We start from the raw sequence: 454,147 nt of genomic DNA on the forward strand, positions 1-454,147 counted from the left end.
GGCGGTCCCTACGGTTCTTTGTGTTGGTTACTGTGGCGCCATTCTGTCTGGGCGTCTACGCAAAAGTATCCATTGATACTTAAAGGTTTCTATTGTGCAGGGTCTGGATCTGGATCATCTCATTACTATGCAGATCTTTTCCCATTTGCACCTTTGGCTGAAACTCTGCACCTGGCCAAAAACTGGTTTCTGTACGTGCAGAATGTAAATTAGTCTTCTGCAAACTGCTTGTCCTCACTAAGACTGTTTTTCCCTGCAGCCTTAGCAGTTCTCCATTTTGTAGCCCTGTGTCCATCTTAGATGGCTACAACACCCAGGTCCCTCTGCACAGCAGCATGCTTTAATATTTTATTGTTTAAATAATAATCCCGTTTGCTGTTATTCCTACCAAAATAGATAACCTCACATTTGTCAACATTGTACTCCATTTGCCAGACCCTAGCCCATTCACTTAACCTATCCAAATCCCTCTGGAGACTTCCAGTATCCTCTGCACTTTTCGCTTTACCACTCATCTTAGTGTCATCTGCAAAGTTGGACACATTGCCCTTGGTCCCCAACTCCAAATCATCTATGTAGATTGTGAACAATTGTGGGCCCAACATGGATCCCTGAGGGACACCACTATCTACTGACCGCCAACCAGAGAAGCACCCATTAATCCCCACTCTTTGCTTTTTATTAATTAACCAATCCTCTATCCATGCTACTACTTTACCCTTAATGCCATGCATCTTTATCTTATGCAGCAGCCTTTTGTGTGGCACCTTGTCAGAAGCTTTCTGGAAATCCAGATATACCACATCCATTGGCTCCCCGTTATCCACTGCACTGGTAATATCCTCAAAAAATTCCACTAAATTAGTTAGGCATGACCTGCCCTTTATGAACCCATGCTGCGTCTGCCCAATGGGACAATTTCTATCCAGATGCCTCGCTATTTCTTCCTTGATGGTAGATTCCAGCATCTTCCCTACTACCGAAGTTAAGCTCACTGGCCTATAATTTCCTGCTCTCTGCCTACCTCCTTTTTTAAACAGTGGTGTCACGTTTGCTCATTTCCAATCCACCGGGACCACCCCAGAGTCTAGTATAACTAACAGTTTTACAAATTTCAAATTGTTTGGGGTTCCCAATCCGGTATCTTAACAAAAACTGGGGTCTGGTCTGGTATCATAACAGTACCCAACTTTCCTGGAAGTCCATAATGGAACCACTCCAATCTAGTATCCACTCCTGGCACAGTAATAAAACAACTTTTATCATATTCACAAATGACATCCTGTGTAATTGCGACAAAGGTAAATTTGCCTGCCTTGTCCTTCTTGACCTACCTGTAGCATTAGACCATACCATTCCCCTCTAGTCCCTCTTTACTGTCATCAAGCTGGGTGGAACACCTCTCACCTGGTTCCATTCTTATCTATCGCATCATATCACTTGCAATGATTTCTCTTCCAACTCCCACAACGTTTCTTCTGGTGTCCCCAAGAGGACTGACTCCTTTTCTCATCTATACCCTGCCCCTTAGCAACATCATTTGAAAGTGCAATGGTATGGGTGCGGCACAACAGCACAATGGTTAGCACTGTTGCTTCACAGCGGCAGGGACCCGGGTTTGATTCCCGGCTTGGGTCACTGTCTGTGCGGAGTCTGTTGTTCTCCCCGTGTCTGTGTGGGTTTTCTCCCCACAAGTCCCAAAAGACGTGCTTGTTAGGTGAATTGGACATTCTGAATTCTCCCTCAGTGCACCAGAACAGGTGCCGGAGTGTGGCGACTAGGGGATTTTTACAGTAACTTCATTGAAGTGTTATAATGTAAGCCTACTTGTGACACTAATAAAGATTATTATTATTATTTCTCCCATGTAAACTGATGACACCCAGCTCTACCTCAACAGTACCACCCTTGATGCCTCCAATCTTAATAATCTGATTGCTGACTTCTGGTGACAGTGATGTGCTGAGCGGATGCACATCAGGTGGCTCTTCTCCCAGCTAGAACCAAAAAAGTTATATTTCAGATATTCACTGGTACCACTTCCTCTAGAGGTACCATAGAAGTCTTGTGAGCGGTAGGTTGATCTGACCATAGGAGTCTCTCTGAGACCTGGAATGATAATGTACAACCCAGCTTCATAAAGAACAAAGAGAGATAGGAAGTGTTCGAAGCCAGAGGCCTTTGAGCCAACTGGAGTCTAAGTCTAGTTTAAAATTCATTCGATAACCATTTACAAATATGTGAGCATTCCAAGATGAAGAAACGTTATCTTTCACCTCATCCTTGAAGCATGGCTGCATGTTTTCTGTGTTTTCGGTTTGAACCTTGCAGATTACCTTTGGGCTATCTGTGGAGTGCTGAGGTTTAGACCTGTATGGTTTGCTATGGTGTCCCTGTCTGTTGCAGTGGAAGTATTGGGCTGTTCCCGCAGGACATTAATCTCTCTTGTGAGGGTGCTTTACACCACAGCTGGCAGTTTGGGAATTCTTTTCCCTGACTTGGATTGTGTCTTCACCTTATTGATTGATAAGCTAGACTGAGGGCTGGCTTCTGCTCCAAGCTGTATTTCCTCACCATGGATTCTCCTCTGTTTCACATGTTATTGGGTGTAACCAGCTGGATAACCTTGTCTAGGTAAGATAAACCCCTAGCTTGAAGGTCTGCAGACTTTGTGCTGAAGTCTGGAGTAAAGCTCCAAAGACTCCAATTTTGTGACTTGTCTGAGCCTTGAATGAATCCCAGTGGAGTTGAAAATGTAGAATTATGGTTCATGTTGATGAATTTAAAAGTGTGGATACAGATTTAGGAGCTTACAGGTTTCCAAGATATCACTGATGTTCACTACACAACAATGGATTTCACCTGCTTGCCGGTTTTGGTGGGCTTCCCAAAATGACAGCAGCACACTAATGGAAGTGGAATGTTCTTTTTGTTTTAGAAAATATTTGATTGAAGCATTTGTAATTTTCACAGTTTAACACATTAACATCTCTTAAACAACCGCGTGGGCCGACACACATAAAGAAAGAAAAAAAAAGCAACCTGCAGATCATCTATTCTCCCCACTCTATTCCCTAGCTGCTCGTAAACTATATTCTCTGTCCCGTTGTAACATTGCCATACCTCCTGTTTTCCTCCCCGCCCCCCTTTTTCCCTCCTTACTGCTGACGTTCAATTTTCCTTGAAGTAGTCTCTGAACGGCTGCCATCTCAGGGCGAACCCTTTAATTGATCCTCTCAAAGCAAATTTAATTTTCTCCAGACTGAGAAACCCTGCCATATCCCTGACACACATGCCTGCCTTCGGGGACTCCGTATCCCTCCATCCCAGCAAAATCTGTCTGCGGGCCACTAGGGAGGCGAAGGCCAGAACACTGGCCTCCTTCCCCCCCCCCGCCTTGGCCCCCGGATCTTCCGATACCCCAAATATTGCCTATTCTGCACTCGGTGCTACCAGGACCTCTGACATAACGTCCGCAAATCCCTGCCAGAATCCCCTCAATTTCGGACATGCCCAAAAAATATATACATGGTTTTCCGGGCTACCCCCACACCGCCCACATCTGTCCGCCACCTCCTCAAAGAACCTGCTCATCCGGGCTACTGTGGACCACCTTGAATTGGATCAAGCTAAATCTGGCACATGATGAGGATGAATTGACTCTCTTCAGGGCTATTTTCCCATAGCTCGAATTCTATCTCCCCACCCAGCTCCTCTTCCCACTTCCTCTTCACCTCCCTGATAAGGGCCCTTCCCACTCCATCAACTCCTTGTATATTTCCAAGACCCTCCCCTCTCCAACCTCTGTATTTTGACATCACCTTATCTTGTAACCCCCTTAGGGGGAGGCGAGGGAAGCCAGGAACCTGCCTCCGGACAAAATCCCGTACCTGGAGGTACCGAAACCCGTTCCCACCCAGCAACTTAAACTCCTCCTCTAATGCCTCCGAGGTCGGGAAACCCTCCTGAATGAATAGGTCCCCAAATCTCTCAGACCCTGCCCACCACCATAGCCCCCATCCAGCCCCCCCCCCCCCCCCCGGGCAAACCGGTGTTACAAATCGGTGACCACACTGACACACCCTCCAATCTAATGTGTTGCCTCCATTGCGCAAGTGGAATGTTCAACACTGGTTGCATGGGTCAACTCTCTGCTGACTTGATTTCTTCAGCAATGCAGGATTGTGAGTAGCGAGGCAGTCAAATGAACTCGAGGCCTGCTATTTAGGATTTGGTTGCGAGGTTCCCAAGAGACTGAGTAATTTGATTGTTTTTTTTTCAACTTGGAGGCCATTTGGTGAGGCTTAGAGTTATGAATTGGGGCTGGCAATAGGTTTCATTCAAATGGCCCTTCAGAATGAATTAATAACAGTGGCTTATCAGGACTGGCTGCAGCCTGGAAGTTAAAAAGATTTTGCTACCCCTGCAAGCTATGAACTCTGGGTGGTGAAGCTGGACTTCCGAGGGAGATTCTACTGAGCCATCTGCTGCAGTAAAACTTCTACCTTTAGCTTCCGGGAACTTCTTTCTGGAGCTTTTGAGAAGCTGTTGAGAAGATGATGGCATAATAGTAATGTTACTGGAGTGATAATGTGGTGACTGGTTAAGATCTGGGGTTCAAATCCCCCCATGGCAGCTGCTCGTCAATTAAATTGAAATAATAAATCCAATTGATTTTTTTTCTGATGAGATACACAGATTTTTAATGAGTAAAAGAATCAAGGGTATGGGAATAATGCAGGAAAGTGAAGTTGAAGATTTATCATATCAGTTCAGTCATAATCCCATGGAATGGGGGAGCAGATTCGATTGGCCGAATGGCCTAATTCTGCTCCTATGTCTTATGGTTTTATAGTCTTTCTCTGGTGAATCTTTTCAGCATCTGTAACTTCCGTTGGGAGCTTCTTTCTGCTCAGAATCATTGAAGACTTACTTTTTCTTAGTTTTTCAGCATTTCTGTAAGAGTAAGGGATTTTGATCCAGAGCTGTCACTATGTTGGGAACGTGTTGGTTACAAAATGTGTCTATTAAAGAAGTCTTCGTAGTCTTCTGTAAGTTAGCAGCAAGTCTCTATTCACTACTTGCAACTATATACATAGCTTACAGTAAAGGGTACAAGCATGGAGTTCGCTGCATCCTAAATCTTAACATGTCTCTGGCCCACACCACCCTGACCCTAGGTGTAGGTCATGTGCTCTCTTATATCACTGTGTGGGTGGGTCTGTACTCAGTTCCACATTAACCCTGTATACACCAGACCCTTATACTACAACAAGCTATTGAGAGCCATGCGTCACAGAATGAATTGTGTTAACGACATCTATTTAGATACCAATATTAAATATTAAAAGGGGAGGTCGTTAGTTGATGAATTGTTTTTGGGTTGAGGGAGGCATTGTTAAATGTTAGTTAAAAATGTAAATTCTGTTAAAAAATATTTTGACAAAGCTAATAATACTTATTAAAAATATTTTTAGAAGTACAAAATTTCTGGTCAGATCTTGCAATCCTAATGTATTCACATCAAAATCAACAGAGCCCAGTGAGGTCACAATCGCATACAAATACTGTTCCACAGAGAGATTCAACAGACTCAAGATAAAGACTGTTGAACGGCTACAGGTAGCACAGTAGCACAGTGCCAGGGACCAGGGTTCGATTCCCGGCTTGGGTCACGATCTGTGCAGAGTCAGCACGTTCTCCCTGTGTCTGCGTGGATTTCCACCGGTTGCTCTGGTTTCCTCCCACAGGTTTCACAGACGTACTTGTTAGATGAATTGGACATTCTGAATTCTCCCTCAATGTACTTGAAAAGGTGCCGTAGTGTGGTGACTAGGAGATTTTCAAAGTAACTTCATTGCAGTGTAATGTAAGCCTACTTGTGACACTAATAAAGATTAAACGTTAATTAAATTTAGCAGGCTGTTTCTCAGCGGCTGCAGTGCTGAGAAACACTCCGCTACCCAATGGTACTTTGCCGTTTTTTGGTTTCGCGAAGATTCTCTCTGCTTTGGCCACAATTTGAGGGATTTCCTGCTGGTAACTCCTCGCAGATGGGGGTGCCATTTTGTCTGGCAGCCCCGGTTCTCCTCCCCCTCCACCCCTCCACCCACTTTCAGGCCCTCCACGCTCTTTTGACCCACACTCGCCCCCTGCATATAAACGTAACTTAATTTAATAATATTTCAGAAAACAGGTATTTACTAGCAGATAATGATTTACCCCCAACATTGTTTTGTGTGTGTTGGATTAGGATGACATAATTGTTGATCAATCAATCAGTGACATCAGAACAGCATTTTCAAGGTAAATGAAAAAATTTTTTTTTTAAATAATTTTTATTGAAAATTTTTTGAATTTATACAGCAACATCAAACCATACTAAAATACCAACAATAACAATAATGATAACAATCATGAACCTTCGCCCCTCCTCAATGAACAACCCAACATATTAGCAACAACTTAAATTAACACAATAATTTGTGTTACATAACCGTAGCGAAAAAAAAAAATAGAAACTATAATGAGGAACACCCTCCCTTGCCAGGTCTCCACACTTGGGGGCCTCGCATCCTTCCACTGCAGCAAGATCCTCCGCCGGGCTACTAGGGACACCGGCCTCTTTCACCTCCTGCTCTCCCGGCTCCACCGCAACTCCGAAAATCGCGAGTCCCCACCCTGATTTGACCCTGGATCCAACCACCCTCGACACCGTCCCCGCCACCCCCTTCCAGAATTCTTCCAGTGCTGGGCATGCCCAGAACATGCAGTCACCACATTATGGCCATTGACCCTTTAAACCAGTGGTTTCCTAACTGATGTGTCATGACCCTTAGGTGAGTCACAGGATGCTAAAATAGATCGCCAAAATTGGTTTTGCAAAGATTCTCTGGGCTGGAATCTCCGATTTTGATGCTATTTCTGGAGGAAGTGTCTAGTTTTATGACGGAAAAATCAGCCAGGTCCCAGCAATGACCCTCTGACTGGTGAGGGGCAAGCAGCCGTGCCATGTAAAATGCACGGCCTTCACGAAATAAACGACTGGAGAACTGCCAGGTCCTTGGCCACGCATGTGCACGGCGACGTCCTGCAGTGGTCGCACCGTACAATATGGCGCCGGTCTCACACGGATCCGACCTGCCAGAAAGTGCTCCCCTGAAAATCCCCTCGCCATCCCCGGGCCACCCCACCCCAATAGTCCCCCCAGCCCTCGTCGAAGCACCCCGGCCAGCGGCACGGCTCTCCCATGCCCGACTGTGGCGACGCTAGACACAGTCCGCAACCACCACGTTGGGTCCACGAAAACTGAGAGCACACGTGTTCCACACAGTCGGGAACTTGGCCCATTGTGAGCAGAGCATCGGGCGGCGTACTCCTCGATGACGCCATTTTGGAGGGGGCAGAGCATCTGAAAAACATGTGTCGCCCCCGATTCGGTCGTAAACAGGGATTTTCCGCCCGATCGCCGATAACAATATCAGCATCGGAGAATCCCACCCCTCACTTTTTTTTCTCCGGCATTCCCTGCAATACACAATATAACCTCATGAGGCAATAAATAGATCAGCAGAGTGCCCTGAACGTGCAATTGGCGCCAATTTGTTTTCCTTTTCTAGTGAGTTGATTCAACTCTTTCCATGCTATCCATGTAATGACAAGCTGTATCATCCGAAAGAGAAAGCCAGAGACACCAATAGCTGATAAACCTACTGTCATGGATCACACATATGAATCTGCCAGAGAGAAATTTAGATGTTCCACCGATTCCATGACAGGACACAAGTGCTAGCAATAAACAGAGCGCCAGGATCTCCGGTTAACAAACTGAAGATTTTGGGTTGCTTGGATGAACCATTTGATTAAAGTGTGTTGTCTGAAAAAAGTTTTACAACTACTGCTTTAAACCACTTCTTTTAAATAAATCTTAAATAAGTCCAAAGACGTGCAAGTTAGGTGGATCGGCCATGATAAATTGCACTTAGTGACCAAAAACAGTCAGGAGGGGTTATTGGGTTACGCGGATAGGGTGGAAGCAAGAGCTTAAGTGGGTCGGTGCAGACTCGATGGACCGAATGGCCTCCTTCTGCACTGTATGTTCTATGTTCTATGCAGCAGTCAACCTCCGAACACTCAGGAGATGGGACACAGCTCCGGGGTCATGTCCACGACTGGATGGTGGGTGGGTGCAACGGGGGAGAAGGAGATGCCTGCAGAGATGGGTTAAGGGTTCAGAGGTCGGCCCGCGTTGTGGAACAAAGTGACAGAGGCATTATACCGGTTGAGCCCAAGGGTGTTAAATGTGTCATACAATTCCTCACTCTCCCGATGGTGGTGTCCCACCCACTCCCCCAACCCCAATCCTCCCTCCCCACCCCCAACCTACATCCCCTCCTCCCCCCTCCCCCCAGTGCCCTCAGCGGTCCTCAACGTGCTTTGCCCTCCTAGGTCTACCGCTACATCTAGGTGTCTCCCCAGGACGCACATCTGAGGTGGAGGCAGCCAGCTGTTACCTTAACCCATGGCCTTCGATGCCCCTGGCGGGCGTCCTCTGGAGGCTCTGAGGCCGGAGGGCCCCGACTCACTTGTCGGCGGCATGTGACCAGCCATGCCGCCCTGTCCCGTGTGCTGACTTCGAGACTAGGCCTCATCAGAGGGATGGAATTCAGGGGAGCTGGTGGCCACCTTCCCCACTCCATGGGATGGGTCCGGGTTGGCACTCAGCACCCCCTCTTCTCGCTTGGTGCCCATTGGGCACTGGGTTTCACCTTGGGACTGAGGGGCAGCTGGTTTGAGTCCCGGCTGCCCCTGCATCATCTGGCTCTGCCAGCCTTGGCGGTTCCTCATAGTTCGTACCATCGTGCCGACGCCCTCGGTAATGCTCCTCAGTGACTGGGCCATGTTCTGCAGTGTTGGCCTTGGTGTCACACATTGCTGGCGAGACCTCTTGCGCCAATAGCCTCTGGGACTCCTCCAATCGGCTGTCGGTCTGCTGGAGTGACACTGGCACACAGTGACACCATGGATGGAGGGCTTGCGGAAGAATGGATATGTGATCAGTGGGAGGGATGGGTCAGTCAGTAAAGCAATAGCAACTCATGTTTGACAGGTCCTCAGGGTGGAGCCCGGTCTTTCCTCACCTCTGCAGCATCTGGCAGCCTCTGCATGGGTAACTGCCCTGTCCTCGGTCACACCAGTTACGTCCAGGGCATGCTCCTTGAAGGAGGTGAGGATTCTTAAATCCGGCACTGCCTACCTATGGCTCGCCCTCTGGGACTATGGGAGAACAGGACATCGCTCCTGGCCTCCACCGCATCTAAGAGCCTCCCCAGGTCACTGCCCCTGAACCTTGGGGCTGCTCTCCTCAGCACCATTGTTGCGAGCTGGCTGGGGTTGGCTGAGCAAAGCGCAGTTTAAGTGCTGCTCAACCTTGATAGCGGGGGGTTGGCGAGCGCGTCCTGGCGAATCAGCTGGCGAACCTTCACTTAGAACATAGAACATAGAACAGTACAGCACAGAACAGGCCCTTCGGCCCTCGATGTTGTGCCGAGCAATGATCACCCTACTTAAACCCACGTAACCCAACAATCCCCCCATTAACCTTACACTACGGGCAATTTAGCATGGCCAATCCACCTAACCCGCACATCTTTGGACTGTGGGAGGAAACCGGAGCACCCGGAGGAAACCCACGCACACACGGGGAGGACGTGCAGACTCCACACAGACAGTGACCCAGCCGGGAATCGAACCTGGGACCACTGGAGCTGTGAAGCATTGATGCTAACCACCATGCTACCGTGAGGCCTCTCACTTGTGGCGAGAAGCCCGTGAGGCCTCGTTAAGTGGACAAATTAACGTTGAATAGCGTTGCCGATCTTGCTGGGCCGAGCGCTGGCAGCACGGGTGCACAGTGGTTAGCCCAGTTGCTTCACAGCTCCAGGGTCCGATGTTCGATTCTCAGCTTGGGTCACTGTGTGGAGTCTGCACATTCTCCCCATGTTTGCATGGGTTTCCTCCGGGTGCTCCGGTTTCCTCTCACAGTCCAAAGATGCGCAGGTTAGGTAGATTGGCCACGCTAAATTGCCTCTTAGTGACCAGAGATTAGGTGGGGTTGCGGGAATAGGGTGGAGGTGTGGGCTTAAGTAGGATGCTCCTTCTAAGAGCCGCTGCAGACTTGATGGGCTGAATGGCCTTCTTCTGCACTGTAGATTCTATGAATTCATGCTCAATACCACACTTGGAAATCTTTCTGAAGAATAGAGCACTGCGAGTCAAATTTAAAGGAATTTTCTTCTTCATTTTCTAAGGGTCCAGATTGCAAGAGGAAGGACCTTTTTTTCCCTACTATTGTATTCTTCAAGATTGCCTCTTACTGGTTAGTCTTTTTATTTCTGGTAAGATTAAAGTTCAACTGTAGAAAATAGAACTAAGGCAGCTTAAATGTGAGTACACTTTAAAAAGTTGGAGTCAAGGTGGATTGAGGGGTTAACAACTGGAAAGGCAAGACCATAAAACAGGCAAACTTAATTAGCTGGAAAACTGGAGACAAGCAGCTAGATTCTCTGTTCCTGAGACTAAGTGTTGATGCCGGCGCAGGATTTGTGGATTTCCACGACAGAAAAACTGTCGCCACACCTGGACCGATTCAGCGACTGTTGAGGGGCTAACACCGGCACCACGTGGAACTCAATTGATTCCAATGAAAAAGGGTGCCTGATTCACGATTGACACAACAGACAAGCTGCAGCCGCATATACACACTTCACTCCCCACACACACCACCCTAGCCAACAAAATGTCAGCAAGACGCGCAGCCCCACGATTTACGGACGCTGAGCTGGAGACCCTGTCGGACACGGTGGAGGAGACCTGCGACAGACCCTGTCCCGGGAAGGAGGCTGCCACCTGCTGCCATTCTCCATGCCTGGGCGCAGGTGGCAAAGGGTCAGCGCTGTTAGGGGTGTAAATATTCACACGTAGGCCTGTTTGAGTAAGTAAAGAAGCAGTTTATTATTTCAGATCTGGGAGAAAGATTTGGAGACTACGCAGTCTCACAATCTTCTTTCTCAATTGAGCTAAGGTTCACACAAAGTTAATACACAGATTCCAGTGACAGAATTAGTAGTATTCTCATTTACATACAATCAATCAACTATATTCATGTCACAATTCATTACATGCAGTCAATTAATTTTCTTAGTATCCCAGTTATCACATATATGGTTAAAGTGTGTGTTTTCTTACTCGCCCCTAACTTCATGCAAAAGTTACTCAAAACTAACATAAGAATATCATAGTTAACTGTTAGCTCTCTCTAATGGCTACAGATTCTCAAAGAGATTTCACAATCGCTTAATTAAAATACTGACAAGATCTTCCATTCTACTTCATCATAAAACTTTATCTGTTTTATTCCATTTAATTAAATTTCCACTGATTGATTTTATAGGCATTAGCTATTCTTGGAGACGTATATATTTTTTTAGATGACCTGCTTTCTGAAATGGTTAAATTTTGTACAGACCCTAAGGGGGCGGAGAATGGGTGAAGAACGTGGAATTATGCCATTTGCGTCTTTTACGTGATCTCAAACTTTATTTATTGTTTCCTTTAATGTTATTAACATTTCTTTCTTGTTCTTTAAACTGATTTCAATTTTCTTTTTTTTGTAAGTAATTTTTATTGGAATTTTGAAAAATAAATATCAACAGAACAATAATAGCAATAACAATAATAAACACAACCCGGCACCCGTACCAACGCATATAACAACCCCCCCCCCCCCCCCCCCCCCCCCCCCCAAGCCCAAGACAACAAAATAAATTAACAATGATAACAATAAGCAAATTAACTTAAACACTATCCCCCTAAAACCACACCCCCCCGCCTTTCCCCCCCTCCCCCTCGGGTTGCTGCTGCTACTGACCTAGTTCCTTATTGTTGAGCCAGAAAGTCGAGGAAAGGCTGCCACCTCCTAAAGAACCCTTGTACCGACCCCCTCAGGGCGAACCTGACCCTCTCCAGTTTAATGAATCCCACCATGTCATTAATCCAGGTCTCCCCACTCGGAGCTCTCGCATCTTTCCACTGCAGCAAGATCCTCCGCCGGGCTACTAGGGACGCAAAGGCCAAAACATCAGCCTCTTTCGCCTCCTGCAGTCCCGGCTCCACCCCAACCCCAAATATCGCAAGTCCCCAGCCTGGCTTGACCCTGGATCCGACCACCCTCGACACCGTCCTCGCCACCCCCTTCCAGAACTCCTCCAGTGCCGGGCATGTCCAGAGCATATGGGCATGGTTCGCTGGACTCCCCGAACACCTGACACACCTGTCTTCGCCCCCAAAGAACCTACTCATCCTAGACCCGGACATGTGGGCCCGGTGAAGCACCTTAAACTGGATGAGGCTAAGCCTCGCACATGAAGAGGAGGAGTTCACCCTCTCCAGGGCGTCCGCCCATCCCCTCCTCAATCTGTTCCCCCAGCTCCACCTCCCACTTAGCCTTCAGCTCCTCTACCGACGCCTCCTCCACCTCCTGCATCACCTGGTAGATGTCAGACACCTTCCCATCCCCGACCCACACCCCCGAAAGTACCCTATCCCTTACCCCCCACGGGGGCAGCGAAGGGAACCCCTCCACCTGCCGCCTAGCAAGCGCCTTGACCTGAAGGTACCTGAACATATTCCCCAGGGGAGCTCAAACTTCTCCTCCAATTCACCAAGGCTCGCAAACCTCCCATCAATGAACAGGTCTCCCAACTTCCTAATGCCCACCCTGTGCCACCCCAGGAACCCGCCATCCATGTTCCCTGGGACACACCGGTGGTTCCCCTGCAGCGGGGCCTCCATCGAGCCTCCCACTTCCCCCCTGTGTCGCCTCCACTGCCCCCAAATTTTGAGGGTAGCTGCCACCACCGGGCTCGTAGTGTACCTCGTTGGAGGGAGCGGCAGCGGCGCCGTTACCAGTGCCTTCAGGCTCGTGCCTCCACAGGACGCCATCTCCATTTGTTTCCATGCTGCCCCCTCCCCATCCATTACCCACTTACGTACCATCGAGACATTAGCCGCCCAATAGTACCCAGAGAGGTTGGGCAGCGCCAGCCTCCCTCTATCCCTACCCCACTCCAAAAAGACCCTCCTTACCCTCGGAGTCCCGTGGGCCCAAACAAATCCCAGAATGCTGTTGTTCACCCTCCTAAAAAAGGCCCTTGGAATGAAAATGGGGAGGCACTGAAACAAAAACAAGACCCTCGGGAGCACATTCAATTTAACGGACTGTACTATACCCGCCAACGACAACGGCAGCATGTCCCACAGTTTAAATTCCTCCTGAATCTGCTCCACCAACCTAGTAAAATTGAGCTTGTGCAGAGTCCCCCAGCTCCTAGCCACCTGAACCCCCAGGTACCTAAAACTCCTTACTGCCCTCTTTAGCACAAGCCTACCAATCCCCTCCTGATCTCTCGGGTGTACAACAAACAGCTCACTCTTGCCCAGGTTCAATTTATAGCCCAAGAAACTCCCAAACTCAGCAAGAATCCCCATCACCTCCGGCATTCCCCCCACCGGGTCTGCTACATACAGCAGCAAGTCGTTCGCATACAGCGACACTCGGTGCTCCTCCCCACCCCGCATCAGGCCCCTCCACCTCCCCGACTCCCTGAGAGCCATGGCAAGAGGCTCAATTGCCAACGCAAAAAGCAAGGGGGACAGGGGGCACCCCTGCCTCATCCCACGGTGGAGCCTAAAGTACTCGGGCCTCCTCCCATTTGTCGCTACACTCGCTATCGGGGCCTTGTATAGCAACCTCACCCATTTAATAAACCCCACCCCAAACCCGAATCTCTCCAACACCTCCCACAAGTACCCCCACTCAACCCTGTCAAAGGCCTTCTCTGCATCCAATGCCACCACAATCTCCGCCTCTCCTTCTGCTGCCGGCATCATTATCACATTTAGCAGCCTTCACACGTTAGTGTTCAGCTGCCTCCCCTTCACAAAACCCGTCTGATCTTCATGTACCACCCCCAGCACCCAGTCCTCTATTCTAGTGGCCAAGATCTTCGCCAGCAACTTGGCGTCTACATTCAGCAGTGAAATTGGCCTGTATGATCCGCACTGCAAGGGGTCCTTATCGTGCTTCAGAATCAGGGAAATCAGCCCCCGAGACATCGTCGGGGGCAAAAAACCCCCCCTCCCATGCCTCGTTGAAGGTCTTAACCAACAGGGGGCCCAGCAGGTCCGCGTATTTCTTATAAAATTCAACCAGGAACCCATCCGGTCCCGGCGCCTTCCCCGACTGCATGTGGCCAATCCCACTGACCAGCTCCTCCAGCTCGATCGGCGCCCCCAGTCCCTCCACCTGCTCCTCCTGCACCCTTGGAAATCGCAGCCTGTCCAAAAAACTCTCCATTCCCCCTCCCACCGCCGGCGGCTCCGACCAGTACAGTTCCCTGTAAAAGTCCCTAAAGACCTCATTGACCTCTGCCCCCTGCCGCACCACATTCCCACCCTTATCCTTCACTCCACCAATCTCCCTAGCCGCGTCCCGCTTACGAAGCTGATGTGCCAGCATCCTGCTCGCCTTTTCTCCATACTCATAGACCGCTCCCTGCACCTTCCTCCACTGTGTCTCCGCCTTTCTGGTGGTCAATAAATCAAACTTGGCCTGCAAGCTACACCGCTCCCCCAGCAATCCCTCCTCCAGGGCCTCCGCGTACCTCCTATCCACACTCAACAGCTCCCCCACCAGTCTCTCCCTCTCCCTCCTCTCCCCCCTCGCCCTATGGGCTCGGATGGAGATCAGCTCCCCCCTAATCACTGCCTTCAGAGCCTCCCACACCATCCCCACCTGGACCTCCCCAGTATCATTGACCTCGAGGTACCTCTCGATACATCCCCGAACCCTCCTACACACCTCCTCATCAGCCAACAACCCCACGTCCAGACGCCAAAGCGGGCGCTGGTCCCGCACCGCCCCCATCTCCAAATCCACCCAATGCGGAGCATGGTCCGAAATCGCAATAGCTGAAGACTCGGCCTCCTCCACCCTCGGGACCAGTCCCCTACTCAAAACAAAGAAATCAATGCGGGAATAAACCCTGTGCACACGGGAGAAAAAAAGAGTACTCCTGAGCCCTTGGCCTCCCGAACCTCCAGGGATCCACTCCTCCCATCTGGTCCATAAACCCCCCCAACACCTTGGCCGCCGCCGGCCTCCTGCCTGTCCTTGAACTAGAACGATCCAGTAGGGGATCCAGCACCGTATTGAAGTCCCCCCCCCATGATCAAGCCACCCACCTCCAGGCCAGGAATGCGGCCCAACATATGCCTCATGTAACCAGCATCATCACAATTTGGGGCGTACACATTTACCAACACCACCCTCTCCCCCTGCAGCTTACCGCTCACCGTCACATATCTGCCGCCACTATCAGCCACAACCTCAGACGCCTCAAACGCCACCCTCTTCCCCACCAGGATTGCCACCCACCGGTTATTCGAGCCGAGCTCTGAATGGAAAACCTGCCCCACACACCCCTTCCTCAGACGGACCTGGTCCGCCACCTTCAGGTGGGTCTCCTGGACCATGGCCACGTCCGCCTTCAGCCCCTTCAGATGCGAAAACACCCGGGCCCGCTTAACCGGCCCATTCAACCCCCTCACGTTCCACGTAATCAGCCGGATCAGGGGGCACCCCACCCCCCACCCCCCTCCCCCCTCCCCCGTCAACTAGCCATAGCCCATCAACTGCTCGCCCCTGGCCAGCACCCATTTGGCCCGTTTCTCACGGCGATAGAACCTCACCCCGACCCCCCCCGACCCGCAGGAACTCCTCCCTGGCCAATCCAGCAACAACCCGATATCCCCCCCCTTAGGCTAGGACCCCTCCTAGCCGCGACGCTCCCTCCACAGTACTCCCGTGAGCCAGCTGACTTCTGCTGACCTCGGCAGCTCCCGCTCTAACTCCGACCCCTCCCGATATGAGGTCCCCCCCTCCTCCCCTGCATCAGCTGCTTGGCGCCGCTTCAGCGCTGGAAAACGAATCTGATAACCACGCCCCTCGCCAGTAGCTCCACCCCCCTCGTCCCGCAGCACGGGAAACCAGAGAAAAGCCCGCGCTTTCACACTGCTCCACCCCGCCAACGCAGCTCCCAAACAGCAGTCCCAACCCAACCACCAACTCCGTACAAACAAAGACACAGATCAACCGCAAACCCCAATACCCCCCTTAAAACACAAAACCATAACCCACATCATCCGAAAGCGAGAGACAAAACAGAAACAAACAGAATAACCATCAACAGCATAAACAGTGATACAGAAATATAAAAACTCCCACAGCCCCCAATCTCTAGTTCGAGTCCAGCTTTTCAGCCTGCGCAAAGGCCCACGCTTCCTCCGGGGACTCAAAGTAGTAATGCCGGTCCTCGTAGGTGCCCCACAGGCGCGCAGGCGGCAACATGCCGAACTTCACCTGCTTTCCGTGGAGCACTGCCTTCGTCCGGTTAAACCCGGCTCTCCGCTTGGCCACCTCCGTACTCCAGTCCTGGTAGATACGCACTACTGAATTCTCCCACTTGCTACTCCTCACCTTCTTGGCCCATCGGAGAACACACTCCCGGTCACTGAACCGATGGAACCACACCAGCACCGCCCGCGGGGGTTCATTCACCTTAGGCTGCCTGGCCAGTACTCTGTGGGCCCCCTCCAGCTCCAGGGGCAGATGGAAGGATCCTGCCCCCACCAGCGAGTTCAGCATCACGGCCACATAGGCCGGCAGGTCCGACCCCTCCAGCCCCTCCTCGAGGCCCAGGATCCGCAGATTCTTCCTCCGTGACCGAAGCTCCATCTCCTCAAACCGATCTTGCCACTTTTTATGAAGCGCCTCGTGTATCTCCACCTTCCTCACGAGGGCCGAAACCTCATCCTCGCGCTCAGAGGCCTGCTGCTGCAACTCAAGAATCGCTGCACCCTGGGTTGTCTGGGTCTCCAGCAGCTTACTAGTCGTCACCTTCAGGGATTCCAACAACTCCCCTTTCAGCTCCGTAAAATAGCGCAGAAGGACCGCCTGCTGCTCCTCAGCCCACTGCCTCCATTCCTCAGGGGCTCCACCGGCCGCCATTTTGTCCACCTTCCCCCGCTTTTCCAGGGGAGCTGCTGCCGTTTTTCTCCCCGCCCCACTCCGAGTCCGCACCATAAATCCCGGGGGGTTTTGTTCCAGACCCCTTTATCCACTGGGAATCGTCGAATCAGCGCCATTTGGGGCCCTAAAATGAGCCCACAAGTCCGATTAAAGCGGGAGCTGCCGAACGTGTGGCTTAGCTCCGCATAGTCGCAACCGGAAGTCCAACTGATTTCAATTTTCAATGTTTGCTATTTAACCAGAGTTTGAAAGAGATATTACTGTTTTTTTAAAACTCAAATTAATTGAATTACTGCCGAGTTTATCTGGACGGCTTGAATGGCTTAATCTCAGACTGAAATCCGATCTCGCAAATTTGAAACGATCTGAAGTTCTTCTAGACAAGAATCCATTGTTAAGTTTCCAACCTTAATCTTGTATTTACTTTACTTCCCCTTTTTTTTGTGTGTATTTTGGGAGTGGGATTTGTCATCCTCAGATATTTCTGAACAAAAAGCTTGTTGAGCTTTTCAGCCCCTTTTTGTTTTTACTGTGCCACAATGTGTCTTATTGAAATCCACCCGGCTTCCAATTTTATTAATTGGGTTTCAACGTTTCTGGGACATTGTGCCTTCCCCTCCTCATTCCTCAATGACCACGAGGTCTGATCTTTTGGATTTTTACTTTATTTGATTTTTTTCTTTTCCTTTGGACATGTCTAAACTTTTAGTTAATTTAAAATGTCCACCCTCAGGGAGCCTGTTTCTTTCCCTTCTGCTTCCAGGAATGCTGCACGGTCTTTTGGGCTAATTGAGATAGATTTCATGAATTTTGTCTTATGCCAGCAATGCCAACTATGACTGTGGTGTCCTGATTTCCCGCAATGTTTACAGTTCCCTTTCTTTACCCTACAGTCTTTAGCCATAATTGTAGCCGTTTCCTGTGATTCTTTTGCCGGTTTGCACAATCTGTACTGCCGCTATCTTTTCTCGCTTTATTTCTATGCTTAAAATGAGTTGGTGTGAATGTGGGAGAGTGAGAGCTCAATTCCTTTAAAATAGCCTGTTTTTCAATCGGTGTGAAGGCTTTATATCTGTCATTTATATTATTAGCGTAACACTGCACGGGGGTACACTTAATTTCTGTCATTTGCTCTTCTAACTGGTTTTTTTGCCGTAACTCGCTTCTGTGTATCCCACCATTTTCTTTGTTCGACAGGGGCTGCGTCGGGATCCCACCCATCTCTGATCATTTTCTGTAACAAAGTTTTTTGCTCTTGTCCGTACGCCAGACTCATGGATCCTGGGGTACTCCAGAAAAGCGGCCTCATGCCTCTCTTTTCCAGGATATGTTAACCGTGTCGTCACTATCAACCGCGCATTCCGTGTGCTAGGCGACTGTGCTCAGAGGCTTTTATCTATCATGCACTCCCGGAGGGTGGCGGTCCTGGCTTGTCACTGTGTCACGGCAAGTTCTGCGTCTCGGATTCCCAACTAAATCTGGCTATCATGTGAGAGCTCAATTGCCCCCTTAATTCAAGCTCAGCATGGGTCCTCGAGCAGCCGATTATAATATATTTAATGGTATAGCGGACCAACAAAACAAAACTGAGTCTTTTACTCACTTGGCCTTGATACCAGATTCGTTGGATGTTGCTTCGCCATCCGTCCGTCTCGCCGTGTGACTAATTTCTGGCAGTCAAAGTTTTGACTACTCGCCTTGCCCACCGGCTCGAGCGGCGTTCAGCTCAGCAATCTCCTGCCAAACTATGCCAATTGTTAGTGGCCCCTTACTGTGGCTGATCAGAGGGCCCTGGATGTGATCGGCGGCCCAGAGGAAAGGGAGGTTGCTGGGATGGCGATTGGCCACAGGCACGGATATTAGACCTTGCTGAGTTGCAGTTCCCTGTGCTGTGTGTGTCAACCCCCAAACCATCCTCACCCCCACACCACTTACAACCTCACGATAACCCCCACCCTCACCCTCACCCGGTCCTCACCTTCACCCTCACAACCTACCCTTCACAAAACCGTGTTGACTATCCCTAATCAAGTTATTCCTTTCTAGATTATTATAAATCCTATCTCTTATAAACCTTTCCAAGACTTTGCCCACAACAGAAGTAAGGCTCACTGGTCTATAGTTACCGGGGTTGTCTCTACTCCCCTTCTTGAACAAGGGGACAACATTTGCTATCCTCCAGTCTTCTGGCAGTATTCCTGTAGACAATGGCGACATAAAGATCAAAGCCAAAGGCTTAGCAATCTCCTCCCTAGCTTCCCAGAGAATCCTAGGATAAATCCCATCTGGCCCAGTGGACCTATCTATTTTCACACTTTCCAGAATTTCTAACACCTCCTCCTTATGAACCTCAAGCCCTTCTGGTCTAGTAGCCTGTATCTCAGTATTCTCCTCGACAACATTGTCTTTTTCCTGCGTGAATACTGATGAAAAATATTCATTTAGCACCTCTCCTATCTCCTCGGACTCCACGCATAACTTCCCACTACTGCCCTTGACTGGCCCTACTTTTACCCTAGTCATTCTTTTATTTCTGGCATACCTATAGAAAGCTTTAGGGTTTTCCTTGTTCCTACCTGCCAAAGACTTATCATGTCCCCTCCTGGCTCATCTTAGCTCTCTCTTTAAGTCCTTCCGAGCTAGCTTGTAACTCTCGAGCGCCCTAACTGAACCTTCATGTCTCATCTTTACATAAGCCTCCTTCTTCCTCTTGACAAGTGATTCAACTACTTTAGTAAACCACGGTTCCCTCGCTCGACCACTTCCTCCCTGCCTGACAGGTACATACTTATCAAGGACACGCAGTAGCTGTTCCTTGAACAAGCTCCACATTTCAATTGTGCCCATCCTCTGCAGTTTCTTTCCCCATCCTATGCATCCTAAGTCTTGCCTCATCGCATCATAATTGCCTTTCCCCCAGCTATAACTCTTGCCCTGCGGTATATACCTATCCCTTTCCATCGTTAAAGTAAACGTATCCGAATTGTGGTCACTATCACCAAAGTGCTCACCTATCTCCAAATCTAACACCCGTCCTGTTTCATTACCCAGTACCAAATTCAACGTGGCCTCGTCTCTTGTTGACCTATCTACATACTGTGTCAGGAAACTCTCCTGCACACATTGGACAAAAACGGACCCATCTAAACTACTCGAACTATAGCGTTTCCAGTCAATATTTGGAAAGTTAAAGTCCCCCATTACAACTACCCTGTTACTTTCGCTCCTATCCAGAATCATCTTTGCAATCCTTTCCTCTACATCTCTGGAACTTTTCGGAGGCCTATAGAAAACTCCCAACAGGGTGACCTCTCCTTTCCTGTTTCTAACCTCAGCCCATACTACCTCAGTAGATGAGTCCTCATCAAACGTCCTTTCTGCCACTGTAATACTGTCCTTGACTAACAATGCCACCCCTCCCCCTCTTTTACCACCTTCCCTGAGCTTACTGAAATATCTAAACCCCGGAACCTGCAACAACCATTCCTGTCCCTGCTCTATCCATGTCTCCGAAATGGCCACAACATCGAAGTCCCAGGTACCAACCCATGCTGCAAGTTCAGCAACCTTATTTCGGATGAGACTGGCATTGAAGTAGACACACTTTAAACCACCTTCCTGCCTGCCGGTACGCTCCTGCAACCTTGAAACCTTACTCATGACCTCACTACTCTCAACCTGCTGTATACTGGAGCGACAATTCAGGTTCCCAACCCCCTGCTGAATTAGTTTAAACTAATTAGTTTAAACTGAATTATTAAAGCACGTGGAAGTAGGAACCCCCGAGAGGGTAGACGGTTGGAGGGAGGGCCATACCCAGGAACTCACTGTCGTCCAGATGGGTCTTGGGCTTTTGAAACGGATAGTGCCATTGATTGTGGAGATGCAGTCGCACAGCCAGAGACTACATGAGGGTTTGTCGGCATGCGCAGATGGAGGAGTCTAAATGTGTGCAGGAGCAGAAGGCGGTGCCGGCCATGCGAGCCACCCAGGCCAACTCCGTATGGGGGCCTCCATGGTGGAGGCATTGGGGGAGAGAGTTTTGGCTATGAATCAGCATTTCCAATCACTGGGGCATTCTATGCAGGTTCTCGCCGAGGCCTAGTACAGGCTGCTCCCTCACAGGCAACCATGTGCGAGCCACCTGGATATTGCAGCAGCGCTTCTGAGCACCCCCCAGGCACAGTGGGCCATGGCTGAGAACGTCAGCAGCATTGCCCAGGCGCTGACCAACGTGGCGCAGACACAGAGGGAGGTGGTCCAGTCCCAGAGGGAAATCGCACAGTCACTGGCTGATGTGACACAGACCCAGAAGGTGGCATGCCCAGTCTAGCAGGTCTACGAGTGACAGGTGCTGTGGGTACACACAAGGCCTCATGCCGCGTCTCCTTTGCAGCTCCTCCTCGGCCTGTTGGGTAGCCGGATCACCATCCTGAGCGGCTGTCTCCAGTTTCTCTGCGACAGGCTCCGCTACTGCACACTCTGCTGCTGCAGCTCCCCCCTCCTCGAGCAGCAACAGCTCGTACAGCCGCAGGGCATCCCCCAGGGCTGCGGCCACTAGTAGAAAGGCCACCATTGATGGTTGAATTCTAATATCTGTTGTCTGCAGGGGATGAAAGGCCAACATGATGCATACTCCCGTGCCCAATAAGGTCGAAGGGGCTACATGGTTTCCCCGGTTGGCACTGTCGGCTCTGCCCCACATGTATCCCCCATCTCTGCCCCCCTGGCCCTGGTGCCCATCCCTGCTGCCAGGGATACTGTTGGCTAGCGCTGCCCTTGCCAGCGGTATGTTCTAAGGCCCCGCCCGGCAGCCTCTTAGGAGCTAGAGTGGGCATTGCCCTTAAGTAGGTCTCCTGATGCCTCACTGGCGGGTGGGTGGTAGGGGATATGGTCGACGGTGGGGTGCACCCATTCAGCTGGTGTCATTTTGCAGAACCAGGGGCAAAGGTTGGTGATCTGTGTCGTGCGCAGCAAGAAGATTGCCTTGCAGGCCGTGGCAAAGGCGGTCCGTGCCTGGGCACAACCCCAGTGCCAGGTCTGTTCCCCCATCACCCACCACCCCCACCCTGGCAGGGCCCCACCACCCCAGCAAGTGTCTGGTCTGGCAGCCCACAGTCACTCCTCTCGGAGTCTTACCTCCCCCCTCTCCCTCAGCAGCCACGAAGTCAGTCTCTTGATTTTTAAAAGCACAAGTGAACAGCACGGTCGGGAATTCAGCCTATCCGAACTGCGGAGGCCCCAGAGAATACCGGGTCTGGCCCTCGAACGGCGTTTACTGTACGTGCGGTCCAGAATGCATTGATGCCACTGTCGAGGTGATGGAGAATTGCGATTTGGAATCAAATTGGCACCTGCAACGATTTTGGCATTGGAACCAATTCTCCGCCCAATCGTGTTTCCTGATTTTGGCGTCAGCTGCCGGAGAATCCCACCCAAGGTATTTTATACAGTTTACAAAGAAACGTGACCGAGAAAGTAGCTTTAGGAGTTAAATTTACAATTAATTTAAAAGGATTCAGCGAGCCCTGGAATGTCATCATAAAGATGGGTGGAGCTTACATTCTAGGATTTCAAATCATCTGCATATGTGCTGGGGACAGTGTTCTGCAGGGAACCAGGTCACACTGAAAAGCTGGTGCTGTAAGCTGGCTCCAAGCAGAAAACTTGTTGCTGCAAGCTGGCTGTGTGGTTGGGACTCAGTAGCCAGTTTGATAGCCCAAAGATATGGTTAGGTGGATTGGCTATGCTATATTTCTTGCCTCTTCCTATCCGAAAGGTTAGGTGGGGTTACTAGGTTACAGGAATAGGAGGCCTGGGCCTAAATTGGGTGCTCTTTCCAAGGGCCAGTGCAAACCCAATGGGCTGAATGGCCTCCTTAAGCACTGTAAATTCTATGATTCCATGGTAGCTCTGTGCAGTTCAAGCTTAGGAGACATTAGGGAGCAGAGAAGGTCACTGGCTCCATCCTGGAAAGAACTAGAGCTCAGAATCCCTGGGAGCCATTTATAGCTTGACATTGAACAGATTAGAGCATGGCAAAATCAAGAGAGGGTGCCAACCCAGTGAACTAGGCAGCTATATAAAAGAGCTGAAATGGCACAAGTAGAGACTGGAGTGCAGACTTGGAAATCCAGTGAATGTATATAGGAGATGAGCCCCCTCGGAGTGCAGTCTTGTGAGACAGCTGTAGAATCTCTAAGGGAAGTGAGAGGCTTGGTGTCAAAATGAAATGTTTAGAGCCTCTTGAGGAACAGAATTTCATAGAGTCTCGTTGACTCTGTTTACTGACATCTGGGTGGGTTTGCTGAGCAGTGGGATGCAGGTTGGCTGCATTTCCCATTTACAGTCGTGTGGTGTATGCGACCATAGCTTGCCTGACATGCACCTCATATTAACCCTGAATGCTAAAGTATTAGATAGATATTGTAATTGTTTTACCTTTTTGACCTTGTAAACTTTGTTTGTTAAAAACCAGTGGAATCTTGTGGCTTTATTCTTGTAGCAAATGCCTTGAATCTCAAATGTTGTCTATTTTAAGCAAAATGTTATTGCTCACTAATCAAATTTTTTAACACTAGTGGGGTCTAGTCTCGGTACATAAACGGCCAGTAGATAATAATTTCACCATTCTCAGTTCAATTTGGGAAAAGCACCTACTTAAAATACTAACCCACTTCAGCAATGTTGACTGTCAAAATATAAAAGTGCAGAGGTTCTGCCATACCATTGTACAAACGTTCGGAGTCGTTCCTATCAAATTGATATAGGGATACTATTAACTCATTTAACACAGAGGTAATGCTAGCCAAGTGATACTCCATATGCAGATTTTTGTATGAGCCAGGCTTGAGTGAGTATTCTGGAATTCCCAGTTCATATGAAATGTCATAAGTTTGGTGCTGCATTGAACCAGGCAAAAGGTGGCCAGACCAAACAGGTTGATTATCAGCTTGTAAAAATCTTTCCAATATACCTGATGGAACGTGGTAAGAGCTGGCGTGTTTCTTGATTAGCCATACAAAGGCAGCAACAATAACCCACAGCAGTATTTTGCCAAGCATTATTAATGAATCAATCCAATGGAAACCCATGATCGTCAATGCAGTGCAATTGACCATCACCAAGGGGAGCAAGACCAAATTGTTTCCCCAGTTGCAAGATACTGCCAGAATAAATGTTTTATTAATTAATTAAGTATATTTAAAAGTCATGCATATGCTTCAGAAACCATTACATTTATGTGGGGATGCATTTTTGCATTCTGACCATCATTCCAATATGCCTTTACTTGACTCGTGATTAAAAATATATATCTATGATGAAACTTTACGCCTAAAGAAATCAAATGGTCATCTAACACAGGGTGGATCATAGAATCCTTACAGTGCAGGAGGCCATTCAGCCCATCGAGAATGCACAAACCCTTTGAAAAACAACCCGACCTTTTCCAGTGACCTGGCCCGAAGGAGAAATTTAGCATGGCCAATCCACCTAACCCGCACACCTTTGGATTGTGGGAGGAAACCCACACAGCCATGGGGAGAATGTGCAAACTCCACACAGTCACCAGAGTTCAGAATTGAACCCAAGTACCTGGCGCTGAGGCCGCAGTGCTAATCACTGCCACCATGCCCAGTAAGAATTCTTTGTTCAATGATCAAACTTCATTACCACAGGAGGACATGGCATTGATTGGCATTTTGCAGTGCTTTGAGACATCTTCAAAAAAACGTGATCATGGCATTTTTAAGGTTGATTCTTTCAGGCAATAGCCAAGTTTTGTCCAACTGGGACTTGTCTAATTACATCTGACTACGGCTTTAATTTGCTATTTCTCCTGGCAGGAAGACAGTATGGGATTTAACAAAGTAGCTCTTCAAGGCTGTATTTGTTGCTTTGAGGTAGTGTCGGACTTTCTTGGAGCCCTGTAATCCTTGGGGTGATATCACCCCCTATGAGAATTTGAGGAATTTGACCCAATGATAATGAATCTATGACAATGGGCTCCAAGTCAGTATGGTACAAGACTCTGAAAGGAACAGAGATGAAATCTGTAAAAGGAAAACAGGGTGATTTGACAAAACTAAAGAAAGTTGTCTAACATTTGCCATGGTTTGATTTTCTTCAGATAAATAATGAAGCAATTAAAAGCTTTTAGTTTTGATATAAGTATCACTTAAAAGAAGCCATGAACAAGCTGGGCTGAAGGGCCTGTTTCCATGCTGAAAACATCTGACTTTACAAAAAGTTGGATGTTTCCAAATGGCAGCATGGTGGCAGTCGTTAGCACTGCTGCATCACAGCACCAGGTTCAATTCTGACCTTGGGTTACTGTCTGTGTGGAGTTTCCATGTTCTCCGTGTACATGTGGGTTTCCTCCAGGTGCTCTAGTTTCCTCCCAGAGCCTAAAGATGTGCAGGTTAGTGGGTTGACCATGCTAAATTGCCCCTTAGTGTCCAGGTTGGGTTACAGGGATAGGACAGGGCGTGGACATGGGCAGGGTGCACATTTGGCGGGTCGGTGCAGACCCAATGGGCTGAATGCCTCCTTCTGCACTGTAGGGATTCTATGATGCTATGTGTGATGGAACAACTGAAAAAAGTTATTTAAATTTGAGTCTCTGCTATTTTCTGAAAAGTATTGCTCAGCCTGGCTGGTTCAAATTGGAGAGTTTATCTGGAGATATCTTCAATGGAAGGAGAGAAAATTTAAAAAGACCATCACAATAAGAATATGTGGTTCAGCACAGCAGCTGTAATAATTAATTTTCTAAAGGCGATAATTATATTTATTCTTTCATTCCTGCGGTTCTTACTCTTCACCGAGCTTGTCCTACATTTGTAGCCCAACTCAGCCTAGTTTGGTGCTGTGCTGCCAGCTTGCAAAGTTCAGATGATCGAGTAAAGAGAAGTGATGAGACCAAACCAAAAAATACAACGCCGCAAAATTAATTTGGATATCCACGCAAATGATAACACCTGTAGAACACAAGTGAAGGCTCACTTTCAGGAGTGGTTGATTCTTAGAGGTAGAAACCACCATAAATGTCAGTCGCTTCTATTTCTCCTAGTTGAAGAGGTACATGCACAAAGAGATTTCTGTTTTTTTTTTAAATAACCAGTCAAAGCCAAAAGTTTAAAAAGAATTTTGTGCCTTTATTGGAATGGTGCAAGGCATTAAATACACCACTTTGATCATTAGATTATTTGGTTTAAATCAAAATGAGGCTCTAGAACTACAATACTGGTCCAACAGTCTTTTTTTGCAGGAAGAAATGCATTCAGTATTCAGAAAGCACTAGCAGGCATCTGTTAGTATGAATAAGAAATAGTTCCTTAGTTCCCAAAGCACTTGCGGAGTTAGCCATATTTGATATTAGGAAATACAGTTCGTTATTCTTTTGGGAACAGACTGGAGTCACAAATGAGCAGTCATACGACTTGCACAAACTGTTTTGCAGCTTATTAGATGCTGATACAATTTTTTTTTAGGCTTTTCTGAGAGGATATTTCTAGAAGAGCATAGATACACCAGTCAGTGCTGTACACAAACAAGAAATCCACATTTAAAAAAGACAAATTAAAATTCACAATTTATCCTTTCCAATAGTTAGTGCTGGAATGCCTCTTCCTTTGCTAGGAAAGTTTCAGTTTGTTCAAGGCAGAGCTTGATGAAATGTTTGTATTTTAGTTATGTGGTCTTGGACACAAGATGTCTCAGCCAGCCGTGCTGACAGTAAAAAGATTCCAACTCAAGGCAAAAAAGACCTCCAACATTAATTAAAGGATAAGTACATCTCTGGTTCAGTTCTCAGAAATCCATTTCTCATTATATTTTGTTTTGAGATTTTTTTCAAGGTGCAATCCCTATTGACCAGTACATCACCGAGACTTCCACTAAGTATTAATTTTCTTGCCATTTATTATTTTACTTCATGACCTAATTCCCTCACTTTCCCCACCTGATGTATAAAAAAAATCAGTATGAAAAATAAACACGCTCTTGTATTGTACATATTTGAGTGTACAATTCAAGTATGGGAGAGTTTACATTCTAATCTCACAAATCCTGGTCTTGGATTTCCCACCTGCAAAATTATTTTAGGGCATAAACCTGATCTAAAACCATTATAGAATTTTCTTACAAACTGATCCAAAATGTTTAATAAAAGAAAAAAAAAGTTGATATTTTGGCTTCTTTCAATTTAGCCCATTTTAAGACACTTTCAATTATTAAATTTGCCAGCCACATACTGTTTGGTCATCCGTTTTAAAAGTCAAGCCATTTTTAAGAACGCAACACCAGCCATTCAGACATAACAGGCCCCAAAAGCAAGGCTCCCTTCAGCCCTTACAATATTGAGATCATCCTTAAGACATGACTCCAAATACAGGATTGTGGCGACAAATGCTGGGGCCAATCTCCTCATAATCTTTTTTGGTGTGGCATACCTGGTAGAACTCCGGCTATAAAAGAGACAAAAGCATCTCAGGTGAAAGGGTCAAGAGAAAACAGTTGAAATGCTGAAGAATAACGCATTCAGAAATATATTTCTTCCATTAAATTATGTTTTAAGGTGGTATCACTAACTACAAACCTTCTTCCAACACCAGTCCAGATGTTGATACTGTAATGCAATTCCTATTTCACTGCATGCCTTATCGAATTCCCCCTGACAACAGGGGTGGAATGTGCAGCCTAATCTGGCCTTCATTTTAAATGACTGAACAGCCGATTAATAAATGGATGCTCAGGAGTATAGAACTTGAATATTGCTGGAGAAACGTTGTCAAAGCATTTAGTCTTGCACTCACCAGGACAAGTGCAAAAATACCAAATTTCAAAAGATCACAATAATTTATACGACAGAAGGTGTTAATCAGTTATCAAGTCAACTCTGACCTAAGTGCTGCCATAGAGAAAGCAACAAGGAGCTATAGGCTCCCCTAGCTCACAGGTCAAAGAGAATGCAAGGCCTTTTGTTTACAGAGAAAATGGGCCACTTCGTACATGAACATAAGCCACTTCCAGAAAGCATAAGTGAACCATGTTACAACCTTGGTTAATTATCTCAGGTTGGTCAGTGCAGATATTAGCACAGTCAACATTTTTCAGCAAGTTCTACCCAATCGCAGTCACATCACACAGTGCATATTTTGCCTTGTGTTTTTTAAGCGTGGGCTGTATTCCGCCTGTTACAAACTACAACCAAAATAACATATTGTTTGATTCGATCAGCCAGTTGTTGGGATGTACAGCCTAAATACCTGGCATTGCATCAGCACTGAAATTCATACAAGATATTGCTTAATTGTGTCGTAGGCAGACCGTCTTTTAGGACTGACGGTAGCATTGAGTGGAAACTATCACCTGCATAGCCACTAGACAGTAGCAAAGTGAAAAGCCTGGCTTAACCTATTCAAATTTGAGACACTTTGCCTCTCCAGGAATTGAGGTAGATGGGGCACTTTGCAGGTTCACAACTAATGGCCTTTAGCCCAATTGCGAGTTCGCACGATGGAGCAAACAACAGTTGGATCCAGACAGCCACTGCCCTGCAGTTTAGATTTACTGTGCTCTATTTTTGTGTCAAGCTTACAAGGTGCGCAAAAAGCTAGCACCCTGTTCACAAGATTGCTGATAAAATTATGCTAAGTACAAACTTGCAAATGCACCAAGAGCAATTACTTTTGGACCTGGAAAATGCCAGTCTAGCTCAAATTATCCAAGGTATTTCAATAATTTGAACAACATGTTAATTCAGGCCAAAAATATATTCTGCCCATTACATGACAGAGCAATGTCATATGGGAGTATATGAATTCCAGTGTCGGTGCGATGCTAGGTACATCGACTGTATGTACCAGTGATTCCCTGATTGAATCAAACAGCAAGTTCCTTTGGCTGGTCGTAATAAGCAGAATATAGTCTACACTGTACAAAACCCAAAACAAAACACCTGTTAGATGTGATCGACAATTTGGCAGCTCTTGCCGAACAACCCTCGGCGCAATAATATACACCAACAAGATAATCTCATAATGTGGTTCATTTACGCTCGCTAGAAGTGACATACGCTCATACACTGGGAACCTTTTTTTTTTGCAAAAAGGAATATTTTAAAGCCTCATGTCTTTTATGAATTACCCAGGAGTTTGGGGAGCTGATTGCTTAATCATAGCAATATCTCAGCCAGAGTAGACTTGCCACCAATCAGCACACTTTTTGCCTGTAGTATAAATTGTGATAATTTAAAATTTGGCATTCATGCATTTGTCCTGATGAGTGCAAGATGAAAAGCTTCAGCATCTCTTTTCGACAGATTCATAGTAACGTTCACACTGTATAATATTCTTCCACTAAATAGTATGACATCTTAGGACTTGCAAATGTTATATGTATATAAACATAAGCATCATAAGTTGTAAACATGCACCACACAACATAATTATTAAAAAGCTCAGACTTCTGGAAAGGAAGAGCACCTCGGACTATTTCGCAGATTGTTATATTTCAATGTTTCATTTCAAAAATTATAAAAAGATCACTGGACATGAGCACCGCTGGCAAGGCCAGCGTTTATTGCTCATTCCTTTGAAAAGTGGTGCTGAGCCACCTTTTTGAACTGAAGTCCATCGTACGTAGGAACATGTTAGGAAGGGACTCACCCCCAGAATTTTGACCAGATGGCAGTGAGGAATGGCAATACCGTTCCGAAATCAGAATGGCGTGTGGTTTAGAGGGAAACCTGCCGGTGAGGTTCCCATGCATTTGCTTCCATTGTCTTTCTAAATGGCAGAGGTTCACAGAATCTTTATAATGCGGAGGTGGCCATTCAGCCCATCAAGTCTGCACTGATTCTCTGAAAAAGCATTCAATCTAATACCACTCCCCAACTCATACCCATAAACCTGCCACATTTTCAGACTGCAATCCAGTTCCCTTTTTACTACCTTGAACATGCCTCTGCCATTCTCTCAGAAGTTTTTTTATACAGAATCCAAGTACGCTCTGGGAGAAAACTCTTTACCCATATCACTTTTACTCCTTATGCCCAATTACTTTTGAATTTCTGCCCTCTGTTCTCGAATTGGAAGTTTCTCACTTTTTATCCTGCGCATACTACCTCAGGATCTCAAAAACCTTTATCAAGTGTCCTCTCAGCCTGCTTTTTTCTAAGGAGAAAAGTCCCAACCTCTCCAATCTCTCCTCATTGCTGCAGTTGTTTATCCCCGGATTCATTCTTGAATCTCCTTTGTACTAGCTCTAATGCCGTCCCATCCTTCAAATACGATGGCCAGAACTGAATGCAGTACTCCAGATAAGACCTTAATAGTGCCTTATACAAGTTCAATATGATCTATTTACTCTTGCACTCAATGTCCCAATGAATAAAGCTTAAGATACTATGCGCTTCATTAACTGTTCTCGTTCTCTCAAAATGCATCGCCATCTTTGATGACTTTTGGGGGAAGATGAAAAAATTAAGAAACAAATACATCAAGGTCCATCCTTTAGCGTTCTCTCTTTATTTTTTGCTGTCCGTCCATATTCTTCCTGCCAAAGTGAATCACCTCACACTTCTCTGCATTGAACTTTAGCTGCCACTTTTGCATGCCCAATTTACCGACATGTCTTCTCCATTTGAAATTGATGTTTCCAATTTTCGTATCATCTGTAAATTTTGAAATCATATCGACCATCACAGTCTAGGTACCGACCATCACAGTCTAGGTCAATACTATACATCAGAAAGACCAAAAGTCCCAACACTGACCCCCATGGAACTACACTACAAATCTTTCTCCAAGCTGGAAAATAAATTCTCACTATTCTGATTCCTGTCACTCAGCCAATTTCTTATCCAAGTGGTTATGTTTCTTTTATTCCATTAGCTAGAATTTTGATCTCAAGTCTGTTGTATGGCACTGTATTGAATGCCGTTTGAAAAACCATATACATCACATCAACACCGTTGCCCTCGTCAATCTTCTCTTTTACCACCTCAAAGAAATTCAGCAAGTTAAACATGATTTTCCCTTCATTAATCCATGCTGGCTTTTCTTAATTGACCTGCACTTGTTTAGGCAACTATTGATTTTGTCGCAAATTATAGTTTCCAGAGATTTCCCGACCACTGAAGTCAAACTGACTAGTCTGGTTGTCAACTTTATTTTTGCACCCCTTTTCGCAGTATACCTGTCCTTGTGTCTAAGAAAGACTGGAAGATTATCACTTGTGCCTCTGCAATTCCTCCACCTCCCTCAGTGCCCATGGATGCATCTCATCTGGTCCTGGTACCTTAAAATGCAGATAGCCTAATACTTCCTCATTCACAATTGTAATTTTTTCTTCATGTACGAGTTACCTCCTCTCACATCAGCCTGGGTAGCTAGCATTTTCTTCCTTTATAAAGACAGATGCAAAGTACTTTTTGAATACCTCCGCTATTTCTCCTGCCTTTACATGCAAGTCCCCATTTTCATCCCTAATTGGCCCTACTCCTTCACCACCCTCTTAATAATTATACATTCTTAGAAGGCCTTGGGATTCCCTTTTATGTTAGCAGTTAGTCTCTTTTCATGCTCTCTTCTCAGTTTCTTAGTTTTTTCACCTCAGCTCAGGTCCTTCTACATTCAGTCAGATTCATTATTGTATTTTCTGCCCTTAAGTGCGCATCTTCCTTTTCATCTTCACCTCTATTCTCTTCCATCATGGTCTGATGTCTTTGTCCTACCTTGACATTGCCCCCAATACTTTTTCTTTGAAAGTGGCCCATTGTTCTACCAACATTTGATTCCAATTCAATTGACTCGGATTCATTCTCATCCATGGAATTTGGCTTCCCACAATTAATTATCCCTGTTTTGGATTGTTCCTGGTCTTTTTCCATGGCCAATCTAAACTTTATCATTGCTGGTCTGGAAGGTGCCTTGCTGCAGTGCATCTTGTAAACTACCACCACTGTGCATTGGGGTGCAGGGATCTTTGTCCTGGATGGTGTTCAGCTTCTTGTGTCTCTCAAGAAGCTGCACTCATCCAGGCAATTCAAGAATATTCCATTACACTTCTGACTTGTACCTTGTGGATAGTGAACAGGCTTTGTTGAGTCAGGTGGAGAGTTACTCACCACATAATTCCCAGTCTCTGATCGGCTCTTATAGCCACAAAATCACGAGCAAGCTTAGTTAAGATTCAGGTAAATGATAGGGCTCCAGGTTGGTGATGGTGAGGGATTCCGTGATGGTAGCTTCATTGAAGGTCAAGGGAGATGGTTAGAATTACACTTATTGGAGATGGTTATTGCCTGGCACCAACATGGTTTGGATGCCACTTAACAGCCCAAGCGTTGTCCAGGGCTTCTTGCATATGGACATGGATCACTTCAGTATTTGAGGTGTCAAGAATGGTACTGGATTTATTTAAAACCAACAATAACTTTGGTTGATGAAAACCTCGACTAAAAAAAAAGAACCAAATCTTGCATTTATAAAACAAAATTTGGACATTCTGGAAAGACAGAAGGACATTAATACTTACCATAGCCAACCTTTATGCATTTTAAGAGTGATAAAATATAAAGTACATGCACGCACATATATATATATATATATATATATATATATATATATAAATAATATATATAAAAATATATTTGTGTATGTAGTATTACTCACAGTGGATGCTAGCATAGACCCTCCAAACCATACGGCATATCTCTGCATGTGGTGGGTGATTACTTGAACATCAATTGGTTTAGGCTGTGAAAAAGGAATATGATTATAACAAATGTGTGTAAATTATACTTCAAAGTGCACAATTCTCAAACAGTCAAATTCAGATCTCTAATTTTATTGAAAGCCAAGCACTGCAAACCTATTAATGTAGAAGGATTTGAAGAAACCTTCAAATCAGCTGTCCAGGACAATTTTTTTTTAAACTATAAAAAAAGATTCTTCACAATTCAAAATATCTGGTCCTTATTTGTCACAGAGGTTGACACCTATGACGTGAGAAGCATTCAGCTCTAGTCTGCATGCTAATTTTTCCCTTAGTCGATAAACGTTCTACCAGGATTATTGATTCCTTCGGAATGGAAGTTACAAAGAATCTTTGGCACGAGAGGAAGTTGATGCACAAGAATCCTTTGAGTTGCTTCTCATTATTTTTATCTCCAACATGAAACAGTTGTATAATCTATGGCTGTCGTTATGCCAGTTATATATGGTCACCAAACATCGAGAACTCCCTCGAGACGGATGCCCCATTATATTTTCTTGGAGCGACGCCTCAAATAATAGCTATCATAATTCCTGCAGTGAAAACCAGCAGGCACAATTGGCAAGAAAACGCATCTGGAAATGTTTAAAGATAAACAACTGAGTATTTCTGATACTGGAAGCTGATTTATAAACTAATCACAGTTGGACATCGCTCATTAAGTGAAAAGTTCTTCAATGGGAATTTAAGTTATTGACTTTATAGCACATATGCTACCATTGACAAGCAACCCATTTAGCAGGTGACTCAGTATTTTGGATGTTAGGATCCCAGACGAGAACCCAACTATTTGCAATTTGTAAAACTGTGATGAAATGTTACTGCACCACAGGAGTGATGACACTGACCAATAGGTATTATGTATTTTAAAACAAACTTCAATTTAAACACATAATTAATCACATTAGCAAAGAAAGGGTTTTACAGTCAAGTTACGTAAAAGAGAAAACCTTAACTTACTTCTTAAACCTGCAACTATATTCCAATTAAGCAAAACAATATCTGTTTGCATTGAGTGCTGAATTTGGGTGCATTTGAGTGCTATAGTGAGAGTTTGGTGACTGAGGGATATTAATTTTTAAAATCTAAAGTCTAGTATTTTATTTGGTTAATTAACTTAAAAGTTGCTGTTTGGTTGAGAAGGTGATTTTTCAAACAGGTTTAAACAAAGGTTCTACTTGTAACTACTTGCAGCTTGTTAATTAGTTAATTGGATTAGGCCAGTTTTCAGAGGCTAGAGTCACAGTAGAAATCTGAGCTAGTTACAGTGCAGACTTTGTTTGCACTTAGTGCTGAATTTGGGTGCATTTGAGTACTATAGAGAGAATTTAGTGACTGATGGAGTGCTGAATTTGGGTCCATTTGAGTGCTATAGTGAGAGTTTGGTGACTGAGGGAGTTAGGTGAAGAGGGAGTAAGGTGCTGCTTTTCATTTCATTTCCTCAGAGCGCGAAGGGAGCTGGGAGTTTACAGAGCACAGCTGACTGGGAGCAGAGTCGGAGGTCGGAGTTCCAGTTGGTCTACAGGGCAGCTATATTCTGTAAGGCAAGAGGGGATGGAGGCTAGGGCAGTTGCATGCCCCTCCTGTAGGATGTGGGTGGTGAGGGATACCACCGGTATCCCCGCTGACTATACCTGCAGTAAGTGCACCCAATTCCAGCTCCTCAGAGACCATGTTAGAGAACTGGAGCTGGATGAACTTCGGATCATCTGGGAGGCAGAGGGGGTAATAGAGAAGAGTTACAAGGAGATAGCCACACCCAAGGTACAGGACAAGAATAGCTGGGTTACAGTCAGAGGAAAGTAAACGAACGGGCAGACAAAGTGCAAGGATCCCTCGTGGCCGTTCCCCTTCAAAACAAGTATACCGTTTTGGATGCTGCTGGGGGGGGGGGGGGGGGGGGGGGGGGAGAGAGATGATGATGATGACCTATCGGGGGAAGGCCCTAGCAGCCAGGTCTCTGGCACTGAGTCTGGCTCTGGGGCTCAGAAGGGAAGTGGGAAGAATAGAAAAACAATAGTGATAAGAGACTCAATGTTTAGGGGAATAGATGGGAGATTCTGTGGTCGCGAGCGAGACACCCGGATGGTATGTTGCCTCCCGGGTGCCAGGGATGTCTCGGATCGTGTCTTCAGGATCCTTAAAGGGGAGAGTGAGCAGCCAGAAGTCGTGGTGCACATTGGTACCAACGACGTAGGTAAGAAAAGGGGTGTGGATGTAATAAACAAGTTTAGGGAGTTAGACTGGAAGTTAAAAGCCAGGACAGACAGAGTTGTTATCTCTGGTTTGTTGCCGGTGCCACGTGAGAGCGAGGCTAGGAATAGGGAGAGTGCGCAGTTGAACACGTGGCTGCAGGAATGGTGTAGGAGGGAGGGCTTCAGGTATTTGGATAATTGGAGCGCATTCTGGGGAAGGTGGGACCTGTACAAGCGGACAGGTTGCATCCGAACCAGAGGGGCACCAATATCCCGGGAGGGAGGTTTTCTAGTACTCTTCGGGAGGGTTGAAACTAATTTGGCAGAGGAATGGGAACCGGACTTGTAGTCCAGCAACTAAGGTAGCCAATGTTCAGGATGTCAAAGCGTGTAGTGAGGCAGTGGTAACACTGACAAAGGAGAGTACTTGCTGGCACGGAGGTGGGTTGAAATATGTATACTTCAACGCAAGAAGCATCAGGAATAAGGTGGGTGAATTTAAGGCATGGATCGGTACTTGAAACTACGATGCGGTGGCCATCACGGAAACTTGGATAGAAGAGAGGCAGAAATGGTTGTTGGAGGTTCCTGGTTATAGATGTTTCAATAAGATTAGGGAGGGTGGTAAAAGAGGTGGGGAGGTTGCATTATTAATTAGAGCTAGTATAACAGCTGCAGAAAGGCAGTTCGAGGAGGATCTGCCTACTGAAGTAGTATGGGTTGAAGTCAGAAATAGGAAAGGAGCAGTCACCTTGTTGGGAGTTTTCTATAGGCCCCCCAATAGCAGCAGAGATGTGGAGGAACAGATTGGGAAACAGATTTTGGAAAGGTGCAGAAGTTACAGGGTAGTAGTCATGGGTGACTTCAACTTTCCAAATATTGAGTGGAAACTCTTTAGATCAAATCGTTTGGATGGGGTGGTGTTTGTGCAGTGTGTCCAGGACGCTTTTCTAACAGTATGTAGATTGTCCGACCAGAGGGAGGCAAATATTGGATTTGGTACTTGGTAATGAACCAGGGCAAGTGATAGATTTGTTAGTGGGGAGCATTTTGGAGATAGTGACCACAATTCTGTGACTTTCACTTTAGTAATTGAGAGGGATAGGTGCGTGCAACAGGGCAAGGTTTACAATTGGGGGAAGGGTCAGACAAGAACTGAAATTCATAAGTTGGGAACATAGGCTGTCAGGCAAGGACACAATTGAAATGTGCAACTTGTTCAAGGAACAGATACTACATGTCCTTGATATGTATGTCCCTGTCAGGCAGGGAAGAGATGGTTGAGTGAGGGAACCATGGTTGACAAGAGGTTGAATGCCTTGTTAAGAGGATACTTATGTAAGGCTGAGGAAACAAGTTCAGACAGGGCGCTGGGGGGGATACAAGACAGCCAGGAGGGAACTGAAGAAAGGGATTATGAGAGCTAAGAGAGGGCATGAAAAATCTTTAGCGGGTAGGATGAAGGAAAACCCCAAGGCCTTTTACACAAATGTTGAGAAATAGGAGAATGACTAGAGCAGGGGTGGGCAAACTTTTCCGTGCAAGGGCCACATTCAGAAATTCACAATTCACAAAGGGCCGCATAGTATATTAAGTAAAATAATTACTTCACCCGGTTATGATTCTGGGCGCCTCATATAGAACATAGAACAGTACAGCACAGAACAGGCCCTTCGGCCCTCGACGTTGTGCCTAGCAATGATCACCCTACTCAAGTCAACGTATCCACCCTATACCAGTAAGTAACCCAAAAGCCCCCCCACATTAACCTTAAAAAAAAATTTAAAAAATTTTTTTTTTTTTTTTAAAAACATTTTTTTTTTTTTTAATGACTTGGTGGGCCGCAGAAATACCTTTGGCGGGCCGCATGCGGCCCGCGGGCCGTAGTTTGCCCACCCCTGGACTAGAGCGAGGCTGGATCCGATCAAGGACAGTAGAGGGAGATTGTGTATTGAGTCAGAAGAGATAGGAGATGTCTTGAACCAGTACTTTTCTTCAGTATTTACGAATGAGAGGGGCCATATTGTTGGAGAGGACAGTGTGAAACAGACTGGGAGAAACAAGCTTGAGGAGATACTTGTTAGGAAGGAAGATGTGTTGGGCATTTTAAAAACTTGAAGATAGACAAGTCCCCCGGGCCTGACAGGATATATCCAAGGATTCTATGGGAAGCAAGAGATGAAATTGCAGAGCCGTTGGCAATGATCTTTTTGTCCTCACTGTCAACAGGGGTAGTACCAGGGGATTGGAGAGTGGCGAATGTCATGCCCCTGCTCAAAAAAAGGAATAGGGATAACCCTGGGAATTACAGGCCAGTTAGTTTTACTTCGGTGGGAGGCAAAGTCATAGAAAGGGTACTGAGGGATAGGATTTCTGCGCATCTGGAAAGACACTGCTTTATTAGGGATAGTCAGCACGGATTTGTGAGGGGTCGGTCTTGCCTCACAAGTCTCAGTGAATTCTTTGAGGAGGTGACCAAGTGTGGATGAAGGTAAAGCAGTGGATGTGGTGTACATGGATTTTAGTAAGGCATTTGATTAGGTTCCCCATGGTAGGCTTATGCAGAAAGTAAGGAGGCATGGGATAGTGGAAATTTGGCCAGTTGGATAACGAACTGGCTAACCGATAGAAGTCAGAGAGTGGTGGTGGATGGCAAATATTCAGCCTGGAGCCCAGTTACCAGTGGCGTACCACAGGGATCAGCTCTGGGTCCTCTGTTGTTTGTGATTTTCATTAATGACTTGGATGAGGGAGTTGAAGGGTGGGTCAGTAAATGTGCTGACGATACGAAGATTGGTGGAGTTGTGGATAGTGAGGAGGGCTGTTGTCGGCTGCAAAGATACATTGATAGGATGCAGAGCTGGGCTGAGACGTGGCAGATGGAGTTTAACCCTGACAAGTGTGAGGTTGTCCATTTTGGAAGGACAAATATGAATGCAGAATACAGGGTTAACGGTAGGGTTCTTGGCAATGTGGAGGAGTAGAGAGATCTTGGGGTCTATGTTCATAGATCTTTGAAAGTTGCCACTCAAGTGGATAGAGCTGTGAAGAAGGCCTATGGTGTGCTAGCGTTCATTAGCAGAGGGATTGAATTTAAGAGCCATGAGGTGATGATGCAGCTGTACAAACCCTTGGTAAGGCCACATTTGGAGTACTGTGTGCAGTTCTGGTCGCCTCATTTTAGGAAGGATGTGGAAGCTTTGGAAAAGGTGCAAAGGAGATTTACCAGGATGTTGCCTGGAATGGAGAGTAGGTCTGACGAGGAAAGGTTGAGGGTGCTCGGCCTTTTCTTATTAGAACTGAAAAGGATGAGGGGCGACTTGATAGAGGTTTATAAGATGATATGGGGAATAGAGTAGACCAGGGGTGGGCAAACTTTTCCGTGCAAGGGCCACATTCAGAAATTCACAATTCACAAAGGGCCGCATAGTATATTAAGTAAAATAATTACTTCACCCGGTTATGATTCTGGGCGCCTCATATAGAACAGGCCCTTCGGCCCTCGACGTTGTGCCGAGCAATGATCACCCTACTCAAGTGAACGTATCCACCCTATACCAGTAAGTAACCCAACAGCCCCCCCCCCCCCCATTAACCTTAAAAAAATTTTTTTTTTTTTTTTAAATAAAAAAAAAAAGATTTTTTTTAAATATTTTTTTTAAAAATGACTTGGTGGGCCGCAGAAATACCTTTGGCGGGCCGCATGCGGCCCGCGGGCCGTAGTTTGCCCACCCCTGAACTAGACTGTTGGAAAGGTTATTCAAGGTTTTTGACCCAGTGGTAATGAAGGAAGTGCAATATAGTTGCAAGTCAGGACGGATTGTGGCTTGGCAAGAACTTGCAGGCGTAGTGTTCCCATACCTTTACTACCCTAATCTTTTTAAGTGCAGAGTTTATGGATTTGGTCGGTGCTTTTCAAGGAATCTTGGCGAGATACCTTCTGTACTAATTTTAACTGCTCTTAGAAAGGCCAAGCAATAAATATGAATCAAGCTGTATCATCCTCATTTTAAAGACCACTTTGTAGCTTTGTAAAAAACATGAGTAAAAAACAAATTTGTTTCCCTTGTACGGATTTTCCCTTGTATGGATTTATAAACAGCCTACTCAAATTACCCCAATATTACAGCCTATGTGTCACTTTTGCAGCACTGCTTTGCAGATCAATATAATACAACAATTGATGCACAACAGGGTCCTATGACAGCACATTAATGAATGACCAGATAATCTGTTTTTAATATGTGGAAGCAACACCGAGCAAGACACCTTTCTTGTTACTTGGACATGGTCCTGGAGAATAATATAGGGCTTCATTTAACATACCATAAACATAGCATCCCTGACAAAGCAGCGTTCTTTTAGTGCTGCACTAAAGCTGAGGCCAGTGGTTCTCAAACACATTGGTTGAGGGACCCATTTTCAAATTATTGCAGTTCGGGAATTAGAGACGACTTGCCCCACATCCCCACAAGGCTGTGTCAATCTAAGTTTTCCCTGACCGCAGAGTGTAATAGAGGCAAGGTCACTGAATATTTTTAAATGCGATTTAGATTGAGAAGGGAGTCAAAAGGTAAGGAGAGTTGAGGCCACAATCGGATCGGCAATGATGATATCAAATGGCAGAGTAGGCTTCAGGAGTTCAATGTCCTACTCCTGCTCCTAATTCCTATGTTTGTACATATGATGTTATATGAAAGCACTGCCTCTAAAGAATGTTTTAATAATGAGTTTAAGAAATTACATATTTATTTAAAGACATGAATGAGATCATGGCACCCGTAGTGGGTCGGATTTCAAACAATGATGAGACAGAGTACAGGAATGAGATAGAGAATCTGGTGAACTGGTACGACAACAATAATCTCTCCTTCAATGTCAACAAAACGAAGGAGATTGTCATCGACTTCAGGAAGTGTAGTGGAGTACATGCCCCTGTCTACAACAATGGGAACGAAGCAGAAAGGGTCGTGAGCTTCAAGTTTTTAGGTGTACAGATCACCAACACCCTGTCCTGGTCCTCCATGCCGACACTATAGTTAAGAAAGCCCACCAACGACTCTACTTTCTCAGAAAACTAAGGAAATGTGGCATGTCAGCTACGACCCTCACCAACTTAAACGAGGGGCTGGTTTAGCTCACTGGGCTAAATCGCTGGCTTTTAAAGCAGACCCAAGCAGGCCAGCAGCACGGTTCAATTCCCGTACCAGCCTCCCCGGACAGGCGCCGGAATGTGGCGACTAGGGGCTTTTCACAGTAACTTCATTGAAGCCTACTCGTGACAATAAGCGATTTTCATTTCATTTTCATTCAACTTCTACAGATGCACCACAGAAAGCATTCTTTCTGGTTGTATCACAGCTTGGTATGGAGCATGCTCTGCCCAAGACCGGAGGAAACTACAAAAGGTTGTGAATGTAGCTCAGTCCATCACGCAAACCAGCCTCCCATCCATTGACTTTGTCTATAATTCCCGCTGCCTCGGAAAGGCAGCCAGCATAATTAAGGACCCCACGCACCCCGGACATACTCTCTTCCACCTTCTTCTGTCAGGAAAAAGATACCCAAGTTTGAGGTCACGTACCAACCAACTCAAGAACAGCTTCTTCCGTACTGCCATCAGACTTTTAAATGGACCTACCTCGTATTAAGTTGATCTTTTCTCTGCACCTTGCTATAACTGTAACATTATATTCTGCAGTCCCTCCTTCCTTCCCTATGTACGGTATGCATTGTTTGTACAGCATGCAAGAAACAATACTTTTCACTGTATACTAATACATGTGACAATAATGAATCAAATCAAAGCAGAGACAAACGTACCCACTCAGAAGGCTGGCCTGCATCACAGACTCCTTGGAAAATCTCTGCACCTAGTTTGTGCACTTAAAAATGAAAGATCATGAACCCAAAGCTGCTGACTCAGAAGAGTGAGGTAACCAATTTTGAGTAATATTTGCAATTTCAGATTTTAAAAACATTCAGTGCACCAAGCTTCAGTTTGAATACAAGTGTTTGTGCATCTGCCAAACAGCATGCCAAAGGAGAGCATGAAAAACAGGCAAGCTTTAAGAACATTTTTTTTCCTTCAAAATCGATTTTCAGCGAAAGTAGTGACAAAACTAGCAAGCACATTTATCTTTGGACTGAATGTTGGATATCCATTTTCATTTAATTTGTTACAACAAACCTTTAGTTTTCCACCACTCAATTCTTCACTTAGTTTAAGTCTGGCATCGACACTCCTCTTTAAATCTCTCTGTAAACGGCGTCCAAAATCTCTGAACATGGTTGAGCCACCAGAGAGGACAACGTTCTGAAAGACACAAAACATTTCTTCAGTCTTAAATTGTTCAGGGATTTGCACAATTTTAATCTTTATCCAGTCAATACACAAAGTTGATAGAAAGATATTAAAGGAAAGTTATTACTTTTAATGCTAACCAATTGTGCTACCAACTAATGTGGAGCTTTTGTTTGGTCCCAATGAAGAATATTGGAAAGCTCAACAAAAAAAAAGTAGACTAGAATTTTCAAACAGATTTTCCAAACTATTGAGAGCAGATGGAAAATGCAGAGCACAGAAATTGAAAGAATTGTGAATATTATCTAAATTTTGATAAAGCTTTGCAACATGTGTAATTAAATTATAAATCGTGAAAAAAAATCTAAGATGTAATTGACAGAAATAGTTAAAAATATTAAAATAAATAGAGTTCTGGAAATAAAGATCACTTAAAAGAATAAAAGTAACAGGAGTAGTATGCTCACTATAAGAAAGACACAACCTTGGGGAATAGGAAAGTTGGGTTACCAAAATACGAGTGAAAATATAATTATAATAAAGACTGTTGTTTCTTTAAAATAGGATGGCCGGAAACAAAAAAATATTAAAATCATACACAAAACAGTAATACCAGTTTGTGACATAGGAGGGTAAAAGAGCAAAACTACTTGTTGAAGCAAATGTGCAACTTTCAAATTTGCCTTTGGTCAGTTTCCTTTCTTGGGTATGAATCTACAACTTTCAGATGGGGAGCCTCACTTGCCCATACCACAATGTTTCCAAACAGTATCTGCTCTAATCATTTTTTTAGTTGCATATTTAGTGAATTCTTATTGCTATGCATTCTCTGTAAAGGTAGGTTACACCACATTATATGAACAATGCGTATTGTGGCTAAGCAGTAAGTAAGTCTGTCAAATATCTGTAGAACTGTAACAGATTGTAACAAGGGCAGAAAGCACCCTATCAGATTGATAAATATCAAATATCAGGGCAGTAAAAGATGTTTGGTTCAGTGGGATTTAGTACAGCATAAATTACAACAGATCAATACTGAACATTCCTTGAAAAGTTCTTCCTGCGGGTAGAATTAATGACTTAGAAAACGGACGTGGCTTTAAGGGTTCATAAACAATAAATCTCGAAGAAACTTTTTTTTTCTTTATTCTTTCATGGAGTATGGCCAGTATGTGTTGCCCGCCCCTAATTTCCCTTGATCTGAGGGACGTAAATGGTCTAGTAAGTGTCAACCATATTACTATGGGTCTGGTGTCACTTTTTGGCCAGGCAGGACAAGAATGGCACATAACCTTCCCTAAAAGGACATTTGTGAACCAGATACATTTTCACTACAATTGATAAGTTTTATGGCTACTATTATTGAGACTAGCTTTTAATTCCCGATTTTATTAATTGAAGTTTAATTCCAGCAGTTGCTGTGGTGGGATTTGAATGTGTGCCCTCAGAGCATTAGCCTGGGTCTCTGGATTACTAGTTCAGTGACATTATCACTATGCTATCACTGCGTCTCATGCAAACCGGGAAATTTGGATGTATGCAACAAATTGGTTGAAGAGTAGAAAACATGAGGAATTTTTTTAGTAAGGGTGAAGGCAAGTATTGAGTTAGGTGCTACAGTATCGGAATCATTATTGCTTCTAATCAACATTCATGACAAACTTGGAAACCTAGTTCAAATTGATCAAACATTTGCAAATGAAAAGGTAGAAAAGGACGAGGATGATTGGGATTCAAAGGTTACAGTACCTTCCCAAGTACTTATAAAACTAGATGATGTGCATGTACAAAGCAATAATTCCACACATTTGGAACACTAACCTTATAAAGTGGACGTCTAACATCAATGGGACAGTTCTGAATGACTTCATCTACTACTTCTGAGATGGGTTGTGTGAAATCAGGATTTGCAAACTAGACATAGAAAATCATCATGTTAGTTACCAGTAACAAACCTAAATGATATAATTCAGATTGTGATTGAAATATTCTGATGAAAAGGTTAAGTACAGCAAATAAAAGTTACCTCTGGATGAAAGAAAATTTCAGGGCCCAAAAATCGCTCATAGCCTACATCAATGGTGAATTCTTTTTTGGAGATGGCATTGACTCCAGTGTACTGTTTGATCCATTTAGTACCATCTGTATCATATTTGCTGAATTCTTTTACCAAGTCTGGGCAAACATAACTGAAACGTTCCTTTAGTAGACAGAAATAAAATAAAAGTGAGCAAAACTACGTTCACACTTACTACCCATCATAATCAGTCCTTACAAAACCAAACGAACTATTTGTCAATCATCTCCGATGTCAACATGTAAATATTGTATTAATCACAATAAATTGTCACACATGTATGCAATAGTTAAAAATGCAAATCCTACCATAAATATTTCAATATACATTGAAATTAACTAGCGCTTTGCACTGTACTATTCCAGCTTGCTGTATGAACAGGGATTCTTAATTTAAAAATAATTCTGAGATTGCTTCCATGTAAAGATACACTAACTGTCAAGGGGTCTATGTATCATATGGTGTGATAAAAGTACTACCACAAAATATCCCACTTTAGATTAATTGTCTGACCCGAGTTGATTATAGCCAGGGCGAGTAGATTTGAAAAGATTTTCCCTGAATTAAGTGAAGAGAGGAAAATAAATAGGCATTACTCCCAATGGCCATTATTCAGTCAAAATGCATATGTATGTGATGGTGAGGAAAGCTGCAACCTTCAACCTTTCATGGCCCAGCCACCACTGAGGCTCCTATAAACAGCCACTTGGATGAAATATACGTCGCTAGCAAGAGATCTGGGCATCATGGGCTGGATTCTCCGCTCGCCGACGCCAAAATCGCGTTCGGCGACGGGGTGGAGAATCCACTTTGGCGTCAAAATCGGAGTGGCCACAGTTTTTGAATTCTCTACCCCCTGAAAAGCAGTGTACTCATGGAGTACGCCACACCGATTCTCCACTGCCTCAGGCCATTATCTGAGTCCCACCCGTCAATGTTCCGTCCCCAACCCGCCGAATTCCCGACGGCCTGGGACTCTCATGGTCCCAGCCGTTCGGGAACCTCGCGTGGAAGCTGTGGACTTGCCAGTCGGGGGGGGAGTCGATCGGCTGGCGGGGGTGGGGGGCTTCATTCAGGGCTGGGGGCTCCGTGGGCAGGCCGTCGGGGTGAGTGAGCGGCCGATGTGAGGCACTACTTTGGCGGTCCAGGTCCGCAGGCTGAGTCCGCCATGGAGCACAGCACGGCCGCTGCAGGCCGCCGCCGTGCGCGCACCCTCTGAACCAAAGTGCTGTATCGGCAGCTAGAGCTGCGAATTTTATGCTGCCTCCTTGCTTGTCCCCAGCAAACCAGGGAATTGGTGGGCCTTTTGACACCAGTTTTCCTGGAGTTAAAGACCACCTTTTTTCACTCCGGCGTGGGGACTTAGTCTCCAAAATGGAGAATCCAGCCCCATATTCCAGTTCTAGCAACTTGCAAGTCTAGAAATGTGTAAACAAGACACTTCAAATCTTCACCCATCAGTTGGCAATTACTTTTAATCACATTCCTACAAGTCTTCAGTATATTCCCACTATTTCTGTTAATTCAATCATCTTTTTAAAATGGAGAGAATAGGTCAGAGAATATCAAATTATCCAATTGCTTGAATTGAAAATAGCACAGGCAGTGCTTTTGCTTAGAAAAAGTGTTTAAATTATTAAGTTGAATTGACTAATGCCAAAGAGGAATTTGCTGCAGCCAATTTTTGTTAAAGTGACATGTGAATGAATATAAATCAAGAGTCCAAAACTATTTTATAGTTTAAAAAAAAAATAGAATTTACAGTGCTGAAGGAGGCCATTCAGCCCATCGAGTCAGCACTGGCTCTTGGAAAAAGCACCCAAACCAAGCCCACCCCATCTCAGTAACCCAGTAACCCAACTTAACCTTTTTGGAGACCAAGGGCAATTTAGCATGGCCAATCCACCTAACCCGCACATCTTTGGACTGTGGGAGGAACCCGGAGCACCCGGAGGAAACCCACGAACACACTGGGAACTGTGCAGACCCCGCACAGACAGTTACCCAAGCCAGGAATGGAACCCTGGAGCTGTGAAGCACCTTTGCTAACCAATATGCTACCGGGCTGCCCGTATTTTCTCATACTAATGCTCATTTACTGTTGTTAAAATAAAGCACGAAGATGATGGTCTTTTAGTGGAAGAAAGAGCTTTACAATGCGGGTGGGGAAGGCAAGAATGAGGAAGTAAATGGAAGGATATATTTTATTGCAACTGGAACAGTAAGATATGGCACTCAAGATTTAACATCTAAAAAAATCGACCAAGTATTTGCAATTTATTTTAAAAAATATTTAATTATGGGGAAATTTAGCGTGGCTAATCCACCTACCCTGCACATCGTTGGGTTGTGGGACCCACAGGGATAAGGGGAGAATGTGTAAACTCCGCACAGAGTGACCCCCAGCCCGGATTAAACCCAGGTCCTTAGCGCTGTGAGGCAGCAATACTAACCAGTACACGACTAAGTATTTGCAATTTCTAAGGTTGTAATGCAAAAAATTTTAGTTGCTGCAAAGCAGAAGTCACTACATAACTTTGGAATTTGGCCCCAACCCGACTTCAGTGGGGTAGAAGAGGCTTACTGAAAAAGACAGTTGCATTGGTCGAGTTCGACACTGCATGGCATTTAACGGTGGTGCAGTTAAATAAGTGTGTAAAGTGCTGAGGAATCACATTAAACTCCACTGATGCATTAGAAATTTAGCCAGTGGCTCGTTAAAATCTTGAGTGTTAACTCTCAACTTAGCTCAGAAGACAACTAAACTTTAATGTTCAAGAGCAAAGCCCTTGACCTGATCATCTAAATTGCATTCAGGTAGCATAAATAAGGTAATGAAAACAAGCTCAATACATATTGGGCCACTGATCTAACAGCAGTAGCCACAGAATAACTAACTGCATTTTAAATAGACGTGTTAGCTTAATGCCGTTCCAATATAATTACTACACTACTTCAGCAAATGAAATGTATTGATACCTTGAACCTGGATGAAAAACAATCATAGATTTGTAAAGAGCAGGTCATGTCTGATGAACTGGACTGAACTTTTTGAAGTGACTAAAGATGAACTAGCGAATGTCTTTGGCTATTATTTATATGGACTTCCAGCAGACATTTGATAAAGTCCCACATAATATAGACTGCTAGCCAGTGCTGAAGCCCAGGGGATTGAGGGCGAACAACTGACCTAGTTAGGAAATTGGCTGTGCGACATGAGACAGAAAATAGGGATAAGCAGGGACTCTAGTTGGCTTGATGTGACTAATGGTGCACTGCAAGATTCTGAATTTGGGGCCTCGCATATTTACCATATTTATTTATGTCTTAGATGATAGGATAGAAACCCGCATGGAAGTTTGCTGATGACAAAGGTAAGTACCATTATAAACAGTGTAGATGGAAACAAAAATTTCATAGATATTGACAGCTTACATGCATTGGCTATACTGTGGCAAATGGATTTCAATGTAGGCAAATGTGAAGTCAGCGGAGCTAAAAAGAATAAGCAGTACATTCTAAATGGGGAAAAAATTGGCCTTCATATCCAAAGGGCTAACATAAAACGAGGTGGTGGGTGGCAGGTAGGGATATAAGTCATGTGATCACATTACAAAGTCCTATCTGGACAATAGAGTACTGTTGAGTAGATCTGTGCACACCTCAGGAAAGATATATTGGACTTTGAAAAAGTGCAGTGAAGGTTTACCAGAATGACACCGGACTTCAGGAGTTAAGTTGTAAAGGGCTGTAAAGCAGGAGGTGATTTGATTAAGATTTTCAGGATATGAAGGGGAACGGACAAGGTAGATAAAAACTACTCCCAATGTTGATAGAAGTTTGGAATTTTTACACCGCTGACAACTAACATTAGAACAAATGCAAATTTTAACTCAAATTGAGATTTTTATTAAAGGGACCTTGAGCAAAGGTGGGTACATGGCATTAAGTTGCAGATCAACTGTGATCTCAATGACTGGCAGAATAACCTTGAGGTCTTAAATGCCCACTCGTGTTCCTATAACTGAAAATGTTGACCATTCTGTGTTTAATTCACTCTAATTCAAAGTACTATTTTCAAAGATTGATTTTATTCAGATGTACTAACTGCCTACTTCAAAGAAAGCAAGACTCATTCTTTTCAGGACATTTATCTGCATTTACGGATTTAGGAACCTCTTCTGTCTCCCATTATTACCAAATCTTTCTATTACTCCTGCCTTCAATCTGTCACTAATCTTGAGCAAGGCCAGCAAGAGGTCAAGTAGGTGACAATTAGTATTAGTGATGAAAGGTTATCGAACTGACACATAACTCAATTTCTCACTCTACAGATGCTGCATTTTCTGGTTTTACTTAATCAAGGTCAATACTGAGTTGTGTAATAAAATATTAAAGGCTGCTGAAATTCTTTTAATTTGAATTCCTAGAATCTTTATACCAGCTCCATGTTAAATCAGTTTTCTCATGGCAATAGCTTTATATATCCAGTGAATTTAATCACGCAAGCATTGGGAACTGACTCCCAGAATTAGAGTTAAGTTAATACAAAAACAGTTATGAAGAACAGAAAATTTCCATTTATACCAAGTGTTTCAAATCAAATTAGTTTAAAATCATAGTCACAGTTGCATCAGTAAATAGCACACAAGATCCCAGAAACAAATAAGGAAATCAGGAGAATCAAGTGTTCTTTTTCAAACCTCATCCTCAGATCTTTTACACCCGCGCTGACAAGTACTGATAAATCTCTTGTATAGTACCTGTTGATAATGGAGCACTAGAGCCAGGCTTCAGTGCAAAATAATGCCGAGTCAGGAGTGAACTACAAATTTTGACTTGGGTAAGAGGCTACTTAAGCTAAACGTTACCCCTAGCTATAATATCTGATCTGCAGCCAGTCTGGTGTTTTGATATGATCTATTTTTGACAGCTATTTGGACTAATTGTACTCTTGACTAGATTATGCCACTGTTTCCCCGGTCAGCCTCATTGTTCTGTTGTGTCTCAAGTGACTTGGTGTCAAATTTTGTTTGATAATGCTCAGGGAGCACCTTTGGGCTGCTTTACTCTGCAAAGACAGCTTATATAAATGCACGTTATTGTTACTGTACCTTTACAGCCTTCGCTGTTTCCAGTGACTGCTCTGGGGGTATTCCCACCTCTCGATCTCTCAAAAGTTGCTGGATGAAGTATGTAATATCCCGACCAGCAATTGGAATGTGTTTAATGCAACTACCAATCACGTATCCTTCAGCCTTTTAAGGGCAAGAAAAAAAACATATGAAATATTACTAATCCAGACATTGCAGCACTTGAAGTGTCTCAAAACAACAGAAAACCACAAGTCGAAACTTTAATTTACTTTTGGCATAGATCTTGGACCATAAATCACATTCATTTCAATTTCATGACAACAGAAATGTTAGAGAAAAGGTGCATTGGGGGAAATACAATAAGTGCAGGAAGAACACATTCAGAAGGCTTTGTTCCGATTTGATCTCGTCGTGTTATCAAATTTACAATCTGTATTTGGCTTCTGAATATGTTGACATCACTATTTTTCTCAGGAGGACGCAGAGAAGGCTTTTGATCAGTTGGATTGGTGGTACTTGTTCGAGGTTTTTGGGAACGTTTGGGTTTGGGCCGAGATTTATGGCATGGGTGCGGTTCCTGTATGTTGCACCAAGGAAGAGTGTGAGGATCCCTCTGTAACCTTGCTCCAACATGTTGCTACAACACCTCATAACATTAGAATAATAATCTTTATTAGTGTCACAAGTAGGCTTTCATTAACACTGTACGCTGCATTGAAGTTACTGTAAAAATCCCCTAGTCACCCACTACGGAGCCTGTTCAGGTACACCGTGGGAGAATTCACAATGTCCAAATCACCTAACAAACAAGTCAGTCGGGACTTGTGGGAGGAAACTGGAGCACCTGGAGGAAACCCACACAGACACAGAGAACACGCAGACTCCACACAAACAATGACCCAAGCCAGGAATTGAAAGTGTCCTTGTGCTGTGAAGCAACCGTGCTACCCACTGTGCTACTGTGCCAATGAATTAAATGCAACCCAGGAGTATTGGGACAGAAATTAAAACTGCTTGGCAATAAATCAATGAACTAGGCAATCAATTGGGTCAAGAATTCAAAATTCATCCGGGGGCAGTGATGGAAGCAAGAGTCAGTATATAAGAATTATATTTTTTTGTAAAAAAAAACAAAATAATTTTTTTTATTGTCACAAGTAGGCTTACATTAACACTGCACTGAAGTAACTGTAAAGCCCCTAGTCGCCACATTCCACCGCTTGTTCGGGTACACAGAGGGAGAATTCAGAATATTCAATTCATCTAATTAGACGATCAATTTAGTTTAAAATACGAAAAAAATCATAAATAATAGTGGAGCACAAATCAGCTTACAATGTTTGAATTGTTGCAGTCAATTTTTCAAAACAGCTAGACCTGAATGATATTGGGAGGCAGAATTAGGATGACCAAAGAGAAATGGGACAGCACCAGGGACCCAGGTTTGATTTTTGACTTGGGTCACTGTCTGTATGGAGTCTACACATTCTGCCAGTGTCTGTGTGGGTTTCCTCCGGTTTCCCCCTACAAGTCCAGAAAGACGTGCTTATTAGGGAAATTGGACATTCTGAATTCTCCTCCAATGCACCCGAACAGGCGACAATAGCGTGGCGACTAGAGGATTTTCACAGTAACATCATTGCAGTGCTAATGTAGGCCTACCCGTGACACTAATAACGATTATTATATTGTTATTGTGAATGCATGAGTAGAATACGTCAGCAGGAAGTAAAAAAATTGTAAGTTCAGAAGTATTTTAAAACAAAGTTTGAATAATATATGGTCACAATGAAAGGTTGCAACACTAAATTTCCAATACAGAAAGTTAAAATGGTCAAGAAGCTCATGCATACTGTATGTAAAACATGTGACGTAGAACACAAGAGGCTCGTAGAGTAGGTGATTAATCCATCTGCACAGGCAAGAGCAATCTGAACTGTTGTGGTGGTAACAGGACTCAGACTTTTGCATGACAATATATATTCTGTTCGAGCACACGTTTTCGACCTTCAGATACTCTTGTTCCAAGTGCATTTTTTTTTCTTTCCCTGGGTTCTACAGGATCTACTCTATTATCTAGTGTCAACACACTATATCTATATATTAAATTACTGCTATTCCAAGCTGTCCTTGACTAAACTAAGCTTCATCCCACTCGAACAGAACTAATCTTTCGGTTCAATTTACCAAGCTTTGCAGCTTTTACTGCTTGAAGTATCAATTCAATTTAACGTTAAGTCACTACCTCGAAACATCAAAAACAAAAAGGCCATTCAGCTTTTAGAGCCTACTCGGTCTTTTTAATTGTATCTATGCCTCAATTTATTTTACTCTGCAACAAAGCTTCAACAAGCTTCTGTGTTCAAGATTTTTCTGAGCAATGCTGTTCAAATAATTGACAGTCCCTTATAACTGAGCATCTCGTGGAGGGAGTCACCCCAGTGGCCTGGGGGGATTATGTGGCTAATATCTCATTGTTGTTTGTGGGACCTTGCTGTGCTCAGATTGATTGCAGTGTTTCATACATTACAACAGGGACCACATTTCAAAAGTACTTAAGTGCCTGTAAAACACTTCGGAATGTCCTGAGGTTTTGAAAGGCACTGAAGAAATATCAGCCAGAGGGAATAATCTTTCCCTGCTGAATAGAAGAAACCTTAATTTAAAAATCCTCATTCCCTTATTTACTCCAGTAGAAGTCACCTCTGTACTTCCAGCCCCTTTTCACAACTGTAATTTCTTATTCCTGATATAAAAGTTAAATGTTTCATTGGTTTAATGCTAATGATTGCGATAGTACTCTAACCATCATTTTGTAAAGATACAATGTTGCTTCTTGTACATTAAATTACTATACACAAAATCCATAATAGTATTGCTTGTTGTTTATAAAATTACTTTCCAATTGTGCACAAATTTAAAAAACTGTATTCCAAGTTCATTTAACAAACCTGTGCACCAAAAGCAAATTGATTGCAGCCTGTACACCAAAGTACAAATAAACTGTTTAATACAGCAAAAGAAAAAGAGTGGCCTAGTTCTGATTATGGGATATTGCACTATTAACCCATCTCCAGTCCAAACAACCATTTACCAACACCCAAATGTTTCCCACTGGGAAAAGTACATTTCATCAAAGTGGTTAAATTTTCTTATACCATATGCTTTATGCTTTTTCTAAAATGCCACAATGATTTTTTTTGGCTGTGTATTGATGTATCTCCAGCGATGGCAATGTACTATTGTACGGAGTATGGCTGTATCGCTGACAAGTTGGTTGCGTGCAATTCTTATCTCCTGCTCCGTGATGAATGTAGGAATTTCAGATGTACTGTATTATAGGTATTTGATGCAGTAAGGGTTAGAAACCTGTGTATGTGAGACTACTGCAATTGTGTTTTAAAAGAAATCCTAGTTTGAAAAACAACAAAGCTTTTGCGAGTCAGGGACGCTATTAAGGCATCGTAAAAAGCTTGGGCTAAAGCAATTTTGTTTGGATTAAGGAGGTTCCCTGTGGAGTTAATTAGATTTCAGCTTGGAGTAAACCTGGGGCTGGTTTAGCACAGGGCTAAAGAGCTGGCTTTTAAAGCAGACCAAGGCAGGCCAGCAGCACAGTTCAATTCCTGTACCAGCCACCCCGAACAGGCACCGGAATGTGGTGACTAGGGGCTTTTCACAGTAACTTCATTTGAAGCCTACTTGTGACAATAAGCGATTTTCATTTCATTTCATGATGATGTGGGGTGGCACAGAGGTTAGCAGTGCTGCCTCACAGCACCACAATCAGCTGGTCATTGACTTCAGAAAGCAAAGTGCTGTACACACCCCTGTCAGCATCAAAGGGGTTGAGATGGAGATGGTTCACAGTTTCAAATTCCTAGGGGTACACATCTCCAAAAATCTGTCCTGGTCCACCCACGTCGACGCTACTACCAAGAAAGCACAACAGCGCCTATACTTCCTCAGGAAAATAAGGAAATTCGGCATGTCCACATTCGCTCAACTGCTCAGCCCAAGACCGCAAGAAACTTCAGAGTCGTGAACACAGCCCAGTCCATCACACAAATCGACCTCCCATTCATTGACTCCATCTACACCTCCCGCTCCCTGGGGAAAGCGGGCAGCATAATAAAAGACCCCCTCCCTCCCTGCTTACTTACTCTTCCAACTTCTTCCATCGGGGAGGAGATACAAAAGTCTGAGAACACGCATGAACAGCTTCTTCCAGCTGTTCTTCCAGTTGCCAGACTCCTAAACTAACCTCTTATGGACTGACCTCATTAATACTACACCCCTGTATGCTTCACCCGATGCCGGTGTTATCTAGTTACATTGTGTACTCTGTGTTGCCCTATTATGTATTTTCTTTTATTTCCTTTTCTTCTCATGTACTTAGTAATCCGCTGAGCTGCTCACAGAAAAATACTTTTCACTGTATCTTGGTACACGGGACAATAAACAAATCCAATCCAAGAACCCGGGTTTAATTCCAGCCTTGGGTGACTGTCTGTGATTGTACATTCTCCAAGTGTCTGCGGGGGTTTCCTCCAGGTGCTCCGGTTTCCTCCCCAGTCCAAAGATGTGTAGGTTAGGTTGATTGCCTGTGCTAAATTGTCCCTTGGTGTCCAGGGGTGTGAGTTAGGTGGGGTTGCAGGGGATAAGGTCCACACCTGGGCAGGGTGCTCTTTCAGATGGTCGGTAGACCCGATGGGTCGAATGGCCATTTTTTTTTTTTTTTTTTTTTTGCAGTGTAGGGATTCTATGCCATTACTGGGCGGAGCTAAGGTATCAGGAATTTTATAGGAAAGTAGCCAGTTGGGAGTTAGATGAAGCGGTGAACAGAAATCAAGCAATTTGCTCTCTGGAGTACAGTTAAAAGATGTTTGCAGAGAGAGGAGCCATGTGGTTAGAAAGGTGAACAAACCAGCTGAAACAGCTTATGACCAAATACAGCCAGCATTTCTGCATGGTTTTGACAAGATTCAGGTATTTTCTTTGAAGCAATGTCAAAAGATCTTTCTTTCTTTAAGAACATCTCAGTAAAGCAGGTATTCCTGAGTGCCAATGGTATTTAAGGTGGATTGAGAGCAGAGATTTTCTTTTTGTTGTTTAAATGGGAATAAAGATAGCAGTTAAGGATCGTGTATCTACGGTATTGAGTAACATTGTTTGAGCGGTAATTGTAAGCTATTTTCTGGTGTGATGTTAAAGTTTTTTAAAAATACGGTGTTAGTAAAAAGTTTGTTTTAATATACTATATCCCTATTTCATACACAAGATCACTTCTGGAGCGAGATATCTTTTCCTCTCAGGCTTATAAAATTAAAATAAAACATTGGGCTTTCTGTCCAGTATCCTGGCCACTGTTGGGGTCTGGTCTGGGTTGTAAAAGCTCCTTTTCTACTGGCTATTCAAAATGCAGTGTACTTTGGAATATTTGTTTCTCAATCTGGGTCACCTTATAACCATGCTTCTGCAAGGGTGATTAGATCTATCATTTATTTATATCTGTTCCACCAGTTCATCTACCTTACCATGAATGCTTCAAGCATCCAGATAGAGATTTAAGTTGCATTTTTAACTTGTATTTCCATGAAATTTACTCACAAATGCACTAATACTGTTGAACTCTTTCCCCCTCGTCTCACTCTGCTTGCCTTTACCCAAATCTCTGCACTGCTCTGTTCCCTCAACTTTTCTTTCAATTTTTAAATTTCCCTTCAACTGAACTCACCATCCCACCTTTACTTTAAAGCTATTTCCATAGCCCCAGTAATACAAATCACCAGGTCAGCCCAATTTTTTTTGGGGGGGGGGGGGGGGGGGGAAGAAGAGTCCATCGCATTGAAATAATTTCCTTCCCCCCCCCCCCCCCCCGCAGTGTCTAGTGCTCCATGAATCAAAACCTGTCCTCCCACGCCATTCTTAGAGCCACACTTTTAATTCTCTAACTGACCTTACTCTATAGTAATTGGTCTGGGTCTTGGGCAACAATCCAGAGATTATTAATAGAGATCTTGTGATTTTTGACTTGGGCCTTAACTCCTCAAACTCTCCCAGCAAAATATCATTCCCAGTTCACTCATGTTGTTGATTCCGAACAACTGCATCCTCTCACTCCAGGTTTTTCTCCAACTGCAAGGATATGTAGCCTTGGAAACTGGCAGACAACACAACCTTCAGAACACCCAACTGCAGAGAACTGTACCCATTCCCCTGACTACATTGTACCAGATCAGTACCATGCCGGGTGGGAGAATCGCGGGAGTGCCGGGCGATTCACGCCACGCCGCCCTGGCACCCCGCACGCGATTCTCCCAGCCCCCCCCAAACGGCGTGTCATGTTTTGCGACAGGCTGCTCGGAGAACAGCCGCTCCAGTCAAGCGGCGATTTTCCGGCCCGGATTGGCCGAGCAGCCTGCCTAATACGACCGGTTCACGCCGGCGCCAACCACACCAGGTCGCTGCCGGCGTGAACAGCGCACGACCGCTGCTTGTGGGGACTGTGGGGGGCGGAGGGAGGATTGAGCACCAGGGGGGTGCTCAGGAGGGGTCTGGCATGCGATCGGTGCCCACCGATCGTTGGGCCGGCGTCTCTGAAAGACGCATTCTTTTCCCTGCGCTGCCCCGCAAGATCAATCCTCCATGTCTTGCGGGGCAGCGGAGGGTAGGACGGCAACCGCGCATGCGCGAGTGGACGCCGGCCAACCTGCGCATGCAGGTGATGTCATTTAGGTGCTGCCGGGCACGTTATTCAGGTGGCGCCGCTTTGACGCGGGCGTCAAGGCCCGGCACGCGAAATTGATGCGCCGCCGCTCCTCGCCCCCTGGGGGCGAGGAGCGGCCTCCAACGCCGGAGTGAAACACTCCGGCGTTGGCACTTTGTCTCCCTTTGGGAGAATCGCGCCCCATATTCCTTTTAAAGTTCTCCCACTTAAAATGGCATTTGAAGCATGATGTAATGATCAGTTTTCTCATCCATCCCATAGTCCTTATTCTCATTCATACAGGTAGCAAGTATTCAGTACTTGCTGGTTAAAGTCCAGGGTTGAGGTTCCTCCATCATTACATCCTGGATTGCCACAACAGCCCGAGTAGTAATCACATGCTCCTGCCCCTGACCACTGATCAATTTTAAACTTTATTGAACCTCAGAGACGTGTCTGCCTCTCAGAACAAAGCGTCCAGGTAACTTTTCTCCTCCCTGATGCACCAGTGTTTGTAGCTCAACAACTTGATTCAAAGCCTCTCAAGCTGCAGACACTTCCCACAGATACGGTCATCTGGGACTGCAATGCACTGCGCAAACTCCAACACAATCATGACTTGTCACACCTATATTTATTTGATTATTTAACTAAATTTGTAACGAGTAACCTAAAGTAATAACAATTTACAGTATTCTAACTTGGAGACAAACGGAAAATGTTCATCAACCACTGGTAGGGAAACAAAATAAAAAGCCGTACTTCTTCCCCCTCTGCACTGAATTCCCACTTCACACTCTGTTCAGTGTGTAGAAAGTACTCTGTAGCTACCTTCAGTCCTGTATCTTTCAGAAGTCTGTACTAATATTCCAGTCTCCTATATATCCTTGATTTTCATCACTCCACTGACAGATGTGCCTTCAGCTCCCCAGATCATAAATATAATTTTCCCTCCTCCAAAATGCTCCTTAAAACCTACCCTTTTGAGCAAACGTTTAGTCACAGCTCCTAATTTTGGTCAATGCAGAATTTTGTTTATGACATTCCTCTGAAATGCATCTGAATGTTAAAGGCATTATTTCAGTGCATGTTTTGTTATGTCTAGATAGTCTCTTTCTGATATGCATCAAGGGATTGTTTAAAAAAAAGATGTCTTATTCCAAAGCTTTGTTCAATGTCCCTTTAAGGTCAGAAAGTGCAACTGAAGCAGGGTAGAAATCAGATCTTTAAATTATTAACTGCTTCTGTAAGACAAGTGCTCTGAATAGACGTACTCGGGTGTCAAGAAAGAGGTCAATTGTTGACGACTTTGAATTAACATAAATATTCAGAGAATAGAGGAAAAAGACTGATCAAGTTTGGTAAAAAAATTGGAAATAATTGTCCAGTTGTGGTATTTTTCTTTTGAAATGTGATACATTAGTAAAGGAAGTTCAAAGATGCAGTACGTTTGGCCAGCAAGTTCTGACAAATACATCAGACATCTCTTTTACTGTCTGAATATAGTGTTGATTTCCAGTTCTAGACAAGACTTTGGAAGAAGGTGACCCTATTAAATGTGGCTAAGGTGAGGATGCCCAGAATCAGCTGGATGGATAGAAAAACAAATGAATGGGTTAGATCAAGGCTAGAAACTGAGGAAACAAAACAGCTGCTAAGCACAGTTAAAGTTAGCCAAATATAGACACTGGGAACAAAGACCCGACCGTCTCATCCTGGCAAATAAAGGAGAACAACAATAGACGATTTAACAAAAATCAGATGGGTCGACGGTTTTGAGACATGGGCTGAGGGAGAATATAGCCAGAGAAAAATAAAGACAATGCCCCACTAAGTTATGGTGAAAATGAATGAACAACCCTGTGACCAGAAACACAATCAATACAGATCAATCCCAGTGGCTCACATCCTAAATATCTCTCTGCAGTCAAGCTCTACTCTCTCTCTGCTTGCGACAGTTAAATACCTCATATCTATGAGCACCTATCCCAGATACATATCACCTGATCCCTTTACTGGGGCTATTAAAGTTTGCCACTCTCAGCTATTGTGTAGACCAGACAAGGTCAAGTTAAGTGCATCCAAAGCTAAGCCAGGGTGTAATGTGGCATCAAGACTCAGTTAGTTAGGCTCCTAGAATGGCTCTCAATTTCCTAGCTGGATTCCAGTATTGGCCTTCCAACACAAGAGTGGCAACATTTTAAATCTCTTGCTCTTGGCAACGAAGAGGTAATCAAGAGAAGAGGGGACAATTGTAACATTTTCATTATTTAAAATAGGGTGGCAAGGTGGCACAGTGGTTAGCACTGCTGCCTCACAGCTTAAGGGTTCCAGTTTCAATTCCTGCCTCGGGTGACTGTGTGGAGGTTGCACTTTCTCCCTGTGCCTGTGTGGGGTTCCTCCGGTTTTCTCCCACAGTCCAAAGATGTGCAGGTTAGGTGGATTGGATATGCTAAATTGTCCCTTGGGGGGGGGGGGGGGGGGGGGTTACGAGGATATGGTGGGGGACTGAGTCTGGGTTGGGGTGCTCTTTCAGAGGGTCGATGCAGACTCAATGGGCTTAATGGTCACCTTCTGCACTTTAGGGATTGTATTCTATTTAAAAACTACGATAAAGAAACAAACACCGTTAGTCAATGCATATTTTGGATTAAGTGCGCAAAATAGTGGCATTGACTCTAGTTCTTACTTTTTCTGGGGAAACTGGACTCAAAACAGGATCTGCAAATATTAACTAATTGTCACCTCACAAGAAATGACAGGGCTGAAAAGCAATATTGCAATAACGGCTTTCATTTTTCAGGAACCAAAATAAATGTCATTTAGAATTTAGAACAGTACAGCACAGAACAGGCCCTTCGGCCCTCAATGTTGTGCCGAGCAATGATCACCCCACTCAAACCCACATATTCACCCCCATACCCTTAACCCAACAACCCCCCCATTAACCTTATTCTTTAGGACACTAAGGGCAATTTATCATGGCCAATCCACCTCACCCGCACATCTTTGGACTGTGGGAGGAAACCGGAGCACCCGGAGGAAACCCACGCACACACGGGGAGGACGTGCAGACTCCACACAGACAGTGACCCAGCCGGGAATCGAACCTGGGACCCTGGAGCTGTGAAGCATTTATGCTAACCACCATGCTACCGTGCTGCCCTTTATTTATTTCAACATTATTGTATACAGCTCTACCAAAAGAGAAGCAATCAGTATCAGTATCTAATTCAGTGGCCAAATTAGTTCCTCTCCCATCCAGCTTTTGTTCCACTTTTCATTCTTTCTACTCTTCTGGAATTAATTCACTCCTTTTCAGTTTATTTGCAGCTTGATTGATATTCAATTCCCCTTCTATGTTCTCTGCCCCACCCCAATGAATGCCAGCTTCCACCACTCATTGTTTCTATAGAGGCCCTGGTTATTTCTTCACAATCTCCTGCTTGGTTAGAGTCTTTCAGACTCCACGTCAGCCATCCCCATGTGTTCAAGTCCGCTTCTGCTGCGCTTTCCCCTCAATATTCGCTCCCACAGCTCTGCTCCAGTTTCATTTTCCGCTGTTCTCCCTTTAGCATCAACTTCTGCCTGCTATTCTCACTCACCACCTTTCAGTGGAAGCTCTGACTGCTCTTCCCACTTCACCTGATATCAACACCCGCTGTTTTCCCTTCTCTTACCAAAGGGTACCCATTGACAAAAACCATGTGCGAGTGTCCCAAGCTGAAACACTTGTTTTGTGTGGTGTATTTTGTTTGATCGGAGAACAATGAGAATGTAAACCTCTCATTAAATAATACATTTATTAAAGTAGAAACACTACAAAAAACAATTTTATACTTCAGCACATTAGCAATAAGCATTTAGTCCTTCAAAAACTTGAAACTCAAAGCATCTATTTCCCACGTTATCCTCAAGTGTAATGAGTCCGGAGTTTCCCAAACAGCAACCATAATTCTAGCCCATGATTGCCACACTGCACGACCTAAGTGAACTTGGGAATGGTCTTTGGCACAATTAAGCTTTTGCACAAACTGGCCTTTTGCATCAGAACTGCACCTCCAGCAGAGCTGTTCCCAAGGTTAGAAGTCTCCCTTTCTTACTGTTGCTTATTTTACACCTCATCTGTGATTAGCCTGCTTCCTGGGTCACCACACTCTGACTACTATTTTTTTTTAAATCGTCACTATGGTCAGCACTTATTGCCCATCCCTGAAGATATTTAAGAGTCAACCACATTGCTGTGGATCTGGAGTCACATGTAGATCGGACCAGGTAAGGATGACAAATTTCCTTCCCTAAAAGACATTAGTGTACCAGATGGGTTCTGTCAATGGTTTTGTGGACATAGTTAGACTTTTAATTCAAGATTTTTATTGAATTCAAATTTCACCATCTGCCCTGGTGGGATTCGAACCCGGGTCCAAAAAGCATTACCCTGGGTCTCTGGATTATTAGTCCAACGGCAATACCACTTCGCCGCTGCCCCCCCATAAATGTATCTATTGTAAAGAACCCTGTTCCCTATTCTTTCCAGTTCCTTCCTTTCTCTTAATTGCTGCCCAGACATGTTTTATAAACACATGGCAGTTTGATTTTACTTTTGCAAAAAACATATTAATTTTAATAACATCCTACCATTTAATAACCATATAAAAACCCAGGATAACAAAAATGATTCAGCAGTATCAAAAAAAATACAACATACAAAACTATTTTCATTATTGCCGTCTCAAATATTTTATCAGGAACTCCACAACAGATCAGCATATAAAATCCTTACGGGCTCCTGTTTCTCATCCTTCAAGCCACTTGGCTATGCATTGCAGTAGCTCTAAAATGCATGAATAGGTTGATTCTCTTTTTTTTTAAAATTCATTTACGGGATGCGGGTGTCACTAGTTAGGCCAGCATTTATTGCCCATCCCTAGTTGCCCTTCAGAAAGTGGTGGTGAGTTGCCTTGAACCTCTGCAATCCTTCAGGTGTAGGTACACACACTGTGCTGTTAGGGAGGGAGTTCCAGGATTTTGACCCAGCGACAGCGAAGGAACATCAAAGTATTTCCAAGTCAGGGTGGTGAGTGAATTGGAGGGGAACCTCCAGGTGGTGGGGTTCCCAGGTATCTGCTGCACTTGTTCTTCTAGATGCTAGTAGTCATGGGTTTCGAAGATTCTGCCGAAGGAACCTTGGTGAGTTACTGCAGTGCATCATAAAGATCAGGGGTGGGCAAACTACGGCCCGTGGGCCGCATGCGGCCCGCCAAAGGTCTTTATGCGGCCCACCAAGATCAAGTCATAAAAAATTTTTTTTTTTTTTTTTTTTTTTTAAATTTTTTTTTTAAATCTTTGATTTTTTAAAAATAAGGTTAATGGGGGGGGGGGGCTGTTGGGTTACTGGTATAGGGTGGATACGTTGACTTGAGTAGGGTGATCATTGCTCGGCACAACATCGAGGGCCAAAGTGCCTGTTCTGTGCTGTACTGTTCTATGTTCTATATGAGGCGCCCAGAATCATAACCGGGTGAAGCACCATTTTTGAAAAGTAGAGAAAAAGAGGGCTAAAGGCAGGATGCCGCCGGGGGAAGCGCTGAGGTATATGCCACACGCTAATTGGTTACAACCGGGACTATTAATTAATATACTATTAAATAAACAAACATAGTACTCGTCCGCCCCCCCCCCCCCCCCCCTCCTCCTCTCCCCCCTCCCTCCTCTCCCCCCTCCCTCCTCTCTCCCTCCTCTCCCCCCTCCCTCCTCTCCCCCTCCTCTCCCCCCTCCCTCCTCTCCTCTCTCCCTCCTCTCTCCCCCCTCCTCCTCCTCCCCCCCTCCTCCTCCCCCCCTCCCTCCTCCCCCTCCTCCTCCTTCCCCTCCTCCCCCCCCCTCCTCCTCCCCCCCTCCTCCCCCCCCTCCTCCCCCCCCTCCTTCCCCCCCCTCCTCCCCCCTCCTCCTCTCCTCCCCCCTCCTCCTCCTCCTCCTCCCCCCCCTCCACCTCTCTCCACCTCCTCTCCTCCCCCCCCCCCCCCCACCTCCTCCTCCTCCCCCCCACCCCCGGGTTGCTGCTGCTACTGTCCCCGTACCCTATCGTTGAGCCAGAAAGTCGAGAAAAGGTTGCCACCGCCTAAAGAACCCTTGTACCGACCCTCTCAGGGCGAATTTGATCTTCTCTAGCTTAATGAAACCCGCCATGTCATTGATCCAGGTCTCCACGCTTGGGGGCCTCGCATCCTTCCATTGTAGCAAGATCCTTCGCCGGGCTACTAGGGACGCAAAGGCCAGCACACCGGCCTCTTTCGCCTCCTGCACTCCCGGCTCCACCCCAATCCCAAAAATTTAATTTAAATTTATTTTTAAGTTCTTCTGTTGTTCATTGGGGTTGGGGGTGGGGTGGGGGATGGGATACGTGCGTCAATACGGTCTGGGGGTGTTACAGTTATTATGGGTTATTTTGTTGCATTTCATTGTTTGTCGTTACATTTTATATTTTCTGTAAAAAATTACAATAAAAATTATATTAAAAAAAAATTAATATACTATGCAGCCCTTTAAAATTGTGAATTTCTGAATGTGGCCCTTGCACGGAAAAGTTTGCCCACCCCTGATATAGATGGTACACACGGCTGCCACTGTTCATCAGTGGTGGAGGGTTTGAATGTTTGTGGAAGGAGGAGCAATCAAGCGGGCTTTGTGCTGGATGGTGACAAGCTTCTGGAGTATTGTTGGAGCTGCACTCAACGGGGCATAAGGAGAGTATTCCATTACACTCCTGACTTCTAGATGCTAGTAGTCATGGGTTTCGAAGATTCTGCCGAAGGAACATAGAACATAGAACATAGAACAGTACAGCACAGAACAGGCCCTTCGGCCCTCAATGTTGTGCCGAGCCATGATCACCCTACTCAAACCCACGTATCCACCCTATACCCGTAACCCAACAACCCCCCCCTTAACCTTACTTTTTTTATTAGGACACTACGGGCAATTTAGCATGGCCAATCCACCTAACCCGCACATCTTTGGACTGTGGGAGGAAACCGGAGCGCCCGGAGGAAACCCACGCACACAGGGGGAGGACGTGCAGACTCCACACAGACAGTGACCCAGCCGGGAATCGAACCTGGGACCCTGGAGCTGTGAAGCATTTATGCTAACCACCATGCTACCCTGCTGCCCCAAAGAACCTTGGTGAGTTACTGCAGTGCATCATAGGGGGGGGTGCGCTGAACATTGTGCAGTCATCCGCAAACATCCCCACTTCTGACCTTATGATGGAAGGCAGATCATTGATGAAGCAGATGAAGATGGCTGGGAATAGGACACTATCCTGAGGAACTCAGGCAACAATGACCTGGAGCTGAGATGATTCACCTCTAATCATCACAACCATCTTCCTTTTTGCCAGGTATGACCCCAACCAGCGGAGGGGTCACTCTCGCCTCATCTCTGGCATTCAGTGCTTTTGTCCATATTTGAACCAAGGCTTTAAATTAGGTCAGGAGTTGAGGAATCCAAACTGAGCGCCCGCGAGTAGGTTATTGCCGACTAAGTGCCGCTTGATAGCACTATTGATGACTCCTTCCATCACTTTGCAGATGATGAAGAGTAGACTGATAGGGCTATACTTAGCTGGGTTGGATTTGTCCTGTTTCTTGTGTACAGCACACATCTGGGCAATTTTCCACATTGCCAGGTAGATGCCAGTGTTGTAGCTGTACTGGAACAAGTTTGGCTAAGGGTGGGGCAAGTTCTGGAGTACAGGTCTTCAGTACTATTGTCAGAATATTATCAGGATCCATTGCCTTTCCAGTGGTGCCTTCAGCCGTTTCTTGATATCACGTGCAGTGAATCGTATTGGCTTAAAACTGGCATCTGTGATGCTGGAGACTTCTAGAGGAGACCGAGATGGATCATTCACTTGGCCCTTCTGGCTGAAGATTGTTGTGAGTGCCTCAGCCTTGTATTTTGCACATCTGTGTTGACCACCTCCATCATTGAGGATGGGGTATTTCTGGAGCCTTCCCTTCCAGTGAGTTGTTTTATAATCCACCACCATTCACAGCTGGATGTGGCAGGACTGCAGAGCTTAGATCTGATGTGTTGGTTGTGGAATTGCTCAGCTCTGTCTATTACTTGCTGCTTAGGCTGTTTGGCACACTAGTCCTGTATTGTAGTTTCACCAGGTTGACACCTCATTTTTTGCCATGTGTGATGTTGCTCCTGGCATGGCCTCCTGCACTCTTCATTGAACCAGGGTTGATCCCCTTGCTTGGTGGCAATGGTAGAGTGGGGATGTGCCAGGCCATGAGGTTGCAGATTGTGGTTGAATACAATTCTGCTTCTGCTGATGGCCCACAGCGCCTCATGGATACTCAGTCTCGAGTTGCTCGATCTGTTCGAAGTTTATTCCATTCAGCACGGTGGTAGTGCCACACAACACGATGTAGATTCCCAAGGTGACAGCAGCAATGCTTTTGCAATGTCCTTACAGCATTTCTGAAATGGTCAAACATGTTTGCCCATTAATGGAAGACCTGGCTTGTGACTGGCCAACATGGAGAAGGTTAACATGGGAAGCATGGACACTTTGTTGGAAACATGTAGAGAAGATGAGGTGCATAAACCTCCAAACAACCTATCTACTAACCCTTCAATACAACCCATCTCTCACATGGCAGAATCTGTCGATCACACACTGGACCCACAATCTATTTCAGAACCAAATCAAATCAGAGCGAAAGCAAGTCATCCTCGATCCCGAGACACTGTGTAAGCATTAAGATTAGCTCAGTACAGTATACTGATTAAATATTGAATTGTAACCTTCATAGCCCGTATTGCTTTCAGTCACTGTGGAAGTCATCAGAATTTGTTTAAAAAGTACCAGTTGCTTAAATTTTGTAGCCTTGATAAGTGAAAAATACTTACCACTGGAATGACGTGTGTGACACCATCCCCGCTGTCTATAACCGTTCCAGTCAGCGTTCGCTCTCCAACCTGTCTAGACGTCCATGAGGCAGCTAAGGCAAGCACAGCCTGAAGGCAAATCCAAAATACTAAAAGGTTGTATTTCAATCGTAAATAAAAGTATATTTAAAACAAATTCAGTTAACATTATCACTGTTTAAAATTGCATACAAGATGCAAGGACTAAGTGTTGGCTAACTTCCTCCACATAATATGGTCTTAATTTTTATTGTTCATGTAGAAGCAATACGAAGTTAGTTAAAATATCAGAAGCTCAAGGCACCAAGGACCCAGGTTTGATCCCGGCCTCGGGTCACTGTCCGGGTGGAATTTGCACATTCTCCCCGTGTTTGTGTGTGTCTCACCCCCATAACCCAAATGTGTGTCGGGTAGTTGGATCGGGCATGCTAAATTGTCTCTTAATTGGAGAAAAAAAGAATTGGGCATTTTAAATTAAAATACATTAAATCTGGAGGTTATCTAGGTGCTAACATAAATAAAAGCATAATCATATTTCAATTCTTCTTGCAGCTTGGGTCAAGGAAGCTAATGCATTCTGACCAAGACGAAATGATATATTTGACAAGTCCCTGATCGGAGTGAGAATTCAGGAGGGTGAAGATATACAGTATAAATTACAATTATTGTATGGAGTTCAGGCCTTATAACGTATGGGGTTAATTATCTGCTTTATGAAGAAATAAATAGAGATGATGAATAAATGACTTATTTATGGATGGTGTCAGGGTGGGTGGGTGGGGGGGGGGGGGGGGGAGAAGCAGAGCTGAGAAATGCTACTGGGAAGAGGACATCAGAAAAGAAGTAAAACCACAGCAAAACAGTCAAAGAGGAAATGGCAAATTACTAAGTTGGATAAATTACTCTTTCTTTGGTTTCACATAGCAACAGGGAAATTACATTAATTAGTATTGCTATCCTAGGCACTGGAGTTTAAGCAAACTTTGGACTGCTGCAATGAACAAAATAAGGCAGTTGCCTATCCCAAGGAAAAAGCAATTCCTGTAAAGTTGATGCCAAAGAAAAGTTTAAGAAAATAAATCAAGTCAGAAATCTTCAGCTTTATTAAGTAAAGCCACATATTGCCCTCATCAACACAGCTTCAAAAATGGAAAACCAATTAATCAGAACTTAATGAATTATATCAGAAGATATCAGTGCTCTTTCATCCGTCCACAAGTGAGAGAGTACGGAAATAAATCCGATAAACGAACCAAAGGCATTGTGAGAACGTTATTGGCATTACTTCAATAATTTCTCAGCAAGTTCTAAAAGTGGGTGTGGCCCAGATGTTCAAACGTTATTACTAATGAAGTTGAATCTGTGTATTTGTCTCAAGAGGCAGAAATAGCCAACACAGCGTAAAACATCAGAACTAAGTACAGTCATTTTTAATCTGTAGCTGGGTTTATTGGAATAGAAAATTGTGACATGGGGTAATGCAAAGCGTTAGCCAAAGATTCACATGAAGAAAATCTCAAGGCAGAGGGGTTGGCTCTAATCGACTAAGCTGTTGTGCTTCATTGAACAGCAAAACAAAATTACAACCCCAGACACCTCCTTGAGAAGCATCAAAATCAGCATTGTCACTGCCAGTGGAAACACACTCAATTGTCCTCATCAATAAGTTACTGTACTGCATGTTTTTAGCTATTGTTAAATGCTTGCACTGAACAACTGATTAATCTTAAAGGCACAAGAAGCAAAGAAGAAAATTACGCTGAAATTTTGGTCTACTGAATGAAGGAATTAATTGAGACCTGGTGCACAGGAACATCCCACAATAGCACAGTATGGCAATCATTTAGCAACTTTACTGATGGGTGGGACTTCCGGTTGCGGCTATGCGGAGCTAAGCCGCACGTTCGGCAGCTCCCGCTTTAAGAGGACTTGTGGGCTCTTTTAAGGGCCCCAAACGGCGCTGATTCGACGATTCCCGGTGGATAGAGGGGTCTGGAGCAAAACCCCCCGGGATTTATGGTGCGGACTCGAAGTGGGGTGAGGAGAAAAGCAGCAGCAGCTCCCCTGGTAAAGCGGGGGAAGGTGGACAAAATTGCGGCCAGTGGAGCCCCTGAGGAGTGGAGGAAGTGGGCTGAGGAGCAGCAGGCGGCCCTCCTGCGCTATTTCACGGAGCTGAAAGGGGAGTTGTTGGAATCCCTGAAGGTGACGACGGGTAAGCTGCTGGAGACCCAGGGTGCAGCGATACTTGAGTTGCAGCAGCAGGCCTCTGAGCGCGAGGATGAGGTTTCAGCCCTCGTGGGGAAGGTGGAAATACACGAGGCGCTTCATAAAAAGTGGCAAGATCGGTTCGATGAGATGGAGCTTCGGTCACGGAGGAAGAACCTGCGGATCCTGGGCTCGAGGAGGGATCGGACCTGCCGGCCTATGTGGCCGTGATGTTGAACTCGCTGGTGGGGGCAGGATCCTTGCATCTGCCCCTGGAGCTGAAGGGGGCCCACAGAGTACTGGCTAGGCGGCCTAAGGTGAATGAACCCCCGTGGGCGGTGCTGGTGCGGTTCCATCGGTTCAGTGACCGGGAGTGTGTTCTCCGATGGGCCAAGAAGGTGAGGAGTAGCAAGTGGGAGAATTCGGTAGTGTGTATCTACCAGGACTGGAGTGCGTAGATGGCCAAGCGGAGAGCCGTGTTTAACTGGACGAAGGCGGTGCTCCACGGAAAGCAGGTGAGGTTCGGCATGTTGCCGCCTGCGCGCCTGTGGGTCACCTACAAGGACCGGCATCACTACTTTGAGTCCCCAGAGGAAGCGTGGGCCTTTGTGCAGGCTGAAAAGCTGGACTCGAACTAGAGATTGGGGGCTGTGGGAGTTTTTCTATTTCTGTATAATTGTCTATGCTGTAGCGGGCTACTCTGTTTGTTTCTGTTTTTTCTCTCGCTTTCGGACGATGTGGGTTATGGTTCTGTGTTCCAAGGGGGGTACTGGGGTTTGTGGTTGATCTATGTCTTTGTTTGTCTGGACTTGGTGGTTGGGTTGGGACTGCGGTTTGGGAGCTGCGGTGGTGGGGTGGGGCAATGTGAAAGCGCGGGCTTTTCTTTGCTTTCCCGCGCTGCGGGACGAGGGGGTGGCGCTGGCGTGGTTATTAGACTGGGTTTCCCGCGCTGAAGCGGCGCCAAGCAGCTGATGCAGGGGAGGAGGGGGGGACCTCATATCGGGAGGGGTCGGAGTTAGAGCGGGAGCTGCCGAGGTCAGCAGAAGTCAGCTCGCTCACGGGAGTACAGTGGAGGGAGAGTCGCGGCTAGGAGGGGTCCTAGCCTGGGGGGGGGGGGGGGGGGGGGGGGGGAATACCGGGTTGCTGCTGGACTGGCCAGGGAGGAGTTGGTGCGGGTCGGGGGAGTTGAGGTGAGGTTCTATCGTCGTGGGAAATGGGCCGAATGGGTGCTGGCCAGGGGCGAGCAGTCGATGGGCTATGGCTAGTCGACGGGGGAGGGGGGCGGGGTGCCCCTGATCCGGCTGATTACGTGGAACGTGAGGGGGTTGAATGGGCCGGTTAAGCGGGCCCGGGTGTTTTCGCATCTGAAGGCAGACGTGGCCATGCTCCAGGAGACCCACCTGAAGGTGGCGGACCAGGTTCGTCTGAGGAAGGGGTGGATGGGGCAGGTTTTTCACTCAGGGCTCGACTCGAAGAACCGGGGGGGGTGGCGATCCTCGTGGGGAAGAGGGTGGCGTTTGAGGCGTCTGAGGTTGTGGCTGATAGTGGCGGCAGATATGTGATGGTGAGCGGTAAGCTGCAGGGGGAGAGGGTGGTGTTGGTTAATGTGTACGCCCCAAATTGGGATGATGCTGGTTTCATGAAGCGTATGTTGGGCCGCATTCCTGGCCTGGAGGTGGGGGGCTTGATCATTGGGGGGGGGGGGGGGGAGGAGGAGGAGACACTTCAATACGGTGCTGGATCCCCTACTGGATCGTTCTAGTTCAAGGACAGGCAGGAGGCCGACGGTGGCCAAGGTGTTGAGGGGGTTTATGGACCAGATGGGAGGAGTGGATCCCTGGAGGTTCGGGAGGCCAAGGGCTCGGGAGCACCCTGTGCACAGGGTGTATTCCCGCATTGATTTCTTTGTTTTGAGTAGGGGACTGGTCCCGAGGGTGGAGGAGGTCTAGTATTCGGCTATTGCGATTTCGGACCATGCTCCGCATTCGGTGGGTCTGGAGAAGGGGGAGGCGCGGGACCAGCGCCTGCTTTGGCGTCTGGACATGGGATTGTTGGCTGATGAGGTGTGCAGGAGGGTTCGGGGATGTATCGAGAGGTACCTCGAGGTCAATGATACTGGGGAGGTCCAGGTGGGGATGGTGTGGGAGGCTCTGAAGGCAGTGATTAGGGGGGAGCTGACCTCCATCCGAGCCCATTGGGAGAGGGTGGGGGAGGAGGGAGAGGGAGAGACTGGTGGAGGAGCTGTTGAGCGAGGATAGGAGGTATGCGGAGGCCCCGGAGGAGGGATTGCTGGGGGAGCGGCGTAGCTTGCAGGCCAAGTTTGATTTATTGACCACCAGAAAGGCGGAGACACAGTGGAGGAAGGCGCAGGGAGCGGTCTATGAGTATGGAGAGAAGGCGAGCAGGATTCTGGCGCACCAGCTTCGTAAGCGGGACGCGGCTAGGGAGATTGGTGGAGTGAAGGATAGAGATGGGAAGGTGGTGCGGCAGGGGGCAGAGGTCAATGAGGTCTTTAGGGACTTCTATAGGGAACTGTACCGGTCGGAGCCGCCGGCGGTGGGAGGGGGAATGGAGAGTTTTTTGGACAGGCTCCGGTTTCCAAGGGTGCAGGAGGAGCAGGTGGAGGGACTGGGTGCGCCGATCGAGTTGGAGGAGCTGGTCAGTGGGATTGGCCACATGCAGTCGGAGAAGGCGCCGGGACCGGTTGGGTTCCCGGTTGAATTCTATAAGAAATATGCGGACCTGCTGGGCCCCCTGTTGGTTAGGACCTTCAACGAGGCATGGGAGGGGGGTGTTCTGCCCCCGACGATGTCTCGGGCGCTAATCTCCCTGATCCTGAAGCGTGATAAGGACCCCTTGCAGTGCGGATCATACAGGCCGATTTCACTGCTGAATGTAGACGCCAAGTTGCTGGCGAAGATCTTGGCCACTAGAATAGAGGACTGGGTGCCGGGGGTGGTACATGAAGATCAGACGGGTTTTGTGAAGGCGAGGCAGCTGAACACTAATGTGCGAAGGCTGCTAAATGTGATAATGACGCCGGCAGCAGAAGGAGAGGCGGAGATTGTGGTGGCATTGGATGCAGAGAAGGCCTTTGACTGGGTTGAGTGGGGGTACTTGTGGGAGGTGTTGGAGGGGTTCGGGTTTGGGGTGGGGTTTATTAAATGGGTGAGGTTGCTGTACGAGGCCCCGATGGCGAGCGTAGCGACAAATGGGAGGAGGTCCGAGTACGTCAGGCTCCACCGTGGGACGAGGCAGGGATGCCCCCTGTCCCCTTTGCTTTTTGCACTGGCAATTGAGCCTCTTGCCATGGCACTTAGGGAGTCGAGGAGGTGGAGGGGTTTGGTGCGAGGTGGGGAGGAGCACAGAGTGTCGCTGTATGCGGATGACTTGCTGTTGTATGTAGCAGACCCGGTGGGGGGAATGCCGGAGGTGATGGAGATTCTTGCTGAGTTCGGGAGTTTCTCGGGATATAAATTGAACCTGGGCAAGAGTGAGCTGTTTGTTGTACACCCGGGAGATCAGGAGGAGGAGATTGGTAGGCTCCCGCTAAAGAGGGCAGTGAGGAGTTTTAGGTACCTGGGGGTTCAAGTGGCTAGGAGCTGGGGGACTCTGCACAAGCTCAATTTTACTAGGTTGGTGGAGCAGCTGGAGGAGGAATTTAAAAGGTGGGACATGCTGCCGTTGGCGGGTAGAGTACAGTCCGTTAAAATGACGGTGCTCCCGAGGTTTTTGTTTTTGTTTCAGTGCCTCCCCATTTTTGTTCCGAGGGCCTTTTTAGGAGGGTGAACAGCAGCATTCTGGGATTTATTTGGGCGCACGGGACTCTGAGGGTAAGGAGGGTCTTTTTGGAGCGGGGCAGGGATAGAGGGGGGTTGGCGCAGCCCAACCTCTCTGGGTGCTATTGGGCAGCTAACGTTTCGATGGTACGTAAGTGGGTAATGGATGGGGAGGGGGCAGCATGGCAACGGATGGAGATGGCGTCCTGTGGAGGCACGAGCCTGAAGGCACTGGTAACGGCGCCGCTGCTGCTCCCTCCAACGAGGTACACTTCGAGCCGGTGGTGGCGGTCATCCTCAAAATTTGGGGGCAGTGGAGGCGACACAGGGGGGGGGGAAGTGGGGGGCTCGGTGGAGGCCCCGCTGCAGGGGAACCACCGGTTTGTGCCAGGAAACATGGATGGCGGGTTCGTGGGGTGACACAGGGTGGGCATTAGGATGTTGGGAGACCTGTTTATCAACGGGAGGTTCGCGAGCCTTGGTGAGCTGGGGGGAAGTTTGAGCACCCCCCGGGGAATATGTTCAGGTACCTTCAGCTCAAGGCGTTTGCTAGGCGACAGGTGGAGGGGTTCCCTTTGTTGCCCCCACAGGGGGTAAGGGATAGGGTGCTTTCGGGGGTGTGGGTCAGGGGTGGGAAGGTGTCTGACATCTACCAGGTAATGCAGGAGGTGGGGAAGGCGTCGGTAGAGGAGCTGAAGGCTATGTGGAAAGTGGAACTGGGAGAGAAGATTGAGGAGGGGACATGGGCGGACGCCCCGGAGAGGGTGAACTCCTCCTCTTCATGTGTGAGGCTGAGCCTCACCCAGTTCAAGGTGCTACACCGGGCCCACATGTCCGGATCTAGGATGAGTAGGTTCTTTGGGGGCAAAGACAGGTGTGTCAGGTGTTCGGGGAGTCCAGCGAACCATGCCCATATGTTCTGGGCATGCCCGGCACTGGAGGAGTTCTGGAAGGGGGTGGCGAGGACGGTGTTGAGGGTGGTGGGATCCAGGGTCAAACCAGGCTGGGGACTCGCGATATTTGGGGTTGGGGTGGAGCCGGGAGTGCAGGAGGCGAAAGAGGCCGATGTCTTGGCCTTTGCGACCCTAGTAGCCCGGCGGAGGATCTTGCTGCAGTGGAAAGATGCAAGACCTCTGAGCGTGGAGTCCTGGATTAACGGCATGGCGGGATTCATTCAGCTGGAGGGGGTCAAATTCGCCCTGAGAGGGTCGGTACAAGGGTTCTTTAGGAGGTGGCAGCCTTTCCTTGACTTTCTGGCTCAACGATAAGGTACTAGGTCAGCAGCAAAAAACCTGGGGGGGGAGGGTTTTAGGGGGATAGTGTTTAAGTTAAGTTAATTTGCTTATTGTTAATTTATTCTGTTGTTTATTGGGGGGGGTTTGTTATATGCGTTGTTGTGTGTGCCGGGGGGAGTTTATTACTATTATTGTTATTGTGATTATTGTTTTGTTGATATATATTTTTCAAAAAATTCCAATAAAAATGATTTTAAAAAAAAACTTTACTGATGGGTGTTAGAGAAGAGCAAAGTTTCACCTTACCTGGACAGCAATGTAGAGACCAGGCACATTGAAGGATTCAAACATGATCTCAGCAGTATATTCTCTATTTTCTGGAGTATTTAATGGTGGTTCCGTCTGTTGAAGAGATCATTCAAGTCACTTAGCAAATTGCAGCTCATTAATTGTATTCATTTAAATGAGAAGCCGAGAAATTAACATGGTTCAACAGGGCTAAGTGTATCAGTAGGTAAATTACTAGACTGTTAGTGCGGAGCCGGTCTCGAGGCAAAAATTAAAATTAATAGTTTAAACAAGGACTAACTATCACGAAAGGGGGAACAGAGGGCATTTGCTTTAGATTTGATCAAATAATTATAAAAAGCAAGTTAATTTGATAATTTATGTAATTAAAATCAATGCTCAATTTGTCATCAGACCTGGGGTGGAAGTTGAAAATTACACAAAAAGGGATCGTAAAACTAAAGCAGGCAGATTTTAAATTAACTGAAAAATTCAAGAGATTTTAGATTTAAAAAAAAGTTAAGTAAAAATATTTTGGTTATCCTCCCTATAAAATAAAATGTTGTCAGCACAGGAGAAGTTGCTGATTGTGAGTCTTCAGTTATTGATGTTGTAAGTTTAGTAGTCAAATAAGTAGAGGCATCTTATTCCATGTGGGAACACTTCATGTCCTTGATAACCACATGTGCAGGAATTGTTAGCTGCAGCTGTTAAGAGCTCTGGATTTCAGAGCTTGAGCTGTAGCTGGTGTCACTCTGCTGTATCTGCAAAACTGAAGTTTTTGTGGACAGTACGCTTATGTAATGACCACCTTGCAGCTGAAGGATATGCAGGCAGATAGAAAATGGGTGACCACCAGGCAGTCAAGGAGGACCAGGCAGGTATTGCAGGATTCTTAGTCCATCTCACTCTGCACCAGTATTCTGTTCTGAATACTGGCAAGAGTGATGGTTCCTCTGGTGTATACAGCCAGAACCCAGTCCACAGCACCATGGCTGGGTCAGGGAGGAAAGTGGAAGATTGGAAAAGTAATAATAATAATAATATTTATTATTGTGGATAGCACAATTGCTTCACAGCTCCAGGGTCCCAGGTTCGATTCCGGCTTGGGTTATGTCTGTGCGGAGTCTGCACATCCTACCTGTGTATGCGTGGGTTTCCTCCGGGTGCTCCGGTTTCCTCCCACAGTCCAAAGATGTGCAGGTTAGGTGGATTGGCCATTATAAATTGCCCTTAGTGTCCAAAATTGCCCAGTGTTGGGTGGGGTTACTGGGTTATGGGGATAGGGTGGAAGCGTTGACCTTGGGTAGGGTGCTCTTTCCAGGAGCCGGTGCAGACTCGATGGGCCGAATGGCCTCCTTCTGCACAATAAATTCTATGAAACACGGCAATGAGGTTAGTGTGAAAATCTCCTAGTCGCCACACTCTGGCGCCTGTTCGGGTACACCGAGGGAGAATTCAGAATTTCCAATTCATCTAACAAGTCGTTCCGGACTTGTGGGAGGAAACCGGAGCGCCTGGGGGAAACCCACACAGACACTGGGAAAACGTGCAGACTCCGCATAGTGACCCAAGCCGGGAAACAAACCGGGGGTCCCTGTGAAGCTGCATTAATCCACGTATACACAATCAAAGCACATTACAGCAATTTCCTTCAGTACTTGGATAAGAAAGACTGCTTTTTACGATATCTCAATAACAACATATTAGTTTAGAAGACAATCAAGATTATCAGATTTGCCTAGTCTACCTTCACAAACATCTATGGACCAACCCATGGGATTATAACTTGCAGATCAACACAATTCAAAATTTTTATACATAAAGTTTATTTACGAACCAAGTAATTGTTTTTTTCAGTACTCATATTCGCAGAACTTCAAGCTTACTTCAATGCTAGTATTCAGTTCATAGAGCAATCTCATTTTCTCCAATACACTAGTGTCATTTTCTGCATGACCTCTCCATTAATAAAAGTGCTAATAAATAAAAGTGAAATTTGCCTACTGCTGCCAATCCCCTTGGCTGAAAACATGCTCCCTGGCCTTCACCCATTACTCTATCTAATCGTGGGCAGCACGGTGGCGCAGTGATAGCACTGCAGTCTCGCGTTCGATCCTGGCTCTGCGTCACTGTCCGTGCGGAGTTTGCACATTCTCCCTGTGTTTGCGTGGGTTTTGCCCCCATAACCCAAAGATGTGCATGGTAGGTAGATTAAACATGCTAAATTGCCCCTTAATTGGAAAAAATGAATTGAGTACTCTAAACTTTTTTTTTAAAAACTCTAGCTAATCGCAACAGGCAGTGATGGTCTTTCAACTGAAACGGTTTACAACTATTGGACAACATACTGACTCACTAATGCACAGTATTAATTAAGCTTTACATTTGAAGTCACTATTTGCATGCAAGTGACACGGCTTTACTTACCAAAAGGAAATAATGATCCTCTGGTTCTGCTCGAAGGTATTTGAAAATGACTTGTTCCATAAACCTCTCCATGAGATCCCAGTCTTCAACTATGCCATGGCGAATAGGCCACTGTTGGAGAATACAATTGCTTATTAATTTGCTATTTTAGCAACTCGGATATTCCACAAGTCATTACTAGCAAAATGCTACTTAATTACGCAAAAGAGAATATCGTGAATGCCTCATCCAAATATTAGGATAGCAAAGCACAAATATTATAGGGTGACAACATGTTTATCGACCCAAGTTTAACTGAAGAAACAATCCAGTGCATGTCATTTCTTGTTTTTGAAGTACAGATAAGCAAACCATTGCAGTGACCCTTTAGTGTCATGAAATATGGGCTGTTGGCTCATATTTGCTAAAAGCTGGATTAAGCAAGCCTAAATGTATTTCACATTGTTCTGTAAAGAAGCCTTTCTCAATCGTACTATTGATGATAATGTAAACAGGTCACAGCCTGTTTACTCGACCTAGCTAAACCTAGCACAGGTGCCATTTCAGTCACAAAACGAGAAAAATTGGCCATCATCTGTACAACTCTTGCAAATCAGCATTATTTTGATACTGAATTGATCTCATGCGAAATGACTATAATCTCAATGAGATGTGGAGAATACTTCATTTGCAAGCACAACTATATGTATCCAAGATGGTGTTCCATCAGTTATTCTCCCACCAAAATAAGAGTTTGCAAAGGACACTGTATAAAGCTTCCAGCTCCCTGTTAGAAATCAATAACATGTAGAACACACCAATTAGGTTATTTATAATGTTATTAATACCAAACGACTAACAACTCAGATGTTCCACAATTAATTACTAGCAAAATACTATTTAACTATACAAAAGGGAAGCTTGTAATGTTGCATCTGTATTGTTTTCATACAAGGAACTAGGCAGCATGGTAGATTACAATGGGGACCCACATTCACAAACCATGGCTAGAGTCTCGTCTCCAAGTGGCCTGGGAGAAAATATTTAGTCTTACTTAATCTAGTTTTGAGTATACATGGCACCACAGCACAAAGTTGGCCCTATTTCAACAATGTTACTCAAGATTGACTGAAAGGTGTATCGGAAAGCAGAAAGGATTGGTTCTAGGCAGTGTTTGGGTTAGGTTAGAGGTAGTTTTATTTTACATAAAGCAGTGCCATGTAAATTGGCAATCCACCAAGCACCATAAATTGAAGATAGTGACCGGGAGAATAAAAGTTTAAATTGTTAGGATACAAGATGTCCTACCTGAAAAAAGCAAAATCAAAACAAGTTTTTAAAAACAGAAGGCTATACAGTTTCCAAGTGTGTATGCGCATGTGTTTTATATATATATATATATATATATATATATGCAAGTCTATATGTATATATACACACATTTCTGCACACATTAAACAGAGGAAATAATATATCAGTTCACTGTAGTTAGCTGAATTGCAATCTCAATGTTGATTTTCACCACAATTGGAACATCATACTTATGGCAAAAATGTGGGCACATATTTTTGTCAAAGCCATCGGACTCGAAACGTTAGCTCTTTTCTCTCCCTACAGATGCTGCCAGACTTGCTGAGATTTTCCAGCATAGTCCCTTCCGTTTCAGATTCCAGCATCCGCAGTAATTTGCTTTTATAACTACTAAACGTACCTTAGTTGCATAGGTGGGTTTATCTATTGCTTCATCACCTATGAAGAAATCCAAGTCATCAACCCCTTTCATCACCCTCCTTTGTGCTTGGTCACCAACTTTCGCAGACTCCTTGATTGCAATACCTTGGGATATAGTGGAGAAAACAATAAATGATCTATTCACTGAACTATAACTAGTCAGGCAGAAGAAAATACACAAAACAATCACAATCGTCATCACTTCCAAACGTCAATGTTTTGATGATGCATAAAATGTTAAATTTACATTTTGTATAAGATGCCCCAGATGTTTGTATATAATATATATATTGCACAGCAGAAGCCAGAAATAAATTGCACTAATTAAAAATCATCTTGAAAACCTACTTTAATACAGCTTTGAATCTGCACGTGGTGCAGATTTCAAACTCTCAAAACTGGCATTATTATTCTTTTGCAAAGATGAATAGGGCGATACAATGTTACAATGGTTTGCACTGCTACCTCAATGCCATGGACCTGCTTTCAAACCCGGCCCTGGGTGACTGTCTACTTGGAATTTGAACTTTCTCCCCGTGTCTGCATGGATTTCCTCCAGGTGCTCCAGTTTCCTCCCACAGTCCAAAGATATTGCCCCTTAGTGGGGCAGTGGACCTGGCTAGAGTGCTCTTTTGGAGGGTCAGTACAGACTTGATGGGCTGAATTACCTCCTTTTGCACTGTAGGGATTCTATAAACACAAGATAAATCAACTGCGTCAAGTTCTTGTTACAGTAACTGAATAGCTGGAGTACTTGCCTGCCAATTCCCCCCACCTCAATTCATATATTGTTTGGCACAAATACATCATAAAATTTTGTCATGACAGTGACCGTATATGAATATCTCATCTGAAGTCAACTATTAAATTAGCGGTCACAATTATAAATCACACTTTTAAATGACGAAACACACAAATTCTACATCTGAAGACCAAAATGGATTGTAATTGCCCACTTAAATGATTCACATAGAAACCATTTCTGTAACCAGCACTGCTGCAGGGACTGAAGACATCTTGAAAAAAGCAGCAAAACTCTAAAAGATCCTTGTTGACGTTTTAGCTGACATAAATTATCTTCTGTAAGAATTTTGCTCTTGGTTAGTTGGAAACTCACAATGCGTATACATGTAAACTGAAGGAACTGGATTTGATGGCCGTAATAAAAAATTCTGCTCCGCAGTTAATCATATTATGCCAAGTCCATTACAAAACTATTGGTCTGTTAGAACGTGGTTAAACCTCTTGTCCTGAACATGGCGTAAATGGCTCCATAGGTTCTAACATTTATTGTTTAAGCTCACAAACAGATGCAAGAGAAAAATAATAGCGATGAGAGGGCCCATGGATTCTTAACTCAGGCAAGCAGTCAATCCCTTCAGGAAGGAGTGAAGGAAGAAAAATAAATGGAAAAAGAGGAAAAATTAAACATGGGTCGAGTCAAAAATGGGAAATTTTCAGACTGAAAATAGGTCAAAGAGAATATGCAAGAGTTTTTGGATTCATGCTATTTTTAATCATTGATATTAATACCTTTAATGTCTATTAAGTGGCTGGGAAACACTGGTAAATGGATTTCAAAGAAGACAAATGTAAAGTCATTCGCTTTGGGTGTAAAATGAATTTCACAGGATACTTGCTAAATGGACAAACATTAGTACGAGTGGAGATAGACTTGTTGGGTGTCAAGGTATACAGATAATCAAAATGTCACGAACAGGCAGAGAAAATAGTCAAAAAGATTAAAGGAATGCTGGTTGTTATATCTAGAGGCATATGAGTAATGTTTCAGCTATACAAAATCCTGATTAGACCACACCAGGAATACTGAGAGCAGTTTTGTGTACTGCATTTTACTAGGAACATATGCGAACCAGAATGATAGCTGGACTCCAAGGGTTTTTTTCCCCCAATAAGAGGCAATCTAATGTGGCCAATCCGCCTACCCTGCACAACTTTGAGTTGTGGGGGCAAGACCCATGCAGACACGGGAAGAATGTGCAAACTCTACAAAGACAGTGATCCGGGGCCGGGATTCAACCTGGATGCTCGGTGCTGTGAGGCAGCAGTGTTAACCACCGTGCCGCCCTTCCACGGGTTAAGTTAGGAGGAGATATTAAACAGCTAGGATCGCATTCCTTGGAGTTTAAGACATTATTTGATTGACAAGGAAAGAGATAGGGTTGTCAGATCTAAATTAGTCAATGGCTGGAGGCACACGTTTTTAAAATTAATACCAGATCTTGCAAGGATGAAATTAGAAAATATTAACACAAAGGGTAGCAGACATTTGAAACTTTAATTGATGCTAGATCAATTGTAAATTTAAAATAGAGCTCTTGTTAACCAAAGGTCGGGATATTGAAAAAGGCAGGTATATGGAGTTACGTCTCACATGAGTCATAATCCCCAAGGCCTAAATGGCCTATTTTCCTATTCAGCAAGGTGGACTCTGAAGCAGAGAAACATAAACAAATGTGCAATATTTTACATGTGTCTTAAGTGATTACGATCACACTTCTGGCTGTGAACCAAATCTGTTAACGGATTGTGGTCTGACTCAGGCCTACAATGTGAAAATATAACTCTAGCCCCATAGGGGCAACACTGTGCCCAAAGACCACATGAGCAGAAAAAATAGTGACTGCTTACATTTGCCACTGAGTGCACTACTGCTTTTAGGGGAGCCTCTGAAAGCCACTCGAGACTGTTCTCCACTCTTCTAGCAGCAACAGGGCTGTAATATAAAGAGGGCATCAGAATCTCCTCCCAATAAATCCCTTCAATTATTTGCGATCAAATGTTGAAAAATGGATTCTTAGAAAAACACACACCATGGAGACCTATCAAAGACTACAGATTAGGAATGAATCATTCCTTCAATTTAAAGTTATTTTGAAATAGACCACCAAATATAGGTCATTTTGATTTAAATATATATGATACACATCGGTCCTCTTTTGCTACGGACATTTAAAAGTCACAAAGAAAGTGTGTTTGACTTCAACTGTAACACCTACAAAGTAGCATAGCAACCGCAAATTCTTGCCCCACCCATCTAAAGAATTCAAAGAATTATGTTAACAAAATGCATATATTGCAGCAAGTGTAAACTAGTTTTCCAGTACTGATTTTCCCTTCTACTTTTCTGGGTGGGCAGCAAATGAAGCTCATCAATTTGTAGAAAGGATGCATTTACCGTACTTTCCGGACTATAAGCCGCGACTTATTTCACACGTTTCGAACCTCGCGGCTTATACAACGACGCGGCTTATTTATGGATTTTTCCCGCTTTCTTTTCTTTACCGCTAATTTTTTATTTTTGTTACAAGCCATATTTCGTTAAAGCCTGTGTAAAGCTCATTTGTTTCAATGTACCGGTAAGCACCTGCGGCTTATATACGTGTGCGGCTTATTTATGTTCAAAATAAAAAAAAATTTCAAAATCAGTGGGTGCGGCTTATAGTCAGGTGCGCTTTATAGTCCGGAAAGTACGGTAATTAAGTCAGAGAGCACTGGCACTCTTCCCCCTCAGATGGATGGATTTAAACCTCTGCACACTTCTGGATTATGTTCGTAGTTATTGGTAGCCTCTGTGGACATAGCAAAGACTTACTTCATTGCATTCATGATGCAGTTGTATTAATTAGATTACATTGTTCTTTTTTTGACGAGTACAAAACTAACCTTTGAAGTTTGCCTTCAGCTAATTGCAACAATTGTATTGCTTTTATCTCCAAGATGGAGTGGCAGCAAGCTAGAAAATTTTTTTTTTAAAAAGAGGACACCATAGCTCGTCGGTGGAAATACAAAATTGACAGAAAAAGAATGGGAAAGGAGGGAGATGGTAATGCTAGGATAAATAATTTCAAAAATGTATTACAGTAGTTTTGGGATATTACAGTCATACAACAATGCCCGATGTGTAGTTTTATTAAAATATTATTTTTAGGAGCAGCACGGTGGCGCAGTGGGTTAGCTCTGTTGACTCATGGCGCCAAGGTCCCAGGTTCTATCCTGGCTCTGGGTCACTGTCCGTGTGGAGTTTGCACATTCTCCCCGTGTTTGCGTGGGTTTCGCCCTCACAATCCAAAAAGATGTGCAGGCTAGGTGGAGTGGCCACACTAAATTGCCCCTTAATTGGAAAAAATGAATTGGGCACTCTAAATTTATTTTTAAAAAACTATTTCCACTGTGGAGGGCTGAAGGGCCTGTTCCTGTGCTGTACTTTAAAGTGAAAACTCCACACAGTAACCTAAGGCCGGAATTAAAATTGGGTCCCTGGCACTGAGAGGCAGAAATGTTAACCACTGTGCCAGCATGCCACCCAACATACATGTATGTTGTTTCCAGGTTGAACCTCAATTTCCTCCAAGTTCACCAACCTCCATTAAAGGAGAAATTATACAACAATTAGCCTCAGTATCCTTGAGCAGGAGATAAAAATGCACAAGTACATGTACACTGAACAGAGCTGGGCTTGGCTGCAGTTTCCTGTAAATTTACACCTGTAAATAGATAGCTAGCTAATATTCTTGCCAAGGCTTTGGCAATAACAGCCTTTTTTAAAAATAATTTTTATTGGAATTTTTTACAGAAAATATAAAAATATAACAACAAGTATAGCAAAAAGCAGTAATATGCAACTAACAGCCCCATAACACCCACAATTTCCCCCATACCGTAACATCACATGTATCACACTCCCCCCAAACAAGCGAACTTAACCATAAATTAAAATTAAATAAATCAAATTTAAATAAAATAAGCCAACATAATCAACGTCCCCACCCCCCACCCCACCGGGTTGCTGCTGCTACTGTCCCAGTACCCTATCGTTGAGCCAGAAAGTCGAGGAAAGGTTGCCACCGTTTAAAGAACCCTTGCACCGATCCTCTCAGGGCGAATTTAACCTTCTCAAGCTTAATGAAGCCCGCCATGTCATTGATCCAGGTCTCCACGCTTGGGGGCCTCGCGTCCTTCCACTGTAGCAAAATCCTTCGCCGGGCTACTAGGGACGCAAAGGCCAGCACACCGGCATCTTTCGCCTCCTGCACTCCCGGCTCTACCCCAACCCCAAAGATCGCGAGTCCCCATCCTGGCTTGACCCTGGATCCCACCACCCTTGACACCGTCCTCGCCACCCCCTTCCAGAACTCCTCCAATGCCGGGCATGCCCAGAACATATGGGCATGGTTCGCTGGACTCCCCGAGCACCTGACACACCTATCTTCACCCCCAAAGAACCTACTCATCCTCGTCCCAGTCATGTGGGCCCTATGCAGCACCTTGAATTGGATGAGGCTAAGCCGCGCACACGAGGAGGAAGAATTTACCCTCTCCAGGGCATCAGCCCATGTCCAGTCTTCGATCTGTTCCCCCAGTTCCCCCTCCCACTTCGTTTTCAGCTCCTCTACTGACGCCTCTTCCACCTCCTGCATAAGCTTGTAGATATCGAATATCTTCCCCTCCCCGACCCAGACCCCCGAGAGCACCCTGTCACTCACCCCCTTCGCGGGGAGCGCAGGGAATCCCTCCACCTGCCGTCTAGCAAATGCCTTTACCTGCAGATATCTAAACATGTTTCCCGGCGGGAGCCCAAATTTCTCCTCCAACTCCCCCAGGCTCGCAAACCTTCCGTCGATAAACAGGTCCTTCAGCTGTCTAATGCCCGCTCTATACCATCCCCGAAATCCCCCATCCATGTTCCCCGGGACGAACCTATGGTTCCCCCTTAACGGAGCCACCATCGAGCCCCCCACTTCTCCCCTATGTCGCCATCACTGCCCCCAAATCTTGAGGGTAGCCGTCACCACCGGACTCGTGGTATACCTCGTGGGAGGGAGCGGCCACGGCGCCGTTACCAGGGCCCCCAGACTTGTATCCCCACAGGACGCTCTCTCCATCCGTTTCCATGCTGCCCCCTCCCCCTCCATCACCCACTTACGCACCATCGACACGTTGGCCGCCCAGTAGTACCCCGAGAGGTTGGGCAATGCCAGCCTCCCCCCATCCCTACTCCGCTCCAAGAAGACCCTCTTCACCCTCGGGGGGGCCATGTGCCCAAACAAATCCCATGATGCTGCTGGTCACCCTTTTAAAAAAGGCCCTAGGGATAAAGATGGGCAAGCACTGGAAGAGGAACAAGAACCTCGGGAGAACCGTCATTTTGACGGATTGCACTCTGCCCGCCAGCGATAGCGGCACCATGTCCCACCTTTTAAATTCCTCCTCCATCTGTTCCACTAGTCTGGTGAAGTTAAGCTTATGAAGAGCCCCCCAACTCCTGGCCACCTGCACCCCCAGGTACCTGAAACTCTTCACTGCCCTCCTGAAGGGGAGCCTCCCAATTCCCTCCTCCTGATCTCCCGGGTGCACTACAAATACCTCGCTCTTTCCTAAGTTCAGCTTATAGCCCGAGAAGCCCCCAAATTCCGCTAACAGTTCCATCACCCCCCGCATTCCCCCCTCTGGGTCCGCCACATATAACAGCAGGTCGTCCGCATACAGCGATACCCGGTGCTCCTCCCCCCCCCCCGCACCAGACCCCTCCACTTCCCTGACTCCCTCAACGCCATGGCCAGCGGTTCAATCGCCAGTGCAAAGAGCAGGGGGGACAGGGGACACCCCTGCCTGGTCCCACGATAAAGCCTAAATACTCCGATCTCCTTCCATTTGTGACTACACTCGCCATCGGCGCCGCGTAGAGCAGCCTCACCCATTTGATGAATCCCTCCCCAAATCCAAACCTCTCCAGCACCTCCCACAGGTACCCCCACTCAACTCTATCAAACGCTTTCTCTACGTCCAGCGCCACCACTATCTCCGCCTCCCCCTCCACTGCCGGCATCATGATAACATTGAGCAGTCTCCGCACATTCGTGTTGAGCTGCCGCCCCTTGACAAATCCTGTCTGATCTTCATGAATTACCTCTGGCACACAATCCTCTATCCTGGTAGCCAGGATCTTAACCAGCAACTTAGCGTCTACGTTAAGGAGTGAGATAGGCCTATATGATCTGCACTGCAAGGGGTCCTTATCCCGTTTTAGGATCAAAGAGATCAGTGCCCGCGACATCGTCAGGGGCAAAGCCCCCCCTCCCACGCCTCATTGAAAGTTCGCACCAGCAGGGGACCCACCAGGTCTGCATATTTTTTGTAAAATTCTGCCGGGAACCCGTCCGGCCCCGGGGCCTTACCTGACTGCATTTGCCCGATCCCCCTGACTAGCTCCTCCAACTCTATTGGCGCCCTCAGCCCCTCTACCAGCCTCTCTTGAACCCTTGGGAAACATAGCCTGTTCATGAAGCTCTCCATCCCCTCTCTCCCCCTCGGAGGTTCCGACCGGTACAATCCCTTGTAAAAGTCCCTAAAGACTCCGTTTACTTCTGTCCCCTTCTGCACTACATTTCCACCCCCATCCTTCACTCCCCCAATTTCCCTAGCCGCATCTCGCCTACGGAGCTGATGCGCCAACATCCTGCTCGCCTTCTCTCCATACTCATATACCGCGCCCTGCGCCCTCTTCCACTGTGTCTCCGCCTTTCTGGTGGTCAACAAGTCAAAATTGGCCTGCAACCTGCGCCGTTCTCCCAGCAACCCTTCCTCCGGTGCCTCCGCATATCTCCTGTCCACCTCCAGAAGCTCTCCCACCAGTCTCTCCCTCTCCCTCCTTTCCCTGTGGGCCCGGATGGAGATCAGCTCCCCCCGGATCACTGCTTTCAGAGCCTCCCAGACCATCCCCACCTGGACCTCCCCCGTATCATTGGTATCCAGATACCCCTCAATGCTTCTCCGAACCCTCTTACACACCTCCTACTCCGCCAGCATCCCCACATCCAAGCGCCAGAGCGGGCGCTGGTCCCGTGCCTCCCCCATCTCCAGATCAACCCAGTGCGGGGCATGGTCCGAAATCGCTATGGCCGAATACTCGGCGTCCTGCACCCTCGGGATCAATCCCCTGCTCAGGACAAAAAAGTCTATCCGGGAATAAACCCTATGGACGTGAGAGAAAAAGGAATACTCCCGCGCTCTCGGTCTCCCAAACCTCCAGGGATCCACCCCTCCCATCTGGTCCATGTAGCCCCTCAGCACTTTGGCCGCCGCCGGTCTCCTACCCGTCCTTGAACTGGACCGGTCCAGTGTGGGATCCAGCACTGTGTTAAAATCTCCCCCCATGATCAGGCCCCCTGCCTCCAGGTCCGGGATGCGGCCCAACAATCGCCTCATGAAGCCAGCATCATCCCAATTCGGGGCATATACGTTCACCAGCACCACCTTCTCTCCCTGCAGCCTACCCGTCACCATAATATATCTGCCCTCCTTGTCCGACACCACCTCAGCCGCCTCAAACGCCACCCTCTTCCCCACTAGAATCGCCACCCCTCGGTTCTTCGCGTCCAATCCTGAATGATAAACCTGCCCCACCCACCCCTTCCTCAGACGGACCTGGTCCGCCACCTTCAGGTGGGTCTCCTGGAGCATAGCCACGTCCGCCTTCAACCCCCTTAGATGGGAGACCACCCTGGTTCTCTTAACCGGCCCATTCAGGCCCCTCACGTTCCAGGTAATGAGCCGGATCAGAGGGCAACCCGCCCCCCTCCCCCGCCGACTAGCCATAGCTTGGCAGATGTTCGCCCCAGGCCAGCACACCCCGCTCGACCCGTTCCCCATGGCGATAGCGCCTCTCCTCTTCCCCCCCCGGCCCCCATCGGCTCCTTCTTAGTCGTTCCAGCAGCAACCCGGTATCCCCCTCCACCCCCCTCCCCCCCCCCCAGGCTCGGACCCCTCCTAGCCGCGACGCACCCTCCATGGTACTTCCGTGAGTCAGCTGACTTCTGCTGACCCCGGCAGCTCCCGCCAAAACCTATCCCCTCCCGGCTTGGGGTCATCCCCCTCTTGCCACACCTCCTTGGCATTGCTGCAGCGCGGGAAAAAAGACCCGTAGAGGCTCCACCCCCCTGCCCCGCAGCGCGGGAAACCAGAGGAAAGCCCGCGCTTTCACACTGCCACACCCCACCCTTCTGACGCAGTTCCCCAAAATCCAGTTTCCCCTCAATCCCCAGCCCCGTACAGAAGAGAACATATAGAACACAAACCCCCAACACTCCCCACCTACCCCACAACCATACCCAACAGACAAACCCACCCGTAAACAGAGCAAAAAGAAAACCAGCATACATAACACACATGTCGAAGTTGAAAAAGTTGAAACAGTTGGAACAAAACAGCCACAGCGGAAACAACGCCGGCCAAAGTATGTTCCCAGGCCCTAGTTCGAGTCCAGCTTCTCCGCCTGTACAAAGGCCCACGCCTCCTCCGGGGACTCGAAGTAATGGTGCCGGTCCTTGTATGTCACCCACAGGCACGCAGGCTGCAGCATTCCAAACCTGACCTGCTTAGCATGAAGCACCGCCTTCGTCCGGTTGAACCCGGCCCGCCGCTTAGCCACCTCCGCACTCCAGTCCTGGTAGATCCTCACTACCAAATTCTCCCATTTACTGCTCCTCTCTTTATTGGCCCAGCGCAGCACACACTCCCGGTCACTGAATCGGTGGAACCGCACCAGCACCGCCCTCGGGGGCTCACCTGCCTTGGGCCTCCTGGCCATCACTCTGTGCGCTCCCTCGAGCACAGGGGCAAATGGAAGGACCCTGCTCCCATCAACGAGCTCAACATCGTGGTCACATACGCCCGGAGATCCGACCCCTCCAGCCCCTCCGCCAGGCCCAGGATCCTCAGATTCTTTCGCCTCGTGCGAACGTCCAGCTCCTCCAAGCGGTCCTGCCACTTTTTAATGAAGTGCCTCGTGCAACTCCACTTTCCCAACGAGGACCACGGCCTCCTCCTCTCTCAACGGCCTGCCGCTGCAACTCCCGAATAGACTCCTCCTGTGCCGCCTGGGTCCCAAGCAGCTTGGTCGTAGTTGCATTCATGGAGTCCAGCAGCTCAGCCTTCAGCTCAGCAAAACAACGTAGGAGCGAGGCCTGTTGCTCCTGCGCCCACTTCCACCAGTCCTCGGGTGTTGCGCCGGCCGCCATTTTGTTTTTCTTCCCCCGTTTTTTTTGGGGAGTTACTGCAGCCTTTTTCACCATATAGTGTGGGGCAAGTTCTTCCAGGCACCTTCCCCCACCGGGATACGTGGCAACAGCACCGTTTGGGGCCCTCAAAACGGCCCAAAAGTCCTTAAATAGCGGGAGTGCCGGCCGCCATTTTGTTTTTCCCCCCCGTTTTTTGGGGGGCGTGACTGCAGCCTTTTTCACCAGATAATGTGGGGCAAATTCTTCCAGGCACCTTCCCCCACCAGGATGCGTAGAAACAGCGCCGTTTGGGGCCCTCAAAACAGCCCAAAAGTTCCTAAATAGCAGGAGTGCCGGTCGCCATTTTGTTTTTCTTCCCCCGTTTTTTTGGGGGAGTTACTGCAGCCTTTTTCTTCTTCCCACTCCAGGTGAGCACCATATAGTGTGGGGCAAGTTCTTCCAGGCACCTTCCCCCACCGGGATGCGTAGAAACAGCTCCGTTTGGGGCCCTCGAAACGGCCCAAAAGTCCCTAAATAGAGGGAGCTGCCGAACGTGCAGCTATGCGGAAGTCCCAAATAACAGCCTTTTAACCAACAAACAAGAGGATGCTGGTGCTCAGCAAACCATCACAGCAAGGAATGAATGCCATTTTGAAGAGCAGAAAGTTGCTAAAAATTATTTTAAAATTATGTTGAAAAGCTAAGGAGAGAGAAATTAGGATGGAATATTTAGGGGCTAGTTTAGCACACTGGATTGGATTGGATTTGCTTATTGTCACGTGTACCGAGGTACAGTGAAAAGTATTTTTCTGCAAGCAGCTCAACAGAACATTAGAAAAGGGAATTAATCAAAATTCAAGAAAATACATGAGAATACATAATAGGACAACACAAGAGCTAAATAAGGGCTAAAATCTTGGCTTTTAAAGCAGACCAAGGCAGGCCAGCAGCACGGTTCAATTCCCGTACCAGCCTCCCCGAACAGGCGACTAGGGGCTTTTCACAGTAACTTCATTGAAGCCTACTTGTGGCAATAAGCGATTTTCATTTCATTTCAATTACTCCTTTTCAGACATCAATTCATCAGTTCTCATTGGAGATGCAGAAAGGAAATGTAATGATTTTATATTTGATAACTCTGCTACACAGGAAATTAAGTGCTTTTCATTCCATGTATCAATGTGATGCCAGTGAATGTTCTGACTGGTGAGAATAAGACTGGAGGTTGAAACAGATCCATTTACATTGGTCAAGTGGTCATGCATGCTATTTATAGATACAAATTGCCTGAAGTCCATCTCAATTTCTCCAGATTGAGCACTAGAAACCCTAACCTGAAGTATTAACACTAAATATTCTACATCTGTCCGTGGAATGTTCATGTAGAATTACTTCCCTTATGCGTAATGTCAGAGTCTGAGACAATAAAGTTTAATAATTAGCACCACCAAATAAACAAACATGCTATAATCATAAATTTAACCTGTGGAAGTTGCATTAAAGCAGTAATGAAAATAAATACTTTGGAACAGAATCTCCAAAGACTATATGTATGAACCAACTTCTCCTCATGTAATATATAATGCCTTGTGCATCATTGAACTGTATGGTTTCTAGGAATATTCTCTAGCAGAGGAAATTACAGTCTATAGCACAGTTTTAGCTCACAACCTCCTTCCTTTCCAGATGGGTGGGCCGAGTTTGATCATCAAGAACATTGCTACTTTTTTTTAAAATTCAGAACCAATTGTAAATACAATCAGACATTGGTAGTAAAGCAGAAAAGTAAATTACTGCGGATGCTGGAATCTGAAACGAAAGAGAAAATGCTGGAAAATCTCAGCAAGTCTGGCAGCAACTGTAGGGAGAAAAGAGCTACTGTTTCGAGTCTGATGACTCTTTGTCAAAGCAAGACATTGGTAGTTCTTGTAGCCTTTCCATTGCCCAAGAAATCAGCATATTTTCTCATCTGAAGTAGCTGCAACGGAAAGGAAATATGGGTGTGATGTGTCTTATGAGTCAATATATGGGTGGCCTGTTCAGAAATGCTTGTCAGCCTACATCATGACTTCCAAGAAATGGTTTAGTGGCATGATGATGTACAGCACAAAGTTAAATTTGCCAAGAAAAAGACAGAACTTGCAGTCGAACTTTTGAATTGTAAGTGGCTATTTATCTCAGATTTCTGGGTTATGTACTTTTCCTCCCCCAATCTGAATACAACTGATTTCATATTTCCATACCCACCCTCTTTTAAAAGTATCATTGCCTTTTTAACTATTGAACCAGGTTTCCAAGTAGTATCTTGTGTTAGGTATCCCAAAACCAACTGTTATCCTATTTATGCGTAACACTGCACCCTCAATCATAGAACATAGTACAGTAAAATCCCCACGAGTCTAATCCCAGGGGATCTGCCACAAATTTCTGTTAAGCAAAGCTTTGCAACAGCCAACGCCCCTTTTTCACAGGAATGCATCTCCATGTAATTCAACATGTGTCTACAAACGCAGACTATGTCAAAACCAACAGACTCAGGTGTCAAATGAATAAATAAATGTGCAATGTGTGAAAATGTCTATATTCAATTTGCATTGAAAAGCATCAGGAATTAGCGATGGAACATAGGAACAGAAATCAGCCCTTCAAGCCTGCTCCACCATTCAATCAGATCATGGCTGATCTCTTCCTGGCCTCAATTGCACCTTCCCACCTGTTACCCATATCCCTTTAACCCGTTTTAAAAATCAAAAATATCTCTTTCTTGAAACCATTTAATGACTCTGATTCTGATTCCATGGGGCAGCGGGCTCCACAATTCAGCACCTCTGCAAGAAGTATTTCCTCTTCAACTCATTTCTACTTCTACCGCCTCTCAACCTCTATAGAACATAGAACAGTACAGCACAGAACAGGCCCTTCGGCCCTCAATGTTGTGTCGAGCCATGATCACCCTACTCAAACCCACGTATCCACCCTATACCCGTAACCCAACAACCCCCCCCCCCTTAACCTTACTTTTATTAGGACACTACGGGCAATTTAGCATGGCCAATCCACCTAACCCGCACATCTTTGGACTGTGGGAGGAAACCGGAGCACCCGGAGGAAACCCACGCACACAGGGGGAGGACGTGCAGACTCCACACAGACAGTGACCCAGCCGGGAATCGAACCTGGGACCCTGGAGCTGTGAAGCATTTATGCTAACCACCATGCTACCCTGCTGCCCAGGGTATCTATCTGTGACCTCTCGTTCCAGATTTCCATACAATGGGGAACATTTGGTCTACGTTTACTTCATCAATCCCATTTAGTATTTTATATACCTCGATCATCCTTCTAAACTCAAGCGAGTAGAAGCCTATAAACCATTTAATCTCTCCTCGTATGTCAACTCTTTCATCCCTGGAATCAATCTGGTGAACCTCGTCTCAACTGCCTCCAATGCTATTGCATTTTTCCTCAAGTAAGGAGACCAAAACTGGACACAATACTCCAGATGTGGTCTCACCAATTCCCTATACAATTGCAACAATACTTCTCTACTTTCATACTCCAGTCCTTTTACAATAAACTCTAACATTCCATTTGCCTTTCTTATTATATTTTGTATCTGCATACCGACTTTCTGCGATTCATGAACAAAGACACCCAGATCCCTCTGCCCAGACTCATCTTGAATCTGCTTTCCATTTAGATAATAATTTGCCGTTCTATTTTTCTGGCCAAAGATGGACAACCTCACACTTATTTACCATCAGCCAAACTTTGCCCAATCTCCTTGCCTATCTATATCCGTCTCGAAAATCTTTATCTCCTCTTCACTGCCTAATTTCCCATCTATTTTAGTATCATCCACAAATTTTGCTATATTATTGTTCCTGCTTGCAGATTATTTATATAAAATTGTAAACAATTGAGGTGCAAGGACTGAACACCGCGGCACCCCACTAGTTACAGTTCGCCAGCCAGAGAAGTACCCATTTATCCCAACCCTCTGCTTTCCGTCAGTCAGCCAATCCTTAATTAAATCTACTCTAATCCCACCTTCTGGATCAGTCTTTTATGCAGTGCCTTATCAAACGCCTTCTGGAAGTCTGGATATACCACATCCACAGGTTCCCCATTATCCACCTTGCTGGTTACGTCTTCAAAGTCAAGCATGATTTACCCCTCATACAACTATGCTGACAATGGTGGATTGGGCTTTGTCTTTCCAGATGTTCAGTCATCTCCTCCTTAATGATTGATTCCAGCAACCTCCCCACCAGAGGTCAAACTAACTGATGGAACAGCTCTGTAATATTTTGCTGCTGAGTATCCTCTCTTCATACATGAGTGACAGTCTACCAGGTCATCCATGCAGTCAAGCATGTGGTTGGTATATTCCTGCTGGAGTGCAAAATCCCATAGCATCTCTATGCCCTTTGCAGCATCGGTAAGGGAAACAGGAGGCGAGCAAGAGGACATTTATTAGAGTCCCCAGGGTAATCGGTTTCCTTGGGTTTCATGATTTCACAGTCGTGAGGTCTAACTCTGCTCTGAATGGTCGGAGCAATCACGTTGCAAGCTTTGACAAGTTCAGCTAATACAAGGATACCAGTACAGAATCTCAGCTCGTCACTGGTATCGTTCTGAGATTTGTTATTCTGGCAATAGGAATAGTTGACAAGGGAGAATGGAGTGACAAAAATTGATGATATTTTAAATGGGTCTCGGAAAATCGATCCAATGGGGTTGATGTACATAATCCTTGAAAATGTTTGTTTAAAAAACATTCAGGCTGATTAATTTATGATGGGAGTACAAAAGGAAGGAAGTTATGCTAGATCTTCACTAAATAAGCTAAAGCTCCAGCCGGAGCCTTTGGCAAGGATGTCAAGCTGTTTGAAAGGATGCCTAGATGATTTACTGGAATTATACAGATAAAAAGGGTTTCAGTTAACTGGAGATTAGATACTGGGATTATTCTCCTTAGCAGAAGAGAGATTTACTAGAGGTGTGCAAAATTATGAAAATTTATGATAAAAGCAAAATCCCGTGGATGTTGGAAATCTTAAATAAAACAGAAAGCACTGGAAAAACTCATTAGATTTGCCATTATCTGTACAGATAGAGAAACAAAGCTAACTTTAAAAAAATTAATTTACGTGATGTGGGCGTTGCTAGCTGGTCACCATTGATTGCCCATCCCTAGTTGTCCTTCAGAAGGGGCTGGTGAGATGCCTTCTTGAAACGCTGCAGGTATGCCCACAGTGCTGTTAGGAAGGGAGTTCTAGGATTTTGACCCAGAGACAGTGAAGGAACGGTGATATATTTCCAAGTCGGGGTGGTGAGTGACTTGGAGGGGGACCTCCAGGTGGTGGGTTGCCCAGGTATCTGCTGCTCTAGTCCTTCTCGATGGTAGTGGTCATGGGTTTGGTAGTACCCAATTTGTCTTTTTCCAATTAAGGGGCAATTTAGCGTGGCCAATCCACTTACCCTGCGCATCTGTGGATTGTGGGGGTGAGACCCACGCAGACATTGGTCGTGGGTTTGGAAGATGCTGCCTCGGGATTCTTGGTGAGTTACTGCTGTGCACCTTGCAGATGGTACACACGACTTCCACTGTTCGTCGGTGGTGGAAGGTTTAATGTTTGTGGAAGGGGTAGCAATCAAGTGAACTGCTTCGCCCTGGATAGTGTTGAGGGTCTTGAGTGTTGTTGGAGCTGCACTCACCCAGACAAGGGAGAGTATTTCATTACACTCCTGACTTGTAGATTGTGGACAAGCTTTGGGGGGTCAGGAGGCGAGTTACTTGCTGTAGGATTCCTAGCCTTCGACCTGCTCAGGTAGCCACAGTATTATTAATATCGCTATTCCAGTTCAGTTTCTGATCAATGGTAATCCCGAGCATATTGACTGTGGGGGGATTCAGTAATGGTAATGCTATTAAATGTCATTGGGCAATAGTTAGATCTTCTCTTGCAGGAAATGGTCATTGCCTGGCACTTGTGTGGCGCACATTGTTATGGGAGAGGTGTTTTCAGAACCCCAAAATGTATCATGGAGTTCAACCAACCCCACCTTTAATGGATTGTTGCTTTTGAAGCACACTGCTTGTTCCCCCGGTGTAGTATTACAATTATGGACACATGGTTTTTAAAACAAAACAATGTTTATTCCATGAATTCCAATTAACCATTTAAATAAACACTGGATGTCTTAACACCCCTTACTTCAAAGATAACCCCGAAAATAATACAACACTACCCAATCCTGCAAACTGTTCCTTTACACATCCAAAAGACTTAACAAATCTTCAAAAACAGACATGACGTTACATTCAATATATTTATAGTCTTTGGATTTGCAGACATCAACAGACCAGCTCGGTGTTTCTTCCTGCAGCTCTCAGCAAAACTCCCAGCTGCTCTCTCAAACTGAAACTAAAACTCCCAAAAAGCAGAAGTGAGCTCAGCTTCCCCCGCCCTGTGACATCACTTCAGTAATATGATCAGCTTCATTTCTTAAAGGTACATTTCTTAAACATCCAATTCTTAAATGCACTCTCACATGACACACATGTAACTTGCCACATGTCGCCCAAGCTTAGATATTGTTGTCTTGCTGCATATAGAGATGGACTGTTTTATTATCTGATAACGTCTGTGGTGGGTAAAGTCTTGGAGAGGATTATAAAAGATACGATTTATAATCATCTAGATAGGAATAATATGATTAGGGATAGTCAGCATGGTTTTGTGAAGGGTAGGTCATGCCTCACAAACCTTATCGAGTTCTTTGAGAAGGTGACTGAACAGGTGGACGAGGGTAGAGCAGTTGATGTGGTGTATATGGATTTCAGTAAAGCGTTTGACAAGGTTCCCCATGGTCGGCTATTGCAGAAAATACGGAGGCTGGGGATTGAGGGTGATTTAGAGATGTGGATCAGAAATTGGCTAGTTGAAAGAAGACAGAGTGGTGGTTGATGGGAAATGTTCAGAATGGAGTTCATATATGAGTGGCGTACCACAAGGATCTGTTCTGGGGCCGTTGCTGTTTGTCATTTTTATAAATGACCTAGAGGAGGGCGCAGAAGGATGGGTGAGTAAATTTGCAGACGACACTAAAGTCGGTGGAGTTGTAGACAGTGCGGAAGGATGTTGCAGGTTACAGAGGGACATAGATAAGCTGCAGAGCTGGGCTGACAAGTGGCAAATGGAGTTTAATGTGGAGAAGTGTGAGGTGATTCACTTTGGAAAGAATAACAGGAATGCGGAATATTTGGCTAATGGTAAAATTCTTGGCAGTGTGGATGAGCAGAGGGATCTCGGTGTCCATGTACATAGATCCCTGAAAGTTGCCACCCAGGTTGATAGGGTTGTGAAGAAGGCCTATGGTGTGATGGCCTTTATTGGTAGAGGGATTGAGTTCCGGAGCCACGAGGTCATGTTGCAGTTGTACAAAACTCTAGTACGGCCGCATTTGGAGTATTGCGTACAGTTCTGGTCGCCTCATTATAGGAAGGACGTGGAAGCTTTGGAACGGGTGCAGAGGAGATTTACCAGGATGTTGCCTGGTATGGAGGGAAAATCTTATGAGGAAAGGCTGATGGACTTGAGGTTGTTTTCGTTAGAGAGAAGGTTAAGAGGTGACTTAATAGAGGCATACAAAATGATCAGAGGGTTAGATAGGGTGGACAGCGAGAGCTGTGGATGGAGGTGGCTAGCACGAGGGGACATAGCCTTAAATTGAGGGGTAATAGATATAGGACAGAGGTCAGAGGTGGGTTTTTTACGCAAAGAGTGGTGAGGCCGTGGAATGCCCTACCTGCAACAGTAGTGAACTCGCCAACATTGAGGGCATTTAAAAGTTTATTGGATAAGCATATGGATGATAAGGGCATAGTGTTGGTTAGATGGCCTTTAGTTTTTTCCATGTCGGTGCAACATCGAGGGCCGAAAGGCCTGTACTGCGCTGTATCGTTCTATGTTCTATGTAATATTGTGCAGTCATCTGTGAACATTTCCACTTTTGACCAAATGATAGAAGAAAGGTCATCGATGAAGCAGATGAAATCGGTGTACACTTGGGAACTCCTGCAGTGATGTCCTGGAACTGAGATGATCGACTTTCAACCACCGCTACCTTTGTGTCAGGTACGACTCAACCAGCGGTGTGTTTTCATTCCCGATCCCCATTGACTCCAGTTTAGCTAGGGCTCCTTGATGCCATACTCAGTCAAATGCTGCATTGGTGTCAAAGGCAGTCACTCTCACCTCACCTCTGACATTCAGCTCTTTTGTCCACTTTTGAACCAAGACTGTAATGAGGTCAGGAGTGAGTAACCCTGGTGGAACCCAAACTGAGCATCTGTGAGCAGGTTATTGCTGAGTAAGTGCCATTTGATAGGACAGTTGATTACTTTTTCCATCACTTTACTGATGGAGTAGACTGATAGGGCGGCAATTGGCTGCATTGGATTTGCCCCGTTTCTTGTGTACAGGACACACCTGGACAATTTTCTACATTGTCGGTAGATGCCAGTGTTGCAGCTGCACTGGAAAAACTTGGCTAGGGGTGCGGCAACTATAACGTTTCTTCAGAAGACTCTGAGGAAGTCATATTCAACTTGAAACATAACTGTTTTTCTCACCACAGATGCTGCCAGATCTGCTCAGTATTTTCAGCACTTTGCTTTTAATTATAAAAACTATGCTTTAAGTAGAAAGGGATAAACGGTTTGTACTGGCAAGAGAACTGGTAACCAGAGAACATAGATAAAATGTAATTATGACGGGCAGTTAAGTTATAGCCTGGAAGGCACTTCTGAAAAGGTGATGCAACCAGATATTATAGTAATTTCCAAAATAGAACAGGCCGTGTACTCAAAGGAACAATTTGCAGGTCTATGGAGGAAAAGGCAGAGATGTGAAGAGCCATTACTGGCATGATAGGCCAAATAGCCTCCTTCCATGTGGCAAAATCCTTGATTAAGCGAGACAATGGGATATCCACCTTTAATGTCCATTTCTCTCTACATAATCCCTCACTTTTATAAAAGTCAGTTCATTTTAATCCGTGGCAGTACATAGAAATAAGTTTATAACTCACTATCACATCAGGCTGAACGCAAAAAAAAATCTTTGAGGAACATCCTATTTAATCCGAACGGGCCGGTAAATCCATTTTGCCAATTTGTCTCTGAGCTGCCATTTTAGATCTTTAGCAAAGCAAGTGGAATCCATCTAACTGGGATAACTTTTTTTTTAATGATAGATGCAAGCTTAACGAGTCAAACAATTCCATTGTCAATGTTTCTTGTTCTTCTCTTCCAAAATGATTCCTGTCATTTCATTAATGACACATCAGTCTTCAGAAATATAGACCCCAATTAACTGAAACTTTTTTAACAATGTTTTTTAATGCCATAATCGAGATAACTGATGACGGGACAAAATCATCTGAACATTGGGAATTATACAAGGTTAAAATCAGAAGTGTGATGGAATACTTTCCGCTTTCCTGTAATTGAGCAGTTCCAGCACGGAAAGAACTCCACATGGTTGGCACAGTGGTTAGCACTGCTCTCACACAGCACCAGAGACCAAAGTTCCATTCTAGCCATGAGCAATTGGCTGTGTGGAGTTTACATGGTCGCCCAGTGTCTGCTGGTGTGGCACCGATTCTTCTGTCGTGGAAGTCCGGGGATTCTCCACTGGCGTCAACACAGTCTCAGAAACGGAGAATCCAGCCCACAATGCTTTGCCCTCACCCATTTCCTCTGGTAGCGAATGCCACGGGTTGACCACTCTGTGAAGAACCTTCTCCTCGTCTCTATCTCCAGCACTGATCCCGGTGGTACACCACTGCACACCAGCCTCCAGTCATACAAACAGCCCTCTACCACCATCATCTGTTAATCACTAAGCCAGTTTTGGATCCAATTTATCAAGTTACCCTGGATCCCATTGACAATTTTACTTGTGGGGAAGAATAAAACTGGCAGTCATCGACATAAGATAGTCACCAAGAAATAGGAAATTCAGAAGGAACTCAATGAGTGGTGAGAATGTGGGACATGCCATCACAAAACGGTTAAGGCAAATAGTCGAGATACATTTAAGGGGAAAAGCAAATAAGACTGAGTGCAACATAAACACTGGCATGGAGTGGATGGGCCAAATAGCCTGTTTCTGCGCTGTATGCAATCCCATGAAAACCGTGAGCTGGGCATGTGAAATTTTCTGAGGTTCCATTCCCACCTGGACTGCAAATTCAACCGATACTTCAAAGAGACTGACAAGCTAAGGGTTACATGTATTATTGAATGGTTTGTCCCAAACATCATACAATTTGTCTGCAGAATTTCCCACCCTTTTAAAAGCAAAGATGCAGAGTGCAGAGATCAATCAAGGTTAATGTGCCACAGATTTGTTTGAGAAACTAGGGTTTTTAAAAAGGAGAAAGAGTGGGCAATTAGGATTAATAAAACAAAGAATCATTGAATCCCTGAAGTTCGAAGGTCGCCATTCTGCCATCGAGTCTGCACCAACCCCCAAAAGAGCACCCTACCCAAGCCCACTTCCCCACCCCATCCCTGTAACAGTTGGGACACTAAGGGGTAATTTAGCATGGCCAAACCACATAACCTGCACATCTTTGGGCTGTGGGAGGAAACCCATGCAGACGCGGGGAGAAAGTGCAAACTCCACATGGTCACTCAAAGCCAGAATTGAACGCAGGTCCCTGGCACTGAGAAACAACAGTGCTAACCACTGCACCGCCGACCATTATGGAATTTAAAAAAATGAAGAAAAATGCTGTTACTAATTTCTCATTTTGAAACCAGGAGCTAGGTGGTCATTTTGTAACAGTCTATAAAGGACACTGCTCCTTCACTTGAAGTGGACACCACTGAGCAATCTGTAGAGCCTTATTCCTATGCAGAGGTGGGAGGACCAGTCTGGCAAGATGAATGGCAGTGAGTTAAAGTTCTTTTTAAAAATAATATTGAGTTTATGAATTTGCTTACATGAATATTTCAAGGAGGATCTGCCAAACCACTGAATACACTGATCAAATTCATTAAATGTTCAGGCAGTTGCACCAAAGGCTAGTTGCACTTCACCGGAAAAAATGGGAGCATCTTGATAGTGCCCCTGCCTTAAAAGGAACTCGGAACTGAAGCCAATAAGTTATCAAGTTTATTTTTGACTAATTATTTAAGAGGTGCTGAGGTTAGCAGGTAATTTATATACTATGTACACAAATATGTTAAAAACGTCATTTTCAACCTTAGAAATTTCAGTTGCTGAGGAAAAAAATGACAGGGGACTTATTTTTCAAAACCTAGATTCCCCTTTTTGGTCATTCAAAATTGTTTTTTGCTTTGTTTTCTTAAGGTATTGTTTCTTTTGTTTTATAAATTTAGAATACCCAATTCATTTTTTTCAAGGGGCAATTTAGTGTTGTCAATCCACCTACCCTGCACATCTTTGGGTTGTGGGGGCGAAACTCCACACGGACAGTGACCCAGAGCCGGGATCAAACCTGGGACCTTGACACCATGAAGCAGCACTGCATCACCATGCTGCCCCAAGGTATTGTTTCTTTTTAGCAACTTTCTATCTCCTTGGTTCTGAGAACGAATAAGTATAGCCAGTATAGTCAATATTTAATACATATCCAGCAACAGTGAATGGATTATACGTTTATATTAAACATGTCCATTAACCTCAATAGTTTCTCTGGCTGCACTTCGATTATGAGTTTAACTAGCCATTGAGTATAATTTCACTTAATCCAAAAGTCTAAATTAAAAGAATGGTATATCCCCAAAGATTTGCTTACTGCCTTACATAGTTTGTTAAATGTTAAAAGCTGAAGTGAGATAAAATTCCAATTCCACTCTCTTTACAAAGTTGTGACAAAAACATTGTTCCAGACTTATTAAAAGTATTGCAAATGACTGGTTGCTTTATATTATAGAAAATAAACACTCAGTAAAACAATTTAACCTGTCCAACATGCAACCGTAGTTGAGCACAAATTTTGTTTGTATACAAGTATGTTACCTCAGTTTAACATTTGGTCAAGAGAATGGAAATAAATCACACCATCAATCAGGATGAAATATTAATTGGAAAGACTGATATACTGAACTCACATGATGGAATTATGAACTGTGGTTCTGTATTCCCAGCATACCCAAGCTTTGTATACCTGCAAGATGAAAAAAATGGTATTTGTTTCAGACGCTTTTATTCAATAAGCTGTATTGCCACAACTATGAAATTAAAACCTGCCTACTTGACTTTAATTTCAAAATAAATCACAAAAGTATTGCCTCAGCAGCTTATTGAATCAGTTGTATAATATGGTTCCTCTCTAATTTTGAATCTATTCAGTGGCTTGGTGTGGCCAAACAATCTTGTTTCAAGCACAATGTTCTATGGTGCAGCTGTAAGTACATGCCAGAGAGCTGGGGGCATGCTCACATTTATCCAATTAACCAAAATGTCAGTTAAGGATAGGATTGTAACTCGCACCCTGCAATGAAATCCAGCAGTTCAGACAAATGACACACTTGAAATTAAAAAAACAGACAATTCTGGAAACACTCAGGTCAAAGTAGCTAACAGGAGTGCAAAATGGGATTGACAATTCATGTCAATAACCATTCACTTTTTTCTCATGCTGAAGATATGGGGCTGGATTCTCCAAAAATGGGGCTATGTCCCCACGCCAGCTAAAAACGTTGACGTTTCAATCTAGACTTTCCTTGAAAAAAAAAGGGTGATTCTCCTACCTGCAGGGGGCTAGAAGGGCCCCGGGGAGCTGCTCGCAGCTCTAGCACCATAAACGGCCCTCGCACGTCCGGTCAGGAGTCAATGCATGTGCACGGCGGCAGCTTGTAGCAGCCACCCCGTGCAACATGGCGGATTCGGACCCCGAAGCGACCACAAAAAGTTAGGCACCCCCCTCCTGAGATGGTGCGCTCCCGCGAATCCGAGGGGCGCAATTGCCACCCCCCACCAGGGCGGCCGCGGACGGAGTCCACAGCCATCACCCGATGTTCCCGACAGAGAAGACGTGGTTAGAACCACGCCGTCGGAACTCGGCCAGTTTTGCCTGGAGAATCGCTGAGGGGTGGGCCTCTGACAATGGCCCCAAAGCCGCACCGCACAATATCGATTCTCCGAGGACCGGAGAATTGCGGGAGCGGCGCCGGCCACAATCCCCATGTAAAAATGGATTCTCCACCCCCGTGCCAAACGTGATTTCAGCGTGGGGCTGCAAAGAATCCAGGGACCTACAAAGAAGATTTATGACAGTTTATTTTATAGTTAAGCATTCGGAGAAATTAGTTCACCAATAAAACCCATGATCACAGATCCTGTTCATGGACGGTGCATGCCTGATGATGTCCAGTCCCAATCAGAATCTTGTTGAAAAAGAAAAGAAACTCAAATCCTAACTGGAAAAGGAGGTCCACCCATTCATCAGTTGAAGTACATGTCTGGAAATTCAACAAACTGCATGTACTTAGAATGTAGCTAAGAAGATTGTTAAAAAAATTAAAGTCTAGACTTTTGAGAAAGCACACCATTTTAAAATAATAACTTAATAATAATTTTTATTGTAAAAAGTAGGCTTACATTAACACTGCAATGAAGTTACTGTGAAAAGCCCCATGTCAAGAATTTAGAATGTCCGATTCGCCTAAAGCAAGTCTTTTGGGATTTGAGAGAGGAAACCGGAGCACCCGGAGGAAACCCACGCAGACACAGTGAGAACGTGCAGACTCCGCACAGACACGAACCCAAGCTGGGAATCAAACCTGGGCCCCTGGTGCTGTGAAGCATCAGTGCTAACCACTGTGCTACCATGCCAAAAGAATATACAATGCACACAACTAATAAATAGTAAATGTTATCATGCTATTGCAAATTATGTATTTTAAAAATTATGTATGCTTAAAACCTTAAACATTTTAAATTTCAATTTGTGTAAATCAACTGGCTCATTAACATCACAACAGGTAAGTGTTTACATTGGGAATTCTTATGAGTATTTACTTCGGCAATTTCAGTTTAATGTTGATATAACACTAAACAGAAAGAGCCAACTAGAAGCAAAGCGCTTATGGACAGTTGGTATTGCCCACCTTTACTTAATGGCCATACATAAATGCTTTCAAGCAGTCTATTTTCAGTAACCGAATGACTAATGGATGCAGCTATGACAACTGACTATATGCCCTTTCATCAGAATTGAGAGATGTGCTGTTGTCTCGGACGTTTACATTTGGCCTGCAAAATATCTGACAATTGCTTCAATACAGTTTACCAATACCGGCTGATTGTTTATATTACTAAAATCAGCTTAATTAGTCCAGAAACATAATTGCGAAATACAGTAGTGAATTTGCTATTTACATTTCACGATCAACAGGATGGATTCTAATCTCTGCTGGAATGGATGGGGCAGCCAGACAAAGATAAAGCTGGTAGACTTAAAATTGCAGCGTTGTAAAATGCTGACTTTTCACAACCACAAATATGAATCAGTCTCTTCAGTTAGTTAAAAGAAACAGGAAGTGCTTCAGTTGTAAAGCCCTTCCATTTCCCATGGTGATGTGCATCTTTAAAAGCATTTCATTAATGTGCGCATCAATTACTGCTTAGTTCAAAAAAAAGTACTGCTTACTTTTCAGCAAGTCAACAAGAGCAATCTCCGAACACTTTGAAAATAGAGGCTTTGGTCGCCACATTATAGGAAGGATGTGGAAGCATTGGAAAGGGTACAGAGGAGATTTACAAGAATGTTGCCTGGTATGGAGGGAAGATCATATGAGGAAAGGCTGAAGGACTTGAGGCTGTTTTCTTTAAGAGAAGAAGGTTAAGAGGGGACTTAATTGAGGCATACAAGATGATCAGAGGATTAGATAGGGTGGACAGTGAGAGTCTTTTTCCTCGGATGGTGATGTCTAGCACGAAGGGACATAGCTTTAAATTGAGGGAAGATAGATATAGGACAGATGTCGGAGGTAGGTTCTTTACTCAGAGAGTAGTAAGGGCGTGGAATGCCCTGCCTGCAACAATAGTGGACTCGCCAACACTAAACGCATTCAAATTGTCATTGGATAGGCATATGGACGATAAGGGAATAGTGTAGAGGGACTTTAGAAGGGTTTCACAGGACGGTGCAAGATTGTGGGCCGAAGGGCCTGTACTGCGCTGTAATGTTCTATGTACACAGCAGATTACCAGCATTTCAAGATGGACTTTAGGAAACACTTCTGAAGATGGCTCTTCAATGGCTTTAAGGGCAAGTGAACTACGTGGTGCAATATTGATCCAAGATCAAGTAATTAAATCTGATACTCTGTAAAAAGTTTCTCTTCTATTTGTTTTCAAACAATTACCCTTGCTGGCTTACATGTGGTTTCTAAGTGGGACTGAGTTGGAACATGAAGTTTATGAAGCATCCATTGTTGACTCAGCTAACATCACGTATAGTTTGCTTCAGATATGAGAGCCAGCTATTTGGGCAAATTACTGGAGAATAAAAGGTCAGATGACAAAAAAAGGAATGGAGGAAAAGAGAGCAATAATACCATACAATAAGCGCTGCTACCCCAGGAATACTGCTACCCCAGGAATTAATATATTTTGTAAACCGTGAAAAGAGAAACTACAAATTCCTCTGTACACAAAAAGACAGAACAAAACTTGCAAGGAAACCAAGCCAAATACCAAACCTGTCACAGCAGGCTCTGCCGCAGCAGAAATGTGATTATCTTTCATTAGTGAATAGACTACACTACATCTGCACTCAGTGGACAAACAAAATTCATATTTATTCAGAATGGTGTAAACTCAACACTAACCTCATATGCACCATTTACTAAACCATTTCAGATCCTTTTTTGGTTTTATTGTATGATTCATACACCTTTCTCTTCTATATAAGTGCTGAAAATGCCATGCTATTCAAAGAACAAATAACAATACAAATAACATTTTATACTTACTTGTTTGTAGTATACAAATGATTTGGAGGAAAATGTAGCTGGCAGATAGTGTTGAGGATTGTCAGAGGATACAGCAGGATATAGATGGTTGGAGAGAAATGACAAATGGAGTTTAAGCGAGACAAATGGGAGGTAAAGCACTTTGGTAGATCTAACAGAGGGGAATATACCGTAAATGGCAAAACTCTTAGGAATATAGAATGTCAGAAAGATCTGGGCATGCAGGCCCACAGATCTTTGAAAGTGGCAACACGAGTGGACAAGGTAGTCAAGAAAGCATAAGGAATGCTTGCCTTTATTAGACGGGACACAAGAGTATAAAAGGCAAATCACACTACAGTTATACAGAGCCTTGGTAAGGCCGCACTACCAGAAGGATGTGGAGGCTTTGGAGAGGGTACAGATGAGGTTTACCAGGATGTTGCCTGGTCTGGAGGGTGTTAGCTATGCGGAGAGGCCAAATAGTCTTGGACTGTTTTCATTAGAACGATGGCGGTTGAGGGGTGACCTGATTGAGATCTAGAAGATTATGAGGGACATGGATAGAGTGGATGGGCAGGTACTCTTTCCCAGGATGGAGGGGTCGGTTACCAGGGGACATAGGTTTAAGGTCAGTGGGGCAAAGTTTAGAGATGTGCGAGGCTGTTTTTTTTATGCAGAGGGTGGAGTGTGCCTGGAACGCGCTGCCAGGCGAGGTTGTGGAAGCAGATATATTAATGCACTTCAAAAGGCATCTTGACAAATACATGGATAGGATGGGTATAGAGGGATACGACACAAAGGAGTGCTGAGAATTTTGGCCAAGGTTGGTATCATGTCCAGTACAGGCTTGGAGGGCCAAAGGGCCTGTTCCTGCACTGTATTGTTATTTGTTCTTTCTTTCCAAAACAGTTGCCCCATTACACTTGGTTGATAACATCTGCACAGCATTCTTGCTGCAAGTTACATATATCTGGCTCACTTTAGGAATCACCATGGGAGGACTGTTGGTGGGCCTTAAAGATTCCCTCCACTAAATTTATTTTACAAGCTTCAGACCTGGCTTTATTCTACAAACTTTTATGAGCACAACTTTGTTACTAATGGCATCTATAACCGTGATGAATTTCTTTCTAAAACAAACATAGAAGCAGCAATGCTACTAAAATTCAGTTATCTTGGATTGGGTATACCAATGCTTTCTGCCACACTAGTTCAATGTAGAAAAGCCGACATAGGAAGTGCATTTGTTGGAGAATGTTGACAGATACAAAACAAAATGTATTTTCAGTGTCAAAAAGTGGAAGTCAGCATTTACAGCATGAAGCTATACTAGAAATACTTCCAACACTATGGCTTCAACAGATACTGGGAAAATATGGATGTACTATTACAAATAAACAAGATAATTTCCCCCACCCCGGAAATTCAGTTCCATTTAAGAACAACATGCTTTGCACTTCAACCTTCATGATAAAAGGTTTAATATCATGCAAAACCCAAACAACGTCTTTGTATTGCAAAGATGGCAAAAATAAGACACGGCAATTGCGTCTGCATTTAAAATTTCTTGACTGATAAAACATATGGGAAAATCTGATCACATGGAAAATAAAAGAGGAATTAGCCTCGAGTGACAAACTGGGTCAGCCAACTCATGGGGCACACATTTTCATCATGCACCATTCAGTGACCTTATTTTCAATACACCAATACTTGTTCTTGATGATAGTAGACAGCTGAAAATACGGTCTTCGTACAACTGTAAATTATAGGTCAGTGTTGTAAAACATCAAACCCAAAATACTTTTGACTACAAACAAGCACATTTATCCTGAAAGTAGACAATTCTCGACCCTATCTTCTGTTGAGCATTGTGCTCATTGAAGTTTGAAATGATATAATCATACACTCCAAGTTATCTATAGTAGAAATCAGATGTGGAAGAAAGCTTCCACTCTGTTCCACCAATATGAGTATACTTCAGATGCAACCAGCATGCATTTTTGTAACAAGACCCATAAACCTTCGTATGGTTTCTAGTGATTTAGACTGAGAATTTAAACAGTTGCTTTTAAATTCTGAGAGGTGATACTTTGTTGCAACTTTAAAATCTTTCACACCGAGTTCATAGACATCTCACAAGCAAATGAATAGTGAAAATGGTGCTTATTCATAAAGCTTTAGATCAAAATAGATAGAAATATAGATTTATTGCACATGCTGACTGAAAGAGCAATTTGGTTTAATTCCTACCTTCCAGCTCTTGGTTCAAAACTTTATAGGTTACAGCACCTCAAATACTTATTCAAGCGTTTTTTTTTAATCATAGCTCTGCCTCTACCATCCCTTCAGGCAGTGGGTTTAAGACCCCCAACCCACCTCTGGGTGGAAAAATCCTGATCATCACTCAAATCCTTCCAATTACTTAAAACCCCTGCCCCCCACCCTGCTAGAGAAATAGATCCTTCCTTTCTGCTCCATATAGGCTCACATTTGATACATCTCAATTAAAACTCCCCTCAGCTTCCTCCAATCCAAGAAAGCAGACTCACTGTCCTTATAGCTAAAATTTCCCTTTCCAACATTCTTGTGAACACTTCTGCATTCTTTTTGTACCATCTGCATGGAACATAAATGCAGAGGGCATGAATAAGTCCAAAACCTTCATAAGTCATACAGAAGCAAAGACTGAGCCCTAAAACCTATGCAACCCTAACAGAAACAGCCTTTCAGTCACAGAAACACTTGATCATAACTCTAGCTCCTGCCAACTCTTAACCAAATCTGCAGGCTTTGAGATCAGAGAAAAGCACCTCACCCCCATAAAATGTGGTTGGACAATGAAAATAAGCTCTGATGCATTTTACTGATGCTCTGGTGAACTTCATTCCAAGCTTTGACATTAAAACGTCCAGCAACTCTACACTAGATCAGCAAGAATTGAAACTAAAATATGGTACAGATCTGATGTGTTACAGTGATGCACATTACATGGAGAAGGCCGGATTGTGCAAACAAATCATTCATGTCGCGCTGCCACAAGTCAATGAAGCATTTGATACGCTCCATTAATATGTCCAGTCAACTGATCCGCAAAGAAAATTACGCAAATATGCCTACACGTTAAAGAGACACTAATCATCCATTATACTCGCCCACATTTCAAAATTCACCAGTGCATAGTATCCGACAGCATAATGTACATATATATGCTAGAGTATATTTTTCTGAAGGCGCTATAATTTCGCTGTCAGTGACGGCATTAGCAAAGCTCAACATTTCAATCAACCATTTCTCACAGAAGTCAGATTGTTTTGAAAAGCGGAAGTACAATGAGCAAAAGCGTAGAAAAGATATTCTGCTCATAATATGTATTACAAATGTTATACGCATTGAACTTGTAATCGGTGCTGGAAATAAAAATCAGAGGCCAGTAAAAGAAAAGCTCTCTGACGGCCAGAATCATTTCGCTCATGGCTTTACTCCTTAAAACTCCCTTATAAGGAAATTACAAATGAAAGGAGGAAGCGGCTTTGACAACTTTGGGTGTTGCTTGGGGTTTGCTGACTTGTGGTCTCGCCCCCTTCCCCCCGCACAGTTAATCTGCAGAAATTTATTTGGGGCCCAAGTAAACTACCTGCGGGCCTCACACTGACTTTTTTTATCGGTGGGAGAAAGATACAGGGACAGGAAGGCCCTTCACCTGGGCCAAGGTGGTGCAAACGGAAGGGCGGCGACCGGCTCTGTTTGCAGCAACTTCAGGCCGGCAGCCGCACACCGACTATTGTCAAAACCCCCAACAAAAGCAGAAAATGCTGGGAAGACTCAGCCAGTCTGGTAGCATCTGTAAGTGACAAGAGACGGAGTTAACGTTTCGACTCTTCTTCAGATGCGCCCGGGGCCATGGTTTTTGATGCCAAGCCGCTCCGCCCCGATCCCATTGACAGCCTGGTTGAAATGATGCACAAGGCCCCTGCCGGCCCACGCCCAGGAATCACATCCTGACACTCAGCCACCCGCTGGCGTGAGTAGCCGAGTGTCAGTCCGCTGCCTTCCTCCTCCAAAACCATCCCCAAGCCCCTTGATTCCCCACTTACCCTGTGCCACAGTCCACCACACACGCTGGTAGTCTGCCTGCCATCTTCAAGTGTTTCTTTCTGCTTGGCGCCGCGGCCGACAAAAGCGAAAAAAGAGGAGCCGATGCACCGGGAGATACCTGACCATGAAAAGGCGGAACCGTCAGCCGCTCCGAGTCCGAGACACAACTACAACTTCCGCACTGGCGCCAAAATGGCGGCAGCCTCCGGCACCTTCATTTACCCGTCATCCCCGCCCGATTGGTCGGCAGGGCCAGCCTCCGCATCCTGCTGGCCCTTCATTGGGCAATGGCCCCCGCGCTCCTCCAAAGGTGACTGGATCGCACCGCTGTCAATCATCCTAGCGTCACGGAACATCAGCTGCGCCTGTGAACGTATCGCCGGCTCATTCGCGGCGTGACGCCGATCACGTGTTGCCCGCCGGCCTCTCCCTCTGCCCCCACTCCCTCACTGTTGCGTTGCATCATACGGCTTGTAGTTTCTTCATGTGGGATGTGCCGGTGAATCCCTCTCACGGTGGCGGAAGCGGACGAACTACAATTCCCAGAATACTATGCGAACTGGTGGTGGCGATCATTTAGGGGTCATCTGACCAGGAACCGTGAAAAGGGGGTGGGGTAGGGGGGTTTGTTTACAACATTTCGTCGCTTGGTTGTCATTGATATGTGATATTCTGGTCTACTTCTGTGCGTAAGTTCTAGCGTCTGCTTGTCCTTCTGTAACTTGTGTCATGGCGTTATTGGTTGGGTTTGGGTGGGGGGATTTGAGGATTGTGAATATTCGGAGTTGTTTCCCCAGGAGTGGAGTGAAGGGGAGGACGTGTTGGCAGTTTAGGTCCAGGTCCAGCGTGTGGTAGATCAAGGCACCAGGGGACGTTGACACATGGCTGCTGGCATTTCAGCCCCGGTCACCAATTGGGTTGAATATCACCGGATCTCATTTTGTTATCCGAGAGGTAAATGCAAACTTGATTGAGCCGAGGGGAAATTCAAACGGTCTCCATTAAGGAGTTAAGTAAAATTTCTTGCTTTACAATTGCGTGTGTGTGTGACTTTTTCACCTTTGCCCTTTTTATGGTTGGGCACGAAAAATGTCTGATTGCCACAATTTGCGCACGGCATGAGGCTACCCAGAATCAGCCAGGTTCATGATCAGTCAGTTGAAGCACACTCCTTGAGTCAGAGGGTTGTGGATTGATGCCCCGTTGTGGTTTTCTTGGAAATCCGGTGTGAAGTTCATGTTCACTGATGCGTTTTGCCTTATTGGCGTTGACCGTTTTCACTTCGAATGCAAAGTGTAGGTTGGCACTTATTGCACAGACAAATCCGAAGTTAAAACGTCAACCCTCTCAAGTGAATATAAGAGATCCCAAAGAGTTATTTGAAGCAGGACAGAGAGTTGCGGTACTTCGCTGGCAAACCTTCACCTCTTAAGAAATACGTAAAAACAACATGGAGCGAAGGAGGATGCAAGGTGACTTCATTGAGGTTATAAGATGATGAGAGCGATAGATAGAGTGGATGTTCAGCAACTTTTTCCTGGAGTGGATGTCGCTGTTACAAGGGGGCATAACTATAAGGTTCATGGTGGAAGATATAGGAGGGGTGTTAGAGGTAGGTTCTTTACTCAGAGTGCTTGAGGTGTGGAACGCACTCCCAGCTATGGTAGTGGAGTGGGACACTTCAGGAACTTTCAAGCGGTTATTGGATAGGCATATGGGGTGCACTAGAATGATTTGATCTTAGTTTACACTAGTTCGGCACAACATCGTGGGCCGAAGGGCCTTTACTGTGCTGTACAGTTCTATGTTCTATGTCCAGGTCATCGGCATCTATATCATTGGGACAATACTGTGCAAAATGTGCCTGTGGTGGTTTCTACGTTACAGCATTGTCTACAGTTCAGAGGCACTTCATTGGCTGCAAGGTGCTTTGCAATTTTCTGAGGTGTAAAGTGTTGTGTAGATACAGGTGTTGTTTATTTCTTTGGGCATGTAGCAGAAGCTCGGGTATATTTGGAGAGAAAATGCTGAAGAAAAGCAGTTCCATTTCTTATCTTGAGAAGTTTCCAGATGTAAGGGTAGAATGAACACTTCATTTTAAAATGTTGTGTCACTTAAAAGTCATAGAATCCCTACAGTGCAGAAGGAGGCTATTCGGAAAACATTTTATTAGATCATTGCACAATTCTTCTGTGGAATAAAATGGATGTTTAATTCACATGGGTGAGGGCGTGTATATATTCCATAGAATCCCCACAGTGCAGAGGGAAGCCAATCGAGTGCACTGACCTGCCAAAAGAGCACTGTCCCTAGGCCCATTCCCCCGCCCTATCTATGTAACCCTACCTAACCGGCTCATTTTTGGACTGTGGGAGGAAACCAGAGCACCCAGATGAAACCCATTCAAGACATTGGGAGAATGTGCAAACTCCACACAGTCACCCCCAGGCCTGAATTGAACCAGAGTCTGTGGCGTTGTGAGGCAGCAGTGCTAACCACTATCTTGCCGTGCTGCCATATCTAATACGGTAGACATATAGATAGATTATAGATCAATAGATAGATTATGGATCGATAGATTTATAGATAGATACATAGATTATAGATAGATACATAGATTATAGATAGATACATAGATTTATAGATAGATACATAGATTTATAGATAGATACATAGATTATAGATAGATACATAGATTATAGATAGATACATAGATTATAGATGGATACATAGATTATAGATATTTAGATATAGATAGGTACATAGATTATAGATAGATATTTAGATATATATTATCTATCTGTGTAGCATTATTATTTGTATTGTGTAGCATTATTATTTGTATATGTTGTTTCACAATGTGATATGAGATTGTTAGTTTAGATTGGATTGCTTAATGCATAATTTATCTCCACTGCAGCTATTAAAGTTTCAAGTTGCTGTCAAAAAGGTGAAAATGAATGCTGAACAGTAACCAAAGAAAATTTAGATTGGTGATTTAAGTAACAATTGAAAATATATACTTTATGGAACATGTTGAATGCAAGGGACAAGGTTAACAAGATTCAGAGGATTAGGGAGATATTTCCAAAGTGTGGGGCCAATAATGTCTTGTTACCGATTGAGGGGAAATACAATAGAAGCCAGAGTAAGACGAGCAGCGAGTGTTGGCTATAATGCAATGTTGAATATTGCTTCTCATGCAAAACATTACTCTACTATGGTTGACAATTATAATCAGTGAAAATTTATGGAGAAGAGCTATAAAAGTAATGTCATACCCAGTCCATTTACCTCATGAACTCAGAATTCTCATTACATTAGTTTTTGAGTCATTATTCAAGAATGATACAACTTCAAGTTAAAAATATGGAGTAGCATGCAATTATAAACAGTGTGATCCACATTCTTGGCATTTACTGATTTTTACAGTTAAATTTCCATGTTGTAGCACTATTAAAGTACAGTATCAATATCTATATTGTAATGTTAGAATTAATTCAAATCTTGTATTCTTTTAACATCTCGTGCCTGCTATTGTCTAAGACATCCTGAAAGCTATTCAGCACACAGCAAGGTCTCGCAAACAGCAAATTTATGAATTATTTATTTTTCCATTTGATTTTAGTTGAGGAATTAATATTGGTAGTTAAGTTGGGAGAACTTCCTGTGCTTTAACTCATGCCGTGTACACTCATCTCACCAAAAGCTGTTTCAATATTTCATTCAAATGACACACCTCTTAACGATGCACCACTGAAATGTGAGCTCCGATCGTGTGCTCCAATCTTTCAAGTAGTTTACTTAGCCAAAAATTATGGAAACCACCTTTGTCCCATTTTAAAATTAATTTTTAATTTGATAATTAAATTTTAAAGTCCAGTTTTTTGAATCTGCACCTATTTATTCTATTTGAGAATTCAAAATTGTGCTGACCAGGATGTTGGAACAAATTATCAATGAAGATTTGTGTTGAAACACATCACTATTTGGTGTTAGACCATAATTGCCACCTATTTTAGAGATGGTATGAGCTAAGTATAACCTCCACGCTCATAACGTCAGTGTGGTAAAGTCAAGAAGACGTGCATCATCAAAAATCATAAGGTCTCAAAACCTCAAGTTCGATATCTATAAAGACAAAATACTAACTACAACCACAGTAACACAGTTATACCTATTGTTAAATACAATCCAGAAGTCTGCAGTCAAATAGTGAACTTCACATTATTGATTTTTGCAATCTGCTTAAACTGAGAGGATAGGGCAGCCAAAATAACCTCGTTACTTCTCAGTCAGCATTTCAATTTCAGGAGGAGCAATCATTTCTGTGTATCCTCCCTTTTGCATTCCACAAGCTATTGGAATCACTGTTGTGTTGCTTAGATAAGGCTCATTGTCAAATTTAGTTGCCTAGCTAACAAACTTATGTGATTCTATGCGCCTTAAAGTAATGTATATTTATGATTGTCACCTGGTGAAAGGAAATGTCTGATGCGAAACTAATCCTAATTGTTACAACTTTGGCTTGTAAGAACTTGATTTAAGATGGTTTATCTTCTGTTCCTTTCCCCATTTTTGTAACAACATTTTATTGGAGGCATTTTCAAATATGTACATAACAAAGCAAAAACAACCGTGGCAACAGCACACAGTCCATCCTTAAACAGCCTGCACTCCCCTTTTTTAACTTTTAACCAAACCTGAAATGAATCCCTTCCCTCGCTGACGACTCACTATTCCTTAAAGAAGTTGATGAACAGCTTCCACCTCGTGGTGAACCCCTCCTCTGTCCGCTAATGGCGAACTTGATTTTCTCTCTGTCAAATCGTTCACCCACACCCTAAGCTCAGCAGCTCCAACTCCCACCATCCCAACAAAATAGGCCAGGGAGGCAAAGGCCAATACATCAGCCTCTCTCCCCACCTACACTCTATCCTCTAACACTCCAACTATTGCCACCTCCAGACTCGGAGCTACCCCCAAAATATTTGGTGTCACATCTGCAAATCCTGTCCAAAATGCCCTCAACCTTGGGCACATCCAAAACATATGGACATGGTTCTCCGACCCGCCGCACACCACCCACATCTATCCTCCATCCCTGAAAAGAACCGACTCATCCTGGGCACTGTCATGTGGGCTCAGTGTATCGCTTTAAACTGGATGAGACTTAGTCTTGCACACAACGAGGATGCATTAACCCTCCACAAAGCCTCACTCCATAGTCCATTCCCCAGTGTGCTTCCCCAGCTCCTCCTCCCACTCTTTTTTAAAATCCATTTTTATTATTGTTATTTCTAACTCTGGGGGAAGTTCCCTAAAATTCTATATAGATGTAAGTTTTCTTCTAAAGGGTTGCACTGCACTTAATGGTTGTTGAAAACATGATTTATTCTAGCAAGTAACCAGTGACCATTGTGCTGTACCTCATCCTGAATAAGGCAGCTTTGGTAGCCTGTGAATATTTAATCATTATATGAAGGTATTATCTTCCAATTAAATTGCTACCCTAAATGTAAATTATAATATAATAAATATGCACAAAATATAGATTTTTATTTTGTTCACAATATTTTCCCACTTCATCTGTTTACTATTTTATTTAAATGGAACAACTCCATCTTATTCTCCTTCTATCTAAGTTGTTAAAGTATTCTCCATAACACCAATTCGGAAAAAGCTAAATTCTAAATGTATGCACAATCAGTTATTTAAATTAAAATACTTTTGTACTGAGAAAGGTGAGAAATGAACTGGAGCACTTTCCCTATCAGGTCAGGATTAGTACATCTGGATGTAGAAAAAAGCCCCAATATTGTGCCCCATCCCCAAACTCAAAAGAGCAGACCTAACTGCATCCATGTGGCACTTCTCCATTTTCCACATCCTGTGGCCTCTCCGAGTGAATTTTCAAATTAGTTCCAAAGTAAGGCTAGTTTTGTGCAGCAGGTCTAGTTCCACTAAGAACTGCATTGAGATTACTCGGGCTCATTTTACAGGGGCCCTTAAAGCCAACAAACAGATGAAACTTTCATCTCATCAGTCTGTGTTAGATTTGAACCCAGGTCTCTAAAATGAAAGTTCATACAATTGGAATCTTATTTTATGCATTCACAAAGTAAGGCACTTTTAAAATCTTTTTGGACACATCTAGAATTTAATGGATTAGGGAAGAAGATTTGGATTATGCATTGCAAAATCAATTTATTTTCTGATTTATGTGCAAGTCTGCAGCAAGTTGAAGTTGTGTTTTATATTCAGAAGTATAGAGCCAAAACAAAATTCAAGGATGCTTTCCTTGTACTTACCAGTTCATAAAATGACTTGTGTGTGGCAAGAACTCTCTCTCCTTCCCCCCCCCCCCCCCCCCCCCCCCCCCCCCCCCCCGCAACTTTACAGACAAGATGCCTGATACACGTATTCAAGATTTTGCCTACCTATTAGTCTTTGTGGGAATTTTGATTTTTAGTTCATGCTGATTGTTCCATGTGCTATCACAGCTGCGCATGGATGGGGAGGACAAGGGAAAGCGGGGAGAGCTGGACACCAGGAATGAAGCAAGCTGTGCTATTGATTCCAGAATAGACAGGGGAGTGGAATTGGGCCAATAGCAGGTGAGTACATGCTGCAGAGGGAGGATCATAAACATCCTTTGCAATAATCTTTGTATATCCCTGTGATTTTTACAAAATTAAATAAAGTTAGTCAAACTTTTGGAGATGTCCTTTACAAATCCATGCAGAGTGACCATGATTAACCCATAATTTACCAAATGTTCCAGACATGCCATACCCCTAGCCAAGCTGTTCCAGTACACACTGGCATCTACCCGGCTCAGGTATATCCTGTCCATAAGAAAAATGACAAATACATTCTAGCCAATTACTGGCCTATTCTCCATAATTAGCAAAGTGATGGAAGGAGTCATCAACAGTGTTATCAAGTGGCACTTACTCAGCAATAGCCTGCTCATGGTGCTCCGTTTAGGTTCAGCCAGGGTCCTTCAGCTCCTGACGTCATTACAGCCTTGGTTCAAACATGGACAAAGGAGCTGAATGCCAGAGGTGAGCTGTGTGACTGCCCTTGATATCAAGGCACCATTTGAACGAGAAAGGCATCGAGGACCCCTAGCTAAACTGGAGTCAATGGGGGGGGGGGGGGGGGGGGGGGGGACTTTATGCTGGTTGGAGTCATAGCTGGCACAAAGTAAGATGGCTGTTGTGGTTAGAGGTCAATCATCTCCACTCCAGGACATCATTGCAGGAATTACTCGGGTAGTGTCCTCGGTCCAACGATCTTCAACTGCTTCATCAATAACCTGCTTTCCATCATAAGGTCAGAAGTGGGGATGTTTGTGGATGACGGCACAATGTTCAGCACCATTCGTGACTCCTCTGTTAATGAAACAGTCCATGTCCAAATGCAGCAAGACTTGAACAATATCCAGGCTTCTGTTGACAAGTGGCAAGTTACATTCACGCCACACACGTGCTAGGCAAATGACCATCTCCTGCAATAGAGGACCTAACCACCCCCCCTTGATAGCCAATGTCATTACCTTCGCTGAATCTCCCACAATCAAAATCCTAGGGGTTACCATTAGAAATTGAACTGGACTAGCCCTATTAATACTGTGGCTACCAGGGCAGGTCAAAGTCTAGGAATCCTACGGCGAGTAACCCATCTCTTGATCCCTCAAAGCATGTCTACCATCTACAAGGCACAATTCAGGGGTATAATGGAATGCTCTCCACTTGCCTGGATGAGTGCAGCTCCAAAAACACTCGGAGCTTGACACCATCCAGGATAATGCAGCCCGCTTGATTACTCCCGATTCCATAAACATTCAAACCCTCCACCACCGACGAATAGTGGCAGCCATGTGTACCATCTCCAAGTTGCACTGCAGTAACTCACCAAAGTTCATTGGACAGCACCTTCCAAACCCACGACCACTACCATCTAAAATGACAAGAGCAGCAGATACCTGGGAAGCCCACCACCTGGACGTTCCCCTCCAAGTCACCCACCACCCTGATTTGGTAATATATTGCTGCTCCTTCACGGTCGCTGGGGCGACATCCTGGAACTCCCTCCCTAACAGCATAGTGGATGTACTTGCATCTCAAGGACTGCAGAGATTCAAGAAGGCAACTCACCACCACCTTCTGAAGGGAAACTGGGATGGGAAATAAATGCTGGCTGAACCAGTGACTCCCACAATCTGACAATGAATAAAAAAAGATTGCCCCTTAACTGAACAGATTCACAAATAATATTTTTTCTTCTCTTTTGAAAATCTTCACTGTTATAGGGAAAGGGCAGACAATTGAGACTAATCAACTAAATCTTTCTAAAAACGAGCATCGTCAAGATGTGACATGCCCTCCTTTGTACTGTCATTCCATGACTCGTGTTTTGAAGATGTGCAGTTTGGAGCAGTTATTTAGAGAGGTATGACCCATAAACCTGCAATGTTACATTTCTTTTATAAAAGAACATTGTCAACTTCCTGTGGCGGCTACGAGGGAGTAGGTCGCTTATTTGGTGGCTCCCATCTCAATTGGACTTTTGGACCTTTTCCCCCGACTTTTTGTGCTTTTGAGCGCGGAACTGGAAAGCAATAGTACTCGGGCACAGGACCCATACAGAATTGTATGGACCTAAAGCCGGAGGGACTGTAAACAGCAGAAGAAGTGGTCGAATAAGGGCACAGTGGAGGCTGTGAGAGGGACCAGCATGGCTGGACGCCGATAGTCCAGCCCACAATGGAGCAGCTGCTGCTGCAGACTCTGCAGGAGGGCTTTTTGGCTCTGAAGTGTGACAACTTGGAGCCGCTACAGAAGTCGATTGACCGAATGGAAAAAAGGCTGGATGATCAGGCTGAGAAGCTCCAGCCGTTGGAGAAGTCAGTGGAGGAGCAGGCTGACTTTCAAACGGTGGCGGATGTGGAGATTCGGAGGTTTTTGGGACCAGCAAAAGGTGCTTCTGGAAAGGCTGGAGGACCTGGACAACAGATCCCGTCGGCAGAACATGAGAATCGTGGGCTTCCCGGAGGGGGTAGAGGGGCTGGATGCTGCTGCGTTTGTGGAGGGTATGCTTCAGAAGTTGCTGGGGAACAAAGTGTTCCCACGCCTGCCGGTGGTGGACAGGGCACACAAGAGTACAAGTGAGGCAGCCGCGACGAGGGGGTCCCCCACGAGCGATGGTGGTACGCTTTCACACGTACCTGGACAAGGAACGGCTGCTGCAATGGGCAAAGAGCACAAGAAGCTGCACTTAGGATAATACCACCCTGCGTGTTTACCAAGATTTGAATGCTGAGGTGGCCAGGAGGAGGGGAGGCTACAGGCAGGTGAAGGAGATACTGTATAAAAACAAGGTGAAATTCGGGCTGCTTTTTCCGGTGCAACTGAGGGTTACGTATGAGGGTCAGCACCACTATTTTGAGGAGTCTGAAGAGGTGATGGACTTCGTTAAGAAGCAAGGGCTGGCCCTGAGCTGAGGGCGTTTGGACTCATGTTAGAACTTTTTTAAGTATATGTGGTGTCTCTCCCATTTTGAAAATTGCCTGTATGTTTGGGTCAGTTTTTGTCGTTTCTTTGCGTGCTTTTTGCGTGGCTTGGCTAAATGTTTCCTTTTTGGGCTCTTTGATTAGTTGGAGCTTGGCTGGGGGGAAAATAATACAAAAAACAGTTAAAAGGGTTGGATTAAGAGGGATGCTTCAGGGGAACTTTGTGCAATCTTTTCTGTGTCTATATGGGAAGGACTGAGTGTCTGTTACTTCTTATCTCCTTTTTTTTGTCTTGTTTAACTTGAATTGTGCTATTGTGGGGGCTGTTTATGATTTGTGTATATATAGAGTGTTTGCTTAAGTAGGGCTGATCTGGGTAAGTGGTATGGATAGGTCGGGGGAGAGGTGACTGGGAACAATGGGTGGGAGACAGTCAGGAGGCGGACCAGATGACGCGCGACACATGGCTGGGATGCTGGCCAAGGAAAGGGGATGGCTGACCGGCAAAGGGGGGGGGAAGTGCCCCCCAACCAGGCTGATCACCTGGAATGTTAGAGGGTTAAACGGGCCAGTGAAGAGGTCGCGTGTGTTTGTGCATCTACGGGTTCTGAAGGCGGATATAGTCATGCTGCAGGAAATGCACCTGAAAGTGGCAGACCAGGTTAGGTTAAGGAAGGGCTGGGTCAGTCAGGTCTTTCATTCGGGGCTTGATTCTAAGACAAGGGGGGTTGCGATCCTGATTAATAAAAGGGTACAATTTGAGGCAGAGGGCACAGTCGTGGATGGGGGTGGCAGGTTCGTTATGATGAGGGGTAAGCTCAAAGGGGTGAGAGTAGTCCTGGTCAGTGTGTATGCCCCTAATTGGAATGATGAGGATGTTAGGGTAGACCCCCAACTTGGACTCGCGTAAGTTGATCATGGGCGGGGACTTTAATACAGTCCTGCACCCGAGCCTGGACCCGTCATGCTCAAGAACGGGCAGGTTGCCAGCGATGGCAAAGGAACCGAGAGGGTTCATGGTGCAAATCGGGGTAGCAGATCCATGGGGATTTAGCTGGCCGAGGTGAGGGAGTTCTCGTACAACTCCCACGTCCACAAGGTGTATTCCCGAATTGACTACTTTGTTGTGAGTAGGGACCTGCTGGCTGGAATGGTGGGGGCAGAATGCCCGGCAATTGCCATATCAGACCATGCTCCACACTGGGTAGACCTGCAGTTTTGTAAAGACTGCTTTCAGTGCCCACCATAGAGGCTGGAAGTTGGATTACTCGTGGACGAGGCGGTGTATGAGAGGCTGAGGAAATGCATGCAGAATTACCTGTAGGTGAACGATACTGGAGAAGTCTCGGCAACAGTGCTCTGGGAGGCACTGAAGGCAGTGGTGAGAGGGGAGCTGATTTCAATCCAGGCGTACAGGGACAGGACAGACAGGGCAGAGACGGACCGACTGATTAAGGAAATTCTACGGACGGACAGGAGTCATGCGGAATCGCCGAGGCCAGAGTTACTCGGGAAACAACAGAGGCTGCAGGCTGAATTTGGGGTGCTGATTACAGGCAAGGCTGTAGAGCAGCTTAGAAAGGTAAACGGTGTGATTTATGAGCATGGGGAGAAGGCCAGTAGACTGCTTGCGCAACAACTAAGGAAGAGGGAAACGGCTAGGGAAATAAGGAGGTAATTGGATGGGGAGGGTAATCTAGTAGGTGACCTGGCAGGGCTGAACAAGGTCTTTAGGGACTTTTACAGGAAGCTGTACACTTTGGAACCCTCCGGGGGACTGGGGGGATGAGGCGATTCCTGGACGGACTGACCTTCCCAAGAGTGGGGAGGGGGTTGGTGGACAGACTGGGGGCCCTGGTCAGGATCAAAGTGGTATTGGGGGTGCCTGGAGGTCATGTAGTCAGGCAAAGCCCTGGGGCTGGACGAGTATCCGGTGGAGTTTTACAAAACATTTGCCGGGATAGTGGGGCCGGAGCTGGTCAGGGCCTTTTCACGAGGCAAGGGACAGAGGGAGTTTATCCCCCGACGATGTTGCAGGCCACCATCTCGCTTATTCTCAAACGTGATAAGGACCCGGAGACTTGGCTGATCTCTTTGAGCAACGTAGACGCCAAGTTACTGGCAAAGATCTTGGCAGCCAGAATTGAGGACTGTATACCGGATGTAATTGTGGAGGACCAAACCGGGTTTGTAAAGGGGAGGCAGCTCGTCGCCAACCTAAGAAGGCTGCTCAACATGATTATGATGCCCCCGGAGAGTAGGGCCGTAGAGATAGTGGTAGCCATGGATGCTGAAAAGGCTTTTGACCGGGTCGAGTGGGACTATCTGTGGGAGGTACTAGGACGGTTCTGGGTGGGGTTCATCGACTGGGTTAGGCTATTATATCAGGCCCCGGAGACGAGTGGAAGGATGAACAGGACGGCATCGGACTACTTTAGACTGCACCGTGGGACAAGACAGGGCTGCCCTCTCTCACCTCTGCTGTTTGCGCTGGCCATAGATGGAAATCCCTGAGGGAATTTGACCAGCAGTGGGGGACAGTTTCCGATATTTGGGGATTCGGGTAGCACGAGACTGGGGCAAGTTGCATAAGCTCAACCTGTCCCGACTTGTGGAATGAGTGAGGGAGGAGGTCCGGAGGTGGGATGCGCTCCCGCTGTCATTGGCGGGAGGGTGCAGACTGTTAAGATGACGATTCTCCCGCGGTTCTGGTTTGTTTTTCAGTGTCTCCCCATCTTTATCCCGTGCTCCTTCTTTAAGAGGCTGAATAAAAACATTCTGGGATTTATATGGGCAGGGAAGTCCCCGCGGGTGGGGAGGGTGATGCTTGAAAGGAACAGAGACGAACGGGGGCTGGCGTTGCTGAACCTCAGCAACTATTACTGGGCGGTCAGCATAGTGATGATAAGGAAATGGATGGTGGGTGTGGGTCGGTTTGGGAGCGGATGGAGGCTGCTTCATGCAGGGGCACTAACTTAGCAGCCCTGGGCACTAACTTACCAGCCCTGGTCACGGCGCCTCTGCTGTTCTGCCGGCACAATACTCCACCAGCCTGATTGTGGTGGCGGCTCTTCGGATCTGGGGCCAGTGGAGGAGGCATGTAGGGGAGGTAAGAGCATCTGTGGCAACCACCGATTTGCCCCGGGGAACATGGATGGGGGTTATCGACTGTGGAGGAGGGCGGTGATTGTGAGGATGAGGGATCTGTTCCTGGAAGGGAGCTTTCCGAGCATGAGGGTTCTGGAGGAGAAGTTTGGGCTGGCGAGAGGGAACGACTTTAGATACTTGCAGGTGCGGGATTTTGTACGCAGACTGGTGCCGTCCTGCCCACATCTCCTGCCGAAGGGGAGGCAGGACAGGGTAGTTTCTGGGGGAGAAGTGGGAGAGGGTTGTGTCTCAGAAATCTACAGGGAACTAATGGGAGCTGAGGATATGCAGACTGAGGACCTGAAGCTTAAGTGGAAAGAGGAGCTCGGGGGAGGGGGGGAGATAGAGGACGGTATCTGGGTAGAAGCCCTGAGAAGAGTGAACAACATGCACCAGGCTCAGGCTGATCCAGTTTAAGGTCGTGCACGGGGCCCACATGACGGTGGCCCGGATGAGCAGATTCTTCGGGCTAGAGGACAAGTGTGCTAGATGCGCCGGAGGGCCTGTTAGCCATGTACACATGTTCTGGTCGTGCCCTAAACTCAAGGGGTATTGGCAGGGATTCACAGATGTCATGTCTTGGGTATTGAAAACTGGGGTGGTTATGAGTCCTGAGGTGGCAATCTTTGGGGTTTCGGAGGACCCGGGAGTCCAGGTAGAGAGAGAGGCCGACATTCTGGCCTTTGCGTCCCTGGCAGCCCGGCGACGAATATTGTTAGCATGGAGGCACTCTAAGCCCCCCCCGAGGGCTGAGGTATGACTAACGGACATGGTGAGCTTTCTTGGCCTGGAGAAAGTCAAGTTTGCTTTGAGAGGTTCGCTATTAGGGTTCGCCCGAAGGTGGCAGCCATTTATTGACTTCTTGACAGAGGAGTAAGCGTCAGTGTGGGGGGGGTTCTAGGGTAGGGTAGAGTAGAGTACGGGGATATTGAGGCAGGTCTGTGCGTGAACAGAGCTGTGGTTTGCACTATGTTCAATTTGTGTCTTGACTTCTTTTGTTTTTGTACTGTACAATGTCACTTTTTCTATATGCATAAAATACCTCTAAAATTGTTTGTTTAAAAAAAAGAATCAAAAAACATTTGTCAAATTGGCAAAATGCTCATCTCCAAATTGTCTTGGAAAAATATGATTAATCTTCCCTTAACTGGCTCCAGCATATTAGGATTCACAGAGCTGGGGTTGACAACATTTCTATTTGTAATGCCAATAATGTATTTTTTTGAAGTGCAATCTTCCTTTAAATATAACAAAGCTTTTACAGATCCTCTAAACACAATTCTCGAGCCATTGTTTCACCTTCATCTGTACAAAAATTGAGGTGAAAGATTTATTAATCTTTTTGATGATCCCTTCCCTTCTAATGTGTTCATAAAAGCCATTGTTAATTCCCTTTTTATGTTGATCAATTTATTTCATGCTCCTCTCTTTCGACATCTTAATCTCTCTTGCTTACTTTGTGTTTTATGTTTCTCACAGTTTTTTAAATGTTCCATCCCTTATGTTTATCATTTGATTAAAAATCGTGTTTTCATACATTGGAGTGTATTGGAATTGTTCTCTAAATGTTGGGAAGACCAAGGAACTGATCATCGACTTCAGGAAGCGTAGCACAACACACGCTCCCATCTGCATCAATGGCCCCGAAGTGGAGATGGTCTATAGCTTTAAGTTCCTGGGGGTCACCATCACCAAGAGTCTGTCCTGGTCCACTCGCATTGATGCAATAGTCGAGAAAGTCCAACAACGTCTCTACTTCCTACGGAAGCAATTTGGCATGTCTGCATCGACTCTCTCAAACTTCTACAGATGTGCGATAGAGAGCATCCTATTTGGCTGCATCACAGCCTGTGGCAGCTGCATGGCAGCTGCTCGGTCCAAGATCGCAAGAAACTGCGGAGTCTGGTGAACCTAGCCCAACACATCACGCAAGCTTGCCACCCCCACATTGATTCTTTATACACCCCCCGCTGCCTCAGGAAGGCAGACAGCATTATCAGAGACCCCTCCCACCCAGGCATTGCCTTCTTCCAGACCCTTCCATCAGGCCGGAGGTACAGAAGTCTGAAGACCCACATATCCAGACACAGGAACAATATGCCTCCGCCCCCCCCCCCCCATCGTCAGCCTATCTACATATTGAGTCAGGAATCCTTCCTGTGCACACCTGACAAAATCTGCTCCATCCAAACCATATTATCCAGTCAATATTAGGGAAGTTGAAGTCACCCATGACGACAACTGTTACTTCTGCACCTTTCCTCCATTTCTCTGCTGCTATTGGTGGGCGGGGTCAGCAGAAAACTCCCAATAAAGTGACTGCTCCTTTCTTGTTTCTGACTTCCACCCATACTGACTTAGTAGACAAACCCCCCTCAACTACTTCCTTTTCTGCAGCTGTGGTGTATTCCCTAATTTATTTTTTTAAAAATAATGTTTATTGGAATTTTTTTGAAAAATATATATCAACAGAACAATAATAATAACAATAAGCACCCCCCGACACCTGTAACAACGCATATAACTAACCCCCCCCCCCCCCAAACCCAATAAACAACAAAATTAATTTACAATAAGCAAATTAATTTAAACACTACCCCTCTGAGACCCCCCTTCCCCCTCCTCCCCCCGGGTTGCAGCTGCTGCTGACCTAGTTCCTTATCTTTGAGCCAGAAAGGCGTGGAAAGGCAGCCACCTCCTAAAGAACCCTTGTACCGACCCCCTTAGTGCGAATTTGACCCTCTCCAGCTTAATGAATCCCGCCATGTCATTGATCCACGTCTCCACGCTCAGAGGTCTCGCATCTTTCCACTGCAGCAAGATCCTCCGCCGGGCTACTAGGGACGCAAAGGCCAAAACATCGGCCTCTTTCGCCTCCTGCACTCCCGGCTCCACCCCAACCCCAAATATTGCGAGTCCCCAGCCTGGCTTGACCCTGGACCCTACCACCCTCGACACCGTCCTTGCCACCCCCTGCCAGAATTCCCCCAGTGCCGGGCATGCCCAAAACATATGGGCATGGTTCGCTGGGCTCCCCGAACACCTAATGCACCTGTCCTCGCCCCCAAAACACTTGTTCATCCTCGTCCCGGACATATGAGCCCTGTGCAGTACCTTGAACTGGATGAGGCTAAGCCTCGCACATGAAGAGGAGGAGTTCACCCTCTCCAGGGCGTACGCCCATGTCCCCCCCCCTCAATCTGCTCCCCCAGCTCCACTTCCCACTTAGCCTTCAACTCCTCTACTGACGCCTCCTGCATCACCTGGTAGATGTCAGACACCTTCCCATCCCCGACCCACACCCCCGAAAGTACCCTATCCCTTACCCCCCGCGGGGGCAGCAAGGGGAACCCCTCCACCTGCCACCTAGCAAACGCCTTGACCTGAAGGTACCTGAACATATTCCCCTGAGGAGCTCAAACTTCTCCTCCAGTTCACCCAGGCTCGCAAACCTCCCGTCAATGAACAGGTCTCCCAACTTCCTAATGCCCGCCCTGTGCCACCCCAGGAATCCGCCATCAATGTTCCCTGGGGCAAACCGGTGGTTCCCCCACAGCGGGGCCTCTACCGAGCCCCCCACTTCCCCCCCCGTGTCGCCTCCACTGCCCCCAAATTTTGAGGGCAGCCGCCACCACCGGGCTCGTAGTGTACCTCGTTGGAGGGAGCGGCAACAGCGCCGTTACCAGTGCCTTCAGGCTCGTGCCTCCACAGGACGCCATCTCCATTTGTTTCCATGCTGCCCCCTCCCCATCCATTACCCACTTACGTACCATCAACACGTTAGCTGCCCAATAGTACCCAGAGAGGTTGGGCAGCGCCAGCCCCCCTCTATCCCTGCCCCGCTCCAAAAAGACCCTCCGTACCCTCGGAGTCCCGTGTGCCCAAACAAATCCCAGAATGCTGCTGTTCACCCTCCTAAAAAAGGCCCTCGGAATGAAAATGGGGAGGCACTGAAACAAAAACCTCGGGAGCACCGTCATTTTAACGGACTGTACTCTACCCGCCAGCGACAGCAGCAGCATGTCCCACCTTTTAAATTCCTCCTCCATCTGCTCCACCAACCTAGTAAAATTAAGCTTGTGCAGAGTACCCCAGCTCCTAGCCACCTGAACCCCTGTTGCTCGTTTTACTGGAGTGTGATTAACACGCCTCCGTTTAAAGGCCGTGTGCTTAACACTGCTATGGCTCTGTATATGTAATTATGCTCTGAGTCGCCAGGTGCTGTATTTAGACACCGTCACAAGTATATCAAGGTCAGGCTCAAAGTAATAAATCTGTACACCGATTAGTAAGTCCAAACGATTGGTGTTTATTATAACAAATATAATAAATACACATGCATACGCTAAAGAGACTAACTTACTTCTAATACTAAACAACTAAATGCTTACCTAGACAGGAACAGGCAAGGTCAGGGAACAAGGCCTTCGTCCCGTTCTTGGTCTGCAACTCCCTGAATCGTAAGGTTGTCAAGATCTAGCAAGATCTGGATCACGTAGCGATCGTTGTATTGGCACTTACAGTTCGATGGCTCATGGCTCAACGGCTGGTGATGGAACTGGAGTCAGGATGCGATGTAGCAAGCAAAGCAGAGCAGAGCCGGAGCAACAAAACAGACCGAACCATGTGCGGGGCCTATTCTTATAGGTCCTAGAAGTCCGTGCCCCCTTGGGGCGGTTCTTTTACCTGCCAGGTATCGATTGGGCCTTTCCCAATCTATATCTTCCAAACCCCCCAATCTGAGGGTCGTTCCTCGATGGGTGGGGCGGTCGCTACGGCTCTTTGTGTTGGTTGCCGTGGCGCCATTCTGTCTGGGCGTCTACGCAAAAGTATCCATTGATACTTAAATGTTTCTATTGTGCGGGGTCTGGATCTGGATCACCTCATTACTATGCAGATCTGTTTCCATTTTCACCTTTGGCTGAAACTCTGCACCTGGCCAAAAACTGGTTTCTGTACGTGCAGAATGCAAATTAGTCTTCTGCAAGCTGCTTGTCCTCACTAAGACTGTTTTTCCCTGCAGCCTTAGCAGTTCTCCATTTTGTAGCCCCTTGTCCATCTTAGATGGCTACACCCCCAGGTACCTAAAACTCCTCACTGCCCTCTTTAGCGGGAGCCTACCAATCCCCTCCTCCTGATCTCTCGGGTGTACAACAAACAGCTCGCTCTTGCCCAGGTTCAATTTATATCCCGAGAAACTCCCGAACTCAGCAAGAATCTCCATCCCCTCCGGCATTCCCCCCCACCGGCTCTGCTACATACAGCAGCAAGTCGTCTGCATACAGCGACACTCGATGCTCCTCCCCACCCCGCACCAGACCCCTCCACCTCCCCAACTCTCTGAGGCTCAATTGCCAACGCAAAAAGCAAGGGGGACAGGGGGCACCCCTGCCTCGTCCCATGGTGGAGCCTGAAGTACTCTGACCACCTCCCATTTGTCGCTACACTCGCCATTGGGGCCTCATACAGCAACCTCACCTATTTAATAAACCCCACCCCGAACCCCTCCAACACCTCCCACAAGTACCCCCACTCAACCCTGGTAAAGGCCTTCTCTGCATCCAATGCCACCACAATCTCCGCCTCTCCTTCTGCCGCCGGCATCATTATCACATTTATCAGCCTTCGCACGTTAGTGTTCAGCTGCCTCCCCTTCACAAAACCCGTCTGATCTTCATATATCGCACCCAGTCCTCTATTCTAATGGCCAAGATTTTCGCCAGCAACTTGGCGTCCACATTCAGCAGTGAAATCGGCCTGTATGATCCGCACTGCAAGGGGTCCTTATCACGCTTCAGGATCAGGGAAATCAGCGCCCGAGACATCGTCGGGGGCAAAACACCCCCCTCCCATGCCTCGTTAAAGGTCCTAACCAACAGGGGGCCCAACAGGCCCGCGTATTTCTTATCAAATTCAACCGGGAACCCATCCGGTCCTGGCGCCTTCCCCGACTGCATATGGCCAATCCCTCTGACCAGCTCCTCCAACTCGATCGGCGCCCCCAGTCCCTCCACCTGCACCCTTGGAAATCACAGCCTGTCCAAAAAGCTCTTCATTCCCCCTCCCACCACCGGCGGCTCCGACCGGTACAGTTCCCTGTAGAAGTCCCTAAAGACCTCATTGACCTCTGCCTCTGCCGCACCGCATTCCCACCCTGATCCTTCACTCCAACAATCTCCCTAGCCGCGTCCTGCTTGCGAAGCTGATGAGCCAGCATCCTGCTCTCCTTCTCTCCATACTCGTAGACCGCTCCCTGCGCCTTCCTCCACTGTGTCTCCGCCTTTCTGGTGGTCAATAAATCAAACTTGGCCTGCATGCTACGCCACTCCCCCAGCAATACTTCCTCCGGGGCCTCCGCGTACCTCCTATCTACACTCAACAGCTCCCCCCCAGTCTCTCCCTCTTTTTCCCCCCCCCCCCTCTCCCTATGGGCTCGGATGGAGATCAGCTCCCCCCTAATCACTGCCTTCAGAGCCTCCCCCACCTGGACCTCCCCAGTATCATTGACCTCGAGGTACCTCTCGATACATCCCCGCACCCTCCTACACACCACCTCATCAGCCAACAACCGCACGTCCAGATGCCAAAAGCGGGCGCTGGTCCCGCACCTCCCCCATCTCCAGATCCACCCAATGTGGAGCATGGTCCGAAATCGCGATAGCCGAATACTCTGCCTCCTCCACCCTCGGGACCAGTCCCGTACTCAGAACAAAGAAATCAATGCGGGAATAAACCCTGTGCACATGGGAGAAATAAAGAGTACTCCCGAGCCCTCGGCCTCCCAAACCTCCAGGCATCCACCCCTCCCATCTGGTCCATAAACCCCCTCAACACCTTGGCGGCCGCCTCCGGCCTCCTACCTGTCCTTGAACTAGAACGATCCAGTAGGGGATCCAGCACCGTATTGAAGTCCCCCCTCATGATCAAGCCCCCCACCTCCAGGCCAGGAATGCGGCCCAACATACGCCTCACGAAACCAGCATCATCCCAATTTGTGGCGTACACATTTACCAACACCACCCTCTCCCCCTGCAGCTTACCGCTCACCATCACATATCTGCCGCCACTATCAGCCACCACCTCAGACGCCTCAAAAGCCATCCTCTTCCCCACCAGGATCGCCACCCCGCCGGTTCTTCGAGTCGAGCCCTGAATGGAAAACCTGCCCCACCCGCCCCTTCCTCAGATGGACCTGGTCCGCCACCTTCAGGTGGGTCTCCTGGAGCATGGCCACGTCCGCCTTCAGCCCCTTCAGATGCAAAAACACCCGGGCACGCTTAACCGGCCCATTCAACCCCGTCACGTTCCACGTAATCAGCCGGATCAGAGGGCACCCCGCCCCCCTCTCCCGTCAACTAGCCATAGCCCATCGATTGCTCACACCTGGCCAGCACCCATTCGGCCCGTTTCCCACGGCGATAGAACCTCACCTCGACCCCCCCCGACGCACACCAGCTCCTCCCTGGCCAATCCAGCAGCAACCCGGTATCCCCCCCCCCCCCCCAACGCCTCCTCCGGGGACTCAAAATAGTAATGGCGGTCCTTGTAGGTGACCCGCAGGCGGCTGCATAGAACATAGAACAGTACAGCACAGAACAGGCCCTTCGGCCCTCGATGTTGTGCCGAGCAATGATCACCCTACTCAAACCCACGTATCCACCCTATACCCGTAACCCAACAGCTCCCACCTTAACCTTACTTTTTAGGACACTACGGGCAATTTAGCATGGCCAATCCACCTAACCCGCACATCTTTGGACTGTGGGAGTAAACCGGAGGAAACCCACGCACACACGGGGAGGACGTGCAGACTCCACACAGACAGTGACCTAGCCGGGAATCGAACTTGGGACCCTGGAGCTGTGAAGCATTTATGCTAACCACCATGCTACCGTGCTGCCCATGCTGAGCTTCACCTCCGTGGAGCACCGCCTTCGTCCGGTTGAACCCGGCCCTCCGCTTAGCCACCTCCGCACTCCAGTCCTGGTAGATACGCACTGCCGAATTCTCCCACTTGCTGCTCCTCACCTTCTTGGCCCATTGCAGAACACACTCCCGGTCACTGAACCGATGGAACCGCACCAGCACCTCCCGCGGGGGTTCATTCACCTTAGGCCGCCTGGCCAGTACTCTGGGCCCCCTCCAGCTCCAGGGGCAGATGGAAGGATCCTGCTCCCACCAGCGAGTTCAACATCACGGCCACATAGGCCGGCAGGTCCGACCCCTCCAGCCCCTCCTCGAGGCCCAGGATCCGCAAGTTCTTCCTCCGCGATCGAAACTCCATCTCCTCGAACCGATCTTGCCACTTTTTGTGAAGCGCCTTGTGCATCTCCACCTTCCCCACGAGGGCCGAGACCTCATCCACGCGCTCAGAGGCCCGCTGCTGCAACTCCAGGATCGCTGCACCCTGAATTGTCTGGGTCTCCAGCAGCTTACTAGTCGTTACATTCCGGGATTCCAACAACTCCCCTTTCAGCTCCGTAAAATAGCGCAGAAGGGCCACCTGCTGCTCCTCCGTCCACTGCCTCCACTCTTCAGGGGCTCCACCAGCCGCCATTTTGTCCACCTTCCCCCGCTTTTCCAGGGGAGCTGCTGCTGTTTTTCTCCTCGCCCCACTCCGAGTCCGCACCATAAATCCCGTGGGGTTTTGCTCCAGACCCCTTTATCCACCGGGAATCGTCGAATCAGCGCCGTTTGGGGCCATTAAAAGAGCCTACAAGTCCTATTAAAGCGGGAGCTGCCGAAAGTGCGGCTTGGCTCCGCATAACCGCAACCGGAAGTTGTGTATTCCCTAATTAACAGTGCCACTCCCCCTCTTTTATCTCCCTTCCTTTTCTTCTGAAAACATCTAAACCCCGGAACATCTAACAACCATTCCTGTCCTTGTGAAATCCATGTCTCTGGAATGGCCACAATATCGTAGTTCCAGGTACTGATCCATGCTCGAAGTTCATCTCTCTTATTCCTGACACTCCTTGCATTGAAACATACACACTTTAACCCATCCCACTGAGTGCAACTTTGCCCTATCAACTGTCTATCCTTCCTCACTGACTTGCTGCATGCTATTTCTGCCTGTTCAACAGCTACCCTATCCTCTGATCCATAGCTCTGATTCACATACCCCTGCCAAACTAGTTTAAACCCTCCTGAAGAGCTCTAGCAAACCTCCCCACCCAAGATATTGGTGCCTCTCCGGTTTAGGTGCAATCCATCCTTCATGTACAGGTCCCACCTTCCCCAGAAGATATCCCAATGATCCACATATCTGAAGCCTTCCCTCCTACACCTGCCCTGTAGCCACATGTTCAACTGCACTCGCTCTCTGTTCCTTGCCTCACTTGCACGTGGCACCGAAAGCAATCCTGAGATCACTACTCTGCTTGTCCTGCTCTTTAGCTTCCAACCTAACTCCCTAAAATCAATTTTTAGATCCTCATCCCTTTTCTTAGCTTTGTCGTTGGTGCCTATGTGCACCACGACTTCTGGTTGCTCCCCCTCCCCCTTAAGAATCCTGTAGACTCGATCCGAGACATCCCTGGCCCCTTGCACCCGGGAGGCAACATACCTGCCGGGAGTCTCGCTCGCGACCACAGAATCACCTATCTATTCCCCTAACCATTGAGTCTTTTATCACTCTTGCTTTTCTATTCTCCCCCATTCACGTCTGAGCCACAGAGGCAGACTCAGTGCCAGAGACCTGGCCGCTAGGGCCTTCCCCGGGTAGGTCATTACCCCCCCCCCCCCCCCCCCCCCCCAAAACGGTATACTTGTTTTCAAGGGCAACGGCCACAAGGGATCCCTGCACTGTCTGCCTGTTCGTTTTCTTTCCCCTGACTGTAACCCAGCTACTCTTGTCCTGTACCTTGGGTGTGGCTACCTCCTTGTAACTCTTCTCTATTACCCCCTCTGCCTCCCGGATGATCCGAAGTTCATCCAGCTCCAGTTCTCTAACGGTCTCTGAGGAGCTGGAATTGGGTGCACTTACCGCAGGTATAGTCAGCGGGGTCATCGGTGGTATCCCTCACCACCCACATCCTACAGGAGGAGCATGCAACTGCCCTAACCTCCATCCCCTCTTACCTTTCAGAATATGGCTGCCCTGTAGACCAACTGGAACTCCACCCTCCGACTCTGCTCCTAGTCAGCTGCAGTCTCTGTAAACTCCGGGCTCCCTTCTCGCTCTTTAATGAAATGAAAGGAGCGCCTTGTTCTCTTCTCACCAAACTCTCACTATAGCACTCAAATGCACCCAAATTCAACACTCCGATGGTGGTCCTCCCGCATGTCTCATGAGTAACTATTCTCCATGTGTGACCCAGGACAGTGAACGTTAGGAGGGCATCACAGGCATGTTTGGTCCTGTCTTCACTCAATGCTGACATAAATTCAACGCACCAAGCACTAATGGATAGTGATTAAGAACAAAGCTTTAAAAACACTGCTCTGCAGCATTATGTTTCAAGTACCAAAATCTACCCTGGCAATTGTGCAACCGCAGGATAATAGTTTACTACTCTGCATATGCCTCGGTGGAAGTTAGAATTTCTTTGTATTGTAAACCAATTTGGTTTGAACTAACTTGTGTTTGTTTAATGCAGGTGAAGCACAAATAGGATTTAATATGGTGTGGAGAAGAGACTGAAGGAACAAAAAAATCTTTATTTAGACTCGAGAAACTGGCTATATGAAAAAGTATTTGAGGTACATCTAAACAACAATATATTCTTTTTACCTATTTGAACTAACCATATTGACATCGCTCATTAAAAACAAAAACTGTAACTCACTCCCTAACAACATTTGTTGGTGTGCCAACACAACATGAGCTGCATCGGTTCAAGAAGGTGACTTACTATCACCATCTCAAGGGCATTAGGGACAGGCTATAAATGCCTACCTTGCCAACAACACTCTCATCTGAAAAACAATTTTTTTTAAATTGCATGTAATTACCAATTTTGTTTAATATTTGCTGCAGTGATTTTTAAAAAATATATAGTAATTCTAAATTATTTTCAGAATTCCTATGAATTTGTTCGTGGATAGTTTGCTGCTGGACTTTGTTGTAATATTTAGCAGCTGACTTGTCCTGTCCTTAAACCACTGCGATTTAATAGGTATATAAATGTAGCTAGTCCGAGGACAGTTGTATCAGCTTTGAAATTTATAGCTCAAAGTAAGTAGCTCTGGGCGGCATGTGGCACAATCGTTAGCATTGCTGCCTATGGCGCTGAGGACCTGGGTCACTGTCCGTGTGGAGTTTGCACATTCTCCCCGTGTCTGCGTGGGCTTCACCCCCACAACCCAAAGATGTGCAGGCTAGGTGAATTGGCCACGCTAAATAGCCCCTTAATTGGAAAAAAAATAATTGGCTACTCTAAATTTAAAGGAAAGTAAGTAGCTGGCTTTTTAAAAAAAAAAAAATTATATTAAACATAAGAATGGAAAACACATAGAATCATAGAATTCAGTGCAGAAGGAGGCTATTCGGCCCATCTAGTCTGCACCTGCCCTTGGAAAGAGCACCCTACCCAAGCCCACACCCCACCCCATTCCTGTAACCAGCAACCCCACCCAACCTTTTTTGGACACCTTGAGGGCAATTTAGTATGGTCAATCCACCTAACCTGCACATCTTTGGACTGTGGGAGGAAACCAGACTACCTGGAGGAAACCCACGCAGACACAAGGAGAATGTGCCGACTCCACACAGACAGTGACCCAAGCCGGGAATCGAACCTGGAACCCTAGAGCTGTGAAGCAACTGTGCTACCGTGCTATAAATCATTATGACGTGACAGGATAGTTGGATAATCCTGCAAAGAGCTACTATATGCTGTGAAACCCTGCGAACTACACTTCCGAACACATACTATTATAGAATACTGCAGCATAGATGGAGGCCACTCAGCTCAGCATACCGATGCTGGCTCATTGAAGGAGCTCTCCAATTAGTTCCACTCTCTTGCCCTTTCCTCCGAGCGCTGCAATTTTTTCCCTTCTGGATTGTTTTGATAAACCAATTTGGTTTGAATTAACTTGCGTTTGTTTAAGGCAGTTGAAGCACAAGTAGGATTTTATATAGTGTGGAGAAAATGTTTAAGTACCTAGGTAAAAGATCTTGCAACACCAGGTTAAAGTCTAACAGGTTTGTTTCGAATCACTAGCTTTCGGAGCACAGCTCCAACCTTGAGTGAATCTGAGGAAGGAGCTGTGCTCCGAAAGCTAGTGATTTGAACCAAACCTGTTGGACTTTAACCTGGTGTTGTAAGACTTTTTACTGTGCTCATCCCAGTCCAACGCCGGCATCTCCATCATAGGTAAAAGATGATTCATGTGTTAAATGAAAGTAATTGCTGAAAAAGGCTGTTTCGTCATTAAGTTTGTACTCCAATTAAAACATCTGGATGATGAGAAAGATGCCATCACATTCGCCTAACACGTGAAAGATCCCCAGTTCAAAACCGGGCAAAAGCATCAAATGCTCCTCGTTTCTGGGCGGCATGCTAGCACAGTGGTTAGCACTGTTGCTTCACAGCGCCAGGGTCCCAGGTTCGATTCCAGGCTTGGGTCATTGTCGTTGAGGAGTCTGCACGTTCTCCCCGTGTCTCGGGTACTCTGGTTTCCTCCCACAAGTCCCAAAAGACGTGCTGTTAGATAATTTGGACATTATGAATACTCCCTCGGTGTACCTGAACAGAATGTGGCAACTGGGGACTTTTCACAGTAACTTCATTGCAGCGTTAATGTAAGGCTATTTGTGACAATAAAGATTAATTGGGCAGCTGTCAGTCCACCTTGAGTGATAACCACTTAGTAATTATTACTAAGGTACATTTTACCATCAAATGCTTCAAAAACTTTCTCCAATAGTCATGAATGACCTCTTGTCCCACCGTCATATTCCCTATTGGTTCATTGGATAGTGCATCTGGCTTGACTTGATCATAGTTAAAAAGAAAGAAGTACTTGTATTAATATTGTACTCTGGTTTTGCTACAGTCTATCAACAAAGGAGCTCATCGATATGTAAATCTTGGCTTTGTCTCTCGACTAACATTAAAACCATAAATGCTCTAGGGACACATTCATCTTGAAATTGCACTGAACTGCAGTTTTACTACCCATGCCAGCTTCCCCGAACAGGCGCCGGAATGTGGCGACTAGGGGCTTTTCACAGTAACTTCATTTGAAGCCTACTTGTGACAATAAGCGATTTTCATTTTATTTTCATTTTTACTCATTGCAATGGTATAGCTGTATAGGATTATCTACTGAAGTGATTTCACATTGCTGCCTTGTCAGGAGCCAGGTAACCAGTCTCACTGCCAAGCCATGCTACAAATATTGCACCATCTTTTTTATGCCAGTATAGAAATGCAAGCAGAACTGGGTGAAAGCACTCCCAACAACCACACAGCAGAAGGAGGACGCACACACACGGCAGATTAGAGTCTCGTAGAACATAGAACAGCACAGAACAGGCCCTTCGGCCCTCTATGTTGTGCCGAGCAATGATCACCCTACTCAAACCCACGTATCCACCCTATACCCGTAACCCAACAACCCCCCCCTTAACCTTGCTTTTCATGACACTATGGGCAATTTAGCATGGCCAATCCACCTAACCCGCACATCTTTGGACTGTGGGAGGAAACCGGAGCACCAGGAGGAAACCCACGCACACACTGGGAGGACGTGCAGACTCCACACAGACAGTGACCCAGCCGGGAATCGAACCTGGGACCCTGGAGTTGTGAAGCATTTATGCTAACCACCATGCTACCGTGCTGCCCTTGAAAGTCTCGCAGCACTTTACATTGCATTTCAAAGATAATTAATTCTTGAGTCCAGCATAAAAGTCATCATGCACAGTCCAAGATCCTACAAGATAATTCTCAACTTCCATGCCTTATGTTTGCAATGTTAATTTTTTCCATTTCTCGGACACTGTTTCTCTAATATCCATCAGAGCTGTAATCACCTTACTCTTTAAAATGCTAACCCTTTACCTCCTCCTCCTTATCCAACCTCTGCCCATCGCCAAACAATATTTCCTTGCTATGGTTTGAGAATGTGTCATGAGCATCCAACTCTATCCCATCATAGCTCACCAGGCTAAATTGCTGGCTTTTAAAGCAGACCAAGCAGGCCAGCAGCACCGTTCGATTCCCGTACTAGCCTCCCCGGACAGGCGCCGGAATGTGGCGACTAGGGGCTTTTCACAGTAACTTCTTTGAAGCCTACTCGTGACAATAAGCGATTTTCATTTCATTTCATTTTAGATATTTAAATCTGTCCTAGTCAAAGTCACCAACAGTGTTCTGTGCTACTGTGACCACAGTGCATTATTCATCTTCCTCCTCTTTGATTCTCTGGACCTACTGAAATGTTAACCAGATCATCCTAAATGAATATCTGTCTTCTTTGATTCACCTTCATCATGCTTGCTTCACATGGCTTTATCCAACCTTCCAATGTCTGTCAACACATTTGGCTGCAATAAATTTTCCTCCCATGCCTGCATGGTCACCTCCGTTGTCCCCAAGATTTCATCCCTGATCCTTTCCTTTTCGGCATAGATAAACTACACCTCAACAACATTGAACTTTAAGCCTGGTGCCAGTTTATATTGGTATGCCACAATATCTAACTTTGCTCTGCCAATAAAATTAACATTGCAACTAGCACTCTCCATCTGCTGTCGAGCCATGGGTGAGCCAGAACTTTCTGAGGCTTAATATGAGTTAAGTCCAAAGCTGGACTTTTTAACATCTTTCAGATACTCTGTCTTATCCATTGATCTCATTCCTTTCTTGGATACCTGTTGAAGCTCAATCCTGAACCCAGTTGAAATTCTAAGTCCCATGTTGAGTCCATCACCTGGTTTCATCTTGAACATATCGAAGTCTTTGTCATTGCAGGCCTGATTTTCTTTTTTCATTGCTAGCCTCATTTCTCACTTTTTTAATATAAATTTAACCTTCAGAATTCTGTAGCCCATTCTACTTAGGGAAAATCTTGCTCAATTGCCTCCCTTTTTGCCAATTCTTATAGTGAATGTATCAATTTCACAGAATAATACAGCACAGAAAAGGCCCTTTGGCCCGTTGAATCTACACTGCGCATGACAAACACCTGATCTGCCTACCTGATCCCATTTGCCAGTACTTGGCCCATAACCTTGAATGTTATGACGTGCCAAGTGATCATCCAGGTACTTTTTAAAGGATGTAAGGCAACCCGCCTCTACCACCCTCCCAGAAAATACATTCCAGACTGTCACCATCCTCTGTATCAAAAACGTTTTACCTTAAATCCTCCCTAAACCTCCTGTCCTTGACCTTGAACTTGTATCCCCTCATGACTGACCCTCATGGCAGCACGGTAGCATGGTGGTTAGCATCAATGCTTCACAGCTCCAGGGTCCCGGTTCGATTCCCGGCTGGGTCACTGTCTGTGCGGAGTCTGCACGTCCTCCCCGTGTGTGCGTGGGTTTCCTCCGGGTGCTCCGGTTTCCTCCCACAGTCCAAAGATGTGCGGGTTAGGTGGATTGGCAAGGCTAAATTGCCCTTAGTGTCCTAAAAAATAATGTTAATGGGGGTTGTTGGGTTACTGGTGTAGGGTGGATACGTGGGCTTGAGTAGGGTGATCATTGCTCGGCACAACATTGAGGGCCGAAGGGCCTGTTGTGTGCTGTACTGTTCTAATTCTAATTCTCTAACTAAGGGGAACAGCTGCTCCCTCTCCATGCTCCTCATAATCTTATACACCTCGATCAGGTCACCCCTCAATCTTCTCTACTCCAGCAAAAACAACCCCAGTCTATCCAACCTCTCCTCGTAACTTAAATGTTCCGTCTATTTCGAAACATTTGTGCTCAACTACAAATCTGTCCACATTATTGCTTCCACCTCATCTCTGAAGTTGTATAATCCTGCTTGCAGATGCACATTTCCAGCTCTAATCTGCTGTTTGTGTCCTTCCTCCTTCTGCTCTGTGGTTTCACCCAGTTCTGCTTGCATTTCTATAGTGACACAATGCAGTTTTGGATGTGCAATGGTGCAACATTAGTAGCATGACTTGGCAGTGAGACTGGCTATCTTGCTCCCCTCCACTTCAAAGGCAAGAATGTGAAATAATTTCAATAGCTAATTCTTCCAGCTTGAGCATCGCAATGGGTGCAGTACAACAAAGTAACTTCAAGATTAATGTGTTCCAACAGCATTTATTGTCTTCAATATTAGTCAAGAGCTCAAGCCCTCTATTAGCCAGGATTTACATACTAATGAGCTATCAAGTTGGTAGGTTGGAGTGACACGGAAGCTGTAGCATAACTCTTGTTTCCTGGCTCTGCTCCAATTTGCATTGAATAGCAAAACGTATTGTACTAAGTTTCCAATTTTACTTCAGTACACATTAAGTCACATTATTTAAATTCATAATTTGGACTATATATTGTAAATCTATAGATTGTGGACATCCGCATTCCTCCCGCACTAGCATTATAGTTTTGTGGAATCTTGTTACTCAGGACATCCAATGGGCATCAAATATTTTGTCTTTATTAGAGTGGGCTTGGTAAGGCACTAAAATGGCCATATTAGAGTGGGCTTTGTAAGGTGCTAAAATGGCCATACAAAGGAATCTTTGAAGGTATTTTGTTGATTTTTCAGGTAGCTCTTGATTTTGGATTGGCACTTTTAACTTTTGATAAATGAAGTAATTTTTCATGATTATAGGAAGGATGTGAGGTATCCCGCCTCTACCACCCTCCTAGGCAGTGCATTCCAGACCACCATTCTCTGGGTAAAAAGGTTCCCCTCAAACCCCTCACTTTGAACTTGTGTCCCCGTGTAACTGACCCTTCAACTGAGGGGAGCAGCTGCTCCCTATCCATTCTGTGCATGCCCCTCATAATCTTGTACACCTCAATCAGGTCACCCCTCTGTATTCTCTGCTCCAGAAAAAAAAACGCAAGCCTATCCAACCTCTCTTCATAAGTTAAATGTTCCATTCCAAGCAACATTCTGGTGAATCTTCTCTGCACCTCCTCCAGTGCAATTACATTCTTCCTATAATGTGGCGAACAGAATTGCACACAGTACCCCAGCTGTGGCCTCACCAAAGTTCTATACAGCTCCAAGACTCCCAATCTCATTGTTACCCACCCGACTGATTTTTGTATCATCTTACTGATCCTATCCCCCCCATATGTCATTTATGGTCATTGGATAAACATATGGATGATAATAGAATAGTGTAGATGGGCTTTAGATTGGTTTCACAGGTCAGCGCAACATCGAGGGCTGAAGGGCCTGTACTGCGCTGTAATGTTATATTGTTCTATATAAATGACAAACGAAGGGGCCCAGCAAGGATCCCTGTGGTAAGTCACTGGATGTCAGATGCTAAAGCAGCCATTTATCATCCCCCTCTGTCTCCTACAGCTAAGCCAATTATGAATCCACCTTAACAAATCATGCTGTATCCATTCTGCATTTGCCACCTTAACAAGTCTCCCATGTGGGACCTTGTCAAAGGCTTTGCTGAAATCCATGCAAACTACATCAACTGCACTACCCTCGTTTACATGCTCAGAAAATTTAATCAAATTTGTTCGGCATGACCTCACTCTGACAAAGCCATGCTGACTATCCCTGATCAAACCTTGCCTCTCCCAAGTGGAGATGGATTCTCTCCTTTAGAATCTTCTCCAGTTGTTTCCCAATTACTGATGTGAGACTCACTGGTCTATAGTTCCCTGGCTTTCGACAACCTTTCTTAAATTGTGGGACAACATTAGGTGTTCTCCAGTCTTCTAGCAACATCCCCCATGGCCAGAGAGGAATTAGACATGTGGGTCAGAGTCCCGGCAATCTCTTCCCTGGCATCCAACAACAGTCTGGGACACAATTCATCTGGACCTGGAGATTTGTCCACTTTTAAACCCGCTAATACCTCTAACTATCTATTAATATTTTTAAAGTGATCGTTTGCAGTGCACTTCTTGCCACCAAAAACAAATTCCCTGTTGTGATTGTTGATCACACTATCAGCAATTGTCATTCAGATTTTCTAGATTTAAGTTCAGCATTATGTCCTCCAAGATCCCACCGCATAAAATAAAAAAAATTCCTGTTCTGTAGAATGATGGGGTGTAGATTAATTTGTTCTTAATCTAGGACAAAAGTTCGGCACAACATCATGGGCCAAAGGGCCTGTTCTGTGCTGTATTTTCAATGTTCTATAATTATCTTGGATAGGTTTTCTTTTTTTTTTAAATTGACTGACTATTTTTGAAATATTCTATCCTTCTACAGTAGTCCCCCGTTATAACGTGGGTTTTGGGGTCCAAGACAGCCACCTGCGTTGCATCCAAGCCGCGGATATCCACGATGGGGGTTTTAAATTTATTTAAAAATCTATGCATGCGCTTCCCATTGTGAGCCTACGGGGGGGCGGGGGGAGAGGTCAGACCCCGTAGACTCTCAATGGGAAGCGCATGCTTAGATTTTGAAATAAATTAAAACCTCCCATCGTGGATCTAATTAAAACAAGCTCTCTGATTGCCACAGAATGAGGCTGGGAGTTATTCCAGAGGGAAACCCACAGAAACTTACCAGGAACTCTGGTGGGTTTCACCAAACTGGAGGAAAGGATTGCCTTTCAAAAATATGTTCTGACCGCCACTGGTTTAAAGAACCTGTCTGCTGTGCAGGGTTGAGGCAGCTGTAGCTCTGCACTATCCACTTCCGGACGCTGTGTGAGCTGCTCCTCTCTCACTGAATCTCCCTCCAATCAGCCGGCAGTGTCAACTTCAGCGGCTGGCTCACTTTGATCCGGAGAGGGAAGCTGACAGTTGGGGTCCATAAGCCCCCCTGCCGTATATCGCGGAGCGCGGTATAACGGGGGACTACTGTATTACCTTCACTCCCATCTACACAGCTCCTTCACCCCAACCAGTTTGCTGACTTATAGCCTTGAATTCTCGAGTAGCAGATCTCCTGCTGAACATGGCAAACAAGCCATGTTTTTTTCTACTGATATAATTTGTTGATAATGGCCACTAACGGGGGGAGGGGAGGAGTGCGGGGCGTGGCTAGCAATGGCGACCTTTCCCGCGCTGGAGCGGGGCCAGGGAGGAGTGGCAAGGGGGGGGGAGGCCCCCCCCCCCGAGCCGGGGGGAGTCGGAGTGGGGCAGGAGCAGCCGGGTCAGCGTGAACCAGCTGACTTACGGGAGTACGATGGAGGGTACATCGCGGCTAGGAGGGGTCCTAGCCTGGGGGGGGGGGGAGGGGGGGTAGGGAGGGACACCGGGTTGCTGCTGAAAAGACCAGAAACGGGAAGTGGAGGACTGGAGAGGTGGGGGGAGGGGGACATCGCCATGGGGAGCGGGTCAGAAGGGGAGGGTCGACCCGGGGCGAGCAGGGAACAGGACATGGCTAATCGGCAGGGGAAGGGGGCGGGTCGTCCCGCGACCCGGCTGATCACTTGGAACGTGAGGGGGTTGAATGGGCCGGTCAAGAGATCAAGGGTATTCTCACACCTGAAGGGACTGAAGGCTGATGTAGCAATGTTACAGGAGACCCATTTGAAGGTAGTGGACCAGGTTCGCCTGAGAAGGGGGTGGGTGGGACAGGTGTTCCACTCTGGATTGGACGCAAAGAACCGGGGGGTGGCGATTCTGGTGGGAAAGAGGGTGTCGTTCGTGGCGGAGGAGGTGGTGGCGGATAAGGAGGGTAGGTATGTGATGGTGAAGGGTAAGCTGCAGGGGGAGAAAGTGGTGATGGTCAACGTATATGCCCCGAACTGGGATGACGCGGGTTTTATGAGGCGCCTATTGGACCTCATTCCGGGACTGGAGGCAGGGGGCTTGATCATGGGGGGGGACTTTAACACAGTGCTGGACCCCGGGCTAGACAGATCGAGCTCAAGGACCAATAGGAGGCCGGCAGCGGCAGAAGTGCTGAGGGGGTACATGGAGCAGATGGGAGGAGTAGACCCATGGAGGTTTGGTAGGCCGAGGGCGAGGGAGTATTCCTTTTTCTCCCACGTCCATAGAGTGTACTCCAGAATCGATTTCTTCGTGTTAAGCAGGGGGCTGATCCCGAGGGTACGGGAAGCTGAGTACTCGGCCATTGCGATCTCTGATCATGCACCGCATTGGGTGGATGTGGAAATGGGGGAGGCGCGGGACCAGCGCCCGCTGTGGCGGCTGGATGTGGGGCTGTTAGCGGACGACGAGGTGTGTAAAAGGGTCCGGAAGAGCATTGAGAGCTATCTGGACTTGAATGACACGGGTGAGGTGCAGGTGGGGATGGTCTGGGAGGCCCTGAAGGCAGTGATCAGGGGAGAGCTGATCTCCATAAGGGCGCATAGAGAAAGAAAGGAGAGGCAGGAGAGGGAGAGGCTGGTGGGGGAGCTATTGGAAGTGGATAGGAGATATGCGGAGGCACCAGAGGAGGGGCTGCTGGGAGAACGGCGCAGCCTGCAGGTCAAGTTCGACCTGCTGACCACCAGGAAGGCAGAGACGCAGTGGAGAAGGGCACAGGGCGCGGTCTATGAGTATGGGGAAAAGGCGAGCAGGATGCTGGCACACCAGCTTCGCAAACGAGATGCGGCTAGGGAGATTGGGGGAGTGAAGGAGAGGGGCGGGAAGGTAGTGCAGAAGGGGCAAGAAGTGAACGGGGTCTTCAGGGATTTTTACAAGGAGTTGTATCGGTCTGAGCCGCCGACAAGGAGAGGGGGAATGGAGGACTTCCTAAATAAATTGAGGTTCCCAAGGGTCCAGGAGGGGCTGGTAGAAGGGCTGGGGGCGCCAATAGGGCTAGAGGAGCTAGTCAAGGGAATAGGTCAGATGCAAGCGGGGAAGGCGCCGGGGCCAGATGGGTTCCCGGTGGAATTCTATAAGAAAAATGTGGACTTGGTGGGACCGGTACTGGTACGAGCCTTTAATGAGGCGCGAGAGGGGGGGGTTCTGCCCCCGACAATGTCGCAGGCTCTGATCTCCCTGATATTGAAGCGGGATAAAGACCCCGTGCAGTGCGGGTCCTACAGGCCTATCTCGCTTCTGAACGTGGATGCCAAGTTGCTGGCAAAGATCCTGGCAGCTAGAATAGAGGATTGTGTGCCAGGGGTAATCCATGAGGACCAGACGGGGTTCGTGAAGGGGCGGCAGCTCAACACGAACGTGCGGAGATTGCTGAATGTAATTATGATGCCGGCAGTGGAGGGGGAGGCTGAGATAGTGGTAGCGCTGGACGCGGAGAAGGCATTCGATAGGGTGGAGTGGGAGTACCTGTGGGAGACGTTGAAACGGTTTGGGTTTGGGGAAGGGTTTATTAAGTGGGTGAAGTTGCTCTACTCGGCCCCGACGGCGAGTGTAGTGACAAACGGGAGGAGGTCGGAGTATTTCGGGCTCCACCGAGGGACCAGGCAGGGATGTCCCCTATCCCCCCTACTTTTCGCACTGGCGATTGAACCGTTGGCGATGGCACTGAGGGGTTCAGGGGGGTGGAGAGGACTGACTAGGGGAGGGGAGGAACATCGAGTATCGCTGTATGCGGATGATCTACTGCTGTACGTGGCAGACCCAGAAGGGGGAATGCCGGAGATAATGGAACTATTAGCAGAGTTTGGGGACTTTTCGGGGTACAAATTAAATTTGGGCAAAAGCGAGGTTTTTGTGATACACCCGGGGGACCAGGGAGAGGGTATTGGGAGACTCCCCTTCAAGCGAGCAGGAAAGAGCTTTAGGTACTTAGGGGTGCAGGTGGCAAGGAACTGGGGGACCCTCCACAAGTTGAACTTTTCCAGGCTGGTGGAACAGATGGAGGAGGAGTTTAAGAGGTGGGACATGGTACCGCTGTCGCTGGCGGGGAGGGTGCAGTCAATCAAAATGACGGTCCTCCCAAGGTTCTTGTTTTTATTTCAGTGCTTGCCCATCTTCCTCCCTAGGGCCTTCTTCAAAAAGGTGACGAGTAGCATCATGAGCTACGTGTGGGCGCATGGCACCCCAAGGGTGAGGAGGGTCTTTTTGGAGCGGAGTAGGGACAGTGGAGGGCTGGCACTGCCCAATCTCTCGGGGTACTACTGGGCGGCAAATGTGTCAATGGTGCGCAAGTGGATGATGGAAGGGGAGGGGGCAGCTTGGAAACGAATGGAGAGGGCGTCCTGTGGCAACACAAGCCTGGGGGCCCTAGTAACGGCACCATGGCCGCTCCCCCCCACGAGGTACACCACGAGCCCGGTGGTGGCGGCCACCCTCAAGATATGGGGGCAGTGGAGGCGACATAGGGGGGAAATGGGAGGTCTGTTGGCGGCGCCAATAAGAGGGAACCATAGATTCATCCCGGGGAACATCGACGGGGGATTTCAGAGCTGGTACAGGGTGGGCATACGGCAGCTGAAGGACCTGTTTATAGAGGGGAGGTTTGCGAGCCTGGGAGGGCTGGAGGAGAAGTTTGAGCTCCCCCCGGGAAACATGTTCAGATATTTACAAGTGAAGGCATTTGCTAGGCGGCAGGTGGAGGGGTTTCCCCTGCTCCCCAGTAAGGGGGCGAGTGATAGGGTGCTCTCGGGGGTCTGGGTCGGAGGGGGGAAGATATCAGACATCTACAAGATAATGCAGGAGGCGGAAGCAGCATCAGGGGAGGAGCTGAAAGCCAAGTGGGAAGGGGAGCTGGGAGAGCAGATAGAAGACGGGACGTGGGCGGATGCACTGGAGAAGGTCAACTCTTCCTCCTCGTGTGCGAGACTGAGCCTCATTCAATTTAAGGTGCTGCATAGAGCTCACATGACGGGGACAAGGATGAGCCGGTTCTTTGGGGGTGAGGACAGGTGTGTCAGATGTCTGGGAAGCCCAGCGAACCATGTGCATATGTTCTGGGCATGTCCGGTGCTGGAAGGGTTCTGGAAGTGGGTGGCAAGGACGGTGTCGAAGGTGGTGGGGTCCAGGGTCAAACCAGGATGGGGGCTTGCGATCTTTGGGGTCGGGGTAGAACCGGGGGTACAGGAGGCTAGGGAGGCCGGAATACTGGCCTTTGCGTCCCTAGTGGCTCGACGAAGGATATTAATTCAATGGAAGGACGCGAGGCCTCCAAGCGTTGAAACTTGGATTAACGATATGGCTAGCTATATTCAGCTAGAAAGGATCAAATTTGCCCTGAGAGGGTCGGTACAGGGATTCGCCAGGCGGTGGCAACCTTTCCTTGACTTTTTAGATCAGAGATAGACGTTCGGGGTCGTGGCAGCAGCAACCCGGGGGGGGGGGGGGGGAGGGGGGGGCAGCAAGGGTCGTGGGGGGACATGCACGACTGTAACGCGGGCAAGTCTGCTCGCTGCTCATGTCTGAAACTGTAGGCTGCCTTGGTTGTTAAGGTTGCCTGGGAGGGGGGGGGGGGGGGGAGGACTGGTGCGCGCGAGAGGGCGGGCGAGGGAGGGACATTTGCCTAGAGGGATTGTGTTGTAAATAATTTAAAAATTAGTAGGGGTAAATGTCTGTATGGAAAAACTCTTTCAATAAAAATTATTTAAAAAAAAAAAGATAATGGCCACTAACAAACTAAACCTAGTATGTGCTTGAACCATCAAGGGCATAGGCCATGTTAGATTTAGAGTTAATTATGAGTATTGATTTAATTAACAGCCTATTGATGTGTGAAGATTTATCAAATAGTGATCATAATATGATAGTTCAGTGCAGTATTAGAAAGGGAAAAATGTGAAACAACCACTTAATTTCGAAATTTAGGAAAGGCTAACTTTAATAAGGGAAAGTGGACAAATTGGTTAATGCATAAAATGACATAAAGGGGGTGTTCATAGAAGAATTTAATATGATGCACAACAATTTAATACCCCTGAGGGCACTTGCCAAAAAAAAGCCATGAGCAACTAAAGGAGTAAGAGATGGCCTAAAGCTGAAAGAAAAAGAATATTAAAATGCCAATCCTTAACATTGATCCTGGTGACTAGGAAAGACCCAAAGAGCAGCTAAGGGTGACAAAGCTACAACAAGGGAGTATGTAAAAATAGAAGTCTTGTAAGGGATTTCAAAATTAACCCAAATTTTTTTAATAATTGTGTGAGGAATAGGAAGATGGTCAGAAGAATGTGGGTCCATTGAAAACTGGTAATGGGTGATGATAGGGCAGCCAGTATTTACAGTAGAGGAAGAGGTCAGCATGCCAGACATCCCAAGGAAACAGTTTTTCAATTATGGATAGGGATTCAATAAAATTAACGTAAGCAAGCTTTGAACTAAATTGGTGAAAATGTTACAATACCCAGACTATAATCTTGCAAAGTTTTCTCGATTCGAGAATTTGACCTTTTAGGTTGGTCATTCCACTATTTAAGAACGTTAAAACAGGGAAACCAGCAGTCAGCCTAACAACTGTTGTTGGAAGATTGGTCGAGTCTATTAATTAAGGACAATTCTTTGAAAAGTTCCTTTACCCAGAATTTATCAACCTTTTTTATATTACTTTATGACTACTATATTTATAAAGTAAACTTATATTTTGCCTCGCACATTGTATATGTTTCTTTTGAAATCCAACAGTCAACTATAAAATCACTTCTCTCATCTGCCTCTGGTCAAGCTGCTTCTCTGTCCCCATTGTTCATCAATATTTAAACCATTTGCCTTCACACCTCCTTTATTGATATTTTGAACATTGCAGCCCAACTATCACCAGTTTAATTAAACCAGTCACACCCATGCTCTCACACACGAGCATGTTTCCTGGTATGTGACAAATTGACAATGATGTTGCAAAAAATGTTACGGCCTCACATTTGCCTCACCAGGAAGTAATCCCATATGCCCAAATTGCCAATTAAAGTACAAATGTGGGAGGATGTGGGGAAGGGTGAGAGGAAGTAAACAGACAAAAAATTGAAAAGATAAATGGGAATGGGCGAGGGAGTAATATTGGAGAGAGAAACATCAGGTGAAAAAGAGATATGAGACCCACCGAGAAGAGGTGAAAACAATCATGGTGATGTTAGAACCACAGAAGCAGGGAAGAGGGAGAGATGGGCCTAAGGAGAACTTTATATCGATAAGTGACAGAGAGAGAAAGAGATAATGGAAACAACACAGATTGGGGTTGTGGGTATGTATGGGTTAAAACCGAGAAACCAAGATTGAATGAACATAGACAAAATTCTACAGTAAAAGAGCAAACAAAAGTGTGATTAGAGAGGGGTCAAAGTCAAATAAAATAAATATTTGGTATTTACAGTAAAATAATTTGTTTTCAACAGATTACAAATGGTGTGGCTGTTTATCATGAATCGAATGAGCTCTCAGAGCAGTTCTCCTCAGAGACGGCGTATGATCCTTGGAATTATTATTCTGTTGATTGTCGATATCATCTGGGTTGTATCATCTGAGCTTACCTCAGTGAGTACTAGCCTTATCATACAGTCTTCTGCAAAACTAATGTATTCTTAACTTCATTATTTTGGAGGTTTTTTTTAATGTTTGCTGCACAAGACGAGACTTAAAGATTCATGGCCATAAAAATGACATGAGCAGTCAGAAAGCTCTACATTATTCAAGTTTTGGTGAATGTCATTTGCCTAATCAATCATTTTCCTACTATTATTATCCATTACTAAACTTTGAATGAGAAGCTAAACCAATCTGTCTTTCGGGAGGCGAGATGTGATCTTCAGGATTGGATTCTCATCATAGGAGGTGGGAATTGGGGTCAGGGATTTTCCCAACATAACAATCCTGCCTCTGACCCGGCAGTGCCAGAAGACAGGATTTTCGTCCGGCTGAAGCGAATGCGACCTGCTGTCAGGCAGGGCCCAGGTGGAGATGGAGGCACAAGTGTCGAGGCATAAACATGTTTTTGGGATCTCTCTCTGTTCGATGAGACATGACCCAGTTCGCCAGATTAGTGTAAAAGGCCCCTGTCACCCAATCACCCAGTATCAGCTTTTTAAACCAAATTCAAGAGCCTTATAATAGAGTTTGAATCTTGCTTGGGTCACTGACTGTACGGAGACTGCACGTTCTCCCCATGTATGCGTGGGTTTCCTCTGGGTGCTCCGGTTTCCTTCTACAAGTCCCGAAAGAAGTGTGGTGAATTTCTTATCATACATTTGAGCGAACTACATGTACAACCTCCACTCCAGACCAACAAAGTCAGCCCAAAGCAGTTGAGACTACCACTCCTCCAAACTTGAAAAAGAAAGTATTTGGAAAAGACCACCTGTAAAGTCAGAGATTTGGGGGCGGTGTGGAGGAGAGATTGGGTAACGTGTAAATCTTATTGTAAATACGCTTGGGTAAATACTTGAGGGTGGATGGGTAAGTGTAGTATTAAGAGTGTTGGAGAGTGTAGGGTTTATGTAGGACTGGGAAAACTATGCTAGTCACATTATGAAATAGAGAGTCACGTGGGAATTATAGATTGCAGTGGTGAATCTGGTAGAAGTGGCATGACGCTAGCACCTAGTAGTCACCTACATGTATCTTATGTATGTATATAGTCATATGTTATTGATAAGCAGTTATTGTTCAACCATACAAGCTCCTGAACAAGTGGTTCCCAACATGTGGTTCGTGGAATAAAAAGTGCAATTATGTGTACCTCGTATGTATCATAATCAACATTACATTATTAATCGCAATGTAATTTGCTTCATGAATATCCTTGTGCAATACAGTCTGCAATGTATCTGTGAGTGTGCATCATAAACTATTCGAAATAGCTGCGTGTTTAATACCAGTTAAGCTTGAGTCCCACTTCCGTCAGCTCTAGGCTACATGTAAAAAAAATAATGTTTGAAACGACTTGTGTCCGCAAAATGATGACAATCTATGGTCCCCATAAAGGAAACGTTTCAGAACCACTGCCCTAGATCTCTTCATTAGACAACATTCAACAATACAACCAATCTTCAAGTACAGGGTCAGATAACGGCTACCCTTCACCGCAAGGGCAACATATTACAGAGACCCTCTTTATAACAATCCAAGCACATCTCTACTGAGCAGAAATACATGTATAGGGCATTTTGGAAATGGCAGACAATGCCCTACAGCAGGACAGCTAGGTACCAGTCCAGGAGGACTTCCAAAGTTGATTGCTGAACCGATGGATTTCCATTCAGTAGCTGGTAAGGTTTATTCATTGAGCGATAGGTCATTCTTTGTCATAGAGGCACCATCGCTGAACGCCAGGAGGAGATTATAGATCTCTGTTCTTTTCAAAGACAGGCTGGGAGGTGCAGAAATAGAAGGCAATGACGAAGAAGAGGACCTTCTAGACCCAGGTTTGCTCTACCCAAAATTAAGATACTTGGTTTGTGGGGGCATGGGGAGAGTTGCAGAATAATGGGTTAATAGTTATGGTGGTGATTTGGTGATGTAACAATGACATCAGTCATGTTCACTAAGAGTGTAAGATGGAATAATCTATACATGCAAGAGATGTACTTACTCAGACACCTATTGGAAACAAAGTAGTTTTGAAGAAACCCATCATCCCAGGGGTTGGGGTGAGATGATGCTAGGCGTGGTGGTGGGTTGACAAAAGGCAAGGAGGGAAATGTGTAAGGAAAACTGTGCAAGAACAGGATGAGGGATCATGATGGCAAGCAAAGGAGGTGAATGAACAATAGAAGGTGGACTTGAGGTCTAAGAGATAGCATATTTATTACTGGAAGGAGATGCATGCAGACTCTACAGTATGCAGTGGGGGCCTGTTAGCATGGTTCACACAAGATCAGGGCTGCAGTGGTTTGTAATGGGTTGAAGGGATTTGGGGAACAGGCAGGTCGGTGGAGTTCAGACCAAGATAAGATCAGCCATGATCGAATGGGGGAGCAGTCTTGATGGGCCAAATTGCCTAATTCTGCTCCTATATCTTATGAACTTGTGTAAGAATATGTATCAATGTGCAGTTGGCATGTAGGATAGAACATAGAACAGTACAGCATAGAACAGGCCCTTCGGCCCTCAATGTTGTGCCGAGCAATGATCACCCTAATCAAGCCAACGTATCCACCCTATTCCCCCCCCCATTAACCTTATTTTTTAGGACACTATGGGCAATTTAGCATGGCCAATCCACCTAACCTGCACATCTTTGGACTGTGCTTGCGATGGTCACATTTGTGCAATGATTCCTACATAGTCAGTCACTCCCAGGTGTCTGAGATCTTTGAGGAACCAGAACTTCTGTAGAGCAGGCTGGATGGGGATAATAGATATCCACAGTCATGAAGCATGCTAATGTCATCTGCGAGGATATCCAATCTTGGAACACTAATTTTTGGGGGGTGTATAGTTTTTTGTCTTGATGTGAGGAGACAAGTGAAATCCCAGTAAGAATAAGTAGTCCAGTTGTTATTAAAAGACTATTTTTGAAGACAAATACACATAACAGGACTACTCTCAGACAATTATGGTATATGAATTGCTAAACCCCACTGAGTTTATTTAGAACATACCCCATTTCCAAAATATACCTACAATGCTTGAACTCCGTAAGACTTCCCCTTTTCCCCAAACAGCATCCAAATTAAATAACCAGTTTAGAGTTGCCACGCAATACAGGGATGATAATCCAGTCTGGGAAACACATTTTCCTAGTCCAGCGAAGATACTTTAAACTGCTGTTACAAAGATTTTCTGTGCTGCCTTGGCTCTGAGACTTTGAGGTAAACTTGGCCTTTCAGGATTGGTGGCTAGAAAATGGCCTGTCTGCTTTCTGGAACTGCTAGGTGTTAACTGCCTTCCTGGCTTCTGATTGTCTGGCCAATTATACCCTTGTTCCTCTTCTGTGTATTTGGCTGTCTGCCCCTATCAGTTTTCTCATTTATACATTAACATATGCACACCTCATTGATCTTCCCAAACGTCCTTAAACTGTTTCTCCTCACCAGCCATTCACATTGGTTTATTTTCTAAACTCATTACGGGAGAGGTACACGTATCATTTGAGCCTTTTGAATACTGTCTGCTGCTATCCCTAGGCAGGTTTCTACTTGTTGCTGGACATCTTGCATCCTATTATGCTTTGTAAAATTTATTTTACTGCTGTTGCTGGACAAATTCATGACACCACTTAAACACTAGCAAATGACTGGTGTGTTGTCCTCAGACTCTAGCTGAGTAAAAGTGTAACACTGCTCACGACACGCTCCCTCATAGAACAGACCATTGGTTTTCTGAAGATGTGATTCAGACGCCTGGGCCGCTCAGGTGACTCTCTGGAATAAGAACTTGAGGAGGTTTGCCACATGATCGCTGTTTGCTGTGCCCTTTCCAGCGTAGCTATGCAGGCAGCTGAGACTCTCCCAGAGGGTGAATTGGAAGAGGAAACTCCCTCGGAAGATGAGGTGCAGGAATCGCTGAAGGAACAAAATGGGCCCGCTGATATCGTGGTGGAGGGGAGGTGTGTCTGTGACACCTAATAGCTGAGAGGTTCCAGGAGGGGTAAAACTAAGCCGAACATCAGAAGCCATTTCCTCGGCACGCGCACCCCCCCACCCCAAGTCATTTTCTAACTTCTGAGGGAATAGCCAAACCATTGCTGAGAAGAAGATCCTTCATTCACTCTTGGGCCTTAAGAGCTTATGATTCACTAGGATTAGATTTTAGTAGTGGTAATTCGTATCCTACTAATGCGTTCTGTCAAATTAAAGCCCACCAAGAAAGCACAGATCGAGTCAGTCAAGGCTAGATGCTTCTTGCGCCATGCAAGGCTGCAAACACTGCTGTGAAGGGAGTGTGGGCCAACTTTGGGCTCTCATCCTAAAGTGCATGTTTTCTTCGGAAACCTAGATGCAAAGAGAGTCAAATTGCTGATGAGCCCTCTTCTGCCACTGCTATCCCTTGAGGTCTAAGGGTTGCAAATTCCCTCATCTTACGATCCTAGTAAAGAGCTACAAACACCTCACTGACAACACACGAGTTCAGTAACAAGTTTTTTTTAAAAAATGTATTTTATTCCAAACGTATATGAAAAGTTACATCACATAAACAGTTTGGGAAACCAACTTCCCAACACACAACTATACAGTTTGTACAAATTTTTCCCCCTTTTGCCCCCCCCCCCCCCCCCCCCCCCCCCGCGACGAACTCCTCAAACATGGTCACAAACATCCCCCACCTTACCGCGAAACCCTCCGCTGAACCCCTTAACTCGTATTTAATATTTTCCAGCCAAAGAAAGTCATATAAATCACTCAGCTAGGCTGCTACCCTGGTGGCGTCGCTGACCGCCACTCCTGTAAAATTAATCGGCGGGCAATCAGAGAAGCGAAGGCCGCAACATCGGCCTTCCTCCCCTCCATCAGCTGTGGATTCTCTGATACCACAAATATCGCCACCAAATAGTCTGGCTCAACCTCCTCCCCCAGTATCCACAGTAACGCCGCAAACACTCCCGCCCAGAATCTCTAACTTTCAGCAGCCCCAGAACGTATGTGTGTGATTCGCTGGTCCTGGCCATACTTCTCACAGTCGTCTGTCACCCCTGAAAGAACCCACTCATTCTTGCCCTAGTTATATGTACCCTGTATATGACCTATATGACCTCGAACTGTATCGGGCCTATCCTTGCAGGCGAGGAGGTCGCATTTACCCTTTGTAGTGCCTCACTCCACTCTCCCCAGTTTATTTCCCCTCCCAGCTCCCCTTCCTACTTATCTTTAATCTTCACCTCCCAGCTAGCTGTAAATGCCTGTAATCCTGCACTCCCCTTGCACATCTGGAAGCAGCAGTCAGGGTGAAACTCGCAATCTAGGCAACTCTTTCAAATCCTTCCGCGCAAAGTCCCTTACCTGCAGGTACCTAAACTCACTTCCTCTCGGGAGCTCTAACGTCTCCTTCAATTCATTTATAGTGGCAAAATCCTTCTTCCAGATGCAAATCCCTCATCTTAACCAGCCCCACCTCCCCATTTCCTATATGTGCCATTTATCCCCCCGACACAAAACCATGGTTTTCGCACAACGGTGTTAACACTGACATCCCCTCTATTTTAAAGTGCCTCCTCAGCTGGTTCCAGATCTTCACCGTGGACTGCACCACCGGGCTCCTTGAGTATCTGCTTGGCGCTATTGGCAACGCTGCCATCACCATAGTCCTTAAGCTGAATCCCCTACAGGATTCCTCCTCCATCCTAACCCATTCTACGCCCTCTCATTCCCACCATCACCTCACCTTCTCTAAGTTCCCGCCCAATAGTAATGCAGCAGGTTCAGCAACGCCAACCCTGCCTGCTGCCTCTGCCTCTGTAACAGGGTCCTCTTAACCTTTGGCACCTTCCCTGCCCATACAAAGTCAAATAAATGTGTCCAGTTTCCGAAAGAAAGCCTTTGGTGTAAAGATCGCGAGTGTCTGGAATATGAACAGGGACCTCGGCAGAATGTTCATCTTCACAACTTGTCACTGAAGCCTATTCGTGACAAGCGATTTTCATTTCACTTCAAAGTCAAGAGCAGCATGTTTCACCTCTTGAGATCATTCCTCGCCTCCTCCACCAGTTTTGTTAAATTCCATTTGTGAAACATTGCCCATTCCCTCACCACCTGAATCCCCAGGTATCTAAATCTAGCCACCTTAAATTACATTCCCCCCCCCCCCCGCCCTAAATTGGCTCGCCGACCCAACTCATTCTTTGGGAACACTTTGCTTTTCCTTACATTTAACTTGTATCCCAACAGCGCCACAAACTTCCTCAACAAGCCTATGATCCTTTCCAACAGGTCCGAAACATGCAATAGTCAGCATAGAGTGACATCCGATGCTCCCTTCGTGTCCTCGTAATCCCTTATTACTCTGCTGACTCCCTAAGAGCCATTGCCAGAGGCTCAATAGCTAGTGCAAGCGGCAGCGGCGACAGCGGGCACCCCTGCCTTGTTTCTCTGTGCAGTTCAAAGTTCTGTGAACCCATGTCATTGGTCCGCACACGCTCCCTCAGTGCCAATATAACAGGCCCATGTCCCAAACTTCGGTTCAAACCCAACCCAACCCTTCCCAGGACCTCAAACATGTAACGCCACTGCACCCGCTCGAATGCCTTCTCCGCATCCATGGACACCACTACCTCCAGTACCTGAGCTCCCGATTGGGTCATAATCACATTTAACAGCCTCCTTATGTTACTAGAAAGCTGTCTGCTTTTTATTAAGCCTGTTTGGACCTCTGCAGCCACCCCGGGACACAACCTTCCCGCCACCAACTTAGTCACTACTTTCACGTCTGTATTTAACAGCGATTATGAGCCTAAAGGAGGCACATTCCAACGGGTCCTTCCCCCTTTTTTGGTGTTAACGTAATTGTTGCCTGTGTCATCACCTTCGGCAGCTCCCCTTTCTCCAATGCCTCATTAAATGCCCCCCAGAGATGTGGTGTCGGGTCCGCTGCGAACGCCGTATAAATTTCCTTTGGGTGACCATCGGGCCCCGGGGCTTGCCACAACTTCATACCCCTTATACTCTCCAATATCTCCCTCAGCCCCAGGGGCTCCTCTAACACCTGCCTCTTCTCTTTCTCCAACTGTGGGAACTCCAGTTTGACTAAGAACCATCCCATGTCCCCCTTGCCACCCCTGGGTCCGCCCTGTACAGCTTCTTTTTTTAAAAAATTTAGATTACCCAATTATTTTTTCCAATTAAGGGGCAATTTAGCGTGGCCAATCCACCTACTCTGCACATTTTTGGGTTGTGGGGGCGAAACCCACGCAGACACGGGGAGAATGTGCAAACTCCACACGGACAGTGACCCAGAGCCGGGATAGAACCTGGAAACTCAGCGCCGTGAGGCGGTTGTGCTAACCACTAGGCCACCGTGCTGCCCTGTACAGCTTCTTTATAATAATCCCTAAACACCTGGTTTGTCTTCCCTGGCGCCGACACCGCATCCCCTCCTCCAGTCCGTATCTTCAATATTTCCCTGGACGCAGCCTGCCTCCGCAACTGATGCGCTAACATTCAACTCACCTTCTCTACATAATCATACTGCTCCCTTCTTGCCCTACGCTGCTTTCCCACCGCCCTCCCCATTGGCAGCATATCAAATTGCCACTGTTATTTTTTCCTCCTCACCAATCCCCACAAAGTCAATTCTGGAATATACCCTGTACACACGTGAGAAAAAGGAATACTCCCTTGGGTTCTTGAAGTGCCATGGGCCCACCTTCCCCATCTTTTCCATAAATCCACCCAGCTTCATAGAACATAGAGAAATACAGCACAGAACAGGCCCTTCACCCCACGATGTTGTGCCGAACTTTTGTCCTAGTTTAATCATAGTGTGGTTAGCATAAATGCTTCACAGCTCCAGGGTCCCAGGTTCGGTTCCCGGCTGGGTCACTGTCTATGTGGAGTCTGCACATCCTCCCCGTGTGAGCGTGGGTTTCCTCCGGGTGCTCCGGTTTCCTCCCACAGTCCAAAGATGTGCGGGTTAGGTGGATTGGCCATGCTAAATTGCCCGTAGTGTCCTAAAAAGTAAGGTTAAGGGGTGGGGGATTGTTGGGTTACGGGTATAGGGTGGATGCGTGGGTTTGAGTGGGGTGATCATGGCTCGGCACAACATAGAGGGCCGAAGGGCCTGTTCTGTGCTGTACTGTTCTATGTTCTATGTTCTAATCTAAGGGCAATTTATCATGGCCAATCCACCCAACCTGCACATCTTTGGACTGTGGGAGGAAACCGGAGCACCCGGAGGAAACTCACGCATACATGGGGCGGATGTGCAGACTCCACACAGACAGTGACCCAAGCTGGAATTGAACCTGGGACCCTGGAGCTGTGAAGCAATTGTGCTATCCACAATGCTACCATGCTGCCCTTAAGAACAAATTAATCTACACTCCATTATTCTACCATAATCCATGTACCTATCCAATAGCCGCTTGAAGGTCCCTAATGTTTCCGACTCAACTCCTTCCACAGGCAGTGCATTCCATGACCCCACTACTCTCTGGTTAAAGAACCTACCTCTGACATCCCCCCCCTATATCTTCCACCATTCGCCTTAAATTTATGTCCCCTTGTAATGGTTTGTTCCACCCGGGGAAAAAGTCTCTGACTGTCTACTCTATCTATTCCCCTGATCATCTTATAAACCTCTATCAAGTCGCTCCTCATCCTTCTCCGTTCTAATGAGAAAAGGTCAAGCACCCTCAACCTTTTCTCGTAAGACCTACTCTCCATTCCAGGCAACATCCTGGTAAATCTCCTTTGCACCTTTTCCAAAGCTTCCACATCCTTCCTAAAATGAGGCGACCAGAACTGCACACACTACTCCAAATGTGGCCTTACCAAGGTTTTGTACAGCTGCATCATCACCTCACAGCCCTTAAATTCAATCCCTCTGCTAATGAACGCTAGCACACCATAGGCCTTCTTCACAGCTCTATCCGCTTGAGTGGCAACTTTCAAAGATCTATGAACATAGACCCCAAGATCTCTCTGCTCCTCTACATTGCCAAGAACCATACCGTTAACCCTGTATTCCGCATTCATATTTGTCCTTCCAAAATGGACAATCTCACACTTGTCAGGGTTAAACTCCATCTGCCACTTCTCAGCCCAGCTCTGCATCCTATCTATGTCTCTTTGTAGCCGACAACAGCCCTCTTCACTATCCACAACTCCACCAATCTTCGTATCATCTGCAAATTTACTGACCCACCCTTCAACTCCCTCATCCAAGTCATTAATGAAAATCACAAACAGCACAGCAGAGGACCCAGAACTGATCCCTGCAGTACACAACTGTTAACTGGGCTCCAGGCTGAATATTTGCCATCCACAACCACTCTCTGACTTCTATTGGTTAGCCAGTTCGTTATCCAACTGGCCAAATTTCCCACTATCCCATGCCTCCTTACTTTCTGCATAAGCCTACCATGGGGAACCTTATCAAATGCCTTACTAAAACCCGTGCTTCATCCACTGCTTCACCTTCATCCACATGCTTGGTCACCTCCTCAAAGAATTCACTAAGATTTGTAAGGCAAGACCTACCCCTCACAAATCCGTGCTGACTATCCCTAATCAAGCGGTGTCTTTCCAGATGCTCAGAAATCCTATCCCTCGGTACCCTTTCCATTACTTTGCCTACCACCGAAGTAAGACTAACTGGCCTGTAATTCCCACGGCTATCCCTATTCCCTTTTTTGAGCAGGGGCATGACATTCGCCACTCTCCAATCCCCTGGTACCACCCCTGTTGACAGTGAGGACGAAAAGATCATTGTCAACGGCTCTGCAAGTTCATTTCTTGCTTCCCATAGAATCCTTGGATATATCCCGTCAGGCCCGGGGGACTTGTCTATCCTCCAGTTTTTCAAAACGCCCAACACATCTTCCTTCCTAACAAGTATCTCCTCTAGCTTACCAGTCTGTTTCACACTGTCCTTTCAAACAATATGGCCTCTCTTGTTTGTAAATACAAACTTTGACATTCGTATACTATCCATTGACCTGGGGCTCGATCTATCTACCCTTGGTTCTAGGACACAATCAAAATCTCCTCCGATAATCAACTGGTGTGTGGCCAAGTCTGGGATTGCTGCCAGCAACCCCCTCATAAAACCTACATCAGCCCAATTTGGTGCATACACATTCACCAACATCACCGGCGTCCCTTCTAATACCCCACTCACAATCACATATCTTCCACCTGGGTCACTCATTTCCTTCGTGCTCACAAACCCGTTTTCCTACTTGGCAAAATTGCTACTCCCCGCGACTTTGAATCAAACCCCGAGTGGAAAACCTGACCCACCCATCCACCCCTTCCTTAGCCTAACCTGGTCCTTCATGCAGAGGTGCGTCTCCTACAGAAAGACCACCTCGCTTTCAAGCTCCTAAGGTGCACAAAGACCCAAGTTCATTGAGCCCTCCAACGTTCCACGTTATCAACCTTACTGGGGGCTTATGCTTCCCTTCCCCCTCGACTGTCCGCCATCCTCCCCTTTTGGCTCTACCCCAGTTAATTTCACCCTATACTTGGCCCATCCAAGATGGCCCCTTTCTCCGCCCCTGACCATGTTTCTTCTCCAACCTCATCTTGTCACGCTACCCTCCCATCCTCCCCCTCTCCTACAGCTACCTTTCCTGGCCGCCTTCCCCACTCGTGTCTGTTCACCGGCATTACCTGCCAGTGTGGCAACTCCTGCCCAAAGGCTTCTCCCACTGACTCCCCTGCCCTCGCCTCTCTGTTCTGTGAAGAAGGCTTCCCGCTGACCTCCCCCTCCCCCATCTGAACAAAGACTCATCTCGAACCACAGGTCACTTTTCCCAAGAATAAACCAGCAGAAAGAAAAGCACGACCCCACGCAGCAGGAGGGGGGATGGGGACAGCCGTTCCTTATAAACATTTCAAACATTTCACCCTGCTACCATTTGTCAATCCAACAGTTTAAAAAAAACTCCACATCGGAGACAAAGAGAGTCCCCCACTTCCTCCAATCCCTACTCTACCTGTATTCCCAGTTACTTCAAAGTGCCAGCACCTCAGTCTCCCAGATTTGTTCAGTTCAGTTCACCCCCAGTTTATGCTCCTTGATAAAGTAATTTGATGCTTCTGGGGTCTCAAAATAGGATTCCCAGCTTTCATACGTCACCCAAAGCTTTGCCAGGTAAAGCACCCCAAATCTGATCTGCTGTAGATATAGCATTGCCTTGGCTTTGTTGAACCTCACATGCTGTTTTGTCAACTCGGTTCCAATATTCAAACCTGGTTCCCTTGCCAGTCACAGTTGCACTGCTCCCTGGCCCACTACAGAATCTTCTTGTGGTGAATGAGATTCACACAATATTGTAAGTGCAGTTGCACTACCTGACCACCAGGGGAGTAGCTCTGGGAGTACTTGAGAATTTGTACTGGGCTCCTCCCTTGGCGCCGCCCAGTACTCCTCCCCCTGGAGCTGCTGTATAAAGATCTGTGCCACAGGGTCAGCCAGCCAGTTCACCGAAAGTTCAATGGCTAACAGGCTGGCTCTGTTGTAAGTATATTAAAACCACTATTCTAATCCTACAAGCACGTGTCCGTAGAATTGTTGGTTCCAACACTTCTCTTCACAGACTTGTGAACCTCACGATCACTGCCTGTGGTGTCTCCCCCACTCTGGGCTTCTGCCTCAGAGGCCTGTGCACTCTGTCCACTTCAGGGGTCTTATCCAACACCCCCTCCGCCATCAGCCCCACCAGCATCCTCAATGTACCTCGATGCACTCGTATCTTACACTCCTTCAGGCAGGCACACTATCTGCAGATTCTGCCTTCTCGATCTATTTTCCTGCTCCTCCACCGTTGCTCTCAACTTGCAAAGGTCTCCTAAGTGCTCCACCTCCAATGCCACCACCTGATCATTGTAGTCCGACATCACCCTCTCAGTCTCTTGGATCTGCGACCTCTGTGCCTCCAGTCATTTCTCCACCCTCTCCATTGAACCCTTCAGTGGTGCCACAGACCCTTCGAGCGATCCTCCTGCATCTCCTTCCTCTGCTGGCGGAGCTCTTCCTTGATGACGGCCATTAACTGTTCCATCTGGGGCTTTGCTACTTGCACTAGCCCTTCCCCCTCCGCCATCCTTTCACTGACTGCTGCACCACAGGTCGCTCCTTGGCCAGGTCTTTCATTTTCAGCCGGGTTTGGCAACAGCAGACATACCACTCCCAGGGGGACCTCTTCCCCCGATCTTCAGCTACACTTTTCTGTCGAAGTTGCATCCAATTTTGGATAAAAAGAGCTCTTTTCTACACCTTCAAGCAGGAGCTGCCCTGTGTGTGACCACTCACACCATGGCCACCACTGGAAGTCCAGAAACAAGTTTCACGACATTACATTACACTGGGGCTGGTTTAGCACACTGGGCTAAATCGCTGGCTTTTAAAGTAGACCAAGGCAGGCCAGCAGCACGGTTCAATTCCCGTACCAGCCTCCCCGAACAGGCGCCGGAATGTGGCGACTAGGGGCTTTTCACAGTAACTTCATTTGAAGCCTACTCGTGACAATAAGCAATTTTCATTTTTTCACATCAATGTTAGTCTTGAAAGGGGTTATTCTCAGCATGAGGAAGGCTGAACCTCAGGATAAGAGGATTACAAAAATTCAAACCAGGATGCTCAAGTCTGCCTATAACATTAACACATCCAAACATACATATTTACAATCACCTCAAGAGTTGGCATCAAAACTTTGTAATTTTCTTAAACCTACCACTATGTCTTGGTGCAGTCCTGACATCTGCAGCAGGGCGGTAAACTTTGTGACTGCTATGTCCTGATACCTGTAATGTCCTTGGCACATTGTGGTGGCTTGTGCTCTGAGAGGGCTTCTGCTTCATCAGGTCTCCTGCCCAGAGCAGAAGTATCCTACTCAGTTTGCACAGGCAGAGGGGATACTGAGCGGCTGCATGCCAATGTCCTGAGTGGAGGCTCCCAGGGTGTCCGGCTCACATTCATCCTCCCTGTGGGTGCCTGATGGTGGTTGGCTGATTCCTGCAGGAGGTGGGACTGCTGGAGGGAGGTCAAGGTTGTAAGTTTCAATAAGAACCCCCCCACCCCTATCCTTCTAAACTCCAAATCGTACAGACCCAGAGTCCTCAACCGTTTATTCTCCCAGCAAATCAAAGAGAATCTTGATTACATGCATTACAGAAGTGAAGAAGTTATTTATTTTTCCCATGCTTCACACTTAAAGGGGCAGCACGTGGCGCAGTTGGTAGCACTGCTGCCTTCGGCGCTGAGGACCCTGGTTTGAATCCCATCCCTGGGTCACTGTCCGTGTGGCGTTTGCACATTCTCTCCCTGTCTGTGTGGGTTTAACCCCTACAACCCAAAGATGTGCAGCTTGGGTAGATTGGCCACGCTAAATTGCCCCTTAATTGGAAAAAGATAATTGGATACTCTAAATTTATATTTAAAAAAAACTCTCATATCTCATAACCACTATTTTTCCAAATATAAATTTGTCAGTGTATAGAAAGGATAAATTATTTTAGATTCATTGTATGGTACTTAAAAGCAGAGCATCAAAAAATATTTGTGGTAAAATTGATTGCAAATGGTATTGCTCTACTTGCAAATGGATTTGACAGAAGTGGTTACAGATTGTTGAGTGTACAGGTTTTATTTTGTTGTTTTAAACATTCAGCATTTTTATGCAGTGTGTTTTTTGGGAGGCTAACAGATAAAACCTTTAAAGTGATGTCCAATCAAAAACCTACTTGCATTTGTAAGTTTTAAAACTTTTTTCTTTTCAGTATATATTTACAAAGTATGAGAAACCTTTCTTCAGTACATTTGCCAAAACATCGATGTTTGTACTTTACCTCATTGGATTCCTTGTTTGGAAGCCCTGGCGGGAACAGTGCACCAATGGAAGACATGTTGCATTGGTAAGTAGACCTCCTAAGTTGGGAATATAAAATATAACATACATTTTAAAAACTTTGACTTACCATTTCTTTACATAATGAAATCATATATTTTCAGTGTATGGTCATGACAGATTTATTTTAGCGCAGATGTGCACATCTAAGTTTAATATAAGTTTGTATAACTTGTGGCTTTCAGCAAAAGAATGCTTAAACAGGAAGGCGTGATTAATTAACTAAAATTAGTAGCAATTGAGGACAATTTTATTAATGTGGTTTTCTGTTTCCTGGTGCGTACTTAACTTTTTAAATCTTTTTTTAAGTTTGCAGATGCTGAAAGTTATCTTGCAACTTGCACTACAGACAGTAGTGTAAATGATTCCTTGGTGAGTATTCAGTGCCATAAGTTACCTTCCATGAATACTATTAATTCACATATCGATGTTTTAATTCAAATGAGAGTTTGGTCACTAAATATATCGCCGATCCTTCACTATTGCTGGGTCAAAACCCTGCAACTCCCTCTGGGTATATCGGCCACCACATGGATTGCAGTGGTTCAAGAAGGCAGCTCACATCCACCATCTCAAGAGCAGTTTGGGATGGGCGATGAATGAAACCCATATCCATTGAATGAATAAAAAAATTGTCTTCAGTTGTTAGTACTGTAGAAACATATGAGCACACTTTTAACAATTCATTGGGCTTTCTATTTTTGTGCCCGAGTAGCTTACTGTCTGATGAATGATTTCATGTTGAGAGGGCTAGAATACAAGACCAGGGATGTCATTCTGAGGCTGTATAAGGCTCTGGTCAGACCCCATTTGGGATATTGTGAGCAGTTGTGGGCCCCATATCTAAGGAAAGATGTACTGGCCTTGGAAAGGGTCCAGAGCAGGTTCACCAGAATGATCCCTGGAATGATTAGCTTGTCGTATGAGGAACGGTTGAGGACTCTGGGTCTGTACTCGTTGGAGTTTAGAAGGATGAGGGGGGATCTTATTGAAACTTACAGGATACTGCGAGGCCTGGATAGAGTGGACGTGGAGAGTATGTTCCCATTTGTAGGAAAAACTAGAAGCAGAGGACACCATCTCAGACTAAAGGGATGATCCTCTAAAACAGAAGTGAGGAGGAATTTCTTCAGCCAGAGGGTGGTGAATCTATGGAACTCTTTGCCGCAGAAGGCTGTGGAGGCCAAATCACTGAGTGTCTTTAAGACAGAGATAGATAGGTTTTTGATCAATAAGGGGATCAGGGGTTATGGGGAGAAGGCAGAAGAATGGGGATAAGAAAAATATTAGCCATGATTGAATGGCGGAGCAGACTCGATGGGCCGAGTGGCCTAATTCTGCTCCTGTGTCTTATGGTCTCTTATGGAAACTGGCAAACTTTACAGTGAACTTCAGTGATTTTTTTTAATGTAAAAGGAACAGCAAAATTGTGTCCGTTTACTCTACCTGACTGAAAAGGTTTATGTAAGATATTTATTTTTGTGATGATGCAAGTCATTTTAGTTGAAACTTGAACCATATCTTCATATCAGGAATAAAAGAATGACTAGGGTAGGAGTAGGGCCAGTCAAGGACAGTGGTGGGAAGTTGTGTGTGGAGGCTGAGGAGATAAGCGAGATACTAAATGAATACTTTTCGTCAGTATTCACTCAAGAAAAAGATAATATTGTGGAGGAGAATGCTGAGACCCAGGCTATTAGAATAGATGGCATTGAGGTGCGTAGGGAAGAAGTGTTGGCAATTCTGGACAAGGTAAAAATAGATAAGTCCCCGGGGCCGGATGGGATTTATCCTAGGATTCTCTGGGAAGCCAGAGAAGAGATTGCTGAGCCTTTGGCTTTGATTTTGAGGTCATCATTGGCTACAGGAATAGTGCCAGAGGACTGGAGGATAGCAAATGTGGTCCCTTTGTTCAAGAAGGGGAGTAGAGATAACCCCGGTAACTATAGGCCGGTGAGCCTAACGTCTGTGGTGGGTAAAGTCTTGGAGAGGATTATAAAAGATAGGATTTATAATCATCTAGATAGGAATAATATGATTAGGGACAGTCAGCATGGTTTTGTAAAGGGTAGGTCATGCCTCACAAACCTTATCGAGTTCTTTGAGAAGGTGACTGAACAGGTAGACGAGGGTAGAGCAGTTGATGTGGTGTATATGGATTTCAGTAAAGCGTTTGATAAGGTTCCCCACGGTCGGCTATTGCAGAAAATATGGAGGCTGGGGATTGAGGGTGATTTAGAGATGTGGATCAGAAATTGGCTAGTTGAAAGAAGACAGAGTGGTAGTTGATGGGAAATGTTCAGAATGGAGTTCAGTTACGAGTGGCGTACCACAAGGATCTGTTCTGGGGCCGTTGCTGTTTGTCAGTTTTATAAATGACCTAGAGGAGGGCGCAGAAGGATGGGTGAGTAAATTTGCAGACGACACTAAAGTCGGTGGAGTTGTAGACAGTGCGGAAGGATGTTGCAGGTTACAGAGGGACATAGATAAGCTGCAGAGCTGGGCTGAGAGGTGGCAAATGGAGTTTAATGTGGAGAAGTGTGAGGTGATTCACTTTGGAAAGAATAACAGAAATGCGGAATATTTGGCTAATGGTAAAATTCTTGATAGTGTGGATGAGCAGAGGGATCTCGGTGTCCATGTACATAGATCCCTGAAAGTTGCCACCCAGGTTGATAGGGTTGTGAAGAAGGCCTATGGTGTGTTGGCCTTTATTGGTAGAGAGATTGAGTTCCGGAGCCATGAGGTCATGTTGCAGTTGTACAAAACTCTAGTACGGCCGCATTTGGAGTATTGCGTACAGTTCTGGTCGCCTCATTATAGGAAGGACGTGGAAGCTTTGGAACGGGTGCAGAGGAGATTTACCAGGATGTTGCCTGGTATGGAGGGAAAATCTTATGAGGAAAGGCTGATGGACTTGAGGTTGTTTTCGTTAGAGAGAAGAAGGTTAAGAGGTGACTTAATAGAGGCATACAAAATGATCAGAGGGTTAGATAGGGTGGACAGCGAGAGCCTTCTCCCGGGGATGGAGGTGGCTAGCACGAGGGGACATAGCCTTAAATTGAGGGGTAATAGATATAGGTCAGAGGTGGGTTTTTTACGCAAAGAGTGGTGAGGCCGTGGAATGCCCTACTGCAACAGTAGTGAACACGCCAACATTGAGGGCATTAAAAAATTTATTGGATAAGCATATGGATGATAAGGGCATAGTGTAGGTTAGATGGCCTTTAGATTTTTTCCATGTCGGTGCAACATCGAGGGCCGAAGGGCCTGTACTGCGCTGTATCGTTCTATGTTCTATGTTCTATTTCTGAGAACCAGCACAATTTTGAATATAACTTTCACGCAGTTTGCTGATTGATCCCACTTCTTAATATGGGAAAAGTTGAGGAAATTGCAGCAGAATGTTTTCATTGTGTACATGCACACAGAGAGGGACCTGAGTATATAAATACAACAATCACTAAAAATAGTATATCAGGTTAATTGGGTTGTTAAAAAAATCAAACAAAAGTGTGGCTCATTTCTAGATGAGCAGAATTCCAAATCAGAAAATCGAAAAGGATATGAAGGCATCAGAAAAGGTGCTCGAATGATACTTAATCTTTTACTTCATCTTGAAGAGATTTCCATTTTGTGTGTGAGACCAGAATTAGGGGTCATAAATGTAAAACACTCACTATTAAATCCAGCAGGAAATTCTTGAACTTTTTTTTATGCAGTGAGTGATAAGAATGTAACATTCACTATCACCTGGAACGATTGAGACAAATTGCATAGATGCATTAAAATGGAAGCTGGTTAATCACAGCCAGGAGAAAGGAATCAAAGGATATTGTAATTTGATTAGATGCAGAATGGCAGGAGAGGGCCAAATGGCCTGCTTCTGTGCTATAAATACTTATTGATAGTTAATGACTTGGCCTTAAAACTAAAACTTGTTTTCTAGACCCCGATTTTTATCTGGTCTTCGAGGCCTAGGGTCAGTCGGAGACCCCAACCACTTGCGTTGCCTTGTCTCTGTATTTATCGAGAAGGTTTGAGGCGGTTGTCTGCAACAGATCTTCGCCTTCTGCTATGGTCTATGTTTCTCACTAGCTGGAATTCAGTAAACAACATGGTGGCGGTGCATGGGCTTTGATGAAACTGTGGAGGGATCTCAAATGCTGCTCAACGATCCTGTCATGGCTTTGGTTTTTGCCAGCTTTGTGGACGGTGATATTACCATGCAGTTAATCAATAATCCTGAACTTTATCCCCTTGTGATTATGCCACTGATTTTATGTTACTGCCGTTTATCCTGGTGAGGGTGCACAATATATGTGCCTGTTATCCTGTTAAATGGTGAAATACTGAGTTGGTAATGTGACATGACGGATGTGCAGCATTCACCTAGTTTTTTTTTTTTAACATGCTGTAATCCTTGCGCTTACAAGGAGGAGTACATTTTAGGTACCGTTCACTTAGTTTATAGAGAAGGTGAGCAGCGCCACAGTAGGGTAACGGGTAAATAGTTTGGTGTGGAGGTGGTTAGTATGGCCGTGTGGAAAACCCCAGTTAAAACTCAGTGCCATGGTTTTCTTGTGTATTTTTGTTATTTTGGGATTGTGGAATCCTTGCTTGTCTCCTATGAAGGTGTGGACAGTCGTGCATCCTGGAGAGGACTGGGTTCCTCATGATTCTTTTGTGGTTGGCATCTTGGTGTTATTGGCGGAAGGGAAATATAAGAACATGAGAACTAGGAGTAGGAGTAGGCCATCTAGCCCTTCGAGCCTGCTCTGCCATTCAATGAGATCATGGCTGATCTTTTGTGGACTCAGCTCCACTTTCCCACCCGAACACCATAACCCTTTATTCTTCAAAAATATGTAATGGAGCACACCAGGGTGTGGTCGGTTAATCCTTGATTGTCTAATCTTTCTTGGGTTTGACTTCAATATTTACTTGGCTGCATGGGTAGTAGTGGTTTCTTGATTGAGTAGGTTAGGGCAGTGGTAACTGTGTTTACCTGGGTTGGGTGGAAGTTATGTTGGGTGAGTGAGTAGGTTACCCTTCCCTGTTGGGGGCTCCAGATCTGCTCTAATCTCAAGATAGGGTTCCACTGAGGAGGTAGTAACCTGTGTACTACAAAGCCTGAGAGCGAGTGCTGTGGATCAACATTTTTGGAGTATTTCTTTGATTGGAGGGTAGGCTGGTTGGGGGAGTTCGATGCCCTCCTCCAAGTGGTCTTGTATAGAGACTTCCAGATTGCCCTCCTTTTGAGGCCTGGGCTCCCCTGGGGAGGCAATGTCCAGTTTCTTGTGAGTTATGCTGTTATGCCCCTGGTATCCTTTTTGAGATGGTGCATGGTGTTCTTCGGCTAATCCTGGTGTTCTCTTTTTTGGGTTTCTTTTCCTTACTTTGGCAAAAAGAGCTCTGATACAGAGTTTCATTTGGTATATTATGTCTCAAGGGTTTCCCTTATTGTTTCGAGGAGGCAAGGATCATACCCCTCCTGAGATGCCCAGTTGGTGGGTATCTTATTCATTCTTCCTCTCGTTGGTGGGGTTTCCTCGGTGGAGAATGATGCAGATCTCCTGGTATCAACGGGGCCAGAGCAGTGCTTCTGATGTGGCTGGGGAGAAGTAAGGGCTTTGTGTAGCGAGTCTTGGCATGGTGTGGATATCCTTGGTTTACTGGTTCCTATATACGGAAGCATACTATTCTTTTTTTTGAGAAATTTAGAGGACCCAATTCTTTATTTCCAATTAAGGGTGCGATCAATCCACCTACCCTGCACATCTTTTGGTTATGGGGGTGAGACCCATGCAGACATGGAGAGAATGTGCAAACTCCACACGGACAGTAATCCAGGGCCGGGATCGAACCTACGTCCTCAGTGCCGTGAGGCAATAGTGCTAACCACTGCGCCACTCTGCCGCCCCGAGCGTGCTATTCCTAGCCATGTCTTATGGTGAGGGCGGTTTCCTGTTGTTCCCCTCGTTTGGCATGTTCCTTGTGAGACTGAATGAGGTTTCAAATATGCAGCTTTTTCCTTTTTTGTCTTATAGTGAGGGGTATGTACCAAAGGGCCATGTGCTCATGGCAATATCCTTGTACCCAGTTATCCTGAGATCCTCTGCTCTTGCCAGTATCTTTTTTTATCTTGCCATTGTCAGTGTGTTGGGAGATGCCAACTATGATGATTATCATCTGAACCAACTGTATGAATATTTCTCCGTATAAACGTGTGGAATGATGATCACTCTGTACTGTGTTGGATTTTGGGGATTTGTTGCATCTTGTGGTGATATATAAAATATCCTCTTAAAACGAATGTCTTTGCAATTTTTTGTTGGGCATGATTGAATGTGGGGGGGGGGGAAAGAGTCTGCCATTGGGCCTGTTTAGTGGGGTGTTTCTCTGCACCTGCAGTGCAGAGATGGCACTGCCTGGGTGCTCTGGGAAATTCCCACCCTCAGCCCCCAGATGCTGTTATCCAACCATGGACCAGTACTAAACAGTTCCCTGGCGAGATCGCGCAGGCGCGGCTGGTGAACCACGGGCCATGAGAGAATCTGGTGAGCGCATATTTAAATAAGCCTAATGGCTAATTTAAATACGCATATCTGGATCTCACCGGGCGTAATCCAGATCGCCCGAGGCATTTCAAGCGTCAGGAATCTTGCGAGAGGCCTCTCGCGAGATTCAACTGCCTCGTCATGTAACCAAGTCAGGTGCAAAGAGGTTAGTAAATCCTGCCCATTGACCTGCATCTGCAAAGGGATAGACCCACGAATAAGTTGTCATAATGTGTTCTCGATGCCTCTAGTATAGTTGGAGTTAGTGGAGATATGGCGTGAAAATCCTATAATTTTTTGGGGCTATATGAGCATTCGCTACATGTGAAGGTGTGCATCGTTTTATATCGTTTCATGGCTTCATCCTCTTCTCCCTCGTTCTCTAGCTTGTCCATTGGTGTACACAAAGGCATCAAGCTTAATTATTAAGCTGAACTACTGTGTTGTTCTCCTGTCTTTTTCTGTATTCGTGTATGAGGAGGTACTTATGCTGTGCTATACGAATCCTGAGGATTTGTTGCGTTTTTTGGAAAAGGGAAACATTCTAATAACCAGCAGAGGGCAGCAGAGCAGAGCTACTGATCAGCTGTTCTGGGGAAATTTGCATACGTGCAGTGCGGTCAGCCTAAGTTGAAGGTGAACCTGCGAAGAAGACCCAAGGAGTTTGAGTAAAGGCAAGCAACCAGCAGAGGGCAGCAGAGCAGAGCTACTGATCAGCTGTTCTGGGGAAATTTGCATACGTGCAGTGCGGTCAGCCTAAGTTGAAGGTGAACCTGCGAAGAAGACCCAAGGAGTTTGAGTAAAGGCAAGCAACCAGCAGAGGGCAGCAGAGCAGAGCTACTGATCAGCTGTTCTGGGGAAATTTGCATACGTGCAGTGCGGTCAGCCTAAGTTGAAGATGAACCTGTGAAGAAGACCCAAGGAGTTTGAGTAAAGGCAAGCAACCAGCAGAGGGCAGCAGAGCAGAGCTACTGATCAGCTGTTCTGGGGAAATTTGCATACGTGCAGTGCGGTCAGCCTAAGTTGAAGGTGAACCTGCGAAGAAGACCCAAGGAGTTTGAGTAAAGGCAAGCAACCAGCAGAGGGCAGCAGAGCAGAGCTACTGATCAGCTGTTCTGGGGAAATTTGCATACGTGCAGTGCGGTCAGCCTAAGTTGAAGGTGAACCTGCGAAGAAGACCCAAGGAGTTTGAGTAAAGGCAAGCAACCAGCAGAGGGCAGCAGAGCAGAGCTACTGATCAGCTGTTCTGGGGAAATTTGCATACGTGCAGTGCGGTCAGCCTAAGTTGAAGGTGGTTTGTGGAGGGGCTGTTGGCAAGTGACAGTTAAACCCAAAACACTTTGTGAGTGTTTCCCACCCTACCTCCTCCTCTAACCAACCCCCCCACCCCACGGTGGTTGGGAAGCGGGAGCAGGGGCCTGTCGTGAAGGTGAGTGAGTGCCTTTAAATTTGCTTACCTTTCAGCGGGATCAGGGTTTGAGGTAATATCAGGTAAGCTTTTCCTTTCTTTTTCTTTTTCTTGTTTTTTTTTTAATCTAGAGGGGATGTCAGGGAAGGCAGTACAATGCTCCTCCTGCAGAATGTTTGAGGTGAGGGACGCCGTCAGTGTCCCTGCTGATTTCATCTGTGGGAAGTGCACCCAACTCCAGCTCCTCAAAAACCGTGTTAGGGACCTGGAGCTTGAGCTGGATGAACTTCGGATCATTCGGGAGGCAGAGGGGGTCATAGATAGGAGCTTCAGGGAAGTAGTTACACCAAAGACTGGAGATAGATGGGTAACTGTAAGAGGGACTGGGAAGAAGCAGTCAGTGCAGGGACCCCCTGCGGTCGTTCCCCTGAGTAACAAGTATACCGTTTTGGATACTTGTGGGGGGGACGACTTACCAGGGGTAAGCCATGGGGTACGGGCCTCTGGCACGGAGTCTGTCCCTGTTGCTCAGAAGGGAAGGGGGGAAAGGAGTAGAACATTAGTAATTGGGGACTCAATAGTCAGGGGCACAGATAGGAGATTTTGTGGGAGCGAGAGAGACTCACGTTTGGTATGTTGCCTCCCAGGTGCAAGGGTACGTGATGTCTCGGATCGTGTTTTCCGGGTCCTTAAGGGGGAGGGGGAGCAGCCCCAAGTCGTAGTCCACATTGGCACTAACGACATAGGTAGGAAAGGGGACAAGGATGTCAGGCAGGCCTTTAGGGAGCTAGGATGGAAGCTCAGAGCGAGAACAAACAGAGTTGTTATCTCTGGGTTGTTGCCCGTGCCACGTAATAGTGAGATGAGGAATAGGGAGAGAGAGCAATTAAACACGTGGCTACAGGGATGGTGCAGGCGGGAGGGATTCAGATTTCTGGATAACTGGGGCTCTTTCTGGGGAAGGTGGGACCTCTATAGACAGGATGGTCTACATCTGAACCTGAGGGGCACCAATATCCTGGGGGGGAGATTTGTTAGTACTCTTTGGGGGGGTTTAAACTAATTCAGCAGGGGCATGGGAACCTGGATTGTAGTTTTGGGGTGCGAGAGATTGAGAGTAGAGAGGTCAGGAGCACAGTTTTGACTTCGCAGGAGGGCGGCAGTGTTCAGGTCTGTGGTTTGAAGTGTGTCTATTTCAATGCCAGGAGTATACGAAATAAGGTAGGGGAACTGGCAGCATGGGTTGGTACCTGGGACTTCGATGTTGTGGCCATTTCAGAGACATGGATAGAGCAGGGACAGGAATGGTTGTTGCAGGTTCCGGGGTTTAGGTGCTTTAGTAAGGTCAGAGAAGGGGGCAAAAGAGGGGGAGGTGTGGCGCTGCTAGTCAAGGACAGTATTACGGTGGTAGAAAGGATGCAAGATGGGGACTCTTCTTCCGAGGTAGTATGGGCTGAGGTTAGAAACAGGAAAGGAGAGGTCACCCTGTTGGGAGTTTTCTATAGGCCACCTAATAGTTCTAGAGATGTAGAGGAAAGGATGGCGAAGATGATTCTGGAAAAGAGCGAAAGTAACAGGGTAGTTGTTATGGGAGACTTTAACTTTCCTAATATTGACTGGAAAAGATATAGTTCGAGTACATTGGATGGGTCGTTCTTTGTACAATGTGTGCAGGAGGGTTTTCTGACACAATATGTTGACAGGCCAACAAGAGGTGATGTGGAGATGCCGGCGTTGGACTGGGGTGAGCACAGTAAGAAGTCTTACAACACCAGGTTAAAGTCCAACAGGTTTGTTTCAAACACGAGCTTTCGGAGCACGGCTCCTTCTTCAGGTGAATCCCATTCACCTGAAGAAGGAGCCGTGCTCCGAAAGCTCGTGTTTGAAACAAACCTGTTGGACTTTAACCTGGTGTTGTAAGACTTCTTACTGAACAAGAGGTGAGGCCACTTTGGATTTGGTTTTGGGTAATGAACCAGGCCAGGTGTTAGATCTGGAGGTAGGTGAACACTTTGGAGACAGTGACCACAATTCGGTGACCTTTACGTTAGTGATGGAAAGGGATAAGTATACCCCGCAGAGCAAGAGTTATAGCTGGGGGAAGGGCAATTATGATGCCATTAGACATGACTTAGGATGTGTTGGTTGGAGAAGTAGGCTGCAAGGGTTGGGCACACTGGATATGTGGAGCTTGTTCAAGGAACAGCTATTGCATGTTCTTGATAAGTACGTACCAGTCAGGCAGGGAGGAAGGGGTCGAGCGAGGGAACCGTGGTTTACCAAAGAAGTGGAATCTCTTGTTAAGAGGAAGAAGGAGGCCTATGTGAAGATGAGGCGTGAAGTTTCAGTTGGGGCGCTTGATAGTTACAAGGAAGCGAGGAAGGATCTAAAGAGAGAGCTGAGACGAGCAAGGAGGGGACATGAGAAGTCTTTGGCAGGTAGGATCAAGGAAAACCCAAAAGCTTTCTATAGGTATGTCAGGAATAAAAGAATGACTAGGGTAAGAGTAGGGCCAGTCAAGGACAGTGGTGGGAAGTTGTGTGTGGAGGCGGAGGAGATAAGCGAGATACTAAATGAATACTTTTCGTCAGTATTCACTCAAGAAAAAGATAATATTGTGGAGGAGAATGCTGAGACCCAGGCTATTAGAATAGATGGCATTGAGGTGCGTAGGGAAGAAGTGTTGGCAATTCTGGACAAGGTAAAAATAGATAAGTCCCCGGGGCCGGATGGGATTTATCCTAGGATTCTCTGGGAAGCCAGGGAAGAGATTGCTGAGCCTTTGGCTTTGATTTTTAGGTCATCATTGGCTACAGGAATAGTGCCAGAGGACTGGAGGATAGCAAATGTGGTCCCTTTGTTCAAGAAGGGGAGTAGAGATAACCCCGGTAACTATAGGCCGGTGAGCCTAACGTCTGTGGTGGGTAAAGTCTTGGAGAGGATTATAAAAGATACGATTTATAATCATCTAGATAGGAATAATATGATTAGGGATAGTCAGCATGATTTTATGAAGGGTAGGTCATGCCTCACAAACCTTATCGAGTTCTTTGAGAAGGTGACTGAACAGGTAGACGAGGGTAGAGCAGTTGATGTGGTGTATATGGATTTCAGTAAAGCGTTTGATAAGGTTCCCCACGGTCGGCTATTGCAGAAAATACGGAGGCTGGGGATTGAGGGTGATTTAGAGATGTTGATCAGAAATTGGCTAGTTGAAAGAAGACAGAGAGTGGTAGTTGATGGGAAATGTTCAGAATGGAGTGCAGTTACGAAGTGGCGTACCACAAGGATCTGTTCTGGGGCCGTTGCTGTTTGTCATTTTTATAAATGACCTAGAGGAGGGCGCAGAAGGATGGGTGAGTAAATTTGCAGACGACACTAAAGTCGGTGGAGTTGTAGACAGTGCGGAAGGATGTTGCAGGTTACAGAGGGACATAGATAAGCTGCAGAGCTGGGCTGAGAGGTGGCAAATGGAGTTTAATGTGGAGAAGTGTGAGGTGATTCACTTTGGAAAGAATAACAGGAATGCGGAATATTTGGCTAATGGTAAAATTCTTGGTAGTGTGGATGAGCAGAGGGATCTCGGTGTCCATGTACATAGATCCCTGAAAGTTGCCACCCAGGTTGATAGGGTTGTGAAGAAGGCCTATGGTGTGTTGGCCTTTATTGGTAGAGGGATTGAGTTCCGGAGCCATGAGGTCATGATGCAGCTGTACCAAACTCTGGTACGGCCGCATTTGGAGTATTGCGTACAGTTCTGGTCGCCTCATTATAGGAAGGACGTGGAAGCTTTGGAACGGGTGCAGAGGAGATTTACCAGGATGTTGCCTGGTATGGAGGGAAAATCTTATGAGGAAAGGCTGATGGACTTGAGGTTGTTTTCGTTAGAGAGAAGAAGGTTAAGAGGTGACTTAATAGAGGCATACAAAATGATCAGAGGGTTAGATAGGGTGGACAGCGAGAGCCTTCTCCCGCGGATGGAGGTGGCTAGCACGAGGGGACATAGCCTTAAATTGAGGGGTAATAGATATAGGACAGAGGTCAGAGGTGGGTTTTTTACGCAAAGAGTGGTGAGGCCGTGGAATGCCCTACCTGCAACAGTAGTGAACTCGCCAACATTGAGGGCATTTAAAAATTTATTGGACAAGCATATGGATGATAAGGGCATAGTGTAGGTTAGATGGCCTTTAGTTTTTTTTTTCCATGTCGGTGCAACATCGAGGCCGAAGGGCCTGTACTGCGCTGTATCGTTCTATGTTCTATGTTCTAATAAAAATATGTATTTTTAAAAAATGTATGGAGGATGCAGCAGGACTGATCCTCCTTGGTCTGCTCTGCCCCTTCCACCAACCATGTGCACCTCTCGATCTACCCAATAAGGGGCTGGTTTAGCTCACTGAGCTAAATCGCTGGCTTTGAAAGCAGACCAAGCAGGCCAGCAGCACGGTTCGATTCCCGTACCAGCCTCCCCGGACAGGTGCCGGAATGTGGCGACTAGGGGCTTTTCACAGTAACTTCATTGAAGCCTACTCGTGACAATAAGCCATTTTCATTTTTATTTCAATAACTTATTGCCAATGATGATTTACGTCGATCCCTGGCAGCGGCACCCAGCCACTCCGTTTTCATATAATTTTGACTGACGCCAAGTGGAAGATGATTCCTGGATAGTAATAGTGGTTAAAATGGCTTTTTCTCTCTAACAGCCACAAAGATTTATTGGGTTTTTTTTTACAGCTCCAGAAATCTGCCCCAAACGAAAATAGAGGCTCTGATTTCATTTGAGATTCAATATTAAAAATACATTCATGAAGGTAGTATGGGTGGTGCAGTAGTGCATTGGAATTCCAGCATGTGACATCAGTGGGATGGAACATATGTTTGAGGTCAAGATATCCCTACTGGGTTCTGCAGAAGAGTCATATTGGACATGAAATGTGAACTCTGTTTCTCTCTCCCGAGATGACGCCAGAACTACTGAGTTTTTCCAATACTTTGTTTTGCTTTCAGATCTCCAGCATCTGCAGTATTTTGTACAGTTACTAGGGAAAAGGTACTGGGAAAACTATTAGAACTAAAGACCGGCAAATCCCCTGGACTTCATGGCCTTCATTCTATGATCGTAAAAGAAGTGGCTGCAGAGATCGTAGAGGCATTGGTTTTGATCTTCCAAAATCTCCTAGATTCTGGAAAGATCCCAGCACGTCAGAAAATTGCAATGTGACTCCTCTAGTCAAAACAGAAGGGAAACAAAAAGCAGGAAGCAATAGACTTGACATTTTCATGAGTTAATAAGCACAATTCAAAAATTGTAATACAATCAGGCAATGTTAACTTGGTTTTGTAAAAGGGAAATCATGTTTGACTAATTTATTAGAGTTCTTTGAGGAAGTGACAAAAAAATGGATAAATGTGAACTTCTAGATATGGTGTACTTGGATTTCCAAAAGGAATGCAGTAAGGTGCCATGTCAAAGGGTATTTCACAAAATAAGAGCTCATGGTGGAGACAGTAACATACTAGTATAGATAGACGATTGTATAGTTAACAGGAAGCAGAGAGGCGGGATAAATGGTCATTATAAGGTTGGCAAACTGTAACTAGTGGAGTGCCTGCATAGGGATCAGGGCTGGGCCCTCTATATAAATGACCTGGATGAAGGGGCCAGATGTATGCTAGCTATATTTGCTAATTACACAAAGATAGGTAGGAAAGTAAGTTGTCAAGAGGACAGTCTACAAAAAGGAATTTAGGTGCTTAAGTGTGTGGGCACAATTTTGGCAGATGGCGTATAATGTGTGAAATATTTAACTTTTCCACTTTGGCAGAAAGAATAGAGGAGCAGAATGTTATCTAAATGGAGAGAGACTGCAGAACTCTACAGTACAAGAGGGATCTGGGTGTCCTGATACATGAATCACAAATAGTTAGTTTGTTGGTACAGCAAGTGATTAGGAAGACAAATGGAATATTAACATTAATTGCAAGGGAAATCAAATAAAGAAGTTGAAGTGTTGCTACAGTTGTGCAGGGCCATAATAAGACTGCATCTGGAGTACTATGTACACCTTTGATCTCCTCACTTAAGAAAACATATAATTAAATGAGGAACTGGCCAGAGAAGGATCACTCGACTAACTCCTGGGATGAAGGGATAGTTTATGAGTAAAGGTTGACCAGGTTGTGCCTGTACCCATTGGAGTTCAGAACAATGAGCGATTATCTTATAGCAGAGAGGATGTTTCCCCTTGTGGGTGTGTCTAGAACTAGGGAAAATTTAAACAATTAGGGATCTCCCATTTAAGAGTGAGATGAGGAGAATATTTTTCTGTGAGATAATTAATCCGTAGAATTATGATCCCAGAGAGCAGTGGAAGCTGTGTCTTTGAATGTAATCAAGGCTGAGTTAGGTAGATTTTTGAATGACAAGGGAGTTGAAGGTTCATGTGGGGGGGGGGGGGCGGTGGCAGGTAGGAGAGTGTCATTGAGGCCACAATCCAATCAGTCATGATCTTATTGAATGGTAGAAAAGGCTCAAGGGACCATATGGCCTCATCCTCATTCCTGTGTTCTGATTATTTCCAAAGTTTATTTTCTTTTATTTCAGATTTCACGAACCTAGAGCATTTTACGAATCAAACATCTGCAGATCGTTTGGAGAAATATCAGTGTTGAAATATAATATGCTTATCTTGTCACCAGAATTGTTATTTCTAATTTGTTTTGCAGAGCGAACCACTTTACATCCCAGTGAAATTTCATGATTCAGCCAGTGAAAAAGCCAATAATGACAATACCACAGGTAGGTTTCAGCTTGAGATGCCTTCAGACATTTTACTACCTTAAAGATGTATAAATACAAGTTACTGTTGGAAATTTAACAACATAACAACTTACCTTTATAGAGTTCTTCTCTCTGCCTTTCCTTCATGACCTCTTCCTACCTCCCTGTATAAATCCTTCAATGCTCCAAAATAAAGTTTCTCACCTCTGCCTCCTGTCCATTGTTTGTATTGACTGATTCAGCCTTTATGTCCCTGTCCTCTGGAATTCTCACAAGAGTCCATAATATTGCCAAATTCCACTCCTCAAAACCCTCTCTTTCAGTCATATTTTCTGTACCCAACCCCAGTCAGTTTTACCTTTTTGCCCCTTTTTTCCATGTTAGATGACCACAATGTTCTGTTGTGTATCTTTCCATTATAATGGGGTACTCATTGTTGTACATATGAGAAGCACACAATGCTGTATTTCCTCCCTTTTTCTCAGATTAAATTTAAAATAACTGAAAACCTATTTTCTACTGTTCTCTCCAGTGTTATCAGTAGAGTTATTTAGCAGCAGAGTTGTTTAATTGGATTATGTCAGAGTTTAAAGCAGGTTAGAAATTTCTGCAGCTTCTGCAGCCCAATGCCTCATGACTTCAATTTGTAACTAAACACCTCAAAGTCACAAATGGTGATATTTTTGATGGGCAAGAATCTTTCTTCTAAGAGTCTAAAGTAGCTCTCTGTCATTATCCAACCTTTGCCAAATTTAGGAGTGAAAACTGGTATCTTCCACTAGACCTTTTCATAATTTAATCTCTGTGCGAATCACTGGCATCTGAAATTGAAGGCATGGATTGATTCTCGAGTCAGCGACTACAGAATAGATTGTCATATGTCATCAATATTAGGTGGTACAGATCGAGTAGGTGCTATTGATGTGTCATAGCGACAACAAAAGTCTGCTTTTTTTCCATGTTTCCTGTACCGGATTATAAATATCTTTTCACACTTGTAACTATTTCAACAGCTCAAAGTATGTCTCCTTCAGACTGTCAGGCATCCTGGTTATGACACATTTCAGTTCACAAATATTATTTATTGCCAGCATGTTGGGAATATTGTGTTTTAACTTTCAAAACAGACCTCATGTACAATTTGAACAGACATCTTCTGGGGGTCACGGGGGAAAATAAATGCATAACATACCCACACCTCTACATGGTGAGTTGACTTACTCATGAATGATCTTCAGATGTTTGGGCATTAAGAATGATCCTTAAAGCATGCTTTGCAAAGACTCAACAGCTAGATCAGAGTTTCGTTTGAAGAGATGGTTTTGCGAAAAAGATATTGAGAAAGCTACCATCAGCTTTGAGCAGTTGAGATGATAGGATATTGATTTAACTGTCTGCATCATTGCTATGAACGTAAAAAAATGTCACAAGCTATTTTTATTGCTGATAGCATAATCTATTGCATAGCGTATGGACCTTGGTCGTTTACGTTTTGGGTCCAAGAGCCTACCTCAAACATAATTTTTGTTTTTTAATATTGATTTAGGGGCTATATTAACTCTAACACGTTTCCATGCTTGATTACTTCATGGAACTAAGATACAATGATGCAGTTATCAACAAGCAATGTTGGCATTGCACCATCTTAATATCTGGATAACAACAATGCTATCAAAGAAATAAGCTGCAATAAAAGGAGAGCACTTTGTTTTCCTTATGGATCCTCTTGGCATGCAAGCAAGTTCAAACAGTCTGCAAGTCTACTTTAAATGCCCTTGAAACAACTAGACCATAGAAGAACACTGTCTATAATAACACCACATTTTCTGACACTGAAGATTTTCAAAAAGCTGTGCAATGTGTGTGTTTGTTCAATTTCAGGAAAGGATTAAAGATGCTGGTAGTATTTAAGATAACTTTGGGACTCAATTGCTTGACAGTGAGTCAGTATGAACTTGATGGGCTGACTGGCCACTTCCTGTGCTGTTGTTACTCTGACTTTCATGTTTTCATTGCAATTTCCTTTCCCAAGAACACAGAGAATCTCAATTTAAATTGCCCCCTTCTGTGGTGCAATAACACCGACATAAAATAAATGTATCTTCAAATTGTTAAATCAGGTGGTGATTGATGTTTTGTACATTCTCATCAAAGTTTCTGCTTTATTCCAAGCGCTAGCTCATTATAATAAACATTCTATCATCATCAACTATGCCACCTATTTTGTTCAAATTTTTCAAAGCTTTCTTCTGATGTAACCCCTAATCACTTTTGGCATTGAGAAGTCAACGTTTTTTTTCCATATTTGTTCTGTCAGTTCAAAGTCTGTTCCAAATGCAAAATGAATCGCCATCTAACTGAATCAATGTTGTTGCTTGGAATTAGATCATTTCCAAATGTAAACAGTTGCTTAATTTCAGCTCACTTGTCAGGGAGCTAACACATGTCACAAGATCAGCAGTAAGGCAGTAGATAATCGTTACTTTGCCAAAGAGAAAAAAAGAGAATAGGTCTTACTGTCGTGTCAAAATGAAGGATCAACAGACCACTTTTCTATCAGCTTTGAACATCAATGGAATGTAGGAATTAGGAGCAGAAGTAGGCAATTCAGCCCATCAGGCCTGCTCCAATCTGACTTCAATCAGATCCTGGTTAGAATGTTTAGTTTTCTAATGTCTTATATGAAAATGAAAATCGCTTATTGTCATGAGTAGGCTTCAATGAAGTTACTGTGAAAAGCCCCTAGTCGCCACATTCCGGCGCCTGTCCGGGGAGGCTGGTACGGGAATCGAACCGTGCTGCTGGCCTGCTTGGTCTGCTTTAAAAGCCAGCAATTAGCCCTGTGAGCTAAACCTATATTTACCTCCACCAGCCTGAGCTTAAAGTGTTTTGCATAATTACCACATCAAGAAAGCAGAGTACTGGCCTGGATGAGAATATGGGGCTGGCGGGTGGAACAGGGACAATGGCCCAAAGGCTGGGAGGCCACTGCAGTGAAAAATGGTTGGTGGTGGCATGAATAAGCAAGAGAGCTGCTCGGGTATTAAGCAACCGGCTGGGAAAAGCAGGATGTCTTTTGAAACCCCAATAACAGTGAGAAGAATGTTTGGTTTGCTTTTGAACATAAAAACGAAATGCTAAATGCAGAAATGGGATTTTAAAAAAACGTAATAGTCTTCCACTGTGCCATCTAAACTCAAGATAGTCCTTGGACGTCTCGAGTATAATAGGCAACATTGTCACTTGTCTTTCAGATCAAGTAAGAACATAATCCATAGAACATAGAACGATACAGCGCAGTACAGGCCCTTCGGCCCACGATGTTGCACCGACATGGGAAGTCAAAAACTAAAGGCCATCTAACCTACACTATGCCATTATCATCCATATGCTTATCTAATAAACTTTTAAATGCCCTCAATGTTGGCGAGTTCACTACTGTTGCAGGTAGGGCATTCCACGGCCTCACCACTCTTTGCGTAAAAACCCTACCTCTGACCTCTGTCCTATATCTATTACCCCTCAATTTAAGGCTATGTCCCCTCGTGCTAGCCACCTCCATCCGCGGGAGAAGGCTCTCACTGTCCACCCTATCTAACCCTCTGATCATTTTGTATGCCTCTATTAAGTCACCTCTTAACCTTCTTCTCTATAACGAAAACAACCTCAAGTCCATCAGCCTTTCCTCATAAGATTTTCCCTCCATACCAGGCAACATCCTGGTAAATCTCCTCTGCACCCGTTCCAAAGCTTCCACGTCCTTCCTATAATGAGGCGACCAGAACTGTATGCAATACTCCAAATGCGGCCGTACCAGAGTTTTGTACAGCTGCAACATGACCTCATGGCTCCGGAACTCAATCCCTCTACCAATAAAGGCCAACACACCATAGGCCTTCTTCACAACCCTATCAACCTGGGTGGCAACTTTCAGGGATCTATGTACATGGACACCGAGATCCCTCTGCTCATCCACACTGCTAAGAATTTTACCATTAGCCAAATATTCCGCATTCCTGTTATTCTTTCCAAAGTGAATCACCTCACACTTCTCTACATTAAACTCCATTTGCCACCTCTCAGCCCAGCTCTGCAGCTTATCTATGTCCCTCTGTAACCTGCAACATCCTTCCACACTGTCTACAACTCCACCGACTTTAGTGTTGTCTGCAAATTTACTCACCCAACCTTCTGTGCCCTCCTCTAGGTCATTTATAAAAATGACAAACAGCAGCGGCCCCAGAACAGATCCTTGTGGTACGCCACTCGTAACTGAACTCAATTCTGAACATTTCCCATCAACCACCACCCAATAGAACAAATATCTTATTAACAAATTTCCAGCCCATGAAGGGGCAAGCCCCTTTTTATACTCTTTAATAAACAAAAGTTAAACTAACGAGAGGGGTTGACGGGGTATTGTAATTAAAACAAAATGTCAGACCATACTTTACTAATTAAACCAAAATATCATTTCAGGGGTAATGATGCAAACTCCCTTTTATAGGTGCTCCAAGACAATTACCGTATATACTCGCATATCATGCGACTTTTGAAGACCTAAATTGTAACCTAAATTTGGGGGGGGGGGTCGCATGATACGCGAGATACAAAATTCGCGGGTGTTTTACTTGCTGTTTTTTCCGATGAGGAAGGAAATCTATAGAACATGTGGGAACCTGCACCTTTTATTGTTAATGACACTCTACCTGCTGGTCAAACAAATACAGCTTAGTAAACAGAATAAGGATTGCACTACTGATAAATCAAGACATTCATTTAATCCTTCCAGTTTGGTAATGTATATGTAAGTCTGCTTACTTGATTCATAAAGCAAATAACACAACCCATAGTTAAGCAGATGCAGTAAAAGGCAATCATGATCTAAGGGGGCATTGTTCAGGTGCTGACTACTATTATTAAAGTTATCCAAATAAAATGTCTGATTATTGCTAGTTAGCGACTAACTCTAACAGTAAGAACAGACCCTTCAACCCTGGAGAAAAGATGATACTTTCACAGTTTTTGAAATCTGTGCGTTTCCATAATAAATACATTTTAAAAAATGTACTACTGACCATCATAGGGTGTATATAATTCTTTGTTGCATTATTCAATACATGGCTGTCTTTTTCCGATACAGAATTCGCGGGTGTTTTACTTGCTGTTTTTTCTGATGGGAAGGTGTTCAGCCACTTGACGTTTCCATTCATAAAAACGAATGGAAACGTCAAGTGGCTGAACATCTTCCCATCAGAATGCTGTGGTCAAAATCTGAAGAGTAGTATTCCTGATCATATGGGTAGTTTATTCAATACATGGCCGTCTTTTTCCGATGTTTTACTTGCCGTTTTTTTGAATGGAAACGTCATGTGGCAGAACGACGCTAGTAAAGACAGCTGGAAAGCTGTTCGATTCGCGAACAGCTTTCACAACAGAATCTACTCTGCAGAATCCACAGACAATGATACCATTTGGAAGTTTTAGTTTGGGCGTTAATTTCCAAAAAAGTGACTCGCATGATACATGAGATGTAGCATAGAATCATGTTTTGGGGCCGAAAATTTAGGGGTCGCATGATACGCGAGATCGCATGATACGCGAGTATATACGGTAATGAATCAGTACCCTTCACTGCTTTATCCTTAACCTGAACAAAATAATTCACTTAACATCAACAAACTGATCATGACAGAAAACCTGGGGCAGGATTTAACAGCCTCGTCGCACCCAATTTGAATCTTGTGAAAGGCTTCTCACGGGATTTGGGATGCTCGTAACATCTTGAGATTCAACCGAGCTGATACATTCGGCTCATTTTAATATGCTTGTGCTAGATTCTCCCAGTGCCGAGGACCTAACGCCCGCTCCAGGGAGACCTTACCAGGATGCTGTTTAGTACTGGTGAGCAGAGGTGACACTGCCAGGGTGCCTGAGTGGTAGTGGCAACCTGGCCCGTGCACTGCCACTGTGCCAGGTTGGCACTGCTGAGGATTGGGGCTTGAGGGGACACATGATCATGAAGGGGGGAGGGGGGTGTGAGTGGGATATGAAGATGAGGGGGTGAAGACGGATATGAAGGGTCCTCATAAAGGTTTGGGGTCCTGAAAGGGTGAGGGATCTGACTAACCCCATAACGGGCTGTCCTCACTTGGAGGATGGGATGGTAATGCCTATGTGTGCGGGAGGTGAGATATTCCGAGGGTGGGAGTGTGTGGGGAATCCTGAAGCTCACTTGGAGATTGGAGCATCTTTGATCCCTGAGGAACCGGTTTCACGAGTTCAGCTCCCCATTGCTGAAAACATTTCAAGTGTGGGCTAGACCGGGCAGAAACTCCCCAAGTCCCCAAAAAATGACTTGTGTGGGTGAATACCCATGTGGATCTCGCCCAAAGCCGGCTGGAAATACCCCGCCAAATTCGCCCAAAATGACACTTAGGAATTGTTTGTTGAATTCTGCCCCTGATTTCACATTACAACAAAATCGAAATTAAGGCTAATAATGACCATGAAATCACAGTCGATTGACCTAAAAACCCATCTGGTTCACTAATATCATTTAGGGAAGCAAATCTGTCATCCAGACCATGGTCTGGCCGACAGGTGACTCCAGATCCACAGCAATGTGGTTGACTATTAACTGCCCCCTCCAGGGCAATTCGGGATGGGCAATAAATGCTGGCCCAGCCTGCGAAGCCCATGACCCATGAATGAATAACAAAAAACCTCTCAGTCAGTTCCCAAAGTAATCATTAAAACTTTGGCGTAAATTTTACAGTCTCACCTGCAGTAGAAATCATCGCACTACCCACCTGACTGCCCTACCCCCGATCAGACCTGACGAGTCCCTGACCTGACTAACCATCCTAACCCAACTACCCACTCTTCCAACATACCCACCTACACACCACATTCCCTTCCGCACCTCTCGCCTTCCTCTCCCACTTAACCCACCCACCCTATTGTTACAGTCATTTAATCGCCTACCAATCACACACTAGACCGTTAAACTTATCATACAGGAGATAGTGGGATAAAAAGGGAGTGTGCCCTGTCTTTCTCCCCCCGACTCTACTGCCATCTGATGGAGTTCTCCAAGGGCTGCTGCGCTCCGTGTTACTAACCAAGTCGGCTGGGAAGACCTGACAAAAATGCACGGAGCTGCATCGAGACAAAAGAAAGTTTGAGCAATCTGAAGATGATTGCCTCCTCAGAAGATCCAAGCCTATATTTTCATGTAGCAAGCTGTTTTTCAGGGACATATTAAGCACACTAAACAAGTGATAGTTGTATTTGATACTGTTTCATTCAATTAATTTGTCATGGTATATAGCCGATTGTGTCTGCAGTATTCGCTCAGGTGGAGGACAAATGGGAGAGGAGTATGAGCCAAAATAACATTTAAACTAAGTATCTGTGCTTTTTTAAAACAAAAAGAGTGCCAAAATGTCATATCCATTTGTCTGAAGATTTTGTTTAAAATTACCTTTTTTATTCATAGCTTTAAAAAAACCACGTGTTAGGTTCAGTAACATTATGGAAGTGCGGCAACTTCCTGCCCACCATGCATTTGAAGCAAAACTGTCTCGGATGTCCTATCCAGCAGCAAAGGACCATGAAGCAGTGCTGAAGTCTGTTGGCAAGTTAACAGTATCACAAGTAGCAAAAATCAGCTTTTTTTTCTGCTTTGTGGTTAGTGCCTTTTATTAAGTTACTATTTCTTATAACTATTCCATGCAATTTAAAATGACTTTGCTGTATTTAAAAATTAAAGGATGGTAAATCATAATTTATCCAAAGATGGTGGGAAGTTTATAAACTATATATGTACTTTTCTTTAGACATCTTTAGAAAAGTGTGGATATATTCTTCAGCATTATATTTTTTTTTAAAATAATTTTTATTGAAAAATGTTGAATTTATACAACAACAACGGACCATAATAAAATACCAAAAATAACAATAATATTAACAATCATAAACATTCGCCCCACCTCCATGAACAACACAGCATATTAACAACAACGCAAATTAACACAATATTAAGTTACATAATAGAAACTACAATAACCCCCCCCCCCCCCGCCGGGGTTGCTGCTGCTATTGACCAAGATACCTATCTTTGAGCCAGGAAGTCCAGAAAAGGCTGCCATCGTTTATAGAACCCTTGTACTGATCCTCTCAGGGAAAATTTGACCCTTTCCAATTTTATAAATCCCGCCATGTCACTGATCCAGGTCTCCACACTTGGGGGCCTCGCATCCTTCCACTGCAGCAAGATCCTTCGTCGGGCTACTAGGGACGCAAAGGCCAGGCCACCGGCCTCTTTCGCCTCCTGCACTCCCGGTTCTACCGCAACTCCAAAAATCGCGAGTCCCCACCCTGGTTTGACCCTGGATCCAACCACCCTCGACACCGTCCCCGCCACCACCTTCCAGAATTCTTCCAGTGCTGGGCATGCCCAGAACATATGGGCGTGGTTCTCTGGACTCCCCGAACATCTGGTGCACCTGTCCTCACCCCCAAAGAACCTACTCGTCCTAGTCCCGGACATGTGGGCCCGGTGCAGCACCTTAAATTGGATGAGACTAAGCCTCGCACATGAGGAGGAAGAGTTGACTCTCTCCAAGGCATCCGCCCAAGTCCCGTCCTCTATCTGCTCCCTGAGTTCCTCCTCCCATTTAGCCTTCAGCTCCTCCACTGACGACTCCTCCACCTCTTGCATTAACTTATAGATGTCAGACACCTTCCCCTCTCCGACCCACACCTCAGAAAGCACTCTGTCCATCGTCCCCCGCGAGGGCAGCAACGGGAATCCCTCTACCTGGCGCCTAGCAAACGCCTTTACCTGCAAGTATCTGAACATGTTCCCTTGGGGAAGCCCAAATTTATCTTCCAGTTCCCCCAGGCCCGCAAACCTCCCGCGAATAAACAGGTCCCTCAATTTACTGATGCCCACCCTTTGCCACCCCCTAAATCCCCCATCCCTGTTCCCTGGGATGAACCGATGATTGCCACCCAATGGAGCCTCCATCGAGCCCCCTGTTTCCCCCCTATGCCGTCTCCACTGTCCCCAGATTCTTAGGGTCGCCGCCACCACCAGGCTCGTGGTAAACCTCTTAGGGGAGAGCGGCAACGGCGCCGTTGCCATGGCACCCAGGCTCGTACCTCTGCATGATGCCATCTCCATTCTTTTCCACGCCGCCCCTCCCCCTCCATCACCCATTTACGCACCATTGACACATTGGCCGCCCAATAGTACCCCAAAAGGTTGGGCAGCGCCAGCCCGCCTCTATCCCTCCCTCGCTCCAGGAACACCCTCTTCACTCTCGAAGCCCCATGTGCCCACACAAAGCTCAAAATACTGCTAGTCACTCTCTTAAAGAAGGCCCTGGGGATAAAAATGGGCAGGCACTGAAAGAGGAACAAGAACCTCGGAAGCACCATCATTTTGACGGACTGTACCCTCCCCGCTAATGACAATGGCAGCATGTCCCACCTCTTGAACTCCTCCTCCATCTGATCTACAAGTCTGGTGAAATTATGTATGTGGAGTCCCCCAGTCCCTGGCCACCTGCACCCCCAGGTCCCTAAAGCTCTCCCCTGCCCGCCTAAGTGGGAGCCTACCAAATCCTTCCTCCTGGTCTCCAGGGTGCACCACAAACACCTCACTCTTGCCTAAATTTAGTTTATAGCCTGAAAAGGTCCCAAACTCAGCTAGCAGCTCCATCACCCCCGGCATCCCTCCCACCGGGTCCGCCACATACAGTAACAGGTCATCGGCATACAACGACACCCTATGTTCCTCCCCACCTCGCACCAAACCTCTCCACCTCTCTGAATCCCTCAACGCCATCGCCAGCGGCTCGCTTGCCAGTGCAAACAACAAGGGGGACAGGGAGCAACCCTGCCTGGTCCCTCGGTAAAGCCGGAAGTACTCTGACCTCCTCCCATTTGTGGCCACACACGCTATCGGGGCCTCATATAGCAGCCTTACCCATCTAATAAACCCTTCACCAAATCCAAACCTCCCCAACACCTCCTATAAGTATCCCCACTCCACTCTATCAAAGGCCTTCTCCGCTTCCAGCGCCACCACTATCTTTGTCTCCCCCTCAATCGCCAGCATCATGATGACATTAAACAATCTCCGCACATTCGTGGGTTCAGCTGCCTTCCCTTCACAAAACCTGTCTGGTCCTCGTGTACAACCCCTGGCACACAGTCCTCTATCCTGGTGGCCAGGATTTTTGCCAGCACCTTGGCATCTACGTTGAGGAGAGATATGGGCCTGTATGAACCACACTGCTGGGGGTCCTTGTCCCTCTTTAAAATTAACGAGATCAGCCATAGCCCGTCGACTGCCCGCCCCAGGCCAGCACCCCCTGCCCGATCCAGTCCCCACAGCGACAACACCTCACCTGTTTCGCCCCCCAGCTCCTTCCTGACCCTACCAGCAGCAACCCGGTATTCCCCTTTGCCCCTTCCCTTCCCCCCCCCCCCCCCAGGCTAGGAACCCTCCTAGCCGCCAACCGTCCTCCATTGTACTTCCGTGGGTCAGCTAACTTCTGCTGACCCTGGAAACTCCCGCCAATAACCCGACCCCTCCCAAAGTGGGATCATCCCCCAATCTATCCCTCCTCCAGGCACCTCTCCAGCGCGGGGAAGGACCAGTTAAGGCCCCACCTCCCTGCGTCATCGTCTCCACCCCCCAGCCCCGCAGCGCGGGAAACCAGAGGAAAGCCCGCGCTTTCGCACTGCCCCACCACACCCTTCTGACGCAGCTCCCAAAAACCAGCCCCACTCCATACCCCCAACCCGACATAGAATACAACAAACCCCCCCCCCAACCCTCCCCGCAAGATACAAAACTCAAACAATGCCCCACAGCAAAAAAAACATAACAGAACAACACCCCCATAAATAACCATATCAAAATTGCAAAAGTACAAAAAAAAGAACACAGCAACAGCAGAATCCAGCAATAAAGTATTACAACCGACCCCGCAACCCCCAACCCCTAGTTCAAGTCCAGTTTCTCCGTCCGCATGAAGGCCCACGCCGCCTCCGGGGAATCGAAATAATAATGCCGGTCCGAATAAGTTACCCACAGGCGCGCAGGCTGCAACATTCCGAACTTTATCTTTTTCTTGTAAAGCACCTCTTTCGTCCGATTAAACCCGGACCGCCGCTTAGCCATCTCCGCACTCCAATCCTGGTAGATCCGTACTACCCCATTCTCCCAATTGCTGCTCTTCACCTTCTTGGCCCAGCGCAGCACACACTCCCGATCACTGAACCGGTGGAACCTCACCAGCACTGCACACGGGGGTTCATTCTCCTTAGGCCTCCTGGCCAGTACTCTGTGTGTTCCCTCCAGCTCCAAGGGCAAATGGAAAGACCCGGCCCCCACTAGCGAGTTCAGCATTGTAGCCACGTAGGTTGTCAGGTCCGACCCCTCCAGCCCCTCCGCAAGGCCCAAGATCTGCAGATTTTTCCGCCTCATGCGGTGATCAAGCTCCTCGAAGCGTTCCTGCCACTTCTTGTGGAGTGCCTCGTGTCCCTCCACCTTACTCATGAGGATCCCGGCCTCCTCCTCTCGTTCAGTGGCCTGCGTCTGCAACTCCTTGATGGCAGCACCCTGGGTCGTCTGAATCTCCGAGAGCCTTTTGTTCGTTTCCTGCAGAGAGCTCAGTACCTCAGCCTTGAAATCTGCAAAACAGTGCAGGAGAGCAGCTTGTTGCTCCAGGGCCCACTGCTTCCACTCCTCCGGAGCTCCGCCGGCCGCCATCTTGGATTCCTTCCCCCGTTTTTTTCTGGGGAGCTGCTGACGTTTTTTCCCCCTTTCCACTCCGGGTTCGAGTCATGGACTGCGGGGAAAGCGATCAGCACACCTTCTCCCACCGGGAGACGTTGAAAAATTTCCGTTTTGGGCTCTAAAAAGAGCCGAAAAGTTCGTTTAAAACGGGAGCTCCCAAATGTGCGGCTTCCTACGTCATCGCCGCGACCGGAAGTCCCCTTCATCATTGTATTAAACAACACATTTGAAATAATTGCATTGAAAGTTAAAAATATTGTGACTGGTGTGTGCTCAAAGAAATGTTTAATATGTGCTCATAAACCTGTATCATCAGTGCAGATTAAGTTCATTGTTTGGGAAAAGTTTGAAAGTAAATGCAATTCAGATGCGAACAGTATATTCCGAATTTTCAAATTACCGCAGAGGTGAACGAGCCCACAATTTCCCACGATTGGCCTATGTACGGGTTCCCAACCTAACAATGAAAATTGGGTCCCATATCTTTGCAAATAACTGCCTCTATTAACAAGTCCATAATGTTAGACCAGGGACATTGATAAGGTGAAAAACAAGTTGAATATTAATGCAGCAAAAATAAATTTGTAAGTAACATATGTTGTCTTCATTTCTGCAATTATTTTTTCAGTGGTTTCTGGCAAACTTCTCTTATCAGGAGGCACTTTCCGATACTCAGGTGGCTATTGTTAACATTTTGTCTTCAACGTCTGGTAAGTTGTATGTTGATATTCTTACTCTTGTCCGTTCTGTTGTACAGAATAATAATTGTGTTTCTCACACCAATTCATACAATGGAAGTACTTTTTGCAGAATTCATTACCTTTTTGTTGTTTTTACTGAGTCTTTTACTGTGCCTTTATGCGCGGAGCATTCACAATGAAGCGGATGAACAAATTGCGGAAATAGATGTAAACGGACATGATATAATCAAGATTACGGAGACATGGCTACAGGGTGACAAGGGATGGGAACTGAGCATCCAGAGGTATTCAGTATTTAGGAAGGACAGACAAAAAGGAAAAGGCAGAGGAGTTGCATTGCTGGTTAAAGAGGAAGCTAATGCAATAGTGAGGAAGGATATTACTCCAACAATGTGGATTCTGTATGGTAAGTAAGTAAAGGCACCATCGTCCCAGATGACCATAGGCTGTATTTCCCTTTGAGGGAGAGAGCTGACTGTTGGTGATTTAACCTGAGGATCACCACACCTCAGGCGAGGGGCAAGGTTGAGAAGCCGGCCTTCATCATGAATAACCTCCTGAATTGAACCCGAGTTGTTGGCCTTGGTCTGCATCACAAACCAGTCGTCTAGCCAACTGAACGGGGCCCCCAGGGACGGTCAAGCTGAGAAACACCAAGGCAAAAAAACATTAGTTGGCATTGTATATACCAGGCTGGCACGCTTCCTCTTCTCATTTAGGATGACTCCTCATTCAGTTACAGGGGTGGCCCCAGACGAAATGTTGACCCGTCGCCAATTCTGCACTCGGTTGGGTTTGTTGCTACCCAGCATATGGACAAAGTTGTGCCATACACAGGATCTTCAAGAACATTGCCTGAAAAGGCGTTGTCTTCCACAATGTTTTGCATCTGCCCAGACGGTCAGTGCTCGTTGGTTTCCTGGGGTCATCATTCGCCAAATCGGCCCAGTTTCATGCCAGATCAATGTTCAAGGTCAGTTAATGAAGCATCACCTTGACCATCTTCCTGCTCGGCAGTCTTCCAATCCATAGGTCCCTCTGGGGAAATCTACCCCTCTCCGGCTTGCCTCTCAGATGGCTCCTCAAGAACACTCCACCCGGTCCTGCTGGTTGCTCTGGTTCCTCAGTCTGCATAAACGACTAAATCATTTTCTTCCCATGGTACTGAAACGTCTGATGTCTGGTCACCTGATTCCGATAGAGAGACACAAACCTCTGGGGTCTCTGACTCGAACGTTGTCGTTCGTCCGCCTTCAAAGGGTCCTCTATCTCGGCGGTCCAGCTGCAAGCGTTTCTGGCTCGTTATATTCCGGCAGTTCTGGTCCCACCACCAGCCAATGTACTAAGACCAACGCGTCTGCATCATCCACTGCCCAATGGGGCTCCGCCAGTTTCTTTGAGTCTTGCTTTTCGTCAGTGTTTTTAACTTTTCATTGTCCACATCTTGTTCTCCGTCCTCATCGATCCATTTGGGGTCTTCGGACATTGTTGGGGGGAGGGGTGTAATAAATTGCTGGGGCTGGCTTGATTGTTTTCCCCATGTGGCTCGAGTATGAGCTCTTCCGACAATTGCCGGACTATTACCATGTGTATATTAGGTTGGGCCAGATAGGAACCGACCGACACAGGGGCCCCTTTGTATATAGTATGTATTTTAAATAAACGTCGTCTTATTGTTACTCATCTGACTCATTTCGCCTTCATTAAAGTGCCGTCAGCAAATTTAGCAACTATGCCTTCAGTCCCTTTTATACAAGTCATTTTAGAAATTGTAGAAAGTTGAGGCCCCAGCACAGATCCCTTTGGCACATCACTCATCAGTGACTTCGCAGGAGGGTGCCAGTGTTCAGGTAGGTGGTTTGAAGTGTGTCTACTTCAATGCCAGGAGTATACGAAATAAGGTAGGGGAACTAGCAGCATGGGTTGGTACCTGGGACTTCGATGTTGTGGCCATTTCAGAGACATGGATAGAGCAGGGACAGGAATGGTTGTTGCAGGTTCCGGGGTTTAGGTGCTTTAGTAAGCTCAGAGAAGGGGGCAAAAGAGGGGGAGGTGTGGCGTTGCTAGTAAAGGACAGTATTACGGTGGCGGAAAGGATGCTAGATGGGGACTCTTCTTCCGAGGTAGTATGGGCTGAGGTTAGAAACAGGAAAGGAGAGGTCACCCTGTTGGGAGTTTTCTATAGGCCACCTAATAGTTCTAGGGATGTAGAGGAAAGGATGGCGAAGATGATTCTGGAAAAGAGCGAAAGTAACAGGGTAGTTGTTATGGGAGACTTTAACTTTCCAAATATTGACTGGAAAAGATATAGTTCGAGTACATTGGATGGGTCGTTCTTTGTACAATGTGTGCAGGAGGGTTTCCTGACACAATATGTTGACAGGCCAATAAGAGGCAAGGCCACATTGGATTTGGTTTTGGGTAATGAACCAGGCCAGGTGTTAGATCTGGAGGTAGGTGAGCACTTTGGAGACAGTGACCACAATTCGGTGACCTTTACGTTAGTGATGGAAAGGGATAAGTATACCCCGCAGGGCAAGAGTTATAGCTGGGGGAAGGGCAATTATGATGCCATTAGACATGACTTAGGATGTGTAGGTTGGAGAAGTAGGCTGCAAGGGTTGGGCACACTGGATATGTGGAGCTTGTTCAAGGAACAGCTATTGCGTGTTCTTGATCAGTACGTACCAGTCAGGCAGGGAGGAAGGGGGTCGAACGAGGGAACCGTGGTTTACCAAAGAAGTGGAATCTCTTTTTAAGAGGCAGAAGGAGGCCTATGTGAAGATGAGGCGTGAAGTTTCAGTTGGGGAGCTTGATAGTTACAAGGAAGCGAGGAAGGATCTAAAGAGAGAGCTAAGACGAGCAAGGAGGGGACATGAGAAGTCTTTGGCAGGTAGGATCAAGGAAAACCCAAAAGCTTTCTATAGGTATGTCAGGAATAAAAGAATGACTAGGGTAAGAGTAGGGCCAGTCAAGGACAGTGGTGGGAAGTTGTGTGTGGAGGCTGAGGAGATAAGCGAGATACTAAATGAATACTTTTCGTCAGTATTCACTCAGGAAAAAGATAATATTGTGGAGGAGAATGCTGAGACCCAGGCTATTCGAATAGATGACATTGAGGTACGTAGGGAAGAAGTGTTGGCAATTCTGGACAAGGTGAAAATAGATAAGTCCCTGGGGCCTGATGGGATTTATCCTAGGATTCTCTGGGAAGCCAGGGAAGAGATTGCTGAGCCTTTGGCTTTGATTTTCATGTCATCATTGGCTACAGGAATAGTGCCAGAGGACTGGAGGATAGCAAATGTGGTCCCTTTGTTCAAGAAGGGGAGTAGCGATAACCCCGGTAACTATAGGCCGGTGAGCCTCATGTCTGTTGTGGGTAAAGTCTTGGAGAGGATTATAAGAGATACGATTTATAATCATCTAGATAGGAATAATATGATTAGGGATAGTCAGCATGGTTTTGTGAAGGGTAGGTCATGCCTCACAAACCTTATCGAGTTCTTTGAGAAGGTGACTGAACAGGTAGACGAGGGTAGAGCAGTTGATGTGGTGTATATGGATTTCAGTAAAGCGTTTGATAAGGTTCCCCACGGTCGGCTATTGCAGAAAATACTGAGGCTGGGGATTGAGGGTGATTTAGAGATGTGGATCAGAAATTGGCTAGTTGAAAGAAGACAGAGGGTGGTGGTTGATGGCAAATGTTCAGAATGGAGTTCAGTTACGAGTGGCGTACCACAAGGATCTGTTCTGGGGCCGTCGCTGTTTGTCATTTTTATAAATGACCTAGAGGAGGGCGCAGAAGGTTGGGTGAGTAAATTTGCAGACGACACTAAAGTCGGTGGAGTTGTAGACCGTGCGGAAGGATGTTGCAGGTTACAGAGGGACATAGATAAGCTGCAGAGCTGGGCTGAGAGGTGGCAAATGGAGTTTAATGTGGAGAAGTGTGAGGTGATTCACTTTGGAAAGAATAACAGGAATGCGGAATATTTGGCTAATGGTAAAATTCTTGGCAGTGTGGATGAGCAGAGGGATCTCGGTGTCCATGTACATAGATCCCTGAAAGTTGCCACCCAGGTTGATAGGGTTGTGAAGAAGGCCTATGGTGTGTTGGCCTTTATTGGTAGAGGGATTGAGTTCCGGAGCCATGAGGTCGTGTTGCAGCTGTACAAAACTCTGGTGCTGCAACATTTGGAGTATTGCGTACAGTTCTGGTCGCCTCATTATAGGAAGGACGTGGAAGCTTTGGAACGGGTGCAGAGGAGATTTACCAGGATGTTGCCTGGTATGGAGGGAAAATCTTATGAGGAAAGGCTGATGGACTTGAGGTTGTTTTCGTTAGAGAGAAGAAGGTTAAGAGGTGACTTAATAGAGGCATACAAAATGATCAGAGGGTTAGATAGGGTGGACAGCGAGAGCCTTCTCCCGCGGATGTGGGTGGCTAGCACGAGGGGACATAGCCTTAAATTGAGGGGTAATAGATATAGGACAGAGGTCAGAGGTAGGGTTTTTACGCAGGAGGCCGTGGAATGCCCTACCTGCAACAGTAGTGAACTCGCCAACATTGAGGGCATTTAAAAGTTTATTGGATAAGCATATGGATGATAATGGCATAGTGTTGGTTAGATGGCCTTTAGTTTTTGACTTCCCATGTCGGTGCAACATCGTGGGCTAAAGGGCCTGTACTGCGCTGTATCGTTCTATGTTCTATCACGTTCTGCCAACCAGAAAAAGATCCATTTATACCAACTCTGTTCATGTTAACTAGCTGATCTTTAGTCTATGCTAATATATTACTCCGTACACCTTGAGCTTTTATTTTCTGCATGAACGTGTGATGTGGCACCATATCAAATGCCATCTGGAGATCCAAGTGCAGTGCATCCACTGATTCCTCTTTATTCAAAGCACATGTGATTCCTTCGAAGAACTCCCCAACAAATTTTTTAAACATGATTTCCTTTCTTAAAACCATGTTGACTCTGCCTGATTGCTATTAATTTTTCCAAGTGCCCTGTTACATTGCGCAGAGAATGGAAAAATCCACCCAGAGTGCTGGCTGAGGCGAGAAAACCAGATAACCCAATACTCTGCAGAGAAAATCTTGAGGCTTGGCCCACGCTGGTGGAGCAGAGCCAGAAAAGCCATCAGACAGAACTCCTAAGATCTAGACACTGTTTTTAAAGGGTGCTCTGGTATCTGATATTTAAAACATGGAAACACCCCCCATTGCATGCAGAAGCCCTTCCCCCACCAAGGACATGGAAGGAACCTCCTCACACATATATGGTGTTGCCAATCGGCACCGGAGTAATGTTGCCAATAATGATGATGCACTTTCGAGTCGCGGGTATCAAATTATACCACCATAAGGCTTTACCAGATATCGATCAAAGGACCAAACAACCAGTTCAAGTTCAAAGGTAGTTTATTTACACACAAGGATTACTTCGACATGCATCGCAAAACACTACAAGTTAAACTACACCTAACAACTACAATAACCTATACTTAACTTCAGGGCAACCGGCTCTGTGCAAGTGGATAAGGCCTTTATCTTGATCACGTGGCTGATTTGAAGAAGTGGTCTGTCTCTGCTGGGCTCATCCGTCAGGTAGCGATCATTGGTCTGGAACTTGGCTGCCTGGTCGTTATGCTGCAGTTGGGCTGGCACAGGCCGGATTCAAAGGAGGCTGGCACAGGCCGGGTCCAAATGAGACCGAACACATGGCTGCATTGTCTTTTAACTGGCTTGAGTTTTCCCTGCCCCCTTTGTGGGCAGTTTCTGGATCACTGTCCATCAATTCCTCAAGGCTCCACCCTCTGGTCACATCCAATCAGGGGCTGCCACATCACTTTTGGGGTGGGCATCAGTGGCCAATTCTGGGAGGGCTCCGAGCAGAAGCTCGGTGCCACCTAGTCTGGAAGATGATGCGATGGACCTGATGGTCCCATTGTTATGTTAATTGCCTTGAATGGCCCATTTGCAGGTGTGAATTCCTGCATACTTCTGGGCTGCCGTTTGTAAAGATACAAGCTGCAGCTTGTCTGTGTCCCAAACCTAGCCATAATTCCCATCATTCTTTGCAGGTGGGCATGTTGGATGGCTACATTGGGAAACCCTCCCCCAACCGATATGGGGAAACACCCCTTCCCACCCCCAGTGGAGCTGCCCGGACTGTCCCTAGCACTGATCCCGAACCAGGGGTTAGTGTCAGGGGGCATGTCCCTGACCGCCCCCCCCCTCCTTCTCCCCCTTAATTATAATATTTATTGAAATGAGGTTCCCAGTCTTCCTGGATGGGAACCTTGTTACATCACCGGCGAAGGACAGGGAGAATCGGAGACCAGGTCTCGCCAGTGAGATTTTAGTTTTTGAAGTCTGGTGCAATTTTGCGTCTATGTCGCCATTTGCACTCATGGCAAATGCGTGTGCAAAATCGCAGCATATTTATTTAATAATGGCTTCTAACATTTTCCCTATGACAGATGTTAGCCTCATTGGCCTGTAGTTTCTTGCTTTTTGTCTCTCTCCCTTTTTGAATAAAGGAGTTATATTTGCTATCATCTAATCTGGAACTTCTCCGAATCTAGACAATTTTGGAAAATCAAAACCAATGCATCAACTATATCATTGGCCACTTATTTCAATACCTTAGGTTGAAGTACAATCAGACCAGGGGCCCTGTCAGGCTGAAGTACAATCATACCAGGGGACTTGTCAGGATAAAGTAGGGTAAAGTACAATCGAACCAGAGGATTTGTCATCCGCCGACCCAACAGTGTGTTCCATACCACTTCCCTGATGATTATCATTTTCCGGGTTCCTGCCTCCCTTCCATTTTCTGATTTTACAACTGTTTCTGGGATGTTACTTGTGTCCTCTATAGTGAAGAGAGATGTAAAATACCTACAGTAAAGAGAGATGCAAAATACCTATTTAATTTGTTCGCCATAGCCCTACCTTGCATTATCAATTCCCCAGCTGCACTTTCTTTAGGATCAACATTCACTTTGTTAACTCTTCTTATTTAAATATCTATAGAAACTCTTACTATCTCTCACTGTTACGAGCTAACTTTCCCTCGTACTCCAGTTGTTCCCTCCTCATCAATCTTTTTGGCATTCTATTGATGTTCTTTATATTCCTTCCAATCTTTTGACCTGCCACTCATCTTTGAGCAAATATATGCTTTATCTTTTAGTTTAATACTGTCTTTAACTTTTTAGTTGACCATCAGTGATGGGTCCTCCCTTTGGAATTTTTCTTTCTTATTGGAATGTGTCCATTCTTTGGATTCCAAAATATCCCTTTAAATGTCTGCCACCAAATTGGTCTACCTCTTAAGCACACTTACCAGTTCACTTTAGCTAGCTCCACTTTCATGCTCTCATAATTGCCCTTATTTTAAGTTTAAAATACTCACCTTGGCTGCATTCTTCACTTCTCAAACTGAATGTAAAATTCAATCATGTTAAGATCGCTGCTAACTAGGGATGCCTTCATTATGAGGTTATCAATTAATCCTATCTCATTGCACGATACCATGTCTAGTGTAGGCTGCCCCCTGGTTGGCTTCAGAACGTACTATTCTATGTAAGTATCCTGAAAGCATTCTATGAACTGCTCATCCACTCTACCTTTGTCCACCTGATTTTTCCAGTCTCTGTATATGAATATCCCCCACGATTATCACTGTACATTTCTGATAATGTCCCATCATCTCTTCTTTTATACTGTCTCCTACCATGTAGTGATATGGGCCAGGGTTTAGAGAACCCCAAAGTGTATCATGGAGTTCACCTGACCAAAACTTTGAATAGATTGTGGTATGGGGAGCACACGGGCCTTCTTTATAGGTGTGATGCAACAGAAATCTACAGTACTTTTAAATTAAAACAATGTTTATTTATGAAACCAATTAACGCTTTATAAACCCACAGTAAACATCTTAACAACTATCAACACCAATAAATCCCCAAAGAATACAGTACTCTGTAAGTAACTCTTAATCTTTCCTTGCAACATCCATAAGCCAAAAAGAACCCATTTTACAGAAAAAACATCAGGTTTAACTTCACTACTGAGAACAGTTACCACTTTGAAATCACCAAATGAACATTCTTTAGCTTGCAGAGATTCATACACATCTTGCTGTGACTGCAGATTCTCCAAGTCTAAAACAAAACTAAACACACCCTGTAGCCTGCGAGCCCAAAGTGAAAGTAAAAGCAGACAGACAGCCCAGCACCATCCACACTCTGAAATCACTGATAAACACCAATTTTTTAAAGGTACATCCACTACAGCTATTTTATAAACCTCCATTTCTTAAAGGTACTCTCACATCACGGTAGTTACAATTAGGGCATCTGTACACCACTCCTACAAGTGACTTCTTGCCTTGATCATTTATCATCTCAGCCCAAACTGCTTCGCGATCCTGGTTTCCTGAAATTGGGTCATCCCTCTCTAATGCGCTAATACCACCGTTAACTAACAGAGCCACCTTCCATCTTTTCTTAATTTCCTGACTTCCTAAATGTCACTGTCCCTTCAATATTCCCATCCCCCAATCTATTTCATCCTGTAGTCATGTCTCTGTAATGGCTATCAGATCATACAATCTATCTCAACTATAATGTTCTTGGTAAGTACACAGTCCGTGTAAACTAACAGGCCAACTGTGGTCAGACACACCACACTCTGAAAGCAAATGGCAGGCGCTACCCAACACAACTTTGGTGGATTTTTCATCACATCTCACCAGATGCGCATAACACTGAGCCAACTGCCTCACTGGAATCTGACTTCCACCCAAGTGCTTCCAAACTCCACTCTTAGAAAACACACCTTGGAATCTTCTCCCAAACAACGCTTTGTCTCTGATGCCTTCATCAAAGATCCATTTCCAGGATTGCAATCTGTCTTTTCAGTATTCCCCTAGATTACAACGTGAATTCCAATTTCTACACTATCTCTTAGGTACCCAGTCATGCCAGAAGACCATGATTCTTCATGGATTATATTTAGATGTCAGCAAATGTTTGATTTACCTCTATACCTGGCTCCTTACCTTAAATCTGGTTCTTGCAGCTGTCTCTTTAGCTCAGAGCACTTTATCTGCTTTTGCTTTAACTTCACCCAACAGGACCTTGTTCAACCACTTGTTCTTTGTTCCTTTAACTTAGCTGTCACCCTGAGACATACTTTTTGTCCAAACGCCCTGGTTTCTGGACTTTCTTTTGTTCCTTGCAGCTCCTTTGTCCTCCAGCATCTTCTACGTCCATCTTAAAACTAAATTCAAAAGTTCTTTTAACCTGGGGGGGCCTGGTTAATTCATGTCATAAATCCTTTGGTGCAGAGGGATCTGGGTGTCGTTGTGCATGAATCGTTGAAAACTAGTATGAAAATACAGCAGGTAATAAAGAAGGAACTTGAATTTTGGCCTTGTAGATAAAGGAATAGCGTATAAAAGTAGGCATGTGTTGCTGCAACTGGACAAGGCATTGGTGAGACCGCACTTTGGAGTACTCTGTCGACATTTGGTCCCCTTATTTCAGGAGAGGTGTGCAGATGTGCAGGTTAGGTGAATTGGTCATGCTAAATTGCCCTTGTGGCCAAAAAGGATAGGCAGGGTTACTGGGCTATGGGGTTAGGGTGGAGGTGTGGGCTTAAGTAGGGTTCTCTTTCCAAGGGCTGGTGCAGACTCGATGGGCCGAATGGCCTCCTTCCTCACCTTAAATTCTATGAAGAGAGATTGAGCAGTTTAGGCCTATACTCTTGAGTTTAGAAGAATGAGAGGAGATCTAATTAAGGTACATAAGATATATAAAGGTTCTGAGAAAGTAGATGTTGAACGGATGCTTCCTCTTGTGGGAAAATCTAGAAAAAGAGATCATTGTTTTATGATAAAGGGCAGTAGACTTAAAACAGATGAGACGTAATTACATCTCTCAGTTGTGAATCACTAGCCCAGATTGTAGTGGACGCCAGGATTGAGCAAGTTTAAGTAGGAGATGGACAGATATTTATTAGTAATAGGTTGAAGGGTTATGGAGAACGGGCAGGAATTTGGAGTTGAGGCCAAGAGGAGATCAGCCATGATCGTATTTAGACTTAGACTTAGAACAGTACAGCACAGAACAGGCCCTTCGGCCCTCGATGTTGTGCCGAGCAATGATCACCCTACTTAAACCCACGTAACCCGTAACCCAACAATCCCCCCATTAACCTTACACTATGGGCAATTTAGCATGGCCAATCCACCTAACCCGCACATCTTTGGACTGTGGGAGGAAACCGGAGCACCCGGAGGAAACCCACGCACACACAGGGAGGACGTGCAGACTCCACACAGACAGTGACCCAGCCGGGAATCGAACCTGGGATCCTGGAGCTGTGAAGCATTGATGCTAACCACCATGCTACCGTGAGGCCCTTGAATGGCAGAGCGGGCACAAGAGGCTGAATTGCCCACTCTTGCTCCTAGTTCATATTTTTTTAATTACAATGCAGGCAGTTTTAAAGTAACCAACACCCACAGGCATACAGGCCCCTTTGTTTAACATGAAGCAATCTAAAGTTTTTTTTTTTATAAATTTAGATTACCCAATTATTTTTTCCAATGAAGGGGCAATTTAGAGTGGCCAATCTACCTATCCTGCACATCTTTGGGTTGTGGGGGTGAAACCCACGCAGACACGGGGAGAATGTGCAAACTCCACACAGACAGTGACCCAGAGCCGGGATCGAACCTGGGACCTCAGCGCCGTGAGGCGGTTGTGCTAACCACTAGGCCACCGTGCTGCCCCAGCAATCTAAAGTTTTAACCCTTTCCTTTACAGAAACACAAAATTAAACTTAAAGCTATACCTTATTTCTAATATCCATAAATTACATGATGTGGAGATGCCGGCGTTGGACTGGGGTGAGCACAGTAAGAAGTCTTACAACATCAGGTTTAAGTCCAACATGTTAGTTTCAAACACTAGCTTTCAAACACTAGCTCGTGTTTGAAATGAACATGTTGGACTTTAACCTGGTGTTGTAAGACTTCTTACCATAAATTACAAACATAGATTATTTAAAACTACCGCAGTTTCCCGACACCCTGTAAATAAAGCCAAGGATGCTATATACTTTATTAACTGCTCTCTCCACCTGTACAGCCTCCTCCAATGATCCATGTACATAGACACCCAAGTCCCTCTGCTCCGGCACCCGCTTAATAATTGTACCCCTTATTTTACATTGTCCCTCCATGGTCTTATTACCAAAATACATCACCTCACACCTCTCTGCATTAGATTTCATCTGTCACCAATATACCCACTCCACCAACTTCTATCCTCCTTACAATTTACAATTCTTTCAAGTTTTGTATCATCTGCAAACTTTGAAATTGTCCCCTGAGCACCAAGATCTAGATCATTAATATATATATTAAAAAAAAAGGAAGGGTTCCAATACAGATGCTTGTGGAAAACCATTATACTATACTGTCCTCTACTACCAGTATGTTGTTACGTGCTCACCCAACCTGAGTGGCTTCCTGTACCACAGTGCCATTGTCAGTCAGCTCATCCATTCTCTGCCGCCACTCTCATCCAAACAAATTGAAAGAATGTCAAATCTGTTCGTCAGTTGCAGAACTTGACACTCCTGCCCTTTGGGTCCTATTACTGCCTCAGCTGCAGTCACACCCTCCTGTTCTGGACAACTTTCCAAACCAGAACCCGCTATCCTAAGGGATGTGATCGCCTCCTGAAGCAAAACATGAAGGTAACTCTCGCCCTCCCAGATGTGTTGCAATGTCTGCAGCTCTGCTTCCAGCTCAATTACTCTAAGCCAAAGTTCCTCAAGCCGCAGGTATGCTTGCCCTGGATAACACTGAGTTCCCACATGCTGCAGCCGGCATACGTCACTTACCCTGCCATATTTCTGAACTTTAATTATTTTAATTTCATCAATTATTTATTTTCTTTTTGGTATTTATTAATCTTATCACAAATTCCAGTGCTATTTTATACCTTAGGAAAATAAACCGTGACCACTTATCAGATATTCGCCAGATACTCACCAACAACTCAGTTCCTCCCTGTAGTGGAGAAGAAACCAATTCCTACAGGGTGGAAAAAATTTGAAAAAGCAAATTAGTACCTCTCTTCCCTCCGAACTTCCTCAGCTCACCAAACCTCTTCACTCCGTTTGAAGTCTCACTCAGTGCAGGTAGCACAGAGAATGCCTGAATTGATATGTTCGGAACAAAGGGACTAGTTGAGCCTAGGTACAGCAAGATTAACTATTAGTTAACTATTAATTAATTAACTATTCCAGCTGCTGCCAGTGGATAGCTTCTGTCTCCCTGTTTGGGTCCCTGGATGAGGTTTAGATGTTAAATAGTATTTGCAGTTAAATGTTGAACAGGATTACAGCAACATTAGATTTTTAGAAAGATATTTTTAAGTTTCCTTCAGCTGACCAAACTTCCACACTCCATTTGAAGTTCCCACAGGAAATGTTTCCTTGTATCTATCTTATTGAGTCCCTTTATCATTTAAAATAACTTGGTTGGACCACTTCTAAATTCATGGGAGAGCAAGGGACGTTTATATAACCAGTTTTCATAATTTAAGCTTTAAACTTCTGGGCACTATACGCACCGAAGGCCAATGTTATTTTTCTTGAGGTTTGTAGCCCAAAACTGAATGCTTTATTGTCTTGCATAACTTAAATTCCAACTCCTTGAGGAAAAATACCAATATTCCATTTGCCATCTTCATTATTGTTGTATCTGTGCAATCTCTTTTTTTTAACTAAAAGCAGAAAATTCTGGCAGCATCTATCTGTGGAGAGACAGACCGAGTTGGGCGAGGGAACTTTTCCAGTCAGGGGTGTTGATGTGAACGGGTGTGGTAGTGGGGAAGGGGACAGGAAAATTACAAGAAAATGCACTCAGCCGGTTTGACAAAGTGTTCCTGCCTCGGCTGTTTTTTCCAGGAACAGGCTTTTGAAAAAGTCAGGAACCCCTAGCTGAGGTGGGAAACTATTGAAGAGTTAAAGAGAGAGTTAAGATGGATTGTTTTAGTGGAATTCACCTTTTCCCTGTTTCCAACCCAGGAGTAAGGAAAGACAGCACAGTTGAGGGCAGCACAGTAGCACAAGTTTGTGCTGCAAGTTTGGGGCCGGTTTAGCTCACTGGGGCTGGTTTAGCTCACAAGGCTAAATCGCTGGCTTTTAAAGCAGGCCAGCAGCACGGTTCGATTCCCGTACCAGCCTCCCCGGACAGGCGCCGGAATGTGGCGACTAGGGGCTTTTCACAGTAACTTAATTGAAGCCTACTCGTGACAATAAACGATTTTCATTTCAAGTGGTTAGCACTGTGGCTTCACAGCGCCAGGGTCCCAGGTTCGATTCCCTGCTGGGTCATTGTCTGTGCGGAGTCTGCATGTTCTCCCCGTGTCTGCGTGGATTTCCTCTGGGTGCTCCGGTTTCCTCCCACAGTCCAAAGATGTGCAGGTTAGGTGGATTGGCCACGATAAAGTGCCCTTGGTGACCAAAAAGGTTGGTAGGGGTTTGGATTTACGGGGATAGGGTGGAAGTGAGGGCTTAAGTGGGTCTGTGTAGACTCGATGGGCTGAATGGCCTCCTTCTGCACAGTATGTTCTAGTTCTAGTGGGTACTGCTTCAGTGAAATTGACAATTAAGGCTTTGGTCAGTTACACTCTAGCTGTAGATTGAGGACTTCAGGAAGCAAAGTGTCATACACAGCCCTGTTTGCATCAATGGTATCGAGGTGGAGATGGTTGACAGTTTCAAATTCCTACAATCTGTCCTGGTCCACGTCGACGCTGCCACCAAGGAAGCACAACAGTGCCTATAATTCCTCAGGAAACTAAGGAAATTCGTCATGTCCACATTGACTCTTACCAATTTTTACAGATTAACCATAGAAAGCATCCTGTCTGGCTACATCACAGCCTGGTATGGCAACTGCTTGGCCCAAGACCATAAGAAACTACAGAGTCGTGAACACAGTGCATTCCATCACCCTAAACTGCCTCCCATCCATTGACTCTGTCTACATCTCCCACTGCCTTTGGAAAGTGGGCAACATAATCAAAGACCCCTCCCACCCAGGATATTCTCTCTTCCTAATACTAACAGTTTCAAAAACAACTTCTTCCCCGCTGTTACCAAACTCCTGAATGACCCTCTTATGGACTCAACTGATCTCTCTATGCATCTTCTCTACTGTTGTAGCACTTTACTCTCTATGTTTCACCCTATGTCTATGTATATGTATTTACATTGTGTACTAATATATGTCCTATGTTTTTCATGTATGGAATGATTTACCTGGACTGTACGCAGAATAATACTTTTCACTGTACCTCCGTACACGTGGCAATGAATCTAAATCGAATCATCACTCCGGCAGGATCCAATCACCACCTGTAATCGGGCAGAATAAGTTTTTTTGACCAATTCATTGACCACCAGCCAACTAATCGAACCAAGTCCCACCATCTCTCGAGTGCCAAAAACTTGTGTTTTGCTGTCCAAAGCTAGCATAGTGTGTACTAGTTGTAATTTTTAAGTTCCTCATTTCCCCAGCTCAATTTAAAGATGTACGTCCGTTAAGCATCCATGGATCAAAATTCTAACAGCAGAAATAAAGAAGGGGATAAAAAGGAAATCAACAAGAAGGGCCCTTACACTGCATTGTCCCTCGTCCCTTACCATTTATTTAAAAAAAAGTCTGATTTTACTTTCTCAGTTTCAAAAAGGATGTCTTCAAACTTCTTCCATCTGACATCTGTTTGCTAGTCACTTGGCCTGTCTGACCCTTTGTAACCTCCAATTCCCAACTACTAATCCCCTATTCACCTGAAAACCTGCGAATACAAGTCAATTCATTTAATCATAATCTATTAATCTTTATTATTGTCACAAGTAGGCTTTCATTAACACTCCAATGACGTTACTGTGAAAATCATTGATGTTGAGTACAGACCTGGGAAAGCATGACTTTCTATGTTATGTAACTTGGAGAACATTCTTTTTACCTTTTTTGCTTTCTGTCTTCTGCTTCCCAAACAATTACCAATCCATGTCTCAAGACTACCTCCAATTTCATGCATTCGTCCTTCAATAATAATCTCTATTGTGTAAACTTATCAAAACTCCAAAGAGCCAACATCACAGATCCTCCTCTGTCCATCATGCTGATGATCTCTTCAAAACATTCAACCAGCTGAGTGAAACATGATCTATCTTTCTCAAATGTCCGTTGCTGTGCTTTGATCAGCTCAAGCTTTTCCAAATGCTCAATTATTTGCTGCTACTAATTTGTAATTGAAAATTTGTCTCTGTCTCCCTCCCTTAAAATAATGGAGTGGAATTTCTTATTATTCCTTATTCCGATTATTCTTTAATGATTTACATTGTAGACACTATTTTGTCACATTGTATTTAATTTTCTAAATCACTTTAATAGAGTTTGTGGAAAAATGTTGTTTCTGTTCCGTAGAACTGCTTTTGAAATTCTGATCTGAAGGAACTTACAGTTTGAATTCATGCCCAGCTGGTAGTTAAACAGAAACAAATAGAGAAGTACCAAATTAGTCCAACTGGAATGTGGGATGAGTTCCTCATGACTCTTAAATGTACCCTGCAGGGAAATATTGGTACAATTGACAATTTGTAGAAGCACCTGTGAAGAACTGCTGCTCTTACCAGAACCAAGCTGCTCTTTACTGAAACAGTTGGATTATAAAATAAGTTTGAACAGTGCCATCTAGTGTTATGCACTATCTAAACAAAATTGGTAAAAGTTGTAGAGATACAAAATAATCCAAAGATAAATGAACATGAAAAATTCCAAAATTAATCCACAAATGAGTCAAGATTTTGTTTTAATTTTGTTTACGGGATGTGGGCTTCGTTCGCTAGGGCAGCACTTGTTGCCCATCCCTTATTGCCCTTGAGAAAGTATTGGTGAGCTGCTGCCTTGAACTGCTGCAGTCCATGTCGTATAGGTACACATACTGTGCTTTAGGGAGGGAATTCCAGGATTGTTGGCAACACGCAAGCACTAGTGGATAGCACTGTGGCTTCACAGTGCCAGGGTCCCAGGTTCGATTTCCCCACTGGATCACTGTCTGTGAGGAGTCTGCACATTCTCCCCGTGTGTGATATATTCACTCTGACTGTGTCAATCTGATATATTCACTCTGACTCTCTCAATCTGATATATTCACTAACTTTCAAGCGGTTATTGGATAGGCACATGGAGCACACTAGAATGACAGGGAGTGGGATAGCTTGATCTTGGTTTCGGACAAAACTCGGCACAACATTGAGGGCCGAAGGGCCTGTTCTGTGCTGTACTGTTCTATGTTCCAAGTCTGTGTGGGTTTCCTCCGGGAGTTCCGGTTTCCTCCCATAGTCCAAAGACGTGCAGGTTAGGTGGATTGGCCATGCTAAATTGCTCTTAGTGTCCAAAAAGGTTAGGAGGGGTTATTGGGTTACGGGGATATGGTGGAAGTGAGGGCTTAAGTGGTCGGTGCAGACTCGATGGGCCGAATGGCCTCCTTCTGCACTGTATGTTCTATGTCTATGTTGATTTTGCCTCCACGACTGCGAAGGAATGGAATTATATTTCTAAGGCAGGTAGGTGTGTCTTGGAGGGGATCTTCTAGCTGGTGGTGTTCCCATGTAACTGCTGCTCTTGTCCTTTTAGCTGGGAGTTGTGGGGGTTTGGAAGGTGTTGCCTGAAGAGCCATTTTCTGATGGTACACACTGCTGTTACTGTGCATCGGTGGTGGAGGGAGTGAATCCTTGTGGAAAGGGTTCCAATCAAGCAGGCAGCTTTGTCCTGATGGTATTGAGCTTCTTGGGTGTTGTTGGAGCTGCTTTCATCCAGGCAAGTGGGCAGTATTCCATCACACTCCTGACTTGTGCCTTATAGCTAATGGACAGGTTTTTGGGAGTCAGAAGGTGAGTTACTCACCACAGGAATCCTAGCATTTGACTTGCTCCTGTCGTCAAAGTATTTATATGGCTAGTTCAGTTTGTGGTCATTGGTAATCTCCAGGATGTTTTAAAAAAACAATAAATTTAGAGTACCCAATTCTTTTATTTCCAATTAAGGGCCAATTTAGCGTGGCCAATCCACCTACCCTGCACATCTTTGGATTTTGGGGGTGAGACCCACACAGACACTGGGAGAATGTGCCAACACCAGTCGGAACCTCCAGGATGTAGATTGTGAAGGATTCAGTGATGGTTATGCCATTGAATGTCAAAGGCAATTATTTGATTTTTTTAAAATTGGAGATGGTCATTGCCTGGCACTTGTGTGATGCGAATGTGACTTGCCACTTGTCAGCCCAAGCTTGGATATTGTCCAGGTCTTAGTTCACCTGAACATGGACTGCTTCAGTGCCTGAGGAATCACGAATGGCATTGAACATTGTGCAATCATCATTGATGTTACAGAACATAGAACAGTACAGCACAGAACAGGCCCTTCGGCCCTCGATGTTGTGCCGAGCAATGATCACCCTACTCAAACCCACGTATCCACCCTATATCCGTAACCCAACAACCCCCCCCCCCCCCCCCCCCCCCTTAACCTTACTTTTTTTTAGGACACTACGGGCAATTTAGCATGGCCAATCCACCTAACCCGCACATCTTTGGACATCTTATGTTAGAAAGAACTCACATTGATGTTATGTTAGAAAGAAGGTCATTGATGAAGCAGCTGAAGATGGTCGGGCCTAGGACATTACCCTGAAGAACTTTGGCAATGTTGATCCGGGACTGAGAAGACTGACCTCCAACTACCACAAGTGCACGTTCTCCCCCTGTCTGCATGGGTTTCCTCCCACAGTTTAAAGATGTGCAGGCTAGGTGGATTGGCAATGATCAATTGCCTCTCGCTGTCCAAAAGGTTCGGTGGTGTTACTGGGTTACCGGGATAGGGTGGAGGCGTGGAGTTAAGTAGGGTGCTCTTTCCAAAGGCCGGTGCAGACTTGATGGGCAGAATGGCCTCCTGCACTGTAAATTCTATCATTCTGTAATATTGTCAGGGCTATCACACGGAATTAATCGAAGTGGCTGAAGACTGGCATCTGTGATGCTCGGGAACTCTGGAGGAGACCAAGGTGAATCATCCATTTGGTACTTCTGGCTGAAGATTATTTCAAGTGCTTCAGCCTCGTCTAGCACACATGTGCTAGGCTCCTCCATCATTGAGGAAGGGGATTTTGTGGAGCCTCCTCCCCCAGTGAGTTGGTTAATTGTCTACCACCATCCACAACTGAATGTGGCAGGGCTGCAGAGCTTAGATTTAATCCATTGGTTGTGGGATGGCTTAGCTGGTTGTGGGATAGCTTAGCTATGTCAGTCACTTGCTGCTTCTGTTGTTTGGCATGCAAGCAATCCTAGTGTTGCTTCACAAGGTTGACACCTAATGTTTCAGTATGCCTGGTGCCGCTCCTGGCATGCCCTCTTGCACTCTTAATTGAATGAGGGTTGATCCTCTAGCTTGGTGGTGGAGGATTTGCCGTGCCCCTGAAGTTACAGATTGTGGCTGAGTACAGATCTACTACTGCTGATTTTCCATAGCGCCTCACGGATGCCCAGTCTTAAGTTACTAGATCTGTTCTGAATCTATCCTGTTTAGCACGCTGGTAGTGCCACACAGCATGATGAATGGTTTCATCCTCAATGTGAACACTGGTCTTCATCTCCACAAGGACTCCTAACAATACTGTCATGCACCTGCGACAGGCAGGTGGGTGAGGATGAGGTTCCAGAATGTTATCCCCTCTTATTGGTTCCCTCACATGTCGCAAACCCAGTCTAGCAGTTATGTCCTTTAGGGCTGGGTTAGTGGTGGTGCTACTGAGCCATTCTTAGTGATAAATATTTAAGTCCCCCACCCAGAGCACATTCTGTGTCCTTGCCACCCTCAGTGCTGCCTCTAGATGGTGTTCAACATGGAGGAGTACTGATTCAACAGCTGAGAGTGGGCGGTACGTGTTAATCAGCGGAGGTTTCCTTGCCCATGTTTGCCCTGAAGCCATGAGGCATCATGAGGTCCAGAGTTGATTTGAGGGCTCCCAGGGTAATTCCCTCCCAACTGTATACCACTGTGCAGCCACCTCTACTGGGTCTGTGTTGCTGGGGGCAGAACATACCCAGGAATGGTGATAGTAGTGTCTGGAATGTTATCTGTAAGGTATGATTCTGTCAATATGACTGTGTCGGCTGTAGCTTGACTAGTCTGTGAGATAGCTCTCCCAATTTTGGCACAAGCCGCCAGATGTTAGTAAGGAAGGGTTAACAGGGCTGTTTGTAGTTGTCATTTATAGTGCCTAGCTTGATGCCGGCTGGTCTGTCCAGTTTATTTCCTTTTTATTGACTTTGTAGTGGTTTGACATAACTGAGTGGTTTGCTAGGCCATTTCGGAGTCAACCACATTGCTGTGGATCTTGAGTCACATGTGGCCAGACCAGGTGAGGACTGCAGATTTCCTTCCCTAAAGGGCATTTGTGAACTAGCTGGGTGTTTTACTACAATCAACAGTGGTTTAATATAGAGTCTTAATTCCAGATATTTATTGGATTCCTGTGGCCGGGATTGGGCAGCTGTGTGGTTAGTACAGTTGCTCCACAGCTCCAGGGTCCCACGTTCGATTTCAGGCCGGGTCACTGTCTGTTCAGAGTCTGCACGTCCTCCCCGTGTCTGCGTGGGTTTTCTCGGGGTGCTCTGGTTTCTTCCCACAGACCAAAGATGTGCAGGTTCGGTGGATTGGCCATTCTAAATTGCCCTTAGTGTCCAAAAAAGGTTAGGTGGAGTTACAGGGATAGGGTGGGTGTGGGATTAAGTAGGATGCTCTTTCCAAGGGCCGGTGCAGACTCGATGAGTCGAATGGCCTCCTTCTGCTCTGTAAATTCTATGATCTATGATTCAAACAGTGTCTCTGGAGGATTACTCTTGGTCTTTGGATCATCAGTCTCGTTGCCAAATCGGGCAGCATGGTGGCGCAGTGGTTAGCATTGCTGCCTACGGCGCTGAGGACCCAGGTTCGAATCCCGGCCCTGGGTCACTGTCCGTGTCGAGTTTGCACATTCTCCCCGTGTCTGCGTGGGTTTCACCCCCACAACCCAAAGATGTGCAGGATAGGTAGATTGGCCACTCTAAATTGCTCCTTAATTGGAAAAAATAATTGGGTACACTAAATTTATTTTAAAAAAGTCTCATTGCCAAATCACTATGCCACCACCTCCCCTCAAATCAGTTAGTAAAATGGGAATTATTCAGAAATAATTTTAAGAAATGAAGTAATGTGACCCAATTTCGATATTCTTAAGAATGTTCATTGCTGTTATCTAAATTATTTTAGCGTTTAACAACATTTTTATTCAGGATGCATCTTTTAAAGTACTTGTAAAAAGAAATGTGAGCACTATGGAAAAAATGTAACACACTGTTAACTGATGTCCAGACACCCGGTTTTGTCAGCACAGTCCTGTTTTTTTCACTAAATGTCTCAGTGTCCTGATATTTTCTCCTGATTGTCCAAATGCCCAGGTCTTCAGCTGCTCGGAATCCTGTCCCCTCTACCCCTATTAGAAAGACGGAGGTTGAGGGGGGACCTCATTGAGGTCTACAAAATCATGAGAGGTATAGACAGGGTGGATAGCAAGAAGCTTTTTCCCCAGAGTGGGGGACTCAATTACTAGGGGTCACAAGTTCAAGGTGAGAGGGGAAAAGTTTAAGGGAGATATGCGCGGAAGGTTTTTTACGCAGAGGGTGGTGGGTGCCTGGAACGCATTGCCGGCAGAGGTGGTAGAGGTGGGCACGATTGAGTCTTTTAAGATGTATCTAGACAGATACATGAATGGGTAGGGAGCAGAGGGATACAGACCCTTAGAAAATAGGTGACAGTTTTAGATAGAGGATCTGGATCGGCGCAGGCTTGGAGGGCCAAAGGGCCTGTTCCTGTGCTGTAATTTTTTCTTTGTTCTTTGTTCTAAATCACCTCCCATTCCATGTATTGATGCCAAAGAAAAGAACAGCTGATGCTGTGCTGCACCCTGGGAATCCGAATGCTCACTGTCCATTAAGCAGCTGTGGTGGGAAGCTTCCACATGCACAGTAATCCTTCTTACTGGCATCCAGAGTCTGCATTGGGGACAATTTTCTCCCCAATATTTTGTTCCCTGATTGGTCAGTCAGAGCACTGATGGGATGGCCACACAGGGGTTCCATGGAGGAAGTGAGTGGGGGAGATTGATAGCAATGTCCACTAACTGCAAGACATGCTTGAAGAGTCAGCTGGAAAGTTTCCATTGGTAAACCACTAGTCCGTGCTGAGGAAGTTAACAGAGCAGTTCGGTTGTGTCTTGGTACATTCAACCGAACTTTGCATTCTCATTGAAGGATCGCGTGCTTGTGGCTCTGGTTCCAAACAAAATCTCGTACTCTTCAGGTACACTCGCTAGTTTAAATTTCAGTTGAAAATATCTCTCGTGTAAATGAAAATAAACAAAGTTTTTAAATGGAGATTGATCTTACCATTGTGCACTGCACAGTACTGTTAGAGTGAACAGAGGATCTTAAGACAAGTGAAACCTTGGTTCAGTTTTCTTGAGAAAATGAGGCAGAAATGTAATTGAAACAAAGTTTTGGGTTCATAACTGACGTCATCACATGACCTGCTACCTTCAACTGCCCCTCCCTCAAACTCCTGCAATTGGTCACCCAACATATCACAGATGCCCGCTTTCACAAAGCTTTGCAACGTGTCCTGCTTTTGACTTTTGAAAAACTGATCACCTTACTGTAAACACACTCGACAACCACTTAATACCACTTTTCCCCATTATTCCTTGCCTCCACATGCTTATCTGGCCCCACTTGTCTACACATTGACACACAATCAGAGATTAATTAGTAATTGTTTGTTAAACTGTTGACCAAATTAAAATATTTGGAGTTATCGTCTTGAAATGAAAATCGCTTATTGTAACAAGTAGGCTTCAAATGAAATTACTGTGAAATTACTACTTAAAATGAAATTCTGATGTGTTTAAATTTCTTAATCTAATAAAGGATTGATTGTGTTAAATCACATTCCCAAAAGATCTAGATACACTTATCATGGTGGCACAGTGGTTAGCACTGCTGCCCCACAGTTCCAGGTACCCTGTTCAATTCCAACCTTGGGTGACTGTGTGAAACAAAGAACAATACAGCACAGGAACAGGCCCTTCTGCCCTCCAAGCCTGCGTCAATCACATGTCCTATCTAGACCAACCGCCTGTATCTTTCTACCCCGTCTGTTCATGTGCCTATCCAGATGAGTCTTAAAGGTCGCTAACGTATCTGCCTCAACTACCTCACTTGGCAGTGCATTCCAGGCCACCAACACCCTCTGTGTAAAAAAAACTTTCCCGCACATCTCCACTGAATCTTTCACTCCTCACCTTGAACCTGTGCCCTCTTGTAATTTGAAATTCCGCCCTGGGAAAAAGCCTCCAACTGTTCACCCTATTTATACCCTAATAATTTTATAAACTTCTATTATGTTGCCCCTCAGCCTCTGTCTCTCTAGGGAGAACAATCCCAGTTTATTCAATCTCTCCTCATAGCTAATACCCTCCATACCGGGCAACATCCTGGTAAACCTTTTCTGTACTCTCTCCGAAGCCTCCACATCCTTCTGGTCGTGTGGTGACCAGAATTGGCCACAGTATTCCAAATGTGGCCTAACTAACGTTCTATATAATTGTAACATAATTTTTTGAGCTTTTATACTCGATACCCCGGCCTATTAAGGCAAGCATGCCATATGCTTTCTTCACCACCATTTCCATTTCCACCTTGCTGCCACTTTTAAGGATCTGTGGACCTCCAGATCTCTCTGCGTCTTTATGCTCCTGATGGTTCTGCAATTTATTTTATAGTTCCCACCTGAACTGGATTGACCAAAATGCATCACCTGGAGTTTTCACATTCTCCCCATGTCTGCATGTGTTTCCTCTGGGTGCTCCGGTGCCCTCCCACAGTCTAAAGATGTGCAAGTTAGATGGATTGGCCATGCTAAATTGATCCTTAGTGTCCAAAAGGTTCAGTGGTGTTACTAGGTTACGATAGGGGTGTAGTCCCAGGTAGGGTGCACTTTCGGTGGGTTGGTGCAGACTCGATGGGCCGAATGGCTCCTGCACTGTTCGGATTCTATGATGCTTCTAAACTGGTTGTTCACATTCCTCCTTGTACAGGTCTCTTCACTCTACTTCTAGCTGCAATGTTTCCTAGCAACAGTGGAGACAGATTTACATTATCCAAATTATTAGCAGTAGTTTTAAGGTACGTATCGGTAAAATTTGCGTTATTTTATAAATTTTGTTAAGCTGTGTGATTTTTGATCATAGTTGCTGCCTTTATGTCTGTGAAAATGTTTCCACCTGTTTCTCCTACAATACAGCTTTATAACAATTCAGCTTTATTCTCATCCTCACAGGAGATGAGATGTGTTACCCTTTGTAACACAAATGAATGCTTTGTTTTTAAAATAAAGATGATAAGTGCTGGAGAAACAGCAGGTCTGGCAGTATCTGTGGAGAGAGAAACAGAGTTCACTTTTCAAGTTGAATATGTATAAAAAAGTGTTCTGAGGAAGAGTCACTGAAGAGGAGCCCAAAACATTAATGCTGTTTCCTCTCCACGGGTGCTGCCAGACCTGCAGATTTCCCCCAGCACTTCATATTTTTATTTCAGATTTCCAGCATCCGCAGCATTTTGCTTTTATACATTTTTATTTTTGTTCTTTTAGCATTGGCGGTGTTACCCTTGTAAGTCTGTCGAGTAATGATACAGAGGGAAAAGGAACAATTGGTAAGGCATTTTGCTCCCTCCTTTGAAAATAATAATTTTATGGTGTGTGCGTTTGCATAAAAACTTGTGCTGTGTTCAAAATGAATTTTATTTGTGTGCATAACCATTACATAATAGAGTACCAATTTTATAAATTAACCCAACTGAAGCAATTCCAGCATAATTCAATTCAGGACTTGTAAAATAGGTGACAAAGGAAATGAATGAAAAATGTTCACTCCAAACTGTAGTGATAGAAATTAAGTTATTATGTGAATTATATTATTTTAATCAATAATGAACATTTCCTAAATTCAAGAGATGTTCTGGCAAATGTCTCTTTTAGCCCCACTCTTAACTCATGAAAATTAAGTTTCAGTAGTAGCATTTCATATATTGGCTGAGATCTTTTTGAAACTGTCAATTTGTTATGATCTCAAGGGAGACCATTATCTTTTAAAAATAAATTCAAACTTCCAACTGTTAAATGAAAACTACACCACAAAATTTAATATTTGAACAAAAACTTTTACTATACAAGAAGAAAGCAAACAAAACTAATTTAACCCGATATTTCGTAAACCCTAATTCGCCCAACCACAAAATCTTAATGGACCGCTTCCCATTTTGTTTCTATTTTCACCTAAGAGTTCCTCTATATTTTCCAGGATGTTGAGGGTATTTGCATTTCATCTAGGACCAAACCAAGATTTAAAAAAATTATTTTACAGAGTGGGCATTGCTGGCTAGGCCAGCATTTATAGTCAATCCCTAATTGTCTTAGAGAAGGTGATAATATAAGGGTTTAGCACAAATAAGATTAATTTGTTTAGCACAAATAAGATTGCCCTTAGTGTTTGGTGGGGTTACTGGGTTATGGGGATAGGGTGGAGGTGTGGGCTGGGTAGGGTGCTCTTTCCAAGAGTCGGTGCAGACTTGATGGGCCGAATGGCCGCCTCCTTCACTGTAAATTCTATGATCTAATATGGGACTGAATACAGTACCACCCTTAGTGATTTAGGAGGGCACATGACTCACTGCCAGGATCAGTTGCATGTTGGTCAGTGCCTGGTGTACCAGCAAGCATGGAAACAACTCCTAGCTTGTACCTTCAATATATCTTTATAAATCGTTCTCGTAGTTATGAAAGATTTACAATTAACATACTTCAGACTATGAAGACTTCATTAAAACCTACCAAGATATATCCAACACCCCACAACATTGGGCAGCACGTTGGCACAAGTGGATAGCACTGTGGCTTCACAGCGTCAGGGTCCCAGGTTCGATTCTCCGCTGGGTCACTGTGCGGAGTCTGCATGTTCTCCCCATGTTTGCGCGGGTTTCCTCCTGGTGCTCCGGTTTCCTCCCACAGTCCAATGACGTGCAGGTTAGGTGGATTGGCCATGATAAATTGCCCTTAGCGACCAAAAAGGCTAGGAAGGGTTATTGGGTTACAGGGATAGGGTGGAACATAGGGCTTAAGTGGGTCAGTGCAGACTCGATGGGCCAAATGGCCTCCTTCTGCACTGTATGTTTTCTGTCTTTCTGTCTGTGCTGGCATCTTGTGGGGGGAAAAAAACAAATCTCACTAAAATGCAGAGATACTGAGATGCTGAAAGACTGAGAAGAAATTCAAAAAAGCTGTTGATCTGAAAATAAGCTCCAAAAGCAGAGGTACAGAGTTAACATCGCCAGGAAAAGATCCAAAAAAGGCTTGGAAACTGGAGGCAGAAATTTAAAATTCCTTATTGCAGAAGGCTCCATTGAATCTCCTTTGGAAGACCAACTGCAGAGTCAGCAGAACTTGCAAGGGCAGGGGTGGATTTTCAGTTAGTTGGGCCCCGCCCTCACTTTCATTTCTGCCCCCTCCGAATGTCATGCCCCTCCCCATGCACCCTCACCTTGCAGAATGCAAAGGTGGAAGCCACAATAATACACAAACTGATCACTGCTTTTTCACTTGTAACAACAAGCCTGTATGAATAATTGCTGAAATCAGAGCTTACCTCTTGTCAAGATGATGGTAAAGATGATCAATATAGTGATGTGGGTTTTTCAACAAGCAAACCTGGAACTTGCTGATGAGCAATGAGATGGGAAAATCATCCGATGACATCCCTGCAGCACAGGCAAGGGACAGAATGAGTACAGGAGCAAATACTCTAATCAATAAGATGCACAAGCTACCTTTCCGTATATTTGATACAGTCTCATCCTGTTTCAAAAATAAAAGTTAACTTCTTTGCTTCCTCTTCTAAAATCAAAGATGTTATTGGCGTAAATTCACGTGAGTGGTGTCCAATGAGTCGAAGTCCAGTAGCAGGTGGCTTTGTCAGGCAGGATTCCATTCTTTGTTCTAGAGACTTTCTGAAGACCAGTCTTGAAAGGATGGTGGTTAGAACAATCAGCATGTGACCAGCTGCAGCCTTTATATCAGCCAGCAGTGGTTCATTTTGAAAAACAGAATTTAAACAAGTATGTAGAAGAGAGACATATTTTTAAAGATTTTCTTGCTTCATCCCTGTTGACAGGGCAATTTAGATAGGTTTTTTTCTACACTTCTATCTTTCCAGAATTATCAGTTACTATCTTTCCAAAATTATCAGTTGCATCATTGTAGGTAAAATCTGATAAAGACTCACTTTCAATTGTCAATACTGCTGAACTTGACAAATGTTCTTGGCTCATCCTACTTCGCAAATAATTTTTAACTCTTTCCAATACAGAAAAAGAACATTCACCAGAAGCATTTGTGACAGGTATTGTTAAAAATATTTTCAGAATGGTTTCCACATTTGGAAATGTTGCGTGCAAACCATCACGTACAAATCTGTACAAATCAGCTGGTGATCTTGAAGCACAGTGCTCATCATTATCTATGAAATGAATGAATTGTTTCACGACATCTTCAAAGCGATTTGTACCTATGTCCTCCCAGTAGAATTCACTTAATTTCTTACTGCTGTGACTTTTCGCATTTTCATCCAAACCTTTGACAAAAAACACACAAAATAAGTCAACAGTTTTCTTTAGGGATTCACTGCTACTCTGCAATTGCACAATTACTGTGTCACAAATAACGTTGACAGTCTCAATGATTATCTTCTCTTTTCCTTTTAAATTGATTTCACTTGACTACAATTTAATCGTAAAATAATAGCCTGCACCTTGTAAGCTTCAGATACATCAGAGGGACCTTTTTTTGTTAATGTTAGTGCCTCTGCTTCCACCGAGCTATAGTAATTTTGAACTTCGTTGACAAAACAATTAATTGAGGCTATCAATTGTGCAGCATCCAGTAAATGTGTATCAATATTTTGCAGCGATTTGCTGATGGCATTGATTCTTTGAAGTAAATGATTTAATAAAGGAGTAAAACTGGCAATACCTGCTTTTCAAACTTCTCTGCTGAAGGTTTTGCTTCAGTTTTCATGTGTTTTTTCTGAATTTGATGTGGTTATGTCTGGTAAAATTTCAGTTATATCAGCAAAATTCATTTTCAAAGCCAAAACTGCATCTGCATGAGTAGTCTACTGATGTCACACATTCTTTTGACTGTTGAATGTTTTCCATTTGCCTGGTCCAAGCATGATTACAACATATTCCACCAATGCATGAAAACCAAAAAAAAGGCATACATGTTTTGAAGAAAGTCAAAAAAATGTACTGCCTCCTCACAGGATTCAGCTGAAGCATTGCAGATTATATTAAAGGAGTGACTGGAACATAGGATGAATAATGCACAGTGGCTTGCATTGTTCATTCTAGCATGCAGACCTGAATATTTTCCTGCCATATTTGCGGCATTAATTAAAAAAAAATTTAATTCTGCCCATGACAATTTTTGATTTCCAAACTAAATTTTCAGCGACTTCCAAAATAATTGTGTCCAGACACTCGGATGTGTGGGATATTGCTGGACAAAGCAAAGAAATCGCTCTACATTTTCACCATCGCTGGTCACGTATCTTAAAATTAATGTTAATCAGTCCACATGACGCACATCTGTTGTTGAATTAATTATTATGGAGTAGTATTTGGCATCTTTTACTTCATTATTGAATTGGTTTCTGAGCTCTACCATTATAGTGATGAAGTCATTGTAGGTTTGGTGCATTTTAAACGTTGGTCTTACCTGAGCCACAATATTAACTTTTCAAATGCTCTTTGAGAAGCTCATCAAATTCACTGAAATATTCAAATTTACCTTTTCAATTTGACACTGATGACTCATCTTGTCCTCTTCAAGGTAGTCCCAAAGATGACAATAGTTTGACTGTGACAACAACCCGTTTCAGCACTTTCCTCCAATAAGAACACTCCTTTTCAAACGGAGCCGATAACACAGAATCAGTTCTTCCAGATAATGTACAGCTTTGAAAGAACTCACACATAGCTTTAATATGAGCTTCGGACGTTTCATGATCAGCAATATCTCCTCCAACATTTCTCCAATTAAAGCAGTGTTTTTCAAACTTTTTTTCCTTTTATCAACTAGCCAATATTCACGACTCTCGAGGCCGACCTTCATAACCCACGCCGGCTAATCTTCGTGACACACCATTTTTGCTTACCTTTAATGCGATAGGGGCGCCTGCATGGTCCGCACGATCTCACTTGCTTTGTCATTCAATGTTGCATTTCTGCTAAGGACTTCAGCTGACGATATAAGTTCTCGCTGCATCCTTTTGAAAAGAATCAAGAGGTTTATCCTCTAAGTTGCCATGCTTAGTCTTCAAATGCCTTTGAGGTTTTGAGGGTTATAAACATTAATTTGCCAGTACTTCCCTGCATATAACACACAAGGGCTTTGAAATGAAATTAAATGAAAATTAAATTCACTTATTTTCACGAGTAGGCTTCACTGAAGTTACTGTGAAAAGCCCTTAGTCGCCACATTCCAGCGCCTGTTCGGGGAGGCTGGTATAGGAATTGAACCATGCTGCTGGCCTGCCTTGGTCTGCTTTAAAAGCCAGTGATTTAGCCCAGTGTGCTAAACCGGCTCCTGGCTTTGCATCCTGATTTGCATTGGCAAAGTTAACAAAGCCAAATATCAAGTAATCATCTTTCTTTTGCTTTGCTCCCGATTTCAGTTTCTTGATTGTGTATTCACCAGAGGCCCTTTATCTCTGGATACAGCTCACACCAGCACTGCTTTGTCTTGCCATGGAGTCTGCTGAGAAGCTGTCTTCAGATTCAATTGAGAGATCCTGGCCGGTTTGTGCCTCTGGCCTTCTGTTTCTTTATTTAAAACATGATCCATCTTCAATATTTCACACAGTCCTGTTGCTTGCTGGCAACTACAAAATGGAATCTTTCCTCTGTGACTTCACACCCAGAGTACGTCAGGTCAGTGTATGGGTTGTGTGACCTGTTCTCTGCCGCCGCTTCTGGCGGGAAGACTCCTGGGAAAGTGCACTGACATCAGGAGGTGGCTGTCTGCCCCACTGGGCTCTGGGCCTGCGCACTGCTAGATCCGGCTGAGGGCGTACGCATATGTGGAATGGCCGGCATTATTGAAAGCCAGTTGCTGCCGTCATTTTTAAAAGCCGTGATGCGACCATCAATTCACTCGGACACTCGAGTCGAAGTAAACAGTGGTTTTAATCAGCTTGCATCTTTGCCTGCCTGCGACCGGTACATTACCGAAAGCGGTCCCGCAGGTCAGCTGCTCTTGTACTTCCTGAAAGGGGTGGAGCCATGGGCGGAGCCCGTACATGCTCCACATCTCCCCCTGTGGGTGAAGCCACACAGTGGCCCATAGATGGAGCCCACAGGGTTAATAGCATGGCATAATGCAACACAGTATACTGGTGAATTAATAGTACTTATACATTCACCACAAGCTGGTCGTGGCCATTGGGCACTTCTTCCTGCGATTGGGAACGCCGCGGCCGATCGCTCCATAACCCTCCTTCACCTTCCTGCGACCCACCCGCGAGCCATAGCCCTGAGTTTGAAAATGACTGACTTAGTGTTCCGACCGACCCTTTACAAGGGTTAGGGCATAACTTGCAAACAAAGCAATAGACTATATTGCCTTGGAGGTTTCAGAAAAACATCAACCAATTTCTAATTTCCATCAACCCATTTCTTTTACCTGGTAGAACATATTTTGCCCATAAGGCAATGTCTTTGTGGTAGGTTTCTTTCCTTACTTCAAGAGAATCAGCAATATCATGCCGTTCCATTGTCATTTGTGTCCTCTTCTTGGTCAACTTTTTCACGTGATATAGTATCTCTGGAAATCAAGCCTCTGGAAATCAAGCCCAAGTCATCAGATCATTCATCCATACTTTTGGAGAGGATGAATGTGCACTGTTCAATTTTTCAAACTTTTTAAAGCAAAGTGACAAACATGTTCTCCTGCCATACTTTCAAATTTCTGCATTTTTGACTGCCAGTTGACCGTGTCGCTTCATATTGCTAAAGAAACTGATCTTGATTTTAAGCAGCTAATAAAGTGTCAGAAAGAGCAGGCATTTGCACAGTCAATTCCCACATTTTTATCAGGATCTAGCTCTCCAAAAGTAGGCTACATCTTTTAACTGTGATTCTGATCATGGATTTCAAACAACACTCATTCTACTCTCCTCCGGCCCATTCCCCCCTCACAAACTCCCCCTCCATGCAAACTGGCCTTCACACACTCTCACTCCCTGCAAGTCTGCAACCCAGCCCATTCACACACTCTCCCAACTCTTTCAAGCACTCTATTTTCCCCATCTCCTCACAGTGTCCCCCACCTCTCACACTCTCCCATTCTCACTTAACCTCGCTTGCCTGAGGTCTTTAAGGCAGTCTGCCTCACTCATGCTGTGTCTTTGTTGTGGTCGCAGCGCCTTTTTCTCACCTGGTGCTGTTGTCGCACCCCTGTTGCTGACCTGGGGATGTCTGCTCTGCTGCTGGCGCAAATTTCCTTGGGGCTTGTTTTTGGGGTGTTGCTGCACACCTTTCTGTAAGCCTGGTGGAGTCTGCTCCACTCTGCTGCCAGCGCAAATTGGTGGTCTCATGCGCATACCTGCTGCCAACAACTGTTACTTTTCCTGCCCTTTGAAACTCACCTAATCAAGAGTCTGATTTTGCTTTGAATTTGCTGCTGATCAGATGCAATGGCAGAATAATCGGCCTCTGATTAGATGCCCTGCTAACTGTCAACTCTGGCCATGTCCCACTAATACTTACTGGCTCCAGCATGGGGCCCATCCATTGGCCGGGACCCTATGCCTGGGCATGGTGTGTTTCAATGTAAATCCGCCTCTGTGCAAGGGTGAATTAAATCTTTAAAAATTCAAGGCTGCGCAGTCTTGAGAAGTCTTAATTTCGAGACAGAAATGAAGGTTCAGAGAAATCGGTTGCTGAAACCCAATCTGCGAATTGGAGCCTGAACATAAGGGACCGAGCCCACCAGAAAAAAAGAAAGAGTTAACTAAATCTTTCAAGAACTGTTCAACTCAGCAAAAAGCAAACAGAAACTTTAATTCGATCAACTGACGAGTCAAAAAAATGAAACAAGAGAATTCTGCAAGCCGCCGATCCAGTCATCTCTATTTTTTTTTAAATTTCAATCTGAGCAACCGGTCCTTGTTGGAGAACATGCCAAAACCAGCAAGCGCGGGAAATCCCTTTGAGGATTTTAACACATGAATTTTTAAGTTGTGAGATTTCAAAAGGACAGTTTTGGAACCAAGCATAGGACCTGGTTTCTAATTCTAGCTTATCTGTATGCTTTGTCATTTCAGTTATTATGTTGACTAAAATTGTGAAATAATACAATAACCAGGAATATCTGAAGTTATGACACATCGCAATATCAAGATGATCATTGGACGTAAGAGCAAGAAAATAGCAGGAGCAGAGAGCTCACCCATAAAAATCTGGAAGAATAAGTCATCTTCAGAGATCCTTCATCAGAACCAATCCAAAGTTTCCCAATGTTGACACTCGTACTCTGTGGGTGGGATTCTCCTACCCAGCGCCATTGGCGCAGCGCTGGTGTTGGGCCGCTCAACGCAGCCGGCCCGCCGTTCTCCGGCCCAGGTGGGCCGAGTGGCCGTAAGAAAAGAGCTGAGTCCTGCCGGCACACGATGAGGAGTGTACCCACACCCGCAGATACGACCAACAAGGATGGCCTCAATGGACACCAAAGCTGTTGAACAACAAAAACACTTTACAATGTTATAGATGATCTCATGGTCTACGGTGAGCCAGTCTTCCTGCAGCCAGAGAACTTTCAAAAAATACACCAAGGCATTACCACGTGCAGAGCATGGATCCATTTCACTGTCTGGTGGCCAGGCATTTCCATGGAGATTGGAGATGATTGCAAATGCCAGGTGTGTGAATTGCACAGGCAGGATAAAAGAGACCCTCATCCCCACACAATTCCCTTCCAGGTCATGGGAGAGGTTGGCTGTGGATCTGTTTGAATTCAACAGTAAATGGTTCCTTATTGTGATGGAATACATCTAGTGAAGTAATTATATATGACTACCACAGAGACAGTAAATAATGCACTAAAAGAGAGATGCCGAGTCATGGCATTTCAGACAAAATAGTGTCCAAAAACTTTCCAATAACTGTTCTGTGCACTTCACCACATCTGGCTTCCACCACTGCACCAGCTCCCTGAGATAGCCTCAGTCAAATGGGGAGTCTGAAAGTCCTCCAGTAGAAGAATGATGACTTTATCACAGAACTGCTCACACACACACACGTCAACACCGTTACAATGCGGCCTGCCCCCATCCAAACTCCTGATGGGTAGGGCACTTTGCACACAACTTCCAATCTTGATGGAAATACTCCTACCAGGGGTGGTAACTAAGGATTACCAAGATATTCAAACATGAGAGCAGTTAGGCTTCTGCCTAAAATATAGTACCGTACCAGTGAGTTCAGAAGCATTATCCGGGTCTGGATTAAAGACATCAAGAGAGAGAGAGAGAGATGTACTATTATTAGAAAAGACAGGGATAAACTTTGCTCCTACCTGATTGGCACAGCAGAGGATGCAGTCAGGACAAACCGAAGTTGTCTCTTCCCCATCCTTAGCACCCCCCCCCATCCCCAACACGCAATGGGGGATATTAAGGAAGATACCCAGATGCCAGAACAACTTCCAAACCAACTGTAAGAAACAGCTGCGACAGAGCCTACCTCTCCACTGACAATAGTGCAAACGGGATGTGGAAGGGTTATGAGGCATCCAGACCACCTGAACCTTCATCATTACTACAATGTCTCTCCCTTCTCCAAGTCCTTGAATTCAATTAAACATATGATGGTACTAACAATATAAGACACGAGGTAAATATAATTACACAAAATATTGGATAAAGACTTTGGGGAGTTAGTCACACCCAGGATCAGTTGAGTGTTGGACAATACCAGGTATACTAGCAAGCATGGAGACTGCTTCTAGCTTGTACCCATTACTATATTTTGTAAATAGTTTTGGTAGCTAATAAAGACTTAGTTAATCTACTTCTGACTACAAAGACCTGATTACAACCTACTGAGATGTATCTTTTGTGAGGGCCACGAAGAATCTAGCACAGGTCTGTAGAATCAAAAGAAATAACTTTATTTACCATTATATATGTGCAACAGCAGCAGTACTTCACTGCTTTCTCCTCTCTAGCTGGTTCCACACTGGCTAGCTCTATTTATGCAGGTGACTCTGCTAATGATTTCTCCACCCTCCTCATTGGGGGAGCTCATACTCACTTGAGGATTGTGGGATAGGCAGTAGTCCCTAGCCAGTAGGAATCATGCAGGTTATCACCCCCCCCCCCCTCCCCCAAAGTCCGAGGAATCCACCAAAAACCGTGGCGAAGGAGGGCGTCAGACTCTTTGCCGCAGGCCGGACATTGTTTGCATGATGCGCTGAATAGGGCGGCGTGTAACAAGGAGAACGGCGTTTCCACAATGAACGGTGTAATGGTTGTACATCCATGGGCCGTGGGACTGAGGACTCCACCTCGGAGGGGTCCTGTGAACCCATCTCTGAGTCGGAGTTCAAAGCCTCCGTCATCTCGGCGTCCCTATCTCCATGCGGTTCTGAAACAACCTGTGTAGACTTTGAGTGCAGTGCCATAGGACGATCGTGAGGATGAACCTCCACTGTGCGAGGTCTCTGCGGCTGTAGAAGTGAGCTCTGAGGGTGGGGAACCGTTTGGGGAACTTTCTGGATCAAACGTGGTCTAAATGTTTGCACTAGAGACAACCCTGGGCTTGCACCTTGGAAGAGATTGGGCCTGTTCGTCGAAAGGTAACGCAGGGACCCACTGGGCAGCAGAATTTTGAACAAACGAAAACCGGGTCACCAGGCGCAAACTGCTGAATCAGCCGATGCCGAGAAAGGCCATGCCACTGCAGTTCTCAAGTGGGGCATACTTTTGCGCCAATGTCTGGGAAAACCATGCTAAGGGGGGGGTGCAAAGTCTCCGGCCCATTAGGAATTCCGCGGGAGCTACCCCAGTCACCGTATGTGGAGTGGTCCTATATGAAAACAAAAATGAGCCAGTCTTGTGTCCATAGACTGTTTCTTTAGGCTCCGTCTGCACTGCGCGTTCCACCAACCCATTTGATGCCGGGTGGTATGGAGCAGTGCGGAAATGGCGTATGCCATTCATCTTCATGAACCTCGGAAACTTCTCACTTGTGAAAGGTGTGCCTGTGATGAGCACCTCGGGGAGGCCATGTGTACTGAAAGACAAACACATCTTCTTGATTGTTTTGCCTACCATCTTATGCACGTCCAGCCATTTAGAAATGGCATTGATTAATATAAAGAACATGGATCCTTGAAGAGGGTCGGCGAAATCCGCATGCAAGCACGCCCAGTGATGTAGGGACGCGGCCGACGGAAGCTTCTGATGCTCCTGGCAAATGGAGCAGTTTTGGGCCACGTTCTCAATGTCAGCGTCGAGGCCTGGCATCCAAACATAACTCCAGGCCAACGTTTTCATTTTGGTCACACCCGGATGCCCATTGTGCAAGTCCTTTAGTATCAGCTCCTGTCTTTTTTCTGGGACAATCACACACGTCCCCCACAAAAGGATACCATCTTCCACTCTGAATTCTGACAGCTTGGAGGAAAATGGCGAAACTCGCCCGGGATCTGTCTATGTTGCCCACCATACAGGACTACGTGCCGAACCTTTGACAGGACTGGATCCATCTGGGTGCACTCACGGATCTACGCTGCCATGACAGGCAATGATATAAAAGGGTTGCAACCACCCCTCTGGTCGTGGGGGTCGACATGGGGCGGTCGACAAAGGCAATCGGCTCAGTGCTTCGGCATTCACTATTTGAGTCCCTGGTTTATGCTCTGGAGAATACTCTTAGGCAGCGAGCAACAAAGCCCAGCTTTGGATCCGTGTGGAAGCAATGGGCCGAATTGGCTTATCCGTGGGGCAGCACGGTAGCATTGTGGATAGTACAATCGCTTCACAGGTCCCAGGTTCAATTCCGGCTTGGGTCACTGTCTGTGCGGAGTCTGCACATCCTCCCCGTGTGTGCGTGGGTTTCCTCCGGGTGCTCCGGTTTCCTCCCACAGTCCAAAGATGTGCTGGTTAGGTGGATTGGCCATGATAAATTGCCCTTAGTGTCCAATATTGCCCTTAATGTTGGGTGGGGTTGCTGGGTTGTGGGGATAGGGTGGAGGTGTTGACCTTGGGTAGGATGCTCTTTCCAAGAGCTGGTGCAGGCTCGATGGGCCGAATGGCCTCCTTCTGCACTGTAAATTCTATGTAATCTATGTAATCCTCTCGGGAAAAGTCCAAGCAGAGGCTTGTGATGAGTCACGATAGTGAAGTGGCAGCCATAAACATACTGGTTGAAGCGTTTCATCGCAAAGGGCACCGCCAGGCCCTCTTTCTCGATCTGCGCATACTTCTTTTCCGCTGCAGTCAAATGTGCAAGAGGTGAAAGCTATCAGCCGCTCGGCTCTGTTCTCCATTTTGTGGGACAGGACGGCCCCAATACCATAATGGGGATGCATCACACGTGATGAGCAAAGGCTTTTGAGGATCATAGTGGGTTAGTAATCCAGACAACGATTGTTTTACCCGCCGGAAAGCAGTTTCTTGTGGCTGACCCGAAACCCAGGTGTGATTCTTCTTCAACAGAAGGTGCAATGGTGCCAGATTGGGGAGGAACTTCCCATAATAGTTTACGAATCCAAGAAAAGAACGAAGATGTGAAGTGTCAGTCGGGGTGGGGCCTGTTGAATTGCGCGCACCTTCTCTGCAACGGGGTGCAAACCTTCACAGTCCACCCAATAACCCAGTTAGACCACTGCCTTCGCCTGAAAGACTCCCTTCGTATGATGTAAACGGACTCCAGCCTCTGAGATGCGTTTAAGGACAGCCTCCAAATTTTCCAAATGTTCCTGTCCCTATAATCAAAATGTTGTCCAAGTAAACAGCGACACGTGGTAAACCTCTCCAGATGTCCTCCGTGACGCGTTGAAAGATAACCCAGACAGAGGATACTCCAAAGGGCAGCCGTGTATATTCATACAGGCCCGGTGTGTATTAATAGTTACATATGGCCGGGAGGCAGGGTCCAGCTTCAACTGTAGTTAGGCATGACGCATATCTAATTTTGTGAACAGTACTCCTGCAAGCTTCGCTTAGAGATCTTCTATGCAGGGCATTGGATATCGGTCGAGCCGGGAAGCCGTATTCACTGTAAGTTTATAGTCGCTGCACAAGCGAACTATGGCATCTAGCTTCATTACAGGTACAATTGGCGCTGCCCAGTCAGCAAAACAGACGGGCCTGATAATACCTAAGGACTCCCCACGAGTGAGCTCCGCTTCTGCCTTCTCAAACAAGGCATAAGGCACCGGGCCGCCCAGAAATAGCGCAGCATGACTCCTGGTTCAACCTGGATACGGCCCCTTTTATCATCCCCAAACCGGCCTGGAATACATCTGGGTTCCGTCATAGTACTACTGTCAACCTTCCAGAACGTGTTTGAAGAATGTGCTATCACTGCAGTCGCAAATGGTGCAACCAGTCCCGACCCAATAGGCTGGGCCCCTGGTCACGCACCACAATAAGCGAGAGACGCCCTTCCTGGCGTCCACAAGCAACCGGGGTCATCAAAGTTCCAGCAATGTCCAGTGGTTCCCCCGTGCAAGTGGCCAACCTGGCCTGTGTATCGGTTAATGTAAGGGTCTGTACACCCGGTTTGATGTGGTTGAATGTCCTCTGGGCAATCACCGAGACCGCTGCACCAGTGTTCAACTCCATCTCAAGCGGGTGACCATTGACCCATACCTTCACCTTAATGGGGGCCACACGGGGAGCAGCCACACAATGCCGCTGCAGGCAGACGTCCTCCGTCTCCACACCCTCGGGAGTAGTCCCCGCAGTTCATCCAAATGGAAGGTACGACCCCTGGGCTGGCCCCAGTTTCTGTTGGAACGACGACTCTGACGCCCCCAGGGCCGGTGTCCGCTACGGGATCGGCGTCCACAATTCCAACACTGACATGGTTCCTCATCCATCGGTCCTGGAGAAGGCTCCCTTTGGGGAGGAATATCCGGCGGCCACTGCCGTCGATCCGGATGCGGCTCCGCCCAAGGTACGGCAGGGGTGCGGGGAGACACTTTTGGACAAAAGGAGTTGTGCCCCAAGGCATGCACCTCAATTCCCTGTATCTCCTGTACTGCCCGTTCTGTGCTCTCTCAGGACAACGCTATCTGAATGGCCTGTTGAAAAGTCAATGTCAGCTCGGCTAACCACTTTCTCTGTGTGGCCATGTTGCAAATACCGCAAAACATTTCTGACAAAGTTTCACCATAGTCACAGTACTCTGCAATCCTGCATAGCCTGGATAGAAACTCAGCAAGGGATTCTCCTGGTGTCCCCTCTGCAGTATTAAACCAGTAACGCTGGACTATCGTTATATGGCCCGGTGCAGCACCTTGAATTGGATGAGACTAAGCCTCGCACATGAAGAGGAAGAGTTGACTCTCTCCAAGGCATCCGCCCAAGTCCTGTCCTCTATCTGCTCCCCAAGTTTCCCCCTCCCATTTAGCCTTCAGCTCCTCCACTGACGACTCCTCCACCTCCTGCATTACCTTATAGATGTCAGACACCTTCGCCTCTCCGAACCACACCCCCGAAAGCACTCTGTCCATCGCCCCCCGCGAGGGCAGCAAAGGGAACTCCTCTACCTGTCGCCTAGCAAACGCCTTTACCTGCAAGTATCTGAACATGTTCCCTTGGGGGAACCCAAATTTATCTTCCAGTTCTCCCAGGTCCGCAAACCTCCCGCCAATAAACAGGTCCTTCAATTTACTGATGCCCACCCTTTGCCACCCCCTAAATCCCCCAACAGTGTTCCCCGGGATGAACCGATGATTTCCACCTAATGGAGCTTCCAGCGAGCCCCCTGTTTCCCCCCCTATGCCGTCTCCACTGTCCCCAGATTCTTAGGGTCGCCGCCACCACCGGGCTCGTGGTATACCTCTTAGGAGAGAGCGGCAACGACGCCGTTGCCAAGGCACCCAGGCTCGTACCTCTACATGACACATTGGCCACCCAATAGTACCCCAAAAGGTTGGGCAGCGCCAGCCCCCCTCTATCCCTCCCTCGCTCCAGGAAAACCCTCTTCACTCTCGGAGTCCCATGTGCCCACACAAAGCTCAAAATACTGCTAGTCACCCTCCTAAAGAAGGCCCTGGGGATGAAGATGGGCAGGCACTGAAAGTGGAACAAGAACCTCGGAAGCACCGTTATTTTGACGGACTGCACTCTCCCCGCCAACGACAATGGCTGCATGTCCCACCTCTTGAACTCCTCCTCCATCTGATCCACAAGCCTGGTGAAATTATGCTTGTGAAGAGTCCCCCAGTCCCTGGCCACCTGCACCCCCAGGTACCTAAAACTCTCCCCTGCCCTCCTAAACGGGAGCCTACCAATTCCCTCCTGGTCCCCAGTGTGCACCACAAACACCTCACTCTTGCCTAGATTTAGTTTATAGCCTGAAAAGGTCCCAAACTCAGCTAGCAGCTCCATCACCAGCATCTCTCCCACCGGATCCGCTACATACAGTAACAGGTCATCGGCATGCAACGACACCCTATGTTCGTCCCCACCTCGCACCAAACCTCTCCACCTCCCTGAATCCCAACGGCTCGATTGCCAATGCAAACAACAAGGGGGACAGGGGGCAACCCTGCCTGGTCCCTCGGTAAAGCCGGAAGTACTCCGACCTCCTCCCATTCGTGGCCACACACGCCATCGGGGCCTCATATAGCAGCCTCACCCATCTAATAAACCCTTCACCAAATCCACACCTCCCCAACACCTCCCATAAGTACCCCCACTCCACTCTATCGAAGGCCTTCTCCGCATCCAGCGCCACCACTATCTCAGCCTCCCCCCTCAATCGCCGGCATCATGATGAAATTCAACAATCTCCGCACATTCGTGTTCAGCTGCCTTCCCTTCATAAAACCTGTCTGATCCTCGTGTACAACCCCTGGCACACAGTCCTCTATCCTGTTGGCCAGGATTTTTGCCAGCACCTTGGCATCCACATTAAGGAGAGATATGGGCCTGTATGAACCACACTGCTGGGGGTCCTTGTCCCTCTTTAATATTAACGAAATCAGCACTCACGACATTGTCGGGGGCAAAGTCCCCCCTTCCCACGCTTCATTAAGTGTCCGCACCAGCAAGGGGCCCACGAGGTCCACAAGCTTTTATAAAATTCCACCGGGAACCCATCCGGCCCCGGCGCCTTCCCTGACTGCATCTGCCCGATCCCCTTAACTAGCTCCTCCAGCTCAATCGGCGCCCCCAACCCCTCCACCTGCTCCTCCTGCACCTTCGGGAAAGATAGCCCATCGAGAAACCTCTCCATTCCCCTCCTCTCCACCGTTGGCTCCGACCGGTACAGTTCCCCGTAAAAGTCCTTGAAGACCTCATTCACCTCTACCCCCTTCCGCACCACATTCCCACTCTTGTCTCTCACTCCAGCAATTTCCTTAGCCGCATCCCGCTTGCGGAGCTGATGAGCCAGCATCCTACTCGTCTTTTCACCATGTTCATACACTGCCCCTTGTGCCTTCCTCCATTGTGCCTCCACCTTTCTATTGGTCAGCAAATCAAATTTAGCCTGTAGGCTAGGCCTCTCCCCCAACAGTCCCTCCTCTGGTGCCTCTGCGTACCTCCTATCTACCTCCAGCATCTTCCCCACCAGTCTATCCCTCTTGCTCCTCTCCCTGTGTGCCCGGATGGATATCAGCTCCCCACGAATCACTGCCTTCAAGGCTTCCCAGACCATCCCCACCTGGATCTCCCCGTATCATTCACCTCGAGGTACCCCTCAATACTTGCCTGGACCCTCCTGCACACCTCCTCCTCCTCCAACAAGCCCACATCCAACCGCCACAACGGGCGCTGGTCCCGCACATCCCCCATCTCCAACTCCATCCAATGTGGAGCGTGGTCGGAGATTGCAATGGCCGAATATTCGGCCTCCTCCACTCTCGGAATCAGTCCCCTACTCCCCACGAAGAAGTCTATGTACGTGGGAGAAGAAAGAGTACTCCCGTGCCCTCGGCCTCACAAACCTCCATGGATCCACCCCTCCCATCTGGTCCATAAACCCTCTCAGTACCTTGGCCGCCGCCGGCCTCCTACCCGTCCTTGAACTGAACCGATCCAGTGAAGGATCCAACACCGTATTGAAGTTCCCCCCCCCCCCCCCCCCATAATCAGACCTCCCGCCTCTAGATCCGGGACCCGTCCCAACATACGCCTCATAAAGCCCGCATCGTCCCAATTTGGGGCATACACACTAGCAAGTACCACCTTCTCTCCCTGTAGCCTGCCCCTAACCATAACATACCTACCCCCCTTATCCGCCACCACCTCAGATGCCTCAAACGACACATTTTTCCCCACCAGAATCGCCACTCCCCGGTTCTTCACATCCAACCCAGAGTGGAAAACCTGTCCCACCCACCCCTTCCTCAGACGGACCTGGTCCGCCTTCAGGTGGGTCTCCTGAAGCATTGCCACATCTGCCTTTAGCCCCCTCAGATGAGCAAGTACCCTCGACCGCTTCACCGGCCCATTCAATCCTCTCGTATTCCAGGTGACCAACCGGATCAGAGGGCGACCCGCTCCCCTCCCCCGTCGACTAGCCATAGCCCGTCGACTGCCCGCCCCAGGCCAGCGCCCCCCGCCCGACCCAGTCCCCACAGCGACAACACCTCACCTCTGTCCCCCCAGGCTAGGAACCCTCCTAGCCGCGAACTGTCCTCCATTGTACTTCCGTGGGTCAGCTAACTTCTGCTGACCCCGGAAACTCCCGCCAAAAACCCGACCCCTCCCAAAGTGGGATCATCCCCATCCTGTCCCTCCTCCAGGCACCGCTCCAGCGCAGGGAAGAACCAGTTAAGACCACGCCCCCCCGTCATCGTCTCCACCCCCCCCAGCCCCACAACGCGGGAAACCAGAGGAAAGCCCGCGCTTTCGCACTGCCCCACCACACCCTTCTGACGCAGCTCCCAAATACCAGCCCCACTCCACACCCCCAACCCGATATAGAATACAACATACCTCCCCGCAAGATACAAAACTCAAACAATGCCCCCCAACAAAAAACAGAACAACACCCCAATAAATAACCATATCAAAATTACAAAAGTACAGAAAAAGAGAACACAGCAACAGCAGAAACCAACAATAAAGCATTACAACCGACCCTGCAACCCCCAACCCCTAGTTCGAGTCCAGTTTCTCCATCTGCACGAAGGCCCACGACGACTCCGGGGAATCAAAATACTAATGCCGGTCCAAATAAGTTACCCACAGGCGCGCAGGCTGCAACATTCCAAACTTTATCTTCTTCTTGTAGAGCACCTCTTTCGTCCAATTAAATCCGGACCGCCGCTTAGCCATCTCCGCACTCCAATCCTGGTAGATCCGTACTATCCCATTCTCCCAATTGCTGCTCTTCACCTTCTTGGCCCAGCGCAGCACACACTCCCGATCACTGAACCGGTGGAACCTCACCAGCACCGCACGCGGGGGTTCGTCCTCCTTAGGCCTCCTGGCCAGTACCCTGTGGGCTTCCTCCAGCTCCAGGGGCAGATGGAAAGATCCTACCCCCACTAGCGAGTTCAGCATCGTGGCCACGTAGGTTGTCAGATCCGACCCCTCCGCAAGGCCCAAGGTCCTCAGATTTTTCCGCCTCATGCGGTGATCAAGTTCCTCGAAGCGGTCTTGCCACTTCTTGTGGTGTGCCTCGTGCCCCTCCACCTTACTCACGAGGACCACGGCCTCCTCCTCTCGTTCAGTGGCCTGCACCTGGAACGCCTGGATGGCAGCACCCTGGGTCGTCTGAATCTCCGAGAGCTTTTTATTCGTTTCCTGCAGAGAGCTCAGCACCTCAGCCTTGAAATCTGCAAAACAGCGCAGGAGAGCAGCTTGCTGCTCCTGGGCCCACTGCTTCCACTCCTCTGGTGCTCCGCCGGCCGCCATCTTGGAATCCTTCCCCCGTTTTTTTGGGGAGCTGCTGCCATTTTTCCCCCCTTTCCACTCCGAGTTCGAGTCATGAAATGCAGAGGAAGTCGATCAGCACACCTTCTCCCACCGGGAGACGTTGAAAAATTTCCGTTTTGGGCTCTAAAAAGAGCCGAAAAGTCCGTTTGAATCGGGAGCTCCCAAATGTGCGGCTTCCTACGTCATCGCCGCCACCGGAAGTGAGCCCTTTCAACCGTTTCTTGATAACACATGGAGTGAATCTAATTGGCTGGAAACTGGCATATGTGATGCTAGGGACCTCCAGAAGTGACCAAGATGGATCTTCCATTCGGCACTTCTGGTTGAAAATGGTTGTAAATGCTTTGTCATTTGCACAGATGTGCCGGGCAACCCCATTATTGAGGTCTGGAGATATTTGTGGAGCTTCCTCCGCCAATTATTGTTGAATTGCCTACTACCATCCCTGACTGGATGTGGCAGGATAGATATGATCCCTTGGTTGTGGAATCCACTGTTTGGTATGCAACTCGTCCTGTGTTGTAGCTTCACTAGGTTGGCACCTCATTTTTAAGTATACCTGGTGTTGCTCCTGGTTTGCCTCCCATGCAGTTCATTGATCCAGGGTTCATCCGCTGGTTTTCTGGCAATGATAAAATGGAGGATCTGCAGGGCCATGAGGTTACAGATTATGGTTGAGTACAATTCTGGTGCTGCCAATGGCCCACAGCAGCTCATGGATGCCCAGTTTTGAGTTGCTGAATTGTTTAAAATCTACTCCATTTAGCATGGTGGTAGTCCCCCACAATACGATGGAGGGTATCCTCAATATGAAGATGGACTTCATCTCCACACTGATTGTATGGTGGTCACTTCTACAGGTACTGTCTAGCTTAGCTGTATCTAATAATAATTAATAATATTTATTATTGTCACAAGTAGGCTTACATTAACACTACAATGAAATTACTGTGACAATCCTCTGGTCGCCACACTCTAGTGCTTGTTCGGGTACACTGAGGGAGAATTCAGAATGTCCAATTCACCAAACAAGCACATCTTTCAGGATTTGTTGGAGGAAACCGGAGCACCCGGAGGAAACCCACGCGGATGGGGAGAATGTGCATACTCCGCACAGACAGTGACCCAAGCAGGAATCGAACCCAGATCCCAAACCCTGGTGCTGTGAAACAACAGTGCTAACCACTGTGCTACCATGCCGCCACCTGTGATAGATAAATTGGTGAGCACCAAGTCAAGTGGGTTTTTCCCTCATTTTGGTGTTTTCACCATCTCCCACAGACCCAGTCTGTGCTTTAGGACTGAGCCAGCTCAGTCACTAGTGCTTCCAAGCTCTCAGGACTTCACTTTGATTCTCCTCAGTGTTTCATCTATTCTCCGAGGTGCGAAGTCTCTTGGGGTACTTCCGCTAGCATTGGGGCCAGATGACCCTCCAGTTCTCTTTAAGGACCTCCAAATTGTGGAAAAGCAATATAAATCATGGGCATCATTGCTCACGTCTTCCCTCACTTGACCTCTTGCCCCCTTTATTTAGTTTAGAACTGCTCTGCCGCCCTCATTATACAACTCGCCAGAATATTGTTGAAGACCATCCCAAGTATACAGCTCCAATACAGGTGCCTCTGCCATATGAATCACAACCCCAATTCTCCCAGGCCAATATTTAAGCTACACATTCAACTCTCGCCTTATTTACCATCAGACAATTTGCTCGGGTAATAATCCGGAAATGTACCCATCTGCTGTTTTATTTTCACTCTTCTAACTCTGACCTTGTAAGTACAGATGAGTAATCCTTTAAATGGTGATAGAAATTTGTTTATCACTCTCTCAAACTCTGTTTCTTTTTACAACTTATTCTTTGTTTGTCATTTCAATTTCCAATCTAGAAGATATATTCCTAAAACAAATTAACCACAAAATCAGACATTTTCATTACTGTTTTCCATCATTAAACCACTGAAACTGGAGTCCACAAATGTGTACAATAATGCACAAATCCAGAATTTGTTGTCATTGAATTGAGGGCAACGCGGTGGCACATTGGTTAGCACTGCTGCCTCACAGCTCCAGGGACCCGTGTTCGATTATGCCCTTGAGTTATTGTCTCTGTGTAGTTTGCACATTCTCCCCATGTCTGTGTGGGTTTCCACCAGGTGCTCCGGTTTCCTCCCACAGTCGAAAGATGTACAGGCTAGGTGGATTGGCCATGCTAAATTGCCCCTAAGTGTCCAAAGGTTGGGTGGGGTTACAGAGATACAATGAGGGATTGAACATAGGTAGGGTCTCTCTTCCCCCCCACCCACAAATCTTATCAGCTTACCTTCGACACCTAGCTTCTTAAATGGCCTGTCATTAAACTTATATCTGATGTATGGCACCTACTGCCATAAAAAGGGGACATATCTCTGTCAATTCACCTCTTTTGTAGCACTACCGCCTCACACTGCCGAGGGCCCAGGTTTGATCCCGGCTCTGGATCACTGTCCGTGTGGAGTTTGCACATTTTCCTGGTGTTTCGTGGGTTTCGTCCCCACAACCCAAAGATGTGCAGGGTATGTGGATTGGCCACGCTAAATTGCCCCTTAATTGGAAAAAATTAATTGCGTACTCTAAATTTATTTTTAAAAATTCACCTCTTCGTGGAAGAAATTTGGCATAAGTAAGTGGATAGAGTGGCAATCTAATGCTGATTACTACTCCGAGGAAGCTATAGCCCTAGTGTCTGCAGCTGCTGGGTTGTGGAGGTCATAGTTCAGGTTAGATAGAAAAAGTGTCCCAATCAGGGGTCCTGCCAGTTTGGTATCTCTTCTAGTTCTGAACAGTAATCTGGAGGAAAGCAGTTTCTTAAACACACGGTAGCATTGTGGATAGCACAATCGCTTCACAGCTCCAGGGTCCCAGGTTTGATTCCGGCTTGGGTCACTGTCTGTGCGGAGTCTGCACATCCTCCCCGTGTGTGCGTGGGTTTCCTCCGGGTACTCCGGTTTCCTCCCACAGTCCAAAGATGTGAAGGTTAAGTGGATTGGCCATGCTAAATTGCCCTTAGTGTCCAAAATTGCCCTTAGTGTTGGGTGGGGTTACTGGGTTATGGGGATAGGGTGGAGGTGTTGACCTTGGGTAGGATGCTCTTTCCAAGAGCCAGTGCAGACTCGATGGGCCGAATGGCCTCCTTCTGCACCGTAAATTCTATGTAAACAAAGACAAGTTGACTTGTTACATGATCCTCTCCAACTGACAGTTCCAATAAATGTTGTCACAGCTAGTGGATTTCAGGTCCATGCTCTACATGATTAGATTATGGCTGGGTAATTTCCCCTCTCAGCCAGAGTTCATTGTCTGAAGTGATTCCATAGAATGTTTTGTCCCCACCTAGTTGAGTACCCATGCGATTGTCAGAATGTTTTGTGAATTGGAGAGCAAATGTCTCAATCACCCCAAAAGAACAATACACCACAGGAACAGGCCCTTCAGCCCTCCAAGCCTGCTCAGACCATGGTACCTGCCTAAACTAAAACTGTATGCACTTACGGAGTATCCTTCCAATCCCACCTTATTCATATATTTGTCAGGATGCCCCTTAAATGCCCCTATCGTACCTGCTTCCACCATCTCCCCAGGCAGTGCGTTCCATATATTTACCACCCTCTGTGTTTTATTAAAAAAAAATATTTGCCTTGCACATCTGTTCTAAACTTTTCCCCATGCACTTTAAACCCATGTCACCTAGTACTTGATTCTCCTGCCATTGGAAAGAGCATCTGACTATCCACTCTGTCCATGCCACTCATAGTCTTGTAGACCTCTATCAGGTCAACTCTCAACCTCCGGGGCAGCACGGTGGCCTAGTGGTTAGCACAACCGCCTCACGGCGCTGAGGTCCCAGGTTCGATCCTGGCTCTGGGTCACTGTCCGTGTGGAGTTTGCACATTCTCCCCGTGTCTGCGTGGGTTTCACCCCCACAACCCAAAAATGTGCAGGGTAGGTGGATTGGCCACACTAAATTGCCCTTTAATTGGAAAAAATAATTGGGTAATCTAAATTTTAAAAAAAAGGTAAACTCTCAACCTCCGTCGTTCTAGTGACAACAGACTGAGTTCATCTAACCTCTCCTCGTAGCTAATGCCCTGCATACCAGGTAAAATCCTAGTAAACCTCTTCTGTACCCACTGCAAAGCATCCACATCCTTCTGGTAGTGCGGCGACCAGAATTGTATACAATATTCCAAACAAGGCCTAACTAAAGTACTGTACAGCTGCAACATGACTTGCCAATTTTTATATTCAATGCCCCGACCGATGAAGGCCAGCATGCCGTGTGCCTTCTTGACCACCTTATCCACATGCATTTCCACTTTCAGTGATCAGTGGACATGCACGGCCCGATCTCTCTGCCTGTCGGTACTCGCAAGAGTTCTGCCATTTATTGTGTAATTCCCGCATGCATTGGACCTTCCAAAGTGCATTATCTCATACTTGTCCGGATTAAACTCGATCTGCCATTTCTCCGCCCAAGACTCCAACCAGTTTATATGCTGCTGTATCCTCTGACAATCCTCTTCACTATCCGCAACTCCACCAATTTTTGTGTCGTCTGCAAACTTACTAATCAGACCAGTACATTTTCTTCCAAATCATTTATATACACCACGAACAACAAAGGCCCCAGAACTGATCCCTGTTGAACGCCACTAGTCACAGCCTTCCATTCAGAAAAGCACCATTCTACTGCCATCCTATGTCTTCTGTGCCCAAGCCAGTTCTGTATCCAACTTGCCAGCTCTCCCTCCCATGTGACTTCACCTTTTGTACCAGTCTACCATGAGATGCCTTGTCAAAGGCTTTACTGAAGTCCATGTATACAACATCTACTATCTTTTCCTCATCTATTATCTTTATCACTTGCTCAAAAAATTCGATCAAATTAGTGAGGCACAACCTCCCCACAAAACCATGCTGTCCATCACGTCCGTTTGTTTCCAAATGTGAGTAAATCCTGTTTCTAAGAATCTTTTCCATTAATTTCCCTACCATTTAAGGGTACCCGCTTGCTCTTTACATATGATCACCTCCTTCAGGGTGATCATCCTTGATGGAGTTTTCTTGACTCCATTTTAATGATTTTGGAACCTGTAAGGTACAGTACAAAATTTTAGCTATCTTAAAAACTGATTTTCAAGTTACTGGAACGATTCAGTTTTTTTTCCTCTCTATGGTTTTCAACCAGTAAATACAAAGAGCACCACAGCACAGGAACAGGCTGTTTGGCCCTCCAGGCCTGTGCTGATCATGATGCCTGTGTAAACTAAAACCTTCTACACTTTCTGGGTCCGTATCCCTCCTCCCATCCTGTTCATGTATACATAAAGATATTATTGATATTTAACATTCATGCTATTAGTCTTGCTGTAAAAATCCTGGAAAAATTTGCATCTTGTTGAATGAAATGTAAACTGTTTTTTTAGTGGCATACTAATTGCACAATTAACAATCTGACTTGTCCTGAAAAGCTCCTTTTATATTTAAGGAATGTAAATTTTCCATAATACATAAGTTGTACATATCTTTCAAAAAATTAAGTTTGTTTATATTTGTTTTAGTTTCTATTTTAACCATAATTATTTATTTTGCTATCTGAAAATTTGAATTACAAGTGAAGTATATTAAATGCCTTTAACTTGCTGGATTGCTGTTTGCTTACTACTTTAGTTCTGGTTTATGGAGAAAGACACACATACCTTAGCAGAAAGGCTAAGGAATCAAGGGTTTGGATTTGGATTTAATTTGTCGGGTGTATCGAGGTTCAATGAAAGGTATTGTTCTGCATACAATCCACATAGATCGTTCCATACATGAAAAACAAACGACATGCGATAACTACACAAAGTAAATACATAGATACACGCATCGGGTGAAGCATGCAGAGTGTACTGCTGCTCAGAAAAGATGGGTGGAAAGATCAGTTCAGTCTATAAGAGGGTCATTCAGGAGTCTGGCAACAGCAGGGCAGAAACTGTTTTTGAATCTGTTTGTGCGTGTTCTCTGACTTTTGTGTCTCCTGCCCGATGGACGATGTTGGAAGAGAGAATAACCTGGGTGAGAGGGGTCTTTGATTGATTATGCTAGTTATGGGGCGGCACGGAAGTACAGTGGCCAGCACTGTTGCTTCACAGCATCAGGAATCTAGGTTCAATTCCCAGCTTCGGCCACTGTCTGCGCAGAGTCTGCACGTTCTCCCCGTGTCTGCGTGGGTCTCCTCCTGGTGCTCCGGGTTCCTCTCACAAGTCTGAAAAGATGTGCTTGTTAGGTGAATTGGACATTTTCAATTTTTCTCCAAATACCTGAACAGGGGCCGGAGTGTGGCGACTGAGGAATTTTCGCAGTAAGCCTACTTGTGACACTAAAAGATTATATATTTCTTTTAACTTAGAGTACCCAATTAATTTTTTCCAATTAAGCGGCAATTTAGCACGGCCAATCCACCTGTAAGCTTACTTGTGACACTAATAAAGATTATTATTAAAGAAGTAATTATTACAATCCAACTACTCACATTAAACGTGCATGTTTTAGATGGCAACGGACTGTTGGCTATCACGTGCCTCGTGCATGAGTGCAGAAAACTACCATGCAGGTACAGCAGATAATAAAGAAAGCAAATGAAAGTTGGAATTTAAACCGAGAGGAATAGAGTATAAAGGTAAGGAGGTGTTGTTGCAACCGTACAAGGCATTGGTGAGACCGCACGTGGAATATTGTGCACAGTTTTGGTTTCCTTATTTGAGGATAGATATAGTGGCATTGGAGGCAAGAGGTTCACTGGTTTGATTCCAGAGATGAGGGAGGGGTTTGTCTTATGAAGGGAGATTGAGCAGTTTAGGCCTATGCTCTCCAACGTTTAGAAGAATGAGGGGAGATCAAATTGAGGTATAAAGATGATGACAAAAGGGATGGATAAAGTAGATGTGAGCAGATGCTTCCTCTTGTGGGCCATTCTAGAACAAGAGGTCAAAGTCTCAGCATAAAGGGTAGCAAACTTAAAACAGATGAGGAGAAACTACTCCCAAAGTTTGTGAATCCGGAATTCACTATCCCAGAATGCGGTGGATGCTGGGGCAGTGAGTAAAATTTAAGGAGGCATTAGGCATATTTTTAATTAGTAATGGGTTGAAGAGTTACATAGAATGGACAGAATCTGTGGAGATGAGACCATGATGAGATCACCCATGATCGTATTGAATGGTGGAGCAGGCTCGAGAGGCTAAATTGCCTACTCCTGTTTCTGGTTCTTTTTTCTTATGTTCTAAGAAAGAACTGTTCTGTCTCATTCCACCTTCCAGCACTTGGTCTGTAGCCCTCTAGATAACAGCACCTCAAGCACAAATCTGGTGTTTTTCATTGATAAGGGGATTTCTTGAGGAATATGGGGTTATGGGGAGAGTTGGCATGAGAATGGGGATGAGGAACATGTCAGCCATGATCAAATAGCAGAGCAGACTTTTTTTTTGAAAAAGTATTTTTATTAAGGTTTTGCAGAATTTTTCATAATAAAACAGTAGTAACAATAATAACAAAACAAACTAGAGTGAACATTAACATAGTGCAAAAAGAGAATATACAATAACAATTAAATAGACATTACCACACACGACTCAGTCTTCCCACACCATTCCAATGAAGCACTCACACCCCCCCCCACCTACGGATTGCTGCTGCTGCTGACATTTTAATTTTCCCCGCGAAAGTCGACGAACGGCTGCCACCTCCTAGAGAACTCGAGCATAGACCCTCTTAAGGCAAACTTTATTTTCTCGAGGCTGAGAAACCCAGCCATGTCGTTAACCCAAGTCTCTACACTCGGGGGCTTTGAGTACCTCCACATTAATAAAATCCGTTTCCGGGCTACTCGGGAGGCAAAGGCCAAGACGTCTGCCTCTTTCGCCCCTGAACTCCTGGGTCTTCTGACACTCCAAAGATCACTATCTCTGGACTCGGCACCACCCATGTGTTAAGCACCTTGGACATTGCCCTCACGAAGCCTGCCAGAACTCTGTAAGCTCCGGGCATGCCCAAAACATGTGGACATGGTTTGCAGGGCTGCCCTTGCACCTCATACAACTGTCTTCTACCCCAAAAAACTTGCTCATTCTCACTGCCGTCATGTGTGCCCGGTGGACTACCTTAAATTGAATTAGACTGAGCCAGGCACATGATGAGGAGCAATTAACCCTGCCCAGGACCTCTGCCCACAGACCCACTTCCAACTCTTCACCTAGCTCCTCCTCCCACTTGCCCTTCAGCTGCTCCACCGGGGTTTCCTCTGCCTCCTGTAGTTCCTGGTAGATATCCGACACATTCCCCTCCCCCACCCAGGTGCCGGAGACCACCTGTCCTGTATCCTCAGTGGCGGCAGCATCGGAAAGGCCACAACCTGTTTTTTCAGGAAGGCTCGTATTTGCAGATATTTAAAGGCGTTTCCTGGAGGAAGATTAAATTTGTCCTCTGGCGCCTTCAAACTGGGAAAGCTTCCGTCTATGAACATATCTCCCATCCTTCTGATGCCTGCCCTCTGCCAGCTCTGGAACCCACCATCCATCCTACCCGGGACAAACCTGTGGTTGTTACATATCGAGGTCCAGACCGACGCTCCCTCCACCTTCTTGTACCTCCTCTCCTCCCAGATCCGCAGTGTCGCCACCCACCGGACTTGTGGAGTAAGGGGTCAGCGAGAACGGCAAAGGAGCCGTTATCAAGGCTCCCAGACTAGTATCTTTAAATGATGCCACCTCCAGCTGCTCCCCCCCCCCCCCCCCCCCCATTGCCCGCTTCCTAATCATAGCTATATTGGCCACCGAGTAGTAGTTGCGAAAGTTCGGCAGCACCAACCCCCCCCCCAACTGCGCTCCAAAAGCGATCTCCTTACTCGTGGGGTCTTATTTGGCCACACAAAGCCCAAAATGATCCTACTCACCCGATTTTAAAAAAGGCCTCCGGGATGAAGATGGGGAGGCACTGAAAGACGAACAAAAATCTGGGGAGGACAGTCATTTTCACGGTCTGCACCCTCCCTGTCAGTGACAGCGGGAGCATGTCCCACCTTTTAAAGTCCCCTTCCATTTGCTCCACCAACCGGGTCAGGTTGAGCCTGTGCAGGGCATCCCATTTCCTGGCCACCTGTATACCCAGGTAACAAAAACTTTTCTCTACCATCCTGAGCGGTATCTCTTTCAGTCTCTCCTCCAGCCCCTTGGCTTGGATCACAAACAACTTGCTCTTTCCCATGTTCAATTTGTACCCCTGAAAAACTACCAAAATCCCTCGGGATCCGCAGAACCTCCCCCATTCCCTCCACAGGGTCCGAAATGTACAGGAACAAATCATCCGCGTATAGATGTTTCCCCCCCCGCCAGTTCCTCAAGGCTCTCAGCACCATAGCTAGCGGTTCTATAGCTAGGGCAAATAGTAACGGGGAGAGGGGCACCCCGCCTCGTTCCCCGGTGAAGCTCGAAGTACCCCTCAGCCGGATCGTACATACACTTGCTACAGGCGCCTGGTACAACAATTTCACACAGCCAATAAAGCCCTCACGAAACCCAAACATCCCCAGCGTTTCCCCACAGGTACTCCCACTCCACCCGGTAAAGGCTTTCTCTGCGTCCATCGCTTTACCACCTCTGCCTCCCCTCCCTCTGAGGGCATCATAATAATCTTCAAAAGTCCCCTGACATTGGTATTGAGTTGTCTGCCTTTAACAAACCCAGTCTGGTCATCCTCTATCACCCTGGGACGCAATCTTCAATTCTTGTGGCCAGAATTGTAGCTAGCAATTTGGCATCCACGTTTAAAAGCAAAATCGGCATGTATGACCCGTAATGTTCCGGGTCCTTCCCTCGTTTAAGAATGAGTGAGATTAAGGCCTGTGACATTGTTGGGGGAGGGTTCCTTTCTCTCTCTCGCCTCATTGAAGGCCCTCATCAGGAGTGGGCTCAATATTTCTGAAATTTTCTTACAGAATTCTACCAGGTAACCATCCGGCCCTGGGGCCTTACCCGATTGCATGCCCTCTATGCCCTTGACAATCTCCTCCAATTCAATCGGAGCCCCCAGCCCCTCCACCAGGTCCTCTTCCACCTTTGGAAACGTCAACTGGTCCAAACATTGCCTCATCCCTTCCGCTCCCGTCGGGGGCTCCAACTCGTATAGTTTACTATAGAATTCCTTAAAGACTCAGTTCACCCCCCCCCCCCTTCTTTACTCCCCCGATTTCTCTGGCTCCCTCCCTCTTTCGCAGTTGGTGTGCCAGCATTCTACTCGCTTTCTACCCGTACTCATAGACAGCCCCCGTTGCCTTCCTCAGCTGTGCTACCGCTTTCCCTGTGGTCAGCAGTTCAAACTCCGCCTGCAGACATGCCGCTCCCTCAGTAGCCCAGCCTCGGGGGCCTCCGCGTATCTCCTGTCCACTCGGAGTATCTCCTTCACCAGTCTCTCCCTCTCCACTCTTTCTCTCTTTTCCCTATGGGAGCGAAATTGAGATGAACTGCCTTCAGAGCCTCCCAGACCGTTGCCGCTGCTACCTCACCCGTATCATTTGTTTCCAGGTAATCCTGGATGTTCCTGCTAATCCGCCCGCAAACCTCTTTGTCCGCCAGCAGCCCCACATCCAGTCTCCAAAGTGGGCGCTGCCCCCTCTCTCCTCACTAAGCCGCAGGTCCACCCAGTGCGGGGCATGGTCCGAGACTGTGATTGCTGAGTAATCTGTCCCCGCCACCTTTGGGATTAACGCCCTGCTCAAGACAAAGAAGTCTATGCGGGAATAAACCTTATGAACGCGGGAGAAAAAAGAGAACTCCTTCGCTCTCGGCCATGTGAACCTCCAGGGATCCCCCCCATCTGCTGCTCCATAAAGCCCTCCAATTTCTTTAGCCACTGCCGGTCGCTTCCCTGTCCTGGACTTCAATCGGTCCAGCTCGGGGTCAATGGCTGTGTTAGTCTCCCCCATGATCCGGTTGTGTGACTCTAAGTCCGGGATTTTGCCTGGCATGCATCTCATAAATTCCACATCATCCAAATTCGGAGCGTAGACGTTCACAAACACCACCCAGACCCCCTCCCACTTTCCACTCACCATTATATACCTGCCCCCCCTTATCTGCCACAATTCTCCCAGCCTCAAATGCCACACCCTTACTGATCAGAATTGCTATGCCCCTGGTCTTCGAATCCAGTCCTGAATGGAACACCTGGCCTACCCATCCCTTTCTCAATCTCGTGTGATTTGCGAGCTTTAAATGTTACTCCTGAAGCATTGCTACGTCTGCCTTTAACCCCTTTAGATGCGCAAACATGCGCACTCTTTTGACCGGCCCATTCAAACCCCTCACATTCCATGTGATCAGCCTGGTAGGGGGATCAACCCCACCCCCGCCGACTAGCCATCGCCCTTTTTTGGCCAACCTCGAGCCCGCGCCTTTCGCTTCCTCAAGCGCACCCATAGGGAGCCATTGCCCCCGACCCTCAATTGGGACCCCTCAATTGATACCTCCTCTGTCAGCAAAGCAGCACCCCCCCCCCCCCCCCCCAACTGGCCGGACCCCTCTCCCCACATGAATAAACCAATTAAACTATCTCTCCAGCCCCAGTGAGTAAATAGTAATACAAAACAAAAAATAAACAGAAGACCCTAACATTGCCCCATGAGGAAACACTTGTTGAACCAAGGCTCCAAAACCCGAAAAATAGCACAAAGTACAGGGCCCCCTTCGTATCTCAAGTTTGCCGAAAACACTGCACCCTCCAGCCACCACCACAGCCCTTACACCCACCCAACATGTATACAATCTTATATTAGAAACGGTACCGTGTTACCCAGCCCCACCGCAGCATTCCACCAAAGCTTAACTGTCCTTTAATTCGAGTCCAGCTTTTCTTGTTTGACGAATGACCACGCCTCGTCCGGCGTCTCAAAATAGTGATGCCGTTCCTTGTACGTGACCCATAGCCTCGCTGGGTGTAGGATCCCAAATTTCACGCCCTTGCTGAAGAGGGTCGCCTTCATCCGGTTGAATCCAGCACGCCTCTTGGCCAGCTCCGCACCCAGGTCCTGGTAGATGCGTATCACGCTGTTCTGCCACCTGCTGCTCTGTTCTTTTTTTGCCCACCGCAAGACAAGTTCCCTTGTCCGAGAAGCAATGAAATCTTACCACCATGGTCGTCGGTGGTTCATTTGCCTTGGGCTTCCTTGTGAGGGCTCTGTGTGCTCCGTCCAGCTCCGGGGGTCGAGGGAATACCCCCGTCCCTATCAGCGTCTTCAGCATCTTGAACACTAATGCTCTGGCATTCGACCCCTCCACACCTTCGGGGAGGCCCACAATTCTCAAGTTCTGTCTCCTGGACCTATTTTCTAGGTCCACCAGCCTCTCCTGCCACTTCTTGTGGAGGTCATCCTGCGCCTCCACCTTAAGGGCCAATACGACCAACTCGTCCTCATGGTCGGATAACTTTTTCTCCATCTCCTTAATCGCTTTCCCTTGTGTCGCCTGAGTTGCGTTCATTTGGTCTATTGATGCCTTCATCGGGGCCAGTATGTCCTTTTTAAGATCAGCAAAGCAGTCCCTAAGGAACTCCTGTTGCTCCTGTGCCCACCTCGCCCATGCACCCTGGTCTATACCGGCCGCCATGCCGTGTCTCGGCGCCCGCTCCGCACGCCTCTGTCTGTTGGGACTTAAACGCTTCACCCGGCCACTCCTGGTCCAGCTATCCATACAACAGAGAGGGAATCCTTTTGGCAGTGTTCACTTCACCAATCTGCCCCAAAAGGTCCGTGAAAACTCCTGAAAAAAGGTTTAAGAGTCCGTTCCAGACGGGAGCTGCCGAATGCGCGACCTACTCCTCCATGGCCGCCACGGGAAGTCTCGTCACCGCATCTTCAGTGGCCTTTGCGAGATCTTTTCGCAGCTGTTCCCCTTGCTGCTGGAATTCAGCTTTAATAAAGGCCCTCAAATCAGCTTGAAGCCTTTAAGCTTGCCGTTCCCCCGCCTGCATGTTTGAAGAGGCTTTTGTCTTTGCTGCAGCACCAGCCAAATTCCTCACTGTTTCTGCCAGGTCTGGTAACTAAGAAACATCCCATTCCTGGGGGAAAGTACTCCTCCAACATTCACCTACATCTTTTCATCAAAATTCCACCCCGTATTGATTAAAAAGAGCTCTTTTCTGTAACTTTGGGCAGGAGCTGCTTTGTATGTTACCGCTTACTCCATGGTCCACACCAGAAGTCTTAGCAGAGCAGACTCGATGGGCCGAATGGTCTACTTCTGCTCCTGTATCAATACTCTTTGCCACCCGTGCTACTTGTCGTGAAACAGCATCTGGCATTCAGTATTTAACTTTGTTGTTCAATAATGGTTACTTGGCTGAGGTAGTGGACGGCTGCTGCTATTTGTGACTTTATACCCCACCATAAATGTCTCTACAGCTACATGAGTGATTTAATAAGCTATTGATAATTAGCTAGCACCTTCATTTAAATGCAAGTCTTATAAGGTTCATGTCACCAGATTGTTCAGCTAAGAAGTACTCAAGCTTGCCCTCCAGTCTACACATTACTTCCCTTCATTGCCACTAATTTATATTCTGAGATTCAGCCAGTGCACGCTCCTCAAACTACTGAGTGCTTCTTGCATATTGGAGTGATGATGCACAGTACTCTGAACCACTTAATTTATGTGATACAGGGTCATGTTCTTGGAGTATTTTCTATGTGGTCAAACACTTCTTGTGAATAATCCGCTTAAGTTATGCGCTTAAATGAGCATAACTCCACTTATTTGATCATTCAATTTTAACACCGTAAAATAGAAATTTAGTGCTATTTAGATCATTCAGATTAAATTATTGTAGTTTTTTGTGCAGCGATTGGCTGAATTATGGAAGTGGACAATATAAACTTTGGTTTACTTATTCATGAAATGGAAATTCTATGGAACTGCAGTGGAATGGGCATTGTACCCACCTTGGACTTCTGACGCTGATCCGTCGATGGGATCCTATGTTTCGCTGGCAACGCACTTGCACGCACTGATTTCCCGACAGTGTGGGCTGCCCACAATGGGAAACCATATTGGCCAGCTGCCGGGTGGAGAATCCTGCTGCACGCAGGGGCGCACTGCACCAGAAAACTTGTGCGGCGGGTCGGAGAATCTCGCTGAAGGAATTTTGAGCTTGGTGAATTGGCTAAGTCCAGTCATTTTTGTAGTTTAAAATTGAATCCCTAAGCCTCGCTCCTCTACTCCCATAGCACCTTTTGACATTAGAAACACATTGGTCTGCAAGTGTTCAACATTGCTATTTTGTTAATGGCAAAGAATATAGAATATATTGTTTTTTACAACTAGCATGTAATTTCAATGTGACTTCCCACTTAGGATATTGAACATGCCTGTACTTTCACTTTGAAGGTAGAGGGGAACCAAGGAAACATTCAACACCTGATTCCCTTTGCTTGCCCACAGTTCTGCTGTCTGAAATCATGGCGTGATAGAGTGTCTGCAAGGTTAAACCAATGAAGGGGGAAAAACTAACAGGATAGAAACAAATTTGCAGTCCTGAACTTGGGGGAGGACTTCATTCTGCCCAACCACCTCCGTGCTTTCACTCTTTGAGATTTTCAGCATGCCCAGATGTATTTAATAGTTTAGAGTTGCAGAGCTCAGCTCCTTTGCAGTTTTCTTTTTATGTGTTTCTTTGGTCTGCAAGGTAGTAGAATAAGTGTTGAGATGTTATAAATTTGAAGAGTACATAAAACAGTTGAAAAAAGGAATGGACATTTCCATCGATCCAGAAATGGGGTGGGATTCTCCGGTCCCCCAACTGCGTGTTTCTCAGCGGCACACCTTGTGCTAGCAGAGGGATTCTCTCTTTCCACCACTTGTCAATAGGATTTGCCATTGAAGCCACCCCGCGCTGCCGAGAAAGCAGGGGTGCATTGCCAGAGGGCAATGGAGAATCTCCGGCCGTTAATTTATTACTTGAAGTAGTTCAGCATAATTTCCAACTTTAGTGAAGTGAAAATCAGTAGAATGAAGTGCTGTTGTCTGCTGCAGGACCGTTTTTGTCATCAGTCACTATCTTTAAATCACTCTTAAAGATAGACAAATGACCTGGATGTCTGTGTATGATGATCTGTGTATTACAAAGCAATTCTGAATCAAAGCTACATTAGCTGGATCGTAACTGTTCTTACCCATCAATGTATAACCACAGGAGTATAAGCAATATAAATTAGAAACTATATCCGCAATAGTACCCAAGAAAATAGAAAGAAAATTTTATTTTTTATAAAATATAGTCAACAGATTCCTCCACCTGAATCAATTCTCATTAGCTAAATTGAGCAAGATGTGCAATATATGTTGTGAATATTAAAATAGCACCAGACTTTGATATCCTGTTCATGTCTGATTTAGCTCACTGGGGCTAAATCGCTAGTTTTTAAAGCAGACCAAGCAGGCCAGCAGCACGGTTCGATTCCCGTATCAGCCTCCCCGGACAGGCGCCGGAATGTGGCGACTAGGGGCTTTTCACAGTAACTTCATTGAAGCCTACCCCTGACAAGCGATTTTCATTTCATTTTCATTTTTCATTTCATTTTCATTTTCATGTCTAATCTCACAAGGAGATAAATAATTGGAACTAACATGTTTTTCTGGCAACACAAGTAACAAGAATGGAGAATAGATGCACAACATAGATATTTCTGCACGGAAATTTGTGTTGTCATTCAAATGCAAAGCTGCCACACAAGCAGGCATAATTTTGTTTATGTTGCTATTAAATCTCAATCAAACTATAGCTCGGTGCCAGTATGATCTTGGTTTAACCTATTATTCATCACCTGCTTTGGCAGACATATTCAAGAAGTTCAAAATATTTTCAGATTCGGGTCTCCTCGAGTCTTTAAAGCCAAAAAGAGGTGATGAGCAAGAAACACAAAGTAAAATGGCTGTTTTTTCATATATCCTATCTCTCTCTACCAATCCTTTATCCTTGTTAGTTATGTACCTTTTTCCACCCACTGCCCCAATTTCCTCCCATTGTAGGATTTTCTTGAATCTAAAAGTTAATCTGGGCCCCATTGGTGTTGCTATTGGAAGTTTGCTCTGAGATGCATTTCCCTCCATGTGCTTCCCCTTAATTGGCCTTTACTCCTTTTCTGCAATATGATTGAGGTTCAGAGCTGAGGTTTTCGATCACATCTGTGCCCCACCTACTTTCTGTTTTGCACATTTGCATTCTAGCATGCTGTTTATTTTTGCCTCAATAAAGATTTCAACAAAGTTTACTTTTATTTTAAAAGAAAACTTGCACATATCCAAGCAGTATCAAGCTATGTAAATGATAGACTTACTCTAATGGTGCACAAATCATATCTAAAAAATATTATAATCAAATCAAATATGTATAAAACTGCAATTAATTTAATTAAACAGTTTGGATTTTGGAAGCTATAAAATATTTTGCATACATCAGTTGGAAACTTGCAAGTTATCTAATCAAGTCGTATTTGAACACTGATTAGTGCATTTCACTAATCCTATTTGCCATGAGAATTATTTGCTCCATTCAACTGGTAAAAAAAATATTATAGCCCATTATTTCCATTTTGCCACCGATTAAATGACAATCATTTGAGAGTCTTGGACTTATCTAGTTAGGTCTAGACCAGTGGTTCTCAACCGGGGTCCACATGGACCCTGGGGGTCCATGTAACATTACTGGGGGTTCACACAAAAAAAATACCTAATTGGGGGTCCACAGTGATATTTTAGTGGTCCATAGAGCAATTCTACTTCAGAACAATTGTTATTACTGAGAATCAAGTAGAAGAAAAAAAGTTTGTTTTCATGATGAATATTCACCTTTCTCTCTCTCTCTCTCTCTCTCGCACTGACAAAGGTCAAAGAGAGATTATAATCTATCTAATTTACCTTGAGGGCTGAAGGGGCTCAGAACCAAAAAGGTGCATTGGCTGCGTTTATTTTTGTGGTACTGAATTCTGAGAAAAAAAAATCCATACCGGTTGATGGCAAATGGGTTTATTGTGCTTATTAAATACCCACGGTTGACCTGACGCTTATGCCACGTTTCTCCTTGACAAGTTTAATGAATGATTTAACACAGTAATCACTAGAAACTGTGTATATTTGATATGAATTGGTTATTTTTAGAGTAATTTAATTCAATTTAGTCAGTAAAAAGTTTTTTTCATTACTTTTCATATTAGAATAAGTTTGGCAACGTACGAAAATACCGCTAATCCGTTTCCAACCCTCACGGTAAGGTAGATGGACTTTAGGATTAGTTTACCACGCATATAAGAAGCTTTTTTCTGTGGAATGGCTACGGGGGTCCACAAAAAAAAATTAAGAGGAAAAGGGGTCCATGGGTTAAAAAAGGTTGAGAACTCCTGGTCTAGACTTATCTAGATACCGTCTAAATTTTCCCCATTTCCAAATGAATATATTTGAATGAACTAAATTTACAATAATTAGTCAAATAGCTTTGTCCTCGGGCAGATAGGATGAGAATGTAAGAGTTAATTGAACCAAAGTGGCAGAACAGGAAGAGGTAAGGGCAAAGAGCTGCAGCAGACTGGGAAGAAGGTGGCAGTTGAAAGAGAGAAAAGCCAAATGGAAAAAAGAGCGTCTGTGGCAGGAGTTAGTAGGATTTTGGCATGCTCTTGTCAGCAATGAAGAAGGAGAAACCAGCTCAGTGGGAATGTAAAATGTTTGGTTGGTGAGGGTAGGGCTTGTTGCATGTAGATATCTTGTTTAATTTATGGAATGTTTGGTCAGAAACAAGTAAGCTTGCTATTTCCTATTTCTTCAGTATTTAAAACATTCTAAAATTAAATTAAAAATTGTTCTTCACCCCAGTCTTCCTGAAGGTAAATTCCAAAACCCAATACGAAACAGAACCTGAGCTCATCATCTTGTAGCACTAAGTACGTTGTCACAGGTGCTGTCTTTTTGATCGGATAACGTACCAAGGTCTGAACTACATATTCCGGTATATAAAATGTTTCATGGCACTGATTGAACCCTGGAGGTCAAAATTTATCCCTCAGCCAGCACAACAAAAACAAAGGGTAGCGCGCTGGTTAGCACAGTTGCTTCACAGCTCCAGGGTCCCTGGTCCGTTTCCTGGCTTGGGTCACGGATTCTGCACGGTCTCCCCCTGTCTGCGTGTGTTTCATCTTAATGCTCTGGTTTCCTCCCACAGTCCAAAGATGTGTAGGTTAGGTGGATTGGCCATGATAAATTGTCCTTGGTGTCCAAAAATGATTAGGCGGGGTTACTGGGTTATGGGGATAGGATAGGCTTAAGTGGGGTGCTCTTTCCAAGGGCCGGTGCAGACTCGATGGGCCAAAGGGCCTCCTTCTGTACTATAAATTCTGTGATTCTATGAAATTAATCTCCTTTGTTATTTTTGCATAGATATGCTTCCATGTTTGTCAATATAATAATCATAATTAATTGACTGTGAAACAATTTGGGACATCCTGAGATCATGAAAGGCACTATATAAATGCCAGTTCTTAAATTATATTTGGATTTACTTATCCGGCGTTACAAACCCTTTTGGATTCTCATTCCCAGCAAAACCAATTGAATCATTAGTGAGCAACATCCACTCCTGACCTTATGACAGAAGATAGGTCTTTCTTGGAGCAACTAAAAATGGATAGGCCAAGGATGCTGTCCTATGAAACTCCTATAGCAATGTCTTGGGTCTGCAGTAATTGTTCTCTGCTCACCATCAAAAAGTCCGATAACACTACAGGACCTTTTCGCCAGTAAAAGAAAATCACAGCTTTGTTAGGACTCACTTGAAATACTCAATCAAATACTGTTTTGTTGTTGAGGGCAATTATTCTCACCTCTCTGTTTGCATTTAGTTCTTCTATCTACGTCCGGAAAAATGCTGTCAAGGTTTGGAGCTAAGTACTTCTGAAGAAACCCAAACTGAGTTAGTGACCAGATTATTAATGAATGCATATTACTTGATGACTGTATTGATTACTTAATCAGTTGCTTTACTGACAATTGGAAGGAAGCTGATAACAGTGGTAACTGGTTGATCTAAATTTGTCCTGCTTTTGTGAATTGCGTATATGAGGGCAATTTTCTATTGTTAGGTAAATGCTGGTGTCGTAGCTACACTGGAAAGTCTTGGCTAGACCAGCTGCACAGACCTTAAGCACTACAGCCGGGGTGTTGTCAAGAGCCTGTGGTCTTCACTGTATCGAGTGTACCCACTTTCCTTTACATCATGTGGAGTGAACTGATTTGGCTGGATGGAGACCACCTCTAGAGTAGGTTGTAGCATCACTCATTTGGCATTTTGGATGAAGGTACTTAAAAACCCCTTCCAACCTGTCCCTTACACTGGTGCCAAAATCATTTGTGCCTGTGGTTAGGGATTTTCATGAGAGCCTTTTGCTCCTGTTATTTTTCTGATTGCCCACCACTTTTCAAAAAGTTATGATAGAGCCTTACAACCTAGCTTTGATTTGTTAGGTTATGAAACTCTTTAGTTCTCTCTGTAACCATCTGCATTTGGTATTTAGCTTGCAAGTAACCCTATGCTGTAGCCTCAATAGATAGCTATCCAAGCTCCATTAAACCAAGGCTTTGATGATGTAAGGGGTGCATTACAGATTGTGGTGGTTCCAATGTTGTTGTCACTGATGGTCCTACATATAGATGGCCACATTCATGTCTGTATATGTCAAGTTAACATTTTCTGGGGAGAGTAAAATTAGAAACAAACCTTACCATTTACACAAGGTCCTTTTTTTTTTGGCATACGAACTGAATTGAGAAAGAAACATATATCTTGCTATGAAGCAATTATGGTAGAATAGATAAGAAATGAAGTGGCAACATCGATGAATGATGAAACGCATGCAGTAGCGGGTTTTAGAAAAAGTCAGTATGGTTGCAGATCAAGCCTAAAAGAGATTTTTAAATTAGCAGGTTTGTGCCAGAATCTCTTAACTACCAGTGGTAAATTGATTAAATATGTGGACAAATTCAAAAAATTAGTAGGAATAACAACATTATTTTGATAGGAGATTTTAAGTTCCTTATTTGTTAATTGGGATAGTGAGGGAACAGATGGAAGAAAGAGAAGTATATATTCCTAGAAGTTAAAGTATTAATTTCTAAAACATGTGAATATGGAACCAAATCAAGCAGTACATTGAGAGGAATGTTTAGATGTCCATCATTGGACCTGGCTGATAACCAGTACTATCAGGCATCACTGTGTTCTGCTGAGGCCACTTCAGGATCATCGCAAAGAGCAAAGATACCCCCATCTCCAACTTCTTTACTGCTTAAATCTCAGCCTCACTTGACTCTTTCTGACAAAGTGGGAGGAGCTGTTAGATATCTTCTTCCCAAAGGTTAAAATGACATGTTCAGCTACCTGTATTCCTTGTCCTTGCTCACGGTGTCAAACTATTCCTTTGATTCCTTCCTGCCCTAGCCCTGAAATTTCTCACCCATTTCCCCTCATGTAATCTCTCACTTCGTCCTTACTAAACCCCATTCCCATTAATTTGCTTGCCATAAAACTTTCATTTCTGGCCCCCATTGTAAATTATTCCCTCTCCTCAGGTATCACCTCCCTTTCAAAGTTGCATCCTTTTAGAAGTGTAATATTATTTACATGGTGCACCTCAAGGTACTATTTAAAACCTAACTCACAAGAACAATGTTTTTTTAATGTGCAATGTTTCCAAATTTTGCTTAAGAAAATTTTGTCAAATTATTTATTGTAATAGAATTCAAACAATAACACAATTCCTGTTTATTCTGCACTAGCTCCAGCATTTGATATTGTAATACAGCCCATTTAATGTCCTAATTTTTCAAGGTTAAACCACCTCAGCTGGATGCAACTAATCCAAATTTATATGCTAATGCATCAGAACTTATTCTCCAGCTAATCAAGGCATGATTGGCACTGTAATTGATTGTGTGATTTCATCATGAATATGCCAGAAAATGATCAGCCCTGAACTTTAAATTAAGCTAATGCTCGCTGTTGATTGTAATCAGCTGTTGTGCCTTGTTTTCTCCAATGATCTGTGCTTCATCTCCTGATGCTTTTTCTGTTTTTCTTTATTTAATTTCTAGTTGTGTTTGTACTTTAATTTTATGAACGTATGTTAGTACTAATGAACAATATACAGACACCATCTCTAAGCTTCTATGAAGCTGCAGTCCGCCAGTGCTTCTTAGATTTTTCCAGAAACCTATCTGCTCGAGTGTTTTCAGTTTGCAGAGTATTCACAAACCATACTGCGACAGTGCAATAATGTACTGCATTTCTGAAGAGCACTGTACTGAGACAACAATGGAAGGCACTGAGATACAGGTTTAGTGTTGATAGCCTGGATATAGAGAATTGGGTGCTAGTCCCTAAACTTTGATCATCAATTATGCTTTGCATGGATTTGAATTGCAGAAGCTGCATCCTCAAGGTGTTGCCCCATGTCCATATGAACACCCCATTGCTTAGTATTTGTCACATTTCTAACAACCTGGTTCTTCTTTCCTTAATGCCCACGTGACAGCAAGGTGGGACATATCGTCAACCATCCTAGGAGTGTGTGTTGCATCCCTAGGTAAGTTTCCAGGATCGGAAATGCCATCATTATACCAGGAGATTAAAGTTAATCGATATTCAATCATATTATTTCCCCATGAACCCAATGGATTCATGAGTCCAACGCTGTTAGAAGTCCTGTTCTGTCTCGATCTCAAATACCCCTTGTTGACAATAATTATTTCTTGCAGTCTTGTGCTAATCTGACAATATATACTGCCTTCTCCTGTATTCTTTGTTTTGGGCCTTGCTACTTCTGCTTGAAATCTAAAATAGACCTCTTAGTTATTCAACTTTTTAATTTGGTCAGATCTGTTGCCTATTTATAGATCATACCATAGGCCAGTCAACTGAAGAATTCGTTCCAGTGTTGGAACTCATCAATCTAGATTTCCTATTTTACCAAATTTATTGTTTTATTACCGTTCTGTTGTTCTGATTTACTTTTGTTTTTCTGTGTAGTGCAAACAATATCAAGACTATTATGTAAAATTTCTGTTTAAACTTTGAAGACTCTTTGCTTAAATGTGGTAGCAGTCAAAGAATTTTTGATTTCATCAAAGCCATTGTAGCATAGTTGAAATTTTTGTGGAATCGCTAATAATTCTGTCTTAAGTGCAGATATTTCCAAAATGGTTGGAAATAAACGGAACAAGAAAACATGGGAGTGGGTAATGGGTATTATTTAAAAACAACAGCAGAAAGAAAAGTTTTGACATGGGTAAGAGAAGCAAGGAAGCAGTATTAGGCATTTTTGTTTAAAGTAAAATTAATAGTGTATAATCGTAATGAGAACAAAACTAATGGGAATGCTGGAAATTTGAAATAAAAAAGATAAAATACTGGAAATGCTCAAATCTGGCAGTATCTGTGCAAAGAAAAACAGTTAACATTTTGTGTCAGTAAATCTTCAGCATGATCCTATGAGCAGATCAGTAAAATGAGAATCATTAAGTGCGAGGTGTGACCTCTGAGAAGACAGTAGAGGTTTATGAATTTGTAGATAATAAATGGAAATTGCATGAACACCCAGCAAAGAATTGTTGGGTTGTATGACCTGTATTGCAATTTTTATGTTGTGTCTTTAATAAATTGGATTGGCACAGTATTTTGCAAACTGACAGCAATCTAAATCATAGAATCTCAGAAGAAATTCCCTATCAAGTCAATTAAAAAATCTCTTGATTAATATTTTTCCCCATCTTGTTTGAAAACTGCTGACACATTATCGGAGGAACTGGCAGACATTTCTCAGACTAAACATGTATATGAACTGAATTATATGAACTGAATTACCATAAACCACAGATTAGTGTCATACCCTGGATTGATAGCTGATTTTTGTAGAACTGTTAACTTGGCTCCTTTACACTACTATGCTTCCTGACTCTCTTATCGGAACAAGAGTTAGCTCAAGTTATTTAATAAAAATAGTTCTGGAAAACACCAGAATATGCCCTGTATAACTTTAAAGATTCATGATTCTAACCTTTAATACAGCTTCCCCCCCCCCCCCCCCCCCCATGCCATTAATGTCTTTAATACAGCTTTTTTGAATTATCAGTTGAACAGAAGCTATCTTGTAAAAGTTCAGTTAGTTTTTAAATACTTCCTCTTAGAAATTTCTAAAAATAAATTTCTATGTGTAAGCGAGCTGAAAGTAATGTTCAAGTGAAATGCAAATGTGTTGCGCAATAAAAAAAATTAACTGCTTTCATTTTAAGTTTTACGTAGAGTTCCGATAGCCGCTTTCCAATATAAATTTTGATAAATTGACATGTAGCTTGTCCTGTAACACCACCGTCATAGAGTGCTTATATATTGAACTATGCCCATATTTAACATTTTGCATTGAATGCCCTCCGTATTCGGCTGTTTTTTAGATTTAATCTCCACACTGCCTTATTTATTTCCCTTCCCTATTTATCAAGAAAGAAACGATATATGTGATGTATAAACCCTTGTATTCTTTGTGCTAATGACATTACCACAATTATATTGATTAAGGGCTTCCAGGATATTGACCCATCAATGATGAAAGAAAAGCAATACGTGTCTAAAACAAGATGTAGTTTACCTTCAGGCGAGCTTAGTGTTACTACAACATAGCTGTCCTATTTCTTTATGGTAGAGCTCATTGGGTTTGGGAAACACTATTGAAGTGATCTCGGTGAGTGCTCTTGGTGAGTGCTGCAGTGTATCTTGTAAATCATACATAAATAAATCATACATACAGTAATTATATTACAATGGTAATGGAGAAGGTAGATATTAAATATAGTGGCAGAAGAGCTGATCTAGATGGTACCAAGCTGATAGGGTGGATGCAAATAAAAACAAGTGTTCTGTCACAGTTCTGAATTGAGCTTTCTAAGTGGTGAAAAGGCTTTTAAACATCAGGGCTGGATTCTCCGCCCTGCCGCGCCACATTTCTGCTCCGACCCGTTTCGCCGGCCAGTCAATGGGGTTTCTCATTGTGGAGCAGCCCCACACCGTCTGTAAACCCCCGGGCACCAGCAAAACAGAGAATCCCACTGGCGGAGAATCCCGCCCCAGATGTGTCATAGAGTATCTTTCCTTTGCCCTGCTCTTCACATGGCAGTTCAATTAAGATTCTGGCCATTGGTGACCTGAAAGGTTGATAGTGAGGGACTTGGCATTTTATTGAAGGACATTGGGAGCTGGTTGGGCCATCTTATCTTGGAGATGATTAGTATTTGCCACTTGTTCTACGTATGATAACCAACATTTTTCAGCCCAAGCCTGGAACTTGTCCGTGGACTGCTTCAGTATCGCTGTAATAATTGAAAAACAAATCTACCTGTCTGGCATTATTGACACGTTAGAATCATAGAAACTTATTGCACCAAAGTAAACCATTCAGCCTGTTGTGCCTATGCTGGCTATTTTGAAAGAACGGTGTATTTTGTCACACATCTGCATTTTTGTCTATAATCCTGTAAATTCCTCATCCTCAAGTACCTGTCCAACTCTTTTTAAAATTAATAATGGAATCTGTTTTCACCACCATTCCAGGTGGATCATTCCAGATCCTGACAAACCAATGGGGATGGTGGGGGAGAAATTCCTCATTTCCCCGGCGGCGGGGCGGGGGGGAGAAAATCCTCATTTCCCTCTGGATATTTTGTCGAACAATTTTGAATCTATGATCTCTAGTTATTGACCCATTTACCAGAAGAAATAATGTTTAGTTTTCTCAAAATCTTTCCTTAGCTTGGAAGTTTCTATTTGGTCACCTGCTAATCTTTTCTAAGGAGAACAGCCCTAACTTTTACAACTTTTACAACTTCCCTTCATAGCTGAAGACCCTCATTCCTGGTAACAAACTGTTAAGCCACCTCTGTACCCTTTCCTGAAGTGTGGTGCCCAGAGTTGGCCACAATATTGCAACTAAGGCCCAGCCAGTGATTTCTAAATTTATAGCATGATCACTTTGCTTTTGAATTCTAGTCCTCTATTTTTAAGCCCAAGTACGTGTTTTTAACCAGCATATCAATTTGTTGTACAAGCATTAAAGGTTTGTGTATATGGGCACCTGTGTCATTCTGAAAGCTCAGTAATAAGTCTTACAACACCTTGTTAAAGTCCAACAGGTTTGTTTTGAATCACTAGCTTTCAGAGTGCAGCTCCTTCCACAGGTGAATCTGAGGAAGGAGCTGCGCTCTGAAAGCTAGTGATTCGAAATAAATCTGCTGGACTTTAACATGGTGTTGTAAGACTTCTTACTGTGCCCACCCCAGTCCAACGGGGCATCTCCACATTCTGAAGGTGTAATGATCCATTTTTTAAAGTCTTTCACAGAATATGTGTGTCGCCAGCATGGTCAGCATTTATTGCCTATCTCAAATATCTTTGAGAAAGTATTTGTTAGCTACCTTGAATACAACTAAGTGATTTGCTAATTCATTTCAGAGTAGAGGGCAGTAACGGTGGGGCCTCACGGTAGCATGGTGGTTAGCATCAATGCTTCACAGCTCCAGTGGTCCCAGGTTCGATTCCCGGCAGGGTCACTGTCTGTGTGGAGTCTGCACGTCCTCCCCCTGTGTGCGTGGGTTTCCTCCGGGTGCTCCGGTTTCCTCCCACAGTCCAAAGATGTGCGAGTTAGGTGGATTGGCCATGCTAAATTGCCCGTAGTGTCCTAATAAATGTAAGGTTAAGGGGGGGGTTGTTGGGTTACGGGTATAGGGTGGATATGTGGGTTTGAATAGGGTGATCATGGCTCGGCACAACATTGAGGGCCGAAGGGCCTGTTCTGTGCTGTACTGTTCTATGTTCTAAAGAGCCAACCAAATTTCTGTAGGTCTGGAATCACATGTAGACCAGACCAGGTAAGGATAACAGATTTCTTTCCCAAGAGGATATCTGTGAACCAGATGGGTTCTTATGACAATCCATGGTTTCATGGTCACCATTCCTGATACTAACCTTTTATTCTTTTTCACAATCTACCATTTTGCTAAGTTTATGTGATGTTATAATGCTGCTTCCTACATCTGATTTAAGTTGTTTATGAAAATTATTTATTGAAAAGATATCTGATCCAAAACTGATCCTTGGGAACCTTCCAGCAAAACCTCTCCCAGTCTCCAAAATATCCAATCCCCACCTCTCTTTGCGTCCTGTCACTGGGCCAATTGTGAATCCATACTACCATGTTCGATTTAATTTCATCAGCTTCAATTTTCTTAATAAGCCGCATAAGCCTCCCATGTGACATTCTGTGGATTACCTTCCAAAGATCCATATATATATCTACTGCATTACCTTGATTAACCTGTTACCCCCATCAAAGTTAAATACTTTTCAGAGACACTGGGTATGAAATTGGATGAGGGCAAAGCCACAAAATGGATGGAAGCACTTTTGTCAACCATTATACGTCATGTCCAATATTCAATTCCATTGAATTCCGTGGATCAGTGGAGCAAACATCAGGCAACCAAAATGATAGCATCACTTTGCAGGCTTGACTATGAAAGAAAGTTTAAATGGCCATCAATTTAATTAGGTGATTATTTTATGTATCCGGTCAAATATAGAATTGGCAGTGGTTGGGAACAGGATGCCCATACAACCTGAACATTAGTTGGAGACTAATCTCGGGTGTGGGACTGATCTTAAAGGTTAGGATGAATGGAGAGCCTCTTTAAAACCCAATTTTTTGTTTTAGTATTTCTATAGCCTAAATGTTTTTTTTCATTGCAGGCTCATTGTGGTCATTAACAGGAGCAGTGTTGTATGCCATCTACATAGTCATGATTAAAAGAAAAGTTGACCGAGAAGACAAGCTTGACATACCCATGTTTTTTGGTAAGGCTAACAGCTACACAGTATACTCTGTAATTTATTTGAATGGTAAGAACAACTATGGTTGCATGTTGTACAATAACCACAGTTTACTCGTTAAATTTTCCTGTACAACTGTTTGCGGTTACATCTGTCCACATCTATAATTATCTTCAGATTAAAATGATGAGAACCTTAAAACTTCTGGGAGGGTTGACATTTTTTTTAAAAATGCTATGTTATGTAAAATATTCAGAGCTGTTCATATGATTTAATCCTGATGCTGTCAAACCTATCAACATTCTCTCATTTCAATGGTTAACAGCATACGTACACTGCTATCTCCATGCACTGATGCATGTGGTGGAATCTTACAAGTCCCTGGGTGGTGCAAACTGAGTCAGCGGATCTGGCAAAATGCTTGGGATCTGCATCAGAACAGCTCCCCAATGCAGTTGTACAATTTTGAAAATTTACCAGCGGTGGGAAAGACAGAGGCACAGCTGTCTGCCAGATGGAGGTGGGCAGTCAATTTGAATGATTTGCGGTCTAATTCAGGATAACATTCCTTGGCCACAGGCATTTTGCCAGTGCTTTCTGAGGAAGCTGTGAGCTGTGCGGAGATTGCCCCAAAGCTATTGTTGAACCGCGTGTCCAAACCCTAAATGCTTGGCCCACATACACATTCATTGAACGCTAACCCTTTCGAGGGTACCTCAAATTCCCCTTGATGCCTCACAGTGGCCACCCTTCTCAGTGTTACTGCCAAATGCCCAAAACGGCTGGCCATCTGATTGAACTGGCAGCATAGAAGGTCTGCCGCTGTACTGAATTGGTCACCTCCCCCACCATTTTTAAAAATTATTCATGGTTTGTAGGCATCGCTAGCTAGTCCAGCATTTATTGCCCATGGCTAATTGCCCTTGCGAAGCTGGTGGTGTGCGACCTTATTGAACTGCATTCCATAAGGCATAAGTAAACCCACAGTGCTGTTAGGAAGGGAGCCCCAGTATTTTAACCTGCCGTTAGTGAAGGAATAGCAATATAGTCCAATCAGGATGGTGTGTGGCCCTTGTTCTTCTAGATGGTAGAGATTACTTGTTTAGAAGGTGCTGCCAAAGGAACCTCAGTGATTTTCTGCAGTGCAACTTGTAGATTGTACACACTGCTGCCGTTGTATGTTGGTGGTGGAGGGAGTGAATGTTTAATGTGGTGGATGGGAGGGAACAATAGAGTAGGCCGTTTTGTCCTGGATAGTGTCATGAGAATGTCGTTTAAGAAATGTTTGGCTGCTCATGTTACTGCAGTGATGTCAGAGTGTGGGAGGAGCTGAGCTCTGGTTCTGCTTTTTAGTTTCACTTTGACAAAAGCTTGGGTGTGTCTGTGTTTTTGGTTTTGTTTTTCAGTGTGTTGCAGCTGAAGTCAGACAAAGCAGCTGTACTGTTAAGCTCCATGCCATGAAAGACTATCTCTGGATCATTTGGTGATTATTAAAGTATTCCATTGCACTGCTGACTTGTGCTTTGTAGATCGGGAACAAGCTTTGGGTAATCAGGAGGAGAGTTACCACATAATTTCCAGCCTCTGACCTGTTTTAGCCGCCATATTTATATTGCTGGCCCAGTTCAGTTTCTGGGTCAATGGTAACCCTGTTAACTTTTAATGAATGCCTCCTTCTGGCAATATTGCAGAGGGGTCCCACTTCCTGCCCCAGCATGCTGACCACTCTTTAAAAACCATTCTGGCAATGGGTACACTTCAGTAAAATCTCACCTGTGGATAACCACACCATCGAGGGCGCGATTCTCCCAGCCCCGCGCCGGGCTGGAGAATCGCCGCAACTGCGCCACGCCTCCCCGACGCCGGCACGCGATTCTCCGAGATGTGGAGAATCGCCGTGTTTGGCGCGTCGTGGGCCGCTGTCCGCGGCCGAGCCGCCAACTCGCCGGCCCCAATGCGCCGCGCGGAAACGGCAGAGTCCCGCCGGCGCCGTTAACCCCTGGTCACTGCCAGCGGGAACTCTGCGCGAAGGGTCGGGGAACGGCCTGTTGGGGGGGAAAAGCTCTCCTTCACCGGGGGGGGCCTCCGATGGGGTCTGGCCCGCTAGCGGGGCCCACCGATCGGCGGGCAGGCCTCTTTCCCCCACCGGGCCTACTTTGTTGCGCTTCCGGCTCCAGAACCCCCGCGACATGTTGCGTTGGGGCCAGAGTGTTCCATGAGTCTACCGTGCAAGCATCGGTTGGCGCTTCGTCACTGCGCATGCGCAGGTTGGCGCCGCCCCAAGTCCACGCCAGGATGTAAGGCTGAAGCGGCGTGAACCACTCCAGCGGGCCAGAATCCTTACTGCCCGTGCCCATTTTGCACCGTTGTGAAACGCAATGGCGTTCACGACGGCGTGGACACTTGGTCCCGCGATCGAATGTATGCAATATTGACATGCATTTGGTTATTTTTTTTAAGATTTTTATTCTCCTTTTTCACATTTTCTCCTAAATTTACACCTACCAACAATAAACAATAATCAGTAACGAATGCAATGTCAATCCCCATATCAATAACAACAATCCCATCCTCCCAACAAACCCCCAAACATTAGACCATATGTTAATATAAACAAATAACAAAAAGGAATCAGAAATCACCCATAGTCACCCTTAACATATACCCCCTCCCAATGTTCGATGTAATCCAATTCTCAAAAGTGCATAATGAATAACGCCCATGAATTGTAGAACCCCTCCATCCATTCAGTTCAAAATTGACCTTCTCAAAAGTCAGGAATTCCAGCAGGTCCCCCCGTGACGCCAGGGCACAGGATGGAGAGGTTGATCTCCATCCCAACAGAATCTGCCTTCAGGTGATCAACGAGACGAAGGCTACAACATCTGCCTCCGCACCCGTTTCCAACCCCTGCTGGTCCGACACCCCGAAAATGGCCTCCCGAGGGCCTGGGTCCAGTTTCACGTGCACCACTTTAGCGATTACCCTAAAAATCCCCCCCCCCCCCCCCCCGCGCAATGTTCATGCACACCTTCTACCCCCTCAAAGAGTCGGCTCATCCTCGTCCATGTGAGGTATGCTCTATATACCACCTTCAGCTGTATCAGCCCCAATCTCGCGCAAGAGGTGGAGGCGTTCACCCTCCGGAGCACCTCATACCAGAACCCCTCCTCCATACCCTCTGCCAACTCTTCCTCCCACTTCGCCTTGATCCCATCCAGCAATGCCTTCTCCTCTTCCAAAATAGCCCCGTAAACCGCCGATTACCCCCTTCTCCAGTCACCCTATCGTCAGCACCTTCTCCAGCAATGTGGGGGCCGGCTCTACCGGGAAGCTCTGTATCTTCTTTCTGGAAAAGTCTCGAACCTGCATGTATCTAAATATTTCCCCCTACTCCAGCCCATACTTCGCTCCCAGCTCCTTCAATCCTTCAAGGCAACCTCCAAGAAACTAATCTTTTAGTGTCTTAATTCCCATCTCTGAAAATTTCCATCCCACTGCCCTGGCTCAAATCAATGGTTCCCCCGAATCAGCATTTCCCTTGACCCTGCTCCCAAACCCAAAGTGCTGGCAAAACTGCCTCCAAATTCTCAACAAAGCTATTACTACCAGACACCCTGAGTATCTCCCCAGGGAGTGGCGCTGTTGCTAGCGCCTTCAATCCCGACCCCCAACACAAACTCTTCTCCATTCTGACTAACTGGGAGTCAACCCCTCTGACCTACCATGTACCTTCTCCACATTCGCCACCCAGTAATAATACTCCAGTTTTGGAAGACCCAAACCCCCTGCCTGCCTTCCTCTCTGTAGTAGCACCTTTCTAATTCTGGCGAAATTCCCTCCCCATGTGAACGAGGTAATCATCCCTTCAATCATTTTAAAGAATGCCTTTGGCAGGAAAATCGGCAGGCATTGGAAAATAAACAGAAATTGCGACAGCACGTTCATTTTAATCGCCTGTACCCGACTTGCCTGTGACAGAGGGAGACCATCCCACCTTGCCAGATCAGCTTTCACCCTCCCCACCAAACTAGAAATGTTGTACCTGCAGAACCCCCGCAATCCCAAGCAACCTGCACCCCCAGTGAGTCACTGCCCTACAGAATGGCAGCCCCCCACCCCCGACCGAGACACCACAAAATATTCACTCTTGTCTAGATTTAATTTGTACCCCGAGAAAGACCCAAAGCAGTTCCAGTATTCCCCCTATTGACACACACCACTCCGACAGGCATAATAACAAGTCATCGGCATATAAGGACACCCTATGCTCTATCCGCCCCGCACTAACCCTTTCCATACCCCCAAACGTCTTAATGCGATGGCCAATGGCTCAATCGCGAGTGCAAACAGCAGGGGGGGAATAGGACATCCCTGCCTAGTCCCACGATGGTGAGAAAAGTAGTCCGACCTGATGTTATTTGTGCGGACACTTGCCCTCAACTCCTTATATAGTAGCTTTACCCAGTTCACAAATCTTGCTCCAGTCCCAAACCGCTCCAAAATTGCCATCAAGGGGCAATTTAGCGTGGCCAATCCACCTAACCTGCCGGTCAAATGCTTTCTTGGCGTCCAATGCCGCAACCATCTCTGCCGGTGCCATAACCACATTCAATACCCTCCTAATGTTTGAAAAGAGCTGCCTCCCTCTCAAACACTCTCTGATTTCCCCCATCGGGAGGCACTCCTCCAGCCTACCTGCCAGTACCTTCGCCAATATCTTTGGGTCCACGTTTAAAAGTGATATGGGCCTATACCGCCCACAATCCGTTGGATCCTTATCTCTTTTAAGCAACAGGGAAATCGATGCTTGCCCCAAAGTTTGTGGTAACACCCCCTTCCCTGTCGCCTCCTCAAACATCCCCACCATCAGGGGTGCCAGCTTATCTTTGATTTTTTAATAATATTCCACTGGAAACCCATCCGGCCCTGCCATCTTCCCCAACTGCATCCTCCCAGTTGCATCCTTTATCTGCTGCTCCACGAACACCCCCTCTAATGCAATCCTGTCCACCTCCCCTAACCTTAGGTACTCCAGCCAATCTAGAAATTCCTGCATCTCCCAGTCTCCCCCAGGTGGCTCTGAGCTGTACAACCTTTCATAGAATTTCTTAAAGACCTTGTTAATCTGATCTGGACCTAACACCAACTTCACTGCCCTGTCCTGCACCCGCACAATTTCCCTTGCCGCAGCCTCCCTACGGAGCTGCCCTGCCTTCTCTCCGTGCTCGTAAACTGCATCCCTTGCTCGCCTCAATTGGCATACCGCCTTCCTGGTAGATAGTCGGTCAAAGTTCGCCTGTAGTTCCTTTCTCTTTTCCAACCTCGCTGGGTCCCCATCGTCTGCATACCTCCTATCTACCTCTAGCATTTCATCTATTACCCTCTGACGCTCTAACCTCCCCTCCTTGTCCAGCTAGCCTTGAACGATATCACCTCACCCCTCACCACCATCTTTAGAGCCTCCCAGACAACTGCCTTCAACACCTCACCCATGTAGTTGGAACCTACGTATTCCTCGATTACTTTTTCAATTTTGTCACAGAATCCTCAGTTCCCCAACAGTCCCACATCTAGTTTCCACCCTGGTCTCTGTACCACCCCCTTCTCCAGTACCATATCCACCCAATGCGGAGCATGATCTGATATTGCAATTGCCAGGTACTTCGACCCCATAACGCCAGTCAGCAGCGCTTTCTCCACCAAGTAAAAGTCGATCCGCGAGTATACCTTATGGACCGCTGAGAAAAACTAGTACTCCAACCTCCAAGGGTCCACCCCTCCCATTTCCACCATTAACCCAGCCAGCGCCCCCCCCCCCCCCCCCCCCAACAGGACTAGCGAGCGCAGCCATGACCTGTCCAATTTTGGCTCCTGCACCAAGTTCTAGGCCCCCCCCCCGCTATCAGTTTGTGAGTCTAAGTCGTGGTGGCCCCACACACCTTCGTGAATCCTACATCGTCCCAATTGGGACTATGTACACTTGCCAGTGCCACCACTCTCCCTTCCACGCCCCTGTCACAATCACATATATGTCTTTTTTTTTAATTTCGAGTACCCAATTATTATTTTTTCCAATTAAGGGGCAATTTAGCGTGGCCAATCCACCTAACCTGCACATCTCTGGGCTGTGGGGGTGAAACCTACGCAGACATGGGAGAGTGTGCAAACTCCACTCGGAGAGTGACCCAGGGCCGGAATTCGAACCCGGGTCCTCAGCACCACAGTCCCAGTGCTAACCACTGTGCCACATCACAATCACATACCGAACCTCCTGATTTGCCACCACCTTCTCCATCTGGAAGTGTACCCTTTTGCTGACCACTACTGCTACCCCGCAAGCCCTTCCGTCAAATCCAGAGTGAAACACCTGACTAACCCAGCCCTTTTTAACTCTACCACGTCCTCTCCCACCCAGTCCGGGAAGAAAAAGAAAAACAATCTAACCCATACAATTCAATTCAATAACATATAACCGTTGCAACAACAAAAAAAGGAAACAAAAATGCCAATCAAACAAAACACAAACTTAAACTCTATAACAACGTGAAGTCAAGTAAGTTACAATGCAGGTCAATAAAAAGAAAGTTATAACATTTCTACATTTTCCAGCTCCCCAATCACTGTCCATGATCTCTCTTCCAGCTCCAATCCTCACTTCTGTCGCATGCCTTCTGCCTTCATGAACGCCTCAACCGCCTCCACAGTTTCAAATAAAAATCTTTGGTGTTGTATATCACCCTCAGCTTTGCCGGGTATACCATACCAAATTGCAGTCCTTGTTGTACAGTGCAGCCTTCACTCGGCTGAACGCTGCTCGTCTCTTTGCCAACTCCGCCATCAAGTCCTGGTAAATCCGAACTCTAGCACCACCCCACTACACCTCCTGCTTCTGCTTCGCCCAGCTTAACACCACCTCCTTCATGTGGTCTTTATGGAAGTAGATAATTACTGCTCTTGGCGGCTCATTTACTTTGGGTTTCGGCCTTAACGACCGATGAGTTTGGTCTAGTTCATACTGGAAGGGATCTTCACCCCCCCCCAATCAACTCCGCCAGCATCTAGTGAAGCATTCTGTTAGCCTTGAGCCCTCTGACCCTTCGGCCAAGCTCACAATTCTCAGATTTTGCCGCCTTGAGCAGTTCTCCAAGTCCTCGAGCTTTGCTCGGAGTCCTCTGATGACCTCCACCACCCTCCACAGCTCGTCCCCTATCGAGGTGAGCTGGCCGCTGTGCTGCGACACAGCCTCCTCCACTTCCTTCATTGTTTAACCTAGTTCTCTCACCTCAGCCGATGTCTTTGCCATAGCTACCCTTACCGGGGCGATTGCCTCCTCCACCAATGATTTCAGTGCGACCGCCATCTCCTTCCTCAACGTCTCCATGTGCCTCGCAAGCTGTTTCTCCAGCTCCACAGCCATCACCTCGGTCACCTTTTCCACCGTAAGTAGTGCAGTCCCACCACACGGTCTGGCATCCGCCATCTTGTCAGCGCTTTTGCTGGTCCTCTCATTTGACGGCGAAACAGTGTTTCCTCCCTTCTTCACAGCTGTTTTTGGCATTCTTTAACGGCTTATTATTTTCCCCTTCTTTCTTCAATCTTAAAATAAATAAATAACAATAAAATATTTTTTTAAATTAAAATAAAAAAAATAAAGAAATCTCTTTCCCCCGGGACCGGACTTCAAACTTCTCAAACATCCATTTTCAGCGGGGGCCACCTGATGTGCTCTGCTCCCCCTCTACATTGCGTCCTGAATTCAACTGCCTCGCCTCGTGTCAAGCTCCTCCCCTACTGCTTATTTCTGGCTCGATGCCCCCTACTCCTCCGGCCGCCGGACACTCCCACGGGGCTCCTCACCGGCTCCGACTGGCCCGACCCGTGCCCGTCCCTCAGGTTCCAAAGGTCGAAGAAAGATTTTTTTTAAAACAACGGGGTAACCCCCGAAAAGCATATCGCGGAATTGCGGGAATCTCTTCTCAACGCGACTGCTCGCAAGCGCCACCAGAAGTCGACATGCATTTGGTTATATGGAAATTCCAACAAATTGGAAGGTCTATCATTAGAATTAATGTGTATTTTGAATTTGTACATGGGATTTGAAAATGTTATAGTAGGTAATGCAAAATTTAATTTAGTCCTACTCTACAATTGCAACATTAATATCAGAGTCACATGTAGTGCCGAAGACTTGTGCTGTAAAACTAGCTGTGCTACAACACCAGTATCTAACCAACAAAGTGAAAAAATGCCCAGATATATCAAAATTCAGAACAAATCCAATTTGGTCAATTGCTGCCTTTTCAGTTTGCTCTTGATCATCAGCAAACTGATGCAATGGGTCATCTATTAAACACCATTGCAACCAATAACCTGCTCGCTAGTGCTCAGTTTAGGTTTTGCTAAAGCCACTTCATTCCAGTCTTCATTACAACTTAAAGCCTAACATGGATATAAGTGCTGAATTCTAGAGGTGAGGCACAAATGATTTCCCTTGACATCAAAGCAGCTCTTGTTTGAATGTGGGTTCAAGGAGTCCATTAGCATTAAAATGGTTAATATGGTAATAAGGGACAATCTTTCCGCTGGTTGAAATCATACCTAGCACAAATGAAGATGATTGTGGGTGTTGAGGCTAATCGTCTCAAACAAGAGTTCCTCTGGGCAGTGTCCTTTGCAGAACCATCTTTAGTTCCTTGATCAATGACCATCCCTCTATCATATGATCAGAAGTGATGATATTCCCTGATGATTGCACAGTGTCCACCTCAATTCATAACTGATCCAATAATGAAGCAGCCTAAGCTCACATATAAGAAAGTCATGGGCAGCATGTAGATTTCGTTTAAGAGTGCTAAGTAACATTTTTATCAAGTGATAACCATTTATAACAAAAACCATCTCTTGGCATTGAGTGGCAGCAACATCATCAAATTGACCAGAAACTACACATGACCAGTCGCATAAATATTGCAGCTATAAGAACAAGTTAAAGGTTAAGAACAAGTTAAAGGTTAGCAGATAACTTGACTCCCCAAAGCTCGCAGCAGCCATCGACAAGGCATAAGTCAGCAGTGTGATGGAATACTTTTCACTTGCCTGAATGATTACAACTGCTATTGCACTCGAGAAGCTCAACACAATCCAGGACAAAGCAGCCTGCTTGATTGTCAGCCCATCCACCAGTTTAAATATTTAGGCTTTCCCTACCACCATTGCGTCATACCTGCAACGTGTGCCATCCGCAAGATGTTCTGCAGTATTTCATCAAGATTTCCTCAGGCTGCAGATTTCCTTCCCCAAAGAACATTGGTGAACCATGTGGGTTTTTACAACAATTGATGAGTCGGTGGCCACCATTAGAGACACACTAAATTGCCCCTTAATTGGAAAAATGAATTGGGTACTCTAAATTTATAAAATAAAAATATATGTGAATAGGAGGAAGAGATTAGTGAAAACAAACTTGAGCCAATTAAAGCCAGAGAATCCCAGGAGAGGCTTCCCGGCAGCCTCCATGCCTTGCGGGATTCATCTAAGTCCCACGAGGTTTGGAATCGGAACTCCGCCCAAAATGGGAGGGATCAAATATATCTGTAATGTGTACCATCCACAAGATGTGCTCCAGCATTTTATCAAAGACTTCCTCAGGCTGCAGATTTCCTTCGCCAAAGAGCATTAGTGGATCAGTTGGGCTAAAATAAGTCACACACCTACTGAAGGCGTATCTATCTGGGATCTCCCAGCCTCCCTCGATTCACCGGCCACCCCATGCAGGCTGCAGTTGGGTGCCAATCAATGCTGGTCCACAAGAGCGTGGACCAGGCGGAACGGCACCCAGGAGCCATTGGGTGGTCAGGATCAGTGCAGGGTGGCCCTATGGCTTTCCCCCTAGAACATAGGTACCTTGTCACTGCCCAGCTGGCACCATGACACACACCCTGGCACTGCCAAGGTGCCTGGGTGGCACTGCCAAGCTAGCTGGAGCACTGCCAGGATGCCATGGCGGAAGTGCAAGGGTGCCAGGGTGGTACTGTCATGGGTCAGGGTCCAAGGGGGGGGGGGGGGGGGCAGGCCCTTGAAAGGAGGTTGGAAGAGGGGTTAGAAGGGTGGGAGTATGCAGGGCAGGTACTTAGGGGCCTCCGCGAGATGGAGGGCTGACTGGGATGGGGGTTGTGCTGTAAGGGTGCTTGGGGATGTCCTCATTTCGGGGATGTGGTGTAGTGCCCATGTGTGTGGAGTGACATTTCCAATGGGTGGGAGGTGTGGGGAACCCACAAGCTCACTTAGAGATTTTGGCACTCTTTCAAAATGGCTTGTTCAGCCCCCAATGCTGAAAACATTCTAAATGTGGGCTCAACAGGTAAGAACACCCCAGGGTCCAAAAAACTGTTATTGAATAGCGGTATGGAATTTGCCAGCTTAGCCAGCAGGAAATTCCCTGAAAAACACACCACAAATGAACTTAGACATTTTTCTGGAGAATCTCACCCTTTGCTTCTATTTTCACTGTAGATGGTGAAAGAAATCTGAAAATAATGTAGAACCAAGGTTCTAGAGAGGATGAGGGACATTTAAAAACATCAGTTGGAAAGAAATAGTACAAGAGAAATTAAGGTCATTTTGGCTAAAATGAGCAGAAGGCAAAATGCTAGAATATAATATTAGACAAGTGATAACTGAGCACCCAGATTTTCAAGAATTTAACTAGTAGTATATGTAAGAAGAAACCAGTGGATGTGGTGTATTTGGATTTTCAAGAAGCACTCAAAGTGACACACAAGAAATTATTTCACAAAATTGAGACTTATAGGATTCGGGTACAATAAATTATGCTGTTGATATGAAATTAGGTGGGAACATAAGCAGTGAGAAGGTTGCAAAGGGACTGCAAATGGATATCGATATGTTGGGTGAGGGGCAAGAATATGAAGATGGAATGCAATATGATGAAGCGTGAAGCTATCCATTTTGATCAGAAAATAAAATATTTTTTCAGTTATGAAAGATTGATAAATGGATCTGTATGTCCTTGTATACGAGTCTCAGAAAGTTACCATGCAGGCAAGCAACTAGGAAGGCAAATGGCATCTTCGCTTTTGTTACAAAGGCATTGGTGTACAAGAGTGAAAACATCTTACCGCAATTATACAGGATATTGGTAAGGCTACACCTGGAGTACTAGTTTTAGAGCGCGATCTACCAGTTGCATTGCGCCCCAACCAGCAACGCCTCCCATGGGCTTCCCGACAGCTAATACGTCTCACGAGACCTATCCAGGTCTCGGTAGGCAATGCAAACAGGATCCCGCCCACAATGAGTGGGACCAAGCCTCGCACTCGCAAGAAGTTTTAAAACCCACTTAGACGTGCTGACCTGGGATTTACCGGCCTCCCCAAGGAGATCCCAGCCGGGCATTGTTCAGTACTGGTCCAGGCTGAATGGCACCTGGGGGGAGTCACCCAGGGCAACAGAGGCCCCTGAGTGCTCGGAGACCAGGCAGGGTGGCTACTGGCCCACCCCCTGGAACATGGGCACTTTGGCACTGCCACCCTGGCACTGCCAAGATGCCCAGGTGGCACTGCAAAGCCAACATGAACACTGCCAGGTTGGCACTGACCAGATCGCCCTGCCAAGGGGCCAGGACCTGAGGGGGGGCCATGAAAGGAGGGAGGAGGATTTGAAGGGTGAGGGGGTGCATGGCGGGTATGAAGGGAAGCTGGGGGGGATGAAGTGGGGCGTGGGAACGCCTGAAAGGGGGGGCCTTTAGCGACCCCATAGCAGGGTGTCATCACTTGGGGGGGAAGAGGGGTAATGTCCATGTGTGATGGGGGTGACATTGCCCATGTGTGGGGGACCCACAAACCCACTTGGAGATCGGGGCACCCTTTTAAAATGGTGTCCCGATCTCTGAAGGGCTGGTCTGGCCATTGAGGTCAGCTCCCCAGTGATGAAAATACTTTGAGGTGTGGTCTTGCCTTCCTCCCTTGGTCCCAAAAAAGTGAGGCTAGGTAGTGATGGGGAACTAGCCGACATAGCCGGGAGCCAATAAAAACCTGCCATAAATGACACTTGAAAAGCTTTCCGTTAGGTCGAGCCCTTAGTCTTCTTACCAGAGGAAAGTCACATTCGCACTTGAGGGAAGGCGGTGAAGATTAACTAGACTGGCTCCTGGCATGAGATGAATGTCCTCTAAGTAGACGAGGCCTATATTTCCAGAGTTTACAAGAATAAAAGGCGATCTAATTGAAAAATGTAAAATATTGAGGGGTTCGATGGGGTAGATGTTGAGAAAATGTTTCCCTTGTCTAGGTAATCGATAACCACACAGGGTCAAAATATGGGCTCATCCATTTAGGACTAAAGTGAGGAGAAGTATCTGCACTCAAAAGGACTGTGAATCTTTAAAATTCTCTAACCTTAAAAAGCCGTGGATGATCAGTCATTGAGTGCAGGTATATTCAAGACGAAGGTGAATAAGATCTCGGAGTACTATAGGAATTAAAGGATATGAGGATAGTGCATGAAGATCCAGTTGAAGTAGAAGTTCCGGCATTATCGTGTTGAAAAACAGAACCGGGTTAAAGGACCTAACAGCCTGCTCCAACTATTTCTTATGTTCTTACACGTCTTATTTGATATACTTCAGTAATGAAGCTGTATTTAGATTGCCTCAATGTTCAGATATCAGCGGCAAAGATAATTGTAAGTCAACTGTGATAAATAACACAGCTTGTTTTCATTGGAGGAGCTTGTTTTCATTGGAGGAAAAGGACAATTTGGGGTGGTGTAGTCCATGTATTGAAAACGCTGAGAGGAATAAATTTAAACAGGTTACTTAGCATAGAGGGTGGGATTCTCCGGCCTCCCAGCTGCATGTTTCTTGGTGGCACGAGGTGGCAAGCAGTCCGCTGGCAGTGGGATTCTTGCTTTGGTAACTGATGTGAAACCCGCTCCCGCCCGACATTGTTAACACTCATGCACTAGACGGATTCTGAGGCATTGCAAGGGGGTTGTGGGGGGGCTCTGGGGTCTGAATTCAATGGATCAAATCCCCGCCAGCAACCTGTCCCGCCAAACCTATTCATTCACCTATTAAGGCCTTATTCAGCCCAACCTCCATTTTTAGGCTGGTGGGAGAAGGTGCAGGTAGAGTTGAAAAGTGCCATTTCCCTGACTCTGAATCTCTGAAGGTCGATGGGAGTTGTGGGTTAGGCACCTCACTGAAGGCCCCCTCATTTGGGTTCCCTCCCCCTCGGGATGCTGGAGCTCTGGCACCATTCCCTTGCCCCCAGCACCTCTCCTGCCCCTGTCCCAACCACACCAGCCATTCCCTACCCTACCAAATGTTTCCCCCCTCCCTCTGATTGACCGACAGCTCTCATGATCAGGACGTCCTTCCCAGGGGAGACTCGAGTCCCGCCTACTAGCAATCAGCGCTCAAATGAGCGTCCAAAGGCAGTGGGAGTTGGTGGCCTTGTGTTAGGCGCTGACTCACTCCATCCTTAAAATTCTGCCCTCCTTAAAATTCTACCCTAGGTTTCCAGGACAGCAATTAACACGAAGCTGAATATCTGATAATAAATTAAATTAATGATTAAATGTATTAGATTTATAACATGTTCAAAATAATGTTTCCTTAGCTGCAGGATTCATAAAAATGTCATGGCAAAAAATGGGAACAATCAAAAGTGAATAATTTAAAATGATGTCACATTTCACCAATTTTACTGTTCTGCCGCTAGGATTATTTTTTTGTTTTGGGGATTGGGGCCAACCTGGGAAAGGGACTTCAGATAACCTTCCATCAAGTTGAGTAAAATCTGTCATAAGAAAAATTATATGTTGCCTTAAATAAATTACTTTTAGAAAAATTATCTTCTGTGTTTGTCCTGCTCTTGAAATATTTGTTGCATGTCTTGAGAAGTGGTCTGAAGGGAAGTTCAGATATCAAGGTTGCCTCAATCCGAAACATCATGCTGCTCACTTTTAAGAGTATTGTGAATCGTCAATTATTATGTCTACTTATGATTAAAGTTTAAATTAGATTGCATCAGAAAGAGCTTTTTTGTTTTTTATATTGGGAATGTTTGATACAGCTATCTTAACTCACATACAATATTCACTGCACTGGTAATCAGAATAATAAACCATCCTGTTTTACAGAATAATAAAACAGATCAGAAATGCCAATTTTAAAATTCGAACTATATGCTTAAAATGAATAATGACCTTGTACAACAAACTTACAAATTAAGCAATTTAAATAATTAACTAATTGCAGATTAAACTCCATATTATTGACATTTTTGGATCTATGAACGAATTTAGCTGTCTAGCCTGCTCTTGTCAGCCCTGCAGACGGAATTGAATACAATTGAGAGCGATGAACTATTCGTGCTGGCTACAAGAGTGTTTGGTTTAAAATGGTATTGATGGGTTTCTATTCAATAGGAATAGCAGGAGGAAAGGAAATAGCATACATCTTACCTAATCATAGTAATGACACTTCTGTACGAACAAATATGAATATGAAGACTTTGATCAGTGCATTTGCAAAAATCAATCTCTTGCTTTATTAAACTACAGTAGACAATGCGAATAATCTCACTAACATGAAATAGCTTGTTTCTGCATAAGAAGTAGCTGTTTCATATTTCTGATAGAGAAGACTGTTTTACCTTGAGGTATTTGCATATCAAAGAATTTTACCAAACTAGTCAGACGATTTCCCCCACCACCCTGTTCTCTGAGAAATAGGTTCACTCAGCAGAAGATTTTTTTTTCTGCAAGGAGCAGTATTGTTAAAACAGTATTACCAGTGATTGTAGTATAAACTTCTGCCATATATAAATTAAGTTTTGACAAGAAAGCAATAACATGCTTCATTGCATCCTTTATACAGGGTTGCTACTAAAATCCATTTTCCAATTTTTGTACCAGCTAGATTTGATTTGAAATAAAATGCTTTTCTATCAACATAAACTAAAATAAGTCTTAGACTACACTAACCCTCATTTTTTTGCATTCACATTGTTTTTGATAAGAACATTTCTTTATGTTTCGATTTTTATTTGAAACACACACCTTTCCTGTTTCACAAGCTTCTTACAGTCTTTAATAACTTTTTATACACTATCATTCCATAAGATTTCCTCTGTTTCTATGTGTGATTTTGCCTACATTCCAAAAAAACCTAACTCAACCAGGGATGGCAGAACTGTTCAATTCTGATAGATTGAGGAGACTGGGCCTATATTCTCTCGGTTTTTTAAGAGTGAGGGGTTATCTCATTGAAACATACAAAATTCTTAACGGGTTAGACACGGTAGATGCAGAAAGGATGTTTCCCCTGGCTAGAGTTAGTACACGGACAAGCCATTTAGGACTGAGATGAGGAGGAAATCCTTCACTCTTAGGGCAGTGAATCATTGGAATTCTCCATCAAGAGGGCCGTCGAAGCTCAGTCAATGAGTATGTTCAAGCCAGAAATAGATAGGTTTCTAGATGATAATGATGTCAAGGGATATGGGAATAGTGCATAAAAATGGCACCGAGGGTAGATGATCAATCGTGATCTGGTTGAGTGATGGAGCAGGCCCGAAAGGCTGAATGGCCCACTCCTGCCCCTATTACCCTGAATTTCAAATGGTCTATAATTCTGTTCCAGTTTGCAGGAGCATTTACCTAACACCACATAGGAACACCCTTGTGATGAGATCCATTTTACTCAAATATTTTCATGTCTGCATTTCGTGGCTTCATGAGTTAAATTTCATAAGCTGCAACCAAAAAGACCGTTGAGCATAAACTTTCTACCTGTCAGAAAGACAGCAAAATCTGTGTATTTTAGAATCAAACTGTTGCACTTGGAATCAAGTTTTAACACCCTAAGGGCAGTACGGTGGTTAGTACTGCTGTTTCACCCACCGAGGTCCCAGGTTAGATCCTGGAGTTTGGACATCCTCCCCGTGTTTGTGTGGGTTTCACCCCCAAAACCCAAAGATGTGCAGGTTAAACGCTAAGTTGCCCCTTAATTGGAAAAAATGAATTTAGCACTCTTAAATTTATCTTTAAAAAAAGTTTTAACACCCCGAATTTATCATTCTTTGATAGCTTCAATTAATATTTTAAGTCTGTGTTATGGGAACAAATCCTTATTATGTAATGTCAGATTATTATGCAGTTAAATTCCGTGATCTCAAGCATCCAACATCGTGATGTGCTTGAAAGGAGCACAGGACAGATAAGACAGCATTTTAAATAACTTGTACACATCGGGCTGAATTCTCCACCGTCAGGATGCTCCATTTTGCCGGCAGCCTGGGGGTTTCCCTACAGCGTGGGGCTGCCCCACAATGGGAAACCCCATTGAATAGCCGGCAAAATGTAGAATCCCAATGGCGTGCTGAGCCAGAAATCTGGTGTGGCGGGACAGAGAAACACGCCATCATCTCTAACTTTCCTTTACTTCCCCCGAAACAGGCCCAATGCAAAGTCTCTCATCAAGACTAAATCAGAATTATCCTTGCTTCTGTCCTCTAAGAACACACCCTTCCTGTGCAGTTTAACACCAGGAGCATGATTTTACTCTTAGTGTTATAAAATCTAAAGAATGTTCTAACTCATTACAGGGAATAATAATTATCTTCACTTTTTAACCATTTGTTGTTTGAGTTAATTATAAATATTTGCTCAGGATTTCACTTTCCTTTTTTTTTACAGGATTTGTGGGATTATTTAATCTCCTGCTGCTATGGCCTGGGTTTTTCTTGCTTCACTACACAGGCTTTGAAGCTTTTGAATTTCCAACCAAAACTGTGTGGATGTACATCCTTATTAATGGGCTCATAGGAACAGTGCTGTCTGAATTTCTCTGGCTGTGGTATGATTTTGTTACAATTTATTTCTGAAATGTGTAGACATGTTTACTTAAAATGAAAACCATTACATATACAAAATCTGTCATTGCTAATTTACCAATCACTCAAGTGTTTACAAACATCCCCACAAAAGTTCAAATTTATTAAGCAGGTAGAAGTGTCATGTTTAAAATGCAACAATGCTTTATTGTTTCCCTGAAGATGATCATAAAAGCAGTTGATGAATTTTACATCATTATACTGTTATTGTTGGCTGACATCTGCTGTGTTATGGGTTTGTCTGTTGTCTCATTGATGAGATCTTGAGATTTGTATGTTTAAACATGAACTATTTATTGGTAATCCTTAGCTATGTACAGATCTGAGTTGCCTGCCGCTGCCTCCATGCAGGTTCCATCTAGACTGTTCTCAAGTCCATTACCATTTGACTATAATCATACCATGGGGGGTGCTATTCTCCAGTCCCACACTAACCCTTGCTGCGCTGAGCACCTTTTATATTACAATGGCATGCAGGTAAACACAACAACATTCCCCTTTCCATCAGTAAAAATACCTTCCTCCCTTCTAATGGAGTCTATTTACAATACAATCTTCACTTGCTATCCCTTTTCTACCACCTTATGTCTCTGACTTTATAAACTCAGGTGGTCTTGAGGTTTAACAGTTTTTCCACGTCTTGTTCTGTCTTGTTTGGAGGAATGATAGTCATACTCTGTGTTTCTGGTACTTTATTTTTTCCATTTGTTTTGCTTTTGCTGCTCCTTCGAGTTGTGCTTCTCTTCATTAACCACTCGTCTGCTTTTCTCAGACACTGTGGATTTACCCCATTCCTCCCAAAGGCACTGTGTACTCCATTTGTTCCTGGACTGGATTTGAATGTTCTTTTTTTGTAGTGTGCACCATGTTCCTGCTGGCAATTGACATTTTGCAAATAGAACCTTCATTTCCAACTGTTTCACAATTTCAGCCAAACATTTGTTTGCTGTTTTATTTTCACATTGTTTTCCAAGCTTCTAAATATTTTCATTCAGCTCATTGTTGCAGGAACCATTTATTGGTAATCCTTAATGATGTACAGATCTCAGTTACTGCCATCCTGGTGCTGCCTCCATGCAGGTTCCTCCTAGACTGTTCTTTGTGTCTAGTACGATGTGTCTCTATAATTCACACAATAGATGGTGCTATTCTCCAGTCCCACATTAACCCTTGCTCTGACGAGCCATTTACATCACAGTGGCATGCTGGCACACACAATGTGTCTCACCCTCACAACCCAAACATGTGCAGGGTAGGTGGATTGGCCACGATAAATTGCCCCTTTAATTGGAAAAAAATAAAGGGCGCGATTCTCCGCTGCCCACGATGGGTCGGCGAATAGCGGGAGGGCCTTCCCGACATTTTTCCCGACCTCCCGCTATTCTCTTTCCCCCCCCCCCCTCCCACGGCCGCCCTACGACACGAATCGCTGCTCGCCGTTTTTTTACGGCGAACAGCGATTCTCCCCTAGCCGATGGGCCGAGTTCCCAGACCTTTACGGCCATTTTCACGAACGCAAACACACCTGCTCTCACCATTCGTGAAAACGGCCGCAAAGTGCCGTTCCCGACAACCATGGCCGTGCCAAGGGTGGCATGGGCCCGCGATTGGTGGGCACCGATCGCGGGCAGCAGGTCCGAAAACCGCGCACTCTTTATTCCTCTGCCACCCCGCAGGATCAGTCCGCAGGGCGGCTGAGGGGCATGACGGCCCGCGCATGCGCGGGTTTGACGCATATGCGTGATGACATCATCTGAGCATGCGCGGGTTGGAGCCGTCCAATCCGCGCATGCGCGGCTGACGTCATCGTGCGCGTCAGCCGCCATGACCCTTGGCGCGCGGGCTTAGCGACGGTCGCTAAGCCTGCGATGCCGTGCTTCGCGGGGCCGCGCTGCTAGCCCCAACCGGGGGGGAGAATCGGGTCCCGGGAGGGGCGCGGAGGCGCGGAGGCTGCCGTGAAACACGGCCAGTTTCACGGCAGCCTTTACGACTCTCCGCATTTGCGGAGAATCGCGCCCAAAAACTCTAAATTTAAAAGAAAAAGAAAAGATTGTCACAATTATTATTTTAAAATACATTTTCTATGAAAAATGAGCTGTAATCAATGTTTATCTGTGATATAACTAGAGATCTCTCTCCTACAATCCTGCAGTTCATTAAATTAATAAAATCTCAGATTATACAAATTCAATCTGTAATCTTTTAATGAAAAATCAACAATTTAATTAGGCACAGCTGCCTGTAGAATACTGCCTGCAGTCTCCGAGATCATCCGTATATTCACCAAAGTATCCCTCAGGAAAATGTAATTAGAGGTACATGGTACAGATTTATCTCCTTCAACGTTTCCTCATCCTCTCTCTCTCTTTCCCCCCCGCCCCCCACCACCATGTTAGAGCACTCCTGCCTCCAGTAATATCTTTCCAGGACAAAGCTCTGCTGCCAGGAAATGTAAGTGACTGCCACAAGCCAGTCTGGTCACCCTTCCTACTGGCTGCAGGCGGTAAAAAAACTCAGTACTCCCATATGTTTATATGTTGCATATTGGGGAGATGAAAGTCTTGGCCAGAAAATAAAAAGAAGGTTCACCTATTTAAAACCTTTTTATGTGTGCTCTCTTACTCATGATTTGTTCTTTCCCCATTACTGTCAAAGCTCTGTAATCTACTCCAGTAGAGATGGTTCTGGAATGTGAAAACCGTATCAATCCACTTCACTTTTCCTTCATCAGCGTCATTATCACTTGTATTTCCATTGTGTTCTTCTGTACTCTATCTTATACGAATTTAACTTGACAGTTTGGAATAAATTATAGCTTTCTAAAGCCAACATTCTTGAGACATTTCTATTTAGCAGTTAACTTGGCTAAGTGAGTAACACTTTCACCTCTGATGCAGGAGGTCGTAGGCTCAAGTCCTATTCTAGGAGATAATCTCATTTGACATTTCAGTTCAGTACTGAGGACATGTCATGTTCTTGGAAATGTCGGTATTCAAATTAATAAAGCAATGCCTAGTCTGCCTGCTTCACAAGTTCATGTGTGTGTTTAAAAAAACAAAATGATGACACTATTCCAAAAAAAAAACAGCAATTCTTCTGGAGCCTTTGCCGATATTCATATATTCTTACCTTAACATCAAAGAAACATTGACTAATGGGATCATTTATCTCATTGTCTAGTGCCTGAATGGTACTGTGTTTGCCTTCAGAACAACAATAACTACACTTCAGAATACATCCGAAAAGCTTGGGGCCAAGTGTGTATCGGATTTTGGAATTTTTCGCTTTTTGGAATTTTGGATGAGACGCTCAACCTGTAATAGATTATATGTGAAAATCCTTGCGACTCATTGCAACTTTATTGCTTTTGATTTTTTATTACTCTTGCATTTAAACTGGATAGTGTAGTGCAGTCTATGAATTCAGAATGTTTCATTATACGGAGCACTTGTAGCATAGTTAATTAGAACACTATTCTTTGACAGGTAAAACTCATTTGAAAGAATAATTGGAATTTAACGAGATCAAAATTTCTGTAGATTTTTAAATTTTTTTTTTTTCAGGGGCTGTTTCCTTACATCATCACTGATTGGAACACTCGCATTGAGCCTCACAATACCTCTTTCCATGATAGCAGACATTTATTTGAAAAAGGTAATTCAATCAGTTCTTGAAAACCATGTGATTAATATGTTTTAAATAATATATTTTATATATTTTAAGTAAAGGTAAAGTCGCCACAGTCCCGGATGACCATAGGCTGCTTTCCCCTTTGAGGGAGAGAGCTGACTGGTGGTGGTTCTACCAGAGGATCACCACACCTCAGGTGAGGGGCAAAGTTGAGAAGGCAGGGCCTTCAAGAATAACCTATTTTAAATAATTACTACATGGCAGCCTGGAATTGAGCCATCATATTTCTGTATTTTTCTAAATTTGTTGATGTTCCATTATTTCCATTGCTATTAACTGCTGAGTGCTTCCTTCCAATTGGCATTGCCTGCAAGTATCCCTAGGTGTGTATTGATTTTTGCAGGAACTGCTTTAGAGTGTGACATTGCGATAGGAGAGTTCCTCACACGGAAGCATTTCAGAACCAGTAGAGTAGGTCTTCCAAAAGCTCATTTAATTATCTTGTCACTTGCCAATACTTGCTTTGAGTGGAAAGGGGCGTATGAAGGCTAATATATGACTAATTGGGTGAAGAAGGAATGCACTGCAACAGACTATTAGAGAATTAGAGCTCTGGAAAGGTTAGAAATAGTAAGAAGAGTACAGCAATGCAAAGCTTTTCATCTCATTAAAGCTGGAAATGAGTGCAGCAGCTGGTGAGTAGTAATTCCTTGTTTAGGTTATGATGTACATAACAGAAAACAATGAGTGCGGTAAGTGAAAACAGAAAATGTTGTGAGACATTGCAGGTCAGATACTGACTGAGCTGATGTGTGTCTACCAACATTTTCTGTTTTGGTTTTGATAAATATTTCCTGACATGTGTTTTGTAAGTTTAATGCAAGAACATCTTTGCATTAACACAATGTTGTGATAGCTGTGTCACAAATGTAATTTTGATCATGTTCTTCACAGGAGATTTATAACTAAAATGAAAGCTCATGGGATCCAGGATGAAACTGGCAATTGGATTACCAACCAGCTAGATAATTGGAAACTGAGGATAGTTCTGAATGATATAGTTCTAATTGGATAGCTGTGACCATGCTGTTTTCTGGAACTACTGCTGCTCATGGGTATTAACTTTCCTAATTAGGATGTTATAAATAGGATGTCTATGTTATGCAGGAAACTACAATAGTTTGAATTTGAGTAACGCCTTTATCATAGTAAACCTTCCCAAAGTGCTTGCAGAAGCGTTATCAAATAGAATGTGGACATGATCATCTCGGACTTTGTAGGGGTGGGGAAGGTGCTGAGGGTGGGAAGGACCCTGCTGCGACGGGGGAGGGGGGGGGGGGTGTGTGTTGGCGTTGCCGAACTTGCTTCATTATTATTGGGCAGCAAATGTGGACAAATTGCGGCGGTGGTGGGGAGGAGAAGGGGTAGAGTGGGTTCGGATGGAGGAGGAATCTTGTAAAGGGTGGAGGGCTATGGTGGCGGCAGTGTTGCCAATGGCTCCAAGTAGGTATTGAGGGAGCCCAGTGGTGTAGTCCAGGGTGAAGAGGATGGAAGAGATGTTGGTGTTAACGCCGCTGTGCAAGAATCATGGGTTTGAGCTGGGGGGATGGATAGTGTATACAGGAGGTGGAGGGAAATGGGACTGATCAAGGTGGGGGATTTGTATTTGGAGGAAGGGTTTGCCATCTGGAGGAGCCAAGGGTAGAGCTGCCGAGAGGGAATGAGTTCAGGTATCTGCAGGTTATGTGCAAAAGGTCTGTAGGGGGTTCCCTAGATTGCTGGGATACACTCTGCTGGAGTGCTGCTGCTTCCGGATGTGGAAGGGGAGGGAAGAATTGGGGATATATATAAGTGGCTGGGGGAGCAGAGAGGTGAGCGGGTGGTGAAGATCAAGGAGAAATGTGAAGCGGAGTTCGGAGGAGAGATCAATTGAGTATGGAGTGAGGCATTGCGAAGAGTAAACGGGACCTCTTGTGCAAGGATGAGCCTGATACAGTTTAAGGTGGTGCACAGGGTGCATATGACTCGGTCATGAATGAGTGGGTTCTTTGAGGGGGTAGCAGATGAATGTGAGAGGTGGCAGTGTGGGCCAGCGAATCACATGCACATGTTTTGGAGCTGCGAAAAATTGGGAAGTTTCTGGGCGGGGGTGTTTGTGGTCTTAGCCAGGGTAGTGGAGTAGGAGGTGGACTTGGAACCTTTGGTGGTGATATTTGGGGTTTCAGAGAAGCTGGAGCCCATGGAGAGTAGGAAGGCCGATGTCGTAGCCTTCACCTCTCTGATTGCACAGCGGCAAATTTTGCTGGAGCTGCGGTCGGCTCACCACCTGGGGTAGCGGCATGGTTGGGTGACCTGCGGTCGGAGAAGATAAAATATGAATTAAGGGGCTTAGCAGGGGGGGTTTGAGAAAAGGTGGGGGATGTTTGTGACCGTGCTTGAGGAGCTGTTCATCGCAGGGGGGTGGGGGGGAGGGTGAAAAAGGGGAAGAGTCTGTACAGACTGTATAATTGATTGTTGTGAAGTAAGTTTCCTGGGTGTTTATTTGCTGTAACCTGCTTTGATGCATGTTTGTAATAAAATACATTTAAAAATAGAATATGGCATCGAACCACATAGAGATGTTAGATGACCGAGGAGATGACCAAAAGCATGGTTAAAGTGATAGGTTTTATGGAGAATCTGAAAGGGGAAAGAGAAGCAGAGAGGCTCAGGGAAGGAATTACACAGGTTAGCGCTTTGACAATTGAAAGCATAGTTGCCAGTGGAGGACCTGATGGCCTGCATCCTTGGGTGATAAAATAATTGCTTCAGAGACAATGGATACATTGGTTATAATTTTCCTCCCTTGGTTCTAAAATGGCTCCAGTGAACTGGAAAACTGTAAACCTAATACCTCTGTTCCAGAAAGAAGGAAAACAAAAAGCAGAAAACCCTAGGCCAGTTACCTTAACACCTGTCATTGGGAATATGCTGCGACCCATTATAAAGGAAGTAGTAGCAAGTCATTTAGAAAATGATAATGCAATCAAACAGAGTCAGCATGGTTTTATGAAGGGGAATGTCATAATATACACCAGTATATCATGGTGCAGGCACACACTGATGGACATACACTGGGACCAATCAACATGCACAAACACCGCAGCCAATCAACAGTTAGAATACACACACTATAAAGGCAGAGGGCATCACGGTTCCCGCTCATTCTGGATGCTGCCTCTCAGTAGAACAAGAGCTCATCAAGTTTAGCACAGACTCACACCATGTGCTGAGAGATTCAACTGGTTCGGACAGGCTTAGGTCTCTAGTTAAACTAGCATCGTTTAAACCCACAGTTCTCGTTTGTCGATTAGTTTATAGTTAGTTAATAAAATAGAGTTGAACCTTCCTCAGTGTTGGTGGTATATGTTAACCTCACACGTCTACATTATCCAACACTTCAGGGAAGTCATGGTTGATGAATTTATTAGAGTTCTTTGAGGATATAACAAGCAGCGTAGATAAAGAGAATCAGGGGATGTATTTGGATTTCCAAAAGGCACTTGACTGGAAGGCGCATAAAATGTTGCTGCACAAGCTAAAAGCTTGTTGAGTTAAGGGTGATATATTAGCATGGGTGGAGGATTTACGAACAGGAAACAGAGCCAGAATAAATGGATCATTTTCAGTTCAGCAAAGAGTAACCATAGGGATCAATGCTACTGCTCAACTATTTACAATCTATATTAATGACTTGGATGAAGGGACAGACTGTATTGAGGCTAATGATACAAAGCTAGATAGGAAAACAAGTTGTGAGGACTCGGGATCTTAAAGGAATACAGATAGGTTAGGTGAGCGGGCAAAACATTGGCAGATGGAAGTGGAAAATATGAGGCTGGTTTAGCACAGTGGGCTAAACAGCTGGCTTGCAATGCAGAACAGGGCCAGCAGCGCGATGTCAATTCCCATACCGGCTTCCCTGAACAGGCGCTGGAATATGACGACTAGGGGCTTTTCACAGTAACTTCATTGAAGCCTACTTGTGACAATACGCATTTATTATTATTATTAAAAATATGCGATTACCACTTTGCTGGAAATATTAGAATCAAAATGTTATTTAAATGGAGAGAGACTATAGAATGCTGTGATTTAGAGAGATCTGGCTGCCCTCATACGTGAAAGTCAAAATGTTAGCATGCAGATCCCGGAAAAATTAGGAGGCAACTGGAATGATAATCTATATTGCAAGGGGGATGTAGTTTAAAAGCAGAGAAGTTTTAGTAAAATTGTGCAATGCGTTGCTGAGTCCATGCCTAGATTGATTACTGCATACAGTTTTTGTTCTTTTTTAAAAGGGAATATACTTGCATTGGAGGCAGTTCAGAGAAAGTTTACTGGTTTGATTTCTGGAATCGTGGGTTGCCATAGTAAGAAAGGTTGATCGGGTTAGGGCAATACTCATTGGAGTTTTTAAAAATTAGAGGTAATCATATTGAAGCATAAAAGATTCTGAGGGAATTTTATAATAATAATCATTATTGTCACAAATATGTTTACATTAACACTGCAATGAAGTTACTGTGAAAAGCCACATTCTGGCGCCTGTTCAGGTGCACAGAGGGAGAATTCAGAATGTCCAAACTATCTAACAGCATGTCTTTCGAGACTTGTGGGAGGAAACCGGAGCACCGGAGGAAACCCACGCAGACACAGGGAGAACGTGCACCGGTCCGCACAGACAGTGACACAGCCAGTATTTGAACCTGGGACCATGGAGCTGTGAATCATAGAGTTTACAGTGCAGAAGGGGGCCATTTGGCCCATCAAGTCTGCACCGGCTCTTGGAAAGAGCACCCTACCCACACCCACACCATCACTCTCTCCCGTAACCCCACCCACCCTTTTTGGACACTAACGGCGATATAGCATGGCCAATCCACCTAACCTGCACATCTTTGGACTGTGGGAGGAAGCTGGAGCACCTGGGAGAACCCCACGCAGACATGGGGAGAACGTGCAGACCCCACACAGACCGTCACCAAGCCGGGAATCGAACCTGGGACCCTGGAGCTGTGAAGCAACTGTGCTTGCTACCATGCTACCCTGTGAACCAACAGTGCTACCCACTGCTATCTAGAGAGAGAAACTGACTGCGGGTAAGGAAGGGCTGGGTGGGACAAACTTTTCATGTGTGATTTGATACCAAGGCAAGGGCGGTGACCATATTAATTAGCAGGACAGTAGCGTTCACAGCGATGAATGCAATGACCGACCCGGGGGGGATGATTTGTTATGGGCAACAGGACCCTGGAATGGGCCCCAGTAGTACTGATAAATATATGTACTGCAAATTGGAACAACGCAGTATTCGTCAAATTGCTATGCCCAAAATTCCTGACCTAGGCACTCACCGACTCATCATGGGGAGTGACTTTAATTACGTGCAAGACCCGAAAAATTGACAAATCCAACTCGGGGAGAAAGCCATAACAGGAATGCCTCGAGAGCTAAACATCTTCATGTAGCAGATTGGGGGGGGGGGGGGGGGGGGGGGGGGGGGAGTTGACCCATGGAGGTTCAACCACCCGAGAGAAAAAGAGTTCTCCTCTTTCCACATGCACAAGGCTTACATCGCAGAGAAAATGGTGCAACCAGGGATAGGAGAGAATACTCCACGATCATAATCTCGGACCACACATCCTAGTTAATCTTTATTAGTGTCACAAGTAGGCTTACATTAACACTGCAATGAAGTTACTGTGAAAAGCCCCTAGTCAGCACACTACAGCGTGAGGGAGAATTCAGAATGTTCAACTCACCTGACAAACATGTCTTTTGGGACTTGTGGGAGGAAACCGGAGCACCCGGAGAAACCCCATGCAGACACTGGGAGAACGTGCAGACTCCGCACAGACAGTGACCCAAGCCGAAAACCAAACCCGAGTCCCTGGCATTGTGAAGCAAAAGTACTAACCACCGTGCTACTGTGCCGCCCTTAGTTGGAGAGCAGCCGAGCCCAACACATCCCATGGAGGCTGGACACAGCCCTCTCACCACTAAGGAATTCTGTACAAAAATATCCCAAGCTATCAACGGTTAGGAAACCTGCAACCAGAAGGGAGAGGTCTCGCCCTTCACGTTCTGGGATGCACTGAGAGCAATGATCGGGGTGGGGGGGGGGGGGAATAATAGCTTAAAGGGACAAGAGAGAAAGGGCAGCCAAGCAGCGGCTGATCAACTCCATACTGGAGGTGGATCAACAGTACTCCTTGGCTCCAACCGTGGAACTGCTGCCGGAAAAGAAAAAGCTGCAGATGGAATTTGTTCTGCTCTTCACAAGAAAAGCAGTCCACCAACTACACCAATCATGGGCCTTCTGCGAACATGGAGACAAAGCCAGCCGCAAGCTGGCGCGCCAACCAAGGAAGCAGACTGCCGCAAAGGAAATAGTGCAAGTTAGGAATAGGAATGGTAGGATGGTGGCAGCCCCGAACAAGGTTAACGAGGCCGTTACAAATTTTTACGGGGGCCTATACACCTCTGAGCTCCCGGAGGGGGACTCTGAGATTAAACTGTTCTCAACAGACTGGAAATACAGGCGATGGGGAGAAAAAGAGGCAAGAACTGGAAGCACCGCTGGGACAGGATGAGATCATGGAATGCATTAATTCCAGGTAGTCAGGGAGGACGCCGGGGCCAGATGTGATCCCGGTGGACTTTTATTAAAAATTTGCAATGGCGTAGGCCCTGCTATTGCAGGAAATATTAAACGATTCACTATCAAAGAGGCTCTGGCTGGCACAGGACTCGATCTCGTTGATCCCCAAGAAAGACAAAGGCCTGCCAGAGTGTGGATCAAACATGGAATGGGTCCAAATGGAGGAGGCCTCCTGTACAGGGATGTCTTATAAGGCAGTGGCCATCATTTCACTCCCAGCCCCACCGCACCCACACTCGAGGAGTTTGGTGGTAATAGCCACATTAAAGACCTGGAACCAGTTCAAACATAGTGGTATCTCTATGGAGGCCTCCATCTGCAACAACCATAAATTCGACAAAGATAGACGCCACGTTTTGGGCTTGGAAGGAGGACAGAGGGACCTTGAGGGTGAAGGACATTTATGGTGGAAGGTAAGATAGCAACGCTGGGAGAACTGTTGGAGAAGCTTCAGCTCCCAAAAAGAAATGGGCTTCGGTATTTGCAGCTGCGTTATCATGCCGCTCATGCTCTGTAGGAAGGAAACCTGGAGGTGGAGGACAAGCGTCAGTGGTGTCAGATGTGCCTAGCTAACCATACCCATATGTTCTGGTCTTGCCCCAGACTCAACGGGCTCTAGACAGCTTCTTTGAGGCTATGTCCAGGGCTATGGAGATTAAGATAGAGCCATGCCCGTTTGTGGCGGTTTTCGGGATGGCAGAGCATTCAAAGGTCTTCGCAGGGGCCAGGCGCCCTGGTCTTCACCCCTCTGATTACCCAAGGGAGACATCTGCTGGGCTGGAAGTTGGCAGCATCTCCCAGAACCTCTGAGTAGTTCGCTGACCTGGCTGAATTCCTGAAGCTCAAAGATAAAATTCTCAATCAGAGGCCGTGGATAGAGTCCACGACACATGGAGAAAGCTTTTCAACCTCTTCGAAGACCTGTTTGTAGCCAGCAACTTGGGGGGGGGGGGGGGGGGGTTGGCAGACAGGAGGGGAGGGAGGGAGGGGTGGACGAGTGGAGTGCCGCTGAGGAAAAGGGGACTATGCACTTGACGCAGGGGGAAAAGGGGAGGAGGAGGGCCCCACGCCATGAGGGACAAAGGCCCCTCTCGCATATTAGACACTGAGGAAGCAGTACAGCCTAACCATCCTCGAAAACAAAGGGTTTAAAATGACTCTCCCCATCGCTATTAATGTAAATACAACATTATATGTATGCCAGTATAAATAAGGAAACGCACTGCGAGGACTAAGGTCACAGACATTGTGGCAACCTGTAAATAATATGCCGTTTCAGTTGTTTTCTTTCTCTTTTCTCTGCTTGTTCTGTCTTGTGTAAAGTTTGATATTGTTAAAATTCCAATAAAAATATTTATTTTTTAAAATTATGCAGAGTACAGAACAGGCTGTACTGAACTCACTTTGTTAATAAAGCTCCTATAGTTTGTCAGCCTCTGTACCTCCTCATGTCAACCCTGAGGACACAACATCAACGTTCTCCATAAAGTTCCATGTGCTGCTGTTGTGACATACCTGCTGTACTACTATCCCTAGCTCAATATGTTTTACTTATTTAATTTGTTCAGGTTTATGTATTTAATCAACTTCATTTTTTAGTTTTTTTTTAGTTTTCAGACTAATTTTGCCATCTTGTTTCAATTCCATGTTGGTTAACTAATAATAATAATAATGGAATTGAAATAAAATGACAAAATTAGTCTGAAAACTAAAAAAAAACTAGCAAGTTTACTTGTAAATTTATGCCTGCCACCCCTCCTTTTACAGCACTGTCACTGCGTTTTATTTTCTCCCATGGCTTTCGCATCTCTCTGACTAGAAAGTGTTAGAAACCTTTCTATCTGTGGGCAATTCCTATTTCTTATCTACATGCTGTCTTCACTGACATCATCCGAAAACACAGCATCAGTTTCCATTCATACATTGAGACCACCCAGATCTACCTCACCATTGCCCCTCTCAACCCTTTCACTGTTTCTATTGTCAGATTGCTTTCCTGACATCTACTGGATGAACAAATATTTACTCTAACTCATTTATTGGGAAGAACAAAGCCAATGTCCTGCATTTTCCTCAGGATAACAGTCATAGTCGGACTGCCGCACCCCGTAAACTTTTCTATGCTTCAAAGTCGCTCCACATTTCTTGCCAGGTCTTCTCCATGCAGAGCACCGAGATCCTTGGAGAACTCCGTCACAATGATATTACTTTCGGGGAACGACTCGGCAAATTCCCTTTTTATTGTATTAGCTGTCATATGTTAAGTTTAAATGCCCAGTGTAAATGTTAGTGAATGTGTATGGTGTTATGGTGGATGAAGTGAGTGGGTAGGGTGGCAAGTGGGTGAGGTATCAAGTGGGATGGGGGAAGAGTCGGTGGAGATAGTCCGGGGTTTAGAGTGAGTGATTAAGGGGTCATTTTTGTTTACCCAGGGGTTACGCTAGGATTTTGCGGTCTAACTTTCCCTGAACAATTATTCAGGTATGTCCCTTGGAACAATCCGAACTCTAACTCTGAGTCAGAGACATTCACGGAGAGTCAGTGGAGCAGGGGAATTGCCCTCCTTCAGTTCAAAATTCCCGGCAATTCCCACAGAACGCAGCATGTCATGACCTCTATGGGATCCTGACACGCATTTGGGTCATCCGTCTAAACTCTGATGATCCAGAGACTGGAAGGTCTGGGCCATTGTCTTCTGTCTCCTCACAAACCCAGTTCCAAAGTCACCTACTCCGTCTGTCTCCTGGCAATTGTCTGAAATGGAACTAAGGTCCAGGGCAAGTCGGAAGTAGGAACGCTTCGAAAATAGTGGACCCACATGGCATGCCACTGTCCCCAAGGTGAACTGGAATTTTCAAATCGAGCATAGTGTTAGGGTGAGGGGGAGGTGGAACAGTCGGTAACCTGAGCTTATTAAAGGGCCAGGGAAGAACAGAAGACAAGTTTCAATTTGTAAATTGCCAAACCTGATTCACATTCATGCACAGTGCAATGTGAGGAACAATTAAGTGATTTTTAAAATATGTTAAATTGTGTCACGAGAATTTTGCAGCATATCGGGTGCAATACCTGTCTTCTGTGCGTGGACCTCCTTTGTGCTACTTCTCTTCTTCTACAAGGCAGAATCAATGCTATCATGCCGCTCATGCTCTGTAGGAAGCTCCTGCCTCTTAGTAATGCTCAGAGCTACTAATTGGGATTGCTGAAGACTCCTATAATGCATTTATGTTTGAAGATTGCAGCACAGGTCAGGATCTGAAATTACCCAGGCATCAGGTTTCCAACCCCAGATTGAAAGTCATGCCCTGATGTCACATTTTACCCCAGGATGAGCCTCAAACGACATATCCACACCGTAACTAAGACCACCTATGTCCACCTCCATATCATTGCCCAATTTCACCCTGCCTCTGCTATTTGCTACTGAAATACACATCCATGCCTTTGTTATCTCTGGAATGGACTGTTCCAGTGCATTCCTGACAGGTCATTCATGCTTTACCCTCTGTAAACTTGAGGTAACCCTAAGCTCTGCTGTCCATATCCTAACTCGTACATGGTCCCTTTCACTCATCTCCTATTTGCTTGCTGATATTCTCACCCCTGTTTTCAAATACCTCTATGACCCATGTCCAACAGGCAAAGTGGCAGGGTGGGAATTACTTTTGTTCTCCCCATGGCATTCCCAAGATTTGGATCGATCAGTTCACAAAGGAATATTCAGTTGATGGGGGTTCCTTCTAAATAGTGTAAGAAGCATCCCCAAAATGATTATTGTTTGCTACATGTTGCTAAATTTGGCAATATGGAGAGTAGATATCACGTAGGGCTAAGAATCAAAGGGAGATGTTGGTGTAGTCAACAAGGTAATCCAGAGGCCCAGGCTAATGTTCTGGCAACACAGGTTTAAATCCCACCATATCAACTGATGGAAGTTTGGTTGGCGGTATGTGGCGTAACTTCATTGCAGTGTTATGTAAGCCTACATATGGCAATAAATATTATTAAAGTACCCTCTGAAATGATAGAGAACATCATTTCAATTCAAAGACAGTTGGGAATGGACAACAATTGTTGATCATGCCAGTATCTCCCATATCCCATGACAGAATAAAGAAAAAAATACTAGATTTTTGCTGAAGGATTAGATCTGGTGTGAGCATATAATTTTGAAAATATCTTCAGATTTCAAACAAGATGATCAAGTTTATTCGACCTTACTGAATTCTTTGAAGAATTCTCAGAGGAGACAAATGTAATACAATCATAAAGATGTGCATAAACATTCAGAGGGATTTGATAACAAAAGGCAGAGTTCTACAGTCCAGGTAGCAGAATGGTTTGAAAGATGGCTACAAAACAGAAAACGGATTGTTGGAGATGAGAAAATTTTCTGGCTAGAGATAAGTGGGAAGTGGTGCCCTGCAGGGATCATGCTGGGAAAATTGCTGTTCACCCAATTGAAGCTCAGAGGATATAGGATAAAAAATTGTAGATGATAGCAAATTGAGGGAGGAGGGAAAATAAAGCTAATAATGCGAAGAGCTGCATCAAAATACAAAAGACATCAGCAGACTTTAAGAGTTAACAGATAAATGGTAAATTAAGTTTAATATAACAAAATGTGCAGTCATATATTTTGGTCGGAGGAATAAGGAAGCACTTACACTTTGGGAGTTAGATTCCCCATAGAATCCCTACAGTGCAGAAGGAGGCCATTCGACCCATCGAATCTGCACTGTCCCTTTGAAAGAGAATCCTACCTACGCCCATTCTCCCACCCTATCCCCATAACCCTTTGGATACTATTGGGGAATTTAGCATGGGCAATCCACCTAACCTGCACATCTTTGGACTGTGGGAGGAAACCGGAGAACCCGGAGGAAACCCAGACACAGGGAGAGTGCGCAAACTCCACACACACAGTCACTCAAGGTCGGAATCGAACTTGGGTCACTGGCGCTGTGAGGCAGCAGTGCTAGTCACTGTGCTGTCCCATGGTGTATCTAAATTAAGTAGAGGATCAAAGAGCTGAGAATACTGGTACATGCCTCACTAAAAGGTGTTACGCAGGTTGGTAAGGCAATAAAGAAAGCAAACAAAAGTTTATTGCAAAAGGGATTCGATACAAAGCGGGCAGTAAACATTTCTATAGTACCTTAGCTACCTCTCATTTGGAATATCATGTGCAGTTCTGAAATCCATAATACAGAAAGGATATAGAAAGTACAGAAAAGATTTTCAAGGATGAATCCGCAGGATATACCTATGGTGAAAGATTAAGCAGGCTAGGAATCTCTTATTCTTTGTAAAAGAGGCAACTAAAAGGAGACTTGATACCACTGTTTAAAATGATAAAGTGGTTTAATAGAATAGATTTGAAGAAACTGTTTTCACTTATTGATAAGTTCAGAACAAGGATCATGAATATAACATAGCCACTGACATATCAACTGAAGAACTTAGAAGAATTTTTTCTGAGTGGTTAGAACGTGTAATTTGCTGCCATATCAGCCGTGATTGAATGATGGAACAGACTCAATGTGCCGAGTGGCCTAATTCTGCTCCTACGTCTTATGTCTTCTATGGAATATTTCAAACAGGTAACATTGGAGCTTTAAGGAAGGCTTAATGCACATGGCCAATGAAGGATTAGAGGGTTGCAGGTGCATTGTGAGAAGTCATAGATTTGGATGTGGCTCCAATGGAATATTATCACTTACAGAGACCAGTTTGGCCAAATGGATTATTTCTATACTGACTTGAACCATTCTGTAAGATTCACTATTTCTTGATTTGAATAACGTATTTTAAATATAATCTTAAAGTTCTGCTGGGTTTCAACAAGCAAGCTGGTGTCAAGGAGTCAATACCAAATATCTTATTGTAATAAAGGATGCTATACTGAAGCTGTTTTCCCTCTATAAAATAACATTTATAATATTTTATGTATGGCACTGTGTAATGCTGTAAAAATGTGTCTACATCTGTTTAAGCAATTTGAACTTAAAAATATAGACAAAAAGATTGCACCCTATAATAAATTCTAATTTTTATTTTTTAATTTTCTAGGTGGAGTTTTCCTGGTTATTATTTGCAGGATCAGTTCCAGTCTTCCTCTCTTTCTTCATTGCAACTCTTTTATGTCACTATAATAACTGGGATCCAGTAATGGTTGGCCTTAGGCGGATATTTGCATTTATATGCAGGAAGCATCGCATTCAGAGGTATTGCTTTTCTTTATGTATACTGCAGGCACCCATTTAAGATCGAAACTTTCCAAGAGCAATGTGGAGCCAGCAGTTATACTGGGCTATACTGATGGAGTACTCTTTCTATTTATACATGTTTTAGCTGTTAATGGCAGTAAAAAGGCACCAAACATGCTTTATACTAGCAATTAAAATGATGTTTACAAACTTCTTGGGACATGAGGAAGCTACTTAAAATGCATTTTAATGTGAATTTGGAGAAATTTCTTTACTCAAAGTATAGATGGAACTTGCAATGCTTTGCCATAGTGTGTTGAAAGACTGCATTGCATTTTGTAATGGTACATCGTGCACATGAGGAAGCAGAGGAAAATACAGGACTATAGAGAAAGGGCATAACAGCACAAACACAATGGACTGACCAGCCTTTTTCTGTGTTGCAAACACATATGATTTTAAATTCAATTGTGCTACTACTACTACTAATAATAATAATTGCTTATTGTCATAAGTAGGCTTCAATGAAGTTACTGTGAAAAGCCCCTAGTCGCCACATTCCGGTGCCTGTTTGGGGAGGCTGGTACGGGAATTGAACCCACGCTGCTGCCTTGTTCTGCATTACAAGCCAGCTGTTTAACCGACTGTGCTACTTCACTCGATATAAAGTTTGTATTGCTTCTGTTAAATATAATCCAAGCTGGCAGTTAACTTTCTCATCAGTAGGTGCTGGATTGAGGCATGGTAGTGCAGTGGTTAGCACTGCTGTCTCACGGCGCAGAGGACCCGGGTTCTATCCCAGCCTTGGGTCACTGTCCGTGTGGAGTTTGCACATTTTCCCCGTGTCAGCATGGGTGTCCCACCCCCACAATCCAAGACGATGTGCAGGGTAGGTGAATTGGCCATGCTAAATTGCCCCTTAATTGGGAAAAAGAGAATTGGGTACTCTAAATTTTATATTTTAAAAAAGTAGGTGCTGGATTGAAACTCCTCAAACTAATTTAATTTAAAGACCCTTGCATCCAGCATACAAAGGAAATCCTCAATACATTTCAAACCAAGCCTGATTGATTAGTGATCATTGTCTAAATCATAGCTTCATCCAATTCAGTTATCACTGCTCTCTTATACTCTGAAGCCCTTGATTAGTCTTCTTGGTAACGTAGGCTGGAAACCTTCAGTGAATAAACCATAAGCGAGTCCATACCTTAATTTCAAAATTGACTTTGAATTTATTTTTAAACTGCATTTCAATCCAGTTTATCCAGGTTAATGTGCTAAATCAGCATGTTATTATTTGTATTTGGTATAATTCTGAACTACTTTTAGCCAGGCCACTAGGTCATGCCTTTTTACTGAGGGCTGGAAAGATAAAATGAGATTGTTTGCCCATTATCCATTGTATTCTTGGGATGTGGACATTTCTGGCAATGAGGTGATAATGAGGTGGCTTCTTGAACCACTGCAGTCCATGTAATTTAGGCACACCGCAGTGCTGTCCTGCCGGGGGTTCCAGAAATTGCCCCAGCAATGATAAAGGTATGGTGAATAATTTCCAGGCCAGTCATAATGATATGTGACTTTTGAGGTGAGCATGCAGGTGGTGGACCCATCCATGCGTCTTCTGCCTTGTTCTTTTAGCCAGCAGAGGCTAGAGGTTTGGAAGATGCTGTTGAAGAAGCCTTGTCAAGTAGCTTCCGTGCATCTTGTAGATGGTATATAAAACATGTTGTTGTTCTGGTGGTGGAAGGAGTGAATGTTTAAGGTGATGCATGGGGTGCAAATCAAGCTGGCTGTTTTGATCTGGATGGTGATGAGTTTCTTAAGCGTTGTTGGAGTTGCAGTCAAAAAGGTACTTAAAGAATATTCCATTACAGTTGTGCCTCCTAGATGGTGGAAAAACTTTGGGGAGTCAGAAAATGAGTCACATGCTTTAAGATACTTAGCCCTTGGCATGCCCTTGTAGAGACACTATTTATATGCTGGTCCAGTTAAATATATGGTCCATGGTGAACTATTGAATGTGCAAGTGTTTAGACTCACTTCTCGAAAATGGTCATTGTCTGGTAATTGTATGGCATGAATGTTACTTGCCACTAGTTAGATTAAGCTTGTACATTCATTGAACCTTGTTGTATGCGGGCACAGACTGCTTCTTCAACTGAGGAGTTGTGAATCATCAACAAACAACCCACTGCTGACTTCATTATGGAGGGAAGGTCATTGAATCAGCTCAAGATAGTTGGGCCTAGGTAGCTTAGTAGTTAGCTAGCTCAATGGAATACTTAAAAGCGATTCTGTTCTGGGGCTGGATTCTCCGCCACGCCACATTTCTGCCCCGACCCCCCCCCCCCGGCGGGATTCTCCGTTATGCCGGCTGGTCAATGGAGTTTCCCATTGTGGGGCAACTTCACGCCGTCGGGAAACCCCCGGGCGCTGGCAAAACGGAGAATCCCGCCAGCGGAGAATCCCGCCCTGGTCTTTTACATGACGAGGAGCAGTCTGAGAGAGGGAGCAAGAAAAAATGAGATCTGAAAGCTAAGTCTTGAGCTATCAATTAGGTGAACAGGAAGGTGACTCAGCAAATTGTGCAATTTGTTTCACGAAACAAGGCAGTTGTTTAAACTAGGACCAAGGAGCTTTAAAAAGTTTATTAAAGTTAAAATGTAGCTAGTTAACCTACTTAATGTCACTCAATTTTTATTAATTTAAAAATTTTAAACCCTAACTAGTTAAACAAAATAAAATACGCAAAGGCAGAGCAGGTGATGTGTTGCAGCTGTCAAATCTAAGAGTTGTTTGCCACCATTTTATCCACAACCACAGCAAATATACCTGCAGTAAATATCTGCAGTTTAAGAATCATTGGCTCAGTTGATGAGCTGAAGTCCAAACTTCAATCTCTGATGTACCAGGGAGGAGAAATTTAATGTTCCAGGAGGCAGTCACACCTCTTGGGTTATGTACTTCATATTTGCTCCACTGTCAGGGGTAGTAGAGTGTGACTAAGAATGAGGTAGATATGGTGATCCAAATGGTAGCATTGGAGGATTCTCAGCCCTTGTACTTATTCAACAGGCATGAAGCTCTTGCAGCCTGTGTGGGTGAGAGCAAGGACTGCAGGGAGGGTGAGAAAACTGACCACAGCACTGTGGTTCAGCAGGATATTCAAGTTGGAGGAGTAAAAATGAATGGAGTAGTGGGGGTAGAGTTAAGGGGATTAATATGGCTCTCTGCTGACAAGACAGCGAGTCCCTGGGGCTGTGTTGTCTGCCCGGTGGCAGAATTCAGAGAATGTTCTTGTGAGGGAAGGATCCCTACTTCTTAATTTGCCCATGTGGACCACAACTGGATCATAGATCATAGATTCTATGATCTATGATCCAGTTGTGGTCCACATGGGCACCAATAACACAGGTAGGAATAAGAAAGAGGTTCTTCCAAGATCATTTGAGTAGCTAGGGGTTAAATTAAGAAGTAGTACCACAAAAACAGTAATCTCTGGATTATTGCCTGAACTACGTGCAAATTGGCATTGGTAAATAAGATCGAAGAGTTAAATATATGGCTTAAATTACGTTGTTGGAGAAATGGGTTTTGATTCATGGGGCATTGGCACCACTGAAGAAAGATGAAACTGTTCCATTGGGATAGGATTCACTATATGGGGGTTTTAAACTAAATAACGGCAGGGGTGATTTAGAAAGTTAGTGATAAAGAACAAGGCAATTACGTAGGTAGCATTACAAGGAATGATAGCCAGAATGCGATGGGAAAGAACAGAGGCCAGAATTTTCCAGCCATCCTTACTGGTGGGATCTACTGGTCCCGCAGATTTTTTTTTTGGGGGGGGGAGGTTGCAGAGAACGGAAAACCCTGTTGGTAGGCTGCTGCAAAAAATACTACAGGGGTGTGTGGAAAATCCCGCCCAGAGTGTACAAGTGCAACAGAAAATAGAGTCATAGAGTGGGGAAAAAGCTATTAAGACAGAATTACTGACTCTTGCGAAATGCATGAATCATTCCAAAAAGGATTGGTAGAGCAAATATAAAGAGGTGGATGTTATATAATAGCCGGTAAAGAGATGTGGTTGCAACGTCACAACGTCTTAAAACTCATTATTTAAGTATATTTAACATTTCAAAAGGCTAAAAAGAGGAGGAGATGGGGTGGCTTTGTTAATAAATCAGATTATAATGCAGTAGTGAGAAATTATCTAGCTTAGAACATCAAATGTAGAATCAGTTTGGATGGAGATGAGGAGAGTCAATAGAGGCACTGAATAATCTTGGGTAATTTTAATCTTCATATGGATTGGATGAATCAAATTGACAAAGGTAACCTGGAGCATGAGTTCATAGAGTGAATTCAGAACAGTTTATTTGGATAATACTTTAGAGAGCCAATCCGGGAACAGGCTTTTTTAGCGTAATGAGACAGGGTTAATTAACGATCTCACAGAATAGGATACTCTGGGGAAGAATAATCATAACATGCTGGAATGTCACATTCAGTTTGAAGATGAGAAACTTGGAAACTGGGTTAAAGGGTAAGATAAGCAGTGGCAGGCATTTAAGCATATATTTCACCGTATATTCCATGGAGAAAGAAAGGCTCTATGAGATGGATGAATTATCCCTGACTAACTAAGGAAGCTAAGGATATAATTGAATTAGAGAAAAGGCAAACACTGCTTCAAAAATCAGTGTTAAGTCAGAAGTTGGAAATCTTTAGAAACCAGCAAAGGATCACTTTTTTTTTAAAAAATTAGATAAATTAGAATATGATAGTAAACTAGCAAGAAATTTAAAGAGACATTTAGAGCTTCTACAGGAATATGACAAAGACAATAGTTAAGGGAAACATTGATCCCTTAGAAGATGTGACTGAGGAATTAATAATGGAGACAAGAAATGGTGGAGAATTTGAACAAGTATATGTATTTGTCTTTGCGGTGGAAGACACCAAAAGCTGGTTTAGCTCACTCAGCTAAATCACTGACTTTTAATGCAGGCCAGCAGCACGGTTCGATTCCCGTACCAGCCTCCCCGGACAGGCACCGGAATGTGGCGACTAGCGGCTTTTCACAGTAACTTCATTGAAGCCTACTCGTGACAATAAGCGATTTTCATTTAATTTTCATTTCAAGAATAGTAAAAACTCAAGGGCCAAAAGGGAGGGAGGAACTTAAACAATCCCAATCACTAGAGAAAAGGTACAAAGAAACTGAATGGGACTAAAGATGAACAAGTTGCTTGAACCTGATAGTCTGCATCCCAGGATGTTGACAGAAGTGTCTCTGAGATGGTAGATGAATTGGTTGTAATCTTCCAAAATTTCCAAGTTTCTGGTAAGGTCCCAGTAGATTAGATAACTATGAATGTAATGCCCTATATTCCAGAATGGTGGGAGACAAAAAGCAGGAAACTGTAAGCCAATGAGTTTAATATCTACCATTCGGAAAATGCTGGAATTCTTTATTAAGGAAGTAGCAGAAGGACATTTAGGAAATCATAATTCAAGCAGATTCAACATGATTTTGTGAAAGGAAATCTTGTTTGATAAATGTATTATAGTCCTTGAGGATGTAACAAGCAGGGTGAATAAAGAGGAACCAGTAGATGTGGTGTATTTGAATTTCCAAAAGGAATTTGATAAAGTGCCACATAGAATGTTTCTACACAAGATAGGATGTTAGGATAATATGTTAACATGGATAGAGGATTGGTTAACTAAGGATTAAAAAGAGTCAGGATAAATGCGTCATTTACTTGTTAACTAGTTGGGTGCCACAAAGATCAGTGTTGGAGTTTCAGTTTACTATCTATATTAATGATTTTAATGAAGGGAGTGTATTGAGTCCAAAATTGCTAATAGGATAAAGATATGTAGGAAGCCAAGTTGTGAGGAAAACTTAGTCTGCAAGGGGATATAGACATGTTAAGCGAGTGGGCAAACAATTGGCAGATGGAGTACAATGTGAGAAAATGTGAGGCTGTGCACTGACAAAAAGTACAGAAAAGTAGAATATTATTTGAAATGAGAGACCACAGCGTACTAGTGTACAGAGGGATCTTGATGTCCTCATACATGATTCACAAAATGTTAGCATACAGGTACAGTAAGGAAGGATGAAGTCAAATTGAATGATGTCCTTTATTGCAAGGGGATGTTGGGGTATAAAAATAGGCAAGTCTTGCGGCAACTATATGGGCATTAGTGAAACCGCACCATGTGTTTTGTGCTGTTTTGGTCTCCTTTAATTTAATGAGAGGTATATTTGCATTCAACGCTGTTCTAAAAGGTTCACTGGATTGATTCCTAGGATAAATGAGTTGTTTTATGAGGAAGGGTGAGCAGGTTGGCCCTTTACTCATTGGAGTTTAGAAGAATAAAAGTTGATTTTATTAAAATGTACAAGCTCCTGAGGGGGTTTGACAGCATAGATGCTCAGGGAATGTTTCCCCTTGTGGACTGATCTAGCATTTGGAGGGGAGGGGGGGGCGGCATTTCAGAATAAGCTGCCTCCCATTTAAGAAGAGGAGGAATTACTTCACAGGAGGATTGGTTTATCTTTTGAATTTTATATCCCAGAGAGTAGTAGTGGCTGAGTACTTGAATATATTCAGCGGAATTGAACAAATTTTAATCTAAAAAGGAGTCGAGGGTTATGGGGGCAGATAGGAAAGTGGAGCTTGGGCCACGATCTGATCATCCATGATCTTTTTAAATGGAGCAAACTCAAGGGGCCAAATGACCTGTGCCTGCTTCTATTACTTATGGTCTTATGTCCATTTTCCACTGCCCGAAGGAACTCCTATAGCAATGTCCTCGGGTAGAGATGATTAGCCTTCATCAACCACAACATCCTTCCTTTTTACTAGGTCTAACTCCAGCCAGCGATAAGTTTTTCACCTCTTAATCTTCTATAAACTTAAACAGGTAGTGGAAACCATACTGAATGCTTCATCTAGAATATCTGTCAGATGAAGTAAAACATGTACAATCCTGTGTCTTTTGGTAATGTGAATAATTTTACTTTTTCAAATAGCATAATGGGCAATGCATTTATTGAACTCCAGAGTGGAATAAGGAAGTGCCATTTAATAAAATGGTATGTGTAGACTGTTGAAGGAAAAATCAACTATCTGACTAAGTGCTATGGTTAAACATTTGATTTGATCTGAAATATTCATATTTTCCTTCCAGAAGATAATCACCATCCTCTTTATTGATTCATTTAACAAAATTAATAAATGGCATTAATTCCCATGTCAGCCAGGAGGTTTGTTACCATTGTTGTAAATGTAATTTGGTCTATTTTCAGCATGATTTTTAACATTTTCTGTTAAGTTATAGTCTCCAATGAAAGCAAAAGTTGAAAGTGATAATAGTTCTACTTTTGTCAGCAAGCTACTTGAAGGAATACATGGAAGAGCATTTAAAATTTGATTGCATTAAAATTAAATCAACTAATAAGGAAAACTTAATATTATTATAGTTTCCCCAATAGTTTTTATAGGAACACATGGTGTAGTACAAAGCCCAATAAAGATCTGAGCATCCCAGATTTTATTCTTGGTTAGTACTGACTATAAGGGCAGAACCTTGTGGATGCAACAGGCATGTTAGCCACCAACTGGACAGCGACGGGAGCCCCACGTCGTATCTTTTAGGGATGGCCCTCTGGCAGGCCTACCCCCAAGATCAAGGACCTTGGGGTGGAAACCCCGCCCACTTAGAGTTGCCAGCCAATCTGAGGCCAGCAGCTCTATTGAATGGCCGTGCCACTGGGGAGGTCATGGCTGCTGCGGCATGACACCCACATGAGATCCAATATTGTCGCTAGATTCCAGGTCAGAGGTAAGTGATGGCTGGACGGAGGTCTCTGGGATGGGGTGGGGATCACAGGAGAGGGGTTTGGCAGCAAGGGCAGGGGTATGGAATTCATTGGGCAACTCCCACCTTCCAAATGCCAGTCCCTCGATCAGGCACTGAATGCCTTTGAAGAAGGCAATCCCCCTGGAAGCCCTCAAGCAACCTTGCACAGGTTTGCATATAGTGCACCTCACATGATGAGCCCACTTGCATTAAGTGTCGACTTCCAGGCCTGAATTGGCTACAGGATGGGAAGAATGGGCCTTCCCATCATGGACTTAATAAGTGTGATGGTGGCAGGTTCCTCACCCACTACCCTTCCATCTAATTAAATACCTCCACCATCAGCAAACATTCCATAGGAGTGCACTCGAGATGAATCTCCAGGACACTGCTGTAAGCAGCTAGGTCAATTCATTTTGTTTTTAAAAAAGTATTTATTTTGATTCTTTTATGCTTTCATTCATTACTTATAACAATGCTGAAGATGAGAAAAAAAACTAACAGTCAAGAATCTTCCAGCTGTCCAGAAATCTAATCAACCTCTGTTTTAAACATGCTCGATGACTGAGCCTCTACAGTCCTCTGGGATAGAGAATTCCGAAGACTTATCATCCTCCGAATGAGGAAGTTCCTCCTCACCTCATTCCTAAATGTCCTACCTTTTTTTATTCTGAGACTAGGCCCGATTTAATGGGACAAGTTCTAACTGTCGTAGCGAGCAAGGTTTCCTGTGAGCTCCTCAACAGCTGCATTGGCGAGCCCCTGACCGCTACCGAGCTCCTCTCCAGACGAGCCCACGCTTTGAATTATTTTCAGAACTGGGGAGCTGAGCTCGCTGGCCAAGCCGATTCCTCAGACACCCAGCCGCCATTTTGGAAGGGTATCCCCCCAATCTCTTGAATGAGCTTGGGGGCCCCCACACCCTCCATCCAAAGGCAGTGTCACCCCCCCCAGCACATTTATTGGTGCCACTTGGTCACCCCATATTATTATTTAGTCTCATTATTTAGAGTTAGATGTTCTGCCATTAACAGGTTTTGCCATGGTTGTATCATTATGATGAGCACCAACCCTCAGTGAGGACACCCCACCATGGGGTCGCTGAGGGCCTCCCTTTTCAGATGTCCTGCATCCCCTTTTGGCCTCCCCCTTTCCAGGACCCCCACCCTGCAACCCCCAACATTCTGGAGGCCTGCCCTTCAACCCCTATTCTCCATACTCCCCCTCATCGCTCCTCTCACGCTTATTGCTCCCCTCAGACCAAAGACCCTTGGCAATGAGATGGAAATTGGACTTGATTGGTGGTTTTTGCTTTTTCGCTGCACCGAGACAAGTTCCTGAGTCCGCCAACGTGAGCAGGCTGGTTCAATCACAAACCGCTAGGTGCCTGGCGAGATTCCCGATTTAGGCTGCTCCCGCAAACAAATGGCCTTGCTCGGGTTCTCGCCAGGCGCGACGAGGCCGCTAAATCGCACCCTGTGTCCCTGATTCTAGACCCGCAGCCAGGAGAAACATCCTTTGTGTAGCTACCTTGTAAAGCCCACTTAAAAGCAGGCATACTCAGCTTTTAGAGAGAGTTGATGATACAACCATGGCAAAGCCTATTAATGGCAGAACATCTAACTCTAAATAATAAGAGTAATATGCGGTGATCAAGTGGCACCAATAAATGTTGTTGTCTTTTAGCATTTAGGTACGTGGATCAATTCAGTAAAATGTATTTTTCTTTTGAGTAATTTCAATTTGCAAGACTCCTGGAGTTGGCTTCATTACAAATGTTTCATCACGAACCATAACTTAAAGCTAATGGAAATAAATAAAGTTGCAATATATTATTGAAATTAAAGGTTGACTTTTCTTTATATGTATATGCAAGCAAATAATTTTTAACTTCATTACGGGTGTGTTGTCCTGACAAACTGATATTGTATTTTGACATTTACTTTGGTGTTTCTTTTCAACAAACAGCATTTCAAACCTTTCTCCGATTCTGTTGCACAATGAGTAACCAACTAATAAATAAATGAGTATAACCTCTTTTCAGAACTCCAGAGGACAGTGAGCAGTGTGAAAGCCTCATTCCTATGCATGGTGTTTCTCAGGAGGAAGGAACTAATTGTTGTTCATGAGGCGCAGGTATAAGATTATATTCTTAATGGATATCTAGCATTTGCAGATTGGTAACTGTTGCTTGTTTGAAAATCCATTACATTTCTGTGTAAGTGCAAGAAGTGCAAGCATAGCTTACTTGAGGCAGATTAACCTTTAAAATGAAAATCCCCTGGTTGACTGCATATTGATGTTTTTGAACTTGCTTATACTTGTGCATTTGGAAATGACAATAACTGTTTGAAGAAGCTTAACGTTGCTGCTGTGTGTTGCACCATTTTCAGATGCTCTTCAGGCTGTAACCTGATTTAAACCATGATAAATATATCACTTTAAAAGTAATTATACTTTAAGGCAACTGTATGTCTGGTCAATATGTGTTCAGGAATGTTATGAATGCAATACAGCCATTAAAAGAATACACATAACATATTTGGATGTTTTTATAGATCCTAATAGTTAACCTATTCACTCATTTACTGATAACATCACACCACATTTGTCAACCTCATTCAGATCAAATGTCCTCAATGCACACAACTCCAGGTCCCTTGGTTAAATCACTGCATCTTGATTTCATCCATGTCTTTCAATAGAAAAATAAAAAAGTTCAGTCCCTTAATTCCAGTTTTCAACTTCTTCATACTTCTTGAAAGTCTGCATAACCCTGCCTTAGCTGTTCTGTGCCAAAATCCTTATCCATGTATTTGTTACCTTCTGAGCACAATGCTGTCCTGACCAGCCTCACACCTTGCACCAAACTCAAGCTCACGCAAGAACTGTGCCTAACGTGTACCAAGAAGCATTCTCCTATTTTTGTTGGCCATGTCTTTATTTTACAATTGTCATTGCTTTAATATCACTCCATGGCTTGGCCCTTCCTATCTCTCTATCAGCCCTACAACTCTCTTGTTTTCCTTCTGGTAGCTCTAAATCTTCTATAAGGGAAGGTTCGATTCCCGGCTTGGGTCACTGTCTATGCGGAGTCTGCAAGTTCTCCCTGTGTCTGCGTGGGTTTCCTCCCACAATCCAAAGATGTGCAGGTTAGGTGGATTGGACTTGCTAAATTACGCTCAGTATCCAAAAAGGTTGGGTGGGGTTATTGGGTTATAGGGATAGGGTCAATGTGTGGGCTTGGATAGGGTATCCTTTCCAAGGGCCAGTGCAGACTCGATGGGCCGGATGGTCTCCTTCTGCACTATAAATTCTATGATAACTCCCTATTCCTACCATACCTAGAGAGACCAATCTTGGGCAAAATGAAATGAAAGGTTTGTAATGTTCTTGACAATTGCACCTTCCACACAATTGTATCCTGTCATCTTTATGTGGTTGGTAAGTATTTCTTTAAGGTTTGTTTTTTTACTTATTTCACCTTTTCCCTACTTTCACTATGTCCCTTCAAGCATTCTCATTTAAAAAACTATAAGGCATATAAAGTCCCTCACTAGCTTTTTGTATCTCAGAACTGGAATTTCTTCACTTTTCCTTCTTTTTCCCTCTTTGTTTATTATTCGTTCGTGGGATGTGGGTGTCGCTGGCTGGGGCAGATTTACTGCCCATCCCCGAGGGCACTTAAGAGTCAACCACATTGCTGTGGATCTGGAGTCACATGTAGGACGGCAGATGATATTCTGGCTGTCACAGAAACGTGGTTAAAGGAAGGGCAGGATTGGCAGCTGAACGTTGGAGGATATAGATGTTTCAGGAGAGATACAGGGGGATGTAAAAGGGGTGGAGTAGCATTAATGGTTGAGGAGAATATTATAGCCGTAATACGGGAAGACACCTCGGAGGGCTCATACAATGAGGCAATCTGGGTAGAACTCAGGAACACGGAAGGGGGCAATCGCAATGTTGGGGTTTTTTTTACAGGCCCCCCAACTGCCAGCAAGAGATAGAGGAACAGATGGGTAGGGAGATTTTGATTAGGTGCAAAGGTAGCAGGGTAACTTCCCATATATTGACTGGGACTCACTTAGTGCTAGGGACTTGGATGGGGCAGAGTTTGTGAGGTGTATCCAGGAAGGCTTCTTGATTAAATATGTAGATAGTCCAACTAGGGAAGGGGCAGTACTGGACCTGGTGGTTGAGGCTTCAATAGGGGAACATTTTGGGAGTAGTGACCACAATTCCGTAAATTTTAGGATACTTTTGGATAAGGATGAGGGTAACCCTCGCGTTAAGGTGCTAAACTGGGGAAAGGCAAATTCCGATAACGTTATTCAGGAATTGAAGAATTTGGATTGGGTGTGGCTCTTGGATGGTAAAGCAACATCGGACATGTGGGAGTCTTTCAAGCGACAGTTGATTAGGATTCAGGAAAGTCATGCTCTTGAGAGAACGAAGGATAAGTATGGGAAGTTTAGGGAGCCTTGGATAATGAGGGATATTGTGAACCTCGTCAAAAAGAAAAAGGAGACGTTTGTATGGTCTAGAAGGGTGGGGACAATCAGAACCCTTGAGATTAAAGAAAGGAGGAAGGTACTTTAGCGGGAAATTAGGAGGGATCATGAAACGTCCTTGGCAAGTAGGATTAAGGTGAATCCCAAAGCTTTTTATTCATATGTAAAAAGCAGGAGGGTAGCCAGGGAAAGGATTGGACCACTTAAGGACAGTGGGGGGAATCTATGTGTTCAGCCAGAGGAATTTGGCCAGGTACTAAATGAGTGCTTTGCATCCGTGATCAGCAAAGAAAATAGGTATGGAGCCTGCTCTGCCCAAGACCACAGAAAACTACAAAAGGTCGTGAATGTAGCCCAGTCCATCATGCAAACCACCCTCCCACCCATTGACTCTATCTATAATTCCTGCTGCCTCAGAAAGGCAGCCAGCATAATTAAGGGCCCCACGCACCCCAGACATACTCTCTTCCACCTTCTTCTGTCAGGAAAAAGATACCCAAGTTTGAGGTCACGTACCAACCAACTCAAGAACAGCTTCTTCCCTACTGCCATCAGACTTTTGAATGGACCTACCTCGTATTACGTTGATCTTTTCTCTATACCTTGCTATAACTGTAACATTATATTCTGCAGTCTCTCCTTCCTTCCCTAAGTACGGTATGCATTGTTTGTACAGCATGCAAGAAACAATACTTTTCACTGTATACTAATGCATGTGACAATAAATCAAATCAAAAAGGACTTTGCGGAAGATTCTTGGGTAGGGTGTGTGGCCAGTTTGGGTCATGTTGACATCAAAAAGGAGGAGGTATTAGGTGTTTTAAAAGACATTAAGATAGATAAATGCCCTGGGCCAGATGGAATCTACCCCAGAATACTGAGGGAAGCAAGGGAGAAAATTGTTGCGGCCTTAACTGACCTATTTGTATCTTCATTGGCTACAGGTGAGATCCCAGAGGACTGGAGAATAGCTAATGTGGCACCACTGTTTAAGAAAGGTAGCAGGGATAATCCATAACTATGCACTGGCGAGCCTCACGTCAGTGGTCGGTAAATTATTGGATAGAATTCTCAGGGACAGGATTTACACCCATTTGGAAACAAATGGACTCATTAACGATAGACAGCATGGTTTTATGAAGGGGAGGTTGTGCCTCACTAACTTGATTGAGTTTTTTGAGGAGATGACAAAGATGATTTGACGAGGGGAGGGCGGTGCATGTTGTTTACAGGAATTCAGTAAAGCATTTGACAGGGCAGCACGGTGGCGCAGTGAGTAGCACTGCAGCCTCACAGCGCCAAGGTCCCAGGTTTGATCCCCGGCTCTGGGTCACTGTGTGGAGTTTGCACATTCTCCTTAACCATTAATGCTACCCCACCCCTTTTACATCTCCCTCTCTCTCTCCTGAAACTTCTATATACTCCAACGTTCAGCTGCCAATCCTGCTCTTCCTTTTAACAACGTTTCTGTGATAGCCAGAACATATCTGTCGTCCAAAGCTGGTCTGGCCTACATGTGACTCCAGATCCACAGCAATGTGGTTGACTCTTAAGTGCCCTTGGGGATGGGCAGTAAATCTGGCCCAGTCAGACCAACAACCCAAAAGATGTGCAGGGTAAGTGGATTGGCCACGCTAAATTGCCCCTTAATTGGAAAAATGAATGGGGCACTCTTAAATTTAAAAAAAGTAAAGCATTTGACAAGGTGCCTCATGGCAGACTGGTACAAAAGGTGAAGTCACACGGGATCAGAGGTGAGGCAGCAAGCTGTATATAGAACTGGCCCGGTCACAGAAGGCAAAGGGTAGCAGCAGAAGGGTGTTTTTCTGAATAGAAGGTTGTGACTAGTGGTGTTCCACAGCGATCTGTGCTGGGACTTCTGTTGTTTGTAGTATACATAAGCAAATGTAGCTGGTCTGATTAGTAAGTTTGGGGATGACACCAAGGTTGGTGGAGTGGCAGATAATGTTGAGGATTGTCAGAGGATACAATGCACGTAGATAGGTTGGACACTTGGCAGAGAAATGGCAAATGGAGTTTAATCCAGCAGATGTGAGGTAATGCATTTTGGTAGATATAACAGGGGGGAAATATAACGTAAATGGCAAAACTCTTAGGAATATAGAAAGTCAGATCTGGACGTTCAGGTCCACAGATCTTTGAAAGTGGCAACATAAGTGGACAAGGTAGTAAAGAAAGCATACGGAATGCTTGCCTTCATTGGACGGGGCATTGAGTTTACAAACTGGCAAGTCATGTTACAATTGTATAGAACCTTTAGTAAGGCCGCACTTGGAATATTGCGCACAATTCTGGTCACCACACTGCCAGAAAGATGTGGAGGCTTTGGAGAGGGTACCGAGGAGGTTTGCCGGGATGTTGCCTGGTCTGGAGGGTGTTAGCTATGTGGAGAGGCTGAATAGACTTGGATTGTTTTCATTAGAATGACGGAGGCTGAGGGGTGACCTGATTAGTATTCTACAAGATTATGAGGGGCATGGATAGAGTGGATGGCAGGCACTGTTTCCCAGGGTGGAGGGCCAGTCACCAGGGGGCATAGGTTTAAGGTCCGTTGAGCAAAGTTTAGAGGAAGTGTGCAAGGCAGGTTTTTTTTACTCGGAGGGTGGTGAGTGCCTGAAATGTGTTGCCAGGGGAGGCTGTGGCAGCAGATACATTTAACGGCATTCAGAAGGCATCTCGACAAATATATGGATGTGTGTAGAAGGATTCAACAGTAGGAAGTGCTGAGGGTTTTGGCCACGGGTGGTATCATGACCGGTACAGGCTGTGAGAGCCAAAGGACCTGTTCCTGTGCTGCATTCTTCTTTGTACTTTATTACCTTCCCTAAAGGAAATTGGTGAACCAGATGGTTTATTTGTGATAATTGACAATGTTTCATGGTCGTCATTAGTCTTTTAATTCTAGATTTATTTATTTTTTTGTTGAATTCAAATTCCACCAATTGCCTTGGAGGGATTCAAATCCAGGTCCCCAGAGCATTACCCTGGGTCTCTGGATTACTGATTTAGTGATGGTACCACTATGCCACTGCCTCCCCTAACTGTTATCTTTAGTGTATTAACAACTGAGTTTGGCATTGAGTTGAATTCTCCGCCCACCGGCACCGGCAATGCGGATCTCGATCAGGTGGAGAATCGAGCATTCTGCCGAAATCCAGTTTTGAACTGGGTGCCAAACTGACGGCTGTGCTCCACCCACACCGTCCCCTTTCCTGGCAGGGAGATCAGGGTTTGCGCCTGTGCACTCCGCAGTAGGATGCTTAGCGGACCTGGCACCAGAGTCTCCGAGTCTTCGTGGTTCTCTGTGCAGGGAATCACATGGGCATAGATTACCACTGGTATTGCCCAGCGTGGCCCTGACATGGTGGACCTTGTCGTGGGCCAAGAGGGTTATCTATCAAGGGAGTTGCCTCCAAAGTACACCTGAGGGACACCCCGCCCCCACAATCCACTGCCTTCCCACACCTCCCCCTACCAGACCTCAGCCCCCCTACCCCCCCACCCCGAGATAGGGAGACTCTTTCCCCCTCATCCAGAGACTTCCCAGATAGGGAGACCTTCCCCTCAGAGACCCCTAGATAGGGAGGAGACCCCTGGATAGGGAGACCCCACTGGAGACCCCCTTGCCAGAGACCCTCTAACTAACAACCTTCCCCCCACCCCTTTCCACAGACCCCACAGAAATGGGACCCCTGACTGGAAGCTAGACGGCAGTCCAGACAGGGGCAGTGAACTATATCTAATTCTTTCTTGAAATTACACAACTATTTGGCCTCAACTACTTTCTGTGGTCGTGAGTTCCACAGATTCACCACTCTCTCTGAAGGAGTTTTTGCTCACCTCAGTTCTAAAATGTTTACCCCTTATCCTGAAACTATGACCCCTAGTTCTGGACTCCTCCATCATCGGGAACATTCTTTATCAATCCACGCTGTCTAATCTTTTTAGAATTTTACAAGTTACTATGAGTTACCCTCTCACTCTTCCAAAATCCATCAATATAATCCAATGAATGTAATTGACAGCTTTCACAAACCCAACTGTTAGCCATGCTTCGTTCATCTCCCTTCATGGATGAGTAACTCTGAAGTGCTGTAACCACAATTTTTACAAATATCAACCGCTTCAAAGAAGTACATTCCATCACCCCCTTCACACTTGAGTGGTTTTGAAGTGCTGAGTTGGAAATTGACAGCACTTGACTCTTTTTGAAGTAGTTGATGTTTTCCAGGTACATTTTTAGAGTCTTGTCATATTGCTGTGTTGACAATGCAACACAGTTTGTGGTTATTGTAGACACAGCACTGAGGCTGAATTCACTGAATCCAAGATGAATGGAATTTGTTTTATTTTTGGAACCCGTCTACGTAAGTGGGAAGTCAACCTACCCTAACTTACACAGTTCATCTTTGCTTGTTTTTCCATATTTTTATTTTCAAGAGGTTCTGCTGGTCTGTTTCATTGCAAGTCACATTAAAGACCCCCAAGAATTAAAACCCCTAAACTATATTTTTTGATTTGATGTTTATCTTTATTAACTGGCAAGTATTTACAATGGATGTTTATGGTTCTTCAAAGTAGAAAGAAATTTATTGGTATGGAATTTATTGGTACAGGCTTGAAGGGCCTGTTCCTGTGCTGTATTTTTCTTTGTTCTTTGACATATTAATATAAATTAGCATGAATATCTGCCTTTTAACTGTGGAGAAAAGAAATTCAACCGATGATGTTGTTTCTTGTTTTTGTCCCCAGACTGAACATGAATCCATAGAGTACATTTGCGCTCAGACAATCTTCTGAAGATTGATGAACTCTTATTCTTTCAGTGCCTGTTCAAATGTCTTATCTGCAAAGTTTCAATTGTTTTAAGACGCTGCACACATTTATAAATGTTATGTGTTGGGAACATCTGTGGACTACAAAGAAATCAGAATTACTTCCATATCACTAAAGATTGTTGTGGGAAACTCAGCTTTCAATACAACCTATCTGCCTTATTGAATGTAGCGAACCTTCAACGCAACTTGAAAATTGAACACTATGTTTTGAATATGAGGATAAACTGTTTCTGGATGATAATTCTGCCTGTAGGTTTTTGGAACATACTCGCCAACGTTGAGACTGAACATTTGAGGTGTATCTAAAGTACAATATGTTGAATCAGTAACTCTATATTGACGCATCTAAGGAAAAAAGGGAAAATTATATTGAATGAGTACCAATCCAATTTTAGTATTATGTGTACATCATAATTTAGCCAGGAGGAAAATATCAAACAGATGTTCACAGAAGCAAATGGAACTTAAGCTTTTGAAATACATTTCAAAGGACAATGTTGCTAAGGTGTTTTGAATTGCCTGGTTAAACAGCGGATACACTACATAGCCTGTATTTTCTTTAATTCAGATTTCAGTATTCTTAGTACTATATGTTTCAAAGTGAATATATTTCTGATCTCTATAAAACCTGTCAAATTGAATTGGAGTAAGATTTTTCCATACGTGTTTAATTCCAAGAGTTTGTGGTTTCAAAAGATGTACAGAAACCACAATTTTATTGTTACTGAAAAGTTGTAGTTTCTGCAATCTTGTACCAGTTGTATACATTTCAATAATGTATTTGTATTAAGGTGCTTCTACAGTTATGTACACCATTTGTGTCTGTGATTCTCAGGTCAGCAGTCCCATTTTTCTATGAGATCATGTAAATTTACTGATACACTGAGAAGCTGTTTTTAGAAAGAAAATCTGTCAGTCCTTCACTTTTGGTTGGAGTGTTGTACTTAATTATTCGAAGATCAGGTTTTATTGCCTGCTTTAAAAAGGATGTCAGGCAATCAACGATATACTGTAGTTCAACCAAACTCTTCAGTACTAATTTGTATACCAAGTAGAACAGGTTTGTGGAAATATGGTTTTAGTTCAGTGTGGGTTAAATACTATTTTACTGATTGAAGTTGTAGTGACTACAGTCACTTTACCTACCAATTAGCATTAAATTATGGATTGAATTTGACCTCGGGTAGTCGCCTAGTGCAAAATACCTTGTATAATTCTGATAGTAAGGTATTTCCATTTGTATGTAGACCGGCCTAGTGCACTGTACTAGTCAGTTTACTGTAAATTCCAGTGTAATATAAATATTTGTTGTGAAATATTTTCAATTTGTGAACATGGATGTTATTTATTGTATAGATCTTATTAGTAAAAAGATGCATACAAACAGTGTTTTATCATTGTGGAGAGAAGTGAAACTTTATAAATCACTGGCTGAGCATTCAAGACAGTTCTGGGCACCTTATTCCAGGACAGATGTAAAGACATTTGAAAGCATACAGAGGAGGTTTACCAGGAGATTGGAATAGTGAAGACTGTTCTCCATGGAACAGGGAAGGTTACGGGGTGGCCTAACGGAAGTTTTCAAGATAATTTTCAATGGAGTAGATACATTTTTTTTTTTAAAAACGATTCGCTCTAGCGTGAGTCAATAACCTAAGATCAGAACGATAAAACCCTTAGCAGAAGATCCAGAGGTAAAATGAGGGTAATTTTCTCACTGAATTGTCAGGATCTGGAGCACTCTACCTGAAAAGATGGTGGAATCTGATTCCATTGATAATTCTTAAAGTGGGTTTGAGAGAAACTTGCATTGTTCCAGGAAAAAAGTGGTGATGACAAACTCCGCACAACTGCTCGTTTAAAGAGTAACAACAGGTCAAATAGCCTGCATCTGAGCTGTAGATTTCTATGATTCTAAAGCACCACTAACAGTAGACCTATGGTAAAACCTGCAGCTATAAAAAAAATCTCCTATTTTCTCCAGTGATCCACTTGTGATATCTCATTTAAGATATTAATGCCCACTCTGGCTGCTAGCGCGCGCACTATTTTCCAGCTGTCAATGTCATAATTGGGCATCCTGAAACCTCTGTTCCACTTCCAGACCTTTCCATCAGGCAGAAGATACAGAAGTCTGAAGACCCACACATACAGACATAGGAACAGCTTCTTCCCCACAGTTACTAGATTCCTCAGCAATTCTCCCTCTGACTAATCTGTAAGAACACTATCCATGACGCCCTATGCTGCTCTTGCTCATGTATTTGCTTGTTTGGCCTTTGTTCCGCACTGTAACCAATCGATATTTATTGATGTACCATTTGTCAACATACTCTGTCGATTATTCATTTGTCTACTATGTACATTATGTGTACGTTTCCTTGGCCGCAGAAAAATATACTGTACTTCAGTACAGGCGGAAGCAAGCGCTGGAGTATGGCGACTAGGGGCTTTTCACAGTAACTTAATTGAAGCCTTGTAACAATAAGCGATTATTATTATTACATGGGACAATAAATATCAATCAATCAATCCATCCTGGCCACTGCCCACTTCCCTATTGACCCCTAGCAGTACCTCGCCGTTTCTCCTTGCATCCTCATGCTTCCCCCACAACCACTCACTTTTTTCTTCACGCCTGGCTTGTTCCCCCTCCCACTTCCCTTCTGTTCCATTTGCCACTTCTTCCTCCTTCCTGCCTCCATCCCTTTCACTTCTCCCTTCCACTCCCTAACATTCAGTCCCAAGATGAGCCAGTGGTGAGGGGCCATAAGAGGGAACAGGTTGGGAGGGAGAAGGCAGTGAGGGAAGCGAGGGGTTGCGAGAGGAAGCAGCAATGGGAGTGGTGAGGGGAAGAATGATGGACAAGCGAGGGGCCCAGGAGGGGGGGGGGGGGGTGCAAGGGAGCGACTAGGGGAGCATGAACAGTGTTGGGTTTTCTTGTCCGTATGCAGCTTCCTGGGGTGTTGCCTTCAGTGACATCATGGGCACTGCATCTCCACATGTGCAAGATGAGCTCCCCCTAATGTTGTGGCACAAAAACAATGCAGCCTTTGTTTAATTCCAAGCTAATTAGCACTGATCGTTGGTAATATGATCAATTTTCTATATGACGAACTAAATGCAGCTAGAATATAAAATATTTATTATGTTAAGTGATTCTTGTTTAGAAATTTAATGATTTTCTTTAGCATATTACTGATTTTCCAAAACTTTTATCCAGGGCACATACTTGTACTTAATGCAAGTAAACTTGGAAGTGTAACGTTGTACAACACTATTTTAGTTAAACACTGGAAGAAGGTTTTTCCCCAATATGTTGTCAGAATTCATGGATATATTGAAAACTGCACGATTAGAGTCCATCAGGAAACGAGTATAATCTGGAATGTAATGATCTTGTTAAAAAGGTTTGTAAGGACTTCCGGTGGCGGCGATGCCTGAGTGAGCCGCACATTCGGCGGGCTCTCACTCCGGCGGGGCTTTGGGGCTGATTCCCCGCGATAGCGGGACCACGGGGGCAGCAAAAAGGCTGCCGCGAAAGAACTGGAGAGCGGGCTGCAGCTGATGGAATCATGGGAAGCCAGCAGGTAGGGGAAGAGAGAGAGACGGGGGCAAGGAGCAGAGGAAACTGACCTGAAACGTAAGATGGCGGACCCACGGACCTTCCTTCCTCCAGGAGAAGAAAAAAAGGTTTGGAGTCGCTGAAGCAGGACAACGTGGACCCACTTCAGATGCCCAGAAGGTAAAATTTAAGGAGCTGGGTGAAGGAGGGCGGCAGCGAAAGTGCTGAGGAGCGGGCTGCGGCACATGGAACAGCGGGAGTCCAGAAGGCAGAAGAAGAAGGAGAAAAAGGGACAGAGACAAGGACCTGAAGAAAATTACCTGGGACCTAAGATGGCGGTCACACAGACCCCGGACTCAGCAATCCAGCAGGCGCTGGATAACATGCTCCAGGTAATGAAGTCCAGTTTTGAAGCGCTGAAGCAGGACAGCTTGGACCCAATCCAGAAAGTGGTGGATCAGCTGAACCAGAGGCTGGACGCCCAGGATGTTAAAGTTAAGGAGCTGGGAGAGGCGGTGGAGGAGCAGGCGGATGCGCAGACGGTTGCAGCGCTAGAAGAAGCGCTACAGGGATGGTGCAGGCGGGAGGGATTCAGATTTCTGGATAACTGGGGCTCTTTCTGGGGAAGGTGGGACCTCTATAGACAGGATGGTCTACATCTGAACCTGAGGGGCACCAATATCCTGGGGGGGAGATTTGTTAGTACTCTTTGGGGGGGTTTAAACTAATTCAGCAGGGGCATGGGAACCTGGATTGTAGTTTTGGGGTGCGAGAGATTGAGAGTAGAGAGGTCAGGAGCACAGTTTTGACTTCGCAGGAGGGCGGCAGTGTTCAGGTCTGTGGTTTGAAGTGTGTCTATTTCAATGCCAGGAGTATACGAAATAAGGTAGGGGAACTGGCAGCATGGGTTGGTACCTGGGACTTCGATGTTGTGGCCATTTCAGAGACATGGATAGAGCAGGGACAGGAATGGTTGTTGCAGGTTCCGGGGTTTAGGTGCTTTAGTAAGGTCAGAGAAGGGGGCAAAAGAGGGGGAGGTGTGGCGCTGCTAGTCAAGGACAGTATTACGGTGGTAGAAAGGATGCAAGATGGGGACTCTTCTTCCGAGGTAGTATGGGCTGAGGTTAGAAACAGGAAAGGAGAGGTCACCCTGTTGGGAGTTTTCTATAGGCCACCTAATAGTTCTAGAGATGTAGAGGAAAGGATGGCGAAGATGATTCTGGAAAAGAGCGAAAGTAACAGGGTAGTTGTTATGGGAGACTTTAACTTTCCTAATATTGACTGGAAAAGATATAGTTCGAGTACATTGGATGGGTCGTTCTTTGTACAATGTGTGCAGGAGGGTTTTCTGACACAATATGTTGACAGGCCAACAAGAGGTGAGGCCACTTTGGATTTGGTTTTGGGTAATGAACCAGGCCAGGTGTTAGATCTGGAGGTAGGTGAACACTTTGGAGACAGTGACCACAATTCGGTGACCTTTACGTTAGTGATGGAAAGGGATAAGTATACCCCGCAGAGCAAGAGTTATAGCTGGGGGAAGGGCAATTATGATGCCATTAGACATGACTTAGGATGTGTTGGTTGGAGAAGTAGGCTGCAAGGGTTGGGCACACTGGATATGTGGAGCTTGTTCAAGGAACAGCTATTGCATGTTCTTGATAAGTACGTACCAGTCAGGCAGGGAGGAAGGGGTCGAGCGAGGGAACCGTGGTTTACCAAAGAAGTGGAATCTCTTGTTAAGAGGAAGAAGGAGGCCTATGTGAAGATGAGGCGTGAAGTTTCAGTTGGGGCGCTTGATAGTTACAAGGAAGCGAGGAAGGATCTAAAGAGAGAGCTGAGACGAGCAAGGAGGGGACATGAGAAGTCTTTGGCAGGTAGGATCAAGGAAAACCCAAAAGCTTTCTATAGGTATGTCAGGAATAAAAGAATGACTAAGGTAAGAGTAGGGCCAGTCAAGGACAGTGGTGGGAAGTTGTGTGTGGAGGCTGAGGAGATAAGCGAGATACTAAATGAATACTTTTCGTCAGTATTCACTCAAGAAAAAGATAATATTGTGGAGGAGAATGCTGAGACCCAGGCTATTAGAATAGATGGCATTGAGGTGCGTAGGGAAGAAGTGTTGGCAATTCTGGACAAGGTGAAAATAGATAAGTCCCCGGGGCCGGATGGGATTTATCCTAGGATTCTCTGGGAAGCCAGGGAAGAGATTGCTGAGCCTTTGGCTTTGATTTTTAGGTCATCATTGGCTACAGGAATAGTGCCAGAGGACTGGAGGATAGCAAATGTGGTCCCTTTGTTCAAGAAGGGGAGTAGAGATAACCCCGGTAACTATAGGCCGGTGAGCCTAACGTCTGTGGTGGGTAAAGTCTTGGAGAGGATTATAAAAGATACGATTTATAATCATCTAGATAGGAATAATATGATTAGGGATAGTCAGCATGGTTTTGTGAAGGGTAGGTCATGCCTCACAAACCTTATCGAGTTCTTTGAGAAGGTGACTGAACAGGTAGACGAGGGTAGAGCAGTTGATGTGGTGTATATGGACTTCAGTAAAGCGTTTGATAAGGTTCCCCACGGTCGGCTATTGCAGAAAATACGGAGGCTGGGGATTGAGGGTGATTTAGAGATGTGGATCAGAAATTGGCTAGTTGAAAGAAGACAGAGAGTGGTAGTTGATGGGAAATGTTCAGAATGGAGTTCAGTTACGAGTGGCGTACCACAAGGATCTGTTCTGGGGCCGTTGCTGTTTGTCATTTTTATAAATGACCTAGAGGAGGGCACAGAAGGATGGGTGAGTAAATTTGCAGACGACACTAAAGTCGGTGGAGTTGTAGACAGTGCGGAAGGATGTTGCAGGTTACAGAGGGACATAGATAAGCTGCAGAGCTGGGCTGAGAGGTGGCAAATGGAGTTTAATGTGGAGAAGTGTGAGGTGATTCACTTTGGAAAGAATAACAGGAATGCGGAATATTTGGCTAATGGTAAAATTCTTGGTAGTGTGGATGAGCAGAGGGATCTCGGTGTCCATGTACATAGATCCCTGAAAGTTGCCACCCAGGTTGATAGGGTTGTGAAGAAGGCCTATGGTGTGTTGGCCTTTATTGGTAGAGGGATTGAGTTCCGGAGCCATGAGGTCATGATGCAGCTGTACCAAACTCTGGTACGGCCGCATTTGGAGTATTGCGTACAGTTCTGGTCGCCTCATTATAGGAAGGACGTGGAAGCTTTGGAACGGGTGCAGAGGAGATTTACCAGGATGTTGCCTGGTATGGAGGGAAAATCTTATGAGGAAAGGCTGATGGACTTGAGGTTGTTTTCGTTAGAGAGAAGAAGGTTAAGAGGTGACTTAATAGAGGCATACAAAATGATCAGAGGGTTAGATAGGGTGGACAGCGAGAGCCTTCTCCCGCGGATGGAGGTGGCTAGCACGAGGGGACATAGCCTTAAATTGAGGGGTAATAGATATAGGACAGAGGTCAGAGGTGGGTTTTTTACGCAAAGAGTGGTGAGGCCGTGGAATGCCCTACCTGCAACAGTAGTGAACTCGCCAACATTGAGGGCATTTAAAAATTTATTGGATAAGCATATGGATGATAAGGGCATAGTGTAGGTTAGATGGCCTTTAGTTTTTTTTTTCCATGTCGGTGCAACATCGAGGGCCGAAGGGCCTGTACTGCGCTGTATCGTTCTATGTTCTATGTTCTAAGTTGACGGCCTGAAAGAGCGGCAGAGAAGACTCCTGGACAGAGTGGAGGAGCTGGAGAATAGAGTCCGCAGGAACAACCTGAGGACGGTCGGCCTCCCGGAGGGGGCTGAGGGAGCTGATGCTGCAGCGTTTGTAGCAGACCTGCTGAAGCAGCTGATGGGGGCTGAAGCCTTTCCGCGACCGCCGGAGCTGGAGGGGGCGCACAGAGTGCAGACAAGGCAGGGGTGGCTGGGCGGACCCCCCCCCCCCCCCCCCCCGCCCGATGGTGATTAGGTTCCACAGGTTCGTGGACAAGGAGCGAGTGCTGCGGTGGGCTAAGAGCGCCAGGAGCAGCACATGGAACAACAATGTTATCCACATTTACCAGGACCTAAGCCAGGAGGTGGCTCGGCGGCGAGCAGCCTTTAAGAATGTCAAGGAGGTGCTGTTCAAGAAGCACATGAAGTTTGGTCTGCTGTTCCCAGCTCGCCTATGGGTCACGCACCAGGGTCAACACCACTACTTTTCCGAGCCCGAAGAAGCGATGGATTTTGTGAGGGACATGGGGCTGGTCCAGAAAGGAGGCCCCAAGGGCGCGAATTAGGGCCCGAGGATTGCCGGGGGAAGGTACGCCGAATGGGCCTGGACTGCTGCTCAACGGTTTGCTGGGCCAAAGGGGCCAAGCGGAACATTTGGGACTCTTTCCTTTGTTCATGGACATTGGTTTGGGGGGATAACCCTTTTTTGTTGTCTCTCTTTTTTCTTATGGGGGTTTTTTTTTTGTTTTTTGTTTTTTTGTGCTTTTTCCTCTTTTTTCTGTTTTTTCCTGTTTGGGCTGATTTGTACTTTTTGTGCAGCTCGCGGAAGACACTGGAGCCGGCTTGCCCCAGTGGGTTAGAGAGGGGGATGGGGTGCCGGGGAGTGGGGAGGAGGACGGGGAAACAATGGGAATGAGACAGGAAGGCGCCGGAGTGTTGAGTCACCGGGCTAGCAGATTGGCAAGTCAAGGGAGTCAGGTGGGGGGGGAGGTATCGGGGGATGTGGTTGGGGGGGGGGTTCTGCTGACGTGGGAGGGACTTGAAATAGGCACTGGAAAGGAGGTCGAGGGCGGAGGCAGCCAAAGGGCGGGCCAGGAATGGCGCGATGCACGGGCCGGGGGCCGACCCGAGAAAGGCTATGGCTGACCGGCGGGGTGGTGGGGGGTGGGTTGTGCCCCCCCGACCAGGCTGGTCACCTGGAACGTCAAGGGACTGAATGGGCCGGTTAAGAGTGTTCGCACACTTGCGGGCTCTGAGGGCGGACGTAATTATGTTGCAGGAGACACATCTGAAAGTGTCTGACCAGACCAGGCTAAGGAAGGGCTGGATTAGCCAGGTCTTCCACTCGGACTTGGACTCGAAGTCCAGAGGGGTGGCAATCATGATCAACAAGCGCGTGCAATTTGAGGCAGAGGGCATATCCGCAGACAGGGGGGGGCAGATACCTGATGGTATGGGGCACACTGGAGGGGAGAAGAGTGGTGCTGGTGAATATATATGCCCCAAACTGGGATGATGTGGACTTCATTAAAAGAGTGCTGGGGAAGAACCCGGACCTGGATTCTCGCAGGCTAATAATGGGAGGGGACTTTAACATGGTCCTTGACCCGACTTTGGATCGGTCGTGTCCCAGAATGGGTACACTCTCAGCAATGGCAAGGGAGCTGAAAGGGTTTATGGAGCAAATGGGGGCAGTGGACCCCTGGAGAGATAGACAGCCAACAGGAAGGGGCTACTCGTTTTACTCGCACGTCCATAAAGTATATTCTAGGATAGATTTCTTTGTACTAAGCAGGGACTGTATGGGGGAGGTAAGAACACGGAATATTCAGCAATTACTCAGACCATGCCCCGCATTGGGTGGACCTGCAGATCGGGGGAGCGAGCTACCAACGCCCGCAATGGAGGCTAGACGTGGGACTGCTGTCGGAGGAGGGGATCTGCGAGAGGCTTCGGAGATGTATGCAAAATTACCTGCAGGTGAATGACACGGGGGAGGTCTCAGCGGCGACCCTGTGGGAGGCGCTAAAGGCAGTAGTGCAGGGGAAGCTGATTTCAATTGGGGCCCACAGAGCCAAGGCAGACCGGGCAGAGATGGATAGATTGGTCAGGGAAATGGTTTGGATAGATGAAGAGCACGCGGAGTCCCCGAGGGAGGTTTTACTCAGGGAGAGGCAGAGACTACAGGCGGAACTGGGGGCACTATCCACGAGTAGGGATAGGAAGGTGAGGGGAGTGGTGTACGAGCATGGGGAAAAGACTAGCAGACTGTTAGCGCAGCAACTCAGGAGGAGGGAGGCGGCCAGGGAAATAGGTAGAGTGAGGGACGGGGGGGGGGGGGGGGGCGCAAAGTGGAGGACCCGGCAGAATTGAATAAGGTATTCCGGGACTTCTATCGTAAGCTGTATACTTCGGAGCCGTCGGAAGAACCGAGGGGATGAAAAGGTTTCTGGACGGGTTAACCTTACCAACAGTAGGTGGGGGGCGAGTGGAAGAGCTGGGGCCCCGATTAGAGTAGAGGAGGTATTGGGGGGCCTAAAGGCCATGCAGTCGGGGAAGTCCTCTGGGCCGGATGGATACCCAGTAGAGTTCTATAGGAAGCTCTCTGAGCTGGTGGGCCCGGTCTTGGCGAGGGTTTTCAATGAGGCAAGGGACAGAGGGACCCTGCCGCCGACAATGTCACAAGCCACTATATCACTGATATTGAAGCGGGGTAAAGACCCGGAGGCGTGCAGGTCCTACAGGCCAATCTGCCTGATTAATGTAGACGCCAAGCTCCTGGCAAAGGTACTGGCGGTTAGAATGGAGGACTGCGTACCGGAGGTGATTGGGGAGGATCAAACTGGGTTCGTGAAAGGTAGGCAGCTGGCGGCCAACCTGAGAAGATTACTTAATGTGATAATGATGCCCCCAGTGGGTAGGGAGGTGGAGGTAGTGGTGGCAATGGACGCCGAGAAGGCCTTTGTCCGGGTGGAGTGGGACTATCTATGGGAAGTGCTCGGACGGTTTGGGTTCAGGGAGGGATTGGTGGATTGGATCAAATTATTATATCAGGCCCCGAGGGCCAGCATCAGGACCAACAGAGAAGTGTCGGAGTACTTTAGGTTGTACCGAGGGACCAGACAGGGCTGCCCGCTCTCCCCGCTGCTGTTTGCGCTGGCCATAGAGCCGCTGGCGATTGCGCTGAGAGCCGCAGAGGGTTGGAAGGGGATGGTGAGGGGCGGGGTTGAACATAGGGTCTCTCTTTATGCAGACGACCTGCTCCTGTACGTGTCGAAACCAGTGGCCGGGATGGGGAGACTACTGGGAATGCTGAGGAAGTTCGGCCAGTTCTCAGGATACAAATTAAATACGGTCAAGAGTGAAATGTTTGTGGTCCAGGCAAGGGGCCAGGAGAACAGATTGAGAGGGCTACCGTTTAGGCTGGTTGAGGAAAATTTCTGGTATTTGGGAATCCAGGTGGCACGAGACTGGGGCAGGCTGCATAAGTTAAATTTGGCCAGGGTGGTGGAGCAAATGAAGGGAGAGTTTCGGAGATGGGATGCACTCCCGCTGTCGTTGGCAGGGAGGGTGCAGACTGTAAAGATGACAATCCTCCCTCGATTTCTGTTTATTTTTCAGTGCCTCCCGATCTTTATCCCACATTCCTTCTTCAAAAGAGTTAACGGATGATCATGAGCTTTGTCTGGGCGGGAAAATCCCCACGGGTGAAGAAGGCGATGTTGGAGAGGAACCGCAGCAAGGGAGGGCTGGCTTTGCCGACTCTGATTAATTATTACTGGGCGGCCAACATCGCTATGATAAGGAAGTGGATGGTGGGTACGGGGTCTATTTGGGAGCGGGTGGAGACGGCTTCATGCAGGGGCTCCAGCTTGGCAGCCCTGGTCACGGCTCCTCTACCGCTGCCGCCGGCCAAGTACACCACCAGCCCAGTAGTGGTGGCAACCCTGCGGATATGGGGCCAGTGGAGGAGGCATGTAGGGGAGATGGGGGTGTCTGTCTGGGCGCCAATCTGCGACAACCATCAGTTTGCCCCGGGTGTATGGATGGGGGGTTCAGAGTATGGTGGCGGGAAGGGTGGGTGATATGTTCCTGGAAGGGAGCTTTGCGAGTTTGAGGAGCTTGGAGGAGAAATTTGGGTTGGTAAGGGGAAATGATTTTAGATACCTACAGCTGCGAGACTTTGTTCGTAGACAGGTCCCATCTTTCCCACACCTCCCGCCAATGGGGATCCTAGACAGAATAGTCTCTAGGAGGGAAGAAGGGGAGGGTAGAGTCTCGGGTATTTATAAGGTGCTCATGAGGGATGAAGGGTCCCAGACAGAGGAACTGAAACTTAAATGGGAGGAGGAGCTGGGCGGGGAAATGGAGGATGGGCTGTGGGCAGAGGCCCTGAGTAGGGTAAATTCGACCGCGACATGTGCTAGGCTCGGGCTGATTCAATTTAAGGTCATTCACCGGGCCCATATGACGGTGGCTCAGATGAGCAAATTCTTCGGGATAGAGGACAAATGCGCTAGGTGCGCGGGAGGACCAGCGAACCATGTTCACATGTTTTGGGCATGCCCTAAGCTGAGGAGGTACTGGGAGGGATTTGCGGGGGTCATGTCCCGGGTGCTAAAAACAAGGGTGGTGATGAGTCCAGGGGTGGCAATTTTTGTGGTTTCGGAAGACCCAGGGGTCCAGGGGGAGAAAGAGGCCGATGTTTTGGCCTTTGCTTCCCTGATAGCCCGGCGACGAATACTATTGGCGTGGAGGGACTCAAAGCCCCCGAAGACTGTGGTGGCTTGTGGACATGTCGAGTTTCCTGGGTATGGAAAAAATTAAGTTCACCTTGAGGGGATCTGTGCAGGGGTTCGCCCGGAGGTGGCAACCATTTATTGACTTCTTTGCGGGAGAGTGAGCGTCAGCGGGGAGGGGGGTAGAGTAGAGTAGGAGGGAAAATATGGCGGGTAGTACTGGTGGGAGAGGAGCGGGCTTGTGCAATATGTTACGATGGAAGTATTGAAAGTACGTGGATGTTTGCACATTTTTGCCTTTTTTGCTTTCTTTCTGATGATGTCTGTAACTGTTTATAAAGCCAAAAACTACCTCAATAAAATTGTTTATTATAAAAAAAAAAGATTTGTAAGAATTCCTTTATATCCTTCTGCAACGCGCCCATCCATTCGAACTGGTGCAGTGTGAAATTTTATACATTTTTGGAAATGTTTCTGCCTGGTTGCCGTCAGATGTGTTACCCATTGCACCACTAGGTGGTGATCACACAGGAGCTTCCTCAGGCTTCGACAGGCCTCTGAGCTGCTGCATCTTCTGCAGCACCTGGAGGTGATCCAGGTTGGGCAGGTGTATGGCTGGAAGCGTCGTCATGCTCTTAAATTGCATAATCAATTTAATAGGGGTCTCAACAATTTACACATGCTTTTGGGCCTCTTCACCTGTTGTACAGCTTGCCTGTATTATGTGGATGTAAGTGAACCTTGATTCATAACTGCTGCCTTGTTTGACTTGTTATGTTGCTGTTTCTGCATTATAGCTTTTGTTTTCCTGATTTTGTGCTGCTGCTGCTAAAATTGTGCCACTTCGGACTTAATTTGCACAGAACAGTAGTCAAAGCACTGTTGTGTAATGTAATTTGGAATAACACAAGCTGCCACTTGATGCAGTTTTGAGAAAAAGATGCTCCAGACTTTGAAATGAGTTCAATGTGTTTTATTGAACTATTAGCACAGTTCTCAATGAGTTTGACTCTCTGCTAATCTAAATGTAACTCAGTCTAACTGAACCAGCCTTGCTCTAAGCCACGTGCTGGGGTGTGATGCTGAGGATACACCCTGTCTCACTCTGTAGATGTTGGTCTGTGGAAAGAGGCGAGGTGTGAGTGCCTCATCCCTTTTATAGTGAGATATCACCCCTCAGTGTCCTGACTGCTCATTGGTTGTGTCCTATTCTATGTGTTCATTAGCTGCATGTTTGCATATCATGACATCTCCCCTTTTTTTTAATGTTTTGTTGGCGTATGTGAATGTATTCACATGTGAATGAGTTGTCAAACAGGACTGACGGAGGACAACAGAACAGAACAAACACAACAAACATTCACAAGTCCAGGCCCTGAGGCTTGTGTCTGATCCTGGTCGACCGCCGGAGAGGTGGCGGAGGGGACAACGGCACCTTGACAGGCGGGATGGAAGCCTGACTGGTGGCCTTGTGGTGCGAGGTATCAGGAGGTGGCAATTCAACATGTGAAAATGGAGGAGAAAGTGGTTGCGAGCAGGCAACTTTGCGCAGTGCCCGTCAATTCCTTTGCACGATGGAGCCATCAGCCATACGTACAATATAAGAGTGGGGCGCGGTCTGTCGAACAACGACAGCCGGGGCAGAGCACCCACCATCCAATATCTTGATCCTGGCATTGTCTGCTGGGGATAGCATGGCCAGATCGGTGGCATGGGCATAATAGCCCTGCTTTTGATGGTCTCTGAGCTGCTGCATCTTCTACAGCACCGGGAGGTGATCCTGTTTGCGCAGGTGTATGGCTGGAAGCATTGTCCGCAGGTCCCTGTTCATCAGGGGTTGAGCCGGCGACATGCCAGTGGACAATGGAGTCCCCTGTACGCGAGCAGTGCAAGGTGTATGTTGGAAGCAGAGTCTGCGGCCTTGCAGATGAGCTATTTCACAATGTGCACCCCTTTCTCGACTTTTCCATTGGACCGCGGATAGTGCGGACTGGAGGTGACATGCTGGAAATTGTATGACCTGGCTAACGTGGACCATTCGCGACTGTTAAAGCACGGGCCATTGTCACTCATGACGGTAATTGGAATGCCATGCCTTGCGAACGTCTCCTTACAGGCTTTGATGATGGTCCGAGAGGTGCGGTCCGGGAGCTTCAGCACCTCCGGGTAATTCGAGAAATAGTCGATGATCAATACATAGTCGCGACCATTCGCATGAAAGAAGTTGATGCCATCCTTGGACCACGGAGTGGTCACTATGTCATACTGTTGGAGCGTCTCCTTGCTCTGCGCTGGCTGGAACCACTGACAGGTAGCGCAGTTCAGGACCATGTTTGTAATGTCCTGGCTGATGCCAGGCCAGTAGACAGCTTGCCAGGCTCTGCGGCTGCACTTCCCGACGCCCAGGTGTCCCTCATGAATCTGGCACAGCACCAAGCTCTGGAGACTGAGTGGAATGACAATCCTGTCCAGCTTGAGGAGGATACCATCAATCACCTTCAGGTCATCCTTCACATTGTAAAATTGTGGGCACTGCCCTTTCTGCCAGCCATTGATGAGGTTGTGGATGATGCATTGCAAGAGGAGGTCTTTGGCTGTCTCATACCTTTTCATCTGTTGCCAGGAGAATGCTAGCACACAGCAGCACCTGCGATTCGATGTGCTGGATGATCTCCAGAGGCTCACTGGCCGAGGTGAAGGAGCGGGACAATGCATCAACGATGATGAGCTCCTTGCCAGGTGCGTACACCAAGCTGAAGTCATACCTCCTAAGTTTAAGCAGGATTCTCTGCAACCGAGACATCATGTCGTTCAGGTCCTTGTGGATGATGTGGACCAGAGGGCTATGATCCATCTCGACAGTGAATGTCAGCAGGCCGTAGGCATAATCATGAAATTTGAGGATGCCGGTGAGAAGACCCAAGCACTCCTCCTCAATCTGAGCATATCTGGTTTCAGTGGGCGTCATCGCCCTTGATGCGTAGGCTACTGGTGCCCAGGATGATGTGTCATCTCGTTGAAGCAACACCGCACCGATGCCATTCTGACTCGCATATGTGGATATCTTTGTCACCCGTTCCGGGTCGAAGAATGCCAGGACTGTTGCAGTGGTGAGCTTGGCTTTCAGCTCCAGCCACTCTGTCTGGTGTGCTGTCTTCCACTCAAAGGCTGTTGACTTTTTCACCAGGTTGCGTAGGGTCGTGGTGTGTGTGGCCATGTTTGGAATGAACTTGCCCCGAAAATTGACCGTACCCAAGAAACGCAACAGCACATCATGCTGTGAGATCTGATCGCCCAAGAACTTGAGCATCGATGTGCCAAAACAACATTTGGACCTATTTAACTTCAGGCCGTTGGCATGTAAACGGCAGAATACCTTCTGGAGACGGGACACATGTTCTTCAGGGGTCGTGGACCATATGATGATGTCGTCCACGTACACACGAACCCCGTCAATGCCGTCCATCATCTGTTCCATGATGTAATGGAATATCTCCAATGCCGAGATGATGCCAAAAGGCATGTTGAAGGTATAGAGCCTTCTGCTGGAGGCTTCCAGCTGGATTTTCCAAAATCCCTGTGATGCATCCAATTTGGTGAAGAAGCGCGCTTGTGCCATCGCACTCATGAGTTTCTCCCTCTTTGGGACGGGGTAGTGTTCCCGCATGATGTTCTTATTGAGATCCTTGGGATCAATGCAGATGCGCAGGTCCCCCAAAGGCTTCTTTACGCACACCATCGAGCTGACCCAGTCCAAGGTGACCTTGGATATGATGCCTTTTTGCTGAAGATCCTTGAGCTGTGCCTTCAGACCCTCTCTCAGTGGAGGAGGATCACGTCGTGGTGCGTGGACCACTGGCTTGGCATCAGGTCAGAGCAGGATCTTGTATTGATACGGCAGCATGTCCATCCCGTTGAAAACATCTGGATACTGGCCGAGGATGTCGTCGATGCCGGCCTGAAGATCCACATGGGAGGATGTTGTGGTGTAAACCCTTTGAATGAGGATACCCTGTCCGGCTTAACAATTTTAAAGCGTAACCGTGCTTGTGTGTGTCGGTTGGATACGTGCAGATGGCAGGATCCCAGTGCGGTGATGGCATTCCCGTTGTAATCCAGGAGCTTGCAGGCAGCTGGAAGGACCGTGAGGAGCTTAATGCGTCTGAAGTCTGCCTGTGAGAGGAGGTTGGCAGAGGCACCTGTGTCCAGCTTGAACTGGATGGGGCAGTGGTTGACCTTCATTGCTCGCCATTCGTCCTCTGAATCCACAGCTAGGATTGACTGGACTTGCGATGAGTCTGGTGTGGCATATTCACACATTGTAATAATGCCCACGCGTTAGGCGTTGTCCAGGCATTCATCATCTGGATCCGTTGCACTGCCGGGATCAGAATCCTGTAGGCATTGTTGCACACTCCGGATGTGCCGTCGTCGGAATTGGGAGCGCTGGCTCCTGACTGGTGGTGCAGATCTGCACAGGGCTGCATAGTGGCCTGGCTTCCCGCGGTTTAAACAGCGTCTGCCTCTTGCAGGGCGGTGTTTCTTTAAATGGGCGGTGCCACAGTTCGAACACGTCATGACGTCGGCGTCCTCCATGCGTTGTTGCACATGCGCAGTGCGGTTCACAGATGTCTGCACCTGCGTAGTGCGGGTTTCGGCAGCTTCGTTAGTCCATTTGCATCGCGCATGCATGGGGCGCCGGGAAGAGCGAGTGAAATGGCCGCTTTCATCAATGTTGAGGCGTTGCATCCGGGAGATGGCCTGCACACACTCCGCCTCGTCTGAGGCTAGTTTATCATTTTCTGATGTTTTGTACAGGGAATAGCGATTTTCAGCATGCTCATGCGCTGTGCATGTTTCAATCGCGACTGGCATGCTTTATCTTCAGTAATTGCTCTCTCAGAGGATCAGAGTGAACTCCAAAAATGATTTAGTCTCTGATCCTGATGATGTGTTAGGCTGCAACTGGATGCAGTGCAGCTAGAAACAGACGTCTGACCCAGGAGATGATCCAACACTGTTTTACTTAACTAGTGGACTGCTTTACATGTTTAGCTGTGGGTTGACACTCTACTAATCTAACTGATGACCTCTTACTGGCTTGACCAGACTTACTAGCTACCACATGGTGATAGTGCTCACTAGCTTGTGCACTCTGACTGTCTCAGTAGCTGGGTCCTGAGAGGGAGAGTCTTAATGCCCTGTGGGCTTTATAGTGGTGGTGTCCTGTCTGGTGATTGGTTGTTCTGTGTTCATTGGTGCATCAATCACTGCCTGTCTGCATCTCATTATATCCATGAGTGGATATTATGACACCTGGAGTCCGTGATATCCCCAAAGTTGCAGGATTGCACGAGCAGTCTAAGGTTAGTTAAATATGAGTTGAAGGATTCGTCTTTACCTTGCAATCGCTGCTTGAATATGTAGCACTCGAAGGTTTTGTTGGTGTCCACCTCAGAGTGGCTGTCAAACTTGTCCAGGATGGTTTGAAACTTTGTCTTGTCCTGGTCTTCGGCGAAGTGAAAGGAGTTGAATATTTCCACGGCGTGATCACCCGCTGTGGTGAGGAAAAGAGCTATCTTCCGTGCATCGGACGCACCATTGAGGTCTGATGCTTCAACGTGAAGCTGAAATTTCTGCTTGAATGTCCGGCAGTTGGCACTGAGATTGCCGGAGGTCCTGAGCTGGTGAGGAGCCGGAATCTTTTCCATTGTGCCGGTATACATTCGCTGGTCGTCACGGATCTTGCTGAGTTGAACTAACTAGATTGAACAGACTCCTAGTATAATGTTGTTGTATTATGTAATTTGGAATAACCCAAGCTGCCACTTGATGCAGTTTAGAGTAAAAAATGCTCCAGACTTTGAAATGAGTTCAATAAGTTTATTGAACTATTAGCACAGTTCTCAATGAGTTTGACTCTGCTAATTTAAATGTGGTAACTCAGTCTAACTGAACCAGCCTTGCTCTAAGCCACGTGCTGGGGTGTAATGCTTAAGATACACCCTGTCGCACTCTGTAGATGTTGGTCTGTGGAAAGAGGCGGAGTACGAGTGCCTCATCCCTTTTATAGTGAGATATCACCCCTCAGTGTCATGACTGCTCATTGGTCGTGTCCTATTCTATGTATTCATTAGCTGCATGTTTGCATATCATGACAAGCACTAGTTGCAAGGATTTGTAACACTGCTCAGCAAAGGAATGTTGTTGAGTCAACAATGGCACTTGCAGTATTAAAGGAAGAAGTAGAATTCAGGCAGAGGGATGAAAAGACAATGGTCTGATAGCTAATGTGCATTTTGGCACTCAAAATTGACCTGGGGCCTGGACCAATAGCACAGAGGATGTTAGTTCAAATGCTGCATTGGCAATTTGAGAGGAAAGCTTGAATCAATAAACATGATTCAAAAGTTGCTGGATTTTCATATCGATCAAAGTGGGTATTGCTGAACCCAAAGTAGGTGCTGAACGTGATCAGTGTTTGCTGTTCCATGATCCCTTCAGCCATTGGCGCAAGAAGGGCAATCTGCTGCCTTGGTTAAGAGTAATGCAAAATACAAATGTATTGTGCAGCCAAGATTACAGGGCTTCCACTTAAAACTGTGTTAGTGGCCCTAAATAAATAGTCATGTGCAAGCTACAACAAAACTGTGGGCGAAATTCTCCGCCCCCCACGACGGGTGGGAGAATAGCGGGAGGGCCTTCCCGACATTTTTGCCGCCCTCCCGCTATTCTCCCACCCCCCCGCCGAAGTCCCGACCCGAATCGCTGCCGCCGTTTTTTTACGGCCGGCAGCGATTCTCAGCTGTTAGATGGGCCGAAGTCCCAGCCCTTTCCGCCATTTTTACGAACGGCAAACACACCTGGTCTTGCCGTTCGTAAAAACGGCGTCACAAACTCGCTATTAATAACCATGGAACCGATTGGCACGGCCGTACCACGGCCGTGCCAAGGGTGCCATGGGCCCGCGATCGGTGGGCACCGATCGCGGGCAGCGGGCCCGATGCCCGCGCACTACTTGTCCTTCCGCCGCCCCGCAGTATCCATTCGCGGGGCGGCTGAGGGGCAACCCGGCCCGCGCATGCGCGGGTTTCGCGCAAAAACACGATGACGTCACCCGCGCATGCGCGGGTTGGAGTCTTCCAAACTGCGCATGCGCGGCTGACGTCATATGACGCGTCAGCCGGCGCTAACTCCGGCAAGCGGGCTTAACGATTTTCGTTAAGCCCGTCTTGCCGGAGCCTACGGCGTCGGGCTGCTAGCCCCGACCGGGGACCAGAATCGGTCCCCCGTCGGGAAGGGGCGCGCTGCCGTAAAACCCGCCCGGGTTTTACGGCAGCTTTACGATTTCTCCCGTTTTGGGAGAATCTCGCCCTGTATATGTTTTTTCTGGCATTAACTGGCCCTACTAAGCCCCAGATATGGTAGTCAGGAAGTCTGTGAACATTTCAGACCGAGGGTTTGCTAGCTCCATATTGGAAAAAGAGGAAAAGGATATTGTTGTCTAGGGCATCAAATGAAATAACTATTAAATATCTTATTACATCTAGAAAGGGATTGAACTTCAGGATGCGTAAGCTAGCTGCATGCATATAACCAAGTCTTGACCACCTGTGACATGCAAAGTTTTTTCATATTTACTTACCGGAATGCAAAGTTGGGTGGAGCTGGAGAAGTCCTCCCACCCCTATATTCAAAGAATATTTGTCTCCAGTCTTAACTTCCTGTCCTTCCCCACTCCTGGCCTTCCAGGCTACTGCCAATCAACTTCCTTGATCATCCATTAATTTCCAAGCTTTCCAGACGAGATTGATGATGAAGACAATCTTTATTGTCTTTAATGTAAGTAGGCTTACATTAACACTGCAATGAAGTCACTGTGAAAAACCCCTAGTCACCACATTCCGGCGGCTGTTCGGGTACACGGAGGGAGAATTCAGAATGTCCAAATTACCTAACGGCGCGTCTTTTGGGACTTGTGACCCAAGCCTGCAATCGAACTTGGGACGCTGGCACTGTGAAGTAACAGTGCTAACCACTGTGCTACCGGGCTGCCCATTGCTGACCCTGGTCCAGAGCCACTTACTGGAGGACCTCTGTAATTTGCACTTCGTCAGCAAACCCTTCCCACGTCACAATTCCATTATAATGAGGCCTGGGGTCCAACATCAGGGCAACTTGAGCCTCACCATTCACGTAAACGCCCAAGAATGTGCACACCTGAATTTCTAATCAGGGAGGTTTGAAATACTCAGGTGCGTATTCATATTTCAAAACTGAACCTTAGTTTTACATCGCAAATAGTGAAACAAATGCTAACGTGTACATATATTACGTTAATGGAAATGTAACACCAAAGTAATCTCCACTGATTATGCCAGGCCTGATGAGTGTTTCCAGCATTTTCTCTTTTTCTTTGCAAAAAAAACCATTCCAGCTTTGATCCATAATTTTCCAAAATCTATTTCATGGGTCATCATTATAATTCATAAAAAAACTTAAGAATTTGCTCTTGTAAAATGATAATTATCCTGTATCTCTGGTTTAGCTCACTCGGCTAAATCGCTGGCTTTTAAAGCAAACCAAGCAGGCCAGCAGCACGGTTCGATTTCCGTACCAGCCTCCCCGGGCAGGTGCCGGAATGTGGCGACTAGGGGCTTTTCACAGTAACTTCATTGAAGCCTACTCGTGGCAATAAGCGATTTTCATTTCATTTCATTTCATTGATCTGTTTGTATTACTGTAGCCACTGTATACCATAAGACAAAATATTTTAAAAATTTTATTGGGCAGATTTGATTTTTCAGAGCTGGAAATGGCAAATAGGCCAAATGGCCTCCTACTACTTGGGAACAATTCTATGACAGTGTCTCCAATTACCCTTCACTCACTGATTTGGACAGCTGAATTCTTTTGGTGTACCACTGAACAAAGTTTTCATTGTTTATTGTTCCTGTCAACACTTATTTTATTAATAATGAAATTTTCTCAAACATTTAATACAAGTCCCCCCCCCACTGCCCCTCCAGGTTCAATTAGAAGTACTTGAACATTGAGGGAACAAAAGTTATATACATCAATGTACTTGGAAAAGATGTTCAATTTCCTGTTACTAGAGGGCAGTGCTGTGGCATAATGCATCAAAAATAGCACTGCATAAATGGAAAGAAGAACATTGTGAGCTATTTCAAGCCTCACTGAACCATAGTACAATTCGGGAAAAACAAGCCTTAATAAGGAACAGGCAAAAAAGAAGTTTCAATATATTTTTAATGCAATGCAAGTATTTACATCCCCCCCCCCCAAAATTCTACAATCACAAATAAAGTGTAAACGGTTGTAATTGCAGCAAAATAAATTTATCTGACCAGTACTGTGAGCATTCCATGTCCAAATGCAGCAACACCTGGACAATATCTGGACTTTGGCTGACAAGTGGCAGTAACAAGCAGTAACATTCACACCACCCAAGGCCAGGCAATGACCCTCAACAAGAGAGAAGCTAACCATCAATCCTTGGCATTCAATGTCATTTCCATTGCTGACTATTTCCAGCCAATATATTTCTGTTCACTCTGTCCCATGCCTTCATCACTTTGAGCACTGCTACCAAATCAGCCTTAATATATTTTCTAATAAAAGCTGTCCAAAATATAAGACTGCAATGTACCTTTACTCCTGCTGCCATGTTGCCTCTTGGAATTACCTGCATGAGTAGGTAATGCTCATTGGAAAGACCAAGCCAAGTACTCAAATGTTCTTATTGTGAATGGGTGGAGATGAAATGTTCCAGTGGCCTCACTGGCCCTCAGACTGCCAGAAGCAAATACAGCTCTATCAAACTTCAAGGCAAAAGAAAATTGAAAAACCTCTTCTGGAACTAAAGGTGGATATTCATGCTTTCAAAAGTATGTGCATTATCTAAATTATTTTGCTGGCATCAAACACAGGACTTTAATGGAAATTGGGACACAATTGCCTGTCACTCACATTAACAAATCACCATTCCTTTTTTCTACTTATTATGTTGGAGCTTTGAAGAATTCGACTGCCAAAATAAATTCAACCTCCAAGATATCTTATGAAGACCTTTTCATTTGCAGGAGGCACTGTTGGATAATGCAACATTTAAATACAACATTGAAGCCAATATCTACATTCATTTCAGAAGTCTTATGGAGCAGTTCCTTTATCTTTTGTTTTTTCTTGGGCACAATGGGCACCAACACACTGCTGACCTTGAAAATTTAATAGCCCCTCTCTTTTTCCCAATCTTCTGCTGCTGCTCCTCCTTCTCTTTCATTAAAACGTCAGGGCTTGAATGCTCCGTTCTGGAGATCAAGTGCTCCAGCCAGTGGAGAATCAGGACTGGTCTCGGCTGGTGCTAGGAGCAGTGCCCAGGTGCGGGTCTCTCTTCTTAACCATGCAAACATGTGCATGGGAGAGAGCTCGCCGGATTCCCTCAGAACTCGGATATTTGGCTGCCATTTTGAGCAGCTGACCCTCCTCCCGCGCCCCCCCCCCCCCCCCCCCCCCCAACAATGCAAATTCTGTCCCCCTTCCCACTGACATGTAGAGGCATCCACCCTCCACCAGAGGAATTACAGGTCATCCCGACAACACGCACACATGTGACCCAACCCTCTCCGCACTGACCCAATCAGATCCCTATCAGACCTCCCCCTCAGACAACCCATAGAAGACCCCCATATGCGACCCTCATCAGAGACCATCATTCGGCACCTCTGCCTGAAAGCTGAAGAGCAGTCCTGGCAGCACAGTGAAAAATCATTGTATTTTCACTTACCCTTCCCCAACACCTGCTTCCTCAGACAAAAGTGTTTAAAGCTACAGCTGTTACAAGTGTCAGAGGCATCCTTGAAAGCCAAGTACACTTGAAAGGGCTTCAAATCCCTTGACAGTCTTTGAAATGCAATACCCCCATTCAATTTCACACAGCAATACATTTCACTGGCCAGTAATTGACAGTTTTATTAGTCCAGAGAGGGTGATTGATGGATTGTTTATTTATCATTCCATTCATGCTTGAATGCATCTCAAGTACTCCACTTTGATTCAACCGCAATGTTTATAAACACTCAACTCCTTTTGATGTGATGAGGAGCTGTCAATGGAGCGAGACTGTTCATCAGAAAATGCTGTTGTAAGTAAGAGGTGATGGCTGACTCTGATGGGGGAGTTTGATGGCAGGGTCTGATGGCTGGTTAGATGGAGGGGTCTAATGGGGGTGATTAATGAGGGGTCTGAAGGGGGTGACTGTTGGGGTTGTCTGATGGGGTGGCTGAATGGGACTTTGATGGGGCTGAGTGATGGAGGGTCTGATGGAGGGTCTTGTGGGGGTCTGATGGGAGGCTAGGGGTCGGTCGGGGGTCAGTGGGGGAGAGGGTCGGTTCATCCTCATGGGTGCCTGTTGTGGGGGGAGACTGTCCCTACTTGTCAGGGAGGATGTGGGGCAGGACCTGCGTTGTTAGGGAGAGAGAGCAATTAAACTCGTGGCTACAGGGATGGTGCAGGCGGGAAGGATTCAGATTTCTGGATAACTGGGGCTCTTTCTGGGGAAGGTGGGACCTCTATAGACAGGATGGTCTACATCTGAACCTGAGGGGCACCAATATCCTGGGGGGGAGATTTGTTAGTGCTCTTTGGGGGGGTTTAAACTAATTCAGCAGGGGCATGGGAACCTGGATTGTAGTTTTGGGGTACGGGAGATTGAGAGTGTAGAGGTCAGGAGCACAGATTTGACTTCGCAGGAGGGTACCAGTGTTCAGGTAGGTGGTTTGAAGTGTGTCTACTTCAATGCCAGGAGTATACGAAATAAGGTAGGGGAACTGGCAGCATGGGTTGGTACCTGGGACTTCAATGTTGTGGCCATTTCAGAGACATGGATAGAGCAGGGACAGGAATGGTTGTTGCAGGTTCCAGGGTTTAGGTGTTTTAGTAAGCTCAGAAAAGGGGGCAAAAGAGGGGGAGGTGTGGCGCTGCGAGTCAAGGACAGTATTACGGTGGCGGAAAGGATGCTAGATGGGGACTCTTCTTCCGAGGTAGTATGGGCTGAGGTTAGAAACAGGAAAGGAGAGGTCACCCTGTTGGGAGTTTTCTATAGGCCACCTAATAGTTCTAGGGATGTAGAGGAAAGGATGGCGAAGATGATTCTGGAAAAGAGCGAAAGTAACAGGGTAGTTGTTATGGGAGACTTTAACTTTCCAAATATTGACTGGAAAAGATATAGTTTGAGTACATTAGATGGGTCGTTCTTTGTACAATGTGTGCAGGAGGGTTTCCTGACACAATATGTTGACAGGCCAACAAGAGGCGAGGCCACATTGGATTTGGTTTTGGGTAATGAACCAGGCCAGGTGTTAGATCTGGAGGTAGGTGAGCACTTTGGAAACAGTGACCACAATTCGGTGACCTTTACGTTAGTGATGGAAAGGGATAAGTATACCCTGCAGGGCAAGAGTTATAGCTGGGGGAAGGGCAATTATGATGCCATTAGACATGACTTAGGATGTGTAGGTTGGAGAAGTAGGCTGCAAGGGTTGGGCACACTGGATATGTGGAGCTTGTTCAAGGAACAGCTATTGCGTGTTCTTGATAAGTACGTACCAGTCAGGCAGGGAGGAAGGGGTAGAGCGAGGGAACCGTGGTTTACCAAAGAAGTGGAATCTCTTGTTAAGAGGAAGAAGGAGGCCTATGTGAAGATGAGGCGTGAAGTTTCAGTTGGGGCGCTTGATAGTTACAAGGAAGCGAGGAAGGATCTAAAGAGAGAGCTAAGACGAGCAAGGAGGGGACATGAGAAGTCTTTGGCAGGTAGGATCAAGGAAAACACAAAAGCTTTCTATAGGTATGTCAGGAATAAAATAATGACTAGGGTTAGAGTAGGGCCAGTCAAGGACAGTGGTGGGAAGTTGTGTGTGGAGGCTGAGGAGATAAGCGAGATACTAAATGAATACTTTTCGTCAGTATTCACTCAGGAAAAAGATAATGTTGTGGAGGAGAATGCTGAGACCCAGGCTATTAGAATAGATGGCATTGAAGTGCGTAGGGAAGAAGTGTTGGCAATTCTGGACAAAGTGAAAATAGATAAGTCCCCGGGGCCTGATGGGATTTATCCTAGGATTCTCTGGGAAGCCAGGGAAGAGATTGCTGAGCCTTAGGCTTTGATTTTCATGTCATCATTGGCTACAGGAATAGTGCCAGAGGACTGGAGGATAGCAAATGTGGTCCCTTTGTTCAAGAAGGGGAGTAGAGATAACCCCGGTAACTATAGGCCGGTGAGCCTCACGTCTGTTGTGGGTAAAGTCTTGGAGAGGATTATAAGAGATACGATTTATAATCATCTAGATAGGAATAATATGATTAGGGATAGTCAGCATGGTTTTGTGAAGGGTAGGTCATGCCTCACAAACCTTATCGAGTTCTTTGAGAAGGTGACTGAACAGGTAGACGAGGGTAGAGCAGTTGATGTGGTGTATATGGATTTCAGTAAAGCGTTTGATAAGGTTCCCCACGGTCGGCTATTGCAGAAAATACGGAGGCTGGGGATTGAGGGTGATTTAGAGATGTGGATCAGAAATTGGCTAGTTGAAAGAAGACAGAGGGTGGTGGTTGATGGCAAATGTTCAGAATGGAGTTCAGTTACGAGTGGCGTACCACAAGGATCTGTTCTGGGGCCGTTGCTGTTTGTCATTTTATAAATGACCTAGAGGAGGGCACAGAAGGTTGGGTGAGTAAATTTGCAGACGACACTAAAGTCGGTGGAGTTGTAGACAGTGTGGAAGGATGTTGCAGGTTACAGAGGGACATAGATAAGCTGCAGAGCTGGGCTGAGAGGTGGCAAATGGAGTTTAATGTAGAGAAGTGTGAGGTGATTCACTTTGGAAAGAAAAACAGGAATGCGGAATATTTGGCTAATGGTAAAATTCTTGGCAGTGTGGATGAGCAGAGGGATCTCGGTGTCTATGTACATAGATCCCTGAAAGTTGCCACCCAGGTTGATAGGGTTGTGAAGAAGGCCTATGGTGTGTTGGCCTTTATTGGTAGAGGGATTGAGTTCCGGAACCATGAGGTCATGTTGCAGCTGTACAAAACTCTGGTACGGCCGCATTTGGAGTATTGCGTACAGTTCTGGTCGCCTCATTATAGGAAGGACGTGGAAGCTTTGGAACGGGTGCAGAGGAGATTCACCAGGATGTTGCCTGGTATGGAGGGAAAATCTTATGAGGAAAGGCTGATGGACTTGAGGTTGTTTTCGTTAGAGAGAAGAAGGATAAGAGGTGACTTAATAGAGGCATACAAAATGATCAGAGGGTTAGATAGGGTGGACAGTGAGAGCCTTCTCCCGCGGATGGAGGTGGCTAGCACGAGGGGACATAGCCTTAAATTGAGGGGTAATAGATATAGGACAGACGTCAGAGGTAGGTTTTTTACGCAAAGAGTGGTGAGGCCGTGGAATGCCCTACCTGCAACAGTAGTGAACTCGCCAACATTAAGGGCATTTAAAAGTTTATTGGATAAGCATATGGATGATAATGGCATAGTGTAGGTTAGATGGCCTTTAGTTTTTGACTTCCCATGTCGGTGCAACATCGTGGGCCGAAGGGCCTGTACTGTGCTGTATCGTTCTATGTTCTATGTTCTATGTTGTCAGGGGGAAGAGGGCCTTCCAATTGACTCAGTTATGCACTTTACCTCCTTGACCCATGTCAGGGTCCACCGCATCAGGGCTACGCTTGGGCGAACTGGCACCAAAGCCCATCCGGTGGATTTCCCACTGTGTGCATCAGTGCAGAAGGCGGGGGGAGGGCAGGGACAGTGGAGAATCGGGCTTCCAACCAATTAAGTATATTGAAATGGATGCAGATCACTGCCGCGCGGGGTGTATAAAGTGCATGGGCCGCCAGGGGATCGGAGCATCACAATGGGTTTGGCGTTGGGTGCCAAACCTGGGCTGGATTCTCCGGTCGCCAACACCGAAATCACGTTCGGCGATCAGCCGGAGAATCAAAGTTCCTGACCAAATCGGGTGCAGCTCCACTTTCGCGCGCGATGCTCTGCCCTCTCCAAAGCGGCGTACCCAAAGTGATTGGGGGGGGGGGGGGGTGATGAGGAGGAGTGATGGTCTCAGACTGCCAGAAGCAAATCCATTTCAATCCAGTGTTACGATTGGATGAGGTGGAGTGTGTTGGTTTATCAGCTTTCATCTTGTTCCCGTAAATGCTTTTTCTAATCCAAGTGTATTTATTCATGAATGAGGAGCCAATCAAATCAGGTTCTCTTGAGTCAAAGTTTTATTTATTAAAGTCAATGTAAGTTTATTAATTACTAAACCTGAGAAAAAATAATAAAGATGTGACTGCATGCACACATACAAATATCAGAAGTAAGAAAGTTACAGTCCAATAAAATGTTACAAGAGTATATGATTAAGTCTTTTGCTTGTCTTTAAGGCATAGAATTTTCAGCATTGTGGCCATATGGAGCTAATTAGTTTCCTGTAGAATTCTGGAGTTCAATTAATTCAGGTCTGCATTTTGTTGCGGTCAATCTTTAGCTTCAGAGAGCGAGAGAGAGCGAGATTTCCTGATCTTTTCGAGCAGTATTTTCAGCTGACTTGTTTCTTTTTCCTCCTATCTTTTCCTCGCTCTTCTGCTTGGCAGAACCAGTTTTTAAACTTTTGGCTGTGTATTCCCAGAAAAGGAGGTTAATTAGCATGTTTTACAGACCTTGGTGCAGACCAAGTAATCCCATTCTTCGTCTTCGCCAAAACCTTTGGCACATTTCAAATTATAAATGAACAGGAGGTCAGGATTATTTTGCACTCCACAGAGGTTTTCGACTGACGGGCATTTGGCTGCTCAGCAGTTCTGATTGTCTTGATGGAACTATAGCTGATCAAAGCCCAGTACTTTGCATTTTTAATGCCTTCCTTTCAAGAGTGTCTGTCTTTGAAGTGAACCTTGACACCCCCTAGGTGTGAAATTCCATTAAATGTCTACAGTGCAATTCATACGGAAACCTTACGGAGAAGTGGTCAACCATACAGTGTCAGTTCAGGTGACACATGCAGCAATTTTTTGATCAATGTCGTTTCTTTTTTTTAAACAGGTCTTCTGGAAACAGTTCAATATGTCCATAGTAAGCTGGTGAAAGTGTAGGTATCTCTCACTCAGCCACTGTTTTCTTCCATCGTGACACCAGTTTTATTGCAAAAAATGGACAAAAATAACCCTAATTTCCTGTTGATTTATATCTTGAAAGGTGTCAAAGGTTTTGACCAAAATGCCTGCAACTCTAGTTACACCTCTTCAAAGTTTCTTCAGACTGAAAGATCCAAACGATGCAATTTCTGCCGATTTAAACTGATGCTGGCAACACGTATGCTTCTTTCATCAATGTAACATACCTGCCATATATTGTAAACCAGGTCCCCTCATTGACATATATTTAAAGTAGCTGCCTGCATGTATCAGTGGACAGATTGTGTGGAGGCCCCAAATCCCATCATGCTTTACATCACTCCCACAGTGAGGTGGAAACCCCATGAAAAGGACATTGCATTGAAAAGGACCACCAGCAATGATAGCAATTTCTAGACCACGATGCTCAAGCTGGACTATCTGATCAGGTAGCAAATGGAATCAAATAGCTTCTCTTGGCACAGGTCAAGAAACTCAAAAGAGAAATTGTCCATATACTACGATGCATGTCCTTGTGGCTGAATGTGGGTAGGTTTAACAGAGTCTTAAAACAAATTACATACTTGTGGGGCGACTTTAAGAATGGAAAATATAAGGCAACAATAAAAAATGCCATTAGGTTTAATGGGATGAATGCATGTTCAGTAAAAGTGAACTAAGGGATGAATGAAATTCATGAATAAATATCTTAATTCGGTGTTATGGCGTTTCTTGCTCACATAAAAGTGAAAAAAGAAACATTACTTCATAAGAAAAAATTTGCTGCATTTGTTTCCATAACTTACATATTAAATGTTAAGAAAATTAAAAGAATTTTCTGAACTCTTAGCAAGATCTATTTCTGACCATTAGATTGGTCTTTGTTATGTACTGCACCGTGACTTTCATAGAGAGGAAACTTATAGATGTGACAACCTTTTCAAACTGCAAGTGCCTGTAGGTGGAATTTAGGTAATTGAAGTGTAGCCTTTACTGGGCAGTAATGACATTTTAGTCAAACATTTAAACCTCAATCTTATTAAAATATTAATGAGAAACCATAATGATTTATTAGAGGGTAAACATTGTTTCCTCCACCTTTAAAAGGTTTGCAGCACTGGAGGACAGAACAAGGTTCCAAATAGATTAAGCTTACTTGCCTTCAGGTAAATTTAAAAAAAGTAGATTGATTATCTCCAGCCAAAGAATTAAATGTATAAATAGAGTGGTGTGTCTCGGCAAGCTAATGAAAGCAGCTAAAAAAACATCCTTCATTTTGGATTATTAATTCCTTTTGGTTACTCTGAGTGCAACTTTACTTTGTATGCTTTCCATTAAACTAACTCTTATTTCCATTAATAGCAAGAAGTAAATATGTTAAAACAAACACCTAGGAAGATTAAGAGTTTTCTCAAATGATTGATACTCACTGACAGAGATTGATTAGGTCGAATGATCTTTTTTCAAGTTGGAACTTCTATGTACTTTGACATGCTAAGTGTCGTACGTATTAGTATGTATTAAGGGGGCGGCTGGTTTAGCTTATTTGGCTGGACAGCTGGTTTGTGATGGAGTGCAAGGCCAGCAGCGGGAGTTCAGGTTAAAACACCAGCAGTCATCTCCCCCTCAAAGGGGAAAGCAGCCTATGATCATCTGAGACTATGACAACTACTTTTATCATTAAGTATCCCAAATACATTTGAATTACATTTTCAGATTCATCAATAAAGTTATTGTTACTTTTATGAAGGGTATAAATTTTAATTTCATGATAATTACCTTAACTTAATCTTATTACTTCTGTTACAAATTGAAAGCATTTAACTTCTAAGATCTGCTTATAACAAGTTAATGCAGAAGTAAAGAAAATAATGATCAGGCACTTCACTATTCTTTACTTTGTATTCTCGAAGGAGACAATAAGTAGTTTCTACACCTTCATTAATGATCTCCAGTAAATACGTTCAGCCAATGTTATAGAAACATCATGAAAGAGATGTGAAATAAAGACAGAGAATGCTGGATAAACTCAACGGGCGGGATTCTCTGATGCCCCGCCGGGTCAGAGAATCGCCGGGGGCCGGCATGGATTCCTCCCCCGCCCGCTAAATTTAGGGGGTGGAGGGGGGTGAGAGGGGTGGAGGGAGGGTTGGGGGGTGAGGGGGCGAGTGCCGGGGTGAGGGGGCGAGTGCCGGGGTGAGGGGGCGAGTGCCGGGGTGAGGGGGCGAGTGCCGGGGTGAGGGGGCGAGTGCCGGGGTGAGGAGGCGAGTGCTGGGGAGGGGGGAAGAGGGTGAGTGCCGGGGAGGGGGAGGGGGAGAGGGCGAGTGCCGGGGAGTGGGGGGGGCGAGTGCCGGGGTGAGGAGGCGAGTGCCGGGGAGGGAGCGAGTGCCGGAGAGGGGGGGGCGAGTGCCGGAGAGGGGGGGGGGGGCGAGTGCCGGGGTGAGGGGGAAAGTGCCGAGGGGGGGGGGGGGGGCGAGTGACGGGGAGGGGGTGAGTGACGGGGTGAGGGCGAGTGACGGGGTGAGGGCGAGTGACGGGGAGAGGGCGAGTGCCGGGGAGGGGGCGAGTGCCGGGGAGGGGGCGAGTGCCGGGGAGGGGGGGGGGCGAGTGACGGGGAGGGGGCGAGTGCCGGGGAAGGGGTGGGTGCTGGGGTGAGGGGTTGAGTGCTGGGGAGGGGGTGGGTGCTGGGGTTGGGGGTTGAGTGCTGGGGAAGGGGGGGTGAGTGCCGGGGGGGGGGGGGGGGGGGGGGGGCGAGTGCCGGGGTGAGGGCGAGTGCCAGGGAAGGTGGGGCGAGTGCCGGGGAGGGGGGCGAGAACGAGTGCCGGGGCGAGGGGGCGAGTGCCGGGGAGGGGGGAGAGGGCGAGTGCCAGGGAGGGGGCGAGTGCCAGGGAGAGGGGGGGGGGGGGGGGCGAGTGCCGGGGAGGGGGGCGAGTGCCGGCATGAGGGGGCGAGTGCCGGGGAGGGTGGAAAGGGTGAATGCCGGGGTGAGGGAGTGAGTGCCGGGGAGAGGGGGGGAAAGGGCGACTGCCGGGAGGGGGCGAGTGCCAGGTGAGGGCGAGTGCCAGGGAGGGGGCGAGAGCCGGGAAGGGGGCGAGTGCCAGGGAGGGGGGAAGAGGGCGAGTGCAGGGGCGAGTGGGTGAATGCCGGGGTGAGGGGGCGTGCCAGGGTGAGGGGAGAGGATGAGGGAGGTCGTCTGCCTGTCCAGGTGCCAGCCTCCCAACAGTCACGCCCATGCAGCCCATGGCACCTGGCTGCTGGGGGCGGGGGGGGGGGGTGGGGGTGGGGGGGGGGGGGGGGGGGGTGGGTACGGGCAATGATGACATGTTGTCGTTCCCTCCTCCACCCCCACTCCCTGCAGGCCATTCTGTTTGCTGATCAGCCAGCGATGTTGGCCGCCGTGGCGGCAGCTGCACTTCTACATGTTGCCCTGTGGCAGGAGAAGGAGGAGGAGAGTGCCAGGGAGGCGTTGGAGGCTGCTACAGAGGAGCATTCCGCAGAGGGGCAGGCGGCAGCCGCCCAGGCTGAAGGGCCGCCCGCCCGACAGGACGAGGAGGAGGAGGAGGTGGTGGCGCCACGGAGACGCCCGAGGAGGCCCCCTGTGTACCGGCCCCGCTTGTCGTACCACGACGACACGGACCGGGCATGCAGGAAGAGACTCCGGATGAACCGGGAAACCGTGGCGCTCATCTGCCACCTGATGGCACACCTGGCACCGCATGGCACTGGGGGAGGACACCCTCTCCCCGTGTCCGTCAAGCTTACGGTGGCCCTGAACCTTTATGACTCCGGGTCATTCCAAGTGCCGAGTGGGGATCTGTCCGGCATCACGCAGACATTGGTGCATCCGGGCAGTGACATACACCCTATATGCCATTGCAGACCACTACATCCAGTTACCTATGGACCGGACCAGCCAGGATGCCCGGGCAGCGGGCTTCGCTGCCGTGGCTGGGTTTCCCATGGTCCAGGGCGCGATCGATGGGATGCACGTCGCCGTGCGGCCACCTGCAGATAACAGGGCCGTGTTCACGAATAGGAGGGAGACCTATTCCATGAACATTCAGGTGGTCTGCGACCACCGCATGAGGTTCCTGCACATCTGCGCCCGGTACCCAGGAAGTGTACATGACTCATATGTATTGGCGCAGTCTTATATCCCCGGCATGTTCGAGGGACGCCAACCCCGGCTGAGGGACTGGTTGCTGGGCGACAGAGGTTACCCGTTGTGATCGTGGCTGATGACACCTAAACGGAGGCCACAGGCTGACACGGAGAACCACTACAGCGATGCCCATGTAGCGACCAGGGGTGTGATAGAGGGGTGCTTTGGCCTGCTAAAAATGTGTTTCAGGTGCCTGGACCGCTCTGGGGGGGGCCCTCCAGTACCCGCCAGATAGGGTCGGCCGCATCATTGTGGTGTGCTGCGTCCTGCACAACACAGCCCAGCAGAGGGGCGATGTGCTGCAGGCAGAAGAGGGGGGAGTGGAGGAGCAGCAGGACGAGGCGCAGACCTCCCTAGATGAGGAGGATGGGGGAAATGGTCAGGACAGACAACTGGACATGGGCGGGAGGCTGCCCACCGTTACCGGCTGGGCCAGCGGGCACGGGACAGGCTGATAACCGCCCGGTTCACTGACTAGGGGGGCGTGGTAATCCCCGAGTACGGGCACAGACTGCACACCACGGCACCAGCCTACCACCCTCACCCCACCCAACCACCCAACACCAACCACCCTCACCCCACCACTAACACCATCGTTGGACAATGTCTGACCCATGGCCACAGTACCACCATCCACCCGGACCATCCCTGCATGCGGCCGTGACACTGCAGCGCACGGTCGCATCCTCTGCCCGGGGGGATGGCGAGGGCGACCCGCGGGGAGGGGGGGCACACACACCTGCGGCCAACGTAAGGCCACCCCTCACACACAAACTGGCGCTCAACGCACATTACACCCCCGTACGCTTCGGACAGAGCACAAAGGCAGCTTCTGTAGGTGTGAAAGTGATTTTAATAACAAACAGTCCATACACATGCCCTAGCCCCTAAAACCCACCTGTGCCTTGCACCCTTGCCAACTTACTCAGTGTCTAATTGTTTGGCCTTACGGGCCCTTTGACTACGCTTAGGTAGTTCCCCAGACGGTACAGCAAAACTGGAGGTGGACTTCTGTGATTCCTGCCCTGTGACTCGGGAATCCTTTGGCGGCCGTATCCTGGGGCGGCCCGGCCTAGGTGGGCCAGGCTGCGACTTGGGCGACTGGGATGGCAAGCTGCCAGTCTCTCCTGCCCGTTTCCCACCAGATGCACCTGGGACGGAAGGGGGGAGTCCGAGGTGTCGCGGTGTTCCGGGACCTCCCCTATAGGGGGTCTTGGGACAGGCCCCAGCACCTCCTCCTCCCTCGGGGTGCCCGATGCCCCCCCCCCCCCCCCCCCCCCCCCCCGAGGAGGTCGGGGGCGTGAACGGACAGGCCATCCGACACCCCCCCGACACCTGGCGCTGCCAGTCCTGGAGACCCGCCCTGGTATTGACAAGGGTCTACAAGTTTGCAGCCATGGAGCTCAGGGAGTTGGCCATCCCTGTCTGTGTCTGGGCGACGCCGGACAGCACCTGGGCAATGTCGCCGATGCCCTCAGCGATGGACTGCTGAGACTGGGCCTTTGCCTGCAGAGACTGGGCCATGGCCTGCTGAGACAGGGCCACGGCGTTGAGCGCCTCTGTCATCTGCCACTGGCTCTGGCTCATGGCTTCCTGTGAGAGGGCAGCCATGTGCTGGGCCACAGACGCCGCCTGCACAGATTGCCCCAGGCCTTGCATACTGCTCCCCATGTCTGACACCGATGCACCCATTGCCTCCACCGCGGACGCCACCCGTGCGGTTTCGGCCTGGGTGGCACGCATGACCTCCACCACTCTCAGCTCCTGGACGCGGGTGCGATCCTCCACCTGCGTCTGCAGCCGCCACAAGCCGGACGTCACCTGCTTCGATCGTCCCTGCTTCGTTTACTGCATCGGGTCTATGGGTGGGTGAGGTAACTCCAGGAACCCGGGACCCATCAGGGCGGCAGATGTCTGCTTGAGCCAGGATGCCCTCCGACCCCCCTGCTGCTCCTACCTCCACCTGCTGTACCAGTACAACTGTGTTGTGTGCACCAGTTAGTGTACCAGAAGCCTCATCACTAAAGTGCCCAACCAAGGTGGTTGAGGGTGTTGGAGAAAGCAGTGGCATTGTGTTGTGAGCATCGTCTGACCCAGAATCCATGGTCCCCTGGGGTGACGGTTTGTGTCCACCCGTCCGCTGTGTGTCACTGACCTGTCTTTCGGTGTCATGTGTGTCGGTGTCCCGTGTAGGGCTGTCCTGGGTAGGGCTGTCCTGGGTAGGAGTGTCCTGGGTAGGGCTGTCCTGGGTAGGGCTGTCCTGGGCAGGGCTGTCCTGGATAGGGCTGTCCTGGGTAGGGGTATCCTGGGTAGGGCTGTCCTGGGTAGGGCTGTCCTGGGTAGGGCTGTCCTGGGTAGGACTGTCCTGGGTAGGGCAGTCCTGGGTAGGACTGTCCTGGGTAGGGCTGTCCTGGGTAGGGCTGTCCTGTGTAGGGGTGTCCTGGGTAGGGGTGTCCTGGGTAGGACTGTCCTGGGTAGGGGTGTCCTGGGTAGGGCTGTCCTGGGTAGGCGTATCCTGGGTAGGGCTGCCCTGGGTAGGGCTGTCCTGGGTAGGACTGTCTGGGTAGGACTGTCCTGGGCAGGGGTGTCCTGGGTAGGACTGTCCTGGGTAGGGGTATCCTGGGTAGGGCTGTCCTGGGTAGGGCTGTCCTGGGTAGGGGTATCCTGGGTAGGGCTGTCCTGGGTAGGGTTGCCCTGGGTAGGGCTGTCCTGGGTAGGGGTGTCCTGGGTAGGGCTGCCCTGGGTAGGGCTGTCCTGGGTAGGACTGTCCTGGGTAGGGGTGCCCTGGGTAGGGGTGTCCTGGGTAGGGCTGCCCTGGGTAGGGCTGACCTGGGTAGGGCTGTCCTGGGTAGGGCTGTCCTGGGTAGGACTGTCCTGGGTAGGGTTGTCCTGGGTAGGGCTGTCCTGGGTAGGGGTGTCCTGGGTAGGGCTGTCCTGGGTAGGGGTGTCCTGGGTAGGGCTGTCCTGGGTAGGACTGTCCTGGGTAGTGGTGTCCTGGGTAGGGCTGTCCTGGGTAGGGGTGTCCTGGGTAGGGGTGTCCTGGGTAGGACTGTCCTGGGTAGGGGTGTCCTGGGTAGGGCTGTCCTGGGTAGTGGTGTCCTGGGTAGTGGTGTCCTGGGTAGGGCTGTCCTGGGTAGGAGTGTCCTGGGTAGGGCTGTCCTGGGTAGGGCTGTCCTGGGTAGGGGTGTCCTGGGTAGTGGTGTCCTGGGTAGGGGTGTCCTGGGTAGGGCTGTCCTGGGTAGGGCTGTCCTGGGTAGTGGTGTCCTGGGTAGGGCTGTCCTGGGTAGGAGTGTCCTGGGTAGGGGTGTCCTGGGTAGGGCTGTCCTGGGTAGGGGTGTCCTGGGTAGTGGTGTCCTGGGTAGGGGTGTCCTGGGTAGGGCTGTCCTGGGTAGGGCTGTCCTGGGTAGTGCTGTCCTGGGTAGTGGTGTCCTGGGTAGGGCTATCCTGGGTAGGGCTGTCCTGGGTAGGGGTGTCCTGGGTAGGGCTGTCCTGGGTAGTGGTGTCCTGGGTAGGGCTATCCTGTGTAGTGGTGTCCTGGGTAGTGGTGCCCTGGGTAGGGCTGTCCTGGGTAGGGGTGTCCTGGGTAGTGGTGTCCTGGGTAGGGCTCTCCTGGGTAGTGGTGTCCTGGGTAGTGGTGTCCTGGGTAGGGCTGTTCTGGGTAGGGGTGTCCTGGGTAGGGCTGTCCTGGGTAGTGGTGTCCTGGGTAGGGCTATCCTGTGTAGTGGTGTCCTGGGTAGTGGTGCCCTGGGTAGGGCTGTCCTGGGTAGGGGTGTCCTGGGTAGTGGTGTCCTGGGTAGGGCTCTCCTGGGTAGGGGTGTCCTGGGTAGTGGTGTCCTGGGTAGGGCTGTCCTGGGTAGGGGTGTCCTGGGTAGTGGTGTCCTGGGTAGTGGTGTCCTGGGTAGGCTGTCCTGGGTAGGGGTGTCCTGGGTAGTGGTGTCCTGGGTAGTGGTGTCCTGGGTAGGGCTGTCCTGGGTAGTGGTGTCCTGGGTAGGGCTGTCCTGGGTAGGAGTGTCCTGGGTAGGGGTGTCCTGGGTAGGGCTGTCCTGGGTAGGGGTGTCCTGGGTAGTGGTGTCCTGGGTAGGGGTGTCCTGGGTAGGGCTGTCCTGGGTAGGGCTGTCCTGGGTAGTGCTGTCCTGGGTAGTGGTGTCCTGGGTAGGGCTATCCTGGGTAGGGCTGTCCTGGGTAGGGGTGTCCTGGGTAGGGCTGTCCTGGGTAGTGGTGTCCTGGGTAGGGCTATCCTGTGTAGTGGTGTCCTGGGTAGTGGTGCCCTGGGTAGGGCTGTCCTGGGTAGGGGTGTCCTGGGTAGTGGTGTCCTGGGTAGGGCTCTCCTGGGTAGTGGTGTCCTGGGTAGTGGTGTCCTGGGTAGGGCTGTTCTGGGTAGGGGTGTCCTGGGTAGGGCTGTCCTGGGTAGTGGTGTCCTGGGTAGGGCTATCCTGTGTAGTGGTGTCCTGGGTAGTGGTGCCCTGGGTAGGGCTGTCCTGGGTAGGGGTGTCCTGGGTAGTGGTGTCCTGGGTAGGGCTCTCCTGGGTAGGGGTGTCCTGGGTAGTGGTGTCCTGGGTAGGGCTGTCCTGGGTAGGGGTGTCCTGGGTAGTGGTGTCCTGGGTAGTGGTGTCCTGGGTAGGCTGTCCTGGGTAGGGGTGTCCTGGGTAGTGGTGTCCTGGGTAGTGGTGTCCTGGGTAGGGCTGTCCTGGGTAGGGGTGTCCTGGGTAGGGCTGTTTTGGGTTGTGGTGTCCTGGCTCGGCTGCGACGGGGGCCTGTGGCTGCCCCCCTCATCGCCGGGTGTCACACGCCTGCATTGCTGCACTCACATGAGACGGGGGTCATCGTCTTCGTGTTGCTTCGGGCCTGTCCCTGTCTCGTGGCCGCCCTGGGGCATCCGGCGGGTGGTTGGCATCCGCAGGGACGGGTGCCCCATCTAAGATGGCCACTGGTAACACAAAATGGAAGACTGCAAAGAGTGCAGGGGAAAACGGACATAGTAAAGAGCAAACAGCTTGCAGAAGCTTTCAGCATTGAGACACTTGCAAAAACCGGTTTCCCGACAGCTGCAGAGTTCAGGCAGCGCTGTAAATGGGAAAACAGTTTACATATTAATGAGTTGATACCGGGACAGTCCCGGGCACAATAGATACACTCAAGTATCAATCGATACTTTCAATAGCGAAGCAGACACGTTGGAGCCAGCGAAGCCAGGACAATGAGTCCTAAGAACTGCCCCAGCCATCAAGGAACGACCCTAGGATAGGGGGGGTTCAAATCATATCGATTGGGAAAAGGCCCAATCGATCCCCAGCAGGTGAGGAAGCCCGCCCCAAGGGGCATGGACCCCCTGGGACCTATAAAAGAGAGGTTCCGCACATGGTTCAGTCTCATGTCTCCGGCCTCCGACTCCAGCCTCCAGACCCCTGTCTTTTACACCAGCCGTCGAGCAGCAGCCATCGATAAGTAAGTGCCAAACGACGATCGCTACTTGACCCAGGCGTTACTTATACCCTTGCCAACCAATAGTGACTCGAAGTTGCAGACCAGAACGGAACGAAGGCCTTGTTCCCTGACCTTGCAGGTTCCTTCTTAGATAAGTATTAGTCGTTTAATGGTAGAAGTAAGTTAGTCTTTAGCGTGTGCATGAATGTTATTATAATTGTTTTATAATAAACTCTAATTGTTTTGGACTTACTAATCGGTGTATAGCTTTATTGCTTTGAACTTGACCTTGATACTTGTGAATGTGTCTTTTACGGCACCTGGCGACTCCAGAGCATAGAAAGAGAAACAGAGCCAAGTGAGTGTTAAGCACACTTACTCAGAACGAGCAACACGTGGGTAGAGCTGTCCTGGGTAGGGATGTCCTGGGTAGGGCTGTCCTGGGTAGGGCTGTCCTGGGTAGTGGTGTCCTGGGTAGGGCTGTCCTGTGTAGGGGTGTCCTGGGTAGTGGTGTCCTGGGTAGGGCTGTCCTGTGTAGGGGTGTCCTGGGTAGTGGTGTCCTGGGTAGGGCTGTCCTGGGTAGTGGTGTCCTGGGTAGGGCTGTCCTGGGTAGGGCTGTCCTGTGTAGGGGTGTCCTGGGTAGGGCTATCCTGTGTAGTGGTGTCCTGGCTCGGCTGCGATGAGGGCCTGTGGCTGCCCCCCTCATCGCCGGGTGTCACACGCCATGAGACGGGGGTCGGCGTCTTCGTGTTGCTCCGGGCCTGTCCCTGTCTCGTGGCCGCCCTGGGGCGTCCGGCGGGTGGTTGGCATCCGCAGAGACGGGTGCCTCGACGTTTGGTCCTGCAATACACAACACCGCATGCATGGTTAGACACGCAGGTGGTGATCGGGAGAAATGGGGGAGTGGGATATGAGGGATGGGCGATATGGGGACGGGGGAATGTGGGGGTATGGGGGAGGGGGAATATTGAAGAGAGGGATATAGGGGATATGGGGAAAGGGGGATATGGGGGAATGGGGACGGGCCGTGGAGGGTCTCACTTGGTGGTTCGCCCCCGATCTCTGCATCGGCAACCTCCAGTCCTCGGGTCCGCCTGCCAGTTCCAGGGCCCTCTCTTCATGAACGGTGAGTGGTCTCTCATCAGCTGGGCCCCCTCCGGTCCTCTCACACTCCCTGTTGTTGTGTGCGCGCTTCTCCTGTGGGGGGCGGGTGGCAGGGATAAAGGGCAACAGTGTTAGGCAGGGATATACAAGCAGGCCAGCGGTTGTGCGTAAGTTGGCATAGGTACTCAGCACATTAGGATCAGGGTTAGGGTTAGGATTAGGGTTGGTTGCACCTGGGGGTGTGCCGTACATTGGGGGGGGTGGGGGGGAGGGGAGGGGCGGGGGGGTTGGCACTCACCCTGTCAGCCCTGACGAGGTCATTCACCTTCTTGTGGCACTGGGTGCCTGCCCTTGGTGGTACAGCCACAGCGCTGACAGCCTCTGCCACCTCCCTCCACAGGCGCCGGCTGAGGCGTGGGGAAACCCTGCGGCCGTGTCCAGGGTACAGGGCCTTCCTCCTCTGCTCTACTGCATCCAGGAGCGCCTCGATGTCGCAATCCTGGAACCTAGGGGCAGCGTGGCAAGCGGCCATCTTGTCGGGTCTCCGGGGGGTGGCATCATTTGTGCTGTGACGCCGCCCGGCGTCAATGACGCCGCGCATCCGCGGCGGGTGACGCCGTCGCAAATGGCATCACGCCGCTACTAGCCCATTCCGGGCCGGAGAATTTGCGCCTTTTGGGGGGGCCTGACGCCGAAGTGATCCGCGCCATTTTTGGCGTCGGGTTCCGGCCATCACGCTGATTATCAGAGAATCCTGCCCAGCAGGTCTGGCAGCATCTGTGGAGAGAGAAACAGAGTTAAAATTTCAAGTTCAAATGACTCTTGTTCAGAGGTAAAAAATGGGAGAAATGTGCCGGATTATATACTAAGCGAGAGGGGGTCGAGTGGGTGGAGCAGCATTTTCTGATTTTCTTTCAGGTCACAAGCAACTGCAATGTTTTGGTTCTATTTTTGCTTTTCTTTTATGCAAGAGGCATAGTTCGCTGAACTATGAATCCAGCAGAGGGCAGTAGAGCGGAGCTGCTGATTGGCTGTTGCGGGGAAAATTTGCATCAGTGCATTGTGGTCACCGTATCTTGAAGGTGGTTTGTGGAGGAGCTGTTGTCAAGGGATGTAGTTACTCCGAAGAATGAAGATAGATGGGTGACGGTGAGAGGGGCTGGGAGGAAGCGGTTAGTGCAGGGATCCTCTGTGGTCGTTCCACTCAGTCACAAGTATACCGTTTTGGATACTGTTGAGGAGGGCGATCTACCACCGGTAAGCCATGGTGAACGGATCTCCAGCACTGAGTCCGTCCCTGTGGCTCAGAAGGGAAGGAGGGAGAGCAGGAGAGCAATAGTTATTGGGGACTCGATAGTTAGAGGAACAGATAGACGGTTCTGTGGCAGCGAAAGAGACTTACGGATGGTATGTTCCCTCCCGGGTGCCGGGGTCCATGATGTCTCGGACCATGTTTTCAGAATCCTTCAGGGGGAGAGGGAACAGTCACAAGTCGTGGTACACATCGGTACCAACGACATAGGTAAGAGAAGGGACGGGGATTTAAAACAGGAATTTAGGGAGCTAGGGTGGAAACTGAGAGCCAGGACAAACCATGCAGTCATCTCTGGTTAGTTGCCGGTGCCACGTGCAAGTGAGGTGAGGAACAGGGAGAGAGTGCAGATAAACAAGTGGCTGCAGGGATGGTGTAGGAGGGAGGGTTTCAGGTACGTGGATAATTGGACCACATTCTGGGGAAGGTGGGACCTGTACAGACAGGACAGTTTGCACCTGAACAAGAGGGGCACCAATATCCTGGGAGGGAAATTTGCTACGGCTCTTCGGAGGGGGGGGGGGGGGGTTTAAACTAATTTGTCAGGAGGCTGGGAAAACGAGCTGTCGTCCAGAAGCCAGTGTTGAGAGTAGTGAGGTACTGAGGAGGGTATCAAGGTCGCAGGAGTGTACCGGCAGACAGAAAAGTGGGTTGAAGTTCAATGCAAGGAGCATCCGGAATAAGGTAGGTGAACTTGGAGCATGGATTGGTACTTGGGACTACGATGTTGTGGCCATTACGGAGACATGGTTAGAACAGGGACAGGAATGGTTGTTGGAAGTTCCGGGGTATAGAGTTTCAGTAACAGTAGGGAAGGTGGTAAAAGAGGTGGAGGAGTAGCATTGTTCATCAAGGATAGTTTAACGGCTGCAGAAAGGCAGTTCGAAGGGGATCTGCCTACTGAGGTAATATGGGCCGAAGTTAGAAATAGGAAAGGAGCGGTCACATTGTTAGGAGTTTTCTATAGGCCCCCAAATAGTAATAGAGATGTGGAGGAAGAAATTGCAAAACAGATTATGGATAGGTGTGGAGGTCTCAGGGTAGTTGTCATGGGAGACTTTAACTTTCCAAATATTGATTGGAACCTCTATAGGTCGAACAGTTTGGATGGGGCAGTTTTTGTACAGTGTGTGCAGGAGGGTTTCCTGATACACTATGTGGATAGGCCGACAAGAGGGGGGGGCACATTGGATTTGGTACTGGGTAATGAACCGGGCCAAGTGTTAGATTTGTTTGTGGGAGAGCACTTTGGAGATAGTGACCACAATTCGGTGCCTTTCACTATTGCAATGGAGAGGGATAGGGCCATACGGCAGGGCAAGGTTTATAATTGGGGGAGGGATAATTATGATGCGATTAGGTAAGAATTAGGGAGCATAAGATGGGAACAGAAAATGTCAGGGAAAGGCACAAATGGAAAGTGGGGCTTGTTCAAGGAACAAATACTACGTGTCCTTGATAGGTATGTCCCTGTCAGGCAGGGAAGAAATGGCCGTGTGAGGGAACCATGGTTCACAAAAGAGGTTGAATGTCTTGTCAAGAAGAAAAAGGAAGAATATGTAAGGATGAGAAAACAAGGTTCAGTTGAGTCGCTTGAGGGTTACAAGGTAGCAAGGAATGAGCTGAAAAAAAGGGCTTAGGAGAGCTAGGAGGGGGCATGAGAAGTCGTTGGCAGGTCAGATCAAGGAAAACCCCAAGGCTTTTTACTCATGTGAGAAATAAAAGAATGACCTGGGTGAGGTTAGGGCTGGTCAAGGACAGTAGTGGGAACTTGTGCATGGAGTTAGAAGAAATAGGAGAGGCGTTGAATGAATACTTTTCTTCAGTGTTCACAAAGGAGATGGGCCATGTTTTTGAGGATGAGAATGTGATACAGGCAGGTAGGCTGGAGGAGGTAGATGTTCTGAGGAAGGATGTATCAGCAATTTTGAAAAACCTGAGGGTCAACAAGTCCCCTGGGCCAGATGGGATATATCCTGGGATACTTTGGGAGGCAAGGGATGAGATTGCAGAGCCTTTGGCTTTGATCTTTGGGTCCTCACTGTCCACGGGGATGGTGCCAGAGGACTGGAGAGTGGTGAATGTTGTTCCTCTGTTCAAGAAAGGGAATAGGAATGACCCTGGTAATTATAGGCCGGTTAGTCTTACTTCGGTGGTCAGTAAGTTAATGGAAAAGGTCCTGAAGGTTAGGATTTATGACCATTTGGAAAGATGCAGCTGAATCCGGGATATTCAACTCGGATTCGTGAAGGGTAAGTCTTGCCTCACAAATTTGATTGAATTCTTTGAGGAGGTAACTAAGTGTGTAGATGAAGGTAGAGCAGTTGATGTCGTACACATGGATTTTAGTAAGGCGTTTGATAAGGTTCCCCATGGTCGGCTGATGAAGAAAGTAAGGAGGTGTGGGATAGAGGGAAATTTGGCCAATTGGATAAGTAACTGGCTATCACATAGAAGACAGAGGGTGGTGGTGGATGGAAAATTTTCAGACTGGAGACCAGTTACCAGCGGTGTCCCACAGGGATCAGTGCTGGGTCCGCTGCTATTTGTGATTTTTATCAATGACTTGGAGGAGGGGGCTGAAGGGTGGGTCAGTAAATTTGCTGATGACACCAAAATTGGTGGAGTAGTGGGTGAGGTGGAGGGCTGTTGTAGTCTGCAAAGAGACATTGATAGGATGCAGAGCTGGGCCGAAAAATGATGGATGGAGTTTAACCCTGATAAATGCGAGGTGATTCATTTTGGTCGAAAAATTTTGAATGCGGATTACAGGGTCAATGCAGGGTTCTGAGGAATGTGGAGGAACACAGAGATCTTGGGGTTCATGTCCACAGATCTCTGAAGGTTGCCACTCAAGTGGATAGAGCCGTGAAGAAGGATTATAGTGTGTTAGCGTTTATTAACAGGGGGCTTGAGTTTAAGAGCCGCGGGGTTACGCTGCAACTGTACATGACCCTGGTGAGACCACATTTGGATTATTGTGTGCAGTTCTGGTCACCTCACTATAGGAAGGATGTGGAAGCATTGGAAAGGGTGCAAAGGAGATTTACCAGGATGCTGCCAGGTTTGCAGGATAGGTCTTATGAGGAAAGGTTGAGGGAGCTAGGGCTTTTCTCTTTGGAGCGGAGGAGGATGAGAGGCGACTTAATAGAGGTTTATAAGATGATGAGGGGGATAGATAGAGTGGACGTTCAGAGACTATTTCCTCGGGTGGATGTAGCTATTACAAGGGGGCATAACTATAAGGTTCAGGGTGGGAGATATAGGAGGGATGTCCGAGGTAGGTTCTTTACTCAGAGAGTGGTTAGGGTGTGGAATGGACTGCCTGCTGTGATAGTGGAGTCGGACACTTTAGGAACTTTCAAGTGGCTATTGGATAGGCACATGGAGCATACCAGAATGACAGGGAGTGGGATAGCTTGATCTTGGTTTCGGACAATGCTCGTCACAACATCGAGGGCCGAAGTGCCTGTTCTGTGCTGTACTGTTCTATAAATGTATGGGAATCAAGTCTGGATTTTCTGAGTTGTTGAGGTGCTGGAACCTGCTGCAACCACTGTCATTTCTGCATGGTCTTAGAAACGCTCACTCATTATTTGGCACGTGAAATGAAATTCAATGGAAAGAACATGGCAGCAGCAGCAATTCTATTTTCTGACATCCCACCCTCATTTGCAATCGGCAGCATTTATGTCTATATAAACCAGGTGCCCAGAGCTTCTTGGAGTTGCATAAAATAATGAAATATTTCAGACTTGTAGATTCTTCATTATCTTCACACTGATTTTAGATATGCAATAAAACCCATGCATCAGTATGCAGACCATGATGAGTGCGATGGCAGGTAACGGCAACAACCCATCACAGACACTTAAAAGAAAAGGGATTGGAACAAATAGCTTCAATTGAAGAATTGGCAAAATGCCCACCTTCTGTGATATAATTTTTAATCATTCTGTCAGTTGTTTCAAAGAGGTTGGACTGCTGTTGGATTTAATCTGTCTTGCCTACAACAAATCTGCATTCTTCTGAGACACAAAAAAACTAACACGGAAGGTGGCTCAAACGTTGCGAACAAAAGAAGTTAAAGATTGCTTTAGATCAAAGGCTTATGTTCTAGAAAATTGGTAAGCCTGGGAATTGGGAACAATTTAGAATCCAACAAAGAAAGACGAAGAAACTGATAAAGAAAGAGAAAAGTGAATATGAATGCAAGCTAATGAGAGTCAGAAGCCTACTATAAAAGCTTCTTTAGATACGTGAAAAGGAAAAGATTAGCAAGTGTTTGGAAAATACAGATAGTTTTAAGGGATTTATATTTGCATTGGTAAACATTAGAAAGAAGGTATAGTTTTAAGTGAGTTTAATTTAACATTCATGCGCTGGAAGGGTGAAACCTATTGTTAGATTTATGCTAGAAACCGGACAGGAAGGGAGCTGCAAAGAGGTAGGCTTCCTAATGCACAATTTACAGTCCAGATAACCAGGGAATTGGGACAGAAAGAATGTTTAAGATTACTAGAGTTAAGTCAGGAGGGACCAAGATATTGTTCAGAATAATTCAAAGAAGAGTAAACAAAGTGCTTTGAGTTAAAGAGCCAATTGCAGTAACTAGGTTGAACATGGGACGGCAGATGAAATGTTTGATGTCATTTTAATTGAATCTGGGAATCGATAGCTTAAGTAATTGTGAACAGTTTTCACAGCAGTCAAGTCAAATAAATCCTAAAAGAGTTGGTGTAAAATCTGAATTGGATTCACTGTTAAAAGTGGAACAGAAAGAGGCTTTGTTTAAAAGTTCAATTTTTGGAAACCCTGATCTGGATTCCGGAATGCTAATTGCTTAGGGAAAGCATAATAAGGAGAGACGATTTTAAACATGTTTTTGGTAGTGGAGTTTGGAAACTCAAATGTAACAATAATTTGGGGGGACTCTGAGGAGACAATGATAAACATTCACTTGGGGTTCAGAGTGGTGAGTATACTTGCCCACAGTCAACTTGCATGATTAAAAGTGACTTTGTGTTAAAGAAACTATTGTAGATTAAGATGTACTTTGCAACCTTTGTTCATCCCTAAACCTATGAATACATCAAAGCAGCCATCCTAAGTGTTATGGGCCAGGGTTTAAAGAACACCAAAGTATATCATGGAGTTCACCTGACCCACAACTTTTAATAGATTTTGGTTATGGAGAGCACAAGGGCCCACTTTACAGGTGTGATGCAACAGAGATCTTAAGTATTTTTAAAACAAAACCATGTTATTCTATGAATCCAGTTAACACTTAATAAACACACAGTAAACAGTTTATCAACTACGAACACTGATAATCCCCACAGGTATAATGCTCTATAGGTAACCCTGAATAACAACATCCATAAGCCAAAACACCCTTTTTTCTCTCAAAACAGTAGGTTTGAACTCCTTACAGAAAACAGGTATTACTTTGAAGTTATCAAGTGATCTGGAGACACCTTTTTAACCTGCAGAGAGAGAGAGAGACACATGCACAATACTTTGCTGTCTTTATCCAGCTTCCAACGGTCTAAACCGAAAGTAAAACACAGAAAACCAAAAACAGCTCCCAGCACAAAATGAAAGTAAAAGACAGAATCACATTCCAGCTCCACCCACACAATGACATCACTGCAGCCATTTAATAAAACACACTTTTCTTAAAGGGACTCTCACATGACACTAACCAACTAAGAGGATAAATGTGGTTATCTGTGCTATGGCAAATGATGTGAAAAAGGCTGTGTAGAGATGATGTACATGCTGTATTTATGATTCCATATAAAACAAATAAATTGGATCCTAGAGTGATATTCATACATCATATACGCTACCTAGCTAACAAAACAAAATGGGAAAGGGGGGTAGAATTGCTTGATCTACATTGATTCAGCCAGGTAGGTAATGTCACAACCTGCACAACCATCCAAGGGTTCTTCAATGGTACTAATAAGGATCACTTCACAGGCTGCACAGATTGCGCCTGTCACCAAAGAATTGACATAATCCTGATAGTGTAAGTGGAGTTATGCAAACAAATCTCTCCTCCAGAAAGACTTACATTTATATTGTGCTTTTCAGGAACTCAAAATGTCCCAAAGTTCTTTACAGGCAATGAAATACTTTTTAAGTGTAATCACTGTTGAATAATAATAATAATAATAGCTTATTGTCACAAGTAGGCTTCAGTGAAGTTACTGTGAAATGTAGGAAATGTAGTAGCCAAGTGAAAAATGAAATGAAAAATGAAAATCACTTATTGTCACAAGTAGGCTTCAAATGAAGTTACTGTGAAAAGCCCCTAGTCGCCACATTCCGGCGCCTGTTTGGGGAGGCTGGTACGGGAATTGAACTGTGCTGCTGGCCTGCCTTGGTCTTTTTCAAAGCCAGCGATTTAGCTGTATGCTAAACCAGCCCCTGTTGTATGGAGCATGGTTGCACAAATGATAATAGTCATTTTGCAGTACAGAACTATAGTATTGTTGAAAAAAGACAATTTGTCAATGATTTTTATCTTGCACTCATCAGGACAAGAATAACAATGTCAATGGAAATGTATGTATAATTAGTATAAGCATGAATACATACATTAATACACAAGGCCCTGTCTGTTGCAGACAGATAGAGCACATATGCATATTGCACCTGTTTCAGCGAAGCAAAATAAGTGATAGCTATATGCTCATTCATTCTTCAGGACAATGCCTTGACCAATCAGATTTTCAAACAATGCTTGGCAGTTAACTGTCAGTCACCATTACCTGGCGCATTCTCCATGTCAATGCCTCTCCAAATCATAGTCCACTTGTCTGCCAATCATACAGTATAAAGTTGCTGTTTTCACTGACATTTATATTCTTGCGATTGTCCTGATAAGTGCAAAATTAATAGATTCAATAAAATGCCCTTTTTCAGCAATACACAAATAGCAAGGTGCTAATTACCAGATTTTGTTTTAGTGCCGTTTATTAAGGGATAAATCTTGACTGGGATTTATTCAGCGTAATTATCTGAAAGCACCTCTAACAGTGAGGCACTCCCTATGTGATGTACTGGAGTATCAGCCTTATTTGCTCAACTTAAGTAATATGCAGTTACAGAACAATTTACACGTGCTCCTCCCAAAACAAATTATTTGATAATTGACTGAACAATACCATTGAATCATCAGATAATTTATCAAGTCATCCCCCTATTTAATGAGTGATACCCCAACGTTATTTTTGTCTTTACTGAGTCCTACTCACTTGTTGGCAAAACGGTTGTCATCATGTTTGAATATTGATATTTGTTATTGAAATAAATGGCAGCAGATTCATTGATCAAAATGTGTTCAAATGTAGATCTATTTCACGTTTGTGTGTTACTTGACAAAATGCCATGTTCTTAAGAGTAGGAATGATAATGTGAAGATTCCTTACATATGTTTAGATAAAAGTAGATATAGTTTTGCAAAAATGTTCCCGATTTTTAAAATGAGGTCTAATGACAGGTTTACTCTCTAAAATGTAAACACGTCCATGACTACAGTTACTGTGAGGGACATAGATAATAATATTCTCATTGCAAAATCTGTTCAACAAGAATCACGTCCTTCAACAGTACAAAGTAGGAATTCTTTGCGAGTTAGGTTTGTTTGAATCTGAGCCTTATTAATATTCATGCCTACCCCTTTAAAAGTTTTTACTAATGGTCAAATTATAAATTTATATTTGAACCTTTTAATTGAAATCAAACATTGAACATATTATTGATATTAGTGCTATTGAGTAATGTTTAATGCCTGGAAAATGAATGGCTTTCTTTTCTCATGTATTTAATCAGATATTTCAGAATCTTTCACAATGCTTTTCGGCATCAACTATATAAATCTCAGAAATTAATTATCCAGAAATCACATTTGTGTTACAGTCAAAAATAATGGAACTTTTCACTATTGATCAATAATTCTTCTACCCCAACAAAAGCATTGTTTCAAATGAACAAAGGTATTGAAATCTTGAAAGCTGTATCATACATTTCCAGTCCAACATTCATATGCGCTTGCTAAAATCAAAAGTGGAACTATTGTTAATGAACTATTGTCCACCACATAATAAGTATCCAGCCTAAGAAGAATTATCAATATTCTTTACCATATATAGCCAGCTGGATTCATTAAAAATTAATACTAAACTTCTTTCCCACCTTGAAGCCAAACACAGTGCATATCTCTTAATGCAAAGTTGCTCAATAATATTATCGGATAGCTTTGCCAAAAACTGGTTCAGCCACAATGGGCTGTGATGTATCATTCAATGATTCTTTGATTCTAAACAGAAGTTGGGTAAGAGTATATTGGGGTGAATTGGGGCAGCACAGTGGGTAACACTGCTGCTTCACAACGCCAGAGACCCGGGTTCAATTCCAGCCTTGAGTAGCTGTGTGGAGGTTGCATTTTCTCACCATGGTTGCGTGTATTGCTTTCAGATGCTCCAGTTTCTTCTCAAAGTCCAAAGAAGTGCAGGTTAGGTGGATTGGCCATGCTAAATTGCCCCTTAGTGCCCAAGATGTGTAGGCTATGTGGGGTTACGGGGTTACAGGGATATGGCGGGGGAGTGGGCCTATGAAGGGTGCTCTTTTGGAGGGTCAGTGCAGACTCTATGGGCTGAATGGCTTCCTTCTGTAGGAACTGTATAGTTCTATGTTTCTATGAATTGCCTTGTGGATTCTCCAATTTGCCATCTGTAAGCTTGGCAAAAGAGTCATGGAAACCCTGGAAAACAAAGAACAAATAACAATACAGCACAGGAACAGGCCCTTTGGCCCTCCCAGCCTGTACCGGTCATGATACCAACCTTTGCCAAAACCTCAGCACTTCCTTGTGCCGTATCCCTCTATAACCATCCTATCCATATATTTGTTGAGATGCCTTTTGAACGCCGTTAATGTATCTGCTTCCACGACCATCCTGGTCACATGTTCCAGGCACTCACCACCCTCTGTGTAAAAAACATGTCTCGACCATCTCCTCTAAACTTTGCCCCATGGACCTTAACCGATGCCCCCCTGGTGACTGACCCCTCCACCCTGGGATAGTGTGCCTGCCCATCCACTCTATCCATGCCCCTCATAATCTTGTAGACCTCTATCAGGTCACCCCTCAACCTCCATCTTTCTAATGAAAACAGTCCGACTCTACTCAGCCTCTCCGCATAGCTAATACCCTCCAGACCTTGCAACATCCTGGTAAACCTCCTCTGCACCCTCTCCAAAGCCTCCACATCCTTTAGTAGTGTGGCGACCAGAAATGTGCACAATATTCCAAGTGCGGCCTTCCCAAGGTTCTCTCCAACTGTAGAATGACTTTCCAGATTCTATACTCGATGTCCCGTCCAATGAAGGCAAGCATTCGGTATGCTTTCTTGACTACTTGTCCACTTGTGTTGCCATCTTCAAAGATCTGTGAACTTGCACACCCAGATCTCTCTGACTTTCTATATTCCTAAGAGTTTTGCCATTTATGGTATATTTCCCCTCTATGTTAGACCGACCAAAATGTATTACCCCACATTTCTCCGGATTAAACTCCATTTGCCATTTCTCTGTCCAAGTCTCCAATCTATCTATGTCCTGCTGTATCCTCTGACAATCGTCAACATTATCTGCCACTCCACCAACCTTGGTGTCATCTGCGAACTTACTACTCAGACCAGCTATATTTTCCTCCAAATTGTTTATGTACACCACAAACAACAAAGGTCCAAGCACAGATCCCTGCGGAACACGACTAGTCACAACCTTCTATTCAGAAGAACATCCTTCTATTGCTACCCTTTGCTTTCTGTGACCGAGCCTGTTCTGTATCAATCTTACCACCTCACCTCTGATCCCTTGTGACCTCACCTTTTGTACCAGACTGCCATGAGGCACCTTGTCAAAGGCATCACTGAAGTCCATGTAAACAACATCCACTGCCCTCCCCTCATCAATCATCTTTGTCACATCCTCAAAAAACTCTATCATATTAGTGAGGCACAAACACCCCTTCACAAAACCATTCTGTCTATCGCTAATGAGTATAAATCCTGTCCCTGAGAATTCTCTCCAATAATTTACCGACTACTGACGTCAGGCTCACCGACATTAAGTTTCCTGGATTTTCCCTCCTACCTTTCTTAAACAGCGGTACCACATTCACTATTCTCCAGTCACCTTTGCCTGTTAGCCAATTTGTTGACCAGTCATTGATCTCTTCATGCTAGAAGAAATGGTCCCTGGCAATTGGGAGGTGGACAGGTTGCAGTTTGGCACTTGGAGGTACATGAGGTATTGGCCATTATTGTGGTAGGAGGGTAAACAGAAGATCAGAAGTGAGATTGAGGGAGATTGTGATTGCGTCACGGGCTAAAGCGAGGTCATCATTATCCAAGGCCTTCTTTAAAGTGTTGAGAGGAGCACTCCTGCTCCTCCTATCCACATGGTTTGCAATAAAAGCATATACATTCTGGAGCCAGCAACCTGCCTCCCTTTCGCTGATGGGGTTCTTGAGTCCTAGGAAAAGTGGACGACAACAGTTAAAAAAGTATACTCATGGAGTGTCCTACCTACCCAAGATGATGTATTTGCAAATCATGCACCACTGTAAGAGTGGCAGCAGGCATATATACATTGAGGTTATGCCATGTATGGTGCTTTTAAGGGTTTAATGCACTCACTCCTGAACTCCACTCTTCTGTCATGGGGTTTTTAATACTCATTTCTATGCAATTGATTGATGCTTTCAGAGGTAGCATGCAAATGAGAAATAGGTTTGTGCCAAGATATACTCTTGGCTCCAGAAGTAACTCTGCAGAGATGGGGGTGAAAAACCATTGCTAGAGATTGTCCTGCTACAGTGAGATATGTAAGAATGGAACCAGGTGGGGCAACTCCACCAGCTTGTGCGATGGCAAGGTTATACACAGAGGTCAAGAATGAAGAGAAAGAATGGTGCAAAACGGTCACAGTCACACAGAATGGGCGCAATTCTCCGCACTCACGACGGTGCGGAGAATAGCGGGGGTCGTAAATTTTTACGGCCACGCTAGTCTGACGTCCTCCCGCTATTCTCCCCTCCCCACGCCCGACTCCCGACACGAATCGCTGCCGCCGTTTTTTTACGGCGAGCAGCGATTCTCAGCTGGCCGATGGGCCGAAGTCCAAGCCCTTTACGGCCGTTTTTACGAACGGCAAACACACCTGGTCTGGCCGTTCGTAAAAAGGGCCGTCAAGTTCCGATCTTGGCAACCATGGCACCGATTGGCATGGCAGTACCACGGCCGTGACAAGGGTGCCATGGGCCCGTGATCGGTGGGCACCGATCGCGGGCAGCGGGTCCGATTCCTGCGCACTCTTTGTCCTTCCGCCGCCCCGCTGTATCAATTCACGGGGCGGCTGAGGGGCATCCCGGCCCGCGCATGCGCGGGTTTCGCGCAAATGCGCGATAACGTCATCCGCGCATGCGCGGGTTGGAGTCTTCCAATCTGCGCATGCGCGGCTGACGTCATGTGACGCGTCAGCCGTCGCAAACTCTGGCAAGCGGGCTTAACGAAATTCGTTAAGCCCGCGATGCCGGAGTTCACGGCCGCGGCACGCTAGCCCCGACCGGGGACCAGAATCGGTTCCCGGTCGGGGAGGGGGAGGCTGGCGTCAAACCCGCCCGTTTTTGACGCCAGCCTTATGATTTATCCCTGTTTGGGAGAATCATGGGAGGGGCTGGTTTAGCTCAGGGGCTGGTTTAGCTCACTGGGCTAATTCGCTGGCTTTTAAAGCAGACCAAGCAGGCCAGCCTCCCCGGACAGGTGCCGGAATGTGGCGACTAGGGGCTTTTCACAGTAACTTCATTGAAGCCTACTCGTGACAATAAGCGATTTTCATTTTTCATTTTCATTTCAAATCGCGCCCAATGTTCTTAGTGAGCTTGATCAGAGCTGTTTCACAGACTAGCGGCAAGCTGTGAAAAATGTAACAGCAAAACCATTAACCTATATTCACACTTCTTTTCAAAGTATTTTCACATTACACCTGTTAGATCAAGTCACATTAGCTGTTGCTTGCCCGAATATCCTTGTAATCTCTCATATCTTCTAAAACTCCTTTTAATTGCATGCGACAACAATGTTCAAATTGAAAGTTAGAGGTTTACCATGCTATTTTCAAAATGGTAACCTTTTGAGTTTCATCCAGTTCACCTCAAAGGCCACCGGATCCACAGAACAAGTGAAAATTACATAAAAGAATCTTTGACCAATATTACCAATATCCTAGCAAATGGTGAATCAATTCCATATAATTTATTGGATAGTAGATAAAATACCGCAAGTCCAAACTCAGACAATATTCTGTTTACATTTAGGATGTGTCATTGAAGATTTCATATCCCTGAAATTATCAGAACAGTGAACAACTTTGAATCTTATTAATACATTCTCAGAATATCATTTGATATATTCGCTCGCATCACACTTTTGAAATGGTATCACTCCAAGATTTTCATCCAGCTCCAAGGGTAAATTATTACATTGTCCAAGGTGTTAATATGTGAGACCACCATATATGATTGTATGACATATGTTCTTATTTGTTTCTTCAAGCTGTAGGATATATTTTCAATTGATAGTAATATATTGTGCATGAGAACATCAAATAATAATTGTTTGCCCAATATTGTGAGTGAATTTCCTTTCAGAATGGCATCATACTGCGCTGTAAATCTAACACTGGTAGATATAGAGTGCACAAGATCTGATTTATATTCTGGTCTAACCTTGGCTTTGATTCATTCAGTCCTCGTGCACTGTCACATCTCAGGCTGAAAGCCAAATACTCAAAGTGACAGATTTAACTAAAAGTATCACATCATTTAATTTGCCATGCTGGTTAATTTCTGAACATGTGCTATCTGACCTTCCACAGCCAGGACAGGTGACCCCATATGTAGAACAGAATATACATTACAGTACCTTATCTGAATATCGTATGGTATCTAATTCCTCAGACCACACCCAATCAGCTATCGTCATAAAACCCAGCAGCTCTGTACCATTGTACAGAGATCTGATTGAGTGATATAAAGATAACTGCATTTCTTCAGGGGGGTACTTAACGGTAACACACTTGCTTCTGAGTCAGAAGGCAGTCTTAACAATACACTTAGAAAGGCATGGTTTGATTGGAACAAATTAACATGGTTTTAGGAATCCTGTTTGAGAAATTTAGTGGGGTAAATAAAGGGGAACCAGAAGATGTTGCATACTTGGATTTAATAAGGTGTCACACAAAAGGTTAAAAAACAAGATAAGAGCTCATGGATAGAGGATTGATTAAAGGACAGGAAGTGGAGCGTGGGGAGAAATGGGGCATTGAGTTGACAAGCTGTGATTGTCAGGATTGAATTGACAGCATTAAGTTGGCAGGCTATACCACAAGGATCGTGCTGGGGCCTTGGCTAATTACAATCCATATTCATCACTTAGATAAAGAGACCAAGAGTAATGTATCTAAGTTTGTTGACAATACAAAGTTAGGTGGAAATGTGAATTGTAACGGGAACACAATGAGGCTGCAAAATGATATATGCAGGTGAAGTAGTGGGCAACAGGATGACAAGCGGAGTATAATGTGGGAAAGGGTGAGGTTATTCACTTTGGTTGTAAGAATAGGAAAGCAAAATATTTTTTAAAAGGTGTGAAGCTTGTAAATGTTGATGTTCAAAGAGAATTGGCACTGCCAGTTGACAGGGGCACTGCAACGGTGCCAGGCTGGAAGTGCCAAGCTGGCATTTTTTCGTGACAGGGATCGGACCCTGCGCAGGTGCGGTGGGGTGTGGCGGGGTGCGGTAGGGCCCGAGAACCACTTTATAGGTGAGCTGGGGCTTTAGGGTGGTTTGGGGGTCACATGGGGGGGGGGGGAGAGAGATCAGGACGGCATTTAAAAATGGCATGCTGATCTCCTCCTACACTGAGGGGTTCTCGTGAGCGCAGCTCCACAGTGCAGGAAATGGAACTAAGTGCGGCCTCATCGGGGTGTTCCCTGCTGAGGCCCTGAATAGAACCAGAGTCCTGATCGATAGCGTGATGTTTCTTGGCACTGCGAGCGCTGGGAAATACCCAGCTAAATGCTCTCATTATGGTACTCTGTTCCCATTCGGTTGGATCGCGTCCTTCCTTTTACTGAGGTAAAGTTGGTGGAAACACTGTCTGTGTTGCTGGAGCAACTTACAGGTTGTTGCTGTCCACCAGAAATAGCATTGGTTTGAGGGACAAGTGCTACAGTGCCATTTGGTCTGCGACATGAGCAGGACATGCAGAGAGGGGAAGCCCTGTGAGGAGGGGGCTGAAAGAGATGTCTCTACAGAAGGGTTACCCGGGCACACCTCTTGTCTGTGGCGGTGAGTCAGGAGCAGTACCTGAAGAGGTTGTTCAGCTCACAGGAAATAGCAACAGAGTTGTGCCACTTCCTTCACAATGACCTGGAACCTCAAACCAGGCTGAAGTTGGTCCTCCCAGTTCCTATGAAGGTTACAATCACCCTTACATTCCATGCCACATGATTCTCAATGAATGCGAATTGGGGGAGGGTGGGGCAACATCAGCAGAGAAACATCAGGAAGGTTACAGAGGCAATGTGCAGCAGAGAGCATTTTGTCCTCTTTTCACTGAGGGGGGTAGGCCAGCATGAGAAAGCACGTGGATTTGCCAAGATAGTGAGCTTCTTGATAGTAGAGGGCATCATCAACTGCTGCCAATGGCTCTGCGGGTAACCAACATCAATGAGAAAAAATACCAAAATCACAAGAGCTACTACTCACTCAACATACAGTTGGTTGAAAACCACATCAAGAGGTTTATTTGGGTGATTGTCCACTATCCTGGCAGCGCCCACAAAGCTTTTATCCAATGCCAGTCCACAATACCAGCTATCTTCAGACCTCGAATATGCAATGCAAGGTAGCTGCTGAGTGACGAGAGATATTGCCTCCTCATCTGCCTAATGACCCAGCCATGTGAGGTAATTAGGAAGAACCATGAAGCCACCTGCAGTACTGTGGAGCAAGCCATCGGGTCCTAAAGCCAGTACTGTTTTGTCCATTTGGGGCATCTCTGCAGAACATGCCCAGGAGTAGTCACCATGGCTGTCATGGTGTGCTGTGTCCTCCACAAGCTCACAATAATAAGGATGCAGCCACCAGCCTTTAGAGACCACCTTGATAAGAGGAAGAGGAGGAAGGGAAGGTGCTACTTTCATCATGTGAAACTGGATGGAGCAAGAGGGACTGCAGGTTGAGGCTTTAAAAGGAATTAATCCACCCTCAACATGGTCACACCATTCTCTTGTTGTACATGTTGTTTTTTGTAGATATGCAGCGATGACTCACACCAGGAGTGGAATCTTCCGCATGATTAGAGGCAGGGTTGTATTTAAACAAGTGGGTGGGTGGCAGGTTAGCTGCCGGCCACTTTTCCACCTCCAACCCGATTTAATCCAGGGTGGGAAGCCCTATGGTCAACCTTACATAAACACGGGAATTGCACAAGGGGATTTTTGTCTTTTTTTTTTATCAATGAATAACTGAACTGGGTTCAAATGTGATACAAACCAAAACACATATCCAAAAGCTCTGCCAAACACTAACACAGCTGATGGATATAATCTAACTGAGTTATTTATTCAGCCTTGTTTATTGCAGTCTACACTGCAATTCCTGTCTACAGCTGCAGATACTGTGCGAGTTAACAAAATCCTTTGAAGACAGCACCAAACCATGAAAATTTTCAAAGATAAGGGGCGCGATTCTCCGATGTCACGCCAGTTGGGAGAATAGCGGGCCGCGCTGTTTTTTCACGCGACGCCGGTCCAAAGCGCTCCCGCTATTCTCCCAACCGGCCAAATTCGTGTCATCGTGTTTCGCGCGCAAAAACACGGAGAATCGCCCGATGCAGCCAAAATGCCGATTCTCCGGCACCCCCGCTATTCTCCGGGCCGGATGGGCCGAAGTCCCGACGTCGTGACGCCAGGTCACACCGTCGCCGTCCACACCTGCTTTTTACTGTCGCCAGCCAGTCGTGCCGCCTGACAAGGAGTGAGGAGGTGAGCGGAACGTCCCGGAGTCTCCACAAACTGGGGAAGGCATCCCGAGAACGCTGCCGCCAGTGGGGGAGGGGGGAAGGGGAGAGAGAGAGGGAGAAGTGGGGGGGGGGGGAGAGGGAGAAGTGGGGGGGAGAGAGAGCGAGTGGTGGGGGGTGGGAGAGGGAGAAGTGGGGGGGAGAGCGAGTAGTGGGAGGGGAGAGAGCGAGTGGTGGGGGGGAGAGGGAGAAGTGGGGGGGAGAGGGAGCGAGTGGTGGGGGGGGGAGAGGGAGAAGTGGTGGGGAGAGAGGGAGAAGTGGGGGGGGAGAGAGCGAGTGGTTGGGGGGGAGAGGGAGAAGTGGGGGGGGGAGAGCGAATAGTGGGGGGGGGAGAGCGCGAGTGGTGGGGGGGGAGAGAGCGAGTGATGGCGGGGGGGGGGGAGAGGGAGTGAGTGGAGTGGGTCGTCCACCCCCGGATGCAACATGTCAGCCGACCTGCCATGGCAGGACGGTCACGAGGACACTGCCGCTGGTTTCCTGTGGCTGATGGCCGCAGCCCACTGACGCACCAGTGAGGAGGACGTGTTGTTAACTGCCCGTTGGACGCAGAAAGTGACCAGGGGTTAGCAGCTCTGGCCGCGTGTCAGCAGCGCCACCAGGCCACCGGGACACACAGGTATCCCGTGGCAGGCAGCTGCCGAGGTGTTGACTAACCTCCGTCTAACATGTTGTTTCTCTGCCCCCCACCACCCTTCTGTAGGTGACCATAATGTATTCTAACCGAACGGCTATGTTCAGCGCAGTGGTTGGGGCCGCATCACTGCAGTTGGACATCCAGCAGCGTCCACAGCCACATCCCACACTAGATGCAGGGGCAGCTGCAGCAGCAGAGGGAATGGCCGCAGAGTGGCCCGTCGTCGAGCAGCATGGGGGGGGGAGGAGGAGGAGGAGGAGGAGGAGACATTGATGGTGGAGCCAGGGTGCCAGAGGCGACGACCAAGGCCGAGGGTGTACCGTGGCCGCATCTCTTTCCAGACAATGCCGGACATCACCTGCAGGAGGAGACTCCGGTTGAGCAGAGAGACGGTCACACATATCTGTCACCTTGTGACGCACCTCGTCCCACGTGGAACGGGAGGAGGACGCGCGATCCCAGTTGCCGTCAAGGTGACGGTGGCACTTAACTTTTATGCAACCGACTCCTTCCAGTCTCCGAGCGGGGACCTATCCGGGATCTCCCAGTCATCGGTCCACAGGTGCATCCGGGATGTGACCGACGCCCTCTATGCCATCGCGGACCGCTACATCACCTTTCCCAAGGACAGAGCAAATCAAGAAGCACGAGCCCGTGGATTTGCCAACGTGGCTGGGATACCGATGGTCCAGGGGGTCATTGATTGTGTTCACGTCCCCATGCGCCCGCCTGCAGGCAACAGGGAAGTGTTCACAAACAGGAGGGGGACATACTCCATGAATATCCAGGTGGTATGCGACCCCCACATGAAGATCATGCACATGTGCGCAAGGTTCCCTGGCAGTGTGCATGATGCGTACATTCTTGCGCTGTCATTCATCCCAGCTATGTTTGAGGGACGCCCCCCCCTCCCCCCCCCCCCCCGCCCCCCCCGCCCCGGCTGAGGGGCTGGTTGCTGGGCGACAGGGGTTATCCACTGAGGTCTTGGCTGATGACGGCCATACGGAGGCCTCAAACCAACGCGGAGACCCTTTACAATGAGGCCCATGCAGCAACCAGGGGTGTGGTGGAGCGCTACTTTGGTCTGCTGAAAATGCGATTCAGGTGCCTGAACTGCTCCGGAGGGGCCCTGCAGTACCAGCCGAGGGTCGCTCGTATTGTCGTGGTCTGCTGTGCGCTGCACAACATCGCGATGCAGAGGGGAGATGCCCTGGTGGAGGAGTCGGAGGGAGAAGCCACTGGCAGTGGTGCCAACACGGAGGAGGAGGTGGGGGAGGAGGAGGAGGAGGAGGAGGAGGTGGAGGAGGTTGGTGGTGCGTCGGGCGCAGCACGCAGACACGACCCGGGTGCTGGTAATGTCTAGGAGGCTGCACGACGGCACTGGCGAGGACAGCGGGCACGCGATGCCTTGGTGGCAGCAAGATTCACGCGTCGCACACGACGGCACCGCTGAACACCGACACTACCACCTGCATCGGCAGTCATGCAGACGGTCAGCACACAACTGCCACAGCCCCCCCTCCCCCCCCCCCCCCCCCCGCACCCCCGCTCTGCGTACACTGCTCCACTTCGAGATCACCCTTACTACTGCGGCAAAACGGTATGGCACGACATTGATGGCTGTGTCAGCGGGTGTGATCAGTGCCATGTGGAATGATGACAGCCCGCTCTGCGGTGAGCTGTGAGCTCAGAATCGTTAGACAAAGTCTGACTCATGGCAATAGCTGAACCATCCATCTCGGTGGTCGCTGAGTTCGTCAGGGACACTCCATCACGTGCCCGCGTGGGGTAGCTGTGGGAGGGGGTGGGGGGGGGGGAAGGGACTGCACACCCGGCACCGAAGTTTCACCGCTCGTCAACTCCAGCGACACTCGGTCTCCATCACGATCCCTGTGGCAACGGAAAAATCACACAGTCTTACAAGTTAGGTGCAACAGTGAGTTTAATCGTGAATATTATGTACAGATGCCCTAGCCCCTACAACTAAACTGTGCCCTTCACCCGTGCCAACTTACTCTGTGTCCCTCTTCATTGCCTTACGGGCCCTACCACTACGTTTAAGTGAATCCCCAGATGATACAGCAGGAGTGGAGGACTGCTGAGAATCACGCCCTGCGACATGTCTCCCCGTCGGCACTCGTTTCATGGGTCGACCCTGCCTTGATGGGCCAGGCTGCTCCGCGGGCGTTTCGGATGGCGTGGTGCCACCCTGCCCTGCCTGCTGCCCACCCGATGCACCAGGGATGGGACGGGGGGGAGACTGAGCGTCCCGGGACGTCCCGTGATGGAGTTAATGGGACGGGCCCCAGAACCCCCTCCTCCCTCGGTGAGCCCGGTGGCCCCCGGGCCTCACTGTGGGACGGAGGTGCGAGCGGGGAGGTGCCCCGTCGCCCCACCAACACCTGGCGGTGCCAGTCCTGGAGGCCTGCAACGGTCTCCACCAGGGTCCGAAGGTTCGCTGAGATGGAGTCCAGGGAGTGAGACATTCCCGCCAGGGACTGTGCGACCTAAACCTGTGAGTGCACGATGCCATCCAGCACGTGTGTCAGGCGGTCAATGCTCTCCGCGACTGACTGCTGGGACTGTGCCATGGCCTGCTGGGACTGTGCCATGGCGTATTGGGACTGTGCCATGGCGTGCTGGGACTGGGCCATGGCGTGCTGGGACTGGGCCATGACCTGGTGAGACTCGGCCAGGGCCCGTAGCGCGCCGGCAATGTTGTTTTGGCTCTGGCGCATTGCTGCCTGTGAGAGGGCAACCCTCTCCAGGGCCGAGGATGATGCGTGCAAATCAAGTCCAACGCCTTGCAGAACCTGTCCCATGGCCGAAACCATTTCACCCATTGCCTCGATCGCGGACGCCACCCGTGCGGTGTCAGCCTGGGTGGCTGCCATGAGCGGCACCACTCCCTGCTCCTGGACGCGGTTTGACTCCTCTAACTGCGTCTGCAGCTGCTGGAAGACAGCCCTCATCCCGTCATTGTGTCCCTGGGTTTCGAAATGCATCGGCTGTCCACGTGGGTCGACTAAATATAGGAACCCGGGAAACGTCTGGGAGCCAGCTGAATGCTGGGCCTGGGCTGCCCTCCGACCGTCCAGCCCCTCGGCTGCTCCGACCTCCACCTGCTGTACTGGCTCAGCTGTGTGGTGCACACCAGACCGTGACCCAGGAGCCTCATCACTTAATTGCCCAACTGAGGTGAGTGTCTCTGGGATGGTGGATGGTGTTGGAGACAGCAGTGCCGCAAGCTCTAGGTCCTCGTCCGTCATAAAACCAGCAGTGTCCTCGTCCCAGTCATATCCGAGCGCAGGCTGCACGCGGCCCAAGTCTGGTTCTCCCTCAGGTGACTCTGTTGAGTGTGTCGCCGTCCTGTGTGCGCCCTGCTTGACGGTCCCGGGTTGGGAGGATGGCACTCCTGGCTGACCTCCTGCCACCCTCTGGCGTGCGGCCCTAGGTGCGGTGGTCGTGGCGGATGGGCCCCTGTGTGTGGCACCAGACGGCCCTGGACGTTCGTCACCATGCCCCAGGGAACAGAATAATACGGGGTTAGTTAGACACGCTCGGCCGGGCGTAGCATGGTCCAGTGGGTAGAGTGTGAGGGGACAGAGGATGGGGGGTCCAGTGGGTAGAGTGTGAGGGGACAGAGGATGGGGGGTCCAGTGGGTAGAGTGTGAGGGGACAGAGGATGGGGGGTCCAGTGAGTAGAGTGTGAGGGGACAGAGGATGGGGGATCCAGTGGGTAGAGTGTGAGGGGACAGAGGATGGGGGGTTCAGTGGGTAGAGTGTGAGGGGACAGAGGATGGGGGGGTCCAGTGGGTAGAGTGTGAGGGGACAGAGGATGGAGGGTCCAGTGGATAGAGTGTGAGGGGACAGAGGATGGGGGGTCCAGTGGATAGAGTGTGAGGGGACAGAGGATGGGGGGGTCCAGTGGGTAGAGTGTGAGGGAACAGAGGATGGGCTGGGTGGGGGGGGGGTTGCCATGCAGGGTTGTCTCACTTGGTTCTGCACCTCCAACCGCGCATTGCGCGATCTCCCGGGTGGCAGATCCCCCAGCAAGGTGCAGTGCCCCTCTGTTCAAAGACTGTCAGGGGGTGTCTAACGGGTGAACCCCCTCCGGTCCTGTTCCGCTCCCGGTTGTTGTGAGCCATCTTGTCCTGTTGGAAGAGGGCATAGCTGGATCATCACAATTCGGAAGGGACATCAGGGTGTTCAGATATTGGCACAGGTTGTGGGGAAAGTTGCAGCTACACCATGGCATCTCTCCAGGGGGTCGCAGCGTTCATGTGGGTCTGTGACAACTTTGTTAACCACCCTCCACTCACTCTCGCCCCCTCCCCCTCGTGCCCGGGGTGGTCCTTTTACGACGCGGAGCGGCGTCACTCGGGCGTCATTCTGCCATCATTCTGCCGTCATTCGGGGGTCGTGGGCTTTTGCCGTCATTCCCCACGTGTTTCACGCGGCCCCGCTCCTAGCCCATTTCCGGGGCCAGAATTGATCGGGAATGGGGCCGTTTCGAGCCGTCGTGAAACTCGGCTGAGTTCACGACAGCCTTCCCGATGCCGCGCGGGAGCGGAGAATCGCGCCCAAGGTGAGACCCCAGATTTCTCGGTATCACCTAACACAGAATAACTTCACTGATTGCCAACCGCTGTAATTGTCGATAGTTTCAATCCAATAAGGGTTTTGGCCCGTTGTGAGTATAGAATCACTCGGTTTATTGTAAGAATCCTTCACACACTCTCCAAAGATAACAGTAAATCTCAGGAATTAAAGCAAATTCCATAGCGACTTTATCTTCACGCAGTAGTGGAATGACCGGAAATAGAAGGGATAGTGGCCACAGGGGTTTATACCAGAGAAAGAATATTGCACTTTGAATTTTGAAGTATTGCCCAATTTACATTAAAAATATAAATACTAAAATAGTTGTTGAAATCTTTACCTGTGTTTTTGTGAGACACTCCATATAAATTCACACCACAAAAATGCCAGGCACTAACAATCTCCAGCAAGAGAGAGTCTCACTCCATCCCCTTAACATTCAATGGCAATGTCCAAAGATGTGCCGGTTAGGTGCATTGGCCATTCTATATTGTCCCTTAGTGTCTAAAGATGTTTAAGTTAGTTGGGGCTACGGGGTTGGGTGGAGTGCTCTTTCGGAGGGTCAGTTCAGACTCAATGGGCTGAATGGCCTCCTTCTGCACTGTAGGAATTCTAGAACAAAGAACAAAGAAAAGTTCAGCACCGGAACAGGCCCTTCGGCCCTCCAAGCCTGCACCAACCATTCTGCCCGTCTAAACTAAAATCTTCTACACTTCCGGGGTCCGTATCCCTCTATTCCCATCCTATTCATGTATTTGTCAAGATGCTCCTTAAACGTCACTATCGTCCCTGCTTCCACCAACTCCTCCAGCAGCGAGTTCCAGGCACCCACTACCCTCTGTGTAAAAAACTTGCCTAGTATATCTCCTCTAAACCTTGTCCCTCGCACCTTAAACCTATGCCCCCTAGTAATTGACCACTCTAATCTGGGAAAAAGCTTCTGACTATCTATTATGTCTATGCCCCTCATAATGTTTTAGGCCTCTATCAGGTCGCCCCTCAACCTCCTTTGTTTCAGTGAGAACAAACCAAGTTTATTCAATCTCTTCTCATAGCTAATGCCTCCATACCAGGCAACATCCTGATAAATCTCTTCTGCACCCTCTTCAAAGCCTCCACATCCTTCTGGTAGTGTGGCGACCAGAATTGAACACTATACTCCAAGTGTGGCCAAACTAAGGTTCTATATAGCTGCAACATGACTTGCCAATTTTTATACTCAAATTCTATGAATTTACAACACTGCCAATTGAGGTTCTTGAGTGACAAATCAAGGGTTTCATCCTATCTTAACTAGTATTAATCAGAGCTAAGGGTGCTGGGAGTGGGAGGGGGGGGGGGACCACTGAGAGTAACATCCCTGTCCTCTTCGATGACCTCCCTATACCTTTTGGTCATCACCCTTGCACCACCTTACCCTGCAAACCCCTCACACCATTATTCACCTCTGAACTCCTGGGATTCTGGTAAGTGTCTTTCCTGCAGCAGTCATGCCTTCCCACAGACACTGCTGAGCATATATATGAATAGATATGTGAACATACAATCAATGAGTAGTAGGATATTTGGCCCTTTGAGCCTGCCCCACCATTCAATAAGATCATGCCCAATCTGATAGTAACATCAAATCTGCATTGCACCTGCTCCTGATACTCTATCGTCCCTTTGCTTCCCAAGACTTTATCCACTTCTGTCTTAAAAATATTAAAACACTCTTCTATCTTTTGGTCATCATCCTTACATTATAAAATCCTAATGAACAGAATTACACAGGCTGCAGCTTCCCTCTTTATCTAACTGATGGCTAAAGACTTCTTGGACGGGATTCTCCATCGGACGACACCAGAATGGGGGTAGCACAGTGGTTAGCACAGTTGCTTCACAGTTCCAGGGTCCCAGGTTCAATTCCCAGCTGGGTGACTGTCTGTGTGGAGTCTGCACGTTCTCCCCGTGTCTGCATGGGCTTCTCCCAGGTGCTCCGGCCTCCTCCCACAGTCCAAAGATGTGCAGGTTAGGTGGATTGGCCATGCTGAATTTCCCCTTTGTGTCCAAAACAAAGGTTGGGAGGGGTTACTGGGTTACAGGGATAGGGTGGAGGTGTGGGTTAGATAGGGTGCTCTTTCCAAGGGCCGGTACAGTCTTGATGGGCCGAATGGCCTCCTTCAGCACTGAAAATTCTATGATTCTAATCGGGGAACGCGATTGTGCGGAGAATCGGTTCCGACGTTGAAATTGTGGCAGGTGCCGATTTCATGCCACATCCTAATTCTCCATCGCCTCAACAGCAGTGTCAATGCGTTCCACTCCACACGTACAATAAGCATCGTTGGCATATCATTAGTGGGCCTAACACAGTACCCTGATACAATGTCACCTCCCACACACATGGACATTACCTCATACAACCCCCAATTTAGGACACCCTGCTATGGGGTCAGTGAGGGCCCCCCTTTTCAAACCTTCCCACACCCCCTTTTGGGCCCCCTCTTCCAGGACCCCCATCCTTCATTGCCCCAACCTTCATTTCATGGGCATGGCCCCCGCTCAGGCCCTCACCAGAAGGCAGTGCCACCTTGGCGCCTAAGCACCCTGGCACCAGCATCCTGGTAGTGCTCCTGCCAGCCTGGCAGTGCCAACCTGATGCCTTGGCAGTGACAGGGAGGCAGTGCTAAGGTACCCGGGTGCAAGGGGGAGAGCCGGGGGGGCCACCCCACCCTGCCCTGATTACCCAGGTACCTCCAATGTCCTGGGAGACTCCCCAGGTGCCATTCTGCCTGGTCCATATTGGTGTGGACCCGTACTAAACGGCTCCCGGCCAGGGTCTCCCTGGGGAGGCCGATAGATGCCGGTAGCTGGTTAGATTTGGCATCAGCAATTAAGCGTGAAAGACTGGTCCCGCCCATATATGGACAAGATCCTGAACGCAATGCCTCACGAGATCTGGTTAAATCCTACAAGGCCTACCAGCCTTCGTGAAGCCTGGGGCGGCCTCTCCCGACATTCACTGGTTGTGTAACGCCCCTGCAGATTGCACTATCCATCAGTCTCCCTGACTTCCATCACTCAAAAGAGACCAACAACAAAAACTCTCATTCAATTTATGCAGTTTTGTCTATGGTCATCCGGGCACCTTTGTGGAAAGCAAGAGGTTCACTGTCATTCCATCCATACTTTGTATTTTATGACATAATTCAGGTGAACATAAGGAATGAAGATGTATCATCCTGAATGATTTTGGCAGTGTTGAGTGCTGCTGGCTGGTTCTGTGACTTTGCTGCCAATAGACAATTCCACAGGACCACTAAGGGGCTGCAGACATGCTAGTCCCATGGTTTCCGTCCCATTGTGGATGACCTTCTCCTGCATTAGAGAGGGCAGATTCAGTGACTGTGTGTCAGTGTGTGTGGGTGATGTGCCAGCCATATTGAAAAGCTGTAGGTTTGTGAAGGCATGTTGAGGTGTCTATGCAGCTGTCATAGTTGGAAGGTATATGTTTGTGAGGTGTAGTCTGAGAATGTTAGAAGTGTGTCCTGGGTGTCAGAGTGTGCTGCAGAGTCATGAGGGTGTGGTTCATTCAACAACGTGAGAGGTGCATGGTGTGATGTGTGAGAGAAGTAATATGCAGATGCATTTGCCCATCATGACCATCTGAGTAAGGTCATTAAACTTTTTTCTCACTGTTGCCATGTTCTGGGAGTTCCAGTCTGGGCAGTTATGATCATTGCCATGTTTGCTGGTGTGGTGATTGTCCCTTTAAGGGCAATGTAGCTGAGTAAGTATCACATAGCCTGTGTGGCCAAACGGGACTCAGTTTGAATCACCCCATGGTGAGAGAGGCTCCGAGGTAGAGACATTTTGCGAGCAGCTACAGCTATGTGGCTGCTGTACAATTCTTATGAATAAACACCTTTTGTGTTCATGAAACAAGTCTGTGAAAGTATATCTTTACAACTGGCGACAAGGATAAATTATCCTGACACTACCTCTGGCCCAACATCTGTTTGTATCCTGTTTCAATCAAACTGAGAGAAAAAGTACTCACCAGAATTCCTCTCTTTGGGCGAAAAGACCTATTTGACTCGTCCACAGAGGATTGGACACGATGTGTCGAGCACCTTGGGTATTATTTCCAAAAAAACAAAATAGGAAAGAAGGCAAAATGCAAAGCAATTCTTCTAAGTGTTTTTGGAACTCAGATCTAACTTTATTTGCAGTCTTACAGCCCCAAGTGTGCCCCACTCTAAATCATTGAGTGAGCTTGTGGATTTAGTAAAGGCACAATTCCAACCGCAACCATCAGTCATACATACATTGCTAAATTGAAGCAAATATCGGAGTCTTTAAATTTGGACACACCCCAAAGGACATGATATGGGATATGTTAGTCTGTGGCCTGAACAACGCTCTACTCAATGCAGATTTCTTGTAGAGGTCAACATAAAAATTGCAGAAAAGTCAGTGGTGTTAAATGAGCAATGAAGCTAGTGCTGGCCATGGAAAGTACTGAATACAGGTGCATTAAAGCTCCAGAGCACATAACATTGTGCTGTTCACCAGTTAGGGCAGGAAGCTGAAGCCAGCCGTAGTGCCAAAACTGCCAATGCAGCCACGAAGCAGGAAAGAATTTCAGCCATCAACAAAACAAAAATGTACAGAATAGACAATCAGTTAGCAATGCTTAAAGTGGTATAGAACATAGAACATACAGTGCAGAAGGAGGCCATTCGGCCCATCGAGTCTGCACCGACCCACTTAAGCCCTCACTTCCACGTTATCCCCATAACCCAATAACCCAATAACTAAAGGCAATTTATCATGGCCAATCCACCTAACCTGCATGCCTTTGGACGGTGGGAGGAAACCGGAGCACCTGGAGGAAACCCACGCAGCGGGAGAATGTGCAGTCTCTGCACAGACAGTGACCCAGCGGGAATTGAAACTGGGACCCTGGCGCTGTGAAGCCACAGTGCTAATCACTTGTGCTACTGTGCTGCCCTGTTACTGAGGTGCCAGTAACCACACTCCTCAATCATGCTGGTTTCGGAGGCTGAGTTTTTTATTGTCACAAAAAAGGAAATTTGATAAAGTAGTGCAGAGCCACGTAAAGATCACTGAGTAATCAATCGTGACCTCTATCTCACCAGTGCATCCAGTGTAGGGTTGCTGAAAGGCGAGTCCTTTCCTTTAGCTGAAGAAACATCCTTGACCTGAAGGATTAACTTTGTTTCTCTCTCCACAGATGCTGCCAGACCTGCTGATCGAGTATTACCAGCATTTTGTTTTTATTTTAGCTTTCCGACAAGAGCAGTATTTTGTGTTGGTCTGTCCTTCACTCGGTTTGCTATCCTCCTTCAGTGCACCAGTACTGGTTATCCAGTATGCCCAGAAGATGTTGGCAGTGCCACGGAGACCAGCTCAGCATGTGCTGATGACACGACTGTCGTGGGTCGGATCTCAAACAACGATGAGTCAGAATACAGGAGGGGGATAGAGAACCTAGTGGAGTGGTGCAGCGACAACAGTCTCTCCCTCAATGTCAGCAAAATTAAAGAGCTGGTCATTGACTTCAGGAAGCAAAGAACTGTGCACACCCCTGTCAGCATCAACTGGGCCGAGGTGGAGATGGCTGACAGCTTCAAAAACCGAGGTGTGCACATCAATGACAACAAGGGCCACTGTACCTTGGTACACGTGACAATAAACCAATCCATTCCAATCTAATCCAATGCAGTGTCCAGGGCACTCGGCCATGGTGGCCATTATGGGTGCTGGCATGTGGTGCAGGGTGGGGGTCGGCGGCTTTCTGTGTTGGGGGGGGGGGGGTACGGGTGTTTGGGATGGGGGTTGGTCCACCCACGTCAATTTTATGACCAAGAAAGCATTGCACCGCCTATACTTCCTCAGCAAACTAAGGAAATTTAGCATGTCCACTTTGACTTTTACCGGCTTTTACACCATGCAAAGCATCGTATCTGGCTGCATCACAGTCTGGTATGGCAACTGCTCGGCCCAAGACCAGAAGAAACTACAGAGAGTAACCCCAGCTTAAAGAGGTGTGAATTGTCTCAAGCCAAGACAGTTGGTAGGATTTCGCAAGCCCAGGCCAGATGGTGGGGGATGAATGTAATGTGACATGAATCCAAGGTCCCGGTTGAGGCCGTACTCATGTGTGCGGAACTTGGCTATAAGTTTCTGCTTGGCGATTCTGCGTTGTCGCACGTCCTGAAGGCAGCCTTGGAGAACGCTTACCCGGAGATCAGAGGCTGAATGGCCTCAACTGGGACCTGGAATTCATGTTGCATTACATTCCTCCCTCACCATCTGGCCTGGGCTTGCAAAATCCTACCAACTGTCCTGGTTTGAGGCAATTCACACCTCTTTAACCTGGGATTACCCCTATCTCTGAATCTGTAAAGACTTGATTACCTGCAAATGCTCGCATTCTAAGCATTGTCTGGCATCTTTGAATTTGTCTATATATATGTTTCTGGAACATACCTCTTCATTCACCTGAGGAAGGAGCAGTGCTCCGAAAGCTAGTGTTTGAAACAAACATGTTGGACTTTAACCTGGTGTTGTACGTCTTACTGTGCTCACCCCAGTCCAACGACGGCATCTCTAATCTAATCCAATGCAGTGTCCAGGACACTCGGCCATGGTGGTCGTTATGGGTGCCGGCATGTGGTGCAGGGTGGGGGTGCGGCGGCCTTCTGTGTTGGGGGGGGGGGGGGGGGGGGTACATGTGTTTGGGATGGGGGTTGGTTTTTGGGGCACAGTGCTGCCTACTCACTATGGCTGCTCTGAGGAGGTCATGCAGTGTTTTATGGCACTGTTGGCCGGTTCTGACGATGTTACCCATGGTGCTCAGAACTTCTGCCACCTGCGTCCAGTAACGGTGAACGATGGTGGCTGGCAGTCTCCTTCCCACCCCAGGGTACAGGGAGGCCCGCCTTTCCTCCACAGCATCTATCAGGGTCTCCGGTTCAGTGTCCAGGAAACAGGGTGTCGCCCACCTTGTTGCCATCTTGTTGGCTGGGATGGTGTGTGTGGGGAGTGGAGTGCGTATATGCGGCTGCAGCTTGTCAGCTTCCTGAGTGTTATTCCCAAACTCGGCGAATCCTGCACCATTTCTCATTGGAATCAATCGTGTTCCATGTGGCGCCGGTACTAGCCCCCTAACAGTCGGTTAATTGGTCCAAGTGTGGCGCCAGTTTTTTTGTCGTAGAAGTCCACGAATCCTGCCCCAGTATCAACACTTTGTCTCAGGAACGGACAATCCAGCCGATTAGATTTATCCTCTCAAAGGTTTTCAAAACAGTTTTACCTGAAAATTCAGCCTATAATGCAAACAAGAAAACTTTACTTACAAAAGCCCTTATGGCACTGTCATGTCTGCTGCCTGATGGACTGCTCTTCAATAGTGACAATACTTGCAGTTATATCATACATCCATGTGTACAAGTTGCCTTTTCACTATGTGGCTATGGCCTTAGTCCATAGTGAGGACAACTTTCACTGCTTAAACATAGCATTTCATCTTATTACATCCATTAGGACTTACATATGAATAAGAAAGACTAAAGGAACAACCTCCCTAAAAACAACCGCACCTAAATATTAATTACTCTTTCTGCTGGTTTATTTTCTGTCCATTGTCACCAGCATGATTCATTGAAAAGGAAATGCTTGTCTAGCCACATCCATGACCTCCGGTTGTCCCAGTTTGCTTTATGACCAATACTTTTGAAGTGTAACCACTGTTGCAATGCAGGTAAATACACCAGCTAATGTATTCACAGTGAGGTCCTCCAATAACACTGTTAAAAAGAAGTTATCAGTCAATGTTGAGTGAGGGATAAATATTAGACCGCACACTGGGGACATATGCCTTGAAATAGGCATAAGTGTGGACCCCAGGGCAGGATTCGCGGACTTCTACGCCAGTAAAACTGGCGCCACACCTGGACTGATTCAGCGACCGTTGAGGGGCTAGCACCAGTACCTATGGAACATAATCGATTCCAATGAGAAACGGTGTCAGATTCACCAGGCCCCTGATTGACACTCAGGAGGCTGACAAGCTGCAGCCGCATCAACACACTTCACTCCCCACACACACTCATCCCAGCCAACAAGATAACAGTGAGGAGAGCGGCACCCATTTAATGGACACCGAGCAGGAGACCCTGCTAGACGCCATGGGGAGGAGAAGCGGGTGACCCTGTACCCCAGCACAGGAAGGAGGCTGCCAGCCGCCGTCATTTGCCATGCCTGGGTCTACGTGGCAAAGACTGTCAGCACCATGAGAAACACCATCCGGATTGGCCAGCATTGTTGAAAGAAGCTGTACAACTTCCTCAGGGCGGCCAGGGTGAGTTGGCAGCACTATGTCCCAAGCACCAATCCCCGTCCACACACCCGTAACCCTACCACCCCCTTCCCTGCCCACCCGGACTGCAGCCAAATCCCCACATGCCAGCACCCATACCAGCTGCCATGACCAGCTGCCATGGTCACTGGAGCCACCAGCTACCCACCCCCTGGGCTGCATGCATCGGACAGTATAACACTGTGCATCTTCTGTTTCCACCCACCCAGGAGAAGGCCACCCAGAACTGCTTGGAGCGGGAAAAGACTGGAGGAGGACCGCTGGACCTGCAGCCTCTCACTGCGGCAGAGCAGTGGGCCCTGGATATAGTCAGCAGACCCGAGAAAGGGCAGTTGGCGGGGCGGAGGTCGGCATAGGGCGAGGACGTGAGACCCTACTGATATGCGGTTCTCCATAGAATGTGTGTCTCCCCCCTCCCCAACCACCCTCACCCCCATACCACCCTCACACCACCCCACACCACCTTCACCCACACATCACTCTCACACCACCTCCTCACCCACACCACCCTCATCCCCAAAACACCTCCACCCCCACGCCATCTCCACACCCCCGCTCCATCACCACGACAGCCCCTACTCCACCCTCTCAAACTCCCCCCCAACACACTCCCACCATTCCCACTCCCCCCAGCCTGTGGGCTAATCATGAATCCTGTCTTGTGTCTTGCAGGACCTGCTGGTGATGGGGCAGGTCCTTCTGGTTTTGGGGGTGTCCTTCTGGTGTCCCATGACCCTGCCCACAGCCGCAGTCAGAGCCCCAAGTGCTGACTAGCAACGATGACACCGACATGGATGTGAACCATCGACCCGAGACTTGGACACCCCGGAGCTCGAGTCCGCGGATGACACGGATTTCCCATACCAGGTGTCTCCAATACCCTCCACCATCTCACACTCACTTCTGCTGGGCACTTTAGTGAAGAGGCGCCTGGAATACTATCTGGTGCACACCACACACATGCTCCAATGCAACAGGAGGAGGCAGGAACTGCCGAGCAGGCAGACGGTCGGAGGGCAGACCAACCAGACGGGGTCCGGGCTTCTGGAACAGACATTCCCATCGATTGTCGAGCCGCACTTGTAGGAGCAGGAGGTAGCCATGTGTGCCAACCAGGTCAGTGGGTGGTGTCTGCGTGGAGGCCTTGGGGGGGGGGGGGGGGGGGGGGGGGGCGAGTGTTTTAGCTATGGATCAGCATGGCCAAGGCCTGTGCAAGTAATGGCCGAGGCCCAGGACAGGGCTGCGCTATCACAGGCAGCCATGTACCAGAGCCACCTGGACATTACAACAGTGCTCCGGAGGGTGGCTCAGTCACAGTGAGCCATGGCTGAGAGCGCGGCGGCATTGAGTGCTGGCCAATGTAGCACAGGCACAGAGGGAGGTGGACCAGTCCCAAAAGGATTTGTTTATTGTCACGTGTACCGAGGTACAGTGAAAAGTATTTTTCTGCGAGCAGCTCAGCAGATCATTAAGTACACGGGAAGAAAAGGGAATAAAAGAAATACATAATAGGGTAACACAAGGTATACAATGTAACTACATGAGCACTGGCATCGGATGAAGCATACAGGGTGTAGCGTTAATGAGGTCAGTCCATAAGAGGGTCATTTAGGAGTCTGGTGACAGTGGGGAAGAAGCTGTTTTTGAGTTAGTTCATGCGTGTTCTCAGACTTCTGTATCTCCTGCCCGATGAAAGAAGTTGGAAGAGTGAGTAAGCCGAGTGGGAGGGGTCTTTGATTATGCTGCCCGCTTTCCCCAGGCAGCGGGAGGTGTAAATTGAGTCAATGGAGGGGACGCAGGTTCGTGTGATGTTCACGACTCTCTGAAGTTTCTTCGGTCCTGGGCCGAGCAGTTGCCATACCAGGCTGTGATGCAGCCCGATAGGATGCTTTCTATGGTGTATCTGTAAAAGTTGGTAAGAGTTAATGTGGAAGTTGGCTGGAGTGTCACAGACCCAGAATGTGGTGGTAGAGTCACAGCATGATGTAGTGCAGTCCCAGACAGAGGTGGCCCACGCCCCATGCGCCATGGCATCGAGCATGCAGACCCTAGTCGAGATGTCCAAGACTGACAGCGGCAGGTGGTGGGGGAGCCTCAGGGATTAGCTCCGCAAGCACCCCTGTCCTATAGAATAGCCTGGGGGCCATTGGGTACCCCGACGGAGGAGAAGGTGACGGGACAGGGAGGTGCCGGAACATTGAGGCACCTCCAACTACCCCCCCCTCCCCCCCCCCCCCCCCCCCCCCCCCTCCGGTCCCTGGCGCATCTGGTCGGCAGCAGGCAGAACAGGGTGGCATCACACCACCTGGGCAACAGCCGGGACCATTCAGGCCCGGTCGCCCCAGAAGGTGCCCGCCAAATGGGACCCAGTTCGCAGGGTGGGAATCAGTGGCGGACTGGGTCTAAAAATATTGGTTGCCAGGAGACAAAGGGGGGCCACCCACAACTACAAAGCTATCATTTAATTTTCATAACGAATAAATAAAATTTTCAAAAAATACATATGGAAAAAAGGGTACAACTAAAATTTTTGTGGCAAGAAATGTGTACTTCTTAGTAATTACAGTGTACATGTACTGTACATATTACTGGCAGTAGATACCAAATGTAAATACAGAATGTTATAATTGAATTATTTATTTGTCCAAGCAGGACAAATCTTTATACAACTGTTTGTGTTGTACAAAGCGTGATTCTAGTGACTGGTCAATGCAATCCATTATTAGGTTAAACACATTTACTCGAAAATCAGCTAGAGAATCTGAGGAATTTCTTTCATCATCAATAAGCTCATCTGCCATTCTTTTCTTCTTCCTCTGCCTCTTAACTGGCAATGCTGTTTCCAACGCATCAATTTCCAATGTTTGATTTTCATCCATATTCATCTGTGAAATCCTGTCATTACATTTATTTACAAATTCCAAAGCCTTGCTGTGAACGTTATCAAATGTTCTTGTCTGTTCCTTCAACTTTGTTGTAGCTGAACCTACCAAACTCCATGCAGTAAACATATCTAAACCACTTGTCTGTAGATAACTTGATAACGGGGTTTTAGTTTCAAATATATACAAGTAAGTAAATGCTATCAATATGGTTTCAAACTTTAGAAGACTTTGAAGTAAAACATTTGCTTCATGTTTTGTTTTTGCATCAAACTTTTCTGAATCTTGTATCATCGATAAGCATGTCAATAGATTTACGAAAGTACTGGCAGCGGCATCATCAAAACGTCCAAATATAGTTGTTGCTGCATTGGATTTTCCTGACCATCTGTTCTCACCAATTAGCTTTAATCGTTTCATTTTTTCTTGTCCTAGATGTTTTCCAACAACTTCTATCCATACAGCCATTCTCTTGTGTGATGCTTTCACAAAAGTTGCTATATTCTGGAGCAAATTGAAAAAAGAAACTGCAGGCACACAACATTTTGTTGTTTCAGTTATCACCAAATTCAAGACATGGGCATAGCACCATATATGAACATGTTGATCAGCCACATCAGCAATTTTACTTTGTAAACCATTATACTGGCCATGGTAGCTTGCAGTGCCATCTGTGCTATCAGATAAACATTTTTGGGGGTCAATTTTAAGATGCTGTAATGTTTCAATCAATAGATCAAAAAGTCCCTGTCCTGTACCATCATTACTTGGAACAACTGGAAGTAGTCGCTCACAGATAATACCTTTAAGCACATACCGAATAATAATGCTAAACTGATCGATGGATGAATTATCTTGTGTTGAATCAACCTGAATAGAATAATATTTTGCTTGAGAAACTTCATGACTAATTCTTTCTTGTATCATATTCTTCATAATTTCGATTAACATGTTTATAGTTGTTTTACTCAGGTATGTAACAAGTCCACCACGGCCTTTACTTTGAGCCTTTCCTTGTTGCTCTAATCGTTTGATTCTTTGTTTAGACTTGTTTTGCACTGCAGAAACGTGAGCTGCCATAATGGGGTCATATTTTGCCATCAACTGCACTGTAGCTAAAACATTGCCATGATTCAGAACCTCATTATCTAAAGTGTAGGCCGATTCATTTCTGTGACCTCGAAAAGGAAGTGCTTGCTTGCCTAACATCTTTATGATGTCTAGAATCCTCATGACACTACTTCTCTGCTTCAATACTTCTTCTTTCCTTTTAATTAGTGATGCTGCAAAAAATTTATCTAAGGTGCCATCATGAACCACACTGATATATTGCTGAGCATTTCTGACATGTGTTGTTGTCGATTCATGTAAAGTCAAGCTCTGGCTAATACGCCTGTAGTCACTAAAGCCACATACAAAGGGTGATGGATTACAAGTGTTGGGAAACTCAAAGGCTAACCAGTATGAACAATATAAGCATCTATTTTCTTTGTTATATGTTAGCCATTTTCTTGGGACTGGGTCATTCATAATTTTCCTCTCATACAAACGAGCATCAAATGGCAGATCATCAAGTGGCTGAAGTGGATGTTCAGCAAAAAACTGTTTTAGCTTTGCTCGTGATGGATATTGGAAGATTCCAGTAATTGATCTTTCATTTTCTTGCGTAGGTTCATTTACAGGATGTGCTTCAGAAACCAAGTCATTTATGCTTAAAGGAATATCTGATTCCCTGTCACTAGTTGAAGCTATGTGTTCAGATGTTGCAACTACAGGCAGTACAGATACCGGAACAAGGAAGCCAGAAGAAATATTGGGCCTGGGTTGATTAATAATGGATGTACTTGTATTTGTCTCTACATTCAAAGTAGCTCTTCTTTGTTCTTGTAACTCGCATGTCATTGCATCATCACCATGAGCATTGTTTCTTGCTTCTTGATTATTTGTTGCAGAACTGGATATTGATGTGGATTGTGCTTGTGGTATTATAAACTCTGTAATAGGCCTGCATCGCTTGGCTGATTCCTACCTTTCTGCTTCTTTTTGTTCTTTGCGTTTTAGTGACCCAGATTTATGCTTTTTCTTTTCCATGCTGGTAGGGGTAATATTCCTGAAATAAAAACTTAATTAAAAATAGCCCACATTGGGAAAAATGAATATTGATGATTGCAAGAATAACTTGAAGGAACGCCAGATAAACCCCTACTTGATAAAACATATAAAATAACTTCCTTACACTTCAATAGGTTATGTTCATTAGTCAATACTACTGTGGCCTATGCAGCTTCAGAAGAGGAGACAATCCACTATCCAGTGTTCACACCAGCAAGCAACTAAGACAACTGTTGAAACTTAGAAGTTTGGTCCGACTATAGTAAGACATTAAGAATGATCCCACGACCAAAGTTAACATGTCCAGTTTGATACCAGTGTAGTGTTACAAGTCGCAACCCTTTGAGTTTACCGATCATGGCTTATCACTTCAATATCTTTGACCTCATGATTCACGGTCAAAGGTACCGCTTCTCCTTTTCGGTGACCTCACGACCCTATGTACTGCTTGATATCCTTTCAAGTTGCCGACCATCTCAAATCACGAACTGTAACTTTATCTTTAAATTCACACACTCTTGCTGAAAACGTGGATTTCCAACTATGTCCGACCCGGGTGAACCAGTCTCCCCCCACCCCCCCCCCCCCCCCCCCCCCCCCCATTCCTTTTCACATCCGTTTAACACTGCTTCGTTCCTTCATACACTGAGTGATTATTTGTTTGTTTCTTTATTGCATTTTTATTTGGTATTGCTCTTTTTAAAAACAATTATATTTTATTAAGTTAGAATACAAATCTCAGGAAAGAAGTTGGAGATTTATTTATCTAATTAATTCTAATTTTAAAGGGCCCTTCAAAGATTCACGGGCCCCTTCTTGGCTCTCCGGGCTCCGGACCGATGTACCGGCTGAACCAAGACTACTGCTTGATATCCTTTGAAGTTGGCGACCATCTCAAATCACGAATTGTAACTTTATCTTTAAATTCACACACTCTTGCTGAAAACATGGAATTTCCTTAATTATGCCCGACCCGGACCCCCCTATTCCACATCCTTCCACTGCTTCGTTCCTTTTCATGCACTGCTTACTTTTGTCCTGTTCTCTTTTTTTTTCTTATTCCTTTTTATTACTTAAACAGTTGTCTGTGTTTGTTTCTTTATTGCATTTTTATTTGATATAGGGGGCCCACTTCATCAGGGACCCACTTGCCATCGGGCAAGCTGACACCCTGGCCAGTCCGCCACTGGTGGGAATCACAGCAGGCCGCCTCCACTCCTGTTGTCCTCTTTGGTGATCCACCTGGACATAGCGATAGGGCCCGGAAAACCATAAAAGCAGACACTAGCTAAGTTGGCAAGGGTACAGGGCATAGTTTCACGATTCGGGCTTGGGCATGTATCTGTAGATGTGTTTTTGCATTAAACATCTGTGCACAATGTTACACCCGCTCTTGGTGGCCGTGAAGGTGATGGTCATCCTAAACATTGACGCCACGTCATCCTTCCAAGCACCGAGTAGGGACCTGTCCGGGATCTCACAGAGCTCGGCGCACAGGTTGAGGCACCGGAGAATTGCAATTTGGCGTGAAACCGGCGCCCGCCATGATTTTGGCGTCAAAACCGATTCTCCGCCCAATTGCGTTTCCAATTCCGGCATCAGCCGACGGAGAATCCCGCTCAGGATATTTTACATTTAGCTGAGAGAGAGTGAGTGAGATCTCAGTCAAGCATCTTAGACATAGAACATACCGTGCAGAAGGAGGCCATTCAACCCATCGAGTCTACACCGACTCACTTAAGCCCTCACTTCCACCCTATCCCCGTAACCCAATAACCCCATCTAACCTTTTTTTATGGACACGAAGGACAATTTAGCATGGCAATCCACCTAACCTGCACGTCTTTGGACTGTGGGAAGAAACCGGAGCACCCGGAGGAAACCCACGCAGACTCGGCGAGAACGTGCAAACTCCACACAGACAGTGACCCAGCGGGGGATCAAACCTGCGACCCTGGCACTGTGAAACCACAGTGCTAGCCATGTGTGCTACCGTGCTGTCTTATCCAAAGACAAATCCTCCGACACTCCCTCAATGCTGAGCTAAAATGCCAGCCAGGAGTATATGCTTCAGGCTCTGGAAGAAGGAACATAAACGCACAACTGTCTGATTCAGAGATGCCAAATGAACAGAGGCTGACACCTAAAGTTGTAAATTTGCATTAGCTGTTTTCCCCCCCCTGTCTAACCCAAAAATACTGCATTATAGTAAAATATGGTTCTGTGTACACTGCAGGCACTCCCTTAATGATATCATTCTAACAGAAACCTGGGAGGGGGTGCTGACAGAGTCAGAACATCAGCGTGTTGTGTTCTGTGATATGACCGTTGTATTTATGTACACAGAACATCCAGTTGTTTGACGAGAAAGATGAATTATTAACTAACATGTGGAAAGAAAACTAACAGATTACTAAAAGCTATTGATGAGAAGCATATTGAAAAATAGTAATAATAAATAATAATAAAAATACTTATAAACACAACATATAAAGGAAGCATTGTTTTACTAAATATTGCAGGTCACATATTATAAACCAGGGGAATCATTTTCCACATTGTAAGTTTATCCCATTGTTGTAACTGACCAATGACCACACAAGTACAGTGATTTTCCTTAACCCTATTTGCCAATGACTTTTGTGACCTCTTCTAGCTCTCCTGACTCCTTGTTTAAGTTCCTTCCTACTTTCCTTATATTCCGCACAGGAACATGCCGGTCCTGTATTCCTTTCAACTGACATTTGAAAGCCTCCACATGACAGATGTTGATTTACCCTCAAACATCCTCCCCTGATCTAGGTTCTTCAGTTCCCGCCTAATATTGTTATAATTAGCCTCCCCTCAATTTAGCACATTCACCCGAGGACCACCTTGTCCACCAGCACTTTAAAACTTACTGAATTGTGGTCACTGTTCCTGAATTGCTCCCCTACTGAAACTTCTACCACCTGGCCAGGCTCATTCCCCAATACCAGGTCCAGTACAGCCCTTCCCTTGTTGGACTATCTACATACTGTTTTAAGAAGCCCTCCTGGATGCTCCTTACAAACTCTGCCCCGTCCAGGCCCCTAGCACTAAGTGAGTCCCAGTCAATATTGGGGAAGTTGAAGTCTCCCATCACAACAACGCTATTGTTTTTACTCGTTTCCAAAATCTGTCTACCTATCTGCTCCTCTATCTCCTGCTGGCTGTTGGGAGGCCTGTAGTAAACTTCCAACATTGTGACTGCACCCTTCTTATTTCTGATCTCTACCCAAATAGCCTCGCTGCCCTCTGAGGTGTTCTCCCGCAGTACAGCTGTGATATTCTCCCTAACTAATAGCACAACTCCACCACCCCTTTTACATCCCCCTCTATCCCGCCTGAAATATCTAAATCCTGCAACGTTTAGCTGCCAATCCTGTCCTTCCCTCAACCAGGTCTCTATAATGGCAACAACATCATAGTTCCAAGTACTAATCCAAGCTCTAAGTTCATCTGCCTTATCCTTAATACTTCTTGCATTAAAACATATGCACTTCAGGCCACCAGACCCGCTGATTTCAGTAACATCACCCTGTCTGCTCTTCCTCAGAGCCATACTGGCCCTATTCCCTAGTTCTCCCTCAATGCTTTCACCTTCTGACCTATTGCTCTGGTACCCACCCCCCTGCCATACTAGTTTAAACCCTCCCGTGTGACACTAGCAATCCTCGTGGCCAGGATATTTATGCTTCTCCAGTTTAGATGCAACCCGTCCTTCTTATACAAGTCACACCTGCCCCGGAAGAGCTCCCAGTGGCCCAGATAACGAAAACCCATCCCCTTCCTCCTACACCAGCTGTTTAGCCACATGTTTACCTACTCTATCTTCCTATTTCTAGCCTCGCTGGCACGTGGCACAGGGAGTAATCCCGAGATTCCAACCCTCGAGGTCCTGTCGTTTAACTTTCCGACTAGCTCCATGAACTCCTGCTGCAGGAACTCATGCCCCTTCCTGTCTATGTCGTTAGTACCAATATGTACCAGGACCTCTGCCTGTTTGCCCTCCCCCTTCAGGATGCCCTCTAACCGTTCGTAGACATCCTGGACCCTGGCACCAGGGAGGCAACATACCATCCTGGAGTCTCTTTCGCGTCCACAGAAGCGCCTATCTGTGCTCCTGACTATCGAGTCCCCTATGACTATTGCTCTTTGGCGCTTTGACCCTCCCTGCTGAACATCAGAGCCAGCCATGGTGCCACTGCTCTGGTTGCTGCTGTTTTCCCCTGATAGGCTATCCCGCCTGACAGTATCAAGAGGGGGACAACCACAGGGGATTCCTGCACTGACTGCCTGCCCCTTCTGGTGGTCACCCATTTCTCTGCCTGCACCTTGGGTGTGAGCACATTTAGATAACTGCTATCTATGACGCTTTCCGCCACCTGCATGCTCCTAAGTGCATCCAACTGCTGTTCCAACCAAACCATGCGGTCTGTGAGTAGCTCTAGTTGGGTGCACTCTCTGCAGATGAAGCCATCCGGGACGCTGGAAGCCTCCCGGACCTGCCACATCTCACAGTCAGATCACTGCACCCCTCTAATTGACATTGCGTCAATTAATTAGTAAATTAAATTTACATTTTTAAAAAAAGTTACTGCTAACTATATGTTTTCTAGCACTAGATTTCTATTATAAATGTGAAAGCTTAATACAGTACTCTCCGATCTCTGGCTAAATTATAATTAAGTAATTATGTAATTATGTTTACTTAGTTTAACAATGCTTAATTTTTAAATTTAATGTAGATTCCCAACCAGCCAATCAGGTCACAGCTTTACTGTGATGTCACTTCAGTTTCCCCCCCCCCATACAATTTGAAAAGGTAATAAAAATAAAAAATGAATAAATATCACTTACCTTCCCAGGTTCTCAGATGCTCTTTGGTTCTCTCCCTGCAGATTAAAAGTTACAGGCCAGAAGAAAGAGAGAGAACAAAACAGTAGGGAAAAAGCACTTTCTCCCACTCTGCACCGAATTACCTCACTGCACCAAATTCCAAATTCCCACTCTGGTTGTGTCTCACTCCGGCTGTGTCTCCTTCACTTGCCCAAAGCTGCACATACCTCAGCTCATCAATGCAGGAAGAGATCGGGGCGCCATTTCTTATGCTGTCCCAATCTCTTGATCACCCCCGTCACAACCTCCGGACCCTTCATAGAATTTATCATAGAATTTACAGTGCAGAAGGAGGCCATTCGGCCCATCAAGTCTGCACCGGCTCTTGGAAAGAGCACCCTACCCAAGGTCCACACCTCCACCCTATCCCCATAACCCAGTAACCCCACCCAACACTGAGGGAAATTTTGGACACTAAGGACAATTTAATTTGGCCAATCCACCTAACCTGCACATCTTTGGACTGTGGGAGGAAACCGGAGCAGCCGGAGGAAACCCACGCAAACACAGGGAGGACGTGCAGACTCCGCACAGACCGTGACCCAAGCGAGAATCGAACCTGGGACCCTGGAGCTGTGAAGCAATTGTGCTATCCACAATGCTACCGTGCTGCCCCAACTTACCAATTAGGAGGTCTTGAGCCCCCACCTCATAAGGGAAGGGTACCTCTGGACCTGATCCCCGGCACGAGCAACCTGGCACCTTGGCAATGCCAGCCTGGCACCTTGGCAATGCCAGCCTGGCACCTGGCAACATCCCTGCCAGCCTGGCTGTGCCACCTGGTCCACATTTGTGTGGACCAGTGCTGAACGGTGCCATGGCAAGATATCCCAGGCATGAGTGTATGATCCTGGGCCTTGGGATGCTCCGGCGCAGACATATTTAAGTGAAGCTAACTACTCACTTAAATATGCAAATCTGGATCCCAGTGAAGGCGAGATATGGATCATGTCACTTCAAGAGATCTCACAAGATTTAATGGCCTCGTCGCGTCACTGCGTCGGGTGTGATGGGGCTGTTCAACACAGCACATAATGTTTAACAAAGACAGTAGTATACAATCATATCACTCAGACATCGGTTCTATGGCATGGTGTTTCGTTGACTAAAATCTTGATCAGTTTTAGTTGGCAAAAACATTTAAATATCTGAAAAAACATTACAAAAATTCCAAAATGGCCATCACAGAAAGTGCAACATTATACTCATTTTTTACATGGATAATGTTGCGTTCGAAGGTGCTTCAATTCAATTTGAAGAAATATTACAAAACATTTCAAAATGATTATTACAGAAAGAGCCTTCATATTCAAATTTTCTACATAGATCATTTTGCACTCTGAAGTACTGAAGATTTTGATGGTCATAGGCGGGACGGTAGCACAGTTGTTAGCATTGTTGTTTCACAGCGCCAGGTTCCCAGGTTCAATTCCCAGCTTGGGTCAATGTCTATGCAGAGTCTGCGCATTCTCCCCGTGTCTGAGTGGGTTTTCTCCGGGTGCTCCGGTTTCCTCCCACAAGTCCCGAAAGACGTGCTTGTTAGGTGAATTGGACATTCTGAATTCTCCCTCAGTGTATCCGAACAGGCGTGTGGGGATTTTGATGGTAACTTCATTGCAGTGTTAATGTAAGCCTACTTGTGACAATAATAAAAAGATTATTAGAGATTCTTTACAAACGTTTGTGCCGACCATTTTATAATATTGTAGTGGCTTGAGGCAATACTGTGGAGACTCCCAGTATAACTGAAAAATAAAAAATAAAGGTAAATTATGTGTATAATTTACGTAGGCACAGAGTAACTAAACAGGTCTTCGCTCTCTGGTTCCCGGGTCCACACTTCCCAGGCCCCTTTCCTCACAATTTTACAAATTGCAAATAACTGGGTTCTCATCCGGGATCCTAATACTTGATGTTATTCTATACCAAGGATGTTGTCCTACGTTATACATCACATCCCAGCATGTGAGCTGCTCCAAGGCTTGTATCTCATGCTGATTATTTTGATTCTCCTTTTATAGGTGGATCAGATGTTTACTTGTCATCTTTGTTTTCTTTAAAATCACTTTTAACTTTAATGAAAAAGTCGGGATGAGTTGTCCCAGACTTGTCACTGCCTAATTGCTTTCCAGTAGCATGCTAAAATTGACCTGCAACTCTTTTACATTATGTTGAAGTATCCAATTAACCCACTCCAATCCTACCTAAATTCAATATTTAAGTTTATAATAGAATTCCAATTCTCTTCCCACACTTCATGGTGCATTAAGGCAGACTTATCTGTTTCCATTGCTAGTTATTTCTGGAACAGGTCACCCATAAGCTTGTAGCTTGAGGAACACCACTCCCCATCAACCATGGCTGACCAGGTGTCTGCCCTGCTCTCACTGCCAGTCATTGGCGCATTGGAAGGATTTTTTGCAGGTTGACATTCAAGCTGTTTTGGTTGCATCATGAGCACACCTTCCTTGGCCATCAGGTCTCGGGGTGGGATTCAATCCCTGAACTTCAGGCTTAGATGCAGGGACGCTACCCATTGCGCCACACAACCTTAAAACAGAAAAGACTCCTGGTTAATAATACATCAGAAATTTCCCACCTTCAAAATCTTTGCAGCTGTAGTCACACAATAAGTGTCCTTGCCTTGCTGTGCTAATTTAGTTTCATTTAATCCCCATATGCAAATTACCATTTTACAAATTGCACCCTTTATTCTCTTCTGTGTAATATCATATCCACACAAATTCACTTCCTCCTGCTTAATGCACCAATCCAAATCACTTGACATCCATATGGAATCCTGGTTCACTAAGTGTTTCTCATGATGAATTATGCAATGCCCATCATTTATTCCAATTGATTGTACTGAATCCAGGTCTTAACCTTAATCTTTTTGTATGAAATGCATTCTTACAGTAATCGTACAACATTCTCATTTACATTAGTGGGTGGGGGGGGGGGGGGGGGGGGGGGTGGGGGTTCTGTTCTTGAATAATAAACAGCATTCAACTATAGACTATGGGTATACTTCTATTCCTCACCATTCTGACAATCTCCTTTTTTAATTACAAATGCCAATTGTACTTTTTCAATCTGCTTCAATATTTTGACTGTCTTCTGCAACAAGTCCCTCATACCTACTGCAGCCTTGACAATGTAATTATATCCCTTTCCTAATCTATTAAATTGATTGTCCAGTCTTCTACCTGCTTAAAGAGGCTGTGTCCCTTTATAGTGACTCCTAACATTCTGTACTTTCTATGTCTACTACATTCATCATCACGGTCCCTATTCCGAGCGCTTTGATATCCTGTCTACAACTTCTCCAGAAAACCATAAGACATAGGAGCAGAATTAGGCCATTTGGCCCATCTAGCCTGCTCCGCCATTCAATCATGGCTGATATGTTTCTCATCCCCATTCTCCTGCCTTTTCCCCATTACCCCTCAATCACAACATCAATCAAGAATCTATTTCTGTTTTAAAGACACTCAGTGATTTGGCCTCCACAGCCTTCTTCGGCAATGATTCACCACCCTCTGGCTGAAGAAATGACTCCTCATATCTGTTTGTATTGCTATTATTTATTGCTTTTTCTCGTGTACCACCCTCCCTCTATGGTTAGGGTGTTATCTTTAAATGTGGTAATCTGTTCCTTAATCATTCTATCCATCTGTCGTTTGGATTGGATTCGATTGGTTTATTGTCATGTGTACTGAGATACAGTGAAAAGTATTGTTCTGCCTGCAGCTCAAACAGATCATTCCATACATGAAAAGAAAATACATAATAGGGCAAACATAACATATAACAGAGAAACGTTAGTGATAGTATCAGTGTTAGAATTAAGTTTTATGAGATTAGTACGGTTATAGGAGATGCAAGAAGAGGATCTGTGTGAGAGAGCTCGCAGAGAGTCGCCACTCTCCGGCGCCATCTTGAGGATTCCCACCGGCTTCACGTTGTGCCGGTGGGTGGGAGAATTGAAGGGGCCCGGTGAATTCAGTTTAAAGTCAAATCTGAATATGTTTATGAAGATTTAAATATGCTAATCTGGTCCATGCCCTCGTTAGTGCTTTCTCCTCCTTTTGAGACAATCCAAATCCTATTGCTGTTAAAGCAAGTGTGACAACTGACCAAAGTATTACAAGAACAATTGGAACCATACACTCGTGTAGTGGCACCTGGTCCTTTAGTCATGGTTATGGCTCCTCCCTTCTGGCTGATGAAGAATTGAGTTTTTACTACTTCTACTACTAGCAAGGTGATTGCGTTGATCATCAAGGCCCTCATGATTGGTTCTTAGTTAACGTGTGGCAAAAGTTTATAATTTATCTTCTACAGTTTTTAACTGACCTGCAATAGGCCGATAGCTGGGTTAAGGTTTAATGAATGTATAATGTCCCATCCATTTTATATAGACTCAATGCTTTCTTGGTGCAACATTTTGGAGTATTAACTGATCGCTTACCCTGTATTCAAATTCACTTTGTGAATTGATCGTCCATTACTAATGCATATGTATAATTGCCCTGCGACTTAGATATAGCTCTTGGGGCTAAAGGGATCAAAGGGAAATGGGGGGAAGGCAGGATCAGGGTATTGAACTTGATGTTCAACCATAATCATAATGAATGGTGGAGCAGACTCAAAGGGCCGAATGGCCTGCTCCTGCTTCTATTTTCTATGTTTCTATGACTTGGTGAATGGGCCAATGAAATCAATTCCTGGTCCCTCTGATGGAGGCTGTGAGCAGAGCCAAACACAATTGGATTGTGAAGGTGGCCTGGGCTGGAGTCATGTCAGATATCAATTGGCAACGTGGTCAGACATTAGAACTTAGAACATACAGTGCAGAAGGAGGCCATTCGGCCCATCGAGTCTGCACCGACTCACTTAAGCCCAAACTTTCAACCTATCCCCGTAACCCAATAACTCCTCCTAACCTTTTTGGTCACTAAGGGCAATTTATCATGGCCAATCCACCTAACCTGCACATCTTTGGACTGTGGGAGGAAACCGGAGCACCCGGAGGAAACCCACGCAGACACGGGGAGAACGTGCAGACTTCGCACACACATTGTTCAACATGGACTGCTATCAAATGCCATCATCACGCTCAGGATACTTATTGCAGAGTCTTACAAGTGGTATAAAGGCTTGATGTAGCCAGACTTCACAAATTAAACTAAATCAAATACGTTGTGTAGAATTGTAAATGTTGGACGGTGGTGGGGGCTGAATGAGGGGAGTGGGTTCAGGTATAATGAGAAGGCTAAAGTCCCCATAAGGTGGAGCTGGGCCATTAGGTAAGTAATTTCAATATGAAAATCGGCAACTTATTGCAGATTTAATCTAGGCTTCTGGCTTTAGACATCAAATCACTTAGTAGGCGATTGATCATCCATTACTAATGCATACGTATAATTGCCCTGTGACTTCGATTTAGCTCTTGGGGTTAAAGGGATCAAGGGAAATGGGGGGAAGGCAGGATCAGGCGAGACTAGGCGAGTACCTAGCAGCGGGTCAATATTCACTGAATCTGACAGCTTGAAAATCCTTTGAACAGTCAAATTGGATAACTGCTGGGCTGCCTAATTGAAAGACGTGTGATAAGTCACTGCTTCACAGATGACCTCCAATTTTCTGGAAGTAATTGTACCTTAGCTTGGACATTGCTCAACTTGATTAGATCTTCTCTGCTGCCTATCAGTCTTTACTACAACATCGGAAAGGCTTATGCAGATCTGCCTTGCACCTCCAGTGAGGAAGGAGAACAGCAGCAGCAAAGCCAAGAGCAGCTGCACTAATTGCTTTCACTTCAGCCGCTTGCCCCTCCACAGGACAAAGGGGCTGGACATGGAGCCTCGACTTGAAGGGCCTGATACCTCCAACCCAGGGAATAGAGGCAGAGGATCAGCAATCTCAAAATGTCTCAGCACCAGGGCAGCCCAGACATTCTTGGCAGGTTCTTGCTGACATCTGCAGTTTACTGAAGAAAGGCCTTCTTCACTGTGGACCTGGTGGGTATACATTGCCAATGGCCATCATTGGTGGGTTGACCCTGGTTTTCTGCCTCTCCCTGCAGTTCTGCATTGAGTGTGAGAAATGGACGGTGTGGATAAGAGGGAATGTCACCAATTGTGGAGAGTGAGAGTTTCAGAAGGTCAGTGTCAGTGTTGGCTGTGTGAATGGGGATGAGAGAGCGTGCCTGAAGAGAGAGGAAAGAGTGGAGCTGCAATGTGTGCTGTCCTGAGGAATGCTGTGGAGGAGGATTTTGGGAAAGTTAGAATGCTGGATTGGCACCTGAACGTGAGATGTCGCTGATCATCCCTGGCCCCCTGAGGTCTTGAGAATTCCTAGGGCACTGAACCCAGATCAGACTGGCCACACCGCTGCTGCTAACTTCCTCGGCCATTTCTGTCTGCGCCTGCTTTGTTGAGAGGCTGGCCTCTCACCCCCATATGTGCACTTCACTTCTGTCCATCGGATCCCACAGCAGGATCTCCAGGGAAGAACATGAGACCTTGGTAGGATTGAGATGTGGGTGGGGGAGGGGTGGGATAAGGTGTGAGGGGTGGGGAAAGTGCTGCCTTCACTCATCTCATCTCCATTCCTGCAACGTCAAAGAGCGATATCCAGTTCACCCATTCAGATTTGACTCCCAAACTCCAAAGTCCTTTTAACTAGAAATACATCCTTTGATAAATGCAGGTCAACTCCATGCTCGCCCTTCATGATTGGTCAGGAAACCCGGACGTGGGTTGTTATCACTGTGGCTGAATTAAGGACAAAACCCATTCCAAAAACAAGCGGGTTCCCAACTCCCTGCCAACACCCTGACACCCCAACCCCCCACCTCTTGTCATGGCTGTGAAAGGGTCTGGTAAGATACAATTCCACCAAATGGTACAGAATAAAGATGAAAAAGGATAAAATAGTTTTAATGGAACAAATAAATGAGTAACACAAAGAGATAATAACCACACACATTATAGAATTCCAATTCCATGTGTTGTAAGTTAAATAAAACAATCTTTTGCATGCTGTCAGCATATGGAACAGGAAGTGGTTGCTGACTGTATTATTTTCCCTTTCTACAAATTTTCCAAGCAAATGTCACATAAACAGTTTTTATCTTACAGATGTTATACAGGACGCCACATAGTCTAAATAATGAGAACTATCAACTTGAAGCTTCATGCAAGACTGAACTACTTGGTCCAGGGAAGTCGCTCTTTTCTTATCTTCTCCTACTTTGAGTAGTTTCTTTAAACAGTAGGTTTATAAGGAGTGGATTTGAAAGGCAGTGATACCATTAGTTCATGTAAAAGTCAAGTTGTTAGAAAAACTAAAGATAAAATTGTAAACTACCTATGCCAAGATACTAAATGAATGTTGCATTGGGAGTGTCTTTGGCATTAAGTAAGAGAAAATAAGAGTAACCCAAAGACGATAACAACCAAAACGGGAAAAATTATGAAAGAATCATATACAAATTCGATTGAGTTAGATAAAAGAGTTTCATTCCAACACTTTTTAAGTGGCTAGGATTGGAGAAAGTGGATTACCCACTTTAAATCTGACACTCCAGATAAACCATCAGATTCCAAGCACCCTTTTCCGAGGTTGGGTCAGGTGAAGCTGAGGACAGCAGTCCTGAATCACGCAGTGGAAGGCAGGCAGCCAAACATGATGTATATAGACATGGATAGAGGTGAATAAATTGTAAATCCAGAACTGCAAACCTAAGGCCACAAGGGTAGTGCAGAAACTGCTTCAATTACCTCACAAAAATAAAAAGGGTGAACAAAGCTCTTCATGTTTACATCTTTCGATAAAGACACATGACAGCAACCCTTCCCCGAGCATTATGATTTATCTATCCCTCTCTGTCACATTGTCCCCCCATCCATCAAAACAGCATCGTACACCATGGGCTGGATTCTCTATTTCCCCAGTTGTGCGTTTCCCGGCAACACGGCATTCGCTCGTAATAGGATTCTATACGCTCGCCGCTTGTCAGTGGGATTTCCATTGAAGACGCTCCATGCCGCCGGTAAACCCATGGGTGGGGTAAAAGTGAAATTGCACTGGCCAGAGAATTCCGGCCCACATCTCATTCTCATTCTGAGCACACACTCAAATCTTCCTTGCCATGTCACGAACACTTTAACCACAGATAATGGTTAATCTTCTACGGCTAAGAACAGCACGGTAGCACAGTGGTTAGAACCGTTGCTTCACAGCGCCAGGGTCCCAGATTCGATTCCCGGCTTGGGTCACTGTCTGTGCAGAGTCTGCACTTTCTCCGTGTGTTGCGTGGGTTTCCTCCGGGCATTCCGGTTTCCTCCCACATATCCCAAAAGACATGCTAATAGGTCATTTGGACATTCTGAATTCTCCCTCAGTTTACCCGAACAGGCGCCGGAGTGTGGTGACTAGGGGATTTTCACAGTAACTTCATTGCAGTGTTAATGTAACCCTACTTGTAACAATAATAAACATTATTTTTATAGTTTGGAAGAATTTGTGTTTTTGAAGACACTCAGCGAACCTGACCAAATAAGTGTCAGTTCCACTGAGAAAAATGGTGCAAATCCCGCTGACAATTTCTCATGCATTTTGAGCATCTTAAAGAAACTTTTTTTCCCCACGTGAATCATTCCAGACTCTTGGCGGCCTCCTGCTGATTAGCGCACCCCAGGGAATCTTAATCAGTGCAATCACTGGGGAGCTCCATTTAAACACCTCCCCAGCACTTGTTCCAGATCCATTCGAGGGGAAGGCTACCAGGAAGCCAGCACTGTGATTCCCAGAGGGAGCCCTGACCAGACTCCTGAATGGTGTGCATGGGATGTCCTGTACCCACACTCCAGGATGCAACCCACCAGCATGGTGGCCACCCCCACCTGGGAGGGCACAGCAGCTTTAGTTAGTGCCCGGTTCTTGCAGGCGAAGATGGGGCAGCAGTGCCGAAAGAAAATGAATGACCTTCTTTGCGCAGCCAAGGAAAACATGCCACCTCCAGTCCCTCATTGCATCCGCTCGCCCACCCCATCCACCTTCAAGGTGATCTCTCGCCTAGGCACCTAGCGGGTTGTTCACCTGTCACGGGGTTTGTCATAATATCCACTCATGTATATCATGAGATGCAGACAGGCAGTGATTGACACACAAGATAACCAATGAACACACACGACACAGAACAACCAATTACCAGACAGGACACCACCACTATAAAGCCCATAGGGCATTAAGGCACTCTCTCTCTCACAGGACACGGCTAGGGAGATAGTCGCAGTGCACAGGCCAATGAACATCATCACCATGTGATAGAGAGCTAGTCTGGTCAAGCCAGTAGGAGGTTATCAGTTAGGTTAACAGAGTGTCAACCCACAGCAGATTATGTACAGCAATCAACAGGTTCAATAAAACAGTGTTGGACCATCTCCTGTGTCAGAAGCCTGTTCTCATTTTACTGCATCCAGTTGCAGTTGATGTTAGACCAACACAGATAACATATCAGGGTTCTCTTCCCCACCCCCCAATCTCCTCGCTGCCCCCCAAGTCTCAACTCTGTTCCTCACATCCCTGCTCCCACTGCAGTCCCATGTATGCCATTCCTCAACCATCTGAACTGGCAGCACTCTCGCCTACACTCTCCACATCTGTATCCCCACAGGATCACATAGAGCACAACCAGCGTGAAAGGGCGCAGCCGTCTAGAGTCATGTGGGAGCCCCACAACCTCACCCACCCATGAGGAAAGAGCCCTTTAACTGGCCAGGGAGGAGCTGGGCCATGTCTATGCTGATAGCGAAGTGGGGGCAGCGAGCAAAAGTACGAAATCTAAGGACAGTCATTCCGCTAACCTCACTGAAACAGCTCACATCATTTATCGCCCGTGATGTATTAATGCCATTTCCCTTCCCTTGCAGGACAATCAGGAGAGCAGTCCGGACAATGCTCGTGTCCCTTGGAAATCACAGACCTGAGCAGCTCAGAGGGGGAGTTCTTGGACATCACCATCGAAAAGGGGTCACAGCTGTCACCTGTACCCTCCACCAGCACAGATACTCACAGCTCGGTGGGATTGGGTAGTAAGCAGGCAACTGGGTCACTGATTGTTCAGCATGATTGTCACAGCTGACGATCTACAGCAGGTGGAGGCAGGGACGTCCCAGGGATCCAGCACTTGGAAGGATGCTGGAGCCCAGAACACTGCTGAGTCCCAGGCCGATGAAGTGCCCCTCAGTCCGGTTGTCCCTGAACTGGTGCTACTGCAAAGGCAGATTCATGAGCATCAGGAAGACCTACAAGGCTGACTGGAGGAGTCCAATTGCCTACTGATTGAGGAGATGGTGTCATCAATGCCACACAAAAAGGCCAACACTGCGAGTGGGGCATCCGGAGTGGTTGGTGCAAGACATGCATTCCATGGTGGGATTTGTCCGCTCCATGGCTCAGCACATGAGGTCCATGGTTGAGGGCATGACCTTCATGGCTGAAGGCATAACCTTCAAGGCTGAGGGCTTCAACTGCATGGTGAGGGCACAGGTGGGAATCCACGAGTGGTTGCATCAGAGGGCAGAGGGGTTCTGGACCTCACTACAGCTGCTCCTCTCTTCCCAGGGTCCGCAGGGTGTGACCAGCCCATCTGACATCCCCTTCCCTATAAGTGATACACCTCCAGCCCAGAACACCATGCAGGGTAACACTGCAACACCCATACTGCCTGAAAATATGCCCTGATCCTCAAGGTCCAGGCCCCTCAGAGGACGCTTGCCAAAGTCATCTCAGGCAACATGGTGTGGATGGCAGCAGACTGCCTCAACCTCAGCTATGGATCCTCCGGAAATCACTGAACATAGTGGGAGAGTGAGGAAGAGTAAGAAACTGTAGACGCCTAATGGACATAGGTGAGTAGAGGCACTTGTTAAGATAGGTCAACCACTATAAAACAGCACATGTAAAGAAACATCACAAGCAGATCCTCCTCCCTGTCATTACATGGTGCATGCTCCGCGAACCCCCGCGCACACTCAGCGTTTCATCCCTGTGCAGTGTGAACGTGGTAGTGCTCTGTCTCTCCCACCTCCCACACTGATAATAATAATAATCTGATAATATAATAATTATTATTGTCACACATAGGCCTACATTAGCACTGCAATGAAGTTACTGTGAAAAGCCCCTAGTCGCCACACTCAGGGGCCTATTTGGGTACATGGAGGGAGAATTCAGAATGTCCAAATTACCTAACAGCACGTCTTTCGGGACTTTCGGGAGGAAACCGGAGCACCCGGAGGAAACCCACACAGACACAGGGAGAATGCTAGTCAGTGACTCAAGCTGGGAATCGAACCTGGGACCCTGGCACTATGAAGCAACAGTGCTAACCATTGTGTTATCATGCCGCAGAAAGACTTCCCTACTTTTATAGTCCACCTCCTTGCATTAAAAGCCAACATTCCATTTGCCTTCCATTTGCCTTCCTAAAATATTATTATTAAATAGTCTTCTCCGGCAAGGAGTAGAAGCATTGAAGTAAAAACCTCACCAATATTCTTAGAATTCCCCCTATACCCGATAGAGCGCTGTAATTCTAAATGGTGATCCAGGGATTCCCTTGTTTTCCCTGACTCCTAGGCAAACTGAGGTGGATGCCAGTCAGGTCAAACTATTATTTCAAGTTATCCCCCGGTACAACCCATATCTTCCTAGAAGATTCTGTTTTCTTTTTTTTTTAATATAATTTTTATTGGAATTTTTTACAGAAAATATAAAACATAACGACAAACAATGAAATGCAACAAAATAACCCATAATAACTGTGACACCCCCAGACCGTATCGGCGCATGTATCACATCCCCCCACCCCCCCCAACCCTAATGAACAACAAAAGAACTTAAAAAATATTAAAATTAAATAAACAAACATAGTCATTGTCGGCCCCCCCCCCCCCTTTTCCCTCCCCTTTTCCCTCCCCTTTTCCCTCCCCGGGTTGCTGCTGCTGCTGTCCCCGTACCCTATCGTTGAGCCAGAAAGTCGAGAAAAGGCTGCCACCGCCTAAAGAACCCTTGTACCGACCCTCTCAGGGCGAATTTGACCTTCTCTAGCTTAATGAAACCCGCCATGTCATTGATCCAGGTCTCCACGCTTGGGGGCCTCGCATCCTTCCATTGTAGCAAGATCCTTCGCCGGGCTACTAGGGACGCAAAGGCCAGCACACCGGCCTCTTTCGCCTCCTGCACTCCCGGCTCCACCCCAACCCCAAAAATCGCGAGTCCCCATCCTGGCTTGACCCTGGATCCCACCACCCTCGACACCGTCCTCGCCACCCCCTTCCAGAACTCCTCCAGTGCCGGGCATGCCCAGAACATATGGGCATGGTTCGCTGGACTCCCCGAGCACCTGACACACCTGTCCTCACCCCCAAAGAACCTACTCATCCTCGTCCCAGTCATGTGGGCCCGGTGCAGCACCTTGAATTGGATGAGGCTAAGCCGCGCACACGAGGAGGAAGAATTAACCCTCTCCAGGGCATCAGCCCATGTCCCGTCTTCGATCTGTTCCCCCAGTTCCCCCTCCCACTTCGTTTTCAGCTCCTCTACTGACGCCTCCTCCGCCTCCTGCATAACCTTGTAGATATCAGATATCTTCCCCTCTCCGACCCAGACCCCCGAAAGCACCCTGTCGCTCACCCCCCTCGCGGGAAGCGAAGGGAATCCCTCCACCTGCCGCCTAGCAAATGCCTTTACCTGCAGATACCTGAACATGTTCCCCGGGGGGAGCCCAAATTTCTCCTCCAACTCCCCCAGGCTCGCAAACCTCCCATCAATAAACAGGTCCCTCAGCTGTCTGATGCCCGCTCTGTGCCAACCCTGAAATCCCCCATCAATGTTCCCCGGGACGAACCTATGGTTCCCCCTTAACGGAACCTCCATCGAGCCCCCCACTTCTCCCCTATGTCGCCTCCACTGCCCCCAAATCTTGAGGGTAGCCGCCACCACCGGACTCGTGGTATACCTCGTAGGAGGGAACGGCCACGGCGCCGTTACCAGGGCCCCCAGGCTTGTATCGCCACAGGACGCCCTCTCTATCCGTTTCCATGCTGCCCCCTCCCCCTCCATTACCCACTTACGCACCATCGACACATTGGCCGCCCAATAATACCCCGAGAGATTGGGTAACGCCAGCCCCCCACCATCTCTACCCCGCTCCAAGAAGACCCTCTTCACCCTCGGGGTCCCATGCGCCCAAACAAAGCTCATGATGCTGCTAGTCACCCTTCTAAAAAAGGCCCTAGGGATAAAGATGGGCAAACACTGGAAAAGGAACAAGAACCTCGGGAGAACCGTCATTTTGACGGACTGCACTCTACCCGCCAACGATAGCGGCACCATGTCCCACCTTTTAAATTCCTCTTCCATCTGCTCCACCAGCCTGGTAAAATTAAGCTTATGGAGAGTCCCCCAACTCCTGGCCACCTGCACCCCCAGGTATCTGAAACTCTTCACTGCCCTCTTAAATGGGAGTCTCCCGATTCCCTCCTCTTGATCACCCGGGTGTACTACAAATACCTCACTCTTGCCTAAATTTAACTTATAGCCCGAGAAGCCCCCAAATTCCGCTAACAGCTCCATCACCCCCGGCATTCCCCCTTCTGGATCCGCCACATACAACAGCAGGTCGTCCGCATACAGCGATACACGATGTTCCTCCCCACCCCGCACCAGACCCCTCCATCTCCCTGACTCCCTCAACGCCATAGCCAAAGGTTCAATCGCCAGTGCAAAGAGCAAGGGGGACAGGGGGCACCCCTGCCTGGTCCCACGGTAGAGCCTAAAGTACTCCGATCTCCTTCCATTGGTAACTACACTCGCCATCGGAGCCGCGTAGAGCAGCCTCACCCATTTGATGAATCCCTCCCCGAATCCGAACCGCTCCAGCACCTCCCACAGGTACCCCCACTCAACTCTATCAAATGCTTTCTCCGCATCCAGCGCCACCACTATCTCAGCCTCCCCCTCCACTGCCGGCATCATAATAACATTTAGTAGTCTCCGCACATTCGTGTTGAGCTGCCGTCCCTTGACAAATCCTGTCTGATCCTCATGTATCACCCCTGGCACACAGTCCTCTATCCTGGTGGCCAGGATCTTCGCCAACAACTTAGCGTCAACATTGAGGAGCGAGATAGGCCTGTATGATCCACACTGCAAGGGGTCCTTATCCCGCTTCAGGATCAGAGAGATCAGTGCCCGCGACATCGTTGGGGGCAAAGCCCCCCCCTCCCATGCCTCATTGAAGGCTCGCACCAACAGGGGGCCCACCAGATCCGCATACTTTTTATAAAATTCTACCGGGAACCCGTCGGCCCCGGCGCCTTACCTGACTGCATTTGCCCGATCCCCCTGACTAGCTCCTCCAACTCTATCGGCGCCCCCAGCCCCTCTACCAGCTCCTCTTAAACCCTTGGGAAGCATAGCCTGTTCATGAAGCTCTCCATCCCCCCTCTCCCCATCGGAGGTTCTGACCGGTACAGTTCCTCGTAAAAGTCCCTAAAGACCCCATTTACTTCTGTCCCCTTCTGCATTACATTCCCACCCCTATCCGTCACTCCACCAATTTCCCTAGCCGCATCCCGCCTGCGGAGCTGATGCGCCAACATCCTGCTCGCCTTCTCCCCATACTCATATACCGCGCCCTGCGACCTCCTCCACTGTGTCTCTGCCTTTCTGGTGGTCAACAAGTCAAATTTGGCCTGCAAACTACGCCGTTCCCCCAGCAACCCCTCCTCCGGTGCCTCCGCGTATCTCCTGTCCACATCCAGGAGCTCCCCCACCAGTCTCTCCCTCTCCTTCCTCTCCCTCCTTTCTCTATGGGTCCGTATGGAGATCAGCTCCCCCCGGATCACTGCTTTCAGAGCCTCCCAGACCATCCCCACCCAGACCTCCCCCGTGTCGTTGGTATCCAGATACCCCTCAATACTTCCCCGGACCCTCCTACACACCTCATCAGCCAGCAGCCCCACATCCAGGCGCCAGAGCGGGCGCTGGTCCCGCGCCTCCCCCATCTCCAGATCAACCCAGTGCGGAGCATGGTCTGAAATTGCTATGGCCGAATACTCTGCATCCTGCACCTTCGGGATCAATCCCCTGCTCAGGATGAAGAAATCTATTCGGGAATAGACCCTATGGACATGGGAGAAAAAGGAATACTCCCGCGCTCTCGGCCTCCCAAACCTCCAGGGATCCACCCCTCCCATCTGGTCCATAAACCCCCTCAGTACTTTGGCCGCCGCCGGTCTCCTACCCGTCCTTGAACTGGACCGGTCCAGTGGGGGATCCAGCACTGTGTTAAAGTCTCCCCCCATGATCAGGCCCCCTGCCTCTAGGTCCGGAATGCGGCCCAACAAGCGCCTCATGAAGCCGGCATCATCCCAATTCGGGGCATATACATTAACCAGCACCACCTTTTCTCCCTGCAGCCTACCCTTCACCATAATATATCTGCCCTCCTTGTCCGACACCACCTCAGCCGCCTCGAACGCCACCCTCTTCCCCACCAGAATCGCCACCCCCCGGTTCTTCGCGTCCAATCCTGAGTGAAAAACCTGCCCCACCCACCCCTTCCTCAGACGAAACTGGTCCGCCACCTTCAAGTGGGTCTCCTGGAGCATAGCCACGTCCGCCTTCAGCCCCTTCAGATGAGAAATTACCCTAGTTCTCTTAACCGGCCCATTCAGCCCCCTCACGTTCCAGGTAATCAGACGGATCAGAGGGCAACCCGCCCCTCTCCCCCGCCGGCTAGCCATAGCTTATCGACTGCTTGCCCCAGGCCAGCTCACCCCGCCTGACCCGTTCCCCATGGCGATAACGCCTCTCCTCTACCCCCCCGGCCCATGCCAGCTCCTTCCTGGCCATTCCAGCAGCAACCCGGTATCCCCCCCCCACCCCCCCAGGCTCGGACCCCTCCTAGCCGCGACGCACCCTCCATGGTACTTCCGTGAGTCAGCTGACTTCTGCTGACCCGGCTGCTCCTGCCAAAACCCATCTCCTCCCAGCATGGGGTCATCCCCCTCTTGCCACACCTCCTTGGCCCCGCTTCAGCGTGGGAAAGAAAACCAGTAGAGGCCACGCCCCCACCTCCAGCTCCGCCCCCCCTGCCCCGCAGCGCGGGAAACCAGAGGAAAGCCCGCGCTTTCACACTGCCACACCCCACCCTTCTGACGCAGCTCCTCAAAATCCAGTTTCACCCCAACCCCCAGCCCCGTACCGAAGAGAACATATAAAGCACATACCCCCAACGTTCCCCACATACCCCACACCCATACCCAACAGACAAACCCACCCGGAAACAGAGCAAAAAGAAAACCAGCATAAAAAAAACACGTGTCAAAATTGAAGAACAGCAACAGCAAAAACAGCAACGGCCATAGCGTGTCCCCAGACCCTAGTTCGAGTCCAGCTTCTCTGCCTGTACAAAGGCCCACGCCTCCTCCTGGGACTCGAAGTAGTGGTGCCGGTCCTTATATGTCACCCACAGACGCGCAGGCTGCAACATTCCAAATCTGACCTGCTTGGCATGCAGCACCGACTTCGTCCGGTTGAACCCGGCCCGCCGCTTTGCCACCTCCGCACTCCAGTCCTGGTAGATTCGCACTATCGAATTCTCCCACTTGCTGCTCCTCTCTTTCTTGGCCCAGCGCAGCACACACTCCCGGTCACTAAATCGATGGAACCGCACCAGCACCGCCCGCGGGGGTTCATTTGCCTTAGGCCTCCTGGCCAGCACTCTGTGAGCTCCCTCCAGCTCCAGGGGCAAATGGAAGGACCCCGCTCCCATCAACGAGCTCAACATCGTGGTCACGTACGACGGGAGATCCGACCCTTCCAGCCCCTCCGCCAGGCCCAGGATCCTCAAATTCTTTCGCCTCGTGCGAACGTCCAGCTCCTCCAAGCGGTCTTGCCACTTTTGTGAAGTGCCTCGTGCAACTCCACTTTCCCCACGAGGACCACGGCCTCCTCCTCCCGCTCAGCGGCCTGCTGCTGCAATTCCCGAATAGACGCCTCCTGGGCCGCCTGGGTCCCAAGCAGCTTGTTGGTAGTCGCATTCAGGGAGTCCAGCAACTCAGCCTTCAGCTCCGCAAAACAGCGCAGAAGAGAGGCCTGCTGCTCCTGCGCCCACTTCCACCAGTCCTCGAGTGTTCCGCCGGCCACCATTTTGTCCTGCTTCCTCCGCTTTTCTTGGGGAGCTGCTGCAGCTTTTTCCTTTGCCCCACTCCGGGTGAGCACCATAAATTATGGGGAATGCGCCTCTAGACACCTTCCCCCACCGGGATTCGTTGAGACAGCGCCGTTTGAGGCCCTCAAATCGGCCCAAAAGTCCTTAAGTAGCGGGAGCTGCGGTGCCGCACCTACAAAGCCGATTTTCTGACCGCTCCACTCCTAGTCCAGGCCATCCACTGGTGGAGAATCTGAGAAGGAGTGTTCCCACACGGGGAAAAGCCCAAACAGCACCACTGCGAGCCCTTAAAAGAGCCCCAAAGTCCGAAAATAGTGGGAGCCACTGAACGTGCGGCTTAGCTCCGCATCACCACTACCGGAAGTCCGTCTCCGCTTCTTCAATGGCCTTGGTGAGATCTTTTCACAGTTCTTCCCTCTGCTGCTGGAATTCAGCTTTCATAAAGGCCCTCAGGTCAGCTTGAGACCTATAAACTGGCCCTTCCCCCGCTAGCATGCTTGCTTTTGTTTGTTGCTGTTCGGACAAATCCTGCACTGTTTCTAAGGGTCTGATAACCAAGAAACATCCTATTCCTGGGGGAAAATACTCCTTGAACCTTCACCCACGCCTTTTCATCGAAATTCCAACCCGTGCTGCCCAAAAAAGAGCTCTTTTCTGCAATATTAGGCAGGAGCTGCCTCTGTGTGCACACTCACTCCATAATGCACACCCGGAAGTCAAGATTCTGTTTTCTTACCACTTAGTAGCTTACACATGGGTCCGGCTTGCTAAGTAGAGTAATGTAAACTTTCTAATAATAATAACCACTCTTTCAGGTTATCAATTTAAACTTAACTTTATTTTCAAGTTAAAAAGATAAAAACTACTTTTACAGAAAGGGAAAAAGACCTTTTCTTGTTCGGACCAGTTGTGAAACTTTCAAGTCTACCTTATCAATCTGTCTTCTTTAACTTTTGGTCTTCTGTTCACTTCTCTGGGTTGCTCGGTCTTCTGATGCTGCTCGTCCCATCACTGAGGAAGAATGAATTGGCTGCTGAATTTTCAGGGTTTATATAGCCCTTTGACTAGCTTTAGTTTTTCCATGACCTTTTATTGAAAGTAACTTTCTTTCGCTGCTTCATTATTTTATGGAAAGCAAATTACTTTCACTGCTCCATGACCCCACCAGAACCTCACCAGCAAGTTGCTTCTTTGTCTAATACCACCTTCAATTACAGATTTTTAGTCTTTAAACTATCGGGTTCTGCTTGACAAGTCATAACTTTGGTTGCTGCTTCTTCAGTAAATGTTCTGATATCAAACCCTAGTGTTACCATAACTTGTGCTCAGTGAAGCAGCTCGCTTTTCTGCATTCAACTGGCGTCAGTCTGTCAGACATGTATCTAACCTTATCTAAATTGGGACGTAAATCCTGACCCTTCTTAGTTGATTATTTGCTAAACATTTTAACTTCTAAAAATGTGTGTAAACAAAAAATGTAAATTGTAACTAAAACCCCCTTGCTACCTTGTAAGTACCACTTTATGTGTTACCAAAACCTAATTCACTACAGCTTCTTTATCTGGAAAGTAATTGTTGTAGTCTTGTGGTATTTCAAACTGCTTGTCCTGCTGTTAACCCTTTGTGGGACTTTTCCCTTTCATTTAAAATCTCAGGCATTCTCAGTGTTATTTCCATGTTTCAAATGTCATATTCTTCCAATTTTCATTACAACGTTAACTTGACAGGTTCCATGAATTTCTAGAGTAATGTACTGAAAAGAGAAGAAAACTAAAGAGAGTGGTGAGGGTTGCTGAGAAAGCGCTGCCCCTCAGCCCTCTACTCCTCTGGGATCTCCGCCCAGGCGCTTCCCCCTTAGTGTGTGCCTCTCCAATAAGCTTCACACCCTGCCCTCTCACACTGGCATATCCCCACACCTGCCCCTCTCAACTCCACCACGATTATGCACCTGGACACTCGAGGGTCTCACTGGGCCCATCATGACCAATAACATGGTGAGGGATTATGGACATCACCATGATGTGCACTGAGGTTCACATCAGTGTATCCTGCTTGGTACTCGGATCAGTGACAATGAATTTTAGTTTTGCACATTTCAGTGGTACAATTGACTTGTCAATGAAGGGTGAAATTGCATATTTAGCTTTTGAATGTCTCTTGTGACAGATGAGGCACAGCTGATTGGAGTGAAGCTTGCAATTATCATGACAAGCACACATCTAGAGTACCCGATTCATTTTTTCCAATTAAGGGGTAATTTAACATGGCCAATCCACCTACCCTGCACATCTTTGGGTTGTGGGGCGAAACCCACACAAACATGAGAGAATATGCAAGCTCCAGACGTGATGCAACGCATTCCTGAGAACCCCACTTTGCCCTTGCAGCCTGGTGTCTCATGGGATCCCACCCAGAAACTTCACAATCGCCTCCCGCCCACTTTCCTGTTCGCCCTAAGGCCGGGCACTCCCTCAGTGGTGATTTGACCAAAGCCCAGCAGGAAGGACGTGGGAAGCGATGCCACCATGCCAGCCTTCAAACCCCTGTAAAGCAAGAGTTGCCTGTCATAATATGCACTCATGTTCATAATGAGATACAGACAGGCAGTGAGGGACACATACAGGAACCAATCACCACACAAAATACAGAACAACCAATCACCAGGCAGGACACTACAGGGTACTTTACCAGTATAAAACACACGAGGCAGGAAGGCTCGACCTCTTCGTACTGGGTGATAGCTGGAGCAGCAGTCAGGATGCAATATACAGTCAGCACCTACTACACATGGCACAGGGTAAGTCTCGGCAAGCCAGACCAAGGCTAGCAAGCTTAGATTGATAGAGTGTCGACTCACAGCAAACTATGTACATTACTCGGCAAGTTCAATAATACAGTGTTGAACGATCTATAGCGTTGGAAGCCTGTTTTCAAGTGATACTGCATCGAGTTGCAGTCCGTGCTAATCCAACACAGATAAGACATCATGGTACCAGGAAGATATCAACTCTAACAGACCTACCTCGCGTAAATCTGAAACAACCGGAAAAGCAAGTAGCAAACAGTTAGCAGTGTGGAAAAGATCCAGGCCCCTCCGCAGCTCCTGGGGCAGAATTCTCTGACCCCCCGCAGGGTCGGGGAATCGCCCAGGGCCGGTGTAAATCCCACCCCCGCCGTGGCCAGAATTCTCCGCCACCCGGGAATCGGCGGGCCGCGGGGGTTCTCCAGCCCACGATGGGCCGAAGTCCTGCTGCTGACAGGCCAATCCCGCCGACGTGGTTTAAATCTCCTCTGGTGCCAGCGGAATTGGTGGCGGGGGATCCCGGCATAGCGGAGTGGCGCCAACCACTCCGGTGTCCTTTAGGGGCTAGGCCAGCGCCGGAGTGGTTTCTGCTCCGCTGATGGCACCAAAACTGGCAAATGGCCTTTGGCGCTATGCCGCCCGGCATCGGCGCTGGCCGAAAGGCCTTCGCCGGTCCGCGCATGCGCCAGTGCGTCAGCGGCCGCTGACGTCACCACTGGCTCATGCGCGGTAGGAGTGTCTCTTCTGCCTCCGCCATGGTGGAGGCTGTGGCGGTTGCGGAAGAAAAAGTGTGACCCCACGGCACTGACCCGCCCACCGATCGGTGGGCCCCAATCGAGGGCCAGGCCACCGTGGGGGCACCTCCTGGGGTCCGATCGCCCCGCTCCCCCCCCAGGACCATGGGGACCCGCTCGCGCCGTCAATCCCGCCGGCACCAGAGGCCGGAGAATCGCCACGGGGGCATGCCGATCGGCGGGGCATGATTCCCGCTCCCGCCAATTCCCGGTTGGTGCAGAATTCCGGCCACAGTGGGGGCAGGATTTACGCCGGCCCCAGGCAATTCCCCGACCCTGCGGGGGGTCAGAGAATTCCACCCCTGATCCCCGTAAACCTCAGCGGAAAGGGGAGGGTCTTCAGACAGAAGTTCCTCCTACACCTCGCAGCATCCGACCTTGATGAAGCATCAGATGCCAGGAAAATCGCGCTGCTCCTGGCGACGGCCGGGGATCACGCCATCCACATCTTTAACTCGCTCATGTTTACCCAAGGAGAAGATAAAGCAAAGTTCCAGACCATTCTGCAAAAATTCGACAGCCACTGTGAAGTTGAGGTGAATGAGAGCTTTGAACGGTACATCTTCCAACAGAGGCTTCAGGGTAAGGACGAACCTTTTCACTCCTTTTTGACCCATCTCCACATCTTAGCGCAGTCATGTAACTATGACTCGACTGTTGACTCCATGATCCGGGATCGGATCGTTTCCGGGGCCCATTCCGACTCCCTACGGGAGCAGCTCCTTAAAATCAAACGTATGACCCTCCCAATTGCCATTGAAACATGCGTTGCCCATGAACATGCCAGAAATAACTACTCCCACATCAAGGCGGCAGAAACAGGAAAACTAGCCTCCCATGAGGCAGAAACTGTACAGGCCATCGCTAGACTGCAAGGCCTGAACATTGAAGAGAGTGGCCATTTCGCGGGCTTCAGGGGCTGTTTCGCAGGCTTTCCACGGAGCCCCGTGCATGCGCACCGTGACTGGGAGGACAATGCGACAAAAACCCTATTGCGCATGTGCGAACGTCGGCCAACCGCACTGCGCATGCGCGAAGGTGCACTGAACGCACTGATGTCAGCGTCATGATGTGCTGAAATTGTGGTTCCGCCCACTTAAAGCGGCAATGCCCAGCCAAAGGAGTCTCCAATGTGGAAAGCCTGGCCATTATGCGGCTATCATGCAGGTCCACTCCACCGGTCAAAATCCAGCGCTCCCAGCAACAACACAGACCTGTCCATTGCATACAGCAAGGCGTGCAGGACTCCGAACCCAAAAGTCCAACCGACCCAAATGATGACTGCCTCGAGTCTCCATATCAGGTGGGAATCATCACCATACGTGAGAATGTCTCCTCCTAATGCAAAGTGCCTCTCAATTCTAAGTGTGGATTCGGATGATGAATGGGGCGCTGTTGTTAAAGTGAATCTGCAGAATCCAATTCAAACTGGACACTGGTGCGTCTGCAAACCTCATATCCCGGGCAGACCTCGACAGCATCCGAGACCAACCCAAAATTCTTCCAACAGCCTGCCAACTCCTTGATTAAAATGGCAATGCCATAGTTGCTAGTGGATCATGTCATCTAGTTGTATCCCACAAGGCAATAAGGTTGACGTTAAGATTCGAGATTGTCAGGCCTGACAAGGCATCCCTGCTCGGTGCCCGTTCATGCAAACTCCTTAATCTGGTACAGAGAATCCATGCCATGTCCTGTGCACCCCCGACTGCCTCATCGCATGTGAATCTACAGGGTGACATAGACGACATCCTCACGCAATATCCCAATGTGTTCGATGGGATGGGAATGCTCTCGTATCGCTACAAAATACTACTCAAGCCGGATGCCACCCCAGTCATTTACGCACCACGCCGGATGCCGGCTCCTCTAAAGGATCGCTTAAAAGCGCAGCTGCAAGAGCTCCAAAGCCAGGGCATCATCTCAAGGGTCACGGAACCAACAGACTGGGTCAGCTCCATGGTCTGCGTGAAGAATCCCTCAGGCAAAATAGGAATCTGTGTCGATCCCAAAGACCTCAATCGCAACATCATGAGGGAGCACTACCCGATCCCAAAGCGGGAAGAATTAACCTCTGAGATGGCACACGCCAAATCCTTTACCAAGCTGGACGCCTCACGTGGTTTCTGGAAAATACAACTGGACGACTTCAGCAGGAAGGTCTGCACGTTTAACACTCCGTTCGGCAGGTACTGTTACAACCGCATGCCTTTCGGTATCATTTCAGCCTCTGAGGTCTTTCTCCGCATAATGGAGCAAATGATGGAGGGCATCGAGGGTGTGCGAGTCTCTGTGGATGACATGATCATCTGGTCCACAACCCCCGAGGAGCACAGAGATCGGCTCAAACAGGTCTTTAAAAGGGTCCACGAGAATGGCCTCAAGCTAAATAGGGCCAAATGCTCATTTGGTCTGTCTTCAATCAAATTCTTGGGCGACCAAATATCCCAGCAGGGTGTGCAACCTGATTCTGACCAAGTAACGGCACTCAATGCCATGAAGACCCCAGAGGACAAAAAGGCGGTACTACGCTTCCTGGGGATGGTGAATGTTCTGGGAAAATTCATTCCTAACATGGCATCACACACCACTGCCCTCCGGTATCTAATAAAAAAGACCACAGTATTCCAGTGGACACCAACCCATCAAGCAGAGTGGATGGAGCTCAAGGCAAAGCTCACCACGGTCCCAGTCCTGGCGTACTTTGACCCGACCAAGGAAAGGAAAATATTCACGGACGCCAGCCAGGACGGCATTGGTGCGGTGCTCCTCCAGAAAGGTGACTCCTCGTCCTGAGCTCCAGTGTCATACTCATCCAGGGCCATGACTCCGACCGAGCAAAGATATGCACAGATTGAGAAGGAGTGCCTGAGTCTCCTAACAGGAATCGTTAAATTCCACGATTACGTCTACGGTCTGCCAAAGTTCACAGTGGAAACAAACCACAGACCCTTAGTTCACATCATCCAGAAGGACTTAAACGACATGACGCCCCGGCTACAGCGCATTCTTCTGCCACTCCACCGATATGATTTTGACCTCATCTACACACTGGGCAAGGAGCTGATAATCGCGGCTGCCTATCCAGATGCATCACCACGCCTTGCGAACATGTAGACTTCATTCACCAAATTGAGGCACAAGTGCAGATGTGCGCCAGCAACTTCCCGGCCACTGATGAACGTGTCGTCCAGATGCGAGCAGAAACTGCCAAAGACCCTCTGCTGCAAAAGGTAATGCACCACCTCGCAAATGGTTGGCGCAAGGGGCAATGCCACCAGTTTTTTAATGTCAAGGATGATTTGACGGTTGTTGAAGGGATCATTCTGAAACTTGATCGAATTGTTATCCCCCACAGCACATAGGCCATTGTGCTCAAGCAGATCCACGAGGGTCACCTTGGAGGCGAGGAATGCCGACGCAGAGCTTGACAGGCAGTTTACTGGCCTGGGATCAGCCACATGCCAGAGATTCCAACTATCTCAGCCAAGGAGATGCTCCAACAACATGAGCTCGTGACCTCTTTGTGGTCCAAGGTGGGAATAGACCTCTTTCATGCAAATGGGCGTGACTATGTACTTCTGATCGATTACTTCTCGAACTACCCAGAAGTTGTGAAGCTGTCGGACCTCACGTCAAAATCAGTCATCAAGGCCTGCAAGGAGACATTTGCCAGGCATGGTATATCACTCACAGTGATGAGCAATAAAGGTCCATGTTTCCACAGCCAAGAATGGCCCAACTTTGCACAATCCTACCACTTCAAATATATCACATCCAGTCCCCACTACCCGCAGTCAAACGGGAAGGTGGAAAAAGGGGTCTGAAGTGTTGGCTAGTGTAGACTTGAGAGATGAACAGACACTACCAACACTGAGGAAGGTTCAACTCCATTTTATTAACTAACTTCTAACTAACTAACACACAATGACTGCGGGTCTAAATGATGCTAATTTAAACTAGAGACCTAAGCCTTGTCCGAACCAGTTGATTCTCTCAGCACGTGGTGCGAGTCTGTGCTGGGCTGGATGAGTTCTTGTTCCACTGAGAGGCAGCAGCCAGAATGAGCGGGAACCGTGGTGCCCTCTGCCTTTATAGTGCGTGTATTCTAACTGGTGATTGTCTGCGGTGTTTGTGCATGTTGATTGGTCCCTGTGTGTGTCCATCAGTGTGTGTCTGCACCATGATATACTGGTGTATATTATGACAGGGTCCACATTGTCAAGCAGCTGCTCCACAAGGCTGCAGACTCTGCATGTGATTTCAACCTTGCACTGTTGGCATACAGGGCAACCCTCCTGTCGACTAGTCTGTCTCCGGCTCAACTAATCATGAATCGCAACCTGCGGACATCTATTCCAGCCATCCACATTCCAGACCTTGATCACTTCCCGGTGCTAAGAAAAGTGCAGCGACTCAGGGACCAGCAGAAGATTGCGTATGATGCTCATGCCACTGATATGCCTGTGCTGGCTCCAGAAGATGTTGGTCGCATCAAGCTGCCTGAGGGAGGTTGGTCAGCCCCAGCTGTTGTTCTATGACAGGCTGCCCCCAGGTCTTTCATTGTTCGCATGGCTGATGGCTCCATTCTCAGGCACAACAGAAGGGCACTGCGCAAAGTTGCCTGCCCACCACCACCTGACCACACCCCTCCGTATGTCGAGGAGGCTACTCCGGACATTTCAAACTACGAGCCGGCCAATCTGGCAGCAATCCCATCTGTCGAAATGCCGGCATCCCCCCCCCCCCCACCCCCCGGCCACCTCTGAGGCGGTCGACACAAATCCGCCGCCCACCAAAAAGACTGGACTTATAGACTTTAACTGTGTAAATTTTGTTCACCTTGTTCTGTATATGCATGATAGACACCTTCCCATGTATATATGTTCAATCGCTCACCATTTTGCACATTGTCACACATGTAAATACAAGCACACAGCCACAAGCATCCAAAATTTATTCAAAAGGTGGGATGTCATAATATGCACTCATGTTCATAATGAGATACAGATAGGCAGTGAGGGACATACAGGAACCAATCACCACACAGAATACAGAACAACCAATCACCAGGCAGGACACTACAGGGTACATTACCAGTATAAAACACACGAGGCAGGAAGGCTCGGCCTCTTCGTATGGGTGATAGCTGTAGCAGGAGTTAGGGTGCAATGTACAGTCAGCACCTACTACACATGGCACAGGGCACGTCTTGGCAAGCCAGACCAAGATTAGCGAGCTTAGATTGATAGAGTGTCGACTCACAGCGAACTATGTACATTACTCGGCAAGTTCAATAAACAGAGTTGAGTCATCTACAGCATTGGAAGCCTGTTTTCAAGTGATACTGCATCGAGTTGCAGTCCGTGTTAATCCAACATAGATAACACATCATTGCCCTGAAGTGAATGGAAGCTAAGGCCTGTGAGCGGCTCTCTCCGAGATTGAGTGACTGAGTCCCAGCCCCGGCCTCGAGTTAAACGTACCCGTGTTCCCCCACATCCTCTCCAATGTACCCCGAGCAGTGAAGCAGTGGAGATTCATAGCCGCCTGATTGCTCACCTTCAATACCCCCCTCGGTGGTAAGGGCACCAGGTTCACGCTTTTATATGTAACGCCAGCGCCTGGTGCCTGTTCTACGAAAGGGGAAGGTCTGGAATGAGTGCTCGCTAATGACATGCTAATGTATTAAAATGATGTTCCTGGGCTCACGCGGCATGATTCCAACTGAGAGGGGGTGAAAATTTCAAAACCCAAACGCACTGGAGAATTACCGGCTGGATTATCCGTTCCTAGACTAAGTGTTGACACAGGGGCATCATTCATGGCGTTCCATGACAGCAAAACGGGTGCCACACCTGGACCAATTCAGCGACCATTAAGGGGCTAGCACTGGCGCCATGTGGAACACAGTCAATTCCAATGAAAAACTGTTCGGGATTCGCTGGGTCTGTGATTGATACTCAGGAAGCTGACAAGCTGCAGCCGCATATACACACTTCAATTCCCACACACACTCATTCCAGCCAACAAGATGACACTGGTTGCGCTAGAGGATGCCCATCCCACTGATGGGTTGGCTGGGGCCAGAGAGCAACTGGAGGGTGGCCTGGAGGACATCCATATGACCTGTGTCCCTAGGTTCACAATGGGCAGTTTGCAGCATGCGCAGCCGCATGGCTGCCTTGCAGGCTGCTGCAATGGTGCTCCGTGCCCATCCAACCCTAGCCCACCTCCTTTCCACCCCCTCCCCAGCCCTGGCAGAAGCCCCCTGGCCAGTTGGACACTTTCCGTACCCCCTCTCTCTCCCTCATCAGCCACGGCGCCTGTTTCACGATTTTTAAAGGCACAAGTGAAACTTGCCATCGTGAATTCACCCCAGTGGAGGAGGAAAATCGCTGAGGCACCAGAGAACACTGGGTCGGGCCCGCTAATGATATGCCAATGATGTTTACTCTATGTGCATTCTGGAACGCACTGATGCCGCTGTCGAGGCGGCAGAGAATTGCAATTTACCGTGAAAGCGGTGTCTCCCACGATTTCTGCATCAAAACCAATTCTCCGCCCAATCGCATTTCCCGATTCTGGCGTCAGCCAATGGAAAATCCCGCTCCACGTCTTTCGATTCTCTTCGGATATTGAGGCCACGCTGAGTTCCTCAAGCGTGGTTAATGCGGATCAAAATCACCCTCACTGTTTCTTAAAGGGTTAATCTCGGATTCTGATTTCCTCGAAAAAGCATCCTTTTACAAGAAAAAGGAAATCAGCAGTTTTAAAGAAGCTGGTAACCGCTTCACCCTGGTGGACTGTATACCAGGAGGTCACATCATAGATTATGTCTCTGAAATATACCAAGCCCGCAAAACTGAAAGGTTGGTTTTGCTTTGAGAAGGAGGACCAAGTGCTTGTGAAAAGAAGACAGCAGCCTCTTTGCAGTCCAGAGCCAGTCCAGAGCCAGAAGTGAATATAAGTTGGTTTAAGTTGCTATGTGATGGAGTAGTGCCTGTAGGTTTCCCCTGGGTTCCATCTGAAGAGCAATGCAAGAATCATTGACCGTTTCACAAACCTGCACTGAGAGACCACCCGTATAATCTGGGCACCATTTCGAGGACTCCACCAGAAGACCAAAAGACATAGGAGCAGAATTAGGCCACTCGGCCCATCGGGTCTGCTCCGCCATTCAATCATGGCTGATATTTTCTCATCTCCATTCTCCTGCCTTCTCCCCATAATCCCTATCCCCTTATTAATCAAGAACCTCTCCATCTCTGTCTTAAAGACACTCAGTGATTTGGCCTCCACGGCCTTCTGCGGCAAAGAGTTCCACAGATTCACCACCCTCTGGCTGAAGAAATTCCTCATCATCTCCGTTTTAAAGGATCGTCCCTTTAGTCTGAGACGGTGTCCTCTGGTTCTAGATTTTCCTACAAGTGGAAACATCCTCTCCACATCCACTCTATCCAGGCCTCGCAGTATTCTGTAAGTTTCAATAAGATCCCCCCTCATCCTTCTAAACTCCAATGAATACAGACCCAGGGTCCTCAACCGTTCTTCATACGACCTGGTCTTCATTCCAAGGTCAGCATGGTGGCGCAGTGGGTTAGCCCTGCTGCCTCACGGCGCCGAGGTCTCACGTTCAATCCTGGCTCTGGGTCACTGTCCACATGGAGTTTGCACATTCTCCTCGTGTTTGCGTGGGTTTTGCCCCCACAACCCAAAGATGTGCAGGCTAGGTGGATTGGCCACGCTAAATTGCCCCTTAATTGGAAAAAAATGAATTGGGTACTCTAAATATATATAAAAATTAATTTAAATAAAGTTCTTCTTTCCAGTGATCATACTTGTGAACCTCCTCTGGACGCTTTCCAAGGCCAGCACATCCTTCCTTAGATATGGGGCACAAAAATGTTCACAATACTCCAAATGGGGTCTGACCAGAGCCTTATACAGCCTCAGAAGTACTTCCCTGGTCTTGTATTCTAGCTCTCTTGACGTGAATGCTAACATTGCATTTGCCTTCCTAACGGCCAACTGAACCTACACATTAACCTTAAGAGAATTGTGAACAAGGACTCCCAAGTCCTTTTGTGCTTCTGATTTCCTAAGCATTTCCCCATTTAGAAAATAGTCTGTGGCTAAATTCCTCCTTCTAAAGTGCATAATAACCTCACACTTTTCCACATTGTATTTCATTTGCCACTTCACTGCCCACTCTACTAGTCTGTCCAAATCCTTCTGCAACCCCCTTGCTTCCTCAATACTACCTGTCCCTCTACATATCTTTGTATCATCTGAAAGATTAGATGCCTTCAGTACCTTCTTCCAGATCATTAATGTATACAGTATTGTGAAAAGTAGTGGTCCCAGCACAGATCCCTGAGGCACACCATTAGCCACCGGCTGCCATCCTGAAAAAGACCCCTTTATCCCCACTATCTGCCTTCTGCCAGCCAGTCAATCCTCTATCCGTGCCAGGATATTACCCTTAACACCATGGGCTCTTAACTTATTTAACAGTCTCCTTTGCGGCACTTTGTCAAAGGCCTTCTGGAAATCTAAATAAATCACGTCCACTGGTTCTCCTTTGCCTAACTTCCTTGTTATCTCCTCAAAGAACTCTAACAGATTTGTCAGACGCAATCTCCCTTTGACAAAGCCATGCTGACTCAGTCCTATTTTACCATGCACTTCCAAGTACTTCACGATCTCATCTTTAATTACCATCTTTCCTTTTCTGTGTGTGTGTCTATGTCTGTGTTGTGTATGTGTCTGTGTTGTGTGCCTGTGTGTGTGCCTGTGTTGTGTGCCTGTTTGTGTGTCTGGTGTTGTGTGCGTGACTGGTGATGTGTGTGTGTCTGGTGTTATGTGTGTGTCTGGTGTTATGTGTGTGTCTGTAGTTGTGGGTGTGTCTGCGTTGTGTGTGTGTGTGTGTCTGTGGTGTGTGTGTCTGTGGTGTGTGTCTGTTGTGTGCGACTGTGTGTGTATGTGTTGTGTGCCTGTGTGTGTGCATATGTGCTGTGTGTGTGTGTCTGTGGTTATGGGTGTGTCTGCGTTGTATGTGTGTGTGTGTCCGTCTGTGGTGTGTATGTCTGTGGTGTGTGTGTGTCTGTGGTGTGTGTGTGTGTGTGTGTAGGGTTGTGTTGTGTGCAACCAAATGATCTAAATCCTGCTGTATCCTTTGACAGTCCTCATCGCTATCCGCAATTCCACCAACAATTGTGTCGTCTGCAAACTTACTAATCAGACCAGTTACATTTTCCTCCAAATCATTTATATATATTACGAAGAGCAAAGGGCCCAGCACTGATCCCTGTGGAACACCACTAGTAACAGACCTCCAATTAGAAAAGCACCCTTCCATTGCTACTCTCTGCCTTCTATGACCTAGCCAGTTCTGTATCCACCTTGCCAGCTCACCCCTGATCCCGTGTGACGTCACTTTTGTACCAGTCTACCATGAGGGACCTTGTCAAAGGCCTTACTGAAGTCCATATAGACAACATCCACTGCCCTACCTGCATCAATCATCTTTGTGACCGCTTCGTAAAACTTTATTAAGTTAGTGAGACACGACCTCCGCTTCACAAAACCATGCTGCCTCTCACTAATACGTCCATTTGCTTCCAAATGGGAATAGATCCTGTCTTGAAGAATTCTCTCCAGTAATTTCCCTACCACTGACGTAAGGCTCACTGGCCTATAGTCCCCTGGATTATACTTGCTGCCCTTCTTAAACAAGGGAACAACATTGGCTATTCTCCAGTTCTCCGGAGCATCACCTGAAGACAGTGAGGATCCAAAGATTTCTGTCAAGGCCTCATCAATTTCCTCTCTAGCCTCCTTCAGTATTCTGGGGTAGATCCCATCCGGCCCTGGGGACTTATCTACCTTAATATTTTTCAAGACGCCAAACACCTCGTCTTTTTGGATCTCAATGTGACCCAGGCTATCTACACACCCTTCTCCAGACTCAACATCCACCAATTCCTTCTCTTTGGTGAATACTGATGCAAAGTATCCACTTAGTACCTTGCCCATTTCCTCTGGCTCCACACATAGATTCCCTTGCCTATCCTTCAGTGGGCCAACCCTTTTCCTGGCTACCTTCTTGCTTTTTATGTACATGTAAAAAGCCTATTTGCCATTGACGTTTTGTGATCTCTTCTAGCCCTCCTGACTCCTTGCTTAAGTTCCTTCCTACTTTCCTTATATTCCACACAGGCTTTGTCTGTTCCCATCCTTCTAGCCCTGACAAATGCCTCCCTTTTCGTTTTGACGAGGTCTACAATATCTCTTGTTATCCAAGGTTCCTGAAATTTGCTGTATTTATTCTTCTTCCACACAGGAACATGACGATCCTGAATTCCTTTCAATTGACATTTGAAAGCCTCTCACATGTCAGATGTTGATTTACCCTCAAACATCTGCCCCCAATTTAGGTTCTTCATTTCCCGTCTAATATTGTTATAATTAGCCTTCCCCCAACCTAGCACATTCACCCTAGGGCCACTTTTATCCTTGTCCACCAGCACTTTAATACTTACTGAATTGTGGTCACTGTTCCCGAAATGCTCCCCCACTGAAAATTCTACCACCTGGCCGGGCTCATTCCCCAATACCAGGTCCAGTACAGCCCCTTCCCTAGTTGGACTGTCTGCATATTGTTTTCAGAAGCCCTCCTGGATGCTCCTTACAAAATCTGTCCTGTCCAGGCCCCTAGCACTAAATGAGTCCCAGTCAATATTGGGGAAGTTGAAGTCTCCCATCACAACAACCCTGTTGTTTTTACTCGTTTCCAAAATCTGTCTACCTATCTGCTCCTCTATCACCCGCTGGCTGTTGGGAGGCCTGTAGTAAACCCCCAACATTGTGACTGCACCCTTCCTATTCCTGATCTCCACCCATATAGCCTCGCTGCTCTCTAAGCTGTCATCCCATAGTACAGCTGTGATATTCTCCCTAACCAGTAGTGCAACTCCGCCACCCCTTTTACATCCCCCTCTATCCCGCCTGAAACATCTAAATCCTGGAACGTTTAGCTGCCAATCCTGTCCTTCCCTCAACCAGGTCTTTGTAATGGCAACAACATCATAGTTCCAAGTACTAATCCAAGCTCTAAGTTCATCTGCCATACCCATAACACTTCTTGCATTAAAACATATACACTTCGGGCCACCAGACCCGCTGTTTTCAGCGACATCTCCCTGTCTGCTCTTCCTCAGAGCCATACTGTCCCTATTCCCCAGTTCTCCCTCAATGCTTTCACCTTCTGACCTATTGCTCCGGTACCCACCCCCCTGCCATACTAGTTTAAACCCTCCCATGTGACACTAGCAAACCTCGTGGCCAGGATATTTATGCCTCTCCAGTTTAGATGCAACCCTTCCTTCTTATACAGGTCACACCTGCCCCGGAAGATCTCCCAGTGGTCCAGATAACGGAAACCCTCCCTCCTACACCAGCTGCTTAGCCACGTGTTTAGCTGCTCTATCTTCCTATTTCTAGTCTCACTGGCACGTGGCACAGGGAGTAATCCCGAGATTGCAACCCTCGAGGTCCTGTCTTTTAATTTTCTGCCTAGCTCCCTGAACTCCTGCTGCAGGACCTCATGCCCCTTCCTGCCTATGTTGTTAGTACCAATATGTACAATGATTTCTGCATATTCGCCCTCCCCCTTCAGGATGCCTGTTACCCATTTGGAGACATCCTGGACTCTGGCACCAGGGAAGCAACATACCGTCCTGGAGTCTCTTTCACATCCACAGAGGCGCCTATCTGTGCCCCTGACTATAGAGTCCCCTATGACTATTGCTCTTCTGCGCTTAGACCCTCCCTGATAAACATCAGAGCCAGCCGTGGTGCCACTGCTCTGGCTGCTGCTGTTTTCCCCTGATCAGCTTTCCCCCCCGACATTATCCAAAGGGGTCAACCTGTTCGAAAGGGGGACAACCACAGGGGATTCCTGCACTGACTGCATGCCCCTTCTGGTGGTCACCCATTTCTCTGCCTGCATCTTGATGTGACCACATTTATATAACTGCTATCTATGACGCTTTCCGCCACCTGCATGCTCCTAAGTGCATCCAACTGCTGTTCCAACCGAACCATGAAGTCTGTGAGTAGCTCTAGTTGGGTGCACTTTCTGCAGATGAAGCCATCTTCATCATTCAGGAAGCCTCCCGGACCTGCCACATCTCACAGTCAGAGCACTGCACCCCTCTAATTGACATTGCGTCAATTAATTAGTAAATTAAATTTAAATTTAAAAAAAAGTTACTGTTAACTATATGTTTTCTAGCACTAGATTTCTACTATAAATGTGAAAGCTAAATACAGTACTCTCCGATCTCTGGCTTAGATACTCCTCTAAATTATAATTAAGTAATTATGTTTAATTAGGTTAATAATGCTTAATTTTTAAATTTAGTGTAGATTCCCAACCAGCCAATCATGTCACTTCAGTTCCCCCCCCCCCCCCCCCCACCCCCACCCCCACACACACAATTTGAGGTAATAAAAATAAAAATGAATAAAAATCACTTACCTTCCCAGGTTCTCAGATGCTCTCTGGTTCTCTCCCTGCAGATTAAAAGTTACAGGCCAGAAGAAAGAGAGAGAACAAAACAGGAGGGAAAAAGCACTTTCTCCCACTCTGCACCGAATTACCTCACTGCACCAAATTACCAAGTTCCAAATTCCCACTCTGGATGTGTCTCACTCCAGTTGTGTCTCCTTCACTTGTCCAAAGCTAGGTTAAAGTCTCTTTTATTCTAGGTAACAGTAGGAAAGTGAAATTATTGGCCATTTTGGTGAGCAAATCAAACTTTGGAACTAATTTTGTGATCTGTGGAATAGTGGGGCTAGATCACCCACGCACTCTTCCCATCCTTGTTTTAACAACAATAGCTACTAGTAGCTTTCTGGTTTCACTTATTGTCCATTGCTGAACAGCCTCTTGACAGACACCTGAGATGATTTGGGGCAGTGGGGTTATCTTTTGAGGAAAGGTTGAACAGGTTGGGCCTGTATCCATTGGATGTTGGAGAGACTAGAACTGGAGGACACAGTTTGAAAATAAGAGGTCTCCCATTTAAGATGGAGATGAGAAGAATTTATTTTCTCAGCGGGTCATGAATCTTTGGAACTCTCAACCCCTGAGAGCTGTGGGGGTGGGGGGGGGGGGGGTCAATTAACATTTTTCAGACAGAGATGGATAAATTCTAGACTATCAAGGGAGCCAAAGGTTACTGGGAGTAGGTGGAATGTGGAGATGAATCCTCAATCAGATCAATCATGACCGTCTTGACTGGTGGAGCAAGCTCGAGAGGCCGAATGGCCTATTTCTGCACCTAATTTGTATGTTCACATGTTTTTACATATGTATCATGATTCCTTCCTGATTTCACATTTCAGCCACTCACTTTAGTGTAGGCTGCCTACATGAGCACTCTGAATTGGGATGCGGCAACATGCTAAAGGATTCGCAGAAGAAAGGGAGTTTGTAGAAGGGCTAGCAGTTTCTTAGGATCGAAGTATTGAGGCTGAGTGAAGAAACATGACACCATCCGCGGCAGATCTGCATTGTTGCTTCACTTGTCCTTGACACTACCACGAGAGCAACACCTGCACAAGGACTGCAGCAGTTCAAGAAGGCCTTCTCAAACCTTCTCAGCGCAACTAAAGTTGGGACTTAAAAGACCCCTGAAGAGCATCAACCACATCCAGAGAACAAGTAAAAGAAATACTAGAATAATTGCACACATAAGATAAAGCATAAAGTGGAAATTAACAAGAAAGGAAGTTCTATGAAATAATAAATTTAAACAGTTAACAAAGTATTGGATACTTTGAGCATATCTCAAATTAAAGTATTTTCCTGTATCTCTCAATCTGTCAATTGTTCAAAAGGTTTGTGTATCTTATTGGCTTCCAGTTATTTCATGAAAACAAGCAATACAAAGAAACAGTGTAAAGATTGAGAAAGGTGAGCTAGCAAATATTAAATAATTGAAGTTCCAGATGTGAACATACATAAATTTAAAAAGTCAAAGTTCTATAAATAGAGCAAAATATATGCTGACTTTCACACCAACGGCCTGACTGTTTATATTATCAGCACAGCATTAATGATGTGGTACATTGTTGGTATAGACTAGTTGTGTACATTTCATAGAATAGAATCCACAGAATCCCTACAGTGCAGAAGGAGGCCATTCGACCCATCAAGTCTGCACCGGCCCACTGAAAAAGAGTACCCTACCCAGGCCCAATCCCCGTAAGTGGACACCCGGAAGCAACCCACGCAGACACGGGGAGAGCGTGCAAACTCCATACAGTCACTCAAGGCCAAAATTTAACCTGGGTCCCCATCAATGTGAGGCAGCAGTGCTAACCTCTGTGCCACATTCCTACATTATTTGAACATGATTCAAACCTGCGGTGAATGTATCTTGTGAAACACAGGGGGAACACAGTTGGAATGAATGTGGAGGCTCTCCCTATCCCCTCAGATTTCTTCTTGGCTTTGTTACATTTTCTTTGCAGGGGGTGATGTATACTCAAATTAACATTAACATGTCTCTACACCTGATAGGATACGCTGTAGGTTTCATAGTTCAAACTGCGGGAATTATTTTTGAAATCAGGAGAGTATTAGGTTGCTGGAAAATTCAAGGAAACTGATTGTTACTGTAGTGATACAGTAAGTTGTGTCTAGGGTAGCTATGCTATTTTACTCCAGTTTATCGTCATGCATGCAATGATTATATTCACAATTATATGGCCCTAGTGCGCATTTTTACTTTCTTTTATTTCACTGTATTAATTGAATTATCACCAGTCCCAAAGTTGATTATCACTGATATGAGCTAAGACTTAATTTTACTTTAATCAGCATTGCACTTTAATCATACTTATGTATGGGCTTTGTCTGTGTTCTTTTAAGTGAAATGGTTTATTCAGAATGAACAGAGAGCCAAATTAAGCATTGTAACATTGTAATATGGCCCAAGGCATAAACTAAAATAAGGATTTATTTCTCCCACAGAGTAGATCTGAGGTCACTGAACTGGCTGGCTTACAGAAGTCATTACAAGGATATATGATGGAGAAAATACCTTGCACTGAATTTTCTAGGTTGTCAACTGTATATTATTAAAGAACCTTTAGCCAGCTGAAAATCTATTTTAATACCCAGTAGAAATCCATCCGCAGCAGACTTTAAGTATCGATCGAGATAAGCCTTTTCTGTGATAATAGATAGCACAGTGATCAAAACCTCGCCCATCCCTCAAAGAGTTTTTAGTAACTTTGTGGAGGAATTCATTTGTTCCCATCTCTCTTGGAAACAGTTCCATGAATTGATATGAAACTTATTTTTTTATTTTACAGACATCCTACACCTTCTGAGTGAAAGTCAGGGTAATGGCATTTGAGACATGTTGCAGAAACATTTAACTCATTATAGATATATTTTTATTACTACAACTTGCCTAATCTAACTCCATTCCCTTTCTTCAATCCAGTAGAAATATGCAATGTTAGACTCAATGCACCATACTATACCTTTTTGCACGGTAGCACAGTGGTTAGCACTGTTGCTTCACAGCTCCAGCGTCCCAGGTTTGACTCCCGGCTTGGGTCACTGTCTGCACAGAGTCTGCACCTGCTCCAAGTGTCTGCCTGGGTTTCCTCCGGGAGCTCTGGTTTCCTCCCACAAGTCCCAAAAGACGTGCTGATAAGTAATTTGGACATTCTGACAATAATAATAATTGCTTATTATCACAAGTAGGCTTCAATGAAGTCACAATGAAAAGCCTCTAGTAGAATTCTCCCTCAATGTACCCGAACAGGCGCCAGAATGTGGCAACTAGGCCCTTTTCACAGTAACCTCATTGCAGTGTTAATGTAAGCCTACTTGTGACAATAATAAAGATTATTATTAAATAAATTATGCAATTCTGCTTTTAAAAATGGTTTCTGCTTGCACAATAGTCCGCAGTAGACCAATTCGTATATACCAACTTCACGGCTAACAGAATCTTCCAAAACTCCAATTAATTACTTTGAAAATTACCTTAAATCTGTGGTATCTCACAGGGTAGTGGATACACTTATGTATTTACTCTGATACTGTCATTTATCATCTTGCTGACTTCTATCAGGTCACTGTTTGGGCTTTTTAGTTTAGTGACAAAGCCCCTAATTTCACAAATTAATCCCTCATCCCTGGTAACATGCTGCACCTTCTCGTTGAATTCATGTGCTTACCGTGGCATGGCTGAAACTGTGCATGTTATATTCCAAGTGCCGTTTGCTTCTGCATTCTAGGGCTTTGGGTACAAAACCCAGGATTCATATTGTCTTTTTATGGCTTTATTTCCTGCGCTGCCACCTTAAAAACCTGTGTAGTTTCAAGACCCCTTTAAATCCCTCAGAACTCCAACTGAAATGTGTTTCCGTCTGCTTCTTTTACTGCCAAAGTGTACTGTTCCCCATTTCCCTAGATTGAACTCCAACTGCCACCCATATGCCTATCACAACATCTCAGAGTATTTCATACTCTTATTTAATTGATACAGATAGAATGCAGAGTCATCCTGCACATTTTGGTGTCTCAGTGACAAGGGACAGATCGCAGACAATCCAAATCCATTTATCATGCAGTAAATGCTGGGACACATCAGCAGAGGGGACACTCAAACGTACTGACACCAATTGAAAACATGGTTGTGGTAGATTGCAAGGTATGAGCATTTTTGCTATATTGCCCTCTGTTGGGGAGGCGTAAATAAAGTTAATTCAGCCATGGTTGCCTGCAGCCGAGCATGTGCCGGTCTTTTGTCAATGCACAACTGAAGAATAGTGACAAGGATGGGATAGAATCCCTTTTTTTTACATTTCATTTGAGAAATTAAAGTCTGAAAAACATTGTGACATGCTTTTAAATACTTCAAAGGTTGATTCTGAGGAAATATGGGCAATTTGAAAGTTGGTTCTGTGTGCACAATGTGATCAAGTACACAGTGAGTCAACATGATATGTAATTGAAAAAAATAATTGCTGAAGGCATATTTTAGGACAATGTGGGCATTGAACCCTCACAAAGCGGGCTGCTGTAGTTATAAACAGATGTTACACATTTGTCAGAAAGTGAATAAAGTGGCAGTAATATTGTATATTATATAATATATATATAATATATTGTATATTGTATAATATTGTAATATTGTATTGTAATATAAAGATTTGGCACATACAGGGTTAATATGGAACTGACTAACAATAATCTTTTTATTGTCATAAGTAGGCTTACATTAACAAGGCAATGAAGTTACTGTAAAAAGTCCCGAGTCGCCACATTCCAACGCCTGTTCGGGTACACAGAGGGAGAATTCAGAATGTCCAATCCACCAAACAGCACGTGTTTTGGGACTTGTGGGAGAAAACCGGAGCACCCAGAGGAAATCCACGCAGACACAGGGAGAACGTGCAGACTCCGCACATACAGTGACCCAAGCCGGGAATCGGACCTGGGACCCTGGCGTTGTGAAGCAACAGAGGTAATCACTGTGCTACCTGTGGTAAACACCACTGGTAACACACTACATTTATTATGGTACTGCCACTGTATTACAGGTACCACAGTAAATCACAGCCTGTTAGCTCCTCCCAGCAGGCGACTGAGAAAAGTGTATGCTCTCCTGCGCTGCTCCCATTCTGGTTCCAGCTGCAGGAGGCTCAACATCTTGTGCAATAAAGCCTCAATTGTTTCACCATTCTCGTCTCGTGGTCATTGATGGTACATCAATTTATTGCAATAGATTTTTAAAAGATGAACATCTTAATCAAGCCTGATCGCCTGGAGCTGAAGCCTCATCCAGCTGACACCACAGCCACCTTTGATCACTGGCTAGCCTGCTTTGAAGGATACCTCGGAGCAGCCATTGAAGAACTCTCAGACCCACAGAGGCTCCAGGTCCTCGACTCATGGGTGAGCCACAAGTTTTTCCCCTCATCCGGGACCCGCCCGTCTACACAGAAGCAATGGCGCTACTAAAGGGACAGTGCATCAAGTCTGTGAATCAAATGTACACCCAGCGCCTCCTGGCAACGAGACAGCAACTCCCAGGGAAGACTCAGGATGATTTCTTGCGGGCTTTATGGATTCTCGGTAGGAACTGTGAATGCCAGGCAATTTCGGCAGTCCAACACACTAAACTACTAATCAGAGACGCTTATGTCACGGGCATTAAGTATACTTACGTTCGCCAGCGGCTATTGGAAGGGGATACGCTCGACCTTGCAGAGAATGTGCAGCTTGCTAATTCCCTAGAAGTGGCCTCCCATAATCTGGAGGCCTACACCTCCGACCGCGCGGCACCCTCGTGGGCATCGTGGGCCCCACCAGCTGCTGACTCAAGTACACCGCAAGCCTGCGCCGCGCAGCAGCCGACCAACTACGGAGGGCCCAAATGTTATTTTTGTGGCCAGAGCAAACATCCCAGACAGTGCTTCCCGGCGTGCAGCATGACCTGCAATGGGTGCAGGAAGAAGAGCCACTTTGTTTCCGTTTGCCAGGCCTGGTCGGTCGCTGCTGTTTCCAGACCCAGCATCACTATAACCCCCACGTGTGATGCAGGGGTGCCGCCAGCTTCGCCACCACAAGCCACGTGTGGCCCATGGGTGCCGCCATCTTTGATGCCATCCGGTATCTTGGACCGCGCCTCAGGACCCCTGCTCGTCTGGCCGTTCGCAGACCACCGATGCATCCGCTACCGCTGATCAGCCCGGGACCTCCCAACATCTTCCGCAGCTCACCTCAATCACCCTTGATCAGTCTCAGCCCCGCAACCTCGTGACCACTACAACGACGGTAAAGATCAACGGGCGTGAGGCGACCTGCCTCTTTGACTCCGGGAGCACAGAGAGTTTCATCCACCCTGCTACGGTAAGGCGCTTCTCCCTCCCGGTACTCCCCGTTACCCAGAAAATCTCCCTGGCTTCCAGATCCCATTCCGTGCAAATCTGGGGGTACTGCGTCGCGACCCTTACCGTTCAGGGCGTAGAGTACAGCAACTTCAGGCTCTGCGTCCTCCCCCATCTCTGTGCTGCCCTGTTACTAGGTCTTGATTTTCAATGCCATCTACAAAGCCTTACTCTGAAATTCGGCGACCCGTGCCCCCCCCCCCCCCCCCCCCCCTCACCGTCTGCGGCCTCACGACCCTTAAGGTCAACCCACCTTCACTTTTTGCAAACCTCACCTCGGACTGTAAGCCCGTCGCCACTGGGAGCCGATGGTACAGTGCACAGGACAGGACCTTTATCAGGTTGGAGGTCCAACGGCTTCTGCGGGAGGGGATCATTGAGGCCAGTAACAGCCCCTGGAGAGCTCAAGTGGTGGTAGTGAAGACTGGGGAGAAGTACAGGATAGTCATTGACTACAGTGAAACCATCAACCGGTACACGCAGCTCGATGCGTAACCCCTCCCATGCATATCTGACATGGTCAATCAGATTGCGCAGTATTGAGTCTTCTCCACAGTTGACTTGAAGTCCGCCTACCACCATCTCCCCATCCGCCTGGAGGACCGCCAATACACTGTGTTCGAAGCAGATGGCCGCCTCTATCATTTCCTTAGAGTTCCCTTCGGCGTCACCAATGGGGTCTCGGTTTTCCAGTGAGAGATGGAACGAATGGTTGACCAGTACGGGCTGCGGGCCACCTTCCTGTAGCTAGATAACGTCATCATCTGCGGCCACGATCAGCAGGACCACGATGCAAACCTCCAAACATTCCTCCATACCACCAAACCCCTTAACCTCACCTACAATAAGGAGAAATGCGTGTTCCACACCAACCGCTTAGCCATCGTTGGCTACGTGGTGGAAAATGGAGTCCTAGGGTCCGACCCCGACCGCATGCGCCCCTCCTGGAACTCCCCCTCCCCCATTGCCCCAAGGCCCTGATACGATGCCTGGGTTTTTTTTCTCATATTATGCCCAGTGGGTCCCTAATTATGTGGACAAGGCCTGCCCACTCATCAAGTCCACAGTTTTTCCCTTGATGGCTGAGGCCCGCCAGTCCTTCAACCACATCAAGGCGGACATCGCCAAGGCCACGATGCATGCGGTCGACGAGACCCTCCCCTTTCAGGTGGAGAGCGATGCATCGGACGTAGCTCTGGCCGCCACCCTGAACCAGTCGGGCAGACCCGTGGCTTTCTTTTCCCTCACCCTCCATGCCTCCGAAATTCGGCACTCCTCTGTGGAAAAGGAGGCCCAAGCCATTGTGGGAAGCTGTGCGACATTGGAGGCATTACCTGGCCGGCAGAAGATTCACTCTTCTCACTGACCAACGGTCGGTTGCCTTCATGTTTAACAATACGCAGTGGGGCAAGATAAAAAATCACAAGATCTTGAGGTGGAGGATCGAGCTCTCCACCTATAACTATGAGATCCTGTATCGCCCGGGGAAGCTGAATGAGCCCCCAGATGCCCTATCCTGCGGTACATGTGCCAGCGCACAAGTGGATCGATTCCGGGCTCTCCACAATGACCTCTGCCACCCGGGGGTCACCCGGTTCTTCCATTTTATCAAGGCCCTACTCCATTGAGGAGGTCAGGACCGTGACCAGAGACTGCCAAGTTGTGCAGAGTTCAACCCGCACTTCTGCCAGCCAGATAGAGTGCACCTGGTAAAGGCCTCCCGCCCCTTTGAGCGCCTCAGCATGGACTTCAATGGGCCCCTCCCTTCCACCGACCGCAACGTGCACTTCCTCAAAGTAATTGATGAGTCCTCCCGTTTCCCTTTCGCAATCCCATGCCCGACATGACTTCTGCCATGGTCATCAAGGCCCTGCACAGCATCTTCACCCTGTTCGATTTCCCCACCTACATCCACAGTGATCGGGGATACTCCTTCATGAGTGATGAACTGCGTCAGTTCCTGCTCAGCAAGGACATCGCCTCAAGCAGGCCAACCAGCTACAAACCCCAGGGAAGCGGGTAGGTGGAGAGGGAGAACGGGACGGTCTGGACGGCCGTCCTGCTGGCCCTTCGGTCTAGGAATCTCCCGGTCTCCCGCTGGCAGGAGGTCCTCCCTGATGCACTCCACTCCATCCGGTCGCTCCTGTGCGCCGCTACTAATGAGACCCCTCACGAATGTGTGTTTGCCTTCGCTAGGAAGTCCCCCTCTGGGGTCTCGCTCCCTACATGGCTGACAGTTCCTGGACCCGTCCTCCTGCGGAAGCATGTGCGGAGTCATACATTGGATCCCTTGGTTGAGAAAGACCACCTCCTGTTGCACGTTTTACTATGGGCGTAAAACGCGTTTATTGGAGTGTATTAACACGCCTCCGTATTCGACGTGTGCTTAACACTACTAGGCTCTGTTCTATGTATTTATTCAGCTCTGGAGTCGCCAGTTGCCGTATAGACAACGTCACAAGTATTCCAAGGTTAAGTTCAAAGTAATAAAGACGATACACCGATTAGTAAGGTTCAAACGATCAACATTTATTATACAGTTATAATAAATACTCATGCACACTAAGAGACTAAGCTATAACTAAACTTAAGTGAACAGAATACTTATCTAACAGGAACAGGCAAGGTCAGAGAACGAGGCCTTCGTCCTGGTCTTGTACTGCAGCCTTCAGCAAGCGTTCTGGTACTGGGGGTCTAGTGGGCTTGGATCGCGTAGCGAGCGTTGAACTTACGGTTTCGGCGGCTGGTGCTCAACGGCTGGAGTCAGGATGCAAGATGTCTATCAGGGCCGGAGCACGGGTTTAACAGACCGGGCTCTGTGGGGAATTTGCCTTTATACCCCTCTCTAATGTCCTTGCCCCCTTCTAGGCGGGCTCTACCTTTCGGTACCGATTGGAGCGTTTCCAAACGGTTACCTTCGAAATCCTCCAATGCGGGGGCTTTCCTCGATGTTGGGGGGTGGTTCCGATATTCTTTACTCTGGTGCCATCCTGTCTGCGCAACCAATTAAGTGTTACATTGAGATGGAAATGTTGCCATTGTTTGTGCCTGGATCTGGGCTGCCTCATCAGAATGCTAAGCGCTTTGCCATTAACACCTTTGGCTTGGAGATCTTGCACCTGGCCAGAAACTGGTTTGCTGCTTGCAAAATGCTAATTAGTTGAGAGCAGACTGTCTGTTCTCACTAAACAGGCTTTTCCTTCTGTCTTCCATTTTACTTTGGCTCAGTGTCCATTTTGCGTGGCCAGCATGGCTACACTCCTCCATCCGAACTCACAATACGCCTACATGGCACACTCCGATGGGCGTCAGGACACAGTCTCCCTCCGGGACATGGCACCCGCTGGGTTCCCACCCACAATCCCCGACCTGATACCGCTTCTCCCCCCCTCCGGTTGCTTCTTTCACCCTTGTGCCGCCCACCCTCCCACCGGCGAACCTCACCGTGGCCCCCACCCCAGCAGGTTCCGTCTCCTCACTGGATCCACTAAGGGGTGACGAAGGAGAGGATGACATGCTCCCGGAGTCACAGATGACCACATCGACGCCCACACCACCACCAGGACTGAGGTGATCGCAGCGGAGGGTCAAAGGCCCTGACAGACTCAATCTGTAACGTTGTTCTCCACCCCCGCCAGATTTTTATAAAACAGGGGGTGAATGTGGTAAACACCACTGGTAAAACACTACATGTATTATGGTACTGCCACTGTATTACAGGTACCACAGTAAATCACAGCCTGTTAGCTCCTCCCAGCAGGTGACATATAAAAGTGTATGCTCTCCTGTGCTGCTCCCATTCTGGTTCCAGCTGCAGGAGGCTCAACATCTTGTGCAATAAAGCCTCAATTGTTTCACCATTCTCATCTTGTGATCATCGATGGTACATCACTACCATGCCACCATACCACCCATACAGTGATGCAAAAGGCACAGGAACAGTCTAGCAATGGACAGAGCCTTGTGTACCTGAAAGTATGAAGACACCTCCCAGCTTGCGCCCTTTATTGTATGTTTGCAAATTGTTCTCAGAGTCCATAAAGACTTAGGACACGATTCTCTTGCCACGTTGCGCTCAAGCGAGAGCACAACGCGGAGGTGGAATCCCGGGAGAGGCCTCCAGCAGACCTCCCAACAGCCTCCGTGCCTCACGGGATTCACCTAAATCCCACTAGACATCGGAGTCGGAACACCACCCTAAATGGACATGACCAAATGACGCTCGCGGACATAGGTCGTAAACCTTCTTTCGACCAACCTGCCCGGAATCCACCATCCTCCTTCGATTATCTGGCCTCCACAGGGAGGCTGCGGCAGGATGCCAATCAGTGCTGGTCCACACAAACACGGACCAGGCAGAACGGCATCCGGGGGGCCTCTTGGGCCACAGGAAACACCTGGGTGGTCAGGGTAGGTTTAGCGTGGCTCCCAGGCCCTCCCCCTAAACACGGGCCCTTGGCACTGTCCAACTGGCACCTTGGCACTGCCAAGGTGCCCAGATGTCACTGCCAAGCCATCAGTAGTACTGAAAGTGTTTGGGAGTGTCAGGGTGGCACTGCCAAGAGTCAGGAGCCGAGGGGGGCCATGAGGGGGGGCACGAGGGGGGATTTGAGGGGTGGGGGAGTGCAGGACAGGAAAGGGGGGGGGGATGATGGATGGGGGTCTGGAAGGGAGGGGGTGTTGTAAGGGGTTTGAGGGCCCTGAAGAGGGGGGACCCCTAGTGACCCCATCGTGGGGTGTCCTCACTTGGAGGTGTGGGGGACCCACAAGCTCACTTAGAGATCGGGGCGCACTTTCAAAATGGCAGCCTGATCTCTGAGTTTAGCTTCCCAGTACTAAAAGAAATTCGAAGGGCACGATCATCCGGTCACACTGCGCCAGAAAAGCAAATCGCCACAGCACAGTGTGGCCGGTTGAATGCCGGGAGGCCTCGCTCCCAGGATCTAACCGGTTCACAACGCCTCACGAGATACAATGCAACTTGTGAAACGTTGCAAGGAAAATCCATCCCACAATGTGTGGGATTGTTTATTGGCAAATCTGCATTTTAGAGTGAGGTAGTAAGCCTTACTCTAATGTACAGATTCCCGATGTACCTGAGGCTTTGAGATTCAAACCCTTTGCCTTGGGGACCTCAGGCGAGTGCCGTTCGGTGGCAGAGGTGGTGAGCGCCTCCAGCAACAGTCCGGAAGGGCCAGCAGTGCCGGATGAAACTGCACTACCTCCTCAGGGTGAGTATGCAAAACTCTGCCCTAGGCAGTAATCCATATCTCGCACAGCAGTAACCGTACTCTATGAAGCCAGAGGGCGGCCGAACTCTCACCCTACACCACATTCCCATAATGCCTGCCATGGCTGGGTGCCTTGGCCACTGAAGCCACTAGCTACCCACACCCTGGGCTGCATGACTCAGACTGTCTAATATTTATTTTCTGTTCCCCCCACCCCCAGTAGAAGACTGTACACAACTCCCAGAAGACTGGAGGGGGACCGCCGGACCTGCGGCCCCTCACCATGGCCGAGCAGAGAGCCCTGGACGTGGTCGACAGGCCGGAGGTATGGGAGGTCGTTGAGGTGGAGCTTGGCTGCAGGTGAGGAAGTGAGACACTGTTGTGTTGCTGTTCCCCATGACACATGTGCCAGCCCCCCCCCCCCCCCCATACCACACTCACCCTACACCACCCTCACCCCCACACCACCACCCCACTCACACGGCCACCCCCCTCCCCTTCCACCGGCACTGGTCTAATCATATGTCTTGCTTTTTGTCTTGCAGGACCTGCTGGGGATGCGGTAGGTCCATTAGGCATCCCCCACCCTCAGCCAGTGCCACTGCCGGAGAGCCCCATGAGCTGAGCAGTGACAGTGACAGCAGCTCGGACATCAGCCCTCTGCCCGAGACTCAGGAGACCCCGGAGCTCGGGTTGGAGGATGACAGTGATTTCCCATCACAGCTGTCTCCAACACCCTCTATCATCCAGAGAAAGTCACCTCAGTTGGGCATGTTAGTGAAGAGGCTCCTGGGACACTCTCTGGTGCTCACCACACAGCTGCTCCGGTTGAGCAGGTAGAGGTAGGAACACACGAGGGGCCGAATGTCGGAGGGGAGGCCGACACCAGGAACTAGCTGCCGTCTAGATGGGTCTCGAACTTCTGGAACACACATTCCCATCGATAGTGGAAATGCTGTCGCAGAACCAGGGATTACATGAGGGGTTGTCGACGAGCATCTAGTACCTGTAGGCGCAGTCGGAAGAGTCCAACCACATGCAGCGGCAGGAGGTGGTGCCGACAATGTGTGCCACACAGGCCAACACCGCACAGGTGGTGTCCTCGGTGGAAGCATTGGGGCAAGGGTTTCGGCTATGGGTCAGCAAAACCTGGGGCATTCTGTGCAGGCACTGGCCGAGGCCCAGGTCAGGGTTGCGCCTCACAGGCAACCATTTCCCAGAGCCACCTGGAAATTGCAGCGGTGCTTCTGGGCATGGCCCAGTCACAGCAGGCCATGGCTGGGAACGTCAACGGCATTGCCCAAACACTGGCCAATGGTGCAGACACAGAGGGAGGTGACCCAGTCCCAGAGGGACTGAAGGAACACAGACTAGAGTAGATAAGTGCACTAAGACAGGCACAAGGGATTTTGCAAGATTATAAATAACCAAATATAAAGCGTGCCTATTATAATCACTTCTAAATCTTTTTTGCAAAGATTATGATGAAACAATGTGCATTATTAGACACCCCTTAAGAGTTTAGAATAATCTACTGTCACTACAAGCAATTTGAAGTGTTCCAAATGACCAAGATCACAACGTAAGACAAGCAATATGCCTCCCTAAAGTTTCTGACATATTAACTGAGAGTAATAACTAAGGCGCCCGTTAAATAGGCCTGAAAATGGCCGTTTCCTAAGTTTTGTCACCAATAGTTTGTGGGTCAGATGAGGAACCTGTGGTTGTGATGTTTGTAGAGACAAAATGACATTAACAGTATTGATGCTATCATCTGACTTCTGGCTAAATCAAGGTTTACCTAGAAAGTGGAACCAGCAATCTTCAAAATACATTATAAAATAAACGACCAATGCAAAACTTGCAAAAACAATGTTTCACTTGTTATTAGGAGAGTTGTAATATTGTGCAAGGCTTGGCAAGGCTGTGTGTATGAATTTGGGATAGTTTGACAGGAACTGCTTTATCGCCAACTGATAAAGAATTCTGTTGCGTTATCTGACTTTACATGTTTTTTTTAACAATGATTTATAAATGCATTTTATTCAAACTTATATCAAAATAGGTTACAGCAAATAAACACCCCGGGAAACATTCTTCCCAACAATCAACTAAACGGTTTGTACAGATTTTTCTCTTCTTTCACCCCCCCTCCCCATCACCCACCACCCCACCCCACTGCGACGAACAGATCCTCAAAAACGGTCACAAACATCCCGCACCTTTTCTCAAATTCCCCTGCTGAGCCCCTGGACTCATACTTTATCTTCAGGCCATATTTGGAGTGTCGGACAAGCCAGGGTTGGAAATGGGTGCGGAGGCAGATATAGAACATAGAACATAGAACAGTACAGCACAGAACAGGCCCTTCGGCCCTCGATGTTGTGCCGAGCAATGATCACCCTACTCAAACCCACGCATCCACCCTATACCTGTAACCCAACAACCCCCCCCCCTAACCTTACTTATTAGGACACTACGGGCAATTTAGCATGGCCAATCCACCTAACCCGCACATTTTTGGACTGTGGGAGGAAACTGGAGCACCCGGAGGAAACCCACGCACACACGGGGAGGACGTGCAGACTCCACACAGACAGTGACCCAGCTGGGAACCGAACCTGGGACCCTGGAGCTGTGAAGCATTTATGCTAACCACTATGCTACCGTGCTGCCCTCACGTAGCCTTCTCCTCGTTGATCGCCCAAAGGCGATCCTGCTGGGGTTGTTGTTGATTATTGTTTATTGTTGGTGGGTGTAAATTTGGGAGAAAATGTGAAAAAGGAGGAAAATCAAAATATTTTTTAAAAAACCTCATACTTTACCTTCTCTAACCGCAAGAAGTCGTACAGGTCACCCAACCATGCTGCTTCTCCCGGTGATGATGGCGACCGCCACTCCAGCAAAATTTGTCGCCGTGCAATCAGAGAGGCGAAGGCCAAGACATCGGCCTTCCTCCTCTCCATGAGCTCCGGCTTCTCTGAAACTCAAATATCGCCACCAAAGGGTCCGGGTCCACACCCTTCTCCACTGTCCTGGCTGAGACTGCGAACACTCCCGCCCAGAATCTTCCCAATTTTTCACAACACCAAAACATGTACACATGATTCGCTGGCCCCCACCCACACCTCTCACACTCATCTGCTACCCCGTGAAAGAACCCACTCATTCTCGCCCGAGTCATATGCACCCTGTGCACCACCTTAAACTGTATCAGGTTCATCCTTGCACAAGAGGAGGTCTGTGGTGAATGCAACTCTGTAATTCACATTGTGATATATATATATAAGACCGTACGATTGTAAGCGCAGTTGCGTTGCCCGACCACTAGGGGGAGTAGCTCTGGAAATGCTTAGGAGTTTGTACATGGCTCCACCCTTGGCTCCGCCCATGGCCCCTCCCCCTGGACTGCTGTATAAATATCAATGCCCAGAGCCAGCCGACCAGTTCATCGAGAGTTCAACGTGTAACAGGCTGGCTCTGTAGTAAGTAGATTAAAACCACTGTTCATATCTCAAAGCACGTACCTAGTGAATTGATGGTCTCATCAATTTAATCTACTTAAGAAACAGTCAGGATCAATCATGGAATCAGCCCTCAAGCCTGAGCGACTGGAACTCGACCCACAGGATGCAGAGGCAAAAGAAATATTTTCTCATTGGCCCCGGTGTTTTAAAGCCTACCTGGCGGGAGCAAGCACAGCCGAAACAACGGAGGAGCAGAAACTGAGCCTACCGCACGCGAGGGTGAGCCACAGAATCTCTACTCAACTAAACTCTGCCGGTTCGTATACTGAAGCCCTAGCGCTACTCGACAAAATGTATGTGAGGCCTGTTAATGAAGTCTATGCACGACACGTGTTCACTACCCGCCACCAGCGGCCTACGGAATCGCTCGCAGAATTCCTGAGAGAGCTTAAAACTTTATCTAGTGACTGTAATTACCAGGTGGTTACCACGGCAGAACATAGAGAACTTGCTATACACGATGACTTTGTTGCGGACCTTAGGTCAAATTACGTGCGCCAGCGACTGCTGGAAAAGGGGGCTCTAAATCTCGAAGCGACTGTTGAACTTGCTACAACTATGGAAGTCTCCTTCCGCAGCCTCACCTCGTTCCCATGGACCCCGCGACCCCGTCATGGGCCCCCGACCAGCGACTACCCCAGGCCTGTGCCGCACGGCTGCCCAGCCACAATGCTGCCCCAGCCTGCCACTTTTGCGGCCAGAATCAGAACTCGCAGCAGCACTGCCCGGCCCGCCACGCGACCTGCAGCAGCTGCGGGCGAAAAGGACACTATGCCAGAGTGTGTCTGGCGACGAAAGCCCCAGCCTCTAACGCTCCCACGGCTCAAAGCACTCGTTCCGCCCCAGCCTCTAACCCTCCCACGGCTCAAAGCACTCGTTCCATAAATTCACAGGCCCGCAGGCCCTGAAATGCTGCAGCTTGTATGCCGACTCCGCTCCCAACCGACATGTGCGACTCATGGGGGCGGCCATCTTGGCAATCCTCCTCCATGCGGCCAGCCATGTGCGACTCATGGGGGCAGTCATCTTGGCAATCCTCCTCCATGCGGCCGGCCATGTGCAACTCATGGGGGTGGCCATCTTGGGATCCATCCCCTTCAAACTCTGAAACTCACCTCGACGACTATGAACTCAGAGAGCAGTCATCATGGGGCCACTCCAGCACAGCTGATTGAGCCGCCAACTACCCGCAACTCAGCGCAGACACTCTGGACCAATCGCGCCTGAAACATCTGCGAAACTCGATGGCGACGGTCCATTCGAGTTAATGGACCGGACTTGATTTTCTTTGTAGGGGGTGAATGTGGTGAATGTAACTCTGTAATTCACACTGTATGAGACCGTACGATTGTAAGCGCAGTTGTGTTGCCCGACCACTAGGGGGAGTAGCTCTGGGAATGCTTAGGAGTTTGTACAGGGCTCCACCCTTGGCTCAGCCCATGGCTCCTCCCCCTGGACTGCTGTATAAATATCAATGCCCAGAGCCAGCCGACCAGTTCATCGCGAATTCAACGTATAACAGGCTGGCTCTGTAGTAAGTAAATTAAAACCACTGTTCGTATCTCAAAGCACGTGTCTAGTGAATTGACGGTCTCATCAAAGTCCCTTTTACCCTTTGCAGTGCCTCACTCCATACTCCCCAATTGATCTCCATTCTCAACTCTGCTTCCCATTTCTCCTTGATCTTCAACACCCGCTCGCCTCCCTGCTCCCCCAGCCACTTATATATATCCCCAATTCTTCCCTCCCCTTCCACATCCGGAAGCAGCAGTCGCTCCAGCAGAGTGTATCCCGGCAATCTAGGGAACCGCTTCCAAACCTATCGTGCAAAATCCCTAACCTGTAGACACCTGAACTCACTACCCCTTGGCAGCTCTACCCTCTCCCTTAGCTCCTCCAGACTGGCGAACCCTTCCTCCAAATACAAATCCCTCGCCTTGACCAGCCCTACATCCCTCCACCTCTTGTATGCACTATCCATCCCCCCCAGCTCAAACCCATAATTCTCGCATAGCGGCGTTAGCACCGACATCCCTTCCACCCTAAAATGCCTCCTCAGCTGATTCCATATATTCACCGTGGACTGCACCACTGGGCTCCCTGAATACCTACTCGGAGCCATTGGCAATGCTGCCGTCACCATAGCCCTCAAACTAGACCCCTTACAAGATTCCTCCTCGATCCTAACCCACTCTACCCCTTCTCCTTCCCACCACCGCCGCACCTTGTCTACATTCGCCGCCCAATAATAATGAAGCAAGTTTGGCAACGCCAACCCCCCCCCATGCTGTCTCTGCCTCTGTAGCAGGGTCCTCCCTACCCTCGGCACCTTCCCCGCCCATACAAAGTCAGAGATGATTGTGTCGACTTTCCGAAAAAAAGGCCTTTGGTATAAAGATCGGGAGAGCCTGAAAGATAAACAAGAACCCCGGCAGAATATTCATTTTCACCACTTGGACCCTCCCCGCCAACATTAAGTGCAGTGTATCCCACCTCTTAAGATCCTCCCTGGCTTCCTCCACCAGCTTCGTTAAGTTCCAGTTATGGAGCCCTGTCTATTCCCTCGCTACCTGAATCCCCAAGTAGCTAAACCTATCCCTCGCTACCGTAAATGGCATCCCCCCTAAATTAGCCCGCTGTGCCAGCTCATTCACCGGGAATACCTTGCTTTTCCCTACATTCAGCTTGTATCCCGAGAACCCTCCAAACCTCTCCAACAGGCCCATAATCCTTCCCATACTCTCCAACGGATCCGAGTAAGAGATTATCGGCATAGAGCGACACCCGTGCTCCCTCTGTCCCCTCAGTATCCCCTGCCACTCTGCCGACCCCCTGAGAGCCATCACCAATGGTTCTATGGCCAGCGCAAACAGCAGCGGCGGCAGTGGGCACCCGTACCTCATACCCCTGTGTAAGTCAAAGCTTTGTGAGCTCATATCATTCGTCCTCACCCTCGCTCTTGGCGCCACATACAGCAACTGCACACATGCCACAAATCTCAGCCCAAACCCAAACCTTCCCAAAACGTCGAACAAGTACCGCCACTCCACCCGATCAAATGCTTTCTCCGCATCCATGGACACCCACCACCTCAGGTACCAGAGCTCTCGACGGACTCATCACCTCATTCAACAGCCGTCTTATATTACTCGTGAGCTGCCGGCTCTTCACGAAGCTTGATTGATCTTCTGCAACCCCCCCCCCCCCGGGACACAATCCTCCATCCTCCCTGCCAACAACTTAGCCAATACTTTCACATCCTTGTTCAATAGTGATATGGGTCTATACGATCTACATTCCACCGGATCCTTCCCTTTTTTTGGGATTAGTGTGATTACTGCCTGCTTCATCGTCTCCGGCAACCCCTCCTTCTCCAGTGCTTCATTAACCGCCCCCAACAGATGTGGTGCCAGGTCTGCCGTAAATTCTTTATAAAATTCTGCTGGGTACCCATCCGGCCCAGGGGCCATCCCCCACTTCATACCCCTGATACTATCCAGCACCTTCCTCAGCCCCAGGGCCTCCTCTTTACTTCCTGTACCTGGGGAAATTCCAGCTCGTCCAGTAACCACCCATGTCCCCCTCCTCTCCTCCTGGGTCTGCCTCATATAGTCCCTGGTAATACTCACTAAATGCCTTATTTATCTTCCCTGGCTCTGACACCATATCCCCAGCCCCAGTCCAGATCTTCAATATTTCCCTGGACGCAGCCTGCCTCCGCATACTTGCATTGTAGCCCTCTTGCCCTACGCAATTGCGCTTCCGCCCTCCCCATTGTCAGCCTGTCAAATTGCCCCTGCAACTTTTTCCTCATCGCCAATCCCTCCATGATGTGGGTACCCTCGAATATTCCCTGTCCACCTCCACTATCGCACTCACTCGGCGGTCATGTTCTGCTCTCCTTTCCTTATTCGCACGAACCATAAATGAGATAATTTCTCCCCGGACCACTGCCTTCAGTGCTTCCCAAAAAATGCCCGCCGACACCTCCCCATTCTGATTGAACTCCACATAATCCCTAATCGCCAACCGCACTTTATCACAAAAACCTCCATCCTCCAACAACCCCGAGTCAAACATCCACCACGGCCTCTGCTCTCGCCCCGTACTGAACCAAATATCCAGCCAGTGGGTGCATGGTCCAAGATAACTATTCCCGCATACTCTGCCCCCTCCACCCCAACCAAAATCTCCCGACTTACTTCTAGGTAATCAATCTTCGAATACACCTTATAGACATGTGAAAAGAAGGAATATTCCCTTTCCCCTGGCTTGTGAAAGCACCATGGATCCACCATACCCATCCTCTCCATAACCCCCCCCCCCCCCCCCCCCCCCCCCCCCCCCAGCTCCATTGTCATTCGTACCCTACCCATTGACCTGGGGCTCGATCTATCCACCCTCGGCTCCAGGACCCAGTTAAAATCTCCTCCCATGATCAACTTGTACATGGCCAAATCCGGGATTGCTGCCAGCAACCCCCTCATAAAACCCACATCATCCCAATTTGAGGCATACACATTTACTACCGGTGCCCCTTCCAATACCCCACTCATGATCACATATCTCCCACCTGGTTCCTTCACCTCCTTCGCACTCACAAATCCCATTTTTTTGCTCATTAAAATCAGCACACCCCTTGATTTCAAATCAAACCCCGAGTGAAAAACCTGCCCGACCCACCCCTTCCTTAACCTCACCTGGTCCTTCACGAGGAGGTGTGTCTCCTGCAAAAAGACAACACCCGCTTTCAAGCTCCTGAGGTGCGCGAACACTTGCAAACTTTTAACCAGCCCATCAGTCCCCGGACGTTCCACGCTACCAACCTTACCGGAGGCTAGCGCCTCCAATCACCTCTACTGTCCGCCATCTTCCCCACTTAACTCCTGCCCCTTTAATTCCACTCTGTACCTAGCCCATCCCAGATGTCCCCTTTCTTCGCCCTTTACAATGTCATAACCCCCCCCTCTGCCATGTCGCAGAAACCCCCCTCCCCCCGGTTTTCCCCTTCCCCTTCTTCCTCCCCACACATCCCCTTTCCCCCTCCCCCAGCCACCCCTCCTGGCCTCTCCCCCACTTCCGTTCACCAGCACAAACTGCTCGCGCGGCTGCCCCTGCCCAAAGGCACATCCTAATGACCTCCCCTTCCATCTCCCCCCCCCCCCCCCCCCCCACTCCTCAGCTCAAAGAAGAAGGCCTCCTGCTGGCCTTAACCTCCCCAACCCAAACAAGGACTTCTCCTGAACTCCAGGTAGCCTTCTCCAAAGCAAACAAACAGATGTTAACCACAAACAGTCCCATAAAACAGGAGGGGGGTGGGAACATCCATCCCCACATAAACTTTTCACCCCGACAACAACTTACAATCTCAACATTGAACAAACCCCCGCCCTCCCCCACAAAAAAAGGCGAAAATCTCCCAATCCCTACACCCACTTCAAACATGCTCCCGACCATTGATGTGTTGGGTGCTCTGGATCCGTGGAACACATACAGGCCACCAACACTTAAAATAGTACAACACTATTTTATTAAACTATAAACTGTTGAACACACTCTTACTGTGGGTTAACACGATGTTAGTTTAAACTAAAGACCTGTGCCTATTCGAACCAGTCTGGTCACTCAGCACATGGTGAGGATCTGTGCTGTAAACCGTAAGCTCTGTACTTCTGAAAAGCTGGATCTCGAATGAGCGGGAAAACTGATGCCCTCTGTCTTTATAGTGAGTGTGCTCTAACTGGTGATTGGCTGCGGTGTTATGCATGTTGATTGGTCCTACTGTATGTTCATCAGCGTGTGTGTCTGCACCATGATATACTGGTGTATATTATGACATCCCCGCTTTTTAAAAAAAATGTATGTTTCTGGCAATAAATAATGTGTGGTAATAATGTTCCTAACTACGTGTGGGGTGCGAAGGCATATTTACAGGACTATGTACATGAAAACTAAGCTATTTACAAGGGAAGGTGCCTGGTGCAGAGAAACAGTATGCAACAAGAGGAACGAGAACATTATATACAAACCAGGAAAACGATCAAACAAAGCAACAAAACAATTCAGAGAGTCCATAAATGTGTAAAGTTCATAAGTTTAGTCTGAGGTGGGCGACGAATTCTGGTTGACTGTAAGGGTGGCACACCACTCATCATCTGGATTGATGATGTGTATCGGTAGAGGCTTGATTCCGTGCTTCGGGGACACCCTGTTTTTTGTTATGATGCTGACTTGAAAAGACGCCTTCGGGTCCTCGGTCTAAGTCAGGTGACAGGTCTGAATCGGGCTTGGTGACTGTGGGTTGAATGGCCCGGACATCCCTGCGAGGCTGGCTGGAGCGCCGAAAGCTGGCAGGTTGAGTTGGTCTGCATAAGGCAGCACAGTGGCCAAGTTTGCCACATTGCAAGCATCGTCGGGATTTGGCAGGACACTGCCGCTTTAAATGGGCGGAACCACAGTTGCCGCACGCTGTTGCATCAGTGCGCTCATTGCGCCACCGCACATGCGCGGTGCGATCATGTGTGGTACGCGCCTGTGCAGTATGTTCGTCAACGTCGCCGTCCCCTCGTTCGATGCGCACAAGCGCTGGGGTCCGCGAAAAGTGCGCAAAATGGCCGCCCTCATCCAGGCTGAGGCCCTGGAGTTGTTTGATTGCTTGGACCTGTTCTGCCTCATGGGGAGCTTGCCGCACCGTTTCAGCCGCTTGGATGTGGGAATACCGACTAGTGGCATGTTCATGGAGCACGCAGGTCTCGATGGCAATCGTTAGAGTGAGCTGTTTTACCTTGAGGAGCTGATGGCGAAGGGGGTCCGACTGAACACCGAAAATGATCTGGTCGCGTATCATGGAGTCGGAGGTGGACCCGTAGTTACAGGACTGCGCAAGGATGCAGAGGTGGGGTGAGAAAGGACTGGAAAGGTTCATCCTTACCCTGCAAACGCTGTTGGAAGACATAGCGCTCAAAACTTTCATTCACCTCAATGTCGCAGTGACTGTTAAACTTGTGGAGGACCATCTTGAATTGAGATTTATCTTCACCATTGGCAAAGGTGAGAGAATTGAGGATGTGGATGGCATGGTCCCCGGCAATCTTCCTGGCACCTGAAGCAGCTTCCAGGTCTGTGGCTTCAAGGTAGAGCTGGAAGCGTTGTTTGAAGATCTTCAAGTTGGACCCTAGGTTACCGGTGATGCGGAGCGGCGGCGGCGGGCGGACACTGTCCATGTTGCAGGATGGCTGTATGCTGGTGGAAGGCAGATCACTTGCAGGTAGGTCTAAGAAGTTCTAACATCAACTACTGGTACCATGATGTGTTGGGTGCTCTGGATCCGTGGAACACATACAGGCCACCAACACATAAAATAGTACAACACTATTTTATTGAACTATAAACTGTTGAACATACTCTTACTGTTGGTTTGTGGCCAGGGAGGCCTCCATGGGACCGGGGCGGTGTCCAGGCACTGACTGCCATTGCTAATCCTGCAAGGCAGCCATCTTGCTGCAGACCCTACCTATCACCCACCTTGGCTCGAGGATCTGCAGGGTGCCACTGGCCCTATAATGCCCTCACCCCACCACCCCCACACCCAAGCCCCTACTCCCACACAACACCTTCCACCATAGCCCCATCCCCCAATCCGGCCACCACCCTCTGGTGGGGCTTCACATGGCCCACCCAAGGGCAACGGCCATAGTAGCCCTGGCAGAATGGACGGGCGTCAGGGCCAGAGGCCCCCAGGGGCGGGGAACCGACGGGGCCAAGGGTGCGGAAATGAGGATGTGCGGGTGCAGGGCCCGCAGTGCCAACCGGAGCCAGCTCAGTGGACTTGGTTCGGCACAGGGGGGCGCACCATGCCAGCATGTCGGTCTTCCACCCCCTGCAGAAAATAGATGCTGAAACGCAGCCAGCAAAGTTGACCTTCCTCCTAGTTGCTGCAACTCTCTGGGATGCACTGCAGATGTATGAGTTGGAGCGGTTTGAGGAGGAGGAACCTGCAGCAGCGGAGCACGTCCCAGAGAAACAGGAGGCAGCCAATGAGGATGGAGAGCTGACTGCCCAACAGGCTGAGGAGGAAGAGGAGGAGGTGCAAAGGAGGCATTGCATGTAGCCTCATGTCCTGGCAGCATCTGTCATTCAAGGACTTGCCAGACTGGGCATGCCATCGAAGACTCCGTCTGAGAATGAGGATAGTGTGACATATCTGCCAAATCATGGCACACCTGGCATCACAAGGAATGGTTCTTCCAAGCGCTGAGAGGGGACCTGTCCAGGATCTCACAAGCTCGATGCTCAGGTGCATCCGCGCCATAATGGAGGGCCTATACGCCCAGTCAGCACAGTACATCCATTTCAATTTGGACCAAGCCCACCAGGAAACCAGGGCAGTGGGGTTCGCGGCCATTACTGAGATGTCCAGGGGGTGAGCGATGGGATGCACGTCGCTGTACAGGCACCTGCAGATGACAGGCCACTCTTCACAAACCAAAAGAGATTCCATTCGACAAACATGCAGCTGATATATAACCATGAGCTGTGCATCACACACCCAAAAGCCGGGCAGTGTGCACGGCGCCTTCATCCTGGCACAGTTGACAGTTCCCATCTCTTCGAGATCCACCCCTGGCTGGGAAGTTGGCTCCTGGGTGACAGGGGTTATCCACTGCAGTTGTGGCTGATGACACCTATCCGGAGGCCACAGTCCGACACGGAATCATGAGCGTTGGCTGAACTGCGGTCCCTGGACCAAACCCACCACCAGTGTTCACCCATTTCCCCCCCTCTGCAAACCTTCTGCAGCCAGCCCAGACCAGGCTAGCCCTCAAGCTCTTGTAACAGAGCACTGGGGAAGGCTGTAACATTATGCCCAGTTGTTTCATGTGAAAATATACATACAGATTCCTAGCCCCTATTCCTAAACTGTGGCCTGCACCCGTGCCAACTTAACTGGCATCTAATTTTCTAGCCCTAATTTACGTGCCCTAACGCTACGCCTAGGTGGATCCCCAATTGGTAGATAAGGAATGGAGGTGGCCTGCTGTGACTCCTGCCTTGTGACAAGGGTCCCCGTTGGTGCATGTCTCCTGGGGCGATCCGACCTGGATGGGCCTGGCTGATGCTCGGGTGTCCAAGGTGGCGTGATGCCGCCCTGTTCTGCCTGCTGACCATGTGATGTGGCAGGGAGAGGAGGGGGAGTCCGATGTGCCTCGGTGTTCCAGCACCTCCCCTGCAGTAGTCACCTGCAGTAGCCCCAACACCTCCTCCTCCCTCGGGGTGCCTGATGGCCCCCGGGCTACTCCATGGGTGAGTGTACGTGTGGAGAAAACCCTGGCGGCTCCCCTGCTGCCAGTCCTGGAGGCCCGCTCTGGTCTCAACCAGAGTCTGCATGCTTGCGGCCATGGAGTACAGGGAGTGGACCATCTCCCTCTGAGAGTGGGCTACCCCCCTCTATGTCTGTGCCACGTCAGCCAGCCCCTGGGCAATTCTGCCAACTCCCTCAGCCATGGCCTCTGTGACTGGGCCACACAATGTCCAGGTGGCCCTGGCACATGTCTACCTGTGAGAGGGCAGCTGTGATCTGGGCCTCTGCTACTGCCTGCACAGAGAGCCCCAGGCCTTGGCCATATTGATCCATGGCCAAAACCTTCGCCTCCAAGGCCTCCACGCTACACCTGAGTGTTGGCCTGGGTGGCACGCATGGCTGGCACCACCTCCTGTTCCTGGGACTATGGCTGTTGCTGGGGTCAGAGGTCGGGGACACCAAAAGGGCCCCGTTCCCGGCAACTTAAGGCCTGCCGACCAGGCCCAGCGTCTTGTTCTCTTCTGTGGTAAGGGGTCACAGGTCCAGCCGTCCCCCCCCAGTCTTCTCCCGCTCCCAGCAATTATGAGCGGCCTTCCCCTCGGGGTAGGGGGGAACAGAACACGCACAGTGTTAGACAGTCTGACGCATGCAGCCCAGTGGGTGGGTAGCTGGTGGCTTCAGTGACCAGGTCACCTCGCCATATATCGTACACATCCCTGTCTGTGTCAATGGTAGAAGTGGCTGATAGCCTCAAATTCCGAGGTGTACACATCACCAACAATCTGTCCTGGTCGACCCACATTGACTCTATGGCCAAGAAAGTACAACAGCGCCTATACTTCCTCAGGAAACTAAGGAAATTGGCACGTACACATTGACTCTTCCCAATTTTTACAGATGGCCCATTGGAAGCATCCTATCTGGCTGCATCACAGCCTGGTATGGCAACTGCTCGGCCCAAGACCATAAGAAACAAGAGAGGCGTGAACACCATCCAGTCCATAACGTGAACCCGCCTCCCATCCGTTAACTGTGTCTACACCTCCTGCTGCCTTGGGAAAGTGGGCAGCATAATCAAAGATCCCTCCCATCCAGGTTATTCTCTCTTCCAACTTCTTGCATTGGGCAGGAGATACAAAATTCTGAAAACAGGCACTTACAGGTTCAAAACCAGCTTCTTCCTTGTTGTTACCAGACTCCTGAACGACCCTCTTATGGACTGAACTGACCTCTTCACACATCTTCTCTACTGAGTAGTACAACACTCCATATGCTTCTCTCGATGCCTGTGCCTATGTATTTACATTATGCATTTATGTATGTCCTATATTTTTTTATGTATGGAACGATCAGTCGACTGTACGCAGAATAATACTTTTCATTGTACCTCAGTACACATGACAATAAATCAAATCCAATCTAATAAATCAAATCCAATCAAATGATGCCATGGAATCTTTTACACCCCTTTGTGAGGGCAGAAGGGCTTCAGTTTGATGCGTCATCTGAAAGATGGAGAGGGGAGTCTCCAGTCTGCCAGCTGCATTTTCCGCGCTCCTACCGCCAGCGGGATTTTCCGTTCCCGCAGCTGGTCAATGGGTTTTCCCATTGTGGCCATCCCATGCTGTTGGGAAACATGCGGACGTGGGTACGCTGCTGGGACACCGGAGGATCCTTTCAATAGAGAATTCCACTGGGCATCTTACAAATCTGCTCTTCTTTGGTACTGTATGTTTGCATTCACCTAGATTTTGTGCAAGTATGTCTGGAATGGAACTTCTTCAACGCACATCCTTCTGAATCCAAGTTTGGAGTGCTGAAAATAGCTGGAAAAACTTCCATACTTTTCCAGGTCTTTCAGGCCATGGACAATTTGTTGATACCCATTGTCACCTTCCAAACACACTGCATAACAATCCTCTGGAATGTTGCCATGGATGTGAAACATGGATTGCCTCTTCATGCTCATCACATACATCAACACTTTCACCTCACCAGACATCAAACCGGGAGATACAAATTCTCTGCCCTCTTTCACTAGCCAGCCAATCTTTTACGAGAATCATAGAATTTACGATGTGGAGATGCCGGCATTGGACTGGGGTAAGCACAGTAAGAAGTCTTACAACACCAGGTTAAAGTCCAACAGGTTTGTTTCAAACATGAGCTTTCGGAGCACAGAGCAGAAGGAGGCCATTCGGCCCATCGAGTCTGCACCGGCCCTTAAGCCCACGCCTCCACCCTCACCATAACCCAGTCACCCGACCTAATCTTTTGGAGCAAACTACTAAGGGTCAATTTACCATGACCAATCACCTAACCTGCACATCTTTGTACTGTGGGAGGAAACTGGAGCACCCGGAGGAAACCCACGCAGACACGGGGAAAACGTGCAGACTCCGCATAGACAGTGACCCAAGCCGGGAATGGAACCTGGCACCCTGTAGCTGTGAGCAACTATGCTAACTACTGTACTACCGTGCTGCCCATACATAATACTTTTGCAAAGTTTCTTTATGCCACCTCTTCTGCTTTATCTTTCCATGGTATACTACATGTCTCTCTTTTTTCATCATCTTTCTGGCACTACTTTTGCTTTGTTCCAATCATATATAGGGTTGGTTTAGCACAGTAGGCTACACAGCTGGCTTGTGAAATGAAAAAATGAAAATCGCTTATTGTCACGAATAGGCTTCAATGAAGTTACTGTGAAAAGCCCCTAGTCGCCACATTCCGGCGCGTAACGCAGAATAAGGCAGCAGCGCGGGTTCAATTCCCGTACCGGCCTCCCTGAACAGGCATCGGAATGTGGCGACTAGGGGCTTTTAACAGTAACTTCATTGAAGCCTACTTGTGACAATAAGCTACTATTATTATTATCTTCTTCATACAGGTATGTCCCTTCACTTCTGTGCAATACCTCAGATGTGCCGCAAGGTTCCATTGTTGGCTTCATTTTGCCTCATCTACTAGCTTTTCCTTCATACATTACCATGGAGGTATGTTTCCACATTGTTGAAACTCCTGGATCATCAAGTCATGGGCTAAACCAAAATTTCTTCCACGTTTGGAAAAAATGTCATTGTTTTTACATGCTGTCAGAAACGTTTCTCCCTTGCTACTCAGTTTACCCTGTTCCGCAATTGTTCAATAATGCCGCACCAAATGATGTGAAGCTTTGGTGCCTTGTATGACCCAGAAATAAATTATATATCGCACACCCTATACTTGAGCAAAACAGCTTCTTTCCACCAGAACATTACCTATCTCCGCCAACCTGGTCTTCGCTGCTGCTGAAATTCTTATCCACCATTTTAATGCATGTTATGGCGTCTCCTCTATCCAATATTAATTTAGATTATTTCAAATTTCTTATCGTTTTAACCAAGCTTACAATCTTCTATCGAAACTCTAAGTTTGCTTCCTTTATTCCTTTCATCTATACTTTCCCATTTGTAAAGTGCCTTGGGATATTTCCTATCTTAAAGCTGCAATATAAATGTAAATGACTATTATTGAGACTTGAGGAATTGGTAATGCTATTTTCTGAAATAACATAAGCAACTGGTGGAACTCACGCTGTCAATAAAAGGATGTAGTGGTGTCAGATCTTTAGCCACTAAATTAAATATACCGATATGCTTTAAATATTTAATTAATTGGACAGCGCGTGTGCTTGTTTGTATTGCTGTGAAAAGTACACTCCTTTATTTATTATGTTTATTTCAGTGGCGTCCTCTTGCAAAGTTATTTTTTCCATCTCTTTCCTCCCGTCTTGTCCTGAACACCTTAGAGGGTTTGCTTCTATATGCACTCGCAATCTCTGGCTCTTCTTACAAACTAGTCAAGTTTAATGTTTTGAACTGAAACATGATTATCAGCTATCAAATTAATAGCTAATCATTTTTGGTTGTTGTGACACTGAAGCATACCTTTTCTTTTTATAAATTTAGAGGCCCAATTATTTTTTTTTCCCAATTAAAGGGCAATTTTAGTGTGGCCAATCCATCTAACCAGCACATCTTTGGGTTGTGGGGGTGAAACCCACGCAGACAGGGGGAGAATGTGCAAAATCCACACGGACAGTGACAGCTCACCTGTTATTCAAACTGGATTCTCTGGTCCTGTTGCAATGAATGAAGTTTTGGCTGAGCGCCAAATTCTGTTCTCGCTGGCAGCGGTGGTGGGGTGAAATTGGATCGGATAATCCTGCTCTCAGTGTTTACATTAAATATTAGTTTGGGTGTAACGCATTTGTTGTGTTTGTTAAGTTTTTTTCATTCAAGGGCTCAATTTCCTAACTCTGTAAAGTTCTAAAGCAGAAATGTAGAAGGAGCAGTGTTGATAACAATCCAAAATTTAATAATGTTGGATAACATATAAAATATGCATTTGTTTTAGAAGCATATACAACATCCCGCATGCTCACCTTACACATCTCTACAGTACGTCTTCATCCTACTATAGTTCATGGCTTGTAATAAACATAGAAACATGGAAAATAGAAGCAGGAGGAGGCCATTCGTACCTTCGAGCCTGTTCCACTATTTAAATGATCATGGCTGATCATCAAGTTCAATACCCTGATCCCGTCTTTCCCTCATATCCCTTGATCCCTTTAGCTCCAAGAGCGATATCTAATTCCTTCTTAATATTACACAATGTTTTGGCCTCAACTTCTTTCTGTGGTAGCAAATTGCACAGATTCACCATCTTCTGGGTGAATAAATTTCTCCTCACCTCAGTCCTAAAAGGTTTACCCCATATCCTCAAACTATGACCCTAGTTCTGGCCTCCCCCACCATTGAGGTCATTCATTCAGAATCTACCCTGTCTAATCCTGTTAGAATTTTGTAAGTTTCTATGAGATACCCTCTGTCTCTTCTAAACTCCAATGAACATAATCTTAAATTGATTTAGTCTCACCTCATGTGACAGTCTCGCCACCCCTTGGAAACAGCCTGCTAAACCTTCGCTGCACTCCCTCCATAGCAAGAACAGCCTTTCTCAGGTAAGAACACCAAAGCTGCACACAATACTCCAGGTGTGGCCTCACCATTGCCCTATGCAATTGCAGTAAAAAAAAACACATTTTGCATTCACACTGAAAAATGAATCCTTAAGAATTTGACCTGGTGTGCCGTGTTGACGAACTGAATCTGTTGTGATGATGCAAGTTCTTTTGTGGTGAGTGGGGGTGGGAACTATTTTTCTTGTGCTGCAGTAGTCCCTTTACGGACTAGGATCTGATTCTGGGTGTTGGCAAGAAAGCATTAAAACTCGTCAACCGAGGAAGTCAATTAAGTTAGTTGAATTTTGGTTTGCCAAGCAGTGGGGTGGGGTAGGGGTGGAGCGAGGTGACAGAGTGAGGGAAAGGTTACAACTCCATAATTAACGAATATTACATCCAACAGAGCTATAACCGGAGATGGCTATGCTTAAATCAGAGACACTTACGTTGAACAAAGTGTTTGTAGCATTTGCAAATAAACAGAAGTCCAGGACATCACAGCCTGTGTACAAATTGTTGATGTAATACCTAGACGAGATGGTTAATCTTTCAGGTTTTGATAAGCATGTGGCTTGAAGGTTTTGGGTTGTATGTCTAATAAGTGCAGAAGGAAAGTGTATGTGGTTTGAACTATAAGTAAATGTGTTTATTGCATTATTATCTTCAGGTGATGGCTATTTAAGGTGGAGTATAGTAATTATAGTTTGCGTTCTTTAACTTATGTGTAGTGAAAATATTTTGTTTAAACTGCAATCAGTGGCATAGGGGTGTGTGGGGGGGTGTGTGGCAGGTAAGTATGGACCTTTGGGAGGTTGGGGAGTGACTGGAGGGGGGTGCTGTAAGAGGGCATGGGGGGACCCACCCAGGGACGCATAGTGGGTTGTCCTCACTTAGGAAATTTGAGAGTGCCTTGGTAGGAATATAGAAGTTTACCAGGATGGTTCCAGGGATGATAAACTTCAGTTATAAAGAGGGATTGGAGAGGTTGGAACTGTTCTCCTTGAAAACAAGAAGACCAAGAGGATATTAAATGCTTTCATGGATGGACAATAAATGCTGCCCCAGCCACCGACACTCACATCCCATGAATGAATAAAATTGGATAAAACTGTTCAAAATCATGAGAGGCCTGGACAGAAGCTGTTCCCGCTCACAAAAGGATTGAGAACGAGAGGGCTTTCTGTGTGACTTTTTTTTAAAAAGTAAATGCGATTTACGAAAAACACTTTCTCTTCCGCAAGTGGTTTGCATCTGGAATGCACTGGCTGGATGTGCAGTGGAGACAGGTTCAATCAAGACATTCAAGAGGGCATTACATGATTATTTGACTAGAAACAATGTGCAGGGTTCTGGCTGGGCGCATTCCCAGCAGAAGACAACCGGGCAATTAATGAGGCAGCCAGATTGAGAGGTTATCTGGCTGACACATATTTGGCTCTCAGCACCAGGATGAATATAGATTTTTTGAATATAGAACATACAGTGCAGAAGGAGGCCATTCAGCCCATCGAGTCTGCACCGACCCACTTAAGCCCTCACTTCTCACCTTATCCCCAGAACCCAAGAGCCCTGAGGAGGGTGGGGGAAGGGGTGGGGGATTGAAATGAAGAAGGTGAGAGAGGTATCTGAAAGTTGTTCGGGTAATTAAGAGACCATGTTGGGAGTGAGAAAAATGGAATCCTGGAATGTTGGGGCAGGATTTGGGGAGATTAGAGGCCACCAATAAGAGGGTGGAGGATGGAGTGAATTATTGGAAAGATCCCAAAGTCTGTTGCAGGGGGTGGCCAGGAAGACTGAGTCATTGGGAGGTTATGACTCAGGCAGAGACATTCCCGTTGTGGGAGTGATAGAATCATGGGAAAGGCTGATCATAAGCTCAGAATGTGAGTTGGCATTAAGTATTCAGGTCCCACCTGGCCCACAAGCAATACTGGAAAAGCACTGAACCTAGAGGAAGCTGCTTTATCCAACAGTCCTCATCTTCCTTCAGTAGCTGCGTTTCCTGATCAGTGGATCAGTGTTAACTTTAAAATAAATGTAAAGGAAAGAAGGATGCTGCCGCATTAAATAGATAAATGAGTTGCCTGGCTCCTTCCCACCAGCATTAAAACTGGAACTGGATGGGTTGGGATCAGGTTTTCATTCCAATTGACTGAATCCCACTCATTTAGGCTGGGGGGCTTAAAATTTTCTCTGTGGAGTCTGAATTTGGAAGCACAAGTTAAAATAGTTAATTCAGTCACAAACTATGTACAAAGTGTGAAATAATGAAAGGAAAGAAAGGTGGAATTTAATGGATTGATATGAGAGAGAGAAAGATAAAGGGCATGATTCAGCCAGCATGACATACACAGCCCTATTGGTGAATCTCGTGAAAGCCACAAATCGGGCTCTGTGCTGGGTCGATCATGAGTCACCTGATTCACTCCGCATGGCATGGTCCAGATAAGGATATTTAAATGTACTATTAAGCTCACTTTGTTTCATCCGGCACGCGGGAGACAAAGGCTGTGATTGCAAGACCTCGGCCAGGCGCCACATAGCACATCAGGAGGTCATGCAGGCCATTAGAGACCCCTGAGTGGTCGGTGGGAGGGTAGGGTAGTACACCCGCACTGCCCCTGACACCTGAGGACCTTGACACTGCCAGCCTGGCACCCTGGCAGTGCCACCTGGGCAGCCTAGTTGTACCACTGTCACCACAATACCTGTAGTTGTAAACATCAAGCTTTAATTGACAACTCCTGGACCACATCAAGAGAGTTAAGTGCTGTCTTTTAGTTTCACAGCTGACTCCTTCAAAGTCACTCAAGCATGAAAGGAGATGAATGTAACAATACAGAAAGTTGGGTGTGTCTGAAACCTGTCAATCACAGCCTAGTACAATCAATATCAAAGAGAAATGAAGCAATGGCTGACAGGTCAAAGATCTGAGTGGCTTTAAACCCAGTTTACTGATTTTCTCTTTCCAGGAATTGACAGGTGCTGCTTCCTGTGCATGAGCCAGCAGCCGCATTGGCCAGGTGAGTTTTAAAGCAGTGTCTAATTTTACTGCCTCTGATGGACTGACCTCTAGCTTCCAGACAGGAGCCTCTCTTCTGGGAGACTTCCAGATAAAGTGTCACTCTTCTGGTGGGCTTCCAGCTAGAGGTCTCTCTTCAGTGGTCTTCTAGACAGGGTTCTTTTTTCTGGGGGACTTCGCAACAGGGTTCTCGCTTCTGAGGTTTCTCTTTATTTAGGTGGTCTTGGGGGTCTCTTTAATTAGGGGGTTTATGGGGGACAGTGGTGGTGGTGGGGGGGGGGGGGGGGTTTAGATCACCTCAGTACCGTGGCTGAATTTGATTGTGGGGGAGGGGGTCCAGGCTGCCATTTTGAGCAGGCGGCCCGATAATGGAATTCCCTAATGAATCCATTGCAATCCCCACCATGCAAAAATTGGCATATTTAAGGATTGGGAATTGCCTCCTGATATGTGCGCCCAGCGAGAGAGGGACCTGTGACTAAAGGGACCCCCCCCCCCCCCCACCACAGACACCTCTCCCCCAACCCCCACCAGAAATGGGTGCAGTCCAGAGAGGGATCGTGAAACAAATTACAGCCCAACACTTAACTTGAAGCTCCACAAGGTCATTCTTGGAAGGAGAACATCAGTGACATGTATTTCAACCCCTTAGATCCACGAGCTGCAATCCACTCATTCATTTCTGGTAGGGAGCTGTGATTGACAGCTTCAACATAACAGCTGCAGCCTTGATTGATTCATCTCCCTTCATGGATGAGTAACTCTAAGTGCTGAAACCCTAATGCTGAGTGTTGACTGATCTGTGACAATCACAGAGGGATGTGGCACAATCCTAGAGGGACGTGGCCTAGTCCCTGTGCTCCATGGTCAATCCTGTTGATGGGTCAGCTGGGGTCGGAGAGCTCCCATTGGTGGGTGGCCTGGGTGGGCTCCCAAATGACCATTGGTGCTCTGAACATATACAGGACACAGTGGGCAGTCAGCCGGGTGTGCAGTCAGGGGCTTGTACCCTGTACACAATGGCTGCCTTGCAGACCTGTGGCAATGCCGGTCCGTGCCCAGCCACCCAGATCCCGGTGGGACACCTGAATCCACAACTCATCTCCGAGTTGATTCCCACTACTTTCCTCGGCACTGGCAGACCTCCCGCCCCCCAGTTAGCGACACAACTGTCAGCCCACCATTGCGAGTTTGGAAACTTTTCTTACCCCCTCTCTCACAGCAGCCACAGAGCTCGGTCCCTGTATTTAAATAACTGTGGTAAACCTCACCCACATCACTTCCGCCTGGTAGGGTTAGAGAATCGTGGTGGCTGGGAGAATACTTGGCGGAACCCAGTACTGATATGCTAACACATGCAAATGATGGTTTTTCATGCCAATGCGGCACGTGCGTGAAGTGAATTGTCGCCACCAGCGGGGCCCCAGAGCATATAATAATCTTTATTGTCACAAGTAGGCTTACATTAACACTGCAATGAAGTTACTGTGAAAAGCCCCTAGTCACCACATTCCGGTGCCTGTTTGGGTACACAGAGGGAGAATTCAGAATGTCCAAATGACGTAACAGCATGTCTTTCGGGACTTGTAGGAGGAAATTGGAGCATCCAGAGGAATCCACGCAGACACGGGGAGAACGTGATGGGGAGAATGTGCAGACTCCGCACAGATTGTGACCCAAGCCGGGAATCGAACCTGGGGCCCTGGAGCAGTGACGTCATTAACCACTATGCTACCGTGCTGGCGCCTAGCACCAACCTCGATTTTCGATGGACTTCCAATTCTCCGCCCGATCCAGATCCATGTTTCTGGCGACACTAAGAATGCACCCCATAGTCTCCCAAATGGAGAATCCTGCTCACGATCTTATTGAATGGTGGAGCAGGCTTGAGGGGCTGAATAGCCTACCACTGCTCCAAATTTATATGTTCATATGAAGACCCCTTATTCTTTGGAAGGTAAGATAGTAAATGGAGTTGAGGAGCAAACAGAAAAGTAACATATGTCGATAAGATCATAATGGGTGCAATTCTGGCCTCCATATTAGAATCAGGGGACGATTTAGCTAAGTTGACTGGACAGCGGGTTTCTGGTGCAGAACAGCACATATCCAATAATGGCTGAGGTTATTCATGAAGGCTTCACCCTCTCAACCTTGCCCCTCGCCTGAAGATCCTCAGGTTAAATCACCACCAATCAGGAGAAAGCAACCTCTGGTCATCTGGCACTCTGGCGACTTTACCTTACCTTACTATAAATGAGATACCTTACTGTAAAAAAAGAATTGGAAGTGAGTACAGAAAAGATTTACAAGGGACCAGATAAATTGTGTTCAATGACAAATGAGATGGTGACCTCAAAGTAGCTTTTGAAATCTAGTGATTTCTGTAGTAAAGACTTTACGTCGCTCAATGTAGAATTGATAGATTAATGGGGATCCCAGCATTGAGCTGCAGTTATGTCAGCAAGTTGAACATGCAGCCAATCACACTAAAGCATTCTTCCAGATACAAATCATGAAATACTGATGATCAATCACCGCTTAAATATTTTACAGTGTAAAATGAAAATTGGGTCATTCGTATGGCATTAAGATATAAACTGAAATATGAGTAAACTTTTAAAAATAATTCTTATTTTTAAAATCTAGCAATTATTATAATAGAACAATTTACCACTGGGTCAGCACAGTGATAGAGTGGTTAGCACTGCTGCCTCACCGCGTCAGGGACCCAGGTTTGATTCCAACTTCGGGTGACTGTCTGTGTGGAGTTTGCACGTTCTCCCCGTGTTTGTGTGGGTT

At 46.6% G+C, this 454,147-nt stretch overlaps 2 protein-coding genes across 13 annotated transcripts; one reads left to right on the forward strand and one right to left on the reverse strand.

Annotated features, from left to right (window-relative positions):
* Positions 1 to 26,286: 26,286 nt before the first annotated feature.
* actr3 (actin related protein 3) lies at positions 26,287 to 106,249 on the reverse strand. 3 transcript variants are annotated; one of them, XM_038789843.1, is made up of 12 exons: positions 106,020 to 106,249; positions 98,071 to 98,126; positions 75,878 to 76,002; positions 74,188 to 74,298; positions 71,776 to 71,871; positions 64,233 to 64,340; positions 48,623 to 48,766; positions 43,458 to 43,631; positions 43,253 to 43,345; positions 41,318 to 41,443; positions 32,830 to 32,913; positions 26,287 to 27,618 (listed from the first exon to the last, which is right to left on the reverse strand). In XM_038789843.1, exons 1-12 carry the CDS (start codon positions 106,061 to 106,063, stop codon positions 27,523 to 27,525), a joined length of 1,257 nt encoding a protein of 418 aa, XP_038645771.1. In that variant the 5' UTR covers positions 106,064 to 106,249; the 3' UTR covers positions 26,287 to 27,522. The 3 variants fall into 3 exon arrangements, with proteins under 3 accessions (XP_038645771.1, XP_038645772.1, XP_038645773.1); XM_038789844.1 differs by lacking the exon at positions 106,020 to 106,249 and adding an exon at positions 78,550 to 78,634; XM_038789845.1 differs by lacking the exon at positions 98,071 to 98,126 and having other exon boundaries at positions 106,020 to 106,247.
* A 344-nt stretch (positions 106,250 to 106,593) lies between these two features.
* Positions 106,594 to 306,866, forward strand: LOC119962054 (solute carrier family 35 member F5-like). 10 transcript variants are annotated; one of them, XM_038789851.1, is made up of 20 exons: positions 106,594 to 106,709; positions 112,524 to 112,637; positions 114,338 to 114,477; positions 129,286 to 129,388; positions 143,963 to 144,101; positions 157,943 to 158,077; positions 158,380 to 158,442; positions 172,768 to 172,840; positions 180,324 to 180,514; positions 185,269 to 185,350; positions 208,646 to 208,733; positions 209,200 to 209,261; positions 211,970 to 212,002; positions 249,426 to 249,476; positions 254,684 to 254,788; positions 271,490 to 271,649; positions 275,250 to 275,340; positions 288,092 to 288,246; positions 298,154 to 298,245; positions 305,397 to 306,866. In XM_038789851.1, exons 4-19 carry the CDS (start codon positions 129,372 to 129,374, stop codon positions 298,236 to 298,238), a joined length of 1,530 nt encoding a protein of 509 aa, XP_038645779.1. In that variant the 5' UTR covers positions 106,594 to 106,709; positions 112,524 to 112,637; positions 114,338 to 114,477; positions 129,286 to 129,371; the 3' UTR covers positions 298,239 to 298,245; positions 305,397 to 306,866. The 10 variants fall into 10 exon arrangements, with proteins under 10 accessions (XP_038645779.1, XP_038645774.1, XP_038645784.1 ...); XM_038789852.1 differs by having other exon boundaries at positions 106,627 to 106,705; XM_038789846.1 differs by lacking the exon at positions 114,338 to 114,477.
* The last annotated feature ends 147,281 nt before the right edge of the window (positions 306,867 to 454,147 follow it).

This window comes from Scyliorhinus canicula, chromosome 2, assembly GCF_902713615.1.
Source record: "Scyliorhinus canicula chromosome 2, sScyCan1.1, whole genome shotgun sequence".
Lineage (NCBI taxonomy): Eukaryota > Metazoa > Chordata > Chondrichthyes > Carcharhiniformes > Scyliorhinidae > Scyliorhinus > Scyliorhinus canicula.

Coding starts and splice junctions, on each gene's coding strand:
- actr3 (XM_038789843.1), bottom strand. CDS start 106,063: ATGGCAGGCAGACTACCAGCGTGTGTGGTGGACTGTGGCACAGG. Junction 32,914..41,317: donor TGAGTGGTGGAAAACTAAAG/GTTTGTTGTAAC, acceptor CCTTTTTCACAG/CCTAAACCAATTGATGTTCA. Junction 27,619..32,829: donor GGTCTATGCTAGCATCCACT/GTGAGTAATACT, acceptor TCTCTTTTATAG/CCGGAGTTCTACCAGGTATG.
- LOC119962054 (XM_038789851.1), top strand. Junction 180,515..185,268: donor GCTTTTTTTTCTGCTTTGTG/GTTAGTGCCTTT, acceptor TTATTTTTTCAG/TGGTTTCTGGCAAACTTCTC. Junction 288,247..298,153: donor AGGAAGCATCGCATTCAGAG/GTATTGCTTTTC, acceptor ACCTCTTTTCAG/AACTCCAGAGGACAGTGAGC.